The 568,251-nt window shown below is 31.2% G+C and overlaps 65 protein-coding genes and 4 long non-coding RNA genes across 84 annotated transcripts; 35 read left to right on the top strand and 34 right to left on the bottom strand.

The window, feature by feature from the left end:
* Positions 1-20,975: 20,975 nt before the first annotated feature.
* On the bottom strand, positions 20,976-22,230 carry LOC133319099 (uncharacterized). The gene is made up of 2 exons (XR_009752805.1): positions 22,062-22,230; positions 20,976-21,981 (listed from the first exon to the last, which is right to left on the bottom strand). It is a non-coding gene; the product is annotated as an uncharacterized LOC133319099 (long non-coding RNA).
* Positions 22,231-22,776: 546 nt separating this feature from the next.
* Positions 22,777-24,529, bottom strand: LOC116772728 (uncharacterized). Its single transcript, XR_009752822.1, has 3 exons — positions 24,379-24,529; positions 24,272-24,304; positions 22,777-22,829 (listed from the first exon to the last, which is right to left on the bottom strand). It is a non-coding gene; the product is annotated as an uncharacterized LOC116772728 (long non-coding RNA).
* Positions 24,530-32,215: 7,686 nt separating this feature from the next.
* LOC116772583 (uncharacterized) lies at positions 32,216-34,135 on the top strand. The gene is made up of 5 exons (XM_061522338.1): positions 32,216-32,292; positions 32,638-32,744; positions 33,140-33,253; positions 33,525-33,663; positions 33,924-34,135. The coding sequence occupies exons 1-5, from the start codon at positions 32,216-32,218 to the stop codon at positions 34,042-34,044; spliced, it is 558 nt and encodes a 185-aa protein (XP_061378322.1). The 3' UTR covers positions 34,045-34,135.
* A 901-nt stretch (positions 34,136-35,036) lies between these two features.
* Positions 35,037-40,908, bottom strand: LOC116772534 (U3 small nucleolar RNA-associated protein 4 homolog). The gene is made up of 11 exons (XM_061522337.1): positions 40,730-40,908; positions 40,269-40,648; positions 40,012-40,193; positions 39,514-39,704; positions 38,037-38,192; positions 37,483-37,798; positions 36,464-36,647; positions 36,148-36,362; positions 35,794-35,971; positions 35,256-35,341; positions 35,037-35,186 (listed from the first exon to the last, which is right to left on the bottom strand). The coding sequence occupies exons 1-11, from the start codon at positions 40,828-40,830 to the stop codon at positions 35,073-35,075; spliced, it is 2,103 nt and encodes a 700-aa protein (XP_061378321.1). The 5' UTR covers positions 40,831-40,908; the 3' UTR covers positions 35,037-35,072.
* Positions 40,909-44,021: 3,113 nt separating this feature from the next.
* On the top strand, positions 44,022-50,432 carry LOC116772261 (type 1 phosphatidylinositol 4,5-bisphosphate 4-phosphatase). Its single transcript, XM_032664366.2, has 4 exons — positions 44,022-44,187; positions 44,376-44,545; positions 46,463-46,672; positions 47,162-50,432. Exons 1-4 carry the CDS (start codon positions 44,145-44,147, stop codon positions 47,444-47,446), a joined length of 708 nt encoding a protein of 235 aa, XP_032520257.1. The 5' UTR covers positions 44,022-44,144; the 3' UTR covers positions 47,447-50,432.
* A 203-nt stretch (positions 50,433-50,635) lies between these two features.
* On the bottom strand, positions 50,636-59,515 carry LOC116772553 (tubulin polymerization-promoting protein homolog). 2 transcript variants are annotated; one of them, XM_061522146.1, is made up of 4 exons: positions 59,464-59,515; positions 53,544-53,647; positions 52,417-52,698; positions 50,636-51,345 (listed from the first exon to the last, which is right to left on the bottom strand). In XM_061522146.1, the coding sequence occupies exons 1-4, from the start codon at positions 59,498-59,500 to the stop codon at positions 51,154-51,156; spliced, it is 615 nt and encodes a 204-aa protein (XP_061378130.1). In that variant the 5' UTR covers positions 59,501-59,515; the 3' UTR covers positions 50,636-51,153. The 2 variants fall into 2 exon arrangements, with proteins under 2 accessions (XP_061378130.1, XP_032520671.1); XM_032664780.2 differs by lacking the exon at positions 59,464-59,515 and adding an exon at positions 58,711-58,865.
* Positions 59,516-61,263: 1,748 nt separating this feature from the next.
* On the bottom strand, positions 61,264-64,797 carry LOC116772530 (glycerol-3-phosphate phosphatase). 3 transcript variants are annotated; one of them, XM_032664749.2, is made up of 6 exons: positions 64,702-64,797; positions 64,418-64,566; positions 64,177-64,337; positions 63,554-63,691; positions 62,914-63,257; positions 61,264-62,349 (listed from the first exon to the last, which is right to left on the bottom strand). In XM_032664749.2, exons 2-6 carry the CDS (start codon positions 64,512-64,514, stop codon positions 62,181-62,183), a joined length of 909 nt encoding a protein of 302 aa, XP_032520640.1. In that variant the 5' UTR covers positions 64,515-64,566; positions 64,702-64,797; the 3' UTR covers positions 61,264-62,180. The 3 variants fall into 3 exon arrangements, with proteins under 3 accessions (XP_032520640.1, XP_032520641.1, XP_032520639.2); XM_032664750.2 differs by having other exon boundaries at positions 64,418-64,551; positions 64,702-64,784; XM_032664748.2 differs by having other exon boundaries at positions 64,418-64,740.
* Positions 64,798-65,095: 298 nt separating this feature from the next.
* On the top strand, positions 65,096-66,730 carry LOC116772379 (enoyl-CoA delta isomerase 2). Its single transcript, XM_032664549.2, has 4 exons — positions 65,096-65,214; positions 65,750-66,132; positions 66,273-66,362; positions 66,438-66,730. The coding sequence occupies exons 1-4, from the start codon at positions 65,208-65,210 to the stop codon at positions 66,699-66,701; spliced, it is 744 nt and encodes a 247-aa protein (XP_032520440.1). The 5' UTR covers positions 65,096-65,207; the 3' UTR covers positions 66,702-66,730.
* Positions 66,731-74,399: 7,669 nt separating this feature from the next.
* On the bottom strand, positions 74,400-77,758 carry LOC116772765 (opsin-2). Its single transcript, XM_032665060.2, has 8 exons — positions 77,619-77,758; positions 77,159-77,344; positions 76,787-76,996; positions 76,342-76,478; positions 75,822-75,987; positions 75,485-75,671; positions 75,086-75,168; positions 74,400-74,822 (listed from the first exon to the last, which is right to left on the bottom strand). The coding sequence occupies exons 1-8, from the start codon at positions 77,690-77,692 to the stop codon at positions 74,714-74,716; spliced, it is 1,152 nt and encodes a 383-aa protein (XP_032520951.2). The 5' UTR covers positions 77,693-77,758; the 3' UTR covers positions 74,400-74,713.
* Positions 77,759-81,282: 3,524 nt separating this feature from the next.
* On the bottom strand, positions 81,283-89,903 carry LOC116772764 (uncharacterized). Its single transcript, XM_032665057.2, has 8 exons — positions 89,659-89,903; positions 87,688-87,790; positions 84,307-84,438; positions 83,762-83,984; positions 83,327-83,482; positions 82,683-82,840; positions 82,044-82,092; positions 81,283-81,969 (listed from the first exon to the last, which is right to left on the bottom strand). The coding sequence occupies exons 1-8, from the start codon at positions 89,869-89,871 to the stop codon at positions 81,759-81,761; spliced, it is 1,245 nt and encodes a 414-aa protein (XP_032520948.2). The 5' UTR covers positions 89,872-89,903; the 3' UTR covers positions 81,283-81,758.
* A 4,438-nt stretch (positions 89,904-94,341) lies between these two features.
* LOC116772763 (dipeptidase 1-like) lies at positions 94,342-107,532 on the top strand. The gene is made up of 2 exons (XM_032665055.2): positions 94,342-94,830; positions 105,838-107,532. The coding sequence occupies exons 1-2, from the start codon at positions 94,675-94,677 to the stop codon at positions 107,179-107,181; spliced, it is 1,500 nt and encodes a 499-aa protein (XP_032520946.1). The 5' UTR covers positions 94,342-94,674; the 3' UTR covers positions 107,182-107,532.
* A 3,277-nt stretch (positions 107,533-110,809) lies between these two features.
* On the top strand, positions 110,810-116,269 carry LOC116772623 (uncharacterized). 2 transcript variants are annotated; one of them, XM_061522327.1, is made up of 6 exons: positions 110,810-111,070; positions 111,572-112,035; positions 112,318-112,473; positions 112,661-112,754; positions 113,499-113,583; positions 114,066-114,275. In XM_061522327.1, exons 2-6 carry the CDS (start codon positions 111,646-111,648, stop codon positions 114,100-114,102), a joined length of 762 nt encoding a protein of 253 aa, XP_061378311.1. In that variant the 5' UTR covers positions 110,810-111,070; positions 111,572-111,645; the 3' UTR covers positions 114,103-114,275. The 2 variants fall into 2 exon arrangements, with proteins under 2 accessions (XP_061378311.1, XP_032520749.1); XM_032664858.2 differs by lacking the exon at positions 113,499-113,583 and having other exon boundaries at positions 110,811-111,070; positions 114,066-116,269.
* A 3,825-nt stretch (positions 116,270-120,094) lies between these two features.
* Positions 120,095-127,435, top strand: LOC116772581 (sodium/potassium-transporting ATPase subunit alpha-like). 2 transcript variants are annotated; one of them, XM_061522355.1, is made up of 18 exons: positions 120,095-120,282; positions 120,355-120,504; positions 120,970-121,142; positions 121,318-121,488; positions 121,947-122,076; positions 122,437-122,673; positions 122,748-122,963; positions 123,034-123,054; positions 123,121-123,311; positions 123,387-123,558; positions 123,648-123,796; positions 124,129-124,330; positions 124,600-124,754; positions 124,954-125,140; positions 125,443-125,682; positions 125,905-126,093; positions 126,206-126,323; positions 126,398-127,435. In XM_061522355.1, the coding sequence occupies exons 1-18, from the start codon at positions 120,135-120,137 to the stop codon at positions 126,510-126,512; spliced, it is 2,964 nt and encodes a 987-aa protein (XP_061378339.1). In that variant the 5' UTR covers positions 120,095-120,134; the 3' UTR covers positions 126,513-127,435. The 2 variants fall into 2 exon arrangements, with proteins under 2 accessions (XP_061378339.1, XP_061378340.1); XM_061522356.1 differs by lacking the exon at positions 126,398-127,435 and having other exon boundaries at positions 126,206-126,370.
* Positions 127,436-127,566: 131 nt separating this feature from the next.
* On the top strand, positions 127,567-129,237 carry LOC116772580 (uncharacterized protein C16orf52 homolog A). The gene is made up of 3 exons (XM_061522357.1): positions 127,567-127,810; positions 128,072-128,284; positions 128,809-129,237. The coding sequence occupies exons 1-3, from the start codon at positions 127,708-127,710 to the stop codon at positions 128,994-128,996; spliced, it is 504 nt and encodes a 167-aa protein (XP_061378341.1). The 5' UTR covers positions 127,567-127,707; the 3' UTR covers positions 128,997-129,237.
* Positions 129,238-130,696: 1,459 nt separating this feature from the next.
* LOC116772295 (leukocyte receptor cluster member 8) lies at positions 130,697-134,929 on the bottom strand. Its single transcript, XM_032664417.2, has 5 exons — positions 133,566-134,929; positions 132,971-133,484; positions 132,694-132,898; positions 132,040-132,247; positions 130,697-131,317 (listed from the first exon to the last, which is right to left on the bottom strand). The coding sequence occupies exons 1-5, from the start codon at positions 134,624-134,626 to the stop codon at positions 131,152-131,154; spliced, it is 2,154 nt and encodes a 717-aa protein (XP_032520308.2). The 5' UTR covers positions 134,627-134,929; the 3' UTR covers positions 130,697-131,151.
* Positions 134,930-135,743: 814 nt separating this feature from the next.
* On the top strand, positions 135,744-143,299 carry LOC116772579 (vacuolar protein sorting-associated protein 8 homolog). Its single transcript, XM_061522372.1, has 10 exons — positions 135,744-135,834; positions 135,914-136,153; positions 136,297-136,473; positions 137,269-138,078; positions 138,154-138,485; positions 138,615-138,738; positions 138,998-139,151; positions 139,485-139,705; positions 139,966-140,130; positions 141,725-143,299. Exons 2-10 carry the CDS (start codon positions 136,064-136,066, stop codon positions 143,051-143,053), a joined length of 3,402 nt encoding a protein of 1,133 aa, XP_061378356.1. The 5' UTR covers positions 135,744-135,834; positions 135,914-136,063; the 3' UTR covers positions 143,054-143,299.
* LOC116772268 (chromobox protein homolog 1-like) lies at positions 143,127-146,123 on the bottom strand. Its single transcript, XM_032664382.2, has 6 exons — positions 145,674-146,123; positions 145,442-145,585; positions 145,074-145,208; positions 144,863-145,009; positions 144,656-144,780; positions 143,127-143,896 (listed from the first exon to the last, which is right to left on the bottom strand). Exons 1-6 carry the CDS (start codon positions 145,944-145,946, stop codon positions 143,872-143,874), a joined length of 849 nt encoding a protein of 282 aa, XP_032520273.1. The 5' UTR covers positions 145,947-146,123; the 3' UTR covers positions 143,127-143,871.
* A 1,029-nt stretch (positions 146,124-147,152) lies between these two features.
* LOC116772639 (acyl-coenzyme A diphosphatase FITM2) lies at positions 147,153-148,503 on the top strand. Its single transcript, XM_032664881.2, has one exon. The coding sequence runs from the start codon at positions 147,236-147,238 to the stop codon at positions 148,322-148,324; it is 1,089 nt and encodes a 362-aa protein (XP_032520772.1). The 5' UTR covers positions 147,153-147,235; the 3' UTR covers positions 148,325-148,503.
* Positions 148,504-148,579: 76 nt separating this feature from the next.
* Positions 148,580-150,610, bottom strand: LOC116772646 (ganglioside-induced differentiation-associated protein 1). The gene is made up of 5 exons (XM_032664890.2): positions 150,321-150,610; positions 150,042-150,234; positions 149,736-149,915; positions 149,467-149,667; positions 148,580-149,396 (listed from the first exon to the last, which is right to left on the bottom strand). Exons 1-5 carry the CDS (start codon positions 150,444-150,446, stop codon positions 149,095-149,097), a joined length of 1,002 nt encoding a protein of 333 aa, XP_032520781.2. The 5' UTR covers positions 150,447-150,610; the 3' UTR covers positions 148,580-149,094.
* Positions 150,611-151,062: 452 nt separating this feature from the next.
* On the top strand, positions 151,063-153,094 carry LOC116772614 (YTH domain-containing protein 1). The gene has a single exon (XM_032664848.2). It carries the CDS (start codon positions 151,277-151,279, stop codon positions 152,606-152,608), a length of 1,332 nt encoding a protein of 443 aa, XP_032520739.1. The 5' UTR covers positions 151,063-151,276; the 3' UTR covers positions 152,609-153,094.
* A 6,879-nt stretch (positions 153,095-159,973) lies between these two features.
* Positions 159,974-168,162, top strand: LOC116772358 (glutamate receptor ionotropic, NMDA 2B). 2 transcript variants are annotated; one of them, XR_004353651.2, is made up of 17 exons: positions 159,974-160,175; positions 162,399-162,784; positions 163,204-163,343; positions 163,448-163,663; positions 163,842-164,079; positions 164,150-164,463; positions 164,532-164,776; positions 164,858-165,059; positions 165,166-165,489; positions 165,566-165,843; positions 165,919-166,021; positions 166,122-166,270; positions 166,410-166,630; positions 166,938-167,038; positions 167,504-167,733; positions 167,863-167,971; positions 168,050-168,162. XR_004353651.2 is itself a non-coding variant. In XM_032664524.2 (16 exons), the coding sequence occupies exons 2-16, from the start codon at positions 162,412-162,414 to the stop codon at positions 167,897-167,899; spliced, it is 3,171 nt and encodes a 1,056-aa protein (XP_032520415.1). In that variant the 5' UTR covers positions 159,974-160,175; positions 162,399-162,411; the 3' UTR covers positions 167,900-168,162. The 2 variants fall into 2 exon arrangements, 1 of the variants encoding a protein (XP_032520415.1); XM_032664524.2 differs by having other exon boundaries at positions 167,863-168,162.
* A 3,199-nt stretch (positions 168,163-171,361) lies between these two features.
* On the top strand, positions 171,362-174,143 carry LOC116772718 (tether containing UBX domain for GLUT4). Its single transcript, XM_032664993.2, has 8 exons — positions 171,362-171,543; positions 171,620-171,812; positions 171,891-172,110; positions 172,196-172,553; positions 172,630-172,824; positions 173,411-173,573; positions 173,650-173,833; positions 173,955-174,143. Exons 1-8 carry the CDS (start codon positions 171,463-171,465, stop codon positions 174,058-174,060), a joined length of 1,500 nt encoding a protein of 499 aa, XP_032520884.2. The 5' UTR covers positions 171,362-171,462; the 3' UTR covers positions 174,061-174,143.
* Positions 174,130-175,766, bottom strand: LOC116772719 (zinc finger CCCH domain-containing protein 3). The gene has a single exon (XM_032664994.2). It carries the CDS (start codon positions 175,529-175,531, stop codon positions 174,260-174,262), a length of 1,272 nt encoding a protein of 423 aa, XP_032520885.2. The 5' UTR covers positions 175,532-175,766; the 3' UTR covers positions 174,130-174,259.
* On the bottom strand, positions 175,279-177,111 carry LOC116772721 (U6 snRNA phosphodiesterase 1). 2 transcript variants are annotated; one of them, XM_061522246.1, is made up of 5 exons: positions 176,989-177,111; positions 176,576-176,718; positions 176,303-176,486; positions 176,069-176,231; positions 175,279-175,988 (listed from the first exon to the last, which is right to left on the bottom strand). In XM_061522246.1, exons 1-5 carry the CDS (start codon positions 177,099-177,101, stop codon positions 175,791-175,793), a joined length of 801 nt encoding a protein of 266 aa, XP_061378230.1. In that variant the 5' UTR covers positions 177,102-177,111; the 3' UTR covers positions 175,279-175,790. The 2 variants fall into 2 exon arrangements, with proteins under 2 accessions (XP_061378230.1, XP_032520886.2); XM_032664995.2 differs by having other exon boundaries at positions 176,861-177,091.
* Positions 177,112-177,825: 714 nt separating this feature from the next.
* Positions 177,826-180,944, top strand: LOC116772722 (dehydrogenase/reductase SDR family member 4). The gene is made up of 6 exons (XM_061522259.1): positions 177,826-178,042; positions 178,135-178,312; positions 178,504-178,581; positions 178,817-178,963; positions 179,197-179,331; positions 180,662-180,944. Exons 1-6 carry the CDS (start codon positions 177,912-177,914, stop codon positions 180,830-180,832), a joined length of 840 nt encoding a protein of 279 aa, XP_061378243.1. The 5' UTR covers positions 177,826-177,911; the 3' UTR covers positions 180,833-180,944.
* Positions 180,670-183,122, bottom strand: LOC116772717 (protein ecdysoneless homolog). The gene is made up of 3 exons (XM_061522258.1): positions 182,924-183,122; positions 182,451-182,650; positions 180,670-182,329 (listed from the first exon to the last, which is right to left on the bottom strand). The coding sequence occupies exons 1-3, from the start codon at positions 183,120-183,122 to the stop codon at positions 181,049-181,051; spliced, it is 1,680 nt and encodes a 559-aa protein (XP_061378242.1). The 3' UTR covers positions 180,670-181,048.
* A 1,469-nt stretch (positions 183,123-184,591) lies between these two features.
* LOC116772457 (xylosyltransferase oxt) lies at positions 184,592-188,318 on the top strand. 2 transcript variants are annotated; one of them, XM_061522301.1, is made up of 5 exons: positions 184,991-185,124; positions 185,204-185,368; positions 185,605-185,747; positions 185,824-185,981; positions 186,063-188,315. In XM_061522301.1, exons 2-5 carry the CDS (start codon positions 185,214-185,216, stop codon positions 187,878-187,880), a joined length of 2,274 nt encoding a protein of 757 aa, XP_061378285.1. In that variant the 5' UTR covers positions 184,991-185,124; positions 185,204-185,213; the 3' UTR covers positions 187,881-188,315. The 2 variants fall into 2 exon arrangements, with proteins under 2 accessions (XP_032520548.2, XP_061378285.1); XM_032664657.2 differs by having other exon boundaries at positions 184,592-185,368; positions 186,063-188,318.
* A 2,443-nt stretch (positions 188,319-190,761) lies between these two features.
* On the top strand, positions 190,762-194,620 carry LOC116772384 (ATP-dependent DNA helicase Q4). The gene has a single exon (XM_032664554.2). It carries the CDS (start codon positions 190,762-190,764, stop codon positions 194,596-194,598), a length of 3,837 nt encoding a protein of 1,278 aa, XP_032520445.2. The 3' UTR covers positions 194,599-194,620.
* Positions 194,621-194,728: 108 nt separating this feature from the next.
* On the bottom strand, positions 194,729-198,956 carry LOC116772386 (cAMP-dependent protein kinase type I regulatory subunit). 2 transcript variants are annotated; one of them, XM_032664555.2, is made up of 7 exons: positions 198,740-198,956; positions 197,490-197,651; positions 197,190-197,390; positions 196,703-196,922; positions 196,253-196,375; positions 195,879-196,047; positions 194,729-195,544 (listed from the first exon to the last, which is right to left on the bottom strand). In XM_032664555.2, exons 1-7 carry the CDS (start codon positions 198,899-198,901, stop codon positions 195,460-195,462), a joined length of 1,122 nt encoding a protein of 373 aa, XP_032520446.1. In that variant the 5' UTR covers positions 198,902-198,956; the 3' UTR covers positions 194,729-195,459. The 2 variants fall into 2 exon arrangements, with proteins under 2 accessions (XP_032520446.1, XP_032520447.1); XM_032664556.2 differs by lacking the exon at positions 198,740-198,956 and adding an exon at positions 198,331-198,468.
* Positions 198,635-215,532, top strand: LOC116772643 (nucleoprotein TPR). Of its 2 annotated transcripts, none has more exons than XM_032664887.2 (15): positions 198,635-198,649; positions 199,665-199,850; positions 202,173-207,059; positions 207,190-207,395; positions 207,745-207,834; positions 207,903-208,038; positions 208,255-208,637; positions 208,729-208,857; positions 209,610-209,711; positions 210,112-210,256; positions 210,705-210,804; positions 210,916-211,067; positions 211,256-211,350; positions 211,796-211,916; positions 214,541-215,532. In XM_032664887.2, the coding sequence occupies exons 2-15, from the start codon at positions 199,673-199,675 to the stop codon at positions 214,621-214,623; spliced, it is 6,807 nt and encodes a 2,268-aa protein (XP_032520778.2). In that variant the 5' UTR covers positions 198,635-198,649; positions 199,665-199,672; the 3' UTR covers positions 214,624-215,532. The 2 variants fall into 2 exon arrangements, with proteins under 2 accessions (XP_032520778.2, XP_032520777.2); XM_032664886.2 differs by having other exon boundaries at positions 211,793-211,916.
* A 1,486-nt stretch (positions 215,533-217,018) lies between these two features.
* On the bottom strand, positions 217,019-217,775 carry LOC116772667 (gamma-aminobutyric acid receptor-associated protein). The gene has a single exon (XM_032664921.2). It carries the CDS (start codon positions 217,650-217,652, stop codon positions 217,299-217,301), a length of 354 nt encoding a protein of 117 aa, XP_032520812.1. The 5' UTR covers positions 217,653-217,775; the 3' UTR covers positions 217,019-217,298.
* Positions 217,776-218,115: 340 nt separating this feature from the next.
* LOC116772628 (uncharacterized) lies at positions 218,116-219,713 on the top strand. Its single transcript, XM_032664864.2, has 4 exons — positions 218,116-218,385; positions 218,687-218,926; positions 219,200-219,364; positions 219,437-219,713. Exons 1-4 carry the CDS (start codon positions 218,269-218,271, stop codon positions 219,572-219,574), a joined length of 660 nt encoding a protein of 219 aa, XP_032520755.1. The 5' UTR covers positions 218,116-218,268; the 3' UTR covers positions 219,575-219,713.
* Positions 219,714-223,141: 3,428 nt separating this feature from the next.
* Positions 223,142-225,048, top strand: LOC116772567 (E3 ubiquitin-protein ligase RNF146). Its single transcript, XM_032664797.2, has 6 exons — positions 223,142-223,305; positions 223,503-223,588; positions 223,677-223,833; positions 224,007-224,198; positions 224,265-224,445; positions 224,885-225,048. The coding sequence occupies exons 1-6, from the start codon at positions 223,287-223,289 to the stop codon at positions 224,973-224,975; spliced, it is 726 nt and encodes a 241-aa protein (XP_032520688.2). The 5' UTR covers positions 223,142-223,286; the 3' UTR covers positions 224,976-225,048.
* A 2,475-nt stretch (positions 225,049-227,523) lies between these two features.
* LOC116772713 (2-iminobutanoate/2-iminopropanoate deaminase-like) lies at positions 227,524-233,784 on the top strand. The gene is made up of 3 exons (XM_032664987.2): positions 227,524-227,825; positions 228,815-229,041; positions 233,603-233,784. The coding sequence occupies exons 1-3, from the start codon at positions 227,671-227,673 to the stop codon at positions 233,743-233,745; spliced, it is 525 nt and encodes a 174-aa protein (XP_032520878.1). The 5' UTR covers positions 227,524-227,670; the 3' UTR covers positions 233,746-233,784.
* A 1,480-nt stretch (positions 233,785-235,264) lies between these two features.
* On the top strand, positions 235,265-241,115 carry LOC116772770 (DNA ligase 1-like). The gene is made up of 4 exons (XM_032665066.2): positions 235,265-235,424; positions 236,348-236,572; positions 239,001-239,280; positions 239,350-241,115. The coding sequence occupies exons 1-4, from the start codon at positions 235,373-235,375 to the stop codon at positions 239,504-239,506; spliced, it is 714 nt and encodes a 237-aa protein (XP_032520957.2). The 5' UTR covers positions 235,265-235,372; the 3' UTR covers positions 239,507-241,115.
* An 8,726-nt stretch (positions 241,116-249,841) lies between these two features.
* On the bottom strand, positions 249,842-251,885 carry LOC116772516 (RNA exonuclease 5). Its single transcript, XM_032664734.2, has 2 exons — positions 251,613-251,885; positions 249,842-251,493 (listed from the first exon to the last, which is right to left on the bottom strand). Exons 1-2 carry the CDS (start codon positions 251,668-251,670, stop codon positions 249,872-249,874), a joined length of 1,680 nt encoding a protein of 559 aa, XP_032520625.2. The 5' UTR covers positions 251,671-251,885; the 3' UTR covers positions 249,842-249,871.
* A 990-nt stretch (positions 251,886-252,875) lies between these two features.
* Positions 252,876-255,185, top strand: LOC116772699 (UBA-like domain-containing protein 1). The gene is made up of 4 exons (XM_032664967.2): positions 252,876-253,098; positions 253,837-253,911; positions 254,060-254,278; positions 254,600-255,185. The coding sequence occupies exons 1-4, from the start codon at positions 252,991-252,993 to the stop codon at positions 254,624-254,626; spliced, it is 429 nt and encodes a 142-aa protein (XP_032520858.1). The 5' UTR covers positions 252,876-252,990; the 3' UTR covers positions 254,627-255,185.
* A 496-nt stretch (positions 255,186-255,681) lies between these two features.
* Positions 255,682-258,791, bottom strand: LOC116772423 (uncharacterized). Of its 2 annotated transcripts, none has more exons than XM_032664614.2 (3): positions 258,652-258,791; positions 256,566-258,320; positions 255,682-255,937 (listed from the first exon to the last, which is right to left on the bottom strand). In XM_032664614.2, the coding sequence occupies exon 2, from the start codon at positions 258,300-258,302 to the stop codon at positions 257,670-257,672; it is 633 nt and encodes a 210-aa protein (XP_032520505.1). In that variant the 5' UTR covers positions 258,303-258,320; positions 258,652-258,791; the 3' UTR covers positions 255,682-255,937; positions 256,566-257,669. The 2 variants fall into 2 exon arrangements, with proteins under 2 accessions (XP_032520505.1, XP_032520506.1); XM_032664615.2 differs by lacking the exon at positions 258,652-258,791 and adding an exon at positions 258,428-258,562.
* Positions 258,792-258,841: 50 nt separating this feature from the next.
* LOC116772421 (acyl-protein thioesterase 1) lies at positions 258,842-262,843 on the top strand. Its single transcript, XM_032664613.2, has 5 exons — positions 258,842-259,080; positions 259,156-259,187; positions 259,260-259,473; positions 259,541-259,714; positions 262,441-262,843. The coding sequence occupies exons 1-5, from the start codon at positions 259,030-259,032 to the stop codon at positions 262,630-262,632; spliced, it is 663 nt and encodes a 220-aa protein (XP_032520504.1). The 5' UTR covers positions 258,842-259,029; the 3' UTR covers positions 262,633-262,843.
* A 1,578-nt stretch (positions 262,844-264,421) lies between these two features.
* On the top strand, positions 264,422-270,021 carry LOC116772729 (sodium/hydrogen exchanger 8). Its single transcript, XM_032665000.2, has 7 exons — positions 264,422-265,823; positions 265,902-266,058; positions 266,308-266,462; positions 266,712-266,863; positions 266,998-267,126; positions 267,716-267,808; positions 268,721-270,021. The coding sequence occupies exons 1-7, from the start codon at positions 264,650-264,652 to the stop codon at positions 268,871-268,873; spliced, it is 2,013 nt and encodes a 670-aa protein (XP_032520891.2). The 5' UTR covers positions 264,422-264,649; the 3' UTR covers positions 268,874-270,021.
* Positions 270,022-271,117: 1,096 nt separating this feature from the next.
* LOC116772731 (probable prefoldin subunit 4) lies at positions 271,118-272,139 on the bottom strand. Its single transcript, XM_032665002.2, has 3 exons — positions 271,971-272,139; positions 271,654-271,875; positions 271,118-271,424 (listed from the first exon to the last, which is right to left on the bottom strand). Exons 1-3 carry the CDS (start codon positions 272,001-272,003, stop codon positions 271,272-271,274), a joined length of 408 nt encoding a protein of 135 aa, XP_032520893.1. The 5' UTR covers positions 272,004-272,139; the 3' UTR covers positions 271,118-271,271.
* Positions 272,140-273,244: 1,105 nt separating this feature from the next.
* Positions 273,245-317,159, top strand: LOC116772281 (uncharacterized). Its single transcript, XM_061522172.1, has 12 exons — positions 273,245-273,287; positions 283,397-283,609; positions 292,721-292,882; positions 294,645-294,814; positions 296,194-296,331; positions 298,228-298,369; positions 312,149-312,307; positions 312,746-312,874; positions 314,095-314,160; positions 314,513-314,620; positions 315,181-315,319; positions 316,677-317,159. Exons 1-12 carry the CDS (start codon positions 273,285-273,287, stop codon positions 316,769-316,771), a joined length of 1,524 nt encoding a protein of 507 aa, XP_061378156.1. The 5' UTR covers positions 273,245-273,284; the 3' UTR covers positions 316,772-317,159.
* LOC116772282 (uncharacterized) lies at positions 308,230-308,888 on the bottom strand. Its single transcript, XM_032664401.2, has one exon. It carries the CDS (start codon positions 308,878-308,880, stop codon positions 308,482-308,484), a length of 399 nt encoding a protein of 132 aa, XP_032520292.1. The 5' UTR covers positions 308,881-308,888; the 3' UTR covers positions 308,230-308,481.
* Positions 317,160-329,457: 12,298 nt separating the features above from the next.
* On the top strand, positions 329,458-405,390 carry LOC116772307 (BAI1-associated protein 3). The gene is made up of 25 exons (XM_032664434.2): positions 329,458-329,599; positions 347,278-347,560; positions 362,708-362,912; positions 372,038-372,230; positions 374,613-374,832; positions 379,876-380,101; positions 381,871-382,049; positions 383,395-383,558; positions 386,998-387,230; positions 387,479-387,691; positions 387,773-387,856; positions 387,965-388,129; positions 388,696-388,747; positions 389,643-389,739; positions 391,885-392,017; positions 395,004-395,086; positions 396,090-396,153; positions 397,531-397,691; positions 399,156-399,246; positions 400,053-400,215; positions 402,168-402,393; positions 402,943-403,108; positions 403,680-403,839; positions 404,095-404,329; positions 405,227-405,390. Exons 2-25 carry the CDS (start codon positions 347,407-347,409, stop codon positions 405,319-405,321), a joined length of 3,762 nt encoding a protein of 1,253 aa, XP_032520325.2. The 5' UTR covers positions 329,458-329,599; positions 347,278-347,406; the 3' UTR covers positions 405,322-405,390.
* LOC116772308 (cuticle protein 16.5-like) lies at positions 347,874-348,798 on the top strand. The gene has a single exon (XM_032664436.2). It carries the CDS (start codon positions 348,013-348,015, stop codon positions 348,721-348,723), a length of 711 nt encoding a protein of 236 aa, XP_032520327.2. The 5' UTR covers positions 347,874-348,012; the 3' UTR covers positions 348,724-348,798.
* Positions 355,199-355,996, bottom strand: LOC133319104 (cuticle protein 21-like). Its single transcript, XM_061522318.1, has one exon. The coding sequence runs from the start codon at positions 355,966-355,968 to the stop codon at positions 355,261-355,263; it is 708 nt and encodes a 235-aa protein (XP_061378302.1). The 5' UTR covers positions 355,969-355,996; the 3' UTR covers positions 355,199-355,260.
* On the bottom strand, positions 361,593-362,398 carry LOC133319105 (pupal cuticle protein G1A-like). Its single transcript, XM_061522319.1, has one exon. The coding sequence runs from the start codon at positions 362,370-362,372 to the stop codon at positions 361,668-361,670; it is 705 nt and encodes a 234-aa protein (XP_061378303.1). The 5' UTR covers positions 362,373-362,398; the 3' UTR covers positions 361,593-361,667.
* A 3,053-nt stretch (positions 405,391-408,443) lies between the features above and the next one.
* LOC116772578 (lipase 1-like) lies at positions 408,444-410,357 on the bottom strand. Its single transcript, XM_032664808.2, has 5 exons — positions 410,179-410,357; positions 409,864-410,065; positions 409,399-409,769; positions 409,115-409,273; positions 408,444-409,036 (listed from the first exon to the last, which is right to left on the bottom strand). The coding sequence occupies exons 1-5, from the start codon at positions 410,329-410,331 to the stop codon at positions 408,653-408,655; spliced, it is 1,269 nt and encodes a 422-aa protein (XP_032520699.2). The 5' UTR covers positions 410,332-410,357; the 3' UTR covers positions 408,444-408,652.
* Positions 410,358-414,981: 4,624 nt separating this feature from the next.
* On the bottom strand, positions 414,982-416,068 carry LOC116772518 (ommochrome-binding protein-like). Its single transcript, XM_032664735.2, has 2 exons — positions 415,570-416,068; positions 414,982-415,461 (listed from the first exon to the last, which is right to left on the bottom strand). The coding sequence occupies exons 1-2, from the start codon at positions 415,907-415,909 to the stop codon at positions 415,124-415,126; spliced, it is 678 nt and encodes a 225-aa protein (XP_032520626.2). The 5' UTR covers positions 415,910-416,068; the 3' UTR covers positions 414,982-415,123.
* A 5,278-nt stretch (positions 416,069-421,346) lies between these two features.
* On the bottom strand, positions 421,347-423,111 carry LOC116772418 (lipase 3-like). Its single transcript, XM_032664610.2, has 5 exons — positions 422,920-423,111; positions 422,610-422,811; positions 422,154-422,524; positions 421,923-422,081; positions 421,347-421,839 (listed from the first exon to the last, which is right to left on the bottom strand). The coding sequence occupies exons 1-5, from the start codon at positions 423,070-423,072 to the stop codon at positions 421,456-421,458; spliced, it is 1,269 nt and encodes a 422-aa protein (XP_032520501.2). The 5' UTR covers positions 423,073-423,111; the 3' UTR covers positions 421,347-421,455.
* A 2,599-nt stretch (positions 423,112-425,710) lies between these two features.
* LOC116772481 (programmed cell death protein 5) lies at positions 425,711-427,494 on the bottom strand. Its single transcript, XM_032664687.2, has 3 exons — positions 427,316-427,494; positions 426,891-426,999; positions 425,711-426,495 (listed from the first exon to the last, which is right to left on the bottom strand). Exons 1-3 carry the CDS (start codon positions 427,379-427,381, stop codon positions 426,281-426,283), a joined length of 390 nt encoding a protein of 129 aa, XP_032520578.2. The 5' UTR covers positions 427,382-427,494; the 3' UTR covers positions 425,711-426,280.
* A 1,595-nt stretch (positions 427,495-429,089) lies between these two features.
* LOC116772480 (tRNA-splicing endonuclease subunit Sen34) lies at positions 429,090-430,751 on the bottom strand. The gene is made up of 7 exons (XM_032664685.2): positions 430,588-430,751; positions 430,423-430,509; positions 430,215-430,350; positions 430,003-430,118; positions 429,821-429,931; positions 429,579-429,728; positions 429,090-429,372 (listed from the first exon to the last, which is right to left on the bottom strand). Exons 1-7 carry the CDS (start codon positions 430,637-430,639, stop codon positions 429,176-429,178), a joined length of 849 nt encoding a protein of 282 aa, XP_032520576.2. The 5' UTR covers positions 430,640-430,751; the 3' UTR covers positions 429,090-429,175.
* Positions 430,752-431,116: 365 nt separating this feature from the next.
* Positions 431,117-433,944, top strand: LOC116772363 (epimerase family protein SDR39U1). The gene is made up of 5 exons (XM_032664530.2): positions 431,117-431,333; positions 431,405-431,609; positions 431,718-431,952; positions 432,713-432,946; positions 433,401-433,944. Exons 1-5 carry the CDS (start codon positions 431,309-431,311, stop codon positions 433,605-433,607), a joined length of 906 nt encoding a protein of 301 aa, XP_032520421.2. The 5' UTR covers positions 431,117-431,308; the 3' UTR covers positions 433,608-433,944.
* LOC116772362 (purine nucleoside phosphorylase-like) lies at positions 433,931-439,350 on the bottom strand. Of its 2 annotated transcripts, none has more exons than XM_032664528.2 (6): positions 439,108-439,350; positions 437,307-437,419; positions 436,448-436,626; positions 435,022-435,264; positions 434,530-434,673; positions 433,931-434,376 (listed from the first exon to the last, which is right to left on the bottom strand). In XM_032664528.2, exons 1-6 carry the CDS (start codon positions 439,200-439,202, stop codon positions 434,176-434,178), a joined length of 975 nt encoding a protein of 324 aa, XP_032520419.2. In that variant the 5' UTR covers positions 439,203-439,350; the 3' UTR covers positions 433,931-434,175. The 2 variants fall into 2 exon arrangements, with proteins under 2 accessions (XP_032520419.2, XP_032520420.2); XM_032664529.2 differs by having other exon boundaries at positions 437,325-437,419.
* Positions 439,351-441,880: 2,530 nt separating this feature from the next.
* Positions 441,881-448,389, top strand: LOC116772629 (farnesoate epoxidase-like). The gene is made up of 8 exons (XM_061522287.1): positions 441,881-442,291; positions 443,700-443,925; positions 444,881-445,061; positions 445,372-445,468; positions 446,043-446,229; positions 447,658-447,775; positions 447,944-448,082; positions 448,159-448,389. Exons 1-8 carry the CDS (start codon positions 442,267-442,269, stop codon positions 448,338-448,340), a joined length of 1,155 nt encoding a protein of 384 aa, XP_061378271.1. The 5' UTR covers positions 441,881-442,266; the 3' UTR covers positions 448,341-448,389.
* Positions 448,390-449,915: 1,526 nt separating this feature from the next.
* On the top strand, positions 449,916-457,473 carry LOC116772298 (equilibrative nucleoside transporter 4). The gene is made up of 10 exons (XM_032664421.2): positions 449,916-450,360; positions 450,619-450,773; positions 451,566-451,769; positions 452,084-452,322; positions 452,420-452,492; positions 453,582-453,785; positions 455,019-455,206; positions 455,858-455,986; positions 456,150-456,261; positions 456,338-457,473. The coding sequence occupies exons 1-10, from the start codon at positions 450,194-450,196 to the stop codon at positions 456,520-456,522; spliced, it is 1,656 nt and encodes a 551-aa protein (XP_032520312.2). The 5' UTR covers positions 449,916-450,193; the 3' UTR covers positions 456,523-457,473.
* Positions 457,474-470,545: 13,072 nt separating this feature from the next.
* Positions 470,546-475,073, bottom strand: LOC116772512 (enhanced level of genomic instability 1). The gene is made up of 3 exons (XM_032664731.2): positions 474,893-475,073; positions 471,245-474,781; positions 470,546-471,142 (listed from the first exon to the last, which is right to left on the bottom strand). Exons 2-3 carry the CDS (start codon positions 474,772-474,774, stop codon positions 470,899-470,901), a joined length of 3,774 nt encoding a protein of 1,257 aa, XP_032520622.2. The 5' UTR covers positions 474,775-474,781; positions 474,893-475,073; the 3' UTR covers positions 470,546-470,898.
* A 238-nt stretch (positions 475,074-475,311) lies between these two features.
* On the top strand, positions 475,312-478,358 carry LOC116772470 (cytochrome b-c1 complex subunit 2, mitochondrial-like). Its single transcript, XM_032664672.2, has 10 exons — positions 475,312-475,472; positions 475,590-475,723; positions 475,932-476,106; positions 476,242-476,373; positions 476,458-476,628; positions 476,907-476,998; positions 477,075-477,172; positions 477,364-477,527; positions 477,656-477,877; positions 478,141-478,358. The coding sequence occupies exons 1-10, from the start codon at positions 475,428-475,430 to the stop codon at positions 478,222-478,224; spliced, it is 1,317 nt and encodes a 438-aa protein (XP_032520563.2). The 5' UTR covers positions 475,312-475,427; the 3' UTR covers positions 478,225-478,358.
* Positions 478,359-478,688: 330 nt separating this feature from the next.
* LOC116772380 (multifunctional methyltransferase subunit TRM112-like protein) lies at positions 478,689-479,324 on the bottom strand. The gene has a single exon (XM_032664550.2). It carries the CDS (start codon positions 479,085-479,087, stop codon positions 478,710-478,712), a length of 378 nt encoding a protein of 125 aa, XP_032520441.1. The 5' UTR covers positions 479,088-479,324; the 3' UTR covers positions 478,689-478,709.
* A 356-nt stretch (positions 479,325-479,680) lies between these two features.
* LOC116772368 (DIS3-like exonuclease 2) lies at positions 479,681-483,556 on the top strand. Its single transcript, XM_032664534.2, has 3 exons — positions 479,681-482,285; positions 482,401-482,659; positions 482,757-483,556. The coding sequence occupies exons 1-3, from the start codon at positions 479,848-479,850 to the stop codon at positions 482,949-482,951; spliced, it is 2,892 nt and encodes a 963-aa protein (XP_032520425.2). The 5' UTR covers positions 479,681-479,847; the 3' UTR covers positions 482,952-483,556.
* Positions 483,557-487,970: 4,414 nt separating this feature from the next.
* LOC116772700 (E3 ubiquitin-protein ligase FANCL) lies at positions 487,971-490,143 on the top strand. Its single transcript, XM_032664969.2, has 5 exons — positions 487,971-488,036; positions 488,110-488,617; positions 488,957-489,119; positions 489,246-489,427; positions 489,851-490,143. The coding sequence occupies exons 2-5, from the start codon at positions 488,129-488,131 to the stop codon at positions 489,956-489,958; spliced, it is 942 nt and encodes a 313-aa protein (XP_032520860.2). The 5' UTR covers positions 487,971-488,036; positions 488,110-488,128; the 3' UTR covers positions 489,959-490,143.
* Positions 490,144-490,825: 682 nt separating this feature from the next.
* Positions 490,826-493,431, bottom strand: LOC116772353 (COP9 signalosome complex subunit 1). 2 transcript variants are annotated; one of them, XM_032664517.2, is made up of 4 exons: positions 493,340-493,431; positions 493,125-493,202; positions 491,672-493,018; positions 490,826-491,284 (listed from the first exon to the last, which is right to left on the bottom strand). In XM_032664517.2, the coding sequence occupies exons 2-4, from the start codon at positions 493,134-493,136 to the stop codon at positions 491,192-491,194; spliced, it is 1,452 nt and encodes a 483-aa protein (XP_032520408.1). In that variant the 5' UTR covers positions 493,137-493,202; positions 493,340-493,431; the 3' UTR covers positions 490,826-491,191. The 2 variants fall into 2 exon arrangements, with proteins under 2 accessions (XP_032520408.1, XP_032520409.1); XM_032664518.2 differs by having other exon boundaries at positions 493,277-493,344.
* A 2,780-nt stretch (positions 493,432-496,211) lies between these two features.
* On the top strand, positions 496,212-502,072 carry LOC116772354 (gamma-glutamyl hydrolase A-like). Of its 3 annotated transcripts, XM_061522185.1 has the most exons (8): positions 496,212-496,363; positions 496,681-496,774; positions 496,871-497,137; positions 498,360-498,410; positions 498,850-499,082; positions 499,888-499,994; positions 500,213-500,310; positions 501,631-502,072. In XM_061522185.1, exons 1-8 carry the CDS (start codon positions 496,255-496,257, stop codon positions 501,914-501,916), a joined length of 1,245 nt encoding a protein of 414 aa, XP_061378169.1. In that variant the 5' UTR covers positions 496,212-496,254; the 3' UTR covers positions 501,917-502,072. The 3 variants fall into 3 exon arrangements, with proteins under 3 accessions (XP_061378169.1, XP_061378171.1, XP_061378170.1); XM_061522187.1 differs by lacking the exon at positions 496,681-496,774 and having other exon boundaries at positions 496,217-496,363; XM_061522186.1 differs by lacking the exon at positions 496,681-496,774 and having other exon boundaries at positions 496,263-496,281.
* Positions 502,073-523,047: 20,975 nt separating this feature from the next.
* On the bottom strand, positions 523,048-524,322 carry LOC116772430 (uncharacterized). The gene has a single exon (XM_032664624.2). It carries the CDS (start codon positions 524,162-524,164, stop codon positions 523,583-523,585), a length of 582 nt encoding a protein of 193 aa, XP_032520515.2. The 5' UTR covers positions 524,165-524,322; the 3' UTR covers positions 523,048-523,582.
* Positions 524,323-529,762: 5,440 nt separating this feature from the next.
* Positions 529,763-531,407, top strand: LOC133319097 (uncharacterized). Its single transcript, XR_009752800.1, has 2 exons — positions 529,763-530,678; positions 531,123-531,407. It is a non-coding gene; the product is annotated as an uncharacterized LOC133319097 (long non-coding RNA).
* A 2,018-nt stretch (positions 531,408-533,425) lies between these two features.
* LOC116772429 (uncharacterized) lies at positions 533,426-534,492 on the top strand. The gene is made up of 2 exons (XR_004353652.2): positions 533,426-533,704; positions 534,222-534,492. It is a non-coding gene; the product is annotated as an uncharacterized LOC116772429 (long non-coding RNA).
* Positions 534,493-541,149: 6,657 nt separating this feature from the next.
* Positions 541,150-541,882, bottom strand: LOC116772487 (uncharacterized). Its single transcript, XM_032664697.2, has 2 exons — positions 541,723-541,882; positions 541,150-541,579 (listed from the first exon to the last, which is right to left on the bottom strand). The coding sequence occupies exons 1-2, from the start codon at positions 541,735-541,737 to the stop codon at positions 541,241-541,243; spliced, it is 354 nt and encodes a 117-aa protein (XP_032520588.1). The 5' UTR covers positions 541,738-541,882; the 3' UTR covers positions 541,150-541,240.
* A 3,176-nt stretch (positions 541,883-545,058) lies between these two features.
* Positions 545,059-545,736, bottom strand: LOC133319126 (neuropeptide-like 4; the record flags this gene model as incomplete). Its single annotated transcript, XM_061522362.1, has 2 exons — positions 545,059-545,337; positions 545,608-545,736. Coding segments are annotated over 2 exons (318 nt in total), but the record flags the coding sequence as incomplete, so codon positions are not given.
* A 3,310-nt stretch (positions 545,737-549,046) lies between these two features.
* LOC116772642 (vitelline membrane protein Vm26Ab) lies at positions 549,047-549,583 on the bottom strand. Its single transcript, XM_032664885.2, has 2 exons — positions 549,448-549,583; positions 549,047-549,336 (listed from the first exon to the last, which is right to left on the bottom strand). Exons 1-2 carry the CDS (start codon positions 549,457-549,459, stop codon positions 549,100-549,102), a joined length of 249 nt encoding a protein of 82 aa, XP_032520776.2. The 5' UTR covers positions 549,460-549,583; the 3' UTR covers positions 549,047-549,099.
* Positions 549,584-568,251: the final 18,668 nt, after the last annotated feature.

Below are 568,251 nucleotides of genomic sequence, written 5' to 3'. Positions count from 1 at the left end.
TATCTTCTTCCGTTACATTCTGCATTAAATTTTATTTTGGGTGGTGTACAATAAAGTACGTCCTGTTCTATTCGTGTCCTTTAACATACAGTAAAGATGATGTTTACAGGGCACAAATCAGGATGGCATAAATAGTTTGCATTATCATTAGATAGAATTAACTAGACGTATTGAGTGCAAAAGGAAATTATGGTTTCACGTACAATATGCTAATTTTGCCTATCATGAATGAAATTTTGTGGGACTATATAATACTACCAGACCAAAACTAATAAGGGGTCAGTATAATATGGCTCAGACCATGTTTTGGTTAGGACAATAGAACAATGTTTTGCTCTAGCAAGTCATGCATTTACTATGGCGGTTCATTGCGTGTTTCGTTCTGGAACAACAATTTATACACCTCTCACGTCATGTAGCGATTTATTTAATTCTTCTATTTCACTAACGCAACTTTTATTTGGCTAGTAAAATGATTCATTTGTGCAGAGGAATTATACCCTAATTTTATAAACCTAAGTATTTATCGTAGTTGTTAATATTTTGGTTAGCCTTTTCAGTTTTAATGTTTGGTGGCTATTGGGAGATGTAGAGGATTTATGTGAAGGAGGAAGTTCCTGATGATTCGAGTACCAACATTGTGCTTGCGTAAAACATACGTCTGTAAGACAGAGGAACATTGACATAGTTTGTTTCATGACATGGAAAAAAGACAATGTGATTCCTATTGATAAGCACTTACCTGTCTTATACTTTGGACACAACTTGTCGCTTAGGTAGATGTAGTGCTTTGCGTTGTTTATGTGTTTATGTAGGTTCTTGAGGCCATTTGTCAAAGTGAGTGCAAATTTGGCCAATACTGAGTTTAAGAGCGTAATTGGTATGTTAGAATAATAATAATTATTACATTAGGAGAAATATGGGAACCTTGCTTTTAAGATCTTTTTTTCATTGGGATTTTTTTTGGTTGACTGATTTTAGTCCAACAAGTGAAGTTTGTAAAGTGTAGTCATATGGCACCAAACGGGGTGGGGGTGGGGGTCTGTATGTCTGAAAATCACTACATTTATTTTCTGTGTTCGATCCAATTAAAATCCAGAAAATTCACAGGAATCAGCCATTTATTATATAAGAAAGTACAAGTTAAAACTATGTATTAAACTAAGACATTTCAAAAGATTGAAGAATACTTTATTTTTATGTTATCATAGATCTGTAGATTTGTACAAATAATAAAAGTAGAAAAAAAAACGATTCTTAAAGTAAAAACATAATAATGTAGTATGATACTAAAAGCTCATTTTACATGTCGTAAATAATAAATGCAAATTACACGTCTAACTCCACGCTTTTTTAGGCCTTGTGTTATAAAAATAGAAAACTGAACAGCACTATTATTATTCAAGAAGTTGAATGATTTTTGCTTATCGTACTATAGTTAAATTAAAATTAATATAGTCTTTGTTGTAAATAACATTTATTATAAGGTAATATTTTTGTTATTAGTATGAAAATATGTTAAGGTTTTCATTTTGTAGCAACTAGCTATTAGTCTACTTAAATCTATTTTAACAAAGTAGCCGAGTGCGTATGTTAACAAAGTAGCCGAGTGCTGCCTGTTGTCAACAAATCATTGTGTTCAAGGTGCTTGTCAACTGACGTTTCCGATTGCTGGAAAGACTTTGATAACACTAATTGCAACCATACAGAAGTCTGCTTTCAAAACCAGTGATCCGGATAACAAATTTAAAGTAGTAAGTAAGTAGAATTTTCTAATGTTGCTACTAAGGTAGCATTTATATACGTTTTTATTGTTTGAAAACATGCGGACATTTTCATGTAATTTATTACTTTTAAATAATTTTATTCAAGATTCAAAATGTGTGATGTGAATGGAATTTAGGAAAAAAATATTGGTTCTTAAGATCTGTGATGTCTCTAAAATATATGAGTATTGTAATCCTCATTGTAAGTACTTAATAAAGATAATGAGATTTTTATAAAACAGAAATTTCTCGTTTTAAAGTTATTTGTTGTGAATTTTTAGAGAAAAATAAATGTAAATATTTTACTTACTGCTCTTATTAAATGCAAATATATGTTTATAATATTTGAGAGCCAAAAAAAATATTAATTTATTAAGTTTGTACACGTCATCACCTGTACTCATAAAACAGTCATAAGAATAATTAAATAGCAAAAATTGTTATTTTCATATCATTATAATTGAATATTATTTTAAATTATACATTTAATGTTATAAGTTAATGAATGTAATTGAATTTTATATCTCTAGAACGGAATGAATAATTTACGACGATAACAGCGACGCTATGTGCACACAAACTTATTAAATTATCACATTATAAAAAAAACCTAAATTATATGTGTAGTGTAAAGGAATTCCATACAAAAATATTGAACAGTGTACTAACTAGCAACAACATTGAAACAAACATAACAATGGTCGTTCAATTCGCTATTCAGACGGTTTCCTGTACATGAGAGTCGGAGGTTCTATATGATATAGTTACAAAGTGTCTGTCAGGTGGTATGTATGTAGAGCTAGTGCGGGCGCTGCACCTTGTGGGGAAACTGGTCGGTCCGGGCTGCGCTTGGGGCTCATCGACCTCACAGCGGCGCCCGCGCAGAAAAAACTGCCTAACCCAAATTTCGGAAGCCGTCTGGCACTCTCCCGACCCGGTGTCGTTCATTCGTTTGTATGTAATCAGCACGTGTGCAGATTTAATACCGCTAATGATGCGACTGTATCGGCATTTGTTTTGTCGATAAAACGAAAAAAAATTCTATCAATGGAAATTATTATATCATTCCAGTTAGTATTGACCAGAATAAGACACTTAAATTTCTAATTCACTATTTGATAAAGAAACAATAAATATTTCATAAAACAAATCCGATAGTAAAAATGATGTGACATATATAATTATTTTCAAAAAAAATAAAATGTACATATTTAAAATGCAACGTTTTGCGGAATATAAAATAAAAATTTTCTGATGCTGTTAACATTTAAAATTTTCAACTATCCTTGACATTACGAAAATGATATTTCGATTGCTGGTTTATCGCACACGGTCGTTCTGTATGGAGTTATTTTGAAATAGGACGGCCATCATTCACAGCCTTGAACTTGAATTGAACTGTAGTTATGTTGAACCTATTAAGTATGGCTATAGTATAGCTATAATTTAGGATTGTCCATTATGTTAGTTCGGCTGGAGTCTAGACGTAGGCAACATTTAGCGGCTAGACAGTCTACATTCAAGACATTCGTAATTCGTTCACAGTGGCCTTCGCCTCTGCTTTTATCAGACTATATCCACGTTTGTTGAGACGTTATAATTTTTGTTTATATTTTAAAGACATAAAAATAGATGAATTATAATTAAAATAAAATTCTAAAACTATATTACATTTCATTTATTTTAAAAATATATTTAAGTCTATTTATTGTTAAGATTTTACCAAATATATTTGTTTTGCGGTCACATACTAGCTGACATTACATAAAATACTTTGATTTTTTTTTCCAGATTACTATGAACACCACAAGACAAGTTAAAATCATTTTACTAGTATAATTATTAAAAATATAGTTTTAACCAGACGGATTACTCCGAATGTGACGTATCCAATTTCCAGTTGACAATGACGAGCTCAAATCAAAAAATATTAATATAAATGCGGTTGACAGAATTCAACTTTCCATTATCAGATCAATAAATCAAAAATGCAATTTGTAATGTTTCGAGTTTTTAAACATTACTCAATAAACCGCAGATATATTCGTAGTTAAACGAGATGAAATGAGACACATACGGCTTTTTGAGAATAAAAGAACCTTTTTATAATCATGTATGTACAATATTTAACTCTCTAAAAACGCTTAATAATGGCATTTCTTTGGTTAGATTTTGCCATGTCTTAATATTCCATTAAGAATATGATATTAACAGTAGTAAATCGTTATGAGATGTGATTGTCATAAAACTTTTTGTAATATCCAGACGTGTCTATTTGATATTAGTGAATAATATTATATATAAAGTCGCTAGTCGAAAGCGGTTAGTCAATTGTGTAGAACACAATTATGCCCCCAGACATCCGTGATAACTAACTGTCTAGGTCATTTGTTTCGTGTAATGAATGCTCTGTTCATATTAATTTCAACACTTTTATATCTGGCAACTATATACTATATACATTATATATACAAATTACTGAATTGCCTTGTCTCCTTTAACATAAATATAGTTTTATTCTTATAAATTAAATAATTATTTTACTGAGGCAAACTATTAAGACGCTATCCACAACTATTGTTGAGGTATACGAGTATGTACACTGCAGCTAATATTATGTTAATTTAATTATATCACGACTGAATATTCTAGGAAACATTACATAGGATATATTTCCATTAATCATGACAGATGAATGTTACCGTTTTGCGTAGACAAGTTTTTATAATCGTGATGGAAGTTATTTTTTTCTACTATTAATTCATTTTCAGGGCGTGATGTTTGTCGTCGCCTTGGCTAGTTAAAGCTGGCGGCTCAGCCGACCGTAACGAAACGCTTTACAGCGTTGTTATTAAATCAAACTATACACTGTTAATGTTTTTAATATGCGTTCGCTCGAATTTGTTACAAGAAAACTTATAAAAATTGAAAAAGGATATATATTTCGAGCTCTATCCGTCTTTCAAACAATGTCCATACTTAGATAATTAATTACCATATTTTAAAGCCTATTTAACGAAAACTAATGAAACGAACGTGGATAACAGTTAGTAATTACCTTGTACAAGGTTTAAAAAATGTCTCATCCAAAATGTATGTTTTAAAATTTTTACTTAAAGTAAAAGAATCGGAGGAATAATGTTTGTAGTTAATAAATTTTATCCTAAAAGTATAACATGTCCGAACTTAACATATATAAAAAGTGACTATTTTGTAAACGGTACTCCAAATTCATAAAAATCTAATACAATGTTCAAATAACCATAAAAGAATTCTTTACAGTGCTTATCCATTAAAGAAGCGTGAAAATTTTATTAAATGGTAGATTTAATCGATTCGTGTGGCCGTTATTATAATTAAAATAAGTTTATTGTTAGAGCCGATATCCAAAAACAATCAGAGGTCGAAGATGACGAGTTTCTAATAATAATATATGTTGACATATCGTTATAGCGAAAATCATTAATTGAAATACCATATAACGTAGCTTTGATAAACAATACGCAGATATCGTTGTGGTCGGAGTCGTTCGTAAATAACCATTGTGGTCTAGACGTCTGCCTTCAAAAGGAGCTATTAAAAAATCTTTGTTTTTATTTATTATTTAAAAATTCAGAAACGAAACCTAAGTATGCATATCATGGAATTTTTAAAACGTCATTTAACGCTTAATATTAAACGTATATAAACAACACTGTTATCTACGTCTGGTTACATCGGTTCTTCCGTACGGTGATAAAATTAACGTTGTTGCCACGGCATCAGTTGCATCATCTTGGGATGGAATTATTCCTACACAGTTTTTTGGCCCCTGTAAATCGAGTTCCAAACCTATTCATCATATGTATAGCCTAGCACTGTTCTAGACTTGTCAGACGAGAGTTGTATTTCAAATCAACGTAAGTATTTATTATACGGGGGTATATTTTCTAGGAGACGATAGGAAATAGGGTGCCGTAGATCTAGGAAGGGTCTCTCTAGTCTCATAGGGTGGCCCTGATCCATATCTAAGTACTACAACAATAATACAGGAGTTATGAATATTTATGAAATATAGATATGCCTTTTTTAATGTGAAATAATGTAAATTTAGTCTCCAGCTTGTATGAGCAAGAAGAGTATAAAATACATGTTTTATTGAACCTACTAAATATTTATCGATTCACCAGTAAATATGTTTTTATGCAGGTTAATAAATAGTTATGTATGTATGTATTTTCTTGGTTCGTTGTGGGTAATTACAGTTACAATGCCTCCCTTCTGGCGTCGATGCCGGATGCCAGCCCGACGTTCCTGATAACTAGTCGGTATTTGTTCCCCAAATATCATTAAATGTGTTTCATTAATTAGTCTTCATTGGCTGGATCATTTCGTTGGCAAAAGATCGTCGCTTTATTTATCATTGTTTTTATCAAAATATAGTTTTTATTAAATATAAGATTTTATTTATTTTTATGCATGAGTTTATAAGAGGACTGATAAACAAAGAATTATTAATAGAAATTATCATATGTATTTAAAAAAAAATCTTGATTAACATACGAACTTGACCATGGACTAATGTCACTGCTCGCTGGCAAGACTCAAATCACTTTTATATTAGATTTATATCTTCCATGCTAGGTTATATTTTTATAATTATAGGAATTTATGTATGAATCATTAATTATAATTATTATTAATACGTATAATAAATTACTGTTACTTTATATTTTGATGTCGGTAACGAAAAATATATAAAATTTTAAAAATAGGAATGACTTGTCTGGTGATTCGTCGCTGTCGGGTAGGATAGTTGGATTAATTGATTGGTAAAAAAATTATAACGAGAAATTAATAGTTCATTGTTATATATTATAGTTATATCTTTCATAATATTGGAAAATAAACAACGGTATCTTTTCAGAAAACTCATTTCCCGTCCGTTTAAATACTTCTATATTTAATGTATGTTTTAAAAGGTGAGTCGCATTTGTGAATGATATGTTTTGTACCAAGAATCGCTCTTATCAGCGCTTACGCTGTAATTAGCTCTGGCTGGCTGTCAAATGTAATACGATTTTTATATAGTTTCAATAATAATTTCGTAAATTCATTCATTATCAGCTTATCGTGTAGGCATACCTATGTTGGCTTGAATGACCAAATGATTCAGATAAACATATTTATGAATGTACAAAGTCTATTTTTATCAAATTTTGTATGTTATTGGGTACAGGCTACAGCGTTTTATCATATTACGTAATCGATCCGTACGTTGTGATGTTCACGTGGTTTTAATTATTCAAATGATACAGCCGAGACGCCGTGTGAAGTGTCTCGTGACAAGTCGACGCGACCTTTGTTTCGGTTTACCTAATCGGTGTCTAGGCCGATGCATCCGAGGCTTTATATTGCAGCATTACCGTTTGAAAAGATAAACCGGTGTTGGAGTGCAGCGGGGTCCGGGCCGCGGCGGGGGCGGGGGAGAGCGGCCGTCTAGACGCTACGTCACACGGCCTCGCGATACCGCGTCGGTAAACAGTGTGCACTGACCGAATATGGCACCCGGTATCCGCGGCTGAGCTGTCACCCTACTAACTGCCCCCCGGTCAACTGCACTATTATATTTAAAATAAACGCGTTTATATAAAACACAGATAACCTAAAACCTATCCCGTCTCATATATTATCTGTAAATATAAATAAATAGTTGTATTTCAATATGACGCGATTGTCTAAATAAAAAACAATAAAAACGTTAAAGCCAATGGAAGCAATGCTAAATCTGGTCTCATTTAATTTCGTTACTCGGTTACGCTTCAATGACTCCACCGAATACTGAATGAAATTTTCCAGGCACGTATTTACGGCTTGGAGCAATCCTATTATTTTATCATTTTCTTATTCACATAATATATTAAAGTATATATAATATACACCATTTATTCGATGTTATGTTTTCGTTAATTTTTTTACTTTTATATTCATACATATTCAGTGATATTTACGTTTCGGTACTTGAATAAATTGTTTAATAATGAATACACATACTTTTTAAAAAGACAAAAGTACTACGTAACTGTGTAAATTCTTTGAAGAATGTATGTGCAGATGATGTTACAAGTAATTACGCCTAAAATATGTCCAAATATATTGGTTATGTATGTCTGCGAGAAAAAATAACGGCCGTCTGTGTACCAAAAAAAGTAGGGCAGACTGAAAACTAGACTTCCACTTAACGTAGATGAGATTAGAATAATGTGATAATAATAAAACCAATTAGAAATAAATATAAAATCAAACTTCATTAATACGTGTCATGATTGCTGATTATATTTAACTAGCTGTTTCCCACGACTGAGTCTGCATTTTTGAAATGTTTTCCGTGAAACCGTGACCTTAATTTTATATTAATCAACCTGAATTTTAACGTTCGGTTGACGATAGCGTATTTTTGGTTTTAAAACGTATAATAATAACATGAAAACTCTTTTTCAGTCAATCGCATTTTATGAATACCAATAGATGAGACATTTGTACGTATGAAACATCAAAGTGATATCAGCTAGTGATGATTTCCAGCTATGTAGGCTTGGTATGCGGTTCATTGGACGTAATGCGATCACCTAATAATGTACTCGGAGCAGAGCTGAACGCTGCACTTCGATTTTGAGTTCAGACATTGTATTTATGATGTGTGCTAACGAAACGTTGTATCTAGTATTAATTTGTTTTACATTTACAGTATTATTTTCTTTTAAGTTTCATTATAATTGATACGAGTCCTTTCGTATACAGTTATATCTTCTCACCGATGAAATCATATGCTTCATATGACTGATGCCAGTACGGCAACTGGCTTTAGTATGTGGATACTTATTTTTAGAAACGTAAGTATATATAGAGACGAAAAATCTCAGCGTTCCATGAATTCACCGTGCGGGTGCCGGGTCCATCGCGTTGCAGGGAGAGGAGCTTCATCATTGCCTGGGACTTGCGACCCAGGTAAAGATTTAAGGGTCCCCTATCTAGCACACGTTAAAAGCTCATCTTCACCGTCCAAGCTCACATTGGTACTTGCTAGGTTTCGAACCCGCGCCCTCACGTATGAGAGGCGGGCTTTTTAACATTTAAAATGGGCCTTGATGGCATGGTCTTTGGGAATGTTGGTTACAGGGTTTTATATTGTTTTTCATACGTATCCATCGTTATAGTCCAATACGGAGCCAATTTAAGGATAGTGTAAGGCTTAACGTTTGATTTTATAGACCTAGTGGCTTTTTGTCACAAAAGTTATTGATCGCTCGTTTGTTCGCTCGTATGATTTCTAGAATCCTATCGTGACGACGCTAGTATTAATTGCTGTCCACGAGTACCCAACCTCTCACCAGCAAATGCTTAGCAGTTCCAACTGCCTCCTTTAAGATAAAGCAAGTTTTTTCGTTACTTTTACTTTCCTACATTACTTTGATCTTGGAGAGTCATTTGGAACGCATTGAGATAAAATTTTAGCAATGTTGGCGACCAATCGTGAATTAAGTTTTCATTTTAGTGCTAATGGAATGTAATAATCTCCTATGTCTAACAACTCGTTCTGCGTTTCTAAACTCATTGCATGGAGGTTATATTTTAGCATTCTCATCATACTCAATAAAAGACATTAATTTATCCATATCTTTGGTCTTCTTACTTGTTCATAACCCTACTCTATTTCTTTGTGCTCCTATCATAAACTGCTTATGTAATTGAAGTCTTAACTATAGCTCTGGGGTATCTTTGTCTTTTGGGAGTGATGTAACGACATAACCATATGTCTCTTGGAAACTTTTAGGCCTTTTTAGACTCATCCGAAAACTATTGTGATCCCTGAATAAAGGTTTACCTCCCTGAGTAATTGAATTGTACGAAATAAAATAATTTTTTTGGTAAATTTTAAATAAAAGCCAAACGAAAATATGTCGCAATATGTAGTGTCGAAGATGTAGCAATCAATAATATGTTATCGTTATCTATTTTGTAGAGGAACATTCATAAATCAACAGTTTTAATATGATTGATTCCTCCAATTCCAATACGTTGCGAATACATTTTTAATAAAGTTATAATTTTTTTATAAAAAATATATAGCCATTGATTTAAATACTTCTTTTATTTAAGATCATAACTTAGAACAGACATTTCGAGGAGTCGGGTTTTGCCTGGTAGTCTTTGTTACTCAGCAGTACCCTTACCCCAAGTTTGTATTGTCACTCAACATACGGAACATTTCTAATACGTCAATAATAAATACTTGCACGTGATAGTATCAACGTCTTCATGAATGATATCCCAGAAACTTGATATATACAGTGCGTCAATGTAAAATTGTGGCTTGAATACTCTGCTTACAAGATACTTCAAGAATGCGTTATGCGCATGTTGGTTAGACTATACAATGTACCTTAACAACCGGCAATTATAAAAACTACTTCTTGTGTCTTTAAACATTTGTTAATCCAGTTAAGCGTGCATTGTAATAAGTACAAACAGCAAAGAGGTTTTAATATACTATATTTTTATCTGGACTTTCTCATTTCTGTTTGTTTGTAAGTGCATCATAAAAAAAATATCAAATCAAAAAAAAAACATTCAAATATGCTTCTGACTACTTATATAGAAAATAATTATAATTAAATTATAGTATATATAGACATAAATAGGTTTCACTTTCTAAATAAAAGTGATTATTACATATTTTAATTATACGTACGAGTATTTAAAACTATGTTATTGAAAAGGTTATTTTGAGAAGATCTTATTTGCAATACATCTGGCTGTATCTTCGAGTCATTATTTAATATTCTAGATATTTTCTACTAACAATTTCCCTTTACACGTTGATAACTTTTATTATTGTCTACTCCACTGTCTGACATTACCAGTTTTAAATGTAATAATTTAAAATATATATATTTATAGGCTAATATCATTTTGATATATTATAAATGTGTAATTCATGCTCGTCATGGTCACTTTATTCTGTTGGTAGCTAGCAATTAACAAAAAAATGCCGTAACAAGCAAAGTCACAATAGGAAATAGTCTTTTCAATTTGATGTCAGAGGTCAATTAATATAAAACAACAATGAACTAAATAATAAAATCTAAATTTAAATCATTCATCAATCGGATAGTCAATATTCAGGGAAATATTGTAAGGCTTAGAAAATAGATAATTTATTATAGACGATTGGTGACAACGCCTGATAGAAAAGTTTCTGTACACTGAAATATACAATATTGTGCAAACATACTTACGTTAAGTTTGTAGGAATTATTCACAGATGTACTTAACACCATAGAACTATCCAAAAATCGGTTCGAGGTCTTAATGTGATGTTTCTCGCGAGATTTAAATACTCGTATTTAGGTACCTACTTGGTTTGTCAATTTTAATGGTCATTGTTCAAAGTTATTCAATTAACGTGTTTTTTTTTACAGAAGTAAATCTCGCAACCAGCTTCTGTATCGTATAAGTTTTATACAAGATTTTAAAATATACATTTCAGTTTAGTTTTCGCTTTGGCTTGTAATGTGAAAATTATTTTTTTAAGTTTATTTTATTTATCTAAGATGGAAAAAACATATAATAGATTATAAAATCTCTAAGCAATGAAAGTTATCATTTAGACCTCTTACATAAAATTTAATCTGTTAATAAAAGTTGATTGTATACAGACGTTTGCTGCAACCTGTTTCTGTTTCCTCGAAACATATCAAATATATTCACTGCCCTAAAATGTATGTATGGAACTGTGCGAAAACTATGACAGTCGAGGCATGAAAGTATTGTAGGTACTGCAGGCGCCGGCTGTCTAGACTATAGACCATGTCGCGTCACCTGGAACCTTTCAGAGCGACCGTTTACACACATCCGACACAACCACACGCACACGTCACACACACATTCAAACATATTGAATGAAACTAATTAACTGTGACGTCACAATAATCCCTTTGATAATAAAACCCAAGTAAAACTTTCTTTAGATAAAACGTTATCTCAGTATTAATTTGTCATATTATATCAAAATGTGATAAAAGTAAGACATGGTAATCATTATATACATCCTCTTAACGCATACGTTGCCAGTGTATTTAAAACTTTATCTCATCAAGAGGTACTTTAGTCTTTAAGATATGGCAAGAATGAAACGGTTTTATCGCTAAAAGAGATCTCTTTCAGTCAACCTTAGATGGTGATAACAATTAAGATAAGAAATAGTCACTAAACTTAATATAATTGAATAACAAATCACAAAATTCCTTGTCGTTGGGTTTACAATTGATTAAATCGTCAAGCATTTAAGATGAATAATAAACATATATATATATATATAATAACATCTATAAATAAGCAAATATTAATATACATAGTTGTAAAGTCCCCCGTCTCGTAGAGTCTAATTGATCTGTTTAATGAATGTAAATAGATTAATAAATAAAGGTATAAATTTACTTTCAAATAATGTAGTCCACTAAAAAGTAAAAACTATACTCGTGTGAATAATAAAGCAATTAGACAAATAAGATCTCATTTATACATTGTTAGTCACGCTAGTGTGCTTATTTAATTATATGTCAGATTCCTCGGAGGTGCGTGGTTAATATATTTGAATAAATTAAGAGAAGATCGTTATATCTATTAAAATATCATAGTATAATTCGGTAAGTTAAAAATGTCTGTTATACTTAATTATTACTGCCTTATAAATGTACGGCTTAACATTTAGTGGTATTTGAACACAAACATTACCATAAGTAATGAGATTTTTTTTTAATTTTTTGACACAAATCTTCAATGGGAACCCTATTATTTGATGTACAAAGGAGGAAATCAAAAACACAAACGTTTTTAACGAAATATGGAAAATATTTGAGAGAAAATTATAAATATTATTGCAAGGTTGGCTATTCATCGGCAAAGGGTAAAAGGAATAATTGTTTCCGTCATCCAAGCAGATGTAGATGTAGACAGATTAACCTCGGGGACGTCTCTTTGTCCTTTTGTAATAAAAAGAAAATCTCTGGGGAGTAAAAACAATAATTTATTTAATTAGAAGCAACATGACATGCGGGTGCGGGCGTCATAAAGTTGAATCACAGAGAATTGTAAAGCGTAATTGTAAAGAAACCCCGCTGTTTACCGACGGCCCTTTATGCTCGGTTACATGCTTACCCGGCGCTGCGTACACATGTGCATGCATATGCAGCTCAATATGAATAAGATTTATCTATAATGCATATCGTAGTTTCTGTCTTAATAAAAGTGTTTTTTTTTTTTCTTTTAACTAAACTCTTTGTTTCCCAAGTTTCATATATTTGTTATCAGTTACATTTAGCATAAATTCGTTGTACCGTCGGTGTGAGTCAGTGGACATTCTGTAACAACAAAGTAGGCGCACAATGGTACTGTTGACCCTATTACGATCAGACATTGCTCTACAAATATTTAGCCAGACATAGAGTTGTCTGTAAACTGGTATCAAGTGCTATCTTACGTGATAACTGTATTTGCTGGAGATAACGGCGAGACTTACGGACATTCTTTGTCTGCGCTTTAATCAATCATATAATGCAATTGTTATTTGTATTAAAAAAAAAACGATAAGAATGAAAAAAAGTTAAGCTAGAAGTACAATTGTCAATATAATTTCGTGTCGTTAAAGATTTTTTTACTTTTTTTTATATAAAATATGACGGCGAAGTATAAATAGACCGATTATTATAAGAACTATAATGTGACTTAAAATAAGTACCATCAATATAAATGATCCGTTCAGAAACCGGATTCAATTTAAATAGCATTATCAACTTTATTAATACTTTGCATATACATAATTGTCATTTATAAACGCAGTTATGTATGTCACGGTATCGTAGTTAACAGATCTTTGATATTTACCGTAATTGGATATAAGATTTAAAGATAATACAGTCAACCCATACATCAAATCTAATTTTGCGTAAGCCGACAGTAATGGATTGACACATATACATCAACAGAGTCATTTATTCGCCCAATTTGCTAATCCGTCAAGAATTAATTAAAGCGTTTATTGGATGACTTAGTACGGTATTTATGGTGTAAATTTTGCACCTTATGGACACAGATTAAGGATACAGGTCGTTTAATGTAAGAATATTCAACGTCGACATGTTCGTATGCGTTCGTGTATTACACGTCAAATGAATTAAACCAAACTAAGAGGGAGAACTGTTCCGTCCAATTTGAATTACAAAGTTTGACCTGGATTAGTTTAATGACGATGTTGTTGCAATATTTATAATTGATGTGATGATGTTCGAGAAATCATTTTAACAATGTCTATATTTTAACTACAGGTTTATATATATATGTAGAGCGTTTTGTATTTATTTTAGCTGTATTTAATAGGTCTGTCACTACGCCATTATACGGAAACACTAATCGACTAATCGTGTAACGATCGAAACGTTGAATAACATAAATAATATTGTGCAATCTCATTACGTCTCGGACTAAAGTCTAAATGAATCTAAGGCTATAGTGGTCTCTTTTTCTTAATTTATTGCTGTTTGAGTCAAAAATATTTAAATCTGCTCTCTCTAACAGAATATTTTAGGTTAAATGAGTTAAATCTTACAATATCATACTCACAAAAATCTAGTTCAAACGAAAATGTGATATATTTTTTAATGTACATAAAAGTTACATAGTTAGTTAGGCTTTTGTGACAGAGTTACAAAAATCCCTCCATTGACACAACCATTTAACGCTTTTTACAGATTTGTTGTAATAATCTCATAGTCATTATGATTAATCTTATCACATTGATTTCCGGTTATATATAGAAACATTTTGACGTTTTTTAATTATCATTATCAAATAATCAGTGATAAATTATCAATTAATAATTATCACACAGCTGCACAGAGGCATGCATCAAAATGATGCATAAATCTCTATTCTCTTTCTCTGTATTCGTTTATGGTGTTTAAAAAACTTGTACTTTCTTTAGATGACCATAGACAAGATAAAATGGATACCGTCGGCTTCAAAACATTATTCACTTTAATATACAGTAAGCAAAAAGTTCTTCAATAAAGTATTGGTGCAAATTAGAAAAAAGAAGAATATCTCTATATTGATGTTTCGTATTAAACGTCGAAGGATTCGGGTTCCTCGAAGTCATTTTCCTGTTACGTATGTTATTGTCCGTCGGAGACAGGTGAATGTGAATAGTGATCGTAAGTGTTGCAGACGAGCTCTGATTCACGGCTGTCTAACATTGTTTAGCGATGCCAGTGCCGCGCCGCTCAATTCAGGGTGTTTTCACATACGACAGCTTTAATATTATATTAAGCGTTATGCATATAACGTTTCATAATTAAGATCGTATGTGAGAGAACCTCATTGTCCTCATATTAAGCGGTTAAATGCAATAGTTGTGTATTAATTTATTATTATATTTATATTTCTTAACTTCTTTACTATAAGGTCGGTTTAACGGTCGAGTATTTCAAATAGAGGTTGACGAAAGACGTGAACACCTAATGCATATTGATGCACCTTACATTGCAATGATATCGTCCAAAAATGTCATATGTTTTTTGCAATATCAGTGTAATTTAAAATATATTAAGAAAGCAATAAGGTAACCGAATTAATAAAATCCTATCATTAAAAACGGATTGCACAAAATTTGGTTGCTTAAAATCCTACCGTTCAATATAAAGATGCTCCAACGGGAACGGTGTATGTGAAATACCCCAACTATATGCTACGTGAACTAGGCCCGCGCCCTCGCGCCGACCTTGTCTCGACACGGATTTATTCGTGCGTCACTACTCGCACTGGTTACATTCGAGTCGACTTTTAAGTGACTTTACTTTATGTAAATACACATCGCTCACTTTTTGATCGACGAAAGTGACAGGTGACGTTACGAAAAGTATTGCCAGAAAGATGAATGTTATCTGAGTTTGTGGGTGTTTAAATGAATTAAATATTCCAACTGACTTTCAATTATAGAATATTATCCTCCGGGCCATAGAACATGGCCGATGTTATGAGGGAGTTATTAAATACAAACTAGAAGCTGGTGCAAAGGTTGCTAACACAACATGTAGTTAGACGGAGGAAGCTCTAATTGGATTATTATAGCCGTTGAAATTTATTGAATAGAAAATATTAATTAGTACGGAGACTCAGACGGATCGCGAGAGATTAAATGGTATTTTTAAAATGTCGTTAGACATAAGAAACGGTTATGACGTTTGTATATATGAATGGAAAACAAATCCAACTAGTTCAAATGACATGAATTTTATAATGAGTGTTACATATAGTAGTTGCCAGACGTCTAGACAGTCCGTCGCGTCGGCCTGAAGGCTCTTCAGGAAGGCCGAAATACCTCCCCTTCCTCCCCGCTCACCCGCTCACCCCCTCCCAGACACCTTCCCCCAACCTTTCTCGATTCGACCGCTCCCTGTCATTACGCACTTCCAATTTAGGACAAAAAGTTTCGAGCCAGTTCTGAATGTCATATAAAATTGGATGACAATAAAATTACAGTATCTATGAAATACCCCTTCAAGAAGGTTTAATTATGTATAAAGATATTTTAAAATCATTAATTCAATTAGTTTTCAATAATAATATATTTTAATAAGTTCATAGCATTGTTTAGGTTAAATAAATTTCTAAATACATATGTACATACGAAACCATCGGGAAGGTTTTGTTCTTCGATTTGGGTTGATACATAAGTTTCTTATATATATTTATTTATAAAATGGTAACTTTTATTCATTTACTTTATTTACTCAATATAATTCGTAAACATGTTGATGAAACCGCAAAATTTTATAGAAATCCTAACGAATCCTTATACATTGAAGTAAATCAATGGTTAACAAAATATTAGGTATATATTATATGTATAAAATAATATTATATATTATTTTAAATACATGTATCCTATTGTATATTGCGGATTTATTAAAACAACTGCATATATAGTCCATCGAGTTGCTTCGTTTACTCTGCTTGGGTAATTTGAATCCAGCTTTAAGTTAATTCATTTAATTTCAATCACCATTCCGTCAGTCGAACAGTAAGGAGAATGATATATCTATATTTCAATAAAAATCAACATATGACAACACCTCTCCTGAAAAATATCTCCCACGAGACTACATAGTATGTTCACGACAATTAATATTTAAAAAACAACTAAGACTATTATGGATGCATACATAAAAAATATATACTTACAATACATACTTCAATAAACGTAATTAATTAAATATTATTTAATATAATTATAATATTGGATTTGCAAATACAATGTTAGCTGTTGTTTTTATACAAAAAAATCAAGTATTGTTTATTTTTAGCCGCATTGTTTACTATTAAGAACAATAAGTTTAAGTAATAACCTGGTAATAATTTAAACAACGGTCGTCGCTGTCGGCGACCGGCATTACAGTTGCATACACGACGTCAATGCACGGATTATTCGAGAAGAGCAAATTGATGTATGTAACTTTGACTTTCGTGTGTTGTAGATTTTGAATGTTTTATTATATTTTTATATTATTAATAAATTTCAAATGAAATAACAGTCGTTTTATAGTAGTTTAAGAGACGGTATAGGTTATGTGTATTGTACGAAATCAATCGGATTATCTGTTGACGATTTTGCGATATGGAATAATTATATTTTACTCTGTTATTTGTACTTGAAATATGCGTTTGTGATAGAGAAATTTTCATAATGTTAAAATACTGTCAAAAGCTATAAGTATCCAAGGGTTAATATGAATGTACAGATATGTGGGTGATAGGGTGCTGGCGGGGTGTGAGGGTGTGGGGAGGCGGGGGAGGTGCATTCTCTGCACCGTGTGCAAATGCACTCGCCATCACTGGCCATTGCCACCGATTTCGTTAACATTTAAAAAGTTTTATCCAAATACCAGAACTGCATAACAATTGAACCCCTCGCTGATAAGAAAGCATGTTGTTGAATTTCAGATAGATATGTGTAAAATTTCGTGTAAAGTAAGTTAAGTTTTTTATATATAACATATTGATATTGGGCAGTTTAATTTCGTATTAGTAACAAATTCTTTTTTATTTTAAGTTCAATTTACGGTACCAGTAGAACTTATTTAGTATATAAGGCTTTATATTTTATATCGTCGTATCAAAATGACTAAAGTATTAATGGATGTCTTTAAAAATATTAAAAATTGAAGTTTGATATGTATGCGTTCTGTCAGTTAAAAGATAAAAAATAAAATAAACACAATTTTAAAACCACAGTAATACAGCCAACGTAGCCATAAAAAAGCACGAGGAAGTCTGTTAGTGGACCGGTAAGACCGAAGTCCTGTTTGAGCAGTGTGGCGTGAAAATGCGGTGTAAGGCCGGATGTCGGCTAAAACTCAACCCGTGTTGCCATTCTATCCTCGTCTATATGTAGTTTTACCGACAACCACCTGCATGTGCAGACTAACTACGTGTCAGTGAATGTAGCTATCATAAACCAACCTTTCTCTGCCAAATAATCTGTGATCTTCCTTCGCAATTGTAATCAAAGTACGTATATTGGCTGTCTGAGGTTTATTTTTAATCTATTGTTGTACTACACAAAATATTAAAAAAAAAATGAATATCTATAGACTAAAAACTTGTCACATTTGATAAACAAAGAAAATATTATTCTTTTATACACAAATTCATACATGAGTTCCATTATTGTTAAAAATATTCTTTATTAGGGTTGTATTCGAACAACATTTCAACGTTTTCTTGTTTTTGCTAAAAGCTTTTAAAGATTCTGACAATGGGAAAGACTTGTATTTTTCCTAAAAAAAAAAAATATTATTTTTTATCACTGGATAAGATTTTAGTTATTTGCTATAATTTTATTATTTAAAATAAAAAAAAGAACATTTCCCTAGAATCAAAGAATCCGCTGCGTCGAAAACTGTAAACAAATGACTCGAATATAATAATTATGTGGAAATACCTAAAGATCGCGAAGCATAACAACAAAGCAATTTCGTCCAATTATTCACGCAATTAATATCTTAAAAAAAATATATATACACAAAAGCGACCGGTATATAAATAATTCTCTTCGTACGTTCGGTAGCACTTACGGTAACTCGCCTTTGTACAGCGATCCAACTATAGAGAACAATGAAAAACACTTTTTAACATATGGCCCTTTTGATAAAAAGATATCCTCTGAAAGTCATTTAAATTTAATGAGACCTATACTTAAGTCGTATTTCATATGAAATTCCGTACTTTATAACAAATTATATTAAGAAACAAAGACCTTTTTTGTTCAATATATAACATGTGTTCCACATTCAGTTTTATGTAATTTTATTGTTATTTATGTATGTAATTGCTTGCATGTATGACGAAATAATATAGTGAATAGTAATTACGTAATTGAATGTTTAAAACTAACATCATGTAATATGTGGAGCAGATGAACGACCTCTTTTCTCTGAATTGGCATCGGCGCCAGTTGGAACTCACTAGTAGACGAGACTTCATCGTATTTCATTGATACCTACCTTTTAACCGTCACCCATTCTCCTGTGTAATACAGGTAAATAATCTAAGTACACCCGACAAGGTAATATTGGATTGCAGGCAATTTCGAAATTCTACAAATGCAAAACATCGCATAATATCATCTATGTACATATGTATATTCGAAATGCAAGAGAGACGTGAGTAATCAAAACATATACGTACTCGAGTCACAAAATCATAATTCGGTTGGTTGTTAAGTGTGATAAAAAAGGACAAGGTTGGTTTAACAAGCGGTCGGCTGTATGACGGTGACCCAACGTCCTTGCGGTGACACTGCAGTCTACAGGTACGCTCCGTCAAAAGACCGTGCTTGTATTCTGTTATTTTATTTATGAAAAACATCATTCAATTATATCAATATGAAGATAAGGACTAATGCTTAATTATTTTGATATTACAGATTCATATCAAAACCCAAAATTAACCTTTTTTTTTCGCCTTGTTTAGATATAAAAAACGGATTTCTTTGTGATATTGTAATCAAGAGGTACGTTTACGTTTTACACAGCAATTACATAATATAATGTAACAATCGATTTCAGGTCGCCTAGTGTCCGACTGAGGTCGTCGAAGGTTGTAGCGGGCGCTGCAGGCTCCGGTGCCCTTGCCGCGACAGACGGTGCATGCACCCTGCACCCACCACCCACTCACCCACTCACCCGCACACCCACTCCACTTTCAATGATACAACAGACTGATTTATAAAAACGATCCAATACTTATCCAACGGTCTAATCTTTTTACTTTAATCATCACAAATCGAATTTTAATAATTTTATAACATCACGATGTCGGCTGTGTTACTGAATTTTAAAACCCAATAAAAACACAAAACACTATATGTATGTATGCGTGTATATAAATTTCGTGTTCAGATAAATAATTCAAGTGCATAAAACACTGCAATTCAATCATTAAATAAACCAAAGGCATAAATTTCAGCAGTGTTTCTTATGCAACTCTTGTCTGGACGGCAGTGGCCATTTTGCCGTTTTGCTTTGAGGCCTTCATAAAGTTCAATTCCCATTCGTGTCTGGCAGACCGGATGAATTTATCGTTTTGTACATTTTCGGCGACTGCGATTCGTCATGAGTTATTCAAAGTTTGGGTGACCATTACAAAAACAGTGAGTGCATCGTGTTTTTAATTAAGTCAGATATGCAATTATATTGTACGAGATTTTTATTTTGATACTTCGTTTTTAAAAAGATTTATTTTAAAAACGAAACCAAAAGAGGACAGGTTATTTGATGGGATTTTAAAAATATAATTTTATGAAAATGTCTATTCTATACAAAAGTAGATAATGTTTGAAGAATGCCAAATTTTATGACTTCATAAACTTAAATGCATAAGCCAAAATGTGTTCGATGCTCATGGTGTCAAACATCGCACGTCCTGTAAATCGATGTCAACGGCTCCTTGAACCTTCACATCACAAATTTAATTCACAATAAGCAACAACACTTTTGTATGCGCCCGCGCACAATACCTATTCAGATTTATTGAGGAGCGCTGAATCGGTAATCGGCTAACCGGCGGTCGGTCACCCTCCATTATAATGCAGAATAAAGATACTTCAAAGAGGACAAAGTGATTTCGAAATTTTATTGTTCCAATAAACAATTCAATATATCGTTCTAACATACTTTGAAATATAGTTCTATGGTGGGACTAATGCTTATTTTTTATTCAGTATTTCTTCTAAATGTTTTATCTTATCGTCTATAATTTTCTGAAGTTCCTTCGAATCTGAAAGTATATCCGACAGTTGTTTCAAAGACGCCGGGGGTGCAATGCTTTTCAAGTTCTCTAGCCCCTCTCTTTCAATGTTCCAAGCATCTACAATATTTTTTGCAAAGATTTTATATCAGACAAATATTTTTCGTTTCTCTCGGGGTCACTTATTAAATCTGTTAGTTCTTGAAGATTTCGTCGATGATTTCATGCGTCGTAACGTTTACTTCATTATATTTATCTTGAATCAGTTCGTCCAAAATAGGAATAGAGTCTGTAATGTCTCCCTCTCCACCATCATTTACATTTTTTGTCGTAGAACACGTCTAACTGTCCTGAAGAACAAACGGAAATAACAGCATGTAGGATGTTTTAATTTTAAAATGGAAATTTTACCACTTATATATTTCTATAAAATGAATGACTTATTTACAGTTCTAGATCTCTAAAAAACATTTACCTGAACTACAATTTTTGCAGTAATTTCCGTAATCTTCGATCAACCGTTGTAGTTGTAGCAGCTTAGAATCTATTTGCAGCCCTCTTCTTTAACTTGATATATGAGTTCTTTTATAACAGTTGAGTTCATTTCTTTACGAAATTGTTGAATTCATCTTCTAAGCTAAGTACATCGTACATTGTCCGACCGTATATCGACAAGCTGCTTCTTTTAGTTCCTTTTTCATTTAATTATTTCTTCCGTCAATAAATTATCCGTTTCGTTGATAATATTAAGTTTTTTTTCTAGAAACTCGTCGAAATTGTCTGTTATTTTGATGTGATGTTATTTGTAGGTCCTCGATGGAACTGCATATATAGTCATCTGGTATGCTCCTCTTTAATATTCGTCTCATTACTGAAAAAAAATTTATATTGTTTTTTTAAATGATTTATATTTTTTTTTACCTTATGTAACAATAACATTAATGTTAATACCGGGTTCGGGTTCATCACAAGCGTATTTACAAATGTTCTCATATTTTGTCAACCTTTTCATGAAATTCTTTTTTAGTCTGTCTTTCATCCATCAGTTCCTTTAGCTGTGGATATTCTTTTAGTATGCCAGCTATCTTCTGAACTTCAGGCTCCACGCGTTGTTTCCCTCAACGTATATACCCTTGTAGGACATTCAATAATTGTTTGGTTGTTTTTTAAACCACTTCCCAATTGCGCGATATCTTCTGCGTGTTTATTCTTCGCGTGTCAGCTTTAGGAATTAGTTTCTCAATCAGTGTGTCATTAAAGTGGAGATTATTGTACATATAATCGATAATGACTCGGATATCCTTCTTGCTGTGTAAACTTTTATCCGGGGGACAGTCGCCGTCTGCTAAAAATATATTATCTATTAGATTATTCTTATTTAATGAAAGACAAAAGAAACTATGAAAGTTATATAAATTTTTTTTTTTTGAGAAAGCTACTCAGCCTTGAAAATTGATTTGCATGTTTTTTTTTAACTAAATGTTGTTGGTAGATCAACTGACTAACTGACTGACCGTAGGTCGATACAAAATAATAAGAAGAAAAATACTTACAATTAGTCCTATGTCAATCGAGAGAACGAACATTGTAAAGTCTTTTCGAATCGAATATTTTGAAAGCTCTTAAAATAATTTTTATAATACAATTATGTGTGAGTCACCTGTTATTTCTCTTTTTCTTTTTCTTTTTCTTTCTCGGGTTCGGTTACTGGATTGGTATCTGTGATGAAGATTCATTAATATATAATTTCTAAATTTATAAATTACACCTAAAACTTACTCGTAACATTATCTTCTCCGTTTTGAGTTGATGATTCGGTTAGTAAATAAAGTATTTAATTATTAAATTATAAAAGTACTCGTTTAAGTATGAATTGCCGTCTGACTATCGTATATATACTTTCGTTAACAACTCAAATATAAAACATACACACTCGCACACACACACACACACAACACACACACACTGATTACTTAATATGTAAACGTACAAATAAGGAATAGTTTACATCTATTAGAAAAAAAAGAAATCAGAATACACGACTAGAGCGAGGCGAAGAAAAAAATCACAATAAATAATTGGAGTTAGTATGCAATATTTAGCAAAAATATCCTGAAACGTCTGACTGTAAAAAAATTAATATTCGTATGAAGGTGTTATAGGTGTTAATAGTACAACCTAAAAACTCAATAGAAATAGGATATTATATGTTTATCGGAATTCGGTACGGGAATTCAATACGAACATGGCACAGATCCTAAAGAATTCTCAGCAAATTATTCCTTCTAGGTCACGACAAATATTAGTACCAAAAATATACGTCATTGTTCTACGAAAAATTATGAGAACAATATAGGTATCAATTGTTGAATGATTTCATTATTTCTATTCAATCATTTACTTTAATTAAAGAGGAATTATTCGTTATAAGGACCACTTTGGATCTGTCCTAAATCTTTTCAATCATTGATCACGTAAAACAAATCTTTTCACTTTTACTCTTTTTCTATATTAGAAATGAAACTGTCAAAGAAATCTCGTATCGATCGGAATCATGACCATTACATTGTGGTCATTTAATTTTTGACAATACCCACAGTTGTCAAAGTACATAGATAGTATCTTTCAGCATTTGGCAGCAGCGCTTTCGACCAATGGTTTCTTCGAAAATCTCGTCTAGTATACGAAACCAAGCGAAGACGCTCTTCACCAAAGAATATAAAAATTCAATCTCTGATTACAATTAGTCACTTGTTTATTTTGACTACAAATAAATGTATTGAAGTTAAGATAAAAAACAAACAATGTATACTTATTGTTGCATAATTTTTCTATATATATATTTTTTTTATTTTACTATTCGGTTTACTATCCATTGTCAGCCCGAATACGAAAAAGAAAGCTAGCAAGTTGGATACCGAGGAGATATCGGTTTCTTCTCTAAAATTATTTGCATAAAATTCTAGGTTTACGTTAACGTAAGTCATAAATAAAAAATAAAAAATTCAATTTGTAGCGAGTAAATCATTACAGCTACAGACGATGTTATTGCTTAGATAAAATATAAAAACAAGGGTTACTTGTTGTCTGCTTAAACATAAGTAAATTTAAAATGTATATATGTGGGCTTTACTAAGCTATAATCCATAACTATAACTTACCTGTTTCATCCTCGTCAATTCCAGTAGATAATTCTGTAAATTAAAATTAAAAAAAAAAACGGTTAATTCGTGAAAAATAAGAAATATGATCAGTTTGCCTTACACACCAATTGCCGGTTCGTCTGAATTGTCGTTAGTTAAATCTTCAATTTCATTTCTGGGGTGCACCTGGTATCCATGACATCCGTGATAGAACAACACGCATAAAAGTACTTTGGATAATAACATTTTGTGTGACTATGAACCAGTTCATTTCAGTGTAACAACTGCCTTTTATAAGAAAATGTTGATTCAAGAATGCTGTTATCTATTCACGACATAATTTTTATAGCAAAGTATTTCCCTATAAAATTTGTTTTTAGATAAATTCATAGACTACTGTTTTGTTGTCGACTAACTTTGATACCCGACTTCGCTGACTTGAATTCTTTACCGTAATGCCATAGATTATAATAAAATTATAAATCCTACCTTTTTTATCAGCTATTATTACTAAGATTATTATTTAAGAAGATTTATTTGAACAAACAGAAAGAAAAATGAAAAAGGTTTTAAAATGTTGTCACGATATTATATCGAGTAAACGTCATACTTAAAAATCAACTTTAAAATGCCTTTAATATTTTTTAATAATATGATAATTAATAGTTATATAAAAAAATTAAATAAAGTATTTCATGAAATAAGTTTAAAGGATAATAAAAATGGCTGCCTTATAATTTGTTAAAGTATCGTCATTTGATATTGCCAGCAATGGGGAATGCGAGTTAAAAAAAAAGTGGAATTGAGGCGACTAAATGAAAATACTAAAAATTCCATTCAACGACAGTAAAGCTATAACATAATTATAGATATTTGGGTTTTTTAGACAAATTGAAATGTTTATGGACTGTATTTGTTTGTCTGTTACAAGACAAGTACATCAGTATGGTTTTATAACCTAGCTAGTAATCAGCGACACGTCTGTCAATAATTTTCCGTCATGTCTATTCGCTAGCCTTTACTGTAGTTATTTGGTTTTGTGGTAAAAGCACGTCGTGCGTTATATTGGCTATTGTTGTCAATTTAGTCCGCTGTTTAAAATTTTAATTATATACTCTAGAAAACAATTAGTTTCTATACAGCAAGTCGTAGTAATGATTTAGAAACACTTCATCTAGAATAATTCACTAGCATCACCTCATGTTTGCTTCGTCAAATTAAATACTGAGCGTCATAAATACGTTCACATCATGAGGGAAGATTTTTTAGAATGAAAACCGAAAACGCTTCGTTCGCCGTGAATCGAAACAAACTCGTATTAATGCTATAGAAGAGGGTTCGCGTGTACCTTAACATAATTTCGTAAATATTTACGAAATTATGTTAAGGTACATGCGAAGGTATACTCAAGAAATTTTCCTAAAAAGTAACTCCCGTAACTCCCGTCTCAATTTTTAAGGTATAAAAAAATATTTCAATTTATATTATTCTGCAAATTTATAAACGTAATAATGTTATTATATAATTTTGTCGAAAAACTTTAACCAAAGATTTGAACGGTTAACGTGGATTAAAGCGATTATTAAAAAAATAATCTATTACGTATGTAAAAAATGTTAACTTTTATGAAAGTGTTATATGTGGTTAGCACGATAAAACTAAATGAAAGTAAATGAATAAATCTAATGAAATGATATTAAAATACAAATGAAAATACGCAACTGGAATTTAATATACATTTGAAAAGCAACAGAATTTTATTTGCGAAGGAATTTCTTGTAGCTACTTGAAAATATGAATGCCACAGACAACTCTAATTCCTAAATAAGTTACGGTAACAATAAGAACAAATATTTGCTAAAATATTTTTACTTGATATAATTAACGAATTTATTGGTGCCTTAATAATACTGAATTACACTTAAACAGTAGTTAACTAGGGTAATTCTTCCCTATATATTATGTTTCATAATATTCCTCCTTAAAAGTTTTGTTATACTAACGAACAAAAACTTTTTGTTTCGCTTACTTGCATAACATAATGTTTACGTTATAACTCAATGATAATTTAGTTAAACATGATATTAACGAACGTGTAAAAAAATGAGAACTATATTTAAAAATAGACACAAAATTGGTGAAACTTAAAGCTAAAATAAAGTTAAAATAAAATCGGGTAAATTTGTAAGAAATTAATTACTACGCGACTTGCGTGTTTGAAACTAGACACCGACACGATTAGATAAAACATAAAAACATGGTTTGCTTTTTTAGATATAAATAATTCTGAGTAAATATATTTTAAAGTCTTTTGAGATTTTTTAATATACTCGGTGATAGTAATATAAGTTAAAAATAATATTGAGATTCCTTGAGCAGTGAGTTAATAAATATATTGTCTTTCGTACTCTACAGCTATACTCAGCAGCTATGTCGGATAAATAATAATGATGATCTGTGCAAATGAAACTGTACGTGATTTAAAACAATTGGTGCTCCAACTATGACTGTTATCTCAAATTCAGGATGCCCATTCTTTCTCAACGCGTAACTGAAAACTCGCATACAGATAAAAAAACATTTGGAACTGATGTCATACGACAGGCTATGTTTCGTCTATATTTTTTTTTTAATATTTTTTATAAGAAGTTAAAAATTAATAACTGTCTGATAAAATTTAATATTTGACAGATAGCTACATAAAGTTTTGTTTGGAATTATAAATGACATATTCGGATACATTTTTTTTTAGAAATAACGATAACAACAAAGGATGTATCATGCATGTGAGCACATTTCCCGTATTAAGTGTGATTGTGAACGCTGTTTAAGTGATATCATTTATTGAGTCTGAAAGATATGAAATAAAAATGTTTGCTTAAAACAATTTGCAATTCAGTTACACACGTTATATGCCATAAACGATATTGTGTCTCTATTATTCCGTATATTTAATGAAATTACGTTTTGTGTATGGGTGGAGGGTGTCGAGGGGCCAGACGGTGACGTACAAGGTGAAGGTCAACTATACCTACACGTATGATGCAATTTTCACGCTCCAACGAAGCAGCTAGACTGGATTAAATACGCACCAAATGGTTTTGCTTATATTTAAAGACTTCTAAAAGATAATACGACCTTCTCAAAGATAATAAGTATGTAACCGTTATTTCATTAAATTATATATTTTTTTCTACTTTTAAAACTGTCAAAGTTAATGTAAATCAAAGTTGGTTTTATTTATATTAATCCGTTGAATAAAACATTAAGACTACGTTAGGTCTGGCGTAAGGTTTTCATGGTTCTAAGTAATATTCCTGAATCGGTTAAATATTCGGCAGAATATTCGGTTTTTGCGACGGTCATTTATGAGAGGATTATGATCAGGGAGCGTGAAGGGCGCCTCAAGCACAATGCTCACCTATCTGGAGCAGACTTAATTTCTATTCACGACGTATTTATATATCTATTGTATAGTCTGCGCCGGAATTATATTTCATTTTTGCTTCTCTCATCTGAAAATACGCTGACCTTTATGAAAGGGATTCTTTTTTTATCTGTATTTTAATCTATATTAATGTCCGATTTGAAGTACGAGATACGTCTAAGCCTCTAGATTATAAGCAGTCTTTAGAATATCATAAATTTAATTCTGAATAGAATTTATGATATCCATTAAACTAAAATGAAATATTACGAATTACTATACGAATAAGTATTTAATATGTTTGAAACTGATAGTTATAACAGTGGGTTTACGATCGTACTAGATCCTAGATAATAAATTGCAGAGCTATATTCCTAGCTCTCAAAGGTCTGCATTTCGTATGACGCGTCGCACGCCCAGACTATATGTCTGAGACTATTACGTGACGTCACACACTTGCATAAGGGGACGCGGTGTGGAACGACATTATGTAATCGCATCCGATAACAATTAGATCATGCACATTGCCATTATATTGTACTATTTTCATGAATCTTTTATAAAATCATGAGCGATAGAAGTGTATAGAAATTTTTCATCAGATACATCTAGATTCTGTAGGACAGTAATATTTTTATGGTGCACTTGTAACGCCACGTGATTCAAGTCTGAATCTATTTTTATGTCGATATATGAATTATATGAATGAACGCCGTTCGTTGCACGTACATTGTGGATGTGAAGGTGAAGATCTATTGAACTTTATTCAGAAATATATGTACCAATAAGGAATTTTAGAAGAGTGGGTTGCCTTCAGAAAATTCTTTTAAGATCGTCATGGGGGATTCCGGGATATGTTTTTACCGGCAGGCTGGGCTCGTGAGTCAGTCGGACAGACAGCGGCAAACGGAAATGACTCCTTCCTCCGCGCTATCGGCCGGCACTTTTGTTAAATTAAAATGGATGAGGTTTAAAGTGGAGCGGTCGTAACTAACGGTTGGCGCGTCGCCTGTCAGCGATTACAGCAATCTACTGTGGCAAAAAATAGGACACGGAGCGACGCGTGGGGTCGGGCTCCCTCTTCGATCGACCTTACAGCGACCTATTAAGGAATACGGCCCAAACAGACGCTATAAAATTGTTTAAACTGCACTACGTTTGTTAATATTTAAGGGAACGATGTCTCGGGATGAAATTTTGCAATAGTTTATAACCATAATGCACGCTGACGATCTAATTGCGTTCAAAATAGAACAGGCCGTTATTCATGAGTCGTAAAACATAAAAACAATGCAAAATTTAGAGTTGTAGTGCAGCGGTTCGAATATAAAAATGTCATAAAGTTGACATTTTTAGTATTTGCTATGAAACTTTATGTAGCCATAACAATTTAAAAACTGCAAGGCTGAATGCGTGTTATTAAAAAAACATATATTTTATACGTCTTTCTTCTAAGTTATTTGAATTTATGTGATGGTTTAAAATAACTTATGTTTTTATTTCTTGAAAACTAAAATCCCTCCATTAATTTTTTTACGTGCGTTAAGATATAATTAAAAAGTATTTGTTAATTTACTACATATATTCAGAATATTTATGAGATAAGCGAGATTAAAGGTTGCCAAAAATTGTGACTTTTACACTCCTTATCCGCCGCAGATACATCCATAAATCTTTTCACTCACTTCCGTCGGATGTTTATATTTTTTGAATATTTTACTTCATAATTTAAATAAATATTTATTTATTTAATAATCAAAGTCAGACATTTTCTTGTCGCGCCATGTCCAGCTATCTCGTTTTTTCAATAAATTTTCATAATTAATATCAAACATTCATATATTTTCCATTATGAGGTGACGACATTTATAATTTTTTTAGTAATACTGATCAAGTTAAAATTATTATTTTATTAGCTTATTAAAAAAAATATTTACAGGTATTCGAGAATCACATGTTACACATTACCAACTATACCTTTTTTTAAACTTTACTTCATATTTCCCAAGATCTGTGTCATCACTCGACCGATGTATAGCTATTACAAATGTAAAAAAAAGGAACGACATTTTTTATAATCTCTATTTGGACCAAAATTATGCAGGTGTCGCCACTGAACTATATAAGTATATATATATAATAATATAAAAGTATATATATAACTATATATAATATAAACATATACACATTCCATATTATTGTTATGTACATTAGGTATATACAATAATTGCAACTATTTCTGTCAGTTCATAGATTATACACGATTAAAATGAGTATAGACATGTTAACATAAAGATGTCGGTAAAATAAAACTTAAAAATGTTTCTACTATATTAAAATATTTCTACTATATAACTATTATTAAATTTCTCAACGCGGTCTGATAACACAGTACTAATATTTTGAAAGTAACCTTCACTAAAATAAACTGAAGAATGTGAAATTGCTAGTATTATCCCATTGCTTCTCGTGTTCGTAAAATATTTCCGAAGAATAAATGTAATTTAATACAACATTAGTGTATTTGTAGGTATATAAATTTCCATAATGCAATTCGTCTAGACTCTAGAGTTAACAGTGCGAGCTAGAAAAGACAGTCTGAAGGTTGAATTGAGAAAAACATGGCTGCAGTGCACTGCACTTTACTGCGCTTTTTGTTACACTCAAACTGGTTACTGGCTCGTATTATTGTTACTCTTTACTAAAAAAAAATAACAATACGAACCTATTAATTACTTGACGATTATAAAAAAATAGCTTTATTAATATATTTAAAAAGTTTGAAATGTTAAACTCATTAAACTGTCAATACCATCTAAATGTGTTGCGTGTTTATCAACAGTGATTGATCATTTAACCCACCTGAATTATACGAGACGCATACTAAATCCATCGATTATAAAGAGTGATATAGTCTAGTTGTTTGCGTAGACGGTTCTCGTGTGCCCGAGGACAACAAACGAGCCGTGGAAATCGTCTGGAGGTGAACCGAAGGCCTGTAATGCCTCTAAAATGCAACGTCATTGTCTACGCTTAGCAACAGAACGCGAATTGGATTTACATTATTTAATGCACTCGCTACTACAGACGGGTAATAAATAATACTATTGTTCATAGAAATACGCTTTTTATTTGGAAAGAATAACCAAAGTAAATAGATTTATTTACGAATAGGATTTTATATATAAATGGATTTATTTCTAAAGATTGTTTTATGTATAGCTGTTAGTTTAATGAGCGGAATGTATTACTTGTAAGAGAGAGAGGTTTAAGAAGAGGGACTAATTTTAGGTCCATTCACATAATAAGAATACTCTACTTTGGAAATGAAGATGGAGCATGCGCGTTCTCCAGATTCACTTCACCTATATCGGAGAAACCATATAAGACTTTTTACCCAAAATTAAGATTTTGAGGACTTTTTTTTTTGGTTATGCATGGCTGAAACGGAATTTTATTGCATATTCAAAATAAGAATAATCATTTTGTTTCTTGGAATTCCAAGTGACGAATAGGATAGACGTATTTATACACACATAGTTCACTATCATGAAGAGAAGCATTGATTTAATCGCTTCAATTGGAATTATCTATGTATTGTAATATATTTAACAATAAAATGGTCGTAAAGTGTGTCGAATGCGTTTAAGTACATGCTTTTACTATATAATGTCACGTCTAGACGAGGGGGGCACGCGGGAGGCTTGCACGACCTTTCAGCTTTGTCGGCTCCCTGTGAATTGGGTCACGTTGTATTATCATTGGCTATACGTGTGTTTGTGCTCGTTCAACCTTAGCGGCAGGTGTGATTGTGTCTTGATTACTTTCTGAATTACTTTGAGTATTACGTAACCGCTATATCACTTAAAATTTAAACATTCATTTGCAAGTAACGAAACAGTTTAGATGATGGTTCAATCTATTTTATTTAACAATGATTGTATTAATATTAATAAAATTATTTTTTTAATATAAATATATTGTGATAATCCTCAGAGCTATATCAAATACAGATACACAAAAAACGTTCCTCGAGCTACGGTCATGCATATTAAATATCCAACGTAATTAGTTTTTGAGAGACAATGGTTAAATGTTAGTATAGGCGAAGTTTCAAAGACTGTTAGAGGACAACCTGGTCGAAAGAACATCTGACATATCTACTCGTTGTATATAGCGATCGACCTGCGCAGTGAGCGCATAAAACGCCCAAGTATTCTGCTTGCGTCATAGCTACGACGATTGAAGGTATATAGAAATAATGCCTTTTATACTTCTTAAAACGTTTTTTAAGATTTCTAAATAAAATTACCATATATCATACCTTTATTCAATGTATTATTGCTTTGTAATGACCATATAAGATTTCTGATACTATTATATTGTTAAAGCATTCGAAAAGTTTGATCAATTACTCCAGCGCTGTTCGTCTCCTAAGAGATTAACAGTAGCTGTTTATAAAACAATCTCGTCTATATTTTCAATTGCTGTGATTTCTCAATGCATTGGGAATAGACGATATAAATGAACAAATAATGGAAAATACGAATCAGCCTCCTTCCGGCGTCCGACGTGAACTCTCCACGGACCCTGTGAAAGCACAGGGTATATTGTAAGCCTTGTGTAAATAAAATAAAAATACAGTAAAAGTACTAGAATATAAGACAATTAACTGTGTTAAAATATATTTAAACTGTGATGTCCTTCTCTCGAATTTTGTTTTTGTGTTTCAATATTATCTACAAAAAAATTAGCTTTTAACACGTATAGTTTTTCAGCTGATAGCTTCATAGAATTCCAACTGACTTTCTAAACAAGAAATTCCTCCTTGGTATTAAAACTAGATAATAGTTTTTATATCAATACCAAACAAATTAGTCAATATCATCAAATACACGTAGTTTAAGTATTAGTTTTTATGAATATTAATATGTCATTATTATGTCTCTGAATTTAGGACATCAGTCACAAAAAAAGAAAAACATGCTGCAAGACTGTGGCAGCAACGGTGGAGCTTCCTCACACGTGTTCGAGAAATGCAGGAAGAAGAGGCGCTCAAGATGGGTATGAACTGTTAAATGACAAAATCTATTAAATCAATATTGTTCAGATATGTTTCGGTTTCTCCGTTCATTTTGAAGAGTATCTATTTTGTCTTTCAAATTCCTTGTGTTCTTTCTTCATATATCGTCTTGTCTTCACACTGATTTGAAGATTTGCACTCAAGTTAGAAGGCAACATATATGTGTTATTCGTGTAACATTAACTACCTGAATGCTAAGATCCAAAATGCCTTAACATCACACATAACTGTCCTTTGTGTAGCTTATTATTTTCCATCACATTTATAGTTTAAATAAAAATATATTATGCCATTACAGCCTGTGAAGTACAGCTCGAAAGTGAAAAGCTAGTCTGTAATTGAAATTTACTCGTTTTACTCGTGTTACTCGTTTCAGGTATGTCTTTAGATGAGTACCGAGCAGCAGTCCGTTCAGTAAGTTGCAAGGCAGAAAGAGAAATTACAGTGGAAGTTGAGCCGTCTCCTACATCATTGCCGCAAACTACTTCTGGTAAGTTTGGATATGTTATAGTAGCAAGAATATACTAAGTTTAATACACAATGATAAAACGGTTATACATTATATACTATTGTATCATAATGATTGATATTGAATCGTAGAAATCACTTTTTGACGATAAGACAGGCCATTATTTTAAATGTTTAAAAATTATTGTTAATTTTTCTGTAATTTAATATGCAATAAAGAATATAATAGTGATTATTATGATTTAATATATAATTTTATATTTATTGATTATTGTATTTCGTGTTATGTACAGCTATGATTGGTCGGCGCGCCAAATACAGCCTGGAGGCATATGGACCGATAGTTCAAACAGCTCGCCACTTCCCCGTCCGTCCGCCGCTTCCGCCGGGACAAATTTATGACCCATACAAACACACTGTAATGTTTTTAGGGTAAACTTATTTTTGTTTCTGGCGACACCAAAAAGGACGGTACCTATGCTTATCTGAATGCATGTGAACTTTTTTAAATATTAGCTCTTAACTGAAAAGCGGATTAAAATATTCTGCCAAATAATTAGTCGTCCTCGTAGAACACCTGTCATTACTATATTTAAATTAAAAAAAAACTAAATGTCAGTTTTAATTGCTTAATATATTATTTTGAAAATGAATTTTTAACTATTGTATGTATATTGTTTTTTTTATAACAGGAGTGTCGAAGGAGATCCCATATCATACAATCTACCTAAGTCACGTTGCGAGGTGACAGACGACATGTGGGCGCGACCTCAACAACTCGCGGTCACACAGTTTAAATTGGACAGCTTGTAACAAAACTCATATCAAAATGAACATCGTTTGTAACAAGTCATAATCATTAAGAAATACTTAATTAAATCATGATTGGTCGTGAAGTTTTTATTATTTTTATAAAAATACAATTTGTGTTATTTGGTAGCATTTTATGATATACTAGCTGTGAACCTTCGAATCTATACCTGCGAATCCTTCTCTGTCCGTGTAAAAAAAACAATGAAAAACCTTTTAAGCGCCGTATGTGCCCCGCCGCATATTCGGGATCGAGATAAAAAGCAGCCTAAGTTCCTCCTTATTATATCAGCTATCTGCCAATAAAAGTCGCTTAAAAATCGGTCCAGCCTTTTCAGAAATTAGCCGGAGCACACAGACAGACAAAAATTATGAAAAATATTATTTTGATGTATATACCGTAAATATTTTTATGCATATAATAATAACCAATCATTAGGATATCACAAACAGACACTCCAATTTTATTTACGTCAAGATATATAATTTCCGAACGAACATATAATCAAACTAAAGTTAGTATTACAATTTAGTAACTTGTATTTACTGTATAATTAAATTTAGTCGTGTTATAATTCCAAAGAATGTTTTAAGGTATTCAAGAGAGGGCTGTTACCGTTTTTCCCCTCCGGCAGGTGATGGGGAAAACTTTGAAAATGTAAAACTTGTAAAAACTTTGTACATTCAGACATAACGAGTAGCCCAGTTAACTTAAATATGCAAATTGTTTGGAGTGGAGGCTATAAAAATAAAAAGAATTATTTATGTATTTTCCTTATACACTTTAACAAAATGGCGACTATGTTCCAACAAAAACACGTGAATCTAATACCAAATAGAAAGTTCTAGATCTATTGTTTGAAATTATTTCATTAAGTATAAGTCCCTTTTAATTACATACGCAGTACAAATCATTGCAATAACTTTCGCGGTTATTACCGTATGTAGAAGATAATTGTGAATAGTGGGATATATGAGCGGATAAAAAGACCGTATTATTTATTTATTATTTTATTTATATAATACATTTATCATGAATGTCTTTTCATAGCCAACACCGGCGGTAGCTGTGATATAATATTCTCGGGTAAGACTTCCAACGATACAGCCTCGTCGTCACCCAGCCAGTGGAATCCAACCAAATACTGGAAAAAATATGAAACCTTAAAACAGCTGATTACATTGGCATAATGTTTATGGTACGAATAAACTACCTTGAAGGGAATAATTTTTAATCCGTGGTACTTGTTATCGTTTTTGTTCTTCATCTTTGACGCTGGTTCGTAAGATCCATTCTGAAAGTTATATAATATTAAAAGTTATATAAAGTTATAAAAATATAGCCAGTTTCGAAATTTCTAAACTGAAAGAAATATTTCGTTTAGGAAACGGATTGAGGACCTCTAACTGTCTGGAAATGTTACAAGTTAAATATCAAATTAATGAAAATAATTTTTTCCTCGCCCTTAGTTTTGACTTTAGATATAAGTAAAATAGGGACTTCATGCATATAATATTTTATATATATGTGAATAGTATGTGATTAAAAAATAAATTAGGTGACCTAACGACAGCGCCATCTCTTTAATGTCATACAAAATTCAACAGAGTTCATGTTTTTTGGTTTTAAGTAAGTTAAATTTAGTTTTAATACAAATAATCAATTATCTCATCCAGAACCTTATGTGTTTTTGTCCATACACACGTTCATCCATCCGACCAAACAAACTCATATTATTAGTACAATTCATTATCCAACCTCCAAGGTTCTCTCCATGACCGACAATGAAGTCTCGTCATAAAAGATTGTTGCCGGTCTCACGGGATGTGACGTCACTCCAGTTATAGCCCAAGTCCTCTTGCTCAAACTTGGAACGTCATAGAAATTTGTCTTGCTTAGTTTTTTACGAGACAGATCGTACTGTATTATCTAGAAAGTAATTAATTCAATTTTAGAAAAGTCACACAGATATATAACCTACGGATTTTAAGCTAGGTTTGTATGAGAATGATAGGCTTTGAAATGATAACAGAAATAGTAATTACATATACATATAAATATATATAGACAATATTAGTAATTTTCGTACTACAAGCGGATCTAACCTTCTGATCCACATAAGCAATGATGAGAGTCTTTCCAGCAATTGACATAGCCGATGGCAAACAATGGTATCTAGGTAATGAAGCGTGGAACTCAAACTTGAGATAGTTCTTCACAAACACAGCTATGTTCCCCTGAGTATCCGATACGACCACATATATATGTCTGGAAACATCCTTCGATACAACAAGGTGTAGAATAGACTTCATCTTAAGATCTGAAATACAAAAAAAAGTCTTTATAAAACCATTTTTATCTAACTAAAAAAATAATTTAATTAATGTAAAAATATAATAAAAATAATAAAATTCAACTCACATTGGTCGCATGGTAAGGTCTGCACCACCGTGGCACCAGATTCCGGGTCCACCTGCAGTATGAACACTGTCCCATCTCCGTATGCCACCAACGTCCTCGAGTCAGCGGTGAAGGCAACACGATCACAGTGTGATATGCCGTTTATGAATACTTTGGTGAGGGATACGTTACTTTGATCATCGTCCTGGAAAATATTGGAGGTCTTGTAAAGTAAAAGCATTTTGTTGAAGTGAAACTTCTTATGCGACGTCCAACAAGGTTGCGTTAATGTTTAACGCTCCTGGGGGAAGAGGGGGGATGTAAAGCGATAGAGAGAGGGAATGCATTCCGCTTGAACGCATGCGGGCAATCAATTGTGACTTGTAAGTAATGTTCATAAAGTTTGTTTTAGAGAAACTCTAAGCATTCTTTATAAATCAATTTCTACCGTTGCCTGTTTTCCTTCCATTACAAAGTTTAATTTCTTATGCGCGGAGGGACTCCATAGACAATTTTTTTTTTTATTATACGCTTAAATTTGTTTGTTAAACTGGTTGTTGCCTGCTGGTTTGTCTACATTTAAAACTACATGATGTATGTATGTGTTATTTTTCATTTTGAGTTTTCATTCGATTTCTAAACGATGCTTTTGTCAGATCCTTAATTGGTGAAAAAATCGGCCTTTAATTAAAGGAGTATTAAGCCAACGAACATTTAATCGAATTTAGAAGCTATCTGTTTTTGGAATCTTTATAACGTCACCTACCTGCGACTCAAATTCTAGTCAGAATTCGTCCAGCGGTTCTGGACGTCAGCCGGAACAAACAGACAGACAAAAATACTAAAAGTTGCTTTTTTAATACGTTTTTATGTATCTAATAGAGTAACTATAAATTTGAAATTAAAAACGGACTCCATTTTTATTTATTAGTGAACACCAATACAGGTATATATATTTACTTATCTATTCTGCACTATAGGAAGTTATTTGTATGACGTTAAGAGAGTCTTTCATTAAATGTCTATCAAGTTATACGTACACAATCCAACTTCAGCATTCTCAAATCGCTGTCCGTTGAATACACAACCAATTCCCCACTGGGTGACATCTCACACCATCTTATCTGTTTTTTTCCCTTAGTCTGTATACAGACCAGGCGCGTCGGCTGATCTATCAGCTTCAAGCTCTGTTTCTGAGTGTGTTTTCCTACTTGACTGATGAACTGTGAATCTTGCTCCAACTGGTTGCTGCCTGAGTTGACACTCGGCTCCACGTTGACACTATTCACTGTGACATTCCCATTCTTGTTGATGGCATACGAGCCCAACTTCCATATTTCAAGATAATTGCTGTATCTGTAAAGATATTCCAGTGTTAATTTCTAAAACTATTGAGAAAATACTGGAAAAGAAATATTTATTATCTATATTAAAGTATTTGAAAAAATTTGTATTTTTTTTATTTGCTTTTTTAAAAATAGAATTAAAATAAAAATGTACCAATACACAGGGTGGTAAGTGGTCACAACTCACAAGTATGAGACATTACTTCATTTGATCATATTGCTAGGAATAATATAGGCATATTATTTACCTAAGTAGTAGTAACTTGTTGCGAGCGCTGACGCACGATCTCGGTGCTGGTATCATGGGTGGGATTCGCATCACCCACTTTGGCGGGTAACTTGACAGCGTCAAATATCCATCCGCTCCAACTGATAATAATTTTTCTCCATTCAAAACAAGGGCTCTAAAAATTAACGCAAAAATATACATATATAGTAAGTAATCTGTTAGTAAGACTTCGTACAAAAAATAATGAATATTATAAATAAATTAATATATAACATCAACGATGCTAACAATGTTTACTTCGCTGCGTAACAAGAATACCATGCGCACGTGCTTGGAATCTACCGACTCACTCTCTTTCTCTCTCATACTTTCTACATTTGAGTACTTTCTTCCCCCCCGTAAAACATTTAACGCAACCATGTTGGAAGACGCATAAGAAGTTTCACTTCAAAAGAATAACTTTGTGACATTTACATCAGTAAACTGTTGATCGAGTGCCAAGTGTCTTATGAGACGAAACCTCTTAGCATTCAATGGATTCATCGTGCGGGTGCCGGGTCCATTGCGTTGCAGGGAGTGGAGCTTCAACAGTGCCTGGGACTTGCGACCCAGGTGTAGGTTTAAGGGGCCCCTAACTAACGCGCGTTAAACGCTCACCTCTACTGTCCAAGCTCCTCTCCCTACCTAACCATATTTGAAAAGAACCTACTAGGGCTGCCTTCGAAGTACGTTCCAAGAACGAATTGATGTGGGTTCTGGACAGGCCCAAGTCTTTTAGCAGGTTGTAGAGAGATTTAGCCGTTATACCTCTCGCTCCCACTTCTACCGCGTATAAATCCACGACGAACCTATTTCGAGTGACTTCGTTTGTGAGCTCGTAATATTTGTTGACCTTGATGGTATGGTCTTTGGGGATGTTGGTTTCCCAAGGAACCGTAAGCTCTATCATCACAACGCGCTTTAAGATTCGCGAATACATAAATATGTCTGGTCTGGAGGCCGACGCACAAATAACAACAAATAACAGGTAAAGTGCGTTTTATAATGAAAAGGTTATCTGAATCTAAACTTGTATTAAAAATTAACCACAAACAGTTTCTTAAAATTAGGTTAACTAAGAAGTTCGGCATTAGACATGAGTAAATAATATTATTTTACGGCTTAATATTACCATTTATAGTGAAAAAAAATTGTGCGTGAACTCCCTCTGCGCGGAAAATGTGAAACTTCGCAATGTTTGTATGGAAATAGGAAGGGATAGAAATATATTTTTAAGTAACATTTGGAGTTTGTTTAAGAAAAACTTTATTAATATTACTAACAAGTCATAATTGATTGCCCGCATGCTTTCCAGCGTCACGCATTCCCTCTCACTCCATCTCTTTCACATTCCTCGTCCCCCCACACCCAGAGCGTTAAACGTTTAACGCAACCTTGTTGGAAGAAGTTTCACTTTAAAAAAATTCGAGATAAAAATTTTAATGATGCTCATTTACCTTACATCGTGTTCGTGAATATTCCTCTGAACATTTTTCACCCAGCGAGCACATGTCTGTTTGCCCGCGCTGTTATTGACTTTGACAAAGTTGGTTATGACCGGATCTACTCCACTGCAGTATAAACTCCTCTCATCATCAGACACAACAATGGATAGAATGTCAGCCTTGTGGGTTGTGTAGGATTCAATCTAAAAGTAGTTTGATATAGCACTAAGAGTTTTTTTACTAAGTATACTAACTATAGAGAATTTAGTTATGTTTGTGAGTGTATATATATATATATATATAAAAATAGAGTGTATATATATATATACACTCTATTTTTATGGCTTAGCTACATAATTGAAAAGTATTATAAATATACCTCAAGAAGCTATTCTAAAATATATGATAATTTTTGAGACTTATCTTAACTTGTTATGTGTTTAATTTTATAATAAAATGAATTTTGCTAGTAGACATTGTTATTATTATTTATGGTTTTATATATATTACCTGATCTCCAAGATTGCCATCCCAGAATGTAAGTCTTCCATGACTATCACCGGACACAACTGTGTTATCAGACAGTACGGCTAACGACCACACTATAGTCTCTTTCCCCCTTCTGTTGACAGAAATCCTGCAAGTTGCATATCCCATCTCTACATTCCAAACTCTTATGGTGTCCACCGAGCCTTAAAACAAAAAATTCACTTTAAAAACTAATTGTACATATATGTATTAACATGGTGTTTATGGTGTAGTATTACCTGTAACCAGAGTGTTGCCGGTTTTATCAAATTTACAACACATAATCCTGCCTTCCTGTTTGTCAAAGAGTTTTTTATAAACAATTTCATTATTTTCTACAGAGTATAAGTTGATGTAGCCTTGCTCTGTTCCAACAGCTACCACAGTGTTTGCCGAGTTAACATCAAGACACCACGCAGCGTAACCCGTGAGCATAACTGAAAATTTTATCGTCAGACTTTCGAGATCCCATTCTATAAGAGCACCGCCAAGGCCTGTTGATAAAAGCCTGTCGTGCACCCAACCCAGAGCTTCCACCGAAGTATCTTCCGTGCCAGAAATGCATTGCACAAGGAGAGGTGCAAAATTTAAATCCCATATTTCTATAGACGCGTCCTGTCTGTTTCGAAAGTAATTTGTAATTAAAAAAACATTGATGATATTTAAAATACATAGATATTTAAATCTATTCCGAACTCACCTAGCCAATGCGATTCTTTTACTGCTTTTATTAAATGAGACACAATTTATTTGTACCGGTTTTGGATTATAATATCTCACTCGATGAAGCTTACAAGGCATTTTCTTAAAAATAATGTATATTTTTTCTATAAATTTAAAAACAAGAACACATGGTCTCAAGGATTGACATTAAGCAATTTGACAACCGATGTCAATCAACATTTTGAAAGTACAAATGTCACATTTTTTTACTGCTTCTGAACAAATACTATTATAATAACAATAAAAAACCTAAGTAAAATTACTTAAATATATCATGTCTTCAATGTGGTGTATAATGTTTCTTGCTATATGTATATCATGTACACTTTGCAAATTTTGATATATTATATGAATGTCAATTATATTTAAAAATTGTGTAAAATAAATTAGATGTTATTGTTTTGATTTTTGAATATTTTTTTGTATTTTTTATATGGTAATATGAAATAATAATTAATTATTAATAATTTTTTTATTTTTAGCCTATAGCTTAGTTTTTTCTGCTATGATTGAAGCAATGTTGCCAGCTCAGTGGATTTTCCATTGAGACTGGTGGTTTAAATCCCCTATTTAGTGGCAAAATATTGGTTTTAGTGGCTAGTGTTTTTTTTTTTAGTGGATTAGTAAAATTCAATTCTAATTACAAAAATATGATCACTCGGCTTGTTAAACGTTGTCATATAATTTCTTTAATTATTTGTTCTACATGCGTATTTTTAAAGGATATTCACTTAGAACGATGCTGTTTGTTTATACGCAGGGTTTCCCCGTACAACATTTTAGTTAACTCGTTCTTGAAACACCGCAGTGCAACTCAACGTCTCATCTTGTGTTCTTTTTTGGTCTTAATTCATGACAGTCGTGTTTTTATCTTTTAAATTAACAGCTTGTTTTTACGCCTACTGATTGTTGAAGCTACATATATTTCTATGCATAAATACTTGGGTTTGATAGTAATTTATTTTACCAAATTACTCCAAAAAACAGTATCTAGGTATCCAGACCTTACTGAACTGGATGCGTATAATGCTGAAGTTATTGTTTCTGCCATAAAGAAGACGCTCAAACGATTCGTTCTAAGACTTGAAAATTTAATGGGAATTGGTACAGATAACGCTTCCGTAATGGTTGCAGTGAATAACAGAGTCTATATCAAATTGAAAGAAGAATTACCATTCCTGATTTTGGTGCGTAGCGTGTATCATTCCTTACAACTGGCTGTTTCAACTGCTGCAAAAGAATTTTTACCATAAGATTTGGGCTTTTTAATTAGGGAAACATATGACTCGTTTAGTCGCTTGTCTTTCAGACAATCTCTTTATAAAGAATTATACAAAACCATCAACGATAGACAGACACCTTGAAAATAGTTCAAGTATGCCAAACCAGGTGGTTGTCAATAGAGTCCGCTGTATAGAGAATATATCGCAACGGTTGGAGTTAAAACCTACTTTTTCCATAGCTAAGGTGCACGAAAGGTCTCATACAGCTGAATTATTGCATTCTATGTACATATACGAATGACATGTATTACGTGTATATTTCATTTCGATATCCAATTTTAATTGAAATAAACTGAGTTAATAAAATGTTAGTTTCAAAAGACCAGACCACACTAAGTTGTGTGAAGAGTTGAGCAATCTTATATAGATATGCTTGTCAGCAAGGTAGAGTTCCATTCGAACAAAATGGATATATTTTCTCAAAATATTCTTGATTTCTTCGATCAAAAATGTTATCTCGGATTCCGAGTTGAAAAACAAATACTTGAAATGAGAGAAAAAAAATTACCAAGGGAAGATGAACAAATCATATTTAACACACATCGGTGCATAACATTTGTAGTAAGTCTGGTCAAAGAAAAAAAAATTGGTTGCCAGAAAGTTTGAGAATAAATGTAGAACAAACACTTGATCACAATAAAGGATCATTTATTGAAATAAGGACTCAGATTAATAAAAGTGCAGAATATCAAGCAAAGTCGGTGCTCAGTGGGGTCATATACATTTATGAAAATGGAATGAGACCAAAAACGCAAAATCAATCGGAATGAAGTTTTGCATTTCAAAGACGCTCAAGGATGAAAGGAGAATCCAGATGTGAGGAATTAGCAACTTTTGCTCTTACTCTTCTACTACTACCTAATTTCAATGTCGATGTTGAGAGTATAAAAGTAATAAAAATAAATGAATTTAAAACTCTTTACTGCTTTATTAAGAATACGTTGTGGTTTGAGTTTGGAGACGAAACCTCTCAGCATTCCATGAATTCACCGTGCGGATGCCGGGTCCATCGCGTTGCAGAGAGAGGAGCTTCAATAGTGCCTGGGACTTGCGACCCAGGTGTAGGTTTTAGGGGCCCCTATTTAACGCACGTTAACTGATCACCGCCTCCGCCCAAGCTCCTCTCACTACCTAACCAAATTTGAAACGAACCTACTAGGCCTGTCCTCGACGCACGTTCCAAGAATGATCTGATGTTAGTTCTTGACCGGGTCAAGTCTTTTAGTAGTTTGTTGAGAGATTTGGCTGTTACACCTCTCACTCCTACTTCTGCCGCGTACAAATTTACAAGGAACCTATTCTTAGTGAGCTCGTAATATTAGTTGACCTTGATGGCATGATCTTTAAGGATGTTGGTTTCCGGAGGAACCGTGAACTCTATTAGCACAACGCGCTTTAAAATTGGCTAATATAAAAATATGTCTGGTCTGGACGCCGACGCACAAATATCTTCTGGGATTGTATATTGCTTCTCATAGGTATCCATCATTGTAGTCTAATCCGTAACTGCGTTAATGATAGAGTAAGGCTTGACGTTTGATTTTGTAGCCCTAGTGCCTTCTCTCACAAAATGTATTGATTGCTCGTTTGTGGTTATTTCTTTTAATGCTGCAATAATTATAAAATACCAGTAAGCGTTGTAAAACGAATCGGCACTAAAGAATCATATCAATCAGATTCAGTCGATGATAGTGCAGAAAGCAATAATTCGTCTGAAGACGAATTAATTTAAAGTATTATTATATTATTATTTAAAAATGTGTATGTTGATTTTCCTACTATTGTTAATTTCCCCACAAATGGTAATGTTAATTAGCGGGTTGTTAATTTTTATAACGTGCTATTTATAAAAACTAATAAATAATATATATCTACTTATTCTTATTTTTGAAAGAACTTTTTCAAAGGAAAATTTAGTGTTTTTTCAGAGTGGGATAATTTTATGTTAGTGGTTTTAAAAGTTTATTCTGTTGCGAAGCTAATTCCTATTCTCACTGTTGGCAACACTGGGTTGAAGAGTAGAGCCTGGTATGTTAATTTACGTCGAAAGAATTTATGAATAATATCAAGTTTTAACAAATTGTGCAAATAAATTAGTTATTTGAAACAATGGGTGACGGACAAAGTGAAAATCAACCATTGTTGAGGGATGGTAAGTAGCTGCGTTATTTTTTTGTTTTGACAGTTGATGATTCAACTAAAAGGAATATGTATTGTTGCTAAACAAAGTTTTTAATACAATATAATCTGATAAGCGTTAAACCAATTAAGAATGGTTGTGAAAGTGAAAATTACAATTTATATGAGGACAATTTTTATGCTAATTTGTCTATTCGGCAGAGGATGAAAATGTCAGTACTATTTCGCCGATCGGCCCTGATGAGTTGCCTCCACCTTACCAGCAGGCTGGGATGCCTATGGTTACATGTCGCGTTTGTCAGGCTATGATTGATATATCTGGCAAGAGAGAACAACACGTCGTCAAATGCTCAGAGTGTAATGAAGCTACGGTGAGTACTATTTATAAGCCAACCAAACTTCATAAAAATTATAAGTTCCAAGATGTCATTTCAATGAGTTCATAAATGTATTTCTTCCTGTATGATAACAATTAGTTTAAATTCAACTTCATCTAAAATGGTGGAATATTTGTATATTAAAATATATATCAATGTTTTCACATATATATTTCAACTAACCACCTTTCGATATCCATGTTGCAGTTCTATTCATGTAACTATAACAAAACTCTGCTTGATCATTATTTAATATGGTTATGTAAAACTACTGGTCTCACCAGTTTAAAGGTGTTATATAGTCTTTCATTAGTAAAATAGAAATTTCATATTTGTATCAATAATAAATGTTTATTTATGTTCCATTATGTAATATATACTATAGTAGCTGTTGCCTATGACTTTGCCTGCATATGTATATGAACATAGAATATTAATTGAACATAGAATATTAATTTTTTTTAAATGAACATAGAATATTATAATTTTTTTAATTCGTGTCTTCGTTCTTACAAATTTTTAGAACAGCTAAGGTTGCCTTTGAGGTATACCTTGAAAGGCTCGCCTTTGAGGTATACGCTATCATCATGAGGTTTCAATAAATTTTGCAAAAACCCATTGTTGCTTCTTAACATAGTAAGAATAGAAATACGTCAACACAATTACCATTTAATATTTTTTTTTTATGAAAACTGCTTTATTACTTAGTTACATTAACATGTTTCCATAGAAATAGCCGATAAGTATTTTTCATTGACCAAAAACAATGTTTATTTATTTGGGTATGATTAATTGACGATCAGGAATAAAGTTCTTGGTTCTTAAGTGTGTCAAGCTATCTATTTAAGCCGATGAATGATGTCCATTGATTGAAATGTTAAGTTGTGTTTATAAATTATAAACAAGTTTAAGTCAAATTGAGATCTTCCTACTATTTGAAGAGGATTATAAAGTAGCCTAAGTTATACCTTAGCTGTTCTAAAAATTTGTAAGAACCAAGTCATGAATAAAAAAATATATATATATTCTATGTTCATTTTGTATATACTTTATGTGCTTAGTGAGAAACTTAATTTGAAATGTCTAATAGGCACTTCATTACAACTTAGCAGTATAGATTAAAATAGATAGTACATTAATATATATGTTCAGTACTCAGTGCATTATAGTAATAAATTCCAAGTTATATGATTTCCTTGAACATTGTAACATAATATTTTGTTGCTTAAGAATAGTCTCCATAGACTTCCTACGTTATATGTGTATGTATGTATGCATGTTTTTAAAATTTCTGTCCATAAAATAAATTAATATTGTGATTATGATGATCATTATACCAATTCCTCAATACAGAAATATTCTAAAATGTGTAGTGCTTTTTGACTGAAAAAATAATGTAAAAATTGACTATAAATATAATATTTATGTTTTTATTTAATCGTTTCTTTTCATACGGATTAGTTTTGTAAACTTTTTATTGTGAACCTATTTAGATTGTAACGGTTGTAGAAATCTTTTCTTACGACAGACATTAATCTTTTAATCAATTGTGTCATCCAAATCACAATATTATATCTTATAGATATATGCTATGAAAAAAATATGTATCATTTAAGTCAAATTAAAGGACATTGTGGACTCAAAGACGAGCACAAGATTGGGAATTGATTAGTTACGAATGTTCCTTGAAACATAATAATTTGAAAATCTTAAACTAAATGTAAGATTTTTTTAAATTTTCCTCTGATCTTGCAATGATTTCTTGTATGAATGTCATTGGCTTCATATGTTGAATCACGCTGTTCTGCAAAAATATGTTGTGATATAAAAATCGAATGGGATTCTTTATTCGATACTACTTATAGCTGTATGTATGTAAACTAACGACTTAAAAAAAATAACTAATTCCAGCCAATCAGAAACGCTCCGCCGGGCAAGAAGTACGTGCGTTGTCCGTGCAACTGCCTGCTGATATGCAAGTCCTCGTCGCAACGGATCGCGTGCCCTCGGGCTGACTGCAAGCGCATCATCAACCTAGCGCCGTCCCCAGTGACCCCGCCCGTGCCCACTCTCCCCGGCATGTGCAGGGTCATGTGCGCACATTGCCAGGACACCTTCTTGGTGAGTTAAACCTTTTTCCTATCCAACTTTTTGTTCTGAAACTTACTTATACATGTTCTTTTTTTTGATACCTCAGCTGATTTAGTTTTTGAATACAATATACTGGTTGAATGAAAATGAGTAATTAAACAATTATGTAATATATAACAATCACCTAAAAGATATAATCCCTGTCATATGATCCCTGAAAGCCTTTTATGATTATCGATCCCTACATTCACACTGTCTTATTGGATTCCGTGTAAATTGTGTCAGCTGAGGCAACCTCATATAAACGCCCTTGACATTAAATCAATGACACACATATATATAATATATTAAGTGACTTATATTTTGCGATATAATTTAAATTACGATGACGTTTTTAACAATATAATGGATTAAAATTAAAACTTATTTCAAAAGATATATTTTTATTTTTTATTATTATATGTTAGATCTTAATTATCTCGTCCTATTACACAAATCAACGTGGATGTGATGTTGCAGTACCAGATGTTAAAGAACGCGCCGGTCCGCTGTCCCCATTGCCGTAAAGTATCGTCAGTGGGTCCCCGCATGGCGCGCGTCCGCGGCACCATATTCGCCCTGCTCGCTCTCTTGTTCTTCGCGATCGCTCTAGGCGTGACCCTGGGGACCCTGTCCGCCGCTAAGACCCACGGCGGCGGCGTGTACGTGGCCTATGTGGGCGCCTTCTTAGTAGCGCTGCTGCTCGCCAGCCGCGCCGTCTACTACTTCGCCATGAAGCACAGCACTATCGAGGGTCCCATGTAAATAATGTGATATTTTAACGCCTTGACATATTTCTAGTTGAATCGCATTCCGTTGGTTTTTTTTTTAATATCACACGGGCTGTTGTCTATTAATGTTATACTCAGGGCTGTCAACATCGATAGTCGTGGCATAGTAATCGATTATTATTATAACGCCTGTAGGTCCGAAATTCTTTTATTAAAAAAAAAATCGTATTATTGTGAGATGCGACACATTAATCAATTGCGTTTCCTGACTTGTAAAATTCTGAGGTGGCAACCCTACATCGTCTAGAATTTAGATGTTGTAAATTATGTAGTATATTTGTGATGTATCCTCCAAGTGCAAGGCCGAAATATAAGGATTACAGTACAATGTATTTGCTTGAAATTGAATTGACGACTTTCTTAGAACGATAAAACATATTTTTCGTATTCACGTCCACATTCTGAATGGATACACGGAATTAATTAATGAAAGCTGTCTTTTTAGAGTTCGCTATCACCGTTTGGGTTCAAATAACTTGTATCAACTAGCTATTCGTAGATTTAAAAAAAAAAAAACGTGGCAGAATATATTAGGATTTCGATAACGGGTTTCTGAATGTTATTCAACCATATTACTTCCTAAAAAGAAATTAAAAATTTTCTAAAAAAAAAAACATATACTCAGTCTGTAAAACTATTGTGGCCATAATTGTTGTAGGGATTGATGAATACGCCTATAGTTTCTATAACTGAATATAAATTAGTTATATAGATAATTCACTTCACTATTAAATGTTGTAGGAAAATAATTTTTTGAAAATGTGTGGATAGTGATTTTTGAGATTGAATTAATTTGAAAAAAAAATACCAATATGAAACTCGTTTTGTAATGTATAATTTAATATTTTTTATGTGTTATGTTACATCATATGTGAGATAGTCTCAAAATTTAATGTCAAAATTTTGAGTTCAAAAGCCAAGGTCAACGGTTGGTTCATTGGAAAGTAACATTTTTTAGCTAAAAGTCATTTAGAATTTAAAAAAAAAATTAAAAATTCGTTATTTTTATTTGTATAGAAAAAAAAAACAACAATATGTCATCTAATTTTCCGTTTTCAACTTCATTAAATGTAATGGTTTAAATAAACGTCTACTATATTAAAGGAAAGCTATAAATAGAATATATGAATAATTAATATACAAAGTCAAATATGATTTAGTACTATTGGCTCCATACAGTTGATCCTTGTATTATTAAAAAAAAAACTCAGATTTTACACTTCTAGTGATCATATAATTATCTGTAGAAAGTATTTGAGACTGCATTTTGTTATATAATCTGTGTGGAATATAAATTAGTTTTATTATATTATATCAAATATTTTAATAAATGTGGAATTACAAATCAGTTGACTCTCAACAAAATATTCTACACATAGTATTGGAAAAGTATGTATATATTTAAATATTCCTTTACAATTTTTTTTTGATAAGTTTGTTAAATTCATTTATTAGTATGGAAATAATTAGCACTGGTTTTGTATTTTTATGATATTAATTGTATTATAAATTATAAAGTTTGGTTAGATTATAGTTTTTAACAGCCATTTCTCTCTTCATAGTTCTCTTTATTTTTAGTCAAGAACTGAGTTCATAGTGATGTTTCTTGTGATGTATGGAGCATTGATTTTTTAAAATATTTAATACATATATCATTGATTATAATAATTTTAACGTTACTGTGTCTTAAGTTTGAATTTTTAATGATTGAGTCTGTATAAGTCATGTGCTATTCATACTTGGATCTGGTAGAAGTTATTAAATGATTAAACTTAAATAGCAATAACACTTCAAAATATAAATTTAACTAATATTGGTATCATATTTGTTGACCATAACGGCTAGTCAAGTCTTATTTGGTAGATATGGATTGATTTGTAAATATTAAACATATATGGAATAATGTAGTTATGCCTTTGCCATCCAATTTACATTTAAAAAAAGGCTATATACGACTCAGTAGTGTGTGGAGTACGAGTAAAAATTTAGAGGGCTAAAGGTTTTCTTTCATAAATCTTAGAGAAAAAAAATTTTTTGTACCTGTATTTTTATGTACCAATTAATATATCCTAATAATTATCGCCCACTAGATTTGACAAGTTAGACAGATAATGGCGGGTTAGTGACATGTCACTTTTGACAGTTCTTGTAACAAGCGCAGAAAGACGCGGTTAATAAAATTAAGAATTTTATTGTTGCATATAATGAGTATGTACATTTTAGAAGTTATGCCTTAAACTCCTTGTGATGTGTAAGGAGTTATCATGGAAAACTTCAGAATGAAAGTCCTACGCTTATATTCAAAAGAATTGAAGCCGATAGTTCTTAAACGATAATGTAATTTGAATGACGAAGGTTTTTTTTTCCGATTTACATTCATTATTCTTGTTATAGACACAATTAAAGGCGGAAATTTACGAGTTAGAAGTTTTCGACAAAAAATAACTTAATTATAAAACATAATACATGCTTTCACCGTACGATATGCGAAATATATTACGCGTCTTAGTGCGTGTGAAGGCAATAAGAACTGAACTCAAAAAACTATTTCTAATAAACATAACTTATATGTAGTATCATGTCAATAAATTTTATAGCGTATTCTAACTGTTATCAGCCATTTTCTGCTTTGTTAATATATTACACTTCAAAATACTTCATATAGTTGTTTCGCCAACATACGAATGGAAAAAAAAATAACTGTCAGTTAAGACTACAGCTATAATTTGTCTCAACGTAAGTTAGCCTCGAAATCCTACTGTAATAAGGATACGAAATTAAACATTTAATTTACCGAATTATGTTTATATTTAGTTCTATATGAAGTTGCATGTAACTTAAATGTATATTATTTATAATTTTATATATAGATTATCTCTTTATTATTAATAGTTTCAAAATTGTTATGGCTTTATGCATATATTTAGTTTTAAGACAAATAAATGGTATCTATATGAAAATGGTATTTCATTTTTATTCTTGCATATATTATTTTCTTTAGTGTTAGTGGAGGAGTTTGAGCAGGAAGGCAGACGCTGGCTAATGCTGGGATAAATTGCCAGGAAGAAGATATATTATTTTCTTTAATAAGAATTTTTTTCTTTAATAAAATAATACTGTTATTATTTTATTGGGTCTTTGGAGGGTAAATGAAAATGCTGTGTACTGATTTATAATATAATTTATAAATTAGGGGTAGATTATAATATAATTAAAAAGCTAACATGATCCACGCCGGTTTTTGGTTGTGTTCATCTAGCTCACTAAATTACAGGGACGTTTGAGGAAGTATTAAATCACAAAGTTACGTAAATTATAAAAAATATTTTTTGTTACTCCTTGTACTTTTTGTTCCATATTGAACTTTCGGATATTAGTCTTAATTTTTTTTTTTATATATAAATATTAGGTCGTACGAAAATATTTTATAGAGTATCATAAAACATCTATAAGTAGAAATATTTTGGAATTATGAATCTAAACTACTCAAGACTAGACATTAAGACAGTAAAAAGAATCTACGTTACACTTAAAGTCTAAAGAAGTTTAACAAAACGGAATGTAGCTGCATTAGAAGAACGTCAATAATGACAGTCGTAACTTTGTAAGTAAAAAATAAAAAGGCACATAACATACAGACTTGACAGAAATTCAATGTAAAATTTAAAAAAATATATAAATTTAGTGTGATTTATCGTAAGTGTCTTTGTGTTGATAGCCGCTGACGTATCCGGAGGCGTCGACTAAGTCCTTTCTCCCGGCGATTCCCTTTCCTTTGCCGGTTTCGTCGAAGCGTTGCTTGTGAGACCCGGTATACTTGCTGGTGTCCGTCAGTCTATCGACAGCGGCAGCTGCTGCCGGCGACTTTGGCAACTGTAAGACGGATAGAAATTGCAAAATGATATAAAAATGCATGTAAAACAAATTTTTACGTCGAAGTTTAACTGTAAAATTTTTTATGTACATACATAAAAAAATAATAACTGCTTGAAATATTTTAAGGATAATAGTTACAAATACGAAATGGTCTACCATTAAATAAAACCAAAGGAAAAGAGATTTTCGACAATTCGCGTAAACTTAAAATTTTAAATTTCTCTAATTTCACAATAAAAATCTTCATACAAATGATAGTTCATATGATTAAAAGGACTTCAGCGCATGATCTGATCTCTTCTGCTTTATCATCACCCTTTTCAACTTTGAAAAACACCAACCACATAACGTCAATACGATCCGAAACCCAAACTCAACTGAAAGTGTATGTATTCTATATTTAACTGAAAATACGTGTATATTTTCAGTTTAATATAGAATAAAAAAAAAACAGATAACAAATGTTGCAAAAGACGAGCTGGATCTTTCACACTAGTCTATCAGTCAGTTTTTTAAAAAATCTGGTTTACATTGTCAACCCCATCAGAAAAAAAAAAAAATATTTTGCATCTTCTTTTGGTCCTTTAAAACAAATTATTGAAATAAATTCGGTATATTCACAGGTTAAGCAATGCCTTTTTTATAATAATGGCGGGTTTCAATCGCTTTTTGAATATTAAAAGAACACTCCTACTGAATACAAATTAGCAATATAGATTCAAGTTAGGTAAGTATTAATTAAAATATCAAATATCATATCCTTGTTATTGCAAAGTTTTAGGTATTAATAATAATGAGTAAGGATACTTGTTTACAGATTTGAGATTTGGTGTTGCCAGTTCACATAATAGTGGTAATAACAAAAAGGTAAAGTAACCTTCTGGTGTTTTTAAGGTATGTGTCATAAATAAAAATCTAATTATATGAAAACATGTTAAATACGAGATCCGCTGTATAATATATCGTATGGATTACTCCCGGCTATGAATAGACTATTATGACAATATATAAAGATAGCGTCATAGTGATCGCACGTGACTGAAAACAATAGCCGCTAATGTTACATACATGTGTCGATACACCCGGCTGGCCGCATGTTGTTAGTTTTCGTTTGATTTCCTCCACCTCCATTTTCTTATTCTTCGCCAAATCTTCTAGAAACTTCTGGTAGTCGTCGATGCCGAGTTTGACAGATTTTAGTTTCTTGAAATGTATGGCTGTGTCCGTTGTCGTTATTTTCTTTCCGTCGATAACTTTGGCCTGCTTCATCCATTTGTCACTTTGGGATAGTGTGATCTGTTTCCCATCTGATTTAGGATCGCCGAATTTCGAGAACATTTTGAAGGCATCCTGAATAGCATTGTAAAATAAATGAATTAAAACCAAAATTATAAAAAACATAGTATTTTTAGAAAGATATATTAAAAAATTTTTAGCAACTTAATTCAAAGTGAATTTGCATTTTTTAATAGAAAAGCGAAAAAGTCATTTAAGTTCCGTCCTTTAAACAGCATATTCGTGTTAAAAGACATTGTTTCTTTGGTTGCATGTTTATGAAAGATCAGATAAAAGGCAGTGGCGGTTCAATGCAGCGCTAATGGCCTGCTAAGCTTTGCAGTCTCTTGCAACGACTATGCAAGCGCTTTATGTATCCACTGAAGGGAATAACATCTACTTAGTTTATAAAGAAACATAACGTTTAAGCGGTAATGACTCTAGAGTTACTGTTCAATACACAACTTAAAAAAATAGGAATACCAATTCAACATCGACTTCGTTTTTCATAAATACCTATAGTTTATATGTTTTTTTTTATCTATTAGTTTTCGCAAACTCTTTTACATAAAAGAAAACAAATTTTGTTTTTCTAAAGACTATATTCACATATTTTCTTTATTAATCTGTGGTCCTTTGTGTTGGATTTAAAATAAGTGTCAAAGGTCTTCATTAAACATCTCAAATGATTTCAAGTCTATACGATGTCCAACTATTTAGCATGTAAATAAAACTAGTATTATTCGGATTTACTACGCGGATTTTATTATTTAAAAACTACATAATCCCGACGTTTCGGTTACTTTGCTTGCTGCTGCTACAAAGTAACCGAAACGTAACCGCGTAGTAAATCCGAATAATACTAGTTTTATTTAAATGAATACTCGCGAAAATCTTAGATCTCATTATTTAGCATGTACCTTGAACGGTATGGTATTGTCTCCGTTGGCTGCCCCGTTCTCTAGTTTGACGTCCTTCACCTCCCTTGCAACTTGTTCTACGGCTGCGTCCGACATCTCTACAACTGAAAAAGCATAACCCATTTATTTTTAACTGTTTTGTGACAGATAACATCAGATGTCAGTATTTGGTTGTTGAGAATGTCAGTGAAAATAAGTTAGGTATTGTATTGTCAAAAATTTTCACTAATAAACAAAAAATCTATAATAGAAATATAACAACAGTTATTTGAATGTCCTTTATAATATATTTTATAATTTTTAATTCTAATCTCTTTTTTATTTCTGTTATAAGATATTTTTTATAAATGTACACTATATGTTGTTAATGTTTCATTTGGACGTATAGTTTTTATATACTATATAGTTTAATTCATTTCTCATATAGTTCAGTTAAGTATAAAAATGCATTTTAATTAATTTGAAAACTTTTAATGATTTAAAAAGCACAGATTGCTTAAATGTAAAAGTCCTTAGATTTATACAATAGGAGGTAGTTTTATGTTTCTCAAAATTGTTTCTCAACTTAATATACCTACAAAAAAGCAAATCATCACCATTAAAATTTTCTTTTGTCTCAGGAATGGGGTTGTGGGCGACTAAAATGGGTTGAAATATTTTTATATTTGCAGTCACTGTTTGCAATTCTTATCAAAAAAGAGATTAAACCGTTCATAGATGTTGTTATTTGTATTCATTTTCACGATTTTTCCTTTTTGCTCTGTGTTCGGATTATATTTACCTACATGAACACCTATTTTCGATACGTAAACTACATTTCAAATTTATTCCTAAACATTATAAAGTCAAATTAATCTATATTAATAAGAAGCAAAGAGGCCTCATAGGTCACGTTCAAATCACAAATGCTCCATCATTGATATACCTGACCTTAAGTTATGATGTCATTTAAAAACCGAACAGGCAATATTTAAGTCTATTATTTTACCGATGTATTGACTAGAAACATCATATGTTTTCGCGCTAAAATCAGAAATTACATCATCGGCCTTGACGATTGATGTTTACTCTGTATCCGTAAATATCGTCGCAAATTAATCTTTCCGTTTTAAAAACTGCTTAACCGTTATTTAAATTTAAAAAAGTGGTCTCCATTTTATAGAAGACGAAGTAAAAAGTTTCAAGCAATAACTTAAAATATGTTTCTTATTCATGAATTCAAAATCATTGTTGGTGATATAATATTACTCTATATTTAATTCCAAGAATAAAAAATATTTGGGTCTAAATAACATTGGTTTAAATATAAATTATGTATTATGTATAATAGTGACCACGAAATGTCGCTGCCTAATGTACAAGCAAGCCACATCTAAGATAAAAGCAAGCCACATCTATGAGAATTTTGTGAAAAATGCGATATTTTAAAATATATATTGCTGAAGAATAGCTTCTAATCACGGAACATTGTTAGATTATTTCAATTAAAAAAATTACTGAAAGCTTAAAAATTCTTATTTATTGTGTCATCAATGAACGTAAATTGAAATTTATTAATTAGGTTATTGCATCACTAGTGTTATCAAAGCATTGCACATCAAACAAATTTTTGGAACCTTGAATCCTAATAAAAAAACTGAAACTGTTAAATTATATGATGCTGAATATGTGGGAGCCTGCCATTACACCTCCGCGGAAAACATCTGTGGGTGAATATTATAGCTATTACCTATATAATACTCTATATCCGATAACACCTGAAGGACGACTCCGTTTAAAAGAATACAATACTCTAGAATACCCCCGAAAAAGTGTCGATGTCATTAACAGAATGCGCAAAATATGTGGTTACGTGGAATAAAAGAAATAACTAACTAACTAAATATTACCAAAAGCATAAACAAAGTAGAATTGAGAAACCTCCTCCTATATTGTATACTTTCAATATAAAAGGCATTTTTGTCAGACAATGGTTTTGTTACCATAGTGTTGGTAAATGAATAGATAAAAATAAACAATGTATTCAAACGTTGGCGTAGGTGAATATCAATTTATTTAAAAAAGCAATAACTTGTTAGAAAATTGTGACTACTTTGTAGTCGTTACAATTAGCACCTGTCTCGTATTAATATTTGTTTGGCCATGAATCGACTAATTAGTGTCGATGTAATGTAGGGGTGTGATCATTTCACCTCTTGACCTACTTTATTTCAATATGCACTGTCTTATTGCTGCAGACCTAAATAGTCTATGTGACGTCGACGACACTGAACGATGTACCTGTACTGCATATAATTTTAAACACAGCTCATTGCAATAAATTAGCACATTACGCAAGCCTCTATACATTCGAGTGTCTTAGGTGATGGTCGAAAATATAAATTGCAATTATTTTATAACTAGATATTTTTTATAATAAATATTGAATTATTATATCCGAGGTATACCTAACTATAGTACAAGTATTATAAATATATAATGTTAAAGGCCGTTAGTTGAATATTAAGGAATAAGGAAGCAATGATCTAAGCGCTAGCTAGTGAACTTATAAATCAATTAATGTTTTTAAACTGTAACTGCCGTTTGAATTTAAAAAAAATATATAATTTTTGTATACAAAATTTTACGAGACGAGCGAATTTAACGATGGCCGGTTTGTTTAATCCATGCTACAATACCTACTTTTAACTACTCACAAATAAAACATAACACGTTTTAATTTATATGATGTATTTAACACATATAACACATGTCTAATTTCTAATACGATAGTGATGGGGAACGCGTCTTAACACTTTTGAGATACGAACTTTTTAAATAGAACTATGCTAGGGCGCGTAATCTATGTAGTCTCGCTGACGTCATTTTCTACATAACGTAAAATTATGACTCACACAGCAAAATAGTTTTAATTAACAAGATATTAACAAATAAAACTAAGGTCTTTCGGATATTACTACGCGGTTTTTATTAATGTAAAACTACATAACTCGAGATGAAAAATCATACATCATCTCGTCTGTCCTTGATCACGGTTGCCGCAAAGGAACCAACACGTCAGGATTATGTAGTTGTACGATAATAAATACGCTAATAATATCCGAAAAACCTTACTTTTATTTCAATGAATACGCGAAAATCTTAGATATCATAAAGATATTACCTAATGTTTAATCCCAATCCAGTTATCTACCATTTTTCGATTTTTAACTTTTAAGGAAAAATGTCAGAAATGACAAAACACTTTTAATTTTGTCCATTTTCGACACTTATTTTTTCATTTCATTTTAATAAAATTTATATAAAAAATACAATGGAACGTTTATGACTTATAAAATTGGATGAAAACTGCCGGATTACCCCCAACCCTAAAACAGGAACTTCAAATCAGTATAATCCTTTTTTATTTAATTATAATAATATTTTAAAGATATTTTATCTTTTTTTGCAAAGTTTCAACCACAAGTTTCAACAAATATTCAAGGTCATTTAGAATTGTCAATTTTCGGAAGAGTCGTTATTCGTTATGAATAATAATCGCTCAATTAATATATGATAACAATATTTTATCTCAACATTTAACGTGAAATTGTAAATTGTAGCTGTTCTATTATTGTAAGATAATATTACGATAACATTATAATTTCTCCAGTTAATTGTGTTCAAATAAAAATGATAATGTTGAAAACAAGAAATAAGCAGCTTAGTCTCACTGAAATAATAAAACGCGCATAATTAATGCGATCAGTAATATAATAAATATAAAAATAAGTACTTTTTGCATTACGAGAGTCTCGAAAATATTGAAAAACTTAAATGATCTCATCATTATCATTCTCGTTGATTGAACTTTACATATACAATCATTCTAACATTGTTTTACGTTAAACAAACTTTTAGAAAACCATTAAATAGTGAGTTCTTGTTGAGTTCAATAACAGGGTGTTTCCTCGAAGGGTGCTTATAAAAAGATATTCTATAGCAGTGAAAGTGAAATTTGTGTGTGAAAACTTCGTCTGCGTTAATGGCCGCGAGTATTGTAACGTCAGACGCAACTAAAGATAATATATTTCCCATTATAGAAACTTAATTTTGCATTTAGATATGGTTGAATTATCGAATCATGAGTAAATTATTAATGTTTTATATTGTCAAGGAAAATTATTCTAATAAATCCAACTCATGTCTTAAGTAATGTTTAATGATTTATATAGCATATTGTATATTAAATTATAATTCATAAAACAATGAAGGTACAATAGATACTTTATAAACATCGCATCTAGACGCCTCTATACCATTATACATATTAGTGAACGTGACAATTAAGGTACTATTTAATCAACAAAATGTTCTCCTTAGTCCTTATTATGGTTATAAGAAAGGGTTGCCACATTAAAATTTATATATAAAATAAATAACATATAGCCTCGCGTAGTGTGAAAATATTTATAGTATACCAAGTAGATGTCCATGTAATTAGATAATGTCTGTTTTGCTACAGGTAAAATTCTTATCGTGTGTTGTGTTTTCATGAAGGTCAGTGCAGCGACTGTGACTGTTGTCTTATCAATGAATTGCATGAATATATCCCTCCTGATTATATGTATCAATAGGAAATGTCATGTTATCACGTATTTAATAATCGCTCCGTAAGTTTTATCTTTGATATAGATTAAAGTCGAAACCATTAGGAAAATTCGTATGATTGAAATTACAGACAAATTAAATAGGTTTCGGTTTCTGCTTAAACGCTATTTATTCTTAGTGGGGCGTCGTTGGGAACATCGTCACTGAGCGTAATATTTGATATATTAACTGGAAGATTGGCAATTTAGGTACGGGGAGATTACTTTATAAATTTTACCATTAATCGCTTCAATATAAATCAAATAATTATTAATTATCTATGTTGGTTTTTTACGATGACGATGATTCCACCGTTGATGACTCAATCACTACCGTTGTCAAATGAATAAAATACATATTGAGAATCATAAAAATAAATAATTGCGATTAATAAAAATAAAACCGCAGCCTCTTTGTTAACCCAAAAATGTTAAGCCTACATCACTAGAGGCTACAACAGCTAAACTGTTTTCCGTAATATTTCGAAGATAGACGAGGTATGAATACAAAAATATGAGATAAATATACATTGACTCACATGAATATTGTTTTTTTAATTAATGATATCACAAGCACTCCGTAGCGGCGCGCGTCGCTCGCGGCTGCACTAAAACTGCCGCGAAATATCTATTATACCTTCAAGTGTTGACTCTACGCTGTCAGTGGAGAGTACCAGATTGAGCGCGGACTTCCATTATAGCGCATGCGCCTCGCTCCCTAGCCAATGCTACTTCCCATATACAATGGGGACAGTCAAGGTACACGAATGATGTGGAAAAGCTGTTTCATATATAATTTCAATTATATTTTATACCATCACGCTCCTAAATACCTGTTTAAGCAATATTTAGGTTCTGACGCCTGGCGTATTTTTAGCGGGATGCAACTACATATGTTAGAACATTAATTTAGTTAGAGTATTTTGGGATACTGATAATTTTAGCTATGTTATTTTAGTATGTAGGTATTAAGTAAATTTTACAAATCTAGAACATTGAATATGCGATATTGTTATTTTTATCGTTTGTGATACGAAATTCTTTTCTTTTCTTAGCCACCTGTCTTTAAAAAAGAAATCAGAGACGTCATTCTTTTACTAGAAGGTATTAAATTCGGAATCAGTGCGAGAACCGTAGGATATTCTTACAGAGCATAATAAACTGTTTGTAGCAGACGCAATTTGGTATCGTCAACCTTAAAAGCAATTGTGTAATAGTGTTTTATATTTCATGTTCTCTTAAACTTCGAAATCATCTTTTTTTGGTTTGTAAATGTACATAAACTGCAAAACCTTCTGTAAATTGAGTCCTTTCAACAAAATAATCCATACTCCGCGTTTGCGTATCTGTTATTAAAGTTTCTAGGACATAGTGTGATCTATACAATACATTTACGCTATATATTCAGCTGCCTACTATTCATGTTATTGATTTTCCACTGTCTTAAATAGAACGCATCCATAAACTTTGTAATCGAGATGTTTTTATTTAAATGGTGGGGCCAGTTATCGATACATACCTTACATCCCAAAAATAACTAAACTATCCAAAAGCGACACAACTAACGTCCCGAAATAAAACGTTGCTGTAATAACTTTCAATTATTACAATTACATTTAGTTTTGATATATCAATATTAGATGTAGTACGTAATACTTACGTACGTTAAAGGGTTACGTACGTAAAGGGTTAGAGCACATTTAAAAAAAACTATACTTTTTGTACAATTTTATTAATCTATTAGATGACGACAAACAAGACTAACTTAGAGATAGAGACTTTTAAATGCTTATCCTGTGAAAAATTGCTGAAGAAACTGAAACATCAACTAATGTATAGAATAAAATGCGCGAGAAAGATCTGAGAACCTTTGTTTTATTTTAATTTCGTATAATATTTAAAATCTGTATAGACATGTTTTTTAATATTGACATATTGGTTTTGTTACATGGTTTTGACATTAGTTTAAATAAATAGGTAGTTAAACTTTCGATTTACTAAAATCAGTAGTGAAAAATGTACCCGTCGGTAATCACAAAGTTTATAAATTAAATGTAATATCACAATAAAGGGTTATCGTTGTCTATCTCGACACTAAAAGTTTTATTCCACTCGTAGATAATTAAAAACGGTGTGACTGACAGTCTTTAGTTAACAAGCTTACTTGTACTAAGAACAACTGCTCGTCTTTCAGTATAATTAAGTGAGATGTGATTTCAAACATAAGACTTAAGTTTCCTAGTTTGTAATTGCAATAAAGATTACGAAGTTAAATTTACTTTCATGCATTTAACCGTCACTTGATCCAATGTATGGAATGTAGGTATTTTAAACTAGTTTCACATAATACAAGCAAGGTAGGCTTGTCTTTGTTGGGCCCCGTATTAAAATAAGTGGTACCCTTCTTTCTAACTTCGGCAAATCGTTATAAATTTATATGGTCTTCTCTATAAAAACTACCATATATAAGTCACTATTATTAGCTATATAGAAAATCACCCGCTACTCGAATAGGGCTTGGGAAGTTATTTTTGTAGATATAAGATAGTCATTCAAATTTTATCGTCCAATTTAGTATTTGGTTAAGGTTGTATAGGACTTGGGATAATCTTTCAAAAATGTGGTTTAGACAAGTTCGATAGTAAATAAATATTTCATTTTCTTTTCGGAGGCCTGCCACTCACACGTGAGGGCGCTGGTTGGAAACCTGGCAAGTACCAATGTGATCTTTTCCGAGTCATATGTACTTTCGAAGAGTATTTAGATGCCACTGACAGACGGTGTTACCGAGCAGTGGCGGGATAACCAACAAGTCCAGCCGGGAAACTGGCTGGAGAAGGCTACAGCTAGCCTTGGGGTCTATATAGCCCCAAAAATAGCTGGTGCAGAAGGCAAGGGGAAACCACTGCAACTATCTTCCCAAGATAGTCATCATGTATACGGATCACAGATACGTGATGACCACTACGAGTCTGCAAAAACTCTTTCGACGATGATGATGATATATCATTAGAACACGCATTATATATAGATTCATAGTTCAAAATAAAGAAGGGTATATATTAAAAAAAAACGTTCAAAAAAAACAACAGTTCTGTATGCAATATTTATAATAAACATTGATTATCTATACAAATTCGTTTAAATAATAACAATCTATTGCCAGAGCAACTAAACGTATATTTAACAATAACATTATATTTGTACATTTTTTTTTCATAAGGCAACATTTATTATCAAAGTTCTAATTTGAAATCAAATAAATGCACAAAAAATACTGCCACTGTATAAATAAAATTGTCATGAAACTGAACACATTATTTGCATGACATAAATATATATGAAATAAATAAAAATGCTCGTGTATGCAAACAAATAACTATACATAGGTACATGTATGCGTTTAGATATAGGATCTATTTCAATGGTGGAATTTAAAAAAAAAAAAAAACAAAATGGCGGGTTAAGTATCCAATATTCAAAAATCGATTCTTTTAATATTCCCAATGCTGTCGAAGACGCATTAAAATTAAGTTAAAAATAATAAAAACTATACAAAAATACGTAACTTTCACATAACTATATATTAAAAATCATTTGAAGTGCTTAACGCTATAACTGGAACTAGGACAACAATTTGGGAATAAAAAATTAAATAAAATGATTTGTTGGATGTTTAATATAAACAAAATAAATGAAGTATTGTGTTTGTCTGATATATTTTAAAATTTAATCTTAGTCTGTGCACACATTCTCCTTTTCCCTTTTCCTAATTATTTAGTAACTTTATTGTTAATGTGAATGATGCCTAAAAAAAGCTTGACTGCACTAGTCGGATATTGTATTCCAACTTCTAAAGTACTTCAACAATTTCACTACATCGGGATGTCAGCTGAGTTGAATCCATAGCTCGGTATTGAATTATGCTAAATAAAATAACTTTAAAAGTTCCAACAAATTAATATAAAGTTGTAACATATCACATTGTTATCTACATTTATTAATTGTACTATGAGGCGAGGCTCAGTATGTCGCCCAGTTTTGGTAAAACGACATCGGGTAGCGGAGGTTTCTTGTCACTTCTCATTCTTTCCAAGTCTTTTGGTGAAGTCACTCCGGTCATGACGAGCAAAGTTTGGAAACCACAACGTACACCAAACTCTATGTCCGTGTTGCATCTTATTGAAAAAATATATACATTCATTAATAATCATACAGTCACATATATACATATATATATATATATATATATATATATATTATTTGTATTCTACTTTTGTAGTGTACTAAAAGATTGTTCTCAAGTTCTTAAATAAGGTTGAATTTCTGTACAGTTATAAAGCATACAATTAATATTAATAAAGATGAGAGTAATTTAAAAAGCACTACACAAGTCTATGTTTCCATAACAAATCGGTAATATTTAAAGTATTGATACTGTAACAATATTTGCAAACAAAGATTCTTTATGACTTAATCAATCTAAAAAAAAGTTAACTTACTTGATGAAGAATGCCTTAACATCTGTTTGCTTATCGCATCAAACAATTTTGGATTTGTTTAAGCCTTTTATGGTGTTTTATTATGTGTTAAAACAAATTAAAAGAATTTTATCACACTAATTCTTAGGTATGGGACGGACGATTTTTACAAATAACTCCTGTTCTGATTTTGGTCCTATTTTACTTGCATTTAATGATAGTCCTACACTTTCATTTATATATATATAATCATGTATTCACCTGTCACCAATCATTAAAGTCCTCGCAGGATCCAAGCCGAATGATTCTAGAAACTTCCTTACATAATCATGTGGTTTCCCAAGAACTAGTGCTTTTCTCTCCGAGCATGTTTCCACCGCTCTAACCAGTGTCCCAGTTCCGGGTATTATGACCGTACTAGATTTAGGGAACCTCTCGTCTGTGTTTGTGGCTACAAATAGACACTGCTCGTTGGCGAGATAGGATGCAGCCTTCATAAACTTTGGATAGCTTATGTGTTCATCGAAACCAACTACTACAGCTCCCACTTCTGGATCCAAATCTGATGAATTCATGGATTTGAAATCCTGTTTGACTTGGTCTGGCTGAAAAATTGTAAATAGGTTTTATAATAAACAGCATATACTTAAAGGTATAATTATTTTTTATTAGTATGTTACAATCATCATTATGAAATCATTTATCTATATATACATATATGTATATAATGAATATTCAAAATTGTTCTTATTAACTGGGATGTATTTATTTAGACTATAATAATGGACACTCTGCTTTATAAAGCCTAGTTTTCACAAACATAAAAAATTATTATTTATCTGTGCAATAGCCTGAAAGTGGTATGGGATTATCCAATACTATAAGTCAAAATATAACTTACTCCAACACCTATGTGTCGTATACCCACAGCTTTCAACTCATCGCCGATGCCATTTGAACCTATTAGGTAAACTTTTTTTCTGAATCCGATACCTTTTAAGTAATGGGCTACTAAATAAGCTGTTGATAGAATTTCTTCCTGCGATTAGAATGTTGCTATTAAAACATTATAACAAATTAGCACTATTAAATAAACTAATATTGAAACAAAATCTCTTTTTAAATTATTATGATATCAAGATAAAAAAAAATATTTTTATGAACAAAGTTTAAGTTATTTTATGAGTTGACTATTAAGAAAATAAAATTGTTGCTTAAGTTTTATAAGACAGCCTGTCTTAGTCGGTGAATCCTGCATTAAGAAAATGGGAGTAACCATTCTTCATCTTGATCTTTACAAGTCTAGTAATTACATAATTACTAAATACCTTATCAATATTAAACTCAATATGATATAGAAATTGTTTAAAATATTATTTTTTGCTAATTTTCAAGTCTCATACTAAATTATTTAATTGTCTATAAACAAAACAAGTTAAAATTTGGAAATGGTCATAGGCAATACAAATATAACTTTACTGCTATAAAATTTAATTTATTTTTATTTTAAACTAAATATCTTACCGGTTCTGCAATAAACCCTAGTTGTTGCGCTTTGACAGCAAAATCGCTACGAATTTTAGTAGAGTTATTGGTAACGTAAAAAATTCTTTTTCCTAATTTCCGAAAAAAATTCATAGCCTCGGCTGAACCTGGAATGGCGCTGTTATTAATCCATAGCACACCTGAAAAATAATAACGAAACATTATTATATTCATAATATAATTTATAAATTATAATATACACAAATTTTCTTAGACTTACCATCACAATCACTTAAAACAGTATCAAAGGAATTCAAAAACTCCTTGACCTGATCTGCTGTCGCCTCTTGAAGATTAAAAACTGAAGATTTGAACATCGTTGCCGTGTTTAATACTGGTGCCCTTACTTCGCTGCTAAAATTTTTCCTACTAATATTACACACATAATTTACCTTAAATTTTCTAAGGTACCGGAACATTTGAAACCACTTAAGTTTATATTTGAATTATATATATAAATATAGGTATCTTCTTAGTTACATTTAAATTTACCTAGTAACCTACCTCAGCACCTAACACTTGGAAGTCGGAGGGAAATGTTAATGCGAATGACAGGAAGGTCAAGTGAATGACAAATCAGCGTCAAGACTCGAAAAGTCAAAACTTCAAAACTTGTAGTAATTCATTCCCTTTGATTTTTGTTAAACATTGTATATAATCAGTATCTGTAGTAATATAATTTTATTAATTTTGTTTTAGCTTTCAAAAAAAATTATTATTGTAACATACAGTTTGTTTATAATTATCTTATTAAAAAATAGTGATAGATAAATGTATCTATAAATAAGTTAGAACATGCAGTAATTGGATTTAAACTTATTTATATTTTAGACTTGACTTTTAGGAGTATTAATCTATGAAACTTAAAATATAGTCTGTGGTTTTTATAGTATATAGGCATGTACATTAATGGTTTTTGTTTTGATATGATTGACAACTTGCAATGTTAACACTTAACAGTGAATGTGATAAGTGATAACTCTTATTTATCAATTGCATTTTGAACGTCAATGTGGTGTAAGTATTAAAAAAACTCTTTAATTTTACAATTTCAACAATTAACGTGTTTCAAAACTTAAGTAATCTCGGCTATTGATATTGTCAACTTTATTTTTAATATTTGGTGTTAACTTGCCTCTCCAGGTCTTAAGTGATATAGGGATGTTATAATTTATTTCAAAAAAAGTAAACATTTTGTTTCGTTGTGAGTTCTGTGTACATTAAAACTTTTTATTAGAAATGGTTTGAAAAGACTGTACGTAGTGTTAAATGTAATTTTAACACCAACTATCCACAACATTTAATAAATATACATTATACAGTTATACATTGATGAAATTTTCCTGTTATGATATAAAACACGTTTCTTTTTTATAAGACAATTATTGCTATTGTAATACTTAATGACAACAATTTATGAATGTGCTTATAAGAATAAAACCATAACTAAAAACTAATACGAATAAATTAGTTACGAAATAAAAAAAATATGTAATAAATAATAATTATTGTAGTCATGAATGTGTTTGTAATATTAAATATCGTATTTCAGATAACATAAATGAAAATCTCAACATGTCAAATGATAAAATAATCGAAACGTTACAAGAAAACGTTCTCATTTTAAAACTCAATAGACCTAAGAAGAAAAATGCATTGGATATTGACATGTTTGTACAAATCACGAAAGGCCTAAATAAAGCAGCAACTGACGAAAATATAAAGATCGTGGTTTTGACTGGAGCTGAGGACTTTTACAGCAGTGGTTTCGATTTGTCCTCGGAACGTGGGAATAATTTATATGTTGCATTGGAAGCGTTTATTAAATCGTTTATAACGTTTCCAAAGTTGCTGATAGCGATTGTGAACGGTCCGGCTATCGGTATAGCGGCCACGACTTTGGCATTATGTGATTTGGTTTACGCCTCTGAGAACGTAAGTCACGATGTTTCTATTTAAAAAAAAACAGGGTTGGAGTGGTGACAGGTGTGTCCTGAGACGTCAGCCTGTTTGTGAAGACGAATTTGAAAAAAAATTAAGCATTTAAAAATGTTACTAAAAGTATGAATTTTCAGGCATATTTTTACACGCCTTTCACAAAATTGGGTGCGGCGGCAGAAGGATGTTCCTCAGTAACATTTCCGAGATTAATGGGCGAAAGGAAGGTATTTGTTTATTGTTTTACCTGTTATAATTTTTTTTATTGATATATTTATCATTTGTATGTCGTTTGTTTTCAGGCAATGGAAATGTTGATTCTAAACTATAAAATGCCGGCTATAGAAGCACTTGAATACGGTTTCATAAATAAAGTTTACAAATTAGAGGAACTACAGAAAAAGTCATGGGAAACAATAAGAACTATTTTAAATCTTCCCCAACCTTCAGTGTTGTATACAAAAAAGTTGTTGAAGACAGCTTCAGTGGAAGAGTTATTGAGAACCAACGAGATTGAATTATCTGTTTTACGCAAATTGAATGGTGTAGGAAAAAGTAAACTATGAATAAAATCTATATTATTATTGTCTTTTAATATGAATTATTTGATTATATTATTAAAGCACTGAATCCTTTCTCCATCCTTTTGTTTTCCATTATATGCTAATGGTAAAAAAAATTAATAATAAAAATCGCTTCAGAACATAAATCTCTGATCTATTAAGAGACCAGAATAATATGAGGATCAATAATATATGTTAAACATATTAAGATTAAACAAACAAATTGCGGATTTAAATTAAAATTATACAAATTAATTTATTTGCCAGTCGGTCATTCAACGTGAAATTTAATAAAGCCTTGTTAATTTTTCATCTTCGGACGTAATATTTTGACGGATGATTATATATTTGAAGGGTCATTATTAAATGCCTCGTTCAGTTTTAACAAACAGAGTTTGGTGGAACTATGTCCAAATAATAATCCTAACTATCACGAACTACCACTGACGCCACAAGTCAAAGCCAGTGTCAACAGCATACTCGTTAATATTCTAGTGAATGAAGCCATAACATAAAAAAAATACACATCACAAGAAAAAAGGTCCCATAGAAATGTAGTCCTCTGTTGTAACTTGATACAATTCGTTAATAAAACTATTTCGTATTTAATTATTTATGTAATCCTGTATCTGATATGTACGAGAGATATTATAATACTTAATTACCGTACAATGGCTTGTGTAAACTCTTAAACGTGCAACATACTTCCGTCAGAATGTACTTGATACAGACAACTAATCTTAGATACTATTAATTATAACATGGAAGCAATGCGTAGATGTCTTTTTTTTGAGGAGGCAAATCATCAAATGACCCCTTGTCCTGGGTGGGGTAAGAGAGAGTGTCAGACTCCTACTGACTAATTACTCCCAAAACTTTTCCTTGCCCCGAGCCAGGCCGTGGTACATCATTGCGTTTGCACCCGCAACCCGGCTTGACATCGGCTCTAGGGCTCCGTCTATTGTGGTTTGGTGGCTCTTTGAACGTCGTACGCTCGGGTCTGGTACTGGTCGTGCGGCGAGCTACCCTCGCTCGTCATCCGCAGACCCACGCTATTCTCTGTCTAGGCAGTGACAGTCTAGGCATTCCTTCCATGTTCCACTTAAGAATAGGTTGTAAGTTTTTAAAATCGAAATTTAATTATTTTTTACTAACTTTGTCAACCCTTAAATAAGTTTGTATTTCTTTCCTTTTTGTGTGATCACAAACACTTTAACCTGTAAGCACCAGTTTTTATCCTGTGCATAAATTATTCAAAATGTTTTTCTAGATTTTGATCTAAATGTTACCTTATGTTATGTTACTAGGCGTGTCTCAAATATATATATTATCTGTAATTGCTATTTTGAAGTCTTACAACCAATTCAGTTGAAATAGTTTGTCATATAATTCAGAAGTAATTGTAATTGAAGTAACTACAGTGGTGAATTAAAGTGTATTATTAATTTTAAAATATGTGATAAGATTGAGAAGTGAAAGAATTTGAACAGTAATGATTTCTTAAGCACTTTTTCACGAAAATAATTAAATTTGCTGGTTCTTTTAATTCGTATCTAATAGTTAAAAACCCCGCAGAAATTAAGTAGTGAAAGATTTTATCCCCCTATGAAAATACACAATACGCCATTACTAACCATTATGATTACAAAGTGATCATTTCCGGTAGTTTCCATTATAAGAGTGTCAGTTAAGAGAGAACTTAAGTTATTATGTTTTAACATTATATTTTATCCAATCGCGCTCTTTTGTAACATCACGCACTTAAAAACGTGACCATTTTGTCATATAGACAATTAATTCGGCACTTAGTTACTCATTGAATTAATATATAAAATATGTACGTATGTTTTGAAATTCTTTTTTTAATTAATATTTTTCGTACTACGCGAATTTTATTATTTTAAGGATATGGCAATTTATTAACTTTGTCAGTGTCATGTATTTTTTTTTAAGGTATACATATATACACATATATATATATATATATATATATATATATATAAATATATATATATATGTAGGAATATGAGAGGGTAGAAGAGAATCAATGTAGGAATATGAGAGGGTAGGAGAGACTCAAACGACATATAAGCCGTTGTCAGAGGACATCAGGGCTCTTTTTCGTTCGTAACGCGCGTTGGTGTGATAGTTTAGTCGTTAGTAGATTTTCGAAGTGTGTTTAAATCTTTCGATTGTATTATATTCGGATTTCATTTAACGATTAGTTTAAATCAAGATAGTTGAAAGTTATTCATTTAGAATTGTTTTTATTTTTGTGTAAATTTAATAAATTTGCAGTGGAATTGTATCGAATGTTATTTTTTAAAAAGTCAATTCTTACCTTGTTTTCTAAGATCAGAAGTGCGATACGTACCTTGAGAACCCCGTTTGGTAAGGCCTTGTTATTTCAATTTACCCACACATTATTTTTTTTGTGTTTTATTAAATATTTCTTTATAACTTTTTTTTAGACACTGAGTTATTTTAAATATCGTGTTACGTTATTATCGAGAATATTAATTTGTGTTAATTACTTTGATTAAGCGGTGAGTAAGCTTTTATTGCGTTTGTTTGTTGATACGTTAATTTCTAGCGATCATACTTATTTAATTATTTTATTTTGTTACTAAAATGTCTGAACGTGAACGCAATTGTAGCCGCAGTGGTCTTGATAGTAATCCTCGTCGTGATCGTAGCTAGAGTCAGGGTAATAGTTCCCGTGAGTAATCCTTTGATGAGAATAACATGTTGAGACTTGATATGGAGGCAATGATGTCTCGTCTTAAAACGTTAGAGGCGAAAACAAGGGCTTCGTCCATGCCGCACCGCGCGTCGGTGAATTCACACGACTATGAGGAATTGCGTTACAAAGGTTTGACGCCCGGTAGCGTTTGTAATAGGCAGTCATCACGACAGTTGCAGACACCAACGCGCGTCCGCGATATATCTCGCGTTTCCGATCGTCGTGTACCCTATAGAATGCGTGAATTATCGTCGATAGGGCATCTGGTTTCTCCGACGCATGTGACTTGACGTGAAGCTACCATTCAGAATGTTATCATCATCAGGATCCGAGACCTCGCTCGATCACGACAAGTAGGCGACGCGGGTATACCGTTGGAATTAGTACAGGCGAGTGTTACCGATTGCATTGCTAGTGCCATCAGATCAATTAGTACGGCTGAAAAATCTCGGTATTACTATATTTCGAACTTTGACCCAAATCTACACAATTTTGACGATTAGTGCATACAAATTGATTGCGCGAAAGTTTTAAACAATTGGAATGATTTAGAATGCCTTTCACGAATAGGAAATTGTTTGTTAGGGGATGCGAAATCTTGGCTCAATAAATGGGTGTCTAGCTACCGTAGTTGGACCAATTCTAAGAAAGAATTCAAACCTTTATGTCCTGAAGTACCAGATTTTGCTGGAATATTGTTTGAAGTTATGTCTAAGAATTCCGATCACTATCCAACGTACGCGTAATATGTACGCCGGTCGATACTTTGCTTACGTATAGTGCAAGGACTCGATGAGGAGCTTATTTCGGTTATAATTATTCGCAGTGTCATTGATCCAAATATTAGGGCTACGGCGACAAATGCTAAACTATTTCCGAATGATTTAGTCGAATTCTTTTCAATCTATGTTAAACCAAATACAATTAGTGTTTCGAGACAACTATACTCGGGTTCGGAATTGTGAAACGTTACGACAGATAGACGATCTCTGGAGTATTCACGTAAACGTAATCTGAGTGATATCAGGTGCTTTTTCTGTGGGCAGTTGGGGCAAAAAGAAGCTTTGTGTAGTAAGAGACCCAAAATCGAACGGTTATCAGGGAGTTTATCAAATAGTGAGGGCGTTAAGTTATCTAGGCTCGAATCATGCACATATTTTATGAATTAATGGTGATGATTGTTCAGTCTGATGTTTCGATGACAATTGATACACCTCTGGTAGGTAACTATTTAAAGAAGGTTACTAAGAGAATAATTAATGAATTCTCTCGGTACTTGATTACGGGAACTGCTACATCAACCGTAAACATAGGTAGCATGTCAATTAAACTTAAATCCAGCATTCCTGTGTATAATCGGTCATATCAACTCTCACACGCTGAAACGATCCGTGGTCGTGACATAATAACAGATTTGCTTGAAAAGCAAATAATAAAGGAATGCTCGTTTTTAGCTACCACTATTGAATACCTGGGTCGTACGATTAGTAAAGGTCAGGATAGGCCAAGTCGTCAGAAAGTGCGGGCCTTAATTGATTCAGCCGAACAAAAAAAGTCTTAAGCAAGTAAGGCAATTTCTGGGGTTAGCTAGCTATTTTAGGCGGTATATAGTTGGGTTTGCCCAAAGGGCTGCTTGCATAGCGGCACTTACTAAAAATTAACTTTCATTGAGGTGCTGAAAAACAGGCCGCTCGTGACTACATCATAGATTGTCTTACAAGTGAGCCAGTACTCGCCATTTATGATCCTACGCTGCCAATAGAAATACTACACAGATGCGAGCTCGATTGGTTACGGAGTCGTCATGATGAGAGTGCATAAGGGAAATCGTAAACGAGTACTGTCTTATTGTAGTAGACTCACTCAGGGGGCTGAGAGGAAGTAGCACTCGTACGAACTGAAGACGCTGGCAGTGATTAAGGTATTAGAGTATTTCAGGCATTATCTTGTGGTTGCACACTTCATCGTGGTTACTGACTGTAACGCGTTAAAACTTACCCAACGTAAGAAAGACTTGTTGCCAAGGGTGGCTCGGTGGTGGGTATACCTCCAAGAATTCGATTCTAACCTGGAATATAGAAAAGGTTGTTTTTTGTCCCATGCAGATTATCTTAGCCGCAATCCGGTTAACTTATGTACCATTAAAAGACCGCTAAATTGGGCGCAAGTTGCTCAGGCTTCTGACGAGAAAACTCACTCTCTAAAACAAAAACTGGTGAATGGGCAGTTAAACCTCAGTCGTTATGACATCCTTTAAGTCAAGCTCTCACCTATTGGTGAAAATCCTAATTTTTGTTGTTATATTCCAAAAGGCCATAGACTGTCTTATGTGTATTTTCACGACGAACATGATCATCAAGGGGTTGATAAAACTGTAGACTTGATAACAAAACACTTTTAGTTCCCAGGGTTGAGAACATTTGCAAAGAAAAAAAAAATACATTTCCCATTGTTTGGTTTGCCTTTCTCATAAAAAGGTAGCTCGTGCTCTTTCACGGCTCATTAATTCATGGGAGAAAACCAGACGTAGCATTTGAGGCAGTCCATATGGACACCTTGGGCCCCCTACCAGAAACTGACGGTCACCGTCATGTACTTATTATTATAGACGCGTTTTCAAAATTTTGTTTATTGTATCCCATGTTCCGACAAGACACTGACGAACTAAAGCAACACTTCACTACCATGGTGTCTCTCTTTGGAACTCCAAAATTAATTGTCACTGATCGGGGACGCATGTTTCAATGTTTCAAAGCACTGATTTTATTAATTGGGTCAAGGACTTGGCCAGCTGTTTTGTTGAGGTTACAGCTGATCCTAAACATAACAAAACGCAAGACAACTCAATATTCTGCTTTAAACCTGCTTGTAGGTGCTGAAGCTGCCACACCGCTCATACGTAGTTTGATACGAGACGTTACTGTTGAAGGCTCAAGTGGTAATCGAGAAGTCCTTCGTCAAATGAGTCGTCAGAGGGCATCTAAACTCCTTCGTGCCAACTAAACTCGTCAAGATGCCTATGCTAACTAGAGACGTAAACCGGCTCACTCTTTTGAACTACATTCCTTAGTTTTTGTTAGCAAGGTGGCTCAGTCAACAAGGAAGCTGGACTCATGTATGCGGGGACCACACCGGGTTATGAAGACACTATCACACTGCCGATATGAGCTGCAGATGTTAGCTGGCTCATACGGCAAATCGACTCGAGCAGCTGCGGAATATATGGTCCCGTGGAAGTGAGAATGGACTCCCGATGTGTGTTCTGCTTTCTTTGATGGTGAGGTATTTGCCTTATTCTGCCTGAAATTTTGACTAAAATTCCTTTTGAGATTTTATTGAAACTTAATCCCATTGTGTTATTTATTTTAATTTTGTTTTGACACAAATCTCTAAATGTATTGGGGTTAAAGCGAGGAGACATGAGTTACTTGTTACGATGTGAGCGTTTGTCTTGGAGTGTATCGGACACGCTGTATTAGAGGTTAGATCTCTGGGTCTGGGATAGCTGTCTTGGAGTGCATCGGACAGGCTATGCCAGAAGTGGCGCTGTGCCTGGGACAACCGTTTGCCTTGGAGTGCATCGGGCCCGGTTGTCCTAGAAGTGGTGTTGTATCTGGGATAACCGATTGCCTTGGAGTGCATCGGGCCGGTTATCCCGGAGGGGACGCTTAGGTTGGGATAACCATTTGCCTTGGAGTGCATCGGGCCGGTTATCCTAAGAGGTACGTTGAGCCTGGGATAGCCGTTTACCTTGGAGTGCATCGGGTTCGGTTATCCCAGGAGGGACCATAGGCCTGGGATAATTGTTTATCTTGGAGTGCATCGGATACGTTATCCTGAGGATCTGGTCTCTTGGTTAGGAATTAATTTAGTATGTTCGGAAGCTTGACTTTGATAGTGAGTTGTCTATCGAGCTGTGGTTGTAAAAGATCATGAGTTTATTTATGGGATGTTGGTCGGCTAACATTGCCTGTATCAGATGGTATGTTTTGGAACATGTTTTTATAATAACCTTCACACACACACCAAGTCATGCCTCAAGCAATTCCTTGTGGGTCTCTGACGAGGTGTGAGGGGGCGATCTTCCGACAAGTCCCGCCCCAAGTGGTTGGTTATTGGGATGTTTTACAACCACTTTGTGTGGGCTATGTTTGTTTAGCTCACTTTACATTGACGTTAACCATGATGTTACTGTTGAGTTAAATCAAAAATCGAAAAGATTACTGCCGTTATATTTCTCAATTTCAGACATAGACAATGAGGGAGAAGAGTTGTGTCATGACGCCAACTTGCCTCCGGAAGTTGACCTGCCTGTGGAGGGGACTGAGCCGCAATCAAGCCCGTCTGGAATGTCAAGACATTCAAAACTGAATACGTCTAGTGCGAATGAAAAGAATTTCCTGCCCTTGGTGCTAATACTACGTTTTGGACGTCAAGAAAGTTAAACACAAAGGAGCCCGGGGACGTGCTCATGTCAGGAAAGGCCGTGTAGGAATATGAGAGGGTAGAAGAGAATCAATGTAGGAATATGAGAGGGTAGGAGAGACTCAAACGACATATAAGCCGTTGTCAGAGGACATCAGGGCTCTTTTTCATTCGTAACGCGCGTTGGTGTGATAGTTTAGTCGTTAGTAGATTTTCGAAGTGTGTTTAAATCTTTCGATTGTATTATATTCGGATTTCATTTAACGATTAGTTTAAATCAAGATAGTTGAAAGTTATTCATTTAGAATTGTTTTTATTTTTGTGTAAATTTAATAAATTTGCAGTGGAATTGTATCGAATGTTATTTTTTAAAAAGTCAATTCTTACCTTGTTTTCTAAGAATATATATATATAGAGTTGGAACCAACTAACGTTAAAATATTTGCAATCAATCTGTATTTTATTTTTCTTATAAAAATTAACTATTGTTCACGGTTTAAAATTACTAATTATTAAATCTGAGTAAAAAAAGCTTTTCATCATGCTCATATATTTTATTATCTTTTTACATACATTTTGAACTTCATAATTATCAATGTCCGTTATCATAGCCATGTCGTAAGTTTATTGTATCGCCACTTAAAACTAAGACCTCGTTTTGAGCTTATAATAATAAAAAAAAACTGAAGCCAGAGTCTTATCTGGCTCATTATTTAAAAAAGGCCACGAACAAAAGTACTCCGTAGATGCCTTTGCATTTTTTTTTTTATTTTTAACATTTGCTTTTTTAATATCCGTCATATTCATAGTCCATGGTTTCGCATTGTTCGTCGTTAATCCGTAACTATTAGGCGGTAGGCGCAGCCGTAGAATTGGTAGTGCCGTTAGTAGTGTTTGAAACATTGTCATCGGGCTCATTGATTTGAAGCCAAGGCATGCGACGCTGAAGCTCTTGCCTAAGAACAATTTTAAGTAGCTTAACATTTTTTTTTTCAATTGTTTTTAATTCAGGTTTTGAATATTTTATATTCATCTAATATTTTTGCAGTTTACCTGATTACGTTAAGAATAAACAAGTTTAAATTATATTTTCTACTTACTTACCTGCAGGTAAGTAATTTTTTATTAGAAGATCATTACGGATATGAGGTAATAAAAAGTTTTATTCGATTGATTATCTGACCATCTGACTTGAAATGATCATTAAATTTGTACTCACCTGTACTTGGGATGACTGATTGCATAAACCCAAGGATCGATGCAGGCTACAGTTTTGCACGCTACGGCTGGTATCATAGTTACCTGTGAAAAATAAAAATAAATAGAAAAAAAATTACGACTTTTATACATCTACTGTTTAACATCGAATTATTTTTTTATTTAAAACCAAACAGAGTATGTACATATGTATATTATCTGAAATATAGTTATAAATGGTCGTGAAATTAAGAATATTATATCTAAGGTGAAAACTTTAATTTTTTTTAACTATTTTATTAACCATGTAACAAGTGAGAATTCAAATAGAAACTGTAAGCATTCAAGTAGAAACGAAGGTAAAAAAGGAAACTTTCGATTTATTTAAACTAACGAAACAAAATATATGAGTGTTTTGTACCCCGGGTGTGAGAAGTCGTTGATCACCGAAGGCTCCTATGAGCGCCATCACCCCGTACGGCGTCCAAGACGCCACAAACAGGAAGCAGACGGTGAGAGCCGCTTTAGCAATTCGTATCTCAGCGGACTCCGCGGAGGCGTTTTGATTCGAGCGCAGAGATTCAACATTCATTTTCTTAGCTTGTTCTCTGATTTAAGATAACAACAACAACATTAAATAGTAAGTTTTAGTTCTAAAAACTTTAAGAACCTTTAGAATTGTTATTATGAAACGATGATTTGTCAATGCCTGACGATACAAAGTGTACAATACAATTACAGATTAAAATATTTGATACCTCAAAGCTGCTTCATGTGCGAACACTTGTTTGACAATGCCACTGTAGAAATATATAATCATGGTCATAGGGAAGACGTAGCTACAAGTGAATATACAGGCCACGAACAATTTAGTGTCGAAAGTATTGGACAAGTAATCGAACGTGCATGATGTTAAGTAGCCCTCTGTAAACAAATATATTACAATATACATATTACATGTGTAGTCATAGCAGTATTTCAGTATATTTTTATGATATTCCCCTCTCAAAGTTGTACTTGACTTTATTTTGTATGTAATATTGTTGAGTTTATAATTAGGAATAAATATTTTTAGTTTCTTTAACCTAATTACATGTTTATAGAAGTTTATATATACAATTGTTGAGAATATATAAAGTACTTCAAATGCTTATGGACGGAATTCATTAATGCGAAATGTGTACAATATTTTTTTGAGATCATTTCGCTTTGAAGGTTAACTTATTTGTGAATTTAAGTTAATATGCTTATATATTATATATTTAGTCTGGGGTTTACCTGGTACAAATCTGCCCCATACTTTGAACAGTGGCAGAAGTGACCAGGGCGTCGCATATATCCATACAAAGGCTATCATCAACAAAGCTTTCCCTTGCGACAGTCGCCCGTCAAGTGGTCGAGTGATCGTAGAATGTCTGTACAAATCAAAGCAATTGTTAATAATACAATATAGAAAAAAATATAGGAAATAATTAACGACGAATTTTCAATCTTGTAACAAAAATCAAATATCGTACTGTCTGAATGTAAATCTCTTCTCCTTGTTATTAATACCACAGATTCTTTTACTCTGTTGCGACCATGTTTTACAAAAAATCAGCCATTACGAAAAAAATAAATAGTGTGGCCTTAATTTTTCTATTAATGTAAAAAAATGTAGACCCTATATATTTTATGGGTACCAAACATTCGAATTGATATTAAAAACATTGAAATATATTACCTGTCGTAGGCAATACAAGCGTTGGTCATACTCGCTCCAATGCCGCTATAGGCACCCATTACGGAAAATATTTGACAACCGACGGGTCCCGCAGCAAAGCCGCGCAATGCACTATTATATATGAAGATTGGAGCTTTGGCCATCATAATGAAATCGCTAATTGCGAGGTTTAGAATCAGTAAGTTGCTAGATGTCCGCAAACTCTTCGTTCTGTAAAAGAAAAACCTTTGAAGAAACTCTGCTCTAAAATAAATGAAAGACTATAATTATAGCTTTTTTTAATTTCAAGTTGTTCACAAATGCTATACATCTCTTTTAAGATTTTACCGTATGTAAAAATGTGATACCAACAAGAAATGTTTATATACGTACGTAAGAAAAATGAATATGACCATTCCATTTCCAATGAGTGCTGCAGCTGTGAAGAAGCAGTAGAGGAGAGCTAGGGCCGTGTGGGCGCTGGCTGGTGGAGAGGGGTAGGTGTGCCAGTGCTCCGGTACTGCAGCTAGGTCCTCGCCTGTGAGACCGTCTATCAGCATCTTCGTGCCCTCGCTGGCCCTGAAAAATATTGATATTAATGGGACCCTTCCAATATGTCAGCTAGAGAAATTAATTTTGATTATTGTCTGGGTATGAAACAGAGAAACATAAAACGGTCTGCTACGATTTCTTTGTCTATCTAGACTAAATATATCGAAAACATTTTGATTGTCTCGCTAAATGTAATAATTATTCCGATGAGAATTCAATGCTTTTTATGGGAAAAAGTTGCACATACATCCAATAACCTATTCCGAAATTAAAGGATTAGTAGGCTATATGTTCCAATTACCTGAGCGGTGCGAAGTACGCGCCATAGACGTTGATGTTGTCCGTATCGTTGTCCATAGTAATAGTCGGGATCATTTTGTGAGCAGTCCTCGGTAGTGTGCAACGCCCATCCCATACCACAGACTGACTGCTGGTTAGCCTCGTAGTTGTTGGTTTATATATCATAAAAACACTAACGAGATTCCGTGGATAAGGATTAAAGGTGATAGGATTAGTGTGATTTCAGTGACACAGATCTCAGCAGATTTGTTAGCCAACAAAGATGGTTACGGGCGTTAGAATTATTTGAAACCTTAGAAATTTATGGATTTGTTTTGTTGATTTTATTTGACGTAAACAATTATTATGTTCGAATACTATAAAAAATATTTATAAATGTTTTTTTTTTTTTTATTAACATGGCCCTTGACTTAAAATTTAATCTAGATCGTAGAGCAAAACTATCTTTTTTTATGTTTATAATTAAAAACAAAAGATTATGTTTTAAAAAATTGTTTAGAATTTATTTATTTTTACAAAGTAATTTTTGTAACAAATATTCACATTGTTATACTTAAAACTGTAAAAAAAAAATGAAATATGTTTAAAAAAATTTTAGAATGTATGTAAATTATTTCAAAGTAATATTAATAACTATTGCAAGTAACATGTCAGTGTGGATCATAAGTAAGGGGATACCTGCATCGAAAGCAGTTTGTTCTGGATAATCTTCTTAAAAATCAGCACGTGTCTTTTTGATGTAATGTAAAATATCATAGCAATAACTTTCATATCTTCCACACATTCTAGTTGTTCATATATACTAAAAAAATAACAAAATTAATCTATATAAATTGTCTATTTAAAACTATACAAAGGTATATATCTGTAATATTTCATTGAATTTTGATAATCACACATATACCTATGTACGACGTATATGGTGAAACAAAGAAATTATATATACGAGTATATGTGTATAATATTATACAGCAATGAACAAACTCACACAGATAATAAAAACAATTTAATTAACATTATAAAATAATATATATCTACATATAAACTAATGTAGAAATTCAGCAAATAAAAGGTTTTGTCTTAGCTAGTTATAACAAGTTTGGTTAGTCGACCTGTTAGATTAGATTTACGTTTGAATTCTTGTTCTCGACTCGTAAGTGTTACTACAGGATAGAATTAAATTATTAAAAAATGCTGAGTAACTAAAATTAAAGCCCGCCTCAGTGTGTTTCATATTTAAAAAAAAATGCTTGAGTTGAATAATAACAACAATTAAATTGTATCGCACCAAGGACATTGAAATAAAAAAAATCTATTCATTAATATTTTAATATAAGAAATCGCTAAATCGTTTATCATATTATCATGTTTCGTGTGATAAAATCTTCAGTTTCATAATATATTAAAGAAGATACACGACCATTGTTAAACAAAACTTGAAAATAAATAAATATGTAACGTTTAAAATGCAAGGAACCTCAAAGAAGAAATGGAACCTTATTTTAATAGTTAAAAAAACTAAAATCAATCACACTATCATTGTTCTCTAACTCTGTTGATAATATTCAGTCATTACAATAATAAGTTAAACAAAATCTACATCCTTGTACGAGTATAAGATATTTGATAATTTTTTGCCAAACCAATGCTGAAATTACACAGTATTCATTGTAACGATAGTAATATCAGCTTCTGTTTAACACAAAACCTTATCGTATTATTTTTATCAAATAGATTTCTCGCACATTTAATAATTTTATCATTTATTGTATGTCTCATTACCGCCGGCCCGGAAAGAGGGGTAGAAAGAATATTGTGCTTTGGGTTTTAGTGTTTTTTTTTTATTTAAATTAATGGTTTTTAAAAGGTTTTTTTTTTTTCACCTGAACAATTTTATTTGCTCTGGATCCCGTTTCTTAATAGGCAAATGTAAATCTTTATATATATTTTAACCCCTATTTATTTCAAAGTATTATTTTATATGTTCCAAATTGTATGTTAATATTATAACGTTATTTTAAACCTTAATAAATATGTGTATATATTGGTTCAATAACGCAAACTCACGAGAATTTCACTTTTATCACGATTTAATAAATTTAAACACGTTCTAATAGTATTTTTTCTTGTTTTCAAGTTTTGAACAAAATAGGTAATATAACCGTAAATGATACAACAAACAACTTTTCTCGTAAATCGTTCGTGTCGATACTATATAATTTTCTATAAAGGTCTCATTACCGGAACAAAGAAAAATTACTTGCTCATAATATTACAAATTATACTTCTTCCTTGAGCTTAAATAACTTTTGGCAAATTTCACGCTACCTTACATATAAACCATATTTTAACAGTTCGTTCAGTATGTACTACAACAATGTCTTTAAAATTCTCCAATAGAATTCTCAACACCGTCTTTTAACCAAGTTCTGTGAATAACATCAAGTATGTACACGTTTGTGACATAAAATGAAAGACAAAGCATCATCAACAAGTATAATAGACATCACAACAACCACTTGGATCAAGTATCTACACAATAATACGTCGACATGTTCACAAATAAGAATACTCTATGATTAACATCAATATAAAACTGAACGTGTAAAGTTATTTACAAACCAGCGGTTCAGTCCCACGAAGAACATAGATTTATACCAATGAAATTGAACACACAACGATACATTCATAAATTCAGTATTATTCCGTATCATACATATGTGAGATTATATTAATTCAATCGGACATTATATCACAAGTGCTACATCTAAGTTTTATATAAAAAAGTACAAATTTTTCATTGACTTAGTATCTGGGACATAGATTATGTATGGGCTTCTTTTTAGAAGGGATCATAATATTGTATAATCAAAACGATCTGTCATTTCAAATAAACTTAACAGATTACAATGAGCAAAATAAATTTGGATTAAAATCTTATTTGGAATGTTTATAAAAAAATACGAAAAAATAAATGCTAGAATGTAGGTCCGCGTTTTTGTCGTGTTTGTAAAATAATTATTTAAATATAAAATGTGTGTTATATAAAAACAGAAACGTCCATTGCGTTTACCAAAAAAGTACGACGACGTAAGACAGCAAAAACAAACGAAGCCGTTATACACGAATATATCAAATATTCGAAAATTCCCAGTGAAATATCTACATATTAAAGAGGAATTAATTTAATGAGATCTAAGATTTTCGCGAGTTTTATTCATTTAAATGAAACTAGTATTTTTCGGATAAACTACGCGTGATTTATTTTTGTAAAACACTACATACTCCCGACGACTCGTCTGCCCGTGATCACGGTTGCTGAAAAGTAAACGAAACGTCGGGAGTATGTAGTTTTTTACAAAAATAAATCACGCGTAGTTTATACGAAAAATACTAGTTTCATTTAAAGGAATTAATTTGTTAAAATCTACAAAAACATAATATTTGGATATAATAGTATCTAATTTATTATAATCGTCTAATATTTATAGTAAAAAGTAAAAGTAACAACTATTTATGTATCACAATATTTACTTTTTAGAATTCCATTTTCATTATCTGTTAAAAGATTGTTTATTACAACAAGTTTAAATTTTAAAATATTTAAGGACACAGTCACGTGATTAAGTATAATGGACAGGAATTGAGATTATAGAATTATATTATGTAGATGTATAATAAAAATAATCACCTTTTACATAAAGACTCCTTTAGTAATAAGATACAATAATTATATCATTCATTTCTTTATAATTCTTCATCGCAAACATTTTATTGGTATGTTAGTCTTTATTGTTTAGAAATAAGTGGTTTTATTCTTTTTAAAAATTCGCTTTTATCAGTCTTTTACCTTAAGGGGTTGTAAAGTACTAAATGAAGTTGTTAAAATCTAGTTACATACTCGAAGAAGCACTTCTACTGAACCGCGAGATCACAAAGTGAACGGACGAACCTCGTGAAGAACGCGACGTACTCAAGTACCGCTCTCGACATCATCATAGTAAACGATAGAAATTTTAGCAACAATAAACAATACTAATTCGTTATAAAATACATAAATACAATTTACAAAGTATAAACTGTATATGTGTAAAACTCTTACAAAGGGTTCATCGTTATATCAGTCTCTGTGTTGGAGACTTCACTCGACGGCCGGAGGAGGTTCATCCGTGCAATCTGTCTCTGGCTGTTCGATGATGATGTTTGTGTCCTGTTTCGGTGATATGGGGGGTGTTATGACCGGTACGGGGGAGGTGGGGGTGGAATGACACGGAGGGGGTGCACTACGCGCACGCGCCTCTTGCTCCACGGTTAACTGAGTGGATCCCACAGTTTCGTTCTGTTCGTTGTTTCTATAAACATTGATGTGAAAAAAGTAAGAACGCTAACAATTTGAATTATAAGTATTTTATGTTGTTTGCATTACCTCGGAAACTGACGTGTGTTGGCTACATGGCCGGCGCTTTCTCCAGATGCTGGAAAATGAGCGTAGCATTATTTATCTTATTATTTTAAGATTAGTATTGCGTTAACGTATAAAAACTTATGTTGGCTTTGTTACTTCTAGTCGATTTATGGATTTAACTTTATTGAATATACATGTATATATCTCCCTACCACGTAAACGCAAAGTCATCAATCTATTTAGTGTTTTATAAATTTCTTTGTTTGGGAAAGCGAGTAGAAAAATTACCTTGTAGATGTCATTACATCTTATACAATATTAAGTTAATTTACTTTTCCATTTACACATATTTATAAATAGTATAATAAAACAATCTATATCTATATATAGATAACAAGCATATAATTTTTGCTCCATATTTTTATCAAAAATTTTTCAAGCATACTCCGTTATAATAACTGTATTTTTTTTAATCAATTTTAAGTTGATTTTTAATAAGGACAGACAGAAATTGAAGAGAAGTGTAAATTTTAAAATTTGTAGAGGCGAGCAAGATTCTCCGAACCCTGAACCTCAAGAATATCAGGGTTCGGTGCTTTACAATCTTTCGCAGTCCTGCTTGTGTCTATGAAATTTTCTTTTTATAGATATTCTACTAACGGTGTATAGTGTCCTCGTTGAGTCTCTGTTGTCTTGCCAGGGGTCTTCTTCTCGTGTTATCTCTGACCCTCAGCGTGACTCCAGCACAGGCCCCGCTGGCGTGAAGATCCAATGCCAAAGAAGACTGAGACCCGCACTCGGACTCCACCGCACTAGCGCTGGATATGGAATGGGAGCTGGGTTTGGTTATAGTGCTAGGGTGTAGATAATGGTGCTGGGTTCTTAGACCAAAAAAATCACCGGTATTAATTATTACATATAAAAAATAAAAATAATAAAACTGTAAAAGTATTATTTTAAAAGTTAATGTATACTTAAAAGTTTTTAATTTTAATTAATAATATTTTTTTATTTCATTAAGGACTTCTATATGCATGCATGCTACTACTACTAGAGCGCAAGTTTTTAATATTAATAGCAATAAGTCAAGCATATTGAAGCATTCAATAATACATATGATTCGCAACAATGGAAATATCTGAATATCAGCTTTGCTTTTTAAAAAATAAATAGTTTAAAATTGTATAATTTATATTTTAATATATTTACCACTAATAATAAAAACAAAGCCGACTGTAGTTAAAAACTATGATGTAAATGTTTTGCAATTCCATAAGTATTGTGAAATGCAGCTAAATGTTTACCTGACAGCTGAATGCGGCGGTTCGTCAACAGAGAGAGCGTAGCGTCGTAGCGGTCGTCGTAGCGCGGTTACGGACGGCGTAGCGAGGCCGCTACCGCTCCTCAAGTCCGGAGCGGAGCCGAAACGCGCACGATTTCTAGCTTTATCTCCACTGGCTCTGTACATACACTGTCTGACCTATCTCTCCGCGCCTGTCCTTCCATATGAGGATTCCAGGCGAGTTTATTATGAACAGCTGTTCAAGTGATCGTCACGGTACATGATGTGATAGCTGACTGATTCATTATCGAGTCTCTACTGGGGACCGAGCTAACTATGACTTATGTATATACGACATGTAATACAATATTCTGATCTATGTATATACATTAATTTATAAACCGATGACACAAAGCATATATAATGCAATACATATATATGCAGAAATCTCGCTCACCTGTGGACGTGTGGTCGTACCCTGACTGGCGCGAGTGGCAGTGAGTGTGGTAGCGGCAGAACGTGGGGTAGTCTGTACACCCCGAGAGTGTCCAGTCTGGCGGGGGCGCATGGACCCCGGCGAGGCAGGGGTCGCGGGATGGTCTGGGGTCGCGCGGGCGTCACTTTAGCCGCGCTATCCCGAGCCTCGAATGTCATAACACAGGCTGCTACTACTATGAAACCTGAAAATTTTATTTTAATTAATACAATTATCATAATGGATGAAAATTTGTGACTGAAGTATAATAAATATTGACTGGACCATTCCTTTATGTAATGGTTGTAATCAGAAGTGTTCATAACAAAATATTTAATCATACTGGGCTTTTTATGACATATTTAAAACTTTATTCAGTTAATTATGTAGGTGAGATAAATGTTTATTACAACTTAAACTAAACCAACAAAATTTTCGTTGTTTTTCGTATAAAAGCTATAAGTAAGTATAATTTCAAATTGTCCGTTTGTTCTTAATCTTTATAAGATTCTATTTTAAAGTGGAACCTCCAAAACCCATCACGATGGGTCCGGCGTAAGACAGGTTGTTAAGATGAAACCCCCTCGCCTCGTCCTTCACTGATACAGTGGAGTTGCCACGCACTTCTTCCGCCACTGACAACGTATCGGCATAGTAACCTGCAATAATATCAATAAATTTTACGATTTATTTTTAATAACACGAAGATATAATAGATTTCCATTTTTATTATACATACTGTTTAAATTTTTAAGCTATTATTGTCTCTTCTAAGATATATTTATAAAATATTTTATTTGTAATTAAGCATCCAGTTTGGTATTATATCAGGATGTTCTTTTTACTGTTATAAATAAATTCTCTTATATATATATTAACAATACATTTAGTTTTAAGATCACTTTGGAATGGCCACTAAGAGATCTTACGAATTGATGTTAGCATTTTATACCCTTGTCACATCTGCATGTCGAAATGTCACTCGTGAAAAGCACATTCAGAACATTCACTTGTGTATAGAAACTAGGGTGTGGACTTTACAAAAGAAATCCGGCCTCTAAAAACTGTTGAAATAGATATTAACTTTGTACAGGGAATTAAAAAAATGTATAAGTGATATCACTTTGATGGTATTAGTTTGGTTCAGTTTAAGAATTGAAATGAAGTAAGTGTAAACGACTCTATATGTTACTTATTTAATAAGTTAAAAATATATTTATTGTTAGAAACTTCTAAATGTTATAATTTTAACTGCTATATATGATTAAAATACGCTACAACTCGACATATTTCACCACGCTTGACCGGGTTCGGTCAAAAACGTCAAATTGTAAAAGGTCTTATACTTAAGGACATTTTGCGACAAGGAAAAGACACTTAAAAAGCAAGTAGGACTAAGAAGAATTTTATCACGTATAGAACTTATTTAAATTCTTTAGAGTAAATAACTGTCTAAATTGCACAAATAACTACACAAATAAGCAATTTCACTCTCTAAAAATAAAAACCTCTTCCGTTGCGAGAAAAATCTTTATTCGTATTTATTTAACTGAAACAATATGGAAAAATAAAATGAGCGTAAGCATTTTGTAACAGAAAATATTGCATTGCAATTGGAATCATTGAAATTAAATAACTAAACCTCGTTTTGCTGTTACCAGAATCGAATTTGGTTGTTAGCACGGACAAATAATACCCACTCCTATATGAATGTTTGTGGAAATACGCTCTTTAAATACAGCAACATTGCAATTTAAAATTTAAATTTTCTTGTTTTCTGTTTGACTTCGTTTAACTTCGGTTTATTTTATTATACAAACAATAATCTCCTTATAAGACACAATGCTTCTGAACTGTTTAATGTTTAATAAGACGACATATTAGATTATGGCTCAGTAATATAAAAGAATAAATATAAGTTATTGACTATTAAGAAGTATTATTACTATTTCAGAAAAATTGTAACAAATTTTTTGCTTCGACAATTTCGCATCAAAGTAGATAACATTCAACTATGACTTTGGCATTGTCTTGACCGAGAACAATAGATTATGAGAAAGGGTAAGTGAAAAGAGCATTAAACATTCACAGACACACAATCCCAGCCGGATGTTGGAACTGAAGTGGTTGGACTGCAGGAAATATCGAACGCACGGACGACATTAAAACTATTATTACCTACTAACTATTAAACCATTCACAACATCACATTATTACAAAACATGTCATGTATGAAGGTCGAGAGAAGGTTACAACAACACATGACACACATGTATATATTTTCTACTTTGGATTGGATAATGCTTGACTGTCATTCCATTCGATGGAAGACAGATATGAAGTCGTAGGTGGTGAACGCACTACCTCAGTATGAGGCTATTCACCCTTTTCTTGAAGACATAAAAATTATAACTTGAAGGAGACACAAGCAAGCAAACCGTTCAAATTCCTTCTCAATATATAAAATGCTTAAATACATAGATAACATATGGTTCATATAAGGTTTGCTAAGTTAATCACGTCTCTAAACGTCCCTTGCCCCACTTCATTCCAAACCAAACTGGGTTAAAACGTTCTTATCTTAAAATGCCTGAGTCCAGATCCAAGAAAGTTTAGAATTGTTCCTATATTTCAAATGTCATCTTCATACGATAGATTTTAATGTTTCGCTACAATGAGCCCTAATATAAGCTTTTCACTATTTTGTATAAAAGTAGGCATAAATTTAATGATTCATTCATATTTTTAATGAAAGCTTATTGCTTTTTCAAATAAGAAGAGACCGATTTTAAAATCACGAAAAATATTTTGCATCATTTAAAATTTATACAGAATAGATAAGACGATAATCTTCAATTTTTCATTAAAATGTTTATAGTTAAAATAGAAAATAATATATGTACATATTTTTAAAAACTATGTTTCTTAATAAACCTTCAAATTTCTTTAATTGTAATCAACTAAATAACAGGAAGTTAAAATCTACAGGTCAAATTTAAAACGTGAAAAACTTTTTGCAAATATACAAACTATCGCTTGAAATAATTGCAAAAAAATTGCGTTCGCTGAATTTATGAAACAGCCAAAGTTGGTTCAAAATATCCGTTTGTTGTTAAACATTTTGGTAGACTGTATTAACCGCAGCAGGAATACATTTTTATTAACAACTTTAAAAACTACGTTGCATCTCTGTTGATTTTGTTTTTGATTAATAGTTGCATACACACAGCGTATAACTATATATATTATCTACATACTCTTCTGCTTTACAATTTAACTTTATATCAGATTAATTGAATTCAATAAGTTATGTATGAGTGAAAACTATCAAAACTTTTAAAGGTTTTTATTTAAAACTCAAGATTGCGTTGTTATTAAACAATAACTTACATATTATAGTGTAAGAGCCTTAGAAGTAAATTAAAAAAAAGTTAACGCTGACATTCCACGAAATTATTTCATGGGAACATGTTAATATAATTAATTATAATTATAGGACTATTTATTGCTTTATGTTTATTTCCTGAAGCTTTTAGAGTCCTTACTCATGTTATTGACAAACCGCATTTGAAACTATATCAATCAATAAGTAAGTTATAAGACTATAGTAATATCGAAATATATTTTCACAAAATATTAACGAATAGATGTATTTAAGACGTTAATAAATATAAGTTTATTAAAACTTATAAAAGTATAATTTGTAATAAAGTTTTAAGATCAATTTCTAGGATCGTTACGAAAAGTTTTTGTCTGATCAATAGAAGAAAGTCTAAGCTTACTTATCGTGTTAAAGATACAGATTTTAAATTAAGAAAATGTAATGACAAAGATCTATATGTATATTAATATTTTATTTGGTATATCTTTATTGAAAGGTTTAGAATATTACTCCAAGTATACATTACCTATAACGGCCATGGCCGCTCCCAGCAGCATGAGCAAGAGGCCGGCGGACAGCGCTCTGCACGCGTGCCACAGACACTGAGAGCTCATTTTCCCCTTGACCACCTGGAATATTAAGGAATTCTGAATCAAACATATCTTTACACTTCTTAGTAGTCGTTGCAATGTTTAATTAAACTTATATTAGTTAAAAACAATGCACACGTCCTCCAAAATGTGATATTTATTCTTTTAGTTAATGATTGTTGTAGAGCTTTCGGTGACACTTAACATCAGTATAACCTTAATTACTATAAAACGTATTACTATAGATAGACGTATTGTTTAATTTCAATGAAATGCCTTTAAAAAATATTAATATTCTTTGATTTTTCTATATATTTATTAGTGAAGCTGCAAGTCACGTAATTATGCAAATCAGCAATAGATATTTCATATTTGTGGCGTCATGTAATTTCAATACTCACGTTCTCATATTAAAGATAATTGCGGTTCCAATGTGTTAACGGGGAGCTTTGTAAGTGGAGCGTGGGAGAAACGGAGAGACATTACGCCGATTGCTTCTATAGGAAACTTGTACGACGGTAAGGGAACTTACTTTTCACACAAATATAAGATTCCAAAGAAACTCGGTCAAACCTTTTTCATGTTAAATACATTCCATTCAAAATATGCATTAAGTGACTCCAAATCATCTGCTTTTGTTTTAAAATACATGGGTTTAATAAAAGTTCAGAATCTGCTTCGGGTTTATACGAGTTATTTCATAATGTGACACTGAACATTTTGATTGGGTGTTAGATATGGCGCCCGAAATTATACCGCATACGAGCGTCACTTTAGAGCTCTGGTAGATAGTTTAATTGGATGTTTACTGAAAATCTGATGACCTAAATTTTGACTTTTTGCGCCAATTTCAATATCATAAAATTGTAGAACTTTAGCTTTACTTAACTACAAAATTATTACGTCTTAGTATAATGAGATTACTATACCGTGTAGAGTATTTAATAGTATCTATTCTTATAATCTTCATTATTTAAAATTAATATTAAGTTATTATAATATTTCATAAAAGTAATAACTGACTGTACGTAATAATTTATACGCCTTTATACGAAAAAGTAACTCCAATAATGAAAAGACAGTAATTTCTAAAATTCGACAGATATATACAAATTATTATTTATTATCATGATGAAAAAGCAAATGTATCTGTAAATAAATAAACAATTTAAAAACAATTATATTTTCATATGTAAGGGTAATGTTAGGGTACAATGTTTACATTCTGAATCCTCTTCGTTTTCTGTATCAAGATTGTTGGCGCTCTCTCGTGACTCCCTTTATCCTGAAATGCTAACACGTGTTGTAAAACATGTACATGAGATCGCATTTTCCATCCCTTTGTTTGGAGATAGCATGCAGACGTCGCGACGTCAACATAAAGAATTCAGAATGCACCCACTTTGATTCTAAGCGCTCTATTGTAGTGGAGTTTGTTCACGTAAAACGTTTTGTACTGCACTCGGCTGTAGTGCTCGCTTCCTGCGTAATGCAAACTGCCTTAAGCCTGCCTTCCTCTTCACATCTCTATTACTAGACTTGTCATGTACAAGACAAAGGAGACATGCATTTAAGTCTATCACAAAGAAGATATAAATAAAGGAGATGAAGTTGGATTTAGTTTTTTTACATTTCTTAAACGTTATCTACTTCCTGCACTATATGTATTTATTCATCCGTTGCTCGGGATGGTAATAGTTTAAATGTATTCGTAAGTATGAGCTGCGCAACAAGTCTTAAGCCAACTGTTGATTTTATCTTCTGATCACTGATACTTCACATCATGATTTGTCGTTAAACAAATATAGGGTTGTCACTCACGCAGTTGGCTTAACAGTGATTCCTGTTGGTGTGTTTTGGTGTCATGCTCCAGGGTTGGGATGAAGTGTGTTTTTGATGATTATTACCTGGACGTTCCAGGTGGCCCCGGATGCGGGGTGGGCTCGCCGCAAGGGCCCTGTGACACTCCGCGCTCGCCTCATAGCGACTGCCGCTCTCGTTGCCATCTGAGTCGCGACTGTGCGCACGCATCCTGCCTCCTTGCTCCATCCAGACCGATTCAACAAACAAAATCGAACAGCTCCGTGCAATCGTTGAACCTTCCCAGATATATTATACATTACATGACATGTTAATATAACTGAGGATTTGATTAACTGTATTAGTTGGTAATATTTTAAGTCTTCTCTTTACAATTTAATTCGTCGATACAGCTTATTTTATTAACTTACAAAGGAAATGGAAGTAATTCGTACTAATGAAATGGGTAGGTATGGGAAGAAAATTTTTCAAAACCAAGATGACTTTAAACTGATCACAGAAACACTTACTTCTCATTTTAAATAAAGATTTTAATATCCCAAATTTATTTTAAAGTGAATTTAAGTTGAATCTTCATATTGGTTTTATTGATTTTATTTATTTTCATACGTAATACGTACAATACCTTTGTTATTTCAAAACATTAAAAAAATATTTTTTTAAACCGTCAAATAAGTTAAGTTTCCAAAACCAAAAAAAATCTTTATTTTTTATATAACAAACGGGTCACGAGCTGGGTTTCTTTTCAATCGCTCAGATGATAGTCCTAGTTGTTGTTGCTGTAAGGGTTATTGGTATTTAGATGGTAAAGCAGGGAAACAATAGAGTTGTTAACGGAGGATAAAAGACACTTAGGTCTTATCCCATTCTCATCCATTGAGTAAAACGCAAAATCATATAGCACGGTGATTCTCACGAAGATTTTCTGATAAAGCGTAAAATAGTGCTGGGAGATAAACCTAGATGTAAGAGATGCAATCCATTGGAGATGGAATGATTATGGCTCAATCACCGTTACCTCTGGATGTTTGAAGCTTGAAAACAAAAAAGAGATGATTACATTCAGGTGATGTTAAAAGAAAGTTTTCCTTATTGAATTCATGTTACTATGAAAAGTAATAAGTAAAAAAAAATGTCAACAGTTTAAGATACTTCTAAATCCTAATTTTTAACTAGTGTGTTATTTAAACATATATGTATATTGTTTAAAAGTTATACACTATTGACATCTTGTATTAAAGTCATAAAAAAAAGTTTTTATCCTACTTCACTAGACCTGCGACCGTTAGTTTTAACCCGCCTTAATTTTCACATGTATATTGCACCACTTTAGCAGAGTAGCGTTCTCATTTGCGAGGCTTCGGAGAAATTATAAGTAAGACGGTTTTTAGCCGCCTGCGGTTGTTCGCGTTAAACGCATTAAAAAGTTTCTTAAATTTATACATTCTGAAAACATTGTTTGTTTAACTTTTACCGCACTTTAAGCAGCAGATGTTTGTGTCGCATAAGATGCCGATAATGTACAGGGAGGCAAACTAAGCCTTGCGTTATACAACAGAATTTCGGCGAGACTTTTAAATCTTCTATATATTTTGTTTATTTGTATATGATTATTATATTAATAAAACAATAAATGAGCGTCAGTTCAACAAATAAAGAGTCGATTCTGCCCCTTTAAGATTGACTTATCCGTTGGACAATGTGATGCTGTGCTATTACGCTAGCGACTATAGAAATATACAATGAAAATATATATTAATAGAATATTAATTTAACTAAAAGATACTTTTACTCATTGCGAAATAATAATTGACTTTATAATTCATTAGCCAATATAGATACACTACGTCAGTTTTGATTGCTCTGAATTCTGTATCTACTCAAAAATGAGGGGAATTCTTTAACTGTGTCTGATTGATTTCATTAATCCTAACTAGTAACTAACATATAGGAAAACACGAGACAATGAGCAATAATGCAAAAAGAATTTTAAAGTTCAAATGGTTTTCTTAGCAACGTTTTCTTCCAATTTCAAAACTGTGTAATTTTTTTATATCCTCCTTAAAAGTAATATATTTATGTACAAGCTTAATTTGCATTAAAAGTATTTTTTTTATCTGCCGACAAAATCAGAGATTCGGGCTTGAAATTTATATTTACCGAATATGTATATTTTGAGGATAAAGAATATGGCCGACAATTTCCCAGATATCCATCGTGATGGAAAACATCAAATTCTATAAATGTGGTTTAAATCGAATACAATGTTTTTATTTTCAAATATTCCTGTACCTTAAAACCTGAATGATAAACACCTGAATAATGAAAAAAAATATCAAAATTTCATACACCCGAAACCTTCGTTAAATAAAATTTTATATCCCAATAATACTATTATTATTTTAAGTACAACTACTAGAAGTAGTGCTGCAAATTATTATATTTAGCAATTACATACAAAGTAAAAAAATATATGTAAAATAGACACTTATGTACTTACAATTTGTTTTATAATTATTATTATTTAGTTCGACTCTTACCATACAAATGCTTTCACAAATTACTCCTTTTGTTTTAGAAGTAAAACCTTCATAAAAAAATAGGGCTAAATTATTGTTGTTCGTTTTTCTTCAGTATGAGAAACCGGCAAGCACATAAAGAATTTACGACATAAAAAAATTGTTCTACAACCCTATTAATTTAAAATAATCATTATCCTTATTTAAAAAAAAGTCCACTTCAAAAGTAGCTCTGTCGATAAAAATGCAAATTTTCTCTTTGATCTGTCTCTGGATACACGAAAAATGTAATCAAAAACTAGAGCCTCGAGTGGTCTCAATTCGTTGAGTAGTGAGTCCGGAAAGGTCGCTTTAATTGTTGCTTCGCAAATAATATTCCGTTTATTTGTAAACAAACTTGATTAATTTAATTTAAGCAACACTGTCACAGACACTGTTAACAAGGTTATCGAATTAGCTGGGCATACAATCATGTTAAAATCCATGTATCCATTATATCAAAAAAAAAAAAAATCGACAACATGAATATTTTATTGGCATCTCTACCTGGACGAGATTTCCTTTTTTATTTTCACCGACACTTATTCGCTTATTTTTTAAACCTCGCCTCAGCAACGCTTCGGCGTTTTGCGATATGTTTTTTGTGGATAGATATTGTTCCAATGGACATCACACAGTTTATTCCTTTTGCTGAATTTAATTTTAACACTTTGTACATAAAATATAATTCTATGTCAACGAATAAAGTAAATTTAAATATAATAAAATGTTTTAAGTCAGTCCTATATTAATGGTTATATATGTAAGTAAAATTTCTTCCCGGCTTACTTACAGAAATTTAAAGGAAAGTTAACAAGGAAAACTACCTAATTTGTTTAAAAAGTTACAATGATCTTGAAGTATTTTCTTAAATTGCTTCATTATTAACTAAAAATTCAATTACCTACACCCGGATAAATTATGGGTGATCTTGTATCTGACCGGGTCAACTAGGATTGTAGTTGGAACATATTGTAGTTGGTATGTCTGTCAACTCACCCTCACCCGGTAGATTGGTGCTTCTTGCTTTATATAAATGTTATATTACATATATATAAGACACGTATTTTTTTTTCCATACTAACCTTAAACGTAATTTAACAAACAAACCCAATTATTGCTAAAAAAAAATAGGGCTCACATTTCAAATCTTCCATAATAGATACAATTTATGAGAAATTGAGATAGATTAAAAAAAATGAAGTTTGATATGCGTTAAGCCACGGGAATTCTCACGTTGTATATTATAATCCTTTATTTTGGTGAATGATGAATGATCAGAAATCTCTCCGGAATATACTCCTGATAGCCAAAAACATTATAACTATGTATATATGGATAGCAATAGAATGATCATGTAAAAAAGAGAGTATAGTCTATGATTTCGTCTTCTCTCCTTAAAATTAAACACGGCTTTAAGACTGTATATGGTGGTTGGTAATCATATATGCTGTGCTTGCCAGAATAAGAGAAAGATACCTCCATCCACAATAATGTTTTCCCTTTCTCTATAATAATGTTACCTTTAAATGAAATAAAATAAAATAATTTTATACATTTGAAAAATGGTTGAATCAATGGTACTTCTAGTTTGTTTTGTAATTAAAAATAATATAAATTACATAACACGCAAAAAGTAAACATAACTCATCTTTTTGTTTCAAGTTTTGTAAAAATAAGAAATTTTAATTTTCATACAAATACATTTTCCAATCTTTCTCAGAACAAATTGTAGATTTTTGTGTGAATTTTGACATGAAACTCACGACTCTTCAGAATGAAAATTCCTTCTAAAGAAAGAATCGAATAACAAATGACTTCATTAGTCGTTTGTAGAAAGTACTCATGGCAGACATAATTATTAACTGACAGGTTTAATTCAATAATATTAAAAAATGGGACATTTTATGAATACTTTAAGGAAAGAAAAAAGGTATCATCATTCAATATATTTACATATATAACATGTTGACGAAGCTTATATTACTTTAGGTAGCATTGTTTAAATATGTCTCAAATGTTCGTGATGTTTTCATATTTGACATCAAAATGAATGTAAAGGATCTTGATCGTTCTCGAATGTAATATACACAATGCAGATAAGTATCTACCTGTTCAGCGCAAATTGAAGTCGAGGATTGTGCATCCGAAAGATCCGCCGGACGGTCGTCGTTCTGCGCGGAGGGCGGTGGGTGGAGAGAAGTGTCACGTGGAGCTCGGGGCGCCGGCGCGGCCGGGCCGCCCGGGCTCTCGGCGAGCGACCCGGCCGCGGCATTCCCCTGCCGGCAGCCGGCCGCATCGCTATGCGCGTCGTCGCGCTCACCTTCGTGCCCTACGCGGTCACTCGCCCGGCGGCCTGCGTCCCGGGCTAGCTGAAGCTTCGCGCCGCGACCGCAGCCGGCGCCCCCAGCGCTGCGGGCTGCATGCTGAAGGGCACCGCACGGGAGGCGGGGCGGCAGGTGGCCTCGCGCAGGTGCGGCCCGCGCACGGCCTGGGCCCGCAGTAGCAGCGCGCGGAGGCGCGGGCACGCCGCGGCGCGCGCTCATGGAGCCGCCCTGGGAGATCGAGCTGGAGCTGAGGAGGCACATCGAGACCTGTGCCTGCACGTGCGACCACATGGGCTACGGGAACTACATGGACTACCAAGTGGCACCCGCTCACGCCTGCCTGTGCCGCGCGATCACGTCTCCTCACGCCCACGTATGTGTTCCACCCCGCATGCTATCTCGGCTCTCTAGGGGCTCATCCACGCTGATCTGTTTGTAGTGGCCACATGTCATTCATTCTGTGTATACGTGTTGTTGTTTTTTTACTGTCGCAATGTTGTCCTATGTGCAAGTGTTATTAAAAATCATGAAATACCTCATTTTCGTATAATTTTCTATTCCTTGTTTGTGTCTGTGTTATACTGTTTATTTTGAAAACAGTCTTTCTTGCACGAAACATTACACTTAGTTCAACATTTTTGTTTTTGTAATATTTTGCTGTCCATACTTAGTTTTCTTCTTAGTAACAAATTAAGAGAATTCCAACGTCTTAACAAAACATAAAGTTTTAATTTACAAAATAACCTTGACATTTAAGATTATTCTTAACTAGATATTAAGGAACAACACCATATAATATCAAGAACATCTTTTTTATCTTAATCTATTCTGAAGTATTAAAGAAAAAAAATCTGTTAGTAAAGCCTATTACGTTCTGTAGAATCGTTAAGAAGATTGTCTTGTTCCTTAGTAGGTGAAGGACTGGAATGAATGAGTCATTTTTCGCGACATTATAATACACATTCATTCGCCCAGCAATGAATTCATTTATATCGTTAATGGTGTTTGCTTTACGTTACTAGTTAAAAAGTAAAATTAAACAAGCTATGTGCCAAACGTCATGGCACTTAAAAATTAAACTTACAGTGTAATGCCAAAGCTTTACGGCTTCTACATTATAAAACAAAAAATAAAGAAATAGTGTCGCTCAAAAAAAAAGAATACCGTTTTCTCTTTGAAAAAAAAAATATTTGAATGAACCATGGCTCAGTTTTTAGGTCAACCACATACCGCTCGTAGTGACAACGCAATACAAATCTTATTGAAATGTATTCACAAGATTATACTTGATGAATATCACAGACGGACATGACGGCAGGAAATGTATATATTTATGCTAGTCATATAAAACGTTTCAATGATAACACTATTACGTTACGCTAAGAGTATCTCTAATCATGAATAATCAAATAAAGCCTGTGTAGTGTATTAAATATTAATTAACATCAATAATATTCCCTTGTAATAAATGTATTATATTTTTGAGTAATAGCAAAATTAAATTATTTGAAATAATTATTGTAACGTTTCACAAGTATTTTCACTAAAAAAATAGGTCAATAGTATCTTGTCTCATTGGAGATTTTATCTAATTAATGCCAACATTGAAACAGTATAAAGTAATATTTTTGTTGTAACTTTTTTTAAATAAAAACAATAAAACAGAGATTTAGTTCATTGTGATTCGTCAAAGTGCTTTTTCAACCAAGGAATGTATTGAAAGCTATCACAATATTATTTTATCAAAATTAATATAAAACATATTTTGAATAAAATTTTTTTACCAAAAATCTCAAATAGAAAAATAAAAGGTATAAAAAGAATCGATGATTTTCTTTTGTTATTTTATTTATTTTGATTGTCATATGGACAAATAACAGTTATTTGGAAAGACATCAACATTTAAACGAAGTTAAAACTGTTAAAAAAGTAAAATATTCTTACGTAAAAAAATAAATAAAGTTTTTTTTTTTGAATTACATATTTTTTAAGCAAACATTCTTTTAATTGACAGTATGAATCTGGGTGTTATTCAGGTGGTGCTTTGGATTTCGAAACTGGATATTGAACAGTAAATTCTCTCTGCCTTTTCATATATATAAAAGAGGCTGTATATATCGGATATAACAACTAACTATTTATTTTTTGTTTATGATTGGAAATAAAAATTTTCCAATTATAACATATACATATTATATATATATTTAAGAATGTATGATCATAATGTCTTCTGTAAATATTCACATATGAATGGCTCCAAGATTGTTATGGCTATTTTTTTTTTCTATTTCAATATGGCCACAATTTAGCTCATTCATGTTATGTATATTATTATAATATAATAAATACTATATTACAATAATTAATTTTGTACTGCTAATTTCCTTACAAACTTTAACTAATGACACAGCCTTCAAAAATAGTATGTTATACTTTATATATCAGTTATATCTATATAATTTAAACATAACGGTCATTGATACAACCTACATGTATGTATATTTATGAAATAATTTCGATAAATCGAATAGGTTATTAATATTGAACAAGATTTCGCCAGAAGCTTCACACAAAGCAAATTTGCGATCTATATTCGCAAACACACAAATCCGATACCAATCGATCGATACGTTGAATTCGAATGAATATTTTGAAATAGACACACGTACAAACATACACATAGATTTCACACCAACAATTCGTCTAAGATATCGACATATCACACCTTGCTCGACAACAATACATTCATGGGCAAACCTACGGTGATGACTAAAAAGTAAGGCTAACAGAAATATTTATGTACATTGGCTATTCAATGAGAAATGGGTAACGGTGACGATTGAAACTTATAGTAAGCATAAAGATCATGATCGTAAAACACTCTGTGGAGTAAAATACTAGGCAATTAATGTTACCGTTACATATATTAAACATAGCCTTACTATCGACACACATTCATCGTTCAAGTGTATATTATATCAAATAAAAATGTCAGAACAATTTTTTATATTTATTTTATATATAAATGTATTAAGTATATGTAGTTAAGTTTAAAATATAACAAATTTATAAAGCGTACATTTTTTTAAAAGACCCGTTTAACAATGAAAGCAAAGTTTGAAAATTGAGTGGAAGTTAAAAGGAAATATAAATGTAGCTAAATAATAAAATTGGTCTGGTGCGAGTCGGAACACGCGCGATGTGACCCGGTCAAGTGCGTGAACAACCGTCCAGCTTTACACTGGCAACACTAAACAATGTTTCGGATATAACATTAATTTAAAGTTTTTTTTTAATAGAAATATAATGTTTTACGTATAACAAACAGTATTTTTATCAAATATATATTTTAGATATATATAATATTCTAATAATAAATGTTTCAGACGGGTATAAGATTTATTTTTTGTTATTCAATATCTTGAATCTTTTAAATATTTCTTACAAGATAAAGTTGATTGAATAAATGTAAGGTATATATCATTGTCTCCAAGATAAAAAAAAAACTTTCAGGGATAACGATTAAATGAATACGAGTTTCTTCTTTGCAATAGGATGAACAAAGTTATGCAGATAAAAACTTTTACCGATCCAAAGATCAACAATATACTAAGTAATGCATTGTTCCGTTTCATAATATAATTTTTTATAATACAATTACATCAATAAAGAAAATCAATCCATTTAGACATTTGAGATCTCGTTCAAGGACGTTTGTGAAAAAAAAAACACACATCTAATTGTCACAACACAAAACGCAAACAGGCTTAATAAAGACGGTATGAGAATAAGCCAACATTTTCTGTTCACTCTGTTTCTTTGTATATTAAACATTATTTTTAATCTCGAGCTCAATAAATATAGGGCAAGAAGCTATTTTTTCGTATTGTATTTCGCGCTATAATTTTCGAACCTTTTGAATTTGAATATCGCGATGTCGTCTTTTGTTAAGCGAATTCAGCAGTTAAATAAATGGCGTATTAATGTCAGAGCAAGCACTTCATCCATAAGCGATATACATATTTGGTTTTTTTTTTTTTGGACGGACTTATGACGCTGATGTTTTTATAACACATTTTTTTAAACAGTTATATATTATAGGAAAAGAAAATCTTTATAAACGATTAAGTTTGAACACAATGCTACCAATTACTAGATATTAAACTCGAGTCCTACTGCTAGTCTGTCTACATTAGGCGAAAGCCACCATACTGAATTAAAATTTATGATATATAATTTCGTTATATGCTCCCTGCATCCCAAGCGAAGTCGCGGGTGGTAACTAATCTTCTATAACATTATTTAATGTGATATATTTTCTACTATTTATCATACAAACTCCCACGCTCTGTACATCGTTAGATCGTGGAATTGATAATTCCTCGCAGCGGCATAATGTATCAAATATTTAATTCAATGATTCCATTCAAACTGAATCGTTCAAAAACCGATGATGTCTTCATCAATCAACGTTTGGAAATACACACAATTGTATAAGTGGCTGATAAACATTATTAATAAACTAGCTGTGTCCGCGGCGTCGTCTGAGTGGAATATTATTTTTTTCATTTATTATTATAACAAATAGAATAACATTTTGGAAATAAAAGTTACTCCTTTTTATATCCGCTATCAGTTCTTTTCTAAAATGATGAGCGTTTTTATAATTTTATAAAATTTTGGTACCCAATATGTACCCCCTCCATATGAAATTCAATTTTATTTATTTATATATTGAAATTGTTTATAAATTTTAAAAGTATGATTCTCAAAAAGGTTTAGCGATAACAATATTTTGGATAAAAATTTAGTTTTTTTTTCAATTCTCCATAAATTGTTGTGTCTAGTTGATAGACTACTCTAGTAGATACAATTCGTACATGAGAAAGCCAGACATATGTACAAAATAACTAATATGTGAATTTAAATCTAATTCTACGTCGTTTTTAATGTAAGTCTTAGCTCTATAAATTAATATTTAGCAAACAATATGTATACATTTACAAACAAATTGAACGAAACTCCTACAGGTGTGGAAAATGGGGGGAAAAAAGATTTTTATGAATGGCAATACCAATGAGAAAGCAACAGCGCCTCAATAAGCTGTTTAATGTAGAATAAATATGACCGTATCATTAAATTATAACTCTATCTCTACTCTATCTCTACTCTTTATATATATATATATAGAGAGAGAGAGAGAGAGAGAGAGAGAGAGAAGAGAAGAGAGAATAGACTTCACTTTTTAGTAAAAATTCTTGAACAGTCTGTAATAAAGATGTTGTAGCTACATATTTTATATGGAATAGACAAAATTTTCATGAATATTTCATATTGACGTATAAGCCGTGGGAAACAGAAGCAAATAATACACTGCATTATTCAAATAAAATCATCTGTAATAACATTTGACGGGAACCCTTACGTTTTAAATAAATTATAAGGAATTATTTAAACGGCATCGAATTTATAATTTAGGAGAATGTTTTAGGACCACATGCGAAGTAAGGGTCAGGAATCGGGGAAGCAAATCACATTTATTATTCTTTTTATACAGACAGTGAGTTTCGTATGCGATGTTTTAAAAGAAATTCACGCTCGCAGAAATAACTAATATGAAATAACTATTATGAAATAACTATTATGATAATCTATGACATTTGCTTGTATAAAATATATATATAAATTTTCAATATCTATTTTATTTGTTAATATATCAAATTTCTTTTTAATTATGATTGAATATTAAAATAAAAATATTCATATTAATTTAAATACTAACGAAACAATATACATTTGATATCCAACTGAAACAAATGTCTAAATGACTTGTCATTTGTCAGTGACAAATGGATGTATCTATTAGGTAAAAACAAAAATCAATTTCTTGGAATAGTAGTCATTGTATTATATTAAATCTATAATATTGAAAAGAAACATAGAAATTAAGTATATGTATATAAAAAGCAAACGAAACTTACGAGCTACGATTTCAATATTACTATTATGGTTGTATATTGTTCTTTTAATGTATATAAACGCAAGCATAGAGCCTTATTTATCATCCATCATCCACCCATCAGGCAAAATACGTCTAACTCGGGATACGGCCACGATTTCGGACTGGTTACATTACTAGTATACCTCAAAAAGTTCTTTCATATTCGGTTGAATAAAATAGTATTTATAATTATTATTAATCTATGAACTCATAGAAACTTTGCATAAAATTTGTAACATTATATTATTCTTCACATATAAAAAAAATATCAATGGAAATTTTAGACGTCTAAATATGTAACGTAACATCACTTAATATGTATATCATGAAAACAAGTAGCCGTCTAATTTTAAAAATGACCCAGTTTAATATTCGGTCACCTAAAAAGTTTTACCTTTAAAAATGTTACACAGGCTGCATGGTTGGCCGGGTAGAAAGAGTTAGGTAACCAAACTGCCTTCATTGTGCTTAGAGACATCCCGCTGGGCGAGATGTTTATAAATTACAACCCTGAGGAAATCTAAAGAACCTCCATATATATCTAACGCAATCCAATTCTTCAAGGGTCGATCGAGACTAATTAAATATGTAAAATGTGTATATTTAAGTAAAATACTGCCTGTTTGTTTATTTTTATTATTATAATCAGTCCCAGAAATAATAAAAATGCTCTCACGTGAATGTTATTAAAATTTTCATAAATCGAAAGCTACAACAACGTTCAGAAATTGAATATTTTTTTTGGAATTGGCAATAACAGCGACGGAGCACAACAACAAATTGTTTTGATTACGCACATTCATGGTATAGAGTAACGGTTGAGAGAACATCCAGGTCCGTACAGAGTAGCGGTGCGGACGGATGGCTAGATGTAAGGTAACAATGGGGGCGCAAATTTCACGCAACATTATGTGAGCCGTGGCCCGTGGTCCGGGGGCAGCTAGCTAGCGACCTGGCGCCCGGCGTCTGCTTGCATCGCAACGAATCGATGCAGCTCCACCCTCGCCTACCCGCGAAATATTTTCACAACTTTCCTGTTCGCCTTCCGCAACACGCCGCTAACTTTTTACAAGCCGTAAATTATGATTATCCTTACGCTCAAGGTGACATGTATTGTAATTTTGGTACGCTGTAAGTCATGTCTTTCCGTTTGATTATTTTGTAGTCGTCTATTTATATAATATGTTTAATATAACATATTTAAAGTTACAATACATGTTTAAAAATTCAAACTTTAAACCTAAAAAGGAGTTTCCTATTCGTTTGCTCTATGTTTTATACATATATCTTATACAGTCGTCAATTCTTTATTGGTTGTGCTGATTTTTCCATATTTTTTTGGACGTGATAAAGTTTGCGAACCTTTTTGGTACCTTATAAATTTAGTTAAGGTCGGATACTGGATTCCGAAATGAGGACGGAAGATCCCAACATCATTCTCATCGTGCTACTTCATATTTCTTTGATTTCAATAGTTTTTTTTTATATCCAACTCATTGTTGGAAAGCCAGTGGCAGTATAAACAGTCTTATGTGAACTCGGTTTGTTATTCGCACCTGATTTCGTATTCGCCAACAAAACATAAACATACTTTTCGGTGACCAAAACCATAACAAATGTCTTACGCTTAAGCAAGAACTAACTTATTTATTGTAACATTACGTCAGTAACACAATCCGTTAAGTCCGAACAAATTATTGTTAGCAATTAGAACGGCACGAAAGCTTCATGATCAAAGGAAAATGCCGCTGCGAGGCTACTGTTTATAGATACATTTATTACATGGCTCATTCGGCCGAATACATCCCCACGTTCACCGTTTAAGGAACAACAGGATATAAACATTGGTAATGAACCAAGTGTCTGCTTTTGGAAAAATAGAAATGGGACGTTTGGACCTGTCATAAATTTGATAAATTTGCTTAATTTCAATACGGTTAAAACTTACCTATTATTAATTATTAGTTTATAACAAAATACAATACCTTTGTAATAAATAAAAGATCTTTATAGATTATATTTACTTATAATATAATAATTCAAACAAAAGTAATGATTGGTTGAATACGTTTTCGTCGGAAGCAATTGAAATATTGAATGTATAGCACACAATCTGCATTGTAATCGAACGATTTAACTATTCAATTTCATTTGTAAATGCATTGTTTAAAACGGTTCATTCTTATGCAGATATTTAGCAATTTATTATAAAGCACTCATATTGTTTTTTTATATTTTAATAACTGGTTAATCTGTTACAAATATTGGAGCTACAATGAAAACATTTATTTAGAGAAGTGAAGTTAAATGTGGGCGGGAGGCTATCGCTCTGTGTAAATGGGTCACAGGCTATTCAGGTCTCAGCCTCTGCCCATATAATGTGCCCCTTGCATAATTGAACACGCGGAAAATTATTGTCATGTCTGGATGCATGCTTCTGAATTCCTAAATTTCAAACGGAATACATTTCTCATTGGTTTTCGGGTGACCGTTCACATCAGTGGCCTAAAATATTATATGTCAAATTATAAACAGACCTAGTATTCAGAATTTCTCACATTATTATTAATTCTCACTGAATAGTTTGGTTTTTCTTTATAATTTATTCAGCAATTATTAATAACTAAAATAATTTAATCTGTTCTTTGTTTCATTATAAATGAACAGCATTCGATACTACTAAAAAGTTTTATTTGCGTTTTTTATGCCATGCACTTAACAATAAGTATCATAATAAAACGTTTTATGGTTCATTTTTCAAAAACAAACATTAATTTAATTAAAAAATCATTTTTATCACTCTAAACAAATTAATAGACCATTCAAACTTTTTCTTATCGCTAAACGTTAATTTTATATAAAATTTGCGTTTATCGACATTTGAAATCCCTGCTGGCACTGAGACGTCTGAATTAGGAAGTTTCTTACTAACCGAAACCTCAACAATAATTTACAGTGACTCTATTTCTTCCTTCTTCAATACTAGCGTCTACGTCTGGTACATGAATCTGTAACTGTGTCACCTACTTTTGTCGCAAAGTAATTGGAATCTGATGAATTAAATCTTGTTGTCTTTTACGCGGCTCTTGAAATTAATACGTAATCCTTTAACGTTTTTAAGTTTTTTACAATGTTCGAATAAAGCATTCTTTAAAATTATGAACATAGTGAGAAAAAACGCTTTTTCATCATGTTATTCGATAACATTACTTACGTATTATTGATATCCTTTGGGAAGTCGTTTTATTCTGCATGAAAGGTATTTTATTTTCCGTATTCCACTTTTTACATAATATTTAGGGCGTAAAAATGTAACAAACACGGCTCTCTCGCACAAAAACATTAGTTTTTATAATGGTGAGGAAATAGTGATACGTTCTTTTTAAACAAATAATTGAAGTACGTAGTAAAACACGCGTTATTTTTTTATAAATTAAAAAAAAAGCATAAACGGATAGCCAATGAAACCGCACATAAAACATAATTAAATATCCCAGCCGAATATCTACCACAATATTTTACCGAATGGCAATTAAGCAGAGAATAAACAACAGCTTACTGCATTATTATATTACCTTTATTAATAAAAATATCGAATACTCTTCAACGACAATAGCTCGAGCTTTATAAAACTTCGGTCGTATAAAATTTTATGAAATTGACGGTGAAAAATAAGAATCTACTCAATAAATAGAAATTGGAATATTTGAATAGAAAAACGGAATTATTTAAACATACCATTTTTTTCTTCCGGGCCATTAAGTGGGTTACATAATGGTTTGAATATAACCTATTAAGAGCAGAGATGGTGCTGATTTAGGTTAGTTTCCACAGCTTAATGTCCGCTGGCGTATTTTGTTTTAGATTGGTTTATTGAAGCTATCCCATTTCCTTGAAGAAGCGACGAAAACTTTCGGCCCTATGTAGCACATTTTAGGGAGGCAACTCAAGCTATAGAAATATTTAGCTCGGTGTACTTAAAACCTCTGGATTTTACAGAAGAATGAATATCCTCGTCTCCTCCACATGCCTTGGTAGACACGATATGGATCCGTAACTCTAATCTCGTCTTCCCGTGATCACGGTTGATGTAAAGCAATTGAAACTTAGGATAAAATGTAAAATAAAATTATAAATGCGGTTGGTTGACAAAAAACTATAGTTCCATTTAAGAAAAAAGAAAAAGAAATAAATGTCTGGTCAAGTCTTCTCAAAAGACGACTGAGCTTTATTTAGAACTTAGTTAAGGTTATAACGCTAGATCTCTTTATAGTTTATTATTTAATCACTGAGATAAGACCGAATTTAAAATTAATTAAATTAAAAGTAAAATATTTAAATAAATAAATATAAAGTAACAACAATATCTTTAAAAATTATAATGTTCTACATCCGTGTCCGAAATTATCTTAAACAATTCCATTATTCCTACTATTCTTATGTGAAACTTTTTAAATCATTTCCATTCTGTACTTTACTATACTGTACTGAAGTAAAATTTTGTTAGCGGTTGGTTATACGAGTATATAAACAAAATTTATATAAATAAGGTCCTTAATAGAACCTATCCTACTTACCAACAGAAAGCCTATCTAATATACATATTTGTACATTATTATATCATATAAGTAGATTGTTTTATTTAAATATAAATAATTCAATATATTACTTTCAATGGTTTTTCGATATTGTTATTTTAGTTAAACATTTTGTTTTTTCACTCTGTTTAAAGTAATAGCATAATTATAGAAACGAAACACTATACCTGACACCAATTTAAAAGTTTACCCATTAAAAACTCTAATTACCTAAATTCGAATTCCCGGTTGTCGAAATTATTCCTCTGTTTTTTTTTTAAGCCCTAGCTACTTAAAGATAGATAAAGAATCTATCAGCTTACTATCGCTTGGAAAATAAAGCATATTTTTCTTAGTGCGATGAGATTTTTAGCGTACCCGTAACATATTTCATATATCTTAAAAAAAAAGGAAAAATAACTCGTAATCCCTGATAAAGATTATTTTATTAAATATTAAAATATTTTTTTCAGACGATACAAATCTTTCACAAATATTTTCAAAATGTCTTAAATAGAAGCCTAGTAATATTGCAAATTCAAAAGTTTCGAAGTTTCTTTAACATGTTTAAGAGGCTTGAGATTTAAATAAGAAATTTGGCATTGGTTTTATGAAATTTACTTAAGTTTATACACAAATCTAATAATTCACTTAAGTCAAAGTTAAACTCTTATATTTTGACCTGCGGTAATGAAAAACTATTTCCTTCGACGTCATATTGTAATCTAAGCCTAAGTCTAATGATATAGATTAAGGGTACGCATAAATTAAATTGTTCTCACTATATTTTTACTTTTTACAGGCGGCTGTACCAGAGGGCATGACATTTCCTGGTTCGTTACCAGATGTGGCAGAAAGATGCGGTCGCTGGGCGCCAGATTCATTATCAGCATCCGCATCTGGGAGCTCTGACGAAAAGCCAACGCCGCGTCGACCGCGGTGGCGTATCGCACTCGCTGCTCTCGTTGTATTGGCCGCACTCGGCGCTGCACTAGCCCTCCCCCTCGCCCTGGGAGGTGGCGGTCGTGCTACCCCTGAGCAGCGATTAACAACTATACGGAGAATGTTACGTGATTCTCCACTTATAGACGGTCATAATGACCTAGCGTGGAATGTTAGAAAATTTCTTCATAATAAAATAGGTGACTTTAATTTGAGTGCTGGCTTGGAGGGCTTAGAGCCGTGGGCCCGATCGCGCTGGTCGCACACGGATATTCCGCGGCTACGACTCGGTCAGATTGGGGCACAGTTTTGGTCAGCATACGTTCCATGTGGTGCGCGAGATAAAGACGCTGTGCAGTTGGCCATTGAACAAATGGATGTCATCAAACGGATAGTTGATATGAACGCAGCTCATCTTGCTTTAGTTACCGGCGCGTCGGACCTCTTAGATGCCCATCGAGATGGTCGGATTGCTTCTTTGATTGGAGTTGAAGGTGGCCATGCACTCGGTGATTCCCTAGCGGTGCTTCGCGCGTTTTATAACCTAGGTGCTCGATATCTTACTGTTACTCATACATGTGATACGCGATGGGCGCGTGCCGCTGGCACCTCTGGTGGGCTCACTGAGTTCGGACGCGCCGTTGTTCGAGAAATGAATCGTCTTGGTATGATAGTTGATCTGTCGCATGCAGGTGAAGAGACAGCCCGCGACGCTCTTGAAACTTCACAGGCACCCGTAGTATTCTCTCATTCTGGAGCTGCAGCAATATGTAATTCGTCTAGAAATGTGCCAGATGATCTGCTTCGCATGATCGCTGCGAATGGTGGCGTAGTTATGATTAATTTCTATGCTAAACTTGTAACATGCAGCGAGCGAGCGACAATCGAAGATGTTATTGCACACATAAACCACGTGCGAAGGGTAGCCGGAGTGGAGCACGTAGGTCTGGGAGCTGGTTATGATGGTATAGACGCACCGCCCGTGGGTTTAGAGGATGTTTCACGTTACCCCCACCTGTTAGCCGAGTTACTTCGCGATCCGGATTGGAGTGAAGAAGACGTTCGTAAGCTGGCCGGTATGAATGTTGTCCGCGTACTGCAGCACGTGGAGCGCGTGCGAGATCAATGGAAACGTGCCGCCGTTTTTCCTGGCGAAGAAACACCTGGTGCGCGACGCAGCGAGTGCGTGTACGGAACCGCGTGACGCAGGCTGCGAGCCGCGCGCCGCCGCGGCCCTCCTCGTACTGCTCAATATTGACACTTGTTGATCGTAGTTATACATGTATATTAGTGTCCAAATGTGATTTAGAGATTAAAATAATCTTTACCTGACCTCGATGCACAAATTGTTTAGCTAAGAAGCCGCGCGTGCTGGGTGCTTCGTCTCGACGCCGACCCGCGGCCCGACCGCTGAACTCTTCTCCATCCACGCACACGACTTCGTTGACGAAAACCCAACGCGATTCGCGATTTATATGATGTGAGTCAAGATTTAATAAAAGGATATAAAATAAATAATGTGTTTATAGAAAAATAAATATTCTTTATTTATAAATGATGTTCTTTTATTTTCTAAACCTGTATTTATTTTAAGTAAAATCAAATATGCAATTAATTAGTTACCCTTTATTTATAAACCTTATTACATGAATAAAATTTCTTCCGTTTTCTCTAAAAGGATATTTGATATTAATTTTTTTTTAATTATTGAAATGAAACTTCCCATGCGACTTCCAACAAGTTTTCGTGAAACGTTTAAGACTCCCGGGGGAGGGGTAAAAAGAGATAGAGAGAGAAGGAATGCGTGGCGCTCGAACGCATGGGGGCAATCAATTGTTTCTTTTAAGTAATATTAATAAAGTTTGTCTTGAAGAAACACTAAAAATTCCTTAAAAATCAATCTCTACACCTTCTTGTTTTCATACCAACATTACGAAGTTTCACGTCTTCCCTAGAGGGACTACACACACAATGAATAAACTGTTTTTACTAATTATATTTCAAGACATTAAAATTTCGGTTTCTGGACAAGTACGTATGTAATGTACTAATATTAGTGTTGTACCAAAAAAAGATAATAAAAAGTATATCTAAATCGTATTAAATTATCTCCATAGTTAATGAAATAGTAAAAGTAAAAATAAAAATAAAAAATTTAACGTTAATATATGTGAAAATAAACACTGTAGAGGTTTTCTGTTCCTGATAAAAAATGCCTCATAAAAGGTTGAGCAAAATTAAAGATAAATAAAAAAAACGATCTTAATAACTTTTATTGTTAATATTAATTAAATGATTAGTATAATTTTATTATAATTAGTAAATCTACATGTCACAGTCTTGAAAAATTATCGATTTCGTATTTTAATTTATTTGAACATATTTGATCTTAGTACTTCGGTTTAAGTATTATTTTAAGTAACTGAAATCAAAAGTGTTTTGGTATATAAAGCCCAAGAATAAAGAATAATATGGTAAAACTTTTAGATAAAATTTTGCTGTCCCTAGACACGTGGCTAAGATTACAGGAGTGTGTCTAGGACACAGGTGGTAGATCCTAATAATAAAGTAACATAGGAGCAATAACAGAGTCATGGCAACACATCAAAAACAAAATTCTTCAGACTGAACACAAATTTTAGTGATGAACGCCATTAGATAGATTCCTGTACCTGTGGTAGCTTATGTACTCGTACGTACATTGCTGCAAGTGTTAATCGACTCAAATTATAAGCACTTCTAGCCATGGTAGCGCGTTCAAGAAGGAGCAAAATATTTGCGGTCGAAAGCAGAATATCTCAAAATATTCTCCTTTGATATGTTTAACTATCAGAACATGTAGATGAGCTATGTCACATTAACTAGCACATAATAGTCAATCTGAAGTCATAAATGATAATGTTTAATCTTACTTTCTTATGAACACTAACTAACGCTAACTTATGATCACTACAAAAAATTAAGTTAGTAACTATTTCAGAGTTGTATCAGCGTATTAGTGAAATAACCTTTCACACGTCATAAAGGCAATACGAGACAAAAGTAGGGTTCTATTTTTTACTACGAAGGGTGTGTTTTATGTAAACTGCTTAAGGATTACATTACAGTATTTATAACTAGGCTATAGGGCGCTAATAGAATCCCGCAATTAATCAATTGCCAATACTGAATACATTTAAGTAATGAGACCTTTAAACAATACTGTAACGATAATGTCCACGTGAAAGCACCAAGCCAACTCGGTTTTGTTGTGATTTATAAAAAGGGAGATTTGATTTTTCCTAAAACTGTTTACCAATACATCAGAAGATATCTTTGGGATACTCAATTGTATCAATTTCTTTCTGATAAATAAAATATTAAATTCATTAATGAATGTCAACATTTTTGTTTCAAAGGACTTAATCGATGTCAACAAATTAAATGCACTTATACCAGTATTCGTTGTGGGAGAGTCACTAGTACGGTCGATTGTTACTGTCTAATCTCCCTGAACGAGAGTTTCCTTTGACAGCCTCTATTATTTTAAAAATATATTTTTTTGCAGAAGTAGGTAAGTTAAGAGGTAAATATGAATTTTTATAATACTTATAGAAAATATACTTTAGCCAGTGAATTTTTGATGGATTATTAAAGATATTTTAGGAAGCCGATACTATTAACCAGTATGGTATATAACGTCCGATGCTTAGGTATTTATAGCAGACAGAGTTTTGAATACACTAGTTCGCCAGTCAAATAAAGTCACTGCACATTGAATAGGACGCTTTGCAAGACGATGAACCGACAATTTGAGACTGGTTGCGGTTAGTTGCTAGATGCGGTCTGCCTAGGATTGTGACAGTTGGCGTACTTTTGTGGAGACGTATGTCTAGCTGAGGATTGTTATGCCAAGACTTGATTTAATTAATTGAACTTTTTTAAGTTAAATTAAATTATCTACTTAAGATTAAACAAGGCGTTCTTTGCATCTTAGCCAGCTAAGTACTCGTGCTATTCAGTGACTGGTTAGCTACTGGTTCTAAAAAATAAAAAAAAATATAAAGCTTCCGACTCTTTGTGTATATTGAGCCATAACACAAAAACAATGTTAAGTATTTTGACAAAAAAGATTGTTGTATTATGCATTGTAAAATCCATCATGTTATGCAATATCAATTTAAACAACTTTAGGCACGTCTTAACAATTATTCAAAATTTTCTTACATGTACTTCTATAATTATAGCTTCACAGATTTGATTTTCGTTTTAGGTAATTTTATTTATGAAATCCCTTATAAACTATTTGATTGAAACATTTGTAATAATTTAAAGTACTAAATTCAGCAAAATTAAAATCATTTTTCATAACAGATGTCGAAACGGTTGTGGTCGTTATATAAAAGCATTTATTTTTGCCGAAGGTTTTAATATTTCTCTAATATAATTTTTAACCGTTATTTGTTTAGTAACTGGTTTTACCAAAAAAATATAAAGCATTTTCTAATAAAAAGTGCCACGTGGTGTTCATAATATTTCACATACGCAATTTCATAATTCATTTTAATATATGTTCAAGGAAAATAATAAATTTACATAAGATTTTGCATACTCATAGTATGTTTTTCATTGTCTAATTTATAAATGTCTTAAGAGGATCTCGTATAAATTTTTGTGTAGTAAAAGCATAAAATTTCTTTAACACAAAAGCACAAAAAATAAAAATATCTACCTTTAAATTTTTACATGAATATATCTATCACATAATGGTAAAAATAGTTGCCATTGATATATTTTCCTTTTAACATGATAAGAGTGTCAAAGTCAATTTTAATAAAATTGTCAATGTCTGAAGTCACATACTTACATGAAATTGATCTATGAATTCTTAACAAGCACAATATAAAGCACAAATATAATCGTCAACACTACAGCATAGAGTAGCATAGAGAAGTTCATCTAAGTTTTTTGTTAATTAGGTAATCAGTGCTACAGAAACCTTGACAAAAAGAAACAAATTTAATCGAAAAATTTCTGTAATATTATTTATCGTCTATTTGTAATATGTTAGTTGTGAGCCTTAGCTTCTGTTAACCTGGATTTTAACATATTTGGTAAGTTTTGATCACATTTATTAATAAAGGATTTTATTCGACTAGAGATCGCTCGAAACCATATTCATGTATCCTCTATTGCATGCAGCCTCTTTTTGAAAAGAAGATGGATTCTAGACAAGGTTTGTTAGAAAAGTAGAAAAACATTTACAAATAATACCTATAAGCAGTTTAAAAGATACAAAAAAGATATTATATTATATTGCTTTAGTTGTTTTAATAAAAGCTGTTTACATTACTATATTTACTTAATATTATTAGCATCTATTTCTTGAGCTAGAAGCCATGATTTAGAAAAACCTGATTTAGGGTTATTGTAATAAATAAAACCTAGCATCAGTTCCCATGAATGTCTAGTTTTACGGATTCAAGCCACCTTAAATGAAAGACCCACCTTTTTGCCTAAAAATACCTATCACCATATTATCAATTATTCTAAAATATACCTACCACTATCACAAAACAGCACAAAAATATTAAACTAATATATTAATCTTCCAGATACATTCAATGAATCTGTGTCATCATTATTAGAACGTAAAGTTAGAGGTTGGTTGACTGGTGTGATAGACGACATGAGGCGTAGCAGTCCAGTTCAACAATGGCTAGATTCCTTCCCTCTAGAGACTGATGATGATAAATCTAAAACTGACTTAAATGACGAAAACTGTGACTTAGATACAGACACCCAGTCAAGGTCTGAAGAAAATAAAGGAAATGAGACTATATCAGAGAAAACGGTCATAGAAAACCCCGAGGTGTCTAATGATGACAATAATCTGGAAGTTCCTGGACAGAGAGAATTATGGAAGAGGAAATCCTTGGAGAGTGGCTTAATGACAAGCGCTCCGCAGTCACCACAAGCAAGAAATCATAAAACAAAGCTTCAGAGGGACCATTCAGTTCAATCAGAGGGATACATACCAAGATTTAAGAATCCATTACTGAGAGATCACTCATTGCAGGTACTATTTATTAAAATTCGTTACATTCTCACTATTTTTTAATCTACAAAGGCTTTTTAACTAATTGGTAAAATCCAACAAACATCTGCTATCCATTTCCATTAAGAAATTTAGTTTTGTTTATTCGGATTGTCTTTGGATGTTCATTACTAGGCTGAAAAGCCAATATTGTAATTCTTTTTAAGTCTGTTAGATTAAAATTTTGACAGATAATAAATATATATATCATTGATTTGTTTGTAAAAAGATCTCTTATAATTTTTTATTTTGCAAAATTTACAGTCAGATGGCAGTGGTTCCAGTGGAAGTTCAGTTCTAAATGTTTTAGGAGCCAGGAAGGTAGATGCTGAATCCGTTCTACTGGCACTTGGGTTTGGTCCTAGTGAGAAGCAACAGAAATTGCAAAGAATACCCGACAGATTCCTAGTGCCTTCCAAAGTATGTTAAATTGTAGAATTCATTAATAATTTTTAATCACTCTTCATCTTAGAACCAAGATCTTAGTATCCAAAATTTTATTTCTTATAACTTAAAACAAAGATACAGTGTAGTGTAATAGACAATTAAAACTTTTTATTATTGATATAGTATTAAGTTAAATGTTAAATATTTTATTATTTTTCAGTTAAAAGGTATCAGTACAGAGCAATTTATTAAGGACGAACAACACTCAATGAGAATGCACGACTGCGGAGTTTTTGGTTATAGAGGGCTGACTGGTAAGAAGTTTAAAGATATATATATTATGTCCTTACTAACATATTATATAAATATATATGTACTAATATTTAAAAGTCGAAGTATACTTTGTTAAGCCATTTCTACTGCTAATAGCTTGTTAAATCAGATGTGGTTGGAAATCTTACAATAATAATACTATATTTTAAGTCTATATTCAAATTGTTCAGGAAATTAATTAATATAATGACCTTCCTCAAATAAACCTTGAAATAAAAGACATTTGTTTTTATCCTTCATCATAATGGGATACAAACAAGGAAATTGCCGTTTGTACTGTTTTTTTTTTATGGATTTATAAAATAGTTATAACAAGACACATATTAATTTCATTCAAATAAATAATAGTATTCCATGTATAGTTACGCATTTTTAACATCTTGCCTTTATTATTCCTTTAAGAGACTTAAAAGTGACATCAATTTCTTAAAAATTACATTCAATTTAATAAAATAAAAATAAAAAAACCAATTTCTTTGTCTATCGGTATGGAGTTTCTATATATATTTCATAAATTTATGGCAGAAATACATTAATTTGGTGTTTGTCGCAACAAAACAGAATAATTAACACTAACCCACTAATATATCTGTAACGCAACTAAATGGTAACACTGTGCTTCTTTCTTAATTAATGTTTCCTGAAGATTCAATAAACTTGCGTTTATATATTTACGTATGTACTAATAACGTGGTATCATAATTCATATAATAACAAACTAACAGAACACTGTACGCCTGTTTGCCGCTTCATGAAACCATTGCCGTCAAATTGTAACAGATCATATCAAGTGCCGGAGATTGCTGTACAGTAAGTATAATACTGACATTGTGCTAACTGTGTTGCCATTTTATAATGTTCGATTTATTTGATAGCTTTAAAAAAAAACTATTTTTTCAATTGATTACATTAATTATTTGTTTGGTGTACTAATTAATGTAAATAATCAATACTGTATTATTTATTAGACAAAACTTTCGTCTGTTTTTGTCCATTTTCAAATGGGATGTATATATGTAATATATATAAATTTCACAAATTAGCAGTACTTATAAGTTATAATTTTTTTACGCTTAAATAAATATATAATATCATACTTGTAAGTTTGATTAGATATTTTTAAAAGAGTTGACTTATTTAATATCTTTTACCTTAATAGCAACAACAACTCACCAAAAAAGTATAGTTTAGTTTATAATTAGTTATGTTTCGTAGTAAGATTTAACAATATCAAATAATGTCTGTCATTTCATATGAAGCCTTATATCTTTTTGGTTATCAAATAATTACAGGGAATCCCCATGTTCCACCGTCGACAATCGTAGCTAAGATAATGGAGTGTATACTCCAGGGCGAGGTCTGCCGCGATCAAGCCCTCACTAAGACACGACATTCAATAGCCGACATACGTGCCACTGGAACAATTCAGGCTCAGTTAAAATCTCGATTACGTTCCACTTAAATATGCATATGTCTGTTTTTCTTTTTGACATAAATAACCTGATGTGTAGACCAATCTTTACATTTATGTTAACATAGTGACTCTTTGTTCGTACTTTCTCAGTGACTAAACAAGCGTCGGTTATAGGACTAGTTGGTATACATTTATTTTTTATAAAATTTATGGCGGTGTACTTTATTTTTTTACAATAGTCTGGTTTTTGGTCTATTGTGAAGAAATGTTAGTATAGATTCTTAGAAATGAGAAAAATTTATAAAGTTTTATCCTTGCTCAATACTAACTCCACACCGGACCATGATGGTAGTGCAATATATGTACCGATTTCTTGTCTATTTTAGTCATAGGCAGTAGCAAAATTCCTTATATTATCAATACTATTAGTAAAAATACATTTTATACTTAAATAATATGTTACTTAAATAAATTCTTATCAACAATTCTTGGTTAGGATTAAAATAAAAAACATTTTAATATAATTACAATTATATAATATTTTATACATGTATATACCTACCTTTATATATTTATCTGACTATATGAAGGACTGTTTCATATTTGTTTTAAGCCCTTTAACTTCTCAGACGTTTTGACCAAAAAATTTTGCTTACTTATACTAGTAAATTTACTACTTAACGAATTTTATACATATTTCACTGTACAAAAAGATTTTACTTAAACGATTTTATCTTCAATGTATTTAAGAATTAATTATAGTACAATTGATTTAATATATCTCAAATTATATTATACTAATATATATTTAATTAAATCTCAAAATATTTATTCGATACGATAACTAAAATTATCTTCAGTGGTATGTATTAAAATATGAATAGGCTTATCATGAGTCTCGTTATTATTAAAGGATTTTTTTTATCATCCTATTAAAATCTCTAATATAATCTCTAATATATTTTTCCATTACGAATCTACTTAAATAGACTGACAGTTTACTTGTACTTAAAACAACCAATAAAATCTAAATGAATTTATACATAAATACTGCCTTTACGATAATAATATAAATATTTAACAAGTTATATTAAAACTGACGCAAATTAACTGTTACTTAAGTTAGATTTTAGACGCTCAGAATGTCTGTCAAAAAATATTTCACTAATATTGTAGTAAAATCAAAATTAAATCTGTCCAATACTTATATTATTTTTTTATATTGCAAATTAAAAAAGTAGAATGAATGTTCAGGTTATTTGAATATTTTTTTTATTAAACCAACTCTAAATAAGGCTAGTTTTAGTCAGTTGTATCGAAATAAAGGAGACGTTTTTTTTTCATTAAAATTTTTTTTTACTGACAATATAAAAATATAATATATAATTGGAAGTCACAATTTGTTGTAAATTTGGAGATCTAATTGTACCTGTTTATTTTACTTAATGGCATAATAATGTTTTATTTTATTTTTTTAACATAAATATTTTATATTTATAACATGTACTTATTTAATCTGTGTGGACTTTTTTTTAATTAAATGCTTTATTTATCTTGGCTGTAAATACGTAAAAAAAAAGTATAATTTGTATTTTAGCAATGGTAACATTAGATTTTGGCTGTGTTTAGTGAAAGTCGTAACAAATAGGAAATAATTGTTGTTTCTTTAATAAATTTAACTAATGTAGGTAAGCCTTTATAATACATACATTTTCAATTATTTAATATTACCAGTAAAACTATTTTATTGTCTGTTTTTCTACGCTATTGTTCATCTTATTACTATTTTCAAAAATCATCAATCCATTCTAAAACGACATTTTGTTTTAAAATGACATCTCCTCTTGTGCCTTATAAAGTAATGACATATCCAAAGTAAATTATGTGAATATAAAAACATATTTTGTTTTATATAATATTTATCTGTTACCAATTGATTAAAATTTTATGAAATTAATTGTTATCAGTTTATTGCTCGTGATAATATAGAAATGTACCTTAAAATGTTTAATAATTTAAAAATATATATGTTTTTTTTTTAATCTGTGAGATGTGAAAAGTAAAATATTAATGATTCCCGAACATGCTGTTTTATTTCAACATAAGGGAATGCAGTAGTTTCCTTATTGCAACACCTTTATACAAATATACGCTTTTTCTAGTGTATTCTTTGTATCAAAATACGCTTATAGTAATAGACACTTTTCAGTGTTCAAATTACTTTTAGATTCCCATATATACCTGTTTAAAAATAATATTATATTAATTGCTTATAAACTCAATATATACATTATACCCACTTCAAATACAAGTAGTGTAGGTATGTCTTTATATGAAACTCGGCGAAAATTTCCATTTTTATACAAAGTTTATATAACCCGAGTTAATCCTCGTTTGAACCAGACTATCAATATAAATTTTTTCCTAAATGACACTGAAAGAAAAATACCTAAATAACTTGCTCCATATCGAAGATTATATGTACCTAACCGGTATGTTAAATTCCGGTAGGATGTCCACATCTTTTTTAATTTTGGATTTATATATTTTCTCATTTATCTACTTATATCTCAGATATAAATAGAATATTTTGTGATAAACTTTGTTTTAATATTAATTATTTCACTCAATTACAAAATTCAAGCTTAAAGAAGCTGCAGAAATTAAGAACCGGCTTTTCCTTTAAGAGCTTTAATGGTCATTCGCAGTTAGTTTTCCTTGTTTTAGTGTATGTAATTACAACATATACTTAACATATGATTGTGTCTATTGTGTGGTGACTTGTTGCTGGAATATCTAAATATGCTGTCATTACTACAATACACAATGACATTTCTGGAATACCAATCAAAGTTCCGTGGTCCAAAAAACCGCCAATTTCTCTTTGTTCTATTGGTCGTGATTTCTCTTTAACGTACATATTTGTTTTGTTATTGTTCACTATTGACAAAAAACACAGAAGAAGTATAAAAGGAAACAAAATAAATTATAACCATAAATGAAATAAAACACTATCTCAACGCTAACGTTGATATCTATCAGAATTATTAGGGCTGGAGAACATTTATATTGTTTAAGTGGACAGCTGTAAGTAGTAAAGCAGTTTTGGAGAAAACAATAGAAACGATAAAATACACACAAATAAAATTAAATATACATGTATAATAATTTAAAGTGGATATCAAGAAACAAACTATCAATACCACCTACTAATAACTACAGAAATTAATAAATAAATATGCAGTAGTCTCTCTTTTAGTTAGCTTCTGATTGTGTAAAACCTTATTCGCTATAAATTATAAAGAGACAAAGAGAGACAAACTGCTTGAACTCTAAAACATTTTTATCAAATTTAGTCTTGAGAACACGGATGGACAAAGTTTATAATTGCGACTCTCTTGAGTCCGCTGGCAAACGCGAGAATTTAAACTTTTCTTTAAGATAAGGGTAACTTAGTATCGAATAGCGCACAGTACAGAAGAGAAAGAACGTGTAAATCCCGACGGTGACGTTTGGAGAGCCACTTGAGCTTATAACAGACTTCAGATGTGTGCTCACATTTGGCTTACACCTATACCCTTGCAACCCAAATATGAATCATAGGACCGTTCGTTGGGACAGTCGAGTTTATTCTTAGGGGTTTGAAACTATTTCTAAAATATATAACTATGTATTTACTCATGCGATCGAACTGGCTTCACGAGCTCATTAGGTATTAAATCACATAATCAGAATAACTCAATTCGTAATCAAAAAATCTTATTCTATTTTATTATAAATTGTTTTTAGTGTCCAAAGTCATATTTTAAAATTTTGTACTAAAATGTTTGGAAAAATAGGATCAAAAGAAGTTGCAAGCATTTATTTCGGATTCTGTTCATCATAACCGTCACAACCGAAAGACAGTTTTTAATCTGGACATGCAAAGAATGAAGCATTATTTAATTTATTTTTCGATTGTTATTATAAAAGAAAATCCTTAAAAACAAAATGATTATCGTAACACATAGCTTTTATTGTATGATTCGTTAGACTAATTTGTTGCGTACGCGCAACGTATTAAAAAATAAATAAACTAATAAAACTAAAATAAATAAAATATCATATAACGAGTGACGTCGCTGACTCCGCGGAACGAACAGCAAGCCGTGTGAACCAGCAGATTCCTGATACCACACAAGCTATGGAATTGGATTGCTATCCTAACATCGGGGCAATCATGCAGTCTTAGGTATAGGTTATAAAATTACTTAACTCACCATTTTAGACTTAACTTATCAGACTGGAATTGGATTATAAAAAGTGGAAAAATATGCTGGAAAGAATTCGACATTTCCTAAGATTACAAAATGGCAGTTATAGTATTTATTATTAACAAATATAGTTTTATTTATATATTATTTTAGGAAAGATCATTGTGAGTATCAAAGTATTTATATAAATATTAAATAGCATTTATGCAGTCTTGACGTATTTAAATAAGTGACAGATATTGTGATGCCGTTTCAAAAATGTTATCCTTGGAAAGGTTATCAAAACCTCGTGTTCTTGTTTTTAATCATGTTTTTGTTTTAATCCTTTTCTTGTTTCCTATTTATTAATTTGTAATCTAATCTAATCTAATATTCTGAAACTCTTTTACATTTGTTTTGAGTTTGTTGTTCACAACAAAATCAAAACTTTATTGAGGTACTTTCTTGAGATCTATAAAATGTCTATGATTGTTAAGCAGGTAATAGTCAATAAACCAACAAGAAGCTGTTCAATTTTATTTTAAATATTGAAATAGTAAGATTATTTAATTTCATACATATACTATTCACATTCACATTTTCAATGTTCTTACGATAACAGAATATTTAAATACTCAAATCGAAACTAAACAATTTCATTTTATCCGTATAATCTGATAATTTTATACACGAACACGGAACAACAAATTCATGTTCATTAAAATAACTTTTATCTTTTAGAAAAAGTATAAAGAACGTTGACATAATAAAAAATAGTTTATTCTTAACGCGTTTCACACTGAGTTGAGAGGTCAAGGTAATGACACTGTAGAAACGATAGTCTATGGTTGAATATCTGCATATATACCTGAAGCAATAAAGTATCTCCCTACCATAACTTGTATAGCCCGTGTAGTCACTACTTCAATAGCTATGTTTTTTTAAGCTAAGGCTTCATTCGAGTGTCTACACTTAGTTGTCAATATTCATAAGGAGAAATCGACGGATAAAATCCCTTCGCATCTTCTTCTATAATTATATATTTTTTCGATAAATGGAACCTAAGACGTAAAATCATGAAGTTAAGACACGACACGACTTCAATAGTTACTAGATACCGCTTATCAGATGTCATACAAAATATTATGAATGAAAATATATAAGTTTTTCTATCAAGAGCTTTACCATGGGAATTCTAAAAACATATATTAATTTCATTGATAGAGTATATATCGGAACGAATACCCTTTATTTACGTAATTAACAGAGTTAGGTAGGTTTAAATAGAGGCGAGGGTACTGATCAAAAACATTCTCACTCAAGCCGTTGCAGAGATCGGACCTCTTCGAAATAAAAGATTCGACAAACCGTCTACTAGGTTACCTTCAAGAGCCTCAGACCCTGACTATGATCAAGAACAAAGACATTTGTGACGTCACTCTTTTTAATAACAATGAAGTGTTTTTAAATTTTGATATCTAGGACATATAGTATCTTGAATATAATATATTAAACATATATGCTGTAAAATACTAAATTAAAATAAATTAATCATTTACATATATTTGTAAACGTCCACAACAAAAGAAAACTATTTTTAATTATTTACACATATGTAATTTTATTACTTTTTCGTTAATCAAAACCATCTTGATTTCTTAAAATATTTGTCATCTAAATGTATACAGAAAGCAAATTACGATTAATGTATAAAAATGAATACGAGAACTTCGAGTTTATCTTCGTTGTCTGATCTATTTCGTCCAAACAATCCAAGACGACTCAGGTCCAGAGACTTAAGTTCTACGAGACTAAATATCCTCAAGAAAGAGATCCAAACGGACACCCATCTTATTACTCTCAGTAATTTAATTTTGATTCAACATATAATGACATATATATTCCGTATTCATAAACGTGACTTTAAACTTTTAGAAGAACTGTATTCTATGCTAGGAACTGACCCGATCAATGGACTTACAAGTGATAAAGCAAAGGAATTATTAGAATACTACGGACCCAACACGCTCACACCATCCGCTCATTTAAAATGGCCACTTTTATTATTCAAGTCCCTGTGTACAGGTTTGAGAGATTTTTAATTAAAAAGATTTTTGTAACATTTTAAAATACGAATTATAAATTAAATTATCATAATCACTTCAATTCCGTCTTAATAAAGTATTAATGATGCGTCTAGAAACAGAAAATAAAAACAATAAATGGTATAATAGATTTTAAGAACGACATAAGAGGCATTAGGTAACCTTATACAGGATGTATGAAACGTATAGGATATGGATTATAAAATGAAAAATCCGAAAGACGATATTTAGAAATATTTTGTTTCTGTTTTTATTAACTAGTTCTCAGTTCTAGTCTTACATATTAAAATATTTGAATATAATACATAATTTATTATTTTATTTATTTATTTATCCTAAAAAAAAAGAGATTGCAACTACAGTCACGTATGTTGATCATTTTGTATTATCTATTAATTGATTAACACTGAAAAGCTTATAGTGTTCACATTAAAACTGTTTACAGGATTTTCTATTTTAATTTGGCTCGGCGCCGTGTTATGTTTGGGAGCATACGTGATAGAAATATCTGCCAAACCGGAACCGAGTCATGACAACCTTTACTTGGGATGTGTTCTGATTGGCGTTGATGTGATTTGTGGTCTCTTTAGTTTTTTCCAAAACTATAAAAGTTCTAAGGTTAGCTTTCTCTTAAATTATTTCTAAAAATTACCTTTTTTTTTAAAACGGTTCTGTTTTATAATTCTTGCAAAGTAAAGAAACGCCGTAGGTTATAATTAACCTACAAGATATTCAATTTATAGGTTTATTATCTTCGTAAGTTAGGTGGTAATATTTCGTAATTGACTTTTAGATAATAAAAACATTCAACAGTTTAATTCCTATGTACGCAAACTGCGTCCGTGATGGAGTTTTAACACGTAACGTGCTAGTACGGGATCTAGTGAAGGGAGACATCGTTGAAGTAGAAATCGGTGACGTCCTACCGGCAGATATACGAATAATTGATAGCAAAGGATTTAAAGTTAGTTTCTAAAGTTATTATAGTATATTTTAAATAATAACTCCCGTTTTTTATATATATCTGTTGAAAGTAGCCCTGAAAGTCCTAAAATGAATAACTATAAATAAAAAAAGTATACAAAATTGGAAAAAATATTTATTAACGCTCAATGACCGTTAACACCTCACCCGTGAGGGACTCAGATGAATAATCATAAGCCAAAAATGCCTTCCATCATTTTAGAAAAGAGGTAGATCGATATTAGCCAAAAAATACATAAGAACCGCGGAAGGGAACCCAGTTATCAATTGAAAGAAACCGCACTGAAATCGGTCTATCCATTTAAAAGAGACAATGACACATAGGTAGGTAGGTACAAATAAAAGATAGGGTAGTTTCATACATTAACATATATGTTATTTAATATTTATTTATCTGGATCTAAATTCTTAACTGTGATTATAAAAACGTATGTCTAGGTCGATAACTCCTCGCTAACTGGAGAGAGTGTAGCTTTACCTCGTAGTAACACAGAAGGGACTGAAAATATACTCGAATCACCGAACATTGCTTTTTTTTCTGCACTCTGTGTTGAGGGTTGGGCTAGAGGTTAGTTGTTTGAGCAATAACGTTATTATGTTTGATTATATTATATCTAATAACAATTAAATTTAAACTACCTTCAGACAGGAGGTTTATGGTTGTTTACAAACACTTAAATGAAACTAATATTATTCGGATTACTACGTGTATTTTATTATTTAAAAAAAATACATACTGTGTGTATTTTATTCACATCTTGTCTGCCACTGATCAAGGTTGCTGCAAAGTAAAGGAAACGTTGGGAGTATATAGTTATTAAAAATAATAAAATACGTGCAGTAATCTTAATAATATTTATTGCATTTAAATGAATAGTCGCGAAAGTCTTAGATCTCATTACGCTTACAAAAACTTTAACGTTTTTAGGTGTAGTCGTCTGCTGTGGGGATTTAACAGCTCTAGGTCGTGTTGCGGGTCTAGCGGCTAGACTGCAACCCGCGCCGTCACCTCTCTCAAGGGAAATACGCCGTTTCATGCGCTGTATGTCGGTGTGGGCGTTAAGTTTAGGTGTGATCGTTGCTGCTGCCAGCCTCAGTCTAGGATATCCGTTTATTCAAACAACGATATTCGTCATTGGCATAATAGTCGCTAACATTCCAGAAGGTACGACTCTCGTTAAATACTTACCTATTTTTATTAAGTTACTTATTTATCTAATTATTTATGTGTGTTTGCAGGATTGCAGCCAACTGTCACAGCTTCTTTAACGTTGACAGCTAAGCGTATGGTATCCAAAAAATGTCTGGTTAAAAATTTAGAAACAATTGAAGCATTGGGTGCCTGTACAATAATATGCTCTGACAAGACAGGGACATTGACTGAAAACAAAATGTGCGTCCGAAACATTTGGGTGTGGAATAAAAAATATTCTGTTCTCGAGAAGGATTTTAAATGTTAGGATTAAACCTTATGTAAAATTATGATATGTATTTTATAATCTAAACTTACTAAATATTATTTCAGCAACAACGCAAAACGATGCAGGTATGGTATTGATTGCTTTTAATCTTGTTAACTATTTAAATTACTTATTTAGACATATATTTTCAGCATTTATAGGGTTTAAAATATGCGCTTCAGTGTGTAGCAACGCTGTTATTTCTACAAACAGTGATGTGAGGGGCGACGCGTCTGAGAAGGCGATTTTGAGCTTTTTGAACGAATACGATGACCCAATGTCAATACGCAAACGATTTCCAAAAGTAGCCGAAATTCCTTTTAATTCAATCAATAAATATCAGGTTAATTATTACTTGAAAACGACATTATTATATAATAAATTTCGACATTCCTGATTTTATCATATCGCCATTTAGATGAGTATCCATTTTGATACACAAAGTTCAAAATATTATTTGGCTATGAAGGGAGCTCCGGAACGAATATTATCTCGTTGCGATACTGTAATTTTTCACAACCAAGACATTAAAATGACAAACGACATGAAAGATGTTGCCAATAAAGCCATCGAAAATTTGGCGAATACCGGTTAGTTATAAAACGAAATATTTCCTTGTGTTTTTTTTTTTGTAAATAAAAAAGTCATATTACAATTTTGGAATTCTTAAAAAATCCAGGTCAAAGAGTTCTAGCATTTGCTGATTTGATTTTGGACGCGAAAGAATATCCTAAAAATTATAAGTTCGATACAGAGGACATAAATTTTCCTCAAACAAATCTCCGCTTCCTCGGACTTATTGGTTTGATAGATCCACCACGGAAAGAGGTAATGAACCTAATTTTTCGAGATATCAGGTAAGTGTATGAAATATAAGCTATTTTTAGTGTTTATGTAAGTGGAGTCAGCGGCTTCTATAATTTTGCAAATCCTTCTTTAGAGGAACAGGAAAACTACATTTATTGTCTACGGATCTATTTCATATTCTCTTAAACTGACCGTTTGTTATGCCTATGATCCTATAGTAAATTTTGAGTTTATCAATAAATTAATTTCAAAAATAAATAAAAGTAAACTGAATTTTAATTAAGTATGTTGGATACTTTTTATTGCTAAGTAGAATGAAAGGTAAATGACAATCGTCTCTCCTTTTATACAAGGTTCTTTTCGCCATCCGGCGCGTACGTGCAGCCGGTGTGCGAGTTTTGATGATAACTGGTGACCACCCCGCGACAGCGAGGGCGGTGGCAGCAGAGGTTGGTATCGCCACCACCTCCGCCTGTCGCGTGGTCACCGGCGACGACCTTAGAAATATGACGCATGATTTGTTGTCATTGACACTCGAAAAACATTACGAAATAGGTAAAAACAATGCAGAATTAGTCAGTTAAGAAAAACTATATCTTTCTAATCGAGTCCTAAGCCATGGCATTTTTCCAATTTCATAAAAACAGATAAATTAAAATTGTTCCATCTAAATGATAATTGTAGAAGTTATGGTCAGGTTATTTTGCGGTTGGAATGAAGAAAAGGTTAATGTTTTCTAACATTAATTATTTTTACTGCACAAGAAATAGAGTAATGTTAATAGATTAAAAAATAATTTAGTTCCTAACAGTTAAAACCTTTAGTCTTTGCAAGGACATCTCCTACACAAAAGCTGCAAATAGTTGAAGCTTGCCAGGAGAAAGGGAATGTTGTAGCAGTTACAGGAGACGGAGTAAATGACGCACCAGCGTTGCGACGAGCGGACATCGGAATATCCATGGGGATAACGGGATCTCAAGTATTAAAACCTTCTTTTCAATTATTATGCAATTGATGTCTATGAAATCTTTAAAGACAGGGACACACCTTTTTTTAACTACAGATATAAATAATGAAAACTCACTTATCAATGGCTTAACAATCGACGGCTTAAAAAGATAAGATATTCCTGATACTTATGCTTGTCCCACAGATTTCTGATTGACTTCTTCTTTAAGGTATCCAAGCAAACTGCGGATATTATATTGATGGATGATAACTTTGCGACTATTGTTACTGGCATAGAAGAAGGTCGAAAAATATTCGATAATTTAAAGAAATCGGTTTGCTACATCCTTATATCGAACGTACCAGAAATACTGCCAGTTTTTATGTTCATTCTTTTTTCCATACCGTTGCCACTCGGTGCGTAAAAAATTTAAGTAATAAATTTGTAAGTAGATATAAACATCCATGTAACTTAAAGACATTATAAATAAATACGTAATGTATTTGTCATCATCAAAAAATGTTCATTAACCAATTATGTATTTGTTAATTCTTTCTATAAAACTGAGTCTTATAAACAGCCTTAAGCTGATTTATGAAGCGTGCAGGTTTTAGATATTTTTTAAACTACGCTGTTACAATGTTGTTAAATAAGTGAACTTTTTAATTCATAAAATTATCAAAGCACTATAGCCTACACGTAATTTATGATATTTTAGGAGTAATGACAATTCTCTGCATTGATCTGGGCACGGATATGTGGCCAGCCGTATCGTTATCCCACGAGTTAGCCGAACAGGATGTAATGGCGCGCCCTCCGCGAACATCCGACCCACTTGTATCAACATGCATGTTAAACTTGGTGTACGGACATCTCGGCTTGATCGAATTCGCCGCCGGGATTTTCGCCTACTTCATTGTTATGGCTGAACACGGATTCTATCCTAAAGAACTATTTGGTGAGTGTACCCGATGAAAACAATTTAATACTTACTTACCCGATGAAAACAATTTAATACTAATTTAATTAATAATTTTAATAATTCTTTTTCTTAATATGAATTTGATTCGCAAACAAAATTAAAGAATAGATGAAGCTAGAAGCTATGCTACAAAAAGAATAGTGACGCTTTCTTATAACCATGACTTATTAATTATTACTATTTTATAAATGTATATAGGCATTCGAGAGGCTTGGGACAACGCAGCGGTAAGTGACGTCACAGACTCCCTTGGCCAGGAGTGGACTTATAACGAACGAAAGGAACTCGAACGCATCTGTCAAGCCGCTTACTTCGTAGCGGTTGTCATCACACAAGTGACCAATTGCATTATTTGCAAAACTAGATACAATTCATTCTTTCAAGTTGGTACGTTTATAATTATATTTAATATTAAAAAATATTGCTAGAAAAAAAAAATACTTAATTTTTTTGTGACTTTTAAAATGATCTGACAAAATTATAATTACATATCAAATAGGTATGAAAAATGGAGTTCTTAATATGGGTTTAATATTCGAATTGGTCTTAGCAGCGGTTGTGTGTTATGTTCCCGGAGTGAACACATTTTTCAGGACTTACCCTCTCCGACTGAGATGGTAATAATATTATTGTAAACTTGAATAAATTAAATTTTCTTCATTTCGATGAATTTTTCCCCTTATTATTGCAGGTGGTTCTTAGCTTTACCTTTTTCAGCTTTTATGTTCGCTTTCGACGAATTCAGAAAATATTGTATTCGAAAGCATATGTTTAACGGTTGGTTCAATAAACTTACTTACTATTAAAATATTTTTGAACGATGTTAAGAGCGTCAAATTTGATTTTGTATCATTTTAATTATTTACTGTTTTTGACACAATTAAAAATAATAGACATGTCATAATTTTTTTTAAAATTGTCACTATTTTATCCACGTGGTGTAACGATACTATTACTGATGCTCGCTGGATAATGGTTAATAAGTATTACAAATATTATTTTATGTTAGTTCAGATTTGCTTTAAGTAGTATTAGTGCTTATAATACCTACATTTTACCTGAATTACTCTGCAATAATGATGTAGATGAAAAACGACTTGAGTGTTTATTTTTGGTCTACCTAAAATCAGCATATGTTTTCGTAAACTCAACGGTTCCTGTAAAAGCTTTTTCTGTTTTTTAAACTTTCATTAAATTATGTTGAAGACTACTCTAAACATTAAATGTGATTGTGTACACATAGTCTTTTATACTTATCGTAAACTGAGTAGCTGCAATGCGACATGTTTATATATCCGTAAATTTACATGTGTCCAAAACATATTTAAATAAAAGTTAAAAAGATACACAGATTTTAACTTTTAACTACCATGAAGTACAGCAACAACAAAGCAGTGTATGAAGAGGTACCTCAACATAGAGAACTCAACTAACTAAAATATATATTTCCGCTTGTTGTATAAGGACTTTTTTTAAGCAATAGCATTGCTTCATTCACCCTGGAATTATGGAATATTTTGCCAATGTTGTCTTTTTATTTGTTTACCAAATTATAATGTTGAATAGTTTGTGTAGAAAACACGACACAATTTGCCTAATCGAATAAAGGCTATTTTTATAAGACTTATAATATTTTTACCAGAAACTAGATAAAAAAATACATAAATAATAATGTATAATGTAAACGGTTAAGGAGAACAACCAAAATGTTAAAATATTAGAGTTAATAAATTTACACACAAACCAGACAAAAACCAAAGTAAAGAACTATTCAACATTAATTCGTTAAGGTTTTAAGAGCATTAGTTTCAGCAAATTGGCAACTTTAAAACTGAAATGTCAGGTAAATGTCATAATACACAGGATAAACATCTTTTTATTTTGTATACTGAATAAATACTGATTGATATCAAGGCTATTGATGAGAATTTTGATTAAATATCTGCGTCAGGATCTCTACCAACTTAAGTATTAAAGCAATGATAATAACTTGAATAAAAAATGGATAAACTTACACTTATCTCTGGGACACTGTTTATGACTGCAGATGTCTTTGCAATAGTAAGCCTTGCAATGCCAGACTGGATTATCACTGATGTTGGAGGTAATTGCCTATATTCTTATGACGACATTCGATTTTGGCTATCTTAACTTTTTTACTTCCTTTCTCATCCCATTGCTAAGCAATATTTCTTTTACAGGTTTGTTAACTCGTGTGTTAATTCTACAATATTTAATAAGTCTCAATATTCAAATAAAAAATAATGTTTATTCCGAGTGGCATTAATTATGAATATGAAACTCATCAAATTTAGTAAAAACATCGAGTTAAAATGAAATTCTAACTAAATTCTTGAATTTTCAGGTGATACTCGTCTGGGATTAATGTGGTCATGTATAACTCTGTACAACCGTCCACAAGTGTGTTTCACACCAGATCTGCAGCCGGAATGGTTGTTAGCTCTAATCTGTATATTCATTGGATGTATTTGCATAACAACTACAGTAATACTTTTGGCATCAAGTCATTTTGACCGCAATGTAATTCCTTATGCCCGTTGGGTTGGATTTGCAGCAAGTATGTATTGAAAACATATTATTGTGAAATTAGAAAGGAAAAAGATAGATTGAAATAAACAATATGTTATTGAATGAATGGTTAGAAGTGTGATTTCTGAAAAATATACTATAACTCATAACAAAAATTGTGTTAAATATCTCCATAAAATGATTAAAATTAGTCTTCATAAACTAATTAGTTAAAGACCTTAAGATTTAAATTAATTTGGTGCATGGATTTAATATGGTATTTTAGAAAATTAATTATAGATTATTACATTGGTAAACATTACACCTGTGTTTCAAGTGACATAAAAAAAATAATTAAAAAGAATAGATAAATATGTCCATATGGCATATATGTATAATTCCAGTTTAACTTATATTTTTTGGTGACGAAATTAATTTTACATAAAACTTCTAGAAATATCAAAAAATTTTGCCTCCCATAAATTATTAACATGTCACTAAGGTGTGAGTAAACAAAAGAGATTTATTTAAATCTATTAAAAAAACATATTCTACATGTGAATGTCATTTTAGTGGTCGTCTTCTGCCTGGCTGCGGTGATATTTCCAATGGGTTTCCATGTTGATGAGATAGGAGGCCAGCCCTACCAGCTACCGAACAGTCACCAAGTTGGGATATCGTACATACTGTTTGTACTGTCATTGTGGATAACCGTTATATCTGAACTATTTGCTGGGAAAGTATGTCTTCCACATTTTTAAATAAAGTTGAATCTCAATATTAAATGTGATGTTTAATGATAGTTATACTTTATTTGTTTTGTTATTATTATAATTATTTAGTATATTACTAAATTTATGTATGGGAAAAGTATTATTTACACATTTAAATCAAATGAGAATATACATTCCATGAATATGTATCCAATTCGATTTAACTAGTTCTAAGTTTATTTCCTTATTGTAAAGAAAATTAAATAAATAAAAAATAAATTCAGTTATATTATGGCAGTTTTCCTTTTTTTTTTTTTGTGGCATAAAATATCTCTAAATCCTTCATAATAATACATGACTATCTTCAGTTTACTTGCTTAGAACTCTATTATACGAATTTTGAATAATTTTGTTTTAAAAATAGAATCTGTAAAAAAAAATCGTACCATAGTAGAATATTATTGAGCAAGTTAGGCCGACGAACTTTGAAATTGGCGCGATCTTAGATGGTATGTGTTCATTTTTAACTCAAATCTTAATTAATCATAGCTCAATTTTAATTTTTAATCAATGGATATACTTTCTAATTATGAAATTCATAATTCATAATTTTTAGTAAATTAAATAACCTAACGAACTGGAACACGTTTCTTCTAAGAGGCCGTCCATTAATCACGTGACGATTTTTTAGCTAATTTTCACCCTCCCTCCCCCTTGGTGATAAATAGTGAGGTTTAAGACTGCCCTCCACCCCTCCCTTCCTATATCACGTGTATTTTTTAGTAACTACACAATGTCATAACTATTTTTAAATATTTATAAAATACAGCTTTCGGTATAATCTAATTTTATTATAGAAAATTAAAGACTACAATAATAATTATTTTAAAGTTTAAATGCAGACATATTTAATTTGAAGTATCCTCAGACCACGGATTCGTCAGATTTTCTTCTACACCAATAACTGGATATAAAAGATCTTGTAAGTCAGATGTTCGCACAATGCTTGGTTGAAGACCAACATCCGTTTCGCACTACTATATACATCGTTTATCGTCGCGTGAGGATGCCGGTAGGACGAACATTGTACACCTCACTATTATAGCGTGAAGCCAAAAGGACGAACGCCGCTTTTCGATTCAGTATCCCGAAAAAATAAATACACGTGATATATTATTACAACCCCGCCACCCTTCTGTGATATTTAGTGATTTTATATACCCCCCTCCCCCCTTCCAACCTCACGTGATTAATGGACGGCCCCTAATTGCTTCCAGATCACTGTACCAACATCTAAATATTCTTTTACTACTTCACTTTGTATAAATGAATTGAATTACTTAATACATGATGAAAACGTGAAAATACAGAAAATAAGAAATAAAGAAATCTAATAGAGACCTATACTATGTACACTAAAATAATACATTTTCAGAATTTATTCTTATTCAATAATTTTTATATAGACTCGTCGATAAGTCAGCAGTAATCGTTATCACCGAAAGGCACTTATGTCGTCTTAAATCGCAATATATATTTTATAAGCTATGCTTATAGTTTTCAAAAAAATAAAAAAGTCCCAAAACAAATTTAAGGACGTTACTTATATCGGGTTAATTTTTAACGACTAATTTTAATTTTCAATTGAACCCACATGACACGTCTATAAAACGACAAAATTAATTAAGACACTCACAACCTTTTCGTCTTACAATTAGACGTGGAGGGCGGGCTAATAATGAAAAAACTTTAAAAAATTCTCATTTTTTATTATTATTAAGATCATAATTGTTCAAATTGTTATTAATATTATTACGGTACTTATAAATAGTTCATATTTACACAACAATCAACAATAATTATTAAAAGGTCCACTTATTTAAAATATACACTATTTATTGAAGTGTCTCATCACTTTTAGCGTCCTTGTGTCGTTTTCACTCACATAAAGGTGCCCTGCGCTTGAGGTTCTTCATGTAACGTGTCAACTAGGAGCTTATGACTTGCCGGTTACCAGCTCGAACAACATGATGTGCTTGTGCCGACTCCTGCGCCTAATAAAACTAGCATAAACAAGGACATAGGCCACATGAGCAAAAACTCGAACTGTTTTTGTGCTTTAACAACGAGCACGAAGGGAATATTTATTTTTAGGATAAAGCTTTTTAATCGCTCCATAGTAGTAGCGCAGTAACATGCTTCGTTATATGTTTTGACCAACGACATGTTGACTCGCTTTGCAATCAATTCGAGTTTCATCTGCGTCAGTGTAAGTTAGAGAAAACTGTTTGAGGAACTCATAAGTTTTTGTACTGGATTCAAATGCCAACTCCTTAGTGATGAAGTCCACGGGAACACTTTGTCTGTAGCTGAACATACAAAGAGAATATTAGTAAAACAAAACCAACCAGTGAGGATTGGCCATGTAGAAAATATGCATTGAAAGAAAACCGTTTTTGATGCCCTCCCTTGACATAAAAAATATCTTTATTTTTATCTGTTTCACCAAAAATATTGGTCGGACATAACAATTTAAAAACCCCAGGCTTTTATGACGGTTCGAAAATTAAATGCTTATTTAATCTTATAAGCACTTTGCATAAAAACTCTTTAATATATATTCAGATTTGCCAAAAAAAAACAATAGTTTTATCCCTCCCTTTCAAGTCCGTTAACAAAATTTTTGTATATGTTCTCCAAAACAACAGACAACTACATCCGTAAATTAGTAAAATTTAAATAAAGAAAAGATATAGAAAAACAAGCCTAATAATTTCAACTACTTTAGTGCAAACAAAAAAACATCACACTTCTTTCTCATTTAACTTAAAAAAAACACTAACAAATATTGGGAAAAAAATTTTAGAAGTTCAACTTTAGATTTGTTATTGTTTAAAATTAAGAAGCGGATACTTAGAATTAGGAATTGAGATTTTGCATGCATTATAGTTAACGAGCGACCATTAATCCAAATCAATGAAGCTTTTCAATGACTAGGATGGCTTTGTTATGATTATGATGCAGGAAATGCCTTGTCAATTTAAAGTGTCCCTTAAGGAGGGTGTTAATTGAAAATATAAGTGTAACATACGACTTAATGATGAATTTGAGATAGTTTTTCCGTTCCCTTTCCACAATCCAATCAATGAGATATCCGGACATCATTGGTGCTGATTTGTATAGAACAAAGAATTTGTGTAAATTTCCTGTTGCCCAAGCACACCGTGTTTTTAAAGCATGTTTTATACATTCATCTTCTCTGTCCTCTTTTGAAAGAAATCGAAATATTGTGGTCAGATCTGTGAATAAAAAAAAAACATGTAAATTAATCTATGCAGAACAGAAGCCGGTAGGTGTGAATAAATCCACTTGTCTGTCTTCCTCTCTAGTAGAACAGGGTTATAACTTATAAGGGTTCATGCAATAAGTGAGAAACAAAATGAATGGTCATGTTGTTTGTTCTTATAGAAGAACTTATAACATACAACATCTAGCCTTTTGATAGGAGGAATATTTTAACTATACATTTAATAGGTAATATTAATAGACATACGGGATATTCCTGAAATAACTGAAGTTATAAGGAACATATTGAAGCCACTAGTAATACCACCTTGATAGATGTGACTCATTTATCACCCATATTGGAGATGTTCATAGGCAATTATAACTAATGACTATTGATTGAAATACTTAGAAAATCTGTTACACACTTCACAATATCAAATTTATCAGAAATGCTCACCCAGGGTATTATTTGTGAATATATAATAGAGAATCCTATAAGCTTTAAATTCTGCTTCGTTAGATCTAAACTCCGGTAGCTCTGAATAAAGCATTTTAAGTTGTGTTTGACACTGGTTGAATTCCTCGTGGTCACCTTTTTCCAGGGCAATTCTTGCATGAGTTTCATATACCTCAACTGTAAATCCATCTCTGACACCTTGCACCTGAAAACCAGATCATTTTAACATTTGACCTATTCATATACTCTATTTAACAGATACTAGCTTTATATTTACCGTTAAATCCTGTCTTATTGATTTTAACTGATCACAGGCATATCTGTAGTCCTGTTTAATAATCCACCTATCCTTGACATTTCTCAGAGAGTTTCTTAATACAGCGACAGGTCGCACCTCACAGGCTTCCGGTGCTTTAGTTAACCTCAAAAAGGATTTCTCGATATCTGTGCATGTTCCCACAATGTGCATGTTATTGAGTTCATAATCCCCTTCGGTGTCATTAATTATTGGTCTTTTTGGGGAAGGTTCCACTCTTTTACCGTGTGCTTGTATTGCACTAGCTATGGTGGGAACACAGGAATGGCCGAACCTTTGAGCTCTTTTTTGCAACTTTTCAGCATTACCGTGTACCTCTTCAACTGTAAACTGATTAATTTGCTTCTTTTTCGCATTCTTCTGATATTTATTTGGTTTCTTCTGATCCAGTGACAGTCTGTCTTTAACTTTTTGACGATTTTTGTTTTTAGCAATTTTTCTCTCTTCAATATCATCACTAGATGCTGATGAAGTACTGTAATTACAAAGGAAATTATCATTAAAATTACAAAGTAATTTTATTACATTATAGAAAATATAAAGAATTATGAATTACCTGTATCTCTTACGAGGTGGACTCCTAGACTTTGAGCGACTTTTAGAGTGCAATTTGTGTCTTCTTTGTGGTGAACTTTTGTGTGCATTGAAACCTTTTGGACCAGATGCAGGTTTGTTTTTATTTAATTCTGAAACAGCCTCACACTTTTGATACAAAGATAATGTACCACGAACTGGTTTTACTGACAAATTATTTCTTTCACTATGCACACTAGGGATGGGTTCCTCATCCCAATTTCTTGTCCAAATCTCATCTTTATTTGCAGCTGCTGTAATGCGCCCTTTTAGACAAATATCTATTTGATCCCGATCAAATGCAGTTTTACATTTTTCATAGCACCTTTTAATGTACCTCTCTAAACTCTCAGGCCATGTTCCTGCAGATGTTTGTATTGATGATGACTTTAAAAAATTTGAAGAATTATCATGTGAAACAACATTTTCGAATTCTTTTAGTTTGGACGTATCGTCCTTGGGCTCTTCCAGCGGCTCAGGAATGTCTTCTGTTGCTAATGGGGGAGGCAGGGGAACATCAAGTGGGGGAGGAGGCGGTTTAGGGAGATCTGGCGGAGGACACGGAGGCAGCGGCGGTGGATGATCAGGCAAAGGCGGTAAAATGGCGCCTGTCTCATCGTTAGCTTTATTTCCCTTCTTACGCTTTTTCTTGGCATTATTATTAAATAAAAGTGGATTTTCGTTGGGGGGAAGGGGAGCAGATTTTCGATTACCGTTAAGGTTAAACCTAATTGGTGACTGGTTGTTAAATGGACGACTTGTATCGTGGGGGGACATTCCTAATAAAGAAGGAGGCGGTTTGGAAAACTGAGAATGATTAAACTCAGCTTTGGCATCCTTGTTTTGTTGAAAATGTTGACCGTCGTTACGAAATCCTCCATTGCCCATTTGATTAAAATATTGATGATTGTAAAACTGCGGAAACATGCCGCCATGATACCCATTGTATTGATGATATAAACCGTACATCCATGGATTGTGATTTGGTGGCATGCCACTCATGGTTTGCAACGGGGGCTCTTTTGAACTATTGTTATCAGCCATGATGATAATATTCTTACTTATTTCTACTGCATTAATTAATTCAAAAAACGTAGACTCCGAAAATAATACCTTAAAACAAAATGGCGACCCACTGCACTGCACACTATCTTGCCACACCTATATACTATTTACCTGGACATTCTTAACACTGAAGAAGTCTCAATTATAAATATACCAATGCACATCCACAATTGACTTATTCCTTGAATATAAAATCTTGATAAAGCACTTAAGAAAACTTCCTTGACTTAAAAGTGAACGTCGAACTGATTCAACAGACAACTTCATATATCAATAAAACTTTAAACTGTATCTATGCCCAATGTTGCCAAATCATAAAAAGCCCTAACCAAAATTGCCATCCTTATTAATTTCGCCATACTGTATTGATCTTGTCGTATGGTGTTATAATAGTGTTTTATTTGGACTACACAGCATATCTTCACTTTTAATAAATGAATATTATTTTAATGTAGACAGTTATGACTAACTAAATAAAACGTACCTATTTTTTCATAAAAATTCCAAATTTAATCTAAAGTACAAAATTTAAAAGTTCCAAACTTACAAATACTTTTATATTGTTATCTGTATCTTAAGATATAATTTTTATAATATTATTGCAAATTAACTATAATTTTACTGAATTGACCCAAAAATAGGATCGTTTTTATGGTAATTAGGTTAAATATAAAAAATAAATTATTATCACATCAAAATTAATAACCTAATTGTAAAATATTCAATTAATTTTATGAGCTTGACTCAAGACTTTTCAAAATTTATTTTAAAATATTTTTAAAAATATCCTTTACTTTTAAAGAAATTATTGTGAATATCAATATATATATATTATACCTTTAATGCTCTGTCCTAAAACAATTTAAATAAGTTTTAACAAATAAAATCATTATTATTTTGTTAACAATTTGTTTTGAACATAAAATTTTTTCATCGTAAAACGTTTCAATTTAAAATTTTTGTGTTTTTTTTTAATATTTGATTATTTTATTATTGTGCTAAACAACTGAGTTATACAAGTCATATTTTTTATACGATGCTCTATTTGTTTTGGTAAAACTTGTATCTAATGCAGTGGTAAATATTAAAATTATATGTTTGACGTAAGGTCTTCCCCAAATTAAAGAATTAAACTTGAAAACTGTATATTGCAAAGATCAGTCAACTGATACTAAATAATAAAAAGTGTAAGTCAAATAGTGAAACATTCAATGATTATATACTTTGTAATTGCTAATTGGAGTTTATATTTTTATATATTAAAAGGAATTAAGACGAATAATATAGGAAGATATTACCTTTAAAGTCTGCGGTGAATTATTTTTTTAAATAATACAATAATTGTTACTTGGACTTATAACTGTGTAAGTGTACATCTACTCTGTAAGTAATGTGAAAGGTACATTTTCACTTACGATGGATTTATTGAAAACACCTTCAACACAGTCTTTATTGGAATCAGATTTAGAATCAGTTGAGAGTCTTCAGTATGTGGATTTTGAAGAGGTAATAAAAATCATGATTCAGTTCAGTAAATTAAGTAGTAGAAAGTATAAATATAATTTTAATATAGTCCTATATCCTATATATCCTATAGTCCTTTCCTATATATGTAGTCCTGGCAGTAATTTTTTAAGTAATTGTTGCAGCTTGATGAAGTCGAATATGCCTTGCCAACAAGTGAAGCACCGAGCCTGGCCGAAATTTTATCATCACAAGAATTGGAAATCAATAAAGGGCCATTAAAAAATGTTGAGGAACCGACATGTTCTGCTCTACATGTTGATTTCTTGCAAGCTATTTCACAGCAGCTATTTCAAGCTGAAGTAAGCATAATATCTCTCTTCTCTCATAATATTATAAATTAACATCATAGTTAGGAATTATAATTATAAATGTAGTTATACAAATTATTAACATTGTCTATGAACAGTTAATTCAGAGAGAATATTTTGTACACTATGGGATGATACAAAGAATGAAGGATTTAAAAATCTCATAACTTAACTTTGTGCTATTTATCATATAACAGGATATATTTTTTTTAATTTATTATTATAATGATAAAATCATTTTCAGACTAGTAAAGTATTCATGTTGGATAATAGTGATCGAAATAATGCTTTAGAAACCACATTTGTTTAAAACATAAGATTTTTAAAACTAGCTTTTTCTTATTACAATTGACGTACTTGTGACTGTGGTATTTCAATGAAGTCATATATGATAAATACTTGTAACAAAATAAAAATTGTTTAAGTGAAAAGTGATAACTTATCAGTTTGCATGTTGGAAATTAACAAAATCCACCCACATGTTGGAATAAACACATACTTTTATATCTCTATTGTAAAAAATATTAAGCAAACACATACATTCCAAAATTATTATGTCTGACAATATTAAAAAAACTATTAGTTTTTATTATATTTATAACTTGCAAAAATATTGTGTCATTGTAAAAGTTAATGAAATTTTTGCATTAAGTATCCTTTTCCTAAGGAATTACTATTCAAAGATTGTGTCTTTGTAAAATGGTTTAAAGTTAATGAAATTTTTGCATTAAGTCTCCTTTCCCTAAGGAATTATTATTCAAAAACATATATTACTACATCCATTAGGAAAGATCATCAGCTGGCGCAGCGACTACATTAAGTATAGGAACAAATGGAAGACTGACTGTAGGAACGGCTCATGGACATCTACTTTCGTTTCATGATCAAACATTGAGATGGGTCTGTGATGCTAACGGAGACAATGGTGCTGTAACTTGCTTGTCGTACAACCATGATAGCACTCGATTATTGGCGGGTTTCGCCCGAGGGCTTGTTTATCAATACGAGAGTGTACGCGGTGTTATCTTGAGACGGGTCACATTGGGAGGTAATATATGGGGCGCGTTGAGAGTCACATGGGCTGGTACTTCGGGACTAGCTCTCGATACAGGTGGATCCGTGTGGCTCATTAAATTCTCAAGGCCACTTGGAGTCCGCTCCGCTCGAGTCTCGTGTCTATTTTCCGGTGCTCGTGGTGAAGTTGTAGCTATGACGGCTAGAGATGCTCGTATCTTAGCGTTGGCAACCCTCTCTAGAGTTATTATTGTTGCGGGTGGCCGCGCAGCCGGAGTGAAATTAGACGGACCAGCAGACGTTCTTCCGGTGTTAGAATGGTATGAGATGGATAACAGGCTGCTCGTATGCGCTAGAGCCAACATCATGCAATGGCTCAGTGTTGTTATAAGTGGACCCTCAATTAGCCTGCAGTCGGTCCAACGTGTTGAGTTAAAGTCGACGCCAATTTGGCTCGGTTGGTTGGCCGGAAGTCTAGCGATATTCGATTCGGATGAAAATCTCCGTTTGTGGGGTGATGATTATGATAAACCATTGGATTTGTCACAAATAGAACCAGTATACGCTTCGGCATTTTTCAAGGTGACTTTTGTGTAGACATATATTATTATAACGTTATATGATATTTACGAATGCTTAGTTAAGATAATTTTGTAGGGTCATTGGACAGATGGTAACGTATCGAGAGCAATGTGCAAGGCTGGCGAGAGTGCGCTTGGAGGGGCTTGTATATCGGAAGGCACGTTAGCACTATTGGGGCGTCGCGGCGTTGTTAGAGTGAAGCCTCGTGATCTTCTTGCCAGATCCCAGGCATTCCTGACCTCGGGGCGATATTCTCAAGCATTACGACTGCTCTGCTCAGCCCAGGGTCCCGAAGCTAAGAAGCTAGCAAACGAGTTTATCTGCAATTTAGCTGATAGGCCACACATAGTGAATAGCAAAAATGTAGCAGTTCAAGTTGTCAAGTTATGCCTCAAATTTGACATGAGGTGAGTCTCTATGATGTCCAAAATTACATAATTAAAGACGTCTTTGTGTGTACTATTACGATATATAAATATTATTACAATTTCTTGCATTTTATGGCGTTCTTAGTGCGGTTGTTTGTACTTTTTCAGTTATGAGTTGTGGAATGTACTATGGGAGAACTGTTCAAGCGAAGACGCGTTTGTGGAGGCATTAAGCGACGCCGTAGTACGAGGAGAACTTGCAAATTTCGCTCCATCACCTGACTTTACACAGGTACAAAGGCCGATGCAAAAACAAATGTTTCTGTTCCTGTTTTTAAACGAAATATTTTGGATAGTCTTTATAGTAAAAGATGTTTATGATTTTAAATATTACTTAATGCAAATTGTATTGATTTATTATGATCATGATTCTTGAGATGATGGGGAGTTAAATATCAAGATGAGAATAGAAATTCCTCTTTTTAAAAAGTACGCCCAAAAACATATTTAACGCGAAATGCCATATGTTTAATATGTGTAGTTGTTTCCAGTCACTAATCGAGCGTCTGGCTGACCTTGAGCCAGAACTCGTGGAGCTGGTGGTGTCGTGTGTACCACTGACCTCCCTGGACCCTCACCGGGCCAGTGTGTTCACGAGGGAGAGGCGTCTGTGGCGCGGCGCGGGGGCCATAGTGGCCGCTCTCGGTACTTCCTGCTAATATAAAACTACATACCAGTCGCTTGTATAGCTCTTAAATTTCCTTCATTTGATATTAAATTTATTATAATTATTGCTCATGTCCTATATTTCAGACTGGTTTGACCGTATAATATTTTTTCAAGCCTTAGAATCTAAGCCAATTTAAAAAAAAAGCCGTCATTTAAATATGTCATAATAGGGTTATATATTTTTTTTATTTAGGAAATTTTTTATTACTTTCGAATTTTTATGTCATATTCAACGCCTCTATTTTCTTACCAAAAACGTATTATAACGGTTTTTTTAATTATTTATATTTGACGTGATTTGTTCCGCAGACGGTTGTAGCGGTGCTATGCGAGAGTTGGTTAGCTACGTGGATTTGTCGTGTGGGAGAAGCGCGGGGGAGGGCGGTGGGGGGTGCAGGTGTGCGGGGGGCGCGCTACTGTTGACTGCCGCGGACGCGTTGGCGGGCCGAGGGGTGGGGGGTCGGCCGCTACCACCACACGCCCGACCCTCGGCCAGGCATGACGCACTACAGGCCTTGTTGGCTGAAGATGTGAGTTTTATGTTCGACCGTTAGAAGCTTTAGACCAGATGCGGATATACTAAAAATCTTTTGACACTAATATATTAAAAAAATGTCGACGGCAAAATTATATTTCAAGAAATTCCTAAAATATTTTGTACATTATTTAATTTGTTAGTTTATAATATCAAAATTTAGCCTTTGTTCATACGCTGATGTGTTTATAATGTAGCAATGTTCTTAAACGCAAGGATAGTGCATCAACCGAATACAGTGATCGTTTATTACAGCCGGAGGGTAGGTCTCCACTGCGAGCGTTGGTGTTGCACGACGCGAGCGCCAGCGTTCGTCTGTTGGAGCAGTGCGCTCGTGAACCGCCGTTCGCGGGACCCCTCGCCAAACAGAACAGGCTGCGTGTAGCAAGAGCGCTCCTCACCTACATCAATCAGTTGCAGGTAGGACAATTTTTTTTTTGACAATTCTCATACCATTAGCATGTAACATTAATATCATAAAAATACGTAACTTTTTTATAACCGTTTAAAGTAAATTAAATAATCTTTCTTGGAAATTCAAGAAATATTATTAGTTTGAATATAATTTTAAATTTTATAAATTTTCTTCTCTTACATCGTCCTAACAGTCTGTCAAAAAGCGTTGTACATTGTACAGTGTATTGGGTTTTCAAAACGCTTAGATTTTTATCTTTGAAACTAAAATATATATAAAAAAAATATTAATATAAAAACAATAAATTATTACAAGCGATTGCATTACGCACATGGGTCACGTTAAAATGCACTTTATGGATACAGAAACAAGGACCGAATATAGGAATTATTTAATATACGAAAAAAAAATAACACAGTAACATATTAGAATTTACCCAAAGTCTTAGGCATCAAAATCAGACTAATTCAATAGTCCGAGTTTGCTCTGCATAATATTTCTCGCATTACCATCATTACCATAAGTCAAAATATGTCTTACGAAACGATGATTTTTAATGGACGTTAGCATGTTCTTTATACTATAATTATTATAACAAACCATTTTTTTTAAACATTAAAGTGACTTATACAAATGACAACGTCTGAAGTATTCAGCGGTGGTCACCACGCACCAGCAATGAACGTAATAAGTATAAACCCAATTTGTTTGCGAAATAGAAATGAGGTTTATGTAAGTAATTCGAAACTAATCTTTAAATTAAAATATTTTGGGATAAAATTGTAATATGTTACGGTATATTATCTGTTATATGGGACCTTTGTTATATAAAAAATCCCAAGGAAGATTTTTGTTTTATCGACTATTTATTATTTAATAATTAACATATATATATATATAATATATGTTACACAACATAAGGGGCGATATGGTTCCATTGGATTTGATCAGCATGTGACGATAGTATTTTAAATTCAACTGCCTTTGGTTTTGAGAAGGTTTCTTAAGAATTATGAATACGGAGGGTATTTATTAAATCATAATTACCGCTACGGATTTCGAAACAACCTCTCACCAGGAGGGGAACAAGTTATACGTATATTAACATGGACAAAAATAAGGATTGACAATTGTGCAGACTTATATTGAGTAAAAGAGCGTTTAAATTTAACATTCACTGTTAATATTTCTTAGCCAGGGTTCTCGAGCAACACTATACTTTATTCCCAACTCATGTTTGCGAGTTGGTTGAAACCACGTAAAAGGTATATTTTGCATTATCTGACTCAATATAAACACAAGTAAAAGGTCACTAATGTAAAAATGAACTAATGGTATTTCAAGTTTTCTAGTCCTCGGTTTAAATTCTTTGATAACCCATTTTACGTAGAAACCATTTAATTTAAACACTTGTTAACATAACTGCCGAAAGTTTTGTCAAGCAAACGGCCTGTTAATGTTATTAAAGATATAATTACAATGAATGAAAAGTATTGCTTTAAATTGGATCTATCTATCTTTAAACTGTCTTAGGTGTTTTTTTTTTTTGGTTTCGTTGAATTGTGCTTTGAATTGTTTATAATTAATTTTATATTTTAGGTGTCTGACAGCATAGAAATACTAGAGTTTATATGTGGGCAACTACAAACCGGCGCTTTGCCGCTTGACCAGGAGTTGATAAAAAGAGTTCAGGAAGTCATATCGAACACAGATGACGAGCGAGCAGACGTCGCCTGGTTAGCAGTCTTAACACGGATCCGAACGCAGAGAGATCAGATGGTCATGCAATATAAAGATGCCGTCCCCCGACCACGGGTGCTGTGGCGGATTAAGGCGATGCTCGACCAGCATAGCGAGGTCCTTAAGGAGTTCTTCAACATCAGCAATCCGTCCAGTCGCGATATAAACGAGCTCTTTGAATATTTGCGATCCCGAATCGAAACTGACCCCGAGGCTAGAGACCATATACGGGATCACCTTCCAGCTCTGATTCAGTTGCGACCGCGATCGGCGGCGGCGCTTCTCAATGAACAGCAAACTAATACGATAGGATCTGTTTACGACACATTAAGTACCGAATGTAGAATAGAATTCGGCGAGTGTCTCCTAGACATGGGGCGCTTGAAGGGGGACATCGCCGCATCTCACCTCCGAACTCTGTGTATCGAGAAGCCGAACGACGTTAAAGAGTTTCTTAAAAAGAATTCGGGAATAATCAGACCCGAGGACGCTTTAAAAATAATCAAAGAACACGGCCCAAAAGACGCGGAGCCGATCTGTCTGGAGGCGAGCGGTGATCACATGGGCGCTCTGGAGTCATTGCTGCAGTCAGTGGCCGCCGCTGATGACGAGGCGACCAAAGCCAGTCTGATCGAGGAGGCGGGCGCGCTGTGCGTGCGTGTGGGACCCGCCGTCCCGCAGGCCGTGGCCTCCGACATGTGGTCGCGGCTCCTGCGCCACACGGACACGATTCCCGCGACGCTGCTGTTCGAAGCCGTCGCCTATCTTCCCCTCGAAGAACTCGCCACTAAGACTTGCACTACGATAACAATGGCCCGAACCATTTTAGCGAGCGGCGTTAGCGGGCGCGACGCCTGGGAATGTGCTTCCCGGCTAGTGCAGCGCGAGGCGCACGAGGCGCTCGCGCGGGAGTTGAGCACGGCTCGTCGCGGGCTGGCGGTTCGCGGTCGCTGTGGGCATTGCGAGCGACCGCTCGAAGCGGGCCCGGCCGTTCGTACTGCTCACTGCGCAAGAGCTTTCCACGTGGACTGCGAACCGGAGAGCACGTGTCCATGTGGGGTGCGAGTGGCTAGGGACGCGGCTCCTATCCCAACAGCTCCCTCCCCTCCTTCCCCTGGACGCTCCACGCAGGACTACGCTCTATCCCTAGTCGCCCCCCCTAGACCCGACCTCGAAGGCGTCGTGTGAACCGCTCCCCACGATGTCATTTCTTTAAAATGAGACATTAATTTTGATGTTATCATTGAAATAAAAGGATGTGTACGAAATCAAATATTTATTTTCGGATGTATACACAACAGATTATCTACGGATACTGTACTGAAACTGTTCTCAGGATATGCCTTCAGTGATTCAATTAGAATATTATAATATATTATTAATTTTTTTTACTTGTCTATGATTGCATAATATAGTTGAATTATTGATGATTGCCTTTAGTCTGTAATTCTTGGTGGAACCCTACGTCTTACATTATTAAAGCTACTTGCTAATATATTTATTTCTATTTAAATACAATTTTGCTTAAAAGAAATAATCTTCTTAATGTACACCCATCATGAAAAAATATGTTAGATTTGTAAAACATCTTCGAGACATAAATTTTTAGTCAGAAGAACTATTATTAGAGCAATATTCTAGATAAAAAAAAATATTTCAATATCTAGTGTATCTCTAACATTATAAATAGGTCATTTTGATAACTTAAGGTAAGTAAACCTGTTCATTGCAAATATATTAATATGAGACGATACATGAACTGTAATTTTTGAATATATATATATTTTACATCATATGCTGTATATATTAACATTGCAATATTGCACAGTATATTACATAGAACAAACACACATACATAAGTCCGAAAATGTTATAAATAAAAAATATCTTTCTTATCACTAACAGTGTTAACAAATAAAATTGTTTTACAAATATTGAAAATAGTTAATAGAAAAAAGCGTCTCTTACATTAACGTGTAATGGTATGATCAACATACACACACACATTACTCTGCATTGTCATATCGGACACTGAAACAGAAACATGGAAATCATTAGACAGAAATCTAACTAACTAAGTTTTGTGAGTAAAAATATATGTCTATTTTACTGGCTAACTTGTGGAATATTGGTTTCAAAGTTAATATGGTAGTAAAATAATATATATGTATTTATAAATATAAAAAAAACTATAAGGTCATTAAACTTTGCATTTATTTATATTGCATACAATATAACTTATCCTAAACAAAAGTACACATAAAATTAAAATGTCGTTTCAATGTGTTGTTTAACATGACATTGGAGTGGCGATATTTGATAATGATTTTTAATCAACAATCAGTATGAGATCAAAGATGTGTTTCTTAACACTAGACAATATTTAACAAACAAAATAAAGCATGAAATGAAGGATTTATCACACGAAATTTTGAGCTTAGAACTATGATTGATGCTTATGACATATTAAATGTTGAAATTTTTCATTCAGAACATTACAATTGTGATAGTTTTCATTCGATCCACAAATATAGTAAAGGGTACAGATCTTCACCTAGGTTTATGTAGTTTTATATAGGATATGACTTGCGTATATCACATATACAGTGCATTACAACAGAAAATGCTTAAAAATATAGATAAAATTGCAAAATCGCTCAGCACAGAATAGTTTAAATATTAAACTTATTTTTGTATTACATGTAATATAAAAAAATGTTCAAGACACACAGATTATACGGGCTGATCTTGAATATATTTCGCTTTGAAATAACAGATAAATAAAATTACCGTTGGCGTTGTCCTCTTCTCTTACTGAGACGTCGCCCTGATGTTGGATCTTGGAGAGTGAAACGGTTTGTGGTCTCTGGAGCTACTCTTAAATTCCTACTCTCAGTTGTTTTAGCATTTTCAACCTAAAATCATGATTAATTCTTATTACCTTTCAGGAATTCATATCTATGTATTATTCAAATCTCTAAATATATAATATAGCACCTTCTCCATAAATCTTTTTATTAAATCGGGGCAATTTAAATTTGCCTCGGGTTCCCAGGAGTCAAATTTGCTTGACCATCCCTTCCAATGAATCAAAAAATCCCTGCTGCCATTCTTCTTGTGATGAACTTCAAGAATGCGCTCTACCTGCATAATTAATAAATATTATGGGAAACACGATACTACAAGTGTAAATGTATGTTTATCATACCTCATACTCAGCATCTTCATCAGCATTCTCGGAGTCCCAACTGGTTTTAGATTTCTTTGGTGGCGATTTACTCTCTTTCTTAGCACCTTTCCGTTTGTTAGCTTTTTTTGATGGACTGTTCTTTGAATTTTCCTTCTAAAAAAAGTGTGATGATATAAATAATTGATTACATTAATATTTTATATCAAACAAAAACAATGATAACATAACTAATTAATAAAATAAATAAGATACCACATTAAAAACATTTATTTCTAGGAGTAATTTTTGTGAGAATGAAGAACAACCATAATTTTTAAAATCTGTTAAGAATGTTATAGGCGAAAATAACAATGGTAACTTGTGGTTTGAATATAAATTTCACTTACCTCCTCATTATATTTGATGATTAAATCTGGGCAAGACAACGTATTAGACGGTTCCCAACTATCACTATCGGCTGAATAGCCCTTCCAACGTATTAGATAGTGCAATTTCCCTTTTATTTTTTTGGAATCTAAAATTTTTTCCACCTAAACAACAATTCATAGAAAAACAATATTAGATCTAAGTTCGGAACAGGAGATTACTTTATAGGTATTTTACAAAATTTAACCAAACCTCATATTCTTCTTCAGCGTCTTTTTTATTTACTTTTTCGGATTTCTTCTTTTTCGACTGTTTTGATTTACTCTTCTTAGGCGTTCCCTTAACAGAAGATGAATCCTTATCATCTTCACTTTTGTTTTTGTCTTTATAATTTTCATTGTCTTCATTATTGGCTTGTTTTTTGCCTTGCTCTGATTCTTGACTCTCCTCGTTCCCGACAGATGCAGATCCATTGGTCGATGAAACAACATCGTCATCTGTACGATTTTTGGATATTTTCCGCATTTTTAATGCCGAAAAGTAATTAGTTCTAAATAAGCGTAAAAAGAATAACTTGTTGGAATTTAATCACAATAAACTGTAGTAAATTACATTAAATGTACGCCAAAAATGTTAAGGAGGGAAAACGCTAAAGTTAAAAGTAGTACGCCGCTCGTCGCTTGCTTCCCCATAAACAACATAGACAATGTTCTAAATACCTACTTCTAGTTGCAAATTGTCTATAATCAAATCAATTTTCACTCATAACAAAGATTTTTTTCATTTAAAAGATTTTTTTTTTTGTAAATATCTATTAAATACTATTTGAAAACAAAGTTTTAGCTGTTTATATATTCTGAAATAATTTAACATCGTGTTAATTAAAAGACAAAATAAGTTGTTTCCTTTTCCAACAAAATATTTAAAGAAAATAATATAAACACTCTGTTTTTTAAGTCAGAATCTACAAAAAAAAACCATTTAAAAAATAAAAGAGGGAAAGTATATTTTAAATGCAATTAAATGTTAAAAGAGTTGTTTACAAATTTTAAGCTAAATGAGAATTGAATGTTTGGCATTTCAAAACATTGTTTTAATGTCGTCAGTAAAATCACTCCTTACTATTTTATACAGCCTCAATTGATGTAGAACTCGTTGAAATGTAGCATTTAACTGAAACCTTCGGAATTTGACTGGATTTAAAAATCGGGTTTTACATCTTAACTAGATATTTAAACATATGCCTGAAAATGGAACTAACTATAGAAAACTAGACCATAGAAATTTTAATATCAGTGTTCAAGATTATTTTTTAATTATTCAAATAATAGACACATATTGAAACCTCAAAATAAATATAGATTGAAATTACTTATGAAAACCGATAGATGCCGCGGATTACTTGTACAAATTAGTTAGTTACAATTAACGAAGAATTCAAACCATAACAGTAGCTGTATAATATTAACATATTAGTAGATGTTTTAATTATTTCAAAAAACTAAATAATTAAGTATATAAAATGTTATAAACGGGGATGATATCAAAATTTAGAAATTTAAAATATTCATAAATGTGACTTGTGCAGTTTTGTTTTCTTTTTGCAAATACAGAATATTATCAATTGTTTAAACAGTTTTTGATTGACGAACAACTTTACGGTTAATAAAATCTCCTTAAAAATAGTCTGTGTCAAAAGTTTAATGACAATACCCACCTATGATTATAGACTATTGTGAAATTGACAAATGACGTTATAGCGATAAGTCCTCAATCTGGACCAAATATAATCTAATGACACAAATAATAAAAACATGACTAGCAGAGCAAATTTTAATAAAAGTAGTCGGATGAACTTTAAATTTCAAAATGAGCCATCAGAGTCCAAAGGTAACAAACCTACGAGAGAAGCGTCTTCGGTTCTTGAAATTATAACATTAATGATTGTGCATATTTGTAAGAAGCTGCTTTTCTATGACACCAATTTAAAAATAGCCATTTATTTAGGAGCTCTCTTTTTATTATCTCTTATAGCAGATGTTCTTACCTTTCCAAAATCCTATTTCTCTAGGAGTGATAATATATTTAATCAGTATTTTGTAAAAATCGGATGGTTCTGGACTTTGTTTTTAACAATTCCTTATGTTTTTTTGACATCTTACACCACGTGTTGCGGCAAAAGAAAGCTTATAGGTACTCATTTAGTGAGACTTTTTATAGCAACGTTGTTTTGGTATTTCTGGACAACTCTGTTTAATGTAATTGAAGTGAAATATGGTAGATGCAATTCAAGAAACATCACTGACAAGGTTACATGTTTAAAAAATGGTCACTTCTGGAATGGATTTGATATATCGGGACATTGTTTCATATTGATATACTCAAGTTTGATATTAATTGAAGAAGCAAAAGCAATCAATGGATGGGAAAGAATAAAAGATTTTATCAGAGATGAGACATATTCGAGGAGCTTAAACGACAAATCTGCACGGGTTAATCCCTTAAAGAATATTAATAAGGAAGACTTGGAGGTACTTAAAACATCATATGAGAAGTTTACTCCATATGTACGAGCATTTCTTATAGCCATAGCTGGTTTACAGCTACTGTGGGATGTGATGTTAGTATCCACAATATTGTATTATCACATTATGGTTGAGAAGTTTATAAGCGGAGTAATTGCTATTCTAACATGGTTTGTCACATATAGAGTTTGGTATACATTGCCATATTTATTACCAAATCCACCGGGACAGGGATTGTTTAAATATAATATGGAGAAAAGCGCACCACTTAATGTACCTTTAAGAAAAAAATCTTCAATCAATAACGGTAAACATTTTATGGGTATGCCTATAAACCCGAACCAAGAATCTGGAGAACCTGCCGAGGAGACAAAGTAACCTGTTTTAATTTATTTATTGGTGTATTGTTTATATATTATATATATGTACCATGGGTTTAGTTATTGTCTCTAAGTATTTATGTAACATACCTAGTGCCTTTAAATTTAGTTTTCATATTTTGTATTGAAGGGGTGGGGTATACTTGAAAGTAGATAGAATTAAATTATTGTGTTATATTTTTGTTTTATTATTTCGTTCATTACAAGTTGGACCAATTTGTTGCTAACTAAAGCATTATATAAATGAAACACATTATTATTGCACCTTTTGTATATTTTTGTAAATAACTTTATTTAAATAAATTAAGTATAACTTTAGACTAAAAATAATACTGATTATGGGATAACACTGGATATAAATATATTTATAATCTTTATTCATCTGGACAGTTGTGTAATAATTGTAATGCATTTTATTATTTTTCAAAATACCGCATTAAAGCTGCTTTGGAATGATTTAATTTCACATAGCCTCGGAACAATGTGATTAGTAAGAGTTTTTTATTAATTTATAAACAAGTTGTCATTATTTATAGAAAATAATTTCACTTGTTAGCAAAAATATATTTGAAGAAATGTATTTTGTTGTAAATTATTAAAGTGTATAAGTTATATCAAAATGTTAATATTCTTGATGAGGCTCTAGCTATAACAAGTCTTTGATATTACAAACAATTTGAAGGAAGACATTGATTAATACTGTGATAATATGAATTTTGGTATTTCTATTACATTTTAATACTTACTAATTTTCCATAATTATCTCTATTACCATATTAATTTCTTGAAAAGATATGCCAATGTAATCACAAGAGAAATGGACACAATTCCCGCCGAAGCAACATATATAGGCGGTTGTGATGTCAAAATCATTTTAACATGGACCGGTAGGCCAGGAATGGTCTTTTGGAAAGAATCTCTTTGTTTGACACGGACAAAGTAATTCTCAATGTAGGGGCGTTTGCCGAATGCCCAAAAGCGCTCATCCAGCCCCAACTCCCACAAACGTTGTAAAAGCACAGCCAAATTAATATCAGCAATACTAAATTTATCACAGCAAAGCCAACTATCTGTAAGAAAAATAATGTTTAAAGCATAAATAATACAACATGTTGTCTTATTTTCAAATTAGCCACATACCATCATTTTGTTTTTTCAACTGCTCTTCAACTTGTGAAAGTACATCATCAACTATATTAATGATTTTAAGATATTCTTCTTCATTGGTAAGTATTTCTTGTTTTCGATCCTGTATCTCTGCTTTGTATAGAAGAACACTCTTGGCCTTTGGATTTTCTTCAGCCAACCTTCTTAGATTTTTAGAATTACTTAAATCACCACCTACAAAAATAGTTAATGAGACCTTGGAAGTGAAATATTAACATATTAAACAAAAAAGACGCCATTACTTTTGAGCACTTCTCTAACTGGCAAAATGAATGGTAATTTGGGCCGTCCAGAAAGATGTGGATGGAAGAATGATCCCACAGTAATTACACCAGCAGGCAGGGCTTCAATTAGTTCCCGAAACTTAACAATGTTCATCATTACTTTCGGATCTTGAGAAACCTCCAGTAATGGTGGGTTCTCTACAAATATTAAAACCTTTATTTAATTTTTGAATTTCGCATTTAATAACTACTTTTTTTTATTAATTGTTTTCATTATGATGAATAACAACTAAATAAAACTTAAAATAAATAAAGATGCTCAACCTTGATCCAGGTACATCTCCAAATAATCTAAAATTCTGGTGGAATCCGGAATAATGGATTTGTTTACTTTAAGAACTGGGATTTCTCCCCGAGGATTAAGTTCCAGAAACCATGGAGAATACTGTTCACCTTTAGTTATATCTATAACTATTGGTTCGAAGTCTATATTTTTTTCGTATAGTGCCATCAAAACCTGTAATGATTAAATAATCATTAGTAAAGTAAAAAAAAAACAATAGAAATACATTATTTATTTCTTATAATTATAATATTATTTACCTTTTGAGAGTAAAAGCTGTAATAATTGCAATATAAAAATATATTTGTTTTGTATCCATTACTCAAAGATGTGTTATTTAACTTCGGTGCCTGCAATTTATCCAAATATTTTTGTACATAATGCATTTTATATTATCAAAGTATTGCTATATAACTCTTTAGTTATATGTCTATTTGCTAGCACTATTATTAATTTGCTACAACTAACTAAATCTATACACAAAGTACACAAACGAAGACTTGCAAACTACAAAGTTAAATTTTTCCGTTTTCGTAACTTTTCTTTATTCAAAATAAATATTACCAACATTTTAAAAATAAAATCAGGTGATAGCGAGTAATTTTTGTTTCATTACACGCAAGAAAACTTAAAACTTTTTGTATACATATTCTTAATTTATTTTTTATCATAATTTAATTCAGAGTAATGAAGTACTATTAAAGTCCGGGTCAAGAAATTCAGTGTGTCCCTTCAAACTATCAAAGTAAATACTACCTCTATCGTTATAGTATAGTTCATACCTGGTATAAAACATTTAAAGTAACATCAGTAATAACTAAAACGACTCTTTCTCATTTGTTTATGCCATTCTATAACACCTTGTGTACCATTAATTTCTTCAGCTTAATATTAGGATCTATATTATTTCTAATAATATAGTCTTAATTTAATAAAATTTAGACAGATTATACAAGAACCCCAAATTGTAGTTATCTGTTATACAGATATTCATTATATTGATAGTATTGCTTGTTGCTGTGCCTGGCAAACTCTGGCCTAACAAATTTTGATGGTTGTTACTTATTCATTGTTGATTCTGTATACTTTTTTACTAACAAATTGTTCTGATAGAATAATTTTGTTCAAACGTTTTTGAGTTTTACATTAGTATTTTTTTTATGCAATGCTGTTCTTAATTCATAACTAAGAAAAAACATTGTAAACTATATTGAAAATGGAGGTGTCCAATAACACCGACGCTGTTAATCTTGGCGTTGGTGAGGTTGAAGCTGAAATCGGTGAGGAATTAAAACAGTTAGAGGAAGGAAAAGACTACGACACTCGAAGTGAAGTATCGAGTTCGTCTTCGAGTGACTCGAGCACTCCAAGCATAAGTTCTGTTAGTACAGAAAAGTCGAAACGCACCTCGAATCGTAAACGTACCAAGTCTGTGAGCCACTCTCCTGTCCAAACAAAACGACGATGTGTAACATCTACAACCAACAAAATAAAGACATATGATTACATGACTAAACTTAATTATTTGTTCAGAGATACACGATTCTTTCTTATAAAATCGAATAATTCTGAAAACATAACATTGTCGAAAGCAAAGGGTGTGTGGTCTACATTACCACAGAATGAAGCTAATTTAAACCAAGCATATAGAGAATCAAGAAATGTTTTGTTAATATTTTCAGTAAAAGAAAGTGGCAAATTTGCTGGTTTTGCAAGACTGGCAAGTGAGTCTCGCAGAGATGTACCGTCGATTTCATGGGTTTTACCACCCGGACTCTCAGCAAAAGTACTAGATGGTGTTTTTAAAGTTGACTGGATTTGTAGAAAAGAACTCTCCTTTAGTAGTACTCTTCATCTCTACAATCCCTGGAATGAAGGGAAACCTGTAAAAATTGGTAGAGATGGGCAAGAAATAGAGCCTAAGGTGGCCGAGGAACTCTGTAGGTTATTTCCTGAAGATGAAGGTATTGAAATGACACCAATATTAAGAAAATCTAAAGAGGCTTCTAAAAAGGCATATCTTAAAAGTGGTGGCAGCTACAGAACTTACAGAGCACCATTGTCTGCTAGAGGATCAGGTTATAGAAACCGTATGGGTTCATCAGGTAGAAATAGAAGAAAAATTTTTACTTCACCCAGAAATAGATTAGGCTCTGCCGCCTTTAAGAGAAGATCCCCTTCACCTTATATGAGGGATCGTTTACCATCATGGTTTGCTCGTAGTAGGGAAAGTTACAACAGTGGTGGATCTGCAGCAGCAGAGGCCTATGTTGCTGAATACATGCGGTCCATGCACCATCAACTGCCTCCATTGCCATATGTTCCACCACCTGGTTTCAGTGGTGCTCTTGCAACCTATGATGGATTACCACCACCACCCCCGCCACCACGCTACTATGACCTACCAGACTATCCTCGATCTGTACTGGTTTATGATAAAAGGTCATACGAGCGTTCGGTAGATGAATTCTTATGGCGAACAACAGACCGCTCTAGTGGACGCAGCCGTGAACGAGATTCTCATAGATCTTATAGAGATCGAAGATAAAAAGTAATTTAACCACCGATGTATTAATTATTTTATGATTGCTAATAAAAAAATTGTGTTTGAACTTTGAACTTTATTGAATCGTTAATCTGGTTAAGTGTTGTGATAAACTTTTTATATGGAACATTTATGTTACTTCAGGACAATTGTTTAAATAATAATTGTATGGAGTTACAGGAAGACATTTTTGAATATTTATAAGAGTGAGTTAGGAAAAAGTGAGAGAAGGTAAAAAGTTGTGCTGCCACAATCATTGAAGATTCCGCTACATTACAAAATTGGCTGACAAAACAAGTTCATTTAAAAAAATATATGAAATGAATAGTAGCAGTAAGATATTTATAATGTAGTATTTAACTTAATGAGAACTCATTTGTTGTTTTTTATTATCTTCAACAGGGCTGTGATAATCTGTGATATTTTATTATATGAAATATTTTTAATATATTTATAATATGAAAAAAATATTTATTACAAAAAAAAATATTCATCTTGTAGATTACTTTTTATGCGTTTCTTTGATTATTTCTTGCAACATATTTTGTAACTACACCGAACATTTATATTATATAAAACATGCTTGAAACTAACTCCCTGAAACAAAATAATGCATAACACACTGGTTGCCATTAATCATCGGTGTAACTTAACTTATAACTTGACCTTATTAACTGTGTGTATATTAAATTATAATAATGGCTCGTAATATGACTCCCAACTATTTTCTACACATTTATTCAAATTTTACTATATTAAAATTCAAATACTTTCCTGGATGTTCTTTTGAGTTTCGGTATGTGTTTCATGTTTTTATAATTACAGGTATATAAAACTCATGTTTGTTAAATGAGATCTCGGACTTTAAATTTTTAAAGGAACGTCAATTTATCTTGCTCATTTTCATTTTCGATAATTAAATATGGCTGAGCTTTGAGAGTTTCAAGGTTGGGTTTGGTAATCATGTCACATGACTCGTGACGTCATGGTGCTTGTTCCATTTCCATCGGCAAGTGAAAAAAGGCTCGAAAAGTCAATACCTTTTCAACCGACCTGAATTTTAGAGAGTGGTTAATGGAACCCTCATTTAATTTTCCACTTGCATTAGGGTTCTGGGTATAAAAATAAATTTTATGGACCGCAAAATTACGTAATAAATTCGAAGGACATTGATATCCAAAACAACGTTTGCATTATAAAAATTTTAATTACGGTCATTATGCGCCACAGCAAAATTTACTACAAATGTCACACAGGTACGCTAATACGAGGACTAACCGTTTATTAAACATATTTTCAAATATTGCATAAATCTACTAAAGAGTTTTTAATTTGATAAACATAAGATTTATTTCTTTTGTTGCACCTTTAAGCCCTCTATTAGTGTATGGCACGCCTTAATGATAAATTATATGATCTCTAACATATTGTTGGAATAAACGTCATATATAATATTATATAAAACGTATTTTCAGACTTTTAACTATAAAATATCTATTCTGCCACCTGGGTTGTGATTTAATGCTGTGGTTATTATTGGCATTTATTTACAAGCATAAATTAATATTCTCTGAAAATTTTGGTTAAATTTCGACGTAACAAAATTCTTTTTATCAATTATGTTATATAAATAATATAAATTTTCCCGGTCGATCGCTAAGCAGTGTTATATATTAATGACATGTCTTATGGTGAGACTTGTACCTTTCTTTCAAATAAAAAAGAGAAATAACTCTTAAAAATTCCTCTCGATGATTATAACGCTATATTACTTAATTCTTGCAATTAGTATTTTTTAAACATGAATCAAAGTAATTGATATTTTACAGGTAATAATTTACTTGGATATTTATGCTTGATTTATTCCACAACTTGTTAAAAGATATAAGATACTTTTAAGATCTCAAAATTTTCGTTAATTATATGTGATAAACATAAATCAATGCAATTTTGATAGATATCCTCATATAAATAAAGGTAGGCCATTTAACTCGGGAACGTATTTCGCTATTGTAAAAGATACTTTTTGGTAAGGTCAAAATAATCCTTAAAAAAGTTTTCTTAATACTGGTCGCTTTATCCAGTTTTTTTTTAACAACATCAATTGTGCTATATGCACACTGGTTTAATACTTCATACAACATGAATGTTTAACATTCATGTGACGTTTTATATGCGGACGTAAACTGCAAAAGATAGGTACTAAAAATTGGCCAGTGCACAAGCATATTACCAATATTGTTTTAATTCATATCAGTATATATATTTTCTACTAGTTTTGAAGAATATTCTTAGCAGACATAGACTTTTGTACAAAATAACAGGTTTTGTTTTATAGCTGCTCTTCAATTTTAATTGCCGACTGTAGCTAGGGTACCAATAAGTATCTAATACAATATCAAAAATTATGTATACTTGTAAGACAAAATTGACAATTATGTTTATAGAAACAATTTGTCCGACATATAACATTTAGATAGTTGTTATAATTTAAGTCCCCTTTATTTCATTATTAACACAATAAAGATTATGCAATTTCCCCGAGGCTCTGTTCTCGGCAGCTTCCCTCGAGACCCCTAAGAATTAAGATATACTGAGTGTTATTAGCTCGTTATGTGCCTGTTGTCCTTCCCTGACTTCGTTACGCAGGAAGTATATCGTTGACTGAACTTTGGGATATTAACTTTTGATATCCCATGTTTCAGGTGAGATAACAATAAAAATAACATCATAATAGTTTAATGTAAGTATTTATGAGGAAAAAAATCTATTGAGATATTCGAATAAAATTGATACAGTCAAAATTTTTTTACCGTTAATGAATTTTTAAAAAACTACATGGCAGTTTTGTTTAAAACCACAGTTCGCTTAATTTTGACGTTTCAAATTTCAGCAAATCACAAATTTATCCTTCACATTTAATATAGTTTAAGATTTTTTAAGGATAAATCTTTGGATCAGTAATTTCAAATTTGAAGGGTGACGATTATTCGGCTTATTGAGGTCATACAGGAATTAAATGGAAGTAGGGAAATAGAAAAAAAAATATTTTTAGCAACTTATCGCTATACGAAATTAATACAAGCATACGCTGTTGTTATATTGTGTCGACTAATAAATAAATATAATAACGTAGACTTATTTGCGCACCACCATCAGGCGTCAACTACTATGATTATTTTTTAATAGAAAGTTATAATCTGTAACATACTTTAGTATGTTTAAAATTACTTTTAGACATCCTAAAATGCGTTAGATTATACTAATAAAAATTGAAAGTGGTCAAAGTATGTTATATGAAGTCATATATAGAATCGGAAACAAATCGCCCAATAGGCTATAAAGGCCATATGCCGATGAGAGCACTCCACATTGCGGGACATAAGCTTCGTTTGACACATTGATTGTAAGCAATATTTCTAACGGACCATGTGTCCTCAAAGTATTATTGAATCGGTAGTCTCTCATGTCACAACTTAATGTCATTGGCTAGATAGAGATGTTAATAAAAACACTACTATTCTACGGACTTTGTCAGTGTAGGTAATAGTTTATTATTAAAGCTTTTTTTGTTTTTTTAATAATAAACAAATTAAATTTATATTTTTAATTCGAAAACACAAGTAAATGAAACATATTATTATAATATACTTGTGACATACACAGGTATGCCTATAATAATTGTATATAATAAACATAATATTAACTGCACCAGCTGCGATAAGATACACAAGATATCTTTATAGGTTTATAAAATCGAATTACTTAATTGTTGTATAGTTTTATTATCTTTGTTTAAATAAAGTTGACTACAGGTCCGTGTTGAAAATAATTATGGGTCATTTGAACCACGAGGTGACCTATCTAGAACGATAAAAGAGCATAAAATAATGAGATTCAGCACTACCCTGTGGAAACGGTCTCATAAATTCTCATAACTGATAGATTCTTATAGAAATCTGTATCAGAATTTTTTTTTCAATCTTATAAATATTTTTTTAACTGATAAATTCTGATACCCAGTTAGCTGTTTTGTATCAGAATTTATAAGATTTTTCCACAGGGTATGCCTTTACTTATAAGCTGTCCAATATTACTAAGAAGTAGTATTGAAATTGGACAGCTGAAATCAGCTTGAAATGGCTAAGAAGCCATTATTCCGCAACACCGTACAAAAATCATGCGACGATGGGAATTAATCGAGTGTTGCAAACTCCTCTCTTTCCGTGGTCCAGAGGGTGATTTGAAAAAGTACGGCTTCAATTCCAAAACATTATCTAGCAGTCAATAGCACTATTAAAAATAATGCAGTGAAAAAATGATACTTCATTTGTATGTATATCAATAATTATCTTAATTTCATCGTATCCTTGATTTATAAAGCTGTAAAATTATTTGATCCTGTAAGGGAACTTTTTTTTAACATGGTATTGTAAAATACAATTATAAGTATAGTATTGCCGTTCAAAAGTTACTGTTCTAAAAAAATATAGAGAAATACGAAAACTGAAACTTCGATAATTATTGCAAAAGTTTAAATATCATAGATTAATGAAATATAGCAGTTTTATACATTTTATCCCTTGTTTTAAATAATATTAATATAAATAAATTAGGAAAAAATAGGCCGTACATTTTAATGCAGATCATATCTTTAAGGCTGATGAAAAAGACGCTACCATTTTAAGAGTAGGTACTTTATGGCCGTCTGATACAGTACCGCACATAGTATAGTACTACGTAGTCACAAAATAAATGATTAAAACACATAAATATAGGAAACGTAATTTCCGTAAATAGAGTTCAGTGAAAAAATAATATATTTTATTTTTATTTTATATTTTAAATAATAGATACCTATCATCTGCACCAATATATACTACGCATGGAATGTAACATTTTATTATGCATGCATATGCGAAAAGACATATCAATACTATTGGAAACTGCCAGCTGAGACACAAATGTTTTCGTTTGCATTTCCATAGAGTTTTGAAACAGATGTCTAGGAATTATGTTTATAGTTATATTTCGATTAAAACAATAGAAGGATTTTTTTGTTTAGTTGGTATATAATTCAACCATTTATAATCGTACAGACACATTGCAAAGAAATGTCGTCAAAGTTTTAATTGTATTATAATAATTCAATTCCACCGAAAGGAGATTATAAAAATATACAGCGCTTTATTGTTTACTTGATTCTTTTATAACGAATTCCGCCTGAGAACATGAGAACTAAACAGGACATTATTTAATCTGTGGTTGTAATAATATTAGCATTATTCTTGAAAACATTAATTACCTGTTACATAGTAAATATTCTTCTTTTTTTTTTGCGTTCGTTTAAAAATATAATAATCAGTGCTTTCTTACTATTTAAAATAAAAGACGTCTTTCTCTCTTAAACATTTCTCTTAAGTACGAATGGAACTGTTAAGCTGAAATAAATATTACATAGGGACTGAGGTCTGCAACTCTTTGGAAAAAAAATAAAATAAAAATTTATTCAAGCCTTGAGATACTCGCAAAAACACGAAATTCTATAGGAGAGTATCTTCTTCGAGGAAAATAAAGTAAGAAAAAATATGATGGCCAAGGAAAATCTTACAACTATAAACTTGTATCTGATTCACAATATTACTAAGTAAAGTTTTGCTTATGGCTATGGCTCTTTCTCATGGCCTCCAAAGACGATATATATATATATATATATGCATGTCCAGATAGTCATTTGCTTAAGGCATGTATACATGTAAATACGTTGATTCTGTCATATACTATGACTTATGAACGAAAAAGTGGCATCTCTGTATGTTTCTGAGGTTTGAAGATCCCAACTTGTGGCAAGCGGTTATGTTGCAGATGTCTGTTCATAACCACAAGTGTTTTTGTTCCAAGGCAACGCTCTTATGATCAGGTAGACCGTCTGCTTGTTTGTAATTTATATGATTTTCTGTTTTCATATACAGTCTAAGATTTCGTTGCATAATAGAATTTAACGGGTTCCACTTTCTCTATTTTTTTTGAAAGAAACGCAAGACACAGCTGATCGCTTGCCAAATAAAATCTGGTGGTCTTCTTATCTTTTTGTTACATTTTCGGAAATTGATCGCCGGTGTTTTTTTAATAAATAAAAAATCATAACACTGCTGTCTATATAATATATATTTTTTTGCAATAGATATAAAGCTTTTAATTTCACTTTCCGAATCGATGTGATCAATTTAGGCTATCAATTTCCTATATTAATTAAGATGCACATTTTAGAAATTTTGAATATTTACAAAAAAAAAAAAAAAAAATTGTAAATAAATCTCAGAGGCCTCAAGTAATTATATTCTAAAAGAGAAGAGTTAAGCGAAACTCATTAAAACTCATTTCATTTTCTGGACGTTCATTAAAAATCTCACTTCAACTGCTGAGTTCAAAAAGGAATTAATTAAAATGACTTACATGCTGACTTATAAAACTATAAGAGATTTCTACCAATACTAACAACATATATCGTTAGTTTTAAAGTTGAAAAGTTCTTTATATATATGAATTATATGCTTACATTTCAATGTATTAAAAAATAAAATTTATCATTGGGTACATAGTCGAAGAAATTGTTTTTGAATAATATATGAGTAATTTGAGCGTTTAGTTTTTAATATTTCTAAAACATTTTAGCTATGGAGAGATTAGCATGACATGAATATGTCTTTCATTGAGTTTATGATAGCACTCTTTAAATAGTCGAATTGTTAACATATCCTGTAAAATTACAACAAAAAAATTACCCCAATATAAATATTTTAAATATTTTATTGTATATCCGGGTACAGCTTTCGAATTAAAGTAAATATTTTAATGCCCAAGCACAAGAGTCAGTGACTACAAACTTCTTCATACTAAATTTGAATATAGAAAGATATTTCCGATCAACGAAAATATCTCAAGAATTTATATTAGCGTGATATAAAGTCATATGTTAGTATTGTTTTTTTTAAACTTATACAATTTGTTTAGCTGAACACTGATTGGAAAATGTTTTCCATCTCGTTTCGAGTTATAGGCGATTAATTAAATAAATAAATCCTAAAACGTTCACGTTTGTCTATTATTATTCGTCACTAATTGTTATTCAAGTCTATTGTCTCGGAACAGGTAATAGAGCTTTCCCAGCTGTTAACAAAATAACGTCTTTAATCGTCGCTTCTGGGTGTCACCGTCGAGGCGTTTGTGCCCAGTTTATGAAAGCTTTTGTAGACGCTTAGTATTATTATGTAATAAGAGGCGTGGAGATTGTAAGTCAGCGGCGCAAGCGTGTTGGTCTGCGCAACCTGAACGAAGGCTCGTCAGTCGGCCCTCGGCGACCGGAGGTGCTTCGCGCTCGCCGCGCCCCTCTCCGCCGGAGCGTGGCCCGGGGCGTGGCGCTTACGTAAACACGCGTGCCACTGCGGCGGCCGCTCCACTGTCCGTCCTAGAACGACCCCATGTCGGCCCGCCGCGATATATGTGGATAGAGATCAGCGAGGTGCCGCGCCACCCGCGCCGCCGCCACTATCGCTTACCGCGCTTATAGGTGAGTCTATGAATCCAATCAATTACAGAACAAGCAATAAATTGATTGATAAACTTTGCCATACACTATTTCTTGATTAGCTCAGAATTGTAGTAGACTAATAACTATTGATATTTTTGACAACATATGAATTTATAGACATTGAGAGAAGATTTCGGAGATTCGAAAGAAGAGGTAGAACGTGTGAATAAGCTGTCTTAAATTTTATTATTTTAACTATATTTTATTATTTTAACTTATTGAGTTATCATGATATTTAAGGCTATAAAGCGACTGATAGCAGGTAAGCGACCTCTCCGGTGGCTGTAATAAGAGCGACTAACGTTTACACTTCTAGAATCTAGACTTTAGAGAACCTAGCGCAGACTTCAATATCGAAGGTGGCACATAAACATTTTTAATTTACAAACAAGTAGCCACTACAAATATTGACACAAAACTTATTAGTACTTTTAATAGTATGATGATTGTAACATTATGCATATAGATAATAGGTTCAATGTACCGCTTTCTCTCTTTTTAATATATTTTTTTTAATTCATTTTTCACTTTTTTATTTCGTGCTTTCATAAAATTAATTGAATTCGTCTATACTGAAGTATGTCATTGAACAGTTCGAGTCCTTTCGACCCACATTAACCCTATTTCAAGCTGAAGGAAATTATAGAGGCTTACGCCTACTTACACTTTGATATTGAAATTGAATGATTGTATAATTAAACGTCTCATAACTATATATTTTATTAAATTAATGTTTGTTATTTAACTTTGAGATATGAATCAAATAAAATGTCTTACTAACGTGTCTCTATACAACAAATTAGTTGTAGAACAAACATGAAAATGTTGAATAACTTTGTATTTAAACTTTCTACAAATAGAGGGTGTTTTAGCACGAATCTAAAACTTCATTAATATATTTAATGTATGAGGTCTGTGTTACCTTTTGTTCAAACAAACTTCAAATAATGAAATATCATTTAAACTGTAATTTCATGTTTATTGTCTCTGACCAACAACCCGAAAACAATGTTGACTTTTAACTTTATTTTGTACCTAAATTCGAAGAAACTAACTAACAACTAAACCTGACGATTTTGAAATGTTTTTTTAATTTAACTTTTAGTGAAATAAAATATTTTATTTGTTTACATATATTATACGATTGTAAGCATTCTTTGTTTATCTTTTTGCTATTTCTAAATCTTATCGTTATTTTTCTTTTTACTCTTCAAATACTCAGATCTCAAGATCGGCGGCTCTTTCGTTGGGTAAATACTTATTTAGTTGTTAGTCTGGTACATTAAACAAAATTTTGCGAGAAAATCTACTTTGCACGCAAATGGTCCTATAAAACCTGTTTTACGTTTTTTTTCCATAGCGTTATTAAAATTACAAAATATATTTATTTTTCTATAAAGTTTTTATGTTGTCTAATAATCTTTTTTGTGTTATCAGCGTTCAGAAAGTATTTCTCGAGATTACTTAAGAGGGGATGCTATACTTCCCCAATACTAGGTTCTCGAATGGCTACTTAAAATTCAATAAAGTCCCAGTCATCTAGAAAAATCTTTGAAGTCGAGATTCTTAGCTGGAGAGTTATCCTCTTACCAGCTTTTAGAATTTTATTTGATTTCTATTTCTACGAGTTTGAGTCAAACACTTTTTTCTGATCTGTCTTCTGCGTACTATTACGTTAGTCCGTAAGTGAAACCCAAGAATCCCTAATAGAGTTTATAAATCAATTTTTATTTCTGTTGAGTAAAAGTTCACACAATATTGTTGTTTGTCGTCTTGTAAAGTTTTATATTTCTACTTTTCAAGCAATACATGATTATTTATCACTTCGTGAGCTGCGATATATGTACGTACATATGTATGATTAGTCATTATTCCGTGGAATCAGTCTTTCAGATTTGCCTTTATTAGAACATGATAGAGTCTTATCTATATGAATTTTTACACATTCCAAGATTCTAATATATACGGAGAAAATAGTTTTGGACTATCAGCAATTCACCAAAAGTGAAATGAAATAATTTTAATTAAACATCATTTAGATTTAAAACATAACCTACAAAAAACTAGGCTTAATTTACTTTGCTCTCGAGCAATGTGTTCATTGAAAACTGATAATCATAACAGGTACATACATGTAGAAACTTCCTTTGAATACTTGATCAAAATACATTATTCAATATGTGACTATATATATTGTTAAAGCATCAAAGTGGAGATGCATGCGCGTACCGCGCTAATGGCGCTGGCTGCGCTGGGGGCGCTGGCGTGGAGCGAGGCGGAGCGTGGCGCTGGCATCAAAGTCGGCGGCGGAGTGACGGGTGCTGGTCGCGAGGCAGCCCGGGGGGGCGGAGTACGGATCGGTGGCGACGGGCTGCGGCGACCTCGGACCTCTCCCGCCCCACAGGCTCCGCGCGCGCCGTCTGTTATCACCGCTGCCCTCGTTGTGCCTCACAAGGCCTTCGGGGCACGTGATTATACCAGAGCTGAGAAGGCTGCTCTGTCCAAACTGCCGCGCAAACTTAAACTTTTTTCACAAGTGCGCCTAAACGTTACGCTTTCGATGCAAGGCCTTACGCCTAGTCCCATGTGTAAGTGACCGTATTAGCTCTAAGCTTTCGATCTGATGTAGTGGTGAGATAGAAATAGTTTTGTATGTAGTAGCAACTCGCAGTTGACTTCGCATGAAAGACGTTTAGTAATCTAGTTATATCTACCCACAAAACTCTAATCTATATACCCAGACCCTGTACGTGTGAATGTCTTTAAAAACCCCAAATAGTGCACTTTTCTCTCTTTATTACATTTCCCCTCCTTCTTCTTGTACCAACTGTAGACGATGAGTGTTATGCGGAAAAAAAAATTTAAACAGAAAATTTTAAATATAACGTATAAAATGTATATCTAAACGAATGAATGGCATGAACTTAGGAAAAATAATTAATTAGCCAATTTAATACAACCAGTAGATCTAAATAAAAGTGTAATAAAATGTATTAAATGCTTTCAGCTATCTTGGACTCGCTATGTAAGGAATTTTTAGCAGTTAACGTATCTGCTATACTTTATCTTATGAATCATGAACAATACGGGCGATCTACTGCCTCTGCACAATATTTTCTACAACTCGCCGGATATCTTGGCATACCGGTAAAGCTTCATGACGACTGCGCTTTCCTTTTCTAAACCTATATTTGCTTTTTGACGGTATTATTTAGTTATTACATTTTTCCAAAGACTGATTGGTTCTCCAGGTCATTGCATGGAATGCTGACAATAGCGGTCTTGAAAAGCATGCGTCTCACGCGTCACTGCGGTTGCAATTAGCGCCCACTATCGAACACCAGACGGCCGCTATGCTCTCTATACTAGAGAGATACAAATGGCATCAGTTTAGTGTCGTCACATCAGCTATTGCTGGTCACGACGACTTCATACAAGCCGTGCGGGAGAGAGTCTCGGCTCTTCAAGTACGATTAATTTTCATAAATATAAACCTTAAACGAACTGTCAGAGTCAACAAATAAATATAATTAATATTTTGTATCAAAACGAATTAACATTAATAACAAACTAAAATCTAATATTAAATGACGTACCGATACGCTCCAATCGTTCAGTTATTTGATTACATGAATGTTGTTACAGGACCGCTTTAAATTTACGATCCTCAATGCTGTGGTTGTGAAAAAACCAGCAGATTTAAACGAGCTGGTAACGAGTGAAGCGCGCGTGATGTTGTTGTACGCGACACGGGAGGAAGCGGCTGACATACTATCGTCAGCTGGCGATCTTCACCTCACTGGAGAAAATTTCGTTTGGATTGTGACGCAAAGTGTGCTGGGCTCTATGCAACAGCCAAACAAATTTCCTGTTGGCATGCTAGGTAACCTACCAATTTCTCTCATACACATTTTGTTCACCGCTGTATTCAATATTTTTCATCATCAAATCAGGTGTACACTTCGACACATCGAGCTCGTCAATTATATCAGAGATTGCGACCGCTGTTAAAGTTTTCGCTTACGGTGTGGAGTCCTACGTGTCTGAACCGGAAAACATTAGATATCCTCTGGGAACTAGGTTGTCTTGTAGCGGAGTGGGCACGGGTGAAGCGCGCTGGTCTACTGGTGAAAGATTTTATCGGCATCTACGTAATGTCAGCGTGGAGGGAGAGTCGGGAAGACCGAGTATAGAATTTACTCCAGATGGCGAACTTCGGGCTGCTGAGTTAAAAATAATGAACTTAAGACCAACTCTCGGTGAACAGGTATTCCTGGATAAAGAATTTTTCAAAAAAATTATTAACAAATTTTCACAATGTTAATATAATTGCAGCTTGTTTGGGAAGAAATTGGAACTTGGAATTCATATCCCAAGGAACGGTTGGTAATTAAGGACATTGTTTGGCCTGGTGGGTTACACACTCCACCACAGGGTGTACCAGAAAAGTTCCATATGCGTATAACGTTTCTAGAGGAACCGCCTTACATTAATCTAGCACCACCGGACCCCGTCAGTGGGAGATGCTCTTTAGATCGTGGAGTCATTTGTAGGGTCGCACCAGAGATTGAAGTAGCAGGGTAAGCAAATATAAACACGAACTTCATTACGTGATCCTATCACAAATTCATGTCACATGTACAGTTATCATTCAATTACAGACTAGAAGCGGGGACGGCGCACAGAAACAGTTCGTTGTATCAGTGTTGTAGTGGATTTTGCATAGATTTACTTCAACAGTTAGCGGAACATCTCGGATTCACTTACGAACTCGTTCGGGTAGAGGACGGCCGCTGGGGTACCTTGCACCATGGAAAATGGAACGGCTTGATTGCGGAACTTGTAAACAAAAAAACTGACATGGTAAGATTAGACATTAAGACTACCAGCCTGGGAACCAAACATATGAGCTTACAATTAATTATATTTTGTTTAAAAAATGTCCATAATTTAAAATGTTGTTTTGCAGGTTTTAACATCATTGATAATCAATTCAGATCGAGAAGCTGTTGTAGATTTTAGTGTGCCGTTCATGGAAACCGGTGTGGCCATAGTGGTTGCTAAACGAACTGGAATTATTTCACCCACCGCATTCCTTGAACCATTTGATACAGCTTCTTGGATGCTGGTCGGAGCGGTTGCCATTCAAGCCGCCACATTTTCTATATTTTTTTTCGAATGGCTATCGCCTAGCGGTTTTGATTGCTCAACGGGAACTAATTCCAAACGAATTCCACAGAACAGATTTTCTCTGTGTCGGACTTACTGGATCGTGTGGGCGGTGTTGTTTCAGGTACATCAAGTCAACTACACAAATAACCAAAGCGGACCATAAAACAATGATAATAATTTTGTTGTAACATTCGCAGGCATCAGTCCACGTGGACTCGCCGAGAGGATTCACTGCGCGGTTTATGACGAATATGTGGGCGATGTTCGCGGTGGTGTTCCTAGCTATATACACGGCCAACCTGGCCGCGTTCATGATCACCCGGGAAGAATTCCATGAGCTGAGCGGGCTGGACGACCCGCGCATCGCCCGCCCTCTCACTCAACGACCCGCACTCAAGTTCGGGACAGTACCGTGGTCCCATACCGACGCTACGCTCGCGAAATACTTTCCCGAGCCCCACGCTTATATGGCTTCGTAAGATTCTTATGTGATTCATTAAATTGAAATGAAATAACAAACAAATTTATTTTATTGTTGCTTCTTCTGTAGATACAATAGAAGTACTGTGAGTGCCGGTGTGACCAGCGTGCTGACGGGGGATCTCGATGCGTTTATCTATGATGGCACAGTGTTGGATTATCTCGTCTCCCAAGTAAGCTGCATCGATGGCAGATGATAGCGATATAATTTGTAATCTTCTACTGTAGACGACTTGCGGCGAAAGTCACTTATTAGCCTTTATATTTTTGTAGGATGAGGACTGCCGATTATTAACCGTAGGCTCGTGGTACGCGATGTCGGGTTATGGGTTGGCATTCACCAGAAATTCTAAATATCTAAGCATGTTTAATAAAAGATTACTCGATCTACGCTCCAATGGAGACCTAGAGCGGTTACGAAGGTAGATTCCCTTTCTCTATCACGCTTATTTTCCTGTTTATTATATTCTTGTTTTGTATTTAATCCTATCAGAAGCTTAATTGAAATGGCAGACAGAATTACATACATTTTTATGATTTTTATTATTATTATCTGAACAGATACTGGATGACGGGGACGTGTAAGCCAAACAAGCAAGAGCACAAATCATCTGACCCGCTGGCGTTGGAGCAGTTCCTCTCCGCGTTCCTGCTGTTGATGGCGGGCATTCTGTTGGCAGCACTACTGCTGCTGCTGGAACACGTATACTTCAGATACATGAGGGAACACCTGGCTGCGTCTAGCGCCAGTGCGTGCTGCGCTCTCGTGTCATTATCAATGGGTAATTTCAAATATAATACAATATGTTTTGCTCAGCTTCATCGCTAATTATATATTAGATTTCAGTACATGCTGTGATAATATTCAGATTAATTAACTTGTTCGCAGTTTTTAAAGTTACTTTTCTTTAAAGTTAACTTGTTTACTTATTTGATCTTCATATAACGTATTAAATATATAATAATAGAAAACATATATTGTTCATTAATCGAAACGTGATATAATTTGTTTTTTAATATATGAAATAAAATTATATTTTATTCTGTTATGGAATTTGCACAGATTAATAAATGTATATGTTTTATCAGGACAATCATTAACCTTCCACGGGGCAGTAGTTGAAGCGGCAGCACGGGGCTTCGGTCCCGGGAAGCGTGGACACTGCCGTTCCGCCGTATGCGCTGCACAGGTTAGATACTTTCTCGACCTCCGCTAACTTAGATTCCGTTCTTTTACTCTTCTCCTATAGGCACTTACTTCCATAATAAGAGTATTCAAAAATATTTAAATTGTATATACTACGTTTAAAAACAATAGATATAGCAGTAGTCGTTTGACAAACTGAAAATGCTAGTAAGTCACAACAATATGATCGATGATTAGCATTCGTGTTCCATATTAAAATGCAGACGAGCAGTGATTCTATATAAAGAAGTTTTACAGCTTCTTCTATAGTGTTGTTGTGGCTTTACAATTTATGTTCTATATTTAAAATGCAGACGAGCGGTGACTCTGTATAAAGAGGTTTCATAGCTTCTTGTATATTGTTGTTGTGGCTTTGCAATTCATGTTCTATATTTAAAATGCAGACGAGCGGTGACTCTGTATAAAGAGGTTTCATAGCTTCTTGTATAGTGTTGTTGTGGCTTGTCAGGTGTGGCGAGCTCGTCACGAACGTGACGCGGCGGTGGCTCGTGCTCGTCAGCTGGCGGCGGCACTGGCGGCTCACGGGCTGCAGCCGCCTCCTCGGCGCCTGGCCTCGGCCGCCGCGCTGCTCGCCGCTGGACGAGCTCATGACGCGACTCGGCCGCGGACTCTACACGCTCCCGCCGATTTGTTGCCCGACCTCGAGCGACCGCTCTCCTGCGGCGATCTGCGCGCCAGGTCTCGACATACACATTAATGAATGAACGAATGGATTACTTGTGAAACTAATTCGCATTCGTTATGTTAGACTTATTTATTGATGTTAAATACCTATAGATTATTGATCGTTAATTTGTACGTTTTTAGAGAGCGGACGCGAGTAGAAATGGAAACAGTGCTGTGAGGCGCATTTTGCGCCACCCTTTTTCAATTCCTGAAGGCTGTTCTTACACCAAGTTATACAAGACGAAGTTAGGTATATCTAATGTTAAAATATGGACGGATAAAACAAACGTTGTAATTATTAAATAAAATATTCCAATTATTAAAACAGAGAGATGGACGTAGATAGCGAAGTTGTTGTGGGAAGCGCGCGCGGGGCGGGCTGGGCGCCGGGCGCGCCTCCTCGTGTTGTCTACTACAATAAAATATATTTTTTGGACAATACAGTGTAGTTTATTAACAAACCCCCGACTGAAGAAACATCTTCGGTACATTGTTTACTCCATCATTACTTTTTAAAGGATGCCCTATATAGGGACTTTTCAAAATTGTTGTTCAAAACAAATAAGACAAGCCTTACACATATCCCATTGTCCATTATCAAAATTTTCTTATGAATCTACTAGTAGATTTGAAAAAAACTAGGTGGGCACTATTTAAATTAAATACAAATACGTTGGAAATAATTCATTATTTAAAATAGTTTTAATACAAAATAGCTGAAAATTTAACAATTGAATGCCAAATGCAAGAAGCGCATTTTACAATGCGTTAAAAAGAGGTAGTTTTTCATGACCCGTCTGTAGAGTCTCATCGATATACCGCTAAATGAAAATAATGAAAACTGATTATAATTACAAGAATTATTGATTTTATACGAAAAATAAGTCAGATTAAGTAAAAAGTCTAACAAAACTATTATGTTGTTCCAAGTCCTAAATATTCATTAATTATTTAAAGTATGTATATCAAATAATATTTTAAATATAAGCATTTCCAGAAAAATATTTGAAAATAACAAAAATAAGGTAGGTATTTTTTGTTTTATCAATACATATTATAAAACAAAGTCCTTCGCCGTGTCTGTATGTCTGTCTGTTCGCGATAAACGGAAAAACTACTGCACCGAATATCAAACAATTATCACCACTGGATAGCGTAATTCTCGAGGAAGGTTTTAGTATATAATTTGTTAAGTTTTTGTACTTACTTATGTGTACATTAACGATATTTGTTGAAGATGTCGGGAAAACATGAGCCGTCTGAGAGCTTTTAACGAAAACGCCGTCTAAAGTCTTAAAATCTTACATATGTATATGGTAATATATGGTAAAAAATAATATATTGTGGAATTGTGTATCTTATAGAGGTCTACAGAAAAGCCTACGGTGGCATATGTCTACATCTTAAGGATAATATACTATATCCATTTTACAACTTTTAAACATTTGGTATCCCTAAAGCGTTTATTAGAAAGCTATTTACATAAACACGTTATTAGGTCTTATCTAAATAAATTACTTCGTTTTCAAGCCTACATCAGTATTTGTAAATTACTTTTTAAATCATTTAAATCGGGCGTACCATTTGAAAGTTATCATAATATAAGTTAAGTAATTCTCAAAAATTAAATATTCTATTTTATATTTTTTGTAAAGAGTCCGTGCGAAGCCGGGGCTTATTCCTAGTATTTATCTGAATTTCAAATGTGTTTGAAATATCTGTAGTTCAGATTTCTGTTTAATTGGATAACCTGTTTTTCAGTTTAAAAATTATATTCTCAATTCTTTCACCCGCTTTTAAATGTTTATTTGTATTAAAGTACCTAACTCTAATTGAAATTATAGATTACTGATGTACCTACCTACTAACCCACTGTCAAATGTTATTTTTAAATCATATATTTATTCCATATCGTTTTAGTGTTATGTCAAGTAAGTTTTTAACGTAAAATGGTCACGTAAAGTAACTAGTTCTTAGTTCATTTGCATGCTTCATTTCCTTTAGATTAGATAGACATTAGTAGCATTTTTATAAGCAGCTAGTCATAGAAGAAATGATAAATAAAATATTAAGTCTACATGGAACCAATACCTACTCTCAATACTCTTCGTAAAAAATGAGATGAAACGGATTCTTCGCGATGTTCATGTTTTGCAGTAGGTTTATCATAAAATAAATAAATTAATTGAGACAAAATCAAAATGGAAGGTCAGATTTTTAAGTATAAAATTGTCTTAATATATTTCTCTCTGAAGTACTGAACTTAAGAGTTTTTTAATTTAGTTTTAGTGGTAAGTATATTTGCTGTAATTCTGTTTAATTTAAAACAATTGCATAATTTAATATCTGTTATATTGGCAAAGATTGAAAAGTATAAAAATGCCATAATTTAAAAAGAGTATTTATTGGTCCAATTCATAATTCTCAATCTTTTCTGTTCTCTTCTTCTTCTTTTCGGTACTAGTAAACTGAGTTAATAATGATAAAATGCATGTCTCCTTCTTATTATCAAACGGATCCTTATCTGTGGGTGATTCAACATCCAACATGACCTTAATAATTTGTACATATTATAGGACAGAGTAATCAAACAATTTGATAACATTTAGCTTATGTATCCCTTTTTGCGAATGTCGTGGTAGCCTGGAGGTTATGGGACGACCTGTCATGCGTGAGGGCGCGGGTTCGAAACCTGGCAAGTACCATTGGTGATTTTTCTTAGTTATATGTACTTTCTAACAGTATTTAGAAACCACTGACGACGGTGAAGGAAAACAACGTGAGGAAACCTGGACTTATAATTTCGAATTACAAGTTTGAAATCGCCAACCCGTCTTGAGCAAGCGTTTAATGCTCAAACCTTCTCCATGTGAGAAGAAGCCTTTGCTCAGCAGTGGGCTTCCGATAGGCTAATGATCATGGTGGTGATCTCTTTTTGCAGTTGCAAGAAAAATGTATTCAGCAATATCTGCAGCACAGATAGGAATATAGTTTGAGGTGGTTCTAAAGAATTGTATACTAACTTCTATCCCCAGACTAGATGATAACCAAAACCTGAACATGGTGACAAACCCGAAAAAATACCTACGGCAGTCGGTAGCCAAATAAACACTGGCGTATAAAATGAGAGCCTGGCTTTTTTGTACTTGATATTATCATATCTTTAATATTTTGTATTTAAGATTCTCTGACCCATAGAATAATATGTTATAGCTTCGGTATTGTATATAGGTATCATGTGTACATATGTATGGATTTAAAAAACTACAACTATGGCAACCTTGCATCACTATACTTCAGAAACGGTGGGTATTAAAAAATCTATAATTTACTCTTAACAAATTTTATGGTTAACTAAGCGTAGTGCTGAAAATCCTGAATAACATTTTTCACTTGACCCCCAGAAATTTCTAGGTGAGGAATTGGTTAGGACTAATCTTACAAATTTCTGGTTAGTTGCAACTTAGATACACACTTCGATACATATTTTTTATAAAAAAAAGTATTCTTAATTATGCAGTATTTTGGAGAATAAAATCTTTAAAAAAACTGAAATGCCTTTGTTTACGTTTTATCAGACAGTGAATTAATAGCATATTATGTCAATATGACAAATGATTTTGTTCACAATTTGACAACTTTAAATTTGCAAATCAGCCGGTTGACATAAATGATGTTCCACAATTATTTACATTAAAATACGAGTGAACTGAGAGTTGACGGTATAAAAATATTTGTAAAATGTCCAGAGATATTATTGTTCTTACGCCAAACGGAAGAAGAATGAAGGTTCACTGTACGGCAGACACAAATATCTTACAGGTACAAAACTGGTAAAGATTTTGTTGCAAATATGATTTTCGAAATTTTTATTTTGTAATACCTAATAATATATCAGGTTTTAGAAGATGTTTGTGCAAAACACGGATTTGAAGCTACTGAGTATGACTTAAAACACCATAACCATGTCCTTGATTTAACAACTACCATTCGGTTTTGCAACTTACCGAACAAGGCTTTACTTGAAATGGTTGAAGCTGAAAGGAAAAGACTGGAATCAAATGTCACAGTTGGATTAATGTTAAATGATGGTAATTAGGATTAATTTTAATTCTACATTTTGTCTACTTTGGTATATTTCACTTATTAAAATTACAAAACACCTTTAGGTGAAAGAATAATGGGAGATTTCTCGCCAAACACGTCTCTTTATGACTTAATAACATCATTAGCACCAAATGAATTGCCTTCATTTAAGAATCCAACAATTTTATATATGAGACAGGAAGTAATAGGGCTGCCTGCTTTAAAAGAAAAGACTTTACGGCAGCTTGGACTGCTAACAGGCAGGGCGATACTTCGTCTATTAGACAAAACTGAACAAGCTACGTTAGTATTTCATTATTATAATCTATGCTCTTTTTTTCGTAACAAATATGTTGTAAGACTAATTTTAAGATTGTTTTTATTTTAGGCAAGCAAATGTCTCATCAGTTTATAGACGAATTCCTGAGAAAGTGGAATTGATGAGTAATGAAAAGAAACTACAGGAAAATAAAATTAATGACAAAGATGCAGGTCCATCAGGAGTACACATACATGAAGATACTCATACAACATTTGATCCCATTAAATTGATTCAAAGAGAAAAAGAAACCAAGGCAGTTCCTCCGGCCCAATCACTTGAAAGCTCCAATATTGAAAGCATGGACACAAGCGAACCACAACATTGTGGAAGAGCAATAAAAGAAGAAAAATCAGAACCTCCCAAGCCAGTTATGACACAAGAAAACCTTGAAAGACGTCTCAGAATTGAAGAAGAAGTTACTTTTGTATGTCACATTACCTCAAATCTAATGGTTTATTATATATGATTTGCTTCTTGAATTGAGTTTAACCTATTTTCAGGTAGGATCTCAAAAAGCTATAGCATTTATGCAGCCTGATATCGAGGAAGATGAAATATCAGACTTGCCGGACGACTTCTATGAGTTATCAATTGAAGAAGTGCGAAAGATGTATCATGAGTTACAACAACGTCGTATCGAACTAGAAAATACCCCAATGCTTACTACAACAAAACGAGATGAAATCGCACAACAGGTGAATAGACGAGACGGAACTTTTCAGCTCTTCATGAATTCACTGTGCGAGTGCCGGGTCCATCGTGTTGCAGGGAGAGTAGCTTCAACAGTGCCTGGGACTTAAATTGTTTAATGTTCCCCTCCACCGTCCAAGCTCAACTCTCTACCTAACCAGATTTGTAACAAAAAATTTATAGATCAGAGAATACATATTAAGTTGTCATACAAAGTGCATTAGATTCTTATTCAAATGCACAAATTAACCTAAAATAGAAATAAATTTATATAAAAGGCATTCTTCTAATCAAAAGTACTCATACATGTTAATTTCTGCAACAGGAAGTATTATTTTTAATAAATTTTTTTTCCACTAGTCTCAAAAAACATCAATACATTGATATTTGAAATGCTACTTCAAACATGATTCACACAATGCCAGTACAGTTAGTAATATGTTTTACTTCTAAACGTTACATAGTTTTCTAGAAATTTAATAATGTTAGGACAAATGTTTATCAATATAATTTTATCAATAAAATTCATTAATGAAGGATTTACTCAATTAAGATTAATTTAAATTTATAATAATATAATTTTTTTTACAGACATCACTTCAAAAGCTTAACACATATAAAAATGTTGTCGTGAGAATTCAATTTCCTGACAATATTATCCTTCAGGGCGTGTTTACACCAACAAACACAGTGCAAGATGTTCAAAACTTTGTTAGAGAGCACTTACATCATTCTGACAAACCATTTCACATATGTTAGTACAAAAATGAAATAAATTTTTCACGTTCACATTGATCAAACAGTTAATAAAATATAATATATGTTCCCAGTTACAACTCCATTAAAGGAAATGTTGGATCCTAAAATGACATTGCTTGAAGCTAAATTTGTGCCTTGTGTTCACATGCACTTTAAGTGGATTGAAGGGGGCGCCGTGGAGCCGTACTTAAAAGAGGAAATATACTTAAAAAAGACTACAAGTGATGCAGCAAGTATACTGGCATCGAAATACCGGTACGTACAATACCAGTGGCCCACAAACGTTTGAAGGAAAACGCATCTAAACTAATCAACCTTACAATGATTATGAACCTGTACTCGCTGTTTTTGCAATGATAAAATGTCTAACTTCCAGCGCGCCTAATAGAAGGAAGTTGGAGGAGTCAACAAACAATCCTCAAAACGGAAATCAACCCTCGTCATCAAAACAAAGCAAGATGCCAAAATGGTTCAAGAAATAGTCGGATACTAATAACATGCTCTTTGATAATGTAATATATTAGTTTCATAATTAAGGTTAAACAAACACGTTAAAATATTTAAATAGCTATTTTATTTGCATAACCTATCCAATAAAAAAAATATATATATATACATTACAAATTCATAACAACTAATTAACCCAGTTAAATCACGTAAAAAATAATTAATTTTAAACAACTATAGTTGTATGTAAGAAGGCAAGACGCCTAACTTACACCTGGTGGGCTTTATAATTTCGCAAGTACCCTCATTGTTTACAACGTCGTCATAATACCTATGATCGCTGTCACTCTTGTCTTTCATATCTGTTTCCTCTTCATTTGATTTATTTACATTTTTTCTATCAACTATTTTATTTTGTATGTCTTTTAGCTTCTTTCCTTTGGTCTGCTGATTTTTTGGACCGGACTTGAGTTTAATTTTCCTGGTTGTCTTCGATTCTTGCACCTTAACATGTCTGAATGGACAATTATCACCCTTCTCACAGTAACCTTTGACGAAGTCTTGACATATCTTAGTTTTTTCATTAAGTTTAACATGCAAATAGGGGCAGTTTTGTTTTGTGCACATACCTCTCAAATAAAAATAACAAGTCGGCATCTTTTTCGTTGATAGCTCATGCGATAGAGTACAATTACCGTCGTGACAGATGCCCTTTATGAATTTTCTACAAAGCGAGACATGTTTCTTATCGTGCAAAAATTCGCACTTTCCATAATCTTTTCTTAAACATTTACCATATTTAGTGAACAACCTGCAGGGTATATTATTGACCTTAAATTTGGCCTTCCCTACGGTTATCTTTGAATTATTTAAAGATACATTCTTCTTGAATTTCATGGGAGTTTGTTTAACATTATCCACTATTGAAACAGATACCTTTGATTTCACAAACTTATAACGGTTTTTATTATCCAGAACAAATGAGGAACATATTTTTGCACCCCTTCCTTGTACCTTAGCAGATATATTTAATGAAGGTGGCTGTTTTAATTTATTATTCATTGATACCTGAGAACTTACCTTCAGGTAACTACTAATTGGTACAGTTTTGTATTTGCTAACTTTAATTTTCGTAACCTTCTGAGGGACTTTGGTTGTTAAATTTAATTTCTGACAATATGAATTTACAACTTTGGCAGTCATACAACAACTCGTTGAAGCGTGGGACAAGACGTTGTGAGTATTTTGTATTGTATTGTCTTTATAACTATTGCTTGTTATTGCAATGCTCTTCGATATGGGTTTCGATTTCCTTACTAGGCTGTAACGTGATTTTGTCAACGGAGCTTCTAAAGAATTAGTGAAAGATTCTGTAACTTTAAGGTTTTCTTTAGCGGAAGGTTCTCCAGTATTTCGCGATAACCTTATACTATACAATGAGTTTTTAATTTCCAAGTTGTCATTGATAAATGAATGTTTTTGTTCTATATTGCTTACGCTATACATGTTAGGTACTAAATTTCCAATATAATTATGAGAAACATTTGTTCGGACATTGTCATATGGTTGGTGGTGGTTGGTGGGAGCTATAAAATTTGGATTGACATATATTTTTCTATTGTTAACATCGTCTTGAGGTTGATGTACTTGATTTTGGTATGTTTCTTGAGAAAAATGTCTATTTACATAAGCTGTTTTGTACTGCAATGGTCCTGTAGATGTTTGTGGATTTCCTTTAAAATTTGGGTTAATAAAGACTTTACTTTTAAACTCCATTGTTATTCTTTAGATGGTATTGGAAATATTTATTTCCCGTCTTTAGAATTATTTTTTCAATATTAACAGCTTCCAGTAAAGTATCTGCTTCACTTATTAATATTTTATTTAAGTCTTCTACAATTCTAAGTATGTCGTTCTTCTTATTACCATTTACGCTCAAAATGCTGATATGGAATGACGGATCCTAAAATAGCTCAGTGTGATTAAAAATTGAACTTATAAATAATAAAATATTATGACATATATTAACAAATATTAACATACCTTATAGAATTTTGGTAGTTTATAATCATCTAAAATATCATCTATTTTGTCAGTTATATTTGCCAAAATCTTGCTGCTGTAAATGTCTGCTTTTAATGCAATAAATGTTCTAGTTTTTTCTTCATTACAATAAACTTCGACGCTATCAAAAAATAATTCAAAGCTGAAATAATTAAAAAAAAAATGAAACATTGCCATAATTATGCAAAATAAATATTAATTACATTTGAATACCTTTCAATATAACCAAGAACTTCTTGGAGAGCAGATGATAAGGGTTTTATCATATGGTACTGTATAGTAAATGTTTTAGAAAGACTCAAATGTATACCATCACATCTATTACATAAAATGTTTAGCGATGACACAAAATTTGATAACTTATTTATAGTTTTATGCAAGTGGTCCTGTTCTGGGTCTGAAAATATAAAATACAATTAAGAAAGGTACAGAAAGTACAGCGGTAAATTCATTTCCATGCTTTTAACTCAAACAAAGAATGCTTACATTCAATGTATATGAAGCTGGGCCAGTTTCCTCTCACATGGGGAAAAGATCTAAGTCTTCCTCCATGCAGACTTGGCTCGTCAATATGTTCTTCGGTGGAAACCACGGACACTTCACTTAAATTTGGTGTTGGTAATTTGATCCTTTAATCATTAAAGCATTAGTTTATATTCTCATAAAGCCATATATGATATAACAATGAAATGTTTAAACGTTTAACAAATTATGTATATCACTTATTGAAGATAAAACTTTTTAAATTAACCCAATAAAGCTAAATCTCACTTTGGTATTTTACAGTCGTCGTTTTCGTCTGATTGTGAATCCTCGTCGTCGCCGTACTGACTTATAAAGGACAAACCTGACATTGGGTGTGGATTAACTATAAAAAAAAGGTTTTTAATACGTTTTACCTGTATTCAAAATAATACAATATCCTTCGAACAAACATATGAGATGATTTTGTTAATAAATAAAAATTGTTGGGAAGATAACATTTGACATATGTAAAGATTTGATTTGACATAAGCTTGGTAGTTGGTAATGACAGTGGATTTATATTTTTATTCCATAAAAATGAGAGTCGCAAATAAAAAAATCCGTTCTGATTAAATGTTGTAAATTGATGAAAAGATGGATCTAGCGATTAAATTTAAAATATATATTGATATATATACATATATATATATATATATATATATATATATATATATATATGTATATATATATATCTATATAATTGCTTTAAAAATATCTTAACAATTAAAATATATCCTAATAAAAAACGATTCAATGAATTTAAAGTTATTTTTTTCATCTTTGAAACTCCTAACTATTGGATTATATATTTAAAAAAAAAACACAAGATATTTTCACGTTATTAATTAGTCATCGCCTTTCTGTTATAATTGACTTTTAAAATTTGTATTCCACTTAACTTGTAAAGATTTTTATTGTCTTAATCGAATCCAATGGCGAAAAGCATTTTTCTACAAACTCCTAAAATTGAATTCGAAATATACATTTATTTATTATAGATTCTGATTATTTATTATTTTTATGATAACTGTTGAATATTTGAAAGCTATTTCGACCTTTAATTATTTCGATGGGAGCATTAATGCTACAACTAAATAAGAAAGAAAGAAACCTTTATTTATTTTTATTTAATATGTATAGTATTTTTGTTGGGTAATTATCGAACATGAACATTTTATGAAATTGTACGTTTCGTTCCTCTAAAAACAATAATTTAGGTGCAAATTTTATAACGTCATTTGTTTACGAATAGTGAACATTGGACTTGCAATTGGAACTGTTCTCAAAGAAACCAAAAATGTTTCGCCCAAGATTAGTTGCCTCACAGAATGTGCTACCAAAATTATTTCCCCAGGCAGTTAAAGCCAATAGCTTTCACAGTAACCGATTGAAGGGAAAAGTAGCTATAGTTACTGCATCCACAGATGGGTGAATTTCTGAATTTGTTTTTTTTTTGTTTATATATACAAATTGAACATCGCAGTGCAACAAATCAATAACATTTATCTATTTAATTGTAGGATTGGATATGCTATAGCCAAGCGCTTAGGCGATGAGGGTGCCTCAGTAATTATAAGTAGTAGAAAGGAAGATAACGTTAAGAAGGCTACAGACAGTTTACGAAAAGATGGAATAAATGCAGAAGGACTTGTATGTCATGTTGGTAATGCAGATCAAAGAAAAAAATTATTTGAATTTGTAAGTAACTAAATAGTCCATTATAATAAATTCTCAAATGTGTATTCATTGTGGTTGCCTTAGTTTTTATTATTAATACTTGTCCAACTATATGATTAGGAAATAGTTCAAAGTTGTTTGTATTATAATTAAAATTTAAAGAAAATGTTTAATGTAAAAGTTAAAATCAAACTTAATGTGTGAATTCACAGGCCAGCCGTAAATTTGGTGGGATTGATATTCTTGTATCAAATGCTGCTGTTAACCCAGCTGTGTCACCAATTTTGGAGGTGAATATGACGTTTTAGTTATAAGCTGTATCATTACAAGCAAAATATTATATAATATACAGTATGTTTTCTTTTTTATTCACAAGATTAAAAATGTTTGCCCCGCCATGATAATACCAGATAATATTTTAAAAGTGGTGTGAAAAGCAGAGTTTGATTAAAATTTAATTATCTTGAAAAATTATAATATTATTATTATTGAATTTTTCTTATAATAAATTTAATTCAATTTTAGACAGATGAGAAAGTTTTCGACAAAATATTTGAGGTGAACCTTAAATGTTCATGGTTATTGGCAAAAGAAGTTTATCCAGAACTACAGAAGCGTGGAGGTGGAAATATTGTATTCATTTCATCAATCGCTGGATATCAAGCTATGGAAGTTGGTACCAAAATATTCAGCTCTTTGCTTTGATTTACTTTATTGATAATAAATTTTTCATAAGCCCTAATAATATTCAAATGTTATAATATTCATAAACTATCTTATTATAATATTGCATTTAAAAACATTTTTGATTATTTTAAAATTTATGAAAACAAAAATTAATGTTATAAAATAAATTTCTTCATTAAGGCGAAAGTATTTATATATTTTTTCATTCTTATTTTCAGCCTCTGGGACCATACAGCATTAGTAAAACTGCCATTATTGGCTTGGCTAAGGCAATAGCCGGTGAAGTAGTGCATGAAAATATAAGAGTGAACTGTGTAGCACCTGGAATCGTTGACACAAAATTTGCATCTGCGGTATATTTTCTTATTTAAAATACTATTAGGTTATTGAGAACCAATCTCCAACACGTAGACTTTATCCTAATGAAAATCACAAATCAGTTGTTGATCTTTCTATCTGCTATCCCTCTCTTGCTTCCCAAATCTCCTGACATATACTATCTAGTTCATATGGTAGTGATCACTTTCCAGTCTTGATGTGCATTGCCATTAAACCTGTTCCGTTATAAAAGCCCATAGTTCTTAAAATTGAAACTTTTGGCTACAAACTGGCCTGAATACGCTGATTAAGTTGATAACTTAATTGATAGTCAAACTAATGCTTATTATAAACGGGTTATGACCACACAGAATTTATGCACAATATTATTTACAAAAAAAATTAATGCCAAAATTAGGAGAATTTTTACAAAGTATAAGAAAAAGTTTTGGTTTAAGTTTTTTGAATCCCTCAGTCCCCGCTGGTCTCCTTCCCTTTATGGAAAAGCCTCAAGATATTTCGTAGATCCGTTGATGACAATAGTAGGTGCTTTAGTTCTGTATGACTGGAGCATTTTGCGGACAAGCTCGCCTCCTCGTCTGTTCCTCATAGTCATCTTTTCCCCGAGTTGCCTTTGATTCTATGTACACATAAAATGGATTCCTATCCCTATTTCTGAGCTTCATTTTGCATTCAATTGCCTCAAAGATTCAACTCCAGGTGAAGATTGGGTTCCCTAATCTCTTTTAACTAACATTAAATTAAGAAGTCGTGGCGGCCTGGAGGTTAAAGTCCCGCCTCTCATACGTGAGATCGCGGGTTCGAAACCTGGCCAAGTACCAATGTAATCTTTTCCGAGTTATATGTACTTTCTAAAATTATTTAGACACCACTGATGGACGGTGAAGGAAAACATCGTGAAACCTGGTCTTATATTATCGAATTATAAGTTTGAAATCGCCAACCCGTCTTGCGCAAGCGTGGTGATTAATGCTCAAACCTTCTCCGTGTGAGAAGAGGCCTTTGCTCAACAGTGGGCTCCGATAGGCTGATGTTGATGATGATGAATGTTGAAAGAAGTAGTGTTCACTTATTTTGTTTAAAAAGTTTGGTAAAATTATTATATTATTCTCAAGATATTTATTTATAAGGAACAATTTATTTAGCATATTTATTTTAGCAAATCCCCTTTCGTGATTAAAAATATTTTCCTTACGCATTGTGTTGTAATTATTTGTTGGAGTAGAGACGATTGTCTAGTTTTTGAATTTCGAACATTTTAGAAAAACCAGTATGTGTCAATCATTTGTACATCAAACATCTGAATAATAAACGTCTAGATAAATTCATGTTTATGTTTTACAGATAACATCAAACGAAATAGGTAAAGAGAAGAGTTTGTCTATAGTGCCCATGAAAAGATTCGGTCAACCCTCTGAGATAGCCGCAGCTGTAGCGTTCCTTGTGTCAGATGACTCAAGTTATATAACGGGAGAAACCTTAGTTGTAGCTGGAGGGACATACGCTCACCTATAAATTCCAACATTCGGTGAAAAATGTTTTGTTATATAGTTTTTATATATTGATCAAGTAATATTTTGGTGTTTGTATATTTTGAATAAAAGTTTTTTATCATGTTTTACATAAATATATTTTTATTTATCACCTTCATGAACTCATAAGTAGAGCCACTAATCTTATCTCTAAAACATTGTTGCATATGTAGTATAATGAACAATAAAGCATTATCACTTATTCATCATCATCATCAGAGTCTAGAACATCACTTTTTTTGATACCAATAGTCCTTAAAACTACACTTGATGGTCCACACAATCCTTCCTCTTTAATACTTTGTACCAAATTGTTCACAACACTTTTATCATCTTTTAGATTTTCTCCGACAGATGTTTTTAATTTTGCAGCCAATTCTAAATCTTGATTCGTATCAAATTCGTATCGTTCCGTATCTGAATAGTCATCACCACTGATATCTTGATCACCACAATTTGTTTCTTCATCATTTGATACAATCTTGAGCATTTTTTCAATACATGTAACAAATTCTTTGCAATCAAAATCTATATCACCATCATCACTGTACACATCACCATTTACTTGTTCTATTCCTTCATAATCTGAAGTCTTTTTAAGGAAGCTTGATAACTCTGATGTTATTAAATGCGGAGTAACGGTTTCATTTTTAACATGACCCTTCTTTCCATATTGGTAATTTAACAAATTATTCAACTCATCAGGGTCAATAGTAAGCCACGAAGCATCATCATCCTCCAAAACACCTGACTCACTTTCATTTCTAAGGAATGTCTTCATATTTTCAAAGTCACTTGTAGATTTTATGTTTTCGATAGTATGGCATGCATTAGAAGTTATAGGACTTTCCATATTCAAGAAATAACTGTTGGCTTTTTCTAGTAATTGTTTATAATGAACCGAACCTTCTAAGCTATCCTTAAAGTAACCATTTTTAGAAAGACTCTCTAAGAATCTTTGATATTCCATAGTAGAAAAGGGTTCTCCCGAAGACTGCTTTAATATGATATTATAACTGGATGCAATTTTTAAACCCATTTGACCTTTTTTGTCACTTTCCAATACTTTGTATTTAATTGTACTGAGTAACGGCGAATGCAGGAGCATAGCATATAAATATTTCGTAAATTTCACTTTAACATTAATGCAGTTGTCAAATTTTATGTCTTTACACTGCCTCGCTTCTAAGGCATCTAGGTTACAATATGTATGGACTATAGGTGATATTAAAGTCGGTTCCAAACTTATTACAGCAGCTATTTCTAAGGGCAATTTTAAAATAGCATTATGACAATTATTATGAATTTTTTGAGGATAACCTTCCACTTTTCTTAATATAGCATTCTGTATTTCTTCAGGGGCCTTAGTAATGTTTGGGTTTTGTGCAACTAAATTAATAGCATCAGCTACATTGAGACTTGAATTAGTTGCGGCTAAATCAGGAGGTATGATATGGATCTGTTTATTCTGAAGAAACACCTGAAAATATATTTATTCAATTAGGGAGTTTTCCAATATAATTATTTCTCCTTCAATACTTATTCCAAACTGAGTATATGTAGCAATAATAACTTAATCAATAATAAAATTCAACACTTACTCTATTTTCAGTTGTATCTGGATTGGCCCAAGCTGGCAAATAATCAGCGGCTTCAATGAGCATGAAATCACCATCATTATCTTCAAGTTGGACGATGAGATTCTGGTACACTTTAGTGATTTCTAATACAATATATACAATGAACCATTCATCTTCTAGGTTGTCGCCAAAACATGTTGTGCTTGATAGATGAGGAATATCTTTAAAAAAAATTAAAGTCATTAATAATATGATATATACATGTCATGATATCTGAGACTTTTGCGAGTATTCATTTAATTGAGCTAATATTTTCGAATAAAACTAATATTAAACTACATACTCCCAAAGTTTGGGTTACTTTACAGCAACCGTGATCACGGACAGATGAGATGAAACATTAAATCTCCTTAAAATAATATTTTTCGCGATAGTACATACGAAAATATTCGTTTTTTTTATAATAATAACAGGTCTTTGACTAGTATATTTACCACTTTTATTGTTATCCAAAATTGGAAAATTAACGGAGAATTTATCTCTATGCCATATATATTCTTTTGATATTTGGTTTATTGTATTGTTAATGTTATCACAAAGTTGATCCCACTGATTGGTCGATAGGTTGTCACGACAGAAAAAGGAACACTGAATTGTGTCTTCATATTTAAGGTTCAAAAAGTTCCTGGACATTTCTTTATTAAATTTCAGGAAAGATATTTTTCAATGAAATATTCTTTGAAATATAATAACAACATATGTGGTTCTCACTTCACATATACCATTAACCTTAATAAATTTATACTCAGTATAGAAGTAATAAATTAATTAAGTTGAAAGTATAGAAAAAACCAAAAACCCTCGTTTTTTTAAGTTTTGACAGTCTGCGCATATTGACAGTTCAAAATTGCTTGTTATGAGATATATTTTTTTAAATGGTGGCTTCATTAGCACTGGATTCGTGGAGCATTTTGTTAATGTCTAGGTTTTTATTTGTTGGACGAATTATATTATTCAATATTGGGTTTCAATATTATATTATTCAATATAGAAAACACGAAGGAGTTTGTAAAAAAAAAATTAAGAAATTTATTTATATATTAATTCTTGTTTTTATAAAGAAGACTCTTACTATATTTTACTAGCACCTAGAACAACAAAAAATGTATAAATAATAATCCAAACATCCTAGTTAGAATATAGTAAATTGTTAAGGCAACTACCAAATTGCAAAATTATTGGATTTGATAAATTTACATACAAACTACACAAAAGAAAAATAAAGCAAACTTAAAAATTATTTAACGTTAAATGCCAGGAGAATATTAATAGAATGAACATCGTATTAGTTATTTTTAGACAAGAAAATAAGATATGAGAAATCCCTCATTCTAATTTTAGGCAAGTGAACTGTTTATGAGGAATATGAGGAGTGAGTTTATGAGGAACATTTAGTTGAATGAATATGTAACGACGACATTTAATGATCTTTGATAAAGACTATTCAGAATATTTTGGCTAACCCATTCAGATCATGTGGACAAATCATGTTTGTGCGTAGTTAATGCGGCTTATTTCTTGTCAAATAGAAAATATACCAAAAAAAGTACGAAATAATTTTTATTATATAATATATAATTGTAACATTGTGTAGGGTCACTCAAATTACAATTGTTATTTCAATTAATCTAAAAAAAAAGAAATATCTTGAGATTGAGATTCTATAAGAGAGAGTAACTATTCTAGATAATAATTTAAAATTTATTACTTTAGATTTACTCCCATTACTTAATTTTTTTATTTTTTAGGCTTTATTTTTATTTTTTTATTTCAAAAAATAAAGTTATGTTTTTACGAATTTTTAGAAAAAAATACGAAATATTAATTTTTCACATGATTATGGATATGGTATAATATTTCTACAGACGCTAAAAATGTCATAGTGGATATAATAAAAAGCTTCTAATTATTTTCCGTATAAATCATTCCTTTCTACCTCTATTCATAGATAGGACAGTCACTTCCTTGTATTAAAGTTAACTAGTGCTTCACATTCTATTATAATTTTGTAAAAATAACAATTTAGGAGTCATATAATATCTTGGATGATTAAAAAATGGCTACATCGCTTGCGGCTTGTCAAATTCAAAGTCTCAAAAGCAACATGACAGTTTAGTCGTTTATTAAATGCTGTTAAATTTTATTTGAAATATAGAGTACTTATTTGAAAGTAGTTTATAAACTTATAAAAATAAAACATTTTAAATATGGTTTTGTAAAATGGAATATTAAAAAAAATATTTTCTTACGCCATTTTTAATAATATCATAATATGTATAAATAGTGATGGCGAGTTTTCGGAGGATATTTTACAAATATGCTAAATACTTAGCTATAATTGTTTTGACAACGTTTTTTGCTCAACTCTTCATATCAATATTATTTTTTCCTTCAATTCACGACAATCTTCTTAAAAGAAATGGTTATACATCCGTTGCAAGAAACGAAGGAGGAGATGCTTCAGCAAGAAAACTTGGTTCTAATATTAGCGATGATGAAGATTTCGGTTCAAAAACTCTATCACACAACAAACCATTACCGCAATTGAGACTCGAAGAGTTAGACTTTAGGCCAAGCTGTGATATTAAAAGTCGGGAAGCGATATCAGCTATTCATCGAGCTAAAACACAAAAATGTAAACAGGAAATAGTTAATAAGACTTGTCTTATACAGAATGGCAGCTTTTATCCTAAAAAACTACCAAATTATTGCAGTTCCAAGACCATGAAATATGGACGTCACTTAGGTTGTTTTGTAGATGAAAAGAAATTAAGGTTGTTGTCAGGATTTTATGGAAGTTATGCTAATGCTAATTCTCCGACATTTTGCCTAGATATCTGTGTTCAGGCTGGTTTTCTTTATGGTGGAGTGCAATATGCGTAAGCTTTTTAATTACTTTAATATTATTGCTATGAAAATCTTTGGATTCAACTTTTCCCAAAAATCTTATCATTGTGAGAACTTTATTGTATCTACCAGTTGATGTTAAAACACATATTTTGCATGGCATGCCTAATTATTAAGTATATTTATTTTTGTTTTCTAGATATAATCATAGTTTACTTTATCTATATGGAATATTATGATATGATGGAAAATATCCTAATTGTTATAGTTCTGAGTGTTTTTGTGGTGATACCACTCCCACTGCATCATCACTTACTGCTGACAGTTCCTGTGATATGAAGTGTCCCGGAGATCGTTCAAAGATCTGTGGGGGTTATCTGACAATGAATGTTTATGAGACAGGCCTTGATAGTAAGTTGTTTAGGTACTCAATAATCTAGAATTTTGTGCCTATCAATATATTATTAATTTTGTTTTTATTTTACAGAGTTTGTTGCACAGATTCCAAAAACTCCTGAGAACAAACAAACATCAGTTAGAATTGTATTTCTCTTGACATTAAATGGAAGGGCACTTAGACAAGTACATAGATTAATTAATTCTTTGTACAGAGAAAATCACTATTTTTATATACATGTTGATAAGGTAAAAAATACTTTATGAAGTTGAATACAATAAGTAAATATATTTTTATATTTATTAATAATAAGGTATGTTTTGTTACAGAGACAAGACTATTTACATCGTAAGTTAACTGTATTAGAGAAGCAATTTCCAAATATAAAATTAGCTAAAAAACAATATTCTACAATATGGGGTGGAGCCTCTCTTCTTACAATGTTATTGACATCCATGAAAGATATTTTGAAGAATGGATGGGAATGGGACTATGTCATTAATTTAAGCGAAAGTGATTTCCCCATAAAGTCTTTAGAGGAACTTGAAAAATTTCTCTCCGATAACAAAGGTTATAATTTTGTTAAATCTCATGGACGCGAAGTCCAGAGATTTATTAAGAAACAGGGCCTCGACAAAACCTTCATAGAATGTGAGACACATATGTGGAGGGTGGGAGAGAGGAAATTACCAAAAGGTATTGTTATAGATGGAGGAAGCGACTGGATAGCATTATCACCAGAGCTCGTGTCTTATGTTGTTGGTGAGCGTGATGAGCTTTTATCTGGCTTGGATGTTATATTTGAACACACATTACTACCAGCTGAATCTTATTTTCACACTGTATTAAGGAATTCCCGCTTCTGTAATACATATGTGGATAATAATTTGCATGTAACAAATTGGAAAAGGAAACTGGGTTGCAAATGCCAATATAAGCATGTTGTTGATTGGTGTGGTTGTTCTCCTAATGACTTTAAAACTGAAGACTGGCCGAGGATTCAGAACACACAGAGTAGACAGTTATTCTTTGCTAGAAAATTTGAGCCTATAATCAACCAAGAAATCATCACAAGAGTTGAGCAGTACATAGGATTTAAAGACCATTATTTAATCCCTAATTTAGAGGCGTACTGGCAAAATATATATGATATAGAAGATTTAACAGCCAATACTGATGACACTTTACTCTCACATGGGGGTAGCATAATTCGCCATAATTCAAAGATTTTAGCTCAAGAAAACTGCAATATTGAAATTAAAGAAATCATTGAAATTAATTTGTATAAATATGCAGATGTTTACAAAGGTAACCTTATACTGCACAAAGCGACAATCAATAACGATATGGAAGTGTTTCTGGAGACATGGTACAAACCAAAGAAATTTCTCGATTTAGGCATTGAAAATCTTGATATGGAATATATAAAAGTATTTAAAGTTAGCTCAGATTATGATCAGAAGGAAATGTTATTTCGGAATTTGGCAAATATTCTGGGTCCTTGGTCGGAGCCGGTATTGCTTTATCAGTTCTCTGCATATGTAGATAAAAATATGGGAAACTTGACTCTAGTATGGTTAGACCCAGCCGGTGTGATTGCGGATATAAATATAATTTCCCGAGATGAAAATAACTTAACCAGTTTTATCAAACCTCACATCAAAGCACCTTTATTGCCTGGTGTCTGGAGGGTTGGCCTATTTGATAACACAAGTACTATTGCCGTTACAAAGTTCCTTATAACTCCTCTGGAATATTTCTCTGGCAAAGAAATAACCCAACAGGAAGTTGGTTTAATACATGGGGGGTCACAAAATTCTTATAAATATTTTGATAATTTTATGTTAAAGAGCAACACCTTTATACCCAGTCGTGAGAATAGATTGTTATTAATGGAAATATCCAAGTTAAACACGAGAAGAATTAATAAGGACCTGATAGAGTGGATTGACAGTCTACATACAGAGTTTTATAATATCTTGGGTTCTTGTGTATTTTTAGCAGAAAATAAATCATTTGAAAAGATATCTTGTGGGAATTATAAATTTCAGCAATGCATTCTTTCTGATTGGAGTTCTAAATCACCAGATCCAAAAGGCGTGGTAGGAAAATTGGATAAAAATACTGGCCGTTTAAAAAGGATGTGACGAAGGCTTTAGCCCGGGCCCCTTGATTTAAAATAAAAATAATCAAAAGATAAAATGCTCAAAATATGTCTATCCTTTCCTGAATGCACCAGTTTTATATTGCACCAGTTTTATTTTAACTATTTGAAAAGAGACTATTGAAGAGTAAAAGAGAGCATCATAATTAATACTGACATTTATGTTTTGACATTATATATATGATTGTATGAACATGTTTTTATCATAAGAAATACATTGGCAATTGTATAAATATATATACACTAGCTATTCTAAGTGCATTTTTTTAATGAATTAAATTTTTTTTTTCTAGTGAATCAGTGAAAAATTGAGCAAATTATTTGTAATTGTAAATATGAAATAAAAAGGTTTTTTAACCTAGACTGCCGTGAAATGTAGGTAGTATTTATTTTTAAGATATTGTTATACAAATCCTGTTAAAATAAAATAAATACAAATATTTGTTGACTCTAAAAAATTTTTTTTTCGTACTTTTATCAGTCAGAGGGAATAAAAACTCAAGTTCCAATCATTTATCAAAAGATAAGATTATCATCTATATTTGTAAATTTTATGAACACTAGATTTTTATCAGAGTTTTATCACTTTTTACATTGTCAGCTCTATTAACATGAAACTTGTCGTTTTATATATTTTTTAATACCTTTTATTAATAATATAACATATCTCTAGTAATCCATCACCATCAAATGATTTATGTAGTCGATTCTGTGAAATCGTTAAAGTAGAACTTACAGTACCATGGGAAACCAACATCCCTAAGGATCATATGGCACTAAGGTGAACAAGTATTCCGAGCTCTCTAACGAACTCACTAGGAATACGTTCGTCGTAGATTTGTACGAAGTAGTATTGAGAGCGTGGGATATAACAGCTAAATCTATCTACTACCTACTAAAAGACTTGGGCCTGTTCAGAACTAACATCAATTCGTTCTTAAAACATACTTCGAAGGCAGACCCAGTAGGTTCTTTTCAAATTTGGTTAGGTAGGGCATGGAGCTTGGACGGTGGTGGTGAGCGTTTAACACGCGTTGGATAAGGGCCCCTTAAACCTACAACTGGGTCGCAAGTCCCAGGCACTGTTGAAGTTCCTCCCCCTGCAACGCGATGGACCCGGCATCCGCACGGTGAATCCATTGAATGCTGGGAGGTACCATCTCTTCTTACCCCGTCAATAGTGGTATTAATAAATAATATTACAATTTTCACTGCTAGAATAAATTAGGTACATCTACATCATAAAATACGTAATTTGAAATTCACCAGAGAATTGTTAAGATTTTCTATCAATTAAGACAATTATACGGTTCGATTGAAATAATTTAGACCATTAAAAATCCATACGTATAAAATCTAAAAAAATAAATTCAAGTACTACATTACAGTTATTATCGTTTTTTTTTTAATTCATGATTATTTATGTGTTGTTAACTATGTCTATTATACGGTTATACAATATGTATTATTTCACGACCCAGGGCTCGAGACCTCGAGTGATCATAACTGACGTCTTTACTGCATAATGAGCGATTAAAATCCATGATCTCTCCCTTATTTACTTTTTAATTTCTTCATAAGAATTTATATTGAGAAAACTATTTTGTAGATTTTACTACGGTTTAAATTTCCACTTATATTTCAAATCATAACCAAAGAAAAGGTTTCTTAGTCTAGCACCCCCTAAATTTCTATTTCGGTAGGCTCTATGGATAGGATTTTTTTACAGCTTAGTTTTGCTATTTCATATTTATGTCCACACTCTACACTGAATGTAACTGATTGCAAGATATGAAAGCAGTTTTTCTTGTAATTTTTGAACCACGTCCGAAGTAATACCCAAATATTTTGATACACAAACTTTTCTTTGTATACCCATTCTGTGTTGCGCAAATAACTTGAAAAAATTTAGTTATTTTGAATTTACACCAACTTCATTTATAATAAAAACGAGAAGCCTTTGTATTGAAGAGCGTATTATGTGTTATAAATATATATTAAGAAAATGTCGCCGTCCCAAGAATAATAAATAATATTTAATAATTATTTTAAATTATTTTTGGTCAGGAGTTATTATTTATCTTTTAACTTAAATTAATGTGCATACGATTTCCAGTTGGATGGAATTTCATTATATGTAATAAATTAAAAAGAGATCTTGAAGATGAAAAATTTACATGACTTTGTTTTTTTTATATCCTATTGTTTTTATAGATTACAATTAATGGTTGTTATAATTATGTTGACGGTTGATGAAAACAATAGAACACTTTTTTTTTTTTAATTTTTTACAATTTACATGAGATCATAAAAAACATATGGCTCGCCAAGATTATATTTCTCAGTTTTACTACTAACCAATATTGTTACGATTTTTGAAAACTTTTAAAAATTCCAATAAAATTTATCTTAACCCGTTAATTTTACAAACAAATTATCACCTAAAACATAATCTGACTCCTATTCTGCCGACTGTAATGCAAGCTATGAATGGATTAATTTTAAGGCCTTTTAATTTAGACCCGAGAAATTATTTAATAAAAATAAAACAAGTCGAAATACTATTCGAAAGGTAGTACATCTTTAAATAGGTTGTCTTAAATATTTGATAGACTTTTCTAGTTCTTTTTACTTTATTGCAGAGATAAAAGTTAATAATAATTATAAATAAAAATAATGTTTCCAATTTAATGAGCGAACATAAAAGATATTTTTTGTCTTATTTGTATGACACAAATCAGCTGTCTAATATTTAATGTCACTTAATGGCGGGAAAAACTGTAGTTATATCTTTAGATTGTTTTGAAATATTATTTATTATATATTTTTTTATAACTCATGTGTATTGTGGTTACTAAGGAAAAATGGATGTAATAGAATCTATCAAAAAGGATAAAGCCTATTTGAAAAGTAAATTGATTGTAAAAAACTGGGAGAAGCAGTTCAAACATGAGCATAACCGAACTCCTTCTAAGTTCGATATAAAAGAAGCTCCAGCAAACATTAAATATGCGTATAAGAAATATTTTCAGTTAAAGAGTGCAGCATTAGAAAATTCGCTGTCAATTTGTGATTTTGACGATGAGTTGATTTTACCTCTCGAGCCCCAAAAACTGGAAAATCCTTCGGAAACGGCTGATTCCGAGGATCCTCTTATACCGTCTTTGCCGAGTGTTCAAGAGCTTCAAAGAATACTAAATCCTAAAACGGAGGATGTAAGTAAAAGTCCATTTACAGAAAATTTATCTAAGAAACTATTTTTAAATCGAAAATTTTCTATAAGAAACCCAAGGAAGTCTATAAGTAACAAAAGTATAGTTGATGAATCTATCATTAAAGAAGTTGTAAATGAAAATAAGACTGAAGTTCTAAAAAATACTCAGGATTCCCAAAATTGTGTTAATAAGGCCACAGAATTAAGAAATACAGTTTCTATTGAAAACAGCACAAATACAACATCTCGGGAATTTGAAAGCCCATTATCAAATCCTTCTTTGATGTCTTCAGAAAATTCAACAAATTTATTAAGGAAAATTTCTGTGAGACAAATTGACAAAGGTTGGTGTGATCGTGTTACAAGTTTGTCGGAAACAGAACCAGTTTTAATATCGCATCCAATAGTTGATAATAAGATAGAGAAGTTTGGATTGGCCAATTTAAGTATGTCAAATATAGTAGATAAAACATATGACTATGTTGAAAATAGTGAATCTGACGATGACATCGCTATCAGTAAGCTTAAGCCAGCTCTTAAAAAACAAAAATTAGACCCCTCAACAAAAGCTATTGTAGATAATAAGCAACAGGATGATGATATAGATATAGATAACGGGGAAGTTGAAAATATTAAACAAAAGAAAAACCAGAAAAATGCCATGAAAAGGTCCAAAAGAGACAGAATAACCAACAAGCCTGAAGAAGGCAAAGAACTTCCTCCGGATATCAATGAATATGTGGCATTCGGTCTAAATGAAAAAGTAAACCCAAGACATGCAAATGTTTCAGATATTTTAAAAACTATAACTTCTAAATCAGAAAAGTCCCCACCCAAGATCTCAAATGGAATTGATAAGTTAGAATTAAAAGTACAGAATGGAACACTAAATGACAATTTTGTGAAAATCAATATAGAGAAAAAAGTATTTGTTAGAGGGAAGAAGAGTATTAACTATTCCAAATATAAGAAACAGCTTTGGAAAGACAAGAAGGCGCTTCATGCTGGCATGGAGTTTCCTGAAGCAGGGAAAGTGACATGTTTTAAATGCAATCAAACTGGCCATATGGCCCGATATTGTACTGCCCATAGAGGGAGTTCTTTGCTACCTTTAGAAGACTGTGATGAAAGTAATATGCCGACATTAGAAGACATGCAAAAAATTGTTAGCAGTCAGGAGAATCAAAAAACAGAACAAATTGAGGAGCAATTGAGTAATTTTGTATATGAAGCAAGCCAGGTACCAGAACATTTTTTACAGCTCCTAGCTGAAACACCTGAAAACTCAGACAAGGTGAAGCCAATATACACTGAATATAATGAAAATTTAAATGAGATTTATGAAGTACTGAAAATGTTTGGACACTCCGGTTTTCGTTCTGGTCAGGAGTGTGCAATCAAACGCATACTCTGTGGTCTTTCAACATTATTAATACTATCCACGGGTGGTGGCAAGTCCCTGTGTTACCAACTCCCAGCATATATTTATAGCAAATATTACAAATGTATAACTTTAGTTATATCACCACTAGTTTCACTGATGGAAGATCAGGTATTAAATATGCCAGAATTTCTTAAAGCTGGTTGTTTGCACACAAATCAAAGTCCCACTCAGAGAAAAAAGATTATGGAATTGATAAAAAAAGGTGAAATTAACATACTACTGATATCACCAGAAGCACTTATCGCAGGAGACACATCCAGTGGTTTTGCAGGTTTATTCAAGTCCCTACCACAAATTGCATTTGCATGCATCGATGAAGCTCATTGTGTTTCTCAATGGAGCCATAACTTTAGGCCTAGTTATTTAATGATTTGTAGGGTGTTAAGGGAAAAATTAAATGTGAAGTGTATCTTAGGACTAACAGCTACAGCAAGTCAAGCAACAATTAAAAGTGTCATAAATCATATTAATGTTCCTGATGGTGTTAAAGGTGTTCTAACAAATCCCGCACTGCCTGATAATCTTTTCCTATCTATATCTTTTGAAAAGGATAAAGACAGAGCACTCGTATCTTTATTGGCTTCCGAAGGAATCAATTCATTTAGTTCTATAATTGTTTACTGCATAAGAAGAAATGAATGTGAAAGGATAGCTGCTGTGATAAGATCGTGTCTTTTCCAGCCTGGTAAGATTAATATGGAAAAAGAAAACAAAAAACGAAAGAGAATGTCCTATATCGCGGAAGCGTACCATGCTGGCATGTCTGCTGCTCAGAGGAAGAAAATACAAAAACATTTCATGGATGGTACCTTAAAAATTATAGTTGCGACAGTGGCATTTGGCATGGGTATCAACAAATCAGATATTCGTTGTATTATACATTACAATATGCCTCCAAGTTTTGAGTCCTACGTTCAAGAGGTTGGCAGAGCTGGGAGAGATGGCAAGCCAGCATTTTGTCATGTTTTCATGAATAACAAAAATGACGATAAAGACGAACTATTGAAACATATTTACGCTAACTCAATCGATAGACCTGTTATTAGACGACTTTTGCAGAAAATATTCATACCATGTAAATGCATTTCTCCAGAAAAAACGGATAATTCAAAAATAACCAATGCATCGAGGTGTCAGGGTCATGAAGTAGGTATACCGATAGACGAAACTGTAGAAGAATTAGACTTACCATCAGAAAACATAGCGACTCTATTGTGTTATGTGGAACTTCATCACAAACATTATATAAAAGTTCTGCACAATGCTTACACAAAGTGTAAGATATCTTCATATGGTGGGCCAATAAAAATTTTAGAAGCGGCAAAAACCTGCCCACCCCTCGCTATGGCGTATCTAATAGAAAGTAAGAAGGCTGCTAGTGTAACAAAATTAAATGTCCTAGAATTCAATGTTATAGAGGTAGCAGCGGCTATTGGGTGGGAAAGTGGTATGACTAAGTATCAGCTCAAAAATCTCGAATGGATAGTAAAAGACGGAGTATCGAAAAGGTCTCATCTTAAAGTTGAATTCAATACTTTAGGCTTCAGATTAAAATCACCTGGTGACCTATCAGCCACAGAACTAGATGAACTTCTAGATGATTTGCATCAGAGTGTACATGTACAAGAAAAGAATATGTTGTATCAATTAGAAGAGATACATCAGGCTTTTAACAAACTTTGCAATAAGTCATGCGATCAAATAACATTCTCAGAAGAAAACTTGGCACCAAAATCTAATGAACTGAAATTGATAATAAACGATTACTTCACAAGGGAAAACAACATGCCAGAAAATAAACAATTTCAAGAGAGACCGTTAGATACTGAGAGAATCACATCAGATGTCAGAGCTCTTATAGCAACATACAAGGACTGTAAGTTCACTGGCCGTAGTATAGCCAGAATTTTCCAAGGTATAACATCACCTAATTATCCAGCTTTAGTATGGGGAAGGTGCAAGTTCTGGAGATCCCATCTTCACGAGGATTTCAATGGGATCATAAGGATTGCTACGCAACAAATTATCAATATGAAAATTTAGATAAACAATATTGACTTTTAAACTGTTTTATGATATTTCATTATACATTATATTCTGTATGACATTATTTAAAGAATACAATCGTCTAAGTCTAAAACTGAATTGTTGAAATCCGTATAATAAAAATTGGTAGTTTAAAACAAATTTATATTAATAATAACATTTTAATAATAATTTAATAAAAAACAACATCTGTGAAGCTTTTTACATACACATAATCTGTATTTTAATAATGTTAGCATGAATTGGACAATTATTTCCTTTGATAGTGTCGTATATAAAAAAAAAATTTCATGAGATTAAACGAGTTCAAAATTGTAAAAAACTATTATTTTTATGACCTAATATAAGTGGTTGAGTGACTGACAATTCTATTTCTTGAGAAAAACAAGTTTTAACAAGTGCTATTATAGTTAAATTATTTTCAAGGGTTAAAGTGAGTTTTACGTATACTTTAATTTAATTACATAATGGTTGGTTTAACTTTACTCATTTTTAGTCTACGATTATAATCATAAAGAATTTTATTAACTATTGCCATTACGAGAGTGCTAGAAATAATTTAAAATACCACATACTATTTATCACAACATAATAATATATTAAGTTATAAAAACCATGTAACATCTCTTACACGACATGTTAGGAGAGATATGACAGTAAGTATTTATTTTACATTCAACTTTTAAGTAATAAACGCATAAAAAATTTCTATATTATTAACATTATGAAAAAAATTAACACAATTCTGCACAAAATAATAAAATCGCTGCATAGAAGCGAGACAAAACAAATAACATATGTATTAAAATTAAAACATACAACTCAACAGTATCAACGTTCCTATCCATTAGGTTAGTGTTACACTGACAGAGAAACGAAACTATTGTACTGCGCGATGTTTCGCTTCAAGATATCGGCACAAAGACCCAGGACCCTTTCGAATCTGAAAGAATAATTTGTTATTAAACATACAATCCTTATCAATTGAATAAATTATTCGTAATCAAGAAATGATTTTCGAATTTTACTTAATTTCTTACATGTGACACCAGATTAATATAAAAACAGTGCAATTGATGTAAAGTAATGATGACGAAAAATAATCATTTTCTATCATGATCACACATTAAAGAATATAGGTTATAATATTTATGGCACATCCAATACAAAAAATTAGAAAAACTGTTTTAATTTGCATTATTTTTCTGTTTAAATCATAAATCTTGCCGAGGAATGCTAATTAAGAGAAAAACAGTATGATTGAACGCTGGCAATACCTGGCTCGGTCTAATTTGACACATTTGAGTGGTCCGTCCGCCCTCACGGTGGCGGCTCGCGGTCGGTCCAGTAACAACGCTATCTCCCCGAAGTAATCCGACGGGCCCAATCTCCCCACCTCGACCGGATCACCCGAACCTCCTCTCTGCTGCAGCACCACGGCTGTACCTACAACATTAACAGACAATTTTATAGTCACTTGGATTTTATATGAATTAAATTGTAAAAAAATTATTAAAAAATCCAAGCAGAACTGTATAGATATCCGAAATATGTTATATAAAATTATACATTATAATATGACTGTTGTATGGAGAAAAATTAAAGTATAATCTCAACAAATAAGTAAATTATGTAATAGAATAGTTTATACCTTCGACAATGATATAGAAGTCATTGCCAGGTTCACCCTGTCGTACTATGGTCTCTCCGTCATTAAACGATACTGGTTCCAGTGCATCCGCTACAGTCAAACGCTCCCATTTTTCTAGGCTTTCTACAATCACAAACAAACAAATATATTTCTTAAGAGAACTTATAAGTAATGTCTGCTTTAGTAAGGAATCTAAAGATAATAAAAAATACAATCATGAAAATCTATTTTGTGAATCAAGCTCTATGACTAAAAACATTGTTGTTGAAGTTGTGGAGATTTTTCACTTTTCATATCTTTATCAACATTATTTGACACAAACAAGGATTTATTAATATTATGCCAACAATTCCGAAGTTATGAATTAACACAAATAACAAATAGCTCGCTCAAGCAAAAGTATCCTTTTACAAAGTAATTTTAGAAACAAATATATTATGTAATCATCACCTAAAATGGACACTCTTGAGAGAAACTCGTCATACATTCTTCTCTTCCTGATGGTGGAGCCCATTAGGATTCTTCGGTACGAATCTCTATCCAGACCCCAGAGCTTCAGGGGAGTACGAGCACGTACTGTAGCTGCTCGGGGAGTTCCATATATAAGTGCCAGTTCACCAAAGCTACCACCCTCCCCAATAGTTGTCACTGGTTCACCATTCACTAGAACCTATAATTTGATCATTTTATTATATATATTTCTTTTTAGACATTAAGGCTAGTTCACATTAGGAGTTGAATATCTATGTTATAATATAATAAAAGTATAATTAAATGTAACTTTTGAATATTATGATTCCAGTGCTAAAAATATACTATTTTTTTTATCAAACTTTAAATAGTTTATTAATTAATTTAAGATATAAATCTTAGTATTATAAAAATTTAACTGACAAATTTCTTAGCTTAAAATTAAGGTAGATACTGTTTAAACTACCTCAACTTCTCCGGAATCTATGATGTAGAAGTTGTCACCCTCATCGCCTTGTCTGATAACAGTTTCCCCCTGTAGACATTGTACAGGGAACATGGCATCAAACATGTCCGCTCGTTCACACTCATCTAAGTGAGTAAATAGAACATTTGATGCAATCGCTCTTGACAATGCACCCATCGTTTTATAATCCTTTGGCACAACCTAAAACATTTTTAATGTTGAATTTAGTAGAGAAAGAAAGTATGAAATTTGTTACAATCTGATTGTTTTAATCTGATGATGTACTAAAGAAAATATGACCTTTTTGACATAGCTAGTAGCATCTTCCTCCGTGACTGGTTCAGCGCTGATACCACCCCGGCGTCTTGGCAATTGACCGCCGGGTACTGGCAATGGTGATAATTCTCCATCTGCCTCACCTTCAGATGAAGCAGCTGCAGCTGCCGCCGCTTTAACTTGGTCCTATAAGATTATTGTACATGTTATTTCTTTAACTTGTACCAACATATTATAGACATAAGTGTAATATCACCAAGTATAGATTTTTTTTGTTTAATAAACTTGTTTATTTGATAATAACATGTTTATAATTTTAATATTCTAACAGTCATATTTAAAATTTGGAATGGTACATATAGTGAGCTAAACAGCTCTATTAATAGTTCCCAACACCAGTAAATACAGCGTAGTGCTAGACAAACAATTGTTTTATAGATAAGTCACATATTTATCTAGTCCTTGAAAATTTTGTTCCTGCTTCAGTTACCTCTATTATTAGATATATCTCATTTATATGATATTATTAGATATGATATATCAGTATAACTATTCTATTGCAAAATATAAAATGGCCTATATGATGTTGGTGTTTTATAATAAAACAATATTTATATGTAATTGATATAAAAGACATATCGGTAGAATATAAAAAATGTGCATATGATCATTGTATGTTATATGATGTTACATAATTATATTGTATAACAATTTGCATAATAATTATATTCTGGAAGATTAAATTTGTTTATAAATCTCAACATATGAGTTAAGTGGTTTTGATAAAAACTTCTTTTAGGTTGAACATTGAACAGCACTACAATATTTTTAAAATACATTTGTCATTTAGATTGATATTTCTTACCATATTTTATATTCTAATATCACAATCACAGAAATATATATATAAAAATTGGAAGAGTTTTAGTAGACTAGATAAATTTAAAGATATAGCTGCAGAATTTAAAGAATGTCATGATCCAATTTTCAACTGAAACTGTAAACTTACGCAGATATTAAATATAGTTTGGAGATAATATTAATAGCCTGAATAAAGACCACTTCTCAGAGGATTTTAAGTGTGCTATTTCGAGTGAGCTGTCAACTCGAGTATAGGTATCAAATGAATTGAATTTTTTCCTCCAAAACACTATGTACGAGTTGGAAAAACAAAAAATTCTAAGGTAAGGTTATATTTTAGGAAAAGGAAGTATTCACGTTAATATTACAAATAATAATCGTTCTTGATGATTTTGCTTGAAAACAAAACTTACTCTCTCTAATTTTTGAAAATATTGTCGCAAAAAAGTTACAGGATTTTCAGGTTTATGTAAACAAAGTTGAACTATACAATCTTTAAATAATAATTGTATGTTATGGCTCTGGAAATAGCTTGCACATTGATGTAAACATTGTTCTTCCTCCATTGAGTCCATTTTCAATATCGAATTGAGACTTCTATTTGTCTATAATATACAGATTCAACATATTTGACCAAAACACGTCAGTGTCAATATTATTCTTAAAAAACTTGGCCATAAAGGAATGCAATTAATAAAATATAAATAGAGCAACACTAATACGTTTTCCAATGAGGGAATCAACACAATCCCCGCAAATAAAAATATTGATTTAATTTTATGTTCATTCACTTCATTTTGTTTTAAGAAATTTACGAAAAATCATGTTTTTAACATCAAATATTTTTTTTAACCCAAGTTATTTTTTAAGTTTCTACATTTGATGTAACAGTTTTATAAATACACATAATTGGAAACGGAAAATTTATAACTATAAGATACTTTATCCAATATTTATTTATAATAGAAATCTAATTTATTTTATACAACATTTACATATTAATAAAAAATGAAGATTATTTGAATCAACATTATTAAATCCAAAGAAAAAGCTATAAAACAAAATATTTTGTTTGACTTAATAATTCGGTTTTAATTTATTTTGAATACTCAAATATTATGAATATTGTGAATATAAATATAATAATAAATAATATCATTTATAAATATAAATTTATGTTTTTTGGAATAATGACTTTTAAATAAAAATATGTTTTTTATAACAAACTTACTTTCTTTGCTTCAAATGATTTTTAGTGTTTGTATTTTTATATTAAAATACTTCGTAAATGCATGTGGTGCATTTTTTTTTCATCTGTGAAATATGTTCGTTTTGCAGTGACAAAGATGGAAGCCGCCAGTGTGGAAGCCGGTGGGAAAAATCATTTACACGATGTTTTATCAGAAACCGAACTTGCTACCATATCAAATCCCGTGGTTCATAAAATAAATTCATATATTGACAAAAAATTTGAAGAATATTTGACTTCCAAAGCCTTACACGAAACCAGTAAAACGCAAATAGGTAAGTCGCCGGCCAGCTCCTGTATTTTTAACATACTTATATTTCTCGATAATATTAATTCTATATACTAATAATATTACAGGTTATATTTCCATTATAAAAGGTTATTCATAAGGCACAGTGTAAGTTATACTTTGTTGAAATGTACAACTGTCATACACAGAGCACAAATATAATAATATTTTAAAGAAATGTCAAAAATACTTGTTAATACCCTTTACAGATTATGCTTTTGTTTCGTTATTTTATTTTCAGTACAAAAATTTACAAATTTTTGTAAACATTTTGTAATATTTTTTTGTTTATTGCCTAATAGTTTATGGAGACACATAAAACTTAAGTAACCATTCCTTATACCTAACATATGACTTGGAATACAATAGGTAGGATTAATGTGGCTGGCTCAATAAAAATAATGCATTTTGAAGTTCAAACTCATATTGAAATTTCTGTTAATTTTTTTCTTGAACTCTCTCTGAACTTTATTCTTCACTCTGAACTTCTCTGAACTTTAATTATGACTAGACAGGATTATATGCTTTTGGATGTAAGAATATGTATATAATCCTGTCGGATACATATTTTGTATGTTTGTATCAGGAGTCATTATTTCAGTACTTAAAAGTGCTGGTTGGGTTGTACTATTATGTACATGTCCACCACACAAATAACCAAGTACATCTTACAGTTTCACAAAAGCTTGAACTTGTCAGATAATTTCTGAAGTTATAGAGAGTACAGTGTAATATGCACAGATCTTTGAAAAGATATAAAGTGCATATCGGATGATAAAACATAGATAGATTTATGTGGCATGCAGTAAACCTAGTTGTAGGAAAATTATCTAAGGAGCTGTCTGCATCCCCATTCGGATTTGTGCCCAGCCTTCTGCCAGGTCTATAAATAATTGTATCAAATCACTGTTACATATTTCCTCTGTGAACAACTATGTATTTTTTTTTTGTGTGTGCTCCATATTGTGATAGCCGGTCAAGCTTGAAGTTATTCTACTCAAAACTGCTTCACATTACCTCTAACCCTCATAATGTATTCATTTACAGAAAATACTCAAATAGATCAAATTTACAAAAACTATGTGAATTTTAAAGAACCATTGGGAACACAAGCATATTAAGATTAATCAAATGACTAAAAAATATACATATTCAAAGAATATAACTATATTGAGATCAAGAAGGATAGTAATTTATATTACATTACTAGTAAATCCTAATAATTAATTACTGTCATATACAAAAGTAAAACTAAAAACAAGTATTTACTCTCTTTTGATATTGTGCGAAATTTGTATTGTTTTATACTGAGAATGTTGAATCCTGGAATAAAGTGGGTAATAAAAGTAAAAAAATATGGGGTAAATAATATTGCTATAAATTCAAGCCATATTTTTGAAGATGCTTCAATAGAGATTTTTCAGTTGTAAATAGTTCATGCATATTACACCATTCTTTGGCATTTCGATAGAGTATATAATTATATGTCTAGATATAAAATTAAAACCAAACAAGTTATAATAATTGGTTACTGAAGAATAAATATGTATTAATTTTGAATATAAAATACAAATTCATTTAGGAAATTAACAATGGAAAATTATTTAATATGACTTAGAGCCTAAAGAAACAACATTAATAAAATTTGAAGCAAATTTATAGAGAAAAGAATAGATTATAAGTTCTATCATTTGGAATTATACCTGGAATATTAGGAATTTTTATTTTAATTGTGTATATACAAGAATATAATTACATATATTTTAGTTGTGTAACACTTTAAATATCATGTTATCTTCTGAGCTTTGTTAATAGATTACAACTGCTTTTAATTGTTAGGTTATCACTTACTGCTGCCATTGGTCAGATAAGTTGTGGACTATAACTGTTATATTTAAGGGGAGTTGTATTCAGGGGATCAAGAAAAATCAATGTAAACATACAGTATGTTATCCAAATTATAGCATTCCAAGAAAAGTTATTTTATGTTAATTAAATTAATACTATAAAAATAAACTACTTGTCTTAATATAAAAGCTGTGATTACATCTAAATAACAGAAATAATAATAGGGTAGAAAGCTGGTTGTGCAGATTTTATTTGTAGAACCTAAAACCTGTTTAAAACTAAGTAAATATTATTTTAGGAAATCTCATAGTTTTTATTATGCTTATGGATCTGTAACATCTTGGATCGATATGAGTTTCGTCAAGTATTTTCGCGTTTTTAATATTATGATGTTTATTCATATGAAAATTTAAACTTCTATAGCAAAAAGTACATAATAAAATTCCTCAATACATTTCAGATGAAAAAATTGCAGCATCTGAAGCTATTATCCTTGAGTTAACAACTAAGTATGAAGATGCTGCTAAGAAATTATTAGTTGCTGAGGAAACCATAACAGAGCTTGAGAAGCATGTCAGTTCTCTCAATTCCGAACTAGAAAAAACCCGTGAAAGAGTTTATCGATTAGAGAATGAGTCAATATCTCTTAAAAGCGCAAGAGATGCAGCAGTGGATGAAAGGAATGATCTAACAAGGATTCTACAACGGCGTGATGCCGAAATAGAGAGACTGACGGCAAATGAAGCTTCCCTTTCTCAACAACTTCGCTCTGCTATTGATTCTAAATGCGAAGCCTTAGCCCTAAATGATGAAATCCAGAGCAAAGAACTTTCATTACAATATCGTGAAAAACGTCTGGACCAGGAAAGGGTTTTGCTAAATTCCCAGATAGCCTCCTTAACAGATGAAGTGAATCGTCTTACTACAGAACTACAAACAGTGAGATTAAATAATACAAGCAGGCTGGTGAGCTTAGAAACTCAATTATCTGAGAAGGTTGAAGAGTTAAATGCAGCAAACGAAACAATAGAACAATTAAATGAAATAAAGAAAAACCTAAATAGCCGTGCTGAAAATCTAACGCAACGCTTAATGGAACAAAGAGAAATAGAGAACAAAATGTCAGAAAACTATAAAAAAGAATTAGATGCCAAAACAAAACTTGCTGATTTGTTCAAAACTATGCATGACGATGCAGAATCAAAGACTTCTGAATTAACAGAAGGTATCACTGAGTTACAGAAATTACTGAATGAAGCCACTGAAAAATATGGTGAATTAGAAACTAAATATAAACAGGCTGAACTAGACCATGAAGAACTTATGGAGAAGAAAAACGAAATAATATCATCCTTAAAGAATGAGTTAGAACATGCTAATGATTTACTGAAAGCTGCCGCCGCACAGAATCTGGATATGGCTCTGAGTGATTTGGCTCCATCTGCTGCTACTGCAAGCAAACTTTTGAAATCCGGTATGTCGTTGACCCAGATATATTCACAGCTTGTGAAACTTACTGAGGAATTAGCTCAAGAGAAAGAAGAAAATCGCCGTCTAAATATAACCATTAATAAGATCGTGCAAGAGCTAGAAGAGAAAGTACCGCTACTACAAAAACAAAAGGCGGAATATGTTGAGGTAATGGAAAGTAACACTGCCTTGACACAACAAATTGATTCACTGGTTATAGAATGTAATAGACTCAGGGACGACTATAATGAATCCTCTAAAATTGCAAATCATTATAGCCGTGAAAATAATAGACTGAAAGGGGAACTTGCTGATTTAGGAAGACAAGTCTGCTTTTTGCTGAAGGAGATAGAGCACAGTCGAGGTAGTCTTCTTAATGGCGATCACGACGCTTCGCACGCAGCAAATACTAGCAACACTTCCGATATCAACTCTTCACGAATAATTTCAAAGACATTAGTGACTTTCAGTGACATACAAGAATTGCAAGCTAATAACCAAAAGCTTTTAAGAATGATTCGTGAACTAACGGATAAACAAGAGGAACTAGAACGCCAGAAAGAACAATTTGAAAGTGGTGAAATGGAAAATAAAATCGAAGCACTGAAACAAAGAGTTACGGAGTTAACAGAAGCTCAAGATAGACAAACAAAAATGGTCAACGGTCTGATCAGGCAACGTGACATGTTCAAAAAATTATACCACGATCACATGAAAGGTAAGCGACATGAGCTATCAACAGCTTTGGATACGTCAGATTTAGACAAATCTGATCGAGAATCGTTCTTGATGGACACAACCCCTGATAAGTCACCAAAACCACCAAATGTAGATCCTACAGTATTTGAAACGAAGTTTAAAGAAACTGAAAAACAATTAGAGCTCTTAAAAGAAGAATACAAAACATACAAAGAAGAGAAGGTGACCAATGAAAGAATGTTATTTGAGCAGATTGATAACATGAGACAAGAAATAGCTAAACTTACTGCTGCCAATAGTAAGTGTGCTTCGACATCAGAATACAATAATGAAAGACTGAAAATACTGCAAACAAATATTAATACTTATAAAAAACAAATTTCATCATTGGAGGAAAAGAATAAAGCTTACAATACTACCATAGCCAAACACGAGGTGTCCTTGCAACATTTAAGAGACGAAATATTAAACGCGCAAGGAAAGCTCGCAGCTGCAGAGATCCAATGCGAAAACTTGAAATTAGAAAACAAGCTATTGAAAGATTCGGAATTAAGATTGCAAACAGAAAGGGAAATCCAAAATCGAGAAAGACAGGGGCAATCATTGCTTTTAAAGAATTTGGAATTGATCAAAGCAAGCTTAGAACGGGTAGAGGTGGAAAATCGTTCTAAAATTGAAACAAGGCTTGACGAAGCCACTCGTGAATGCGCAGCTTTACGTAGACGTCTTCAAGAAGAACAAGATAGGTTTAGAGAATTAGCAGCTCATCTTGAACGTCAAACAGATACTGCCAAGTCACGCATGAACGAAGAAAAGGAAGCAGCTGATTTAATGAGAAAAGAAATCCAGCAGCTGAGAGAAGATTTAATCAATAAAGAAAAAGCTAATGAAGATTTTGCTAGGAAACTAAAAGTTGCCCTGTCACCAAGTACAGATGGGTCGCTGGATGCCGTTAAGAAAATAAAAGAATTAGAAAATAAGTTACACGATAAAGAAACTGAAATTAAATCCCTATTAGATCAACTTAGCACAGCTAAAGAACATATAAAACAATATTGTGACATATCGGAGAGTGCTGAAAAAGAATTGAAAAATCTTAATGATGAATATCAGAAATATAAGACAGAAACAGAGACTAAACTCGCAGAAAATGCTAAGAAGTTGCAGCAGTTAGAGGATAAATGTTCTGAATTGGAAACGGAACTCTCTCTTCAAGGAAATGGAGAATATTCTAACATAAATATCAATTTGAAAAATGAGCTTGAAGCAACGAAAGAAGAATTAAGGAATGTCATGACTAACTTCGAGAGTTGTCGAAGCGATCTCGATGTCGCTCGGTCCGAGATTACTAAATTATCTGAGGTTGTACAAAATGCAGAAGAAAAATACACTCATGAAATGATCTTGCATTCAACAGACATTCAAACATTGTCTCGTGTTAAAGAAGATTTATCCAGGGCGCAAAATCAAATTAATGAGTTAGTTGCTATCAAAAATAGCGCCATTGAAAAGGTGGAAAGTGAAAAGCAGGCTTGGATCGAGAGAGAAAAAATAATAACTGCAGAAAATGAACAGTTGACTCAACGTTTGAAGGATCTCAACGACCAAAATGCCCTTTTGCATGATCAAATACAAGCATTAGGTACACAACTATCTGTTTCTCACGCTTCTAAATCACGTTCAGAAAGTATGAACGAATCAGCTAATGATTCTACAATGAATATTTCCATTGGAGAAGAGGATGTTAAGTCTTCTGAACAATTATTCCAAATAGTTAAATTCTTAAGAAAAGAAAAAGATATAGCAATGGCTAAATTTGATATTTTACAAGCCGAAACTATGAGGCTAAAATCACAGCTTGAAATAACTGAGAAACAATTGGACGAGAGTAAACTGTTACTAGCTTCCGAAAGAGAAAAATCGGAAGTTAATATGGTAACAGTGTCCAAGCAATCGGATATATTGAGAAAAGTTGAAACACTTAATGCGTTAACTGACAGTAATAGAATTTTAAGAGAGGAACGAGATACATTAACCATCCGTGTTGATGAACTAACAACTATGGTGAAGTCTTTAGAAGACCAACTTAGTCCGCTTCAGGAGAAAATAAGTGATTTAACATCAAAGAATGATACGCTGCAAACTGAAAACACGTCATTTAAGGCGGATTGTGCAAGATGGAGGACAAGAGTCAACGCTCTTGTTGAACGTGCTAATAAAAATAGTCCAGAAGACTGGAAACGTCTACAGAATGAAAGAGAAACGTTGGCTAAAATGTTGACGAATGAAAAGGAATCTAATAAAAAATTAAACGAAGAATTATCTTCAATCAAAATAGAAAAATCCAAGTTAGAAGAACAATATTCACTACTTTCCAGACAGCATAATAATATTGTGGAGGAAAATAAAAAACTCAATGAGGAGCTGCAAGTACTTAAAGATGACATGGCACGACTTACAGAAGAATTAGGAAGAGTCAAGGCAGAACATAATTCGACCACTGAGACTAACAACAAACTAACAGAAGAGCTTTCCAATAAAGAAGCTTCTCTTAATGACATCAAGAATAAGGAAATGCAAATCCGAAAAATTGCCAAAAAATATAAGGGACAGTATGAAGAATTGGTAAAGACGGTGGAAGAAGAGAAGAAGAAAAATGAAGGAGATGCAGCCGCAGCTGGCGCTTCTTTAGTGGAGAGTACGAAAAAAGTGGAAGAACAATTAAGTGAAATTCAAGCACAACTAGAATCTGAGAAATCAAATAATGAGAAACTGAAACAAGAAATTGAAACGCTCAAAACTGCAAATATGGATAAAGAAGAAAAAGCCAAGCAGGTTTTGAAACAGGCAAAGAGTAAAATTGTTCAATTAACTGAACTTAAAAACAGTCTTAGCAGAGAACTAGACGAATCACGTACAAAAATTGGTACCATCGAACAAAGCACACGCGATGAGCAAGATGCGAGGCTAGAACTGATTAAATCGCAATATGAGGGACGTTTATCTAGACTAGAAAAGGAGGCGCAAGCTGAGAAAAGTAGGGAGATTGAAGCGTTGATGCAAAAAGTGAATATGTTGCAAAGGCAACTAGCGAATCAATCTTCAACAGGAAAACAACAGGCCACTACTGAAAAAACAACATCCGATCCACCAACAGCAAACATCAAACCAATGGCAGGTGAGAAATATCAAATTTCAATACTTAAATAAAAAAAGCGTTAAAAAAAATCGATTACTAACCATCAAAACGTTTAAGTGACTAATTATAAGCCTACCTACCTGTACCTACCTTTCCAATCTATATCTAGGTGTGGCACAGCAGAGTGTGTCCGCAAGTCGTCGTGGTGGCGAGACTCCATTAGCGTCTATTCGTCCTATGGCCCAAGTTGGCCCAACAGCGCCTCACGATGCTCACAGCACCGAATACATGCCTGCTTCATCCTCGCGTCCATTGCCGAGGGCTTCCTTAGCATCCGCCGCCTCGGCTGGAACTACACCGCCGGAATCCACTCAGGTAACTTACTTTAGCAAGAGAAAAAAACAGTAGTTGTATTAAGTTTAGTAAATTAATCATATTTTGTAATTTCGTTAGAATAGCAAAATACAAATGCATGTATTGATAAGTATGATAATTGAGCTCAAATTATACACGTAGATGTTTTTTCGTTTTCGTTAGCATTAGGAACTAAAAACATTATGGCTATAAGCTTTATTCTTTTTTTATTGTAACACATACGAAAAAAATAAAATAAAACAACCTGGTTAGTAAAATTATGTCAAAAATTAATAATCTTCTGTTTTATTCACAAAACAGTCCGCTTTTATAATATTTTCGCTATTAATTTTATATTCAATGTCTCCAGGATATGGATACGAGTGATGTAGGTATGGGAAGTGCGGTTTCTAGTGACAATACAGCACAATCTTCATCACATTCCACAGCGCCGCAGCAGGTTCGTGTATGACCCATACGTAATTCAAGAGACTCGTACTGTAACCGACTAACCAAATATGTTATCAGGCTGTAGCGCTCGTGATGCCTCGTATAGAACAACCTAGCGGTGTTAATTCCGGTGCTGTGGTCACTCCGGCCGCTAGCTCGGCCGCGCCCGGCGCCACCAACGCCCCGCAATCAACCGCCGCTGCACCTAACGCGGGTAGGTGCTGCACATATACTATTAAAAATTTTAAAATATGTTTTTAGGTGCTTACTGCTGCTTTGCCAACGCATCCGTGTATTCTAGGCACAATTCTTCTATTAAATTTTAATATGATATTCTCATATATAAGCTACACTGCTGTAAATAACAATTCAACACATCCATCCAAAGTTACATTGTTTCGTATAATATGAAGATTTCTTACCTCGGTAGGTACAGTAAGCGCGGGTTCCACGTCCACGGGAACGAGCGGTCAGTCCGGTGTCAGTACATCACACGCCACTCCACTAGTCAGCACTTCTCATACAGCTCCCGGAGTCAGCACGTCTCACACGGCGCCCGGGGTGACTACTACCCACGCTGCCCCTGGCGTTAGTACTTCCCACGCTGCTCCCGGCGTTAGTACTTCCCACGCTGCTCCCGGCGTCAGCACTTCCCACGCTGCTCCCGGCGTCAGCACTTCTCATGCTGCCCCTGGCGTCAGTACGTCCCACCCGCCGCCCGGTGTAAGCACGTCACACGCGCCACCAGATGCTCGCCCACAGAAACGAAGACTGCAACAGCGACCAGTCACCGCTAAGCGGACGAGGGTGCAGGTTAATCTCTTTTATCAATAAATTCATTGTGATATAACCTAATAAAATAGCAAGAACAAAAAATTCGATCTATAATTTTAATAACTTTCAGGGCTTCGAGCGTTCTGTAGAAGTGGAGTATCAGGTACCAACATCATCTCGCTGCGACCAAGATGACGAAGGCGTGATAGTAGTTGACTCTGAAGAAGACGATGAAAGATGCACAGGAACTATGTACAGGGTAAGAGTTTGTACTAAACTCATTGCGTTCTGATTTTAAGCCAAAATTTAATATGCCTATCAACATTATTATGTTATGACATGTTTAACAAATAATTATGGAATGTTACAGCAACCTATCCAATTATTGCTAGTTAGTAACAAATATTCAGCAGACAGTCTCCGAATATAGTGATGTAAAATATAATGCCACCAAAACTCATACGAGTCTCTTCACCACCAAGGAGTCCTTTTACCTTCACTACAACTTATCTGAATGTTTCTTTGAAATACCCCAACCGCCATCAATTACTGGGTATAGAGGCGTTCTCGAATCTTGACTTTGGGCAGTTCATTGAGTGCAAAGTTGAGGCTGCAAAGAAACTCGGTGCCCTTGTAAAAGCACATCAGTGTTTAACACCGGGACAGCTTCTCTGTCCATACAAAGCACAGGTGCTCTCGTTTGTGGAATACTACTATTAAATCTGGGCAGGCGCTGCCACATGTTACCTTATTGCGTTAGACCGCATATAGTGACGTGCAAAAATCATACTGGTTTCACAACATGAGTAAAACCAATCTAGTCAGCCTTGAGCAAGGAAAAAATCAGACAGCTGCTTAGTATTCTATGGGATACCCATTGGTACATTTATTTTATATAAATGATTAATTATGAAACGCCGTTATAACAATGGAATATTTTCTATAAAGCGGCTTATTTGGTATACTCTAACATAGCGAGACTTATATTAAATAATGCTGTTACTCTATTAGGAAGGAGAGGAAGACGAAGAAGATATGGAGGAAGAGCAGGAAGTAGAGGGGGGAGAGGAAGAGGAGGATGTGGAGGGGGAAGAAGAGAGTACTGCGCGACAGGTTAGTAAATAGCACTTGTACTATAAATGGGTAATGTTTACAACGACAGATATATGTTTGTGTAGATGTTCCACTCTAGTTCCAGGAAACGTTGAACTTCAAATTTGTTTTCACTAACGAAAAACATTGTTTGTAATGGGTATTTTGTTTCAATGTGACAACCTACAATATTTGTATGCCTCGTCTTTCAGATATTCTCACATGAAATTTGATTTGAACTTTACATTTGCAACATAAATATACGTTATACATATGTCAGACCAAACACTTATTTGTAAATTATATGACCACAGACTCATTAACTCGATTATACTTCGAAAACAGACTACTTGTAACTTTTTAATCCTTTATAGTATTCTTATGTAGATTATATAACCCTTAATAATTTTCCTGTACCCAGGAGTCTCCACTGCAGTCCCCGGAAACGGGCGCGGCGGATGCAGACGAGGCGGGCGAGCGCTCGGAGGCGGCCGCGCCTGTCGCCGAACCGGACAGCGAACCTGCACCCATACAGCAAATAGAGGCCATCAGCAGTGGCACTGAACGTAAGACACTGTCACTAGTGGTGCTATTGATTATTTTCAATTATATAAAAAAATGTATATATATCTAAACAAAATGTATAAAAAAAAGTTAGCTAAGATAGTGTTGGTAAATGTATGGTTTTCTTTAAATAAGCTCAAATTTTCACAATTTATAAACAAAGTTTATCTGAGATCAAATCACGAAGTTGATTAAGGCATTAAATATACAATAACTAAATACATAATTTCTTAATTAACAGAAATTTAAAAATTTGTGACATCTTATTCCAAACAAAACAATGATTTAAATAAATCAGATATATTATGAAGCCGCCACTATTGTTCCTATGATAAATTTGATATTAGTCATAGGTCGTTATTATCAGAGCTATAATATTGGATAGGGATATTTATTTGTATGGTTAAATTATTTTTATTATATATTTCGGTTTTTATTTATATCCTATAGCCAGCGGAGCTCTATCGCTCGGTGGGAACGGTGCCGACGATGGAGATGACAGTATTGTACCATCAACACCTACACTATATGTTCCCAGACGAAATGACGGGTGAGCTAAATGTTGTCTTAGATTCTTAATACATACATATACGTACACTTACATACATATATACGTACTTTGTTCGGAATGTAATTTTTTAATTACATGAATTATTGTCAGGTTCGGTGAAGCAGTAGTTTCACCGGTGGGCGGTCCGGAGGGCGCAGGCGCTCGGTTTACGTTCGCGGAGGCCGGCGGCGCTGCGTCACACCACGACACACACGCGGACTTAGCCGCTGCACTACCCCCGCCACACGCATCACACCACACTCGTGAGTGTTTGGAATCACGCACACAGACACACGTATACTGTTACCTACACGCAACACACACACACACACGCGTCTTGTTACGCACAGCCAACACAAAAACGTTGTCTGTTACGTAGACGTTGCATTACCACACGCAACATAACTACAAATGTCATATACATCAATGTGAAATATCTAATGAATCGTAGGTGCGGAGGGTGACCGCGAGTGGGAGGAGTCCCGCGGCGAGGAAGAAGCGGCGGCTGTCAGTTCACAGGGAAGCGAACCGTCCTCACCGCACCAGGTTGGTTATTATTTGTATCTTTATGGAATATATAAAAGATAAAACAAGCAATTTATACTCTTACCGAGTTTTCAAGTTCCCGTACGTGTGATTAAAGTGAACTTTAAGACTTACGAGGAAATCAACTGAGACTTATTCTTTGTTTATAAACAATCAGTTAAGAATTGACCAATTCAACTCTAACAGGCTTGAAGTCTAAGTTATCTTTTGAATACTAGGTGCTATGTTTATCTCCTTAGATACAATATTTTGCTTTAAGACAGGATTACTTCTAATTCAATCCCTTAGTCTTTTGATTGCTTTTTCTAAGAAAGAGAAGGTTTTTTGTACCAGTCAATAGCTCATAAGCAAACATTTGACTAACAACAAGTGTAGCGAGATTTTTTTTTTCATATATAAATATAGAAGTTGAACAGGATTCCTTATATATAATGTACTTCAGCAGGTGGCGGAGGAGGGTCGGGAGGCGGAGGCTAGTGCAGCCCCCCGACGTGCTGGTCCGCCGCCCCCATCACCCTCACCATCACCATCACCGGCCGGACACCATCGTTGGATGAGAGCCGCTGGTAACAACACAAACTATGAAACATATCATTCAAGTAATATTGGTACACTGACTTGGTCAGAACATTGCTGTTTTACCTGTGTTTATGTAAACTATTAAATTTCGTATTAAAAAAGCATCATATATGTAAATGTAAAAGTTTTAAAGATACTTTTAGAGATTTAGATGTAAATTCGGATTCAAAAATATTCTATAGAGATATATATATAGATACAAAGTGTAACAAACCTTTATATTTTAAGAGTTCTATTTCCTTAAAACTTAACAAATAGTTTGAAAAATTTACTATCAGTTATAAGTAAAGCCCTTCATAATATTCCCACACTTTCTTAGGTCTCCAATTTCAGTAAACACCGCACATATTCCCTTACAAGTGTTCATTTTTGACTTAGTTTACTTAACTGTAGCTTATTCTTGTCTGAACGCTCTCGTCAATAGATACTCTTGTCTCGATAGAATTTAAAAAACTTCTTAAAAATTACTATTTAAAAATGTATAGTACTATTCTTAAGCATCACACTATGTGTTCACACAGTCTGTTCAGATAAAGTCCAAGTATACACTTCTGTAATTTTAACTATCTGATATGACATAACCCTTTTTTGTTTGAGATATCAATTAAATTTACATATTTGCAAGATACACAACTGAACAGGCAGTGGCTAAAACATAGTTGTATATTTATAACTTTATATTTAATTAATATCTCATATTTCTCACAAGCCATAACGATGTAGGAAGTAAAAATATATCCAGTACTTTGATACTTATCAGTTCTATCTTTAAAATATTTCAAGTAACTTTCAAAAGTTTAATTTTTTTTATATGTTAGCTGACGATACTGCTTTGAACTATGACATACAGCCAAGCAGCTTTAAACATGACTTGGCAAATATGAATTATATCTTAACTACAGATAATCAGCATACTTTACTTATATGTAATTTATATTATATTAATACTATTTTCGTCCTTCGTGCCCTCCATTCGTTTCTGGAAAAATAAGCAAAACCTGACTTAATTCTCAATGTAACCTATCCTTACAATATGACTGGTACAAAACAATAAGGCGCTATAAGAGAAAAAAAAAAAAGAATTTAAACGTGAATAGTATGAATTTAATACATTACAGTCTTACACAATCTTGTTTGAATGTCTTATCACATTCAGTATTTTATATGCAACATTAATTGCTGTGCTCTGGTTCTTTAATGTAATATGTAACCAGGTCACATTTTATAATGACGGAGCTATTAATATTCTAATATAGGAGTTATAATATTTAAAGCAGAATGTAATGTATGAATTTTTTTATATGAATTTAAATTCATCAAGTAGTATCACAATGAATTTGTACAGTAAAATATTTGTGCTGTGAAGCATTTTTAATTGTATTATATACATGTACACTTATATTTCATTGAAAAAAAATTTTTTTTTAAATAAAAAAAATGAGATAAACAATAATTAATCGGTAATTCAAAATTAGAAAACAATGACGTATTAGCTTAAATTGTATTTATTAATATTTATTGTTTTAATTCATGCTAAGGCTTCACTCACACTGGAATCGTAGAATATTCTGACAATGACAATATTCTCTTTAAATTAGCGTATTATAATTTTGATTACTCTGTGGTTATTCATAGCTTAAAGTAAAATAAACTGAAAAAAAATTAATTGTGTGTGAAGTCCCTCCGCGCGGAAGAAGTGAAACTTTGTAATGTTGGAATAAAAACAGGAAGGGGTAGAAATTGCTTAAATGAAACTAGTATTATTCGGATTTACTACGCGGATTTTATTATTTAAATCTGCGTTGCTGGTTGCTGCAAAGTAACCGAAACGTCGGGATTATGTAGTTTTTAAATAATAAAATCCGCGTAGTTCATCCGAATAATACTAGTTTCATTTAAATGAATACTCGCGAAAATCTTAGATCTCATTATGTAGAAATTGCTTTTTAAGGAATTTTTAGTGTTTCTTCCAGACAAACTTCGTTATCATTAATTACAAGTCACAATTGATTGTCCACATGCTTTCGAGCGCCACGAGTTCCCTCTCACTCTGTCTCTTTTTACATTCCTCCTCCCCCTATGCCCAGAGCGTTAAACGTTTAACGCAACCTTGCTGGAAGGCGCATTAGAAGTTTCACTTCAAAAACTATTCAATTTTGAATTTCTTAACGGTTACTCAATCAAAAATGTGTTTTAATATTATGCTTAATTACAATTCAATGAAATCGAAAAAAACTGTAGTTATTAAAACGAAGCGTATAATATGCCTTTGTAATCAGTTAAAGGAAACCTTCATATGAAAAATTATAAAATTGTAATATATCTTAACAGTTAAATCTAGTCCAAAGTTTAAAAAAAGCCTTTAAAATAATTCTTTATAACTAAACAAAACAACACTATGCTGGCCGTAGCAACTATGTTCCATAATAGTGAAGCTTATACAGTTGGTTTTCCATACAAACCAATTAAATATACTAAAAAAATATATTTTCTTTAAGAAGAAATATGAATTAGGTTTTATATTTAAGTTTGTTTGTGGAATAAATTTCCCTTATATATTGTTCTGATGTATATATATTGTTTGTAATAAATGTATAATATTCTTCAACAGACAGCGAGAGCGGAGCCCGAGGTCGCGGTTCACGCCCGCGCGGTCGTCCGGCCAGAAGATCGCACAACTACATGCGTTTCTAAATCTAAAAAAATTATAAAACAATACTAAATACATAATTATACTAGTTTTTTACTACGACTTGCATCGCCATCCTGTACGCGGTCAGTTCCAAAGCTTTATGTCCCAATAAAATTGCTCAAATCAAAAACATCGTCGAATATAACGGTATACGATGCAAGCGTGTGCTAAGAACACACACAACAATACTGAATACACTATTTCTTAATCTAATATCTCAGTTGTTAAAATACAACTTTATGTTGTCGACTAGGTACTTTCATCTTTATTAGTATTATAGTATTGATAGCGCTTATATTTTTAAGTATGTGCGGGAATGGTTGTGGAATTGTGCACTGTGTAACTAATTGTGCATGAACATACACATAGCAATGTTAAGGAATACATCTCTGACTGCGGTTTTATAAAATACTAGTAACTTTAAAATTAATGTGTTTTTGTCCAAACATATGTAACTTAATGATTATCTATCCCTAACTTCTGTTACTTTGATACTTATGCATCTTTTGAACAAAATTTTTGATAAATATATATATATATATTATGAAACAGGTTTCACATATATATTTCTTAACAATAATAAGTCTTGAGTTGTGTAACCTGTGTACGGTTATAAACTATTAATATAATATAACTTATGTGTTAACTTCCAGTTAGTGTGTAAGTCAAACATTTCCATTTAATGATATCTATACAATATATTGTCTTGAATACATAATTTTGACGTACCTTATTATATACTAAGCATGTTTTCTGTTTATTATATCAAATGTCGTACAATTTTTATAACAAAAAAAATGTGTATTTGCATTTAAGGTTAACTGTCCTATAACTTATACCCAGAAAATAAGCTTTTATTCAATGATTGTAGAATGTTGAAAAAATATGAATAAAGATTACGTACAAGAAAACTTTGTTATTTAAGTTTTTTGTGTGTAATAGCCTACTTTCCTAATGAACTTGGTAAAACACTAAATAATGGTTTTTACACCTACATGTATATTATAACTTAATTTATTTATTCATTTACTCTGTAGTTCACAGAGGAGACTTAACATATTTAATTGGCTTATAGGTTTCAAATGTTGTCTTTACTTCTGAGTTCTGGTTTCCAAGGATTTTGAACGAAAATGTTGCCATATTGAAATAATGAAACTGATCATATCTCTCAAAATTGAAGATCTCATACCTCCTAAAAAAAAAAATGAAGAATTATCTGTCACTATTTAAAAATCGAATTCCTTTTATTTATGTTTCGAAGATGACAAGGATTTTATAATTTTAGTTATGCGACGTGGTTTTAATTCCCCTTATACATTGATGGACACCTCGAAGATATAAAGCTATACATTATGAAGTTAATTAGCTTTTAATTTTCTTATTTAATATTCTCGTTACAATTATTTTGCGTTAAAACACAAATATACAAAATTTTCCTATTTAAAAGTAATAGTATTTTTGCTTTCATTAAAAAGGTATTTGCCTCAACAATATAAAATTTTTTTAATTTAACGAATTTTATACCAATAATACATATAATAGCTATCAAGACTATTTTAGATTTATAAACACTCTAAAAGCGAAGACTTGTGAGCAGTCAAAGCTGTTTGAAAAACATTTCATATATTCATGGCTTCAAAATGTGAAAATATTTTTTATATTGTACATTTGCAAAATGTTATTCAAATGACGTCATATTTGTGCCTTATATCGATCATATCCAATTCGCATGCGTTGTGCTGTAGCAAACAACGAACAATTTTATTACTAAAAAGATACCTTTATAGCTGAAATTTAGCCTGCGTTACATTAGACATCACTAACAAAACTAAAATTACATGTTTCACCGCAGGCAAGAATAATTATTTATAATAGGCCATATTTCCTGTCCAATAGCTAGGTACAACTCGGGTATAAAGTAAAACAATATACAACTATCATCTGCAAACACGACTTCAACTGTATCTAGTACAATGTTCTTTAGCATAATATACATAAATATCTACGTCATAACTGTTTTTCTTAAAATTATTATGAAATAAATATATACTGTTTACCACTTTTATACATCTTACTGAAGAAATATAAGAAACTAAATATGTAGTAACATTTATAATTTTAACATTTTGAAGGTCGAAATTCAATGGTTATATTTCGTTCATTGACATATACCTACTTGGCAACAAGTGTGATAAATAAATGTATTTAAGATTACACAGGTGTCTCAGTAAATAAAAAGTATGTCGGAGACAAGAACATTAGGGTATTTGAGATACTTTTTAGAATACTTAAATACCTTTTTACGACTAAATTTTGGATAAGATAAAGCAGTCTGTTCATTTCATTGATTTTTTTTCAAATTTATAGTTATTATTTAAGGAAAGTGAAAGACACTGATGTTTTTTGAAGATTTATTGTTGAATGTTACACTCTTAACCAAACAAAATTTAAACAATGGAATTCTTTCGCCCCAGTATGTAGTATTTTTCGAGTGCTATAATAACATTGCATTTATAAAGTCGTGAGATGAAATAGCAAAATAAAATTAAAATATCACCTTTTTAAACATAATACATCAATATTGCTAAGCCTTACAACTAAAATAACCATATGGATAAACATATTTTACATATGGTTGTGTAATAGTGAATTAATAGTAAGAAATAGAAAATTAAAATTAATATCCGTAAACATTTTCATCGGAAAAGGCAATGTATAGGAAGAAATCTTCGTCGTGGTGTTCCTGGTATAGCGAACCCATTGTCGCGGAAGTTGGTGGTATTACGTTGTTAACGAAGAAAAACAGCGCATCTTCCGGGCGCAAGTGAATCCGTTTTCGGATTAAAAAGTAAAATTGGCCAACAGTCAAGTCCGATGGTACCAAGTATTTCTTTTTATCAAGGTTACCAAGCCTGGCTTTAGGCGCTTTCTCTACAACCACTGGGACTCTATCCGGATATTTCCTGCGTATTTTTTCTCCTTCAGTCTTTCTTTTCTCGAAAGAGTGTTCTTCTTTATATTGAAATTTCATTTTAGTGTCTTTTGCTCACTATAATTTGAAAAACGATGTAGCCAAATGGAGCCTGAGACTTGTTTTTTGTTTTTGCGTTGTTGTTTTAATGATATGACGCAATCAGCTGATATGACAAGTAAAATAACAGCCTTGTAATAAGCAATGAGACAGATAAAGAAATAAATCAAAAAGTTCTCATTAATACAGATAAAAATAAAGATAGCTTTGGTTTTTATTTTAAAACAAAATAAATTGTATTGTCAAAATATTGTCGTGACTCGTGGTAGTCTTGTGTATGAATATAAATAATAAAATTGTCTTAAAAATATTTTGATATAAATTTATATATATGTATGTGAAAAATATATAAAAGAATGAAGAGATAGTATAATATTTACTCATATTATTATTAACTTCAGATTTTAATCATATATTGCTTAATTTATCTGTTTTGATAAATAACATAATTTCTAATGGCAATACTGTTAACAAGATTCGGCTTGCTTCTACGCTTGGTGTAAGTTATAACAAATATCAAGTTGAAACTTGAAGCGTTCTTTCGTTTATTTTTGTATCTGCCAATTGGTCGCAGTGTACTGATTTTATCTCGAAAGCTAGACATAAACTAATTAAAATGCGCAAAAGGAAATCGTTAAAAAAGGCAGACGAAGAATCCGACGCCTCGGAAGGTGTTGCAGAGCCAGAAGAATTTCAAGATTCAGGTGAAGATTGGACCCCTGATGCCGATTCGGTATGAGTTTAGTCATGAAGTTTGATGTAAAAATTTATTTTTATTTAATGTTACACATACTAAGTTGTTTATGTTGCTACATTTTGTACGAAATAATGATGGCGCGTGGTTAAGTGGATAAAATAAGCGTATTAATTCCTATAGGTTAGGTTGTGATAATCTGTGTTGTCATATTTACTTTATTCATTATTAGAATTAAATAATTCTGGGCGGTATTTTATTTTCTTTGGATATCGTTTTCTATACACCATCACTCCTTTAAGATATTCTAAATTATCTTATCGCTCGTTACATTCTGCAGAATGAACAACCAGCTCGCGGTGGCAGAAAACGAACATCAAAAGCTGCCATTAACAATTCTAAAAAGAAACGTAAAAACTCATCATCAGAAGAAAGTGAGGGTGAAGGTGAAGAGGATGATGAGGCAGAGGATGAAGAAGGAGAACTAGAAGACGAAGAGGGCTCGGATGATGAGAAAAATGGCTCTGATGGAAATAAATCTGACTCAAGTCAATCTAAAGATATACCAAAGCATTTCCATGTAAGTCTTATAAGTTTTGTCTTGTATGATATCTATTGACATGTCAACAAAAAATCAACTTGAAGTAACAGGTTTCTACCCATTCCATTTTCAAGGAATATATTAGAATTAGTTATTTAAAATATTACTATTGGCATTATATTTATTTGTATATAACCAATGAAGTGACTTCCACCTAAGGTCTACTAGGTTCACATTCACTAAATACTTACAACCTATTTTAATTTATTGTACTTTTTTTTTATTAGATTTCATAAATTTCGCTTCTTACAGTCTGGTAACTTTGTTTTACTAAAATCCGATGTTAAATGGGATGGTGATACAGTGATATCTAAACTGGACGAACTCAACCTTTGGAAAATTGATGGAAAGGCATTATTGCAGAAATTCATTCCGATGGAATCTAACGGAAAGATTCTACACAAATGCACATGTGTGGTAAGATTATAATGATATAATAAAAATAATATTGTAAATTTAATTATAAACAATTATATATATTTTTTCCAGTATTCTGGTTGGAATGTTGATAACAGAGATAATTACTATCCCATCACAGAAATATTGAACAGAAATCCCCAGACTGACTCTAAGGAAATATGTGTAGCGCTAGACCTCAATGATCTCATCATGGTGAGAGACAAGTAACTTGTCTAGTTTTTTACTTAATTCAATTAGATAAGTCAAAACATATGTATCAAATGAGAATCTTTCTTTGGCACTTCATTCCAGTTTACTTTGTGTAATTCAATTTTTAAATGGGGTAATAAATTGTTCAATAAAATTATTCCGTTTTTGTGTTTCAATCATATTATCCTAATTGAATTTATCGAATTATTAGCTAATTTTTTTATCCAAAACTTTGATATGTTTAATAAGAATAATATTTAAATATTTTTTTTAATTTTGCTCCTCATTTGTTTATTGATAAAGTATTCGGTCAATGTAAGCTGAGGTTTGGACGAGAAATGGCATTACTTGAGGAATTACAATGCAAAAATCTCAGTATGAGATTGTAGTAACAAGTTATTTGCGTCTACGAATTTCTCACGTCTGCATGAGATGCAACATACAAAGTGCTATGCAATTTTTATTTCTATCTATTTTGAATTTAATTGTTTTATATTTTCATTTTTAACTTATAAAGTTAGTGATTTTAAATTATTTGTGATAATTTATTTGTGTACTTTTAAAAAGAATCCCTTCAATTACAACTTGTTATCCATATAGGGTTAAAAATTTTGTTCAATATAAAAAGGTGATTTAAAAACAGATTATTACTTAAAAAATATCTTATAAAAGTAATGTTATATGATCTGTCTGAGATAATTAATATATAATGGTAATTGTGATTATGTACATTGATATTATAAAATAAAAAACTATGAATTTGTCAGTCCTTTATGTGTGGAAAAACATTGTTTTGATTTTGATGAATGGTGACGTGTTTATACAGAAAGTTTTGCACGAATGTTTTTATATAAATACTTTTTCCAAAAGAATATAATAAAAAAAAATTTTTACATAAAACTTTCCTTTTTTAAAAGTATTAATTTTTTTGGTTGCGTTTGAAGCAGAATCGCCTAAATCTTCTATTAATGTCTGTATTGAAAATGTACGAAATTAAAGATTGGACGAAAATTATAATTGTAATCCTTGTCGTCGGACAGTTTTCATGAAAATAAAACAAAAATAACAGGATCTATTATAAGTTCTATTATTTACACGTCGACTTTTTTGAAGGTTGTATTGCATGAGAGATAATAGTGGAAAATGAAATGCTTTCTACAAAATGTTAGGTAAAGATTCTACTAATGTTGTCCTCTAAATAGAGTAAATTTATTGTTAAAAAAACTACCTCGAAAAGGCAAGATACTTTAAATAATTTTACTGTTATATAACATTCCTCTCTTGAGATCCTAAATCCTATAGCCAAAGGGCGGGAATGTTTCTGTATTTAGATAAAGAATGTCTTTGGACGACGGTGATCAGTTTTTCAGGGCCCTTTTTCCTCATAACCTCGCGTTACGTTTCTTCCCAACTTTATTCACACTCTAATATAAAATGCTTATAAATAATAATACTTAAAATGCTTCCGAAGACAACGGCCTTTTCTTTTTAAAGCATTCAGCTAATATACGATGGAAGCTTAAAATATAAATAAAAATATGAAACAAAATACTATAAATAATAAAATGAAACTACCACGAACTACGTCATATAAAGATCTAAAACATATACTTTCCCCGAAATAAGTTCCCCATCATATTGTAACTTGAATTACATCCTTGTAAAAAGTGACAGCAATGATCTTTTAAAATCGATTAGGTATTTTTGAATTGTACATATAGGTGTCTACCGTTAACATCTGGTTGTGGTTTCTATATATTTAATTGTATTTGATATTTTTCATGGCAAAAAACTTCGCACTAACTGTATAAGGTTCTTATTCGTTTACGACTACTTTATTACTTCTATTTAAAATAATAGTATATTTAATAACACAACGACCAAATATCTGTATCGAATCTGTTTGTTGTACGATTATTTAAGATAGTTATTCTAGACTCTAGTTACAACATCAATGTCACAAGAATGACCACTGGACAATTTTAATCAAAACTCGTCAAGATATAATTAATGTACGTTGTGATTTCAAAACTTATATTTTAACTGGATATCAATCTAATAAGATTTTTGACTTGTAAAGGAATTTAAACAACTATTATATTTCATGAAAATCAAAGCTTTTTGGAATAAAATTTTTGACTATATTGGTATATAATCTCTAAAGTCTAAATGACTCGTATACCTTAAACCTTTTTTATATAACTAAAAGTTTTGATTGGAGTTTTCCTTCTTTGAGGATGATTCGTATTATCATGAGGATGACAAATCGTCGTATTAGAATGCCTTTGAAAAAAGTATGTATGAATTATAATGCTCTTATCAAATTAAGTTTTTTTTTCGTATAAAATAAATATTATTGAGTAGGAAATTATAATTGGTAACCAAAATAATTACATCTTCATTTGCTTTGATGTTAAGTACATGTTCAGGAGTTCGTTTAAATCAGTAACGTTAAAATTATTAAAATAAAAACTTAAAAAATGCTTAAAAATTATAACTAAACCAGCAGAAATACTTGTTAGATTTAGATTGTGAAATACTTTAATTTTAACCTAGAAACTAGAAAGTAGGCAATGAATATGCATATCTGTCAATGAATAAAAAGTTTTTCCATATGATATAACTATAAAAAAATTAAACTTACCTAAAGGAGGAAAAATGAGTGTATGTTTTTAAGAGTTAGGTATTGTTTGGATCTTACGGAGCAATTACTTAAAGAGTAGAGAAAATAAACTATATCTTAGTATTTAAGTTATGATAAAGTAATTGAACAATAAAGAATAAGGCATACGGAAATTTGTAGGCGCTCGTTAATTTATATCATTTATTTAAAGTGTGCTTTGTACGAGGGAGATGCAGGTGAGACAAAATTTTCTTTTTATCTCATTAGATAGTGGTAGTTTAAACATGTTTACCTCAGTACCTAATTACCTATTATATTTCATAAAAAAACAACAATTGTCTATTATAAAAAAAAAAAAAACTAATAAACTCTTGGAGTTTTGTTACACTTGTAAGTGTATAATTCCTGGGTAGGGCAGGATGTAAATTTCATAGAGAAGATGTGCTAGAAGATAATATAATTACAGTACGAGTTAGATGTCGAGACAATTAAAAACCTTAGAAGGTTTTAAGAAAAATTTAATTGCAAAGGGCAAGTTTAATTATTGAAGGCAAAGTTTAGTTATTGATATCCAAAACCAAAGGCAATTGTGAATACATGCGGAGTATTTAAGAAATATTTTGATTATTTGTGTTTATAAATTTATAGTTATATTAGTATAAAATACGAAACAAGTATTTTTTATTCCAGAAATTTCTGAACTTCCTTATTCATATAATTTAGTATTTTAAGTCTTTAAAAATTTATAAATCTCGGCGGGGATTTGCGGGGTTTATTTGGAAAATTATTTAAATCCGACTAATAATTTCAAGTGACTTAATTGCAAGATATTAAAAGTTTGTTTGTTTGTGTGTTTAAAATATGGCTATGTAAAAAGTACTAACCTCTCATGCTTCAAGTGACTCTCCTATGTTATGATATTCAACTTTCAAGTGACAGTTACGGTTTCAACTTCAATGACAGTGACAGTTGTTTAGAACTTTGTTTTCTCTAGCGATTACCTATAGAAGTAAATAAAACAAAAATGTTTGGTAAATAGCGAAAAAATTAAACTTTTATGTTTACACAAAAATAAATTTGGATTGCTTCAATAATACTCTTTAAGTTATGGAAAAAGAAAATACAGGTAAAAGTAGCAAAGCTTCGAAATTAATTGCAACTGGATCACCAAGCAAAAATATAGCTCCAATTTTATAAATTAGTATTTTACTGCACGTCTGAGTTTGTAAGAGTTTTAAGATTAACAACGAGGAACCTTTTTTTAAATACTTAACAGTCGAATTCATCTTTATTAAATATTATTATGACTTTATTAATTTATAGAACCAGATTGTGCTATTTGCCTGCAAAAACTTCATCACCCTACACAGCTACCTTGTGGTCATGTATTTTGTTTTCTTTGTGTAAAGGTAAGTAGTATTTTATGCATTGTAAACATCATTTTTCACAATAAATGAGTCTAATAAATGGGTCTAATATGTTTTTTCTCAATTATAGGGTATTGCAATACAGAGTAAGAAATGTGCCATGTGTCGAACTCATATCCCAAGGGATTATTTTGATCATCCAATTTTGTTAGAGAAACAGCCATTGGATGAAGTTGATGAAGATTGTGATAATAATAAACATCAGTGGTATTATGAGGGTAGAAATGGTAATATAACTAATAAATTCTTTATGCTTTAAGATGATTTTGTTAAGAATTAACCATGTCCCTTAATTTTTTTTTGTATTCTTAGCATGTTCTGTATAGTGTGAGTCTATACATTCTTATATAAAAATACTCATATTGATATGATTGACACAATTTAATATTGTCATTTGAAGGTTGGTGGAAATATGAAGAAAGGAGCAATGCTGACTTAGAAGCAGCTTTCACATCGGGGGTCAGCGAGTGTCTATTGCTACTGGCCGGTACCATTTACTGTGTGGATTTTCAAAACATGGTTCAAATAAGACGAAGTGATCCAACAAAATTGAGACGAGTGAAACGAGATATACCAACATTTCCCTCTAAAGGTATGACATACAACCTCCTTGTTAACAAGAAATGGTTTCTTTTGTTATGTTTTTCTTTTATTATAGGTATTGCCGGCATAAAGAGACTTGATCCACAACAAGAAAGTGGCCAAACTGGGCAGGATGTAAGAGATGAAAATACTAACAGTCTACAGGAGGGTAACGAAATAGATGTAATCAATGTTAGTGAGGAATCTTTGGTTGAAGTTGACAACAGCTCCATTGAGAGTTTATCGGATGGAATAAGGTGAGAATGACCACATATTGGTCAAGTACAGTAGACTTAGTCAACAGAGTATTTAAAAAAAAACCCTATAAATCATCACACATACACCTCATATTTACATAGATTATAATCTCAATAATCATTGATTAATATAGATAATAATATATAATCAATAATTATTGATTAAGAAATGGGAACTAATTCATGCAAACTTAAATGCATAGGTACATAAACTTTCAAATTCATTGTAACAACCTAATATGGGTATAATTGTATTATTTAAATTAAAAATGAGTAAAAATGTATCAAAGAAAAATGTTTAAGAGGAATACATATATTAACTATAAAACTTTTTGTAAAAATTCTTAGAAGGACAATGATTAGGTCACTTTTTTTAAGAATAGATTTAAATGCAAATACACTTTAATTATAATTTAAATGTAACATGTATTTATTTCAGGAATATCACTCTGCAACATAACAATGCCGTAGACGGAAGCCATGTTAGTTCATTAAATGAAAATGATGAACCATCGTCTGAAGACACATGACCGTACAAGGAAAAACATGTTTGATTTCATTGTCAAAGTAGTTGTACTATTATATTATTTATTTTGGTTAAAAGATGTATTATTTCTCACATATTTGATTCTAATTTGTGAACCTGACAATATTTAAACTTTATCATTTAAGACGAAAGTTAATTTTTGTTGTACATATTATCAATAATAATATTATTTAAAAGGTATTATACTTCTCAGAAAATTGTTGCCGTACACTGAAATATTGCTATTGATTTTTTGTTAGATACATCATAGTTGATTTATTAGAGTAATATATGAAATTTGCAATGATAAGAACCTTTAACTTGTATTATTTTAGTCATGTAAATGTTTATATCTTTTTGAGAATTAAGAACAGGTAATCCACCTGGCGTTATATTTTCTTATCCCCAAAAATGTTGTTAATAATTAAGTGATTGAAATGTACTAGATGTAGAGATAAAAATTGTGTTTATTTTCATAGTATTTACTTTATAAGCGATGGGGTGAAAGGATTATGAACTATTGTTCAAAAATAGATCTATTTTGTATTATGTTTTTGTTTATTTCATACCATTCATAACAGTTATCCTATCCATGGATTATTACGAAATAAATCAAAGAAATATCAACTAAATTTGCTGTTTATTATCAGATTCTAAACTAACTACATTCAATACTCTTCACCAGGGTCGCAATTTGCTTTGACTTGCGTGAGTTAATATCCAGGTGTTGTACGGTTTTTGCATTTGGGCCATTTGTTTGTGCCTTGGATGTTCTGGGCAGATTATGTATAGTCGCTCCTGTCTCCTCACAAAATAACATGATTTGCAACGTCTTCTAACCTTTCCTTTGACTTTGAAACCACAAACAGGATTAACACTCGGTGTAAATGTTGGTAATAATTTTGGTTGGTTTACATTGCTAAATAAGCTAAAATTGGCAGATAACGTTTTCAAACTTGCTTGAGGTATTTGGTTTGCCAGTAATGTTTTTGTTAACGAAATTATTCTCTGCATTTTGTATCTGCAAAAATTACATAGTGTTTAAGGTTAGACAGTTTAACCTCATCAAATTAAATTAAAACATATGTTTCTAAACAAAGTCTTAACCTTAACTACTAAACGTGCTTTATCCTGATTTTGCAGTATAACCATGTAACTTCCTTCATAGAATGTATTTTGTTTAAATAAATTTAAATAAACATTTATTTACGGGAAATGTCAAAAATCCAAAGTGATTTCTGAAGTGTACTCAATTATGTCAAATTGACAGCCGTCCAAAAATGTAGTCATCATCTATAATTTCTGTCCATGCGGTGGTAAGAAATATTGCAAAGTTAAGAAATAAATACACTTTACATTTTAAACATATAATAAAAAGTTTTCATATACGAAATAACTGGAACACTTTTTAAATTCTGTATTATGTAACTATAATCACTTGATTGTTTGAAGAAGCTGAGTTTTACTTATCCGTTTAAGTTAGTCTATCTTAAAAATACTTTTCTTTGTAATTAAAGTTCGTTATAAACTTGACTTCTCGAGATCGTTTTACGTAAAACTGATTTTGAACTGCTATAATTTTAGAAAGTAATTTTCTTTTTTGCTGTATGTAAGGTAATGTTAGAAGTAACAAATAATTCATTAGGAGCCAAGCTGCCTTCAATATTTAGGCTTTTTTCAAAAATCCATATGTAATAGAAGAAAGCTAATGAAACAGTTAAACTAAGGCCGAAATAAGGATTAAACCTAAGGTAGAAAAGATAGAAGCCAACCGATCTTTATACTTTCAGATATATATGACAAAACCTTTTCTAGTTAATTTCAACAAAGCTTTATTATTTGTTTAGGTATTTATCATTGTCAGATTATTATTTTTTAGAAACTATTGCGTGAAAATAAAGTAGGCAACAAAATTAGGTTTTATATTTAGATTAAGTTGTTTGATAAATTTCGTTGACCTCAGTTTCAGTTTTGAATTATATTGAATGATTCTAGATTTCTTTTTTTAAATAACAGTTATAATTTGTTTTCTGTAATAATTTAAATTCTATGATTAAGTTTCTAGACGACATTCATAGGTGATTCAAAATGCAGTAACAATTTGCTTTGACCATCTGATTAAAAAAAAAAAAACTACTGTATAAAAAATATCGGGAAAAAATATATCAAATCACCTTTAACGTAACTGTAGATTTGATAGTAGTGTATCATAAAATTATTGAGATTGAATAACCTCATATGTGGAAGACTTCTTTAAACGGTTTTATTAAAACTTTGCATACGAGTAGTCTTCTTCAAAAACAGACGTGCAAGTGGATTTCAAAAAAAAAAACTAGGAACAGATAGAAAATAAAAAATAAAATTGATATGAGAAACATTAATTGATTCACCGATGCATATCAATAGAACCTGAGTTTCATTATTGAACCTTAATATTAAACTCTTTCGTACTTAGATGAAGTCACAACAGGGAATATTTCTATTAATTGTCATAAACGACTGTTTATGATCTGTAAAATAAAAGAACGAAACCTTTATTGATATATTTATTGACGTTTAGAAATAACAACAATAATTATTTAAACATTTTTGTTGCTCTTTTATAAAGAGAGGTAAAAGAGTGTTATAAGTTTAAAGAAGTCGTTGATTAGTTATCGTTGACAGTGAACTTTTGACCTGTGCCTTTAAACGATTTAACAATGAGTTCGGCAGAAGCACCCGTGCCAGCGTCGAATACGGAAGCCAAATTTGTGTCCAAAATTAATATGTCTAATCCAAATCCTCTTCCTCAGACGAAGGTTACTAAAACTATTGTGACATCTCCTCATATTTATAAACCCGTCGGACCATACAGGTATGAAGAATATTCGTCTAAATATTATTTTACCACATAATATATGTTTTTAAAAGCATTTACGATAACTTAGATAACATTTTAATGCTTCGATGAAATATGAGATGTAATATTTGTAAGTGTAATGAACTAAATGAAAATTAAAAATCAATGAATACATATGTAGTGTCTATGTGTGTATATATACAAAGTGTTGCCCTTGAACATAGTGTTCTTTCCTTAGTAAATTATCATATCTGTAGGCAAATATACTTTTGTTAAAATACATTTTGTTGCGGTCTATACGTAATCAAACAATTTTTTTATTTTTATAAACCAAAAGGCATAATATTATGAAATTGGTTTTTAAATAAGTTTGAGTTTGTTTTTGTTTTTTTTTCTCTCCATTATTAAGGCGCGCGAAGACTTCGAGTTAGTCTGACATTTTTATATTGTAATCTGAATAGTAATGTGGTTCAAAATACATTGTTATAAAATCTATCCTATTAGGAAATTGATAACAAACTTAGTAGTTTCCAAGAATTTTTTTAAATCTCTAATGCAGGTAAATGAGTATGATTTATCCTTCATTTTATAATAAACCTTCATTGAGTTGCCCCGTGTCACTAGCGAGAGTCAGAAGAGTTTTCTAGTATAAAGTTAAATAAATACAAATCAATAAGAAATACATATGTTAGTTATTTTTCAATCTTATTTTATTTAAGGTCCTTATTCTATTTGAAATGTACATAATATATTTAATCTAAAAATCTTTCAATTCGTTGCTTACTTACGCACGAGTTTTTTACGCAATACCTCAACCTTTGATGAACGATGACCCAAATTATTGTAATTTATCATTGTTATACCCTAAAGCAGATTTTACTAAACATAACTTACATTATACAAGCTCAAAATATAAGATTGTATTGAAGCATTAGCAAAGCCTTCATCTCTAATATAATCGTTTGACAAGATTACAATTGCTGTATGGAACATTCGATTTCCAGTCAAGCTATTCTCGCGGGTAACACGCTATATGTATCCGGATTGTTGGGCATGGATAGCCAGGCTCGGCTGGTTTGTGGCGGCGCGGAAGCACAGACCAGGCAGGCCCTGGAAAACTTGAAACAAGTGCTGGAAGCTGGAGGATCATCACTTCTAGCCGTTGTAAAAACTACCGTTCTGTTAGCGAATATGGATGACTTTCAAGTAGTCAACCAAGTTTATGCTGAGTGTAAGTAACTTTAAGATTTTCTATATTCATGTACGTCACTAACTATGCCGAGTTCACCTACGACTTCATTATAAGTAACCAACAAGTAAATGAAACTAGTATTGTTCGGATTTACTACGCGGATTTTATTATTTAAAAACTACATAATCCCGACGTTTCGGTTACTTTGCAGCAACCGTGATCACGGGCAGACGAGGTGTGAATGTCTGTCAGTTGGTCCTTGTTATTGTCAGGATTATGTAGTTTTTAAATAATAAAATCCGCGTAGTAAATCCGAACAATACTAGTTTCATTTAAATGAATACTCGCGAAAATCTTAGATCTAACCAACAAGTAGTATGACAGTCAAGCACTATCGAGAAATTAATATAAAATCATAAACATTTATATATATATTTCATTATGGTCGTGTTTTTGATAAAATTATTAGTAAGTTTAGATTACAGTACATTTCTTTTTATCTTCGAAATGTGTTACAAAACCTTAGATATAATTTGTATATTAGTATTTTGTATTTGTTTATATATCTTAACTCTTTGCACGACATTTGGAATTATGCATTTTAAAATAATATAACATAATAACTTAGAAATGTATTTGATTGGAGGGGATATAAAACGTCTTTATATATATTTTTCTCATATGTTAACATTGTTTTAGTAGTAACACGCTGATTAAAATAATCTTCATTATCTGTGAACAGAGATTTGGGGTAGGGTAAGCAGAATATATGATTGAAAAAAAAAACTTACCAATTTTCAGCATAATTTCAGTACCTTCTAATGATAACCGAACGCAACTGCATGGCCAGGATCATTTGTTGTTTGTTTGGGGCCACCATGAATATCAAAATAAGCGATTGATAGTAAAACAAGTCATTTAAATGATATACAAAGTGGCCTTTATAAAGAATGAATGATCGAGGGAATAATCTCTTACTGTTTACAAACTAAATCAACGCGTCTATCTTTTTAATTAAATAATTTTGTATAAAGTCTTCGTCAAAATGACAAGATCGTTTCAAAACATTCAATATCTTTTTCAAAGACAAATCTGTGTGTCTACTTTGGCTCTGTGTATTTCTTAAATCTGTATGAATTCTTTTACGGCCGGAAAATGATACCTAGTTTAGTTGACGCGCTACTCGCTGTCACTGGAATCGTTAAAATTAATGTTGCTAGTTTGTAGACTTCAGCAAATGTGGCTGTCAAATTATTTGTGTGTAACTTTGAATGAGATCAAATATTCCTTATTTTTCAATTCATCTGATTTATAAACACATCGCAGCTCGTTCCTGAGGCGATCCGCGTTGAACGTAGGTTCATGAGTATCAATGAGATCGACTACCGTTTCGTCTGGAACAACAACAATACAAAGCATAATTCTCTATAGCAAGTAATTTGAAATACTTAAGGTATTTAAAATTTTTATAACGATTACGACACTCGTTTAAAACATTATCTATAATTTCGTAAAACACTCGTCTGTAATACTGTGACACATCGTCAACGCCGCGTTTTGTTTTCGGTCGGTCACAATTTGATTCTAATACAAAAGTTATATTTTATGTTAAATTTATCTTTATGCTATTCCATGAAAATCTCAAATTCAGTAATTTTTCTGGCACAGTAAACAATATCACAAAATCTTTGAAATTATTTAAAAGAAAAGAAACTTGCGTTAATGTCTCACTATCCCAGCTATAATTATTTTCCTGCATAAGCTCAAACAAACCTATCAAGTTATTGAGTTGCGTTGCAATGACATTAACCGTTCGAGACTGATAAACCCAACGTGTATAGTAAGCACGGGGTATTGATAATATTCGCTCATAAAGTTACAGCAGTCCGATCAGAACTAACATCTATATATTTTTTGAACCTCCGAGCCACGAAAGTACCTTAAAACTATTACGAGCTGTTCATGATCACTAACCTCTGGAGTTTTATCGACCAAAATAGCGACAAAATCGGTTTCGCTTATTTCTTTTTATATCTCGACGTACATTACAGACGCGAGATTAGAAATTAAAACATTTTGAGTTCTATTTGATAACCCCGTGAACGAGCTAGTCAAAAGACTTGACTGTACCTGTGATGCCACACTTCCATCATATTTAGCCAACAAATTAACAAGCTCAAGAAAATTGCCTTTATTTAATGATGAAGTGGATTCGTCATGATGGTCATGACGAATTAGCACGAAAAGAACGAATTAGCATAAAAATCTAATTCTTGTTTACCTATAAAGCAAACTATATCAATCAAACGTTTGAAAATGCTTCTATTCCTATCGTCTTTACCAGTATACCTTTCAATATCTAACTAAAACTTTCTATTTAAATTAAACTCTATTCTATCTTTTCCAAAAGTTTTGAATTTTAAACAAGAATCTAAGTGTTTTTCTGATAGTTTATTATTCGAAGCAGCGTTATGAAAATTATTTAAATCGGAATATCCAGTGGAGATACCGACATTCTTATTATTATTAAACAACAAGCAAGGAAAGCAAAATAACTTATTTGTGTATACACAACCTGCTAGCTAATTAAAACTGTCATAATACTTTTATTAAAACAACGAGTAGCATTACATTTTTTTTTGTTAAATCTAAACTGAACACGCACCTTCCCTTTGTAATTATTTTAATTTTATTATCAAACGAGAATATTGAAAATCTACTCGTAATTAATTTCGATAAACACACATCACCAGCATAGAGCTCACAATTCGTTAATGAATTAATTCACTATTTAATAATTAACTACTTAAAACTTATTAATTGCGCTTAGAAAGACAAATGACAATATTCAATAATAACGGCGAAAAAATATATGAACAGTAAACTGACCAATCAAATAGTTCCGTTTAATTTGACAATTAACACAGTTTCTATGATATTTTAAAAGAATAGGGTTAGGGAAGCAGTACTTCTCGAACCATAATCATGCATAGTTTTTGCACACACCCATGCTAACATTTTTTGCATACAACACGAGATTTGTATATCGTCCTTGAGATTATTTGTATGGAAAATATGCACCGAGTAGTCGTTCCCATGGCCGCTCTGGTTGCACAGCGGCGCTAGCAGTTAGCAGCGGCCGAGCGAAAATGTTTTATTTTCTGTTTGTAGATGGCGCTTTTAACAATTTTACCAAATCGTGAATCAAATGACATATTATTATCATTAAATGTCTGTTAACAATTAAACATTCGTATTGCGTATTGTATCACTAAAACTATGTAAGTAAGAATTAAACAATGTAGGTTTAGTTGTTATATGGGTAGGGTAAGCAGTGCTTATTTGCATCTATGGTGTGGACGCCATTGTAATCATTAGGTACCATAACTGCGTATGAAAACCGAAAGAATTTTATCAATGTTGGTATTAATAAAATTCTTTCGGTTTTTTACCATATCTCACTACATAATTTTATAATCCTTAATATAAATCAAATATGGTTATTTTTCGGTCAAAGTACTTGCATTACTCTGTAGTATTATAAATTATGTCTATCAGTCTATTGCAGAAATTTTCATGTAGATGTCTTTATTTAAGATCTAAAGATACTTAGGGAAGTACTAAATTCATGTAAGAATTACGATTTATATTTTAAATCGATAAATACAAACTTAAGTATTTTAATGATAAAAGTTTAAATAAGTACGCTCATTAGCTCTGTATGTGACAAGTTGACATCACTCGTTACCCGACATTAAACGGTTACAAACGTCACAAAAAAATATACCTACTATTTTGAAATACGATTATAATGTCCGTATTGTTGTTCATATCCACAGATATTTAGGCTTTTCCTTAGAACTTGATTTCACTGCACACGTAACTTTAAGGTCGATAATCGATATAATGATTTTAACGTTTTCTGTATTTTTTCTTCTTCTTTATAATATATATTCTAATAATCAAAATGATGTGCATTTACTTGATAGTTCTTTAGTCTGGTATGATTTTGTATAGTTGTAGTAAACTTATAGAAGTTCTTTCAACACGGCTACTATTCTCTATTCTATTATAAAATAGTATAATCGTTACATATTATATCAAGATACAAATAAAGAATTATTCCCCGAATTGTCCTCTTTAACCTCTTTTCCTTCATGTGAAATTTCCTAAAATATTCGGAGACTACGTTAGCAATATTCGTTACGTTCACAAAACCTTATTTGATTTTATTATATGTTTATTGAATCTGTATAAGTTATTTATTTGCTGTTACTGAATTTTTCTGTGACTTCTTTTGATACAATAACGAATATTTTGTATGTGCGAGAAACTAAATGTTTACTTTAGATATCTACGACAATAAATTTTTTAGATAAGGGCTATTTATTATAAATATTATTTTTTTTAATTTTCCAGTTGAATTTTTATTGGTATTGGATATATTTACGTTGTTCATATTTCAATTATTTATAATATATAAGTACGTTAAAGTTGTACTAAGTATCAACGGTTACGTGCTGGAGTCGCAAAAGCACGCGAGGTCCAACATTATCAGCGTCTGGTATTTCTTAGCTCATTTTCATAATGCAAATTGCAGATTTCACAAAGGACTGCCCCGCTCGGGCCTCGTACCAAGTCGCCCGACTGCCTCTGGGGGCATCTGTTGAGATAGAGGTTGTGGCCCTCAGCGGTGACCTCGTCATAGCTGAGGCTGGCCCCTGTCCTTGCGCCCGAATTTAAATTAGGAACTACTGTTTTTAAATAAATTGTTCTATAATATTTTTGTTTTTTTTTTTTTATCAAAAATATTATTTTAAATGTTAACCCAACTCAGATAAAGCCTAAGGAGTTATGTTAGTTATTTCTAAGTTTTATATTTAATTTATAACTTGGATTTAAATGTTTACCATCAGACTTTAATTACGATAAATAGACGGTTTCAATAAAAATATTTAAACTTCGTGTTCATTTCTCCTAGGAAGCATTATTTTTTATTTGAATAAAAACAATTATCTACCTTAGATCGTAATATTATTATTGTTATGGAGATCCACAGGCGGGAAATTATTATTTGCTCAACAATACTGTTATACTTTAGTCATACACAGAAATAAAATATTATCTAATCATATTGCCAATTATATTGAAGGTACAATGTTGCCAACATAACTGAAAACGCACTACTGCAACGAGGTCTTACGTGGGTCTTTATTCCAAACAGACTATAATTTTTTTAAGTGTCTGAACACAGATAATAACGTTAATTTACATATATTTGCAATTTAATAAAAATAAACAAGTTTCAGAAAACATAAAACATTTATTTACATAAAAAATGTATTGCGATTTCATACTTACCTAAACTCGGTTAGAAAGTGACTGTTATTTTGCCGCTGTATGAGGGCAAGGGTTAAGAACGGTAATGTCTATTTTCGTCCTCAGTACTAGCTTTCAAAATTTTAGTAATACGAGTCAGATTAACTGTTATCCTGGTATGTTAGGGAGAGGATAAGCGGTAATATGAAACATCATTTTCATAAAAGCAAGTCTTACCAATATACGCTGTACTTTATTAAACATAGGAAGTATCTGTTTTAAATAACTATACTTGGCTTCCAATCGCGTGAAATGCAAGCCAATTGCCAATTAATCGTTGAAAATAAGCGCAAATGAGTTAGCCAAGCTATTATAGTTTAGATTTTTGCCATAACAACACCTTATTTTGTAATATACATAGTAATAAACAACTCGTATTTTAAGACTTTATTTATTTGTACATATATGACGCATCCTTAGAATTTAAAACAAATTTATCTTTCAAATATATGATGATAATTCTAAACGTAAAATCACAGACGTAAGCAATGTTAAATTAAGCTACAAATTACAATTTTCACCGATAGCCCTACGGTGTTTTTAGTATCACGCAAGGGAGAAATTTTATATAGTGAGGCCCTTGCCCTCTATTAGGATATTAATAGGCCGCTAATTCAATTTTATTCGCATACATTACTTATTCAGTCGATTAGTTAATACGTTATTAACAAAGGAAAAGGAATAATATGCATACTAATGAGGCTGTGGAAGTGTTCATGAAATAGAAAAATCCAAGGTATATTAAGAACAATAATTGCGTCAATGTGAAAGAATGCTTTACACTCGTTTAATTTGAAAAACGCGAAGGGGGTGCGAGGTCACTGAGTGGGCTACCTCCTCCCTTAATAGCTACGTAGTAACTAGGTACGATACAATCTGTTAGAGCGCTCAGTCGAGCTTAGTTATTCCAGTAGACTAGTCAAAAGTTTGTCATAGATACTTCAAGACCTCGTTAACTAACGACGGATGGCTCTCGTCTAGATCCACCAACATGGGCTGCACTAGCAGCGCACCTGTATCAGATATCCATTCTCATACAACAGGTAGGCTTCATAATATTTCCGGTAACAATGATCGCGTGTTTCGTTTGAGCGACAAAAGTTTTGCTTACCTCGTGTCTATTTTTAAACACAATAATTTCGCGCAGTTAAGTAGTTTGCAGTTTTAAACGATTAAAGTTAATAGATGTAAACGTGCCTCGTTGTTATGTTAGCTACGAGAAATAACACACGCTTCACTGAGGGTTGAACATTCACTAGGAGGTCAATGTTAAAGGAAACAGAGGAATGTGAGACCTTTATTATTCTAATGAAGTTATTAATAAAAACGTGTGATTATTCCAACGTAGTACATTTACCTAATTATTTGATATTCCTTGATAGAGGTTGTGCTGAAAAATAAAGACTTATTCCAACCAACAGATCTATTAAATATTTGATCACTTGTTATACCATAGATTATATCAAAATTGTTATCACCAGTTGATACTACTTGTTGAAGTTTTTCCTCATAACACCGGTTATTTGTCCACTGTTATGTGCCAATAAATATTTCCAAAACTTTATCAATTTAGTTAGATAAAAAAAAGACCGGGAAAATATTAACGAACACTGATATTTCAAGAATAAAATTTTTACTGACGTCATATCTTAAAAGAAAATTTAGAAATATAGAAAATATAGAAATAAATTTATTACTTTCTAAACAAATAATGCTTTTGTGCTCTTCTAAAGATAAATCATATTTTGATGAGATCAAAGATTTTCTCGAGTATTCATTTAAATGAGACTAATATTTTCGGTATACTACGCGTATTTTATTATTTTAAAAACCAGATACTCCCGAGGTTACTTTGCAGCAACCGTGATCACGGGCGGACGAGATTCTCATCTAGAAAATATTAGTTTCGTTTAAGTAATATTTTTATATAATTTTGGTTTTGACGAGAAATTTTTACATTTTTTAGAAAACGAGAAAGCAGAAGTAAATGAAAATAAAAACGAAAAAACCGAAAATACGGAACAAGAGGATTTAAAAAGAGAAGAGGATCAGGAAATTGTAGAAAATTTAGAATGTAAAGTAATAAAAATGCTTCCGATATGTGATAATTTAGAAGAAAATTTACAATTAGATAGAAGTTCAAATTCACCGCCAGATATTTTCACGACTGAAGCTGAGAGTGAGGCGTCTGGTATGTCATTGTGAAGTATTTAAATTTGTAAAATATTTATTTATTTCAGGTAAAATGACTCAAAGTTATAATTACAAGTCGGTAATAATTATCATAGTGAATATCAATACGTATCTAATAAAATTCTTAAAGATCGCCTCCATGTTTTACACTCGTTATTGCACTTTAAGGTTTAAAAAATTTAATCCTAAATTATATACTTCTAAGTAATATGAGTATACGCTAACGTATTTTCTATTAAATTTTAAGCACGGTATTGAATTAAACTAACATAAATATTAATGTAGTGTTGCAAGTAAAAAAGTCTGACGGCTCGGCATTACAAGAACTTGTACACCTAAATCAAAATATCGCACATTCACACAGAACTGCTAATGAATATTTTGTCCTTTGTTGTTGACGGTACTTTCAAGGGTATAAAATGCTGAGTATTTAAATGTTACATTAGGAATTTATGAATATATAATTGTTTTTCATTTCCATACCTCACTACCATGTTAGGAAAGCTTTTAGTCGACTTCAATTAAATAAAAAACATTTTTATAGTTATGCTTAAAAGAAACAGGATTGAAAATTTACGTAACGAATATCACCGGGCACTTAAATGTTTATTTTTGGCTGAAATTTTTAGTTAGTTGAAAGTTAATAAATGTCTTGTATCAAATCAGTTTTACCAAACATTTTTTTTTAAGTAAAGTGTCGGTTTTGACAACAAGCTTATTGTCCTTAAATCTAAATAAATGCAGTTCTCTATTCAATGTAATATAAATTACCTTCGATTGGCAAAAAAATATGTGTTAAAAAGATGGGAGGTTGTATCAACGTACATACGCTATCGAATATCTATACTATTAAAGATAAAAAAGTCGAAATAAATGCAATCGCTAGTAAAATAGTTATTTCGAATTAATATCCATCTTAAAAGTGTAACATCAAATAAAAATAAACATACAAATATATCAATTAAACAGGGACTTACAATAATTTTATGCCTCATATCTATTTTCAATATTTTATCAAATAGAGCTTGCCTGACTCCGAAAGACATTTATTTTAGATACAACACATTCTTTACAATGTAGAAGATAGAAAAATGGTGTGATATATCTTTATAATTTACTTTTGCAGCGTCTAATTAAACAACGATCTTTTAAACTGTTTTCATTAATATATCAACTTAGATAAAATTTAAATCATATACTATACTGTACTTACAATTCATAAGCTTTGAAATTCTTACTTAATTCAACGATGTAAATTTTAAGTAAGTGTACCAATAGCAGACTTTAATTGATAAAATAATTTAAATATCGTAACGTCTTGAATAGTATTGCTAAGTCAAATATTAAGTTAAATTGATTTCATTCCATTGATAAAGCAACCATTTCTTAAAAAGTACAGATAATAAATATTAAATTCTCTAGCACTGATCGTAGCACTTTTACGATAAAAATGAACAAACCTACATTAGAGTGGCTAAAAAGAATAGTGCTGTATAATATATGTTTTTTTTTAAATATATTTAAAAGACTGTTTTGTATATCGTTATTATGAAATTAATAATGTATTATTTTATAATTTTTTGTATATAATTTTTCGGACAATACAATTATATTTAATTAAAATTATTTCGTATATTTGTGCTTTTCCTGGACAATCTCATTTGTAGATGATAACTTTAGATCGTTTGTTTAAAAAAATATAATTTTATGAGAATCAATTGTTACACTACAAAAGTTTTCGATTCGTAAATCTTTACACATTATGGTATTAACATTATGGTATTAACAGGTTAGGTACTTAAGGTGAAAAGGGAAACGTTGCACAGTGTTTCGATGTAAATTTGTGCTTATATTTCATTATCTGTGCAATATCTATTATCACTTTAGATTATAATTTTGAGTTGGGCATTTTTATTCTGTAGGACCTTATTACCAAACTCAATAACCCAGCAATGTGAGTAACATTTCACTGCCGACAAATTAAGCAAATAACAAACTTACAACACACAAAATAATAAAATGCAAGTAAAGCTCGTGAAAAATTCACATTTAAATAACCTTGTAGTTGCGCTAATAGAGATATTATCTTGATTTGTCAACTGATAATTTAATTGCTTAATTGAGTGGAGCGTTCACTCATGTTAAAGAGCCATATATATCCCTTTCAAATTTTTATTAAAAAGTTAATTTTATGAGGTCTAAGAGTTTCGCGAGTATTCATGTAAATAAAACTAATATATTCGGATCACTAAAGGTTTGATGAATATTTTCATTTCATCTGCCCGTGATGACGCTCGCCGTAAAGTAACCGAAACTTCGTGGGTATGTAATTAAAAATAACAAAAAACGCCTAGTAATTCGACAATATTAGTTTTAATTTAAATATTTATATGGTTTGGAAGTGTAATAATTTTCATCCGTTACAGATTTAAATAAAGTGGAAAAGAATGAACCTGAACCTACAGCAGTTGAAGAAACGACACCCACTATTGATACTGAGAAACCTCCGCAAAAATGTTCAACATTCCAAGAAGTTGTTGATCAAGTGGTTTTAGACAGTATTTTAGAAGATATAGCTAAAATGCCCGGTCTTAAAGAAAACGAGGAAGACAACGTTGATAATGATCACAATGTTCATCAAAATTATATCGTTAATGAAAACTCAGATGAGATAAATCACTCGACCAACGAAGATAAAGAATATAAGTAAGTTTCAAAAGTCGTAATCCAAATCGTTTTTGAACGTAGTTCCATGTTTGCTATTTTTTTTTTTAGGGAACTTGAAGAAGATCCTGAAGAAGCAGCCAGTCCAAGTCAATCGGAATGCAGTCGAGCGACTCGATGGGAAGCCCTAGCGGACATCGCGGCAGAGCTGCCACCGTCTCTGGCTGTCGATCCACTGACGGGACAGATATTCTCACTCACTAAATAAACATTTGTAAATAAACTATAAAAAAAAAAAATCTCAAAAGGGCTTATTATCTAAATTATAAACAAGTTAATTGGTTAACAGTGTTGTGTTTTGGGAACAATTCAGTTTAGAGTATTTATTAATGTTTTAATCAAAGTTTGAGACGGATATGTACATTTCAAACCTCAATATAAAATTTCTTAATATCATCAACTACTCTTGAAAACAATATAAGAAGCATGAATATGTAGCATGTATGTTTTGGTGCCAGTTATAGAATGTGCTTCCTTCATGGACACACTAACCAGTAACCTCGACCCTTCTTTTTAAAACATTTAATTGTGTATATAAGTAAGTTATAATTAGTTCACAACAGTGTACTTGGCATAAAATTGCAAAGTAATCTTGCTTCCCAGTAATAACATCTTTTATTCAAAAATATTTTGCATAATAACAATTCGCGAAGATTTAATAACGAAAATTCTTCGATGTGCCAGTGTTGTGGCGGATAGTATCGAATATGTAGATATAACTCACACTAAAAACTATTACGTATTAACTATACGTCTCTTTTTATGATAGGCCTCTCAATCTCTTAAGGTTTTTATCGGTAAAGTCCATAGATTATCTTTCATTAAAGATCATAAGTAAGCAAATGTCTAGTCTTTATAGAAAAGGCTTTCAAAGCCTTTTTCAAAGTTTTCAGAAGAGGTTTGGCTTCACCGCGAGAGTAAATCTCTTGGTAGAGATTTGGACGTAACGAATAAGAGCATTCGAATGAGCTGTGAAATTCTAACATTGTTGGATATTATAGATTACAGGCGTTTCAGTTACGGTTTACCCTCAGTTGAGAAACATTTCAAGTGCTTATAAAAGGCTGCAGCAATGCACTTTCTCGTAGCTCAATTATGACTCTTCTATAAAGGTACATTTGCTCACAGTATCTGCTATCAAGGCTTTCCTCGTATTGTCACTTTCCATGGTTTTGTGGGTGATGTAGGTAGATTTTTAATTCTACCATTGACGTCACAGCATTTTAAGAGGCATACAAATTAATCTACCCCAAGTTGGCTTTCGGGCTCTTTCGCATCAGGCGGTTTCCCGTTATTAAACACTTATAAAATTATTTAAATGAATAAGACTCGCGAAAGTCTTAGATCTCACTTATTAAATTATATTCACTTACAGAACATTTTGCATTTATTTTTAGACTTTCACAGTTCTAAACCCGTCTTTATTTTAAAATAGCTATGTTACGCTGTTTATCTAGCAATTCATTACGTGATAATGTTACTCCATAAGACAGAATTCTTAAACGCGTTGTAACAAAAGCTGCATACATTTTTTGTTTCACATTCAACTAGATAAGCCGACCTCATGTAACGCCCACGGACAATTAATTGCGGTTAGCAAGTAAGCCCTCATGCAAATTATAAGTGAAATTCTTTATTTAATTTTAACGAAATAGTCGAAGCAAATTATATTCCGATACATCGATGAAAACAACGAATTCGATTTATTTAAAATATTTTGATCTATGAATTTCTAAAAAAAACTTTTAGAAAACTACCATTATTGAATTTTCAGATAATTGACATGGAAACAAGGAGCAGTTTTAAATAATAATTATCTATTTTTCTATAACACTTTTTGCTTGAGTATCGAGAGATCTTTCAAGTATTTTGTTAGTATTGAGAAAGTTATTCTTATTTAAGTAACATCACTAATCACTTTATTCTCTTCATAATGCGATATTAAAATATATATATAAAGTATATAAAATATGCAATATTATCTATTCTTTAAATAATATCACCAATAATTACGTCAAACCATATCCACAATGTTTTAAGAGATATGAGACTTAGATGTATTTGTTAAGAAAATTTTATGTTCTTAAATTAAGAAGGCTATTTTTATCCAAAGCTTTGGTCGTTATCATTGTTATAGTTTATCTTATTATTATAATATTTTATAAACATAATTTTAAGGTCGAATCTATGTTTATTTTTTCTATTAAATAATATTAACCGTGTCGTATATATTTATTGTGTTATGAGATAACATTAAACCAACAAGAAGTTAGGTGTAACCGATGATTTAGTTCACCTTGCACCTTAGCAAGCATTTAATCCCATGCAGCAATATGGAACTATTTATATATCAGTATTAATACATCAATAAATAATATAATAACTATCAAAATTTATACGGATTTAATTGACTTACTTGATTGGAAAAAGTCATAAACTACATAATTTCCTGAACATATATTATATATGTATGTGTATTGTGTATGCGTGCGTGCGCGCTCGTGTGTTTGTGTGTGTGTGTGTGTGTAAATATTAGAATTTTAGTTTAAGAACAACACTTAAATTCTTTTTATATATTTCATAATGGCCAGTTACAGGATTCTTTAAAGTTTGCTAGTTCGATTAACCTAACTTAAAGAGTGTCAGATTATTCAAGCCACGAGTAAATACTTTCCAAGGTACTTTAATCAGATGAAGGTTCTTACGTATATATATGTATACTAACAATATTAGGTAGAAGAGATACGTTTATTTTAACTTTATAACGCCATCAAGTATATTCAGTGTACCTACTATGAGTGAGTTTATGTTGTTACATAATACATAGTAAATAAAATTCAACAAAGGGTTCAAACTTATTCTACGCAAGTCCACCCTTGTTATTTAATCCGGCCCTGAACCTGACATACATAGTTAATAATGTTATTGTCCGATCATTCAACCTTTCTACTTGATTGGATCGATTTGTTTAAAATACTTTATAATAAGTACATGACCCATAACTACGACCGAGTGATGTAAAGGAAAGTTCCGTAAAGGATTTAGAGATAATGAAAAATATAAAAAATACGTTTTGCTCAATATTAAGTATATATTTAAGACTTTCGCGAGTTTCATTCATTTAAATGGATCGAATATATTTCGGATATACTACGCGAATTATTTTATTATTTTAAAACTACATAATCCCGACGTTTCGGTTACTTTTCAGCAGCCGTGATCACGGGCAGACGAGGTGTATATACATATTTAATAAAAATACGATAAAATATTTTCTCATATAGTACACAGCGTCATTTATAGCCTGTGGCACTTGAACTTTATACTAAATATGTTTCCCGCAGAACTACAAGGTATGCTACATACAGAGGTATGAGTTTTTCATTAGCAAATCTTAGCACATTATAATATTAATTGAATGATATGATCACTCCGTGTAGTGTGACTGCGTCAACTTGGACTAAGTATAAAGATCATAGATGATTTATAGATGTGAATTTTTTATACACTATCACTGTTTTACTAAACAGACGCCATTTTGTTTTGCGTCTTTCACCTAAAAACAAACAATTTCAAGTGTCTTTATTATTTTTTTGATTTATTAATCGTAGGTTTAATATACCTTATTTAGGAAGAAAGTACGAAACTACTAAATTGTTTCTATTAAAATAAATCACATTCGCCAACAAAATACGATTATATAATAAGGGCACGTAGTAAAGGCATCAAATTTTAGGGATAACGCGTCTCCGAAAAATTCCAAAGTTCGGAAACTTAACTAATCTGGTAGCGGCAGAAATTTTCAACGTAAGATGAATGTTGTAAACGAGATGATTAGCTTCCAGTTTGATTTCGTCTTCGGGAAAGTTGAACAGTTATGACGCTTTAAGTAAATTAGACGGTCTTTCGGAAAAGTTCGAAAAGTACTTTCGAAAAAAGCAAGACGTCTATCCTACATTTTCGCTTTCTATGTTGATTAGGAACTAAGTAAATATAGATTTGCAAATGTAAAATCGTCCGTCGCCTTGAGCAATACCGTGTACCTACCAAGTGAATGCTAATTCCAGACTTCGAAATATGGCTCAAACTTGAACGAAGAATGAGTGAATCTGATACTTATTATGGAAAGACTTAGGAAGTGGAGACTAAATTGTTAATTTTTTAGTTAAACCACACAAAGAAAATGAAAGAAATGGGTTGCTAGAATCAAGTGGTAAAGATATTAGTCAACATTACAATACTGATGTGCGACATGCTCGTTTAAAAAAATATATGAAAATAAATAAAAGTAAACGACGAGATGAAAGTATAAAAATATAGAAAGGACGAATTGAACATTCAGATTAATAGCACTTACTACCTATACCGACAATTATGAGGTTTTTTTTCTTCAAATATAATTACACCCGAATAAATATTATCAGTATAGAAATTAATATAAAAAATATTATATACATATTTTTATAACGTTTAAAGGTTATAATTAATCGTAATGACGTTTAAATTATTATTGATTTTAATGTCATAAGGATAGTTAAAGATGTAAGGGAAGTATGTTTTCTAGAGAAACTACATCTTTGCGACAAGCTCGCAACATGTTTCTTTCATAAATCGTCTCACGTATAATATTAATACAAGTTATTGAATAAGTTACTGGAAACGCTTCGTATGTAGTGTGACACTGAAAACTTGTGATAAGCAGAATACTTACCAGAGACATTACTGCTGATAATTAAAATATGACTAAGTCTATTAATGTTGTAAACGAGAAATTAGTATTTTTTAAACAATTTTATGTCAAATTTTACACCTCTAAAAGTATACATTGTTAAGGTTATTATATATTATTTTAGAAGTCAGCATATTTTTCAGGTTACATTTAAACCGGATCACATTGACCCAGATTAAAAAATACAGATAAAATAATCTCTGTTTATTATAAAACAACATGCAATTTTTTAATCGCAGTGTAGTAAATTTCCGGTTCACATTAACAGAAAAAAACTATTATGTTCGCATTTGAATTTCTTTCGCAAATATCGTTAGAAGCGTTATAATAACAGTCGTGTTGGCCTTTACAGCATTTTATGTTTCCCTATTTAATTACCTGAACATATAATTTTTTTTTAAACCTAGAAACAACTACGATCTGTCAAAATACTTAAGTATCTGATCAACAAAACACTAAAGCCCAGGTGTATATTTTCTGAATTAAAAAAATATACGGATATTAAAAAAGTTTATCGCGGAAAGAGTCGTCACAATTTTTTAATGTTAAAAAACAAATCTCACGTTGGACTAAACAAATATATACCTACAGATATTATAAAAAATTGTCCCTGACGACAGTGCATACGGACCTACAGAAAATTCTACGTCGGCACTCGGCACCCCACTGCGTGCAATCACCAAAAATCGCAGCGAACAAATGTGTTCCAAAAATTCAACGATAAAAATAATTTTATTGCTCCGGCCTGGTGTTACCAGCCTCCTTTTGACCCAATCACCATATTTAAGTCATGCGATCAAAGTCCAAATGATTAATATTCTAGCTTCGGCCTTAATCAATGTTTTAACGTAATTTTAATTTAATAAATGTAACTCAACTCAACTCACGAATAGAAAACACAATTCAATATTTAAATTTTACTACCTATAATTTTTTTTTTTTAATTTTCGGGGGCGTATCCAAGTGGATGTGAAAGGTTTGTATGTTCTAGCTTGAAGGCAGTTGTAGACGTTCTAACGAGTAATACATTGTAAAAGTAATGTCTCTAATCTCTATTATTATCTTAAGTAAATCAATCAGATCAAAGTAATATATTCCTCCTTTGCCATGGATTTGCTGATATCAAAAGACATATCTATAGTCATAAAACGATTACGCATTTTCTTTGTCACATTTTAATATCTGGAGTAATCGACCTTTAGCATGCCAAAAAGTATATTCTAACTCTTTTTTCTACTATTGCCAATCAAAGAAAACGAATTTTGGTAATTTGAAGATGAAGTTATCCATAACTCTTCACGATAATAATGTTGTACTATGTTTAAAAACGACATTATTGAATTTGAAAATCTTATAGGAATTATTTAAAAAAACACGATTCCTACTAGCTGTTGTATCTTACAGTTGTTTTATGCAATAAAACTCTCAGTTCATATATATAAGTGAATTAACATAAGTCAAAAAATCTGAAGTAGGTAAATATAGTTGGAGGTCCTATCAATTGTGAATTGATGTCTTCCTAACCCGCACCGATATCATAAATAGTAAAATATATATGTCTTCAATCAATTAAGCTTGTGAAGGATAAATTGTTTATATACTAGAATCTGAAAGAAGAACGAAGCTAAATAATAAAATTTAAAATCGATGATATATATTTTTTTATGCTAAAGGGGCCACCGAGCAGACGGCCCACCTGATGGAGGTAGTTCCGACGCCAATGGACATCCACAACACAGTTTTGCGGATGTGTTGCCACCCTTGATTAGGCAAGAGGGGAAGGAAAAAGGGAAAGGGCAACCGGCTCTCTCACGCATCGGACGAAACGCAGCCGTTAAAGACTACTTCACACATGGTCGAGCCAGCCTATGTTAAAGCTGCAGTAACTTGACCACAGCTAGGCTCTACCACCTACAAAATATTTTAGATAAGTTAGCGTTTAGTATGTTCTGTATATCTATACTTCCAAAAAAAATGCGTTAATTTTCTTCAACAGCATGCGGTTGAATCAGCTGTCAAGGCACGCTGTGTTCATACGTTGAACTTTTAACAAACGAAGATACAAATACTTATAAACATAGTAAACAGTATGCCTAATGGGGAAGGTCTTTATTCGCCTTTGCGCTTTGTTCCCTAGCTCATACATGGCTTATAAGCGTTGGCAATTATGGAGAATACAGGTCAAAGTTTCAACTAACTTTGATGAATGGTAAATCCTGCTGAAACTAGTATAACAATATTTTTCACACTAAAACACTGGATGTATAATTTTGGTCTGCGTTTTTTTTATACTCGAACAAAAAAAAACATATTTTACCAATTTTTTTATTAAAACTACTTTTTAGGGTGAAGTAATCCTTAATGGCTGTGTTTCGTTCGATGAGTGAAAGAGCCGGTTGCCCTTTCCCTGTTTCCACCATTTCCTGCCATCCCCTTATTTCCACCCCTCCCTATTCCTCAACAACCAATGTTGGCAACGCATTCGCAACATAAGATATGTTGCGGATGTCCATGGGCGACGGTGACTACTTTCCGTAGTATCTTGGTACTTAGTACTTTTCCTTAGTAGTAGCATCGTAGTATCTTAGTACTAGTACTTCCCGTATAAAAAATAAAATAAAAAAGCTTTCAAAAATCCGATCAATGACGCGTTTGTTGTATTTTATAACACTAGTTTTCCTAACTTTATATACATGTTTTAGCTTTTGGGGAATTTATGTTAGCCCTAAGACTATTTAGGCCAGTTACACTATAAAAATAGTATGTTTTAAATTAGCTATCTAAAACTTACCTAATACAATGGACGATTCATTTAAATATGGATGCAAAGACATAGAGTGAACACAATGAAGAGCCGTATACCGTACGACCTGACATTTTAAATACATGACGACATAAATTTGCAAGTATAATATTGCCATTACGTCTAGACCGAGAAACTCTTTTTTAATAGTCCGTTTTCCTGGATGTTCTGTAGGCTAAGATTATCTAGGCATAAGAAGTTATATAAATATGAAATATATCTTGTAATAGCAAATTGTATTTTTATTATTAATACAATATTGAGGTAATACTTACATTAAAATTTAAATTAAAATTATTAATATTACAATTTAATATTCTATAAAGCTCCCATAGATAGTGGATTTTCTACTAACCTCTAAAATTAGATGCGCAGTAAAGTAAATTCGTTTTTTTAAGGGAGTAATAGATTACTTGTTTGGATCCTTTTTTCGATTTTTGGTATATTCTAAATATTAGGCTTGTTTTAACTGTACAAAAGTCCGATATTGTTTATCAAGCGCCTATAAACGACAAAGTATCCAATATAAAACTAAGATTTTCGGATTTACTACGCGTTAATGTCATTGTACATTTTCATCTCGTCCGCCCGTGATCACGGTTCCTGCAAAGTAATCGAAACACAAACGGCAGCGGCGGTCCCGGGCACGAATAGATAAAAGGCTGCTGCGGCCACCTCACTGCCACACCAGCCCCACCTCTCGTCCACAAATTTGCTTTTTCTCCATGTCACTTTTTTAACCAATATGGCCACAAACTTCCCCCTCCCTATTTTTGAAGACAAAAGCTTCAGGTTTTGCAGCTTCTATACTAAATCTTCACAAGTCTTAACACCAATTGGGTGCATTTAATTTGATAGAAAGTTTACAAATATAATCAACCAAATTGACGAACTTGTTTTAGATATTTAATGTGGAATATGGTTGATAATATTGCGCCTGAAGAGATATAACTTTGTGATATATAATTCTTATATTTATAAATATTATGCAACTATTAAAACTTGATTAATAGCAATGAAAATCTTCAAAATTACTTACAGGACGGTTTTTATTATTTTAGTCTCCTTAACTTTAATTAAATAATACCATGAAACACTGGGCAACAATTTTTAAATCAAAATAGTTTTTCATTATAGAGTATTTCGGAAGTTTGAAAATCCAAATTCACAAGTAGCAAAAAATTTAAAATTATTTCTACATTAAAATTGAAATCCGTGGTGTGCGGCGTGGTTTACGGGCAGTCCGGGCGCCAAATATCAAACTCATTTAAGATCACACATCACAGGACAAGAAGAAATCAGTACACAAGCCAAGACTTGATAGAATATTGCCAGCTCAAGTTAAGAATGTTTTCTGGAGAACAAGGGATTTAAAAATGGCGAAGTAGGTAATTTCAATACCGCAATCTATCGTCATTTATTTACAACTTGATGAAAAACTTACGAACCACCAATTATAGATGGCGCTACATTCTAATATTTTTAAAGTACGGGATTACAAAGAAAAACAAAGCAAATGTCGTTCATTTTTATAGTAATGTAATTCTCTAATAATATTCCTTATAGCGAACGTTTTCAAGTCGTAAAAATATTTGGGAGTGTTTAGAGTTTTTGCTATTTGCACTAATAAAAGGTTATTATAAATATTATAACATTATTGTTAAAAACGTGGTATTTCAAATTATTGATACGGAAACTTAACATGGTACAACATTGCTATTAAATTATAAACTTCCTATTTCATTCGTTATTGCTTTAAATTTGTTATTAACAACCGTAACGCAAGAACTTTATTTTAGAAAATCTCTCTACCGATGACTTCCAGACTGTTGGAAGAACTTAAAATTGAGCCGTTTTAATTCATATATAATATAAACAGCTACATTACATTTTGAATAAAACAAGCACTGTTAAATATTAAACGCGTTGTACGTCACTCAATTTAATTCTTGATTTGTTATAGTGGGCTTAGTAAATGGTACAGAAAATATATGTTGTTGTTGTTTTAAAACCATTTGTCAAAAGTCAATTAGATTATAGTCTGTAGATACTTAAATTTGACATTTGATTCAAATATCGAAACTGGTGTAAATTTTATTACAACGGATTAGTGTCTTTTGGCACATGAGAGCTCATAAGAAAACTTTCAACACTCTAAAACAAATATTTAAACAAATTACAAATTTTTCACATGCAATCTATAAATTTGCGCCCTCTATATCTTTGGAACTAAACTATATACTTTTCAAGAGCTTACTTTGTTTTACTCAGAATCTTAGTATAACTTCAATTTTTTATATGAAAACAACTAAAAATATGTTTTAAGGACTCAAACAGGAATTACAAATATCAAGAAACATATTATATCTTTGTCTTTATATTCACTTTTGCCATAGTTATCTGCAGCATTTTCAAGTTCAATAGGTCTTTCTTTCATAGATAAAAACTAATTTCAACTTAATTATGACCAAATTGACTTTTAATTTGTGCATGTTAACAAAAACAGTTATATGACAGCTTCGACCTCATGCTCTGGTTTATGTTTGAAGAAAGATCTACATATATGTTTCAAAGTTTCGTTATATGTAACTGCCATTCACTAGGTTTAATTAACTCATAGAGGAGTTGTCCATATACTTAGTTTTCCATTGAAACTTCTTATGCGCCTTCCAACAAGGTTGCGTTAAATGTTAAACGCTCTGGGCATAGAGGGAGGAGGAATGTAAAAAGAGACAGAGTGAGAGGGAATACGTGGCGCTCGAAAGCATGTGGACAATCAAGTGTGACTTGTAATTAATGTTAATGAAGTTTATCTGGAAGAAACACTAAAAATTCCTTAAAAATCAATTTCTACCCCTTCCTGTTTTCATCCAAGATTCCAATATTTTTTTTTCACATGATTGTAATAAAAACATGTTTATTATAATTCATCCCACATTAAATATTTAATGTTTGAACATGATCTTTGTTACGTAAAAATTTTTAGTGTTATAAAAGAAATAAAAAAAAGGTTCTATACATTGTACTTATTTATAAGTTAATTAAGTTTTCACCTTCATCATCGCTACTCCATTACCGTTGACAGTTCCACCGAACACAATAACACAAATAGCTGATTCTTGAATACTGTTCCACACAGTTTCTACCCAGCCATCAACTGTTTGCATTAACTTTGTATCATCTTCGGACGCCTCCAACTTCAAGTGTCCCATGACTAAGTTATAATTTTTCACTGATTCTGTTAAAGTTGTTATGACTTCATCCATACTATCCACTGTGTTCAATTTAACTCGCTTAGGTTTACCTTTCTTCAACTGAGTACTTAAACTTTCCTTTGCTTGAGTCAAAAATGTATGATAGTCGCCTGTTATATTGTCACAGCCGATGATTACTGAGGTTTTCTTCTGTTCTATTATGTGATTAAAAATGGACAAAGCATAATGGGGTTCGGTGACCATTTTATTGACTTCTTCTTTGTATTTTTGCCTCTTTGTGTGTACTGCATCACCAAATTCGACACTCTTGCTTAATTTCAGCTGAACAAGTTTGAGGGAGGCAAGGGAATCCTCCACTGAGCAGTGACCATCCGTGCCGGTCTGAATTTCCTCCTTGAGATATTCCTTTGCTAATGTTTTTAACTTCGGCTTGCGATATCTTTCTCCGGTGAAATTGTAGATCAAACTTGTGTCAATGATATATGGGTGCATTAGTCTTAAAGCATGTAAATCTGAATTCAGAGACTGTCCGACCAATATTGCATCAGAGGGCAGAAGCTCTTGTATTTCTTTCTGCACATCTTCAAGCCTTTTTGTTACATCTCTCAATAACTCCTCAGTAATACCAGAATACTGAGTTAGATAATCCATTATCTGGTTGTAGGGTTTGACAAAAGATTCATATACAGTTTCGTGTTTTTCATTGACGATTGATACTCGGGTTAACTCTGAACCAGCTTTTGTAAGACACATTTCACAATCTAAACCAAACATGGGTGATTCCGCTGTAACTGGTGAATACTCTTCTTTTGTCATAACATAATCAGCGTACACATTCTGTAATTTACCTTTAAGTGGAACTGGATAGTTTTCATCTATCAGCTGCCATGCTGAGAGCATAAGCTGTGTCCTTGGAAATTTTTCATCAAGTCGTCTTACATCTACCGAACCTGTTATTTCATCTCTGATAGGAAAAACAGCTTTCATCATCACCATCAAATCCTTTCTCACCTCAAGAGCTAAATTCATGCTTCCATATTTTTGGATTAAAGTTTCTTTTTCATTTTCAGACAGCGGTACTAAGGCCATTTCTTTAACTAAGGATCCATTATACACAGAGGGAGTTAAAACTTCCACGGCACTATCAAAAATTTTGTGTGTACTCTTCAGCATATCTTGATAGTTTTCCCAGTCCTGGATAGATATACCTTCAATAATAAGACAGGTTGTTTGGGTGATGTGGTTACATTTGTCTATGGTATACCAACGTGGTGGCTGGGTAAGATTTAGGTTTCCGAATAACGAATGTAATAGTAAATGTTGAATGTCTGTGAGAACTAGAGGCACTCTTTCCTCTGATGACAAAAATAATGATGCCGTCTCTCCAGTAGGTTTTAATCGAAATACAGGAATATGCTTTTTCTTCGTTTTAGGCTTCTCTTTAGTAGCTATGGAAACATAAGTTTATCTGTATTCATTACATATAAAGACAGGCATTCAGAAATATTAAGTATGCAATAAAAATTTTAATGTTAATGGGCACTTTAAGTTAAAAAAGGTAACTTACAATCAAGACGGCGTTTTTTGCTGACGGGCTCCTCGAATATCCCATTTTCAGCACTCATGTTGTGCTAATATTAGGTTAATAGTACAAAACTGCTAATAGATACTTAAATCATGCAAAACTCAACGATGATCAGGCTTTTGATGTTTTACACATAACAAATATCATACTTTTATGTAACAAAGTAACATAAATAAAAATTCAATGCTTATACAGTAGCTTTCATTCATGCTAAAATGTGCACACAATGTTTCTCGGTCCGTCAAAGTGACGTACGTCGTACCACAATATACTCGAATTGACATTTGAAATGGTGAATATTTTACATTGATAATTTAAAGTTGATTAGATCTTAAAATTGAGAAAACGATAAGTGAGTTACCGAATTAAACCAACAATTTATTTATATTATGTATTCAGCTTTGTCCTTTTTGAGTCGATTTTTTTGTGTATTGTATATTGTAGCTATAAATAAAAAGATAATACCGAGAGCTACTTTATTAGAAAATGTTTAAAATGTGTATGGTTTGTATTATTTACATACATGTGTTAGAGGATATTTAAATTTTATAATTAGAACAAGGAAAACATTTTTAACTTCGTTTAATGAAAAAGAAAAATTGAATCTAGATTCCGTAACTTTTTTAAAATACAAATTATTTCTTACATTTTCAACTTTGTCCATAATTCTTTCAAAAATGCTTATAAAAAAAAATTAACAAATAAAAAAGAGATAAATGAAAAATTATAGACTTAATTTCATTAAAAAACAAATTATATTGAAATGTACAAAAACCATAACTAATATGTTAATTATTAGTTTAAAGGATTTTAGTTTTAAATATTTTATTTTGTGATAATTAAACATATTTTACATTATAATATTAGTATGAAGTAAGTAGTTTTAAAAACAGTGTTGATATCTGAAGAAGAAAAAAAACTAAAAAGCCAATTTTTTATATTTCGGAAGTAGAATAAGTATGTTATTTTTTTTTTTGTTCATAATTTCGATGGAAACAAAGAAATACTTAGTTATGATTATATTCATATTATTGTAAAAGAAGTAAATAAAACAATTTTTTTACGAATTTTTGTAGATTGCTATTTTTAAAACTATATTTTTTTGCGTTATTGCCAACAGAATAAAATGATAAATTAAAAGAATAACAAGGCCATACTAAAAATAATGACAAAGAGTATTATGTAAACTCTTGTTTTCTCTCTTACACTCATTACAAATGCTATTCTACTAGCGCCAACAATAATATTACGTTCACATTCATATTGTGAATAAACATTCATTTGCTGTGCTACAATTACTATTTCTCGCTGATTCTTTAAATTTATATTTGGAATTTGGATTACCAAAAGACTTTTAACGATGGATTCTTTACGTGAACAAGTTATGATAAACCAATTTGTATTAGCGGCTGGATGTGCACGGGAACAAGCTAAACAACTCCTACAAGCTGCACATTGGCAATTTGAGGTAAATTTGTGAAATACATGTAAACAAACAATATTATAATCACGAAATGGCTGCGTGTGTTAATGTATTTTGCAAATAAACAATCAAAACAATAGTAGCAGAGCATATATTAATGTTAATTTATATATTTGAATTGAAATATACTAAATCTTCCGTAGGCTAATTAAGCTATTCATTGCCTTGACCGTATCTACAAGTTCTTTTTATTGATAATGAAAATTATGTTGATAAATAACACGAAAACATAGTAAAAATATGACGTTCTGTATCGTAAACGATTTGTTACACTCTCATTATATGTTTATGCTAGGTATTTTAAAAACTTCCATTAGTTACATAAATGTCAAGTGTTTGTGATTGTATTATTAACCTAATTGTTTTGATATTGAGTTGATTCTTAGTCATGTTAGGTCTAATTGAATATGCATGCTAGCATTTTTATTGCATATTTAAATCAATTTTAAGAAACAATATCGAATTTAACTTGTTATATTTATAGGTTTGATTATTTTTTAATCATAATATTTGAAAATAATATATATATATATATATATATATATATTGGCTTTTCAAAACATGGGTTTTCATATAATTATCGATTATAGAGGTAATATTTATACAAATTTTAATTAAAATTAGCATAAAACCAAACACAATAATAAAACAAGTTTTAAATATTCCATATATTTATGTTTAAATTTTTTTTTTCCTTCATATTTTTATAAATTATGTTCACAGACAGCCCTATCGATATTTTTCCAAGAGGTTGCAATTCCTTCCGGAGCTAATGGTATTGCTGCTCCATATCATCAGGTTGGTATTTTTAATGTTGTAAACAGCAGAAAATAGCTAATTGTAATATTTTAAATATTTGTGTCGTGAAAATAAATGTATGCCATAATTTCTTTAAAAATATATTTCTTTTTAATCTATAATAATAATATAATGTCTCAACTTCCAGCAATTAATGACGCCGTGCAATACTCCAGCGACTCCACCAAACTTCCCTGAAGCTTTAGCCGCATTCTCCCGATTATCAACGGGGAGCCCAAGCCAGGCGGGTGGGACGAGTGGGATGGCTCCTCCCGTATCACCTTTAGCGACCCACCCACCACAGAATACTTACAATGGAGCGACTAACTCCCAAGCAAACTATGCGCCACTATCCTGTTCAACTGCTGTGAGTATATTCATGATACACTTATTCCGTTATTCATCAATCTTATTCAATGAGTAACAGAAAGACAAATTAATTGTTAATTTCGAATAAGACATAATAAAAGTACAAATCCATTATGGATTTGATATATCAAAAATTGTGATACATATTTATAGATCCGCTGATAATTGCAGTTCTTATAAAAATATCTGTACAATTTATAACAAAATGTTAGTATATCTAGATTTCCGATACACATTAATGGATCATATTGAAAGTTATAAGTAAGGAAATAGTAGTGATAAGGACGTTGACAAGTAATGATGCATAATTTGTTTACAGATTTGCAGAGAACACATGCCCAGATAAGCTGAGGACTTAGTTTAGGATTGTCTGTAATTTATTTTTCTAATGGTGCGCGATGTAAGCTGTGGACTTGTGAATATTATTTTATACACCCCACTGCAGCTAGTTTGCTGGACAATATACGGGGTGCTATAGTCAATCATGTTAAACATAAAATATTCTCACTGTTCATAAAATAGTGGTTTCTAAAACAAAATGCACTATAGAATAATATTAATTATGTTACATTTTTGATACCTATGAAAAAAAAAAATCTAACACTGTGATTATAAAATTTGGTATCATTACTATGTAGAAATAATAATTATTGCTGTATGATAATTATGAAAAAAAAATGTTGTTTTTTTTTTTTTCTTTTAAAGTTATATACTTTTCTATACACTATTTACTATAAGCTAGTATCATTTAAATCAAAAAGTCACAATTGTATTATATTCTGCAACTTTATACAGCTTCATAAAAGACAATATTATGAAAATAATAGTTAAAGTGGTTAAGACAAATACGTCATTGTAATTTTTGCATCTTAATTCTTGTAATTAAAAATAAATAAGAAATAATATTTATCCTCTAATTATTGCGGTAACCTTTTTTGACGTTTCATTATTAATTAGGATTTTCAGAATAAGATTTGTGTCTTAATGCTTTTGCATAGCTTTAGTTTTTGTAAATAGTTACGGGAATTATTCTAACATTTCCCTCGAACTCTAAGAAACTCACACACTGTCCATATGCATGTTTACAACAAGTAATCAAAACTTAATAGTTTATTACTATGACAGCCGTTTATAATCTTGAAATACATTAAAGTAACAATAAAATAATTCCTACTTCTTTTTAATTTAATTTTTTTCGTAATGTCTAAAATAAATTTATTCACAACAAACACCAATACTTACATATTGGCAAACTTTTTAAAAATTTCTGATCATATTAGCGATGCTTCGTAAGTTAAACGAAATGTTGATTCAGGAAGACAAAAAACAGAACAAGTCAGGATTTAATTCTATATTACCCGTGTCTGAGTGCAAAATGAGGGATTAATAAAACAATTAAAATTTTCTTGATATTATAATTATATATAGATTATTAAATAATTTACGATTTCAATCAATGCTTGCTTAATCAAGTCGTAATATCAGCATCCCTTGTTTCTTTCTCTGACAGTAATGTGTTTCTTGATATTTCTGCTAATCTCTTCTGTATAACGGTTATTGATAATTCGTTGTCTAAATTGCTGAATTCATCTGCCAACTCCTGGTCGCTGTGTGTGGGACTCAGAATATTAGAATGTTTACTCTTTTTGAAAATAAGCTGAAAATAAAATAAGAATACTTCATATTATTTCTACTCCTTCCTTGTACCCTACATATAAATAGAATTTAAATATCTTTTTTGATAATAAAACACGTTTTTCCATAAATGAATCACGGCGTGGTAAAAAATTTTAATCATATTCTTTCATAATGCAATAAAAATTGAGGTTTGTTAAAATAAACAACGTGGATTAGGTCCCAAAAGGCAATAATCTTTTATTAATTTGAGATTGATAAAACTATTGATAGGCCTTAAAAATCTTTATAAATATATTATTCTTTTTATTAAAATATTATTTAGATACGATAATTAAACTTTTGAATTAATTAATGTGAAATTATTATACAAAAAAAAACTATTTTCTATTGATCATTAAAGAATTTCTGTTTGTACTTGTTTAAGCTCTTCAAAATTCCAAAAGGACTAAGAGTTAAGTGTTTTTGTTTTTATGATAACTTTTAATACAAAGGTCAAGGAAGTCGGAAAAAGCAAAATTTAAACAAGAAAGAAAATATATATCAGGTAGATTCCTTTGTGAAAGTCCGACTTATGTGATTTGAAATATCAGTATAGATATAAACAAACCGTAACATGATTAAAATATTTAATATTGATTCCTACGCACCTTATAGAACTGCGGATTCTCGTATATCCAAACCCATAATATAGAGGCTATAACTATCGTCAAACTTAATAGCAGATAATTCGATGAATAAGTGTAGGCGTCATTGAATATTCCACACCAATTGACATTGATTTTTTGCATTTTATAGAATAAATTATAATTTTAAAAATCTTTCATTCTAGTAGTAATGTTTTACGTTTTCTACATTTCTATTTTTACTTCTGCCACAGATTAAAAAAAACAAGGTGCAGAACGTTTTGGTATCAAGTGCGCATAGGTTCAACGCTTAAAGTCTAGACTCTGGTCTTTTGTCATCACTAACTTTGATTTATATTGTGATTTTTCTGGTTTTATCCATTTTTATTGCTTTAATTCTTTAAATTCCTACTTCTGTTTTGATTATTACCATTAGAATATATATAAAATAATACTGTAATATTTTTTATATTACGTAATTTTGAAAAAAGTTGGAATTTTTGAAATGGAAGTCTCTAATTCTCATAATCTAATAATTTAATTAATAATTCTGTCATTAATTTTCTTGCTTTTAAAGTATTTTTTAGCAAAATATGTTATACTAAGCAAAACATATACCATTTAAAAATATTTATTTCCTTCAATTTACTTATTATATAAATTTTACGTGAACACACATATCTATTTCAATATATTTTGGTATTATATTAAGAAAAATGTAATTTTTAGGCATTCTAATAATTACATATTATATAACCTGTAAACTGCCATTATTACAATCTCCAGAAAACTTGAATTAAATCACAATAGTGACAATGATTCTTAGTTATTCTTTCTGTTTAAATATGGAGTGCAGACGAGATGTTTCACTTAAAATATAAACATTACAGCACTAAGAATGTAGAATTTCATGAATACTTTGAATGTTACATCTACTTTGGTCTATATGTGAAAACTACTCTATTTCATTGGATCCAGCCTTACATCTATATATCTATTAATAAGGGACCCAGTTCATTGAGGCAATATAAAAACAGATTCATTGCATAAAACAGTAAAAAACACAATTTAGTTTATAAAACAGTTAGAGCATATAATGGACCACATAAGTTTTAAACTCTTGATAATTCAAATGTACATCATTTCAGCCATCGATGACATCTTTTTGGGTATATGAACGAGTGTTTCAAAGTAGCTCGCTAGTTCGTCTATTGTTACATCACAGGGAGGATTGAGAGCTTGCTGTGAACACGAACCAGAACTTCTTTCTGATCCTGATTCCTTTGTGTGTCTCTCTCTCACAGCTTCACACTTCCACCATTTTGTGTTATCACTCTTAATATCTCTAACACTTGTTTGACTTTTTTCTGTTGATATGCTTAGCTGGTTACAGTTGTCGACAAGTGTGTGCAGGCATATATTGTCCGTGTTGAATTTTTGCAAACGTAATTGTACAATATCTTCATTAAATAGTTGCAGACACTCATTTCTCATAATGTTATTTTTATTGTTGTTTTGTGACAATCGTAGAGTGGGTTCCTTTATTAATTTGTTATGTTTCTTTTTACAAATAGACAGCTTTTTCCTTTTTTTCACTAGACATGTACAATTTATATTTTGTGGACATGATTTTACAGCGGAGTAACGTTTCTGTAGGCTATTTGAAAAAGGATTTTCATCATTAACATTTTTTATAACTTTGATTGGTTCTATTTCCAATCTTCCCATACCAACTCGGAGTGATATGTCATCAGTAGCCATTGTTCAATATTAATACATCTGTAACAATGGTTTCTAAATGTATATAAGTGAATTCATAAAACTTGATCAGAACAGCTGTTTTGACTACAAGCGTAAACATAAGCATAACATTACAACGTAATAACCATTAAAGTTACGTGTATAAGTTTGATGGAATTATGTTTTCATTGCTTGAGAGCTGAACACAACAATACACATATTATTGGGTAAAATAATAATCATATTTATTTAAGTTTGCAGTAATTGTGTTTATAATAATAAGCAAACATTGTAGGCACCAAAGACATTGTACATAAATAGACGTCATTGGTTAAAAACAATATTTGTTTTTACTTGTAATCATACTTACAGATTAAGAAACCATTTAATTGTATACAATGATGCCGCTTGATTTGGCACAGCTCAATAAACAATTGAAATAATTACCATTCATTAAAATAAACATCAACTCAATAACTGAATCAAGTCATCGTAATATCCATAGACAAGAAATTTATAGATAATAAATATATAAGCAAAACATTTAAATGACAGATTATAGTATAACTTATTTGTTTGTGTTTGTCTACAGTTTTATATGTTTTATCTGTTACTGTCATTTGCTCGGCGTCTGTCAATGTCTGTAACCTCTATAGCAGTGTTGTACTGTAATCCTATTCCAATTGACTGGTTGGTCAAGTGGACTACTGCAGACAGTAGTTAATATTGATTTTCAAGTAAAGTAATAATGGAACCAAATCCAGTTATTATTGCCGCTACTGCAAAACAAACAGCGTCGGTAAGAATCAATAAATAAAAGGTCAAGTATGTTTTCGTGCGAAATAAGTTGAGATAAAGCAAAATTTTTTTTCAGCTTATATTTTTACACGGATTGGGAGACACAGGGTACGTAAACATTTTGATATTTTTATACATTGATCTATGTGTATTCTAATAAATTAATTGATTTGAATGTAGCCATGGTTGGGCTAGCACAATTGCCGCTATTAGAGGGCCCCATGTTAAGGTGATTTGTCCCACGGCGTCTACAATGCCGGTAACGCTTAACGCGGGCTTCCGGATGCCCTCTTGGTTTGATTTGAGAACATTGGATGCTACAGCTCCAGAAGATGAGGAAGGCATTGTCAGAGCAACAAGTCTTGTTCATGGATTGATTGCTGATGAAGTCAAGGTACATATTGTTTAATTTCTTCACCTTTAATGTTTGTAACAACTTATTAATATAAAAAAAATGGCAGGGTGGAATTCCAGCAAATAGAATTTTGTTGGGTGGATTCTCTCAAGGTGGTGCATTGGCACTTCATGCAGCATTAACATATCCTGAGACCCTTGCCGGTGTTATGTCACTCTCCTGTTGGCTGCCGAGACATGCTCACTTTCCCGATGCTGTGAAATCTCCAAGAGAGCTACCTGTGAGTGTTTTCTGTAGTTAATTAATTTTAATGCTAAAATTACATAGACTCTTTGCATAAAGTAATAATCATTTTGATTGGCATTATTAATTCAGCCAAAAAATTATGATTTACATAACATTAAAATCTAAATCAAGTTTAATAAAGAAGATTTGATAAATACATTTTTAAAATATTCCATATACATATAACTTAAGTCTTTATTTTCTAAGCTATTGGACACTTTAAAGTAACCAAATAAGTAAATTCTTAAAGAGTAAAGTTAATCCTCTGTGAACTCAATTTTTTTTTAATCGACTGCATAAATAACTGAATCATTATTTTTACTGAAACATTTTAATTACGACTACATAATAAAAGCATATTAATCAATTGATATTGTTATCAGTACATTGTTGTGTTATATTTGCTTAGGCCATTTATATCTACCATCATATCACCTTTATTTGACATTAAGAATATATATATATATATATATATATATAAATGTAGTTCTCTATTAGAAAAGAGACCCTGCGATATTCATGAATTACATATACATCATCCCTAAACTAAACGTCAAGCCTTACTCTATTATTAAAGCGGCTTTGGATTGGACTTAAATGTTGGACACATATGAGAAGCAATATAAGATCCCAGAGGATATTTGTGCGTCGGTCTACACACTAGACATATTTTTATATTCTCCAATTTTAAAGCGTGTTGTACTAATAGAGCACACGGTTCCTTGGTAAACCAACATCCCCAAAGGCCATGCCATCAAGGTCAACATGTATTCCGAGCTCGCTAACGAACTCACTAAGAATATCTTTGTTGTAAATTTGTATGCGGTAGAAATAGGAGCGAGAGGTATAACAGCCAAATCTCTCTACAACTTGCTAAAGGACTTAGGCCTGCCAAGAACTAGCATCAGTTTATTCTTGGAACGTGCGTTGAAGGCAGCCCTAGCAGGTTCGTTTCATATTTGGTCAGGTAGAGAGAGGAGCTTGGACAGTAGAGGTGAGCGTTTAACGCGCGCTAGATAGGGGCCCCTTTAAACCTACACCTGGGTCGCAAGTCCCAGGCACTGTTGAAGCTCCTCTCCCTGCAACACGATGGACCAGGCACCCGCACGGTGAATCCATGGAATGCTGAGAGATTTTGTCTCGTGTATTTGGGTCAAATTAGTTTTATATCAAAAAAGTACTGTAATGTTGTATCCGAATGACTAACAAACAGACATCCTAATAAAATTTCTTTATTTAAAAACATTGACTATAGTTACATATAGTGACAACATATTCTTATGCTGAAAAAGTCAGTGGACACATTTTTAACAAGGACTATGATGTGTATATTTTTTGTTAATATAATTAGATTCCTATTTTATAATTAAAACTTAGGTATTCCCAAAACTTTCATATAACAATTAATGTTGATTAATTGTTAAATGTTTTTTATATTTCGCGTTAGACAGACAAAATCAGTTATTTAAATGGCAATACATTTACATTTCCATTTTTAAATTTCCATAAATTAACATGATTTATGAGATTATACCATAATGCAAAATACTAAATATTTCAAAAGCTATTGTTGGCTCTTATAATGAATGTAAATGTGATTTTAATAAATTTATTTGCATAACAAAAGGAAGCAAAACTTTATAATCATGCATTAGACCCGTGTTAATTAATAGAAAGTTAAATAATATTTAAATATTGAATAGTATTGAATGTTATTTATATAAAAAAATAAATAACTAACAGATTTAAGAATAGATTAGGATTTGTTGTTTGTGAATACACACACCCACACACATATATATGTATATATATATTTACTGTGTACACCACACTTCAGTTCCTTAAAGTAATATGACACAAACATGTTTTTTTTAAAAATAGTAATATAATTTCCGATTAAAGTAAACGATATATTTTGTAAGGAATCTGAATGTATGTTAGAACATTAGCCTCTGTCAATTAACTTTTAAAAGTGTTACCAGTTCCTAAATCTATTTTTTTATATTGCATATAATACATGTGTCTTCACCTACATTACATTGATACAACCAGTCACCTTGGTTGGCTTCTTTTGATCAAAAATTTGATTGTATTCATGCTAATTGTACAGTATTCAGTGATTTTCCTATTAAATTGTAATCTGACATTTATGAGCATGACCTTTCATTGATTTTGTTTTTAGGACATATAAAAGAGTTGAGCTAGTTTTTGTTGATTTAAATATAACTATGTACTTTATTATATTGAAAAAATTACCATTTATAAAATAAAAAAAAATCAGTAAACTCATGTTCAAATGCTCTTTCAATCTTATTGTAGTCGGGTAAAAATATCTTCATATGTGGTTGTGAGTAGGTTATGGATATAATTTACTTTGAATTGTTCTAGAAAACAGCATTTGTCAATACTAATATTGTGTATGTAGAGTAATTTTGTCCTTTTATTTTCTCAATTGGAATAGAACATAAGTTGCCTGTCCAACCGATATCCCCGCAGACAAAGCCGCGGGTGAATGCTGTGTTAATTATAAAATCTCTCATGAAATATGAACACAGCAAATACAACATAAAGACAATAATTTTCTTAATAATTTAAAAACATTACGTAACTTGTAAGAAGCCTAAAAACTTCTAAGTGTTGTAACGTAAATTTATACGAAGGAAACCGTAAAACTGAACACCCCTATTTACAAATTATTCTTTGTCAATTGAAACTTTACAGATATTCCAAGCGCATGGTGACTGTGATCCCGTCGTGCCATTTAAGTGGGGTCAAATGACTGCCTCGTTTCTGAAGACCTTCATGACGAACATTGAATTCAACACATATCAGGGTCTGTCGCACAGCTCCTCGGAAGCGGAACTTAAGGACATGAGAGCATTTATAGAGAAAACTTTACCAGCTGTCAAATAAATACATAAATTATCACAAACACCCCAGTACTTATAGATTTATATGTTATTTTAAATTGAATATATTATTTCGTAAGGCTACTCTTACAAAAGACGTAAAAAAAAATTAAAAACTTTATTTTCTGTTGTCGATCCTACACTAAGTTATTTTTTCAGTAACCAAATATTGTATTTAAGGATAGCTATGAAATAAAGTATACTTTTTAATTCAATGAGTTTTTTTATTTCTAACTTTTCGTTTTCTAGTAGGTATATTTACATTGACACCTTTGCTTCTATAGTTCGGTCTAATATTAACTTGCACAGCTTTGTCACAATGCAATTTCTCCTCATTATGAGAAGTGAAAAGCTCTACCTGAAGATCATCACGTCCAATACGGGAAGTATTGGGTCCTGGTTGATCACAGACACTTGTGTGGGAAGTACTTGGACTTACTTTGTGATCACTTCTTTGTGAAGGTTTGCTAACATCACTACTTTTGATAGCTATCTCTGATGAAAAAAAAACTTTAAAACTGTAAATATGTACGCGAAGTAACTGAAAAGTTCACAGTAAGGACCCACTGGACGTGTAGTTTGACGTCACCCAAAGCGCCCGCAAGATGACGGCGTTTCGACTGCTAAATACATATATTATTCAGATATAAGCAAGTGAAAGTAAACATGGCGGAAGTTAATTTAAATTTAATAATGATTACAGTTTGTTCATTTAAAACCCTTAATAAGACAAAGATCATTTTATTTTTAACTATACTCATTAATAATGTTTTGTTGTCCTACAATTGGTATCTCATTATTATTTAGATGCTAGAAAATGTTAATCGATTAAAAAACGAAGTGTTTTCAAATAATACAACTTTTAGGTTTTTTATAATTCTTGGAAAGCTCCATAAATAATTGCTAAATTATTTGTTTTTCTCGTATAGTTAAGGATACTTAAAAGTGGATTTTTTGAACGAAATTCAGTAGCTTTTCCATAAAAACACTGAATAAAAGTGTTTTCTTTTCAATTTGCAGGAAATTATTCTGACCAAATTCAAGTTTTCGTGGATAAAACTGATAATCCATTCAGAGAAAGTACAGATAAGTAGTAAAGCCAATATTCCTCAATCTTAGATTATTGCTTTCTTGTTATGCGATTAGTTATGATAAAATCACTGCTACTTAAACTAAACCTCCGAGAACCTTTACCACGACAAACTCTTAGCTACCTTCTTTATATACTTATTGAGACGCAGTCGGTGGTCTATTTACGCTGCGTTAAGTATTACGCTGCGGCCATTGAAGACTAGACACCCTCGTTCATCGGTTCTCTTAGGATTTAATATGGAAAAATTATTGTCTTAAATATTTTGTGGATTATTAGTACCTATCAAGAATTTATATGCTATCAGTTACATAAGTTGTTTTTGTTCATGTGAAATAGGTATACATTACAAGATTTATGTAGTTTCATTACACGTAAAAAACGGTATTCATTTAAAAAAAAATCATATATTATTATTAATAATTTATTTGCATATTTGAGGTATTTAAATTCTATGTTTTTTTTTATTATAAACAGAAAACAGAAAAATCAGTAATTGGGATTACATAATTAAAAAAAAACATATTTTATATATATTATAAATTTAGCGGTTTTTCAATATAAAAGAATTGATAGACAAAAAATATAGTTATGTACATACTATGTAAAATTAATAGGTACATGGGATTAAAATATTAAATGGTTTCACAACTGACATCTCATTCTAGCTGACCTTGACAACTAACAATTCATTATTGACACATGATATTTTATCTTGGCTCTAGAAAGACCGAACGATAGTAATTTTTAATTTTAAATAAAAATGTACTCTATATAATGTGATAATGGTGATTAAATTTAAAATGTTGCATTTTATTTATTAATCTACAAAACAAATTCGGCTCTGTGACGACGATCATAATTTGTTATTTAAATGTAATATTTAAAATTTTACCTGTGAAACATATTTTCGTGTTTAACATCAATAAAAATGCGGAATTGGACGTGTTTGTTCCCTGTGTTGATTTTTTTAATAACACTTACATCCGTTATAACGTGCCAGGAAAAAGAAAATCATTTGAGTACGGACACGAAGAATTTTATAGGAGATGACGATGTTTCTTATTGGGATGTTAACCAAGGTCCAAGGTTAAAACGCGATACCACACAAAACACCACGAGTTCTAATGACACAGTTGTATCACATCCGTCAAGCTCCTCTACAGAGAGCTCTCACATTGTTTATGAGGTTGGTCCTTCTAATTCTTCAATATTGGCAGTTGTTCCTGTAAATATTTCATCATCACCTGCTCCGAATGCCTCCGATGTAAGTCCTTCTGATGCTGCTCCACTTCCTGGTAAAAGTTCAGCTGAAGATGAACATAACAGTTCAATGGCAATATTCTTTGTACTTTGCATATTGGCACTGGGTATACTTCTGATTCATTTAATGTTGCAAACAGGATTCTCTTATTTACCCGAGAGTGTTGTTATAGTATTCCTTGGAGCGCTTATTGGTATGATAATTAACCTCATGTCAATAAGAAATATAGCCAATTGGAGAAAGGAGGAAGCCTTTTCTCCAACCGCTTTCTTCTTAGTTTTACTACCTCCCATAATCTTTGAATCTGGCTATAATCTCCATAAAGGTAACTTTTTCCAGAATATCGGTTCAATTTTGCTCTTTGCAATAGTAGGAACTGCTATATCTGCATTTGTAATTGGTGCAGGTATTTATTTGTTAGGTCTAGCCCAGGTGGTGTATAAACTAAGTTTTGTGGAGTCGTTTGCATTTGGATCACTTATATCGGCTGTTGATCCCGTGGCCACAGTGGCTATTTTCCATGCTCTCGATGTGGATCCTGTATTAAACATGTTGGTATTTGGAGAGAGTATACTTAATGATGCTGTGGCAATTGTTCTTACAACCGCTGTGTTGGATTCAAATGATCCTCTAATGTCTACGACCGAGGCAATTTTATCGGCGATAAATCGTTTCTGGTTAATGTTCTTTGCATCGGCTGGCATAGGTGTCCTATTTGCTCTGATTAGTGCGCTACTTCTAAAACATGTTGATTTGAGAAAGAATCCTTCTTTAGAGTTTGGTATGATGTTGGTATTTACTTATGCGCCTTACGTCCTGGCCGAAGGAATACATTTATCTGGTATGTCGTTGTATATATATTAAATTTGTAATTAACAAATTTGATAATATTTTTTTATTATTAAAAAAATATTTACAGGTATAATGGCCATCCTGTTTTGTGGTATAGTAATGTCACACTATACGCATTTCAACCTATCAACGGTCACTCAAGTTACAATGCAACAAACTATGAGGACACTTGCCTTCATTGCTGAGACCTGCGTTTTTGCCTATTTGGGTTTAGCTATATTCAGGTAAATAATAAAAAGGTTTAAATCATATACAAAGATTTAATTTAGTATGTTTTGTAAAATGTATTTGAGCCATGACACTATTAACAAAGTACTGCCTTACTTTCTACTAATTTTAATCCGTCTCAGAGCTAAGTATTTATGTTAAAACTATTTTTATGGGTAAATAAAATTAAAAAATTCATTATGTTTAATTTAATCCTAACATTGAAACAGACTATTTTATGTTCATACATATTTATTACCCAACAGTTTCCGACACCGAGTTGAGCCGGCATTAGTAGTATGGAGCATAGTTTTATGCTTAATTGGAAGAGCCGCAAACATCTTTCCCTTAGCCTTACTATGTAATAAGTTCCGTGAGCATAAAATAACAAAGAAAATGATGTTCATCATGTGGTTCAGTGGTAAGTTTGTGTTGGGAGTTTGTTGATGTTTAGATAAGATACTAGTGAAGTGTATTTGTATTTCTTTTTAATGTTATCAGATATTTTCTATTTCATACACTAAATATTTTTTTTTTGTCGATATCGATAAATATCGGCTTATTTAAGAAAAAATATCAACCGTTGTGATTATTGGCAACGCTTTAGAATATTATCCTTGAAAATATTGACTTAATATTTCATGGTATGTACATATTATGTATATTTCAGGTCTAAGGGGCGCCATTTCCTATGCTCTGTCTCTTCACCTCGACTTTTCCGATGAAACCCGGCACGTTATTATAACAACTACTCTTATAATTGTGCTCTTCACTACTCTTTTCTTTGGAGGTTCGACTATGCCGTTACTGAAATTTTTGAGAGTACGTAAATATGTTATAGTCTTATACTTATGTTAAATTAATTTAGAATCAACTAGCTCGTGTTCTCTCAATAATGATATACTTTTTATAACATTGTTATTTGTTGCAACAATTTAATAAGTTTTTCCATTCAGGCCAATAAGAAAGTGAAACGTTCAAGGCCGTTACGTAAACAGAAGGAAGTGAGTCTGTCTAAGACTAAGGAGTGGGGGCAGGCGATCGATTCTGAACACCTCTCGGAAATAACCGAGGAGGAATTGGAGGTAATGACAATATAAAATCACATGGTAATAATAAATTTATTGTAATTCAGTTTTTTTTTTATCTATGATTTAAAACTTATCTTTTATCTAGACGAAAGTATTTGTTTTTTAATGCGATTCATTTATAAAACACTTCCGAGTTCCGTATATGTATTGTTATATTTTGTTCATACAGTTTTTTGATTTACATTACATAAAAAGAAATTAAGGGAATTTTTTTTTCGCTGTTACATACATATGTGCCTATACGTTTATAACTATATTATACGAACAGGATACAGTTTGAATCATAAAAGATCAAAAAAAAAATTGGAGTTGGAGTTATATTTTACTTTTTATATTGATATTATATTGTAAAAGACTTTATAAAAACCGTGAAAAGGGTTTAAGAAAACCGTAAAATCGATATAATTTTTCATAACAAGCGTCTTAGCTATTCCTTTGAAGTGTTGTTTTTAAACCTGGAAGAGTTAATTTTAAAATATATTTTTATATAGCAATATCGGAACTAGAATAAGCTTTCTATGTATAAAAACGCGGTTTACGTAAAGTATATTAAGAGAATAATTACTACTGTTCTTAATTTCAGGTTAATTACTCGCATGCAACGAGGTTGAAGGGTTTCGTCAGATTAGATTTGAAATATTTGATACCCTTCTTTACTAGAAGATTCACGCATCAGGTAATCGCAATGTATTACTTTAATGACAAAAACAATTTTTAAATAACCAGAAAGAAATCATTTTCACAAGGAATGAGTACTTTATCGGTTAGCTTGATATGTAACTGTCATGAGTGGCCTTGTACGGATTTCACGCTGGTCTTGTTGCACCTGTTTAATTTTGCACACATGAATCTTATCGAATAAGGTATTTTGCATTTCTTTTTCACTGAATATGAGTCATATAACTTTGACCACAATGCGTGGCCACAATGACCATGATATGTGGCCGTAATGACTACCATGTTCACAGAACATGGAAATCCATAAAGCATTTTTTAAATTTTTTATTTATTTTCCATCATTTTTTTTAAATAACCAGAAATTCATTATTTTTAAATAACCAGAAAGAAATCATTTTCACAAGGAATGAGTACTTTATCGGTTAGCTTGATATGTAACTGTCATGAGTGGCCTTGTACGGATTTCACGCTGGTCTTGTTGCACCTGTTTAATTTTGCACACATGAATCTTATCGAATAAGGTATTTTGCATTTCTTTTTCATTGAATATGAGTCATATAACTTTGACCACAATGCGTGGCCACAATGACCATGATATGTGGCCGTAATGACTACCATGTTCACAGAACATGGAAATCCATAAAGCATTTTTTAAATTTTTTATTTATTTTCCATCACCACAATAGTAAATGTCTCAATTTCATTTTATAACTGAAAGAGAATAAAAATAACAGAATTAAGTTTAAAAGAGACGTGTAGTATTTGCTCTAAGCTTTCCACTCGGACTAAGAAAAATCTGCCTGTAGGATAAATAATTTCCTAAATGACAAATTATTGTTACTATCATTTTCACTGACTATTATTATAATTGAAAATTTCATGTTCTTACACATATCGCTAATTATTTCAGGAACTAAAGGATTGCAAGAGCCAAATGACAGATCTAACCAATCAATGGTACCAGGCCATCAGAATATCCAATGACCACGATACAGATGAAGATGAAACCATTCAAGCGAGCTCATTGTCGAACTCCCACACAAGCTTACAGAGAGGTGTATGAGATGATACACAGAATTCATTATAATTAAGTATATTTTGTTATATTAGGGATGTTACAAATATAAAAATAAGTGGCACATATATTTTTACAGCAATATTTTTATAATATAATTCTGAAGATGTTTCTGTAATTTCTTGTAGTAATTTAATGAATCGTTATGAAGATAATTGTATTTTTCTTATTTGTTACATTCCTAATGTAGATATTTTCTAAATGTGGGATATATGTTTCTATGTGCAATAAAAAAGTGTATGCTAGGGAGGCTTGTTCCTGTTATGAAGTAACTGTTGTTCAAACAACAAAACTTCGTTTTAATTCATATGTTCATGTGTTTTTGAAACAATTTGCTTGTATTATTATTATAGTGCAAATAGGAATAAAATAGAAGTGTTATGCACCAAGCTTTTTAACATATAACAACACCAAGTGATCTAAATATAATTTCCAACAGTGTTAAAAGGTAATAAAGTTTTTGGAACTAACATGAAAAAATTTTACAAGGAAATGGCCTAATGAAGATCTACTTAAACACAATAATGATGCATCGTGCCAAATTCAACAATCTCACCGTTATTGTCCTAACTTTCTTACCTATTAAATGTGATTATATATTTTAGTCAGAAATTGTGATGGTATTACGAATGTATTATTAGATAAATACGCACACATAGTTGCTGAGCAAATTTATTAGTTTTTTTTTATTTTTGGTTGTGTCATATCATGTGTACTTAGCTTTTATTGTACGGTATTATTAGCCATATTTTGTATGTCCAAAAGCAAATGTAACATGTCAGAGCAAATCATAGTAGTTTATGAAACTATTTGAATTTGTTATGTATTTTCAGGTATTAAAATAGTGTCTCATACTATCCAAAAATTGTCACATACGACCGTCCAATAGGAATTATTTATAATGAGATTACAATTCACCCGTCTTAGAGGCTGTAAGCGTGTTAAACAAATGTTTGTAGTACAATTAACTTAGTTATCAATCTTAAAGTCATTCCTATATTTTGTTGTCATAGTTTTGTGATAGTCGGATAATTTATTAGTTGCTCTATTGACTTATTATTATGTGACGATTTAAGATCATAAGGATTTATTGTTACTTATATTTCTTTAATTATTTATATATTCAATGTATAACATTTTCTTGTTTTATTTGATCCCGCTTCTAAGTCTCTTTTTTTACTAGACCTCAAAGCTTTGATCGTACTGTTTATTTATTATGGAGGTAAACTTTTTAACAAATACATATATGGTTCGAAGCAAAAAATTTTTTTTATAATATTTATTTTGTAATCATTAACATGTTAGTTTAAAAACTCAAGTTGTAATTCACAGATACAAGCAACAAACAAAAAATTTTTAGTCACTCGGAAGTGAAACTTCGTAACGTGAGAATAAATATAGGTGGGGGTATAAATTGATTTTTGGTGAACCATTATTGTCTCTTTAAGAAAAACTATTAACATTGCTTAGAATTAACAATTGATATAAGCATATATTAGAGTGCATTCCATCAACTCTCTCTCTGTCTCTTTCTATTCCCACTCCCCACCAGTGTTGCACATTTAATGAAACAGTAATTTGATATCTGTTCCATGGTAGAGTTAAAATTTTAACTTCAACTATGTTGGAAGTCGCATTCGAAGTTTCGCTTCAAAAATATTTATTAAAACTATTAAAAATAAAAAATACATGAAAGCCACTTGAGTAATATCTTTTAAACAGCAACAAGGGGTGTTTAATGTACCATTTGAATGGTTGTGCTCGAAGATAATAGTCAAAATCAATATGCCCAATCTCAATGCTAGTGCACTTGTAATTAAAAAGCCAATAGGAGCAAGTCTAAATGAAATCTTAATGTATACTTTTATTACAAGTCCTGATAAACACAAAGAAGATTCGGTAGGAGGGACCTTGTACCTCCAAACTACTTAAAGGTCACAACTTCAGGATGCTAGATTTATTTAGAATGTTGGGTGTGGGAGGAATTAATGATTACTTACTTGAATTAACTCATGTAAATTGTCTAACACAATCCTAAAACCCAATGATCTTAAGGCTATGATACACTGTGATCTTAAATTTTGATTACCCATTTGGCCCACACTTGTACAGATATTTACGACAATTGATCAAAGTTGGACAGGATTTTGGTTATTTTTTATAATCACAGTATGTAAAATGATATGTATTTCTGCTTTTTGTTTTATCATGTATTAAAATTAATTACAGGAGTATATTGAAGGTTCAATATATTTGTAAGAACAAAACAATACTTTAACTTTTGAGAGCTTATAAAAATTTATAGATTAGTAGGTTAGAAATTAATTTATCTTTTCAAGTGTTACATTAACAAATTACTCAAGCCGAGTTCAACTAAATTTACATTTTAGGACTCTTCATTTTCTAAGTTGATGTGACTGCCAAACTTTCCATACAGGTGTGCCTTTAATTCTGCCATCTGAGACTTTAAATCATCACATTTTGCTTCAAGTTCAGCTATTTCATCTTGCTTCTTTGTTTTATTATCTTCTAAGGATTGCTGAAAACATGAAGTAGACATTTGAAGATTATAAAAAAAAAAAAAATTTAAGTACTTAACATTTTACTGACAATAAGATATTAAGTATTTTTTTTTTATAGATTCTTTAAAACATTTTAGTTAAAGTACAATTTGTATTATATGAGGAGCCAATTATAACAAATTTAGTTGTTAGTGTTTATTTATTTAAACAGTTTGGAAAGAGCATTTTATGTGTATTATTTCGTACCAACGTGTCTTCTAAGCTTTGGCAGATAAAAACTTCTCCAACAAGATAAGGTATTTTTTCCGAATCATCAGCTAAGCCTAATTCCTCAACAGCTTCCTCTAGGTTTTTCATATCATTTTGTTTGACTTTTAATTCGTCTTTTAAGTCATCTACTTTAGCATTGAGACGAGCAAATTTATTAATTTTCTGTTGGTCTTCATATGAAATGTGTACATCGGAATCCTGTAATAATCGAACATAAACAATTATTAATTATTATGTGAAATATGGAGCTGTGTCCAATCATTTGTCCAACCATCTATCCAATTGTACTTTACCCGCTGAAAAGTGCCCTTTCCAGAATTTGCCATGTTAGTTTATTCAAAACGTTGTCTTTTGTTATTACAATGAACGGTTTATTATATTTATTTAACTTTTTTTCGGCAGGTGAAGATAACCTCAATTCTTGTAACGCTTTTGACAATGACACTTGACAGTGTTTTAGATACTTAATGCACCGAACATTTGAGATGAGGCCTAAATTTAGTTCCAATATGAATTTTTGACTTATAAAAGTGATCACCATGATTTTTGGAACCGATAAAGCTAAAAAAATTTGACATTACAAAAGATAATTGTCATTTATTGGTAATTTTTATTCTATAATTTTTTTTAAAAAATAAATGTAAACCATGGCCGGCGCGAGTTTTCAAAGTTACATTTCTGTCAATATTAACGAGCTTCGAATAAGGATAATTGATTATAATGTTTATGTCTGTAGGCATCTAATCAAACATACTTAAAAACTTGTTTTTGTTACATAACTTCATGGGTATTTCATATTTTTTTATTAATAAATATATTTGTTACGATAACATTCTCTAAAGGTAAAAATAAAGTAGGTATCTCCTTCACTATTCTTTAATGGAAGAGTTCAGTTTCTTCGATATTTGTGTATGTAATCAATATTAAATACACAAATATCGAAGAATCTAATAACTAACCGTCAATAAAGAATATACATGTAATAATTTATTGCTTTTTTAATATATTTTGTACATGTACGATTTGTCGTATAATTTCCTCATGTACAGATAATTATTTCCTTTTAATTTTATACTCAAGAGCTATTGGGACTTACTTTTTCACAAATATATACGTAAAAGTAGATCTGCCAAAATGTTGGATGTTTTTAATTTGTTCTGGGTAACTTTTAAGTGAACTTAGTAAAATTTTAATAAATTTTTGTAAAGCAATTTAAGGTATCGGTATTTTTTTAGAAGTATTTATATAATATATATGAAATCAATATGATGGTATGATTCAATTTTTAAAACAAACCTCAAATATTTGTTTTTACCGAAACTTATGTGCGTCAAACCTGCATATTTTTGTATTCTATTTTCTTTCATTTTGCAGGTTCAATTAAATATGTGTTCGTTTTTTATAGAAACGCTAGCAATTTATGTTTTCCGGTACTGAACCGTATCGATGGCCTTAAGGTAAATACAAGCACTTGAAAAACCTAACGTACAATAACAGCACTGCGATATTTTTATCATTGGCCTTCAAAGTCGTATATTTTATATTTGTATCACTATTTGTGTTATCCATTGTTAATATGGTAATTTGTGAAAAAAACGAACAGGACTATGGTGAGGGTAATTTTATTTTATGAAATTCCTTCCTTATTTCTTCCAATGTAAAATTACAAATATTTTATTATAGAATTAAAAACAGCGAGAAATTTTCCATTTCGATAATCCAAAAAATTTCAAACAGGTGACAAATTTTCATTTGTTATAAAAACCTTAGTCCTGAATAACTTAATTTTATAAAATTTCTTGCGCATTTTATTGTAGTAAATAAAAGATTTTTTTTTCATCTATTCGAATATTTTCTTAATCTCGACAGTTACCGTTGGTTGGACGTATACAAGAGATTAGGGTGTAGTTTGCTATATAAGACTGTTGTAAAATTAAATATTATTAACATAATTTTGTCAGAGAGCCTTATAATAACGTTTCATGCCTAACCATACTCGATATGCCAATCATTTAAAGCATTTTTAATGGAATTCATAAGGCATGGACCATTGCTTGCTTTTTGTTTGGATATAGATTATAGGCCAATTATATATTAGTAAATTATTGAATGAATAGAAAATATATATAAATATAAGTTGATATCACTTACAGACCTTCGAAGGAAAGTGTTTTTTCAAAATATTTCTGTTACTTGTAAGATTTGACGCTCTTCAAGTGCCATTTACTGTAAATGTTTCTGCTGGTACAATTAGAGATGGCATTGTTTTGCAATGATTTTCAAGTCAAGGGAAGATAAATGAGGAAAGAACTTAGAAGCAAAAATAAAACTATATTTTTTCGTGTATGACTCTTGTTTTTTTGTTTTATATTTGTACCAACCCAACCATTTTACATTAATATAACAAATGGCATGGCTTTATAGCAACCGCTAAAGTAACATTACTAAAATTTTCCGTTGAGAAAAAACGAAAAAATTAGTATTTGGCCTTCAATTGTTTGTAATAATATTTTTCGTTCTGATTATAAAAAGATTCAGATTATAACTTCATGTATTTTTGTTTGGTAAATTGTTCACAGTCAATTTACTTTCTGAATATATAATCAAAATCTTACAAGAAAATTAGTCATATCTCGAGACAAGCTTTGGTCTTTTTTTAATTAAAATTATGATGTATTTAATTACATTTGAGATCTCTGTCTTAGGCTTACCCAAAATATTACTCTTGATCTTGATCTTGATCTCGTGATCCTCAAGACGTTGTTCTATCTGGATTTTGAGATAATATTTTCACATAGAGGTTATGTTAGTATGTAATAACATAGATTTTAGATACTTTCTTCTTCATTTTTTCAAGTTTTAATCGACCAATGGTTTTATTAGATTTTGAGTTCAAAACACAGACTATAAAGATTCAATTCTCTAAATCTACCCACCTGGGGCTCACTAACTAGTATCCAGACCTAGAATTTTTAGGCGACATAGATGTGTCCGCTTTGCTAGTTTTAAGTGTATTCCAAAACAGATTTCGCTTACTTAGTTCACAACAAGTCCACAGATTGGCCTTTTTACAATACGTTTCGGTAACTGTTTTTTCTTAACGCGGTGAAAGTTTTTATACCTACCCCTCCGTCTAGAAGAGACTAGGAGTGTCCTCCCGCCTGGCGAGCTTGCTTAACCTTACTTCTTACATTCAAGCCCACGCGGCCAATCTCCTATCACCCATCGCTGAGAGAAGAGCGTCCAAAGATAGAAAGAGCGAAAACTTGCTTTAAAGCCATCCCTACCTCTGAAGAGGTCCGAGTATCCCATCACCACATTCAGCGGTGGATCTTTCCCCCCAAAACAGCAACGGGTAGACTCCTAGCTAACCATCCACAACATTTTGTATCTTGAAGGCTCTCAAACGAAGCACGTTCTAACACCTAACTTCGTGTAAGGATCTCAGGCCACCTATCTTTCTCTCTTATCTCCAGCTGACAGCCACGGAAACCGTCTGGTGATGTTGGATATCTGAGGCCCCATGAACTGCCGTCGATCTTCAAGCTCACCCGCTAACCTGTATCGGCGTAGGGATAACTGGACGTTGCTACTCCGCCAGTGGCCAGACGCCACCAGATAACGCACAGGGTCGAATGTGGCAAGGCTGTGCACTGGTGTGTCGCTGTGGGGCCTAGCCTAGCCTAGTCCGCAAAGCCTGTCAAACCCTCCTCTCGGGACTGTTCCCCCGGCCCGGCCCAAGACCCCGCAAAGGGGTTAAGGTCCCTTTCCCCCGTGACTGACTGCACTTTTTACCAAGCGGTCGATAGGGTTGTCCTATCCCGAAGTCGAAATACGTTTCGATAACTAGTCTAACTCTACTAATATCTACTATTGTGCCGGTGATCACCTGAGAGGAGATATTTTGATTATGCTACTTTAAGAACCGTTTCACTTAAAATGTATAGTAAAATAAAAACAGTAAACACTAATATTTGCATCCATATAGTTAAATATACTTCCACACATCATATAATCGAAAGTAGCATGAAAGCTAAATTTACGCTAGTTATATAAGCTACGAAATAAATAAGTAATTTTATGATGTTTTATTACGATAAGATGGTGTCATATTTTATGTGGATGAATTTTGCAAGTTATATTGCTGGTAAGTGGAATGCTAGTCCACTAATTTCCCTACAATATAGAATTCGAAGCCATAATGTGCTAACTGCTATTCAGAGGTTCAAAGTCCTCTCTAACAATAGCATGAAGGCGCTGATATGATTGTTCAACGTTTTAAGTAGTCAAGTGGTTGAAATTAATTCTAAGGGTTGCAGATATCGTAAGTAATTTATATTTTTTAACGACATATTTACGTAATATTTAAATGAATTGTAAAAAAAAATATAGGTTTTGATTAAATCCTTCTTAATACCCTCGTCAACGTTTTTGTCATTGTTTTACAATATATACTTAATAATATATAATATACTATATCTAGTTAAACTTATAATGAGATCTAAGGTTTTCGCGAGTTTTATTCATTTAAATGAAACTAGTATTTTTCGTAAAAACTACGCGTGATTTATTTTTGTAAAAAACTACATACTCCCGACGTTTCGGTTACTTTGTAGCAAAGAATATATATAATATATATAGTAATAGTTAAACTTATGTTAGTAGACATGTATATCTTAAAATATACTTTATGTCTAATAAACAAGTTCAGATTCATTACGTAACAGTATGCATAGTACCTACTTATTCCATCGTCGCACCACATACGACGCGTTTCCCGTTTCTCTCAGTAATAACCTAAGTTAATCTGTAAAGTTAGAAGGTTATGTATCAAAAACTCTTGAAGTTCCTTATACGAGTATGTCGAAGCGGCCCCAACTCAAGCTTATTGGTATAAACATTGTTAAGAAATGTGTCAATAAGTTTATATAATTAACTAATAGTTTACGTATTCTGGTTATAAAATAAAAATCCTTTAAAAACTGTTATATTTAGACAATATTGTTTATACTGATCATTAATTTGTCATTCATATTTCACTTTTTGCTCTCATGCAGTTTTCGTATTGTCTATAGTACCTTAATACGTTACCTAAATGATGATAGTGCCGGCACTTGATGGCATATTGCTATTATAACTTTATTTTCATTTGGATAGGCAATTCGAAAGTCATAAGATCCTATCTTATGAGTTTTGATAACTTAAATATCTTTCCACTTTTTTTTACAACTTTGAAATTTTATAGGGATTGTTTATTAAAGTTGTTTGTAAAGTTCAAAAAGGAATGAAAATAGTTTAAAAATCTGTGTTTTTCAATGTTTTTTTTTTTATATTCTAACCATATATATTTATTTTATAAGTAATTATATATAATTATTGTCCCTATTAAGTTATTAGTAAGTTAGGTAGTCGGTTTGAATTCATTTAAAGCGGGAACGAAACTGCAGTTGACTGAAAGAGTTACACAAAGTTAGTGTCATAAATTTATATTATTGACATATATAAAAATGTATTGAATTAATATAGATATTATCAAATATATGCTTATATCTGAAGTGTGTATAGTAGATGGTAGTAAAAACTATGATTAGTCTTATGAATTTGCTGACAGAATCTATGACAAAACAAACTAGCTCTGAAAGGAATTACGAAGCACCTTTGTATAAGTTTAGCGAGCATCCGTCATACACAATCACCACTTCCAGCCCCACCACTGCGCCTGCGCAGGCCGCCGTTCACTTGCGCGCACTCTTGTATTGATCGTCAAACGTTGCGCGCGTATAAAATAAAATAATTTTTTTGTGAATAATATAATTTCGTGATGGAGAAGGAGCATCAGCCAGATTCCATGGCTACCATTACCATGAAACCGGAGTACCCGCCGTCTGAGGTGTACAGCGCTTCGGAGCCCCACCAGTAAGACCGTTATAAATAATACATCGAATAATTAGAGCTTTCGTTTGATTTGCTACTCACGATAAGTCAGTGACTTCGCTGACATCAGTGTGAAAGAGAGTTAAATCTTCATATATTTAAAACAGATAAGATTGAAAGAATAAACACTTATTAATAAAGTTATTTAACGAATTGCTTTTATATGTAAATGGTATATTCCATTAAATTATTAGTCCAGAGAAAATATGGTGCCATTACAGCAAGTCTATATTAAGTTAGATGCTGTAAAACGATGGGAAAGCGCCTTTCTCTTAGAAGCGGTTGTTAGGCCGCTGACGCGTAGCCACCGTTTGCGAACATGGGTTTTGCCATAGCTGTTAATTTTACTTGCACTATAATTAGAGAAAAGTCTTAAGCTTTTCAAATATCACAACTATGACTGTTGCTTTAACTGTTATTGATATAACGTGTGACCCGGCTATCCGTGCAATAATTGTTTTCTTATAAGAGTAATTATTATATAATACAACTAACAACAAATAATGTAATTAAAATTCTATCTAGTATAATGTTTTTATAAAAGGATATTCATAAAAGCATGACATATTTCAGAATATTCTAGAATGTGAATTCATAATATTGCTGGCAAACGATTCATGTACGTGACAGAGGTTTTAACTTGACCGGTTCTTTGTAATGTTATTCAATCAATGATGAATACTAATGGAAGCAATAACATATGTATCTCGGCTTTCTTTACCAATGTTTATGATTTTAAAGACAAAATATTAGCATTCTTTTATTTCGCGCGCCATTCATTTGTTTCGTGAAACAGATTATAAAAATATTATTACATTGCCGAGACATATTATACATTTAAATTTCAGCAACAAAAAGTTCGATAAGAAATTAAAATTGTTGTAAAAATTCTACTTTATAATCATGCTTCTTTAAATAACTTCGACAATTCTTTTATCAGTTTTAAATAGTGAGCTAAAATATATGTTATGTATATAATATGAGATATTCAGTAAGTAAAACACAAAACGCACTTGTCTTAAAATATCATAGAAATCAAAATAATCACGAGATGGTTTTAGATTCCGAGAACCGTGATATGTGTCCATAATATGGGAGAATCATTGTTCCATTGTTCTGAACCATCATTATTATAGCTATTATATAATTGCTTTTGATCACGCGATAACACTGAAGTCATGACGGAATTCTGTCTTTTCTTTATTGAAAAATCTAGACTGAGATTTGAATCCTAACATATTCTATAAGTATTTAGTCAACGACGTACTGCCTGTTAGATTTCTTAACCTACTTGTTTGTTCTTATGCGACAGTACAGTATATGATTGAGTAATGTACTATATTAAAATATTTATTTTTTTAGGCGAAGAAACCTCTATGGAAATGTACTTTCAAAATTTTTATAACCGTAATGTAAATAATATATTGAATACTGATAGATAAAAAATATTTAATGTGGCTCTTATAATTAAATCGATACTTGACGTAAACAAATATATTTGTTTTACACCTCAAAGTAAAAAAAAATATCTGCTTTATTTTTAGAGGTATATAATTATCTTCTGTCAGTATTCTGTGAGTGAGTTAAAACCTCTTCATAGATATCGTTTCTTAAATCTAAACTAATGGTCGGAAAAACCGTCTTTCATACAATAAACATGAAGCGGCTCCGAGTGAAATCGTCACCGTAGTTGACTGTTGACCAAGTCATTTCGTTCTGCCACAATGGGCGTTACGTCACTCCTTAGTGATCATACAAAAAAATTGTTTATATACATCTTGTAATTGCAATTTAAACGTTGATTTTGCATTGAATTACAACAAAAACTATGAATGATTTTGTTGATATATAGCGTATAACAATTTAAATTAATGACGGAAAATTTATATCCATGAAGATATATTTTATTTTGAGGTACATTTTCGATAAAACAGTAGGTACAATGAATTGTATTGGTAATCATCTTCCTATTTCCTTATCGGTAGTTGTTTATAAACTGAATAGAAAGCATTTAAATAAATTAAATATTCAAGTCGTTTTCAGTATCTCGTGTATTTAGTACAGAATATATTTTTATTTGAGACATTCATTAAACCGGCATCAGTATGTGGGTAAATGGCTATGATTTATAAAAGAATTATCAAATATTTTTCGATAAAGCCCGTTGATGTCTTTATAACGGGTTCAGTAATAGTCACATCGCTTAATAAAAAAATTGTCACATTAACATAAAAATTAAATCCCTTTTCACATTTCAGACGTAAAGCAAATTATTACATACATAGCTAATGTTATATTAGATAATCTTACTGTCTTTATAGATGTGAAAGTTGTCGGGAATGGATTGACAGATAGTTGTCATTATTTTTTTATTATTCAGTTTTCCTTTTGATGGTATTGAAGCTTTTTGTATTTTTTTCCAATACAATTCGAGTTCACGGGCTTCTATACATCTACTTCTATATATCTAGTTGAAATAAAAGGCAGGCGAGAAATTCGTTCTCTCAAATAAGGACGTGAAAGGAGTTGACATCGTTTTCTTTTTATTATTTCTGTTCCGTTAAATCTTTTGTAATATAGTTGGGTTGGACAAAATAATGCTTTGTTTTGTTTTGTTGCCTGTACCATACATTTTAAGTGGAAGGCCAGATGAGGTGTCAAATGACCGCGAAGGTCTCCTAACAATTACAAGGCTTTATAAAGAGCATAGATCTTATTTCACGCCGCGTAAGGAGAACAGTGAGCTATTTACGGTGCTAAATTACTTAGGATACGTATTAAAAGGTGTTGCTTATGATTTTGTGAGGTCTATGGCTTTGCTCATTTACAATCAATTGATATTCAACATTTCATACAAACTTATAACATGAAGAAGAGATAAATTTGTTTAATAGCACAAAGAATATTTGCTTGTACAAACTTTCGGATCTGTTCATATAAAATCGTATAGCTAAACACCGTGTGAATTAGGTCTTAGAGTCTTCCTTCTCATTTTTTTTCTTATTCTTGAACACTATAGTGTGAATTCAGACTTATTGTAATTGTGTAGCTATCTTTATTAGTGAAGCAATGTAAATACATACCAATTATTATAAATATTTAACTAAATTCATTTAAGAAGGTTATTTTCATTGAACAGGATCCGAATATATAACTTATAGGCATTCGCGGCCCGGTTGCTATGCCAACGAAATGAATAGATATTTAAGATAAGGTTCCTTTACTTAAATATATTTTATATATATATATTTTTTATTGCAAGGGTCACAACCACATATATAGATTAAGAAAATTACACATCGATTTTTGATTTTGGTGTATACGTATAAGTAATAAAAAAAATAGGTACTTATAGGTTTCCCAGCAATGAAGCCTATTTTTATTATTCTATATCAATGTTCGATTTCAATTAGAAAGTGTCACTATGTTAATTTATTACAAACGAATTTATGGTATGGTCTACAAACTTTATGAAGTTAGGTCAACGACGACATTTGAAATAATCTTGCTAGTGTATCAAGTTTCGTATTGTAATGGCGTAAATAGATGTTTAAATGGAAATTTTTCTTTTTAATAGTTGATATCAAGTATTAATATTCGGCTATGAAAACATTAAAGAAGATTAATAAACAAATATAAAAGTCCTATTTTTTTTATGACGTTCTGAAATATTCGCCAAAGAAAGTAAGTAAAGGAGGTCGTTATGAATGATGATTGAGTATTTAAACTGACATATAAATTCAGTAGTTACTTACTATTGACTATTTTAGTTCTCGTGGTATTGGTCGGTAGTTGCAAAAACTTTGTTATCTTTAGTTTTAAACTTACTTTGTAATGTAACTATTACATAGTTTGTTTATGGCTCACTTAAAGCAGAAATTAGTGTTTTACTTCAAAAAATATCCTTAAATTCTAAATCAATTGGTTACTGTCAATTACAATTGTTTATTTTTATTGACTTTAAAATAAATGAAACCGGTCATATTTTCTATTTATGATGCCAGTAGGAAGTTAAATTTACACATTATACAACCAAGTGTTCAGATAATTGAGAAAGTTTATATTTTAATGTTAAATTTAATTTCTGTTCCTTATTCATAACAAGAATTCAAACTTCATTGTGGTAATTTTATGAGATTAGTTTTTTTACGGTAGTTTTGCAATGACAGCACAGTTTATGCGATGTTATGCAAGTTTGGTAAACTCTCTTTAAAAATAGTTTATATTTCGGAAGTGAAAGTTAAATTGTAAAGTAGCGGTTAGTGATCTTTAAGTATTTCTCCGATTATAGCGTCGAAAGAAGATGTACTATTATAATTGTCTATCAAAGCGTATATCTTAATTTATCGTCAGTAAAGAAGTCAGTTGATGAGTTTATGTAAGTGTAAATGTTAATTTTTCTCGTAAACGGCAGGTACAGAGCTGTTTGGTTAATACAGTAATTAAACTTTAAATAGAAAATATAGAATGAATAATTTATAGACACGAGCAGGATTCGAACTTGCAACCTCCGGGGTATGGCATTGCAGTTGTTTTACCAATTAATCTATTATTTTTTTATTAAATTGATTACATTATTCATGAATAATACGTTTTAAGGGACATCAAATCTATATTTAGACGTTAAAAAAAGTATTAGATTTAAATACCTGGTCTATATATATTGATATAAAATTTATGTTATTCAATTAACAAAAATCGTTAACAATCATCATCATAGATTATTGAGTATTGAGAAAATTTAATTAAATAAAAAAAAAAAAAATTACGTCTTAAAATAAAAATAAAAAAATCATTCGAAAGTTTAATTTGATATAGCCATTGTATAATTTTAATTAATGAAATAATACTGGCCAGTAAGAAAAACATTTAAAATTATTTATTACAGAAGATGGACGTCCAATGAATAATAAACACTTAATGTTTATTATTTATTTATTAGATTATTATTGCTATTGTTATTTATGATTCAGGAATCATTGTGAAGACTATTATTTGAAGTAATCATTATTGTTTCTTTTACTTCAATCTTTATTGCCATTTTGTCCCTTCACTAATATTATTAGGACTCTTTTAATAGCTGTTACTAAATTAATTATCTGGGAAATTTAGGTCACTTTGTATGACATATTTCTTAGTAAAGACTAAGGAATATGTAACACAAACTGACAAATAAAATGTTTATAAAAATAAGTTGAGACTGATATAAATGCCATAAATTTAGTTTCTTGCTGAATTATATTTTCAATACAAAGAACTTATAGCCACCAGCACAGAAATTGCGAATATACATATAAATAAACCTTTACAGGAGTTATGCTTGTGAAGGGTAAAAAAGGAATTAGATATTTGGCGGAGAAAAAGGCAAAGATGTTCCTATTAAGAGAACACTACTAACTTGTACCTTTCACTTATTCAAGGTTATTTTAATCCAAACACGAGGCTCTATTTCACAACGCTTGACCAGACGTGTCATCCTTAGAAGCAATTTTTGATACTTCCAGGACCACATATAAACTTTGAAATAAATTTGACTAATGTGACTTTTAACTAATTCAAGTTTAATTTTAATTAAATTATGCTTTTTACACTAAAATAAATTATAATAAAACTAATAAATAAATAACTTATTTTTTTTTTTACAATAGATAGACCATAAAAAATCAAATCTCTTCATGAATAATATTCCCCCCTAGATAAATAAGTGTCTTGCAGAAAAGTTATATATGAGTTTAAATTATGAAAGTCAAAAACTATTTATACTAAGCTAATAAATGTTTTGCAGGCTTATCGTCAAAGAATGTCTTCGTCGGTCCAAATTGCAAGGATCGCTGCTATTACTGTGATCGCCTCATCATTTATTTTGGGCTCATTTATTCTGGCTTCAAGCTGGGTAGCAGCTCGGTCATCATGTCATCAGCTGGAACAGCTAGATGCTATGCTTGACAAGGAACTAGCCCTGGAGGGACGGCCCTATGGAAATGACGGACTGATGCCGGTAAGTCTTATATCAAAAAAACTACACATATTCACGTCATTTATCTATGTATTTACAGCTTAATGAAATTCGTTAAGTTAAACGCTTTGCTTGGCCTTCTAGAATTTATAGCCACTTATGCAATAAGTAAAATTAATTCGCAAGTTGTAAGTATTGAAAATTACCACCGAAAGCCTCATTCAACTTCTTACCGCGTGTTGCTAATGAAGAAACAGACGAATGAGGTCGAAGTTTGTTTCACCAAATAACTTTTGACATGTCTTAGAAATTTTATTTGGAAATATATTGCTATATACTATCGTCGTATGTTTTGTTGTTTTTATTGATAAATAGAATTGGGTTTAATTCATTTTTAATTTGCTAATGATTCAAATTATCGATCTTAAGCGATATTTAATTGATCAGTATTAATTTGATAGTTTTACCGAAACGTCAACCAAATAAGGGTTTTAAATCTTATTCACTCTTATCGCAAGTCGCCCATTCTTTGTATGCAAGTATTGTATTGCACCAAATTGTATACAACAGTAAATCACAGGGTACAATCACTAGCAAATGATTAGTTATTACGTTCGGATTGTAAAGTATAAAGATATTTTTATGTACAACCAAGAAAATACTGGAAGCAGTAATGTTATGCCTAAATTACTTTGTGAGGTTAGATCACAGCCAGCCAGTATTTGTTAGAAATAATAAAAAAAATAAAAGAGGTAAACAGTTTAAAACGAAATTATACTATAAATAAGATAATTAACGGAGTTGCAAAACAAATTTTACAATTTGTTTGTATCTAAGCGATATTTAATATCAGGAAGACAAAAAAATTATTGACAGCAGAAGCGGAAATTTGTACAGATGAAGTAAATGTATATGACATATAGTGTTGAAATTGTTTTTTGACGTCAAATTATATTGAATGCAAACAAACAGAAATAACGTTTTACAAATAAAAATGGGCGAAAAGAATCAGAAATCTGGAATAAATATTTAAGATGGACGGAGATTTCACTAACAAAATTGAAAGTTACTTAGTATCAGGTTCCTTGGCTGTGTAGAAAAAGATTTAACCATAAAATCTCCCAGGACTGCACGTATTTTCTTCCCAGTGGCGCGACTCCGGGACTTATTTCGCTCACGTGAATTCCGTGACTTGCATGACGGAGGTAGTACTTTAAATTCAGTTGCAATTTATCGGTGGATGACGGATTTAGTCCCGGTCAATAGCGTCCATTAATAACCTTATTTATTGTACATCTAGTGGAATACACGACTTTTGGGAAATACAATTGTTTTGAACTATACATTCAATATTTATTTCAAGATAACAAAAGGTAATATTCATTATTCGTTTCCGCATCGCTGATCGCGATATAATGTAGGACTGTTTGAATATTTTTAAATATTGTTGTCAAACAATATAATGTGTGGTCGCATACATGTTACAATACAAAGTTTGTTGAACTTTGGGCTTAACTTAACCGCCTCTTAAGATTCAAAACATGACTTTATTCGTGGGAAAATGTTTTCTCATTGTTATCGCGCGACAATCAATGACAGCCTAAGATCCTATTAACCTAGTGTTTTTATCCCACGTTTAAATAAACACAAAGTTATTTTTATGTAAGTCTGCAAACAGCAACTAACAGAGGACAATTTAATTTCCATATAAAAATTAAAACGAATATTTAGACATCACATACAATTTTTAATAAACATACATGAATAGCACTATAATAATGTTAAATAAATTTTATATATTAGCTCAGAAGTACACGATACCATCGGCTTTGGTACAGGTAACTTTCAAGCACGTTAGGTTACGTGTTAATATTTCCGGTGACGCAATTATGTATGGACGCCTCTGTTGCGTATTGCTCTGTGGTGCTTGTGTTGTGTGGACGGTGCCAAGCCGCGACGCCACCACACCAGATCACTTGAATCTTAATGTTACGCAAAGATGAGTACCAACATGGCTTAATGATCCGCAGTACTGTTGGGAAATTAATACTAAAATAGAGAGATTTCAAAACAAAACTTGCATATTGATGTATTGTGATTTAAACTTTATGAATTAACGGTCATGGAACATTTAAACATCGATGCTATAATCGATTATTATGTTTGTTTATTGACACTTGTTTACAAATTTGAAACGTCTAAATGTTCTAATTATTCTCATTTTGACTTATCCTAACATTATTTCTTACTGAGTATAATTTTTGCCCGACTAACTCATAAAGCACTAAATTATTTATTTCCAGTACGTTTATAATCTTTACAAACGGTTACTGGTGTGTAATTAAAATTAATATTCATAAGTTTTATATGTTGAAATGTGAATACATCATACACATAAATAAATTAATTACAGCGAAACAATGTTGAGATCCTTTTATTATGTGTAAGATGTATACATGTATAAGTTATATATAGGCAATAGAATCAGATATTAGACGAGTAAACGTCGATTTTGGATGAACTTTTGAGTATTGACTATGTATTTAGAGTGCATTTTTAACGATAACGCAGTAAGCGGATCTGCATCGAAGCGTGGAGGTCAACCCGGACCAGCTCACGGCGCATTTAAAGGACTTATGCAATATATTTTAGTTAAACTCGGTACCGTATAGTTTGCCGGTAAAATCTAATTTATATCTCCATTGCCGTCAGAAAATACAGATGTCCGGAACAAAGTTTTTAAAATAACTTAAAGTTTGTCCGCCTTAATATTATTACAGTTTGGTGCTTTTATGATATAGTGCAAGTAGGAAGCGATTCAACTTTAATCCTAAAATCGGATTTTTGCTTGGAAAACTTATAGTTATAAAAGTTTAAAAAATTATATTATTAATGTTTTCTTGCTCCTTTTCTTATTTTGATTTAAAAAAGAACAAATGTAATCTAGTACTATTTCGTAATGTCATATAATCTGAGATGGAGGGATAATTAAAAAATATAAATTGATATTTACATGTGACTTTAAAAGTAACCTGCGAATTGTGAGAGTATGTGTACGGTAATGATGAGATGCATTCTAAATGTTGACACAAAGCAAGCAACGACTGAAAGACTGATGTGCGTGATTGTCTTTAGCGAAAGTTGCGACCCGGGTCAACGACCTCATGTGGCATAACCTCATAGAGAATCGAGTTTCGAATGTATCATCTTCGTAAGACGAACACACATTGACATTCGCAGAGTATTTGCAAATTAGTAATCATGAATATTTTAAACAACGTACAGATTTTAGTTTAACAAAGTAAAATATACAATAAATATTTATTTATATAGATCATGATTTGATATTACTCTCCGATAAAGTGGAAATTTTAAAAATGTTTTCTTAAGGTGATTAATTCAATACTTGGGTGCTTTTAATCGGGAATTATGATTTGGTAAAAACGATCAACTTGTTACTGGTTGGAAATAATCAAAATAAAGGAGGAAATTCTTTCCTAATTGGGAATAAAATTTTAAATTAACCTCAAAATAAAAAATCATTTTCATTTCATATACGAAATAGAGAAGAAATAATAAATGTAAAGAGTATCTACTGAAAGTGTCAGAGTTTGTCCTTAGGATATGATGCACCCCTTTTTTTGAGGATTTAAATGTCTCAAATCCTTATTCGGTTTGATATACATATAAAATGAAAACATTCACTTTTGATTTGATTCATTGCTTTTATTTCGATTGGACACGGCTTGACTGTAATCCCAGCCGTTGATAGGTGGAAATAAAACCGTAAAATAGACAAAATTGTAAAATGCAACGATTTTTTTGTTATTTTGGTCGAGTAAATTATAAGTTTTAAGGCTTTCTTCATAAACGCACGTTATTTAAAATAAAATTCCAAACATCATAAAATTTCTATACAGTAATCCAAAGGTTAATATAGCAGTTGTACATCATTTTAATGCCTCCCAAAGAAAATGTTATGAAAAATTCTTCGCAATACTGGGAAAAAGTAATAAATGTTGCGTGTCGTACGACGTACGTACGTATGAAAACTTTTTGTCGATTTTAATAGATGATGTCTTTATTATATTTAAACAGCTTTCCCTTTGAGCGATTTTCACTTTCTATTTAGTTCAGTTAACGGTAAACTATGCATCCCTAATTGTGAAGTAATTTCGACACGGTTCTTTATTTTGATAAATTATTCAAATCAGTATTTACATTTCGCGTGAAAACTTGTTGTCTAATCGATTTACACAAACAAATATACACTTATACAACAATACATTATTATTTTTAAAATATTATATAACAATAAAAAATTGTTTTTTTTTTCTATAAATAAAATATTCGTTCTTATAAATGAAAAAAAAAAAAGTTTAAGAATTAAGTAATTGATTTTTTTTTTCAAATAAAAAATATTTTTCATCGTATTTTAGATTATAACCCTCTTTTATTTTTTTTCTCTATGAGATAAACTCACTTGTACATTACTATAACACAAATTTCCTCCGTACAGATTTTTCGTTATTGGATAATACGCGCACATATGTACCCACTTTCACATTTACGTTACTCGGAAAGGATTGAATATGTTATAGGCTTGGTAATGTTTAAATTATAGTGTCTTACTGTTTGTAATAAAACTCATTTAAGACGTAGTATATTTCCTCATAATATTTCCACTTTTCAATACACTATAATATTTAACACTTCAAATCAGCGAAACCTCTGTGACCGATCGCATTGAAATTTCTGTATAAGCAAAACTGTTCTTCCTTTACAGAGAAACTTAAAAAAAAAAATATACACGCTTAATTTAAATACGGAAATATGATGGTGTTTAAGTACTAATAAATATAAACCTAAATTAATCGTAGCTTAAAGTGTAAACTCAATATAGACTGCATAAATAAACCATAACATTGAAATTAAATCACAATATTGAAGTTATTTCCGATATCGTCTAAGGAATTGGAATTCTGACTATCTTTCAGAAATCATCGTGATAAGGAATGCACCGTTGTAAGAACGGACGAAATTAATATTAAAATGTGAAATAAATAACTTTTATTTAAATATTTCATTCTATTCATAAGCGTAAGCTCTAACATTACATATCATAATTGATGCACGGTAGACGGATGCTGTCAATTTTGTACATCCGTCAAGTAATATCTGGGTCATCATTAATTGCATCGCGTGCCTTCCAAGTTCCACCTGATGTGCATTGATAAATTTCTATGCGAGTTACTGAAATGTCAATATATATATATGAGTTCTGTGGAGTTAATTTTGCATTGTGAGTTGTGAGAACGTCTTTAATTTACATTAATTCAATTCCATAGTCATCTTAATTTTCTTTTGTGAAACGAAAATATGAGATTCTTTTATTAAATCACGGGCTCTGTCCTTTATTTGTTTTGGATGAGTAATTACGGGACAATAATAGAGGAAGGGTTGAAGAAGACGATGTAAAATTGAGAGTTAGGTTCCAGTGTAATGTAAAACTTAACGAATGATTCCAACTTCCTCGTTATCATGCAATCACTCAGTTTAACAGTTTCGTAAACGAGTAAATGTTGTAGGCGGGACGCAATGCGACAATTGCAAACGTAATCTTTGTTTTCTATTTGCAGCGGTCTCGCTTCGATACACATTAAAAACTAACACCAATTTTAAACCGCTTTCTCTATATTATTATTTAAAACATTCTCATATAAATGAATTTAATTAATTTGATATGTAACCGTTCATACAATCATATATATACAAATGTGTTGCCACTTTAATGTAAACAAAACCGTATTTTTAAGCAACAGCGAGTTATAGTGAGGAGCCAGTATACGAGTAAAACTAAGAGTGATTACGTAAAAGCCTTCTTTCCAGAAACCTCTTTTGACTCGGCCAAAGTACATTTCATATTTATATCGAGAATTTTCCAATACAATATGATTGCGGTTCTTTATAAAATAAAATAAAAGCATATATTCATTTAAATCTACATTTATTAAAATTATTATTTCATATTAATTGAAGATAATATTTCATATATAGGGTAAAATACGAACTTTATCATTATTCATTACAAGGGTAGAGCAAATGAATCTGCTATGGTTGGAAACTATACTAAATGTTGATATAAAATTTTAGATAAAAAGAACTTTATTGAAATAACTGAATTCATAGATTTTAGATATATCGGTAAAAAGAGTCATTATTATAAGTGAACTGAAGTTATATTAAGATAGAATATTAAGTAAGTTTATAAAAATTTAAACCTAAAGGCTAAGATCTAATAATAATAAGAGGTGCTATAACACATATCGTATACAGGGTGATGCTCAAATATCATATTATTTTACTCCTCTGTCATTCGAAGCACATACGTATTGGATTATAGATTTACTTTCCTTGTGTGGATCATTCGTCACACCTGTATACAATTTAAATTTAGACTTTCAATTAAATAAATTAAAGTTTTTATAATCGTGCAATACTTTTTTTACTTCAATATTATTTCTGGGTTGTTTATTTAAAACTGACTATTAACCGTGATGTCATTTATAAATGAAAAAAATGCTATTGACATTGGCAAAATATTCCACGATTCAAGTGCGAATGAAGCCATAGCATAAAAATTCAATAAAAATAATAAGAAAAAAGGTTTTTAGTATATTGAAATTTATAATCTATGGTTTTTTCTTATGTCTTATTGATATATTACGTAGCTTGCAAACGCTTATACTAACAGAACAGTGAAAAAAAGAATAATAAAATACGTACATAATAATATACACATACATCATTTAAAATTGTTCTTGTCTTTGTATTATTTTTTATCTATGTAACAGTAAATGTTTGTTAAACATAATTTTCAACGCATATGTTGCCATTTTCTGTTATAATAAATTTCAATTTTAAAAATCCACATGAAATATTTTAGAAATGAGGTTGTATTTCTTGTAGAGCTTATCAATTATATTCATTATTTTATATACTTTTGATCAACTATACTAGTATTTATTATCGGTTTTTAGAAGATAGGTTAAGTATACTTAGAGAATCACCTCGACTGCGTACCTACAAAGAGAACAACGATTGTAAGACTAGTTTAGAAGAATAAGAATCAGCTGTTATTGTTAACATTTTATCGTTGTTTGTTGTTAAGATGACCTAAATATATTTAAATAAAAAAAAAACATTATATTATCGCTAGGTAAGTTATAAATAGATAGGGTATTATAAGTCTTAAGAATTTTATAGGTATGTCAGAGAATACTTGTAAGTCTCTTTGTCTATCGTCATTTTAATGCCTTAGAAACGAAGTCTAAGTTATCTCGTTCCACGATAGCTACATGTTAATAATATTAAAATATATGACAATTTAAACATGACGTGTCCAACAGAACGTGACATGCTAATAGCATGGTCACCTATTTGCGTAAGACTTCCCCATTTGGATGTCTCTATGTATTTTTTATTCTAAATATAGTTTCCTATATGTAAATTTACTTCCAGGTTAACTTTTTACGAAACAAGAAAGTATTACATTTAAATCATTTTAACCTTTATAAAGTAAAGTAACAAAGTTTATGATGTTTTAAAAATAAAAGTGCAGGCGAGTCGTAAATATCATTAATTGCTTGCTGAGTTAGTGCACACTGTTTATGTTTTGAACATTCGTTTAGACTTGCCTTACATTTTTTGCTCCTATCCCTATATGTCAACGACAACTAATATATACTTGGAAGTGACATTCAAGTCTGAAATTGAACACAACTGAGTGTGGGTTTACATATTATTGAATGTTTAGAGATATCCTATTAATCAATGATATTTGTGAACATAAAATATTGAAAGTAAACAAACGTTTTTGAAATGTTTACTTCCTTCGAAATATTTATCAAATTTAAGCGTACAATGGAAAATTAATTTAAAATATTTTAAAATTATCCAGTAATCATAAGAGCGCAGCGTAAGAAGCGACTTTGCTAAAGACGCCATTTTGTGACGAACATACAAAGATGTTTTTTCTGTAAGTGAACGGCGTCAAAGGTTTTTGTTTTAATGCATTTATAGTACAAGAAACTGACCTTTACCAATAATTACGACCAAAGATATATCATGTTTAATAATTATAGATATGAATAGCAGTAGCAAGTACCGCATTTTCCCATATAAAAAAAGTTATTTGAGTGTTAGTGCACTCACAAATATTAAATATTTTGTTTGATAAAGTACAAAAATATTTTATGAATTGATTTTTAATCTGCTTTTTCCTGATGCGATAAATGGATATAAAGGTTAAATTAAGTGTATTTCCAGGAGTACTTCTTTATTTTTTTTTCACAACTTCCACAAACTACTAAAACAAAGTACGTTCGTTGAAAGTACGAACTTAAAAAAATATTTGCATGTTTTTTCAAACGATTATCCCCTTCGCTTTGACTTTTGACAGAGAGAAAAACTACTAGTGTGTGCTAAAAATTGGGTATAAAAACCAGCAACATTTTTTTGTTTGTTTGTTTAACTTCATTCAATATAGAACAGTTATACAGTGATAAATTATAGCCTATATTTTATTCTGACTCTTGAGATTTACATTTTATAAATTTTCTTTCTAATCCCTTTTGTAGATTTTGTGTGAAAAAGCTCAAATATTAATAGGATAATGCTTTTCCAAACATTTTGAAAATATATTTAGAAAATTTCCTTAAAATATACGCTGCAACTGAGGACGGATTATAAATATTTGGCAATTTCTTATTTCATGTTTGAAACACGTAAATATTGGTTAAAATTTTGGTTATTCCCTGGCTTCAGATAATATTTACAAAATGTTGCTACACAAAAACGTTAGAAGGTAGCAAAGATGTATTTTTTCCTCCAATAATTTTATTTCAAGCCTTGAGTTTGTTATACGTGTTATAGAGATGTAATATAAAATTTCGTGTATGGTCCAAACGTGATTGTGTACTTGTACAGCACTATAATGATCTGCTTCCGTCAGTTGTGTACAATTTGATGGTATTTTTTTAAACATTATTCTGACTTACATGAAATAAAAAACAGTCAATTATGCTTAATAGAAACTATTAATATTTCTTGGTTCTTATGTAAAAATAAATTAATATTCGATTTTTTTTAAAGGAACCACTTCCCGTGGCAAATGCTCATGCATTACATGGACAGCCGCCGTTTGCTGAGGAGACTACAGCAGCGCCTGTGCAACCCAAGCTCTCTCCTGATAGCCTGCTCAAAGAAGATCCTCTTAATCATGAAGAATCCAAGGTCGATGAGGACAAACTTCAGGTAATTATATAAAAAAAATAGTTAAAGACCTGAAATAATAATAAGCAAATGGCAAAACTTTTATATATATATACAATTAGGATCTCGACAAGTAATAATGTACGTCTGAACAAATACTTACAAATAAATATTTGAAGAAAGTAAGGAGCCCTCTCAATAAGTTTCTTTAAAAAGTAAAAGTTGTTTCTTATTGACGAATAAAATAAATATTTTATCTGTAATGAAAGTTCATGCTGAATTAATGCAGACGTGATTTCAATCGGTTAATTTTATGACCATATTGTACGTATCTAAAGACGGTTTAACAACACTCGTGTGTCCATGTGAAAGCGTCATTAGCGTGTTTGTTCTTCAATAATATTAATGGATACGCTATAATCAACTTGCGACATTTGAACTCGGCTATCGTGTTGCGTTTACCTTAACGAGCATACCGGCAGTGAGATCGGCACTGACGGTGTTACGTTATGGGTTATGTAAAACGAACAATCATTTCAATATATCGGGTTAAATGTATAAATGCATGCGATGGAGCGTGGCTATGCAACAAATGACACGGCTTTCACTCGCTTTGTGCTACCCCTCTTAGACCGCACTGCATGTGAAAGCGGTCAGAGCTTAAGTATTATCTTTCTCTTCGATTAAATCGACTATACATATTTGAATTGTTACCTTTATAATGTTTTATGATTTTACGTAATATTCAACATTACCATTTGCATTATTTAACATTTATACTTACAATAGAAATCAACTTCAATACGATGCAAAACGTATACAACCGTATGTGAAAAGGTAAATCGAATCTCGGATGCCGGTAATTTATTTAGGAAACAGAACATAATAATTTTTATGAAAATCCCAAATATCGTAAATCAAATGTTCCTACCTAAATTATCAGCGGCAAATTCAATCTAGAAACTTTTGGACTCGAGTCTCGATTTTACTTTTATTACTTTCTTTGCAAGCGAAAGTCCAGAAAATTCTTAGATAATGTCCCTTTGATATGCTAATCTTGTTTTGGGTGTCTAATTTTGACTTGGGACCGTTTTTATATAATGATTTTAATAGCTTCTGATAGTTGGATGTGAATAATGGATTCGGCTCTCATCGTATATTATTATTGCGTTTCATTATCAATATTGGATATATCTCTGGCTTAATTAAATAATCCTTTGAATTGCCAGCAATATTTACAAACGGGGGGCGGTAAAACAATGCCTCGTGGTTGCATTGTCTCTAACAGGATGTCCGAGAGTATTGTGTCCGGCAAACAGCACAGAACAAAATGACTGTTACATACGAGATTTTCAACATTAATACATTTTTATTCAGTAATAGCTCAATGATATCATATGTTCATTAAAACCGCCCAAATACAACAATAGCCATGGATGTATTGATAAAAAACTAACATAATTTTAGTATTTATTCATATATTAGACGATGCGGTTGAGAACTAGCCACATAGATTTAAGTTATTAATGAAAACGTTCCTAATTCTGTTTTGTATGCTGTTTATTCCATGTCACTGCGGAAGCTCGCATTGTGACCAAATTGGCATTCATTGTAACACAGTAATACCCGTTTGTGACCACGCGTTCAAAAACATTTTCGTTATAAATGTTACTTAAACAATTTCTCAACTACGTCAAATTGTCGTTCCAAGATAAGAGCTGGTGTATCATTAATTATTTGCATTAAGTCGTTCCAGTTGTTTTTTGAATTTTTAAATTTAATATAATATTTTTGGTGATTACAGAAAATTGACGATGATAAAGCTGACACGGCAAATTCCGGCAGCGACGAGAGCTCTGAGTCTGAAAACTCGAGCGAGGACGACGATGATGACTTCATCAGACCATTGATCAAGATGCCCATAAACCTGGACCTTGAAGAGCTGCTTGGTGCTACCTTGGCTAACAATCAGAAGTATGTTATTAATTTTGAATGTACTAATTAAGACTCGTGTTGTATGAACTTGATGAGAGTTTCGGCCAGGTTTCACTGGTGGTGGTCACATTTTGACACGTCAGTTCTATGTTTTAATAATATGTTTTTAATATACATACATATTTTTTTACAAGTTTTTGTTTTGAATCGACTGATGGCATTTTGTGAGGAAACAAAATGTTTTAAATTTAAGCAACGTTGAATTCCTAGTTATTGATTATCAAAGAATCATACAAACGCTGAATAGTGAGGGGAACTGTAGGAAGAAGTATTTATAATACATATATATTATTTCAAAGAAATAATATATTATCTTCCAATAACTAGAGTTCATGGAGATAAGTATAAATATGGCTGCTGAAGTATTGTATTGTTGTCGTCTGTGTCTAACCTCATGTGGCCAGATGCGAGGATTTGCGTCCTAAAATTGTCATTGTTCCACAATTCCATTTTTGAAATACATATAACATAATATCCCGAGTGGAAACCCTAATAAATTTGATTGACACGATTTTCAACAGCCCATTTGGATTTTAATAAATTCCAAGAGAACGCAATGGAATCACCAACTCCTCCGGGATTAAAATATATTTCCATTTTGTTTTGATAGTGTGTCTCAATTCATTAAAAATGATAAAAATGATTTTCGTTATTCCAATATAATATTTACGAATGAATAAAGAAAAAAACTATTCGTCTTCGCAATGATACATTGTCATTGTATTTGTCTTCTTAAAATGTTCTGAGAAGTGAAGGGTCTGAAGGTAATCTGGGTTTCTGGGCTAAGTAATCTCCTAACAATGTATGTATATATTACATAATATACATGTTTACGTATATTGATGTATCGAAGAAATTCCAACAATTCATTGTTCGCTAAGGATATCTGAAGTATACGAGTACGTAGGAATGATTGTTTCACACAACAATTGACAAGCCATGACCCTATTTTGTCTATTGTGTTGAAATTATGAATGCGAAAAAACGCCTTGACTTTCAGATATTGTGAGATTCACGAAACTTTGATTTCCATTTAATTTCCTTGAAGTTATAACTTTAACGAGATATCGAAGTAATTATTGTTAAAAATATATACTGCAAAAATATTGTATATAATTATTATCTGTACAATTTTTATGGAATCGTCCGACATTTGTGGAACGTGAAAAATATTAATTAATATACTAAAAAACGTTTACAATGACTATGTTTTAAGTATGTTACCACAGTGCAATAAACTACTGAATCTATTTTCACTCAACTTATCACTAACTAACAGTATATAATCAATATACGTGCTTTTATTTGGTGATTAGCGAAGTTATAGTCAATAATCACAATGAATAATTTTATTCCAGAGGTCGCATGAACTGTGTTGTTGAGCACCGCAATGAAAATCCCATAGAGCGTAGATTCCCGTTCAACATCCTGGGAGCCCTCGCGCCTCAAGCTAAGGGCGAGCGCATCTCCATCATCTGTCATGAACGCGACGACAGGTAAGGCGCTTATATACTAATATTATACATATAATACTCTTATATATTTCATTTTTTATATACACACACACATGCTTATATTATACACATGCTACTACTGTATATTTTATATATTATTATGTATAACTTATGGAATAGTTTTTTTTATTTATATTGAAGATATTAATTTGAACTGAAGCGATAGGTCGAGAAAAGTTATAAGAAAATTTATATTTTCAAGATGATAATTTTAAAAACTTAATTAATTATATTATATTAATTTATTTGTGGCAATCAATCGAGGTATTTCATAGTTTTATTTATACATTTGTATAAAAAACATTAATGAGTAAAATGAAACAGTATACAAGTTATTTTTTTAAAAGAAGTTTATTTAACGATTAATTAATTATTAATTATACAATTATGATTATTATTCGACATGTTTTCCTCCTTTTTAATGAGTTTTTGATTTACTGTTGCACTGAAAAATAATGTTTTATTCTTTGAACAAAACATTAATTTCGAAAACACAATCACTCCTAGATGTTTTTATATATAATCAGTCGGACTTTCGTGCGAACTGTCCGTTAAATATACAACCTGTCTTCCGCGACTATGTCTCCATTTTTCATATTTTTAAAATATCTAGTATCTCTAAGTCAAATATCACTTATACATTATATAAACAGCCTTTTTTTTAGATCTATTTCCAATATATTTTTTCTATCTAGCTGTAACAACAATTGTGGCTCTACAAATTATATACGTAATGTATACGTAATGATACAGCAAAATTCCCCTTAAGATTTAACGAGCCCGTTCTAATAATTTTTCTAATAAACAGATGACAGAGAGATTATCATGTATTTATCAGATCATTATATCGCATAAAAATATTTATTTGCGATTAAAAAATTTAAAAAAGGCTATAAAATAGCACATACTTTAATAATCTCCACATTTTTATATTTGAAATGAACAAAATTAACAAACAAAAAAGAACCTCCCGAGTTTGCACGAAATATATTCCGTCGGAAAACTAATTGACTTAACAGATGGACGAACAGCAACACTTAAGTCACGGAATCTTAATAATGTTCATTCATTATTTTTTACCCCTGAGAATTCCTCTCTAAATTATAGCAAAAAATATATATCTCAAATGTTACAGCAATGTTTTATGAGAGCTAGACTTAGTATAAATAATATATAGCTAATATTCTTTAGATTCGTCGCAGAGATACTTAAAACTTATCACTTCGAATTTAGTAATTTTCAGACGAAACGTCGAGACAGTTTTAATAAATGGACTGTTATAAACGCATTCTTTAAAAGGTCTCTGAATTATGGCATGATTTTGTACTTTCATTTTCTATTTCTGTACGCAACAATGTTTTTACTGTTAACATTATCGGATTTTTTTTTATCATCTACTTGTTTTGAAACAGAAATTTCAACACAAAATCTAAATAAAACAAAGTTCAAAATCAATTGGCAAACATACAATACGATACTTAAACAAGCGAACTAATTTGCTCACTCGCCGCAGATTCCGACTTTAAATAACGGCTATATGCTCCAAAACTTAGCAAAATTTTCTTATTATTATTTGTATGTTATATTATCTTAAATAATATCATATTATGATAATTTTCCATTAAAATAGATTGCGGCAAATGAGAAATATTTTATTTGTCTAAATTTTTATTAACATAGTTAAACAATATTCATTGAACCAAATACGTAAATGAACGCAGAGGTTTTTTTTTTAGTTTATTAATATCAGTATGTTATATTTTCTAAAACTATATAAATTTTAAATATCTGAAATTTCTAAAGAACGTTCAAGCTGTAAGACTTTGTTTGAGAATACATACAAACTATAAGTACTGCTACGAATTGGTATTGTTTCAGAGCCATGCCAGTATTCCCTGACCCCCAGTCTCAAGTGTTCGCTTTCCCCCTGACGGGTCCAGTTCGTTTGCCGATCCGCCCCGCCCCGGAACAGAGAGAGCCACGGGGACCCTTCCAGATGCCACAGAGGCCTTTCCTACCTGTAAGTACTTAAGTATGTAGATATTGAAATTGTTTCGTGTCCTATTTGAGTTCCTATTGTACAGAATGGAATGATAAAGGTGTATAAGTTTATAGTTACACATAAAAAAATAATTCTCGTCTATTATTATTACAATTGGACTTATAACATGTCTTCATTTCATTAAATAATTTTAAATTTAAAACGAAATAATTGCTAAAAATAAAGATGTTACTTACATTAATATAAAAAAATCGAGTTTGATTTAAACTTGTTTTTTTTTTAAATTTGAGTAAATCTTTTATAGAGGGTAATTAGGATCTATGATTATTTGAATCGGTAATACATAAAAATGAAAATTAATTTTTGTTTTAAATATCGAAATCAAGTTAAATATTGATGTTAGTTAGATCGGTTTTTATAGAAAAATCATCAATAGAATTCAATAGTCAAAGTATGTATATCTTAAGTATCTTATCGATTTCGTGAACTTTAAAACGAAGCACGATTTTAATTGTAGATCTGCTGGAGCTTAATTTCCGATTCCACGGCTTATTATTGAACGCATCCTCGCTGAAAATCCACACAATGGTGAATTAAAATCTAGAAATCCCAACCGACCTCATTCTAAAATGTTCTAGAACTATCTCGATGTTCTATAAAAATATACGAATAGTATTTTTAGGCTTTTTGCGTATTTCATATAATATAATGTTTTTCCCTTGTAAGTATTAAATTCTTGATATCAATATCATTTTATTTTATATTAAATTTAAATATCAAGAATATTGCTATTGTAAAATGTAAAAAAAACTTTGATTCTTTAAAAGAAAATATAATTAGTGATACAATTTCAAAATTTCCTCTTAAAAGAAGGTAGCGAGATCCTATTGATGCTATAACAAACATTTTTTGAGTCTATCCATTAAGGAAATTGATTTTGTATCAAACAAGTAACGTTTTATTGAGAGGAAGTGACAACGTTCCGGAATATATAATTTAGAATATCCTTTATAACTTGTATAAACTTATATTACGTTGCTAGTGATGTCAATTTAAAGAATATATATTGGTTGCTTATTGTATGTATAAGACCGTAAGGGAAATGAAAATTGAGCTACTCGTTTTACCGATACCATTCTAGTCTTCTGGGCTTCATTAATTTTCTCAATTCCATCTCAAGAATATGGGACGCATCTGTATGATAAGACTATGAGCTAAGGAATTCATTTTTCATCATGAAAGCTTTTGCGCATTTGTTTAATCAATTTAATTAAGTAAATAACCTATTCCTGTTTTTAGTACATTTTTTTTTTATTTCAGATTTTTTTTTGCTTCATACTTAAATCCAAATATAATTTAATCTTCCTGAGTAAAAAAATGCTTACAGATACAGAATGCCTAATTCAACTGATATATTGGTATAGATATTAATTCGTGTGTATATTTTCTACTTCTTATTTTTTTTATTTTTTTTTTTATTACGTTTTTGTACCTGGCCTCATACAAGCGACTAAGGAGTTTCGATTTATCAAGTATTTAAAATAAGTGTACAATTAATTTATATTGAGAGCGCCACGAATAGTATCGTATGATAATCTAACGGTTACTCTGACGAATATTTATATTTATTAAAAATTAAATTCGTCTAATTTTCTTTAGTAATTTTTTATTGTATCAGGTGTAGGCTTTAGCATTCGTATTATGATTTAGCACATAAGTGAAATATTTTTTTAAGACATCTTTCCATTACAAAATATATAAATGAAATATAATTTTAAAAATATGTTCTATATTTTTTAATACTGCTTCGTAAGCATTAAGAGTCTTGAATTAGAAATTTCTATTTTTTTTTTGTATATTTATTAAGCAAATACAAAATAAATAATTTGTAACATTTATATCTTGAGTAACTTAGTGAAACATTTGGTAACGGTTATTAAATGCATGCTCTGGCAATTTTTTTTCTCCTTATAAGAATAAAGTAAGTGATTTTGCCAAAACCGGATTGTTGTTACATAAGCCCATGTGTTGGCTGTACACTCAAAGTGCAATGACCCGTTTACTTTAATTGTATCAATATTTTTTTGTGAATACGTACAGAAAGTATTAAATTCTTCTATATATATATATATATATATTAAAAGATAAGGCAGTGTTATTTCCTTATCAACCACAGTATACAGTCTACTTTGATCATAGACTTTTTTTGGTTAAATTAGTTCTAGTCAAGACAGTCAAAGAAAACGAAGCCCATACACCCATGTCGTTTTGACCATACATTATAAATTTAGCTGTCGTTTTATTCTCCGGTATACAATTTACTTCATACAGTCTAATATAAAACCTCATACTTCTTTTTATTTTTAGGAATGTTCAAAACCACGTTCAAAATCCAGTTCTTATTTTAAAAATTATGTTGATTTTCGATTAACATATTCTCTTTAAGGTGTGCAGCCTTCTGGAAGTTTAATTTTAGGTCAAAATTTGTTTTGAAAGTCTTTTACAAATATTCGTTCTTGATCTTAATGTAGATAAATGAGTCGGTTAACATCAAAGCGATTTTTTAAGCAAGTCAACGAAATAATTAGCTTTAACAGGTTAATTCAACGTAACAACTGTTTCTTGAGGTCACGTGGAAATTTAACAGTACAAGGAAAATTCAAAATTATATTCTTTTAATAATGGTTTTCTTATGTGTTATAAATACAAAGTTTGCTTATGCATTTAAAGATTGTGTAAAAAATAAAAATTCGATATATAATTATAATAAAAGTATATAAGTAACGACTCTATATGTTACATATTGAATGAAGTAAATACGTACATAAAACAATGACATATGTTACATGAACACCACAGAAAATGCTGTATTTAATCATATTAACAAAATATTGTAACGAAAAAAATGTGTTTCTTTATTCTGGAAAATATAAAAACATATATTATAAGAAATTATTTATTCCTCCCTTATAATAGAACTGCTTGTGGAAACTAATCTTCAAATAGAACTTTGTGTGTGAATAAAATTACAAGGTTTTGCGTTGAATAGGACTTAATTTTATATGGTTCAGAGCGTGTCAGACGCCATTTTGTAGAGTGAAAACAAAACAAGCTGGAAATATTTTGTTTCTTTTTTTTGTTTTACATGTAATTTTTCATATCAAATTTAATAATTTGTATCAGAATGAATTGATTTTAGAACGCTTTCCTATGTTTGAAATAATAATAAGAATTATGATTAAGTTAGAATTATAAAAGAATAATATTAAAAGTAAATATATAATAATTTAAATACGTACATACAATATCATAAATTTTTAAATCGGATAATGAAATATTCGCCATAATGTATGTATAAAAAATTCTTGGCTGGCAATTTTCAATCATACGATTAAAATTAATTAAAAAAAATCTTCATTTTGACTCAAGACATTGGTTACATTGGATATTAATGTTAATTGCACATAGATAACAAAATATTTCATAAAAAAATAATTAATACCTAATAAATTAACGCTTGTGTGTATGTTTTTATGCATGTAATTGCAAAACTTTTAGTCTCTGATCTCTTAAGAGTTACAAAGGATGAAAAGGAAAATGTAATTATATTTTAGGAGTCGGGTACCCGCAGGCCAGTCTCGTTAGGGCGGCACTAAATCAGATTCACTCTGTCAAAGTAACGAGATCACGTCCAATATTGTGACCTTAGCACGAACTCAATATCTAACAAAAACTATCATGGTTTTCGTTAACAGACTCGCCCATTTCATAGATATGAAGTTTTAGTCTGAGGTATCCATTCGAAAATTTTCTCTGTATTCGTTGTCTATAGAATTCGTACTAAAGGTTCGGTTAACAAATGACCTACTAGATCAGACATGTTTTTACCGTCAACCCACGTGATCACATTTGATCGAACGATAGAAGAGCAAAAAGGTTTTAAATGTTATTCTATTTGTCATTTGGCCTCAAAGGAATTAATTTCCCGAATAAGACTTGATATAACGACACTGGCAGAATATACTGTGCACGTCTTTGCACGGATGAAGGCCAATATTTAAAACAATCTAATCTAATATTTGATATTGTTTTAAAAATATTATTAATTATTTATAATATAAGAAAAATTTACTTATGACATTGATCCTAAATACTGTTAAGAGTGACTTATTACTTAGCATAAATAAATGTAAATGAGCTTCGATGACTGTTTATAAATATATTTGTCCTTAAAACTTGAGGCCTTTGACCTTTCTGTGTAAACAAAACAGCTTTTTTATGTACGGAACGTTTTTGTTTCTTTTGGCATTGCTCAGTGAGGCGTACGGATAACATTTTTATTAGATGTTAGTATAAGATCATTATAGTATATAATGTTTAAATAAAAATGACGCAGTAGTTAACATCATCTCAAAACTTGCAGTCGGTCGTGTGTAGATGTCGTTTTTGCATTTTTGCATATTTTTTATTTAACTTTATGTTAACGTTTAGACAATATGTTTAACGTCATTGATTTTCGATTGATATTCGATTATAATAAAGCCTTTTTATTTCCGAAAAGTAGGTACTTGAAATCTAAACAGTAAATTTCGAAAAATTTGAATGATGTCCCGCAGTTCGGTGTGCCTCATATTCGAGTAGCGGATGTATAAAATATCTTTAATCGTGACATATAAATTTTAAATACAAATTATTATTATAAAATATTTACTACAATTTTAACTTTAACTATATATACCGTTATGAAATATTAATCTAAATCGTAATCATGCATATTCAATCACTTGAACATCTTGGTCATAGCACAGTGACATTTAATACTACTTACTAACATTTCTTAAGTGTAACGGTAAAAAGTAATGAATGTTCTTAAAACAATGATAGTGTCAGTGGGCCATCATAACGCTTGTCTCAGTCTATACATAACTGTATTTGATTTTCTTTTGTGTTCTGACAACTAACAATCACTATTCAATGCAGAAGTACCGTATCCCATTATGTCGGGATACGCCTCCATATTGGGATAGAGTTCTTAAGCGTTATTTCATGACATTGTTTCGTTACTGAGGATTCATTCTTACGTGTGCCATATAAAAACATATAAAATAAATACTTCTGAGTGCTGTATTCAACTCTGATTCAGATAAATGTGCGTACCTACTATCCTTTTATAAACTCCCCACAGTCTATGAGGGATCCGTCCATTGTACCTTTTCATATCTATTGCCTGAAGAGGTAATCGCCGATCCCTATATAATATTCGGAACGAAACTCCTCAGCTATTATATACTCGTATTTGTGAATTGTGGATCGCCATCCGTCACGAGGGTTAGCGCAAAAAAATATTATCTATGTATAAGGAAGGAAAACATATCTGATTATTAAGTTCAAATTAAATGTATATTTAAAAATTTTACATATAATATTAGTTTTTGACATTAATTTGAACAATATTTGGTATGGTTTTTTAGGCGAAAGATTTTTTGTTTTTACTAATTTAAATTTCATATATACGTTTGATTAATTAGTGTTGTAAAACAAAAAAAAAATTAAGAATATTATCATCACGCTTTACTCGTAAGTGCGTCGTAACTTTTGACATTAGGTAATTCTTATTTGATCAGAACTTAAGAGCTTTATTTTTTACGCTATAATAAAACTGTAGTATATTTATTTATCTTTGGAATCATTTGGCCAAACATAAAACATAAATATATATGTTTTTATAAATTCAACACCTGTGACCGAAACACGTTTTTAACTTGCAAAACAGGACTACAAGTGCTTGGACATTATAAATTACATCATATTTGTGTCAAAAGCTGAGAGTATGTATTGATTTTGCATTAGAGAAATTTAATATATGTTCATTGATATTAATTCATTTTATCGGTAGTAGTTATACTAAGATTCTTGTATTTCAAAAGTGAATAAAAATAAGATTTTCGAATACAATATACGTTTATACGTAGTATACGCTAATATATTAGTTTTTATCAACGAATACAAAATAAAAAAAAACGTATTAAAAATATATCTTAAATTTAATATAGAAAATTATATTAAATTAAATGATAATAGCATTTGAAGCAAGTTATTTGAGCTATGACTTATAAATGTATGCTGTTAATTTAATTTGTATTAAGAACACAGGATAAATGGTACGTTATTGCAATTTATGATACAATTTAATAATTCGGGTTTTCACGGTATATATTATAAATATGTTTCATATCATTCTGAAGGTTTAAATACGATGGTGAAAATTAAGAAAGAGCGAAGTAATAATTCAATGGTACGACCATATTATAGTTTTATTTATTTTAATATTAATATTTAGCATTTTATTTATAACGGACGGATATCAAAAAGTACTTATATTATCATGACAATGCAAGACTACGAATTTGTGACAGTTTTATTGAAAATTTTATTTATGACATCATGTGTCATTTAAGTCACAATTTCATTTTTTTTTTTTGTAAATGTTTTTACGGCTCTGGATACGAGTCCTTTTAAGCCAGTCACAATTTCATCTTTGCCCGTGATCACGATTGCTGCAAATTAACCGAAACGTCAGGAGTATTTAGCTTAAAATTACTAAAAACGTGCAGTAAAACGGAATATATTCGTTTTATTTAATTTAATACTCGCCAAAGTCTTAGAACTCATTATATCTTATAATGTGATTGTTCACAACTTTTGATGAAGTTAAAGATCGAATACAACACATTTTTACCCCAATTAATTTTTTTATTAGCAAAATTTTAATGACATTATATTGTATAGTTATGTTCTTCTTTTTGAATTTCAGACTTAATACGCTGTAAATAATGTTGTATTGGAAACATTAATCTTGTACGAACTTTTATATATAAGATTTCTTTTTTATAAGCAGATAACGTTTTAAATGCTACTTGCCTGCCTAAACCCAGTTTATTTAACTAAATATGGTATTGGGTACACGTTTCCATAAAATTATGTAAAAAAAATATAATTTTCTATTTGATTACCAACGTTTTAAATACCTAATAACGCAGTCTAGTTCACTTTTAATTATTTTATATGAAATATTTTTGCTATGATTTATCATAAATATATCATTTAACATTTACGATATACACGTACCATTACAGATAATCCCATGAAAATTCACTTATTACTTAATGTACATAAATAATTACACACCGTAATTTTTATTCCAAAAATTCCATAGACCTGAAATCAAACCACAGTACTCTTTTAGTTTCGTGGTATTAGAAATAACTAATCAGTAAGTGTTATTTACTGCATAAACTTCTGATTTTTAGATTAATAACTACGAATATAATTAATTATAAGCTATAGGACAAAATGATTTACTAATATTAATACTATTTTTGTATTCTCTAGTTAACCTTGTACCTTATTTATATTGAAGGTGTGACCTACGGTGTTTCTATTCGATGGCGATCAGGCCAAAAAAATACTCTTTATTTTTATTATGACTTATGTACTTATGTACATTCGTAACTTCGGTAAGATAAAAAATGAGGTGGTATATAACGAACATAAAAGAATTATTTAAAATGTAACATGTTCTGTCGCCAGTGAATTTTTGTTAATAGCCTATCTAATAAGTTTTTTCCAAGTAATATGCCATGTATATATAAACAAAATAGTATAAAAGTATAATAATTTTCAACATAAATGGTTCAAAAAGTTAATTAGATATGTCTACAAGAACAAATCGAAATCTAGACATAAGTAATTCTATTTTTTTACGTGTTTACGTAGCAGTTAATGTGAGCTACGTTACTTTATTCGATAAGATTTTTTAAGGAATATAAATAAAAAATCAAGAATATTTTGATTATAGCTATGTATTAAATAATAATAATGAAAACAGTGATTCGTTATAGAACCGAAAAGTAATCATAGTATTGCTATGCAGCAAACAAATCGAGTTTGGCCTCGATGGATTATCTCGTCAAGTACTTTGATTGTAGATTTGTCAAGCATGAAAAGGGTGGGATTTATTCGGACATGTTTTACTTACAAGGCTTCTAAACAATGATCTATCAGGGTTAATCTAACTATTTTGAAATTCTTCATGTAGTACCCCTAACTTAATTTTAATATTAGGTTTATTAAAAAAAAAAATCATATGTTTAATTTTAATGATTAAGGAAGTAAATATCATGATATAGTTAATACAATGTCGCGTTGGAAAGATCAGCTGGAGTCATATAAATTTGGTAACCTAATTCTTTGACATTGATAATAATTAATTTAACGAGCTGGTCATAAGATATGCATATATGTATATGTAATATTTACCGATACATATAGATTAGAAAAAAATTTATTATCTAAATCAGAATCTGCATCAAGTAATTTAATAAAATTTTACAGTTAAACATATCATTTACTGGAATAATAAAAATAAAAATTTAAAAAGACATTTTACATTAAGCTATTAATTCGTATAATGACTCTAACATTTAAGAGTTTGTAAAATCACTAAGCTTGTAAATGTTTAGTTCGTAAAATTTGTCTTAAAATTTGTTTTGAATTTTATGAATATTCACAGAATTATCTATTCCTGCGATTTACTTATTATATTTTATAAATAGCGTCAAGCGTACAATACAAATACAAATATTTACTATATATGTATATATTTTTTAATTACATATCGGAACATTGTGGAACAATTTAATGAGATAGCTTGTTAATATATAACTTTTAGTTATGCCCTTGACAAATAAACATATTAGGGACTGCTTCATGTGAAGGCTTTGGCATGATATTATCTTAATTAAATTTGTATTATGTGACGGATTTCAAGCGTTAATGAAGCACGGATTGGGAGTTTTGATCGGCGTGTCTGTGTTGTACTTTGAATATAAATGATTCCAAGACATAATGAAGGGAGCTTGTTAAAAGATCATTGCTCTCTTAAAAAAAATCTATCAATTTAAATTATAAGGTTAGAAAAAAAAAACATTGTAGAATCGTAATAACAGTGATCATTTACGAAATATAATGCATCGAAATATAATATAATGCATCTTGAACCAGTAAACTAATAACAAAATATAAATATTCGTTATTTTTTTTATTTATTTGTTGTACAAACGGAAAAAATGACAGATTAATTAAAGTAGGCTTGCTTGTATAGTTATCATATAGACACGATAAGTAGTTATAATAGTTTTTGCCGGTGTCTCCTTGACAGTCGATGCGCGTTAAATGGATTTGCTTATATTAGAGCATTATTATTATTATTATTATTATTTAATTCATGAGTCTGTTTACTTGAGGACAACAATTTCCGCGTTGCTATAAGTTAATATTAAAAATACCTCAATTTCTTTTTCTAATCGGTAGTATTCATTTCGGTTATAAAGGGAACTCTAAGTAACGCATTTTGATTGTTGTATTTAATTTAGAAGATGCAACTTTCAAACATCACTTGAACGTTTTTGTGTGTCTGTGTATTAAATTTTTATTATTCCAATTTCAAAATAATAGTTTAATCGCTGTAATATTTTTTAAGTACCGGTCCATACACGCGATGCAATAGTATTGAATATGATTAGCCTAAAAACGCTGTTCAAATCCACTGAGTGGATAGTCAATGCCATTTGTTATAGCATCATTTAAAAAATATCTTCATTAGATTCATTGTTTACTTCATTAGATTCATTGTTTACTGTTAAAAGATAACGAGGCAATGGTGTAATATTTTGTACAGTCTACAGCTAACTATTATTATTATTATTTTAGGAGCATCTCTTCACAATAAAGTTATCGAAATTATAATCAAATATAACCATCTCGTTAACAAATTCATTAGCTTCACAGAAAGGATATGAAATAAATAATCTTACTCGTAATTTTAACTTTTTATCTTAAATAGAATTTAATTGTATCACTAAATTTAATTATAGTCTCATCACTCTATTGATCGTAGTCTGCAAAAACCAAATTACGGTACTCGATCCGATCACAGCCACATTTATGAATATGTATCTGTAGTGGATCAATGCGCATGCGCATCTATACATGCGTCTAGAGAACTACTATAGAACATTTTCATCGCAGCCTTGACTTTGGTTGGCGCGATATTCTTCTTAATGAAACCACTAGCCCCAGCGCCGGAAGCGATTGTACCGCACCACAGGCAGATAAGGGTATCTGGCTGGTACTATGACATTTTCTAAGTTATAACCCCGTCGCTGTCTTACCAACTGACCGTCTTCCAATTTCTTTGCGGGTTTAACAATTTTCACTACATTTGATTCTAATATAATGTTGTCTGAAATGACGGCGTCCTCTGGTCTCAGTTTCGTTACAAGTTTTGGTCTGTTCTTCTGTGAATTAAGGTATTCCTCGTTAAGGACATAGTCCAGAAGTTTTGGTACTTGATTGTATCGGTTGCCTATAATTTCTCTTTCGTAACCGAATCGTTCGCGTGATTGTGATGTTGGTACAGCGAGTACGGACGCTGAGAGCAAGCCGGCCAGCGCGAGATACGCGTTCATGTTGCGATGTTTGTCGACTGTTTGAGCCGCGCGCACCCACAACACATTATATATACGTATCTCGATCGGCACCATTCCTAATTTGAGTACATATTTTTTTTGTATTCTTTTAAAACGAGACGCTCTTGAACTTGGCAGGGTAACTGATCGAAGATGTAACAATGATAGCCCGTCGAGGCCACAGAGCGGCATCGCTTTGCCTTTTAATGGGTGACTTTTTTTCTTCTTTGTTGTAAATATTAAGTGACGTATGGGATATGAACGCACATGAACCTTGTTCTACTTAATTTACTTACACGGCGACCGCCAACCGGGTGTAGTGTACATTATATCACTTCTAATGTGAAGCTGTGGTATCAGTAATTGTCTGTTATGATATAATTTATAAACTTAAACGCGCACAAAATATCGTTATACATTAGGCAAGAACTTTTGAAGGTAGTTTTTCAATGACGATTATATAATAAAAAAAAATATTTTCTTTGTTTCAATGTATATTTTATTTTTAAGTTGATTGAGATAACATTGTTATAGATAACGCAGTGTCGAATTAGTATAATACGATTTAGAATAAAATTTGTTGTATGAAATTTTATAGTTGTAATATTCATAAAAACTCGTCGTAATGAAAGGTTTGCGATTTGATTTATTTGTTGCATGTAAATTATTTTGTCGGAAATTATTTGTAGTTTTTCTACACTCTATTATCTCCACACCCTTATAATAGTCTGTATATATCCCTTAGGAAGTGCTAAGAGTAATGCCATTATGTTCCTATTTCGGTGACATATTTTATTTTGGCATTGAAGTAAATGGGATGACACTAAAGCTTTCATAACAACATTTCCATATTAATAAATAAATTATTAAAATGAGAAGACTTTCTTTATTTCGAATGTTTGTATTGATATGTTAATGATTCTATAAATAATATTTTTTTTTAATATTACGAAAATATAAAAGAAATAAAAATTTTATATTTTTAAAATTAATTTAACGGACGAATGACTAGTAAGCAATTATACAGTTTTATTTTATTTCATACATACTATGGTATTAATGTTGTTTTGTAGTTAGTGTAATAAATGTTATGATTTTATAACATTAGCCTGTCATCATTAAAGATGAAGGTTTCTCTTTAATTTCTGTGGATGACCGCCTCAAATTGCATATTCACGGAATAGTGCACGATTTTTCCAAGGATTTACAAGTGAGAATGTTCGGTTTACAGCTACCAAATCGTGTATGGGTCTAGGATTTCTCTTTAGTTTAACTTTTTTGTGACTATTCAAAATTCAAAATGTGTATTTTTCAAGATATATCAAATGCGTATATTCTTTTTCAATTAATTATATTCATACGTTTTATTTTGAGATGAAAAAATATTGAAAGTTATGCTTATAGCAATTATAAATTTGTAAAGCGTCCTAAGCACATTGATTAGTTTATTTGTAATTATTATTCATGGGACGTACATCTTTTATAATAGTTCTGAAGTCAGCCCGCATCATACGGAACTGAAAAGCCGAGGTCATCTTCAAAATGTACATAGAAAATCTGAATACAGGAAGCCAAAACCTGACAGATGTGACCTTCGGAAAAAGATGTTTCTACGTCTAATTTTTATATATAAATTTTAAAATAAATGTCACTTTCTAATTTCCCTTAGAGGTACATTAAAGAGAGAGGTGTCCAAATAAAATTATTCATATATAGCGTCGAAGAAAGTGGTTTAGCCGGTGGTGTTTCTATCAATAAATAGCCTAATACATAAAGAAACGATTTAATATTATAGGATAAAGTCCACGTATAGAACTCATTTACATTTAAAGCTTCTGTTGAAGTGATTGTTTTGAAATTATATGTACATATATAAAAATATTCCAAGTGTAATCGGAAGTAACAAAATTCATTAATTGTACTTACATGGTACGTGGTGTATATTTTAGAAATCTTTATGTTTAAACGAATGCGTATTTAATAAACTTATCTTTTAAATAAAGGCAACTATTGCCTTGTCATGAAATACTTCTGTTGAATCATATTGTAATAAATTTAAAACATTATAATGGTATGAACAAAGTATAGTTTATTTCAAAAATCCAATCAGCGATCATTATATTTATCAAAGGAATTATTTTTTGCTATAAAACTTTTTATGGATTCAATTTACTAGACGTGTAGTATTGGTAGTCGGAGATCTTGTGTCTCATTTCAACTTATTTCATTTAATGTATACTAAAATGTAAGCGGAACCGGTTCTGCGGTGAGATTAAATGATCATTATCTTAGACCGCAGTGCATCTTTGTTTCATACTCGTCTGTGTTCCTTACTTTTGTATTATCATTTTGTAACATTCCGTGCTTTATCTTAAATATATGATAATTTATTAAATCTATAGAAAGTTATTTTTTTGGTACGTCATTTAATATTTATTTATTTTGAAGGCTTGAATGTGTTTTTTTTTAATATTTTTTTAAGTTTATTCTTTTGTTTTATTGCTTGTCAATCAATTGCGGTCGAATGTAGACTAAGATACTATACTATACCAGTCTATACTTAAACAATTTTATGTGTGTATGTTGGTACAATGTTAATTCAAACAATATGTACTAAGACTAAGCCGAAGGACGCGTGGACAATAAGAAGATCGCCAGCCCTTCCGTGTTTTTATTTTGTTCCGCATTAATCACTACACTAATCGAATATTAATAACAGAATAATTTGCTTTGGCTTCGAGTTTTCATAATTAGTTCGTTATAATCATTATTCAAATAGATTAATTTGTATTTCATATCGGACTTGGAATAGATGTGATAAATTTATGTTTTAATTTACTAACTCATTGGACTGCAGTTGAGTTTTTTTAGTAACTATTGTAATGTACTTTTGTTAGTATGAAATTCAATTTGTCAGTTAACCCTCGTGCATCAGAGTGCTTTGAATATATCAAACCTTTTTGCTACAGCGCCGTGTGAATTCGTTAGTTTTTACGACGCATGTCAGGTCATTGCTTTCTTAACGTTTATTTTTTTTTATAAGAATTGCGCCAAGCTCGATATGTTTCTAATGCATTATTTATATGAAGTATCTATTTTATTGTTATATCAAATTATTAAGACCATACAATGTTCGGGTAACTTTAGTTTCAACTTACGTACCTATCTATTGATACTTATTTAAATTTACACATATTTAAAAAAAAAGTATTTATTTCTGATAAACTTTTGGTGTAGTTGTTTATTTATGTGATGATTTAATTTACAGCAGATGCCATGGGACTCTTCGGATGAGCCGATGAATCCCCGTGAGATGCGCATTCATGTGCAGCGCGTGTTTGCTATACCCACCCACAACATGCCTCCGCAAGACACCATGGGACCATTCCCCCCACCACCGCCCCCACAGTCACAGGAACAGCATCAGGTACAGTGACCAACCACTATAATAGCTATTCTTTAATTGGACATACTTCTGGGCAACTACTGAAAGTATAATGTATTTTATTATGATTTATGCTTATAATGGATTTCCAAAGATCAGTCTAATGGGTTTATAAATAACTTCCTTGTTAATCAAAATATAAATGACCTAGCACCTCTAGATCAAAGAGCACTGTAAGTCTTAATTACTTGGAATTTTATATGTGATCTTATCTTTTTTGTTTTCAGTCCTTATATTACAAAATCGCACTTTTTTATTAATATTTTTTCTTAGCAAATATTTGTAACGTATTTTTTGTTATACTAAATATAAAAAAGGAGTGTCTATTTTCACTTTTGGGCTTGGGTCTAAAACAAAAAATCTCCACCTTCCCAGTAAGATTGATAAGGTGATTTTTCATGAGACTCTTTTTTTCTTCAGCGTGAAGAACAGGGTCCCATGGAGGCCCCACGTCAGATGCGAGTGATTGCCATCCCAGCCCCTCAAAACATGAACAACGATAACATGGGCCCATTCCAACCCCCGCCGCTGCCTCAAGAACAAAATGAGGTAATCATAACAGTCTAAGTATTCTAACTTCTGAACAAATTCCATAAGTGGGTCATTATCCCGGCTATATGAGATAAAAATGTATACATTTGTAGACTGTTTTGTTTCTTTAGCACTTTATTAGTACCGATGACGAACTGATGTTGTTGTAAAATTAAAGATATTGACTTTTATTTATAATATAATAATATATATATATATATATTATGTTTAGGAATTAGGATGATAAAAAGTCTATTAAAAATATTTTTAATAAAATAAATTAAATCAATTTAGCGACAAGTGTATATCATTACAATTAAGGCTGATGTATAATTAGTATATATATATATTTTACCCCTCGGTATAGAGTTCATAGCAAAAAAAAAACATAGGTTTAAAACCGAATACCTATAATAAAATAAAATTGTTCGCGAAAAGTTAGCGTATCACAATTTAACGCTAAACAAATTTAACAACAATAAGAAAATCAACACGTCTTTGTGAGGGCAACAAGAACCGTATTACTGTCGAAATAAACGAGCGATTCGTTAAAATTATTTCATGAAACAGGATTTGCAAGTACCGTAACGCGTCTGTCAATAATTATTTTTGCATGGAGTCAAAAAACTTTGAACTGTAAAAAGAATTACACTCCGTTACATTGAGTTGTAGTTACATATTGTACGCTTCACCTAATGTCCCGGAAATTAACACAGTTATTGAATGTTAAATAAAGCGTACTAATATTAAAATCGTATAGAAAATTTCCGAACAATGATAATAAATATGTGTTTATATCATTTTATGGACAGTTCTATCGTTTAACGCGTGATTAAATTTAGTATAAATTACACCTAAAGTCCGGTAGTGGATTCACTGAAGCGATTTCTTGTTAGAGGTTAAAGAACTCGCTTGTTAACATACGAATGAGGTCAATATTTAATTTTGTTTTTGTTACTTTTTTTTAAACACTCGCTTTGGATGTACACCTTCCTAGATGAAGGACATGCATATTAAAGTATAATGCTCTTGGACTGTTTTTGAATTTAAAAGATTAAATGGTTTTATTATATTTTATAATCATTCTCATTCTTAATTAGAAGCATGCAATCAGAGATTTAAATGGGTTTTTAATTAAATCATTGTTTTTTTTTATATGTTTTTGTTCTCGCTTCTTGAATAAGACCTTTCATTCAATGTTGCAATGTATTAGAATTTAAAAATTAATTTGATTTCAGCAACAAGCCGTTCTTCACCAATTCGTTCCTCAGCCAGCGCCTACACAAGAATTAGAGCAACCTGAAGTGAGATATTGCTGTGACATATTAAACTTCATGATGTTTTTTACTTTCAAACATTTTAACATTTAAAGTACTTTCATAGTGAAGTATCAATCAAAAAATTTATGCGAAATTCGTTAACTTAAATCAAATCTTAAACAATTTTCTATCAAATTTTATTCAAGAACTTTAGTATTACCAACATAATAAAAACTTTCCGAAATCTGGGGAGAAATTTGGTTCTATAAATTAGAATTATTTTAGGCGTAATGAAATTTCTGAGGTCTTACAATAATATACTGTTTATAGCTTTAACAGTATATTGTATAATAAGTATATTATAATTGATAATTCGATATAAAAATGTTACGTATAGATGAAGCTGCCATGGGAGATCTTCCCAGAGGAACTCCACCGTTCCGTGCAGGAGGCCGTCGCCAATCAACAACGCCAGCAGATGGATAATGATAATGACATGCAGGAGGTATGCATTAAAAAAGTACATTAGTGAAAATTGACGTCCCATCGGGCTCGAGTGAACCAGTGGGACTTCCTCCTTTGTTGATCACATCGAAATATACCATTAATGGATGAAACTAAGGTTGACGGATATACTGATTTTTAAGATTTGTTTCAGATTCATACACTTCCTTCTAGTCTGCCTGTGATCACGATTATAATATAATATAATAAATTGCACAGTATATCAGAAAACCACAGGCTATTCATTCGAATAATGGAAAAAAAACTCAGATATCATCTAAATTAATTATTGTAAATACTTGCTCGAGGTTAGCACTAGGATAATCTTCGTTCAACTCCATTCCGATATGTTTATCTTAACTTCCATTCAACAACAAATTCGAAACTCAATATACACAGCGTGTTGTAACTACATATTGAATCTGATAGTTGTCTGTTTAGGATGTAAACGATCACTGCACGTGATATCTGATTTAGCAAATGCAAAAAACAAAATCTTTTAAAACAATTTGTATTATATATTGTATGTTTACTATAATGAATAGAAATTATATGTTACAGGTTAAGACGATAGTCAATACGTTGGCAGCGGCGGAAATGGAAGCCGAGCAGCGTGAGCAGGCTCAATCAGCACAGGATGGACAGAGGGCGCCACGCACGCTTCTGTTACCACAGGAGATGGCTGACCAACGACCACATTGTAAGTACAACTGTTCATATGTATATTATAGCATTACCTCCATGAGGTAGGCCGACTGCTTGTTTCCCCCCCTTTATCATAACAAAACAAAGTTTTAAATGAGCTCGATAAAATGTGTCTGTAAAGAAGTGTTGATGATTTGTGTGGACCAACCTTAATAAATGGACATTGAATGATGTTGTAATCTTATCCACAAATTATTAAAATAGTGTTACTAACGTATAACTAAACTTAAAAGTTTATAATAGTTCCATGATATGTTAGTAATAAAATAATCGGATAGAGGTCAAAACTGTCCAGGTTTTAAAAGACTGGCACTGTAAGGGCAAAAGTAACAAAAGTTTGTCGAGAAATGCTAAGAGTTGGAGAGAAGATTAATAATTTTTTATCATCCAAGTGGAATCTTATTTTCATACATATATAATAAAAATACGATATAAGAAAACGCGTAAAAAAATACGTTCAATAAATTAAATAAAGAACATCAATATGTTTTCTATTAAATCTCCTTTCGAATAAATGTTCAGCATTGTTGAGATAAGACCAGAGTTATAAACGTTTTAAAGGAGGTTTTATGTTATAAAATTAGCCGCCTTTGTAAGTGATTGATTGGGAGCGTTCAGCTTTCGACATAGTTAATAATTAGATAAACATCAAATTTAACGATCGCCTTTAAGACGCCGTTACTAACAAGCGAGAATATTTTGAAAATGTAAACGAATCGTGTTTTGTGGCAATTTAATAATGGATGTCATCTTTTTATTTTTATTTTTTTAATAAATAAGGTATATATGTATATATATATGTCCTACTTTAGGTACAGGTGCCATATTCTGTAAGAATAGATAACATACATCTATACTTGTCCCGATTTTATCAAAAAAAACACTGAACGGATTTTTGAAAAACGTTTTTATGATGTAATTTTATAAGCGGATATAAAATTATTAACATTTAGAAGAACTAAAAGATTTTTGAGGAAGCTACAAAAAGGCGCTTTTCCTGTAATTCAAACTGTACATTAAATTCTATTTAATAACATACTGCAATGTAGTATAGTAAAAAAAAAAATATTCTCCCAAAATGTTTGTGATTCGCTGTATGTAAATAAAATAAGTTGAGTAAAAAAAATCTAATAATTCTCAATTCGGAAAATGTTTATTTGAGACGCAAGAAGGTATCGCTCACTATATTAACCATTGAGTATTTATTTGCGAGGAATATTGAAAATTTATTATGTATTCGGGTGACGCCGTGCGTGTTCGGAAATTGATCAGTACAGATGTGATTTTTTTTCTATATTAGATTTTTGTTTATTTGAATTTATTTAATATAATAACTGATGTATTAATTTCAGATATGCAGCCGCGCTCGGTGCGCGCCGCCCGCTCGGTGAACTCACCGCTGCTTCGCGAAAAACGCGTGAAGCGCTGTTCTTGCGACTGCATTTAAACAGATTATTTAAAAGATGATATGATGAACGGTCGTTTGAAATTTTAACTAAATGTTTAAATCGATTTATTTGTTAACGTGATCGTTCTGTCATCTAGATGAGGGCGTTGTTTCCGTCCATCCCTATATTGTTACATACGGTTGCGGTTATTGTAAATAAAAGTTACTTTACGAGTGCAGTTTTCTTTTTGAGTTCATTATTAATTTTGTCATTAACAAACATTATCATCAATCGTAGCTTTCGATATTTAATATACATAAGGCTCGAATATTAAACGTATGTTGAAACACCGTACCGTATTTACTAATAAATTGGGTTGTTATTGTCCTAATATTAAAATTAAATTTACTATATTTGTGATGCTAAATTAAATTTTATTAGTTTGTATTATGAGTTTTAATTGAGTGAACCTTATATAGCTATGTTTATTTATATATATATATATATTAAAATGTTCTATTTACGCATTAAAATATATGCTTGATTGTTTTCGTGGAAATTTTTAGAGTGTATAGATCGAGACAACTTTTACCATTACTAATGTTAGAGATATTAGAGAGCGGATCCATTTATTACATAAAAGCGTCCTGAGAGGGTTCATTCGTTTGTCATCGTTCAAGGAGACAGTTTCACACACAACTTTTTTTATTATATCAGTGCTAAAAGTAAAATTATTAAATATATATACCATTAACCAAACATAGAACAATATAGAAACCGTTTCTAAACAACTTTTCATAAGTATTCCATTAAAATCAATACTTTCATTTCATCTTACATACTCGGGATATTCTATTACTCGGTAATTTAATAATATTTTTCAATGTTATTATTATGCTTCTTATATTATAAAAAAACAAAATAAATGACGGAATAATTTTAATGGCATACACAAAATCGGATTAAAATAATAACTCATCTGTTTACATAATTAGGTAAGGAATCGATAGTGAGTAACGTTCAGTAATTCATTTAATTAAAGCAACATTAAACCTATCGATATTAATTAATTTGCATTATCATGCCGGATTGCAGATTAATTTGATCTCCGATGTTCATTTTCATTGTGATATATGAGAGGTTAATAAATATGGCTGGTAGAAAATAAACAACTAGAATGTTCTACGAGCGAGATAGTTTTTAACAGTATTACGTAGGACATAAAAGCTTGTTGCTAACAATGAAAATTTTCCGATGATAGCTCCCTTATAGGATCAGAGTCTATAACTCTTAGCGAAAGTTTAAAGAGGAAATGGAAGCTTGATACATCCTTTGTTTCATAGTCAATGGAGCTATATTTAAATTACACTTTAATAACGATAATGTTTAATTTTGATTCGATAGAAAGTCTACAAAAGAAAGTTATTTGTTATTTATTGGTATGGTAAATAAAATGAATATATTAAGGCTTTAAAATCTTAATATTTTTGTTAATATTGTTGAGTTAAATAATATTTCAATGGCGTGTCTACAATTGCTTCATTTATAACTGGGTGAATGCATTTTAAAACCACAAACGACGGTAATCAGACTTCCGTAAAATTAATCGTAATCATGAACTCTGCTACGTGGCTCAGTATATATTTTAAAATGAAATTCTCTCTTGTGATTGTTTTATATTTATAGAAAAATAATTTCAAATATAAAACCATACTTACATTTGTTTAACGTGTTTGTTAACAAAGATATGTTTAAGAGGTCACACGATTAGCGTTATGTTTAAAAAGATATATATTTTAATAAAATAAATTTAAAACGCATGGACAACATGTTTTTTTCTGACAATTTTATAAGTTTTATACTGGACATATAAAATATTAATGAGATCTAAGACTTTTGCGAGTTTTATTCGTTCAAATGAAACTAATATATTTCGGATATACTACGCGGATTTTATTATTTCAATACTACATAATCCCGACGTTTCGGTTACTTTTCAGCAACCGTGATCACGGTTATATATTAGTTTGATTTAAATATAAAATATTAATTTTTATACTACAATATCTTTGTGACAGTAAAATATTTTTAATTTTATTATAAACATGTTACCTAATTTGTAAATATAAATTTATAACACTTTATTTATCATAAATTTTGTTTAAAATTTAAAATCTAATTCAATAATATAAAAAATATAATAAAATAAGTTACATAGGTATACTTAAAATACACACATACATAGTATATATATAGCCTTACGGAGCTTTTATTAAACACTAATAAAATGTCCGTTTATACATCAAATACATATATTTTTCGAATATTATATAAAACAAATATTGTTCATAATAATAAAAGTATTAAAAACAAAAATACTGATCAGAAGATAAATTGAAAATACAGAAAAAAATATTTATTATATATAAGTTTTATATTTCCGACGTCAATACAAACAATACTTTTCCTTTATGACATCACTACTACGGAAACCGAGTTTCATTATGGTTTTACCAAACAAATGTAACTCACCGGTAATGTTTACATTGTGAGTAATTACATTATTTAATGAGCAATAGAACAAAACGATGAGCGTAGTCTGTTTAACGTAAAATCGATGATGAAATATCTTGATTTGATTCGTTATTGATGAACAAATAAAATGAATACTGATAACTCTTTCACGGTAACCCTAATTCGATAGATATAGGTGAAGGCTATAAAGGATAACAAATAATATACCTACAATTTAATTAACGATACAAAATATATATTTTAATATATTTGCAAACAGCATTACAACTATAATTTAAACTAATTCCCAAACGTCCAAACTCATGTAAACATAATTATACGTTAAAAACAAACACTAGAAAAACATTATAAAATGACAATAATTATCGTTAAAGCTAAGCTGAAACCTGGCGTTTCATATACAATTAAATTCACAGCACATTTGCAACACTGTTATCTGCAAGTACATCACATGACTTTGTTTTGCTTTTGATGCAAAGAATAATTAATAGTACGTAAGAACAGAGCACGAGAAAGTTCAGCATGAAACCTAATATATAATTTATTAAAAGAGTCATGAATGATTCGAAACACCACAAAATTATAATGTCTTTGCATAATAAATAAAAATTTATAATGAAACACAATAGGAATGTGATCACGGTGAGACTTGTTGCAAAACGTCTTATTCTATCAGTCGTTACTCTATATAGTATTGTTAAATATAAAACAGTTCCTATCAATATTATCGGCCATCTAAGTGCCAAGCAAATGATGAGGTATGACGTCCATTCATTTAAAATTTTATAACACATAATTAATATCCATACACCAGTAACTGGAATTGGTATCAACCAAGAACAGTACAGTACTTTATACAGACTTTTCTTACTTATTTTAATAATCACCACCAGAACGCTATCATACATATGCTTTATAAAGAAACAGACTAGAATGGTTATAACTAGATCAATGTAAATCTGCGAGCCCATTAAAACCACCCTCGTGGATGGCATTGAAATAATTTTATATTCCTCTTTAATGAATTGAATAAAAAATATCGTCCTTTTTATGAAACGAGCCAGACTCAACTGCATTAGCATTTGATTCCTGTAATTTCTCCTCCAACGAGATATTCTGAGAGCTGCTGCGATCGATATGACCAGCTCCATAGCTGTCATAACAATTTCGGTTATTATGAACACTTCGAATATAACAGACGTTGTGGAATCATCTTGAGGTAGAACGAGCTCCCGAGATGAATTGTCTTTGTCTCTGACATTTGTGATGTTGAATAAATTTATCGTTCCTGATGGCTCTGTTGTTAGATCCGTATCGTTTATAGTATCCATTGCACTCATCACGACACGATTTTATTAATTCAAATCACACTAACGTTCCTCAGTAGACATGCCGGCGACTGTCACACACGATATAAACTGTATGTAAGTCACTTGTGAATAAGGAACTGGGACATTTCATGTGGATTATTCATACTATACTGTTAGTAGAATTTTGCGGTTGTTGAACGTCATAGAACGTACAATGAGAACACGACGTAACAACATAACAGGTATTAATGAGACGTCACATGTTAAACTTTTTTAAGCACTGAAATTAAATTTTAAAAGGAAACTAACTATAATATATTAAAAAATATATAGTTCATAGCAGTCAGCAACAATATGTTGGACAAAGCTTTTGTTCTATGCGACTTCTATTTGTTTATTGTAAAATATTTTTTTTTTATATAAATAAAATGGAAATATTATTCCAGTCTGAAAACTTTTTTATTCTTTTTAAATTTTTATACTAAGTAACGACCCAAAGGTACACATGCAAACAGGATATGGATCCGTATCAACATCAAGCCTGAACAAGCAAAAGTGTTTTCATGATACATAAATATTTCCAAGAGACTTACTTGATTTTTCTTTACAGCTACTTAAAGATCGAATCACGCTCGTCTGATATAAACCAACATAATGAAGATTTATAGACGACTTTAAATGAGGTGTATTAGAACAAAACTTAAAAACTAATTTCTATTTTCTCCAAAGACGTGTTTCCTATAGAATTAAAGAGATTACTGTATTACAAAAACGCTAATGTTCAATGGAAGTACATTCGTGTTTAATACAAATGTTTATATATATATATATATATATATATATATATATATATATATATATATAATCTATAGATGAGTGTTAGTATTAGTGTGTATTTATGGGATAAAACAGTTACAGATTTGATAGTTATTGCATACCCTGTGAAAAATATTTTATTTTGAGACACAATTTCAACATCTATAACCCTCAAATTGGATTTAAATTTACTGAAAACAAATAATTAATTAATTGACAAATGAATATGAGCAGAAACACGCAAGCAACAGGTGTAGGGAATAATGTATCTTCACTTTACGGATAAATAAATGACTTCATTTCGTTGTATGTTGAGTATTGTTTGTACGATCAATACGTTTAAAATATAGGTCAAGCTCAGTCTGCGGACGAATCACTCCAGTGCTAGTGCATACATACAACGTTATTAATTAAATTTGAAGAGTAATTTTGTACAAAAATAATTTACACCGAGTTGAAAGCGGCTTTAGTTTAAATTGTATTTCGTTCGCCTTTGAAGTTTTTATTTATAATTAACTTAATTTGTTTCTATTATTGTGTATATGGAACACGGATTTTAGAAGCAGAAATTATTTTTTTTTCAATTTGTTTTAACATGTAGAATTTATTAATCTGGTAACTAATGACACTGACATGTCCTTTCATGAAGTATTTGATAATAACTGAGGCAGCGATGGACCTACACGAGGGACTTTATAAAATGATTTTTTTAAAAAACCTTAACACTTATCACAAAATCGTCCACAGGATGTCTTGACAATTTTCAGTTAATTACGAGTCAAGTTTCATAAACAACTCTCATGTCAGAACAATAGCGTTCTTTCGGAAGCTTTATTTAAAACAATCTTAATTTGCCCGTGATTTTTTTATGCCAAATTAAATTTTAATTAGAAATTAGATATTTGAAAAAACTTTTTTCTTAAAAAATTGAGACGTCCTCACTGACCAGTTAATTTTTAGCTTGCCTTGCTGTTTGTTATAATTAAATAACTCATCTATCGTAAATTTTTTCAGCTCCTTTCTAGCAGTAACTAACAAATTTGCTATAATGGTTGAGGTTACGGGAACAGAATTCATCTTTATCACTAAAACAATTGCGGTATGTATTGAAGACATTCGAGAAGATATGAAGTATAAAATAAATAAAATCTTGACATTTCATATAAAGTAATTAATTATTTCGCTTTCAGTTTTCGTTCTGTTTGAGTCTTGTAAATATTCGTTGCTTTTGAGAATTCAGACTATAATGAAATTAAATATGAAGTTTACTGTTTCTTGAGGCGGGATTCCATCGCCTCAACTACTTGGGTATTTATAAATATTAATCTATTATCTCTCCTCTTTGTTTATACAGATCTTAGGTCGGTGACCTTAAACGTTATCGTCATACTTAAATTGATTACATAAACTACATTATAACTAAGTTAAATTTACGATTTATCACGATTTGCTTCTTCGCTAAGACACGTGCTCAATCTTTGCGGACAGTGAGATATCATTTAAATAAAACTAAGTTTTTCGCATAGTACGCGAGATGAGGCTTTCATCTCATCTAGCTATTATCACGGATGCTGTAAACTGTAAAGAAACTGAAGCGTTGGGATCATGTAGATATAAAATAATAAAAAACAACTAAGTAGTATCCGAAAAACTCAGTTTCATTTAAATGAGTACACGCGGAAATCTTACATATCATTAGTGAGACATCGTGCTCAGAAAGTGTCAAAAATTTCAGAAAATCGATTTATAATATAAAGCTTTTGAATTATTACAGATAACGATCTTGGCTGGATCGATGATCGTTACCTTTTGTTCCAAATTTTCCCCTTTAAAAAATGTTTGAGCATAAACACAAAATTGTTTCTTTAAAATTCTTTATTGTTCCCTCTAATAAATTGTAATGCTTGTTACCTTAAGTATTCTTGTTTCACTAACTTTTTAATAAAATTGAATGCCAGGTAAACACCGCTTTAAGGTTTATCTTCACAAAATGATTATGAATCTTATAAAGCAGACACCCCCGAGTACTATCTAAGTAATTTTTCATTGTTAAGTGTCGCATATATCTCCAAATAGTACGTCCATTTTAATTTTATTATCTTTCTTAAAATATGTATGTAAATTAGAGAGTATAATAATATTATCTATCATATTATTCTATTTATTTGATGACTGTATTGTCCCAGTTGTTGCACGATTTTAGAATGATTTACCCGACTTCATCTGTGAAGCATCGTTTGCTTATCCTAAAGATATATGATTATGCATTATACCTTTAAGATATTGTTAAATTATAGATAATTTATGATGCATTAACATTAAAATTCCGTATATTTTTCTATATTATTTCTTCATTATGATGTTTAATTTTCACAATGATTAGGTTCTTCGCAAAAACAAAACTATTATTATCAATATTTATTTTATTACGCTTAAAAGACTAAACTTTCGTCTGTCGGACAGAACGTATTTTATTAGCCTTTAGTCGGCATTCGAAGACGTTTTTAACAAATAATAAAATAATTCTTAACAATAGTATAAGACAAGACTAAATGTTATTTCCATTATGTGGTTTAAATACAGCTAAAGATACATATAACACATATTTTATAGACAACAAGAAAGAGAGTTTGATGCACACTTGAATATTTGAAACAATTAAATGTATATTTTCAGAGAATAAAATATTTGTAATAGATGATAACTATTAGTTAAACGTGAAGTACGTCGTCAATTCGTTCTGTAATCATTTATCACTCATTTCCGGTTGCAAATCAGTTATTATTGTGGGTTTATCTACCTCATTACTAATAACTACCTGCATAGTGCGTCACACAATACGATATCCTATCAGCTGTTATTGTGTACACGGCTTTAATACAAACTGAGTTACGCCGTGATAAATATTTACGTCTTTCCCTATGACAATCTTATCTTGTATATAATGTAGATAGTATTAAACGAATACAATTCAATTACATATCTTTTCGATATTTAATAATTAGTACCATATAAAGTAATTATGGAATGCACACTGATCAGAAGTACGTATGTACTTAAAATAGACAACCTTTTTTATTAGTTTATTTTGCTATTTGTTTTTTTTTTTTTATATATTATTAATATTTTTTTATATTAATCAAATAATATTAGGAATAAGGTAATTTATTAACATGACAAATCTTAATCCATACTCTAATAATGCCAAAGACCGTCGCGTTGGGTTCATATTTTGGTATGGAGGTTATAAGCTTCCTGATAGCACTCACATAACTGAAGAATGGACATTTATATATAAATGTCAATATATATATGTAGAAAGTTTGATAAGGTCCAAGAATTGTTCGAGAGATTCCTTTTGAAATCAGGCCCTGCAGCGACTTATTCCTAGTAGAGACTTTCAATGAATTTTTTTAACACCAGTTTTCTAGATTGAGATAAAATTTCAAACAACATTGAAACGAAATTGAAACGAAAACTGACATACAGGAATATGTATGTCAGTTTTCGTTTACAATCTTACTTATTTTTCTTTTTTTAGAATCCCGAAATCCAGTGAGGGTTAAATTTTTTTTAATATTTAATTTATTCCTCCTAAATATAAGTTCCAAAAGCATAATTATGTTTCAATTATATCTCTTTTAAACAAAACTAATATATTTTGGATATACTACTACTACTTCAGCAACCGTGATCACGGGCAGACGAGATGCCCGTGATCACGGTTGCTGATAAGTAACAGAAACGTCGGGATTATGTAGTTTGAAAAATAATAAAATCGGCGTAGTATATCCGAAATATATTAGTTTCATTTAAATGAATAAAACTGGCGAAAGTCTTAGATCTCATTATATCTCTTTTCATTAATATTCTATATAGTTTACTGTATCGCTATTATATAGAGTTATATGTTTTTTTTATAGAATTGTTATAAATGAATATTATATGTGATAGTTACAGGAGGAAGAATATGTTTTTAATATATTTAGGAGTTTGTAATTATTTAAATAGACTTTCCTTTTAAAGTAACGGTACTACACACTAATGGAATATCCTTAACTTTAAGTATGGACAGTTTAATAGGGGCTTCTTGTTATTCTCTTATCGAATAAGACAAAGCTGTGCCTTTCTCCACTTAAATTTGATATTTTATGTGTCGTAAACATTAGTTTGCTCTGCATAAATTAAAGATAGACTTTGAAATATTTGAATTTTATTACTTATTAGTATTTACTGTGCTCAAAAAGTTATTTATACTTACATTAAATTCAAGTAATCTTGTCAATTTGTTTTCAAATAAATTTTTTCTCTATAAGATGTTGTAATATTTTAAAAAAATATATTAACTAACTTTAGACAAGACTAGATTTATGTATGTAGAAACGAGCTGAATTGTATCTGCTACCTTCGAAATTTCTCGTAAAGCAACTGTAACGCGTATCCTGTCCTTATTTATAAGTATATATTGTTTCTAATTTTAATATTTATGCAAAGCGTAAATTTTAAATAAAAAAGTATAACTCTATTGTAACATTATTCGAAATTATCAGGTGATCACAAAAACTTCACGCCCGAAACAATGTCAATTACATCTAAGTTACAGGAGAATATATATAAGGAGAATAATGACATATAGCATTTGGTAAAAACATTAATTTATGATAATTACAACAAACTTTTATTTGATGCAATTCAATTGCTGTGTAATACTGAGTTATGAATAATATAATATTAAAAATACATCAAAATGTAACCAACGAAACGACGTCTCATAGTAATGTTAATGATTCATCGTTTAAGGTAAAATATTACAGAAATTAGATCACACTGTGTAGTTCTCGCATAATCAGTTCCTTATTATTTGACACGTGATTTATGTAAAGTCAGGGAATAGGATGATCAAGTTGTTGTTGAATATCAACAACTATTCAATTTGAATATAAAATTTATATAAAATTTTCATCTTAATACGTGACGTGTGATATATTACCAGCCGTTCAAAACATGTTTACGACCCATCGTTATCTTTGACGAGATAAAGTTAATAATCAATATTGTACGTCCAACCCACTTGTAATAAAGGGTAACGAGTAGTTTGAAGGCATCAATGTTTATGGCGTGTAATAATCTACATTAACTGAAACGGCGTCAGACATCTTATGTACAGGAAATCATTGAAGTGTTGATAGTATTCGTTCTTTATTATAAAAATGATATTATGTATGCAAATCAAATAGATTCTTAAATATGTCGAGTGTTTTTGGAAACTTTATATATATATATGTCTGTGTATTTTACATAAGCAAAGTAATTTATTAAAACTGATTACTATAAAGGAGTCCAACTGTAGTAAGAAAAGAGAAATATTACTAAAAAATATAAATTTTGCTCGTGACTCTCGTTTACGATAAAGAAATAAAAAAATAAGTATAATGACTTTCTTAAAAGTTAATGTTTTACAAGAGGAAAATTTGAAATGTCTAATGTACCTACGAATGTAGTATTACTTGTTGGATGTATCTTATAAAAAAAAAGATATATACCGTACATTATTATCTTCCTCGTATAACACCAGCACAGTATTACAGTTTACAACAGTAGTTTACAACAGTATTACAGTTTACAACAGTAGTTTACAACAGTATTACAGTTTTGCTCTTCAAACAATCTAAAATTTTCCAGAAGTCAACATTAAAGGTCGTGATAGTTTTCATGAACTTAAGAGACGCCTTCCGAACTTTTGGAGTAACAGTTAATGGGACCAAATTGTGCCTGTAATCACACTAACTTTCGGTATACCCCAGTTTTAATTACAATAAAATGAAATTAAGATAGTTCGTTTAATATTTTTCTATTTTTTATAATTATTAATGTAACTCCGCCATGTTTACGATAAACATTAACATCCCTATACAAATATGAGCATATATAATAGACTATTGTATTGTATAATAGTTTTAAATATTATCCCTTTGTTTGCTTTCTATGGAGACCTTTCTTTTAATATATAAATCGTCACAAAAACCAATTACATGAATTATATATTTGTTGGTAATAAATTATTACTATCGATTACAATAATTGAGAATCAATCAAGTGTTAAACATGTCAGATATTATTAAAATAATATTTAATATTTATTACTGATGTAATATTTGACTTTATAATTTAAATTGTAATTGTTACTTCTTAAAAAAAACGTATAACTGACGATAGTGACAATTAAATAGGTTCGATCAAATAGGTTTTATATATTTGACAGGTAAATCTTATCTATTATGTATGTATGTATAACTGTGTAGGCGTAATAGAAGCTTATTTTCTTAATAGTATTCTTAAGCCCGATAGTAAAACCAAAAAAATATTTGTTAATACATAATGGAATGCTAAGGCAAGGTTATATAAAATATAAATAAAATATATAAATGTTAGTTGTAAGTGTAAAATAAATTACTTAAATAATCATTAAAAAATAATAATTATAAATAAACATCACTATATTGTTATGCCTTAGTGATGGTAAACACTCAGCTTATATTAAAATATTGTATCTAATTACAAAGTGTAATACATTTTGTTAAAAGTGTTTTTCTTTAAATATAAAAATATTTATTTTTAATTATAATGACATATAAATAACAAACGATGTGTCTTAGTCGTTATTGTTCGTGCTTACTAACATTATAGTTTTCTTTGTACATTAAACATTCTGTGTGTGAATGGAAAGTTACGGTTATTTAATTCGTCGCTCGTCTAAATCTACATCATGTGACCCTGTGGGATTTACATTTTGAAAACTTTTCCTATTCGAACAGATACAAATTTAAAACTTTATTTTACAGATTTTCTAAGATAGGGTGTATGAACGAATGGTAGTAGCGTTTAAAAGAAACGCTACCTTTAAAGAAAAGCTTATAAGACGTAAATTGTTTCTACAAAAATTGTCTAAAAGCGGATAGACCGGTCGTTCTGCAGTTTAAAATTATGATTATTTAAAAATCTTAAGTATGCATTCTTAAGCATATATTCTAAAGAAAGATCACTTATTATCAAAGTGTAACCGAATCGAAAAATAACTATAAAGCTAATAAGATAAGAACTCAATTATATGGTATTTAATTCTTTATTCCTAATTGTTTAGTGTATTTCATTGTTATTATTATTTTATTTATTGAAATAAATCGTTTAGAAAACGCTACATTTGATTTGAAATTCTGAATGTAACAGATGTAAACATGTCCCTGTGGCGGTCGTCGTAAAACTATAATTGTGTAAACATGATACTGTATGAGTTTTTGATATTTCGTATATATTTTATCAGTCCCAATCTCAATACGATTTATAAATGTCGCTTTTCTTCATTTCAATGCGCATAAAATAGGAAGTGTTTTAACTTACCTAATTTATATGTAAGAGGATTTAAAAGAATTTTTCCATACATTAAAAATAAGTCATCCATTGAAATATATTTGTATAACATATAAATAATTTAAATCCCCTTGAAAAGTTCTCATAAATTGGAACTCCTTTATCCTCGCTTCAGTAATGGGGTAGAGAAGTGCGCAAACTTTGTTAATAATCTTTCAAATGATATCACATTTTTGCAAAAGATGGAAAAATACAATTTAAAATGTCTCACTTATAATTTATAGAACAGTTTTTTTTTTTATCTAAAGCTTGACTTTTCTTGAACTCTTAGTTAATTTAAACAACGAAATGTCGAAACATTTAACAATGTCATCCTAGAAGTTTTTAAAGATTACTAATAAGAATGAAATGAGTGAAGCTTTCAATAAGGATACACCATAAATACTTCCGCTCACTTATATCAATGTATATATACATATTTCATTATATATATAGATAAAAAGATTACGTTAGCTTACTTACTTGAAAGATGTGAATTTTAAAATGTATAAACTCTCAATAAATAAAAGAACTAAATCAATATAATTTTTATTGACACAAAAGTTATGGTCAAACAGAACAGTTATCGATGGGTTTACAAACAGTAACGATTAAGAGTGCGTTGGGATCACCTGTCGTACACGATCAACAGGAAGATCCGGGTGATATTGGCAGGAGCACGCAGGCTGCGGGGAAAGGCTTCAGTCGCCGCCCAGCCGCCCTAGCGAACGCGTCTCGCGCCCTACCTCGCCCCAGCTGGAATTCTATCGATTCAATCAACACGTTGGTCAACTATGTGAATGATTTGTCATGTAAACGGTAAGTTTGATGTTCTGGAATGGCAATGACAAGCTTTACGTATGACAGGCTTTATAGATGGATGTTTAGAGATAAAAAAAAGATTGAAGTATATATATTTTAAGTTCTATTTTTAATTGTATTACGTTGTTTATTTATAATTTGAATGTTGTTGTTGTTTTTTTTTCCAATTCGTGTGTATTTTATTAAATAGAATAGGAAAATATATACATTTCTTGGCTACTGTTGGTTCTCTGGGGAATGTTAAAGATTTGCCTTTGTAGTAAAACAGTAAAAATCAAACAAATTCTTATTTTTAAAGACTTAATTTTGAGAAAAACTTTGAATATCATAACTATTGAATAAATTTTTCATAGAAAGAAAAAAATCTTATCTTTTTTAAATAAATATATGTAAGACCCCGTCTCTGTAAGGAGTGGATGGAAAAGAATAATTTTAAAGGCTTGACCTTTCACGTTCACTAGGGGCCAACGACTAAGGCTACTTTCGTTGTTAAACGCTCCTCCAATATCTTAATGGTTCCCTGGGGTCAACTTGTATCCCCAAATGCTCATTGTACTGACAGCTCACACATATGTTAACCGCAACCCTTTTTATGAAGGATTTATTCGAATAATTTCATCAAATTTTATAATGATTGTTTTTCAATGATTTATATAAACAAAAACTTTTTTTCTTGTGTTTTTTTTCGAAATCTTATTTAATAGATATAACAGTAAGTAAATTGATTAATGTTACCATCATTCTGCTGTTTGTAAACTCGCTTCAGTTTGTGGGTGATAATCAGGCTAGAACGTTCGGTAATGAGGGCATGTATGGTCAATACATGCAAAAGTTTGCATGCGCTCTTAATCCTCAATCTATTCGACACACATTATTCAACAGCTCGTCGTTTTCGGAAACATTGAACATAGAATATTAATGATGGTGTACTTATAATTTTTTTCGGTTTCTAGAATGTTTTTGTTTTGCCTGTATTTTTCCAGGCTAGCTCTTTTATTTTGTATTCCCTAGCTTAGAGTGTGGACTCTAAGTGAATCTATATTTGCTTTGAAAAAAATAATCTTAATACAGGAACGTACACATTCCATCGCGAGATTATGTATTGATTTTAAGCATTTTAAACATGGGTAAATTTTTCACTCTGTTACGCACGTATGTTCTATGAACTAGAAGGCTTTCGATGGTTTTCAATAATAAAGTTATAGATAAAATAACTTAATATATGGATATTTAAATATGTACTTTATTACAAAATTCGTACCGACTAAGCTGTCGTAAAGTTAAACTTCGCACCAACTGTTTAAGACGATAAACCCTCTTGATGTCTTACTATATCCCAAGGTTATTTAAGAATGTTTTCACCATCAAGCCGACGATGTATAGTTGAAAAATGATTTTTTTTATATAGAATTATAGACTTCAGAACGATTGAAAACCAATCACCATTTATATCTATATATTTACTTAGTTATATATTCATCATGTTGTAAAAGTCGGTTGTATGAAAACACAGCATTTAATATAGGTGTTATTCCCTGGATATTGGCGAGTCTTTGTGTACTTTCAATGATCTGTAAAATAGTGTGGGTATACGAGCTACTTTTTTAGGTAATCTCTCCGCTAGCTAGATTTAATATACAATTTAAACGAATCCTATCCCTATATTATATTTCAAAAAGAAATATTACTTCAGGTATAAAATAATACCATGAGGATTAAATGCTCTGTGTAAATTTCATCGTCTTTATGTTTAATGATCTCGCGATAAAAAGAAATTAAGTTTAATGTCTTTGTTTTGTTTTCTTTTTTCATGTCTAATTTAAGTCAAAGATTTAAATTTTATTGAGAATAATGAGATAAGACTTTCGCGAGTTTTATTCATTTAAATGAAACTAATATATTTTCGGATATACTACGCGGATTTTATTATTTTGCACACATCACGGTTGCAGAAAGGTAACCGAAACGTCGGGATAACGTAGTTTTAAAATAATAAAATCCGCGTAGTAGATCCGAAATATATTAGTTTCATTTAATTTTATTAAAAATATTCCGTTCATTCATATTTTGCTTTATAAAATTTTCTCACAAATTAAATAATTTCGAAACCGAGCACTGAAATAATTTTTCAATGTAATTTTTTTTACTTTTCTTCAATATAACGTTATAAAGTTCATAAAAACTTTGAGAAAAAGAAATTATCATCTTCAAAGGCAATAAAACATTTAAGTCAACTTAACGATTAAAATACTCAATAAATATCACAACAGTCAAGTGGCATTCGAGCCACTGTCTTTGTTGCAAGTTTATATAACAGTAGCTAAATACCTACAACAATAATTCATATAAACACGTGCTTATGTTTAAATATAATTCAATTACATTTGTATAATTAATTAATATTTTAACTAAAAAGTCTATAGATTACATTAGATTTTGTACACATCTTATGTTTGTCAGAGCGGTTGTTTAAAAAATTGTAAATAAAAAATCACAGACAATAATAATTTTTACAGACAAGTAAAAGGAATATTAAATATTTAGATCATCACATCTCGATTTCTATCCATTTAGTTTGAAAAAAGACAAAACTTTCGTAGAATTTAAGAGATAATTTGCAATATTTATTATAATAAAAAATAGTAAAACGATTTTTAGTAAGGTTTGTTTCGTACGCGCAACATATTAAATAAAATGAACTTCGCCGGGGAAACATCGTTGTATGGATGAAATATCGCATAACGAGTGAAGTTGCTGACTCCGCGGAACGAACACCAAGCCGTGTGAACCAGAAGATTCCTGATACCACACAAGCTATGGAATGTGATTGCGATCCTAACATCGGGGCAATCATGTAGTCTTAGGTATAGGTTATAAGTTTTAATACTTAATTCTTGTTAATATATATAAGGAAGTTTCGTAGTTTTCCTGGAACCTCTGGTTGCCACCTTATGTAATTGGTTTTTTCCAATAAAATAATTCTAGTTACCATAATGCTAAACGAAATGTTATAAGCATGTAAATTATTCTACTGCGCGGTAACATCGCTTTAAGTAGCAACAATGGTTACCGATTTTATTATATAAGATTGTAAAATGCGAGTGTAAAGAACAGACATGACATCTATTGACTTTAATGCGATACTACAAAGAAAAATTTATTTACTAAATTTATCTTCTCTCCTTGGCATTATTATATTCGTATACGTTATGAGTTTCTCATTTTAACTGTTACGTGTTTTTTTATTCAACGAATATTATATACATTATTATTGTGTGTTGTGTGTCTCAGATCGTATTGTCAAAATATTTATTTAACTTCTTATCCTAAAAAAACAGGATATATCTCCAAAAAGGAATTTATATATCAGACTTCTAATATGATAATGTTATAATGGTTTAATTTTGTTGGTTGTTTTATAAAGTGCATTATAAAACAATTTTTATAGAAAATCTTATAAAAAAACAGAATTTATGGTTTAAATAATCAATAACGAAGTGCAAACGAGAGCATGGCAAAGTTTTATTCAATCGATTCACACACATTATTACATATCTATTGACAATATAACTACAAATTAAAATGATCACTTCGTCGTTATACAAAATGAAAAGGAAAATATATTAAGCAACGAATGATTAAAAATCCCTGTCCATTCACAGACCGTCGTAATTTTTTCTATGTATTATTTTTTAAAACACAAAATATTTTTTGGTTAACAAAATTCACGTATACGAGGTTAAGCTTTCATAGACAGGTGCTTCTTTATTCGATAGAAGTATACACTGTAAAAAAATATTGCTCTTTTTTTTTGTTTAAGATGTGGTTATGTTTTAAAACTCTACTTCTAAACAGGAGAGACTGGAAACAAAAAATCTCTTTTTATATAAAAAACAAAACTCCTAAAAGCGTTCCATTAAATCCGAAGCGGTTAAATTCCGATGGAATAAGTGTTGTTTAATTGATGACCGACCACAATGGCGATAAGATTTTATTATAGCTAATGGAAACCATTTACTGAGAGTGTTACCTTTTTAAATTGTTACTATTATTTAAACGAATTAAGGCATATTTCAGTAACGCTGTATTACAAAAAGGTTTCTGTGAACTAATTTTGAGTCAAGAGGCGTTTTGGTAAGCGGTTTCAAGTAGAGTGATGAAAATAGTAATTATATCCGTATAAAATCTATATACAAACAGTCCATAACTTATTTAGTGATTATCTGTTGTGACTAGACCATTTGTATTAAATGACGTCACAGCCATATACATTTTGCCCTACCAATTAGGACTATTGGGTCAAACGCCAACAAAATTTATACTAGCTTGCCACTTCAACCTGCCTGCTAGACATTGAAATACAGTTGAAATTTACTTGTAATATTTACTTATTAAAATAATAATATATGTATATTATATGTATAAGGACAGCATTTACTGAATTTATATCATAACCAGTTTATTTATTACGAAAGTAATTGAATTTTTGTCATTATTCAGTCATCAATGCAATGAGTATTTTATAATTTCGATTCGATTAGCATTGAAATGCATATTGTATGATAAAGCTATGATACATTCATTACATTAATAAATTTTATATGGAATATTCTATTTAATAATTTATATTGCAGCAAACGATTTTTTTTTTCAGCAATGAAATTATTTGCTTAGTACGTTGTGTATTTCGCTGCTTTTTATCAATAATAATGAAAATGCCTTTAATCAATATGACATTCATTTAAAATTCTAAGTCTTTAATGACTGCAGGACAGAAACTTTTAAGCGGCTTAGTTAGAACGTGACAAAGCAGGAACGTTTATGTGTTGTTCTAAGTACTGTTATTGGGTCGCTCGAAGCAGTCTTTGCCCGCGTTTCTTATAAATAAAAATATATTTTCAAACGAAAAAATGTTCTAACAATATCCTACATTGAATAAAATTCACAACAATACCGCAAAATGTATTGAAGAATGCAGTTTTAAATAAATTTACCTGATAAATAAGGGTTAAAAATTTTTTAATGAAATATTTTATTTATAAAAAGCACGGAATAACTTATCGATCTGGCGCTTCAACCTTTCGCCGAAGAGAAATTTTTAACTCTAAAAATAAAAATTTATTTTAGGCAACGTTAATTGCGCTGTATTGAGTTAACCGCGGAAATAATAAAATTGCAATTTTATACGCTAGGGCGTTAAAATATAATTCGGTAAGGGTTAGATGTAGTACGGATATGATAATGCTATTTTCTTAGTTTTGTTTATATTAACTACGAGACATTTATAAAATGACTGGAATAAGAAAGGAATAAACACGTTCCAATCTTCAAGAATGAATTATTTGATAAATAAGATTATAAGACTAATGAATTTTGTATAAACCTTATAAATCTGGGACTTGTTTGTTCTAGGAAGACATGGGATGAGATTGAAACATATATTATAATATTTTACTAAAAATATGTTGATTAAAAGTAATATTTATTTAGATGTATGTACGCATAAAGATTTGTTCGTAACTCTTGTATGTTATTTACTTTTCAGTTATATCTCTTTTATTTATAATTTCAAAGATTGTTATAAGTTAGTTTTAGTAATTTAAAAAAATATTATAATAGCTTCATCTTAGTGTATAGATATTTTATTTATATATTATTGCGTAATGTTTATCATCATGTATAAAAAATCTTTGTAGTAGTTTCGTCGTTTTAAAAAAATTTAATTCAAAACATCACTGGACGTAAAATAAATGTTAAAAAAAAGGATCATTTTTATAATTGACGCTCGATATTCAGTAAGGGTATATTTTTTTATAAAATGTTTCCATTTGTCTCGAAAACGTGAATAAAGTTCTTCATTCGCTGGCTTAATTGAACGGAAAATTGGTAGGTAACATGCATTGTCATTGTTGTACCAAAAAATACTATTTAAATGTATACTATATATGCCATTATTTATCATAATGTATATTAGCTTAGTATATGATAGCTAGATGAGATAAGTATTCAGATAAAGAAAAAATCGTCTAAATCTGCGCCGGGACCCGATGGTATCCCATATATAGTCTTTAAAAAATGTCCATCGGTTCGTAAACATCTCACATATATATACGATAAAATCTGGTCAAGGAAGCAAATCCCGGAGTGCTTCGGGAAAGCAATTTTTGTCCTCATTCCCAAAAAAGATCGAGTCACAGATCCAAAAGATACTAGACCGATAGCCTTAACAAATACTATATCCAAAATCTTTTTCTCAGTTCTACAAACGAGAATGACGCGATTCATGCTGAGCAACAGGTATTTTAGGCCAAATCACCAGAAAGGGTTTTTACCCGGAATTTCTGGATGCCTAGAACACAACACTTTGCTGTCGGAGAGTTTAAAAGATGCTAGGAAAAGCGAGAGGCAAATTACAGTTTGTTGGATAGACTTAGAGAATGCGTTCGGGTCGATACAACACGAATTGATGCTATTCGCGCTGAGATGGTACAACTTTCCGCCCCTAGTTACTGATATGATCGCGTCGTATTACTCAAAATTACAGTTTTCTATAACAACTAAAGAAGGCCATTCAAAAACTTTTAGTTACAATGTAGGACTATTTCAAGGTTGCTGTTTGTCTCCAATTGTATTTAATATTGTAATTAACATCTTAGTAGATAAATTAACCAGCAACGAGAAAAAATGGGGGTATCGGTTCAAGTTTAATAATAAATACACGGAATCCATTTTAGCCTTCGCTGACGATCTCGCAATACTGACACGTAACCCCAAACACTGTCAAGTACTATTAGATGAAGTGGATAGATTCTGTGAGTGGACCGATGGATTGAGGACAAAACCAAGTAAATGTCACTGTCTGTGTCTCGGTAGGCGGAGTACAAGATACACCTCATACGATCCGGGATTATCGTTAGGCGGTCAATGCATTTCTACGGTTACAGAAAATGCACCATTTAAATTTCTCGGTCGGAAGATTGATAATATAGGTCGTACTCCATCTTTGGAAGGTATAGTAGATAGCTTTTTGAACGATCTCAACAAGGTAGATAGCCAACAGATCAGTAACGTTAAAAAAGCTTGGATCTACGATAATTATCTAACTTCACGTTTAAATTGGCCTTTCCTCGTTTATGATTTTAATAAAACCCTTTTGTCAAAGTTAGATGCAGGCGTCATAAAGATGTTGAAGTTGTGGCTCGGGCTCGCGCTAACGGCTGATTCATCGGCTTTATTTAGGGATCGCAATAGTTTTGGGATGAGTCTAAAAAGGCCATCGGAGCTCTATAAACACCTGAGAGTTTCCAAGAGGTACATCTTGGGGAAATCCCAGGATGACGTCGTTACATCGCTCCCAAAAGACAAAGATGCCCCAGAGCTAGAGTCAAGGCTTCAATTCCACAAGCAGTTTATGATAGGAGCGCAAAGTAACAGAGTAGGGTTAGGATCAAGTAGGAAGGTCCAAGATACGGATATATTGAAGTCTTTTATTCGACAAGACGAGAATGATAAATATAAGATCCATGCAATAAGTTTAGAAATGCAGAACGAGTGGTTAGACATAGGAGATTTTTGCATCCCATTAGCACTAAAATGGCGCACCTTAATCCATGATTGGTCGCCAGCATTGCTAAAATTCTATCTCAATGCGTTCCAGATGACTCTCCCAGATCAGAGTAATTTAGTAAGATGGGGTAAAGGTACCGAAAAGACTTGCTATATCTGTGGGAAGGCAGTTGGAACTGCTAGGCACTTGTTAGTGGGATGTAGGGTACTCCTCGATAGCGGTCAATACTCGCGTCGTCACGATAGGGTTCTGGAAATCATACGTGAAGCGGTTAGTCTTTCGGTAGCCAGAGCGCAAAAAGGAATAACCACAAACGAGCGATCAGTAGGTTTTGTGAGAGAGGGCATTAGGACTATAAAAACAAATGTCAAGCCTTACTCCATCCTTAAAGCGGCTACGGATTGGACTATAATGATGGATACGTGTGAAAAACAATACAAAATCCCCGAGGATATTTGTGCGTCGGCCTCCAGACCGGACATATTCATGTATTCGCGAATCTTAAAGCGCGTTGTGATGATAGAGCTTACGGTTCCTTGGGAAACCAACATCCCCAAAGACCATACCATCAAGGTCAACAAATATTACGAGCTCACAAACGAACTCACTCGAAATAGGTTCGTCGTGGATTTATACGCGGTAGAAGTGGGAGCGAGAGGTATAACGGCTAAATCTCTCTACAACCTACTAAAAGACTTAGGCCTGTCCAGAACTCACATCAATTCGTTCTTGGAACGTACTTCGAAGGCAGCCCTAGTAGGTTCTTTTCAAATATGGTTAGGTAGGGAGAGGAGCTTGGACAGTGGAGGTGAGCGTTTAACGCGCGTTAGTTAGGGGCCCCTTAAACCTACACCTGGGTCGCAAGTCCCAGGCACTGTTGAAGCTCCACTCCCTGCAACGCAATGGACCCGGCACCCGCACGGTGAATCCATTGAATGCTAAGAGGTTTCGTCTCATTTAAAACGACTGCCCGGAGAGTCGGGCTGACGCTGGAAAGACAGTTGACGCTGGAAAGACAGATGGCGCTGGAAAGACAGATGACTGCTGGAAAGACAGCCGAGGGCAACGGCCTAGCAAGCCCAGCCCGGGATTACGAAGCTAAAAGTCCTATTAAGAAAAATACCCCTAGGACAGTCCGAGAGGGGGGGCGAAAGATCTGTCCATCGGTCGATGTAAACGGCGAAAACGGCGCGAATACGGATTTGAAATGCCCTACGTGCGGGAAAAATTACAAGAGACGAGCCTGGTACATTAAACATCTAAAAACACATAATGGTGTTGAAGCACGACAATCGTCGGTAAGTTCTTCAACTTTCACTGCGGATAGAGTTGACCCTCATGTATCCCATGGTGAACCATTAATTGGAAACTACCAGGAGTCCATTGACATCCGGACACGTCTTAGCATTCCAAACATGAAACAATCGACTTGGAAAGTTCATGACGACAATTTAGCGGACCTGTTAGAGCATCCGGGCTCGAAGCAGGAATTGAACTCGCGAGTAGAAACTTTCCAAAATACTATTTACGACTACTTTAACGAGCAATATCCACCTCGAAATCATTACGCTCGCAAAAATAAAGACAATTCTTTCAAGATAAAAATGAGGAGGAAAAAACGGGAATTAATAAAAAATCTACGTATAGCCAAAGCCCTAGGCGACAATCACCTTAGTCATCAACTAGCTAGGGCGTTAAGATCGATTCTAAAATTAATTCAAGGAATATCGGCGCAAACCGCAGAAAATCGCGATAATTTTGACCGGGCAAAACAGGAAGTAGATTTTGATAAAAACCCTTTTGAGTATTCGAAAACCATTTTTAAGAAAGAACGCGGACAGCTTCTCTTGACCAATGAACAAATTTACGATCATTTTAAGAGCACATACGAAGTGCCTAAAAGTGTAAGACTCTATGCGGATCCCAACGAACAAAAACCTGGAATTCCTCGTTTCGATTTCCACGGCATTCCACCAACGCTAGATGAGATAAGTATTCAGATAAAGAAAAAATCGTCTAAATCTGCGCCGGGACCCGATGGTATCCCATATATAGTCTTTAAAAAATGTCCATCGGTTCGTAAACATCTCACATATATATACGATAAAATCTGGTCAAGGAAGCAAATCCCGGAGTGCTTCGGGAAAGCAATTTTTGTCCTCATTCCCAAAAAAGATCGAGTCACAGATCCAAAAGATACTAGACCGATAGCCTTAACAAATACTATATCCAAAATCTTTTTCTCAGTTCTACAAACGAGAATGACGCGATTCATGCTGAGCAACAGGTATTTTAGGCCAAATCACCAGAAAGGGTTTTTACCCGGAATTTCTGGATGCCTAGAACACAACACTTTGCTGTCGGAGAGTTTAAAAGATGCTAGGAAAAGCGAGAGGCAAATTACAGTTTGTTGGATAGACTTAGAGAATGCGTTCGGGTCGATACAACACGAATTGATGCTATTCGCGCTGAGATGGTACAACTTTCCGCCCCTAGTTACTGATATGATCGCGTCGTATTACTCAAAATTACAGTTTTCTATAACAACTAAAGAAGGCCATTCAAAAACTTTTAGTTACAATGTAGGACTATTTCAAGGTTGCTGTTTGTCTCCAATTGTATTTAATATTGTAATTAACATCTTAGTAGATAAATTAACCAGCAACGAGAAAAAATGGGGGTATCGGTTCAAGTTTAATAATAAATACACGGAATCCATTTTAGCCTTCGCTGACGATCTCGCAATACTGACACGTAACCCCAAACACTGTCAAGTACTATTAGATGAAGTGGATAGATTCTGTGAGTGGACCGATGGATTGAGGACAAAACCAAGTAAATGTCACTGTCTGTGTCTCGGTAGGCGGAGTACAAGATACACCTCATACGATCCGGGATTATCGTTAGGCGGTCAATGCATTTCTACGGTTACAGAAAATGCACCATTTAAATTTCTCGGTCGGAAGATTGATAATATAGGTCGTACTCCATCTTTGGAAGGTATAGTAGATAGCTTTTTGAACGATCTCAACAAGGTAGATAGCCAACAGATCAGTAACGTTAAAAAAGCTTGGATCTACGATAATTATCTAACTTCACGTTTAAATTGGCCTTTCCTCGTTTATGATTTTAATAAAACCCTTTTGTCAAAGTTAGATGCAGGCGTCATAAAGATGTTGAAGTTGTGGCTCGGGCTCGCGCTAACGGCTGATTCATCGGCTTTATTTAGGGATCGCAATAGTTTTGGGATGAGTCTAAAAAGGCCATCGGAGCTCTATAAACACCTGAGAGTTTCCAAGAGGTACATCTTGGGGAAATCCCAGGATGACGTCGTTACATCGCTCCCAAAAGACAAAGATGCCCCAGAGCTAGAGTCAAGGCTTCAATTCCACAAGCAGTTTATGATAGGAGCGCAAAGTAACAGAGTAGGGTTAGGATCAAGTAGGAAGGTCCAAGATACGGATATATTGAAGTCTTTTATTCGACAAGACGAGAATGATAAATATAAGATCCATGCAATAAGTTTAGAAATGCAGAACGAGTGGTTAGACATAGGAGATTTTTGCATCCCATTAGCACTAAAATGGCGCACCTTAATCCATGATTGGTCGCCAGCATTGCTAAAATTCTATCTCAATGCGTTCCAGATGACTCTCCCAGATCAGAGTAATTTAGTAAGATGGGGTAAAGGTACCGAAAAGACTTGCTATATCTGTGGGAAGGCAGTTGGAACTGCTAGGCACTTGTTAGTGGGATGTAGGGTACTCCTCGATAGCGGTCAATACTCGCGTCGTCACGATAGGGTTCTGGAAATCATACGTGAAGCGGTTAGTCTTTCGGTAGCCAGAGCGCAAAAAGGAATAACCACAAACGAGCGATCAGTAGGTTTTGTGAGAGAGGGCATTAGGACTATAAAAACAAATGTCAAGCCTTACTCCATCCTTAAAGCGGCTACGGATTGGACTATAATGATGGATACGTGTGAAAAACAATACAAAATCCCCGAGGATATTTGTGCGTCGGCCTCCAGACCGGACATATTCATGTATTCGCGAATCTTAAAGCGCGTTGTGATGATAGAGCTTACGGTTCCTTGGGAAACCAACATCCCCAAAGACCATACCATCAAGGTCAACAAATATTACGAGCTCACAAACGAACTCACTCGAAATAGGTTCGTCGTGGATTTATACGCGGTAGAAGTGGGAGCGAGAGGTATAACGGCTAAATCTCTCTACAACCTACTAAAAGACTTAGGCCTGTCCAGAACTCACATCAATTCGTTCTTGGAACGTACTTCGAAGGCAGCCCTAGTAGGTTCTTTTCAAATATGGTTAGGTAGGGAGAGGAGCTTGGACAGTGGAGGTGAGCGTTTAACGCGCGTTAGTTAGGGGCCCCTTAAACCTACACCTGGGTCGCAAGTCCCAGGCACTGTTGAAGCTCCACTCCCTGCAACGCAATGGACCCGGCACCCGCACGGTGAATCCATTGAATGCTAAGAGGTTTCGTCTCATTTAAAACGACTGCCCGGAGAGTCGGGCTGACGCTGGAAAGACAGTTGACGCTGGAAAGACAGATGGCGCTGGAAAGACAGATGACTGCTGGAAAGACAGCCGAGGGCAACGGCCTAGCAAGCCCAGCCCGGGATTACGAAGCTAAAAGTCCTATTAAGAAAAATACCCCTAGGACAGTCCGAGAGGGGGGGCGAAAGATCTGTCCACCGGTCGATGTAAACGGCGAAAACGGCGCGAATACGGATTTGAAATGCCCTACGTGCGGGAAAAATTACAAGAGACGAGCCTGGTACATTAAACATCTAAAAACACATAATGGTGTTGAAGCACGACAATCGTCGGTAAGTTCTTCAACTTTCACTGCGGATAGAGTTGACCCTCATGTATCCCATGGTGAACCATTAATTGGAAACTACCAGGAGTCCATTGACATCCGGACACGTCTTAGCATTCCAAACATGAAACAATCGACTTGGAAAGTTCATGACGACAATTTAGCGGACCTGTTAGAGCATCCGGGCTCGAAGCAGGAATTGAACTCGCGAGTAGAAACTTTCCAAAATACTATTTACGACTACTTTAACGAGCAATATCCACCTCGAAATCATTACGCTCGCAAAAATAAAGACAATTCTTTCAAGATAAAAATGAGGAGGAAAAAACGGGAATTAATAAAAAATCTACGTATAGCCAAAGCCCTAGGCGACAATCACCTTAGTCATCAACTAGCTAGGGCGTTAAGATCGATTCTAAAATTAATTCAAGGAATATCGGCGCAAACCGCAGAAAATCGCGATAATTTTGACCGGGCAAAACAGGAAGTAGATTTTGATAAAAACCCTTTTGAGTATTCGAAAACCATTTTTAAGAAAGAACGCGGACAGCTTCTCTTGACCAATGAACAAATTTACGATCATTTTAAGAGCACATACGAAGTGCCTAAAAGTGTAAGACTCTATGCGGATCCCAACGAACAAAAACCTGGAATTCCTCGTTTCGATTTCCACGGCATTCCACCAACGCTAGATGAGATAAGTATTCAGATAAAGAAAAAATCGTCTAAATCTGCGCCGGGACCCGATGGTATCCCATATATAGTCTTTAAAAAATGTCCATCGGTTCGTAAACATCTCACATATATATACGATAAAATCTGGTCAAGGAAGCAAATCCCGGAGTGCTTCGGGAAAGCAATTTTTGTCCTCATTCCCAAAAAAGATCGAGTCACAGATCCAAAAGATACTAGACCGATAGCCTTAACAAATACTATATCCAAAATCTTTTTCTCAGTTCTACAAACGAGAATGACGCGATTCATGCTGAGCAACAGGTATTTTAGGCCAAATCACCAGAAAGGGTTTTTACCCGGAATTTCTGGATGCCTAGAACACAACACTTTGCTGTCGGAGAGTTTAAAAGATGCTAGGAAAAGCGAGAGGCAAATTACAGTTTGTTGGATAGACTTAGAGAATGCGTTCGGGTCGATACAACACGAATTGATGCTATTCGCGCTGAGATGGTACAACTTTCCGCCCCTAGTTACTGATATGATCGCGTCGTATTACTCAAAATTACAGTTTTCTATAACAACTAAAGAAGGCCATTCAAAAACTTTTAGTTACAATGTAGGACTATTTCAAGGTTGCTGTTTGTCTCCAATTGTATTTAATATTGTAATTAACATCTTAGTAGATAAATTAACCAGCAACGAGAAAAAATGGGGGTATCGGTTCAAGTTTAATAATAAATACACGGAATCCATTTTAGCCTTCGCTGACGATCTCGCAATACTGACACGTAACCCCAAACACTGTCAAGTACTATTAGATGAAGTGGATAGATTCTGTGAGTGGACCGATGGATTGAGGACAAAACCAAGTAAATGTCACTGTCTGTGTCTCGGTAGGCGGAGTACAAGATACACCTCATACGATCCGGGATTATCGTTAGGCGGTCAATGCATTTCTACGGTTACAGAAAATGCACCATTTAAATTTCTCGGTCGGAAGATTGATAATATAGGTCGTACTCCATCTTTGGAAGGTATAGTAGATAGCTTTTTGAACGATCTCAACAAGGTAGATAGCCAACAGATCAGTAACGTTAAAAAAGCTTGGATCTACGATAATTATCTAACTTCACGTTTAAATTGGCCTTTCCTCGTTTATGATTTTAATAAAACCCTTTTGTCAAAGTTAGATGCAGGCGTCATAAAGATGTTGAAGTTGTGGCTCGGGCTCGCGCTAACGGCTGATTCATCGGCTTTATTTAGGGATCGCAATAGTTTTGGGATGAGTCTAAAAAGGCCATCGGAGCTCTATAAACACCTGAGAGTTTCCAAGAGGTACATCTTGGGGAAATCCCAGGATGACGTCGTTACATCGCTCCCAAAAGACAAAGATGCCCCAGAGCTAGAGTCAAGGCTTCAATTCCACAAGCAGTTTATGATAGGAGCGCAAAGTAACAGAGTAGGGTTAGGATCAAGTAGGAAGGTCCAAGATACGGATATATTGAAGTCTTTTATTCGACAAGACGAGAATGATAAATATAAGATCCATGCAATAAGTTTAGAAATGCAGAACGAGTGGTTAGACATAGGAGATTTTTGCATCCCATTAGCACTAAAATGGCGCACCTTAATCCATGATTGGTCGCCAGCATTGCTAAAATTCTATCTCAATGCGTTCCAGATGACTCTCCCAGATCAGAGTAATTTAGTAAGATGGGGTAAAGGTACCGAAAAGACTTGCTATATCTGTGGGAAGGCAGTTGGAACTGCTAGGCACTTGTTAGTGGGATGTAGGGTACTCCTCGATAGCGGTCAATACTCGCGTCGTCACGATAGGGTTCTGGAAATCATACGTGAAGCGGTTAGTCTTTCGGTAGCCAGAGCGCAAAAAGGAATAACCACAAACGAGCGATCAGTAGGTTTTGTGAGAGAGGGCATTAGGACTATAAAAACAAATGTCAAGCCTTACTCCATCCTTAAAGCGGCTACGGATTGGACTATAATGATGGATACGTGTGAAAAACAATACAAAATCCCCGAGGATATTTGTGCGTCGGCCTCCAGACCGGACATATTCATGTATTCGCGAATCTTAAAGCGCGTTGTGATGATAGAGCTTACGGTTCCTTGGGAAACCAACATCCCCAAAGACCATACCATCAAGGTCAACAAATATTACGAGCTCACAAACGAACTCACTCGAAATAGGTTCGTCGTGGATTTATACGCGGTAGAAGTGGGAGCGAGAGGTATAACGGCTAAATCTCTCTACAACCTACTAAAAGACTTAGGCCTGTCCAGAACTCACATCAATTCGTTCTTGGAACGTACTTCGAAGGCAGCCCTAGTAGGTTCTTTTCAAATATGGTTAGGTAGGGAGAGGAGCTTGGACAGTGGAGGTGAGCGTTTAACGCGCGTTAGTTAGGGGCCCCTTAAACCTACACCTGGGTCGCAAGTCCCAGGCACTGTTGAAGCTCCACTCCCTGCAACGCAATGGACCCGGCACCCGCACGGTGAATCCATTGAATGCTAAGAGGTTTCGTCTCTTCGTCTCATATAATATTCTCCACATATACTTAGACCTGAATAGACCAATCGAGTTGACCAAATGATGTCGTCTCAGACTAAATATGACTTAAGTGTATGTATTTAATATCGCTTTACTTAAACTCTAGTGATTACCAGCTTTTCGTTACAGTTTTAATTTTACCGATAATTCGTTATAAAGATTTGATTAATGTCGGTTAATAGAGTAATCTTTTATTAGGTGTCGCGTTTCGTGATTGATCTGGGTAATTAATAATATCTTTTTGATGTGGAAGCTTTGAAATTACTGGTTTTATGTTATATAGAAACCTGGTTTATTTCATTGAAACGTGTAAGTTACTTTGTTTAACTGAATTTAATTGAGTAAAAAGTATATATATCTTTAAGTTTACTTTTATTCTAGAATATCATAGACAATTAAATTGATAGCGTAACTTTAAAGTAAAAAGTAACCCTATATTCAATCCAATCCACTTTGTTTTAAGTTTTAATTTTAAATAAAACCAAAATCTCTTTGTAAATAATATCGTCCAACCTTCAGGTCTCTACATATTTTTTAAACAGAGAGACCAAAAAAACAATCTATAAGTATAGAATAGTTTTATATTGAATTTTATAGTGTTGGGTCTTAAATAAACATTATTTTCTTATTCTCCTTTCGTTCTATGAATTTTTAACCGAGGTGCGTTCTTCATCTACTTATAGTTTTGTTTGTATGAGAGAAAGTTTTGTCTTACCAGCGTTAATGTTCTTGAGAATTTAAGTGTACTTATTATAATATCATTGTTAACATCGTATGTGTACTGTTTATTTGAAAAGGTTAAGGTCACTAAAGATATATATCTATTTGTGTATAAGTCAGCTGAATTTTTATAATAAAAAAGTTCGAAGCTATTTTATCACCAAAGCATCTTTTTATCTAAATATCTTAGAGGTGAATTCATAATTACATTTACATTATCGCCTGCAAGAATCGTCTCGTTGTGTCAAAAACAGTGTACATTTTACCCATAAGTAGATTTCCTTGTTGAGATACGTCACTGTACTTATTTACACTTATAATTTATAGCGGTTAGTAATTCCTTAAGGCTGGCGAAATAGAAATATATATATATTTTATGTATTACGTTCTTCAGTTAACACAGTTAACTCTTATAACATTATAGAAATTTATATTCTTTCGTCTTATTTCTAATACAAGAATTCTTATTCGAGGATATTATAAAGAGAGCGATGGAAAGTATTCTCAAAACATAGGAAAAACGATAATTTTATTATAAATCTCATTATTATAGAATAATATTTATTTAACCAAGTAATAAATTTAATGTTTACAAATTAATCTGTTTATTGATATTAGTATTACAAGATTTTATTTAACATGTATTATATATGTAACAAATTTTTCGAATAAAATGTTTTTTTGTCAAATTCAAACATCATAATGTTTGTTCGAATGAACAAAAAAAATGTTTTGTCAATTTTAAATGTCATAACGCTTGTTCGAAATAACAAAAATCTGCTTTTTTACACAAATACCTACATTTAATAAGTTAATATCAATGATTTTAGATCTTAAAGATTTTCAAACTAAATAAATATGAGCACTTAAATCTGACTGAAAGCTTTTATACTATATACATTAAGTAATAACGCTTTGAGTAGACAATTATTTGAAAGTATTTTTTATTTTCGTTTTAGCGTATTCAAACAAAAGCTTGTTTTTTTTTTAAGTTAAAGTTTCATTTTTAATTTTATATATAAATAAACTTTAGTTTATTTGATTTTAAATTAATTTTAATTTAATTAATTTATATTTTATTGTTATTTAAAGGATGGCTTTAATATGTTTTATAAAATCCCTGTTTATTTTGATTTTTAACCCATAAAATCTTAAAAATAGAATTTTAATGGTATTATTAATAATCTATATACAAATTTAAATATAAGTTTTTTTAAAGGTACCAATATGTACTTTATATATTTGTTTATCTATTGTGCTTTGTGTTGGAATTGATATATATATTTTTTGTTTCAGATAAACGAATTAAAAGCGGCTGATTTTCTGTTATGAATATCACTTATAAGTATTAGTACTGTGGTTTTGTTGTTTGTGTTCTACTCGGCTGTTGTATTAGTGACAAATGTGTTAAGTGGTAACGTCACAATGAGTTTCCTGTCATCGATTGGACAGTATGTGGCGGGTGTGGCTGATAGTGTGGCAGGGTTAGCGCTCTCGCCACGGAGGGCTCCTCCACCACGCCATCGTTCAGCTGAGGACTCAAAACAACAACCCCAACCTTCAACAGCTACAATGAGAGGTACGTATGATTATTTTTTATAATGGCACTGACGATAACAATGTCATAACAACCTTTTAATCGGATTAATTCAAGGTTGCAGTGACATTTAATTGTAAATCTTATCTTGATTTAAAAAAAGTGGGTAAAACCATTCGCAGTACTTAGATTAAGGGATTTAAAGGATTTTAGATTTTAGTACATCACTTTCTTTGTTTTAATTATTAAGTCAATAAATAGATTTTTAAATGATAAATGTATTTAGAAATAATGCATGACATTGTAAGAGTATTAAATATAATTTCAGACGTAAGCTTCCCTATGACCTTGTGGATTGTAAATATCAATTACTTTTTTGCACTCGTAAGAAAGCCAGTTTTAGATGAAGGTATTGGTCATGTTTTGTATAAATACGGCAGAGAGTAACTTAAAGCATCAGTAGTTACACTGTGTTTAACTTACAAAGCAGCAAGATGTTTAAATTAGTGGTGTTGTGCGCTTTCTTAGCAGTGGCAGCTGCTGAGCCCAAACCAGCATTTTTCGCAGCTCCTGCCCTGACGCCGGCTATTTTATCTCCTGCAGCGAGAATATTCCCAGCCTCCAGCTACGTATACCAGTCACCGTTAGTTTCAACACCTCTGTCCTACTCCGCCCCCTTGGGCTATGCTCACCTCATTAAGAAGCGGTCAGCACCACTTGTTCTGAGCCCCTACTCCTTCCCCTCTTCATACATCGCACCTGGTAGCTATTCATACTCATCTCCGATCGTGAGCACCTACTCCGCTGCTGCTCCTTTGGTACCAGCTATCGGATCTGGTCTTGTATATTCTTCAGGAGCTCATTTGATTAAGAAGCGGTCAGCACCCTTGTACTCATCGGCGTACATTACTCCTTCAAGCTACATTGCACCAGTAAGCTATGCCGCCACCGCACCTTTTGTGGCAACGACGTACTCGGCTCCGGTCGTATCCACGCCTCTGATCTCCTCGGCACCAATCTCCTACGCAACTCATCTTATCAAAAAGCGGTCTGCTCCATTAGCTGTTGCTGCTTATGCTGCCCCTGGAGCCTACTCTCATCAATCCCGGTTTGACTTCAAGGCTTCCGGTCCAGTTGCTGCCTACAGCTCTTACATCGCTCCTCTATCTTACTCTAGCCCAATTGTTTACTCTCACGTATACTGAAAATGGTGTGGTAAAAATTTAAAAGAGTTCCATCAACATCAGTTACCATTGACGTAAATAAACTGCCTATATAAAAAACAACCCAATATTTTATTTTGGTTTACAACCCATTAAAACATATAGAAAAAAATTTTTTGAGATATTTTTCAAATTCAAAGCGTACGAAATACAAATAACTTAACACAAACAAGGTAGCCCAGATGGGCAAATAGAAAACGTAGATACATTTTCTATTAATAACTCAAAATTAAATAATGGTATAAACATAAATCAACGATTGAACTTTAAATAACATTATGAGAATTTTATAGAAATGTTTATGTGTATGTGAAATATTACATATCAATCTCTGTAACAATACTCGAATTTTCATTTTTTACTTCTAGGGATAAATTGATTTTTATTTCTTTCATAGAAAATTGAATTAAAAATAAAAACTAAAAAGTCTGATTTTAAATAACATTATCTCTGAAACTATATAAGATTAAGAACCTTACCTTTAATCGTTGATTTTAGAGCTAAGGGTGATCTTTTATTATATAACTTTATGTGAAAAAGACACTGTTTGTATGTTAGTAGGCCGCTCTAAATATCTAAATGCACTATTCATACATGCGCATCATCTGCTTTAAAAATTATAAGATTGAATATATATATATATATATATATAAAATATCTTACATTGATATAGGCAGTATTGTTGTTGAAATAGTATAAAGTTTTAATACATTTTACTGTAGACCCGACAGACCTTGAGTTGCTGGGTAAGGGGTAGTTTTTTTTTGAAAACCATATATATTTTTACAAGAATTGCTAGTTAAAAGATATTAAATTTAGAGTTAACTGTGAGATAAAATGTTACGTTATTGTTATTTCATATTCTGAAACTGGTCTTTTTTTTTTTTTTGAGTTTTATTTTTTAAATGTCTACAACTTTGAGTGTATACTTTATTTGTCTACTACTTCATGCTCGGATGATTTCATTATGGTAGGATGTAAGTTATGATCATATATCTAGAATGTTTAACAAATATATTTATTTCTTAAAGCCAATATCATCAGAAAGTCGTAAAAATGTTTCATATATTTTTATATGAAAATTATTAAATAGCCTTAGAAAAAAAAAGAAATTTTAATATGTTATAAGTCAAATAAACATGGCGAATGATAATCTGATTTCTTTTATTGATTTGCTATTCGGTATTTTAAATTGGTGTAATAGGCCACTATTGAATATTTACCTTATATATCGTGGTATATTTAATTTAAACATATAATGAACTTAAGGGAATAAGAATATGAAAATTACAATATATTCTCTTAACTGAGACTAAATTAAACATATTAATAAAGACTTTATGCTCTTTTTTTTTTAACAAAGCCTTACATTGCATTGTTTGCATGCTTGCTTTATGTGGATATCCACATTTTTGTTGGATTGATTCTCCAGTATGACGGTCATTATTTGGTACACAATTGGGAAAAAAAACACTGATAACTTTTCCAAGGCAGCCGAAAGTTTTAGGTCGAGGGATAAATATGAATATTTCAAAAGAATCGTCATTACAATTCATCTCAGATTAATATATAATACATTTAGTTCCTTTAATCTCGAATCATGTAACATTGACCACTTCTTTCTAATGATTCTTCAATATTAAAGAAAGCCTATCAAACCGAATGATTTTTGAAAGATTCGGTTTGATAAAACACAGACAGTGGGTCGTGAAGACAAGTACATATCGTGATTAACCCGCGAGGCTATTCAAATTAAAATATATAAGATATCCTAATTTCAATCGAGAACATGGCTATAATTTATTTAAAACCTGGGATGCCGTCATCAAAAATATAAAATTCCATGTCTAAGTTAGTTAAATTAGCGCATTCTGCGTGCACCCAGAACAGCGCTCTAGAAAAAAAAAAAAAACGTTTACTCAAATACAAAATTTTTCTTACCTATAATAAAAAAGCCATTGTTTAGTTTTCTGATACATTGAAGTCCATAAAAAAAGAATAGTGCGTGGAGTCCCTCCGCGCGGAAGAAGTAAAACTTCGTAATGGTGGAATAATAACAGGAAGAGGTAGACATTGATTTATAAGGAAAATTTAGTGTTTCTTTAATTTCTTATCAATAAGAAATAATAGTTACAAGTCACAATTGATAGCCCGCATGCGTTCCAGCGCCACGCTTTCCCTCTCAATCTGTCTTTTTTATCCCCCCCCCCCCAAAGAGCGTAAAACGTTAAAGCCTTGTTGGAAGTAGGATAAGAAATTTCACTTCAATAACTTAATTAATTCACATTGAATTTCTAATACAATCATTTAAAATATTTATTTTACTTATTTCACTGAAAATTACGATATATATTAGAATATACGACCTGTGGTATAGCGAAGGCAATTATATCTTTCTTACAGTTTTCAAAATTCGTTTTCATTCACAGCCTTGATATTCTGAATTTCTTTTCGAGATTTTTATGAATAAATGTAAAAGCCTTGATATTTAACGATGATATCTGCACTAGCATGAATCTTAAAGTGATTTGCATTAACTTTACTTTCTACAAATAAAAGTTGACTTTTACTTATTCAACAAAGACAATAATATGACGTCACATTTGCTGCTTTTTATGGTAGGAAATATAGGAAATAAAAAAAAAATATATATTTTTTCTTTTTTATTATTCAACTGACATAGGTTTTAGTGACACATTTATTATGGATGTAAACATACATGATACAGTAACTACTGGGTTTACATGATCTGAGATTAAATTGTATTTTCTAGTCGTAGTGATGTAAAATATTTTACATAAATTTCTAATTTTGCAATAGGGTGATGGAATACAATTCATTTTATTTATGATTTATTTGTTCAGTACAAATGGGTGTATGCGATGGGACCAGAATAAGCCAGGGGGGCAGCGTAAGACGTGTAGGCTGTTAATGGAACCGAAGATTGGATGTCAACTCTGGACTGTTGAGAGTAGGATCCAGGAGTGCCATAATTGGCAATGGTAAGAGGAGCAGACCGCTTCTTGATGAAGTGAGTGGAGTAAGAGTAGGGTATGGAAGGGATAAGAGGAGAGGGAATGGCTGCAGCAGAAAGTAAAGGCCGGCTAGAAGAGTAAGTTCTGGGAGCAATGTAAGTGAAAGGAGTTGTGTAGCTGGATACCGGTAGGGTTGCATACCGCTTCTTAATGAGGTGGGCTCCTGAAGAATATACAAGACCAGATCCGATAGCTGGTACCAAAGGAGCAGCAGCGGAGTAGGTGCTCACGATCGGAGATGAGTATGAATAGCTACCAGGTGCGATGTATGAAGAGGGGAAGGAGTAGGGGCTCAGAACAAGTGGTGCTGACCGCTTCTTAATGAGGTGAGCATAGCCCAACGGAGAAGAGTACGCTAGAGGTGCTGAAATTAGTGGCGACTGGTACACGTAGCTGGAGGCTGGGAAAATTCTTGCTGCAGGAGAAATAATACCCGGAGCGTAGGCAGGAGCTGGGAAAAATGCTGGATCGGGGTCCGCGACCGCCGCTGCCAAGAAAGCGCACAACACCACTAATTTGAACATTTTGTTAGGTTTTACTGTTGATGAACAACTGATGCCAAACTTAAATCATATTTAGTATTTATAGTAAAATAAATGTTATGAAAGATAAGGGATATGTTTTTAAAAACCGGTATAAAAGTTGTACGGGAAGCTGATATTTACATGTTAAGGAGACCTTCAAGATGTTTTATTGTAATATTTTTTCCCTCTTATTAACAATAGTAGAATGGTTTTGCATTGTATATTTTTGTGTGTTCCAATATAATTCATACAGACTTTTTTCTTTTACATCTGATGACCTTGGGACGATTAAGTATATTTTCATAAATGGTCAAAAAATAAAGTTTAAATCTAAAGAGGTGAATGCACAATAATCCCTAAAAGACACCCAGAAATATGATATAATATTTAATATACTTTAACAAGTAGTTAATTTATAAAAAGTATAACAATTTCATTAGTTTAAAGAAGAGTGTGTGTAAAAGTCTTCGAGCAAAAGTAATAACAATGGAATAGTTATTTATAATTTCACACGGACTTAAGAAATTACTTATTATTTTCAACATAAGATATGTTTTAAACTACCCATCAAATTTATCTTATGTTGAGTCATCTAGAGTTGTATATACTTTTGTAGAAAGTGGTCAATCAGAAGTCTCCACGAGACATTTTAGCAGAGGGAGAAGCCATAAAAACTTACTTTTGTAATCCCCAAAGTATCCCTATATGATAGAAAAGGAGTATGAGAAATAATCAAGACATCATTAGGCAAGATCAACTAATCTGTTGGTTCAGCCACTAATACACAATAAAATAAAAGATAATAATATCTTTTATTGTACAAGAGAAATCGAATACACAAAATATACGCATAATTATTATACACATTTACAATATCTTTTCTTTTATTACAAAGTTTTGTGTAAAAAATAATAATTTTCTAGAATATTGTACAAATGTTAACATCAATTTAAAAACAATATTTAGAAAAAGGCTTTAAGTGAACGATTCATTGTCTTCGCACTTTTCTACACCATATATAAAACATATCTACATATTTTATAACATTGTACTAGAAAGATACTTTTTGAAAATCTTATTAACTAATGTTTCATAATATTTCATTGTTATTATTTTTTATCCGGTACTTAATTCCCGAATCCCGAAATCGAGATGTTCTGCCGACTTAAATAGTGTCTAGAAATGTATTGTGGTAGTGCTTATGTGTTTGAATAATATACACAACAACTACAAAACTTAATACATATGTTTTAAGGAACTTATAGATAAGTCTTAAACTTAATGTTCAATACTTTTCATAACTATGATATCGTATGTTTAAATTCTCATGTTACGTTAAACTCGTTCATAACATAAAAATGTTTCACTGACATGCAATCGAAACCTTACTTTAAAACCAAAATAAAAATCTATATATCCTAGTTTACTTTAATTTATATATGTAATAAACTACTTGTAAGTCTTTAAGTAATTAATTATTACTTTATAAGCTTCTAAGACCGATAGATTTTCATAAAAGTACGTTAAAATTTGAAATAAATAAGTTCTTTGGAATACAGTTTGTATAAAAATTATATATATATATTGTTATGTGTATGTAAATGTGTATAAATGTAAATTTTTATGACTCAAGAAAGATAATGTCGTCCCTTAGCTTACAACACCGCTTAAGTCATGTTTACCAACTTTACAGGGGACGAAAAAACTGTCTATTTTAAAATATCTGTGTTTTTTTTCCATTGCTACTTAATACATACTTTAGTTAGCGGTTAACTACAAGCTGAAACTATACCATATATGAGATCTAAGATTTTCGCGAGTTTTATTCATTTAAATATACCATATATATTTAAGTAAATTACATCTGGTCTGCCCGTGAACACGATTGCTGAAAAGTAACCGAAACGTCGGGAGTATGTAGTTTTGAAATTTAAAAAATACGCGTAGTATAATCTGAAAAATATTCGTTTTACTTAAATTAATACTCGCGAAAGTCTCAGACCTGATTACCATATACATAGTTTTTATTATTTCCTGTCGATTAGTCTACGAGATATTACAAATCCTAAATTACATATCTGATCACAAACTTGATATAATTATATAAAGTAATTAGAGTCAGGTGTAATTAAATAGCATAATGAGGTTACTATAGTTCTAATTAATTATGTGAGAGAAGAAACACCCAAGACCATCCCTTTGTAAGCTTGTGTCTCGAATAGAAAAAGGATTTATAGGCTAAATCTTAGTTACGCTTGACAATATAAAGATGAAATCGATATTAAATACAAACCTAGACACGTAATTCTACGATCTGTCGGAGATGTGAGTAAACTAAGTCTAAGATTCGGGTTTAAATTTAATATACATATGAAAAAAATTGCTAAAAACATCTTTAATTGCTTTTATTTTGTGAAATTTCTAATAGACTTAATAGTAGGTGAATTGTCTTCATTAATTTTTTATCGACATCGAAATAGCATGTAGTAAAGGTGATAAAATAGTTATGCGGGTAAAATTTTCTCTCCTTTTATTTTTATGTGCTAGGTGACGATAAAATCACTTTCCTATCCCTTATATTTGCTATTAAAAGATGAAGGAATCAAAATGCCTTCAACTTTCATTCTATTATGGGCATTCTATAACTAAATTATATAAGGTTCTTAATTCCACACTTTATATACATTTTATGTATAGCGTCGGTTTTTTTTTTAACAATTTTATTCGCATTCAGTGAGAGTGATTCTATTTGATGTCTTATAATTTAGATAAGATGCTTCAATACCTTTTTATAAATATTAAAAAATACTTATAAGAGTTTCGGAAGCATGCACAAAAAGTGTTGATTTCATATCTATAAAATCGGGGTTGACAAAGTAATACAAATGTTAATTGTTTTTATAATGGCACTTTATTCATCAATGATAATAAGGAATTTTCCGTCCTTACAATTGTATCCTCTAGTACAGATGCGAGTAAGCAATGGGATGAGAGTAAGACAAAGGAGCGGGGAAAGACGTGTAGGTCTCGGTGACTGGTCCCGTTGCCTTGTATTCAAACCGAGATTCATGAGAATAAGATCCAGGAGCGGAGTAGGCGGCGATGGCGAGAGGAGCGGAGCGCTTCTTGATCAGATGAGTCGCGTAGGAGACGGGTGCTGATGAGATCAAGGGGCTTGAAAGGACTGGGGCAGAGTAACTTGAAGCTATTAAAGGTGTGGCGTAGTTAAGAGAAGAGATGTAGCTTGAAGGAGCTAAGTAGGCTGATGAATATAAAGGTACTGAACGCTTCTTAATGAAATGAGCTCCTGAAGAATGTACAAGACCAGATCCGATAGCTGGTACCAAAGGAGCAGCAGCGGAGTAGGTGCTCACGATCGGAGATGAGTATGAATAGCTACCAGGTGCGATGTATGAAGAGGGGAAGGAATAGGGGCTCAGAACAAGTGGTGCTGACCGCTTCTTAATGAGGTGAGCATAGCCCAACGGAGAAGAGTACGCTAGAGGTGCTGAAATTAGTGGTGACTGGTACACGTAGCTGGAGGCTGGGAAAATTCTTGCTGCAGGAGAAATAATACCCGGAGCGTAGGCAGGAGCTGGGAAAAATGCTGGATCGGGGTCCGCAACCGCCGCTGCCAAGAAAGCGCACAACACCACTAATTTGAACATTTTGTTAGGTTCTGTTGTTATTAAGCAACTGATACTAAACACAAAAACTGATAAGTATTTATAGGAATATTTGATTAATGAAAGTTAAGGACTGATTCTGTAAACTGGTATCGCAAGGTCATTCGTTTAATTGCAAGGATGGTAATTTGAATTTTCTACTTATTGAATTTTATTTTCTTATAGAAGTAGATGCTGGACAATTTAAAAAAAAAAAACATTTATACTTTTTTTTAATTGTTTATATTTTTAATGAATATTATATGTAAGAACTTGTTTGTTTATGCCATACTTTTCTTGACAAAAGTACCAAAAACTTAAATTTAGCTTTATCGTCAGCACTTGGAACATATCCTACTGATATTATAAATGCGAAAGTATTTGAACATGTATGGATGTTAGTTGATCTTTCAGGTCAATTATACTGAACGGAATGTTATGAAACTTTCCAATAATGTAGATTGGACATTAAAACAACATATATGCTATAATTTATCTTTTTCTTCGGTGTACTTTGTACAGGAACACATCATAATTGTATGGAGTATGAACTCACTTCACAGACGACAGATATGGCTAACGGTTTGTGAATATAAAATTATTAAATACTTATTAACAATTTCTCTTTTAACATTATACAGACTACAAAGCAGTCGAAGTTCTAGACAAAAACTAGTTTATTTCATGTATTTATTTATATTATTATGGATCTGTAAACAGGAGAGACTCACTGTTTCTTAGAAGATAATACGATAGTAACTTTCACATTTGAATTCCCCTCAAGTAAGAGCGGTACAAATTTTACCTTCGTTTTATTACAGTCTTATTGTTTTTCTTTCGAAGTCTAAATTATCCCTAGGGAGACTTCATTAGGAAAAATACACTGCAGACAAAACTTTGCCTAAGAGCCCGTGAAACCTAGACTTTAGTAATTTTATAAAAGCTCAAGGTTTGTCACCGCATGCTTCTAACACAGATAAGAACGATGACTCATTATGAAGTTTTGGGTTGCAGTGGCTTTAGAAGATAAACCGCACTAAAGGTGTGTAAAATACAGACTTACTCTCCTCAAATTAAAAAAAAATGATTTTTCATCTAATTATTACCTAAGGATTACATATAAAAATCAGCAAAAACATTACAACATTACTCTTATACTTAATAATTAATATTAAATTTATCTTTAGAAATATCATATAATATTGATATTAGATGATATACAGGTGTAAAAAATACTAAACAATAATATTGTGAATATTGAGGGTGTCTGGCAAGGGGTTGCCACGATGTTAAGAGTTTGGCAATGAATAATGTGATTTTTAGTAATATATTGAAGGTAACCCCAAAAAATAACCGTAAGATAGCGTTTATCTTCCATTTACTGCAACCGAATCTTCATAACGGGCCATCGTTCTTACCTGTGTCGCTCGCATGCGCTGACAAACTTTCAGCTTTTATAAAATAACGAAGCTCTGGGGTTCACGGGCTCTTGCTCTATAATGCCTTTACATTATATTAACATTTTCAGTTTTAAGATATAAAAATTTATATTTTCTTGCCATGTTAAATATTAAAAGTGAAACTTTATTGTACATTTGTTTAAAAAATACTGTTTGTGTGTATACTATGTATAAGTAAAATGAATACATTTACATCCTATATCCATTTTAACAAGAGAAAAACATAGATACTGGCTAAATTAACATACATTAAAATTTTCTTGCTAACGTATTTGCTAGCTATTATTCTTGGTACTACTATATTACATATTTGAATCAAAAAATATTTGTTTATATTTTTCTGAGTGCAATAAAATATTTTATTTACCTACCAATATATCAATTAATATTCATATAAAGCCTTCATACAGAGGGTGTCCTACTAAGTATTTTTCCGATATTTAGCCTTGGGCATACGGGTACGCGACCCCGGATCCTCGAGCCACCACTTTCATACCTCTATCCTCAGTCCATGAAGGTGGTGTCCTGTACGTCCCCTCATTCCCCTTCCTAACCTCTTTCCCCCATTCTCTATCTTTTCCTTTCCTGGTTTTACCCGTAAAACGGGGTTTTGGAGGTCAGACGGCAGTCGCTCCGTTAAAACCACTCCCGCCACTCTTATGGTTGCAAAAGTTTATGGACTGGGTACGGCTAGGGCGTCGCCGATAAACGACGCGCAGGCACATCGCCCTACACCTGCGATAAGTGGGCAAGGGCTACCGTGTCAAGTACGGGCACGGCTAAAGACGTTAGTACCCCAAAGGAAACTCCGCTTTGCAACGTGGAATATTGGCTCTCTAACCGGACGATGCAGAGAACTCGCAGATGTACTCATGAGACGTCGGGTCCAGTGTGCGTTCCTCCAGGAAACTCGCTGGAAGGGCAATAAGTCTCGGAACATCGGACAGGGTTACCGGCTGATATACACTGGGTCGCCTTCAGGTAAAGCTGGTGTAGCGGTAGTGCTATCTGAAGAGCTTCGGAATGGTCTTCTTGAAGTTGATCGTCGCTGCGACCGCCTGATGCGGGTGCGGGTACTGGTCGAGGGAGTGATTACTAACTTGATCAGTGCTTATACTCCTCAGGCTGGATGTAGCGGGTCCGAAAAAGAGTCATTCTGGGAACAATTTGAAGAGGTTCTACGTGCTATACCAGCTGCTGAAGTAATCGTAGTTGGGGGGGACTTAAATGGCCACGTAGGTAGGGCTGCGGAAACGTTTGACCGTGTACACGGTGGTTTTGGTTATGGTCGCCGCAATGCAGAGGGAGAAAATATTCTCAGAACCTGTATTGCGTCTGACTTAGCCGTCGTGAACACGTTCTTCCAAAGACTCCACAGCACCTTATCACGTATAAGAGCGGGTCCCACTCAACCCAAATAGATTATCTGCTGACCAGACGGTGTCATATCAGCAAGGTGACTAACTGTAAAGTCATTCCTGGTGAAAGCCTGACGGCCCAACATCGACTTCTTGTCATGGACTATGTCGTTACCCCGAAAAAGAAAGTGGCCGAGAAACGTAAGCCTCGCATCAGGTGGTGGTTGCTGAATGGAACGATGCAGACCAGCTTCCGGGCAGAGGTTGAGAGTCAAAATCTGTCGACTAATACCGAAACTGCTCAGGAAGTTTGGGATCGAGCCCAGTCAGCAATTATCACAGCAGGTAAACGAGTTCTAGGCCTTTCTAAGGGAGGACGGGTCATTGACAAGGAGACATGGTGGTGGAATGACGAAGTGCAGGAGGTGATTCGTGAAAAGAAGACTGCCTTTAAGAAGTGGCAGCAATCAAACTCTCCTGAAGACAGACTAGAGTACATAGCAGCGAAACGTGCCAGTAAAAGGGCTGTTGCCAGAGCCCGCAGTGATAGGTTATCACCATTATATGATACACTTGAAACTGCGGAGGGGCAGAAGCTCATTTACAAATTGGCACGAGCTCTGGATAAGGCGACGCAAGATATCGCAAAATGTCTTAGCGTCAAAGATTCCCAAGGCACGTTGCTGTGTAATCATGCCTCTGTGAAGGAGAGATGGAGATGCTACTTCAAGGAGTTACTAAATACTCAGCACCCGTGCAGTCTTCCAACCGAAATACCTCCTAATCTTGGACTTATTGCCCCGATAACACCTGACGAAACTCGGAATTGTCTTCGACGCATGAAGAATCGGAAAGCGGTGGGACCTGACGATATTCCGATCGAAGCGTGGAAATCATTGGGCTCTCTTGGTGTGCTCATACTGACGGACCTTTTTAACCGCGTCTTGAACACTGGGACTATGCCACATCAGTGGCGTTATAGTTACATTACCCCTATATACAAAGGCAGGGGCAGTGTTCAAGATTGTGGTAGTTATAGGGGCGTTAAGATCATGAGTCATACCATGAAGCTCTTTGAGCGTATGATCGACCTCAGGCTCCGCCGAGAGTGTACTGTCTCGGAATGTCAATATGGATTTCAGCCAGGATCGGGCACCTTGGACGCCATCTTTGCCATCAGAACTCTCATGGAGGCATACAGGGAAAAAAGGAGAGCTCTGCATGTCGCATTCCTAGATCTGCAGAAGGCCTTTGACTGCGTTCCTCGTCAATGTATCTGGTGGGCATTGCGATTCAAAGGCATCCCTGAGGCCTATATTGACATCATTAGAGACATGTACCGCGATTCCGTTTCAATGGTTAGGACTGCTGTTGGCGATACAAAACCCTTTCCGATCTCAGTAGGGGTTCACCAAGACTCGGCTCTTAGCCCCTTCTTGTTCAATGTAGTGCTGGACGCTGTCTCGGCTAACATCCAGGACCAGCCTCCATGGCTGATGATGTATGCCGATGACATAGCGCTCATTGATGAGAGCAGGTTGACGCTAGAGCGAAGAGTGAACCTCTGGAAGGGTACGCTTGAGAACGGTGGTCTTAAACTAAATGTGACGAAGACCGAGTACATGGCTTGCGGAAGCCCGGACTCTTGCACTATCCATATAGGTCCTGAACCAGCCGTTAAGTCGGAAAAGTTCAGGTACCTTGGATCTATTCCGCATGAGTCCGGAGGCATCGATCACGATGTCCAAGCCCGGATCAGCGCTGCTTGGGCGAAATGGCGTGAGGTCACAGGTGTGGTCTGCGATCGCAGAATACCTACCAAGCTCAAGGGAATAATATACAAGAGCATAATCCGACCGGTTCTCTTATATGGAAGCGAATGTTGGCCAACACTGTCCAGGCACACTCAGGAGCTTCACGTCACGGAGATGAAGATGCTGAGGTGGATGTGTGGCGTAACGCGAGCTGACCGTATACGTAACACATTTATCCGAGGTAGTCTTGGAGTCCGTGACGTAGCGGATAAGCTTCAAGAGAGTCGCCTGAGATGGTATGGTCACGTTGCACGCCGGCCTGAGAATTACGTCGGAAAAATTTGCCTTGATATGTCGGTCCCTGGAGCAAGACCCCCAGGACGCCCAAGAAAGCGATGGCTGGACACCGTGAAACAGGATATGAGAGCCAATGGACTTACCACCGCGGATGCTAAAGATCGTGCAAAGTGGAGGAGTTTAAGCAGGAAGGCAGACCCTGGCTAATGCTGGGATAATTGCCAGGATGAAGAAGAAGAAGAAGATAAAGCCTTCATACAAAGTCGTGTAAATTATATTGGTATTTAAGACGAAAAATTGCAAATAAGTTCCATAATTATATCTATTTAAATCATTTTATGAAAAGTAATTCAAGTTGTCCATCTTAGTTAGAGATTGTCAATATATAGCCAGAAAAATAAATAAAAAAGACCGCCCTTGTGGGATCTGATTAAAACATGTCTTTAAGTTTTATATTTGTTATGTCAAGGTAAATAATCAGAAGAATCATTTAATTTTGTCATAATTTAATAACTAATGTAAAATAATTTTTCTAAGAATCTTTCTTCATCAAATTTTTATATGTGTATATTTTTATAATTAAAGAGAATAGAGTAAAAATAAAATTATTTAAAAAAATTGTGGTTTGTCCATGTTAAGAGGAAATTTCTGGTCATTTTCATAAAGGGTTAAATAAATTAGTTTTTTTTTTTTACTATTATATAAGAAACATAATAAATATCATTGAAATCAGGTTCGTAAGTAAAATAAAAAATATATCATTGTTTAAATTCGTATTTTATTTTGCGGAAATGGTAACTGATGTCGTTAAGGAGTCCAACCTCACAGTTATTTTAGATCACAATAGGATAAACAGGGCGAGAGTAGCTTAGAGGAGCAGCATAAGACGTGTAGGTCGTGGTGACTGGTCCCGTTGCCTTGTATTCGAACCGGGATTCATGAGAATAAGATCCAGGAGCGGAGTAGGCGGGGATGGCTAGCGGAGCAGAGCGCTTCTTGATCAGATGAGTCGCGTAGGAGACGGGTGCTGATGAGATCAAGGGGGTTGAAAGGACTGGAGCAGAGTAACTTGAAGCTATTAAAGGTGTGGCGTAGTTAAGAGAAGAGATGTAGCTTGAAGGAGCTATGTAGGCTGATGAGTATAAAGGTACTGAACGCTTCTTAATGAAATGAGCTCCTGAAGAATATACAAGACCAGATCCGATAGCTGGTGCCAAAGGAGCAGCAGCGGAGTAGGTGCTCACGATCGGAGATGAATATGAATAGCTACCAGGTGCGATGTATGAAGAGGGGAAGGAATAGGGGCTCAGAACAAGTGGTGCTGACCGCTTCTTAATGAGGTGAGCATAGCCCAATGGAGAAGAGTACGCTAGAGGTGCTGAAATTAGTGGTGACTGGTACACGTAGCTGGAGGCTGGGAAAATTCTTGCTGCAGGAGAAATAATACCCGGAGCGTAGGCAGGAGCTGGGAAAAATGCTGGATCGGGGTCCGCAACCGCCGCTGCCAAGAAAGCGCACAACACTATTAACTTGAACATTTTGCTTTGTTTACTGTTGTCAAACAACTGATGTCCAGAATAAATCCGATATGGTATTTATAGATATAAATGATAACAAAAGCTAAAGGCGCTGTCGAGTGAAACCGGTGTGGAAAGGTCATACGGAAAGCTGATATTTACGTTTTACAAAGCCTTCACTTCAAGACGTCTAAGCCTTTCAGATAAAGATAGAATATAAACACGCTTAACATATATGTACATATATTGAAGTGTTATGTAATAAGATTTCAATGATGACGTTACCTGACGAGAGTTTACTTACTTTTTTTTCAAAGTATCATGACGACACATTGACGAATGTAATTTTTTTGCAGGATTTCCTCGAGTACTACCAACAGAGGGCGCCTCTGCCCTCAACGCTCGTCGCCGTACACTAGATTGCCTAGCTCCTGCCTCTATGACACGTCGGGGCGGTTCGTTGCGCGTACCTAAGCAGCCTCAACTTCCCGAAAAACCGACTATGGCTTTCTGTAGACGACGACTCTCATGGCCGGAAGTGGATAATTCAGTAAATTCAGGGTAAATATATTGAGGAATGTTTTATGTGAATGTTGAGAATTAATTTAATTTACTAAAAAAGAGCTATCAAATCATACTAGACTTTAAGATTATTATCTTCGTATTCATTATTATGTATGTAGTTTGATACAATTGACTATCTTTGAATCATTTTAAGACATTAATTTTTAATTACGAATTAAATTGTTTTCATTCCATAAAATTTTATATTATAAAATTATATTTCGATCTGTAAAATTGGATGGTCTTAGACGTTCATTATTTTATGGTAATCAAGTGATACTTACCATCTGCGTAAAGCGTTTTTATTCCATATTTTCATAATAGAAACCAAAATGTTTACTGAGCAAACATTGTTATGCCCTAACCTGTCTTAATTTAAAATTCGTTTCTTAGCATAGTAAATTAGATGGAGGCAGTAAACCGTATATTTAATTTTGATAATGGTTATCGATAAATAAAGCTGTTCTCTTTCGACGTGGTCTCCCGTTGTTAGATGAGTCAATTTATCAGTAGGGGGATACTATTTACTAATAACAGTTTCTTTGATTGGAAGAACCTATACCTTATATATTATACAATTCCAGCTTTAGTTCCATATTACGCGATGAACTATACACACAGTAATATAAAGTATTCGTTTTTATAACAACATGATAATGATTTTTTTAAACTAATCTACACACTTACGCGCGCCCACACGCACACACACTACATTTATGCACACACATAGCCATGATTGCAAACACTTGCATACAGCAGGTGCATTTTTCTATCTAGTATTTAAAGTACTTAAAGTGGACAAATTGTACATTTACGCACACACATAGCCATGATTGCAAACACTTGCATACAGCAGGTGGATTTTTCTGTCCAGTATTTAAAGTACTTAAAGTGGACAAATTGATTTATCATAGAGCGAATCGACAGCGAAAGCATATATTTCGCTTCAAAGGAGCATTAACTTATTTACTCTATCGAATGTACGCACGGTAGAGCACTTTATAATTGGTTCACATCTCAAACGGGAGCAATTACCGAGGCCGCAAGCCCATATCCTGCTCATGATAAATTCAACTACGGCTCCCTTGATACAATTTATTTTATATACAGGTAGAAATGCAATAAAGCAACAGGTTAAGGAAATTACTGCAGTATAGTGCAACGGTTAGAGCTCGGACCATAATGCATTTATGATGCCAAGTCATGTTTATCACTTTATATAATCAAATAATACTTTGTCAAACTGTAGTAGAGCTTTTCACAAATATATTTTTACGTGCTTCTTTACTTAAAAGTCATAGAAAATTAGTTCTGACATTTTAATTTAATTAAATTTAAATATTTTGTTACTATTTAGGGACTTAGAAGGAAATAGAGGTGAAAGATAAAGGAACACGCAAACCTTTTTAAATCTATTGAAAAAAACTTTTAAGGATAAAAAGCTAAAAGGAATTCTTAAGCTCTTCTATAATAATTTATATCAATATATTTTGGGTATTTTCATGAATATGAAGCGAACGAAAAATTTAAAGATGATTCATACATAAACATAAATAAAACAACTTTTTATTTAAAGTTTCTTAAATATATTATACGAAACCAAATGAAAAAATTACACTGTCTGGGGAGAGCTTAGCGGAATTTTTTGGTCAAAACCAAATTGTCAGTCAAAGTGATCCAGTGAGTATATAATACTGCTTTCATTCAATGTTGCTAATTACGAGTCAAAATATTAGTAATGTAGCGATCTCTCATGGTCCTTAATACATAGTGAGAGAGCTGTACGAGCTTCAACTTGTAACGTTCGTCTACACGATTAAACAGTTACGATGTTTGCAAACTGCTGCCATCGATCACCAAAATAATTAATAAACCATAGCTTTCAATTTTGCTTCCGTTTACTTCCCTTCTAAGGATGCTGTTTCCATTCTACGGATATACTCAAACATATCTAACCCACAGAAACAACATTTTTACAGTAAAAATAATAGAGATTAGCTAATTCTAGAATTTAAAAAATCTTACTATAAATCAATCAGATCAAATAAAGTGTCTTTTTTCCTAATTTAATAATAAACACCCATCCACCAAAGTTATAAAAAATAAAAAAAAGTATATGAAAAAGTGGAAATGTAATGAAAATTAATTTACCGATTTTTGGTACTTTTACATATTCTAACAATAGTTTTGTAAATAAAATATGAACAATGAAAACATCTAGCTGTCGATAAATGAGTCCGCAGAGACCCTTTAGACGTTTTCGTTCATACGTAAGCATCTGAATTAACTGCAAATTACTCCGAGGCAGATATCTAAGATGGAATCTCTTGCCATTAATTTAATTCTTCATTTAGTTAGCATTTTTTAACATGAAGGTGACACAATAGGCTAATGGTAATAATAACTTTGACAATTCGCTTATTTAGATTTATGTTTTGAAATCAGATTTACTTTTGAGAAATGACTACAAGGTTTACTTTTTAGCTTATTTACAAAGAATACAAACTTGTTTTTGTTGTTTAAGTTTTTTAAAAATTACTGGTTATTGTCAAATATATTTATTATTATTGATAATACAAATAGCCCAAGATCGATTCAAAATGGAATCTTCCTTACTTATAAGGCTTTGTGAAAAAACCTACAATTTCAATGCTTGGGTCCTTAAATGTATGTTACAACAGTATTTTTTTACTAAAAACACTTTTTTAAATGCCAAAAGATTTAAAACAAAAGGGCATTTTCACGGTTTCCATTTATGGAGCACTACAAGGCGGGGCTGATGAGGGAAGCTACGAGATGCAACAGGTCACGCCATGACCTACTTACTGTACTACGTAATAGTTACGCGTATAAAAAAAATGTACTGAGTATTCTCAATATATTTTTTCAACCAACATAAATCGAATTTAAAACATTTATTGGCCCGAAGCATTATTTTTTGTAGCAAAAAGCAAGCATTATTATGCGAAGTAATTATGTACTAACTACATTATTTTATGACAATATTTTCGATATTTTTATTAAAAATGTGATGAGATTCAATAAAGTCAGCAATTCATTCATTTTCACCAAGTTTTGCCTCCAAAATTGGGGATTTTATTTAAAGAAGGATATATACTATATTTTACTTCGCATGCTGCAGATGCGTTTATACACGTATGCTTAATTTCATAACAAAGTGTGACACAAATGTATAATGTTTTTAATATCAAAATGAAGTTCTGGGTGACAGCAGAATTTACATTTTGTTAACCATTCTGACACACCAAAACTTAGAATTATAAATTTTAATCTATAGAAAACCTTTAGATTGACTGGATAAAGTTTTAAACAGGTACTAAACATAGCTGACATTTACACCGGTTACAATCGTCTACTAAACTCTTAATTCAATATTTCTTCACCCTCAAAATCATTGTATAATAACCATTAATGTAACATAAATTAGGGATTAAAATATAAAATCAAAAACGTTTTTTAAAAAACTTTAGGAAAGATTCCATATAATTTCTGTCTTGTCATTAATGTACATTTTACCAGAATTAAATTCTCAATAATATTTCTCATTTGTAATAAAATAACCTAAAACCTTTCATCCCTCCAGGCTTTCAACTCCGTCGTTAATTTGTACCGACAAAGAAAGATGTTTAAACATTACTGATTTTGTTTTGATTTAATTAATCACTGTTCTATTTCAATCGCTTGTAACTCAGGATGAACTGCAAAGCCTTTCTAACTTCGGACAGTAAACTTCAACTACTTAATTATTTCTCGTTTCCGAGAATCTTAATGGACAACATTTTAATTGGAGTTGACTAATTAGTACTAAAGAATAACATCAACACAATTAGAATCAATATTATTTTTGCTGTTTGTTTTTATATATTTTTTTATATTTAATTTAGTAAATGTTTACATGCTTTAGAAAAGGATAATCTTAAAGTTTCTATTTTTAAAGTAAATTTACTAGAAATGGAAGGGATATGAATTTCTGTGATACTCTCAGCGAAATTGTGTCGATCTCAATATAGCACGGTAAATTGACAAGTATTCGAAGCTTTCAGTGCCATATATATTTATACAATATGTAAAAGCCGACTTAGTTTTACCGTATTCCAGATTAAAAAAAGAAAAGGTAGTTACTGAAATTTTTTTTTAGTTTCAGTATCCTATTCCGTAAAACAAGTCAGTAATTAACTGTTAGAAATTTATAAAACAAACCAAGACAAACAAAAAAATTGCATAATTAATTAACAGCCAAATGATATATCACAAACTAATATATAATGCATTCGGAAAAAATATACCAAACAGATTTTTTAATTTAAAATCGTAACATCATTTAATGATAAAAAACCGGTTTATATTAAAAAGTCAATCATTCAGAACAAACAAGAGTTTTTATTAAACGCGAAGGCCGACTTACGAGCATATACCAACATCCATCATGCGTGTCACTGTAGTAAAAGCACTCCGCTGCCCGGATTGATAAGACTGGCCGTATCGATCGTGGAAGGATAGATTTACTTGTGAAAAGGCCACTATCGTACAAACTTAATTCAGAAATCACAGAACCCTGGGAGGCTTAATTTGCTTTGAATTATTACAACGGCACGACTCTTCCATCTTTGTCAACCTTTTAGTACGCTCTATGAATCAAATGCGAAAATGAAATTTATCACTACAGTGCTAAAGAAAATTCTAATCTATTTTATTGTTTAATATGTAATATAAAAAAAAAAAACGGTTTCATATTGTAATAATTTCATATTGAAAAAGTATTTTTAAGTCAGTTCTGTATAACAAAAACATTGTGGTCTTCCCAATTTTTTCTGTAATCATCTGAACACGGGCAGTATTACAAGTATGTAGGCAGGTAAATTATCCGTGGTTCGAAATCGTAAGAAGATATTTTAATTTCAGATACAAATTATTTTTAACTCAAGCGATAAAAAATATCCAAAACTATTTTTGAACGCCTAAGTGATCATCCTAATTATTTCACTAACTTTTGGTGAATGTATAGTTATATTATGATGTTAATATTTCTATTGCTTTCAGTAAAATATTTCTTATAGAAATTTTCGTCGTGGATTTATACGCGGTAGAAGTGGGAGCGAGAGGTATAACGGCTAAATCTCTCTACAACCTACTAAAAGACTTAGGCCTGTCCAGAACTCACATCAATTCGTTCTTGGAATGTACTTCGAAGGCAGCCCTAGTAGGTTCTTTTCAAATATGGTTAGGTAGGGAGAGGAGCTTGGACAGTGGAGGTGAGCGTTTAACGCGCGTTAGTTAGGGGCCCCTTAAACCTACACCTGGGTCGCAAGTCCCAGGACTGTTGAAGCTCCACTCCCTGCAACGCAATGGACCCGGCACCCGCACGGTGAATCTATTGAATGCTAAGAGGTTTCGTCTCTGTCGTCCGCAATAAAATGAAAACTTAGCTTCTGTTACAGATATACCAGTTTGCAAATCGTCTGGTCCTTTTATTCAATTCTTACAAATCTCTTATATTCTAAACACCTTTACAACAGATTCTTTCACAGCTTGATGTAGTCTTTCATTGATTGCTCAATATGAATTATTTAAAATTTTATCAAAATCTATAAAGACAGCACGGTTACGATATTATTTTTAGAAACACCTTTCCTAAATCAAAGCACATATTTTTAAATAAACTCAACTTTGTATTTTAGTTTACTTTCTTTGTAGTTTTTATTAAAAGTATCTAACTTATTGATGCATGAGTAAAAAAATATGTACTTCATAAATGTTTATAAAGCCCAATTAATATATATATTAATAATATATATATATATATATATTAATTAGGCTTTATAAACATTTATGAAGTACATTAGCGTCATCTACATATATTCAAAAGCAATGAAATTCATAATAACTAAAAAGTAAAATATTCGAGTATCAAAATAAAATTAGCACGCTTTTAAGTTTTGTCATTTCAACCGTTAGGTAATTTTTATTATTTTAATTTTCTATGTCACAATTATTTTAAAAATGCGACTCTTTGGACGCTTCTTCCATATATTTATTCGTCTCATGCCCAAGTGTAACAAATCTTAAAGAAACTCGTGGTCTTTTCTCGTTCTTTACAGAAGTAGTTTATTTGAAATTAGTGATATATCTTCGGCAACGAATAAGTGAAAAACTTTTAAGCTGTGAACAATGAGCATAGTAAGAAAATAATGTATGTATGCCAAAAAATCCGTTAAAAAGCACTCACGTTTATTTAATAAAGTACATATATGTGTAAATACTTTATTAATCATAATAAATAAACAAAAGCGTCAAAAATATTTTATAAAAAAACTAAATATATAATTGCTTTATTTCGATAAAATAAAGACTCGATCTGTGATTGCGAAACATTCGAATAATACAATCAATTTATTAGAGCCTACACTTAAGAGGCACGATCGAGGGTCGACTGAATTTAAAACGTGGGTATATTACGGCTCAGTAATTTTCCGATTACACCCATTATATTGAACCAAAACATGATTAATGCCCTTATTAATAGAGTACTCGGTTCATTAAAGAGTTACGCTATTTTCATATAATTGTATAATTGCTAGAATAATACGTATTTTAATTTCATTCTATCCATATGATAATTCGTAATGAAAATTTGTTTGTCTCCATAGTTAGTTATTATTTTTTTCATTTCTTTTTTCATTTCAAACCATCATTAAGTGATTTATAGACATGAGTTACTCGGTTAATGTTTATAAAAATGGTAAAATAATCAATATTTAATATTGAAATCGTTATTTATGGTAGATGTTTATATGTTAAAATTTAGTTTAATCGGACTGAGAATTATCTATTAATATTAATTAGTCTTCTATGTATATATTGACTAGTTTACTAGATCTTTCGATATAAGATAACTATGCATGATCATATATTTCAATATCTCGCACTCACAGCATGTTCTGATTTAGAGCCATCTTAATACAGACAGTATGAGTACCACAAGTTTACTTTGTCACATTACGGAGCGTCTGATCTTACTCATTATCTATATTAACGTTATCAAGTAAGAACCAGGAATATATAGTATGACGATTTACACTTGGATTAAGTATAAAGTTTTGAATATGATTAGATAATAAGCGTTTGAATTCACATATTATGGTACAATATATCACAAAGGGTTAATGTTTACATGATTGCTGAATTAGCGAAAGACAACCTTACAGATTCAGGTCCACATCCGAGATCAAAGTGCTTAGCTTACGTTGAAAATTAATCTGACACGGTCGTAATGGGAAGGTATACCATATGCTAATTTATAAGAGGGTCCCAATTAAAAGTATTGCTATATTTTATTCAGATATTTTTTTAAGCTAATGCTATTTTGTAATGCAGACTTATAGTACATTCTTTGTTAATTTTATATAATAATTCAAAAAAAATTAAAAAAAAATAAAATATGAAAACATTGATTATTTTATAGATAAGTACTTCAATGTTATAATTGCTCTTATATATATCTAAATATGTATAGAAATTTATATTTAATAAAAAAGTTAATATAAAAAAAATACATGTGATTTTATCTAGATTTATTTAGAAAAAAGCTAGGTACAATGCATATAATGTTTTGTTATTTAAAATAATGTCTACCTCAAATCTCTTTGTTCCGGCTAAACCTAAAAAAGAAGACAAAAAATATCTGTATATTTTTTCTCAATTCGTCCTTTTGGACAGGCCAAGATCTTAGACCATGCTGCCTTTTCATTAATATTCTTTGTCTTACTTGAATATTATATGTTTAAATAATTAAAAATGAATGTAACAGTAGGTTTATAAATAAACCTCGTGTGACAGGTTGTCTTATCAGAAACAAGTAAATGTCAGCACATTAAAATTGCCTGGCGACATTAAGTCTTATCCTTGCGAATGAAGTCAAAGCGTTAAAAAAAATAATCTTGTACAATTTTTTCCAACACACTTGTAGCCAAAGAATGATCACAAAATAAGTGAAATTAAAATTTCATTTTTTTTATCTTGATGTAATTTCATAATGTAAATATATTTAATAAAAGGTTTTCACTTTTTTAATGTTTTAAACATTACATAGATTTTATAATAAAATAATATAGAAGCGAAGCGTCACGTTGGTAGCACACTTACCCTTTTGCCGATGCGAATCATCGAAATTATATTAAACATAATATTGTATAAAATTAAAACATAACAAAGGAACAGAATATGTTTTTAAATTAGGAAAAAGCATTTTACAAGTAATAAAGTCGACAATGTTAGACAATTATAACGCCATTAAATTTCTATTGAGCCAATTATTTGCCATAACGTTAACAATTTTCGATACAAAATAAATGTACGTATTATTTACTGAGATGGAAAACGACTGAACTCAATGTTTGTTCAAATATGGAACATTGGATCCAACACGTTCGGGAACATTGTTCGAATTAGTGGAACTATAAATATATTCTTTTTAGTTATTTCTTAAATGAATTATATATTAAAAATTAACTTCGAAGTACATTGGAGAAATCACTTGAAAATGATAATTTAAAAATTGTTAATTAACTATCATACAACACAAAACTTTCATACAAAAATAATTTTACGATTAACACCCTAAAAATAGTGATAGTATACTGAAACCTAAATTTAAAACAAACGTCATCAAATTGTCTGCCGGAAATAAGCTTTGGCTGTATAATACTCTATGAATGCATTGAAGTTTCTAGAAGGCCATGTACACCAATTCCATTCGTCATATGTGATTATTGTTTGAAACTCTTTTGTATGCTTTCATTATATTTAAAACTATTATAATCAAAGATGTTTTTATTAATACAATACAAGTAAATGTTATGATAACAATATTAATAATACTTAAAGTGTACATTCTCTCTTGCATTTTAATTTATTTTTAAATTTAATGGTTTACGTGGACTAAATGCGAATTATTTGATATTCTGACATTTTAAAAACATTATAATATGAAAACGTTACACTACTTGTGTCTCAAATACATTAAAATATAACAACTAGTCGTAACTTAAAATTTTTTTTTACAACATGAACCCATTTTAGACTCACAAAGTCTATCTCCGCAGGGTGCAAGATACAGATGGTTCATACTTCGAGAGCTTCACAGCTCTGTCCTGGCGTCAGGAGAACAGGCGACTAGCAGCTCTGAGGTTGGCGGAGGCTAGAGCTGAACGTCCACCACCAGCACCCCACGATCTTGGCCTGCCCAGCGTATCCGCACAACTTTCTCATAAGGAGCATGAGCATTTATATACAGAGGTACAGATATATGTATATAATAATCTGCATGACTTTATTCTAGGAACTCTCTAGCGTAATGATCTATTTGAATACTTCTATTTGATCTATTTGAATACTTCTTTAATTAAAGGAAAATCAGCTTTAGTTTTTTAATCTTCATCGTTGTCCCTATAATTTCTCCTATTATTGTATTAAGCGGCCATAGCTACAATTCATTTTTGATTATAATAAAAAAAGTATTCTCGAATTTTGGAGACAACGAGACTTTAAACGTAAATCGAGTGTAATAAAATTTTAACGTTCGAATATAAATATTCTCATAATTTTCATTGCCATACGACAGGCTTGTTCTAAATTTCCCTATTTACATACAATCATTTATTTATTTATTATATAAAAGTAGCGTTTATATTCAACGTTTGGTATTTTGTTTATGAAGTTAAATATAAAAAATAAACAATTGTTACTTATTTTATGTTAATGACAATACCAGTTGCGACAAGATAATAATATAGTTAATGGCAAACTGTCATTTCCTTGTTCGAAACAGAGCACAATAATTTTAAATGTCGTGACTTTTGCTTTCAGAATTAACTCAAACTGAGAATCAAGAGAACTTAACGCTCGATCGAACTGTTGTTTTGCGTTGCTAATTAACATTTTGTTTAAGTAAATTAAAATCAATAACAACTTCATCTAAATTACAGATTGAACTCTGTTTATTCATGTTAATAATTTCTCATTAACAACTTGTGTGTTTATTAATTAAAATTCATTTATAAACACATATTAAAAATAGACCGTCACGGCACTATTCGGACATGCTATTACTGATTTACCGTGTTCCTAAGCCCTGACAAGAAATTTTATTTTAAAAGTTTTCTTACAAAATCGTAATCCATATTTTGAAACGTTGCCGCCTATTAAAACATCTCACAGGTGTCACCATGGTTATTTTTTTTTCAAAATTTATTACATAAGCCAAATGTTTTAGGTTGTTTCTTTTGTGTGTGTGTGCTTACACCCACACATACATATATATATATATATATACATATATCTACCTTAAACCAAATGCCATCGACGAATACATGACCAGTAAGCAATAAAACGAACAAATAGATTACTGCCCAAAGAGAAGGGAGATGTTGGCTACAAGATAGCGGAAGCGTTTATTCAAAAAGTAAAAAGTACATATTATTTCGGTATTATAAAACAAAATTTTATTATTTAATTATTACCACACGACCAGAGAAAGGTTGTGTTTTTGTGTTATTTAACACAACTTGTTTAAACGAACGCAGCCTAAAGAGAACAACTACGCTAGCCAACAAACTTTGCGAATTAATCAATTATTCTATTTATAAAGAATTGAAATAGAAATTCAAACGTGATACCCAAAATAGATAACATTAAACGACCATTGAAAATATAGAAATAAGTATATATTTAAAAATCATAACAAGTGAGAAATTATTTTTAAAAATGATTTTTTTTTAAATTATTGTTCAGAAATCATGATGTATTTGTTTGATCTTTTTTATGTTATATAATATTATTTTATAATATTTCTTATATTTTTTTTATGGGAACCTTTAAGTTAATATGTCATTTGTAGTTAAAAATGTAGGCTATGTTGAGAGCGGGACGTTATCTCTTTTGCCACTATGTACAGTGCTTTAGCAGTGAGATACTTAAAACACGCGAACTCGTTCCCTCAAACACATTCCAGCACGACAGCCTTTTCTCATTACCGACTCCACCTACCTATGTAAACGTACTTCGTCTTGTAAATGGTTTGTTAAGATTACTTGCAGCGTTTTCCTTTGTTGTAGCGTATTCTGAATATGTTATATGTATAGGTTTTCATGAGGAACAATGAAAATAAAGCGGTTTTAAATAAACACCAATGTTTAATAATAATTGGTAAAAACATTGGTGTTTATTTAATACCCAATAGGGTATAGTATGTCATGCTTATATCCAAATGAAACCCAAAAAGTTTTAATGAAATATCGCGATGTAAATGTTTTTGAATGTTAGCTAATTACATGAAGTTAGTAATACGAGTCTATGAAATAAGTTTTATTTTGAGCCTGGAAAACGCTCTATCATAGGAATCAAATTACATTTTCGATTGCTATCTGTACATGTGAGCACTTCGCATACGGCAATAAAAATACGGTTGAAGATATATTCGGCATGTTCGTTAATTTTATAGAACTATTAGCAGGTAGTCTGATATCCAGGACTTGTTTTACTATCCATGATGACGGTTCATTGTTTTGTTTATAATTACAATAACTTTAATTTTTTTATTTTATCGTTTTCTGTGTTGGGATTATTTCTCTTTCTTAGGAACTGTAAAATTTCAGATTATGAAATTATTACGTGATTCAGGTGTTATATTCCATCGAGAATGCTGTCGGCGCTCCAGCACCCGATGGGCAGTTTGGTTCTTATAAAGGGGAGGTTATAGAATACGCCCGTAGAGCCTTCCATGTTCCTATGGAGGTGCATGCTCGTGCACTCAGAGCAGCAGGCAGCGAGCGACCGCCGACTGTTGTGGTCGGATGTGGTGTCATCGAAGCTGATGGACTCGAAGCCAAAGATGCCAATGGTAAGATAATTAGCCAGTACTTTTTTATCTACATCATTTTTTTATAGGTAATGCAAATAAATTTAATATTTCCATAAAACAAAGTCAATAATTTTTTTTTAATATAATTTAACTATGACACAAATAGTATTTTCGTATTTGGGATAATCATTTATTATTTTAAAACGACATACGTTGTTTTAGATATTTGATTATATAACAAAAGTTGCAGATTCATATGAACTTTGTAATTATTTGGGCATGTGATGTATTTTTTCTTGTTGGTTATTGTTAAAAAAAAAGTCCTATAAATATACGTGACAGATGTAGGTACACAACGACGACATTTGACACAAACTACTGTTAGCAACCTGTTCCATTAAAAAAACTTTACTATTTTTAAATGGTTATATCCACGGAATTAAGACATAAAATCCAATAAAATATGTTACAACTTTGTAAATTATATCAAAAGTTTACAACAAAATATCAGAATATTTCTATATTTTAGCATGTTGAATTTGTTTAAATTAAATGCTTATAAATTGAAAACATCAAAGTATAATTACATAAGGATAATGCAATGTTGAAAACAAAATACATTATCTGTTATCTGACATCGGCTTTCAAAAAAAGCATCGACTGTTAAAGACACGTTGATTGACGTGTTGCTCTTTACACGCTTCAGTTAATTTCAAACAGTAAAGTGTGTTCTCTCTTTGTATATAATAATAAAACATAATCATTGTAACCATCATACTAATTATTAATATAATATTAAAGGTTTGAGGAACCAAAAAAACAAAATTAAAAAGCCACATTTATAGAGCGGGTGATTTTATTTGAGTTGAATATTTTGTATTAGGTATCTTAATTAACAGAAGAACATAGTTTTAATTACCGACCAGTTCTTAGCTTTACTACTGAAGTCTATGGACAAAAGTAGACTGTACGGTCTAAATGTAATAATTACCTCCTAATGGACTAGATACATTTTACACGAATATAAGTGTTGATGATTAGTGACTTTCTTTGCAATTTTTTTATATATATTGAAGTTCCTTTTAGAATTTTCGTATAAAACCTAATTGCGATTGTGGATAAAATGATTTATTAAGAGTTTTACATGGAAATATTTATTTAAAACCGAACTGAACTGGAAAGGGACGGGACGAAACATGGACTCTAAAATCTAAAAATTTGTAAAAACTATTAGAATGTGTATGTGAACTGTAATGTGAACTTTATGTTTTCAAATTGCAATTTCACCCTGAAAATATATAATAAATAATCATTCTTTTATAGTCTTCTATTAAATAAGTATCCACGATAGAGCAGATATATCCGTATATATAGTATCTCCATATATATAATTATAAATTAAAATAAAAAACCTGAAAGATATAAAGTTACCATAAAAAAAAATTAAGGCTATTAATAATACTTAAATATGTAAAATTGCTATGATAGGGTGTCTTTCAGAGTGTATACGAGTACTAATTTGTCCTATTATAATATTAAAACAGTTACATTTACTTCAAGACTAGTAATTATTTTAGATGCCAACCCTTAAATGAATTGAATTCATAGACATTCTTAAAACATAGCCATACACGATAATATATATTCTGAACACTTGTAACTATTTGTAGTTTTCTGAACATTATTTAATTTCCTTATCAGAAAAGCTGCCATTCCTACAACATACATCATTCTTTATTGTGTAAAGTGACCGGGTACCTATCTTTTCAATAACAAAGCTAGCGGAAGTTCTCGGAAGCGGATATTTTATCTGTACCTTGTCCAGATTGATGTGTTTCAACTAAACGATTTTACCGGCTAATATAGTGAGACGTGTTTGCTTATGTGCTCTATTTGACGCTTCCCGCCTCGTGTCCGACGTGTATTTAACGTTTGAATAGGAATTCACCGTTTTGTGTAAGTAAGTGTACCAGCACCCTTTTGTGTAACACAAAATGTTACATTTATTATAAAAATAATTCAAAGACGTTACTCAATTATCGATCGTTACGTATTAAAATTAATACAATCGTATTTTATAGATAAAATAATCTATCTTATTGGCTGTAATTTTACGGTTACGTAGATATTAAATATAAGTGTTTGTATTCCAATAATGGATTTTTATTTGGTTATTAGTATTTTTTTGTAATGTTATCTATAAATTAATTTAAAGGATTTATCAAGGATTCATTCAATCAAAATCTATTGTACAAATCCTGTTAAGGAGTAGGTCTTTGAAGTAAACAGAATTCGACCTCGCTTTGACAAACATACGTAAATCGTTTTAAATTATGTTATTTTGTTTCGATATAAAACTGTTATCATTTCCGTATTGATAAGACATTACTTATACCACATTTCCGTTCGATATTTAGGTCACGGTTACGCAAAATCTTACATTTTTTTAGTTTTCCTTGAACGAAAACGTGAAATAATTTGTTCTGAAATTAAGCAAAGAAGTTAAATGGTAATCGTTTCGCGAGTACTTTAATATCCTCGTTGCCAATATAATTAGGCGCGATCGTTCAATCAATACGAATGTTCACTACAACATAAATTATAATATCAAAGAGAATTCATTCTCTATATATAATTTTTTATTCTTAAGTCTCCCTATGTTTATTATAAAATATATAAAAAATTGAGCAGAACAACATGGTATAAAAATAAAAATTCTTTAATATTTTATTAAAACGTTGTTAAATTTCTTAATAATACTAAAACTAATGTTATTATGAAATAAGTATATGAATAGTTTCTTCATTAATTTCTTGCTATATTCCACATTAAATGTTCATATTATATTCATATTTTTATAGTTCATATTATACATACAGCTTTCTTTTTTTTATAATATGGCCTTCATCCGTGCAAAGACGTGCACAGTATATTCTGCCAGTGTCGTGTAGAATGGAGAAGACACGATCGGAGATTAAGTTTTGAATGAAATAAAAATTAATAGTATCGACTGAAGTCACAATTAGGAACTATATATGTGGGTAGATCTAAAACAACACAAATTCAATTAAGTACAAGACGTACATACATCTTAACACGTAATTTCTGTATAAATTTTGACGAGACTTAAGGAAAATGTCATAAATGTCATATCTTGAAAATGTTGGCAATCATAGGCATTATCTTTTTCCGTATAATGCGTAATTGATTGAATGATAAAATTAATTAATTGATATTATTATTATTTTATCAATCTCATTATCTCATGTTTTGAATTGCTAATTAAACTATATCTGTTATGTAATTATTGTTCAAGATATTCAAATAAGTTGTCATAATGGCAGAATAAGATTGTGAAAGAAGATAAAAAAAAGAATAATAATAATTATTAAATTAACGCCTTTATTCTATTTTACAATCTCCTTTGTGTTTCCTTCACACAGTACTCAGAATGATAATTAGTCCAACAAATAAAAACGTTGACATTGGCAGAATATTCCGCGACTCCAGTGCGAATGAAGCCGTACCTTTTAAAAAAATAACATAAAGAGAAGAGAAACAGAGATGAGGACTTGTCGCTTTCTTAATTATCAAAAAACCGTTTACATAACTACTTCATGTCAATATAATAAAACCGCAACGTTTTATGAGTTTGCTTCCAGCAAACGAGGTAATTTCTTGGCTTCCACAAATAGCTAAATTGTATAAGATTTATAAGGTGTAATATTTACTAATTACCTACAGAAACTTACATCATAATTACTTAAAGCGTTTCGACCAAAACATTATATATTATATTGTTTAATATAAACTGTAGTTTGGACATTTCTTATTTTGCATAAACTAAGTCTAAAATATTTCCAGTAAGTTTTGTATTCTTTGTAAATGCATGTTTTATATGTATACAAAACAAAGGATTTTATATATCATGTTTTGTTAATTACTTTTGCGTAAACATTATTAAAAAATATGTCATTAAAAGTAATAGTTGATGCTGATTTTTTTTTAATGCCTGATTACAAACACATCGCGTATATTTTTTCAAGGTTTTGATGTCCGTAAAGGCAATGTTTAGTATTTTACCTTCACATAACTTCCTGTGCAAGCGAAATGTTACCACGGAAAGTTATATTATGGAGGCGAAGGCAATAAGTGCATAGTTCAACTTAGTTCCAGTTGCAATGTGTATGAAACAAAAGTTGTGATTTTAATTAGTTGAGACGGACGTTTTGCTGGCTTTTGAGTAAAATTATGTGCAACAATTTGTAACAACAATTATAACTAATACTATTTTATTTTACATAATGATTGTACACTGCTTGACTGTCCGTTCTAATCGTTGATTGTTGAAATTAAGTTATAGGTGGTGAATATATAGTGTAATAATCTATATAATATTATACAGAACATAAAAATTAATACATCCTAAGTATAAAATTCTACTTACTAAATTCAAATCATTTAATTCTGTCCCTGGCTCCATCGATGTTTAACTTGATAACGTGACGCTTTTTAAGATTAACACAATATCTTTATAATTTATGAAATTTGTTATTATGATATATGATACATTTGTATAGCTGTCAAATTTCATTAAAAATCATACGAAAGATTTGCATTACGTACAAAAAAGTCTATACATCAATCACAAACCAGTTTTCCTTAACAAGATCTTTATCATCATCTACGCATCATCATCAACAAAGCTTTATTTAACTCAGCTCCACAATAATTCTTAATTTTCAATTTTTAATAAGACAAAAAGTTAAACTTAGGTTTAAATCTGTCCGTAAAACCTATGCATCTAGTAATGGTATAAGTGTTAAAATACATTTCACGGTTTTCTGTTAGCTGTGGGAAGTTTGTTTTGTCAGTTTCGAAGTTGTTACAGCCGGGTGAAGGCTAAATACGATTAATTAAATTCAGGCTTGGATTTGGAATTCTATTGAATCACAAAAAGAATATCGCTGAAAATAATATTTAATATTTATATATGGATACATTTAATAAATAAACAAACCTATATTAATCTGAAACATTCAAAACATAAACATATGCTTAACAATGTCGTCATTTGGACAGGTTTTAGCGATCCATATTGCATGTTGGGTATACAGCCAGCGTCCCTGCCAGCTTCGCCTCGTGCCTCTGAAGACGAAGGTCGCAAGCACGGTTTCCGACTCAGCTTCAAACGGCGTGACGGTCGCCAACAGCGAGACAGTCTCGGAAGGCTTCCGGCACGCTACATAAGAGCTACAAGCGTACGACCTCACACTCTGTCACCCAAATGGAATGAGTCTTTTAAATTGTAAGTAGTTTTAGTATAAAATTTTGTTTTCTTTCAATTATTTTAAAACAACTTTTATATAAAACAATAAATACTAATAAATTTCATTTGACATGAAATAGCCAGGACATAACATATAATTTTTTATATAAAATCAACACACAACTAAAATTTAAATACACATATGTAAATATTTATTTATTACATATAACATTGATCCCAAAGCAATTCTTATTTCTGCTTATTCCATATCACAAACCGCTGAAAGTGTGTTGTGGGAAAAAATTCAATTTTGTTATAAAATGTTTCGCAGCAAACAATCATGAATCCAGACTGAGAATTAATAATAATAACAGTTATAAATATGATCATAATTGCATAAAGATGTATATAAAAATGTAAAATGAGTAACGAAATAAGAAGTATCCAAAAGGCGGTAGTTACTAATAACAATGTCGGACAACGGCATTCGGCGGGAGGCAATAAATTAACAACACGAGAAACACAAGCTCATAATAATTACTTTAAATAAATATATATAACAAATGGGGTAGTGTATATATTACTAATAACTACTTTATAATACAATGACCTACATACATATGTGTCATGGCATATGGATGTATATCTAGATAAGACACTGTTGACTGACGTGTTAAGATATTAATTATAACGCATTTGAGAGGGTGGCGATAGAAATAAGTATAAGTAAAATAATTTTATAGGAAGCAAAAAAAATCAGGAAGCAAAATGCAATTCCCACACGTGTGAATATTACCTATTTATTCCCTCACGTGTGAATATTACCTATTTATTCCCTCACGTGTGAATATTACCTATTTATTCCCACACGTGTGAATATTACCTATAATTTATTGCCATTTTTAGATCGCAGAATGAGTTGGTTAGCAGAATTAGTACCGCTGTAAATAAAACGGTAACCATAAATTAATTAATTAATTTTATAGTACTCTATTAACATGAAAAGGAAATTTATTTCAGAATTCTATTTACGTGTTAATTACGAGTTTTTTTTTACTATAAAAACAAAATCTGCCGATGGTTTTTGCTCTTAGAGATAATGTTATTTAATACAAATTAATATTCTATCTAATGCCAGATTACAAAATCACAATATCTTATTGAATTAGTAGATATTTTATCGTCAGATTAAGTTACTCGGTGTAAAGGACAAGTCATTGTTTTGTTCATGAAAAATTTTCCTCTTACACATTCCATTTGATTATATACTTGTACGAAATAGATTGAGATAATTACTATGAACTAGCTGATAACTGGGAATTTGTTTTGTTATTTGTGTGATATTACCTATTATATCAGTTAGTGTGAATTTTATTACATCCAATAATATTTTTCGGAAATGAGCTCGAATTATTCGTGTGAATTTCAAATACAGGCTGGAACAAATGATACAGAGTTAAAATATAAAAAAAATTGGCTTAGTTATATTTTTTAAACATAGTTTAATAAAAATGAAATCGAAAAATAGAAAATAGTTTTCAAAACCTTTTATATTAATAAGAACTGTAGAGCAAATATTTATTGAAGTTAAGTAAGCTTCTGGATGCATACTGTAGTTAGAACCTCCAGTTGTTAAAGGCAGGCTTCACTTTTGAAGTACTGCCCTCCTAGATAAGTCGAACTCAGGGAACTCTCAAAGAACAATTTCAGTGGATGCTGTTATGAACAATGCTGTAATCTTCCTGCCACTATATTTTTTGTCAATTGTGAAAAAAATACATCAGTTTTTTTTTATTTTAACCATCTAGTGACATTGACGACATATCATCGGATGTTCTTCATTTGGACATCTGGGATCATGATGATGAGAGCTCCGTACTGGATGCTGTGTCTCGACTGAATGAAGTCCGCGGGGTGCGGGGACTTGGCCGGTTCTTCAAACAAGTTTGCCAAAGTGCACGTCAGGGCAGCCAAGATGACTTTCTTGGTAAGGTTATATTTTAAGAACGCTCTACTTAGCTACCATCCTCATTAATTAATGTTATTTTAATTGGAATGCCTAAAAAATATAATAATTAACTGAGATCATTGTAAACCCTGCCTTTGGCTGAGTATAATTATATATATGATAAAGAATAGATAAAATAATAAAAAAATATTATAAATCGATCTCTAAAATTTTATATCGTTTAAGTGTTATATGTTTTCATTTATAAAACTTACAGATTTTTACTTAAACAATAAATTAAATGTAATAATTATATCTTTCTAACTATTTAATAATTAATAACAAGACTTTTTGTATTTCTTCTTTTACCGTTTCTTTCATACCTTCCTGTATTAATTTGTTTGGGGCAGAGTTTCTCAAGTTGCATAAATTATAAGGAAAGCAGAGGTAGTAATTTAACCTGTCCAATTTTAAATATAAAGTAACAACAGAATTAAGGTATACAAAGTTTACCACACGTTTCGTATCGAAATGAGGGAAATAAAATTGTAGCTTTAAAAAAAACATTAAAGACAAAAAACGAATGTGTGTACGAAATTGTCGTTAAATTTAAATATCAACGTTTTTTGTTTTTTTCTGCAACAAGCAAGTAAATTTTATTACTTGAATTAAATTCGTAATAATATTAAATACATTTTAACATAAATATATGACAGTATGAATTGTATGTTGCGATTATTTTTAACAGTTACTTGTGTTCGTTATTTATTGCCAATACTTCGTTTGGAAAATTTTTAAATAATAATTTGTTATACAGGAGCAAAATCTAATTATGACTTTACATTAGGTTACTGTTGGTAAACTTTTGTTGTTATTAATTTCTTATGCAATGAACAACACAGAATTCACTATATGCTTACCAACATAAATGCGGCGTGTCACTGTATGTATGTATATACTCGTGTGTGCGAAGTTTCCTCATTCATGAGATCCTGACAAATTGAATAACTTGGCAGAAAATTTAAATTGGACACCTTTAATTAAATGTAACGATGTACGTAAGATGTTAAATGTCTTTAAATAAATTCATTCTGCCTTAATATTCGTATATTTCACACAGTTACTGCTACAAATGTTATTTTAATTAATACTAAAACATTAGTATTTATTTTTTTTTATATTTTTATATTATATTCTTGTATTAATATCCGAATGTCAGGTACTAGTTGTAGGTCCACGAAATATTTTATTATAAAAAAAACACGTTGTTACAAATACACACACAGTCTATATATATCTGTATGTGCGTGTGTGTATCTCTATGTGTGTGTGTGTGTGTGTGTCAATTTCAAAGTAATTTTAATAAAAATTGAATTTGACACAGGGTGTGTCAATATACCATTGAGGGAAATACCATCAACGGGAATAGAAGCTTGGTATAAGTTGGAGGCTCGGTCACAGCGCTCATCAGTACAGGGACGGATCAAACTAAGACTGTGGCTGTCAGCTCGGGAGGCTGGTAGACATGATGATGATAATTTTCAGCAGGTACACTTAGCTATAAACGTGATGATAATAATATGAAGTCTCATACCTAACTAATTAATTTAAAATTGAGGACATGGAAAATTGTTTTTACATATAGCACAAGTTATTGGAACATAACCTTATAACAATTTATCACTGAATTTATTCACTGAATAAACGATATAAATGATTTAATATAACTCAGTATTTCATTGCTTGTTATGCATTTTGTAATGAGAAACAGCTTCTCAGTTTATGAATTATTAATCGAATATTTTGCTTTAACAGACTTTGTTTGATTTTTAACGAAAAATAAACCGTGCAGAAATTTTTAGAGCTGCAATAAATTAAGTGTTGATGGTAATTATAGTGGACAGAGATTGTTGAACAAATTTCGTTTTAAAAAGTAATATATATTCAGAGTTCTTTAAATTAAAATAATATTTAACATTGAATCTATGCTTTAACATAAACAGCAAAGTAAAGACTCGAACTAATTTTAAATTCTTTTTATTTGCTATCTGCTACATGCGATTCCGTTTGCATAAAAACTTTGAATGAAAAAAACACTTAAGTACGTAATAGCACACAGACAGGAGCAAAAAAAAATCAATATCTCGAAAACTAACGAAAATAATGATTGACAGACCTTCTTATTGCGTGATTATATATAACCTACTTAAAATGTAAATGAACTAAATAAAACTGACAAAAACTGTCTAGGCTTTTTATAATAGTAAACAAATAATACAATAAACCTACTGATTTGTACCTACTGCAAAATTAAAAAAACCTAAGTGAACCTAGTCATACATACACATAAAAAAAAATACTTGTGTTAAACTAATCAAAATCATAACGCAAATTCGTTAGAGTACAATATATTAAAAAATAGCATGAGATCTACCCTCTTCCTGTTCTCCCACTCGCTTAATTTGGGTATCGGTAATCGGAATCGGCATGAAAGGTAGCCTATATCCTTTTCAAGACCCTTCTGGATGGGTGGGAGGCGCCCCACAGTACTTGAACATTGCAACATTAATTTGTTTTTCTCAAATAAAAGTAGCCTAAGTTACTCCATATTACATCAGCTACCTGCCAATAAAAGCCCCGTCAAAACATGTCCAGTCATTTCAGAGATTTGCCGGAAGAAATAGACTGAGAGACCGACAGAAATTGTAAAAAAGTTATTTTGGCATGTGTACCATATATTCATATCCATGTAGTAAAAAACGATTATTTCAATATAACAAACACACACTTAAATTTTATTTATATGTATAGATGTTATAAAGTATATATTTTCGGTCAACTCTTGATATACTTAAGAAAAAGTATAATATACATTTAGATGTTATATAAAAACGCTATTTTTTGTTTATTTACTATATAATAATGTTTAGGTATGATATATATATACATTTTTTTAATTTCATATATTTATGACACTTATCGAGTTATTTTGAGCTCAGGCTGGGTTCTTATTTAAAAATAAATATATAATTAAAAAAACTACTTATATAATTTAAATATATTCCGAATATAGTTTTTTATTACAAGATAACCCAAGTATGAAAATCTTTCATCAATTCCATTCTACTATTATTCGTATTCGATACAGATTGTCTATGCGAATAAACGAGCAAAATGTTTTAAGCACACTCAAAATCCCCGTTTTTATAAGCTTTAAAATAAATAAAGTTAAATTATAACAGATTGTTAAGATATATTAATTAAAATACAAAAAAAAATCGCATGTGTGCAACAACCACAACAAACCACAATAACTTTTGGTTATACAACTATAAATGATTCACATAAACTCCCTAGGAAGCAATAAAAAGCAGTTGTAAGTGTGGCAATTTAAAGAAATATGTTATTTTAAAAGCTTCTTTTATATTTATCGCTAATTCGTCGACTATGAACAATGAGAGGCATAAAAGTTTTATAGGTTTCCCTCTAAGAGCCATTAGTTCATACATTCATGACATAATGGAAGTTATGACGTTGTGTCGGCTATACACAGGCCATAGTACAGTCGCTCTGATGTCTATGGCTCAAATATTTAACCTATCTTACCTTTTATCTTAAAGGTATCCTCAAAAAGACGCTTCGTCTCACAATAGCTGATGGACTTCGAATGTGATTTTACTAAATTAATACCCCTTTAATGAAATAATAGAAAAGTTATATTTTAATTTGTATTTTTTTTAACATTATTACGCAAAACATATTTTGTTACAGACAATAATTAAATTACCTTGACTGACACGAGAGTTAAATAAACGAAAATGATATCTGTTTTATTTATATGGATGTCATATATTGTTGTGATTTATTTCGAATTGCATACTAGTTTGGTACAAACATGTAACGGTAATAAAATTAAACGTTGTGAAAGGCAAAATATTTTTCTTTCCAGAAACTTTATGATCGTTCATCTTGCTTTAATAAATTCTGTGTGGACGAAAATCGTCTGTTTCATCGCTAAGAATTAGTAGCTTTAATGTTATATATGTATAATATATTATAACTAATTAGAAATAAACTTTACTTTCGTAATAAATTTCTCTTTAGAAAGATGGTTATACAAAATTATTTCTTTATACTTTTTAATTCAAATGATAATGTATTATTTGATTGAACCTCTTTAACGTCACGTAATAAGCATGCCAACGGTAGAGTGGAGAGAAATTGCGATTACACGATAAATTCAATTCATTCCTGAGAGCTTCTTTCATTTTAAATGTGCTTACAAATCTTTTCTTTCGCGATTTATGAACATTTTTATTTTTATTCAAATATTATCGATAAAACGTTTTTAAAGTAATAAAATACGCGTAGTAATCCGAAAAATATTAGTTTCATTAAAATTATTACTCGCAAAAGTCTTATATGTCGGCCAAAAAAGCATCATACACATTTACCGCAAAAAGCAAAACTTTCGTAACCTCATTATATAATAATAATAGGTGAAAATTATAGATGCTCTAATAACGGCATGTCACAAGCGAATGGTCGATACCTTCTTGAACATCCAATTAGTAGTTCACTAACGGTACATTAAATTTTACATCAATGAAAAGTCAGCTTTGCAAACTTACATAATGAAGACCAAACTAAAGTGCAATCCACGACGACCCATTTGAGAGATAATTGTACCATACTATGCAAACCGATTATAATCGAGCTGTCAATACTACATACATAACTGTCAACCCCTTGTCTATGCATGACTAGATCATTGATTGCAGCGGGAATTAATAGCAGCAGGTGCTAGTGACATGCGAATATTGCTTACTGACGTGCATCCAATGTGTATTCATAGACTAATGGTTTTAAAGGAAAGAGTGGTTTGTGTGATGCTTTTACGGTTTTATTTTTAGTTTTTATTCCCCGTAAGCTCTATAATGATGTATGTGATGAATTGTGGAAATATTACATAAGCTTCGTTTTCAAGGTGCGTCAACACGAACGACTGTTCGGTGTGCTGCTGGCTCATGAAATAGAAACCGCCACGGCATCGATAGGTACTGAGGGTGAGCGCGGCGAGTGGGAGGGGGAGTTGTGCAGCGCTGCGCAAACTTTACTACACCAGCACGCTATCCAGGGTGACTTAAGCCCACTGCAAGCAACAATTGCCCGTTTCGCAGCTGTTTGCAGACTCAACAATGAAGTTCCTATTGACCCGAAGTGCGTTTTACATTGATTTTTAACACTATGTCCACTATAAAAGGAATATTCGTTTCTTAATAATAATGGTATATATGGCTGTAATTAACTATTCTATATGATTGTTTAAGAGTCTATTCATTATAACTTCTAACATTATCTTAAAGTAATAAGTTATTATGTTTGAACCTATTATACGTTATGCCAATATTGTTATGAGTTATGTTAAGAATACTATTTGAGAAGTAAAATAGAAATTTCTTGCTTAGGTACATCAATAAATTGCTGGTCGAATTAGAGCGGGCTTGGTGTGTAAGTGAAAGCATGAGTGGAGGCGGAAGTGGTGACTCTGGTTCAGCTGCTACTCATGACGAGGAGCGCTGGCTCGCTGACTGCTTCCGTCAATTTGTTGAGCGGGCTCTTCATCAACTTCGTCTGCACAGAGATCTGTACCCAGTACTGCATCACCACAGCATTAACAAGTATGGACCTACATTGATTTTATTCAATTACTTGTGGGATATTTTAAAGCCTTTACCATTAATGACGATAATTTAATTAAGGTTGGAGTTTCTTCTGCGCTGTCTTAACCAACTGGCTCAAATGAAAGCTTTCTGGCGTTGTTGTCCTTTCAATAAAGAAATCAGGTATGTTGTGTCCACACTTAAAGTAACAGCTGGATTTATTTACAAAGCTAGCTACAATGATGCTGTTAAGGATTAATCTTTAAGATAGTATATTTGTTCTCTATATAGAGGTGAAATAGTAAGCGCATTACGCAAGGGTACCGCTGAGTGGTATGAAGCCTTGTGCGCCCAAGATACTGACTCCGAACGAGGAGAAGATCTCGTCAACCTCATCACCCTAGTTCAGATAGATCTACAACAGGGACTAACTTATTACCACCCAATCTTTGAAACGTGAGTTCTTTAAGTATTACTTATACCAAATACAGATATCAGTACATAACCTTGCAGATCAGATGTCCATTTATTTTGTGATAAATTTTTAATTAATTAATTTTTATCTAGCGTTCATAGCGCTCAGATAAGATAACGCAAATAATACCACCGTTTACTTTTTGTAGTAAATTAAGTTGAATATACTATTATCATTGTATTATTATCATAAAATATCCTTATGAAACATATCCGAATTATTGCTACTAGTTCATGCTAAAAAGTCTAAACTGTTTTGTAAAACTCGTTATTGTAACGTTCCTCGTACCTCAGAACGGTACGTAGACTTAGATTTATAGGCCTATAAATAAGCCCTAATTTCCAAAGTTGTGCTTAGATAATAGTATTAACCTAGATATTGCTTAAGTAATATATTCATGGATATTCAGATATGGATTTACAAAGAAACGGTGACAAACAATTGTCTTCGATTTTCTAGTTTTTCCAGCGAGTTAAGAGAAATTCTGTGTTTGAGATTTCTGTTTCATCCAAATGTTGAATATTATTTAACATATTTTTCGTTTTAGGACCAACAACGTACCTTACTTCATAGTCGTTTTTACGCAAATCGACAAAATGGTAAGTATGTATGAATGAGTTTTTTTGTTATGAGTCCTTTATTGAGTTTACCTTTCTCATAAAAAAAAATGAATGAGTCTTATTTCCTTTGTACAAATAGGTATATAGAAAGAAATTAACTAATATTAATAATTACCATTGTATTTGTTTTGAACGCTTTAAACGTTTTCTTTACAAATAACAAAACCATGTATAAATATATGTACACATTTTATACAACCTTATCAAGATAATATATGTTGCTCTTGTATCTTTTCTTACTATGTCAAAGCTATTTACTAAATATGACTTTCTTCGTCATTTAGGGAGTGAGAAGAATGTAATAAAACAATTTTGCGATATTAACAGATTAAACAACACTTAAAACGTTACAAATTGATATACAATATACGAATGAAAACTTTTATAATGATGGAATATTAAACGTATATATTTTTTTTATATTTGTTAAATTATTTGTTAAACAAATTAACCTAATAATCTTATAATGCATCATTAAATTGTGTTATGACAATCCTTGTACCCATTTGTTAACACAATAATAACTCTCCCACAGTGAATCTCTAAAAACTTGATTAATGAATCAAGAAGATGAATTATCTTTTTAATATACAAATTCATAAAGGTTATAGCTTAATTATATTGCATACAATCACTCTTTAATCAAAGTGGCTCTCATCAAACAGAAAAATATCCTTAACAGCTATTTCTAAGATCTTCCTTTTTCTGCTTTCTTGTTCTAATATTATAGTGAAATAATCTACTCGTAAATTGTCCTAAACTCTACGAGTCGTTGCAAATAGTAGTACTAAATCAACTAATTTCTACACATTCTGCTACACTGTTCCCATGGCCTATATATATAGTCTGTATGTCTATAAATACCGTACGCTAGGTGTCGGAGGACGTGCGTCAATGCGTGCAGCACTGGGTGGCGGAGGGCTGGTGCGGGGTCGCGGAGGAAGAGGTGTACGACGACGATGGAAACGGCAGTAAGTATCAGTGACTAATAATAATAAGAACATTTACACCTGACCTACTATATCTTATAATTTTATTTTAATGAAAGATAATTTATTCTTTATATACACTATATATAGAGTTAAGTCTCAATGAGACTATATGTGTTCGAATAATGAAACAGATAAACTGAAACAGTGTCATGCTCACTCAAATAGAACAACAACAACAACAACAATATCAAAACGTTTGGATTAAAATAAAAGTGATTAAATTGCATGAAAATAAAACTAATGTTTTAGGATTTACAACGCGTTTTGATTATTTCAGCTACGTTCTTCCGATCCTGTAATAAGTTTTTTTTTATGTCAAATATATCGTATATTTAGGATAATAATGCATCATACAATAGTATCTTCAGCTTGTTACTATGATTTATCAATAACAGACCTTAAAAGTGTTTCTGGAGTAAAAGAGGTATCACTGGAATTTGTATAAAATTACACAATATTACACTCAGATAAGCGACCCCTGCGTGGCAGTTGAAAGGCTTAACTAGGAGATAGCGACTTTGAATAATAAATCAATCTGAAAGTCGAGGAAAACTCTTGTATCTTTTACTACTATGCAAGTATTGTCAAAGCTATTTACTAAATATGACTTTCTTCGTCATTTAGCGAGTGAGAAGAATGTAATAAAACAATTTTGCGATATTAACAGATTTAACAACACTTAAAACGTTACAACTTTGATATAGTCATTTATAAGATCATAACTCGGAAGCATTGCTTTAATAATCGATTGGCGAAACTTGACTCAGAAACAAACATTTTCTAAATAATTAACCTAGAATGAGCTCTAGGTGAACTCAATAGCAACTCTAACTCACACTTAATTTAAATATCGCAACCAAAACTCTACATACAACTCAAAATTAGCAAATACACATATTTTTGAAACACAAAAACTTAAGTTATAAGATCTAAACTAAAACTGTATTATAAAATACAATTATATAAATATAAAGGTTAACTTAAATATGACTACTAAATTTAAACGAAATAAATTGAACATCAGTAAACAGTTTGTGTTTCTCAATGTGACATTACAATTACATTGTGAAGACATCGAAAGGATTCTCAAATATCTCGTCACATTGACGAAATGCCAATCTCAGTATAAAAATATGGAGCACTTTGTAAAATTTTCACGAACGATGCACATTTAAATAAAAGGCTTTTACGTATTTTATTTGACGTGTCTTTCAGCAAATCATTTTCAAAGAAATAAGAATGTAAGCAATCGAAAATGCTTTGAAAGATTTTTTTTTATTTATAACAAAGCTCTTTCCTAATATCTTTTATCGCTCATGAAATATATAATGTTCAGTGCTTGTTATATGTCTTTTTGTATTATTAGAAGTTTAATTTATTAACAAACAAATGTAAGGAACGCTATCATACACACATATATACAATAATAATAATAAAAATGCTATAATTGATAAAAAGGCAAAGCTTATAATCTATTTAAATTTATATTTATTTTCAATAAACCTTATGTATATTTTGTAACTTCTAGTCTAATTTAAAAAAAATATATATATTGAATAATATTTTTTGTATCATTTTATAAGTACTACTGATGAAAACAGTGAACGTGTAATATCTAATATGGAAACAAGTAAATCTAATACGTTACGTTATGGCTGTTAATGTTTGACCACTTTGTGAAGAGGTCATGCGTTTAGCTGGTCATAATAAACGATGTTTATTCATTGACATGGTCACATGCTGTGTAATGACGATGTTAATACAATACGAAATACCAAGGATATATAGAATTACATGTCACAATGAGATTTCAATACAAGGCCATTAATATTTTAACTGATAATTACTATTTTACCCCCCATAAATTTTAAAAATATAAATAAAAAATACTTAATTGTTATTCATTTTGAGAAGGTTGTCTGTTGTTATATCTTCTTTCATTATTCACCTTTTATTTTATTTTTTTATTCGATATATGTTTGTCTTTTTTATATATATATCGTTTGAAATATTATATAACAACAAAAAACCTCTTTTCTTCTAATTCTCTTCGGATTTCGATTAGTTTTTTTTTTATTTACAACATTAAACTAACCCTTTTTAATAAACATATTGTTCTGTCAGTTTGCGTGGTGTCAGCTAAGACATTACCGTTCGAGGTGCTGGCGGCTGTTCGCGAGCTATGCGCTGCGGCGACCCCGTCTCCCGCCCTGCACGCTACCCACGACCCTCCGCTACAGCTTCTGGAAGCGTATCAGTAAGACAACAATTATAATATACTTATCTATATTAAAGCTATTAGATGAAGCTTTAGCTGTCAGTCAACTTTGAACTTTATTTAAACAATGATTCCAAATATATATATTTTTTTATCATAGATAAAACAAAATTGTTTTTCTAACTGAAGTGATAAATTTAAATTATATTCGACATTTACATTTTAGTTACATAATTCAGCGTATTGAAATATATTTTTTCTTAATTTTCAATTTAAATTTAGAAGCGATTGTATGTTACAGTATTGTTTTGTTATTTTGCAAATAAGTTATAACATATACTCTAAATACTAAATCAAGATAGAGAGAATTCATTGTTATTAGAATTTTCTGAATTTGCATTATAAATTTATAAAAGTGGTTTTATAGAAAAATTGCTAGTAAACAATTATTAGCTTAAATATTTTTATCGTAATCATCTGTTTATCGGATCAACAAGTTGATACAATTTCCCACACTATAAATTTTATTCTACTTCAGTATATACAACAGTAACTTTAGTACCCAACTTTTATTTTTTTTTTAATTTCTACTATTTTTACGTTTTTAAATAGGTAGAACTACCTATTTTACGTTTTACCTATTTTACGTTTCTAAAATAGGTAGAGCTGAACAGCTGAAAACATTCTAAATTGTATGTCAATGTCAGTTTCATAAAGAGTAGCTAATTTATTTACTATGTATGTTAAATGAAAGCTTAAGAGCGAATCTTAATTTCGCTTTATTTAAATTGCAAGTCCGATTGCTGGTAACTCTATTTAGATCTTTCAGTATATTAATTTTCTATAGAATAATGATGTTTTTTTTTATATAAAATATATTCTATTCTACCAATGACACATTTGTGTCACATAAAGAATATATTAAGCGTCACTTTTATAAATGATACTGGTTTATGAGAAAATAAAAAAATATATTACCAATTTGAATGAAAATAATCAAATGGAATAAAATTAATTTAATATATGTATGCAAAATTATTACAATTCTCTAGTGTTATTTGCTAGTGACGTCACTTTAGTGGCATCGCAGTGGCTTAAAATAAATTTAACTCTGGATGTTGACAGGATTTTAAACGATATCTCGCAACGAGATCTGGCTTAACATAATTTTCTTACAAATTTAAATCGTTGAATTTAGTTAGGATTCTAATAATCTAAAGTATTTATAGTCAAAGATATTGAACGTCATTAAATTTGAATTAAACAGTTTTTAATAAATAAAATACAGTTAAATACAAAAAAAATATATGTAGGTACATCTGAAAGAAGTCTTTTATTCTAAATAATGCTGAAGAACCGTGCACTGTATCTTCATATATTAGACATTTATTACATTTTTAACAAAGGCTCTTTGTAAGCTAAAAAGAAGGATGTCGTGTAAGAGACATTTAAGAGGATGTTCTGACAAAAGTATTTGAGATGGAAAATGAGTAGAATGAAGATATATACGTACATTGACATTTACAAGTTACACAGAACAAGTGAAATACTCACACAGCCTTATACTGTAAAGTATAATTTGTTAATCATATATGTTTGTGTGTATTTAATCAGTACACAAAAGAGCCTCCGTTCACAAACGCTGCACAGTACTTAATTTATATATTAAATAATTTAATTAAGTTCTAAATTGTTCTAAAATTCATGAAAATAATTATAAACATTTCTTGGATATGTTCCAATACCGTATTTGTATAAACAATTTAAGGAAACGATACACCAAAAGTTTTTAGTAAAATTCAACTATCCTAAGTTTTTTCACTTGCAGAAAGGCCTGTTTCGTATATTAAATGTAACAGACAGGTAGATGAACGATTTATTTGGAGATTCAAGCAGTAAATTTACAATATACATACATATCATCGTGTGTTAGTTTTGGCGTAACAAACAGATTTTATATTATGTATATGTATAAAATAACTATTATACACATAAGTATAATGTCTATATGTAGTACACATACCTTAATATAGAAACAAAGGTTATTTTATCACGTTGTGTTAGAAATTACTTCTCTAAGTTAAGTTGACGGGTCAAAGCTGAACAGTATTTTCTTTTAGAGTAATTTACTTGTAACAAATGACGACAAAGTAATTTGTGGGCCCCTTAGACGCTACACTTCATTAATCAAATTTCAAGTATTTCAAATCAAAACATTGCCCTGTGTTTCGTAATTTCAAAGTAAGTTTATTTTGAACAAGACTTAGCATGAAGAGAAAATACTTTCTGACATAAAATAGACCCATTTTAACTCACTAACTATAGACGCGAGTTACAAAATCCACCCTTATTTGGTAAACTTTCTTGCAATTCATTTCACGTACGCGAGGGCGAATTTGTGATGTTTCGCGGTAAAAGCCCGTTTTATTTCCTACGGCGGAAGTGTACATTATAAGGGAAATTGTAACTTTTTCTTACAAAAACGCCCAAATTACGTGTCCTACCTATAATCCAAGTGAAATATACGTAATATTTTTTTTTCAATTAATTAACTACTAATGTTAACGACTTACTTTTATTTAGCCGTGATTTCGCAACAACAACCAAGTTATTATGAGCCTAAATAAAATGTAATAACTTTTATATTATATACTGAAAATCTTTAAACGCTTTAATGTTTTGAATGCAGATTATCAATGGAATTAAAGGAATTTTGTTTTACAGTATACAGAGATTTATTCGTTACTATTAGGTTTAATCAGGGTAATGTATGGCATCCTTAGCCCAAGTCTGTAGTTTATGTGTCAACTTTGTATATTTCTCAAGCTTGATATGCAAGAAATAGTTTTATAAAAATATTCTCAAGACACAGGCAAAGGAATGCTGTATATCTACCAATATTTTTCTACTTCATATCTTTAAACAAAATAGAGAATGTTTCTAAGAAATAAAAAGTCAACGGTGTGCGATCTCAGATTTTGGGAGCGTTGAATCTGATGGAAGATCAATGTTTTCATTTTGTCAGATGGTTCGAGCCACTTATTGATCGATGGCTGGCTGTCACTAAAACCATGGCGTTACAACGTGTACGAGCAGCTGTTGAACTAGGTATGTTTTGTATTATACAAAAAGAAACGAAATAATATTCTATGTGCAAAAATTCATATTAAAAATACTTTAAGCTACGCCCCAGCATGTGATCTACGTAAATTCAAATCGCATAAATACGAACATATGTTATTTGCTTCCTACTAGAACCTTCTTAATATTGTATAAAATTATATACTATACAACTAGAATTCGCTTTTTTAATAATTTGTTTAAATTATACGTTTTGTAGCTACTCTTGTCTATTCGTCAGAACATCTGACTTATACAAAAAAATATATGTAATGAAATTCCGAATTGTAAGCGTAAAGCTCGCGATGTTGTATTTGTAACAATATTTATATTGATACGACAGCTGCTAACAAATTCAATTGATAAAAGATAAGGGAGTAAGACAATTTCGACGATGCAAATATAAAACGCGTACCCAAGAGACACGAGAAGTTAGCATAAACCGGAAAAATAGCTGAGACGATGAAATGAATTCAATGTGACATTACTTTATGATTGTTGTAAATAATTTAATTATGGTATGCTTTATGAGAAGCAACTAGCGTTCATTTACGTTAAACGTATGAAGAAGAATTTTACAAGGCTATGATTATACGCTCTCTAATTCGACGAGTAGAACAGTATATCGTTAGTGTAATGAAAGCTGAAATCTTTTATTACACTAATGATATGTAAACTAACATAATATATCTTACAATAAATCTAGCAAAAGGGCAAATAATTGTGAAGAAAAAGGCTAAGGTTCACACCCCAAGTCGGGGTACCATTTAGATAAGAATCAGATTCTAAACGCTGGCATAGCACGAATGCTTTTATTAGATCCAGTTGCTTGATTTTTGTTTTATATAATAGACCGTTTTGACACGAAAATTACTGTTACCCTTCATTTCTGTTACATTATACCCAAAATTATTAAACTGTGTATTATTAAACAAATCTAACACGCGATAACTTGAATAATCTTTTACCAAATTTCACGTTCTGTTTGTAGATCGCGCTGTAGATGGAGAGCACATTGTGAAACACAGTACATCATCAGTTGATACGGCTGCTTGGTAAGATGACAGAACAATGTTGCAAACACATCTGTAGCAAAAACTTTAGCTTGTATTAATCTGTCTAAAGACAGCTGTTATCCCCAATTTAAAATTGATCTTTAAAAATATGTTTAAAGTGAATCTCAACACTTCTATTTCATTGAGTTTGATTATTGAAAACCTAAAATATGCATAATTAACAATAAACATTTTCAGGTCACAACGATTACGTCCACTGTCCCTTCTCTTTAATTTTTCTCCTACCTTCAAAGTCAACTACAATAATCCCTTCAAAGAGATAAATTATCGTCGTTGAGTATTTTTTTACACATAAATATACATGATTGACTTATTTAATACACAAATCAATTAATTAATTAAAACAACATGTAACTATTAAATAAATTGTTCTATCAAGGAAAATAATAGTACTTTAATCGCCATTAGTGAGTGAAATTTAAAGAAGTCCTGTCTGGAGTTTGTATTTAAACAGTGCAGTTTTGGTTTTAATTAACTAAGTTCTTTACTGAGAGATAAAGACGTTGTTTAATGCCGCTAGATCCGACAAAACTCTTAAGTTGTTGAAAATTCTGGTCATTCTAAGCGTAAATTTGAAATTTATATCGAATTTATTGAAATAAAATGAAACCCATTTATAGAACAGGCATTTTGTTAAATGGAAATCATGTTTTATTTTCTTACAAATTATATCTCGTGTATAATTATAGATTACTTAATTATTGAGCGATCATTTAAAGAAGGTTTTTATAAGACAATGACTTAGACAAAGGAAATTTACCGTAGAATATAATTTAACTGTTACATTTTATTACTAGCTGTTCCAAAAAACGTAAAAGCAACGAACGACACCTGAAACCAATTTGTCTTTTATGTCGGAGCACTAACCCTTACATGTCTTTAAAGAGATTGTTATATTTTTAATTTTGTAAAAACATTTTCAATATTTATATACATACCTACGTTAATATAAATATTCATATCAATAATCTCTTTTATAGTAATTACAATCAAAGTCGCGTTAAAGTGTTTTTGATTCATTATAAGCAAATATTAGTATTCCTACTTATTACCATAATCCATATAAGACTATATATTCGTTGGTTATATGATCTTTATTACTTTCTAGCTTATTTTGTCCTTCGTGTTTATACTTTGAACGACATATATACAGCTACATTTTGAGACCAGCTCAGTGTATTTTATCTCATAATTTATGTTTGAAAGAAATTTTTAAGAAATTATCGTACTTTTTTATTGATAATTTCAATATCCGGTGTATATCCATACATAAAAGTTTATTAAATTGTAACAATACGAAAGTTTCTTTGCGATTTTTCATAAAAAAAAACACTTAATACAATATGTTCTAAATAGCTTGTATCACATGAGAATGGTATGGCGTGCTATCGGCGGGGCGGAAGAAGGAACGGTCGGGGGCACCGTACGACTTCTAGAGGCTGCCTGTGCTTCAGCTCTTCATTATGCTGATCTGGTGCACGGAGCGCTGGCTGATCAAGGCTATTATGAAAACCATGGTAAGCCACATTGGTATTTCTTATATTTACATGTTTGGAACTCAGAAAAAGCTCCTACTTTCCTGACGTTATTGTGTACTAAGATTGAATTTCTTATATTTTTCAATATTGCATTTAAATTTTTGGCCAGAGATAGAGGAATTATTGTGTCTACAAAAAAAGGATGGCGTGATAAACATCCTCATAGACAATTGCTGTTATAATTAATCTCTTCGCACACTTAGGCGAGACAACCTTAGTAACATCAGTTTGTGATAAAGCTAGTTTTTTCAGTTTATTGTAAAAGATTTTTACATATTTTTTTATGAATGTTACATGTTATAAGACATTTAAAGTAAAAGAAATTATGTGGAAGCATTCTATTAAAAATATTACTTAATTTAATTCTCATTTTTCTCATAACGTATTTATTTTATTTGAACACCATGTATCTAAAATGGCTTTATTTAAGAAACAACAACATCTATTCAAAGTTCTCTTTACAGTAGAAGATTTTTTTGTGGTTTATTTTTATTTATTTATTTCTAAAGAAAAGACATTATCTGAAAGAATTTTTTCCCATTTCCACCGTCTAAAACGTCGGTAAATAGACCAAGCGTGAAGTGTGCTCGCTTTGAAAACATTAATAAAACTGTGAAACTATAACCTTTAAGCTAAAGTATAGATATTTTATTTCCCGCTCTATGTAACTCTGTACGTTAAAAATAATATTAAATTAATAAAAAATAATAATATTTAAATATTAGAAAAATATCATTGAATTTTAAAATAATATTAACAGGACAGAACATTTGGTTTTATCAAACGAACCTATAATAAAATAAATCTCGAATGTAAAAACTATAGTACTTAATCAGAGCTATTAAATTAAATTCAAACAATTTTTTAAAGGTCCTTGATAATGTTATATTACATATTGCAATAAAACAATGAAAAAACCTGAAATAAAATATTCAGTATGACAATGATTGTATAAAAATTACAATTTTAAATACATTATACGTTATAAGTAGAATATTTATTTATTTATGTTAATCTAACATCACTGCATAAACAAGTTATATTTCTGTTAGTCAAAATTCTACGAAAATTCCATCATCAGTTCAATCCCCAGATCAAACAATTATGTAAGCCACAGAGACTGCACTGTAACTGTGCAAGTTGCTTCACACGAGCTAAATGAGTTGCGTGCTCAGTTCGCCTGTATGAAGTACTTGTTTCATTGAAGTGGGTACTGTAGGTACTTCAATTACACTATACGTCTGAATGTCTCTGAAGTTTATTTTGAATTTAATTCATGATTAAACTTGACGTCAGAACGTTTCAAACCAATAGATTTATATGCAAAAAATTGGTTTAATTTATCATTTCATTACTAAACGAAATGTCATAGTGCGATATAAAAAACTCAATATCTTGAAAGAGAAATGTCGAAGAACTCGCTGAATGTTAATATATTTTCAGGACAGAACAAAACAACAGAAGAGATATGCACGATCGTGAACAATTTGGAGTACGTGAGGCGCTCTTTGTCGGAATACGAGGATGAGCACATGTAAGTGCCAGATAATCTCTGTACCGTGACAATCTGGAGTTCCCAACTATCGAGCATCTTATTTGCATACTAAGAAATAATGTCATACTTTCTTGCTATAAACTGAACAGTTACTTATAACATTTCTCCTTGCTTCTAGACTTAGTAACGTCCTGTGATTACATTTTAATCCTCAGACCACTTCCATTATATCCTTCTGTGAACATTTATTATTGTGTTCTTTCGATATCTTACTAACAAAATCTTCTCTCATTACAGAGAAAACCTAATTTTTTTTGGCGTCCAGATTTGGAAAAACATATTTTTTTATATATCTGGATAGAATTGAATTTAGTATAAAGATGATTTTTTATACTTAACTATGATATTTGTTGTTGCTACCGTTATGCTTTTGCTACGATTTAACAAAAGAATAAGTTAAGTTTAGGTTACAGAAAAGATTAAAACAGCGACAGTTATAGCAGAGGAACTTAAATAAAGACACATGTTCAGACAGGATATTTTCCACCAGAATATATATTTGGATAAATTGCATCATTAAATAAAAATAGATAAATATAACCTATATTTTAAATGTACGAATGATAAGAAAAATAAAAATATCCTCCTTAGTACGTAAATAACTCATCAAACTTTAAGCTTATCAAAACTTTTAAGTATCTTCATACAAAAACAAATAGAATGCCTATACAGGTATTGCATTATCAATTGTAAAGCTCACTACCTAAATGTAAGGCGACTTACGAGGGTTATTAAATTTGAAAATTATGTCGATTATAATGTTGTTCCATACTTTTTTGTCTTAGTGCAAACGACGACAACGCTCGTCAACTGGTTCGTGGTGCGTTGGGCACACTAGACTCCCGTGCAGCACGCGCCTCCGCCCCACTCTCCGCACGAGCTAGACCACCTCTAAGAAAAGCTGTTTTCCACTTGGCCTGGTCACCTGACACATTACCTACAACACAGGTAACATACCAGTTGCGATTAGTCACATGAGAATATTTTGATTCGGAAAAACTAAGTCTTCCTAAACTATCTGTTATAATTTAAACTAGATCAATACATTGTAATAACATTACTAATAAATTAACTATAAATAGTATTATGTGTATATTAGATGATTGCTAGTTCTAAGATCTAGATATCTAAGACTTTCGCGAGTTTTATTCATTTTAATGAAACTAATATTTTTCGGATATACTACGCGTGCTTTATTTTTTGTTAAGACTACATACACCCGAAGTTTCGGTTACTTTTCAGCAACCGTGATCACAGACAGACGAGACGACATCTCGTCTGCCACCTCGTCGGGAGTATAAAGTTTTAACGCAAAATAAAGCACGCGTAGTATATCCGAAAAAAGTTTAGTTTCATTTAAAGGTTTAGAATATATTTTAGATTTTATAACCCTACGTTGACAGTAAAATTCATAATTAATTAGTAGCCTGGTGATGTGTAAAATGTGAGAATTGAAAAAATTTACCACACTCCTAGCCTTGTAACACCTACATAATTAATGGACAGGTTATAATTAAATGTTAACAACTTGGATATAAAAGAAATTAATCTAATAAAAACTATATTTTAATAGTGAGGCTCTATATAAACCAGCATATTTAACGTCCCAATACGTAACAGCAATCTTCAATATTACGTTACATAAAACCATACGCACACTCTTCGTATTGAAAGACGATAATAAAGACTTTTTATGAAATACCCACTAGACCTCTTTTAGATTTAAGGTTACATAAGGCTTATCTTTTTATTGCCTCATAAATTATGTATGAACTGTTTATTAATACTAAAGTTCAAACACTTAAATGTAACTGTAATCTGAATTTAAGATTTATTCTCTTAGGATCTATTTAGCAAAAGTTACATAAAAAAATAGACTGGATTTATTTCGATTACAAATTTATTAACAACTATTAATCATCTTATAATCTATCATCGGACAAACAGACGAACGGTAGGCCTCCATCCTTTCGTTGAAGAACTTCCTCGTATCCGAACGAAGCGATTTATTTTATACTTCCTAATACGCACATCAAAGGATAGGAACAGTTTGTCTGCGTCTGTCTTCAAGTAAAGAGTGAATATGCTGTTACTGAGTTAGTGAATTCCCCATCTAAGGCTTCATTCCCACCTACCAACGGCTAGTGTGATAGTCAAGCACTGACAAGAAATTTATTTCATTTAAATAGTATATGACGCAATGAAATTGAAAGACGAACCAGAAACTCTTAGCCTCTGTCCCTATAGAACTGAAATCAAAATTGTCCTAGCCCAGGAGCCACTTACAGCTTTTAGCACCAGATGGTCATTTTAAAACTAGATTGTCATTTGTCTTCCATGGCACAAAAAATTGATCTTTAGTAAAAATTTGGAATAAATCAATTTTATGATTAAATAATTTGTAATCGGTTATTAATTATACTCAAACAAAGCTATAGAAAAGGTGATATAAATGATACATATATAGTAGTAAGTTATAAAACTGATATTGTGATTTAATTTATATTTTATAAAGAATCTGAACCTTACATAGAGCAGTTCTGAAAGTTTTTATTGAACTTGGTTCTTGCGGGATATTGTGTGACTTTAAATCGTTTTCATAATAAAGTTCGAGAATAAATTATAGCCATTTATTAAAGATAATGTTTTGATTTCACAAAATTTTTGGCTGCACTTTCATCGAACTGTAATTTCTAAAATTTCGTGTTGTTTCCTTCATCTGTACTCTAATAATGCAGTGACTATATCAAATACGGTACTAAACACTATTTTATAATGTTCTTCCATATTTTAAATATCTATGGATTTAATATACTTATATATGAAATTTCGAAGACCAACATTATCTTAGTGTTTTATCTATTCTTCACATATAGTTACATCTAGTTGCATTAAAACAGGCAATAGCGCCGCTGCTCGAGTTTCTCGATCAGCACCTATCGTCTCTCAACACCTGGTTGCTTCCTCGCGCTTTCTGCCGAGCGCTAGCTGGTTGCTGGAGCGCCGTGCTGAAGGAGGTCTCCTCTCAGGCTGATGCAGGAGGCGCAGAGAAGCCTCGCGTGTACCATCACAGACTGCGAGAGGCACTTGATTTGTTGGCGGAATTTTTTCACGCAGAAGGCAAAGGTCCTATCAAAGAAATATCTATTAACCACCAAACACGGTCCATTTACGATTTTGTGATAATCTTATGATTTATATTAGATATAAAAATGAAATTTATATAGACGTTGCGGTAAAGTATCATCTTTATACAGATGCAATTTATACCACCGAGTCCTTTTTGAATGAAAATCTAAATCACTTTTCACAAACAATAACCGGTTAATAAACAATCCTCCATATAATTATTCTCATATAATTCAAAATTCTCCTTCGTCGTAAAAGTTGTAGATCTTACGTCATTTTTGACAGACGTCGCTTTCGGAATTTAATTTATAATAAAGATAATAATATAGAATACAAAGTCTTGTAATTTCGTGATGGTGTCCGTCATCTGTTACACAAATTATTAAATTTCATAACATTAAATTTTTACTGGAATAATAACTTTAGCACTTTATCTTACTTATTTAAATATTTCTCCTTGTATGCTTTGACAATATATCATTTAAGTAAACAATTCATACACATAAGATGGGTAATTTGTTATCAAAACCTAACAATAATCTATAGGTCTGCCTATGTCGGAAGTGCATAATAATGAGTGGGGGCGTGTTGAACAAAGGATGCAATATCATCAGGCTCCCACTGAAGAGCTGTTGGAGTTATGGCTAGCAGATCGTTTATTGGATCAATCGAGGACCCCAATGCCTTCGCCGTACGGATCCATTCTTGTCAGGTACAGTAAACTTGGTTATTAAAAAAATTTCTAAATTAACATTTATATTACATATCTGACCTATATTCGGTGAGATCAAAGAGTTAACTATAATTAAATTGTAACTCCACATCCAAACCCCCTTTGTCGGGTAACGCCAGTTTATTTAAGTGATCTCAAACAGTAATTAACAGTAGTTCGTGTTTTATAATAGTTTGGGTTCTAAATACGTTCGAAGCGGAATATCAATTTTAAATCACTTCCTACTAAACTAAGAATCTAAATTAATGTCAGTATAAATTTATTCATAGTATAAAAAAACAACAATTTACAATTATACTTTATTATCTTGATTTATTGTTTGTTTCAAGTCATTATCTTTTACAGTAATACGTCTAAACTTTTTTGGACAAAACTATATCATCTCGTATTGCTTTATAAGAATAATACAATCATTGGATCATCATCAGACGATAGAACTATCTTTTCCTGATCATCTAAATATCTTATAAACAAAGCACAATCCGCGGGCATAAGGTAGAAAGGTTCAAATCAAATAATCTCATTGCTGTCATTGTCATTGTTTGGACAGAGTTTACTTCAACCACGACTCGCTCTGCGTGGAAGTGTTGTCTGCTCGCGACGTGATCCCGCTCGATCCGAACGGCTTGAGCGATCCCTTCGTTGTCCTTGAACTTCTACCTAAAAGGCTCTTCCCTAAAACACAGGAACAGGTCACGAAAGTTCAAAAGGTATACTTATGTGAATTCAAAAGGTATGATTATGTGAATTAAAAAAATTGATTAACGGACACTGAATTGAGATTATTGCAGCCTTTCTAATTCATTCAGCTATTATCGTCAGTTATATGTTGCAGTCATAGAATATAAACACAAACCTACCTTCAGTTTACTTTTATTTTGCTAAATGAAATTGTGAAATAAAATTTTCTAAAAATTTTAACAATGTTACACGAAGTACAATGTTACCAAAAAAAAAAACCTCAGAAAACCTTAAACCCGGTGTGGGAAGAGTGCTTCGAATTCGACGTATCTCTGGAGGCATGCCGCAGCCAGCAGGCGGCGCTGGCGTTATCAGTCTGGGACCGGGACGTCCTGACTGCTGATGACTTCGCTGGCGAGGCGTTCGTGTCGCTATGCCGCATGCCGGGTGTTCATTCACACGCGCCCCCTGATCCATTGCGCGCTCTTGAACTACCATTAATGCAGCTGCATGACCGATGTAAGTAATGGAATTCCAAGTAATTTGATCATTACGTCTCCCGACGTTGCGCGCTTGTTAACTAAAGCGGTGCAGCTAGATGTAAGTAATGCTAAGTAATTTTGTCATTATGTCTCTCGACTTAGATCGCACTCGAGAACTAAAATCGTTCGACTGAATAATCGTTATCCGTATAAAAAGTAAAGTTATTCGCTTGTCATTGTCTTGGTAATTTTCTATAATGACGTAATTGATTTCAATTACTTGACAGTCATCATCATGTGATACCATTAAAAAAAACTCATAATAATTTTCAACTTTCAACAAATAAAGTGAATTCCGCCGGCCATGTCTGACACTAATAGAGTTGTGTCTCATTCCTGATGCGCTTATTAAATTAGATCGCAGTCTATATCCAGGATACGAGAATTCATTTCACGTGGAACAGACTCAATACTATGAGCAAGATATGATAGATACATTTACATATATATAGATCGTAACGCTAAACAAAATTTAACGTTTCGCACTCATATAATATTAATAATTCATCTTCGTAACAAAGTTCATATTAATGAGTTTATTTTTATATCAATAGAAAAATCATAATATAAATTTAAAATCTTACAACAAACGACTTTAACTTGTTTCGTTGTAAATCAAAGAGATTTTTTTTTTATTTATAATAAGAAAAATCTTTGCTAGTGTCTATAAATATTTGTCACAGTGATATACCATGAAGTTTTTCTTCAGCAGCACGCCTTGGGACTAAGTTATTTAGAGAGTTATACAATATTCAGACATCACAATTTAATATATAACATCTCTCAAGTTTAACTTGTAAACGGTTAACTGAAGAACCAAAAAAAAAAAAGTAACCTCAATATAAAAGTTATATTCTAATGTCCAACATTTTAGGTCATCCTATTCTACAAATATTGGAGACAAGGACCATGGACAAATTGGCTATGGATTTCGTCAAGAAACAAAAGTTGCGTTTCGCTGAACAGTAACTTGTTATGTTGTTTGAATTTTCCTTTTACGTTTCTTTTCATTACTTATCTACACACGTCCATATAAATCTCGACAATATACAAAATATATACATATATATATATATATTAAAAAAATTCAATATATTTATATTAAACAAATTAAGTTTATACAAGAGTATATTATTATTTAATAAATATTAAAAAAAAAAAATATTAAGATTTTACGACACGTCAGTATTAATGTAAATTGTATTACAAAGACTGTGTTATTCTTGTATTTGTAAACTTTCAACTATCTTACTCTAAGTACGTGTATAGCATGCACCTTCGGAGCTTATGAGTTATGTCCCTAGTTGTTAATCTCTAGTAGAAACTCCCGACCAAATACTTTAAGACTTGTTGGTAGCTATTATTTTTGTATAACCTACTCTAGTATGTACCTCACTCACACGTAGCACGATTTATGTGGTCGCAGCAGTACCATACTGAATATTTTTTTTTATACGCAAAATTTTCTTATTTCCCCCGTTAGTTACATCCTTTTGGTTTTCTCGTCACCAATTTTATTTGACGCGAAAACCTTTGTGCCGCACTTACAAAGCTTTAAGGAGAGCTTCACCTTGACACTTACCACTATCGTATTTTTCTAACCTAGTCTTTGACGACTGATTTTCATTGTTAGGTTTAATATAATGCATATTTGAAATTTTATAAGTGTACGTGACTTCGTTCACTGTGTATACAAGTTTATTGATGTATTGATGTTTATCGTATAAGTAGATAATTGATATTTGTAATATATATCGTGTTATACAAATGCGTATTTCTCTTCAAGTTGTCTTGGATTTTTTGAACAAAATATACTTAATTGTTTTAATTAGATTATTTAAATGTTTATTTTTAATAAATTCGTATCTATGAACAATTGATTTTTTAAATACATTATATAAAATTCGTTAAAATTAACGCTATTTTTAGTATGAATTTGGATATTACTAAAGATTTTTATAAAAACATATTATCAATTGTACATTAAGACATTTTTTATCCCAGCTTTATATATTTTATTATGGTGTAAAAAAAAATTTCGTATGTAACATTCGTTTTGATATGATTCGTATATTTTTGTCTTTGGTAAACGAAATCCAAGATGTGTCAAGTATTTTATCTATACAGTAGTGTTGCGAAATTATCGCATGGTGTTAAGCTTTTGATACTCTCCTGTATATTCAATTGTGAGTAGAATTTGATCGCTAAATACAGCTAACAGCTTTTTCTATCGTATTTTACTAATAACCATATCCCTACAAACTAACCATATCACTGAGCTTTGTTGATTTAATGAATTCCTTACAAGAGAACACTTCGGTAAAAAATCGTAATAGACCATGCCAAACGTCAATTACTTATATTAAGCTATAAATAAACACTTTACAAGCATTTAAATATAAACATATATTTTATATTATATTGCCAATTATGATTATTTTTATACAGATATAATAAACCTTTGGATTTCTTAAAAATATTGTCAAACTTTTTGGGACGCGAGTAAAAATATACATATATATCCTAACTGTGACAGGGAAATCGTTGAAACGTAAAGATTTATATATTCGAAATATGAGAAGAATTTCCGACGAAAATATGCTCGTGAGGAATTTAAATATAAAACCGCATATATATGTAGAAATACTTTCAAGGCACCAATGTTTCATCCCATTCACCTAGTGTTATATTAAACATTCTGTGTATCTTGACCGAGTAGAATACCAAATGTCTGTATTGTTTCATGAATAGTGGTCGATGTGTTTCCAAAGTTTACTTACATGTTAATAGCTTTAATGAAATATAGTGTAATACAATCTTTCTTTTGCTTTAGCCACTGAATAAAAAACAATAAACTATATAAATGTGTACGGATTTTTATTTAATACATCCCCCCTTTTCCTATCTCACGTTTTATTATAATAATTGAATTATTTATAAACTTTTTTCTATTATGTTAGTCATATCGAAACCGGTAGCTGGCTGAACTGTTGGGAATTTGGAAACTATATTAGTGATATACGCCGTGGAAGGTGATATTCATCCTGGATCTTTCCTACTAGTTGATTAAGAGAGAATTACTGTGTGTCTTGGTCTTGGTTATAATTGATACCAATTTTGTCTAATAATAAAGGGGACAAACGAGCAGACGGCCTTCCTGATGGAGGTAGTACCGTCGCCCATGGACATCCGCAAAATAATAACGTATAATTGTATAACCTTGTATAACGATAATCATTCATTTCTAGAAGAGGACCAAGAGCATCGATGTGTAATAAAGGGACAATTGAGTTAATCTCAAAAGCGGATAATATGTAAAGGACCTTACCCTTCCTTATGCGAGAAAATGTAGACACATTTTCGAATAAATGCACACTGTCCCATAAAACCAAAAGGTTTCAAGAAAGTAAGTTGTCTTTTTAAACCCTGAAGCTCCTGCTCACAACAGAAATTGCAATGTAGACTTGATATATTTTACGGTAAATATGCAAGTTTTAATGAATTGCAATCTCACACGAATGACGTTAGTTACTCCGACAAAAAGTATCGTATTAAAAATAAATTAGGCATAAAGTAGATTGCCCGGCCGGCTATAGTGTTAGACTATATTTTAAGCGTTTAATTTTTATACAGAGGCAAATAATAATTCTACAATATGTTTAAATCGGTACGCGTCAAGGATTAAACAGGATACTTCCATCCATTCAACCCTTTAAGAAACTTTACAAATATAATTTATGATTTTATTTACTGTATACTGTATGTAATTGTTTTGAAAATGTCTACATTTCTTTTTAATATAAAATCAGCAAATATTAATATATTATTACTATACGATGACTACCTACGAAAGTAGAAAGTATATTCTTGTTATTAAAATTGTAAAAAAATTGTCGTAAATTTATTTTAACAAATATTATGTTTAAGATTTTATCTGATGAAAAGATGTGACGAAGTTATCGAAAATAACAACTTATTGTACATAAAAATAAAATTTCACTATGAGTTAAGTGTAATGTACTGTGTAATGGTGGGATTAGTAAAACACACTCCATTTTTTTTGAAAAATAACATTTTATGCAAATCTATAAACACTATCTTAAAGAGGTACAGAATGTCTAAAACGACTATTAAAGTTATATGTTTGCCTTGTCACTAGACATTGGTATTCACGTCGTAGTATAAGCACATATTTTATTATTACTAAATACATACTTACTATAATTTATTATAGATTTCTAGTTATATTATGTTTTGTACTTATAACATTATAACTAACTCACTCTATAATTTTAATTAATTATACATCCATTGACCTCACTGCTTGAATAAGTCTATCAAATACCAATTTTTTGGCATCAATTCCCCAAACGAAGTCAATATGACTAAAGGTCGGTTGCTCAATTCTATATTTTCCTAAGACGTTTCCTAACTCTGAATGCAATCTCTCCACATCCGGCACTTCAGCTAAAGGATCAGCCTGAGAGTAATGTAAGAAAACTGGAGCGTCGATTCTTGACAGGTCATATCGTGGCGGAGTCATTGAACCATATTCTACAAGGTTTCCAATTACTCCGTGATCATAACGTGTAAACTCCTTTCCATGTATTAACTGAAGGTAGTGAGTTAACTGTCGCGTAGCGGCACCCCCTGGCAGATGCCCCAATAACACCGGGAGCATAGTCTGTTAGATTAATTATAAAATGTTATTGTTATTTAATCAGGTAAAGAATATTATCAATTTTGCATATTTAATATTTACCATATTAAGCTGTTCTGGATTCTTCCCTGCTATTACGTATAAAAATTCAGCGCATAAAAACTGCGTTGGTTTGCCATCACTGCAGAAAAGTTGTCCAATTGCTGTTATAATTTCACTCCTGGGAAACATTTCATTGATGCCAATCAACGACAATAAGTCCTGGAATATATTCATTACAAATAAAAACGAGAAATCCTCAAACACATTTTATGGAAACAAATAATTGTTTTTAGTTACTGCGTTTGTTAGTAAATATTAAAGTATTATAACATTTTATTACTTACATTGAATTGTTGAGAATAAGGAGCTAATGCTTTAAATAAACCGATGTTATTATTTGCCATGTATGCAACGGGTGCCATAGCCTGCATTGAAAGGATTTTCTTATTATACTCGGGTTTCAACGAAGTCATCACCCAAAAAGATGTAGTGCCCTGCGAAAACCCGACATAATGCATTTTTTCCTGCTTGGTATGTGCCAGTGCGAAATCAATCATAGCTGGCAAGTCCTTAGTTCCGATATCATCCCAAGAGAACCTCCAGAAAGCGGGGTTAGAACGATCATCTGGGTTTAAAAGCAAATTTCTTCTTGAAAAATGTGTTCCACGAGCGTTACCCATCCAAACATCATACCCTTCTTCAGCTAAAATGTAGGCTGCAAAAAATATTATAGTATGTAACCATCATAATTTTTCTAAGCAAATTTCAGGTGCTTGAGCAATTGTTATTTGATGCTTATAAACACTAACCCAAACCACTTCCGGGTCCCATAATCACGTTTTCTGCGGAAGATGACAATAATCCATGCATAAGGAATATCACTGTCTTGTTTCCTGGGCTATTATTTCTATCACGGCCATGAGGAATACGATGCAGTCCCAAAACATATCCGTCTTCGGTAATCACATTATATTCTTCGAAAGGATAATTGTACTTGCGCACTAAATCCCTCTACAAAAACAGACATTTGACTTTTTTTTTAATAAATAAAGAAGGATGGTAAAGGTTAACTTTTTTTTCAAAGTTTAACGCTTTAACTTAATCCAATACTCAATTTTACTCACGAGATCAAGAGTGGCATCTTCTACAACATTATCTGAGATGTAAGGTCCGAAGGCATTGGCTTTCACTAACTCCTCTATGTAATCAGCATTAGGCGACCTACCTGCCGACACCAAAACGGTAAGACTGAAAAATGCTAAAACTCTTGTCAACATTTTGATTGCACATTGAACAACATAAAATTTGCGTTATTGTAATACATATATATAACATAGATAACATAAATCATATCAGATAGTACATTATCTTATTTTTACATCTAATTAAATTTTAACGTAACATGTTAGAAACCCCAAATGTGAATGGATATTATTCTTCATTTTCATTTGGGATCCGTGGTTTTTCCACCCAATTTTTGGTATATTTTTATTTTAAAATAAAACAATAACAAATATTCAATATATTAATATAGTATAGCAATTGCAAATCCAATTGCATTCGTTGCAGTTTTCAGCACCTCTTTGTTTTTGAAGACATGAATTTTGGGCAAAAAAAGAAGCAAGCAGTGAAGCTTTCTCCTTTGCCATACGTCCTAATATACCATAAGTTTTAGCCAGACGAGATAGTGAGGCCTGACAGGAATTTACAGAATAGGAATATACCGAATTATTAATTTTCCTTAAAATACCTAAAGCTCATTTCAATAATACATGTATAATTATTTCATTTAAATCATATTTTAAAATATGTCTACTTCCTAGAACTATGGTAACTTTTATGAAAATACGTGGATACATAAAAATCCTTTCTTAGTCCATATTACCTTGGAGGATCATTTCGCCAGTGCATACGGGTGAAATACATTTATTTTATAAATTTATTAGCATTTTTTTTATTAGTCCTTCACTGATCTCTAAATTGTATAATAGATTAGCATTGTTTAATATTCTGTTATAATCCATCATCAATAAAAATGTTATCTGTATCTTGACATCGGATCTTCGTTAATCTTTTCTTCCTTTACAGAATTTTTATGGGATTAATTAGTGGCCTTAACGCAAAGTAATATAAATAAACAAAATGTTATAATATGTTTTATTTAATATAATTAAATGTTTCAATTTTTCATAATATTGTAAATTTTTTAGAAAGGAATATGAATTTAGAGAAGCGTCCACATAAACGTAATTTTCGGTACTGTTCATCGTTAATTTAGTTTTTTTCACAGCACTTATGAAATGTATTTGCTATCATCAGACGTTTTTATGTGATGTGCCTTTAAAAAACAGATTTTGAGTCTCTGGTTACGCATACCTAGCATAATTTTTTTTTCAGTCGACGTGTAATGACTAAATTTCTAATATATTTCTAAATGCAATACAGAACACTACCAAAATCAAATTATTTTTTGTTTTGTTGATCACTTCCATGGTTTTTAAAGGCACCTTTTCCAGGCATTAACAAAAAAATCTTGCACTGTTTTATGTACATAGGACACCCTAAAAATGTCTAGGCTAACTGATATTCTGTGAATTTTTGTACATATTAATGATTTCCAATAAAAAAAAAATACTACAATGGCTAACTAAATAAGAAATGGTTTAATTACCATGCATCTGAATAAATAAATTAAGACTTAAAAGAAACATATCAAAGATTATATACATAAATATAGGGTTCTTAAACATATTAAAGGCGATACTTGTTGAAAATTCATTTGCTTTTTGTTATTTATAAGATAAGATATTTTTTCCGAATACTAGGCGATTTTTTTATTTAAATTTACATGATACAGCATCCATGATCACGGGCTGACGAGATGAAAGTGTCTGTCAGTTAGTGTTGTTATTTGCTAACTTGCACGCACGCCTTTTTTATGTGCATACATACATACGAGTATGTGCTTTAACCCTTGTACCGATGCTCCTCTTTGTCTGTCCAGTGCTTGACAAGCCACAGTTATAATAAAGTTTGTTTACACCTGCTTGGATATTGAAATAAATTAAAATTTTCATACATACATATTCATATCGTATATATATTCTATGACCAGGAACTGATATTCTTGCTGTATAATCTAAGGATTTATTTTATTTTTACAGACACTATTTCAATCGTATTAATATAAAATTTCAGAATGCAAAAATGTGTAACACAAAATAAAGATATTTAAAAATCTTAAAAAAAGGCCTTTTCACGATGTTTCCAGAACGATTTTACTACTATCTCTATTACTCTTCTATCGATATTATTTTTAATATAGAGCATACTTGAGGGCATATACTTTATTGGCTTTCGTATTTCACTTTGGCAGCTCAATGATTTTGTTTGGTTAGTGGTTTAAAAGAAATAAGTATATCTGATTTTGAAATTAAGATAAATAGTAATTAAGATAAATAGTATTGAGTAGAAACAAAATAACTCCAAATATTTTCTAAAAAAATTAATGAAAATTTGGCAATAAACACGCACAAGCAGATCACAGTTGCTGTAAAGGAACCGATATGTGGTAATAAAGCAATAAAAACGAATAGTATCAGATACACTTAGTTTCATTTAATAGACATAGCGTAAAGATATTATTTTTAATAGACACTTTTTATCCAAATACCTATACACAAACTTTTATAATTAATTTCATATTCATTGACTTAAAAAAGAATATGTTTTAGTTATGTATCGTGTGGCGATAAATGAGGATGGCGATAAGGTTAAATATTAGGATATGTACAAAAAATAACGAGATAATAAATGCTTTTGAAGTTTAGATTACCAGAGAGATATCCTAACATTAATTAGCATAAAAATGTAATCGATAATATCTAAGACATAATATGGTTTATTAAAAACACATATTTTATAGAAGTCCCTTGAATTACATTACATTATTTTATACTTCCTGTTTTATTCTGTTTAATTTTTGTAGATATTTTTTCTTTCTCACGAGATTGTACTATATTTGTTTGTACTTATATCAATGTTATATAATTTGCAAAGTAAAAAATTGTGATAGGTACTATTTTGTAAAAGCGTTGTTATGTTACCGGTTACATTCATACATGTTCTAAAACACTACTTCATATCCGTGTAACAAGTTATTGGTATCGTTGAGAAAATTTTACAAATTGTATGAAAATATTTTCGCCATATCAGTAGTACATTTAAATTATATACATATATTTCTTGTAGAATTTCTAATAATTTACTCCGTTTAAATCTCTTTACTTAAAAACTATATAAAACAACTAAGTTTACTTTTCTTTGAATTTCGCCTTGGACCTACTTTCTAAATAATATTTAACATTAATTCGAATAACTTATCGTATGTGAAAACGATTGGTCATCAAAGATAAACAACGATTTTGCAATCAAAGAAATTATAATTCAACAACATCCGTATTGATAACGACATCCGTTGCCTGTAATATTTAATTATTAAAATACATAGTTTTTCTCCCCTATTTATACCGATTAACTTTTTAAACCTATTTAAAAAAACGACTAATGATTGTGAAAAATCGTAAAAAAATATTACATTTACACAATAACACAGTGTAATAGTACATGTGTGACTTGATAGTCACACATACACTATTACATCATTGATAGTCTTGATAATCAATCATTGATAGACTTGATAGACTTGATAGTCAAACATTATTTTATTTGTTAGTCAATCAAAGACAATCATTGATAGACTTGATAGTCAATCAATATTTTATTTGTTAGTCAATCAAAGACAATCGTTGATACACTTGATAGACTTGATAGTCAATCATTATTTTATTTGTTAGTCAATCATAGACAATCATTGATAGACTTGATAGACTTGATAGTCAATCATTATTTTATTTGTTAGTCAATCATAGACAATCATTGATAGACTTGATAGACTTGATAGTCAATCAATATTTTATTTGTTAGTCAATCAAAGACAATCGTTGATACACTTGATAGACTTGATAGTCAATCATTATTTTATTTGTTAGTCAATCATAGACAATCATTGATAGACTTGATAGACTTGATAGTCAATCATTATTTTATTTGTTAGTCAATCATAGACAATCATTGATAGACTTGATAGACTTGATAGTCAATCAATATTTTATTTGTTAGTCAATCAAAGACAATCGTTGATACACTTGATAGACTTGATAGTCAATCATTATTTTATTTGTTAGTCAATCATAGACAATCATTGATACACTTGATAGACTTGATAGTCAATCATTATTTTATTTGTTAGTCAATCATAGACAATCATTGATAGACTTGATAGACTTGATAGTCAATCAATATTTTATTTGTTAGTCAATCAAAGACAATCGTTGATACACTTGATAGACTTGATAGTCAATCATTATTTTATTTGTTAGTCAATCATAGACAATCATTGATAGACTTGATAGACTTGATAGTCAATCATTATTTTATTTGTTAGTCAATCAAAGACAATCATTGATAGACTTGATAGACTTGATAGTCAATCATTATTTTATTTGTTAGTCAATCATCGACAATCATTGATAGACTTGATAGACTTGATAGACTTGATAATCAATCATTATTTTATTTGTTAGTCAATCATAGACAATCATTGATAGACTTAATAGACTTGATAGTCAATCATTATTTTATTTATTAGTCAAACATAGACAATCATTGATCGACTTGATAGTCAATATCATAGTTATATTTTATTGTCAGTTTCATCATGTCTATATAAGATATATATAAACACAAACTTGTACTCTGTACAGCACTCTCGTAGAAGCTGGAATAATAAAACATAAGTATACTGAAGAATATTGCTCTGCCACTAAGCATTTCCTAAATGGATGAAAAATAAAAGATTTTAAACATATCAAGTAAATAACTATTTATTGACGGCTGATTTTTTTCTAGCTGGGTATTAATTATATCAAATTGCAGATGACGACTTACTTATACGATATTTTTGATAATCATATATGTATATGTATTTCTTTTAAAACTTTCTAGTAACTAATCATTTCCATCCCAAGGTATTAGTTTTGCAACGCATCTCTCATCGCCATACACAATCATATTGTTTTTATCAAACGCTAAACCGTATCCGTTGTCTAACGAGAATATATTTTTTATTTGATTATTAATACAGTCTATCGAATAAATGCCGTCTTGTGCTATTAAATACGGTTCTCCCTTCGCATCTGTCGTTATTCCGCGAATGTTACCAACATGATTGCCGATCCTTTCCGGTGATTTCGATCCCTTTGGTAAACAAAACAATCCACTGGGGTTAGCAACAATTAAATTATCATTTCCGTCAACAGCACAATGGTGGACTCCATACTCTTCAACTGTAGATACAATAGATTTTTGACCATTTTTCAAAGAGTATAGATCAAGATTAGTTGTATCGACAAAATATAGGCAATCTTTGTGAAACATATCGAAAACATCGATACCTTTTATAATTGCCGGTTTTCGTACGTCATGTGTTTGATAATCGTACTTATAAACTCCATCGCTCCCACCAAGGTATACAGTACCGTCCGTTTGATCTACAGCACTAGCGAAACCATTACGAATACTCGGAACAATTTTCGCACATCCTGAATATAGATTTAATTCGACACTTTGAAAACTTTGATCGGAAAACTCATCCGCATTGATACAAAAGAACAAAATATTGTTTTTCCTGTCAATAGAAAACTTATACGGAATATTTACATCAGCCAATATGATAGATTTTTTGTAACTTTTCCCTCCTATTGTAACATTGGGTGAGTTGGCTTTAATGGACATCTTAAATTCAATTTCTCATATTCGTTTCTTATTTTTTTTATATCTGTTAAATTCTCACATATTTCAAACTAATAATTTGCTATTTAGGATCAATTGTAATGTTTGTTTTTTGGTTATCACATATTATATTGTTAAGACAAGAAGGGCATGACATATTAGTCAAACCTTTGATAAGAGTTTAAAACTTTTCATACGAAGATACATCAAAGAGTTTTGATATAAATACACTTATAATTGAGGGACCAGTAGAAAAACTGCATGTATAATATTTATGAAAATTTTATGATTGTACAAAAAATATATAAATTATCGAAAACTAAAACGTTAATATTTTACAAAATATTGTTTTTAACAACAAATTTAAAATTGCTTGAAACAAAACGTATTTTAAAACACCAATCAGAGCGTAGTGGCGTTACTCCTGTTATAATATTTTAATTGTGTTTATGGTTGTAAAAATGTCTATTATTTTATGCGTATATCGTATCTCCTCCATTCTACACGACACTGGCAGAATGTACTGTGCATGGATGAAGGCCATATTTAAAACAACCAAGCAATTTTTATGGGTATATTAATTGTTGTTTTTTTTTTATCATATATCAAAATGGGAGGTGGACTTATAAAATGCGACTTCGGGAATGTACCAAAATTTAGTATTGAATTTGTTGATATTCTTTTGGCAGAATTGCATTTTTTTAAGTTTAGAATTGGAAGAGCCACAATTACTATAGCATCTAAGGTTGTACTTACTTACTTTGCCTTTTATTTAGCGGATTTGATACATAGCAATCATTTAAGCTCAACAAGAGAATCTAATGTTGCAAACGCGATCCGTTCAAATTAAAAGAGATGAAAAGTTGTTATCTCTAATAATCAATATTTTTAGAAGCATGAGTTTTTGTGGTTAATGGAAACTCTGAAGATGGATGGATATAGGCTACCTTTTATTCCAATACCGAATCACTACACCGAAATTAAGAGTGAGAGACAGGTCGCATGCGGCACTGCGTGCGCGCAGTGAGCGGAGAGTTGGCAGCACGTAAGGCGGGACACTAACTAAACTTACCTGGACAGACAGACGCGTGAGAGCAGACGACGTCGTAGGTCTTATGCGATCTTTAATATATTTCACTCCAACGAATTTACTTTGTTGTTCTGATTAATTTAACATAAGCATTTCTTTTTGTTATTTTCCATATATAAATATGTTTACTCATAGTCTTTTTTAACTTTATAGTAGGTACGAATCAATAAGTACATTACAATATTAGTAGTAGTATTACCTCTGCTTCATTTAGTTCAGCTACATATGAAGTTAATTACGTAATAAGTGATCAGGTAACTTTGATTAGTTTAGTATTTAAAAAAATTGATTTGTTTTTTTTTTGTTCTTTTGTTCCTGTCTGTGTGCATAGTATGTACTTAAAAGTTTTTTCTTTCACGCAGACGGGTTAGCGGGTAACAGCTAGTTTATAACAAAGACCTCGCATCAACCATTTTATAGCATTTTTACACAAGTTTTACATTTTCTAGTTCTCTTCTCCAATATATATTCTCATCTACATTTTTCATAGTTCTATTTCCTCATATATTTTTTATTCTGTCATAAGTAATTTATAAACAATTTAATTTGGTGGTGTTACTATACGGAATAATGACTTTCTGTTTTCCTAATTTACAGGTTTTGTTTATAATTAAAATCATTATCGCAGTGCGGCATAGAGCAATCAAAGTCCAGAGAGATATGACAGACAATTAATATTTGTTAGTTGAATGAATTAATAGATTTTCGTTCGATTTCCATAGCGTTTATAATTCAATAAGGTTTAAAGATTTGCTCTCAAATAAAGCCTAGTTATTTCATTAACCAGAAATGTAGACTAAGTGTCAACATTCGAATGTAATAGGCATCGTCTCTAAAAAAGTCATTACACTGTACCAATATTAGGATCTGTATTATGTATAGCATGAAATGTTTTAAATAACAACCCTGCAGATATGGAAGAAAAGTTTTAATTTTAAAAAAATATTAGTTCCTCATCACTGCTCCTGTAAATTAGGTACCGCTTAATTGAAATTTCTTATAAATATCATAAAAAAAATTTCCTTCCAATTTCACCTTAAGTTTTAGTAGATGCGTTAATAACCAAAATAGAAGTTTTAAAAAAGGTGTTACAATTATTTTTGTGTTACACAGTTGGAACTACAATTCGTTTTTACTTAATTACTATAACTATTGCGTAAATTGTTTTCAGCAGAAGCAAAGTCTTACTTTAAAAAAGAATTTATCGAATCTTTTAAGTAAATTCAATATCTTTAATTTTTTATTGTATACCTTTGTTCTGGCCATCATAGACGATACACAGATGATTTTGGTCCTCTCGATTAATTGATCTGATGAAAATGATTTGTTTCGTTCTGGATTTCTTTATTTGATAGAATTTAGCACAACTCAGACACATACAAGTACAATACATCGAGTACAAGTTTTTTTATAACCAGTTCATATTATTAAATGTTAAAATAATTGTATGAAATTTGTAAATATTAGGATTGTATAGGTAGCATAATATTCTGTTCACATTTCACTACTTTGACAATAATCAACGGTCCGTAGTTCATCCAAACAGTCCATCCTTCCTATCTCATCTTATCTTTAAGCCAATTTTATTCTATCTTTTTCTTCACATGATTATAGAGATATAGTCTTTTTAAAATACAATACCATTAATTGATTAGAATTTTTTAAGAACAATATACGGAAGTATAATATTCTTTTTCCTTTGAATTTAATATATGGTCGATATATGTACATTTTGATTTTATACATTGGCTCCATTCTGGATGGAATGAAAAAGGATAAGAGCAGATTTCAACCAGGTCATAGGTAATCGTGGTTGGAATAAAAATGAATAAACCCAATTGATCGAAAAATTTTAAAGAGAATTGTCTCAATAGTGATAGGGTTAAAGTAACTTAAATAGGATTAAATTCCTCGTGTCGAACGGAATCTATGAAACTTATCTGTAAAATGAAATAAAATTAAGTTTGGTAATTCTTATGAAATTAATACTTATTAAGTTAACTACAATTTGTACACACTTCTTTTTATTTTTTGTCACTTATAATTAATATATGATAATATCTTGGCATCAAATAACCAACTACGCGACTGAAAACTATTTTAAATATAACACGTTTTCAATCTAAACACAAGGTTACCTTTCTTTTAGTGGTGGAAATTTTAAACCCTGCCAATGTTTGCCTAATGACTGACTCTCTTGAATTCCTTCAAGTCTATATAGACTCATTATATGTACTTGTCATGTCGTAAGTTTGGACTATTTACAGGCACTAGCACTACCCAAGTTCTAACACAAATTGCCGGGTTTGATTGATTGGTCCTTAAATCCTATTCTTCAATAATTATTATAGATATAAAAAAAAATATTTATATTTTTTTGTTTAATGTGTTCTTAAAATTCTAAGTTATTTAGATTTCTCCACTTGGGTTGTTGGTTTTCGTTCATTAATGAAGTATTTAACTTAAAAAAAAAACTTAATTGAGTTTAGGAGTCCTTTATGACAGTTAGTTATTCATTTGAAATATTAGAATAATAGAATGAATACTTATTATCAAACAAAAAATTTTTTTTTTTTCTGTTAATTATTTCAAATTGATTCTTGGCTACTTTTAAGACATCTTATATTTATTAATCAAATTATACGTTTGACGTACGTAGTAAATGTTGTACAGGAAATAAATAATTTCACATTGAAATTTTTACCTAATCACATTTTCCACTGGAGAGTGACAAAGTAAGATATTATTTGGACCTAACTTACTTCAATAGAAAAATACTTTAGAATTCACAACAAGGATTAAGACCGAAGTTAGGTAACGTTTTACATTTTAACCGAGTAAATGGTACAGTGTTTGAATTACGGGAGGTTTGACGTCATATTCCGGCGTCACGGACAATGCAAGCAAGTTTGCACTCCTTCAGATCGAGGAAACAACCTCACACTGATGTGAATACAGTAGATTGGCAAAGAAATATTAAAACTAAGGTGAAAAACTTTTGACTTGTGTATTTCACTTCAATGTTTTTGGTTAACCAATCCCTACAAGGATTGTATAGAATCTAAATTAAGGGGCAGAGAGGCAAGAGTCCCGAACTGGACTATATTTTGATGATAAGGTACTTATAGTGCTTTAAAAAACATTAATGTAATTAATTAAAATAATAGAGAAATAAATATAAACATACGGAGATAAACTAGAAAAGGTCAAAAATATTAAAAGATGTGGGAAGGCATGAAAGATACACTTACTTTAGTTATTCTAAAAGGCTTTGGAAAGATGCCTATGGAAGTTTAGAATATTATCCAATAGTTCGAAATCAAATATCGTTAGTAAGTATAGGTAGATATCAAGTAGTCAACAATCAAATCAACAATAATAAAGGCTCAATATTAAGCTCAATAACGTTCACAAAAAATATTTATTTGTCACTTTAAGGTTCCCACGTTTCTATAGTTAGTACATCTCATACATTGTGTATATATCTACATTTAAAAACAACAACAACTATCCTCCCTTAATCCTCAGAAAAAAATTCCTATGAAGTGAATTTATTTATCAACTAAAATCACTAAAATTTTTCTGTCTTTAATGTCACCTTAACTCTGCGTATCAATGACTGATATGCGGAAAGGTGACTTGACAGTTTTTGTTGTTGGTCGTTATTTGTTTTGAGAATACCGTGATTGGAAGCGAGTTCACAAAAAATTTTTCGTCTCTTGAGCTCGTTATCAGAACGGAACTTAACTTTTAATTTATTGCAAAATCATATCATCATGTTATCATGTCCCACCTACTGTTGACTACACTTCGGCAAACTTTGATCATTTAAACGAAGACGAAAAGCTTTTTTGTATAACTGTTCTTTCCAAACATTTTTTTCATAAGAATTCTTACATTGTAGAATTATGGGACACGTCTCCTTTAATACATACACGATTTACAAAGGAAAAAAAAGGTTCTAAAACGTCAGAATTTGTGTGTGGGAAAACTGAAAAGTTTGAGATTAAAAGCACATTTATTACTTTCTATAGTTTGATACTATGTTCATGAATTAGTGTATTATATATATAAGCATGTAGGCATAAACATAAGCACGTACATAGCCATACTTATTTTAATAAAAAGAGTGTAAACCTCGCTCCAGACATGTTAACACAAAAGTAGCATTGGTAGTAGTAGTAGTAGTAGTTTCCATAGCAAAGGGTTACGATGCCAACTTTGAATAAGCACCCCACCATAGCGTTCATGATTTTTTTTATTTAATGTTTTTTGATAACTTTCTTTTTAAATAATTAAGATTTGTAAATAAAAGCTTGGTCGCCAGCTAAAACATTAAAACTTCAAAAAGCCTGTTTTTTCTATTTATTTATTATTTTAAAATTTCACACACGAAAAATTATAAATTCATTTTAAATAAAATAAATAATAAATAGCCGGTCATATAATCAGTATGTCCTTATTCTTCCATTGCCCTCATGAGGACCATAAGTCGGTCGAATACCATTGTTTTAGCATCTTTTCCCCAAACAAAGTCGATGTGGCTGAACGTCGGTTGTGATATTCTAAATCTGCCGACAACTCGTGGAAGCTCTGCAAACAATCTATCCACATCAGTTACATGAGCCAGAGGATCAGCTTGTGCGTAATGCAAGAAAACTGGAGCGTCTATTTTCGATAGGTCGTAGCGTGGTGGTCTGACAGATCGATATTGAATCAGATTTTTAATAGCACCGTGGTCGTAGCGTCTAAACTCTTTTCCATGAATAGATTGACCATAATGCGCCAACTGCCTTATAGATGCACCCGCTGGCAAATGCCCCGTTATCACCGGCAACATTGTCTGTATTAAATCACAAAATCTTAATATAGTTCATATAGAAAATATATATATATATAATATATTGAGATAAATAAATTGTATACCGTATTTAGCTGATCGGGATTTTTTCCTGCAATCCAGAACAACATGTTGCTGCATATAAACTGTAATGGTTTGCCGTCACTGCAAAATAGTTGTCCTATTTCGGATATCAATTCACTTCTGCGGAAAAGCTCATTAAACCGTAATAAATTTGCAGCTCCCTAAAATTGACATTGCGTTAGAATAGCTTGTGTTAAAATTCTAAGAAGAGATCTTTGTTTTCAATTATTTACCGCTAGTTGAGATGAAAAAGGCGCTAGAGCCGCGAATAATTTATTCGTGCTGTGTGCCATGTAAGCAACAGGGGCCAAAGCATGCATTGAAATTATTTTCTTGTTGTATTCTGGCCTTATAGAACCCATCACCCAAAAAGAAGTAGTGCCTTGAGAAAAACCGATGTAATGCAATTTTTCCTGTCCGGTATGGGCAAGTGCAAAGTCGATCATAGCTGGCAAATCCTTAGATCCTATTTCGTCCCAAGAGAACTGCCAGAAATCAGTATTTAAACGAGAATCTGGGTTTAATCGAACATGTCTCCTTGAAAAGTGGGTACCACGGGCATTGCCCATCCACACGTCAAACCCTTCTTCAGCTAGAACATAAGCTGAAATACACATAATTGGATGTCATATTTTTTGTACAATCATGACGGTTTCTTAGATATATATTTTCCTATCATTTAAACTTACCTAAACCACTTCCGGGTCCCATAAGCACGTTTTCAGCTGAAGATGAAAGCAAGCCATGCATAAGGAACACGACTGATTTCTTTCCAGGTTTGTTATTCCTGTCACGACCATGGGGAATACGATGCAAACCCAGAATGTATCCATCCTCGGTAGTCACATTGTATTCTTCAAATGGGTAGTTGTATTTCCGAACTAAATCTGGCTAAAAAGGATGAAATTTTACGCTTAATTATATGAAAAAATAAATAAAAAGTAAACAGTACGTAGGTCTTAATCTGTAATCTTAAACTAGAATTATTATCTCACTCACTAGATCAAGAAAGGCATCTTCAACAACATTATCCGATATGTAAGGTCCGAAAGCATTTTGTTTAACTAACTCCTCGACGTAATCGGCATGAGGTGATCGACCTGCCGATGCCAATACCGTAAGACTGAAAAAAGCAACAACTTTCAGCAACATTCTGCTTGCTGAATTAACAACATGAAATTCGCATTTTTACAATATATATATAACAAAGATATAATCAATCATAATAGATAGTATATCTTATTTTTATAAGCTACATATCTGAAAACTCAATACTCTTGCAAAATTAAAAAGTAATAATCTCGTATTCAAATAAATATTATTGCTATTAAATATATATTTCTCTATAATTAAAACAATTACCATTGTCTTAATCATGATCTTACCATAAATATAAAAAGTATTGAATACCTACTTCATCTAGATTACTACTATAACCTAAAAAAATAAGGAGTTTAGATAATTGCTTACAATAGAAACAACAAACTATGCTATTAAGTTGAAAGGAAATGATTTCTCCGTGAAATGATATTTATATTTGTTTGTTTTTGAAGGTATATTTCTAAAAGTATCAAGTTTAGTCGTTTTTAAATATTGTTTTCAGTGATTTTAAATTCGTTACTAGCTACTTTATATAACACAATTATTTCTTTTTCTGTCATTTAAATTCAAATGAATTCCTTTTCAGTATTTACATTTATTTGCAAAGTTTCACCATATTTATTTTAAAACCTTCTTTGTATAAACTGTCACAAATAATGAAACTTAATTATTGAACGATTCCTGCATAATACCTAACAACTTCATATGGGAAACAAGAAGTATTTGTATTTTTGTTTTTATTGCCAAATTTCAGCATATTAAACTTCAAAAAGCTGGAAGCTGTTCAAAATATTCATATTTTGAACATCATAAATACTAGTTTGTAGGCCACCTTGTTTTTCATAATCAATCAAGTTGTTTTCTTCCTTTATCAACTAATTAAGCTGATCAAATGTACGTAATTATATAAAATCTCTATCAGGTAACAGGGTCTAGATGATACCACACTTGGAGTAATATAATTCCAAAATACAATTTATATATGCCAATTTAAAAGTCCTTGAAATGAATATTTTATTTTGATTTAACAGCTTTAGTGTTTATTTCGTGGGGTTTTTTTTTTGGACATTGTGAGGATATCTTAATCTCCTATAATCTCTAATTAATAATTATTATTATCACAAATGGTTATATATTAAAGTGTAATATATTTTGTAGAGGCCAACATTGACACTTTGCCCTTCTAGAAATTTTAGAATCTCGAACTAAATATGTATTTTAATTTCATCATCAGATTTAGCTACAAGTTGGTTAAAGTTATACGGCAAGGGAAGTTATCGTCGCCATTTTGTTTGTCTTACACATTAATTTTATAGTGAATTTTGAGTCTTATGGAACCACGCTAAAACTTTGATTATAAAATAAATTAATAAGAAATTGAGATGGAATACAAAAAAATATTTGAATTTAAATGAAAATAAGTTCTTCCTAAACATCAAGTTTTTAACTATTTTATTACTGCATAATCCCGACGTTTCGGTTCCTTTACACTAGAGGTGGGCGATTATGAGATATCAGCATAATCGATTTATTTTGTCTTTCTAATGTTGATAATTGATTATGGGATTAGTAACTAATATGTTTTCATAATCGAATGATATTAGTAACAAGAACTACTTATCGTGTTTTCAGTTTTGTCATTTATATTTTATGTAGTGTTACCCAAATGCAATAACAAGATGAGACTTGGCCAGTCTTAGTATGGTCTTGTTATTGCATCAAGAGTCTTTCAAGTCTTGCAATTACCTATTATTAGCCTGTCGCTATTTATTAAACGTTACTTTAGATATTAGAACAACGCAACAGAATAGGTACATTTTGAGCTTGTATTAATATAGCTGTGATAAAGACCAACCAAATTAATAAATGTAAAAACATTTCATGAGAAATTCAAAAATCCACTGACACCGGTTGGGGTTTGAACCCTCGACCTAAGCGATTAGTGCCGATGCTCTAACTAACCAACTGAGCTATCAAGTTTGTCCCGCAGAGTCAGTCTGTTTCTTAATAAAAATTTACATTAAATAATCTTCAATGTACTAAAACATGGTTTAAACATGTAAAGAACAAATTAATGACATTAAATACAGTCATATTTTAAAGTACTTGACTGTATTTTACATGTAAATGAATATTTGCAAAAATATGTTGTGATGCAACAGTCAATATATCAATTTATTTATTTAAACATTTCCCTCATATATTATTATATTCCTGCTCCTAAACAGTACGTTAATCTTATTGCACGCTTTTTATATTATTTGATTACTCTAGAACACTTGTACTCTGTAATATTTTCAGTGTCAGACTTTGAATAGTACCTATATAAGTGCAAAAGACTTTCGACTTGTGACTGACTACCAACTGCTATAATCGAGATATCTCGAGACATTTTCATAATCGAATGATTTCATTAGTATCTCTCATAATCGCCCACCTCTACAGTTTACACTAGGGACCGTGATCACGGGCAAACCAGATGAAAATGTCTCTAGTTAAATCGCGTATTATTATTAAAGTTTTAATATTCTGCTTCATAAAATCGCCGTTTTATCATTTGCTTCTAGAAAATAAGTTTTAAATGATTTCATAATAACATAGATATATTTAATTTTTTATCTCATGAACATTATGCTAAATATGGGAGAGAAGATTAACTATGTAGGTGTAGAGATAAATAAAGACGGCATACATTCTTGTTTTTTTAATTTTATTGAATGAAAGTTTGAAGCCCGCTGCAAGTGTTGTACTATGCAAAATAATGAACTTCACTATTTATAATTACTAGTCTAGCGTTAACAATTTATTATAACAATAATTGTTCAGTAATAAAATCAAATGTTAAATACATTCAACACAAAATAAGAATTATAAGAAACTGAACAGTGTACAAGATTGTATAGAGTATACAACAGCTTGCATATGAATTTAAAAAAGTTTATGTTGTACGGCAACACATTAACTAGCAAGTAGTTCTTTTTATAAAAAATGTTTTTTAAAAGAAAAACATTACACTAAATTCAGTTATTTTTTAATAAAGCAATGTTTTTAAATTGTATATTGCAACATATATCAGAATTCTAAGTGAACTAACTGAGTGCTGTGTAATGTTTTGCAGATATTTTAATAATAAATAGAACCTAATTCTTATAAATAAATTTATGCCAATGATCTTATTCAGCATTGAAGATCATTAAGAAGCATTGTAAAATTGGAATCATATGCACATCATATAAATCTGATGTACATTTAGTGTTCACTAGAAACCTTCATCATCGGAGTCCAAGGCTGCTCTTCTTCTGTCAAATTTAACTGTGCTCGCTGATTTGGGCATCTGCTGATTAACAGATTCAAGCAATTGTATAAGTTCCTTCTCCGATATTCTGGTGTTGACTTGGCCCATTTGAGCCATTCTACAGATCATGTTTTCCACCATAGCACCTTTTTCTGGTTTGCTCAGTTTAATAGTGTTTACTGCAATTAAATTGTACAAATATATTAAGTGCATTTGAAATAATGAATGTAATATTATTCCATATAATGTCAATAAGTTTCACTTTCAATTGTACATAATTTTAACATTAATGAAGATAATTCATTATTATACATGTTTCATAACTTTAACACAAATGATGTTTGTTACTCTTATTTAAATTTAAAAATGTATTATCATAGAATATTTATCTTCATAAAAGTAAAGTGGGTGGTGCAGGAATATATATAATCTATTCAGCCAGTGTGAAAAAAGTATATACACATTTTATTCAAGTGTCATGAGGATCTTTAAACTATTTCATTATTATATAGAGGCATCTTATAATAGGGGATGTATTCTAATAGATTGTGTACATTTCTAAAAACAAATTTACATCTAGCTCTTGCATCCTGGGTGAGTGCTTGTGCGAGAATTGAATGTTTAGTTTCTTCCATTGCCCGCATCCTTTCCTCCTGAGCTTTGGCTTGGTTTGGATCACCACCCTGAAATATAACAAGTATTCTATATTTTTAAACTTTTTTTCAATGAAATTAGTTTATCTGTTTGTATTTCTTTGTGTTTTATGTTATTTAATAGTTATTTATATACATTTAATATTCATATGTGCTTACGTTTGTAGTGACTCAATCATGTCAAAAAATAGTTTTATTTTAATAAGAATATTAAATAAGATTATGAATTGGTTTTTAATATATTTTAAGGGATAATTTTCAAGCATGAATCATTGTAATCGTCAGGCTAAGCTTATATAGTGGTAATCGAATACCAATAACCTCAAACACTAAAAATAAAACTCACCCCATGTTGAGCCTGTAATTGTGCCAAACGCTGTTGTCTAATTTTTTCTAATTCTGGGTCAGACATTTTAAAGTGTTTATTAGCGTCTTTTTAATAAATCAAAAAGAAAAAACTTGAAATTCAGTCTTAAAGAAAAGAAATAACGATAACTTAGAAAACAAAAATGACATCGGTTGTCAATTTCCTTGACACCAGCTTTAGTTTGACAAATAAAAAGGAGTGCTAATAACGTTTTATTTGGTATAAAGTTTTTCCTGACTATTCCCTATTCTTTTATTACTAATTTAAACAATAACGCTAAACATTTATTCTTATTTTCATAAATCATTGTCTTGATAAAGGATTTGTTGCAGATGATGCGAAATATCGAAGATTTTTTCTATTTTATAGAAATCCGTCCCTCATTCATATTGACTGACAAATGTATCCTCAAACTGAAAATTCTTATTAAAAGGACATAACCAAAAATTGTTTGATAAAACGGTTTTGTTATAGTATACAGTATAGGTGTTGTAAACTTGTAACAACTGAAATTCGAGTAACGTTCAGCAAAGGTCAATATCTAATAGATGCTTTCCTAGATATTGAATCAGCTTAAGACAGAAACTGCAAATCAGCTGAAAGATTCGTGTAAGACTAAGTTAACTGAGTTCATAATCACCATTCTTTATTCCAGTACTTCTCTCTTTCCAGAATGATCTGGAAAGGTCTACCACAAGAGTCCGTTCTAAATTATCCTTTGTTTAGTATTTACACTTGTGACCTTGATAGTTAGTCACAAACTTCTGTTGTATTTTACAATATGACGGCGAAGTAATTTTATATATACATAACTTTGATTCATAAAATAAAGCCTCATCTCGTTTGTACTTTACTACTTAGAACTATGTTTAGTAAACCATGCACTAGAACCATACACACGTAGAAAAGTGTAAAGGTATAGTTTTTACTAGAATACTGGTAATTCCAAACATTAATATTATATCTTATAAAAGCACAAGTGTACCATTGGGTGATTAAGGTGAAATTTCTTAGCACAGATCTCAATTCCAGGCTAAATGGTTCGTCCGACTCAAAATAAAACCCTTTAGAAATACAAAAAAAATAATATCTATATCTTTAGGTCTCAGAACCATGGTGGGAGTATCACCACTATTCCCGAAAAATATTATATAACTCAATTATTCGTAGCCTCTTCGATAACCGTTTTTTTTACTGCCTGCTCACTTGAAGTCTAATTGTCTAAATTAAAAACCAATTTAAGCGAGTCTATATCATTTTAGGAGTTATAAAACCTACCCCCACTAATACCCCACCAGAAACAAGTGTTGAGACTTCGATGGTATTATTATTTATTACTAAATTTAATTCCTGTTCTCTGACATTTCTACATTGCTCGACTAATGGAAAATTGTAAAAAAAAATCACATTATTTGAAAGGACATTAAAACGTATAAATGTGTCTGACAGTCTAGAAACTGGTAGCAAATAAAAAATCACTATAAAAACTACAAGGATCCTTCATATGAGAGATTTAAAAATAGATTTGTTATGACATCTAAGATTTTACGAGTAGACCTTTTAATGAAACTATGATTTTACATATTGCATGACATTTACATTTCGTCTGCCTTTACGTAACAGAAATGTTGGGTTAAATGTAAAATATGCATGACTACACTTTATCCGGAAATCATTTAAGTAGATTCATAGCCAGGATATTTAGCATAGTAGGAAAAGAAAAAAATATGGGTAGATTGAAAAAATAAACTGCTTCAAATAATACAATATTCTTATACATACATGCACATTTAGAGCTCACAAACAATACACATTCATAATATAACACAGACAAATAGCTTAACCATTAATGCTGTCATGCCACTGTAGCGTTTGGTATTCAACTTTACCGTAATCACTACAATAGGCAAGTACAGCCATTTTATTAACTGCCACTGACAGTCTACCGAATGCAACCAAACTTGGCGGTTGAAAACATTGTTTGGAATTGTTGATACATCGCACCATGTAAGATGCATGAAATTTCACTGGATCTCCTGAAAAGAATTTGTATGTCTGTTTAATTGAGTTCTACTTTGATAAAAATATTCTTATATGTCCAAATAAATTCTGCATATTCAACCAATTGAACAGTTCAAAACATGCCACAGTTTATTAGATCCTTATAAGACACCTCTAACTCTGCAATATTAAGGCAATAGCACATATTAAGAACAATATTTTTAATGAGTTGATGATTTACCAGGATAAACAAGAAACTCTGATCCAAAATTTAAACCATTAGTGATGTAATGCCCCTTCTCCCATAAGTCTTTATATATTGCATAGTGAATAGATCCTACTTGGTCCAAAATACTTGGTTGTAGAATATTTATTTGCACTTTTCTTTTCACTGCAAATGACATTTATGAATTGATTATAATATACTTAGCACATATATGTACGTATAAATGTTCTGGTTTTTATACAAAATTAAAAACTCACCCGTATCTATGTAATGTTCAGTTGGTAAATGTACCAAGGCATAATTAGGTGACAAAATCGGTAATTTACTTATTTCCTCCTTTAATAAAGCTTCTTTGTCAATTTCAAGATCTGTAATAAAACCATCTTATCAACTGAAATACATATATGTACTTTAACAAAGTTTATATAAATTCACTTGCCAGTTTTTCCTTTGGCCTTTAGTTTCTGTACTTTGCCAGCAACAATTATATCAATCTTCTGTGACATCTGATCTACTCTTTTCTTATGCATGGCTTTGCTCTGATCTTTAAATATTCTATTGAAAATTATTCATCAATCATTATTATTTACAAATAATGTTTAATATTATTCCAATATGATTTACAACATGTAATATAGTCAGTATAAATACCCCTCTTCCATTTTTTTTATCTGTTGCTTCTGTGCTGGAGATAGTTCATCATTGATGTTAGGCAATTCTATTAGCTCACAGATACCTTTTTCAACTAAAAACGCAGCCTCCACTGACATTAAAGCCATTGGTAAGCCTGTTACAAAATTATTATTGTTAAAGAGATCAAGTCTTGAATTTTTCGACAAATTAATTATAAATATTGAACCTTGAAAATCATTCTGGCGAGGAAACGGGGGAAGTGATCCTATTAGAGCACCACATATTCGATGAGTAGTTCGTAGAGTATGCCAATCTAAAAAAAAATTGTTTGCATTTCAATTTAAAAGAAAAAATATAGGAAATGTATTTTCTCTATAATCTAAAGACATACCATCAGCATTCCAAACATAAGCGACGCCTTTATTGACATATAAGGGAATCATTGTCGCCTACACTTAGGTTTAAGAATTCATTTGCAAAAAAATAAATAGAGTTTCAAAAATAATAAATAATCAATTTATAGTCGATTGTTGACACACTGACAGTTGACAGTAACTACTGAGTACTGACTAGGTATTTGTAAAGCACTAATTATGTACTTAGTCAGATTGAAAAAAGTCAAGAGGATTAAGAAGTAAATAACAATCTATTATCCATAATTATTGATTCAAAATTCATGTTAATAAAGAAGATTTAATTTTTCATAATTGCAGAATATTCATATTTTTACATTATCTAACGATAGAATCATGGCTACTATGTGAACTCAGAAAAAATAATGTTATTTTATAAAATAGAAGTACTATTGCTTTAAATTCTTTAAATTTATATTTTTCAATAATTTAATTATTCATTTTACATGTTAGTGTAAGAAGTAATACAGGCGTAAAACGAAAAATGGTGAGACATTTAAAATGACATCGTTATACATAATATGTCACTAACAGCTGTTCCGGTAAATACAAAATATGGAAAAAATCTAAACAATATCAAATTGTAAAGGAATAAACATAATTCGATAAAATAAATAGAAAATACATCATACTTTTATAATTTATAAGAATTAATAGCATAGTGTTAAATAATAGACATTACATAACCTTTCAAGGATTATGGCGGCTAAAAAAGTTTTGATTGGTAAAGACAATACTGTATAAATGCAATTATTAATATACAGTAATTCGTATTAATCCAACAATTAACTTCAGGTGGCGGCACGGGCTTTGTCGGAACTCGCTTAAATAGTCTCTTAAAAGCTAACAACTATTGTGTGGTGAACATATCTCGTATGCCGGGTGCCAACAACATTTCCTGGTCTGCTTTGGAGACTTCGGGATTGCCTTCACAGACATGTGCTGTAGTAAATCTGGCAGGTCAACAATTCATGGATTTTACTAAAATGTGGACACCAGGGTATGTTACATGGAATTACAATTTAGTTGATTCTTCTTGAGGCTTCTTTATTCAAGTCCGATAAATAAAAAAAAACATATGCGTATACGTAACTTTGTTTAATTTCAGTTTTAAACAAAACGTAAAAACATCCAGAGTATATACAACAAAGGCAATTGCAAGTGCTATTAACAAAAGCCAAGATAAACCTAGAGTATTTGTGTTGATCACCGGAGTAGGTGCTTATGAGCCATCAGAGACTATAAAGTATGATGAATCAAGTCCTACAACAGGCAATGACTTTTTCTCTAAATTGCTAGTTGAATGGGAACAAGCTGCAACAGTTGACCCACCCGTAAGGCTGGTAAGAGGTTTTATAGAAATTTAATAAATTTTAATGTATTGCGCCAACGTGTGTAAATTATTCAATTTAAAAGTTTATATAACTTGCAACACTTAATTAAGACCATAAAAATTTCGACCTATTAATAGAGATTTTTATCATTGTCATCAAGTATAAAATGTTTGATAAAGGTCAACAACTTGTCAGCCTGTTTCTCTATTACAAAGAGTTCATGGTATTAAAAATTTTCCAAATTGTTATAATTAACATTTAAGTTTTTTCAATTACTTTTCATTAATTAATTAAATTATTATGTATATGTAACATTGTACTTCATTGATGTTATTCCTATCTGTTCGAAAGTCAATTTAATAATATTCTTTAAGATGCAACTAAACTGACAGATTTTACAGACTTATCTATGTCAATAATCAATAGTGTTTTAAATATTAGATATTTCGAAACATTCATGTAGCTAAATGTTTTTTCTGAGTAATTTTAATATGTTAGTATATAGTAGTTTTGTAGTTTTACATTTGTACTTTCTAGGAAATATTTAAAACTCATTACTCACCATAATTCTGTTTTAGAGGTCTTTTCTTGTGTTGTAAAATATTTAGAAAGATAATTTCCTTTTAATATATGCTTATTACTTAATGCGATCCATATATATAAAATTGATACATAGAAGATACACACATTTAAAATGGATAATTTTAATTTTTGGTTAATTTCATCCCTTAAATAAACCACAATAAGTTCATGGACCTTATATTTTCAGGTTATAATACGTTCAGGTGTTGTACTTGGTCGTGAAGGTGGTATGATAAAGAACATGATAGTACCATTTTTCTTTGGACTTGGTGGTCCCATAGCATCCGGGAAACAGTTCCTGCCATGGATCCACATAGAAGATCTCATTAGACTGATACAATTTGCCATAGAAAATGAAAATGTCAAAGGAGTCTTAAATGGTGTCGCTCCTCAGGTTATTACAAATGCAGAATTTACTAAGGTAATTTATATGTATACCCTACATATACTGAAAATACTAATATATATATATACATACAACTTTCACACTAAAAGTAATCAAGGGATTTTAATCAAACTTTACTATATTATAGCCGAGACGAAGGATATACACTGGAAATTCCATTATTTCTTGTAGTTTCAGGGAACATATAATAACGGTTTTATTTTTTTTGTCACATGACATGATGGAATTAGCTGCCAGTTTCTTCACATATCTATTTTTTTGTGCACACATTATTATTCATCTCTCTCAGTACCTAATACCGAAGGCCACGTGAACGAAGTCGCGGGCAAAAAAATAATATGTAGATTCGACCTTTTAAATTTCTATAATAGGTACCTAAACTTTGAAATTCTTTTCGTAATCCAAGAAAATTCTCCCAACAATGTATGTCTTCAGCTACATATATATATATATATAATATTTGTTTCAGTCATTCGCTAAAGCCTTGTCACGTCCTGCATTCTTCACTGTACCAGAATTTTCGTTAAACCTCCTATTGAATCCAGAAAGGGCTATGATGTTGACAAAAGGTCAATATGTCGTGCCAAAACGAACTTTAGAATACGGCTTCCAGTACAAATATTGCACAATAGACGAAGCTTGCGCTGAATGTGCACATTTATTCTCAAAAAATTAAATTACAAAATCCCACCAAACTATCGAACAAAACTTGATTTTGTTTTATTTATAAGTTCTCAGTTAAAATATGAAGGCGGCAATAATGTATTATAAATATTGTATACCGTCAAGGTTAAATTAAGAGCGATACAAAAAAGCAAAATTTTATTATTAGCGCCTCGAAAGTACAAACTTGTTTGGTTTATATGTTAATTGAGTTTTTGTTACACAACGAAATAATAAAATTTCTTATATATAGAAAGAATTTAATGTTGTTGATGTCAAATATATATATATTGTTATGAAATAAGAAATGAAATCGTAACAAAATTAATAAATAAGTAGAGAAATTATAATCGTATCATTTATTACCTGTATTACAAATTATTACAGCTTATCAAAACTAACATCTCTTCGAGTTTCTATAACTTAATCATTATTAAAATAACTTAAACAGCACAAGAAAATCGTTTATCCTTATAAAGTAAATCAATATTAGATTCTAACATAAAAATATTGAAATCACATATTCCTTAAAATAGTGAGTTAATGTCAAAATAGTTCTCAAGGTCACTTTCAAAACGGATTCAAGGGTTTTGAGGTAAATATTTTACGAATCTGTTTACTAGTTTCGATACGTAGTCCCTAAGTATGCCCTGGCGCATACGTCCAACGTCCAAAACTTCCTCGTGATTAGCTTCAGCATCATGATCGTAGCTTGTAACACACTCATTCGTTATTAAAGACAGAGCGAAGACGCTCATGTCGCAGTGTCTTGCTGTTATGACCTAGAAAAATAAAGACAATTATTATACTATACATTGATACAGCCTAAAAATTTATTTCTTTAACATTATTGTGGTATACACTTTAAAACACTTTGAAATGCATTTTAAATTCTGTTTTAGAGGTTCATAAAATATTAATATAATTAAACTTGCCTCATGAACAGTAGACATCCCAACCGCATCCACCCCAAGCATTTTCAACATGTTTAATTCTGCTACAGTTTCAAAATTCGGTCCTCCTAAACATGTGTACACACCTTCCCTTACTATGTTATCGATATTTAATTCTTTAGCCACCTGAAAACAATAATCTATTATATCGATTTTAAATCATCGGTTTACAAACATCTTTGAGTTCCACAAACCCGAATTTATTAACTACTGTATTCATTTTTAGATATATTAACATAGATAATATAAGTAACATGTTTGTGTTCTGTATCTTCATTTGCATTATCTTTTCTTCTTTTAATAAAATTCCATTGACGTTCGTGACCCTAAGATAACCCAAGGTTACTATTAAATTGTAAACGAACAATTGATATGCTAAAAACACAGTATATCTTTTGTAGAATTATAAGAATTGTTGGCATATGTAACTTTAATACTACTTATGTATGTGTATCTTAAAATCCGTTAACAAACCTCTTTAGCAACTTTTCTGAACTCATAATTATAGGCTTTGTTCATTGGTGGGAATCGTGGACCGAAGCGTTCATCGTTAGGTCCATGTAAAGGGTTATTTCCAGCAAAACCCATCATATTAATATGATCTCTCACAATCATCACATCCCCAATTTTGTAATTTGGATTCAGACCTCCCGCTGCATTCGTCGCAATCAGAGCTTTTACTCCAAGGAGTTTCATAACTCGTACTGGCAAACAACACTATGAAAAAAAAAGTTGAATGCTTATTAATAAAACATACATTAGCTATTTTGAAAATTGTATACAACAAGGTTGAAAAAAATCTGTTAAAAAGTTTTTTTTTAAGTCTTAAACATCTTTAATTCTCAAAAGTACTAGTAATTACAAATATTTACAAAACTATTTAATTATGTTCTAAGCTGGTTGTGATTGCAGACAAAGAAATGATTCACGTTCCATAACAGAAAACTTTTAATAATTTATGAAGGTCATGTATTTCATTACTCTGTTAAAATGTAATAATTACATTAGAATAATGAAGAGTCCAAAAATTCCATAGCGTGTTATAAAGTCGAATCTGAACTTGTTCAATAATCTAACCGGTTTAAGTCATTACTAAAATTGGTTTATTATGTTAGATCTAGTGTCATTAACCCGAAGGATTCCAAACGTATTATGATATTAATGATAATATGGGATAGTAAAAAATAATGACAACTTGTCACCATAGTTATTTTTATATCACACTCACTATTACCACTTCATTTAATACCCGGCTGTTATGATAAAATATGATTTATTCGTTTGGAGTTATCATTGATAACCTCTCCACTGGGGACCGAGACACCTCTAAGTAACTTTGCATCACCCACATAGACATTCCATTAAAATCTTGTAATTGTCGACATTCAATTTTATATTCAGTTTCATTTTGTTGATAAAAAAATGATTTTTTAATACATATATTTTTTTGAACATATTTTAATACACAAGATGGCCGACTATTTATAATGTCCTGTTCTTTATTTAAAGGAATTCTAAACTTTTTATCATATTTCGTATAATGATATTATAATGACATATTTTATTTCTGGTTACATTTATGCAGACCACTTTTTAATATTAATACCATGTCGTATATTCTAAAAATAGCGATTATTCAATAAAAAAAACATGACGTTAATTAAAGACATTCGTGATTCGATCTTATTAAAAAAGTAAGACTTGTTGTTGATAGATTACATCTTTCGATAAAGAAAAAGTATTACTTTAAACTGATTAAAATTAATGTAGACAAATAATACTAATGATAGGCAGCATGGTCTAAGATCTTAACCAGTCCAAAAGGACAAAATGAGAAAAAAAAAAGCAAAGTATTAAGGTTGATGTTACTATCGAAACTAAAAAATTATCAAACACAAACCTTCCAAAGGGGGTATCCTTCGTAATAGTGGAATCTGCCCTGCATAGCAACAACCGGAACTTCACCTATATACCCAAAAACTAGTTTTCCGTGATGACCTTCAACCGTGCTGATAGGAAAATTTGGTATGTCTTCATAAGCGATACATTCAGGTTGCGCGATGTTCTCAGCCAGTGAACCTATAAAATTAATACGAAATGTAAAAATTGTACGAATTTAAACAATCATTACTTCTATAAGTTCCATTTTATGTTTATTCAATAATAAAACTATTTACTGTAATCATACGATTGGTAGTATCGTCTGTAGTTGTCAAAAATTATGTAGAAATAATAAAACTATTCATATAATAAGCGAAGGGTTACGGACAAAACAAGTTTAGTAGCTATTTCTCACGAAGATCGCTTATAAATAATGATACCCTAGGTCAGTTATGTGGAAGTCACAGTTATTTCAACACGATTATGGTTAAGTATATTTCCATAGCTAGCACTGATATTTACCAAAGATATTTCTCACGTTTAGAATTTTTCCATATGTATTTTTTGTAATATAAATTAGTAAATGTGTTTATTTCGTATTCATTAATAAAACATTTTATTTATATATGAACACTATCGTCTAGAGTACGTTAATTACATATAGCTTGTGTTGTAAAATTTCAATTATGTAGAGGAAAATATAAATAGTATTTGTATTTTGGAATCAATAATGAAATAAAAACAACTGACACTCACAACAAGAAATTGCATCAGAACCTGTGCAATAATAATAACTGATTGCGTATTACACGTAAAATTTAATTACTCTTTGAATGAAACGTGAATAGACTAAGGCTTAATAATTTTGCTATATATACCCTCGTTCCAATACGAACCCATCCCAGATCCGCAAATAACCCCAATGATGGGACGCACATCCGTTTTGGATAGGAGGAAGTTGGCTGTCTCCACAAGCATTTCGTATGAATATCTGAAACAATAGTTTTTAACATAACAATCTTGAAAAAAGTAATAATAATAGTAATAACAAAAGTATTAATCACTACTTATTTTTAATAGATTATAGATTGTTTGTTTTTTGATATAGTCAATTTCTTTATGTTTTTGGCCACATTACATATTACTAAATAACGCGCTTAATGAAAGGTTTATTTAATTTTAATATTTCAAGGACGGAAAAGGATATTTCTTGTATGAAAATAAAAATAAAAATCCTTCGAGACATTCATATAACCTTTATTTTTCTCACCAACTTTGTTCATAAAATTTATCAAATCTTTCATTGATATTTAAGCTAAGGGGAAACAAAAAATGACTCACAAGATAAATAAATAGCTAACAAGTTTAAAACACATTTTACGTAATGTACGAGGATAAATAGTTTTTTTAATACCTGTCTGTGAATTTCCTTGCATGTTTTTATTATCTGAATTACATCTTATTCGATAAAGCATTGATAATAACAAAAGCAATTTGAAAAATAACAAACACCAAATATTAAAAACGTCAACACATCCAAAAAAAAAAGAAGTCGCTAAAATTTTCTACTATTTTAAGTAATTTCAGACTTTTCTAGTTATAGTCATTGCCATAATTTAATAAAGGCTTATTGTTTTAGTCACGTGCTTTATACATTTATATGTGTGTGTGTGAGTATGTGTGTGTGTGTGTGTGTAATTTTCGACTGCCTAATGTTGGACTGTCATTCCATTCGTTCGTTGGTGGTAATGATGTAGTGAGCAGGTGGTGAACGTACTATATTAGTAACAGCCTATTCACACTACCTTGAATACAGCTGGATTATAATATGAAAGAAACACGAACGCGGACAAGCAGATTCAATATTACTATTAGCACTTTTAAGCAATAAATTTACGTAAAAAAGATATATGGTATAGTATTAAAAATCAATTTCTGAGACTAAAGTTTTTTTTTTTATAAAGACTGAATAATAAATAATTTTAATTTGAATGTCGTTGCTAAAATGAAACGAGAAAAATGTTACCATACAATACCAGTTTTACATCGAGACTGAAAATAACATAGTTTTTACGAACCTGTCTAAGACACGTTTTTGTAAAGGCCATATAGATAATTGTACGTTATTTATGATGGACAGTGAAGAAATCTTAATGTTTTTGCAGATGATAAATGATCTCTGTTCGAATGCATGGAGATGGTATTAATTAAAGCGGAAGTCTTCGAACAGGCCAATAAAAAAATAAATACTACTATATAATTGACATTAATTTGTGTAATAAAAAAATATATGAATATGCAATATTTTAAAAAAATATTACAAAAAGTAAAAAGAAGTTCTTATATATAATCGCCAAAATCCAAATTTTGTATATTATTATTCTGAATCTGTGACCAAAAATTTAAATTACAAACAATCGTCCAATAGGTGTATAAAAGATTATTCAATTTACGAAGTTATCAACGTATTTCTAGAAACAAAAATGGTTAGTATCATTAAAGAACGGTCTTATCATAATAAACAGTTAAATAACTGTTGACGTTCCAATTATTTCACAAAACAATTGATATCTCGGCTTAATATTTTCAATTAACCCTCGTTGAAACATTCGCGTCAAGTGTTACTGTAATTTAGAAACAATTTTTTTAATGTATGAAATAAATCTATGACTGACGCACCTTTTTGTATTGCTGTCTTCAACTTCGGGTAGTGTTTTCTTGACCGGTGAAGTCACCTTGCTACCATTAACAACATCAGCGTTCACTGGAGCCATCACTACACAAATATTATTCAGATTTTTCGATAAGTTATAATCGATCGGCCTGTTATGGTCGATAACGTAACGTCAAATGCGATATCTTATTCTCTCGGACAGTTTTATATAAACTAGTTCGAGTAAGGCCATGTAAGTTATAAGCGAACTCTGTAGGAGACCTCTGTTATATAAAATTTCCTTATCTTTATACATATATATATATTAAAAAAAACATTATTTGTGTAGTTTCAAATAACATAATAACATTACATCGAAACATTGTGATACAATTCACTAGATTTATTTCATGTAACGCGTGACGTTAAAACGTCGATTAAATAATATGACGTAACGGAATCCAGCCAAATAAGAGTTTTGCTTATGAGAAATCTAGAATACCGTACAAGTTCGTTTTACAATCTTGGGGTTCCGTGGCGCATAACGTAATAAGCCGCATAATTTCGTGTGAAGTTTTTATTGCGAAACAATATAATTATAATAAAAAATACATGAAAACGAAACGATTATTTTCATTACAATTGAAAATGAATAAGTTATTTAGCTCAAGTTTGTATTGTTTGTAATAATTTCGAGAAAGAAATACCAGCTATTATATAATAAGTATATTTTACACTATCTAATATTATCGTTATATTTTCAACTGCTTTATAATTTAATATTTTTACTTATAATTGTATTCATTCTATTATTTTTTTTAAAGAAGTTGAGTTATTGTTGACAGTAAGTAATTAAATAAAATTAAGGTTAAAATAATTTTACTTAAAAATGTTTTTACGACTCTGTGTTTAAATATTTTTATCATATTTTTTGACATATGATATATTTTTTTTAGTTAGTTACTGTATGAATAGAAAAAAAAATTACAACATTGAATATGTTACCACTTTTGCAACATTACTTAAATTTTAATTATTTCCATCCAAATTCCGATCTCTATAAAAATTCAAATTATCGCCCAGGAACAATGATTTTATTTATTAGTGATTTACACTGAAAATAAAACTCCTAATATGATATTTCATTGACCATTAGGATTTTGTTTATATTTAAGCTCATTTAAATTATTATTCCAACATCTTCGTATTATCTCAATAGATGTTTTATTATGAGGATCTTCTGACGCCCCTGAATTTTTTAAAAGGTCTTAAAGTTGTCCATAATAGTTATATTAAGTTTTCCAGCAAATCGTTAGTTTCTTTTGTACAAAATATTCAATATATTTCCTATGAGCAACCGTTTTTTAAATCATTTTTTTCTCGCTGTCCTTATTCTTCTTGTTTAATGCAAATAAATTGCCTCGAAGATATGCACATATCAAACGTATTTTATTCTAAGTTGTTTAGATAAGTATTATGTAGATAAGTATATGTTAAAAAGTGGTTTAGATAAGTATTTTGACTCCAATTAAGGTCTTAGCTGGGTCAAAGGTAGTGTTTACCAGAATTTAATACAATTTTTTGGATCTAGTTATCAACTAAATCACATTTGAACTTTATAACATATCCACTTATGATGCTGACAAGCAGAGGTGGGAAGACAAGGTTATTGCATTCGTGTGTTTCATTTTTTCCAAAAACATGTCTAACCTGACACAAGCAGGTAGTTTTTTAAAAACTCTATGCTATACAAAGAAAAGCCAATTATTCTTATAATAACTTCTTGCTAAAATACTTTTTTTAGAGACTTATAACATTTTATTAATAAGCAAGGCAGGTAAATTACTCTTGCTATGCACGCAACTCACTAAAGGGAGAAGTTTCCAAAGATGATAGTTTTAACTAGGTCGGTAGTTATAGGGTGGTTTGAAACTCATGGAAGGAAAACTATGGATTATTATGTCGCTCAATCAATAAAATAACATATTACTATAGAGAAGACGGAAAATAGGAGGAAAAATTTTGCAGGGGAAGGGTATGCGACATGATTAAAATAGAACACGTGTAAGACCGCAGTGAGAATGTAAGTAAGGAGGACGGTAAAATTAAAAAACTTAGAAAGTAATATTTAGGTGAGGCGAAATCAAAACGCTTGAGATAAAAGAAATTGGTAAATGAAAAAAGAAAATAAGCAAAGACAAAGAATTGTGAGGAGGAGAAAAGGACACAGTTTTTTGAAAGCAAGGAAGAAGATGGAATACGACGGGTGAAAAAAGCTGGAGAGCCTGACACAGAGCTACCAGGTTCAATAATACTGTTATGTTAATAATCAGAATTTTTTTTTAATTGTTCATATCGAATAAAACTAATATTTTCGGATTACAATGCGTTATTTTGTTATTGCGAACTACTCCCCACGTTTCGGTTATTTTGCAACAACCGTGATCACGGGCAGACGAGATAAAATTTTCGAGACGAGATGAACTATGAAATTTATAGTTATCTGAAATTATTAGTTTTATTTAAATGAATACTCGTGAAAATCCTAAATCAATAATCCATATCGCATGTCAAAATCTCATTTTTACAAAATACTAATTTGTGACATTTAACAAAGTAAAATATTTTTCTACGAGTTTTTTTACAACCCACGCTATCCTTATGAACGAGACTATATTTTAAATTTACTTATACTCAAATATAACAAATGAATATTTAATGTTATTACGCAAGCCTTGAGATTTAATCTTCAAAATCCTGAGCAGTCTACACTCCTAGTCTCTCAGTGTTTTCTGTCTCACCGTAAGAGATGTGGCCCTTAATCATATTTATTTTATTTTTAATAATCATAAAAGACCTCATACAAAAACCGCTTCATTACCCTCCAGGTTGGTAATGAGAATCAAATCGTAGTTTATTTTTTTTTTCTTGAAATATAAGAGATAAAACATTCTTTAGGTCCAACTTTAATTCCAATCGTGGGCAATCTGCTATCAGTTTGGCTAAAAGTGAGAAAAGTTAAGTATTACCATAAAGTATGGCAACATTGGTCAAATATTTATGGAAATATTCTGGGTCTTCGTCTAGGGTTTGTAAATATCGTAATTATATCTGGCAAGGAGTTAATAAAAGATGTCTTGAGCCGGGATGTGTTCGATGGGAGGCCTGATGGATTTTTTTACCTCATGAGATCATTTGGAAAAAAAATTGGTAAGAATATTTTTTTGCAGTAAAGATTCCGTTTTATTTTATTTTATTTTTTCTGATCCATTAAAATCGAATTATTTTCCGTTTACATTGTTTTAGATTTTTTATTTAATGTTTGTAATTGCATCAATACTTTTTATTGCAACGTATAAGTTGAATATCTTCGTCACTTCTATTATAAACGTGAAAAGGTTTCTATTTTCCACTAATATCCGTTGTTGAAGATACATTTTTAAATGTATATAATTATCAATGGTACAGGGTGATCTCGTTAAACTATATATACAGATATGTATATAAACAGATAAAATAGTTTATGAGCTATGATTAAATTTGTTACATAATTACTATTTAATTATTTTTAATAATTTCATATGCTAACCTAAAAAATAACATAAGCTCCACACAAATATACATAACTTACGTGAACTCAATAGAGGGGAAGAGATCGACTAAAATCTCATGAAGTTTTATTTAAATAAAGGGAAATAATTGAAAAACTAGCGTTAACTTAAAAAAAATATATTATTTTATTCACATCCCAAAAAAAAACATACTATGTACTTAGATTTAAAATTGAAATAAATCCACATTAATTTGAAGACACCTTGAGGCTGTATGATTTTTATTTATTTAGTACTGTGACAACTAGAGTGGAACTAATTGTCATGTATAAAGAGCGGGCGGTCAAATCAAAAATCTAAGTATAGCCAGGATTGAAAGGGCCTGAAGTCAAAAAACCTCACGTTAAATAATTAATGGATGCCCCTCAATCAAAATCAATAATAATAAACAATACCATCGTTAACTCATGGTTGCAATTTCACACTACAAACTTCATAGGTGGTATAGCCTAGCTGTGGTCAAATAATTACAACTCAAACATGGGCTGGCTCGACCGGGGAAGTACCACCCTCTCACAGAAAATCGGCGTGAGTCATTAATGACTGCATTTCGTCCGAGGAGTGAAAGAATCGGTTGTCCTTTCCCTGTTCCCACCCTTTCCTGACATTCCTTATTCCCACACCTCCCTTTTCCTCAACAATTAAGGTTGGAACTGACGACTGCCCATCAAGGAGGCCGTCTGCTCGTTGGCCACCTTTCACATAAAAAAAAACGCAGCAATGACAGTTTTATTCATAAATCTTAGCACATTATAGTATAAATGTATTTATTGTTAAATGTGATACGGGAAAAACTTCGTATAGGAAGCAAACTTGTGCTGATCATACTAGGTATAGTGGCTATTATAACGACGTAATAAATGTTCATAATAGAGACGTCATTAAAATAATAAAACAAACATTTAATGGCTTGATTACCAACTGCTTACTTAGAAAATCGATAACAAAGATAGTAACTATTTCGTATTTGTATTTCGATAAATTTCGATAAGTTTAACAAATTTCAGGGCTCGTTTTTTCCGACGGGCGAGTATGGAATCGAACGAGACGTACAGTCTTAAAATATTTAAAGAATTTTGGCTACGGTTCCCGAGCCATGGAATCTATTATCAGTGAAGAGTGCAAAGCTCTCATCAATTTGAGATTACAAGATGCTGGAACAACCATAATTGTTAATCGGATGTTTGACGTTTCAATAGTGAATATTTTGTGGAAATTGGTTGCAGGGAAAAGGTAATACAAAGGGGTTTTTATCTATACGCCGTATTTTTTTAAAATTATATATTTTTTCATTGCATAATTTTTTTACATATTTTCATAGGATGCAGTTCAAAGAGTTAGATCGTCTTCTTTCATATCTTATAATAAACACTAACAAAACAACATAACATTTTAAAACTGCAATGAATTTTTAAACAAAGTAATTTCAATTAAGATGAAAACATTAATAGTTTGGGTATAAATAAGTAAATGTGTTGGAATTAAAAAAAAATGTCGTATATATAATGCATTTGTAAGGTTATTGTTAAATGAATATTATCTTTTATCTACCCTCAATCAGAACAGCTGATGATAAAAAAATCTTTTACCGAAATAGATAGTTACATCATCAAGATAAAAAGAAATTGATGGTATAAGTTTATTTTGTTATTCTAGAGACACGAACTTATTTTATAAAAATCGACATCTGTGATACAGCCAATGTCCTCTTACTTCTAATATATACAAGAATTTATTAAGAATTTAATTGCTTGATTGATATTAATTATTCATTGCATGTTAGATACCTCTTATGACTTATTCCACAGTAGGTTAAGGAAACAGGTAAAGCATAAATGCAGAAGCACACTGAATATTCGGTCTTAAAAAAACCCTAATACATTTTTATATATATATTTAATCACCGACCCTACAGCACAAAAGGAGGTTTATGCTATAAACCTTTATATATAATTGCGTACTTAAAATAATACAGTATCGACGTAGACGATTTGAATGAATTTATAGATTACAAGATGTAAAACGTTTAATTTTTTTTTAAATTAATGGAATGAATTAAATAAAATCTATTTAAAACCAGTAGTAGTTATAAAAAAAACAGCTCAAATTTTTTTTTCTCCAAATTAACATTTAAAATTAACAGAATAAAATTCACAATTTAAAATGATTTTCTATTATTTTTTTTTAGATATAATTTAAAAGATAAGCAATTATTATCTCTCTGCAATTTGATAACCCAATCGTTCAAAGTAGCCGACATGAGTGGGGGTATATTAAATTTCTTACCCTTCCTAAGATTCATAATGCCAAATTTAATTGGATATACTGAACTGAAAAACATTCATAACACCTTGTACGATTTTCTAAAGGTAAGTTAGATCAGAGAATTTGTTAAAAATAAAGAGAGACAGAGACAGGTACATGTATAACGTTAGAATGTAGTTAATATAGCCTTCCTAAATAAATTACTTCTTTGTCGCAAAAAAAATATTAGTATCGGATATAATAACGATATAACGAAAACATAAAACGTATGATGTAATAAACAGTTCGATTTATTTAAATAACGAATTAAATGTATGATTATGACTACCAATAACATGAACTTTCTAATCAACCCGGTCTATTCAAATCCACAAGGCGTCTTGTACTTGAAATCTAATCTAAATTTAAATTTAGAACACAATAGAAGAACACAAGGCTACGATCGACGTACACAAGCCGCGAGACGTCATCGATGTGTTCCTGATAGAATCGATGGAACATAACTCGCCAAGTAGGTACATTCTGGAACTCTTACAATTGTCTACAATACTCAATGAGTCCAATTGAAACTATACGAGAAAATGTTTGCAGTGCCTATCGATCATTACTCGTGATAGATATTTATTGATGACATTGTAATTTTTTATGACATTCGCTTGTGTGATTTTGCTTTATTATTTATTAAAACAAAATAATATAATTTTCATTTGATGTCAAATCTCAATCTTCTTAGATTTAAGCATTGTATTCCCGAGGACCAAGTACATATTAAGTAAGATAACTAAAAAAACAACAACTCATAATCCATACGTATAGTAATTAAAATAATACTTATTTATTTGAATACAACCACCGCATCAAAAACGTACTAATTTTTTAAGATTTTCACGAGGAGGACGAAGTGTTTGTTTCTTAGTACATCATTTGCAGTTTAAATGGTTTTCTTTGAAACCATTTCGTCGCAATATAAAAGTAAACTAAGTCTGTAATGTAGACTGACGAACAGTAATTTCTGTGTCCATCTAAATAAGGATAAAAACAAAATTATATTTGTTTACTGCTAAGTCAAAGTATTGTTAAAACAGCCAGCGATGAGGAACTCCAGGTAATCTGTCTGGATCTCCTCGAAGCGGGAGTGGAAACAGTCAACAACACAGCAGTGTTCATGTTGCTTCACATAGTTAGAAACGACAGCATACAAAGGAAACTTCAACAGGAGATTGACGCGGAAATAGGACGGTCACGACTGCCAACGCTTAGTCACAGATCCAGGTAACAATGTAAAAAAAATGTTATTTAAATTTATTAATACACACGTACAGACTTATATTTAATACACACGCATGCAGACTTACATTTATTATATACGACAATGCAATTGAATACACTAATATTTGCAGTTTGAGTTTCGTATGCATTTAACACTTTTTAGTTCAATATAACTACCAAATCAATTAAAAATAAGATGAAATATCGACTTAAAAATATTATAAATAGCTTTAAGGAACGCTTAAATGTAAAAGCAGTTAATCCATAAAAAATAGTAATGAAAACCCATAACATATTTATTATAAGTTCCTGAACTTAAATTTTATTATCTGCACCTTGAATGTCAGCCAGTTTTATGAAAAAAACATTTAGAAGTACAATACTTAGGATAAAAAACTTATCGAACAACATGAGTTATTGGTTTTATAATGCTGAGGTGTTTATAAATAAAATTAAATGTTAATGTCAATTGTTATTTAAAATGACAATTAAGTCATTAAGATAAAAGGTAGATTAAAAATAAAAAACAATTTTTTTTTTATATTTATAGCTGGAATGTTATTAAACTTTAGACTTTGACTCTTTCTAAATGAAATTTTAGATAAGAAAGAATATTTATTTTGTAATTAATGTCTTATTAATTAAGAACGGTATTTTAGTCGAATTTTAAAGAAGGTTTCATGTAATGTGACCTATTTTTATTGCATGTACCATGTAGTTTTAATTGTAAACACGTCAATTTAACTCATTCTAGCGGAGACCACCACGATCGTTATTTTGTTTAATTATTAAATTTGGAACACTGTTCCTAATGCACAAAACAAATATCCTTAAACAAACCTGACGATATCATAAATGAAAAATATAATTTAGTATAATGATGTATAAAACTTTCGGGAGTATTTTTTAAAATAAAACTAATATTTTCGGATTATTACACGTTATTTTATTATTTTAACTATTTTAAAAACCGTGATCACGGGCAAACGAGACGGGGTCTCGTCTGTCCCTGATCACGGTAGCTGCAAAGTAACAGAAAGTTAGCTGTAGTAGTAGTATGTACTTTTTAAAATAATTAAATATCACCTAGTAATCCGAAAATATTAGTTTTATTCATTATTTAGTATGTTTACATTTTTTCTCATTAAATGCTGGCAAGAACAGTATGGAGCATGTACCTGATATAATTAAAAAGCTATTCGAGGCTAAAATAGTTTCCACACGTACCATAAAGGTAATGGTTAGTAAAGGTAATTAAAGGTATGCGACAATCACGAATGCCAACATTTTTGTCCCCACTAATACAAAGAGTTATAAAGAATAATAAAGTACATTTACTAATAAAAAATGTCATGAAATTATCTTTTCCCAACAAAAAAAGGAGACTAACGTATATCGATATTTAAAAGACTATATTATCTGTATTTTAAGCATGGTATACACTGAAGCAGTTATATTAGAAAGTCTTCGGATATCAAGTGTGGCGGCAGTCGGCATCCCACACATGGCACTTGAGGATGCTCGCATCGGAAAATATGTTATACCAAAGGTATGAATAAATTATAACACAAAAATTAAAGACAATTAATAAAACTAAATTTATGATACTAATAAATAATATTGAATTAAAAAAAAGTTTCTCATAGAAATAATATTTTTTTCACTTTTATTATTTTATATATTATGTTATCAACACTTGAACAAAATCTCTTTAAAGGGTACTTTTATTTTACTGGCAATACACGATCTGCATAACGGTCCATATTGGAAAGATCCTGAAGTGTTCCGCCCAGACAGATTCCTTACTAAAGAAGGGAATCTCATTCAAAATGATTTTTTTATGCCCTTCGGAAGTGGTAATTAAATATTATTAATAACTTCACATTTAAATTGAGATCCTTTTAATTTTATTTAGCAAATATTTTTTTTAAGGCAAAAGAAGATGCATCGGCGAAGGTCTGGCGAGATCGGAATTGTTCCTTTTTTTAGTTCACATTTTACAAAGGTTCAATCTCAAAATACCGGATGGAGATCCGATGCCGTGTCCCGAGCCAATTGATGGTGTGACTTTATCGGCTAAGGAATTCGGAATAGTATTTGAACCAAGGTTTTAGACTATGCAATCTTTGTTTGTGACTTAATTTTTTTTTATAACATACAAGACATGGGGTTGCGTGAATTTCGATATTATAATAAAATAGTATTATCAAAATTAGTTTAGAATTATTTCATAATAACCAACCATAACTGTTTTTTAAATACTTTATTGGAGTTGATCTTAAATATACACTAATAGGAAAAAAATTAAGGATCAAAAAGAACAAATATTAGCGATTTTTTTAAATAGCTTTAAAAGAAAAATGATCTGTCACTGTGCTTAATAAATGACCGGTCTAATACATAAGGTGGTTATATTAAAACAAAAACTCTTCAAATCTGAAATAAAATCTGAAAGATTAAAAAAAAAACATCTTTCATGATCCCTGTGGAAAAAGTCTTATAAATTCTGATACAAAACAGCTAACTGGGTATCAGAATTTATCAGTTAAAAAAATATTTATAAGATTGAAAAAGTTTTCTGATACAGATTTCTATAAGAATCTATCAGTTATGAGAATTTATGAGACCGTTTCCACAGGGATATTTCTTACTCAATGTTATAATTTGTTTTTTTTTCCAAAATCTAAACAGTATGCAGTCAAGCTTCAAGCACTTTCTTATTTAACTTCCTTATTTTATACCATACAAACATTTCATCAATGAGTTATTTAACATTTTAACAACATATGATATTTTTGTTTTTTTCTCGATTTCTATAGGTTTTTCCCAATTATGTATTCATAGTTCGTACTCCACAAAAATAAGGAAAGTCGCGAGGTTTATGATAATTTAAAGTTGATCATATTTATAATGAATATAATTTTCAATTAACTTTTTCTTCAAATTCAAAGAAAAATATTTCTAATTTAAGTACTACTTAGTGTACGTATAAGGAAATAGTAGGAGAGTATTTTTTATTATGTATTTCTTAAATCGTCAGCACCTTTACATTTCTTTTGAAGGCTGATTAAGCATATCTTTTAACATTATTATTATTAACATCATATAGAACAATAACAATTCTCTGTAATTCTTGATTTCGATCTGTCTAGATTGTTCTCGACGATCAAAATCATAATGAAAGTAGTGTTAAAGTTAATCATTTAGAAAATCAATGAATAGTGTATTAAAAATAGTTTTCTTATTTAAATTTTTTATTCGCCATTAGATGAATATCCATTGTCAGTTCTTTTCTTTTATATATTAGGGAAAACTTCGTTTCACACCATACCCCGAATGTCATTCTGCCATCCCGTTAAAAAAGTAATAAAAAATGAAAGTTAATTTTATTACTTAAAAATATAAAATTGTATAATTTTACCTATATAAAATAATTATATATTTAAAATCAAACGACGCAGCAACAAAAAAAATAATAAAATAATTATATTTATAGCCTTTTAACGGAAAAATACGAAAAGTAAATTAGGCTTACTGTAAAATCAGTCTATGTACTTTATAATTTGTTTATGTGATGTTTCTCAATGTGTTGCAAAATATTTCGGATGCTTATATCGTTGCTTAGTATATCGTTGCTTACCCTGCACTAGAAATCGATGCTTACGCGCATGCGTCAGTCATTCTTAGGTAACACATACCACACACCTTTCCTGTCAACTTACACCGGCCGTGATTGTTGATATAAAGATAACTAAAACAAAGAAAAGTCAAGAGTTTAGTGATTTCAGTTATGATAACCTACAAGTTACCTTTAATATATAAATAGTAACATTGCTAGATATATAGACATATGTTTTGTTTATTATGTAAAAGATCGGAAGAAAATTTTGTGATAACGTAGATACTTCTTCGACGGTAAAAATGCTTGGCAAAGAGAGAGAATAATATTTATAGTGAAAATTGTAAGATGAATGAAACTTTGGGTCGGGGCTACGCTAGAATCGAAGCTATACGTGCTGCGCGGGGTGAGGCGCTAGCGATGCCGGAGCCCGGGGCGCCGCCACCGGACAGATACAACTCTGTATACTTCACACTGTTCGTAGCCGGCGCGGCTTTTCTGTTGCCATTTAATAGGTAAGTAATTTAAACTTTTTTATTAAAAAAAACCATTAAAAACATAAGTTATATAAAAATAGTAGGTAAACGTTGAAAAATAAAATTAACGATTAATTCCATACACTATAATTAATACATAAAAAATTGCATAATGTTCCCTACAGTCAACATTTGAAAAACATTACATGACAAACATGTGATAGACAGAGAAAAATAAAATAAAATTAGGATTTAAGAAACGAATGAAATAAAATATGTAATTATAATAAATTTCAGTTTTATTATGGCCGTGGACTACTTCCAACATCACTACCCTAAGTCTACCATCATGTTCGACATGTCCACTGTCTACATCGTGTCCGCGTGCGTCGCCGTCATTACCAACAACCTCTTGCTGGATCTCTTCACTTATAACACTCGGATCACTTTCGGTAATCGAACGAACAAAACTAATTTCATCGAATATTAGTATCGCGTTTTTTATTATTGTACAACATCATAATGCCGACGTTTCGGTTCCTTTACAGCAATCGTCATCACGGGCATACGAGATTGTACCGAAACATCGGGATTATGATGTTGTTAAATAATTAAAATAAAATTGATCGTAATATCAGAAAACGTTTCTTTTATTGAAAGGAATACACGCGAAAATATTAGATAACATCAAACAAAGAAGCATTCATAAATGCGAGATAATCGCGGCAATTGTAGTAAAATTTAGAGCCCCGTTTTAGAGTTTTATTTTTTATTAATATAAACAACTTATTTCTTTTTAGAAAACCGCAATATAAGTGATTAAAATTGCTTCGTCTGTTCTTGTGTGATTGAATAACAGACGTTTTTATGTACCAAATATTATTACTGTAATAGTATCAGAGACGGTTTGAATTAACTACTTTAATTTTTGAATTTTTCTCGAATTCGATTCCCTGTTCATTATGTTAATCGGGTGGGTTAAAGTAGAAAAGGTGACCAAATCTGCCTACGAATCATTCTAAGATTAGTAGCTATAGTTCTGTTTGACTTCTATGCTTGTTTAGTACAATTATCCTCAATAGATATCTTCAACCGTGTTCAAGTTATTCTTTTACGTCATCACCGGACATAATACTTTATAACGATTGTATAGTACCTTATAACAGAAATACTGAAAGACAATATATCAGTTTTGAGGTCTATGCTAAGTAGGAGAGAACATTATTAAGTATACAAATATCCAGGTATCCTGCTATCTCTGGCAACTATGCTGTTCGTGGCTGTTTGTAATATCGGCTGGGACGGTTTCTCTACGAGTGTGTCATATACCATCAACCTGGTTGCTATTGGAGTCGTGGCTTTCGGATGTACGATACAACAAGCTTCATATTACGGCTTTACAGGATGTCTCCCTCCGAGGTACACTCAGGCTGTCATGGCGGGCGAAAGTAAGTTTCATGAAAATCACGTCACTATAAATTTTATAAATTCGTCAGTTTGTATGTGTGGAACTACAGCCTGTATCCCTTCCACCCTACATGTACCAAAAGATTTTCTATTATTCCTTTCATTTCTTTCTTTCATCTTTTCTTTATTAGATCACATCATACATGTTACTTGTATGAAGCCAAGTGACAAGTGACTATGTATATATAGTTTTAACTCGCTTAACATTTATCTCTAAGCCAAGAGCCATAAAAATGTTTTTTCTATTTGATCAATATATTTTCTATCTGACGCGAATGCTTTTACATATCTCCAGGCGCAGCTGGTTTTTGGGTTTCACTAGACAGGATCGTCACGAAGTACAGCTTCAGTCAGCCGAAGCGCAGTACGTTTATGTTCTTCGTGTTTTCTATACTGATACTCCTCGGACACTCCATGCTGCATCATGTCATGATGCGTCACCCACTGGTACAACATTACCTCAGACTGACTAATGAATCTCGACACCGACGTCGAATCCAACTACATTTGAATCCGACAGAGGACGCTACTTTGGTAATTTGAAAAATTATTCTTACATGTGATCTCCTATTATTTCTTACTCGTAAATATTATCGTACTAGACTATACTAAGACTTATTTCTTTCTTCAGATGGAGAGTGAAGTTGGCGAACCAAGCTACGGAGTGTTAAAGCTTCAGAGTCCAGCACCTTCCTCGGGAGTTGGTATGTGCCTGAATGTTTTAAAAAGCAATTATCTTTAGGGATTATTTTGCAATAGACAGTATTATTTATGTTGTTAAGCAGTAGTAGTTTTTTACGTGAACAGTAAACTATTTTTCCGAATGGCCAATATCTAAAATAAAATACCGATATCTTCATCGAATGTTATGATTAATACACTTATTACAGGTTACTGAAACAATTTTTTTATAAGAACCGCTTGATCGGTGATGAATTAGATGATGGTATTACATATAGGTACAAAAACTTTGATAACTCGCTCGCATCAGGCACTTTTTAAATAACCACACGATTTTGTATTAATGAGGAGCTATAGACGAAAAATATATTATTTTGGATTTGTCCTGTGTATATATGATATGTCCATATTAATTTTTAATAACAAATTACTTTGAGATTGCTACCTCGTTGAGATGAGATGGATGTGTCTGTGTAAGACATAAGCCTTTTGAGTTACGAGGTTCAATTTTATAATATAAGTACATAACGCCATAACGGATATTTTCTCGAAAATTTTGTCACTTCTTAAAGTATACCAAAAGTAAGCAAATCACCGGTGACATCATATCAGTTCATTATATTTTATTTCAAAATTAACTTTGTGAATTACATTTTGTAAACACACTAAATTAAGATTCATGTAAACTAAAAAAAATCGTATATTTCGGTGAATGAACTTAAGTAAAACTGCATTATTTGTGTTTTATAATTGGTTTTTGACGAAATGTATTTAACCTATTATTCAAAAATTTGCAAAATACTAGATATATAAGTAAATATATATAGAAAAAATTTACGAAATTCGTGTTTAATATTTCGAAAACGTTAAACAAATTGTTAGAAAAATATTCTTGTCTTCTGTTTCAAACATAGATGTATGACAGATTTTAATTATCAATATTAATGAAATCATCAGCATTAGATTTTACACTTTGCTAATATTAAAAGTTTGTTTGACATGTTTTTCGCTACGAATTATCACTATATCACTAATATGGAAAATTTGCGTCATTTTTATATTGATGAAAAAGTGTAGAATTATAATATGATAATTTTCATTGAATATTACAGGCGAAGTAGAGAACACTTTCAGTTTCGCAAACCCAGTGTATTCGCCAACTGCAGCTCCACCAATTCCGTTGGCCTCACCACCGGCGAGTGTGTCTGAGATGTCAGCATCACCATCCACCCTGAGAACCCCTAGACCTTCATACAAAGTGGAAGACGTCGTATTTGAATCACCAGAACGACCCACCTCGTGGAGAAGTTTCAAACGTGTGTATTATATTATAGAATATAAATTATATACAAATATACCTTAAAATTAATTTTTTTTTTTCGTAATATGTTTAATTAATGATTTTTTTTTTTAACAGCATAAAGTAATTCCTCTTACTAACCTTATAATATTTACGAATTCTTCCTAAAATAGTGAACGTGTATATCAAGTTATTTATATCAAACTTATACCCCCAATAACTTTTACCATTTGCAATTATGACTATCATATAGTTGTTCTCGAGAGACGTCAGTATGTGTGATTCGTTCCATATATTGTTGATATCATTTCGTGCTGAATAAACTTAAGCTAATGTAAATGAAACTAATATTTCCCGGATATACTACGCGGATTTTATTATTTTGAAAAACTACATAATCCCGACTTTTCGGTTACTTTTCAGCAACCGTGATCACGGGCAGACGACACATCTCGTAGTATATCCGAAAAAATATTAGTTTCATTTAAATGAATAAAACTCGCGAAAATCTTAGATCTCGTTAAGCTAATGTTTTTACGGAAAAATTAATATGATCGTAAAAAAAATAATTAAATATATGAAAGAGTAAATTACAGGAATTTAATTCTGCTCTCCCTCAGTTATATAAATATATTAAAAATGTAAATATTACGAGTAATGTGCAGGTACTTATAAGTATTTAGATATAGTTTTAAAACTTAAAAGTAATATAGCTCCGTATATAAAATGTATCAATTGTATGGTTTATTTAAAAAAATTGGTCTAAAGAAGAAGCTGGTGAAAAAGTAGTACTTTATAAGCAAAATAAATTAAAATTGTTATTCTTTTCTAATATCTGTAAAAAATGATTATAGTTATAGACGATGGCTGCCGAATTGCAAAGATAATAAGAATCGGGGATTATTTACGGAATTTGATTGAGATAACACTAACCTCGTTTTACTTTTAATCAAAACTTAATAACAGTCAACTTAAGTGTTTGCTTTTTAGTGAATATAATGTTTTATTTCATCTACCAAATAAGGAGAGTCAAATAAATAGTAGGTATACATAACAAGTGTAGATAGAATATCTTATCTGTCGGAATTAGGTTGGAGGGGGAAAATACTAAAAATGATTTTGCGTGTCATTTTATGAAGACACGAAGACGTTCCCACTTTTTTTTCCCCCTCCCCTAGTTTTACTGCAATCTAATTTTCTTTATGACACTTTTTTCCCTTTAGTATGTTTATTTCTAACACTTTAACAGGAGGCGTATTGGCTCGTTGGGCTGTAGCTCGCGCTATCTATCCGTACATGGTCTCTATCGGGCTTGTGTACTTCACGACGCTAAGTTTATACCCCGGCATTGCCTCAGAGGTGCCGTCATGTCGTCTCGGATCGTGGATGCCCATCGTACTTATGTCTGCCTTCAACCTTTTCGATTTTATTGGAAAAGTATGTATTTTTGTCATATTTTTTGTCACTACCAGGCAATTAGTCGATTTTATACAAATTAATAATATAACTTACTGACACTCATACAGACTTAATACATCACTGACACGTAGAAGCGGAGCAATTTTATTCAATAAATATTTTTGGCTTCAAGTCCTTGTGCTCAAATACAAGGGAACAATAAATTATTACTATCCCGATACGTCGACAGTTGGCCTTTAAATGAATATCAAATATTATTTCGCTGAAAGGATCGCGACCCTTTCTGGAATTGTCTGTATTATCGACACTGCAGTTCTCAGTCTAACGTTCCAGTCATTACAAAGGTTACTTATCGTTACAATTGATTATACCGATTACGAAACAACAAATATCATTATTACAGCTTGTTTACAATTTGTTACTTAAAACAATCTGGAATAATTCTATACAATACAACATATTAACAAAATACGCCATGATAGTATGATCTTTATTTCTGTTCCTTTTTTTTTTATAATACGGCCTTCATCCGTGCAAAGACGATTTGTATTCCTTATTAATGGACTGCTAACTCACAGAGACCTATAGTTTTCTCCCAATGTCACGTAGTGGAGTATACAAAAGAGTTTGGTTGGTTTTACAAATTAAGTAAGGTTTTTATTGTGACAGATAGCTGCTGCTTGGCCGTACGAGTGGAGTCGCAGCCAGCTATTGATGGCCAGCGGTCTACGTCTTTTACTTGTGCCGCTGCTTCTTCTCTGCGCTGCACCGAGGTATTCGCCGCATATCGTGGGAGATGTAAGTAATAAAATGATACTTATACGTAATAACCAAATGTTGTTAATTTTCAACATATCTTAATTATTCATGGTGAAGCGTATTAATCTTTTTTGAATCTCGCTAGTTTTAAAACACTTTACGTTTTTTTTTTAATTTATTAGTATGTACATTTATTTTGTAGATTTATCCGATAATGTTCTCGGTTGTATTGGGATTCACAAACGGTTTATTCGGATCCGTTCCAATGATAATGGCGCCATCGAGAGTCGGCAGAGAACATCGGGAGATCGCTGGTAATTAAAAAAAACATTATAAATATATATATATTTTTAATCTGTGGAATGTAATAATAATAGAAGTGATTTCCAGGTAACATGATGACGTTATCTTACAACGGCGGTCTACTATCGGGTTCTTTGGTGTCGTATCTGTTGCTTGGTATGTTAGGTCCCCCAGCTGAGACCTGTAAGGTGTACCCCACCCCCGTCCTCCCCACCATCCCCCCCGTACCAATCAACTCTATGAATGCCACTTACGTTCTACCGTTACATTAAATCTTTTTACGTCAGACACAAAAAACTAGAATCTCTGTGATTGAGTAAAATTAAGTTTATTTTTGGGTAGAAAAATCATTAAATGTTTGTAGCAATTTGCAGGTTATCTTACTGTAAAATCTAATTATAAATATAAGTGTACCGTTTAGCTAAACAGCGCAGTTACTATAAAACACGTACCTAATTCTTTACGTCACGAACTTTTTAACCAACTTACCATACTTAGTTATGTACTTTGTAAATAACTTTTCTATTGGTCCTATATGGTATATAGAGAGTTTGTATGATAAAAAACTCATTACTCCTTAGAAAAAATTATAAACTAGACACTTAAATAACACTTGCAGCGAAATATTTTCAATTTATATACATATATCACGCCTTTTGTATACCAATTTCTATTTTCTATTAATAATGTTTCTTATTATCTCTTAAGATTATATACTGTACATATATATATAAATATATATACATATATTATATATGTATATATAAACTATATGTATATAAATATAATTATTATTTGTTACCTTTACATGATTAAAAAAATATTGTTTCCCTAATTTTTATTGAACGAAACTTATTATAATTTTTTTAATAACAAAATATGTGTTTAACCTAACAGTTAATTAACAAAATTATGAACATTCTTTACTTATTACAGTTTTAAGCTCGATAACATTTTTAATTTTAATTAAGGCTAAGGTTTTTTAAGAAATGTATATATGTTGTACATAGTTATTTATATATAACATAACACTAACATATCCTTTTTAATTTTAAACTCCATACATATGTAAAAAAAAATATATATTTCGCTATTTATTTATTTATTTATTTGTAAAGCATCCTAATACTTTCAATTTTGAAATTATATGTATACACTGCAATAGAATAACGTTCGTTAGCAAAGTTTAGATAGAAATTAGCTTAAAAATGTAACAATAACAAAAATATATATTAAACAACATTCCAGAGATTTCTTTATTGTATTATTATTGTATTTTTCCTACATTTATTACACCTCATTTTATGACCGTATTAATTAGTTGTAAAATGTTTTTCCAATGTCTTTAGGTGCATATCATAAGGTCACTACGATTTTAAACTTCATTTTGACATCTGTCTTGTTTGTGATTACTTTTATGATTGGAGTCACAAATTTAATGACTGCTATAATTAGTGTTGTCGATAAAAGTATGTAAAAAATTTTATTATGATAGACGACAATAAAAAAATACATACAAATGTTTTTAAATATTGTTATATAATATATATGACATAGGTGCTATAATTGAGTGGCATTCAGTTATTTTGAAAATCAAACAATATATAAAACACACATAAATGTTTATAAAAACAAGAAATAAACATTGGTCACAGTTATAATACTTTATAACGAGTCGCTATAAATGACTAACAAAAGTGAAATTTAAACCGAGCCCGAAGGCACCGAACCGAGGATTGACAGATGAGAGATAGATAATAAATCTATAAGGATTTTCGTCAAATTCGTCACAGAACTCTAACTATGAGTGAATTATAATATTATATTCGACTCATACAATACTTCAAATTAACTATGATCGGTAAATTATCAAAAATCATATGTACAAGAAATACTAAATAATAAATAATTATTGAGAAGTATTACGTCACTTTTCTTACGTAAAGCCATTCAAATGAACTACGAACTAAAAATAAATATATGCTTATATACATATTAGGATTCAGAATTTTTTTAAGATTTAAAAATTCTGTATTAAAGTTATCATTTTAGAAAGGTTCTTGTTTTTGTTTGTGGACGTTAAATCTATTTCAGTCAATAATCAATCAAAAAATTCATGTATACTTACTATTTTCCTCTCGAAAGCTTAATAATTCGTTTATATATAATATCGATTTCGATTCACAGAGGATTTCGATTAAATCGCGAGTATCTACCAGCTTTCTCAAACAATATTAAGGTTCTATTACATTAAGTATAAGAAACAATATATATTTTCTAGAGTCTAGACTAAACGTGTTGATCCTGTTTTTTTCTGCAATATGTACATCACAGAGTTGAGCATATAAGTAGTATAAAATAGATAGGCTTTAGATATACTATTTCGGATTTCTAGCAATCGAAACAGAGATAGTTTTTTAAAAATTGTATTATATTACACCTAAAAAAACAATCGGAGAATAGAGAAATGTGAAACATTATCTTCCTTCTTTAAAACATTTACAAACAAGAAAAACAAAGTATCCTACAAGCTTGATATACGAGTATCTGATTTAGTTGTGGAAAATCTTATTACGTGTTATTACGTACATAGTATACTATCTAGGCCAGTGTGGGGGTTCTAATTAGGGTAATCTATATGTAATATTCTCGTGAATAGTTCATGACAGACGCTTAAGTTAATTCGTATACTATCACGTTTAATGATCTCGTTAATAGACATATTGCATCAGATGTAGCACGTGTAGACGAAATAACACGTGGCATTTGACATCTTTAATATTTACCTCTACGGATACTTAAAAAAAAAAGTAATAATTTTTATTCTTAATTAATATTATGATATTCTGCGGACTAACGTAGAGTATTTTGCAAGTGTCCTAATATTTCTTTTTATAGTACATTTGTTATTCTGATGTATGAGCCATTTGGTAATTTTATTATAATCTTCACAGTTTCTTTTACTTTGTAATACTAATCAATTTGTTTATATCTCTACAAACTGTCGCGTTTACAATTTTGGTTGGTTGAATATGAAACATGGAAATAAAATCCTCGTTTCCTTACTTAAAACTCCGAATAATCAAGATATATTATTATAATATTTTTTATTTATAACAATATGTAGGATTTTGAGAGCTTCTCATCAGCCATTCAGAATACTATAATATGATATATGTATTGAGATATTCGTAAATATATACATAGAGGCCATTCATGTAATGTAAGTGTCTCAGTAAGTAGATTAAAAAACCTTTTCATTTTATTTATAGTTTATTAAGTCATTACATACATAAGGTTGTAAAGATAATTATAACATCAACAACTCAGTCTCAGTCCACTCGCTGAAACAGTAATCCATTTATATGATGAAACAATCACGTTTTTTATACAATATAAATTTTTATTTTGATATAAAGTAAAACAACAGACTATAAAAAAGTCTTATATTTTAATATAAAAAAAGGTCATAAACAATTCAATCAGTATACAGCATGACTAGCATATAATGTTATGTGCCTCTGTAGCTGGCGAAGCCTTCCTTCGATCTCAATACCACGATTTGGTTCCCCATATATTTCTTTCGGAAATGTATTCGTATGTTCATCCTTATCTCTTACGTCTCCTCAGTCGTGCTCTATGCGACTGAGATTGTGAACTCCATTCCAAACTTAGGTCACTCGACGAAGGCGGCGTTTCAGGGAACTGTGCGTCCGACGTCCACCGGCAAGATGCGCAGGCCGGTTTATGCGTGTCCAAAACCTTCTCCGGCTCAATATTTTTACCCCCGTACGAATCTAAAATATGCTTGTAAGCACACTCCAATGGTTCGGGACTGCGTCCTCTGGCAGCACAAAGACGTATACGAACACAAGCGTTGCAGTAACCGCAAATTTCACCACGAAGCGAGCTCTTCACCATTTTGACTGTATACTGCGAGCACACTTTATTGACTAGCACCGTATTTTGCTTGACGTTATATTTAAGCGCGTCGCGACGACAGCCGTAGCGCACGCGCCCAGCGATAACCCCAGTCCGGCGCCAGTGTTAGCGACCGCTTAGCTATGGCCTTAGGAAAAACTCGTCTACTCTATTGTGCTCTTTAATTATATATTATTATTTTTACTATCACATAAAAATAAGACTGATCAGCCATTGACAACTGTGGAGAGCAAAAGGTTACGCATTATAGATTTTTTATCGTCATTAATACAATTATGCTGCCTATAAATCATTTTCATTACTTCAGTTTTGTTTACGAGTGGATAATGATTTGCCGTTCGAAGTAGAGCTCGGCTGAAGTGGGATGAATTGTTCATGTTCAATGATCGTAGATAGATACCATTAAAATGTCAATTGCTGTATTTTATTCAAGATAACGTCAATATTGTTCTAGATCACAATAACTAGTTTTCACCAGATGGGTATACTAAGAAGATAGTGCTGTTAAATTCACTTATTGTGTTAAGATAGATGTAACCAGAGAATTTACTCATGTTGTTGTCCGTTTATTGGCTGATAGAATATCTGAAGATGATGTATAATTCTTAGTAAAACATATCAAGCTTAATAAAAATATGACAGACACAATCATACTTATCACAATTACTCAAGCACACACTATGTTTAGTTATAGCTTTAAATAGATTATTTTATCGATAATGATAAGAAGTCCTATTTTATCAATGAATCGAAATATATACTAATCCACTATCAAACTAGAAATTATTTTACTGAGAAACAACCTAAAATTAATTAGTCATCTATGTACAGTTGCATTTATGATAAGACATGTACAAATCCATACAGTTCTAGAAGATCATATCCGAGTAACAGAACAACCAAGTTGTTATCAACCAACACGTTGCACACAATCGTGGCTATTTATAAAACCAACAACCAGATGTTAGTCCTTTACTCAATGTTCCTGACATAACTGACACTAGCATGTCACAGACAAGATTTAATTGACGTATGAATTGTACGTTTCCTGTTTAGTTCAGAAACAGTTATACAAATTTATGTATGTTTTCCCACTGTTTGTAGCCTTGTAGTATTCTTTCTAAGCGAGAAAGATAAGCGGTCAGTAACTTAATAACATGTCACGATCACGATTCAGGGACTCCGTGGCCATATTTTTTAATTAATTATTAAATTTATTTCGTTTTTAAACCAAAATTTTACCTTTGATAGGTTGGGTTTTTGGACTTTCCACACTTATATATTGTTTTTTATTTGTGTGGTTTTTATGTAGTGATGAAAAATCTGTTTATCAGCAATAATCTATAAGCCATCAGCGGTCAAATTATATGAAACGTTCAATGATCTTCGTCTTAAGTCTCTTAGCAACAAGAGATACTAAACGAAAACACGGATGTTGTTAATAGAAGGACAGTCTTGTAGGTACTATTGGTTATTTTCATTGTATGTATCATGCCATTGTGTCATTTTGTATAGTATGTCTACGAATTTAACATATATTTATTAAAAAAATACTTTAAAAAAAACAATATTAATAATTGAAAAAATTTTAAGACAAAAATATCTTCAAAACCGTCACAAACACAGTCTGTATTAAAAATAGAAACAGTTAATGATTGTAAAAACAACATACCTCACGACTGAGGGAAGTGCGTCCAAAAAGGTATATCGTTCATATAAATTTGCCATCATACTTTATTTTTATTCCATTAAAAATATTCATAGAAAAACCTTTCATTACTACAATATGAATTTTTATTTTTATTATTTAGGTACAATAGGAACAAAGCAATTATATTATATGTTTACTATTCAAAAAGTATTACAATTTTATGTTATTTCCAATAGTAGTAATTTTGATAAAAAAAAAATAAGCTTAAAAACATAATATGTACCATTTTTAACTCACTTCCCCTACGGTTCAAATAATCGAATTCATAAAAAAATATCTGATACATTTACAACGTGTTACTATGTTATTTACTGATAATATACTAATTATGTAAAAATAGCATTGTTTCCTTAATTTTTTTTTAATAGATAAAAAATCAGAAGTCAGGGATTATCTTTAACATACTATAACAAAATGTTATGATTGTCACCAATTAAGATATATTGTACTTCTTCTTAAAACGTACTTGTTGTTTTATAAACGTGCTTTCATAATTATAAACTATGCTAAATGTGAAAGTGCCAAGCTCATTTCTTTTATTTCCTCAATTTCAAGGTTTTTAGTTTATATTTTGTTCCTTAAACATTACAAGGACGTCATTATCCGCCTAAAATAATTAATGTCCTTCCTTATAAACATCGAAACAGCGACATTGTTTAATCGTTAAGGTATTTAGTTTTGTTTATAACTGGAGAAGCGATTTATTACTTTACTCCGACTAAGTGTTAAGTCTGAATAGTAAGGGGGACTCCCCGGGAATAGGTCTGGTACTACCCAAAAAACTGTAACGATTACCTTCATTGCCACGGAGCTGCTTATCGCTCGTCTAGATGCCTATTCTAAAGCTGTAGAACATGATACAGTAATGTTTATTACAATATAAAAAACTTATCAAATTGTAATTCTGCCTTACATTGATAAATGCTATGACAGTAGAGATTTATTGATTCATGAGAAAGATGAAGATTCTTTATTTGTGATAATATTTTAAGTCACGAAATCATTGCCAGCGCTACATATACGTAATATAATTTCTTTTCCTTTTATTTTTTTATAATGTACTGCAAATCTTCAAAACTTACTTGTATTAAATTAAATAAAATAATCCAAATTTTTTGATGACAAAAAGACTGCGGCAGCATTTTATAAGAAATAATTCTATAACAACTAATACATTCCTGTCAGACCATCCTAGGCCTAGTTGCCTTTTATATATTTGAGATAGTGGAAGCAAATAGCTGTTCGAGGGGGGGGGGGGGTGGCAATTCTGATTTACATTTTTACTATTGCTCAAACTTTTTTGCGTACCGATAATTTAAGACGTCGCAATTGAAATTTAGTAACTTTGATAAGACTTTTAAATGTCTCATTTATGAGTGATAAGTTCCAAACTCCATTTTCTCAAATTCACATTTGATTATTGGTTATTACTCAATCGGAGGTTTTAAAATTAAATTTAAATTTGGTTGTAAATTCGGTACCTAATAATATGGATACTCATCTCGGTGTCGATACATCTGATACGATACTTACTGCTATCGAGTGAAGGAGCTATCGGTACTATTGAAATTTAAGGGTACCCTAAGTTGAAAGAATTTCTACCTAACTAGGAAATGAGGAACCAACAAAACTTAAACTTAGAAACAAAAATACAAAAACATCATTTGAATTTTCTGTCGATTTTATATATCTGAACTGGCGATCCTTTCTGTCTTGAAATTTATGTTTGATGGGGATTCCCTAAAACACAAATGACATTAAAAAATTTACAATTTACCATTAGTTATTGCTATGACTTCTAGTAAAGACGTTCTGTCCCAGACACAAATGCTCTTCATATACGTGAATAATACAGCAGTTAATGAGTTTTATCTATGTTGTGAAATATAAGTTGTCTACAAGTTGGTTCTATATTTAAATTTGAAAGAGACATGATATTTTGTGGGGCAAATGTATCATAACATCGATATTGAAAAGTGCGTGCGAATTGATGATATAAGTGTACCCATCTATTTTTAAAAGTAAATGGTAGTACGTAGTTGATAAAAAAGGACATATTGAACATATTTTGCAAAAAAATATACTTAATATTTCTAAGTTAAGGTAAATAGTCTCTTCTTTGACCGCTTTCTCATCTTTGACATCTCACTAACTGTCACTCGCCGCTACGTTCACGTTTCCACTTTAATTAATTTTATATTTAAACGTACAGAATAACTGACGGTAGGTCACGCTTATCGGGACACAAATATAAAAACGAAGACTAGAAAAAGATGCAGAGTGGCAAAAGCAAGCATTACACAACTTTTTGAAAAAAGGGGTGAGCTAAACAAACCATCGTCACCCATGCCAGAAACCGATACGTTCAATTCTAATGTAATCTGGGAACCTGGTACTTCTACTTCTGGGTCAAATGCTATTGCAGGTGAAGCTGCAATTATAACTGAAAGTGCTATTGCAACATCTACAGAATCAACATCTATTTTATATGTTGATCTAGCCGATTGGCCCAAAAGATTAAAAGATGCAGAAAGATTATATTTGGTAAATAGAGGTACTCCAAAACCACTGCATGAATTTGATTATCCACAAGATATCAATGGTCGGAGATCAACTTCGAGATACTATATGAAAAAATTTAGTAAGGGTGAAGAAATGTTGGGAAATTGACTTGTATATTCTGTGACGAAAAATTCGGTATATTGATTTTGCTGTAAAATCTTCAATAAAACTGCAACTTTCGGGTTATTTGAAGATGGTTACAAAAATTTGAAGCATGTATGATATAGGTGATGTGATAAAATCTCATAAGCCGATACAAAACCATATTGGAGCTGTAAAATCTTGGGTTGAATTTTCACCTAGGCTCAAATCGTGTCGTACGATAGATGTCACAGAGAACAATTAAATCAAAAATAGAACACTGGAACAGAGTATTGTTACGAATTGCCGCAATCAGCTAAATGTTGGCTAAAAATGGTTTGGCTTTTCAAGGTACTTCTGATAATCTGTATCAACGTAACAATAGTATTTTTTTTAAATCTAGTGGAGTTGTTAGCCGAATTCAATCCCATTATACAGGAACATGCACGCAGAGTTTTGAAAAAGAGGAGAAACAAGCAACCTAGTTAAGTAAAACAATTCAAAATGAGTTCATTTACATTTACATAATTTTAGGATTTATACCAATCGAGAAATCTGGCACTAACAAAAATTATCGTGGAACAATTATCAGCACTTGGATTGTCTTTAGAAAACATCAGAGAGCAAGATCTAATATGTAAGGTTTCCAAAGCGGCGTCCAAACCAGGATTAAAACCATCAATCTAAGAGCATTTTACGTTCCCTGCAGTAGTCTTTCTTTGAACTGAGCGGTAAACGAAATTTTTTTAGGTACCGTCCGAAAAATATTTGTTTTTTTTTTTCGTCTTCAACAATAAGGTGGTCTATTCTTTTGAAGAATGTAAAAGATATTAATTACCCTAAAACCACTTAGTGATACGAAATGGGAAAGTCGAATTGAAGCAATAAAGCTACTAAGACATCAAATAGGACAAGTTTACGATGCATTGTTTAGTGTTTACCAAAACACAGATGTGGATACAGATGTTCTATTATAATTTGGTACGAAAATTTTAATCGTATTACCCCTATTAGCAAGCTAATGCAAAGTAAAGATTTTGAATTAGTTTCCATTATTAAATTACTTAAAAATACCAAAGACTTCTTTGAAAAGTCACGTTCAGATGAGTATTTCACTCAAATTATTCAAGACGCGAAAGCCTTAGCTTCTGCAATTGATTACGAGGTGTTAGATTATGTCGCTAGACCTCGTGCGGGATCCAAGAAAAAACAATTTTCTTATGAGAGTGTTGACAATAATTGAGTCTCGTCATTAATATAAAATCGAAACATTTTTTCACACAATGGATACAGCTATTAACGCCTTAGAATTAATAATTTCCCAGATTTCTGAGCACAGTAAACATTTTTCTTTTTTATATAACATCTTTGCCTTAAGTCTTAAGAGAACTCCCAAAAGATGAATTGTTGGAACATTGCAAGAACCTGGAGGCTACTTTAACTCATGAGACCTCAAGCAATATAATTCCATTAGAACTTTGTAAGGAGCTGTCAGTCAGTCAGAGGCTTTTAAATTTGTAACAGATTTAATATTTGATCCAAATATCAGTATTGCACAGGATACTTTTAACTTTACCAGTAACAGTTGCCAGTGGCTAAAAAAAAGTTTTTCCAGATTAAAAATAATTACCTCCGATCCGCCATGACACAAGCGAGATTACCTGGTTTCAATAAAACACAAGGTTTGCGATAGTATAAATTTATTTCATACTATTCAAGATTTCTATAAAATACTATAAAATTACTATAATTTACAAATTTTTACATAAAATTACTATAATTTATTTTGTAAATTATAGTTATTTTATGTAAATAAATTTCATTATTTCAAAAAATTACTGTATAGTTTTGTAGTAACTTAAATACAAATACTTAAATTATTTTTTCATGAGTATTAAATTTTTTAATAAATCTTTGTTGTGTCTTTTTCATACGTTCCGTATGAACATTAACTAGAATACGTTTTTCAACAACTCGATTATAATAAACAATTAACCGCTTGGTCTTAACTTCTGAAACGATTTTCATGACAAATGTTAATTCCTTTAGTTAGGTTAGGATTGGTTAGTATGTCGAAGACATCATAATAAAGCGAGATTAGCATGATACAATGGGAGAGAGCTCTAAGCGGCAGTGACACGCAATAGGTTGGTTGATGATGATCAAGTTGAAAGTTACATAACTGTATCAATAAAATTATATCAATCAATTCAGTAGTTTCTGTGATATTCTTTAAAAGACATACATATGCTGTGCGAGGATTCTCACAAAAAAAAACACTTTCAACTTTCGTATAGGTATTTTATACATAAAACTACCTACAGGTAGTTGTATGGTTCTGTTTATTGTAAAGGGCGGCAAAAATATCTTCGCCCGAAGCGGCTAAATAGCTACATCGGGCCCTGCATATATTCGGCATAAAGTTTCACACAGATGATAATAATATCAATTGTCCTTTATTTAAATTCTTTATCATTATTGTACTTCCTAAATCTCAGGTGGGAATATTTCCAAAAGAAAAAAAAGGTGCTATCACTATGTATACTAAAAATCCCTTAAAGCTATAGTTAAATTTTTCTTACCTTGCATGGAACGTTTAAAAATAATATCGAATCGATTGTTTTATTTGGTATAACTTAATAAATTGATTGCATGCTCGTTATAATTAATTTAAAACGTAGTCTTGTTTTTATTTATAATTGATTTAATTCATTCATATCTCCAACATTGACAAGTCGTTGTCCTCCTCGTGAGAAGTCTTTTTTATCGGATATATACATATGAAATATTAAGCATTTTAGAAAAAAAAATGAATTTGGATAGCTAATGACTGTGTAGATACACAAAAAATAGTCTAAAAATATTTTGAAATAATAAACTGGAGAGGCGGATAAATGGTTCTTTGGCTAACAATGTAGTCTTTTAAAAACCACAGTGCTTCTAATAGGCATATTTGGTAATTAAGCTTCAATAATCTTAGTTGTTAAAAATATTTACAATCACTAGTTTAAAATACCTTTCTTTACTTACAAATCCCTGCGTATTAAAGTGGAATTAAATTCTAATCATTGCCCTTCAAACAAACCTTGTTATTGACATCGGGTATCTTATATAAAACAGAAATTTCTTTATCTATTTGTTTTTTTTTAAAATAAAAAACATTCTAGAATCTATATTTTAAGTTGAACCATAGATTTTTATACTTATGAATTAATTTAGCCTTTGGTTTAATGTGTCGTTCGGAAATTCAACATCTTTTATCTTAGGAACTTAAATGTTAATAAGTATTCATCAGTTACAATTATATTTAAATTAATTCCATATTCAGCATTATTCAAGATATTTTCTTTTTTATTAATGTACATTAACATACCTACATCTAGGGCAATGTTATTTTTTAATTCAATGAATTCAGATTTCTATAAGATATAAAACTTCTCTTAAAAAACAAATTTTAAGATCAAAAAAGTGTGTATTTATATTAAAATTTTGATTTGAATAAAAGGGCTATCAATTATTAAATGTTACTATTGTAAGTAGACAATCGACATATGCTATGGAGATGTAATCAATACCTTTAAACCATATTTGTGTCCTCAAAACACTTACACAAAGCGATTTCAGTTATTCATAAATCTACTATAATATGTGAATGAAAAATTTAAAAAGCTTCGTGTGTGGGTAGATCAAAAAAAACGTGCTGTGGGGAACTTTTATAGGTACTAGCTACAATAAGCTGAAAACGCCTGAAAAATCATTGAATAACTCTCTCAAAAAGTTCATCTGAGTCAACAGGTCGTTGTGGATTTTAATGGCTACATTTCAATCTATTCTAGTCAACAGATATAAATGCATGTGGGTAGAAGAAGAGTTACATAATTTTGTCGTGAATATATCCGAGATGAAGCCAGGAGATAAGATTTAAGTCGTTGTTTCAATATTAGATAATCTAGATTCTAAAGGACGTAAGCCGATAATTTTTTAAAGTGCAGTGTCAGTACCAGACTCTGTAATTGAGAAGTTTCTTTATCAGTTTAAGCTAAAATAATATAATATTATTTTTACTGTTATTATAGTTTCTTTCCTTAGTTGTATGATGTTCCTGAACGATAGGATATTTATTTTTATTACTTACTAATCCCTTATTAAATAATATAAAAAGAAGACGTAGTTAAAATACTATAAAGATATCGAGGAAGTTAAGGAACAAAATAAGTCGTCGATTGATGAACATAATGTAGTAAAAACATTAAATTCAATTGCCCGAGAAAATGTATTTTAGAACTTTCGTGGTATTTAAAAAAGTTGTCATATCAAATAAATATTTTGCATGTAAACTTACTTGAGTGTAATTATTGCGAAAATAAATTCAATTATCTTTTTTAATCAACTAAAATGAAACTATATAATTTAAATATTTTATTTTTTTTAATGTCCTTTGCATAAATGGTGAGAAATATGTTAGTGACATGCTTAAATAATGTACTCGACCATCATAGTACATTTTTGACCAAATAATTATTAAGTACTTCTCTTAGCTCAAATCATATGTAACTAAAAGTTTATCCTTAGGTTAAAGTAAATAAGAAAATAACAATGAATACCTAAAATGATATAACTTACTTATAAAATAAGTTTTATCGATATTATAGGTATTTATAAGTATAATTAATGTTACTTTTATAAATTTAATAATATGGTTAAATGAACTTAGTGTTAGCAACATAAGCATTTGGGACTAAAATTATATACGAACGGGCGATCAAATATTTAAACAATGAGAAAGTAATCTAAAATAAATATAAAATCGGAAACAGGAATTTTAATACAGAAAAAATAACATTAAAATATCGAGCTACATAACACGAGCGTTTTGTAAATACATTTAAAGCCTTTAAAAGTGTAAAAGATTTGATATCATTCATTGTATTTATAACTTAAAAGACGGATTTCAAAAGATATAAATGTATTTATGAAAATCGCATTTTTTTAATAGATGGGAACAGATATGTAATTGTTTCCTTTTTAATCTCTAATCTTTTTAAAAGAAGTACGTACTTATGGGTATTACCTTTTTATGTTCAGATTTTGTTCAACAATAAGTATAAGTTTTGCTGAATGTAATTAATAAACTTATAAGTTTTACTGAAGTTAATTAATAAACTTTTTTAATTGATTAATAATTTGATTTTTTAATATTTTTTTTTAATATATTGAATGAAGCCTTTTTATTGTAAAAATCATAATTATAATAAGTTTTTAAATAATTACCCGTCAAAAGTAACCTCATTCACTTAGACTGCCTTATATTAAACAGGTACATGAAGTCAGTTTTATACATCTGATAAAAAAAGAAATTTTACGGAATACTTAAGAACTCACCATACTAAATCTTTGGTAATGCATTCCTTGCAAGTGATATAAACGACAGTTATGAAATATTCAAATAACTGCTCGTATAAATGTTGCTACTTAATGACTGTATGAATGTATTATAAAATAATTCTATTTATTATTATATCAATAAATTATGTCTGACGATGTTAAGACCTATTTAACCTAACACTTAAAAAAAATAGATTCCAAAATAATTATTCAATTTTTTTTTTGTCTAACGCCGTTTCTAAAATTATAACTTTCCTGTTTTATTTAACTTTTAAAATAGCAGGTATGTTATCTATCATTCATCAAAAGAAAAATAATATTGACGTGACATATTTAATTTTTTATCAACTGTCAGGCGAAATGTCACGATGTGACCTTTTCGTTTTGAAACTACAAAGAGAATTTTAGATCCAGTTAAAATCAGTTCGCAATGGCGTTTACGTTAAATATTATTTATTGTATATAATCAGGTCTCCGTTATCGATGAAACACGACACAATTAATGCAGTTCCACTTATGACTTTGAATTCGTCGAGACATAACCATATTATAATTATTTTAATCTCTCTAGCAACATGATAACGCAATTTAAGACATAAAAAGAAACAAGGACAAAACATTTTGTAATAAACGCTTTATTTCTTCTTTTACTCACAAATATCAATATGAAATCATAATGCTCATGTCAAATCTATTTCAAAATATATATGTATGTGTTTTTTACTTTATTAATTTCATAACTTGATCGTACAGTTGTTTGTGTAACTAATTTTACTTAAATAAAAAATATATAAAATACTTCAATAATCAATGAAAAGGCTTATAACAGTAAACTAAAATAAATAACTGATTATGTTTTTATATTACAAAACTAATAAAAAATACAATGTACTAAACATAATATAAAAAAATTAAAAATTATTCTATGAAGGAATTCACTAAATTTAGACAGTGCAGAAATTAAGTACTAACTTAAGCTATCAGCAAGATTATTAAAGAGTTCAGTATTGCAAAGAAAGTTTATAGACTTAAGGTAGTGGAAGAAGCGATTGTTTCTCTTTGAAACAGAATCAGTTTTGTTCTTTTCATGACAACATATTGTTCTGCAAGTGGACCAGTAATCCAAAGTAACTGATCTACGATCTAATATCACCGATGGGTGCAAGAAACTTGATATTTTTTTATGTCTGCACACTAATCTGTCTCTTTGCCTGAAAAAAAAATGTCCATAAACAAAACAGAAACATAGACTGAGTAACATAAAAAAAAAATACTATACTGATATTCTTTGATAAAATATAATTATAAACTACCTTTCTACCATCATATTTGGCTGGCTTATACACAGTCTTCTGTCACTATTGAAAATTTTCTGTGCTTTAGAAGTTGTTATATTCATTAGTTCTTGAGTTATTTCATTAAAAAAATTATGTGATTTATTATAATCATTGTAGCTCTCATTCTCGAGTACACTTGGATTTTCACGGCACAACCAAAAGTTGCTTAGCAAATTACACTGTTTTTCTGTTTGGTCATTTCTATCAAATATATCGGATATAGATATAGCATCTAATATTTTTGAAATGTCTTCTAAACATTCAGAGGTTGGTTTATTTTTTAATTTATTATCTGTGTTATAGTACTTTGGTAAGCTCCACCAAAAGTTAAATGGGTCGATCTTTTTGTTTCCGAGCATTTCAACTTGTTTATCAATATACATATGTGTATTTTCGTCACAAAGTGAGACGTCTTCTGAAACTTCGATATCAGCCCAAGACGTGCTTGAGGTTTCATCATCAATATTTAATTTTATTTGGGACAGTGCTACTTCATCAACATGGACATGTTTATTAGAATTCATGTAAAATTGTAAGCAATTAATTGTTTTTCTAATATCCCCTTTGTAAAAATCCAAAATTCTAGCACCTAAGCCCCCAAAACAAAATCCGACATCCGCCAAACACATGATATCTAGCCAAGTACCGAGTATTCTAGGGACGAATGGATGCATGTGTAATATCTTCCCATTCATCAAAAACTTCTGTAAATGAGGGCAAGTTAACGATGAAGTCACTAATATAACTGGCCTCTTTGAGCTTTGGATTAGCTGTGATAAAGCAGAACAGAACCCATCATCTTGATCAAAAACAATGTCAGCATCATCAATCAATATGAGAGACATGTCAGTGTAAGTTTCCTGACTTTGGCTTGTCTGTGTAACATTTTCACTGGATTGTGACGAACTTTTTGTATCATCTAATCCTCTTTTGGATCTACCCCGTTTTTTGACGGTCACTACAATTTCCTGCTGTTTTTGAGAATTTTCAATAGCAGTTTTACCTCTATTGACTTTATGAGATTGTGTGGCTTCTTGCAAATCTTGTAGCATAATTTTACCTGTTCTCTTTCTACTCGCATTGACCTCAATAACTTTAATAGCTAACTCAGCAGCTACAGCATATACACTGCTGGTTTTCCCTGATCCTGTAACACCGTTCAATATAAGCAAGTTATTGATATTCTTTGGCCCATCTTTAGTGTCAGTGTCTGAATGATAGAAGTCAGATGAATCAGAATCATTGTTCTTAAAGTTTTTAGATCTTATCAAACTTTCAGTCCATGTTTCAAGCCATCTCTTTAACTCCTTTATAGTCTCAAAATTACCTAAAATTTGCTTTGAAGATGAGGGTTTATATTTTTCACACCAATTCAATTTATCAGGGTTATCATTACTTATATCTGTAAGACCATCTATAACTTCAATACTATTGTCCATTTCTGGATAGCTGCAGTCCTTAACCTCTCCCTTGCTTTTGCCTTTAAGCAAATGATATGTCCGATAAACAGGAAATTTAGGAAATGCATTCTTAAGGCACTTCAATAATTTTATAGGTTTATGTCTTACATTTGGTACATTTAATATATTGGATGGAACATTTTCAAGGAATGATTTTAACAGACAGTCGCCCACAACAGGTAAATGACCATCAATTAGGTTTGTATCATAGAAATCAAATTCGTTATAAATTTCTTTAGTGCATATTGGAATTTGTTGTACATGAACAACAGGTTGAAAATATTCAGTAACAACAACATTGGGCTGTGATAGTGCATGTTTTTTCAATTTCTCAGGGACACCACTTTTCAGAAAATTCTGTTTTGCCTCTATAGCTGCAGGAGAGAGTTGTGGTTTGGCGACAAATATCGGAGCAAGTTTCGTTGGTTTACTATCACCCTTCAAATTTTTTAAAGAATTTTCAGTTGAAAGTTTCACCTTTTTATCTAATTTCCTGTCCTTTAATATGTTCTGGGCTCCATGTTGTTTTCTTGTTGATTTTGAAGATTTTGTTCTATCTTTTTTCATCTTTTTTTTTTCGACATCACATAAATTGATTTCATTTTTAGGTTTTTTATCCTCGGTGCTATTTACAGGTAATTTCCCAATATTCTTCTTTTTCTTTGGTGTAAAAATATGTAATTCTTCATCAGAACTAAACAAATCTATATCATCACTATATTTAATAGGTTTTTTAATATTTCTTTTGGGCCTATTATCACTCTCAGTGCAATCTATAACATTTGATGGTATTGGTGTGGAACTGTCTTCTTTGCTTTCAGCTTTACCAATATTTCTTTTTCTTTTTCTGCTTTCAGAATTTTCAACTTGTGCTTTATTCGAGTCCTTTGTGTCATCTAAACTATTTGTCAAATTATCTGAATTTAGTACATTTTCAGATGATTTCATCGTTTTCGTTTTTTTCTTTCTTTTTGGGGTAAATTTCACTTTTATAACATGTTTATTGTCACCAGGGGAGCTCTTATCAGACAACTCTAAAGATGAATCAGAATCCTTTGATACCTTCTTAAAATAACTCAACATATTTTCTTTTTTCTTTATTGATGGTGACAATTTATTTAAAAATTCAATATCTTCTTGAGCAATATTATTATGTACATTACCATGTGTTATCTTTTCTGTTGGCTCATTAAATAAATCACATAATTGTAGTGTCTTTTTTGATTTCTCTATAACATTTTTCTTTTCTCTCTCATTTGTTTTGTTTTGTGACTTGTTATTTGCAGGTTTGGAGTCAGAAGTTGGTACAGTTTTTTGTTTGTCCGGGCTTGTTATCATATTTTTCAACAGTTCAGCCCTTTTCAACATTTTCTGCACAACAAACCTGTCTCTATATTCCTCAATTTCCTTTTTTTTTAGTGATCCTTTCGCTTCAGCCATTTTGTCCAGTGACAGAATTCTTTTTGCCTTAATTTCTCTTTGTGTGGTTATTTCATCTAGTTCTATGCTTGTGGGTGTTTTACTCTTTCCTGGAGAGTTACTACCAATGACCTTGTTTCTAGAATCCATCAATACTTTGAAAGCATTCATTTGTTTTTTACTTTCATTCTCAATATCCTCAAAAGGCAGGATTTCTACATCTCCTTTCTGAATTGAATTCAGTAAGTGTTCCTCCTTATCTTTAAGATTTTTCTTAGCTTCTTTATTCGTTTTTTTAGTTCTCACCATTTTTAGTAAATAATTTTTAGGTTTATACGTTTCGCTTATATTTTTATTGCTATTTGTGTTAATATCACTGTTTGGAGATTTAATTTTTAATGAAGTAATTAAGTTTTGTGAAACATCTAAAATATCTGGGTCTTCATGATTATTTCTTCTAAGTTTGTACTTTTTAAGTTTCTTCTTTAATTCTTTATTGCATTTGTGCTTCAAAATATTTTCTCTAGGCTTAAGTACACGTTTACTATTTTTAATTACGAAATCATTATCGAGGGATGGGTTGCTTTTTTCATCAACTCCAGCAACTATCTCAATAATTTTGGACATCACTGTTCTGTAATTACAAAGAACAAACACTTAACTTTCATACACAGCATTATTGACTACAATTATTTACGATAAAGTATCAAAGCCAGTTACTTCATCTATATAATGTTATACAAACCAAGCATTATAAAACAACAATGATTAAGACCACCGTTAAATAAAAAATATCTAATCTTAGAATTGTTATAAAATATTGATATTTAGCTGTTTATTTTTAACACAAATAAAATCATATTAAACAAATATAATCGAATTTTAACGAGAATATTATAAGCAAAATTGGCGCCTTGATTGTTGTTTAAAACGTCAAATGACATATGTCATTATCATTACATGAGCTTGATATATTAAGGAATGACATTGAAAAAACTGTAGATTCAAAAACCAGTCTTTATTTTTTGTTTAATATTATATAATAATGCAAAATTCTTTAACATTTAGTTTAGAAAAATCTGTCTATTTTCATTATTTCGTAGTGTTATATACAATATTTTTCGTAATCTGTTGGTTTTCATGGCAATTTACTGTGTGATAAGTCAAATTCGATCTGTCTTTTCAGTGTCTATGCTCTGCGATATTCGCGAAACCCTGAAAGCCTGACCTGGGCTACGATATTGTAAATAGTTAATCGAATAAATTTCTTTTCATAAGAAATGTCGTCTAAAAACTTAGCTCTCCCTTTTGTACGCCACATAACAGTAAGTTTTACAATACGAGTACACTTTTACGCAATTTTCTTATGTCAAAAGACATGTTATGTAAAAGCAGCAAATAGGGCCTTTAGACCTTCATGTAAGATTTAAACATGTTTTTAGATCAGAGGTTATGCCCAGGCTGCGCCCGCGGTCAGAAAGGATGCGAAACTCCAGACCAGTGTTTTGCCTAATAAAACTTTCGTGGCCGCTGTGGATAATGGTTCTCCAGTGACTCGAGTCACTATTGCCTTCAAGTTAGTATTCTTAGATAATTTGCTTTTATATAAAATATTCAATCTTTTTTTGTTACAGTATATTTTTTAGTAACTTATAACACTTTAGTTGATTAATAATGTATAACACTTGAGTTAATGTTGTACAACAGTAAATTTAAAAGACTCAGAGATATCGGATTTAAAATTGTTACGAAATTTACACTGTAAATGTATATATAACTTTCAGAGCTGGCTCCCGTTATGAACCTCAAACTGAGCTTGGTTTAGCACATGTCCTCCGATCAGCTGCAGGTCTCACCACCAAGAATGCAAGTGCTTTCATGATATCACGCAAGCTCTCACAGATTGGTGCATCCTTTAATGCATCTGGTGATCGTGAATTTATTTACTACACCCTTGAAGTAAGTTTAAAGAAATAATTTTAAACCTTTACAATAATGCTTACCAGATGTCTGTACTGTTTTTATTTTGGTTTCTTATTAAAGAAAAGGACAAGAATATATTCTTTATTTACTTATAATAGATCTCTTCTGTAGGCTTCACAAGAAAACTTGCAAGAAGCATTGGTGTACTTGAATAATATTGTGTCCAACCAAGAGTTTAGACCGTGGGAATTGAGTGACAATGTCTCTCGCTTGAAGTTTGACATACTATCTCTTTCACCTCAAGTAAGTATTTTAGACTAATGGTACTCAATTTAATTATTAAACCAAAATAGTAAGTTTTAAAAACTAATTATAAAATTTTTATAGGTCCGTGCTGTAGATTTGCTGCATAAAGCTGCTTTCCGCCGTGGACTTGGAAACTCTCTCTTCATTTCCCCAAAGAAGATTGGAAAAATCAGTTCCGAATCTTTGCAACATTTTGCTTCTACAACCCTTACTCCTAGCCGCTGTGCTGTATCTATTGTTGGGGGTTCTCAGGTAGTTTATATCAATTATCAGTTACTTATATTGGTTCTAGAACTAATATTGAAAATATACATGACACATAAACAAAGCATCATTGAAGTTTTTTATTGTATTCAAACACTTCAAAGCCTGGGTTATGCTACTTTATTTGTTCTTAACTCATAAGTATATATCTTTTACTGTATATATGAAGTTGTGGTCTTGCGTTATATACATTTTGCAAATTTATATTTCTTTTTCATAGTAATTATTTATATATATAAATTATATAATTGATTTAATTTATTTAGGACACTGCTGCACTAGTCGCTCAAGCTCTTCAACTTCCAGCGGGTGGTGATGCTCAGAGCAATGCTTCTACCTACTTTGGTGGTGAATTAAGGTATATGTATAGATATTATGTGATCTTTGTGATTTATTTATATTAAACATAAAGCTGACATTTTTTTTAATTTTAGAAAAGAAATGGGAGGAGATTTAGCTCATGTGGCATTAGCTGTACCTGGAGCTCCTGCAGGCTCACCACAGAGTCTGGCTCTAGCTGTGGCTGCTAAAGGTAAACCTTAACATTGTTACACTTCAATATCATCTAAAAAGTAAACAAAAAAAAAAAATACACACAATAATACTAACCTTGCAAAATGTGTAAGCATATATATTTTTTATTAAATATATATATATATATATATATATATATATATGAAGTAATAAAATATAGAAGTAATAAAATTGCTTTGCTTTTTACAGCTCTTGGCAATGGACCAGTCACGAAATGGGGGGCTGACAATACTCCTCTGGCCAAGGCTATTGGTAACATTGGTCCATTTGCTGCTGCAGGATTCAATGTGTCCTATTCCGACAGTGGTCTATTTGGAATCGTGCTATCTGTGCCCAAGGATGAAGCAAATGCTGTAAGATCATTCAATCTGACATAAAAAATCTTTGTTGTTTTATATATACAGAATTTCACTCGACAACCCTATACAATTATAAAATTATATTTTTAAAAATACAAGCTAAGAAAATATTCTACTTTCAGGCCCTTAAAGCTGCTTCGAAACTGCTCAAGAACCCAAACCTGAGTGGTGATGCTATCAAAGCTGGCAAGAACCAACTTAAATTGCAAGTGCTGTCTGAGGCAGAAAGTGGAGTTTCACTCTCTGAATCTCTAGCCGTCCAAGGATTATATACAGGCTCTGCTAAATCAGCTGTAGACATTGCTAAAGACATTGACCAACTGTCTTCTAATGATGTGTCACAGGTATATTTTATTTCATGAACCATTCTACCATTAGAACTGCATTATTGATCTTATAAAGTTTCTAATATGCATTTATTTTCACACAAAAATATATTCTGTTTGTCTATCAATATAATCATTTTACAGTTGTCAATTAAAAGTATATCTGTAACATTATATATATTATATATTTTTGCCTAATAGGCTATTTTGGTCACTATGGCCGTGATAACGCATGTAATGTATATAGATTCTGTCGTAAAATAATGTCACTGTTTCTCCAGGTAATTGCCAGCGTCATCAAAAATAAGGTGTCTATGGGCGCAGCAGGAAACCTCGCATTTGTACCTTACGTTGATGAACTATAAGCCATACAGTTTAAAGATATAGATTATTAGAAAATGTTGAATATATTAATTCAATTGCAAATACAGTTAATAACATAGAACATTCATTTATTGTAATTTATTGTTGTAATAAATAAAGCTGTTTATTTCCAATTCTCTTGACATTTTTAGTTTCCTCTTCAAACTGGTCATTTACACCTCTTATAGTTAAATGGACGGTTTGTATTTTTATTTAGATGAAAAGGACTACTGCTGGATGAAATTGTGGGAAGCAAATTTGAATGATATGCTTACATAACATATTGAATGTAACACTTAAATGAAAAGAAAATTGTTTTTATGGAATTTGTTCATTATACAAAAATATACAAGTAAGTTTTCATATACATATGTACTATTTAAAATGTATTCAATTGATTTAATTTTAGCTTCGCATTAAAAAAAGTGTTTCAATGTATAGAGAAGTCAGGGTATATACAAATAGATTTATTTACTTTGACATTTCTTTATTGTACTTCTGCTTCAGTGAGTAACATATTTGGGATGCCTTTAGTTATTGGAAATTGTCTTCCTGATTCAGGGCAGGTGAGATAACCTTCTTCTACCTCAACTTCTAATAAGACTCTATGTGCCTTCTTTAAGAATTCAGAATCTTCTTCATATTTCGGCTGTATAACTTGTGGTAAACCATCACCATGACCTATACTTTGCGCAGCTTTCCACAAAACTTCCCAATCTAATTTAGGTATAATCCTGGTAACGAATTCGGGGTTAAAATCCACTTCATTTATTTTAACATCTGTAGCATTAATGGCAAGGGGATAACCGGTAACGACACCTTTTAAACATTTCGAAGTAAGCATATTATGTGTGATAAGCTTCATTTTATTTTACTCATGAAAAACAATTTTTTAATTATCAAGGCTTACTCAATCGATTTACAGGACAGTATTGATTCAAATACACCTACGGACACGATTGAATCCATAAGCACCTCATATAAATCCTTAGATATTGTTCTTATGTATGTTTCTCGCTTAGCAAAATTATGTTATAACAACCACATGTACTTAATACCGCAGTAATATTAATACCCAGAAAACCAAAACTGTCATGACTGACAAATGTCACATCTCTGACCATCTGTGTCAAAACTGATTTGATGACTTTACCAAAGGAAAATTTTAATTTTATTAATTTCGTTATTGTAAGTTCGATTAACATCGCTATATTATAATTTTATTCCTATTTTTTTAAACACACTTCACTTACTTTAATGTTTTTCCGTAATTTTTAGATTAAAAATAGTAAAAGTTTTTTTTTAAATTCTAATATAAGTATACTTAAAGCAAGTACTTTATCTAAAAATTAATCATATTAAGGATATTTTTTTATTTTTATACAAAAAAAAGTATTATCTATAGAAGAAAACGATATCATTATCTACTTTTCTCTTATATTTACTCTCCAATGTTGGCAGTTAATGCTTTGTTGCAAACATGTAGCATAACACAAATAAGTTGCGTTTAATTATTATCAATATTTATACTTTCTATTGTCTTGAGATAGCGATTTTTTGTTGCGTCAAATTTCTCAAATTATGTTCGTGTAAAGTAATTCAATAACATTTCATTCATTACCACTATGTCTAAACCAGTGACCAATCCAAAGATTCAAAATAAAAATGAATCCTCCACGTCACAATCGACGACGCTTCAAGAATCGCATTGCAACAAAGCTCCTCAGGATGAAGCTGCAGCTTCCACTTCTCGCTGCAATATGGACAAAGCCATAGTAGATGGTATTTCACAACAATGTGAGAAAATTTGTATTAACGATGAAAGAGTTCAAAATGTTTTTCAAAATTCTAGCGCGAATTTTGTTAAAAAGAAAAACGCAAAGAAAAAAGAAAAGTTGAAAGACTTGCATATACAAATGCCTTCAGTTAATGCATGTTCGCCTCCAACCGTTCAAACTGCACCTCCAGCCTACTCACACGATGGCGGCAATTCAGTTCACGAGTATTTTAATAAACATGTCACACAGCTATATGCGAATACAAGTGCACGATATCTAGAGAATCTCATCCACCATCCACAATATCATTTAATGTATAGTATGCGTTTGAGAGAAATGTTTCAATTTCAAAACAGCCAATTTTTTGGAAGTGTCCCAAATACACCTTCACGACCAAATACTCTTGGGCACTACTTACACAATGCAATGCAACACCCTCTTTTGTCGAAGGAATATTTAAATCATGTCCATACAAACCAGAATCAAAATGCATTTCACAGAGCACCTGAAAAGGCAAGTACAAATATAAATATTAAAAAAGAAATAAATAATTCACCAAAACAGAATAAAAAACAGAAGAAAGATCAAAATGGGGCCGACAAAGTATTTGATGCCTATTTGTGTAAAGAGGAAGTGATGGAAGGATTAAAAAATAACAGTTTAATTGAAGGTGTATTGAAAATAAACCCAAAACAATTCCAAAATTCATATGTGTCAAGTATGGATCGGAATGAACAGGATATTCTTATAGAAGGTGTGAAAAATAGGAACCGGGCATTAGAAGGTGATATTGTTGTTGTACAATTTATTGAGAGTGATGATGAGGATAGTGAAAAGCATAATAATTCTGATAGCAGTAGTAAACAAAGAAAGGGAAGAGTTGTATTTATCAAAGAGAAAGTACACACAAGAAAATGTATTGGTTATTTAAAACTGATGCCCGATAAGAATAGACAAAGAGCGCTCTTTGTCCCTAGAGACTATAGAATACCAAGACTTAATATACCGTTTACAAGTTGGCCAGATAATTTTTACCACGAATCAAAGAGTTATGAAAACACACTCTTCCTTGCTAGTATTTTTGATTGGTTTGATGTAAGGTTCGCACTTGGTAAACTAATTTGTAATATTGGTCAGTCAGGAGATATGCAGACAGAAACGAAAGCAATTTTAGCACAAATGGATTTAGATATCACACCGTTTGGTGAAGATGTCCGGCATTTATTTCCACGCTTGGATTTCATTATACCAGAAGAAGAAATTAGATCTAGAGAAGATTGCAGACATTTATGCATTTTTAGTATAGATCCGATAAATACCCGTGACATAGATGATGCTGTGTCATGCAGGAAACTTGCCAATGGAAACTACGAGATAGGTGTTCATATATCCGATGTTTCTTACTTTCTGCATGAAGGCACTTTATTGGATGAAAAAGTCTCTGAAAAGGCGACAACTATTTATATGGTTGAAAGGGCTTATCACATGTTACCGGATGAGCTATGTATGTTATGTTCCCTGTTTCCAGGCATTGATAAACTCGCTTTTTCTGTGTTTTGGGAAATAACTGATGATGGTATTGTTTTGAATCATAGATTTTCCAGGACTGTTATCCATTCGTGTTGTCAATTAGCATATGACCATGCACAAGCTGTGCTGGATGAAAAAGAGGATGCGGAGAAGTCGTTTCCCGAAATTTATAATGGATTTACTTACAAAGACATTTCTGAAACTATAAAGGTACTTGGAAAAATATCAGCAATATTTAGAAGGAGACGCTTTGATAATGGTGCTTTACGTATCGATCAGCCTAAGATTGCATTTCATTTAAGTGCAGCTAACGGGCTGCCTGATTCTTATTGGATATACGAAAGCAGGGAAAGCCATCAGCTGATAGAAGAATTTATGTTACTTGCTAATATGACAGTTGCAAAGAGAATTCACGATGACCACCCAAAATTAGCATTTTTAAGGTGTCATCCAGCACCTAGCAATTATTTGTTAAAACAACTTGAAAAATCCCTAAAACCGTTGGGTATCGATATTGATATTTCATCAGCGGGCAATCTTCATAGATCCCTGACAGATTATTTAGATCAAAACAGCTTAGATAAAGGGAAAGCAATGGTTCTTAGCATGTTGTGCACGAAACCGATGACGAGAGCAAAGTATTTTTGTGCAGCCTCATGCGTGGATGACGATTTCCATCACTATGCTCTTAATGTTCCATTGTATACTCACTTCACTAGTCCAATACGGCGCTACGCAGATATCATGGTTCATAGGTATTTATTCCAATAATGTTATACATTATACATACATACATACATATGTTATACATTATACACGTATATTTGAATTAAAATATTTTTGATATAAAATTAATTCTACATATTACAGGCTGTTATCAGCAAGCCTTAACTACAGCAAAGTTCCTGCTTGGGAAGTTGATAAGGTCAGAATGGTGGCTGCCAATTGTAACAAACAGAAGTACAATGCTAAGAGAGCCGGTGAAATGTCCACCGAGCTTTACACTTTGAAGTACATAGAAATTAACTCGCCAGTTACAGCAGAAGCCGTTGTTGTTGATGTCAAGGAAAAATATATTGATGTTATAATAACGGCGATGGGTTTAAATCGACGCATTTTCTTCAATAACGTAAGTTTTAGACGTAATTATAATACATTTATGTTAATATTATTAATTGAAAATTTATAAATTTTGATGATATATATGTATATTTTTTCCTTTTCAGGATTTCCCAGGTGAATTCCTTTGTGTTAAAAACGATGCAGGCGTAAGACTTTCCAAAATGGAGTTGACGTGGAACGAAACAGACACTCTGCCTTCCGTTAAACAAGTTATTGAAGTATTTTCCTTACTACAAGTAGAATTGTACAAAGGGGATGACATGTTGAAAGTAGAGACGAAGCTTGTAAGGCCGAAATGATAATTCCTAGTCAATTAAAAAACAAAAGGCATAATTTACTAGAATTTTATACATTATTTGACAACTATTTTTTTAATATTATATTTTTTATTTTGTAATTTTGAACTGACAAGGACATAAAAAAAAAACTACATTTTATATTATTTTTGACTTATTAAATAATTATTATATTCTTGCATAAGCATGACTTTTTTATGTGTTTGGTACAGTATTTATTAGCGCAAGGCATATCATATTATAACGGATATGACATTTTAATTTTAATAAATTAAATCAGAAAATAAAAAAAAAAAAACTTTTTATATACTTTACTAAAATTTTTGGATTCTTCTAATACGTAGTGTAATCAAAAATGTTCTATGTTCAAAAAGGATTTTATAAACTATGTAGTTTGTATACATTTAAGATTTATTGATATCTGAATGTATTTTTTTATGTGTTTATATGAATCACATGGCTATTGACTGTAAATACAATTGATGTTAGAAAATTTTCATGCTCCTTTATGTACAAGTAGTGTAGTTTAAGTTAGTACGCTCAAACTGAAATGTTTGACGATAATTTTTTGCCTACCGGGCAGTAAATATAGATACAATGATAGCAAATACATTATATTATTTACATTCTCACATCTGCATATTAATATTAAGTTAGAACATAATTAAGTAAAAAAACTTGGAACCAAATAACGTAAACAAGGGATATGAAATCTAAGATTTAAGACATTCTACATTAAGAAGAGCAATAATCTTATTAAGAGTATTAAAAGACAAAGTTATTGTTTTATCACAAATAGACAAAATGAGGTGCAATACAATTTTTATAAATAGTAATTAATACCTTTTATAGATAGAATGAAAAGGTATAAATTTTTCTGTATCTGTCACACGTTTCATAACTTTATAACGAACCTACCATCATGTGTATTTTTTTTTACATTTCTAATATAAAAGCCGTTTGTTGCTATTATTTCTAATGTCGGAGATTCTAGAACGGAATGGCAATTTTAAAAATTATTTGCCTTTCTGTTGGTCAATTCTATTTTCAAATAATGTATATCATGGGTGCTATCGGTGAACAAAAATATTCTGCCGCCGTCACTTAAGAGATTAGTCAGTATAATGATTATATTTTCATTATTATCTCTAAAACTACACAAATATTAATAAACACATATCCACAAAATTAAGGATTAATAAGTATATCCCAACAAATGGTATTGTTTTAAAAGACAATTACCATTGAGTGTTTAACATCTGAGCATCTTATGAGTTGCTGAAGTAGTAGACCTTTTAAGAACTTTTTCATTGATGAAACTTAAAATTGTGATTAACGTAACAACTTTTAGTTCAGGGGCTTTGGCCGGAAGCAAAAACCTCGTTGAAAATTCAGCCATCAGAAACATTTGGTTTGTAATTGATGACGTGAGCACAGGGCGTCCCTGATAATTAAAATAATGAAAAACTTGACCTGTTTGGGTTCTACAGTCTACAGAACGTCGATGGCTGTTAAAATGATATTATTAGACATGATCATTAGGATACCATTTGATATACAGTATAAGCTACCCATTCGCGGATCGAAAAAATGCAACCCAATTTCTATATTCGCGGCAAAAAAATTCTTTATTCGCAGATCTAAAATTTCATAGAAAGTTCCAATAGGTGTCCAAAGTAATATCTTTTGTACCGCCGAGCACTTTGACCTAAGCCGCTTTTGCCGCCAACACCGCGGTCTGTGGTTTTTTGAATGTAAACAAACAGAAAGTTGCTGAAATGCTGGAAGAATTTGACAGCAAAATGTATCGTAAACATAAAGTAATCACTGGAAGAACTGAAACCACACACATTGAAGTCATGCTGGAAAAAATTGTGGCCTGCTCTGACTACGGAAAATTACGAAGAAGCCTTTCAAGTTCAAGCTTTGACTGCAAACACAGCCAAAACTGCCAATGGAATAAGACGAGATGGGTTCGATAGAATGAAGTCAGGAGATTTTAGATAGAATAAATCAGAGAGAATCAAGTGACATTCAGGAATTACATGAATCACAAAATGAAGATTTCATTGAAACCGACTTGGAGATAATGTTAAATTCACAGCCTATTGAAGAAGAGGCTTCAATAAGCACTGGAAATGTGACATTTACTCTGAAAAATCTTAGCCAAGGTTTAAGAACAGCCAATGAGTTTTGTGATTTCTTTATGAACATTGATCCATCTATGGAACAAAGTATTAATTTTGAGACACTAATTGCTAATGCGACTGCTATTAAAACGAGCTATTAAAAACTGCCAAGCAAGACAAAATAACAAAATTCTTCAAGCCATTGCCTAAGCCTGAGGACGATGATTAATCAAAATGTTCAAAAACTCCAATAACATTGATTTTCTAATATATTTTCGTTTTTTACTTCAGCACTTAGGAACGTATACCCCATAAATCCATATAAATTACCATTCTGTGTTCACGGTTTCTGTATTCGCGGCATATTTATGTAACATATACCCAACGAATAAAGAGATTTTACTGTATTTTAAAGCAGCATGCCGCAACCATAGGTCCGTGATGGGATAATTTGAAGAAATGTGGATAAAATTATATTTGTAGATGGTAGAGCCAAGCTGTGGTCAAGTTACTACAGCTGGAACATGGGCTTGCTCGCCTGGGGAAGTACCACCCTCTCACAGAAAATCGGCGTGAAGTAATCTTTTATGACTTCGTTTCATCCGATGAGTGAGAGGGAAGGTTGCCCTTTTCTCACTCTTTCCTGTCCTTTCCCTATTCCCACCGTTTCCTGTTCTTCCTCCACTACCAAGGCTGGCAAAGCATCTGCAACACCCTTTATGTTGCAGATGTTAAGACTGCCTTTTTTATGCGAAAGGTAGCAAACGAGCAGACGTATTACTTGATGGACAGTTGTCACCGTCGCCCATTGACATCCGCAACATATCTTATGTTGCGGATGCGTTGTCAACCTTGCTTGTTGAGGAAAGGGAGGGTTGGGAATAAAGAGATAACGGGAAAAGGTAAGAACACGGAAAGGGCAACCGGCTCTCTCACTCATCAGACGAAACGCAGCCATTAAAGGCTACTTTACACCGATCTTCTGTGAGAGGGTGGTACTTCCCCGGTTGAGCCGTCCCTAGTCTATCAAAAACGCTGTCTGCTCATTTGCCATCTTTGATATAAAAGAAATATGGTGTTAAGAATGTTGAGAACACATTTAAATATTTGTGTGAATGTTACAAATTTACTTTTCAATAATTGCTGGGTTCTAAAATTGGAACAATTACATGAAAATTCCAACAATCTTGAAGGAATGCTAACAGATTAAAAAATATAATTTATTTATTTAAAAAAAGTTAACAAATTTTGAATTCATTCAAAAGTTTACTAAAAACTTAGGAATGCTAAGCTCCTGGTGGTATTGAATCTTTGTTTTTCTTTTTTGAAAAATTTACAGAACTAATGTTTGCTTAAAAATCGAGCATTTTTATGGGCTAATTAAATATATATAACATTACATTGTTATTAAAGATTTTTATGTGTATTCTCTTTAATATTAGCTTCATGACATTTGTTCCGCCAAAGAGGGAAAAACAGATAGATACAAAATGTGCATAGCTATAAACTAAATCAGAGTTAGCACATCCGTGTTAAAGAAATTTGATTGATTTTGTATATAGTAACAAGAATTACCAGATGAAATTTAGGTCATTATACTCGTAATGAATGAAGTCATAGAGATTGGGCGGATTGCATAACATCAGCTTTTCTATTTTTGAGGGCGAAATTACTCTAAAGACGATAATATGACATTAATCATATAAATTTAATAAACGTGTCATCGGTTCTGGCCTCCGAAGTAACTGTATAACATTGTCTTCTGAAAACTATTGTATCAAACATGATTAGTTTTCGTCGGTCTTCCGACATAGCTGAAAGTTTACGTAGTTCAAAAATTTCAAATTTATGAGATGGACTTCAAAATAGATTATTCAAGTCTCTTATGAAACAAAATTTGATCAGAGATAGTGCTCACTTTATAACAGTTTTTATACAGATTGATCCGCTTAGTAAGGTAAGTACAATATACCTAAAAATATAGACAGTGCCTATTTATTTGTCATCGTGTAATATTATATAATATTCCCCCTACCCACGGTCCCACACCCACGGGATCATGGGATCCCAAACTTAGGGTTATACATTATAATCAGACTGAAGTCGTAAAAAAATTAGAACCGCAAAAAAGTGACATTCAATAATTTTATTCCTTATATACACTGCAAGTAGCTAACATTAACCGCTTGCAAATTGTTATTAATTTTATATACGTACTAGATTTTGCCCGCGACTTCGTCCGTGTTAATTTCAGAATTAGTAATATATGTATCTAGAGGCCATAAATAGCTAGATATTGGAATTTATTAAGTTTATTTTTTGTGAACTTAGTAGGAGCCACAGTTTGCGTTTAACGTTGAGGGCCTGAGGCACGTGGCGTGCGATTCCCACGTTAATATACGTGTATGATAAGTTTAAAATGTTCGACAACTTATTTCATAAGGGTTGGGAATGCGTTGTTTTCCCGTAATACCAATTTTATCCAAATATTATTCAAATCTTTGGTAATTTAGGAGTGAAAGCGATCTGATTCCCCGGAAAGTAATTTTTGCCTTGGGAATGCGTTATTTTCCCGGGGTAAAAAGTAGTCTATGTCCTTTCTCGGGTATCAAAATATCTCCATACCAAATTTCATGCAAATTGGTTCAGTAGTTTAGGCGTGATTAAGTAACAGACAGACAGACAGAGTTACTTTCGCATTTATAATATTAGTAATGGATAGCTAAAAATTAAACAGCGTTTAAATTCAATTAAATCCATAACTTGGGAGCCTTAACTTTAAAGCCATATGAGTAAAACAATATTATGTTATAAACCATTACAACATCAGTGTTATGAACATTTAAAGTAGTTGAAGCAAAAAAAACTTAACAAAAAATTATTTGTTTCTTGTGATAACACTTCAACGATCAGTATCGTTGAATCATGTCATCATCGATGACATTCGTGACATTCAATGGTTTGTTTACTTTTTTGTAAATATTATTTTGATATTTAAGAACCCTTCAAATTGTATCCATATTAATTATTAGGCACGTGAAATAGTATGCCATGGATAAAGAAGTAAATATTCATGACCTCATGCACACAGAAGAAGCTAAAACAATATCTGGATTTTTCGCCATTTTAGAGGTATTTTTTAATCAGAAGCCGTGTCATTCGTTAGAGACAATTAATTCAGATTTTATTGATAAGGATTTAATAAAAGAAATCAAAAGTTTATCAAATACTATACCCATATATTTTGGAAAAACTGTAAGAGATATCAAATGCACGATAAGTGATGAACATAATCTTAGGAAACACGATATTTATTTGAAATATAAAGGTGTTAAGAAGCTAGCTGTGGTTGCCGTGAATCTACCTCATTCTCACTTGCAAGATAGAGAATATTCGTCGATCGAAGAAGTCGTTTCTGCTTTTCAGAACTATGTAAACAGTTTAGCTGAATATTTCCGTGAGTTAGAAAATATAGATCTAATGTGTAATGTCAGGGAGCCTGTTAAGCCAACCTTCAAAGACGACTATAGGAGAATTTTAGTAGGTATAATTTATCATTATATAGATTGTTTATAATATTTTGTCCTTAGCTTCATTTTAATCTTTATTAAAATATTGTGCTTGTTTGTCTAAATCTATTGACAATTCATGATTTGTCTTTTGAAAATACTGGAAAGTTTGTAAATATTATGTAATTTACTTATTAGGTTTACATATTTTAATATGGTCACATAAGAATGTAAAGTTCAAAAACATGATATCTCTTATTGGCTTTGATACATTTAGAAAAAAATAAGGTACTTGATTAAAACCAGAATCTGTAACAGTTTTTCAGATATTTATTAATATATTTTGCCACCATTTTCTCACTCTTTTCAGGTGGATAATAAAACATGGCTTCATATAGAAGTAAGTTTTGATGGCAGGCCAAGAAACGTGCACATCATTGGAAACTCTGAAATAGGACAAGATAAAACTAAAAATTTTTTGTTAAATTGGGATCATGACAAGAATATTGTTGAAAATATACATTCTTTATTTGGTAAGATATATATGTAACTTAAGTGATTTTAATAACTGATGTATTATACCGAGTGAATTAAAAAAAAAAAAGAGTTATTACTTAGGAAATTTAAGACAAAATTTTAATTACTTTTTGTGAATACAGGAGAACTCACTAAGAATGGTGATAACTGGGACACAGAACTTATAGAAGTAAAAGCAGATGAAGAGGTGACATCCTGTTGTATATGTTTTTGTGTTGAACTACCAGATTGTCCCGGAATACCTCAACCAATGTGTCAAAATTCAAAGTGTGGAGCCTATTATCACAGAAGTTGCTTGTTTCAGGTATTTTTTCAATGATCATATTTTGATATGAGGATAGTGCTATAAGTTTTTTTTTAAAACCGTCAAGGAAGGATCTAAAATATAATTCATATAATTTACAAAATGATAAAATCCATTTGTATTTTAAAATTATTTCTTAAGAAGTAATATACTATTCTCCTATATGTAACCTTTCTATGATTAATTTAAGAGCATTTTGTTGTAATTTTTTAAGTATTTGTAATTTATGTTAACTAATATTATTGTACAATTATAAAAGATATATCTCCATTTGGTCTATAAGAAATTATGTCCCTTAGAATTTAGATCCATTTTAAGATTTTAATACGAGATAAAACAAATATTTTTATAAATATTTAAGTAGTAAAATTTTTTCTTCTCCTCATACTAAATTTAATATTTACTATCTAATTCTTGTTCCAGTGGCTAGTTGCTTGTGATGGTGGTCGTATTCCTGCATTTGGTGTTGCAAGTGGCAATTGTCCTTCATGCTTTCAACATACAACTTGCCGTGAAAAGGATAATTACTAATGTGGATAATTCCTAATAACCTTTAATGAATTGTGAAGCATATTTTATAGAGAGCTGATGTACATATATATGAACAAAATTTTGAAAAATTGTATATTGGTTATTATTATTCCTTAGCATTATATATTTTATCTGTAGTGCGGCGACATGTTTTATATTCTGTAATTACAAATGAATATATGAATTATTTTTTTATTTTATTTTAACTATAATAATAGACAAAACAAATAGTAACTAAGTTTTTTTTGTCTATTAAACCTAAAATTATATACATACTCATAATCAGAAGAGGATATGTTTAAATGAATCACCTCATAATTGCTAAAATATAGATTAAATTCTAAGCCAAGTGTACTTTCTAGAGACGTCGCGTTTTTGATTAACTAGAGATAAACCGGTCACCGTTTTACCGCTGAAATAATATATAAAATTTTAATATTATTAATAATTTCACTACACTTAAACGTTGTTTTTTTTTAATTATTTAAATATTGGTTAAAATTATGTTCATAATAAAATCTATTAAGGTGTTAAGTAATTTATATGAGTTAGGAAATATTAAGTGTACAATGTGATACTTGGTTAATGATCAGATACTTTATGCATGACAAACAACTAACCGTTTAAGGACCATGTATGCGAGTGGATATTCTGCGACAAACTGCCTATCAAGTTGTATGAGGTGGATTTGATATTTGTAGAACTTTGAACTTAATATAGATATGGAAAAATTTAAAAACCTCATTAACACGTGGAATACTATTTTATTTGTTTTCCACAGTAGGAAAATACACCTTCGTGTATGCTTGCCTTCAGAGTTCCGATCAAAATTCACTTTTATATCGGGGTTGTAAGAAAACGCTTCAGTTAATTCACTTTTTTAATATTATTAAAAATTACGTAGACATAATATTTTGTGGTTACATAGAATAATTCTGTATAAACAATGTTGCGATTAATGTTTGTATCAGCACTTCAAACAAAACATTCTTTAGACAACATCATCATTATCATCTGGAATTATGACCACAGAACTACCTTTGAATTGAACAAAAACCAAAAGCAGTTGTTAATCATTATACAAAAGTGTTTTTTGAAAAAATAAAAAAAATACATGACAAAATAAATGATTCAGCAGGTTAGGGTAGTTCGTAAAATTATGTTCTTTTACTGCTTTCCGACATTTAATCTGCCATGTAAGGTTAGAGTTTATTTTTCTTAAATAGTAATTCATCACAAGGGCACTGTCTCGTAACTGCGGATTGCAAGACTGGTACTAGACCCGGGCGCTTCGCCACTCTGCGGACCAGGCTCGCGGCCAACAATCTAGAATCAGACCAAAAATAACCGGTTTAAATAAAAAAATAATAATTTAGGGAATGTTTTTTTTCATACTTTTCATTGGTTTACCTTTAACTTTAATGAAATATATAATTATTAATATAATGCACAAAAGGACTATACTTGTTCTTTGAAATGAAAATTTGTTAATAAAACTCAAAGTAACCTCCTTGACTTAACTTACAAACCTATGTAATATTTTAATATTGACAGGCGTCCAGAAACACAAAGTTTAGATAGTAACAAATTTAATATCATTTATATCACACAATAGAATCTCAAAGTAGGTATTCATTCAAACTAGTTGAAGCACTTGTTAGAGGGTTTTGGAAAAATCATATAGTATGAAAATTATTAATGAAGTTAATGTACCTTAACATGAATGTGATTTTTGAGCAAAGCAGCACGGAGGATTAACATAGACGTTCTTCTCTGGTATTCTTTCCCCATCGCTAGACTTCTCTCAAAAGTAGTGCTCCTTTGATCAACATCCTTGGCGTAGAGTATTTTATTATGAGAATCGATACGTGCTTGTATTTGTCCATCAAGAATTAGTTGCATAAGCTCATCCTCCAGAGCATTCACTGTACGGTTAAACGCCGCTGCCATAAGATGCATATCGGCAGAGAGATATGGACTGAAGTATTGAATTAAGGCTCGGTTGCGAATTTGCATATACAAAGAATTTAAATGTGGGGCCAAATACATATCAAGCAGAAGATTGTCCCGGATTTCGTCCAGTAACCTTAAGCAAGAAGCGTACTTTGATTCATAAAATTTAAAAATTATGTCCCGTAATTGTGGTTCTAGTTCTAAGAATAATTTAAAAGAACTGCTAACTATAACTTGTTTTTGAAGTTCGGAGCGATCAAATGTTGCTAATGCACAGAGCCCACCATAGACTGCTACATTGTTACTGCTGAGCAATTCTGGATAGTCGCAATGATCAATGCTGGCTGCTAGGAAATGTTTTGCAGCTGATTTATACTTTTTGGTAGCCAACTCTGCTAAACCGGCGGCACATTTTAAGCGGGTTAGTATGGATTGGTTTGAATCCTTTCCAGGAACTTCATTAAAATCTGGAGTTCCTTCAGCCTTTGATACATAATTCAAAACATGAGCCCAGTTTTGCAAATACACTGAAACTTTAACTACATTGAGGCACATCATTATTATATGTTTGCCGCTTGTGCAATAATCTCTAGCTCTAGAGTAACATTTGAGAGCGCTAGTGAGATCTCCACAATCCAAGTAATGATCACCAAGGTCATCATGGCCCCGTCTTATGCTCTCCTTAATAGAATTAGTTTTATAATTTTTAAGGTCAGTATCTAATTTTTCCAACTTGATGGCAGCCTTTTTGGTTTTAGATTCTACCCACATAGAATCAAGCACAGGAATATCCTGTGAACCCATCTGTACTGCAACATCTGGTAGACCTACAGTTGCTACAGCTTCAGCAAGTTTTTTGTGAAGTGTTTGATAAAGACTTACATTATAGGTGGTCATAACATAGGATATAGCCATTTTTAGAGCTTCTAATCTCAATGATGGACAATGATCTGCTACAAACATTAATCTGTACAATTTAGCAAAGCCAGTGTAAGACGCAGCATAAGTCTCTAAGTCCAAGGTAGGGTTATCAACAACATAGCATTCCGTTTCATTGTTCTCGTTATCTTCAAGGGGAACGTCCACTTGCATAGGCTCCGCCGTATTCTAAAATGAAAGAACAAAGTAAATGATCGCACTACATATGGCCACAATTTACTTGTGTGGCAGTAAATTATAAATTTATCAATCCATCATATCACATCTGCCTTACCATTTCAAACATTTCGTTATAATAAACTTGACTCTAAAAGAAAATACGGGAATTCTCTTGTCAACGCAGGAAACCAACCTAGAACACAACGTATTTTTGTTTCACATAATACAAACTTAATTAATTGAATATATCATGTATTACTGTATCACATTTTCACATAGTGCTCACGGATAAGAAATTGAACACTTCAAAATTAACTATCCTCAAAATACCTTTATCATTACGTTTCTTTTTTGCAGCGGCATTTTTCTTTTTTGACGACGAATCTACAGTGTTGCCTTTGCAAATCTCATAGATAAAAAATATGTTTTAACCTGAAAGAGGGCGAAGTTATTTTAAAGTAGTAGTAAACTAGTTATTATTGATTGGTTCTTAGTTTACTTTCTCTCACTTAATCTTCTAATTTTCATTTGTGTGTATTATAAATTTTGACAAATAGATGTGCAGTAGTACTTAACACTGAGTATAACACATTTTTTCCATTTTTTTTTGTTATATAATACAGATACCACTGAGTTTATAATAAAATCCAGCTTAACATTGAGTTTATTAAAATTTAAATATTAAGTGTTAAAACAAAAACTTCATACATCTATTAAAGGTAACTAGTTTGCTTTAAATTTTTTTTTTCGGGAGACTGTCGTAATTATTAGGAATAAAATTAACTTGAAACTCAATTCGTCCAAGGAATTATTCTTATTTGATATTTAATATATAAACCAAATCTTATTGGATGTATTATTTTGTATTGATAGTAAAATAATTGATATTTTTGTTTTCTTTGAGTGTAAATAATTTCGATAGTTTACACTCTTCTTTGAAATTATCGATATTATTAGGTAACGAATTGACTATTAGATGTACCTCGTTATTTGTATATATTTTCGGTATAATAATGGTAATATTGGATATGTTATCTCTATTTTACGATGAACAATCAATTAGTATATTTATTAAAGATACACAGTTTATTTTATTATTTGGTCTCCCAAACTTAGTTACGTTATTATACCTATTTACAATCAATATAATTTATTTTTCCCATTTATGTTATAATGAAGACCTGCAGTCACTGAGGTTATTCATTAAAATTCAAATGGGGAAATGGCCCTAAAACAGATACCTTGCTTCAAAACTTAATATATGTATTATGTGAAGCAGTGAGGTAATAAGTACAGGATAATAGTGAGACTATGAACCAGTATCAATCAGTTGACATTTGTGACATAAAAAAAATTATTTTTTTGTTTTAAATTCAAATTACAGAATAGAAGAATTATAAAAAGTGTTGCACGGATTAATATTAATTTAGTGTCGTCTTTGTTATTAATTGAAAGAGCAATAACTTTGAATTGTATCGCTTTACCTATTATCTTTCATATGAGTAAAAGTTTTCAGAGGTACCTACTTTTTTTTTTGTTAAAAACTTTCTAATTTTTAGTATAAACTGGCTTCATGCGCAATACGAGAATGCTCAGTATAAGTTTGCATAGTCACACTATATACAAAGCGTTTCAAATTTTTCATCAATAACGTCCTACGTTAATATTTATGAATAAAAAACTGTAAACGCTCTTTATGTAGACTGTAATAAGTCAATACAAACTAGAGGTAAACATACTGCAGTTTTAGTAAATTGAAAATAGGTGTATATGTTGTAATCTATATATAATATTAACATGTGAGTTTAACATAAAACGTTTCTTTCACATCAACTTAAATTTTTTTGCAGTAAAAGACATTAAATATTCAAATTATTATATAATTATCTGCTGTCTATTTAGAATTAATATGATATTTGTCCATTTTAGTTTTTCTCCCCTACATATGCAAAACATGGTTAACATTAACCTTTGGCGACTCCGTTACTTATTTATAACAAGCCTGACAATTCTAACTTAAATACATATATTATTATTGCTATACTTTATAGCGATATTTAGTTCATTTGCTGTAATATTTTTTAAGACAGTTGTGAGTATCTAATTTTGTAATAATAATTAACAAATAACTTTTATCCTATTAGCTTCAATTCTTAGATTGATACCGGCCCTAATAGATGCAAATTGTAGGGATTGAGGAATTTACGTTTTTTGATACCGGCTGTAATAGATTCAAAATGTAGGGATTGATGAATTTACGTTTTCGAATGTTTCACACAAAATACTAATCTGTTTTAAACTCGCCAACTAACATTATTACGCAGTATTAATGAAAAAGTATAAAAGTAGACTGAATGCATGGAGGTTTATTTTCAGCAGGCTTCCTGTGGCAAGCCCATTTTACTTCCTAAATTGATCGACACTGAAATTATACCCGTCTTTGTATAATCAAGTTTTTCATAATGAGATCTAAGATTTTCGCGAGTATTCATTTAAATAAAACTAGTATTATTCGGATTTACTACGCGGATTTTATTATTTAAAAACTACATAATCCCGACGTTTCGGTTACTTTGCAGCAACCGTGATCACGGGCAGACGAGGCCCGGGCATTATGAAGTTTTTCATACTTGAGGTCCGAACATTGTTTTGCTAGCTTAAATATTTTATAATCAGCGCGTTTAACTCCCAAAATCCACGCTTTTAGCATTGACAAGGCGTTTGTTAAACTTTATGATAGCTATAATATTATCTCCTTTGCATCTTATATTTTTTTATATTGAACAAGTTATAAATATAGTAATTTTATTAAAAGATAAACCTTCTTTAACATGGCGATTAAAAAGAATAAATATTGATATGAAGTCATAATAAAATTTATAAAAAATCGTTGGATTCTTTGCTGGCATGACAAAAATTAGATTTTTTAAAGATAATAACTTCGATGCATTTTTTCGTGGACAGTTTTGGATGTTGGCGTGGATTTTTATTACATATTATTTATTTGAAAAAATACTAGTAAAGACAAAACATGACTATTTTCTAATTTAATCTCAACAATAAAATTACCTTTTTATAACCTTACTTCACTTCAATGTTTCTCTTACATAGAGTAGATCTATTTGTTATTTTCAAAATACATACTGAATATGATGTAATCTGAGTTGCCCTGTGTACCTTATCACGCATGCGCTCTTTAGATGGATATCGATTGTTATCTGTATAGTCGTAGCCAGTTTACTAAAATGTTTTTACAGAAAATTAAAAAATATGTACGTATAAAGTTAAATATGACGAAAGTGTTATGGAAAAACATAATTAACACACAGCTTCTGACAGCCTATAGCTGTCAAGGTATGCCCTTTTTTACACCATTGACATAATCCTCATCGCCATTTCTAAACTTCATTGCTATTTTAGTATGGACAATTATTTTTTTCTGTGTGACTATACAAACTTTTTTTATCTTAAACCTCCATCGGAAACACGATTAATCTTATCTCATCGTTTAAAGCAAAAAATATATAAAATTTGTTTGTTCATAATGATAGCATAATAAATAGTTAGCGAAAAAGTATTTTAAAAAAGAGTTTTATCACAAAATAAAAACATCAATATACATACTAATAATTGAATATAACTCATTCAACGCGTGTTATTTTTATTTTTAGTCTCAGAGGAACAGACGAAAGTTCATAGAACTAAAATAGTCCAGTGCGTTGCGATTTGTTTGTTAAATGATGCTACAAATATAATTATAATTTGGTTAGTGTTAAAATGAGAGTTTAGACACGGTATTTAATTTAAGTGTATACCTAGATAAGGATACAATATATAAGGATGATAAACTGTTTTTTTCAGGTTGAGTGTTTCATTGAGTAATAGCTTAGAATTTGCTATCATGAAAGGAGTTTTACTATTACTCGTGGCCTGCTGCATATATTGCAAAGGAGCTGTTGTAGTTAGGACGAATGACGTGCTAAATGAACGTCCCATAATTGGTGTCCTGTCCCAAGAACAGTCATTATATCTCCACACGAAATTTCCTGAAGAAAATTATACATGCTATATAGCAGCGTCTTACGTTAAGAGCGTTGAAGCAGCAGGGGCTAGAGTCGTGCCCATTCTGTGAGTTAAATATATACAAATATAGTTCTATCATATATAAGTCTACCTACCTATCTCTTTTCATGTCTATATATACAAGAATGTCTAATTGTTAATTAAAAATGTATTTCGGCTTACATAAAAGAGTTTTTCTAAACGAAATTAAATACATATAATGAAAAATATAGATGTAGATATTGTTATTTTTTTATCATAAACATTAAACTAAACGCGAAATGATGTTATCTGTTATCTATATATCTGTACAATTCACTACCTGATTGATTTTATGGGTTTCTGTGATACTGATAATGACCAGTAAATAAATAGTCATCAATTTAAAATAACTAATAATTGTTACACTAACATCCGTCGTAGGTGTAGGTTTGTTAGCCCTGTTTTGAAATTTGGTTTGCGTTCATCTTCTTAACTTCGACGAAACCTTAAACCTTAAAAGTATTAATGAAAATTAATATATTGAACGAGTATTTTTTATTGCTTACAATGAGTACTCTAAAGCAGGTGGTCTCAAGAAATATGGCCTCTCGACCTGATGATGTACCGGGCTCGTCGTTTGAAGACCGCTTCATCTGTAATCTCAGATTAGGTAGACTGAATAACTGATTCATTCACTAGCTGCCTTCACCTGGGAATGTTCCTCCTCCGTTAATAAGGAGCGCCAATACACACCTAAGAAGCAAGAAATGATCGTCAATTTTTCTTCCAATAGACTCCTTGATCCTGAGGCAATTTTTCTTGGCTCATATGCTGATGGGCATCTGATATTAGGTTTGTTGTGAAATTTATCGGACTGTGGAAATGAGCGGTTTGAGAGGTGTAATATCGGCGGTATATCTAGATACCTCCGACACCTTTATGACCCTTCCCAGACAGTCTGTAGCTAGTTCTTCGCTATGTTGAGTCTGTTTAGGCTCGAAGAAAGATGGTCTGTGAGTCAAAGTTTACGATTTGGACAGTTGGGTTGTGCGATCCATTTCTCTTTACAAGTCTCTGTTGACATAAAACCTAATTCGATTGTAATTGTATCGTTCCACACTTGATTTGTAAGTACCAACCTCAGGAAAACTGTTGTGTTGTTGTATTTTTCTAGAATTTTTCTTACACAGCTTCCTGGGCTCTGTATCCACTGAGATCTTGGATTTTAATAGATATATATAGAACTTTTGAATGAAAATTCATCGAAATATTTATGTGGATTTAATAATATCCTCTATAATTACAGGATCGGAAAGGATCGCAGTTATTATGATGAACTTATGAGAAAAATTAACGGGTAAATATTTCAGTAACTCGAATTCTTAGATTCGTAACAAAAATTAAAAGTGAAGAAAGTTAAGATGAAATTTGACGTCAAATAGACAGCAAAAGTTTAAAATGCTATCAATCGAAACATGGTTCCATTGATTCCTTATTCCAGTATATTTTTTTACTCAGTGCTTATGTAGTTGAGCTTTTATTTTAAACTAACTTTTTATAAGATATTGTTTTTTTTATTATTGTAAATAGAAAACAACTAAACATCACATCATCTTAATGTTAGTGAATTTCCTTAAAGACGGTTGTATTCCGTGAAAAAAATTGTAGACTAGATATGTTTCCTTTGGAAACAAAAAAAAATATATATATTATTTCGAAACAACTATCATTTTATCAGGGAACCTAATTCTTTGCCAAATATATGTATATTAAATGGCTGGCTTTACATATTTTAGTGTACTTCTACCAGGGGGTGCTACATATTTCAATCAGTCCAACGGATACGCGGACGCAGGACAAATGATCTACGAGATTGCCATGGAACTGAATGACGCTGGCAATTACTTTCCCATTTTCGGAACTTGTTTGGGTTTCGAACTCCTTATAATTTTGGCCTCTGGTCGAGGTGAAAAGGAAAATAGAAATAGATGTTATTCCTATCAAAATGATAATTTAAATTTTGAAGCAGGTGAGCGGTGTTGGTTTATAATCAAGGTAGGTTCAATACTCTAATACTATATTACTTCAATGTTGAGCCATTGAAGTAATATATTGTAGCCCGATTGGGAAAGAAGCATAAACTCAAAGAAAACCAAAACTCACTCACAAACATCCATTACAAATTAATTACACATTTTATTCGGTTTGTCTTTTTCACTAATCCTTCCACTCCAAAGGCTGGTGTCAGTTCCTAAAATATATACCCCGAAATCTCTGCAAACAAAATGTCTACTCGTATTTCATAAAAGTTTCAGTAACAATTGTAAGTTCGATTAGTTAGTTTGTTTGAACAGGTGCCCAAGAGCTAAATTGACTTTACAGCGCCAATTGAACCGTATATATTATATATAGACATTAACAAGAGTTATGGCATTTGAACTGAAGTGCGCAATGAAGATAATATATTTCTGTTTATAGGATTGAAATACATAGTAACGTCACTTTGTCAGTTCACTCAGCTCGCTCGCAAGATTTCATGATAGTTCCCCTCAATTCCTCAAAAAAGATTTAGTACATATTGTCCAATATAAATAAAATTACAATAATCTGTCAAAAAAGTCTCTGAATCATTTCCTTAATCCATCCATCCTTCCATCCACTTCAATCTTCTCAAATAAAATCATATTCGCCTATACCGTTAGTATATATTTATTTCTATTACAATATTTTAGACTGTTACCAGAACACTTATAACTTAATATTTTGTTCCCCAAAAGCTAATGAATAAACGTCTGTATAAATATTTTTTTTATTGTTCTCGTAATCTTTTACAGATTACAGAAGCAGTAAAATGTTCAGAGGTGCGTCAGAAAAAGTTATTGATGTTTTGAAAAATCAAAATGTTACCGTCAACGCACACCAGTTCTGTATAATGGATGAGGTATCATTATAAGTTTTTTATATTTATATTATTATATATTTTTTTATTTGCTTATTAAGGTACAGAAGAGATCTAACTCTTCTAGCGTCTGAGGTTCTATTGTAAAATAATATTAACTTACAAAATGTCACTCCACCCGTAATCGTGATATAAAAAAATAGATTATTCGTAAACTATCAGATAGAAAAGCTTTTCATTTGATATTGTATAACTTCCAGAACCTAAAGGCCTATAATCTCACCGAAGACTGGAGGGTTACATCTTATAGCTACGACGAAAACGGATTAGAATTTATTGCGTCCATTGAGCATAAAAAGTAAGTATATTATTAGTTCGTCAATAAAAATAAATATCTTCGTGTAAATTTTCCCATCTTAATGATTTTTTTTAAACTATAATCAAGATAGGTAAAATAGCACAGATCGGATATTCTTGAATTAATATTATTTTATTAAATATATATATAAAAAAATGAACAGAAAATTTTAACATACAAGAGGGTGGCGGTAACTCAACTTCTGTATTGGTTACGTAATAAAGCATATATTCTAATGGGCGCCTGCTTCGCATCAGGACGTTGTGCACTTGACCTTATTTCTAATCTACATAAACAACAATACGATAATTTAAATATAGTTTGGTAGTTATAATAATGTCTCCTAATAAAAATATGATTAAGATTTTTTTTATTAGTACTGATTCCCAGTGCCTTAATTATATATATATTTAGTATTTCGTAAGGAATGTATGTAAGTTAGTCTTAGTAAGCGATTGTCAAATATATTATAATAAGTTAGAGGTACAGCTTACTTTCGTTAGAATAAGTACTTTTTTTTTTGATACGTGACAATCATCGTTCCAAGTACAGTTCTGATGTAGTTGTATGTGATTTTCTATATAATTCATCATCGATTCAGAGTCATAGGTGTTTTAAAAATTTTATATCAGTACTAATAATAAATCCTTCAATATTTCTGTTTTCTTAATGCGATCTCAATATTTGGCATGTTGTGCGTGTAACTCCAATGTTGTACAATTTTTACTTAAACTTCAAACGTGTTGCCATACCAAAGGCGTTTTCTAGATTTTCATTATTTACTAAGTATATTTATATTCTTTTGATAATAATTTTTCTAATTACGAGTGACTCTGCTGCGTCGGTCGCAGTATTCGATTACGAAATAAGTCCTATATTTTAATAACACTTTTAACTTATTTTCTATACTTTCTTTAATTAATTTTTATAACCAATTAAACAAATTCATACAAATTTTGTTGATTTAATATTAATGTCCTTTCAAATCGACGATATTTTATATCAACAGGAGGTGACGTTACCACTTTGATACAAGATACAGAACAAAGACATCATTAGAATTTCATAGCGAAATTTAACAACATATTAAATATTAATGTAATTTTGATAAAATTATTTTCTTTCGGAGCAGGTTAATATGTGTTAGAGACTTCTCTAATAAAGAAGTCTTAAATCCTAATTTATTAAATCTCAATTGCATAAGACACAAATTCCACATTCCCTTATAAAGTAGAAGTATAAAAACTATTTATTGAATGTTGTATCCTTTATATTCTATTTATTTGAAAATTATGTACTGGTTAAAACGATTATTTACAGATACCCCTTCTACGGAGTCCAGTTTCATCCGGAAAAGATATCTTTCGAGTGGAAATTATCAAAGAACTACCCGCATTCCTACGACTCCTTGGTTGCGAACCGTCACTTCATGGATTTTTTCGTTAAAGAATGCAGATACAATTATAATTCATTTTCTAATGCGGCCGAAGAAAATCAATATTTAATATACAACTATTCACCAAAATTTACAGGAGCTCTTGGGAGTGCTTACCATCAATGTTACCTTTTTGAACCTAGAGGCAGTGTTGCTAGTGTGAAAAAATGAAAAATATATATTGTAATAATTTGTACGCAAATTGAAAACAAAAGTATTAGTCCAATTATATCTTCGTGTTATATTTGTATACATAGCTTGATATTGTTATTTTTTTTAATGAAATTTGTATCTTATTTTTTTTTATAAACAAATGAAATGAGACAAGAGTCTTTCACTTTAATTCTCAAGCAGAGTACAGGGACAGTGACAATATCTGATTTATTGAAATTAGAAAATATAATCGCTACAATAATACTTGATTGTTGATAATTTTTTCAACACAGTGAGAGCTTGACAAAATAATGTGGCCATATTAAAGGTGACATTTTGTGGTGCTTCAACTGTGTTTTCTATTATGTCCTGGGGAAAAACAAAAGTTGTTCGTTACCTCTAGATTGGCATACCAAAAAGACTCAAGAAATAAAAACATGTCAAGCTTTCTGAGCAAGCGTTCAATCCACTCTTAGATGTTTTTATTAATGTATCCTTCACAATTTAAATTTTTAAGTTTTTCGAAGACCGTTACTTAAACTGGTAAGACGGCGAAACCAGGAACTCTTTAACATTTGTTACGTAACAGTTTTCTATTTAACAGCGAGTTAAAAAAGAAAATTATAAAAAAATATAAATTTAAAAAATGAAAGAAAATGTGTCAAGATTTAAAAATTGAGACATTCATTAATACTTTAAAGATAATGCGTAATGTGTATTAATTCAATAAATTACGAACAATACAGTCAAAATATTACAGTAAATCTATAGGCTTATTACGCTGATACGATTGATAGACAGATATCAACAGTTACTGTATATGTATACATATTAATATATGTGTATCTTAAGATAATATTTACAATTATTGGAAACTCACACAACTACAGAGCCTATGTGCTTAATAACAGCGTAAGTATAACCATTCGATAAGGTCTCTGCCCTTCAAACATGACAAGACACAAATAGCCGACAGCTGTATCTGACCGCCGCTCAGTTTATTAGACAACTAAATACATTGTACACATTAAACCCAAAATACACTGAAGTTGATCGAATATATTGCTCGGCGATTAACGCAACATGTTATTACGTAATCATACTTAATGTTATACGTGTTACGTGATAGTTGTGTGAGCTTGAAGAAGGTTTTCTTTTGGTTGCTATTATTATCTATTTGCAGTCTATATATATATGGGAAATATTTATAATATTTCTAATAGTTGTTCATAGAGACGTATGGAATAATTCTTCATATTCTATTTAATATCTAATATATTGCTTTTATATTAATATAATATATATAGTCGAGGTGGCCTGGAGGTTGAAGGTGGCCGCTCATGCTTAGGGTGTGATTTCGAAACCTGGCAATTACCAATGTGATATGTACTTTCTAAGAGTATTTAGACATCACTGACAGACGGTGAAGGAAAATATCGTGAGGAAACCTGGACTTATAATTTCAAATGAAAAGTTTGATAACGGTAATCCGCCTTCAGCAAGCATTGTGATTAATGCTCTAATCTTCTCCACCTGAGAAGAGGCCTTTGTTCAGCAGTGGGCACCGATAGGATGATGATGATATTTCTTTTAAAAGACAGACAGTTGTTGGTTATGTGTAGTTCAAGATATTGAACAATTTGAAATAAGATTAATCGTTGTCTGTTAATTAAAAAAAATGAGAGTTTATTGACTTAAGCGAGAATTTAAAGTTCCTGAGACTGTATCTGGTCTTTGGGGACAAAATACATTCAGACATTAATTTGTCTGTTGTCACTTCCTTTTAATGTGATGAGAAAAGTTTTGTAGTGAATTTTATCAAGCAGATATTTTGTAGGTACGAATCGTAAATGTATATTGAGTTTCAATTCCCAAAAGATTACTTCGACTCGTATAAGTAATTATCATAAATATTTCGTAGTTCTAGTAGAAATAGATGTACTAGAAAACAGATGACAAAAAAAATTCTTATTCTTTACACTGTTAATATGAATGTATTTAGATGTATGACTAAATTTTCTTTTTTTTGAACTTGAACTTAACATTTTTTCTTAATATTCCTATATGTTAGGTTTTTTTATTTGTACTGTTAATTATACTTATTTTTTCTTTTCCGTACACCTAAATAATATCTTACAGCATTAGTGTTGACAATTCACTTTTTCCTTAAAACAAAACAATAGATATCGGCCAAGGACCAATTTTGTATTTTGTGAGGGATGCTGTTTAATGTAATAAATCTAATAATAAGTTGTAATGAGTCTTCTACGTGTACAAGAGTCCTGTGTACTTCTAGCTAGCCTTGGCCACATAAATACACAACTCCCGAACTATCAACTGCATGTGAATCGTGGAAGTTTACGAAAAAATCATTACTTTTTTTTTAAAGATCAGTAGGAATTTTGACAGAAAATAACTGAAATAGTTTGATATATTAAGTTTGAGATTTTTCAAGTAATACTATTAACGATATATCACCAACAGTCAAAGAACACACAGCTTATTTTATTATTGTATGTTTTGTTTTGATTTATCAAATATTGAAACAGTCAACACAAATTGAAACGTCAAAACAGTGCTCAGCTATTACGCAAATAAGTCGTGTGAGTATCTGATGGCTACATCAAATATACAATATCTGCCATCAACGAAAAAAAAGTATAGATAGTTTCAAAAAATATTATACGCATTTCTTCAAAAGTCTAAATCTTATGATATTTTTCTTAAACGAGTGTGTAACGGAGGACTATTTTAGCCGTATATATATGTATATATATATATATATATATATATATATATTGTAGGAATATGAGAGGGTAGAAGAGAATCAATGTAGGAATATGAGAGGGTAGGAGAGACTCAAACGACATATAAGCCGTTGTCAGAGGACATCAGGGCTCTTTTTCGTTCGTAACGCGCGTTGGTGTGATAGTTTAGTCGTTAGTAGATTTTAGAAGTGTGTTTAAATCTTTCGATTGTGTTATATTCGGATTTCATTTAACGATTAGTTTAAATCAAGATAGTTGAAAGTTATTCATTTAGAATTGTTTTTATTTTTGTGTAAATTTAATAAATTTGCAGTGGAATTGTATCGAATGTTATTTTTTAAAAAGTCAATTCTTACCTTGTTTCTAAGATCAGAAGTGCGATACGTACCTTGAGAACCCCGTTTGGTAAGGCCTTGTTATTTCAATTTACCCACACATTTTTTTTTTTTGTGTTTTATTAAATATTTCTTTATAACTTTTTTTTAGACACTGAGTTATTTTAAATATCGTGTTACGTTATTATCGAGAATATTAATTTGTGTTAATTACTTTGATTAAGCGGTGAGTAAGCTTTTATTGCGTTTGTTTGTTGATACGTTAATTTCTAGCGATCATACTTATTTAATTATTTTATTTTGTTACTAAAATGTCTGAACGTGAACGCAATTGTAGCCGCAGTGGTCTTGATAGTAATCCTCGTCGTGATCGTAGCTAGAGTCAGGGTAATAGTTCCCGTGAGTAATCCTTTGATGAGAATAACATGTTGAGACTTGATATGGAGGCGAAAACAAGGGCTTCGTCCATGCCGCACCGCGCGTCGGTGAATTCACACGACTATGAGGAATTGCGTTACAAAGGTTTGACGCCCGGTAGCGTTTGTAATAGGCAGTCATCACGACAGTTGCAGACACCAACGCGCGTCCGCGATATATCTCGCGTTTCCGATCGTCGTGTACCCTATAGAATGCGTGAATTATCGTCGATAGGGCATCTGGTTTCTCCGACGCATGTGACTTGACGTGAAGCTACCATTCAGAATGTTATCATCATCAGGATCCGAGACCTCGCTCGATCACGACAAGTAGGCGACGCGGGTATACCGTTGGAATTAGTACAGGCGAGTGTTACCGATTGCATTGCTAGTGCCATCAGATCAATTAGTACGGCTGAAAAATCTCGGTATTACTATATTTCGAACTTTGACCCAAATCTACACAATTTTGACGATTAGTGCATACAAATTGATTGCGCGAAAGTTTTAAACAATTGGAATGATTTAGAATGCCTTTCACGAATAGGAAATTGTTTGTTAGGGGATGCGAAATCTTGGCTCAATAAATGGGTGTCTAGCTACCGTAGTTGGACCAATTCTAAGAAAGAATTCAAACCTTTATGTCCTGAAGTACCAGATTTTGCTGGAATATTGTTTGAAGTTATGTCTAAGAATTCCGATCACTATCCAACGTACGCGTAATATGTACGCCGGTCGATACTTTGCTTACGTATAGTGCAAGGACTCGATGAGGAGCTTATTTCGGTTATAATTATTCGCAGTGTCATTGATCCAAATATTAGGGCTACGGCGACAAATGCTAAACTATTTCCGAATGATTTAGTCGAATTCTTTTCAATCTATGTTAAACCAAATACAATTAGTGTTTCGAGACAACTATACTCGCGTTCGGAATTGTGAAACGTTACGACAGATAGACGATCTCTGGAGTATTCACGTAAACGTAATCTGAGTGATATCACGTGCTTTTTCTGTGGGCAGTTGGGGCAAAAAGAAGCTTTGTGTAGTAAGAGACACAAAATCGAACGGTTATCAGGGAGTTTATCAAATAGTGAGGGCGTTAAGTTATCTAGGCTCGAACCATGCACATATTTTATGAATTAATGGTGATGATTGTTCAGTCTGATGTTTCGATGACAATTGATACACCTCTGGCAGGTAACTATTTAGAGAGGGTTACTAAGAGGATAATTAATGAATTCTCTCGGTACTTTATTACGGGAACTGCTACATCAACCGTAAACATAGGTAGCATGTCAATTAAACTTAAATCCAGCATTCCTGTGTATAATCGGTGAAACGATCCGTGGTCGTGACATAATAACAGATTTGCTTGAAAAGCAAATAATAAAGGAATGCTCGTTTTTAGCTACCACTATTGAATACCTGGGTCGTACGATTAGTAAAGGTCAGGATAGGCCAAGTCGTCAGAAAGTGCGGGCCTTAATTGATTCAGCCGAACAAAAAAAAAATCTTAAGCAAGTAAGGCAATTTCTGGGGTTAGCTAGCTATTTTAGGCGGTATATAGTTGGGTTTGCCCAAAGGGCTGCTTGCATAGCGGCACTTACTAAAAATTAACTTTCATTGAGGTGCTGAAAAACAGGCCGCTCGTGACTACATCATAGATTGTCTTACAAGTGAGCCAGTACTCGCCATTTATGATCCTACGCTGCCAATAGAAATACTACACAGATGCGAGCTCGATTGGTTACGGAGTCGTCATGATGAGAGTGCATAAGGGAAATCGTAAACGAGTACTGCCTTATTGTAGTAGACTCACTCAGGGGGCTGAGAGGAAGTAGCACTCGTACGAACTGAAGACGCTAGCAGTGATTAAGGTATTAGAGTATTTCAGGCATTATCTTGTGGTTGCACACTTCATCGTGGTTACTGACTGTAACGCGTTAAAACTTACCCAACGTAAGAAAGACTTGTTGCCAAGGGTGGCTCGGTGGTGGGTATACCTCCAAGAATTCGATTCTAACCTGGAATATAGAAAAGGTTGTTTTTTTGTCCCATGCAGATTATCTTAGCCGCAATCCGGTTAACTTATGTACCATTAAGAGACCATTAAATTGGGTGCAAGTTGCTCAGGCTTCTGACGAGAAAACTCACTCTCTAAAACAAAAACTGGTGAATGGGCAGTTAAACCTCAGTCGTTATGACATCCTTTAAGTCAAGCTCTCACCTATTGGTGAAAATCCTAATTTTTGTTGTTATATTCCAAAAGGCCATAGACTGTCTTATGTGTATTTTTCACGACGAACATGATCATCAAGGGGTTGATAAAACTGTAGACTTGATAACAAAACACTTTTAGTTCCCAGGGTTGAGAACATTTGCAAAGAAAAAAAAAACACATTTCCCATTGTTTGGTTTGCCTTTCTCATAAAAAGGTAGCTCGTGCTCTTTCACGGCTCATTCATTCATGGGAGAAAACCAGACGTAGCATTTGAGGCAGTCCATATGGACACCTTGGGCCCCCTACCAGTAACTGACGGTCACCGTCATGTACTTATTATTATAGACGCGTTTTCAAAATTTTGTTTATTGTATCCCATGTTCCGACAAGACACTGACGAACTAAAGCAACACTTCACTACCATGGTGTCTCTCTTTGGAACTCCAAAATTAATTGTCACTGATCGGGGACGCATGTTTCAATGTTTCAAAGCACTGATTTTATTAATTGGGTCAAGGACTTGGCCAGCTGTTTTGTTGAGGTTACAGCTGAATCCTAAACATAACAAAACGCAAGACAACTCAATATTCTGCCTTAAACCTGCTTATAGGTGCTGAAGCTGCCACACCGCTCATACGTAGTTTGATACGAGACGTTACTGTTGAAGGCTCAAGTGGTAATCGAGAAGTCCTTCGTCAAATGAGTCGTCAGAGGGCATCTAAACTCCTTCGTGCCAACTAAACTCGTCAAGATACCTATGCTAACTAGAGACGTAAACAGCTCACTCTTTTGAACTAAATTCCTTAGTTTTTGTTAGCAAGGTGGCTCAGTCAACAAGGAAGCTGGACTCATGTATGCGGGGACCATACCGGGTTATGAAGACACTATCACACTGCCGATATGAGCTGCAGATGTTAGCTGGCTCATACGGCAAATCGACTCGAGCAGCTGCGGAATATATGGTCCCGTGGAAGTGAGAATGGACTCCCGATGTGTGTTCTGCTTTCTTTGATGGTGAGGTATTTGCCTTATTCTGCCTGAAATTTTGACTAAAACTCCTTTTGAGATTTTATTGAAACTTAATCCCATTGTGTTATTTATTTTAATTTTGTTTTGGCACAAATCTCTAAATGTATTGGGGTTAAAGCGAGGAGACATGAGTTACTTGTTACGATGTGAGCGTTTGTCTTGAAGTGTATCGGACACGCTGTATTAGAGGTTAGATCTCTGGGTCTGGGATAGCTGTCTTGGAGTGCATCGGACAGGCTATGCCAGAAGTGGCGCTGTGCCTGGGACAACCGTTTGCCTTGGAGTGCATCGGGCCCGGTTGTCCTAGAAGTGGTGTTGTGTCTGGGATAACCGATTGCCTTGGAGTGCATCGGGCCGGTTATCCTAAGAGGTATGTTGAGCCTGGGATAGCCGTTTACCTTGGAGTGCATCGGGTTCGGTTATCCCAGGAGGGACCATAGGCCTGGGATAATTGTTTATCTTGGAGTGCATCGGATACGTTATCCTGAGGATCTGGTCTCTTGGTTAGGAATTAATTTAGTATGTTCGGAAGCTTGACTTTGATAGTGAGTTGTGTATCGAGCTGTGGTTGTAAAAGATCATGAGTTTATTTATGGGATGTTGGTCGGCCAACATTGCCTGTATCAGATGGTATGTTTTGGAACATGTTTTTATAATAACCTTCACACACACACCAAGTCATGCCTCAAGCAATTCCTTGTGGGTCTCTGACGAGGTGTGAGGGGGCGATCTTCCGACAAGTCCCGCCCCAAGTGGTTGGTTATTGGGATGTTTTACAACCACTTTGTGTGGGCTATGTTTGTTTAGCTCACTTTACATTGACGTTAACCATGATGTTACTGTTGAGTTAAATCAAAAATCGAAAAGATTTCTGCCGTTATATTTCTCAATTTCAGACATAGACAATGAGGGAGAAGAGTTGTGTCATGACGCCAACTTGCCTCCGGAGGTTGACCTGCCTGTGGAGGGGACTGAGCCGCAATCAAGCCCTTCTGGAATGTCAAGACATTCAAAACTGAATACGTCTAGTGCGAATGAAAAGAATTTCCTGCCCTTGGTGCTAATACTACGTTTTGGACGTCAAGAAAGTTAAACACAAAGGAGCCCGGGGACGTGCTCATGTCAGGAAAGGCCGTGTAGGAATATGAGAGGGTAGAAGAGAATCAATGTAGGAATATGAGAGGGTAGGAGAGACTCAAACGACATATAAGCCGTTGTCAGAGGACATCAGGGCTCTTTTTTTTCGTTCGTAACGCGCGTTGGTGTGATAGTTTAGTCGTTAGTAGATTTTCGAAGTGTGTTTAAATCTTTCGATTGTATTATATTCGGATTTCATTTAACGATTAGTTTAAATCAAGATAGTTGAAAGTTATTCATTTAGAATTGTTTTTATTTTTGTGTAAATTTAATAAATTTGCAGTGGAATTGTATCGAATGTTATTTTTTAAAAAGTCAATTCTTACCTTGTTTCTAAGAATATATATATATATATATATATATATACATACATATATACATATACATACAGAATAATATTTCATAATGTATTCAACTTTAAATAAGTAATTAAAAATGCTACAAAACTCTTCGTGTCTTAAATAAATTGAACGCTCATTTAATTGGTGACTTGAAACGTATTCGAACGTACTTCAAGTATTTCTTATTCATTGTCACTGGATAAAAGTGGAGAAAACTTCTAGTGAAAAAATTAACAGATTGTACCTAAATATATTGGTTCAATTCTTCGATTTCTAGAATTCATTAAAATATCAAACTATTTTTGAAAACTTCTTTTAATTTTTTTTTCAAGTAAAATGTAGTTATGGCTTGTCGCAGATGAATAGTTCTTTTAATTAAAGCGGTTACATATTAAATATTTAGTAAATATACAATACATAATAATAATAAATTACATAATATATACATATTTTTATAAAGACAATGCCAGAAAATAAAACAAAATTTTAATTATGTCAAAATAAAGTTGCTTAAATTTGAAATAAGTTATCAAAAAATCGATTTCTTTTTATAAGGAAAATTATCTTAGTTATTAAAATATACTAATGATATCGAGACAGAACATAATCTGAAACTTCAATTTGGTTGGTAAAAGCTTCCGAGTGATTAACATCCTGTTGTTTATGGCAACATTGTTTAATAATACACACGTGATAATTTTTTATTTAACATCTGTGATTAATTTTTTTTATGAAATACCCAAATCTTTATTAATACAGTCAGTCGTTATGGCAATTTACATAATGTCAAGGGCACAAAAATTGTTACAAGACAAAAATAACAAGCTTAAAGGATTTGTATAAAAATGGTATGGTAGAAAACAATTTGGTTAAACCTTTAATATACGAGATAAAAATGAAAACAAAACCAAATTAAGTATGTTTGTATTATTAATTGGCTACTTTAGTGTAAGGAGTTAATAAAAGTATTCATAATTTTTTATTAATGCTAATTAAATGAAAGCAATAAAAACCTTTTTTCTCATTGTCTTCAAAATTCATTTGCGGTATAAAAGGTATTGTGACAGGGTTAATTAACATTGTTCTGTGCGAAAAGTTTGATATAAAAAATATATGTCTGGCAAGTTTTACACAAAAATTTCCTTGTTTAGTTATATGGTCAAGACAACTTAAATACTGAATTTATTATAAGTAAAAAGATAATATATTTTTAATGTTATTTTATATATATATATATATATATATATAAATATACCTTAGAATTTTTATTTTTCGTAACATATACTATACTATGTTTATATTAAAAAAAGTATAACTTAATAACATCGGTTAATCCTCAAAATATTTTTTTTTGTAATTACTTTGAATACATAATATTTTTGTATTCATATATATATATATTATATGTTACCCTTACAAGTTTCCTGAGCGATCAAAAGGAACTAATTGTGAATAGTTGTATTGCTGAAGTTTTCGTAAATTCATACTTTTGTGTACATCATAATAACTGTCCGAGGTTAACGAACTCCCAAAGGGGTGGGGTTATGACTTTTCCTTTTAGATTAATTTTTCCTCCATATCGGATAACTTTACGTTTAATTTATGTATAAATTTCATTTATTTGGGTTCCATCTATATCTCTCAGGACATAAGTCAGTGGAAGTCGAAGTTTTAACCTATTTGCACATACTTCAAACGAAGGTAGTTTGCAAAAAAAAAAAAACATCATCAACATCACTCGTACAATGTATTATAAGTTGCATAAACAAAAATACAATTGATTTAATAATATTTTTATCAAGAACTTAAAATTAATATTCGTTTTTTGCCACGTGAATATTTTTTATATAAATAAGATATATCAAACAAATATTATTTTGTATCACATTAAAGATTCATATATATATTCTATAAGCATTTAAATTAAAAACTATAACTTAAAATAAACATTTATCATTCTTTTAATTAACATTTTTCACAGAACACATTACTATAACTAACTATACGATTTCATTTGTATTTTTGATAAATCCTTAACATTTGGACAATTTAAATTATATATATCTAAAATAATAGAATGAAGTCACGTGAATAGGACGAATTATATTACAAAGGAGTTAAGAGGGCGGAAAAGTAGATAAGCTATTGTAATTTCGGTGTTTTTTTTTTATCTGTATTCGTGAGGTCGTTGACTTCTGTATGAATAAGATTCTTAAAGTGTCAAGAGACAATAAAAAACGTTTATATAGCGGGACGTCACTCAAAAAGTAAACTGCTCACTGAACCTTGAATTTTCCGCCTTAAAAACTTGACATTTGAAATAGTTCTTTCATTGTTAAAATTGAAAATTAGGATTTTTTTATAAAAAGTCCTATTATTTTTTCATTGCTGGGTATATTATTTACGATAAAGGACAGCATTGATTTATTTACATATGTACATATAAATATTTAAATGTATATTTCTATGACAGTTATGTTTTAAGTTATCATCAAATTGTAGCTGTAAACTGCGAATGCCCATGTTAATTATAAATATACTCTTATATTAATTAATAAATTAAAATAAATAAATTAATAATTTGGTTTAAGGTAGACCTGAAGACACATTACGGTTCAACAAACTCAAGTCACCTAACCACTTGACAGGAGTAATTTATGAAATATAATCTGTGCATTCACAAAAATAAATTTATAATATTCCGGTCATTGGCATTAGAATGTTTTATTGAGACTTAATACAATATTTTCTGAAAAAAAATAATCTCAAAGATATATGTATTGTTATCGGATTCCGACAATATGATTATAGTCTATTTAATATTTTTACGTTGAAGATTATTAATAACTGAAACTCTTAGTTAATAAATGTGTTCTTTTCCTAATACTTTTATTTTATTGACCAATACATTTGGCACGTTAGTATTTTTATAGAAACTATATTTAGAACGTCCTATAATGTATGTGCCCATTGATGAAATATCGATCGTTGTAGATGCTTGGCCTAGTTCACACGCTCAATGAAAAGAGGCGTCGTCAATAAAGACACATATTACCTAACCTATATGTATATTATTATAACTATAAAATTGAATTTAAATACTTTAATGTACACATAATATAATATCTATGTGTATACTAAGAAATAACATTAGAAGTTACATCTGTCTAATTAAAATTTTCACTATTAAAGCGTGATTATTCATCAATAATTATAATTTAATATAAAAACGTGACAACTTAAACAATACTTAAGCCATTGTCACGATTAAAGAAGCAATGAATGAATTTCGCTTCACAGAAACAGCTCAATGACGATGCGCCAACTGCAGCTGGGGTCTTTGACATCGCGACCCAGTTTCTCTCTGACGTCATGGAAACGCCCCCTGACGTCACGACGAGCCCCCAGTCCATTCAAAAGTAGATCAACCCCTCACACACCTCAAACCTGTACCGACCAGGAGGAAAAATGTATCCTGGAGGTCATACTATTTATACAGTAAAGGTCGCTGGTAGCAAGTTATTTCAGTTGCTGAAAATTATAAACCATTTTAAAATATGTTTCAGTATCAATACCCATTAAATGTATTGATTTTGCTCTAATCATTAATGCATAAACATGTTACTAACATTTATTTGGACGTTTATTAACTTCAACGTGAAGTAAGCTTATATATTATTTAAACTGATGTGAATATGTGTAAATAAAATAATATTATGTATATATTGAATTTCTTATATGTCTCAGTCAGTTGTTTGTCTATGGTTTTAATTGAAGAAATGGTTTTTTATATGCTCATCATGTGTTCACTCTAACAATATGATGGTGTGTTCTATGAGTGTATAAGTTTTTTTCTTTTATCATTGACGCTTATTTTTTATTTAAGATATTTCAATGATGAGTGCAGTCGTTATCGAAACGTAATTCTCATTACTTTTAAACTTATCGCCTCTTTTATGTTATTTATGTGAAATTTATGAAGCCTCCGTGAGACAGACGAATAGAAAAACCAAATGTTTTTTAATAATAATTTGCATTACTACATAAACATGTTATTTCAACATATATTATTTTTATTTCATATAATTGACACTTAAGATAGCCTTAAGATAAAAATTAAGATCTCAATTAACTTGCTTAAAATCACAAGTAAATTACATATAAATGGTGTTCACTTTTATAAATGGGTTTAATGTATGTTTTATTTAAAACAACTAGGTTCAATTGAAGGTGAAGTTACTTAACAGATTCGCAAGTTCTATATTCGGAACATCCTTGACACAGATACAGCCGCTGGGGTCATGCCCTTTAGAACGCAGGTTACACAGCGGACGGCGAAGGTCTCTCAAATAGATTATACTGCATGCAGATTTCTGATTAGTTTCATGTTTGAAATTATTGGAGTCTTAATTGGTGTCACATAATCTTACGTGGCTTTGGACTTTCATTTTGTTGAAAGTAAATAACATAATTCAATTTTCTTGAATAATAATATTATATTGTCATAAAATTATGCTTCTTGTTTGGAATAGATTTAATTCAAATTATTATTTCGATTATCAGTAATGTGTTCATAGCGTGATTACACAGTTGAAATGTAATAAAAAATGTAATGGGAGAGTTATAGATGATTTTAATGCGAAGCATTTCGGTTAAATAGTAAATTAGATTGTTTTGTTAGTCGAAAAGTTGATTTGGCACTATTTCAATATCAATTATTTAATCACTTACACTTATTTCTATATATCTATAATTAAATTTAAATTGTATGAATGATATTTAAATTTAAATTGAATTAATTAAACTCTCTCGCATCTAGTGAAGCACGAATATAGGTCATGTAGACTTCTATAACTATGAATATGAAAGCGTTTTAGCATGATTCAGATGAAGTAACGGCCTCTACACAAAGACGTCAGACGTCTCTAGCACAGATTGCATTTTGTTAAAGACTATATAATTCGATGTTTTTAATAATAATATAAAATAAAATAGACAAACATACTATACTGATTTATTATATATATATTATATGCTAGAAAAATATTGTGAAATCTAGAACAATTGTATAAAAATGCATGTGTATATGCTTTAAACTTTTATTAGAATTTAATTCATTTGAAACGATTGTGGGCAATGAAGGTCAGGTTACAAATACTAGTCTTATTTAGTCACGTTGTCGCCTCGTCAATGCCAGCTGTGGTCTCGTTGTAAGCAATTGAACACTCAGGATCTGTGCGTTCAGGCTTTACGTAAAGAGATGAAAATCTTAGATGAAAGTCAATAAATTTTTAAAAATTGAAGAAATTTTTAAATTACATAAGAATTTAAGATTATTAAGAACTATGAAATCATTTATGTGTGAGATAATTATGTTTTATATAATTAAGTGATCATCATATATGAAATATTTGCTTTGCAAGTAGTTTATACATTCAGTTTGTGACCTTTGGATCATTTGAGGAAAGCTCTGTCCTGAATGAGGAATTAAATACTTATAAGCTTAAATAAGGTAATGTTCGGGAGAAAATTGGTTAAGACAGACACAACTCCACACACGCAAACACACATACATTGATTAAAAAAAGTAGTTTACTTTATGTAATAACGATTCTTGTATAAAAGCAGTATTATGAGATAATTTTATCATTTAAATATTTTAGTCGAACAAATTAAAAATTAATAAAAATAAACAGAAGAAGATATGATACTGAATTAAAAAATATCTAAAGTAATAAGTACAATAAATGTATGTTATTAAGAACGTGATTTTTTTTATAAGTATGTAAGTCACTGATAAAAACATTATATAATATACGAAAGGAATTCTGAGAGGGCTGCATCCGTCTGACGATCACGTTGAGATTCTCGTGGCTTTATTTATAAGTTCCTATGCTCGGGGTTGTTGTTTAAATAATAAAAAAAAACTTTAATATATATTCCTACATATATTGTCTTTCTAATTGTCATATCTACGTATAGGTAAATCGATTGTTGATATTTTTAATGTTAATGTGTGAATCAATAGCATTTGAATTTGAATATTTTTATATGTATGTGACGAAACAAAAACTTCTCAGGAATGCATAGATTTACCGTGGTGGTACGGGGTCTCTCGCGTTGCAGGGAGAGGAGATTCAACAGGACTGGCGACCCAGGTGTATGTTAAAGGGTTTCTATCTAACGCGCGTTAAACGCTCACTTACACCTTCCGCTCCACACAATACCTAACCAAATTTGAAACAAACCTACTAAGGCTGCCTTCGAACATGTTCTTACAATGAATTGATGTTAGTTCTGGATGGGCCCAAGTTTTTGAATAGGTTGTAGAGATTTAGCTGTTATACCTCACGCCCCCACTTCGACCGCGTACAAATTTACCACAAACCTATTCCTAGTGAGTTCGTCAGTGAGCTCGCAATACTTGTTGGCCTTCATGGCATCGCTTTTTGATACGTTGGTTTCCCAAGAAACCGTAAGCTCTTTTAACATAACGCGATTTAAAATTCGCGAATACAGAATTATGTGACGTCTGGGCGCCGACGCATAAATGTATACTATATTTAAAAAATGTCGTAAATATAAATACTCTTATTAAAACGAACCGTTCCAATTAATTAGTGATTTCGACAAAGATAGTTAAAACTCAGTAATTTGACGGAGTCATAAATTATGATTCGATTTAAAACAAAGTTGAGAGGTCATCGCTTTACAAAGCAGTATTACTTAATAATGCCTTTAAAGACTTATAATTAATATTAAACGTGGAAAGGAATTAATTAGTTTGCAATCGTAATTAAGGAGTAATATTTTTGCTTCACATAACATTGTTAGTATATTATCTCACATTATGCATTTAAGGAGGTTCTATTTATAATTTAAGTTATCGTATCGGAACCTTTTCGTAAACAACATATTACATCATGTAGTATATAATTTAGGTGATTTAATAATAGGTTTCAAGTTATCCACACTGGACAGTAAGACAAATTTAATTTGTTGTTATGTATGTATGTTTTTATAGTTACGTTTTTTTGACGTATTTAAAACATGAAATTGTTGCTCATAACATTAACAACTTTGAAAGATATATACAGATATATCAAAGGTTTTTTTTGGTGGATATATATATATTGGTCATGACGTAAATAATCATTTTATTCTCAAATTAAAGTACTCCTGATAACATAGTAACAATGTGATTTTGACATAAAAAAAGAGTACATATTGACATTTGACGGTAATGTGCGAAAACCCAATTAATTTCGCCGCCTACACGCAGCTTCGTAGATCCTGCTACGACGTAGACGTTGCTACGCACTTATAAACGTCTTAATAAACATAAACGAATTCGTTGAATACAAATTGCTATAGTTATTTTAGATTGTAATTGGATTACATGATAATGTTTAATTATATGAAATGATACGAAAACAAGTCTAGTATGATATTATTTTATCTATTTTGCTAGAATTAACGTCTTATGGAAAGTTACCTAGTAAGTATACCATAGAGGTATAGTACATCTTAGGTAAAAAATAATAATAATAAGATTAGGAATAATTATCTCTCTACATAATATATAAATATTGAAAATTTTGGTTGAAATAAATCTGGAATATTTCTTTATATTACATAGAGTTGGAAAAGAAAATAATCGTTTCAATATCTACAATATATATATATATATATTATTAAAATATTAAAATCTTATATCTATCATAATATTCTGACATTTATTATACAAAATTAAATATCTGTCCGACGTCACTGTGTCAGATATTTATGAATATATTTATTAATTTAGAAAATATTAGAGAATAGAAAGGTGAAGCAAGCTGGAAGAATGAAAAATCACATGTATCGAGTTTGCTATATGACTAGATTGAACCCTTACTATGACCATGACTAGTTTGTCCATTACAATGACAGCTGTCAGAGTGGAAAGATAAGATAAGTGAATGTATCACTTAAAAAAAAAAGAATATTACTTCTAAAGTACCAAAATTCACTGTTCTCCTTAACTTTAAATGTTTCTAAGTATAAGGTAAAAATATATATAGCATATATACATACATACATACATACGTATATAGCAGAGAATAAAATTATATGTTTATAACATAGTTGAAATTTATTTCTTAGGTTCGAGTTTTAATTAATTATAAACGTACTTCTTTCTATATAAGCGAAATTGTAATCAATATTTTTATGACTTTCAAATTAAGTGATTTAAATTTTAAAACGTGACATAGCTCTGTTATGACATTTGGTGTCACATTTTCTTGAAGGTGGCGTGCGTCATAGAGAAGCCGTGGTTTTAATTTCACCTGACGTGACGGAGACTAGCAGCGTGACTGGCTTTTAACGAGCTTTTTTATTGCTGTTTAATTATTATTTAACGTAACTAGAACCAATAAAAAGAATATAACAAGTAGGATATACCTAATGAGTTTTTCAACTTTCATACAATAATTTAGTGGAGAGTACAGTGAAAATGGTTTCCTGCTATGTAACTTGCAGTGGATCAATAAAACGACGTCATACTTCTTAAAAATACAATGAGTTTACTCGGATCGACGAGAAATTATAACTTTTTATTATTAAATTGTTACATTAATTATCATACATACAATTTTATATTTGGCAGGAACCATATTAATATTGGACCTTAACATAATAGTTACAGGGACGTTATTCATGCGGACAAAAATTAAGTTTACTACCTTCTTCCATCACATGAGTATTGTGTAAGAAAGTACAACAAGAAAATACAGTTTAATACCAATAAACTGTAATAAAAATCTATGACATACAATTTTTTTTCAACATTGAATTCGTTTCTATAACTCTAGCATATATATACATACAACATTACCTAATTCTCTATGTCATTATCCAAATGATATAATATTATTCAAAATAAACACCTCGATTCTCAATACCTTAAAACGTTAACTAAACAATAGAATGAGTACTTATAGAAGTAACAATGTATCCAGACGTAAATAGCAATTTAGTGTTTGATAAAATATTACGATATATTTTAGAACAAAACAATTTCAACATAAAAAGATATTAAATAATAGTAGTTAAAGAAAATACTTAAATTCTTTGTTGAGTTTTAGTTTACAAATACCTACTTATGAATAGAATCTTTCTTATATTTTTTTATATTTAAACATTTTAATTTTATATTTATACATAGGTATATATAAAAGAAAGGTGTCTTAGTAACTCGATTTATAATTCAAGAAACGCTCTACGAATTTGGCTGTAAATTAGCGAGGAGGTAGTTCAGAACCAGAGGACGTAGGATACTTTTCATACCGTAAAGTAAACAGATAAAAATTAACTTAATAAACAATCTGCTTTTTTACAGCCTCTAAGGCGAAATAGATTTCTCGGTCAGCTATACTTACATTTCTTACTCTGAACTCCAGCATGTTCGTTGACACGGAGTGGTCTAATTGTCATTGTTTATAGCAATAAATTATAATAACATTTCATAAACAAAGATATCTAAGTTACGTCTCATTCCATCAGATATATATGAGTGACAGACATTTCAAAATAGATTCCTCCGTTTTAGACATAATTCTGAAAATATACGTATTTATTTAATTGTTGTTTTTTTAATGTTGCGCACAAACAGACTCTGCAATATTATTTATTTGTATATATGTATAATTTAGTACGACGAGCATTTATGGTCTTGTTGAATTACTGTTGTGGGCAATGATTTTGTTTTCCATATTACATTACGTACCAAAATGAAAAGACATATAAGGCAATATCAAATTAATATTCTAAAAAAATATATATAACAAGGGTATAGTGTCGTTGGAAAAATCAAACAAAAATTTCTTGAAATAGTTGGTCATTGAATTAGTATTAAATCACAACGAACTTTTATCAATTTCTCATATATAATATAATGTATTACTTACATCCCTAAATAATAGTTAATAAATATTTTGATTCAAATGAAATCATGTTAAAATTTTTCTTTTGTTGCTATCACTTTGTACCTTCTCTCTCGCTCTCTCGATCTCTCTCTCTGTCTCTCTTTATTTTTTATCTATATACATATATCTAAATATAAATGTACATTCATTCATTCGGTTCGAACAGTTGTATTTATTTTAAACCATTTTTATCGCGATATAAAAAACTAATTTATAATTAAACATTGAAATAAACTACTGATTAACGAAAAACAAACTTAGATAGATTCTGGAATAATTATAATTTTATGACAATATGAAAGACTTTCAGAGACAAACCGAGACGATTTTACTATAGAAGGTCATTTTTATAATTAATGACCTTAGCTAATGTGTATATTAATTAAAAAATGCATTATTTAGTCAAATGTGTGTTTCGAACTGTTACTTGGTATTAAGGCTTGGTGCATCATTTGCACTCTGACCTACTTAGCGTTAGTTACCACCTATCGACCTATTCATTCATCATTCAGGGTGCAGAGGGGTCCAAGGCTCACAGGATGACGTCACTGGAGCTTAAAAATCATAACCCCGCTCACTGCAAACCCCTCTAGCGACCTACTAACCCAAAATGGGATACAAGTGACGTAGGCAACAGTACAACCATACCAACAGCAGGTTGTTGCGGATTGAAGGCAACATAAGTAGGGGAAATCAAAACATTTAGAACGACTGTATATTATGTTTTCAATGGACGCTTCCACTCCAAGGAGAATAAGTACAGCTGTGTTCAGTGTGTATCTGTGTGCTTATAAATCCCACTACGTCCTTCATACTCCGAGGTCTTTTTATAAGGCATAAAACTGCAATTAATTTTATTATTATAAAAATTATAGTATAGAAGACATATTTAGTAAACGTTTTTGAATGTGTAGCAATAATTAGAATAAATTCATATCAAAAATTTTTAATGATGTTACATCACTGTGTAGTATTTAATAAACATAGTCCATGTAACATAAATATGAGTAGTCCGTCGTAGTCTATTTCTGTTTTTAGAGCACCGCCTAACTTAAACATGAGACAGAATTAAAATATATTGACTTCAATTCTTGTGTTTATTAGATTAGTAGGTCGCTTTAAGTTGCTCTGTTCCCTTTTGGAGGGAAACATTTGGTTTGTTTGACGTAATCACTATTGTTCAATTAGTTCTCATCAATCTGTTAAACGAACTTCTAAGATATATTTTCCCGGTTTAAATTTAAGTGATGTTTATTTGTTTCGCTTATTACTCAATACTCATTGATATTTTGAGAATATCACGCGACAATCTCAAACAGTTTACCAGTTATAAACGTTTTAATTTATACTTATATGAATCTTAATTACTATATTGTTCGCACAACATAACAGCGTTAATTATATTGAAGCCATGTTTTTTTTATAATGAGAAATTAGATTTTTTTTATAAAGAGTAATTATATATCGGTTTATATTAAGTGTAATATAAAAATCATGTCTTCCCAATAGTTACATAATGACTACGAAGTCCTTAATTTATTGGAATAAAGTTACATAGATATCGTATTGTAGTTTGTGATAATTAGGTTATTATTGTAGAAGGACAGATTAAATTTAGATTTTAATAGTGTAGGTTTTAATGTGTCAAAATACCGATAACAATCGATAGTTTGTTATAAACAGACTTTGAGCTATTTAATTGAGACATCCTTATTCTCTTATCTATAATATTTTAAACTCTTGAGTGAAATTTTCGCGTTCAAACTAATACAGATAAGTATCTATTTTTAAATACAAAGATATTCTAATAGATTTTTAACAATCGATGACATATAAATTAGCTCTACAGTTTCTGAAAGCTATATCTGCATCTTGTGTCGTTCACCTGGCCCACAAATATCGCTAGGAAATTTATAAGACATATCAAACGATTTTCAGAATATAAGCACATATTATTGTGCATAAAAACTATTATCTTTCTTTTAAACTATAATCTAGTGTATATTTTTCTCTTTTGCTGTTTCTATCACAATATATATAAATAGAACTATACAAATAAAAACAGTCTCAAGATTAACTCATCATTATTATCAAAATCATAATCATCTCTTCATATTTAATATCTTAACCCCCTTAATTATACTTAAATTTAGATATTTTTTTATGATATTAATAAAAAATCAAATCGATCAGATAGATCAATAGATAATACATTACGGGCACAATCTTAACACTTGATATGAATTTTATTATCTTAGAAAAAGGAACAAATCAACTTTCCGCCAATCACGTGTTACAGACACGCTCAAATATAATACAGAGGAGCTTCAAAGCCAGCTGGCGTAGGCGTTGTTGAGATGAAAACATGTATTGAGAAATGTAAAGCATAAAATTTATTCGTTCGGTGTTTTTCCTTGGAAGAAAACAAATACTACACTGATCTCCTTTAACTATATTTTTTTTATAAAAACAAAATAGTTAGCGTTTTAGATCCATGCATATTTCTTGAGCAAACATGCTATACTGAATTTTATGATGTTAAATATTTATAACATAGTAAGTTAAATTTAACTGTTAAAATGTGTTTCTCAATACACTTTGTTGTCTATAATAATCATTAGACAATTAAGAAAAATACTCTCAAAGTCTAGGATTTAAAATTTTGTTTATTTTTTCTTTTAATATAACTCTATTCAATAACTACGTTGCTTTTGGTAGGGGTGGTGATGATTGACGAAATGAAATATAAAATTATTATTTTTTTATATTTTATTTTATATTTTTTTTCAAAAAAATTTATACGATAAAAACAATTAAGATCTACTTATAGTTAACTATAACAATAACAACATTACTTAAAGACAAAGTGCACAAGTCAAATCTAACTTATTTTTGTGATGTCAGTTATACAATGACGTAAGAAATTCGTGATTTTTATGTTTATTTTATTTAGGATAAAATAATACTGTACTCTAATACTCTGAAGATAAAATCTTAGGCAAATATTTGTTACAAATGGATATTTTTGAGAAGGCACAATACATAATATATAGATGAAATTTGGTGTCACACCATACTGTTCCATTCATACGCATTCTAAGACGTTTAAGTTTCGTGACTAAAGTTATGTGCATTTTGGATATTAGAAATAAATTATTGGAACTTGTAGAAAAAACACTTCATTTCAGTACAATCGTATCATCAGAACAGTCTTCACATTTCCTTAAATAGTGATAACAACTAGCAATGGTCATTAAGCTTAAAAGACGCTTATTTAAAATATTTCCACCATCGCCTCGGATTTGGTCCTTCATGAAGACAACGTCGTTTTTTCTTATCGGGTCCTGAATTTTCTTGTTTCTAGTGATATGACGTAACTGACCATTCTCTTATTCTTCTAACTTCCTAGATTTAAACAGTCTTGTATACTCCGAAATGTCATCCGAATGGATAGGGATAACGCTTTTTATCGGTTTAAACCCGAAGAAGCGCAGTAAACCGGGTATCTCGGTACTCTCTGTGTGGGTAAGCCGGATAGACCTCTAACGTATGTGTAAGTGACTGGTGGTCGCAGTATGCGTTTTGGCTGGGATTGCTTTTTCGGCTGTCTCTGGCGATCTGTTGGTGAACAGGATTGGGAGCGACTAAGGTTCAAATTTTGGAAAACTTTCCGCAATGACACGGTGGAACGATGACGGCGGTGACGCTCGGAGTCGTCGCTGCTGGAATCACTGGCTGAACATGATGACGGATCGTCCAAGCGACCAGTTTCACAAGACATGCTGTCGTTACTGCTCGAACTGCCCAAGGAGTCGCCGTCTGTTGATCTTCTAGACAAACGCTTGCTGATAGCTTTTAGTAATCTCGTACCGCGTTTCGGAGTTGTTTGTTGATTAATTTCTTCAACAGGCGGACATACTATAATTTTGGGCGCCATGGAATCCCTTCGTTGTGTCGTTTTTGGTGTTTGTGGCCCCACCGTTTCCACAGTCAGCTCGCCCGCGTACCGCTCACTAGCAACAAACTCAATTCCTAGTCTGTTTTTCATAGGTCCGATTTATTAAGCACTTTTAGAAGCGACAATAACTTTATAAAATTTATGTTGAAAAAAATTTTAAGATTTTAGAATTTAATGTAATAACCAAACTTTTACGAGTTGTGTTAATACGGATTAGTCTTGAAGACACAAGAATCTTTCCCAAGAGTGTGTCCTGAACTGGCGTCGAGGGGGCAGGTGTCGTCTATATAACAATAATTTCGCGCATGCGCAAATTTGATTCTATTCAAAATGCAACTTCCCATGTATTTTGAAACGTAATATATGCAACTAACTGTACCTTGTTATGCAGTCCTCAATAAAATTGCAGATGTGCTTTCTTCATGAATAAATAAACGGGAATCGTTATCTAGAAATAAAAATAATGTGTTGCAATGTAACAAATGGAGTTTGCAATGTATGTAATTATTTAGGAGTAAGTTGTTTTTGAAGAAACATATTATGGTTGGCGACTTACAGAGAACCTGATATTATAAGTCGGTACACTTTAATGTGAGTACATCGAATTGATTTATTCCATTGTATTGTCATTACTTCACTGCAAGTAATTAAGGAATAAACCATTCTGAAATAATAACAATCGAGAGTCAGTATATAATTTCGTGATTTGTATGCTTAAGTACATTGACATTATCAATCTATAAGTATCTATTGTTAGAAGTTGTGAGCGCCTGATATTGAATGTCAGCAAAATAAACATAATACAAATTTTATATTAAATACATATAGGCGTTTAATAAAACCGTATTAAAATATTTTGGGCCAATATCCATATAATTTAGATTCATAACAACTAATAAATAGGGAGAGTGTGACGTACGTATGTGTTATGCATCGAAAAGCTTATTAATAGCACTAACAATGTTATACAATACACAAGTTCGGACTTAGAATATACAAGCATAACAAACCTACGAAGTATTAATTATTGTTGACGTCTTTTAAGACACTTGATTTGATCGATAACTGTTAATCGATTCTATTAGCGGTCTCGTTTTCTCAGATTGAAATTTAGCGACATTTCTATCGCGTGGTAAGAAAACACGTGATTTACCTTTTATATAAATTTAGAATTGAGCGTCGTTCGACCACGTGAGCAGTCGCTATTACTAACTTTTGTTTCTTCGGAAAATTACGAGAGAAAATTATCCTACGTATATAGAATCTGCAGTTGTCGCTTGTATAAATATACATTTTAATTATAGAATACGAGTATACGTGTTTGATTTGCATTTTATATGGGAAAAGTTGATAAATTAGTTATACGTAATATTCCAAATCATTGAAAGCGTTTTGATTTTTTAATAAAGTCATATTATTAAATATAATTTTGTATACGAAATAAATATAACTTCAATACAAGTTCGTATATGAAATATAATTAAGTATAAAAAATTTGCTGCCATCATTTTATATTCATTATTAAGTATATTTTCGAATTATAAAGTCACTTCTAATCTATATAAATTTAATTAAGTTAGATTTTTTACGGCTGAAACAGTTTACGGTTTATCGTTCACAGCATCTGGATTACTTAAGCGAGAGATGACAAATATTTATTTAAAAAAGACCATATACTGTTGTATTTTATGTTCAAAAGTAATAATTTCTTAAATAAAAATAATATCTTTCAACAATCCCCATGCCGTTTCGGCGTGGTCGGCTGAAGTAGCCTGGGGTCAATTGAAATTAACGCAAATAAAACAAAAAAAAAATACATCTCTTGTTAATCATCTAATAACCTCAATAAACAATATTCAGTGTAAATATAAAAAAGTCTATTACTATAGAGGCAGAGGTTCGAACAAGGATCGCCATAGATTTTTTTTATATCAATTGATTATTTAATTTCAGTATTACATTACAGTTTTACAAAAAAAAAAATTATGTTAAATTTAAATGAAGGAAAAGGAGACTATGATAAATCAAGCCGTAATTTTTAAGCTCAACATTTGTTGTTCATAGAAAAATAATAAGTACCCGCTATACATTAAGTACATTTGGACATATTGGTAACATTATCTCATTTACAATTAACCAATCATAAACAAAGTAACAAAATCATTAGCAGATAATTCGTATCTGACAGTTATAAAGTATTATGCAATACATTTATCTCGTACATGAATACGTCACAAACATTAGGCAATTGAATTATTCCTTACAATGAGAACAATACAGTTTGGCCGCTATTATGTTCCTCCGCCATTTTGACGTGCATGATGCATGTTGTGTAATAGGATAGTATTAATTCTGCCCGTTTAATTATTCTTTGTATATATGTATTCTTTTTATATATATATTCTGTGTATATATATATTCTTTGTATATCTTCTTTGTATAGTTATGTTTATTCTGTTATCATTTATTATCAAAAACAAGTCTATATTTATAATCTGTTACATTGTGACTACAGACTATGTATAATGTAGCTCTGCTTACATTTTTCAGTATAAATCAAGTACAATTTTGATTTTAAACAGTATAATAGTAAGTGTAAGTTTAGTTTTATATACTTTAAAGTAGTTTCTGGGCTTAATATAAGCAACACTTAGGAAATTTCTGTTTATGGGTGTTATGAAAAGAATATTTTTAGAATTATTCACACTAATAGACAAATATATTTTGGCCCCTAAATTCTTTTATGTTAATATGGTAAAAAATATATTATTTTGGTGGTGGAAATTACTAGGTTTTTGTATTGTATTGTATTTTTGGGGTATCGTTACTCGATCAGCACAAAAGGAAACTTTAAAAAATACTCTATGTTCCGTTTTTCTGTCTGTCCGTCTGTTGGTATGTGAAATTTATATTAAATAATATTAGTAGCAGTTCTGCAATACTTTGAATAGTTTCAAATAAATTTTCTAATATAACCATACTAAATTCTAAGGTTGTAAAGGCTTCGTCTATAGCACATTTGAGATTCAAATGCTAAACCATTCGTAGAATTCCTTATGGACTAGAATTATGAAAGTCAAAATATAAGGTTAGATTAAATAAATATATATATATACTTATAATTTCTATGTAGATACCGTCGTTTGATCATAAATCTACATGCAGTTGGTTTTCTAAATTTAATTGTTACTTCTTTATTCAGAGAATGGTTTTCTAAAAGCACTTTGTGTCATGTATAATCCAGCTTGCCTTTTCGTTACGGCATGTTCGGTTCTTCAATAATTAATTTGTAACGAAATCAATTAATTAAATTTTCATCGATTAATTTCGATGTTGTTGTCTGGAATTTATTTTATTGGTTTTTGGTAAAATATTATTTACAATAATCGTCTCATATTATAAGTAACTAGTTACATATATACTATATTTTGTCAGCATAAATATGATATACTTACCGAAGGTATCATTTCTTTGTTCGTGTCATATAATCAGTTATTTGCTATAACATTTAGCATTGCTATAAAGCTAAGTGTATAGGAGTACATATTGGACTGGTATTAATAATATTACTAAATGAAAATTCATCGTAATCGTCTCTAATACTTATAAATACAATACCAAAATTTCCAATACAATACCAAAAATCCAATACAATACCAAAAAAAAAAAAATCGCTTGTTCTCATACCAGATTGTGAAAGACTGACAGAATAAAGGTATGATTACACACTTTAAATATTTTAAACAAGATAAGGATCGTTTATATCAATACAATTGCGACGGAATTAATCGTTATTCTGTATACATACGATAATGTATGCTTGCATTGTTAGCGATACCTGCCCTAAAAACCAGTTGGACACCAAGAATAATGATTCGTGTTGCTCAATGATAAATAATCTCGATCATTGTTAGCATATTATTTTAAAATTAATAATAAATAAACACCAGTTACGTACGGGCAACATATTGAAAATGAAATGGACATCGCCGGGGCAACATCGTTTTATTGATAAAATGTCATATAACGAGTGACGCTGCTGACTCCGCGGAACGAACACCAAGCCGTGTGAACCAGAAGATTCCTGATACCACACAAGCTATGGAATGAGATTGCGATCCTAACATCGGGACAATCATGTAATCTTAGGTATAGGTTATAAGTTTTAATACGTAATTCTTGTTAGAATATACATATAAGTAAGTTTCGTAGTTTTCCTGGAACCTCCGGTTGCTACCCTATTGAATTCACCCGTAAATTTGAAATCATAAAAAAAGCAAACATCTCTTTTCATAGTTATGACGGAACCCCGTAGAATATAAAAAATATATTTTTTGTTGCATAAAGATTTTTTAATGCTGTGGAGTCAATGAGATATTCTATAGGTTATAATAGTACATTTCTTGTTAGTTACTGTATAAATTAAGATCTCGTAGATTATATTCAATCAAGTAATTCCGAGGACAAGAGTAATGTAATTTAATAAACTGAGGTATCAGGTGATGATTATAAATATTTATATAACTGGTTCCACAATTACCGTTAAATAAATTAATATATTTTATATATTGTTATCATAAATGCAAAAGTTTTTCTGTTTGCACTTTATATATTGACACTTACTGAACTAATTGTTTAAATTGGAGCAGAATTACAGTAAATATTTAGATGATATATGGCGTAAAAAGCTTAATAACTATTTTAGATGTTATTTAAATTAAATATTTACTACAACCCTACAGGATCTGGCGATGCCGAAATTTGTCGAAGTTTGCCGAAGTTAGTTAACTTTGCCGAACCTTGCCGAATATTGACGAACACGATTGCACATACGAAATTATACCCGCTGTACCACATACGGAGTTTAAAAAGTAATTCATTCATAAATCCTCGCTTATTACAGCAATACAATCGGTTTTTGTATAAAAAGCAAGAAATGATTCGTACGTATTAAGTCGATGTAAACTTGTGGTAAGTATACTAAACGTTATTTGGTTTCAAATAAGTGTGTAAAAAAAAGTAGACATTTTATACCTAACATATCTATACCCTTTTACGAAGACTAAGAAGTATAAATATGATCCGATGGTTTATTTCATATAAGGTAACTTGTCACCTCAGTTGATATAACATATTTGTAAAATTAACAATTAATAGGCAAAACATTTATAGAAAACGTGAAAGCTACAACATTAACATCTATATATGTAACGAAAAAAAAAATTATTTACTATTCTTTGCTTTACAATAATAATGATATCATTAAAATCCATAACTTGATTTATCGTCACACTTATTTAAATGCGTGCAAAAAATATTGTCAATTAAATCCTGTTTGAATTACACGTGTTGTTACATTGGCTATTGATATAATTACGTCGGTATGAGACGTCAGTATAAATAACTATGACCAAACGAGTTTCAATGGTGATTTGTTATACTCTTTATTAATATATCTCACTGTGTGGGATTTGAAACAATAGTCTAAACTAGGAGATATTCATATGCTAATTAGGGGATGTTGAAAATTTACAGAACTTATATATATATTGTAAGTATGTGTGTGCGAGAATATTTGTTTAATATCTGCGATTAAGTTAATTTCATACATTTTGATAAAATATGTAGTTCGTACTGCTGGGAGTTTTTAAATTAAAATGTTCGAATACTATTTATGGTTCGGCAAATAAGAAAATATGTACTAAAAATTTTGTTACCATGTAGATAACTATAATGGAAAAGGGAGATAATGATGGTATATAAGTTTTTATGTACACATTCAAACAAAACTAAGATTTTCGGTTACTACTAAATAAACTACAAACACTCACATACATACACACGTACATACGCGTACTTCGCAACTACATAAGCGTTTATTATTATTTTATTTCTAAAACATAACCTGACAAAACCTAGACTTAATTCTAAAGAATATTTTAACAAATGCATAAATCTTTAAGGCATCCTATCATATTTGTTTTGAGATCAATACAGTATTTAAAAATAAACTTTATAAAAAGTGAGTGTAAATTAAAGATATAATGTTGACAAAAAGAAACATGTCAAATATTCTAGAACCATTTATAGATCAATGATAACTATAATAGTTTATAAATATAAGGAAGCAATATCATTGTAGGCGTTCAAAGAAATATACATAATAACATACAATGATAATTAGAGCAAGACGAATAGTGAGAGAGCCATTTAAGGATCGACGAGTATTGCTGACATAAGGCTGTGTTCACACCATTTTAGCCGACGAGAAAATGTACTTTGACTTTTTACATATACATGAGACAAAGAAATAGATAATATTTTAATAGTGACTGATTTTTTTTTTAATATTTATTGTAAAAATATTATAAAATTAAAGATTTACGTTACATTACGTTTTTGTGACATTAAATAAGCGGGTTCCAAAAGCTTTAAACAAAACTTCCGTGATGTATACTGTCATAGCATGATTCAATGCTCTCATAACATTCTCATTATTTTTGTTTTGAAGTTCAAGGATTTTATTTGGTTATATATAACGTACTCACAAATGTTTGACAATGCACTTGTATTTACAAGCTTTAGAAACATGTTCCGCAAATTGGTAAGAGATTTTTTAATTATTATTTATTATATATATATATATATATATAATAGGAATTTTAATTCACTTTATACAATGTAATATAATAATATAATGGCTGCATATTAAATCTGTACCATGTCTGCCAGATTGCATAAGAATATATTAGAGTTAAGACCTTCTACATGTTTTACTATGTAAATGTCTTGTACTAAATAAGTAATGTTTTGTATAATTATGTTATAAATATTAAAGCGATTTTTCACCAATATCAAGATATGCAACCTCTGGGATAAAACAACTTGAATGTTTTTATTTCGGTGGCATCAGATTCGACTGCCGCCAGTGTTAATGAATCTTTCATTCTTTATTTTTTATTTTGTTCATCACACTTTTTATATGAGTATATTTATATTTCATTAAAAGGTAAGTAAGTAATCATATTTACACTGTTACTATTTACAGTTTGCCCTCTTCGCTGTCGTGGCTGTGGCTTTCGCCGCTCCAAAACCTGACCCAGCCCCACAGCTGGTCGCTTACTCAGCCGGCCTGGACTACGTCTATCCTGCTGCTTACTCAGCCAGTCTCCCATCAGTAGTTTCTCCGTACAATGCTCCACTTGCTCCCCTCACTTACTCTGCGTACCCAGCTAACGCGTATTTCGTCCGTTAAAACTAATTATGATACTACACCGATGACAATTTAAATCAATTCCGCTTTTGACAATAAATTAACTTTTAATTGCAATAATTGTTTTATTTCTTTGTATTTCATTTATCACGTTAATAAATTGCGTACATATGTTCGTTACGAAGTAACTTGACTCGTTGATTAAAACGAAATTAATTGCACCTACGTAAAGAATACACTCACAAGGAGTAAAAATCTTTTTTATTAGTTAGAGTATACAGATTTAGTATCATCTTCTTAGCTTGCGATCTTAAATATATTGTAACGTTGTCAAAAAGGAGGGACTAATGTAATTACTGTTGAACTTTCCATGAGTAATATTCGGCTATTTAGGTAGCTTTAATAGACTAGAACCGGGAGAATATTAAAGATACAATGAACTATTTTAAAAACAACATTTAGTGTTATTTAAAAAAAGGAAAATATAAAAGAATGAAGATAAATTTGTCTATTGAAATAACATTTTGTGAAGAAGAGCACAGACTAAACTCTAAACGGACCTAAGATCACTATGAAATGATCTGGCGCTATGGTAAAAATGAAACTGATGATACGGTTATTTAAAAAAAGATACTTTTTTAGTATTTCTTTAGAATAGTAATAAAATAAAAACGTTTGAAAAAGTTCGAGGAGTTTAATTGAGCCACACCAAAAGAGGAAGGTTGGTTGGGGTTAGAATTAGGAAGGGTAAGATCATTTTCAGTTATAGGTCTTGGAATGCACAAAAATTACCACCTCTTAATTTAAATTTCAAACAGAGGTTAGCTTTAAGGTGCTCTCTTTAATAGTTTCTGAATTTTTAAAGGACTTTAAAAAAAGTTTAGTTACTCATTTCGTTTCAATTTTTTTATATTTTTCTATAATTGAAAAGATAATTTCAAAACTTTTTAATTGTTTTATTTTTCAACTTTCTCCAATTAGAAGTTTTATTTATACGGTTTAAAATTAATTTACATATTTATTTATTTTTTAACAATATTTACCAATCTAATTGGTAAAAGTTGAATGTGACAAGCGGTTTACTTTAAATATGCCTAAATTGAAAGCTTACAAAAAAAATGCTAAATGTCATTTGACTTCTTTTTGACAGTAATACCTTGGGTATTTTAATTTATATCATGTGAGATAAATTCTCGTTCTCTCGTTTTGTAAATATTAATATTTTTTTCTAAAATATCTCTAATTCTATATTACTAAATCTTATTTTCTTATTCATTTTAGCAACGAAAGCAGAATTTTTTTTCTATGACCTCAATAATTTGAAAACTAATTCCATTTTGGTATTTCGAAAATTTCAGTTTGCATTGTGTAATTTCATAAATGTTCATTTATTTAACGACTTTGACTGTTTACTTCAGGTTTATCAGACAGGAATAGATTGATTGCAAAAAAGTGGTTTTCCTGTATTCTATTTAACTACACCATGCTAAATTTATATCATTTAATTTTGTTTTATTCCAACCGATAAACTCGTCTATGCACAAATATGAATTTCGCCCAAAAAGATTATTTGTTACAAGAGTAATCATTTATATTTTATAATGTTGCTAATCATGATCACTAAATGCGTTATATTTATTTCTGTTAAGACCATTGTTAGTACTTTAATTTCGTCTTCTCATTTTTAATATACTTTTTTAACTAGCAAGTGACCTGCTTTTCGATGAAAATAACTTGCAAACATTCCGATCATTAGAAGGAAATATGTTTCGGTACAAAGTATTTCTTTATTTAGATCAACTTCAGTGAAAGTTGTTTACGAGCCCTAGAAAACTTAATTAGAGCGAAATAAAGACGAAAGATTTTTTTTTTCCATTAGAAAAATAGATCAAGATATAATAATATTTGATTATCTTATTTCATCTTTGGACGTTTTTAAATTGATATAATTTTCGGGCCTATATTACAGTACAACGACCCTTATGATGTCGTTCTCGTCCTGTTATCTAAGCATACCCTTATGTCATTTCCACAAGCATCGTGATAAAGGTCAAAATGAATTGGCGACGTTAGAATCATTTACATAATACAAATAGAATATTTGTTTTTAAAAGAGTGCAATGTTATTAATAACAAAAGCAGTTGTGCCATATTCGTATCATGTTCAAGATTTGTATGAGACAAAGGAACCTAATTGTAAATGTAGTGCTCGTCTTCACAATTTATTCTGTATTCATTATTTACATTTGGTCTCTGTGTTTTATACTTTATAGTCCAATACCTCAAGGACATGAGCTTGTATAAATATTGGCGAAATAATAAAGAATAGTACAGTGTGATTGCGAAACCAAAAGAAGATCGGAGCTTTTCTGTCAATAAAATAAACCCATCGGTGCCTTAACATGATCTCTAAACTGGTGAGCCGATAAACAAAAATAACTATGACATTTTTATTGCAAATCTTAAAGTACTATTAGTTTTAATTTTTTTTTGTTTTTACGGACATTTTTATATAATTTGTAACTGACTCGTAACCTTCTATATTTATTAGAACTGAATTTCTCCATTCTGTTAAAATTGTGCACATTAAGGAAGGTTTGTTGGGTAAAATATTAAAATTAATAGGAAAATATATGTATATTTTTACCGAGACTTTTGTAGACAACATTAACAGACTGAGTTAAAAGAAAAAGGATAACAAAAGTTAAATAATAATAGTATGTATGCTTTTATTTTTTGTTTGAATAAAAGTGGAATGTTTAATTTTATAAAAAAAAAAAACTATGAACACTTTATGCTTTTGACTAAGTCTGGGATAATTTACATATTTTTGAAGTATTTTTTTTATCACAGAACCAATTTTGTTTACCTTCAACCTGAAAAGAGATGAAGAATTTCTCGTTTCTTAATAATCTAATTAATAATTAATTTCAGATTATACTGTTCGTCTTGTTTGCTCTGGCTATGGCTCGACCTCAGCTATACCCTGGTTACAGCGGTTACAGCGGTTACTCTTCCGGTTATCCCAGTTACAATGGTTATTCTGCATATTCAAATCCTCTTGCATATTCTGGATACCCAGCTTATTCTGGTTACCCATATAACTATGGTTATGGTGTTTACTAAATTTAGTAAACAACACCGAAAAATCTGTAAAAGATAAATTGTTTTTTTCCTTCCATTAAAGACAAGATACATATTTTTATCTTACCTTTTTTTTATTTCTCATTTAACATTATCAAAAACATAAAAAATATATCTGTAAATATTTCGTTTAAAATTCATAAGTATAAAAATAATTTTATTATGGTACAAGATTTTGAATATTGTTATTCTAAAGCGTTTCGTATTCTAAATTTCTGTCACGTAGCATAAACGTATCTGCTATGGTCGTACGAGTTTTTATTTCTTAAATGTTATAAATCACCTCTGAGAATTCTAACCTCTGTCAACTTTTATATTTAAAGGCCTTTTGTATACAAACATTAACATTAAGTTCGCAATGAACTATAGATTTGGGGAAACCTTAGTCATATTCAGGAAAACTATGGTATATCATTTATAAATCGCAGTTTCCAAGGATTATAGATTTACGGTCTATCATTTAAAAGCCCTAAACTTAACTTGTTTAAATTGTTGTTAACATTGCTTACTAGTATTACCTAACGTTTGCTTAAACTTTAGTTCTTGCAACAAATAAAGTAACATAGAACAAACGTAATCAATATCATGTTTACTGTTTGATGTTGTGTAACCACTAAGTATATATAGGGAGTTGATAGATATTGTCTCGTCTTATTAGTTTCTATTAAGAAATATATAATGCTGTCGTTTTTATAATCTCATCTATAAATATAGATACTAACTTGCATGAAATGCCATTGGAGTCACACACTTGCAATAAAAAATAATTGAATTATAAAAAAAGTATTGGAACATATATATAATGTACTATTGCTTATCCTACTTGACTACTCACACTACCTTAATACCTACGCTTATTAGCCCTTAGAAGAATAATGCTTCCAAAATATTTAAGCAAAGATCATCAGAGAAGTAATAGTGTAGCTTGTGTTAAATGAGCCTATCTATAGAAGTTGAAATTAATAGATAATGTGTCATGCGTAGATATTTTTTTTACCTTAACTGGACTTGTTTTAACTAAGTCAAGGTTAGTCGAAAATAAACCCAAACTTTTTATTTGAGTGCTGTAGATAATAAATTATTTGTTAATAACAATGTCCAAGACATTCAGATGTGTGTGAGATCAGATTGGATTAAATAATAAAAAATAACTTGAGTATTGAATACAGCATGACTCTGGATCACTCCTACTCTTATAATAATCCCATACACTATAAATTATAATATAACGGTTACGTTTCTAAAATATCTATTAATAAAATATGTTACGTAAGTGGAAGTTATATTGAAAATTGAATTAACGTCGCCAGGGTAACACGGTTGTATACATGACACGTCACAAAACGAGTGACGTTGCTGACTCCGAGGAATCAACACCTGGTTGTATGGGCATGATGATTCTTTAGTTAATCCCGGACCCTGTCTCATCCATTCAATACGACACTGGCAGAATATACTGTGCACGTCTTTGCACGGATGAAGGCCACATTTAAAACAACCAACTATGAACATGATGACATTAGTTCGATCCGACCAAGTAGGTTTAGGAAAATTAATGAGTTTTGGAAATGTAGAATGATATCTAAAATATTCGCGTGTACATGGAACACATATTTAAATGGTACTAAGTTTCCGATACTATGCGTTTTTATTATTTCATGTTGTATGCCTGTGATCACGGCTGCTGTAAAGGAACCGAAACGTCGGGATTATGTGGATATAGTATAATAAAAAACGATTAGTATCAAAGAACTTAGTTTGATTTTACAAGTGTAATTTTTATTATGATATGTTTCTATGTAAGTTATGCAATTTTCCTGGAAACCTTGACTTTGTGGTAAGCACTCTATATAAAAATTATATAGTATTATAAAATTTTTCCATGTAAAGTAAATTTTATTGTTTTATAATGGTTCAGAGATAAAAAGTATACTAGTACTAATATTTAGTAGGAATACCTAAACTCGAATACACCAAACTACAGTGTGTTTTTTATGAATTACGAAAATTTTATCCAGTAGAGTATCTTAAAACATAGAACATTATATTTGTTAACAACTAACGAATGATCGGTCGATTGAGAGTAATTCTTAGGTGGACTTTAGTTCCTCCAGAGACGGTTAAGGAATTTTGTATATAAGTCACGTATCTTATTGTTTATATTATTTTAGTTGAAATTCGAATATCATAACGACTTTACAGAACAGAGAATTGTTTAATCGAAACTTATATATTATTGTCATCGCTTCCCGGAAAAGAATACTGATTCTGCATATAAATTGACTCTCTATTTTCTCTTTGTATTAAATTATAGTATAGTATAGATAATTTTATCTTTTATTGTTATGAAAATAATGAAGATGAAACTTTTATAATCAGTTATTAGTAATATTTTAAAAGTATAAATCTCTCTCATTTTAACCTACCTCGTATGTACTTATTAGGCATAAATAAAATTACTTTTCAACCTTATCATCATATATATAAACTAAAATAAATTTTTAAAATACACGGATTCCTAAGAATACGGAAATCAAAAAAAAATAATATATAAATGGTAACATACTTTCATAGATTTAAACACATCTTTTAATTTGAGAATAGTGATTTTGAATAAAAGCCTACCTTACATTAAAACGCTGGTTCTACCATAAAAAAAAAATTATGAAAATAATTTTCCGTTATAGCTTTTAATTAACTTATCAAATTTCAAATCATATCTAAATGTTATTCAGAAATAAATAGTTTTAACTATAATATTAATTCCTTATTCCTTAGTTAAGACGGTGTTGTTTATAAAAAAAAAACGGACTGAGCTCTTTTCTGTTTCGTTTACATATTATCTGTAAATCATAAAATCAATAGTAAAGTATTTAATTAAATATTATGTGAATATACATTTACAATAAAAGTCTAGATAGTTGGCGTTTAAACAAATAAATATAAAATAAAAGAACTAACTGCGTATTTTCATTCATTTATTTATACATATATATTTTTTTGCTTCCAGAAACGTCGCCGAAGTTGTAAAGATATATAATAATGAAAAATAACAACCAATTAAAGAAGAATGCAATAAATATCCAATTGCATTACTAATTAACAAGCATTAAGCAGCTTTTGTTTTTTTACTCAGCTTAAAATAGATTAAAAGTGAAAAAAACTTTGCATAACATGTCTATATTTGTATGCGAGAAATAAAAAAATATATATTTTACTAAATTTTTTTTATTATCTACTCATAATTTTTTTACAAGCGTTTTAATAAAAGCTTGTTATATTTATTTTAATTACTGCTGATTACGTTTCTTGACTTATTTTTAAAAAGCTCTTGCATTTGATGTCGATATTGTAGATGTGTTTTATATAATATGTTAAAGAGATGTTAATTTGTCGAACTTGTAAGATTAAGAATGATGTCACTATTTCTTTTGGATTGGCACCCATTTTCAAACTGAACTGTAGATATATTTTCAGGGAATAATGAAGATAATATTCCAAAATTTGATAACAGGGTTTCATCCGAATAAATTGCGTACAAATAAATAAATTGCAAGTTAAATATCAGCTTGTAGGAAATATGATTGTTTATTTGTTGATAGATGGAAAACTTTTTGTTATTTTATTAAAATAAAAACAACTGTTTTTAACGCTTCCAGTAACTTAGCCGATTTTTTTTGTTTGCATATAAATCTAAATCTTTTATTCTAAAACAAGAAACGATTGGAGGGCTTAAAGAAAAAAAAATGGATGAACGCAAACAAGCGGCCAAAACCTTGTCGTCATTTTATAAGACAATAGCAGCACCTGCTCGATTACACCACTTTATTTAAAGTTTAATTGAGTTGTACATACATTTTTTATAAAAACAACTTCCTGTAAATAGTTTAGCTCAATTATAATTAGAAATGAACATATAATTTATATCATTTTTATCATAACTTAATATGAAACGAACTATTCCTGACAATGGTATATTGTTATAATATTACACAAAAAACAAAATAGATCCTGCGTAATAGGGATAAATTTGTATCAGCTTTATAAATAGGAACATCTTGTTGCAAATTATTTCCGATAAAATAATATTTTAATGAAAATTAACATATTTTTTTTAATTCACAATTGAATATACACACCATATGCCATGTTATTACTAAAGTCCTATTACTTTATATGATTTGCAAATATTATACAAATTGAATAATATGTTTGTGAAAATCTCAGGGGTTATTTAAATATTGACTCTTATCTCTTATCTATCCCAGACTTATATATCGGTCACATCTGGATGTGTCCAATGTTATGATAATATTGACTCAACTCTAAGGGTTCAAGTTTACATAAGTCTCGTAATTTAGTGAAGTAGATTTATTTAAGAAAATACATATGTATCAAAAATATACATATAATATATTTGCTAGTCGAATATTTGAATTCGGTTGTTTTTATTGATGTTTTTTTTTAAAGGAAATGCTATAGCATAAAATAACGCGTGTATGTCACCATGATGAATGTTGAATGGACTGACTTGTCGTATTAAATGACTGTCATGTAATAGAGCACTTACCCGGATATTGACTATTCATATAATAGGTATATGAATATATTAGTTTGAAGATCAAGGACGGTTTTTATCAAAGCAGTAAGGCTGGGCGTGGTCGGAGTTGTATATATAAAATGGAGCGGTTTCTGTTAGCTATCACTTGAGATATCTTTACCAAGTAATTCAATAACCATGTTCTACAGAGTGGTGAGTATTTTTTGTATATAAAAAAAAATGTAATATAAATAAAAATCATACATAAATATAATATATTAACGGGCATTTTAAATGAAAATTTTAGAATATAATTTTATAAGATAACAATTTTTTTTATCTTAAAAAAATTATTTAAGTACTCCACAAAATAAGTTGTATTATTATTATTTATAATTTAAATCTATTAAATTCTGCAAAATAGAAACCCGATAACTCTATATAGCCTTTCCAAAACTATTTAAAATAGCTTTGTATTATCATAAGGTGTAACCCGTCTTGTGCTATACAGGGGAGAACACAATTATATATAAACATTTCTTGCCATTAGTAAAGACCAGATCACTATAGGGATTCCAATTCCAGCTTTGAAGGGAATAAAGTCACATAATACGCGGCCCCTCGCCCTTTGACACTTAAGGTTAACAAACGTTCTTATCCCATTACTATACCGACCTTAACAAAATTTACGAAACGTGCTTATTCTATATTATCTTCATTCCTGTCTCCATGAAAGTATAACAAGCCTTATGAGCAGTGTCATTGACCACTACATTTAATCATATGATTATATGTTCTATTTGACCTTTAAGTTAACAATAAATGTATGTTTTTATTTGAATTCCAGTTCTTCTTTCTCGCTGTGCTGGCAGTGGCTTTTGCCAGCCCTAAACCTGATCCCCAAGTCTTGGCCTACTCTGCCCCTGGTTTAGTTGCAGCAGGCTACCCTTACTATGGTGGACTCCTCGGTGCTGCGCCCTACGCGTACCCATATGCTTATAATCCCTACTTAATTCGCTAGTTCCACAACCAATGCCACAAACCTAAGTTACTTGTATTAAATAATTTTATTTTTCTTCACAATCAACAGCTTAGGGTTTTTCAACGTTAACTGTTGATTTGGTAGACATATGAAATTAGTACTTGCGTTTGTGGCAACGACCTCCGCCTGTTTAATGGTTTTGTAATGCCTTTCGTGTAAATAAAATTCTTTTGCATATTTTTGTATTTGATTTTGTAACGCTCTTAATATTATTAAGAATTTAAATCAAATAGATCTTGATATCTAATACTAAAATATAGAAATATGATCATTAGTAAATCCGAAGTTATCTTAACTATGAATTCCTTATACCCACGCTACGTTGTTCACTAAATTTTATAAAACATATCTTAAATTAGCTTAAGTCAACTACTAGAATTTGAAGTCAATTATTATGATGAGCCCATTCATTCATGTATGTAAATTGTCTTATAAAAATTAATATTGTTATCATTATGTTATATATAGATTCCAAAATATTATTTCGTTCGTTCGTTCGTCTTGAAATAGGTATAGCATCATTACATTTGCTATCAAAGCGTATAATATCATGTTAAAAATCTTCATCGTTAAGAAAATAGTTTCTTTGTTTTAAAAGCATATACCGTAAGAGCTCTGACTTTAGAAATAAGAAAAAAAATCATATTATATTATAAGAAGTTCTCTATAAAAGTTGCGTATTACGTTTAAAATGAAATATAAATAGTTTTAAGAACGATGTGCTTGAAAAAAATCAATGAATAGTCAATCCTATAAGTAAATTTGGTAATATATTTTATACATATCATGAGAAAGGTGACAAACGAACAGACGGCCTACTTGATGGGCAGCAGTGACCGTCGCCCATGGACATCCAACCTTGATTGTTGAGGAAAAGGGAGTAGTGGGAATAAGTAAAGACAGGAAAGGGTGGTAACAGGGAAAGGGCAACCGGATCTATCACTCATCGGACGAAACCCAGCCATTTAAGACTACTTCACATTAATCTTTTCTGAGAGGGTGCTACTTCCCCGGTTGAGCAAGCCCATGTTGGATCTGTAGTATCTTGACCACAGCTAGGCTCTATCACCTGGAGAAACTATAATTATTCAACTTTATCCGACGTGATATCTAATGTTTATAAAAAAAAACAAAAGTTTATAACATCATGAATCAAAAAATTTATTCTTAAGAATATAACAACGATGAATTATACAAATATTTCAAGCGGTATCGATCGAGGTGTTATTATTTGCGGTAATAGTAATCAGCTGCGTATGCGTAAGGTAAGTTGTATGGGAGAGTGTAAGCTGAGTTGACAACGGCAGCGGCCGCTGGGAGGTATCTATCTTGATATGTAAGAGAAGATCCGTAGGCATAGCTGTAATCTGACAAGGTTGATGTAACCGGAGCAACGGGGGCAACTGGTGCGACTGGTGCAACTGGTGCAACTGGGGCAACAACTTGTGCTGCTCCAGGTGCTAGCAGTGCAGCTGAGGCATATGACGGATAGGAAGATAAGAAACCTCCGTTCAAAAACAGAGCTGGATCTGCTAAAACGGAAGACAGCACCGCCGTCAGGGTAATCTGTCGGAATTAAATGTTATTTAAAACATATACTTATTTTAGATATAAGGAATAGTCCTCTATATAGATACAATTAGTTCACGACATTTTAATGACAAAAAAATAATAACTTTTTCATAAAAATAATCGAAAAAGAGACTTACCAAAGTGAATTTCATGTTGGTGTTTTGGAAGTAACCAGTTGCTAGCTATTGCTGACTTGATGGATGACTGAATGAAACGAAAATAACTTGACTATTTATTCAAAATGCCAAAAAGAGGAACAAAGTGATCAATACAATTGTAAATGTGTGACAGAATCTCTTAGAAATCTATTGCCAAGGTCCGTTTGAATGGTATCATGAGACAAAAGAATGTATAATCTTAATAGACATAAGTTGGAGAGTCCAAAAATTTTTGTGACCTTGTGTTTACCACATCCTTATAATACAAAGGATAGCATACTCTTTAACAATTAAAGACTTTAGAACAATGTCACAGAAATTTACAATATATATATTATTAAGTGACGGTAGTAAGAAGAATCAAGTTATTTACCTGAGGAATTTTTACTATTGAAATATTTGTATGTATAAATAAATACAAAAAATACAATAACTGTGAATTAGATAAAATCAATCAATAATCGTTACACAAGTCGAAGTTCAACGCAGTATTTTATAAAAATCAAATAGTTTCCCACAAGAAAAATTTTTTTTATCAAAATTTCTTTCATTCTAATACCTTCTTATAGTTATCTTATTGTGATTGTGTGGTTGTTACTAAAAGTAATAATTAAAAAATAAAATAATGTTTCAGGAAAAGTTGTTATCGGTATGTTTGAAAGAACGATTAAAGAATTTTAGAATTTTGTTCGATGGTAAGGTACTAAAATTGGATTAGCTATTTTTGGTTTGCTCTTTTAAAGATAATAATATGGTGCTAAGAATAAGGAAGCTCGGCTTGTTTGTGTTTTTAAATAAAGTTTATGGTCCAAATACATTGTTATCATAATATTTTTACTTACTCGGTTAAAGTATATTAAAGCATCCTTTTTATGATATGGATGTGAGACAAATATATCATTTTAATTGCAACCATGTTGGTGATGAAAGATGTCCTCTAGGGAAATAAATATAAATACACTGCAATTTTTTTTTCGTTAATACAGACAATAATAATGTTTAGTTTAAATGGCAATAAAGTATAAAATAATTCATATTTAGCTTAAATAATAAACGCAAAAGGCTTTACAGCAAATTAAAAAATTATGGTACTCTCGTATATAGAAATGGAATGGTGCCTTCGATGAGTTGAAGGAGTGTAGGAACGGTAGCATAAGGTGTATTTTTATCACAGAAACATTAACCATGTAATCGAAAAAGTCGGCTATTACCAGAAGAAAGTACAATAATATACTTATCTTAATTCGAATAATATAAGTATAACTCTTGTGATTTTAGTTTAACAATTTTAATTTCAGGACCAATTTTTTTTTACAGAAACTAAACTGTTTGCCAATGCAAGTCTTTATTCAAATCACATTTATTTATATAAATATAATACTATTGGGAATCATTTGCAAAAATTATGTTCTATACAATCATTGCCTTATCGCAATAATAAAATACGTTGATCCTACGACATGTTGATCGAATTCTGCACATATTTATTGTTGGAGGATAACGAGATTACCTTTCCATTTTAAACAAAGATCAATAAATAATTATTTCTTATCACATGCATATTTAATTCTAGTCAATGCTATGTTACCATATTATAAAAGTGTATAAGTTACAAAGGAGGGAAAACTATTTATCAGACGACGTCCAATGACGCGGACCGATCACGTCATTGGATAAGCTCTTTTTATCATCTCGGTTTAGTATCAAAGTATTTAATATGCGTATAATTTCATTTTGAAAGGCATCTTAAGGGGCTGACGTCACATTTAGCTGTTTCATAAGTTTCAAGTGAACTTTAAGAGGTAAAAACTTTAGTAGTAACCGACTTTTACGATCTTAAACCATTCATTTACCCACATAAAGTTCAGAATGAAAGTGTGGCACGTGCAAAAATATCACGTGCACTTAATAATAGGTTATTTTATATAAGAAATGACGTTATATTTTTTTTTAACCGGAACATAATTCCTCTGAAACATTCTTTGGTTACGTTTTAGTTAAAATGAATAGCGAATTATTGAGCATATTCTCGATTGTCATTATTATTAATTATCTGGCGAGAATACGACGTACTAAATAAATGATATAAAAAAATAACTATGAAATGTTTTGACAGATTTTATGATTCACAGACATCTACTGTCGAAAGCAAATGTTACAAACATACATACACAAAACCGCAGCTGATTTTAATTAATATTTTATTTTCATGGTAGTCATTGTTTCCAATTTCTTAAATTTGATGATGATTGGAAAGTCATGTACAAAAATAAATAAATAATATTGATATATATATATATTCTCTCTTCAATAATAACTTTTATAATTATTGTGACTTAATATAGTTAATAATTATATCTCTTTTCGTTTTAGGTCCACTTTTTCTTTTTTATCCGTGTATGTGTATTTATGTATTGTTTTAAAGAATAGTCATTATTGATGTATATCGTACCTTAGGGTGTATACGAATAGAGTTTAAATTATTAGTATAAAACAGGACGTTCCCATGTCTTCTCCTATTTCTTTTTACCAAAGGTTGTCCATCAAAGCTTGCTATAAGCGGTAACACTACCGTAACATTAAAATTTATAATTCCTTCGATACTATTGTAAATTAAAAAAAACTAATGTTTTAAATATAAAAAAAATTATATTCATCTGTATTTGTTTCCTTTTCTGTATCGTACATTTTCAAGATTGTGGTTGTTCTTATAGGTGAAAGTATTAAATTTTTTAAACTATGAAATATGTTTGATATATTAAAAATATCAGCTTTACACTGCTGTTATCAAAACTCCAGGCTTTATTGATCCTATTTTCTTAATATAAATGTTGTTTTCAACGAATTGATAAACTTTAAACAGAACACCTTATGTAAGTTTTTTTTTGGGTATTGTTTATTTCTAAGATATGTGCATCATAGTTGTAAGTTAATTTGCCAGTTAAAGCAACTGATTCTACGGCCCCTGTCAATATTATTAAGGCAAAATTGTAGACATGGGAAGCTACTCGCGTTGTACGTTGGATGTTTATACAGAGATATATTGTTAAATAAAATATAGGTTACAATAAAATATGTTATGGTATATAAAAAGAACTGGTTGAATTTTAAATACGTAATATTTAACATTTCAATAATACTTTTATGTTACTACTATTGTAAGTGTACAAATAATTTAAAAAATGAATGAATGACCAAAATTCACACTTGTCAAGATTATAAAATTCATCATTATCATCATTACAAAAGTAATGAAGATGAAATAAAAATAACTACATGATAAAAATAAATTTAACAGGAGAATGAAAACCTGAATTAATAGACAGTAAATTTATTGCCAAAAAATAAATACTCGTTTATCGAAATCCATTAAATCGTAGCATTCTTTACAAGGGGGTCCAAAGCTCAAAGGTAGTACGAATACGGTGACGCGTAAGTGTAGGCGGAGTAAGCGACCGGAGAGTAAGCGCTGTATGCAGAGTAAGCAACAGGCGCTGAGTATGCAGCTAGAGGCGCAGTGTAGGCTGCAGCGATTGGAGCTGTGTACACCAGGGGCTTGGCTGTGGCGAAAGCCAGGAGAGCGACGAATATCAGCTGTTCCAGTAAAATAAATATTGTTAATAAAGGATGCAATAGTTCATTGATGTTGCTGTTTGTTTAATCTTTAGTTTCTCTAGACTGCAACTATTAAAGATATTGAAGTCTCTAACTGCAGCAAATATTAATTAATTATTTAATCTTATATTACTGTTATAATTAAATGACAGTAAATACTGAGCTATTATAAACTATATTTATTTATAATTTATTTAAAAATCATGTTTTAAAACTACAGATAGTTGAAAGTATACGAATTTTACTTACCAATTTGAACATTTTGTTTGATTGTTTTGTATGTCCGTAGAACACTGATTGTTCTGGTAAATCCTGACTAATATATAAGGGACTGTGATGACCCCCGAGTTGGCATCGTATCGGCGCCTGCGCACGTCGTCAAGGACACGCGACTCACAGGACGCGACTCGAATAAACATAGATTGCATATTAGATTATACAGGTTGTAGATTATAGATTTAAGAGATAATGACTACTGTATACAGCTACAAACTTAAAATACCTAAAAAACTTTTTACATTATTTGGACTGCAGTCTTTAGATAAAGAAAACATCTTGACAATTTTCTATGCATTCTATTATTTATTGCTCTCGTGCTAAAGTTACATTTAGTCAGGCTCTGGAAAGGGGACAAAAACCGTAGTAAGACGTAAGTAAGTTTTAGCAAATTTCTTATATTATTGTATGCTGTAAAGTATTTCCATTTGGTTCGACGCAATGGAATGTGAATTGATTTTTTAATATTAAATCCTTTAAATTACTAGAACAGTATAATTAATACTATTACTACTTTAATTACACGTATTAACACTATGGAAATATTTACTTTGTGTCTATATAACGAGCAACAGAATAAGGTAAGTCATATAAAACAAAACCTTTAAAAAAATAAATAATATTGTGATTAGGTTTTCTGTAATGAAAATAAAACCTCCTGTATAACAATAGGATCTAGTACGGTGTAGAACATTCGGCGCAAGTGCGGTAACCGCATTCTAATATGGATGTTGTAGTCAGAAAAAATATGTTAAACCTTCGAGAAATATACTAAATTTATAGACAAAAATACTTTTTATAAAAAGGATAACTCGGAATATAAAAACTATACTAATGACAATAATGCCACGTAAAATAAATCATTTAAGTAGTATATAAATAATTTTTTTTTGGATTTAAGAATGAAGATTCTGTTTGAATTAAGTATAATAATAATAAAACAAAATAAAAACTATAATTATAGCTTTTATAATAATAATAAAACAGTAAAGAGCATATGAAAATCGTTTTAGTAAATCTCGAAAAACTATTTTTTGCTTTCTAGCTTTATTAAAAATTTTCTTATCTTTCAATAAAAGTTTAAATTTTCGTCTTACAAGATTTTTTTTATTGAAACAGTTGGTGAAAATGAACAATAAGTTGAGAATTATTTATAAAAATGAACTGAAAAGATTGAAAAAAATCTGATCATTATTTAAGGTGGAATTATAGGTTTGATTGAGTATTAATACGTAATGTTTCATAAACATTGTGCCATTTGATAGAAACTTGTAAAATTACAAAGAAGATATAATTGTGCTAAATTAAAGTAGATTTTCTTTAGTTACAGTACCGCACCGTGCCTTCTTAAGATCTGATAATTTTATAATTGCTTTAAAAAGATTTAGTACTGTTTTTCGCGTAATCCAGTTATTTGGTAATAAAATAAAGTTTTTCTTGTTTATAATTTGCATATGAAATGATTAATATAAAAATAAAAGTAATGAAATGTCACGTGTCCTTGTCTATATTTCTAATATTTAGATATTGCAGAGAATAAAGATCGAGTACTATTTGAATTCATGTACAGATACCTACACATATATAGCAGTTTTTTTTTTTATTATAAAAGAAATAGTATAGATATATAAAAACTATTCTTCAATTTAATAACTTGCTGTTAACATATAATTCTATCTCATTAGAGAAAATATATAGAGAGAGAGAGAAAACATTAGCTTATAAAATTTTTATACATTTTATATTCAGTGTATAAGTTACAATGGGCTTGAAACAAATGTTCATATTCACTAATTAAACTACGACATAGCATTGTTTGTGGATGTGTATCCTTAAGAGGTGACCAATAAGAAGGCTTACTGAAGGTAACCTTGAACTTGAATGACAGTAACGTATTTTAGGAACATACAACTAAAAATATATCATATAACATACAACAAGGATATGTTTTTTCATATATTTTGTGAATCCAGAAAACTTGCTGCAATAAATAAGCCAAACGATTTAAAAATAGTATTTTTTGTTATCCAACTAACAGTTCATAATGATATAAACAGTTTTCTTAGTGATATTTACTGAAACCTTTTTGCTCTGATACTGCATAAGTTATTGGAAATTGCTGAATGCGTAGTTATCTATAATTACATTATATACCATGGTATAGTTATGGCAGAGGTTGTGACGTCATATTCTTGAGCCATTCCCCTCCGTCCATAGTTTCCCTTACAGTTTCTAAGCAATGACGTCATGACATATTTCTCCTATTGTATCATTGTTGGTTGCCAATTTTCTAAGTGTCATGTTAACATAACTGATTAATTCATTCCAACTCATCGTATTGTAGGTTTGTAATTCTAATTAAATTATAATATTTAGTAATAATTTTTGTATTATCTTGCGAACTTAAATAGATTGTACAGTTCCTACATTATTACGCGTCTTACGTAAAATAAATAAGATCATATTACCGATATGTTATTTACACTTTATTGTACACAACAAATATATAATAAACACTAATAAAACATATAATATTATGTATACTGAAAAGGAATTACAAAGGAACGGTTTTGTCGCCTAAAGGCGAATTATTAGGGTATCTTTTTTTTTTTCATAAGCTTACATAACAAAATTTACACAATACAGACAAATAAAGTTTTTTGTACAAAAATATCGGTTATAATCTTGTATGTGTAAATTAAGATCCTTGTAATGTCTTCCATTAAATTTATTTACTGTCAAAAAAAAAAGCCTTCTACCTGGTCTTATATATTAATATCAAATAAATCAACAGACATATATATTTTTATGTATATATCAATCTGATTACTTTATGTTTTTATATCTGACAAATATAACCATAAAGTTATATCGAAATCGATGAAATGTTACAAAATATAACAACCCTTAATCCTTGCTTTTGTTGTAACAAAAGTTAATTTTACTTTGTGTTACAGAATTTTATTTTAACAGATTTTTTTTTAAATTTTGAATCACATATATTTGTGATACAATAATGAACAAAATATTTTTCATATGTGTGATCTATCAATATTAAAAATAAAATTTAATGTTTTATTTTATATCATGACATTATTCTTAAAGCAAGTAAATTAATTTGATAACATCTCAGAATACGTAATGGTCTTCTTAATAAAAGACCTTGTAATTATATCGGTGACATTTAGTTAATCTCGGGATAACAATGTTGGGATAGAAAGCAAAACTTTAACAATAATTGGAACAAGTTTAATCAGAATTCCTTAATTATTTGTTGAGTGAACATCTATAAACAGCTAAGACACAGCTTAGCGACTATTACAGATAACATTTTATAAGTTCAATTCATTTCTTCCTTTATAAAACAATCAGTTGTAAATCAGTTAAGGGAAATATAATACAAAAATTTGAATGGTTTGCGCAGAAGTTTATTCGGTCATTAGAATCATATTAAAATTAAGGAGTTCACTTTAATAATACCTGTGCACTATAGGCACCAAAAGGAGCAGAATAGGCTAGGGGCGCTCTGTATGCTGCAAAAGGTGCAGCGTAGGCTGCAGCAATTGGAGCTGGGTATGCTGCACCAACGGGTAGCGAGTATGCTGCTGCTACTGCAGGTGCAGCTACAATGGGTGCGCTGTAGGCCACTGAGTGGATTCCGGGTTTGGCAGCAACAACAGCCAGGAGGGCAGCGAATATGATCTGTATAAACAAAATAGCATCTCATAAAATGTTATATATAAAAACTTATAGAATGAATTTTATGTCAATTAATTGTATTTATCTAATACTTTTGTTAGTTTGACGTCTTACCTGTTTGAACATTTTGTTTGTTGGTGTTGATCCTTTACTGAGCGATAGAATGGAATGATGTTTGACACAAAAACTATTGGACTTAAATACTCATGAAGGAAAAATATGCTGGACATGATTTGGGGTGTTTGTTAACTGACGCAGAGCGACTACCCTGCTCTGAATTCAAGACAAACATCTTGACAACATTAAGCAGAAGATAACCATCACTATTATTATTGAAATTTTTCTTCTTATTTTTTTCCATTTAATATAATTAATAAGTACATCCTTTTATTAATTTATTTAAATTTATTTTAGATTACTGTATTATAATATTAAACCTTTAGTGATATTTCTGTCTAGAATTGTATTATCGTTCAATTGACTTGAATTGTTTACTGCGTTAAATTAATTTATAGCATATACCATATCCAAAGTAATTATTGGGTAGATTTTTCTTTGTCATAGGCAAATCTTCAAATATGTTTTAAAGAATATTTTCGTAAGAATATAAAATAAAACTATGAATTTGTGTTATTACCAGTTGTGTCTGAATTTTTTTTCGAATAGACTTTGGATTGCTTCTTGGAGATAAATTAATGTATCCTGAAATATATTAGATACATCAATCACGTCGTAATTTCATATAAAATACATCTTTATATGTTATTCCTAAAGGAACCTCTAATGTGAATAAATGATAACCTTTTTATTGTCACGATGGGTACGCCATGTCAATCGAAAGTTCAATCTAAATAAGTTCTGTTATTTTGTGGGAAAAGCAATAAACAAACATACAGTTATCTACAGAACTTAATCTTATTTTAAACTGGTATCAAATATCATATACATATATAAATATAAGCCACAATTTTAATTTGACTGTGAAATAACTGTGCTCTAGAAAAAAAGAAATATATGTCCCAAAATAATTAAATAAATTTAAAATAAAAAAAATTGTCAGCTAGTGTTTAAATCATCCACTTCGAATGCTAGGCTCGCTCGTTGCGTCAGAGGTTAGCGCGCGCGTGTCTGGGCTCCGACTTACTATTGCACCACGCTGGAGGTCAATGTGCCCATTTAATGATTATACAGGTCATTCATGATTTTCCTGATCTTGATATGGTTCATATCGTAACTTACCGTAGTACTTTTCACAACTTTGATGTATTTATTGAAATGTGAATCCGATAAAATTATGATACTACGGCTAAATTTAACGAGATTAGGTACGTGGAATTGAAATATATGATGTAAATAAATGTATAGTTAACTTTATTATTATAAAGTAGCATATATATTTTTTTTATTTACATGAATGGTATAAAGATCTCCCATGAAATATATTATATTCTAATTTATCAAAATACATTTGAACTACGTAATTGTATATGTAACAATCAATAAAACTATACTTTTTCAACACTGCAAGATACTCTTGCAGGATAAACAATGTTATTTTTAACTAAAATCCCTTGAACCAATTATGTTTATTTAATTATTTACTATATATATAATATAATAGCCAAAACTGTGATCTTATTTATTGGTATATTAACAGATTTTTTATAGATTTATATATCATTGTATCAAATTTTTAAACGCTTGACGAAAATTTATTGTAAAAAATTTGTAAACTATATTGCTTCATAGGAAAGTTTTTAAATAGTTCAAGTACATTGTCTGCCCTTCAACTAGGGCACTAAGCGAAGGTTGTTGTTTTTAAAATTACTTCTCATCTTTAACGGATTCGTATCGAATATCAATTTAGAATTTCAATACATTTTATGTCATATAAATAATTGTTCATGTATTTTTAAAATTAACTTCAAATAAAAATATATTTTAGTTTATTTTTAGACCATCTCGTATTTAGAACATCTCTTTATAAGTAATTTTCAAATTATTTAGCTAATTTCCGTATGAAAAATATATTTTATTATTTTAATATGTAGGCATATAAAAAGATTATAAGAAATGATGTAATAAACTTTTTAAGGCTATTTTTGATAGCATGTTGGAGGGGAACTTTCATAAATTGTTGGGGCAATTAGGTCGTTTGTAAGTTTTTGCATTAAGTATTTTAAAGCAGTACCATTTGATGAAGGTCCGGGGTTGATCTGAGGATGGAGATGAGATACGGTCGAGAGAACTCTTCAACGATTAATTGATACTTTGTATTTCAGCTTTACTAATTTGTATCAATAAGAACTTTACAGATAAATAAACGGTGACTGTCATTAGAGGTCTGATGATGAAGACGAAGGATAATGCAGGGAACTTCTTAACGGTTTACAGTAGGTACCTTGTGTTTGGAATTAATTAATTTACATTGATGAGAACTTTGCACTTATATGGAATATAATGAAGGTCTGTAAATGTAATACGAATTGTTCGCTTTATTCAGGGCGAACAATATTAAAGGAAATAAAAAATAATAAAAAGGGAACATTCTTTCTTAAGACGGCATAGTTGATCTCATTCTATAGAAACGGCGATAAAAATAATAAGTAGAATTATTTTAAACAAATAAAAAAAAATTACTCATATTATGCTCATTATAATTTATTCATTAGAGTACATTGGGGCTGTCATCGTTATTTTTAATACTTTTTCATCAGCGAAGGTAGTAAGCGCCGTATGGTGAAGCATATGTGTAGGCGGAGTAGGCAGCGACTGGTGCGGTGTAAGGGGAGTACGCCACAGGTGCTACGTATGCTGATGATACACTATCCACATATGCTGCTGCAATTGGTTCAGAGTATGCCACGGATAGAAGGGGCTTGGCCGCAGCAAGGGCCAAGAAGGCGGCGAAAATGAACTGAAAAAGAAAGCAGGTATATATTTATAAAATGATAATTTTAATTGTGAATAGCGAAAATTTGCACAAATTTATCATTAAAACAATCTATTCGAGTCACATCCTTGCTATTTATACTTACAAGTTTGAACATCTTGAAATCGGAATGGTTGTTTCAACTGGGTTGAATGATGTTTAAAAGAGTTTGTAGTCAATTTTAAACTAAAGTAATGAAGGCTGGAATGACACTCGCCGTTGTCAACACGTACACCGAACGAATATTAGCCTTGGCAAAGGGGAAGGAAAGAAATAATATAATTACTACATCCTTATTTAGGATAGATGACAATTATGAATTTATACCCTCGTATATTAAAGCGAGATATGATTGCATTGCAAAACAAGGTTAATACTGGTATACGCGTAATTTTTAACATCCCGCAAAATAACTTACACTATATTTATATTTAAAAAAACACTGATAATTACAAAAAAATATTATTGAACACCTTTTTTAGCTGCCCACGGTTGCCCTATATTCTAAATGTGAAGTGCACAAATTTCACAAAAAAGCTTGCTTTAACAATTTAATTTAATTTAATTTAATCTTATAATATACAAAAGATATTTCTGGTCCACATCATTAGAACAAAGGTTTTCCATCTTTCACCTCATATTTTATATCATTCAATAGCTTTTATGTATATTTGTAAAAAAGGATTTTGAAAATTGTTAATTCAATTTTTTATAATGTATTTCATATTACGTTATAGACCTATTATATTTTTATCGTATTCCATAAATGTCTTAGTGATAGCAACATTATTTTTCTTTATTTGACTTTAGAATTTGTTAATTTAATAAAAAAATGTAGCAAAACAATTTTTCTCATCATTTTGATTGTAACAGTTATATAACATATTCAGTCTGAAATTGTATTTTATAATTCTTAGTTTATTAAAAATTATGAATTATAAAAAAAAAAATACATAAGTTGTAATAAATACATGTAATTTGTATATTTTTGACAGTATTTTTGCTATTTATGGTTCACACTCTAGTAGATTTGTTCAAATTGTGATATAATTTAATTTTTTTAACCTTTAATTATGGTTTTGTTTGTTTTTTTAAGCATATTGTTTATATAATATATAACTATACATTGAATAATAGTCTCAACATTTTCTGTCGACGTGATGTAAAAATATTGGATAATATTATCATACTAGTATATTTTACGCTTATAATAAATTTTGCTGGCTTAAAATTTCCAAAGCACTGGCATCACCCCATTCGGAGACTGCCTGAAGTGTAAAATTAACATATTCTACCGTGGCTTCTCTTTGGAATTCTATTTGACTTGACATCTGACCTGGATGGAATCCACTCTACAAATGTGCTATCATCTACGTAACCGAAAACCAATAATAAAATAAGTTAACTAGGTTTTATTTTTATGTCATATAAGGCTTTTTATTTTATTTATTATTTTTATGAACCGAGATATAATTTAATAAATTTATATTTAGATATGATTCATAATTAAGCAGTTTATTTTACGTCATACGTGTCCGAGTTTATTTTGACGTTGAAAACACGTTTTAATGGTAAAAAAAACCTTTTCTTTCTATGTTTATATTGAGTAATAGCATAATTTTTACAAGACTACTTTTTTTTTGCCAAAAGCTTTAAATTTCATGTATTCTAAACAGTTAGAAAATTGTCATTAGAAGAATTTAGAGAAACCTAACCTACTATATGAAGCTTTATCTGCACTTTTTCAAATACATACATAAAAAAAAATATTTACAGTAAAACGTAAATCTTTTATTCTGTTTTTGGTGTCACTGCATACATATCATGCTTTACAAACATATTGGGAACTCTATACAAACTAATAAACGAACAACTGTGATCTAGTATTGTAATTAAATTTATATAAGCAATGGGAACTTAAAATAGTCTCATCCATTTATAAGCCTTCCATAATAGTGTTCTTAAATGACGTGCATACTATATTGATTATTCTAAACTGTTATGATTGAATATACGTAGTGGGTGTGACTCTTGTATCTTTTCATACTTATTCTGTTTAGTTTTATACATTTTTCAAAATCATTAAAGTTAAACTGCATCAAGATAGTTTATAATTATAAATAAAAATAATGTTTAAGCAATTTTGGGGTTACATTTCAGGGATCAGGAATAACATACTTGCAGTTTTCATTAAAAATTTTAGAAATTTTCTTTTCAAAAATTTCCTTTTAAATATGACATAAGAGCTTACATTTCTCAAATAAGATTTTTTATGCTATATATCACATTAGGTTATTATGAATGGTTCGGCTTTTTAACCCCCGACATCAAAACGACGGGGTGTTATAATTTTGACTGTGTGTGTACGTGTCTGTCTGAGACAAGGGAGCTCCCAAACGGATGATCCGATTTTAATGCGGTTCTTTTTGTTTGAAAGGAATATCCGTCGAGAGTGTTCTTAGCAATGTTTGGTGGAAATCAGTTCAGGTCTTCAAGGTCATCATGTCGTTTGTTAGGTGTGATAGGAATGTTACACAAACAGTTTGCTTGCAAGCATAAGTGGCATCTGACATTTGAAACACTAACCTTTTGTCATAATAACTGCGTACTTTATTTGGGTCGGGGGTTTTATAATTTTTTTAATTTATCACTTTTATTTGTGCTAATTGACCGACTGTTAATTTTTTGATTGCATTCTATTTTAGTCCAATTCATCTTTTTAAATCTGATAATCAGATAAAAAAAAAACTTATTCCTGAAGCCAAAAAAAGAATGAATGCCATGTGCATTCTATTTTTATTTAACTTATCTGTAACAATCCTAATAATACTTCAGATTCTTGCTTTTCTGTTATCAGATCACCCTTTTCTTTTTTACAGAATTTTATAGTCCCTGAGGATTTTTAAATATTATGTTCTATTTTATTTTTGCTATTTATAAAAAAAATTTAAATGAAGACATCACATTGTATTGCAATTTTCTCTGATATTTTTTATTCAGGATCTTTTTTTGTAACAGTCAAATTTTTAATAATTAAAAAGAAAGTCTAATTAAATAAGTTTAATTTTGTTATATGTCTTTTTGCTAATCGTGTTTCTTATCCTTTCTGGTCTTATAGGAAAATGCTGTTTATCTTAAAAAAATATTAACCTAGTATAGGTTAATATTTTGTTTAAGATGTATATTACTAAATACATATATGACAAACATTGAAAAACCGTTTGTATTTCCTTAATGTATTATTTTACTGACAAAGGTACCGTCACACAATTAGACGTCCTTATACTATTCTTGTTATATATATTTCTACTATTCTTGTTATATATATATAATATATTGATTAAAGTGGAAATATCTTTTTTGTCTAATTTGGCGTTGATTTAGATTTTTTATGTAATTTCTTGTTACTGTGAATGGGCCAGTTGATCCACTTTGAAAAGATTAGATGGTGATCTAGAAACAAAACACAGTCTTGCCCTGAGAAAAGCGCTCCTACATGTTTTTTTTAGCCTTCCGATCTTTTGGCGTCAGTCGTCTTTAGTGCTGCTCTCGAGTCACTCTACACTTCACAAATCTGCTTCCTCCTATGGAGGATTACACTCGTAGTCTCATAAATAAACAGCAGTTTAGCTTGATACACAATGAAATAAGTGGCCAATCTATTAAAATATTCGTTTTTAGATCTTAGTTCCACTATTTCATATGAAAACTGAGGTCCCGATCTTCCTCTTCAACTTAATGTCGTCAGTGAATATGCTCACTGTTGAACGTTTTGTCTAATTATAAGGTTATCGTTTTGAGACCGATGGATTTCAGGTCTCTTTGCGTAACCCGGTGAGGAGCTTCCAAACAATTTATCGAAATTCCAGTTCCATATATCCCAGTCAGTAGAAAATAACCTTCTTCAAATCTCTTAAGATGCGACTGGTTCCCTTCTTTTGAAGTCAAGATGAAATAGCCCTGACAATGGCATTGCCAAAGTTAAAAACCTTGGTGTGATTAGAATATCTTTATAATAGGCAGAAAAAGAATTTAAGTACTGTCTATTGTTTATTATAACGGCTTGCTTAAACAGGTTTAGGTTCAAAATTTCACATTAACGACGGAGGTAGTATGCAGAGTATGGCGCGGCGTATGGGTATGCAGAGTAAGCGGAGTATGCCAAGGGTGCACTGTATGCTGAGTACGCTAGGGGAGCTGGGTAGGATGCTGCTACCAGTGGAGCTGAATAAGCTGCTGCGGTGTACGCTACAGGGACTACTCCAGGCTTGGCGGCAGCTAGGGCCAGGAAGCAGGCGAAGATGAACTGAAACATTATAATAAATCATCTATGAATGACATGAAACATTTGTAACACATAAGTAATGCACAATAAATGAAATTTTAATAGTGAGAATTTACACCATATTTTAATAAATGATAGGTATAGTTGTTTCTAAAATTATAAAACTTACCAATTTGAACATTTTGTAGAGTTTGTTTATTGTTTGTGTTGTTAAAGATGAACGGTGAAGTATGGTTTGATGTCGATTGTTGAGCACCAAGCCTTTTTATACTTTAACTTTAGCCTCTTATGATGAAACCACCTTGAGACACATGCTCGGAATTTTAAAACTATTTTGAACGAACGAGTGTGAATTGTCATTGAACGAGTGTGAATTGTCATTTGATCTTTTTTCAGCCTTTACACATCACTGGTGTAGGTTGATTTTTTTTTGTTCGTATAAAGCTTTATTTTTGAAGTTTTTAAAAATGAGTATTTTAATTACAAAGAAATTGTTTTGATAAAATGGCAAAATCTTCCTTGGTCTACATCTTTTAATTTTCCATAAAACTGCAGGTTTTGTAATTCAATTATAACATATTACATTAACGCCTTGTAATAAGACCGCGACAGTTTCTGTACAGAAATGTATTTCCCTCAACTTACTGCTGACAATCATTATTAATTAAATATTCAAAGTCATATAGAAAATAAACGTTAAACTAGAACTTTGTGGTATTTAATTATTTCTTTTATATTGTGGTGAAAAAAGAAACTAACAAGAAAAAATTCAGAGGTAACTAAACATTCTCTTATATCCAATTTATGAGTGTATTTGAAAGGTTTTGTATTGGCATACAACGTTCAAAGTATTTTATAAGAATATAGCGACTGTTTGATTTTTGTAAAAAATAATCATGATTGCTTTATCACAAGTCCGTATGTTGAAATGCATTTAATTGAATAATTATTTTTTTTATAAAATGTATTCGTTACTTTTGTCAAGTGTTCTTCATCAAAATTATTCTTTACAGGAACATAATTTCAGAAGTTTGTCTTTAAGTTACAAATTATTCAAATGGTTTACAAGTCAAATAAAATTATTAGTATATTTTGGGCTCCGGTAATTTAAACAATTATTACGGATGGGCGATTCAACAAAAACATCGTAGCATTAAAAGTGACATCTAATATTTAAGGATATATAAGTGATTCAGACGCGAATGATATAAATAAATAGAGATGAAATGTGAAATATGGTTTCTATAAAAAATTGATAAATAATAGATGAATAATATTAATATTTGAATCAAAAATTCGGTACGTTATTTGATATATATTAAATTAATTGAAATTTTTTCCAAAATAATTGTTACGATGAAACGAATTCGGAACTAAGCACTTTGAAAGAATTGATTTCTCTCATACCTCGGATTTGTTTACAGATAAAGGAGCTGAAGCAAGTTTAAAAAAGTTTTGTTATTGTTAAGTTTATTATGTTCATTAATATATGTGATTTTGTTATATATATGTATATATATATATACAAATAAATTTCACTTCAAACATGTTTACATCACACCTTATTGATTTGCTATTTTTGATACGAAAGTAGTGGTAAGAGTTCAATAATTAACGGGTACATATCTCGAAAACTAAAAGTATTTGACGAAGTAATGCGTTCTTACCTCGTGAATTTATAATTTCTTTTAGTTTTTTAAACTCACTCGATGGAAATTGGTTTTGTAGTTATTCAATTTGTATTATTTGTACTTTAATATTTCAAAAGAGGTAATTATCAATTTCTAATATAAAATTAAATTAATATTAGTATTAGTATCTACATTAAAACGGTATATTTTTTCCTCTCAAATATATAGGTTTCAAACATTTTTATGTCTGTTACGTACGCACTACATATTATAAAATAAATGAACATCGCCGGGGCAACATCGTTGTATGGATAAAATATCATATAACGAGTGACGTCGCTGACTTCGCGGAACGAACAGCAAGCCGTGTGAACCAGCAGATTCCTGATACCACACAAGCTATGGAATGGTATTGCGATCCTAACATCGGGGCAATCATGTAGTCTTAGGTATAGGTTATAAGTTTTAATGTGTAATTTTTATTATAATATACATATAAGTAAGTTATATAATTTGTCTACCTTATATAATTTGCCTTTATCCTATTGGTTATTTACTGTCGGTTCAATACATGTATACAACCTTTGCTATAAAAATGCTTATATTTAAAAAGTTAAACTTCTTACATTACACTTCCCTACCTCAACGAAAACTTGATCAACAGTTTAGTAACAAATATAGTTTCTATATTAATTCTGATTTAAAAATAAACAATAGTGAGGCTCATATGTAAATAAAATATAAATATAATAAGATCAATAGACAGTTTTAATGTCTTTTACATATCCTTATATAGTGTGTAATTTTTAAAAATATACGTTAAAAATATATATGATTCTGAACGTAAACAAATTAGATTTCGAATAATTTAATTTAGTATTATTTGTGTTAAGAGTATTTGTCTACGTAATTTACAATACAGGCTGTTAAAAAATTAATTTGAAAGACTTAGCGTCCTAAATGAAACCACTCTAGTAGTAGTATAAAACATCACGACTTCTGAGAAAATCAGGTCGATTTTCGTAATACAAAATTTTTGTTTAATTAAGAAAAAGAATTACATTCGTTAAAGTGTTTTTGAAATACATCGGCGATTTTTTTTTATAACTAAAAGCGTTATGTTATGATTTAAACAAAAAAATATACCATTATAATGACTATTCTACTAATTTGAAAAAAATATCAACTAGCTAAGTTAAACATTATACTGGTCGAATAAAACTCATAAAAAAATTATTTACCTTTTTTTTTCAAACGGTGATTCTAATACAACAAGATTTACACTCGCGTACGAGTCGCGAGACGAGGCACGAGCCGAAGCACAAGGTGAGAGTGTAAATAATCGCTCGCGGCTCGCCTCGCTTCTTATCTCGTGCCTCGCAGCGCTCGTCCGGAGGTTCAAGCGAACGAGGTGTGATACGAGACGAAACACAAGACGAGGTACTAGGCGAGAGTGTAATGTAGTATAAAAATATAATAATTGAATTAATTGGAGCAAATAAAAAATGGACCTAAATGGTGTTAAAATTATGTATAATGAATACATAACACTAATTTTGTAAATATATCCAAATTTTTGCTAATGAAAAACGATACATAAATATCAAGTAGCGGCCCTAGTCCCATAAAATTTTCCAAAACTAAGCACACGTAAATAACGGATAAGGTGACTTATCCGTTATTTACGTAGACTCGATGTAGCATAAATACAATTGACGATTTTCTATGACTTCGATTTGTAAAAGGTTGTATAATAACGAATATGTATAAATAATAATAATGGTAAGAATAAAATTGGTTAGTACAGAAATAAAAGTAGATTAAGGTTAAAAAACCGTATTGAATTTTGAAGGTTTCTTTATAATAAATACTGTTATACTTATTGAAAAACTTCAGTAAATATTAAAAAATTACTTTGAAATTTATAACAAAAATACGTAATAAATGAAAATTTACAATAAGCGAAGTTTCAACTTCACAGCCTTTCAGATATATTTCTTGAGATTGAAATATTTGTAGGGATTATTATCTCAATTATTACTAAGCTATGCTCCGATAACTTCAATTTTAATTAATAGATAAAAAGATTTCAAAACTTCATTCTAAACGCAACAAACATAAAATACAAATAATTAAAAACAGTTTTAATATTTCCTTTAGTTTATTATTCGATTTAGTTTATAGTTCGATCACACATCCTTTAAAATTTCACATTAACGTCGGAGGTAGTATGCAGAGTATGGCGCGGCGTATGGGTATGCAGAGTAAGCGGAGTATGCCAAGGGTGCACTGTATGCTGAGTACGCTAGGGGAGCTGGGTAGGATGCTGCTACCAATGGAGCTGAATAGGCTGCTGCGGTGTACGCTACAGGGACTACTCCAGGCTTGGCGGCAGCTAGGGCCAGGAAGCAGGCGAAGATGAACTGAAATATTATAATGAATCATCTATGAATGACATGAAACATTTGTAACACATAAGTAATTCACTATTATTATTTAATAGTGAGAATTTACACCATATTTTAATAAATGATAGGTATAGTTGTTTCTAATATTATAAAACTTACCAATTTGAACATTTTGTAGAGTTTGTTTATTGTTTGTGTTGTTAAAGATGAACGGTGAAGTATGGTTTGATGTCGATTGTTGAGCACCAAGCCTTTTTATACTTCATCTTTAGCCTCCTATGATGTAACAACCTATTGAGGCATGTCGTGAATATTAAACATATTGACATAGTAAGTATAGATTGCCGTTGAATTCTTTTTTATCAGAGAACTTAATTTTAGGAATAAATACTTAAAATATAATATTTTGTTGCAAACTGAAGTAGATATTGATTAGGTGGTATATCTTTATATCAAGCAATTAGTATTTGATAAAATAACACTTTATACAAATTCAACAAACGTCGACGGACCAACATTGTATAAAATATCATATAAATTATGGCATTTTTATAAAAACTTTTTGTTACTCACAATTACTGTTATAAGCAAAACGAAATCCAAAACTCTTTAAAAGGACAATGGAACTCTGTTTGAATTTTGGTGCAAATACGTCGTTTGGGCGCATGATAGTTCAGAGCGGACCGTTGAAGAATATAGAACTTTCAATAAATACAAGGATATTTAGAAGAATTGAAGTTTTATTTTTAAGTATCATGGAAAGAATATAGTTAGTAATGCTGACTTCTTTCTTAAAAAATACCATTGGTATTTAATTTCATATATACTATATATACGATACATTATATAGTTTTTCAGCGAAAAGAACACTTGGCTTTTTCACAGAATATAAATAAGTTATGAAATAATATATACAAAGGTTGAATGGGATTGATGAAAATAGGACAGCATATACAGAACTCTTGTGTCTTCACTAACTAACTTTTAATTTAATCACGAACCAAGACCAGAAAGGTCGTCAAATTCTGAGAATTTTTCTATTTATACTTATAGTGCCACTCAGGCGTTCTGATCAAGACAAAAGATTGAAAACTATCAATTATAAGAAGAAACAAAGAATTATATAAGTGTTTATGGATACACAATTTCATTAGTGTGTTAGTTTTAATAAACATTGCAATATGGAACAGGTATATATATTTTGAGAGTTTTTTCTTCACTTCCTTTTCTGTAAGTCATCTATCCATTAGGACGCCAAGATTCTATATCTGCGCTTTAAAAATTACGACAATACTTATAAATATAATTTTAGAGCGACATTCCTATCAAAACGACTCTGATTTTAATTCTTATCAGAATAAACAAATCGGTATTTATTTTATAAAGAAGAAATGACAAAATATTGAATTCTATCTTAATGAAGATGCAAATTAAACTCTCTCAGATCTCGTCGCACAACACCAATTTTAGTTACATGTTAACTTCTTTGAATATGACATGAAGAAAAGCATTGACAAGCTCCGGAAGAGAAGAGCCGGAATCAGATCGTGGTCAGCCGTATTGAAAGAATTAATTTAGGACCACCAAGTGATAAATCCAATCTTACGCTATTTATTTCATTTTCTTTCATTGTATTTATTAAGTTTTAAACAACGTTAATGCAATAATCATTGTCAATTTAGTTTTTTTTATTGAGAGAGTATCTTTAAATGTCACTTACACTTAAATTTTATTTTTAATATTTATAAAATAATTCTGTATAGTGACACTTTTTGTTATAATGTTTAAAAACAAATATTATTGACTTAATTGTAATGTTTTTCCATGTTCCTAAATAAATATATATTTTTTTTATTCCAACAACTTTGAAAACTAGGGTATTTTTCGGAATGAAATTTTTTTATTGCTTTCTATAGTTTATTAGCAGGCAGTTTTTGGACAGGTTTAGATTATCAATGTCACATCAACGTCTGAGGTAGTATGCAGAGTATGGCGCGGCGTATGGGTATGCAGAGTAAGCAGAGTATGCCAAGGGTGCACTGTATGCTGAGTACGCTAGGGGAGCTGGGTAGGATGCTGCTACCAATGGAGCTGAATAGGCTGCTGCGGTGTACGCTACAGGGACTACTCCAGGCTTAGCGGCAGCTAGGGCCAGGAAGCAGGCGAAGATGAACTGAAATATTATTAAGCACATGTATTTACGAGTATGTTATAAGAAATGTTTATTACGTGACTTATGATTAATATGCACGAAATATTTAAATACCATTTAGAATAATTTTCTTTTTTATATACTACATTTTTATATACTTACCAATTTGAACATTTTTTCAAATTTATTTATTAATAATGTAGTGATTTAAGGTACGGTCAATTATGGTATGATATCGTTCGTTGAGCACCAAGCCTTTTTATACTTCATGTTTTGTGTCCTATGGTGTAACAACCTTGAGAGACACGATCTGAATTCGTAATTATTTAGACGAGTATTGCTGTTATTTCTCCTTCAGAGTTTAATCATATTAATAAAAATAATTTAAAATTTGATTAATAAGTATAATTAATATATAGATATCTTAATTGAAAAAAAATAAATTATTTTTGTTTGTAAACATACCGTGGTAGTTGTAGAACACATCTCTATTATGAATTACCTATGTATGATAAAAGCTCTCTATTTCAGTTTTATAAAATGTTGTAGATTTAAGTTATTTCGTTTCCTTTAAATGCATTTTCATGTTACTGTTTCCATTATAGGTGTTCTTTTTCTGTACACACAATTAATTAGTTTTAGAAAGTATGTATTTTTTTAATGCATTTAATATTTTAATGAAAATTTGTGTTTCTTTAAATGTTATTTATACTTTATAATTCTTCGTGAAATATTAAAAAAATATATCTTTAAATAAAAAATATTTTAACGTTTTTGTTCATTTATGACACAGAAATCAAACGCCTACTACGATAGGATTAATTAAGTCATGAAAGATTGTGTATAAACGTGTAAAATTCTATAAAAAAATTTAAAGAACTGCAATTTTGACGTATAGAACTTCTAAAGCCAGATAATAAGATAATTAAAACTTCAATATCGTTGCACTCATGTATTATAAACCAATTTACTTAGAACTGTTAACTAGAAACTTTGCAAGCGAAGTCTTTAAATAACTTGATTGTATTCACTAGGCTTCATAAAGAAGTATTGATTATTTCAACAAAAAGATCATCCTCATCAATTTAAAGAAACAACAAAGTATTTAGCGTTTCTGGAGAGATTTTTTTCAAAATAGAAATAACAAATCTAACGTTTCTTTAATGTGATCCAGTCAACTAAGGTAACTATTTCTCAGTTCATGTATTACGAGAATAAGCAAAATTAATCTTGTTAGTCATATTGCTCATAAAAATGTGAGTTACTTTCGGATGCTCTCGGAAGTGTAAAAAGAAACAAATGCTAGTTTTATGTGTTTATGTTCCGGTATGGAATAAATTATCGTAGTCTATGAAAACTAACACTGTGTAGACTTGACCTACCAATGCAATCTTTTCAATCATTTATTCACAATTTTTGGGTTTGTGCTCAAGTTTTAAATCGAATTGCTACGATTTCGAAATATTGTATGTTGTATATTTTCTACATTTCTAATTTACTAGTCTTTTACCAAGTCAATACTTGGAATTTTTATTAATTGGGGAAAATAATGGAAAAAGAGAAATGTCGATATATAGTCGGTATGACGAAGTTAACTTCAACGGTGATATTGACGGCTGAAGATAATTTAAAATTACCAAAAGCCTTAACAAAGCTAGAGGTGCTTTAATACAAAATTTAAGAACTGATATTGTCAAACATAGTGGAATTTCAATATAACTAAATATGTATGCATGGATAGCTAATAACTCTTAAAAATACTTAAACTACAAAATTCTGCTTATTTATATCGCTCTTCTTCTTTAAAATTTAGAAAACCTCTTATTCCTTTTTGAAATCATTATTGTTATTTGTGACTATTACTTTCCAATATAATAATATAATCATTTTTTAAGGCTATAAATTTATTTACAGTTTATTGATAAATTTGTTATTGGGTTCGATAGATAAAGGAGTGAGAGGAATACTGCAATGCTTTGTTTCTCTTAAACCCAGTTTCCAATTTGTTAAAACTATTTTACTTAATAATAACTATTTTACTTTATTTTAAAAATTACCGTTTAGGCTAATGACTATATGAATTTATAAAATTGTGGTAAATATGTATTTCAAACTTAATTTAAGGTTTCGAATATTATTTATACGACGGTCTTTTGGTAAAAGATTGCACATTATAGTTTTATCTATAGTTCTTAAAAAAAGCTCAATTTAATAAATTAAACAAAACAATTTAGTTTAATGACACTTTCTTGTTCTAATCTAAACAACAACAAATATTATTCAATGAATTCTCATTATTTTTTTCATGTGGTTAAAAAAATTATTGTTTACAACCACCTCTAAATAGTAGCATGTTTTTCGGAATTAAAAACTTCTATTACTCTGTATAGTTTATTAGCAGGCATTGTTTAAACAGGTTTAGATTTATAATTTCACATTAACGTCGGAGGTAGTATGCAGAGTATGGCGCGGCGTATGGGTATGCAGAGTAAGCGGAGTATGCCAAGGGTGCACTGTATGCTGAGTACGCTAGAGGGGCTGGGTAGGATGCTGCTACCAGTGGAGCTGAATAAGCTGCTGCGGTGTACGCTACAGGGACTACTCCAGGCTTAGCGGCAGCTAGGGCCAGGAAGCAGGCGAAGATGAACTGAAACATTATAAAGCACAATATATAAATCTGTTACAATATTTTTATTTTAATAAATTAAATTACTCATAATTAGTACAATACATTTATCATTAATTTTTATTTAATTTTATATAACTTACCAATTTGAACATTTTGCTGAGTTTGTTTTTTATTTGTGTTAATAAAGATGAACGCTGAAGTATGGTTTGATGTCGATTGTTGAGCACCAAGCCTTTTTATACTTCATCTTTAGCCTCCTATGATGTAACAACCTTGAGAAGCATGCTCGGAATGTAAAACTACTTACACAGGTATGAATTGCTACCGATTGTCCTGCATTGCTAGTACGCGACAACACTTTTTTATATTTCAGAATGCGTATTTTAATAAAAATAAATTAAATATATGTAGAATAAAATGGCAATTGAGGAAATTTTTAAATTGAATAATTTATAAATTAACAATAGTAGTCATGAATTGGATGTCAAGGAATATAAAATAGAATATGAAAAACTCTTAATTGTGTAGAAGTTTAAATAATTTTCGAAGTTTCAAAATTAATCTTATATTTTAGCGTCTACTCGTTCAATTGTAACAATTAAGAAAATTACCGATGACTTGTTTAGATAATAGACAGATATATAAATATACATAGTTATTGTATAGTTATTTTTTATATATGAATATATTTAAAAAGATTTTTCTTAGATATTTTAAATTATGGAACCCGAATATACTTCAATGGAATGTAACGTAGATTTGTTTGCCTGTTTGCTATTTATATCATATAAAATAATTCATTACCTTAAATTAAATTCTTGATTTCAGAGATATAGGCAGTTAAAATATTTTTTATTTAAATTATTCTTTATTGGAACTTCTTGATGTACAGATGGAGAAAATAATATCACATTGACTCTACAAGGAATCAATTTTTTTTACTTATTTGCTGATGATTTGCTCATCAGATGTTTATGTATTTCAAAAAATTTAAAAATAAATAAAATTCATAAAAATATAGATATATTCAATAATTCAAAATTACTATAATTTATTCCTATGTTTGTTTGTGTAAAAGTAAATAAAATCCCTTACACAATTTAAAACTCTTATATTTATTTCTTTGTAAACTTAGTGTATTAAAATAAAAGCTTATTTATTTATGTTTTTACATATTCAATGTACACATAACTTCGCTGTTAATCTTTTTGATAAATCTGATATAGAGAAAGAAAGTATTCACTTTAAAATTTTAAAATATATTATGTGTTCCTAGTTTACAATATGTGTGTATAATTCTAACAAGACCAATTAAAATTTATTTATTAATAACCATAGCTGGTACTTTCTTGTCACAAATATGCACCGTGACTTATAGGCGTGCCGTGAGATAGATATATAAAACTGGTGCTCAAAAGAGGCTTCGGATAACATCTGGTTATTGGGTAATTTATTAGATATTTACCTGAAATTTTATCTGTAAAGTACTACATCGTTTTCAGAGCTAGTAATAATAGAAGACACTCAAAATCGTGCGAAAGTCACCAGCTCCATATTGTGAAAGTGAGGTATTGATCAAATAATATATTTTTATACCTCAATTATTTCGGATCAATTTTGAGAAAATTCGATTGATATTTTTTTATGACCTAAAGTTATTCAAGTATAATGATATCGAATACATATTAATGGCATTTATAAAATAATTTTAGTTACAAATTTAATATTTATTTTAAATCATATTTTGAACAATGACGTCTTATTTTTTTTTTTTAAGAACACAAAAAAAAAACAAAATAAATTAAGTTAAAAAAAACAAACTCAAGTACATAAAAAATTTTCAATGAAATATAATTCTTTGAATCTTCGCTAAGTATGCTTACTGTAATGAATAATTGGTCTTAATATGTTTTTTTTACATACAAAACAAATTTAACAATCGTATTATTATATGATTGTATAGATTGAAAGATAGTTTTTATTTTTAATCGTTTATTATCGGGTATTTTTCAAACGAGCTGGGGTCAAACATATTACATTAACGTCGGAGGTAGTATGCAGAGTATGGCGCGGCGTATGGGTATGCAGAGTAAGCGGAGTATGCCAAGGGTGCACTGTATGCTGAGTACGCGAGCGGAGCTGGGTAAGATGCTGCTACCAATGGAGCTGAATAGGCTGCTGCGGTGTACGCTACAGGGACTACTCCAGGCTTGGCGGCAGCTAGGGCCAGGAAGCAGGCGAAGACGAACTGAAAAATATCAATGCTTAAAATAATATACAATTATATGGTTTTTAACAATTAATGTTAAATAAACTTGTATTAATTCATAGAAAAAGACATTTGTAATATAATAAAATTTACCAGCTTGAACATTTTGATGTGTTGTTTAATATTGAATGATACAAGAAGAAGCAACTGATACGTATAATGATTTAAAATGACCACCAAGCCTTTTATACCGTCGACCCGTAGAAATAGCCTTGCCAAGTATGCTATGAATAAGCAAGTATGTAATCGATTCCTACGGCACATATTTTGAAATAAAACTATGTTTGTAACATTTTAACGTATATATATTTTGTTGCTTATTCTTTCATAACAAAAAAAATTTCAGAGGCATAAAGAAAATGCTTTAGCTATCATTAGAGCCAAAAATCCCAAAATAATTATAATTTAATTTACAAGATTGTATTAAAAACTTGTTAATTGAAGCTAAAGATTTCTCAATGTTAAAAATTGTTTTGTGAATATTAAAATTGAGAAAATGCTTGCTGTTTTGAATCTATTTTCACAATAGAAAAACGAGATATTAAAGCATGGTCACGTGTTAACTCCACTTTGTATTAAACTGGAAACGACAGTTTGATTCCATACACGAGG

The sequence above is a fragment of the Danaus plexippus genome, chromosome 12 (genome assembly GCF_018135715.1).
Source record: "Danaus plexippus chromosome 12, MEX_DaPlex, whole genome shotgun sequence".
NCBI classification, from domain to species: Eukaryota; Metazoa; Arthropoda; class Insecta; order Lepidoptera; family Nymphalidae; genus Danaus; species Danaus plexippus.
The sequence above is the reverse complement of the archived record's forward strand: the minus strand, read 5'-3'. Positions and strand labels throughout refer to the sequence as shown.

What these genes read in the sequence shown, in the direction of transcription:
- LOC116772721 (XM_061522246.1), bottom strand. Translation starts at nt 177,101, where the DNA reads ATGTCAAATCAAATCTTTACATATGTCAAATGTTATCTTCCCAACAAT. An exon ending in CAGCTTCATATACATTGAAT is followed by an intron (nt 176,487 to 176,575) that starts GTAAGCATTCTT and finishes TTATATTTTCAG; the next exon opens with ACCCAGAACAGGACCACTTG. An exon ending in AACTACCAAAATTCTATAAG is followed by an intron (nt 175,989 to 176,068) that starts GTATGTTAATAT and finishes GAGCTATTTTAG; the next exon opens with GATCCGTCATTCCATATCAG.
- LOC116772719 (XM_032664994.2), bottom strand. Translation starts at nt 175,531, where the DNA reads ATGTATAGCGTAAGCAATATAGAACAAAAACATTCATTTATCAATGAC.
- LOC116772418 (XM_032664610.2), bottom strand. Translation starts at nt 423,072, where the DNA reads ATGTTGCTGAAAGTTGTTGCTTTTTTCAGTCTTACGGTATTGGCATCG. An exon ending in CTTTTTCATCTCAACTAGCG is followed by an intron (nt 422,082 to 422,153) that starts GTAAATAATTGA and finishes TGTCAATTTTAG; the next exon opens with GGAGCTGCAAATTTATTACG. An exon ending in ATCCCGATCAGCTAAATACG is followed by an intron (nt 421,840 to 421,922) that starts GTATACAATTTA and finishes GATTTAATACAG; the next exon opens with ACAATGTTGCCGGTGATAAC.
- LOC116772512 (XM_032664731.2), bottom strand. Translation starts at nt 474,774, where the DNA reads ATGTCCAAAATTATTGAGATAGTTGCTGGAGTTGATGAAAAAAGCAAC. An exon ending in CCAAATATGATGGTAGAAAG is followed by an intron (nt 471,143 to 471,244) that starts GTAGTTTATAAT and finishes TTTTTTTTTCAG; the next exon opens with GCAAAGAGACAGATTAGTGT.
- LOC116772667 (XM_032664921.2), bottom strand. Translation starts at nt 217,652, where the DNA reads ATGAAATTTCAATATAAAGAAGAACACTCTTTCGAGAAAAGAAAGACT.
- LOC116772308 (XM_032664436.2), top strand. Translation starts at nt 348,013, where the DNA reads ATGTTTAAATTAGTGGTGTTGTGCGCTTTCTTAGCAGTGGCAGCTGCT.
- LOC116772722 (XM_061522259.1), top strand. Translation starts at nt 177,912, where the DNA reads ATGTTTCGCCCAAGATTAGTTGCCTCACAGAATGTGCTACCAAAATTA. An exon ending in GTTACTGCATCCACAGATGG is followed by an intron (nt 178,043 to 178,134) that starts GTGAATTTCTGA and finishes ATTTAATTGTAG; the next exon opens with GATTGGATATGCTATAGCCA. An exon ending in CTGGATATCAAGCTATGGAA is followed by an intron (nt 178,964 to 179,196) that starts GTTGGTACCAAA and finishes TCTTATTTTCAG; the next exon opens with CCTCTGGGACCATACAGCAT.
- LOC116772629 (XM_061522287.1), top strand. Translation starts at nt 442,267, where the DNA reads ATGAGATCATTTGGAAAAAAAATTG. An exon ending in CCTTGTACGATTTTCTAAAG is followed by an intron (nt 445,062 to 445,371) that starts GTAAGTTAGATC and finishes ATTTAAATTTAG; the next exon opens with AACACAATAGAAGAACACAA. An exon ending in GATGGAACATAACTCGCCAA is followed by an intron (nt 445,469 to 446,042) that starts GTAGGTACATTC and finishes TTGTTAAAACAG; the next exon opens with CCAGCGATGAGGAACTCCAG.
- LOC116772358 (XM_032664524.2), top strand. Translation starts at nt 162,412, where the DNA reads ATGCATGCGCGTACCGCGCTAATGGCGCTGGCTGCGCTGGGGGCGCTG. An exon ending in CCTTACGCCTAGTCCCATGT is followed by an intron (nt 162,785 to 163,203) that starts GTAAGTGACCGT and finishes AAATGCTTTCAG; the next exon opens with CTATCTTGGACTCGCTATGT. An exon ending in CCGGATATCTTGGCATACCG is followed by an intron (nt 163,344 to 163,447) that starts GTAAAGCTTCAT and finishes TTGGTTCTCCAG; the next exon opens with GTCATTGCATGGAATGCTGA.
- LOC116772614 (XM_032664848.2), top strand. Translation starts at nt 151,277, where the DNA reads ATGGAGGTGTCCAATAACACCGACGCTGTTAATCTTGGCGTTGGTGAG.
- LOC133319104 (XM_061522318.1), bottom strand. Translation starts at nt 355,968, where the DNA reads ATGTTCAAATTAGTGGTGTTGTGCGCTTTCTTGGCAGCGGCGGTTGCG.
- LOC116772268 (XM_032664382.2), bottom strand. Translation starts at nt 145,946, where the DNA reads ATGCGGAAAATATCCAAAAATCGTACAGATGACGATGTTGTTTCATCG. An exon ending in ATGAAGATGCTGAGTATGAG is followed by an intron (nt 145,010 to 145,073) that starts GTATGATAAACA and finishes TTAATTATGCAG; the next exon opens with GTAGAGCGCATTCTTGAAGT. An exon ending in TAAAAAGATTTATGGAGAAG is followed by an intron (nt 144,781 to 144,862) that starts GTGCTATATTAT and finishes TCATGATTTTAG; the next exon opens with GTTGAAAATGCTAAAACAAC.
- LOC116772421 (XM_032664613.2), top strand. Translation starts at nt 259,030, where the DNA reads ATGGAACCAAATCCAGTTATTATTGCCGCTACTGCAAAACAAACAGCG. An exon ending in CTGCAAAACAAACAGCGTCG is followed by an intron (nt 259,081 to 259,155) that starts GTAAGAATCAAT and finishes ATTTTTTTTCAG; the next exon opens with CTTATATTTTTACACGGATT. An exon ending in TGATTGCTGATGAAGTCAAG is followed by an intron (nt 259,474 to 259,540) that starts GTACATATTGTT and finishes AAAAAATGGCAG; the next exon opens with GGTGGAATTCCAGCAAATAG.
- LOC116772731 (XM_032665002.2), bottom strand. Translation starts at nt 272,003, where the DNA reads ATGGCAAATTCTGGAAAGGGCACTTTTCAGCGG. An exon ending in GAAAGGGCACTTTTCAGCGG is followed by an intron (nt 271,876 to 271,970) that starts GTAAAGTACAAT and finishes CGATTATTACAG; the next exon opens with GATTCCGATGTACACATTTC. An exon ending in AAAGCTTAGAAGACACGTTG is followed by an intron (nt 271,425 to 271,653) that starts GTACGAAATAAT and finishes TCATGTTTTCAG; the next exon opens with CAATCCTTAGAAGATAATAA.
- LOC116772457 (XM_032664657.2), top strand. Translation starts at nt 184,776, where the DNA reads ATGGCGAGTTTTCGGAGGATATTTTACAAATATGCTAAATACTTAGCT. An exon ending in TATGGTGGAGTGCAATATGC is followed by an intron (nt 185,369 to 185,604) that starts GTAAGCTTTTTA and finishes TAATTGTTATAG; the next exon opens with TTCTGAGTGTTTTTGTGGTG. An exon ending in TTTATATACATGTTGATAAG is followed by an intron (nt 185,982 to 186,062) that starts GTAAAAAATACT and finishes GTTTTGTTACAG; the next exon opens with AGACAAGACTATTTACATCG.
- LOC116772713 (XM_032664987.2), top strand. Translation starts at nt 227,671, where the DNA reads ATGAGTTCGGCAGAAGCACCCGTGCCAGCGTCGAATACGGAAGCCAAA. An exon ending in AAACCCGTCGGACCATACAG is followed by an intron (nt 227,826 to 228,814) that starts GTATGAAGAATA and finishes TTCGATTTCCAG; the next exon opens with TCAAGCTATTCTCGCGGGTA. An exon ending in CAACCAAGTTTATGCTGAGT is followed by an intron (nt 229,042 to 233,602) that starts GTAAGTAACTTT and finishes TGCAAATTGCAG; the next exon opens with ATTTCACAAAGGACTGCCCC.
- LOC116772470 (XM_032664672.2), top strand. Translation starts at nt 475,428, where the DNA reads ATGTCGTCTAAAAACTTAGCTCTCCCTTTTGTACGCCACATAACA. An exon ending in CTTTTGTACGCCACATAACA is followed by an intron (nt 475,473 to 475,589) that starts GTAAGTTTTACA and finishes ACATGTTTTTAG; the next exon opens with ATCAGAGGTTATGCCCAGGC. An exon ending in CTTCTAATGATGTGTCACAG is followed by an intron (nt 477,878 to 478,140) that starts GTATATTTTATT and finishes CTGTTTCTCCAG; the next exon opens with GTAATTGCCAGCGTCATCAA.
- LOC116772580 (XM_061522357.1), top strand. Translation starts at nt 127,708, where the DNA reads ATGGATAAACTTACACTTATCTCTGGGACACTGTTTATGACTGCAGAT. An exon ending in GATTATCACTGATGTTGGAG is followed by an intron (nt 127,811 to 128,071) that starts GTAATTGCCTAT and finishes TTGAATTTTCAG; the next exon opens with GTGATACTCGTCTGGGATTA. An exon ending in TTGGGTTGGATTTGCAGCAA is followed by an intron (nt 128,285 to 128,808) that starts GTATGTATTGAA and finishes ATGTCATTTTAG; the next exon opens with TGGTCGTCTTCTGCCTGGCT.
- LOC116772729 (XM_032665000.2), top strand. Translation starts at nt 264,650, where the DNA reads ATGCGGAATTGGACGTGTTTGTTCCCTGTGTTGATTTTTTTAATAACA. An exon ending in TTGGGTTTAGCTATATTCAG is followed by an intron (nt 266,059 to 266,307) that starts GTAAATAATAAA and finishes ATTACCCAACAG; the next exon opens with TTTCCGACACCGAGTTGAGC. An exon ending in TAACCGAGGAGGAATTGGAG is followed by an intron (nt 267,127 to 267,715) that starts GTAATGACAATA and finishes TCTTAATTTCAG; the next exon opens with GTTAATTACTCGCATGCAAC.
- LOC116772583 (XM_061522338.1), top strand. Translation starts at nt 32,216, where the DNA reads ATGGAAAATACGAATCAGCCTCCTTCCGGCGTCCGACGTGAACTCTCC. An exon ending in AGAAGAGGCGCTCAAGATGG is followed by an intron (nt 32,745 to 33,139) that starts GTATGAACTGTT and finishes TACTCGTTTCAG; the next exon opens with GTATGTCTTTAGATGAGTAC. An exon ending in ATTGCCGCAAACTACTTCTG is followed by an intron (nt 33,254 to 33,524) that starts GTAAGTTTGGAT and finishes TGTTATGTACAG; the next exon opens with CTATGATTGGTCGGCGCGCC.
- LOC116772765 (XM_032665060.2), bottom strand. Translation starts at nt 77,692, where the DNA reads ATGATCCCGACTATTACTATGGACAACGATACGGACAACATCAACGTC. An exon ending in GCTTGTATTGCCTACGACAG is followed by an intron (nt 76,479 to 76,786) that starts GTAATATATTTC and finishes TGATTTGTACAG; the next exon opens with ACATTCTACGATCACTCGAC. An exon ending in GCACATGAAGCAGCTTTGAG is followed by an intron (nt 75,672 to 75,821) that starts GTATCAAATATT and finishes ATCTTAAATCAG; the next exon opens with AGAACAAGCTAAGAAAATGA.
- LOC116772530 (XM_032664748.2), bottom strand. Translation starts at nt 64,616, where the DNA reads ATGTTCCGGTACCTTAGAAAATTTAAGGTAAATTATGTGTGTAATATT. An exon ending in TACGACACATAGGTGTTGGA is followed by an intron (nt 63,258 to 63,553) that starts GTAAGTTATATT and finishes ACAATTTTTCAG; the next exon opens with CCAGACCAAGTCAAACAGGA. An exon ending in ACTTTAATGATTGGTGACAG is followed by an intron (nt 62,350 to 62,913) that starts GTGAATACATGA and finishes TTTTTCAATAAG; the next exon opens with ATGCAACACGGACATAGAGT.
- LOC116772261 (XM_032664366.2), top strand. Translation starts at nt 44,145, where the DNA reads ATGGGTGACGGACAAAGTGAAAATCAACCATTGTTGAGGGATG. An exon ending in CAGAGTGTAATGAAGCTACG is followed by an intron (nt 44,546 to 46,462) that starts GTGAGTACTATT and finishes AACTAATTCCAG; the next exon opens with CCAATCAGAAACGCTCCGCC. An exon ending in ATTGCCAGGACACCTTCTTG is followed by an intron (nt 46,673 to 47,161) that starts GTGAGTTAAACC and finishes GTGATGTTGCAG; the next exon opens with TACCAGATGTTAAAGAACGC.
- LOC116772281 (XM_061522172.1), top strand. An exon ending in TCGATGAGGACAAACTTCAG is followed by an intron (nt 292,883 to 294,644) that starts GTAATTATATAA and finishes TGGTGATTACAG; the next exon opens with AAAATTGACGATGATAAAGC. An exon ending in TGCCTCAAGAACAAAATGAG is followed by an intron (nt 312,875 to 314,094) that starts GTAATCATAACA and finishes ATTTGATTTCAG; the next exon opens with CAACAAGCCGTTCTTCACCA.
- LOC116772628 (XM_032664864.2), top strand. Translation starts at nt 218,269, where the DNA reads ATGCGCAAAAGGAAATCGTTAAAAAAGGCAGACGAAGAATCCGACGCC. An exon ending in GGACCCCTGATGCCGATTCG is followed by an intron (nt 218,386 to 218,686) that starts GTATGAGTTTAG and finishes TACATTCTGCAG; the next exon opens with AATGAACAACCAGCTCGCGG. An exon ending in ATATACCAAAGCATTTCCAT is followed by an intron (nt 218,927 to 219,199) that starts GTAAGTCTTATA and finishes CGCTTCTTACAG; the next exon opens with TCTGGTAACTTTGTTTTACT.
- LOC116772362 (XM_032664528.2), bottom strand. Translation starts at nt 439,202, where the DNA reads ATGGCTCCAGTGAACGCTGATGTTGTTAATGGTAGCAAGGTGACTTCA. An exon ending in AAGGATACCCCCTTTGGAAG is followed by an intron (nt 435,265 to 436,447) that starts GTTTGTGTTTGA and finishes TTTTTTTCATAG; the next exon opens with TGTTGTTTGCCAGTACGAGT. An exon ending in TCAGAAAAGTTGCTAAAGAG is followed by an intron (nt 434,674 to 435,021) that starts GTTTGTTAACGG and finishes TATTGTTTTCAG; the next exon opens with GTGGCTAAAGAATTAAATAT.
- LOC116772363 (XM_032664530.2), top strand. Translation starts at nt 431,309, where the DNA reads ATGGCGGCTAAAAAAGTTTTGATTG. An exon ending in GGCTAAAAAAGTTTTGATTG is followed by an intron (nt 431,334 to 431,404) that starts GTAAAGACAATA and finishes AATTAACTTCAG; the next exon opens with GTGGCGGCACGGGCTTTGTC. An exon ending in TTGACCCACCCGTAAGGCTG is followed by an intron (nt 431,953 to 432,712) that starts GTAAGAGGTTTT and finishes TTATATTTTCAG; the next exon opens with GTTATAATACGTTCAGGTGT.
- LOC116772623 (XM_032664858.2), top strand. Translation starts at nt 111,646, where the DNA reads ATGAGGCGTAGCAGTCCAGTTCAACAATGGCTAGATTCCTTCCCTCTA. An exon ending in TGAGAGATCACTCATTGCAG is followed by an intron (nt 112,036 to 112,317) that starts GTACTATTTATT and finishes CAAAATTTACAG; the next exon opens with TCAGATGGCAGTGGTTCCAG. An exon ending in TGGTTATAGAGGGCTGACTG is followed by an intron (nt 112,755 to 114,065) that starts GTAAGAAGTTTA and finishes AAATAATTACAG; the next exon opens with GGAATCCCCATGTTCCACCG.
- LOC116772353 (XM_032664517.2), bottom strand. An exon ending in AAAATCACATTCATGTTAAG is followed by an intron (nt 491,285 to 491,671) that starts GTACATTAACTT and finishes GTCTGATTCTAG; the next exon opens with ATTGTTGGCCGCGAGCCTGG.
- LOC116772354 (XM_061522185.1), top strand. Translation starts at nt 496,255, where the DNA reads ATGTTTTTACAGAAAATTAAAAAATATGTACGTATAAAGTTAAATATG. An exon ending in AGTTCTGTATAATGGATGAG is followed by an intron (nt 499,995 to 500,212) that starts GTATCATTATAA and finishes TATAACTTCCAG; the next exon opens with AACCTAAAGGCCTATAATCT. An exon ending in GCGTCCATTGAGCATAAAAA is followed by an intron (nt 500,311 to 501,630) that starts GTAAGTATATTA and finishes GATTATTTACAG; the next exon opens with ATACCCCTTCTACGGAGTCC.
- LOC116772368 (XM_032664534.2), top strand. Translation starts at nt 479,848, where the DNA reads ATGTCTAAACCAGTGACCAATCCAAAGATTCAAAATAAAAATGAATCC. An exon ending in GCAGATATCATGGTTCATAG is followed by an intron (nt 482,286 to 482,400) that starts GTATTTATTCCA and finishes TACATATTACAG; the next exon opens with GCTGTTATCAGCAAGCCTTA. An exon ending in GACGCATTTTCTTCAATAAC is followed by an intron (nt 482,660 to 482,756) that starts GTAAGTTTTAGA and finishes TTTCCTTTTCAG; the next exon opens with GATTTCCCAGGTGAATTCCT.
- LOC116772282 (XM_032664401.2), bottom strand. Translation starts at nt 308,880, where the DNA reads ATGAACGCGTATCTCGCGCTGGCCGGCTTGCTCTCAGCGTCCGTACTC.
- LOC116772307 (XM_032664434.2), top strand. Translation starts at nt 347,407, where the DNA reads ATGAGTTTCCTGTCATCGATTGGACAGTATGTGGCGGGTGTGGCTGAT. An exon ending in ATGATGATAATTTTCAGCAG is followed by an intron (nt 383,559 to 386,997) that starts GTACACTTAGCT and finishes TTCGTTTTCAAG; the next exon opens with GTGCGTCAACACGAACGACT. An exon ending in ACACATTACCTACAACACAG is followed by an intron (nt 400,216 to 402,167) that starts GTAACATACCAG and finishes GCATTAAAACAG; the next exon opens with GCAATAGCGCCGCTGCTCGA.
- LOC116772581 (XM_061522355.1), top strand. Translation starts at nt 120,135, where the DNA reads ATGAATACGAGAACTTCGAGTTTATCTTCGTTGTCTGATCTATTTCGT. An exon ending in ATTCAAGTCCCTGTGTACAG is followed by an intron (nt 120,505 to 120,969) that starts GTTTGAGAGATT and finishes AACTGTTTACAG; the next exon opens with GATTTTCTATTTTAATTTGG. An exon ending in TACCCTCTCCGACTGAGATG is followed by an intron (nt 126,324 to 126,397) that starts GTAATAATATTA and finishes TTATTATTGCAG; the next exon opens with GTGGTTCTTAGCTTTACCTT.
- LOC116772516 (XM_032664734.2), bottom strand. Translation starts at nt 251,670, where the DNA reads ATGAGTGCTGAAAATGGGATATTCGAGGAGCCCGTCAGCAAAAAACGC. An exon ending in CAAAAAACGCCGTCTTGATT is followed by an intron (nt 251,494 to 251,612) that starts GTAAGTTACCTT and finishes ATGTTTCCATAG; the next exon opens with CTACTAAAGAGAAGCCTAAA.
- LOC116772770 (XM_032665066.2), top strand. Translation starts at nt 235,373, where the DNA reads ATGGGCTGCACTAGCAGCGCACCTGTATCAGATATCCATTCTCATACA. An exon ending in TATCCATTCTCATACAACAG is followed by an intron (nt 235,425 to 236,347) that starts GTAGGCTTCATA and finishes TACATTTTTTAG; the next exon opens with AAAACGAGAAAGCAGAAGTA. An exon ending in AACGAAGATAAAGAATATAA is followed by an intron (nt 239,281 to 239,349) that starts GTAAGTTTCAAA and finishes TTTTTTTTTTAG; the next exon opens with GGAACTTGAAGAAGATCCTG.
- LOC116772717 (XM_061522258.1), bottom strand. Translation starts at nt 183,122, where the DNA reads ATGTCCAGGAACTTTTTGAACCTTAAATATGAAGACACAATTCAGTGT. An exon ending in TTTGGATAACAATAAAAGTG is followed by an intron (nt 182,651 to 182,923) that starts GTAAATATACTA and finishes TTTTTTTTAAAG; the next exon opens with ATATTCCTCATCTATCAAGC. An exon ending in CAGATACAACTGAAAATAGA is followed by an intron (nt 182,330 to 182,450) that starts GTAAGTGTTGAA and finishes ATATATTTTCAG; the next exon opens with GTGTTTCTTCAGAATAAACA.
- LOC116772567 (XM_032664797.2), top strand. An exon ending in ACCAACATTTCCCTCTAAAG is followed by an intron (nt 224,199 to 224,264) that starts GTATGACATACA and finishes CTTTTATTATAG; the next exon opens with GTATTGCCGGCATAAAGAGA. An exon ending in AGTTTATCGGATGGAATAAG is followed by an intron (nt 224,446 to 224,884) that starts GTGAGAATGACC and finishes TATTTATTTCAG; the next exon opens with GAATATCACTCTGCAACATA.
- LOC116772518 (XM_032664735.2), bottom strand. Translation starts at nt 415,909, where the DNA reads ATGTCCATTAAAGCCAACTCACCCAATGTTACAATAGGAGGGAAAAGT. An exon ending in AAAACCGGCAATTATAAAAG is followed by an intron (nt 415,462 to 415,569) that starts GTATCGATGTTT and finishes TTGTATCTACAG; the next exon opens with TTGAAGAGTATGGAGTCCAC.
- LOC116772639 (XM_032664881.2), top strand. Translation starts at nt 147,236, where the DNA reads ATGACTAGCAGAGCAAATTTTAATAAAAGTAGTCGGATGAACTTTAAA.
- LOC116772578 (XM_032664808.2), bottom strand. Translation starts at nt 410,331, where the DNA reads ATGTTGACAAGAGTTTTAGCATTTTTCAGTCTTACCGTTTTGGTGTCG. An exon ending in GGGACCCGGAAGTGGTTTGG is followed by an intron (nt 409,770 to 409,863) that starts GTTAGTGTTTAT and finishes TATTTTTTGCAG; the next exon opens with CCTACATTTTAGCTGAAGAA. An exon ending in CTTATTCTCAACAATTCAAT is followed by an intron (nt 409,274 to 409,398) that starts GTAAGTAATAAA and finishes AATATATTCCAG; the next exon opens with GACTTATTGTCGTTGATTGG.
- LOC116772553 (XM_061522146.1), bottom strand. Translation starts at nt 59,500, where the DNA reads ATGGATTATTTTGTTGAAAGGACTCAATTTACAGAAG. An exon ending in ACAATACCATACCGTTCAAG is followed by an intron (nt 52,699 to 53,543) that starts GTACATGCTAAA and finishes AATGCTATTCAG; the next exon opens with GATGCCTTCAAAATGTTCTC. An exon ending in AGCCGGGTGTATCGACACAT is followed by an intron (nt 51,346 to 52,416) that starts GTATGTAACATT and finishes TCCGTCTTACAG; the next exon opens with TTGCCAAAGTCGCCGGCAGC.
- LOC116772386 (XM_032664555.2), bottom strand. Translation starts at nt 198,901, where the DNA reads ATGGACTCAATGGAGGAAGAACAATGTTTACATCAATGTGCAAGCTAT. An exon ending in CTCAAGAGTGTCCATTTTAG is followed by an intron (nt 196,376 to 196,702) that starts GTGATGATTACA and finishes TTGTGATTGTAG; the next exon opens with AAAGCCTAGAAAAATGGGAG. An exon ending in GTCAAATTAGACCGAGCCAG is followed by an intron (nt 195,545 to 195,878) that starts GTATTGCCAGCG and finishes TTATTCTTTCAG; the next exon opens with ATTCGAAAGGGTCCTGGGTC.
- LOC116772646 (XM_032664890.2), bottom strand. Translation starts at nt 150,446, where the DNA reads ATGCATTATGTACAAAAATATTTGGATAAATTGCAGGCACCGAAGTTA. An exon ending in ACAGCTTTTACTCTCAAAAG is followed by an intron (nt 150,235 to 150,320) that starts GTAAATAATATT and finishes TAATCATTACAG; the next exon opens with GTTTTGATGGCACTATACGA. An exon ending in GGAGATGTACCTGGATCAAG is followed by an intron (nt 149,916 to 150,041) that starts GTTGAGCATCTT and finishes TAATATTTGTAG; the next exon opens with AGAACCCACCATTACTGGAG.
- LOC116772700 (XM_032664969.2), top strand. Translation starts at nt 488,129, where the DNA reads ATGGATAAAGAAGTAAATATTCATGACCTCATGCACACAGAAGAAGCT. An exon ending in ACGACTATAGGAGAATTTTA is followed by an intron (nt 488,618 to 488,956) that starts GTAGGTATAATT and finishes CACTCTTTTCAG; the next exon opens with GTGGATAATAAAACATGGCT. An exon ending in ACAGAAGTTGCTTGTTTCAG is followed by an intron (nt 489,428 to 489,850) that starts GTATTTTTTCAA and finishes TTCTTGTTCCAG; the next exon opens with TGGCTAGTTGCTTGTGATGG.
- LOC116772699 (XM_032664967.2), top strand. Translation starts at nt 252,991, where the DNA reads ATGGATTCTTTACGTGAACAAGTTATGATAAACCAATTTGTATTAGCG. An exon ending in CTGCACATTGGCAATTTGAG is followed by an intron (nt 253,099 to 253,836) that starts GTAAATTTGTGA and finishes TTATGTTCACAG; the next exon opens with ACAGCCCTATCGATATTTTT. An exon ending in TTGCTGCTCCATATCATCAG is followed by an intron (nt 253,912 to 254,059) that starts GTTGGTATTTTT and finishes CTCAACTTCCAG; the next exon opens with CAATTAATGACGCCGTGCAA.
- LOC116772718 (XM_032664993.2), top strand. Translation starts at nt 171,463, where the DNA reads ATGTCCAGAGATATTATTGTTCTTACGCCAAACGGAAGAAGAATGAAG. An exon ending in TGGATTAATGTTAAATGATG is followed by an intron (nt 171,813 to 171,890) that starts GTAATTAGGATT and finishes AAACACCTTTAG; the next exon opens with GTGAAAGAATAATGGGAGAT. An exon ending in TTGAAGAAGAAGTTACTTTT is followed by an intron (nt 172,554 to 172,629) that starts GTATGTCACATT and finishes ACCTATTTTCAG; the next exon opens with GTAGGATCTCAAAAAGCTAT.
- LOC116772480 (XM_032664685.2), bottom strand. Translation starts at nt 430,639, where the DNA reads ATGATTCCCTTATATGTCAATAAAGGCGTCGCTTATGTTTGGAATGCT. An exon ending in TTATGTTTGGAATGCTGATG is followed by an intron (nt 430,510 to 430,587) that starts GTATGTCTTTAG and finishes ATTTTTTTTTAG; the next exon opens with ATTGGCATACTCTACGAACT. An exon ending in AGAGTTTCTTGTTTATCCTG is followed by an intron (nt 429,373 to 429,578) that starts GTAAATCATCAA and finishes AATTCTTTTCAG; the next exon opens with GAGATCCAGTGAAATTTCAT.
- LOC116772764 (XM_032665057.2), bottom strand. Translation starts at nt 89,871, where the DNA reads ATGTATAATATATCTGGGAAGGTTCAACGATTGCACGGAGCTGTTCGA. An exon ending in CAACGAGGACACTATACACC is followed by an intron (nt 82,093 to 82,682) that starts GTTAGTAGAATA and finishes CTCATTTTCCAG; the next exon opens with CATCTGGAGAAAGCGCCGGC. An exon ending in AACACACGTCAGTTTCCGAG is followed by an intron (nt 81,970 to 82,043) that starts GTAATGCAAACA and finishes CAATGTTTATAG; the next exon opens with AAACAACGAACAGAACGAAA.
- LOC116772579 (XM_061522372.1), top strand. Translation starts at nt 136,064, where the DNA reads ATGGATTTATTGAAAACACCTTCAACACAGTCTTTATTGGAATCAGAT. An exon ending in AGCAGCTATTTCAAGCTGAA is followed by an intron (nt 136,474 to 137,268) that starts GTAAGCATAATA and finishes TACATCCATTAG; the next exon opens with GAAAGATCATCAGCTGGCGC. An exon ending in CCTACATCAATCAGTTGCAG is followed by an intron (nt 140,131 to 141,724) that starts GTAGGACAATTT and finishes TTTATATTTTAG; the next exon opens with GTGTCTGACAGCATAGAAAT.
- LOC116772763 (XM_032665055.2), top strand. Translation starts at nt 94,675, where the DNA reads ATGGAGCCGCCCTGGGAGATCGAGCTGGAGCTGAGGAGGCACATCGAG. An exon ending in TCACGTCTCCTCACGCCCAC is followed by an intron (nt 94,831 to 105,837) that starts GTATGTGTTCCA and finishes TACTTTTTACAG; the next exon opens with GCGGCTGTACCAGAGGGCAT.
- LOC116772298 (XM_032664421.2), top strand. Translation starts at nt 450,194, where the DNA reads ATGAATGAAACTTTGGGTCGGGGCTACGCTAGAATCGAAGCTATACGT. An exon ending in TTTCTGTTGCCATTTAATAG is followed by an intron (nt 450,361 to 450,618) that starts GTAAGTAATTTA and finishes AATAAATTTCAG; the next exon opens with TTTTATTATGGCCGTGGACT. An exon ending in AGAACATCGGGAGATCGCTG is followed by an intron (nt 456,262 to 456,337) that starts GTAATTAAAAAA and finishes AGTGATTTCCAG; the next exon opens with GTAACATGATGACGTTATCT.
- LOC116772430 (XM_032664624.2), bottom strand. Translation starts at nt 524,164, where the DNA reads ATGAAAAACAGACTAGGAATTGAGTTTGTTGCTAGTGAGCGGTACGCG.
- LOC116772423 (XM_032664614.2), bottom strand. Translation starts at nt 258,302, where the DNA reads ATGGCTACTGATGACATATCACTCCGAGTTGGTATGGGAAGATTGGAA.
- LOC133319105 (XM_061522319.1), bottom strand. Translation starts at nt 362,372, where the DNA reads ATGTTCAAGTTAATAGTGTTGTGCGCTTTCTTGGCAGCGGCGGTTGCG.
- LOC116772643 (XM_032664886.2), top strand. Translation starts at nt 199,673, where the DNA reads ATGGAAGCCGCCAGTGTGGAAGCCGGTGGGAAAAATCATTTACACGAT. An exon ending in CATCAGCAGTGGCACTGAAC is followed by an intron (nt 210,257 to 210,704) that starts GTAAGACACTGT and finishes TATATCCTATAG; the next exon opens with CCAGCGGAGCTCTATCGCTC. An exon ending in TCGTTGGATGAGAGCCGCTG is followed by an intron (nt 211,917 to 214,540) that starts GTAACAACACAA and finishes ATTCTTCAACAG; the next exon opens with ACAGCGAGAGCGGAGCCCGA.
- LOC116772534 (XM_061522337.1), bottom strand. Translation starts at nt 40,830, where the DNA reads ATGCCTTGTAAGCTTCATCGAGTGAGATATTATAATCCAAAACCGGTA. An exon ending in ATGGCAATCTTGGAGATCAG is followed by an intron (nt 39,705 to 40,011) that starts GTAATATATATA and finishes AACTACTTTTAG; the next exon opens with ATTGAATCCTACACAACCCA. An exon ending in ATTCACGAACACGATGTAAG is followed by an intron (nt 38,193 to 39,513) that starts GTAAATGAGCAT and finishes GTTAATTTTTAG; the next exon opens with AGCCCTTGTTTTGAATGGAG.
- LOC116772295 (XM_032664417.2), bottom strand. Translation starts at nt 134,626, where the DNA reads ATGGCTGATAACAATAGTTCAAAAGAGCCCCCGTTGCAAACCATGAGT. An exon ending in CAATAAGACAGGATTTAACG is followed by an intron (nt 132,899 to 132,970) that starts GTAAATATAAAG and finishes TCTGGTTTTCAG; the next exon opens with GTGCAAGGTGTCAGAGATGG. An exon ending in ATTCACAAATAATACCCTGG is followed by an intron (nt 132,248 to 132,693) that starts GTGAGCATTTCT and finishes TTTTATTCACAG; the next exon opens with ATCTGACCACAATATTTCGA.
- LOC116772481 (XM_032664687.2), bottom strand. Translation starts at nt 427,381, where the DNA reads ATGTCTGACCCAGAATTAGAAAAAATTAGACAACAGCGTTTGGCACAA. An exon ending in AATTACAGGCTCAACATGGG is followed by an intron (nt 427,000 to 427,315) that starts GTGAGTTTTATT and finishes GTTATATTTCAG; the next exon opens with GGTGGTGATCCAAACCAAGC. An exon ending in CCAGGATGCAAGAGCTAGAT is followed by an intron (nt 426,496 to 426,890) that starts GTAAATTTGTTT and finishes ATTTAATTGCAG; the next exon opens with TAAACACTATTAAACTGAGC.
- LOC116772380 (XM_032664550.2), bottom strand. Translation starts at nt 479,087, where the DNA reads ATGAAGCTTATCACACATAATATGCTTACTTCGAAATGTTTAAAAGGT.
- LOC116772379 (XM_032664549.2), top strand. An exon ending in TGGTTTACGCCTCTGAGAAC is followed by an intron (nt 66,133 to 66,272) that starts GTAAGTCACGAT and finishes ATGAATTTTCAG; the next exon opens with GCATATTTTTACACGCCTTT. An exon ending in GATTAATGGGCGAAAGGAAG is followed by an intron (nt 66,363 to 66,437) that starts GTATTTGTTTAT and finishes GTTTGTTTTCAG; the next exon opens with GCAATGGAAATGTTGATTCT.
- LOC116772384 (XM_032664554.2), top strand. Translation starts at nt 190,762, where the DNA reads ATGGATGTAATAGAATCTATCAAAAAGGATAAAGCCTATTTGAAAAGT.